At 38.5% G+C, this 534123-nt stretch overlaps 12 protein-coding genes across 22 annotated transcripts; 7 read left to right on the top strand and 5 right to left on the bottom strand.

Annotated features, from left to right (window-relative positions):
- Positions 1-4931: 4931 nt before the first annotated feature.
- Positions 4932-34467, bottom strand: LOC124157925 (KAT8 regulatory NSL complex subunit 3). 2 transcript variants are annotated; one of them, XM_046533016.1, is made up of 14 exons: positions 34149-34467; positions 33937-34053; positions 33722-33876; positions 31177-31356; positions 29482-29761; positions 25669-25809; positions 24483-24639; positions 22374-22522; positions 21926-22074; positions 18065-18212; positions 13559-13850; positions 13159-13295; positions 10865-11210; positions 4932-5797 (listed from the first exon to the last, which is right to left on the bottom strand). In XM_046533016.1, the coding sequence occupies exons 1-14, from the start codon at positions 34236-34238 to the stop codon at positions 4965-4967; spliced, it is 3174 nt and encodes a 1057-aa protein (XP_046388972.1). In that variant the 5' UTR covers positions 34239-34467; the 3' UTR covers positions 4932-4964. The 2 variants fall into 2 exon arrangements, with proteins under 2 accessions (XP_046388972.1, XP_046388973.1); XM_046533017.1 differs by having other exon boundaries at positions 33722-33861.
- A 14-nt stretch (positions 34468-34481) lies between these two features.
- On the top strand, positions 34482-40663 carry LOC124157926 (ADP-ribose glycohydrolase ARH3-like). 3 transcript variants are annotated; one of them, XR_006864666.1, is made up of 2 exons: positions 34482-34642; positions 40262-40663. XR_006864666.1 is itself a non-coding variant. In XM_046533019.1 (2 exons), the coding sequence occupies exons 1-2, from the start codon at positions 35485-35487 to the stop codon at positions 40472-40474; spliced, it is 240 nt and encodes a 79-aa protein (XP_046388975.1). In that variant the 5' UTR covers positions 35383-35484; the 3' UTR covers positions 40475-40663. The 3 variants fall into 3 exon arrangements, 2 of the variants coding, with proteins under 2 accessions (XP_046388975.1, XP_046388974.1); XM_046533019.1 differs by lacking the exon at positions 34482-34642 and adding an exon at positions 35383-35511; XM_046533018.1 differs by lacking the exon at positions 34482-34642 and adding an exon at positions 39534-39707.
- An 11057-nt stretch (positions 40664-51720) lies between these two features.
- Positions 51721-64609, bottom strand: LOC124157924. Its single transcript, XM_046533015.1, has 5 exons — positions 64143-64609; positions 63826-64051; positions 62763-62987; positions 53059-53206; positions 51721-51991 (listed from the first exon to the last, which is right to left on the bottom strand). Exons 1-5 carry the CDS (start codon positions 64298-64300, stop codon positions 51876-51878), a joined length of 873 nt encoding a protein of 290 aa, XP_046388971.1. The 5' UTR covers positions 64301-64609; the 3' UTR covers positions 51721-51875.
- Positions 64610-64704: 95 nt separating this feature from the next.
- On the top strand, positions 64705-136078 carry LOC124157922 (PR domain zinc finger protein 10-like). Of its 6 annotated transcripts, none has more exons than XM_046533009.1 (24): positions 64705-64919; positions 66902-67032; positions 77207-77546; positions 83067-83294; positions 83398-83424; positions 86574-86729; positions 86917-87081; positions 90161-90364; positions 94050-94147; positions 94231-94299; positions 95852-96003; positions 98339-98425; positions 99574-99814; positions 105029-105169; positions 106304-106415; positions 107344-107462; positions 113081-113205; positions 114857-115019; positions 115802-115990; positions 117767-117850; positions 126540-126713; positions 128880-129018; positions 129134-129222; positions 132417-136078. In XM_046533009.1, exons 2-24 carry the CDS (start codon positions 66958-66960, stop codon positions 133023-133025), a joined length of 3786 nt encoding a protein of 1261 aa, XP_046388965.1. In that variant the 5' UTR covers positions 64705-64919; positions 66902-66957; the 3' UTR covers positions 133026-136078. The 6 variants fall into 6 exon arrangements, with proteins under 6 accessions (XP_046388965.1, XP_046388966.1, XP_046388967.1 ...); XM_046533010.1 differs by lacking the exon at positions 64705-64919 and adding an exon at positions 65059-65432; XM_046533011.1 differs by lacking the exons at positions 64705-64919; positions 113081-113205 and adding exons at positions 65912-66054; positions 112696-112820.
- A 4323-nt stretch (positions 136079-140401) lies between these two features.
- On the top strand, positions 140402-155380 carry LOC124157921 (nucleolar protein 8). The gene is made up of 8 exons (XM_046533007.1): positions 140402-140736; positions 140862-141749; positions 142009-142178; positions 144155-144367; positions 150007-150212; positions 151105-151463; positions 153144-153377; positions 154027-155380. The coding sequence occupies exons 1-8, from the start codon at positions 140541-140543 to the stop codon at positions 154221-154223; spliced, it is 2463 nt and encodes an 820-aa protein (XP_046388963.1). The 5' UTR covers positions 140402-140540; the 3' UTR covers positions 154224-155380.
- Positions 155381-158194: 2814 nt separating this feature from the next.
- LOC124157920 (UDP-glucose 4-epimerase-like) lies at positions 158195-204411 on the top strand. The gene is made up of 8 exons (XM_046533006.1): positions 158195-158405; positions 199554-199822; positions 200402-200515; positions 201469-201648; positions 202219-202399; positions 202811-202902; positions 203315-203507; positions 203774-204411. Exons 1-8 carry the CDS (start codon positions 158390-158392, stop codon positions 203920-203922), a joined length of 1194 nt encoding a protein of 397 aa, XP_046388962.1. The 5' UTR covers positions 158195-158389; the 3' UTR covers positions 203923-204411.
- A 3085-nt stretch (positions 204412-207496) lies between these two features.
- LOC124157919 (60S ribosomal protein L12) lies at positions 207497-209214 on the bottom strand. Its single transcript, XM_046533005.1, has 6 exons — positions 209037-209214; positions 208882-208955; positions 208426-208606; positions 208234-208352; positions 207973-208070; positions 207497-207523 (listed from the first exon to the last, which is right to left on the bottom strand). Exons 1-5 carry the CDS (start codon positions 209071-209073, stop codon positions 207984-207986), a joined length of 498 nt encoding a protein of 165 aa, XP_046388961.1. The 5' UTR covers positions 209074-209214; the 3' UTR covers positions 207497-207523; positions 207973-207983.
- Positions 209215-209285: 71 nt separating this feature from the next.
- On the top strand, positions 209286-225348 carry LOC124157918 (dystrophin-like). Its single transcript, XM_046533004.1, has 12 exons — positions 209286-209537; positions 209612-209748; positions 209887-210106; positions 210310-210469; positions 210916-211065; positions 213416-213524; positions 215644-215813; positions 215957-216194; positions 219364-219689; positions 221281-221778; positions 222777-222906; positions 223779-225348. The coding sequence occupies exons 1-12, from the start codon at positions 209446-209448 to the stop codon at positions 223919-223921; spliced, it is 2373 nt and encodes a 790-aa protein (XP_046388960.1). The 5' UTR covers positions 209286-209445; the 3' UTR covers positions 223922-225348.
- A 3717-nt stretch (positions 225349-229065) lies between these two features.
- LOC124157917 (hillarin) lies at positions 229066-440579 on the bottom strand. 2 transcript variants are annotated; one of them, XM_046533003.1, is made up of 14 exons: positions 439680-440579; positions 349033-349091; positions 321972-322030; positions 278011-278446; positions 259902-260126; positions 244111-244227; positions 243314-243525; positions 241851-242211; positions 240570-240652; positions 240225-240368; positions 238887-239165; positions 236114-236322; positions 233063-233193; positions 229066-232380 (listed from the first exon to the last, which is right to left on the bottom strand). In XM_046533003.1, exons 4-14 carry the CDS (start codon positions 278431-278433, stop codon positions 231736-231738), a joined length of 2829 nt encoding a protein of 942 aa, XP_046388959.1. In that variant the 5' UTR covers positions 278434-278446; positions 321972-322030; positions 349033-349091; positions 439680-440579; the 3' UTR covers positions 229066-231735. The 2 variants fall into 2 exon arrangements, with proteins under 2 accessions (XP_046388959.1, XP_046388958.1); XM_046533002.1 differs by lacking the exon at positions 349033-349091.
- Positions 440580-451152: 10573 nt separating this feature from the next.
- LOC124157916 (RING finger and CHY zinc finger domain-containing protein 1-like) lies at positions 451153-486994 on the top strand. Of its 2 annotated transcripts, none has more exons than XM_046532999.1 (7): positions 451153-451263; positions 451586-451747; positions 451889-452044; positions 454027-454209; positions 455756-455851; positions 464574-464703; positions 484246-486994. In XM_046532999.1, exons 1-7 carry the CDS (start codon positions 451204-451206, stop codon positions 484317-484319), a joined length of 861 nt encoding a protein of 286 aa, XP_046388955.1. In that variant the 5' UTR covers positions 451153-451203; the 3' UTR covers positions 484320-486994. The 2 variants fall into 2 exon arrangements, with proteins under 2 accessions (XP_046388955.1, XP_046388956.1); XM_046533000.1 differs by lacking the exon at positions 484246-486994 and adding an exon at positions 479882-480075.
- LOC124157915 (E3 SUMO-protein ligase ZBED1-like) lies at positions 474797-478214 on the top strand. The gene is made up of 2 exons (XM_046532998.1): positions 474797-476582; positions 477348-478214. Exons 1-2 carry the CDS (start codon positions 475271-475273, stop codon positions 477614-477616), a joined length of 1581 nt encoding a protein of 526 aa, XP_046388954.1. The 5' UTR covers positions 474797-475270; the 3' UTR covers positions 477617-478214.
- A 12741-nt stretch (positions 486995-499735) lies between the features above and the next one.
- Positions 499736-527415, bottom strand: LOC124157913 (pneumococcal serine-rich repeat protein-like). Its single transcript, XM_046532997.1, has 12 exons — positions 521699-527415; positions 517326-517430; positions 513398-513714; positions 511305-511383; positions 510025-510168; positions 508207-508434; positions 507087-507210; positions 506852-506989; positions 505508-505683; positions 504964-505102; positions 504487-504592; positions 499736-500737 (listed from the first exon to the last, which is right to left on the bottom strand). Exons 1-12 carry the CDS (start codon positions 525644-525646, stop codon positions 500557-500559), a joined length of 5685 nt encoding a protein of 1894 aa, XP_046388953.1. The 5' UTR covers positions 525647-527415; the 3' UTR covers positions 499736-500556.
- Positions 527416-534123: the final 6708 nt, after the last annotated feature.

The raw sequence follows: 534123 nt of genomic DNA, 5'->3' as shown, positions 1-534123 counted from the left end.
TGAAAGACGTACCAGAGACAGACAGTGTGCCATGGAAAAAGGGATGGGATTTCCATCCTTAGAGCCATTGTGGAAAATGTGTAGCAATCATTTTTTCGCCATCATGAGAGCGATTGCTGGAGCTGTCACTTTGAAAGGGCAGAAAAATGATCATGTGATCCAGGCTGAAGTACTTAATGGAATAATGCATAAGTGACAAAAAACACAAAATCTCAATTCCAATATAATTTCTCACTAAATTCATATTAAATGTAAAAAATTCTTTCATTTTTTTATGCTGTTTAAGTTAGTACTTTTCCTTGTAGTGGTGATCGATGCCTCCACTGCACAATCGCTCAACAATCGCCCACCAAATCAAATCCGCTCACATAGTTGCCCCAGTAGTATTAGATGAGTGGATTTGATTCGGTAGGCGATTGTTGAGCGTTTATGCAGTGGAGGTATCACGATGTCAATGCTTAAAATCTGGCTTGTTTTCTCATTCTCATGAGGCATGGGACCAAGTAGAATTTTGCACTGAAGTGATTTATTCATTGTATCTGGACTCTGATCTCTGGACTAGTTCACTATTGAATTGACTTCACATTCTCTGTGATTCTATCATCATAATTAAGATTATCAGATGGATTTAGACTGACAAGCTTTGTCACACTAAGATGATAGGTTTGCGACTACACAATCCAAAAATACTTTTGCATCTATTTAGTTCAAGTTTTTCAATTCTAGATAACATCCATCGGGGATGTTATCTAGAATTGAGTCAGTACTTTTTAAGGCTATGTGCCAAATGTAGTGCCATTTTCATGTAACTGCTGTGATTTGACTTAATGCATTTTATAATAATTCAGAAAAAAGTGCAGTTGGAAACCTTAGTTACCCTTAACATAATTCTTATGAGGAAATTCTGTTTTCTGTGGCTATCAGTTTAAGTACAACAATAAGAACATTGTGAAATTTTCATTTAAATTACAGCATTCAACTAAATTGAAAGAGGGGAGTTTTTTGGTTATGTATTCAGGGTCTCACTGTAGAAAAGTGAAAATAGGTTTGACATTTCATGCAGAAAAGTCATATTGCACAAAAGCATGGAGCTCCTATTTATTTACTTTTCAAAAATATTTGCTTGAATGTTGTATCTACATGTATTAGAAATAGACAAGTACCGTAAGTTGGGGCGAGTTCGGACACTTTTTTACATATAAATGCGATTTACGCATCGAAAAACTTGTCAAAATGCGTGAAAATCGAAATTTAAAATCCTTAATCCTTTGAAAATACTAAGCAAATGAATCATAAGATATTGTCTTAGATTTAACTTCGAAAAATGATCAATAACACCATTCGAACAAGCCTCACGTTTTGGGGCGAGTTCGGACGCATGCGAGTTGTTAGCGTTAATGTTGTTGTGAACGAAATATTTTTCTTAAAACATGTTAATTTATTAAAAATATTACTTTCTACTTATCTTGGTGATGTTAAACGGCAACTATGAGCTTTTATTTTTATTTTACTATCAGCAAATTTGTTGAAATTGAAAAGCGAATCGCATATCTCGCGAGCGTTGCATTGATAGATGTGGACTAACATATGGTGGCATTTCGCGTCAATTTTATACATTAAATACAGACGGAGTTTTAATTTAACTCTTTGGTATGAAATAAGTATCATTGAAACAAGAAATTTCTTTAGGTTAAACTCTCAATCGGACCGAATAGCTCAGGTTAAATTCCGAGGCCTCGACATGGTTGTCGATGAAAACGGAAATGAAAAAATTTACAATAATATCAATTTTTCACCAGTTTTAATAATGAATTTTTAATGACAATCAGATACAAAATTTGACATATTAATCGACATCATTAACATCACTTAAAGAACTAAAAACGAAGCGGCCCCTTCGCAAGTCCCTTGGCGGAGCAAGCTGACGAACAATTTGCGATTTTCCCACTATGCACTCGTCAGCAACATCTGGAAACCTGAAATAAGTTTCCTTCGCTGTATTTTTTTTTCGAAGGCACTGCACACGGATTTTTTTGTTGGAGCAGACTTCAATCACTTTCCCTACAAACAGCCTATCTCGTTTATTGGTCCCAAATTTTAATAACACGAACGAATTTTCTGTGAGAGAGCCGGGAATTTCAAAATCGACTTCATTGTTGACATGCAATGCCAAAACCTCATCAACAGACAGATTTTTCTCTGAGGAAATGTCAACCACATCATCACAAACAGATTCATCTTTAATTTCAGCACTCACACTTTTTCCTGCTTCAACATTTAGTTTCTTCCCCCGCGATTTTCTACCCTCTGGTGTTTCTGCGCGGGATGATGCTAACATCTCCAGAAATGCGTTGGACCAAGCATCGGAGGCTGCGTCAGAATTTTCCTTTGGATTTAAAGAGGGGACTTTACTAATGACTCGACTTTTGTCGAATGGAAAAATTCCCGTGGCTCTAAACCCTGCACAAATATTGGGAGACAATGAAGATCCCATGGACTCAAAGGCAGACTTTAATGACCTGGGGAACTCACTTTTCGGAAGAACGCCACGATTTTTGCGCTTCCACTGGTCTAAACATTTTCGCCATGCAATTTTGAGAGGTCTAAAAAAAGCTACATCGAGGGGCTGGCATAAATGGGTCGAATTAGGTGGAAGCATGACAAAGTCTATTCCCATTTCTTCACACTTCCTAATTACTTCCACCGAGAGGTGACTCGATAGATTGTCCCCAATCATAACTTTCGGCCCCTGCCTGTTTTTGAAGAATGGCACGCACGTCGTGGTGAACCAGTCTTCGAAGGTTGTGATGTCAAACCATCCACTAATATTCCTATTAAACCTCGATCCCTCAATGCCGCCTTCTACCCAGGTAGGATACAAGTGAACGGCTTTATATACCGTGTATGGGGGTAAAAGTTCCCCGCTCGCTGATGCGGCGATCATTACAGAAACACTCGTTTTGCTGGTGTCCTTAATCACTGACGGATGTTTCTCACCCCTCTTAACAATCACCCGGGACTTTCCAGGATCGTCACTGAAATTAGTCTCATCGTAGTTGACAATATTTTCCGGAGGAACACCATTTAAAACCACCTCTAAATTATTAAAGTATTTTTCCAGAACTTCCCTTGTCACTGCTGCGCGGACTCTCTTAATGTTCTCTCCCAAACGCACGGTGAGTTCCCGCCGTCTTGACAAGAAACCACGAACCCATTCCATTCCCGCAAAGTTGTCTTTAAAAACTTTTTCTTTTCGTCCCATCCTGTTCAGGTATTCCCGAACGACTAACCTTAAGTCTATTGCTCGCAAGGGAATGCCCCACTCGGCACATTTGAGAATCCCTTGCGCTAGCTGGTCCTCTTCCTTGGCGGATAAAACCGTTTGTCCTCCAGATTTCTTTGGGTGTTTATCCTTCAATATGTCGTGAACTGTGGATTTTGGCACTCCAAACTCCTTGCAGGCCCCCCGAAGACTCATTCTTCCAGATTTCACAGCCTCAACAGCCTTCTCAATTTGTTGGTTGTCATGTCCGTGTGAGCGCCGGCCTCCAACGACCCTTGCGTAATTTCTTACCATTCTGCCCTCGGAGCTAGGTGCATGAAATCAAATAACGCGCTCTAATAAATAGAGTATTCGAAATATTTACACGAAATTTTTCACACTTAATGAGAAATAGCACAGCTTTTGGAGGAATTGAGTATTATTACATTCAGAAGTACTTACCAAAGAGGAGAGATGTTTCTTTTCGCCGGTAAGATTTTTCACTCTAATGTTGCGCTGCAAACTAATCGGATGAACTGCGACCAAAAGCGACAGATCCATCGCTTTTATACGTAATATGATACATTGTACCTTTCTTTGTCTTAAAGCCATGATTACAGTGTATTACAAAGCGAAAGTCGGAAGGAAATACAATGTAAGCATCAGCCGGCGCGATCGTCCGGACTCGCCCCGCGTGTCCGAACTCGCCCCAACTTATGGTACATATCTATAGAGAGACAGTCTCAAGTTTCACAAAATTTCCTTTCGTGCAACTTTCTAGTTAATTGTTGTAAAAGTCTACAAATTGGTATTTTTTCGTTAAACATTTGGGTCACATGGGAATGGAGAAGGTGAAGTGGATGGAGAGGAGGAGGAATGATGAAGTTCTGAACATGGTGGGTGAGGAGAGGCAGCTTTTAGATGAGATACAGAGGAGACAATAAATGGATGGAGTGAGTACTGATCGGGGAGGGGGTGTTGAAAACAGTGTTGGAGGGTAGAATGTTAGGGAAACGAGGGAGAGGAAGGAAAAGATGAGGATTTTTAGACTGAATGAAAGGGAGTAGGCCTTACTGTGAATTGAAGAGGGAAGTGGTTGATGGGGAGGGAGGATCCCAGAATTCTCCTCTAGTACTCCATGGAAACCTTCCTTAATCAGTCGAGTACTTTAATAATAAATAATAATAAGGGTCACAAAAACCAAATTTGGAAGAAATCAGAAAAGATTGGGTAGAGTGGAGTGTTGATATCTCATGGAATGGCCCAATGCAAAGATAGCTTTTTTACAGAAGTAATTTCGAAGTAGAATATCCCTCCTACACGTTTAATAACTTGAGAATTAAAATAAGACGTGTACGTTGAGCCTGGAGTTAATTTAAGAGTTGCAAACCATGGTTGATGGCTATACAAGCCGATAAGCTCATTATAAGGTTTTTTGGTAGGTACAAAAGGTTTCGGTTGGTCATTTTAGCCAACATTTCACCCTTAAGTAAACTGAAATCACCGCAGCCGTTAGAACAAAAATTGATAGATGAATCAATTGGATGCCAAAATAAGCAACGAGACACAATGTACCACCTGAAAATATCATGTGAGTTGGAAACTACTATGCTGTTACGTATCCCATTAAGTACACAGCTATCTGTTACCCAATAAAAGAGCGCAGAAGTTAAGAGTTAATAATTGTTTATCATGTACATTTTTACATGGTGAACTGCTTAGGAGTTCGTATCCTCCGTGTCCTTGTACCACCAATTGCGGCAGGGGAGAAGGTTCTACGACCCCTGCGACCTCTCGGACTAGCACACAAGGGAGACTGTCCAGACATAAGCACTCGAATTGTCCCGTCCTCCTCGCTCTCCTCTCCAGTGTCCGACGAAGGAACTACCCTCATCAACCCCATCCCTCCCCCCATCTCCATTGGCCCTTCTCCCATTTCCTGTCCCTCCATGGAACTCTCATCCTTAGCGAGCTGAGGCTCTTCGCCACTCGACAGCATGGAGGTAGGCGTTTTGGCCTCTGTCGCAGGGTCACCACCATCAGGCACCCCACCCGCCACTGCAGTGGGGTCCTCCCCTTCTTTGGCAAATATTATCGGCAGCTCAAGGATGCTCTCCGGGTTAAAGGATTGATTGTCATCAGATGCCGTGGCAACAGGAGTAGAGAGAGATTCCTGAGGAGCCTGCACTGGCATTTTGAGTGATGAGACAGTGATTCGAGGCACCACTGCCAACGTGCGACGACCATGGTGCGACGTCATTGTAACACCACCACCCCCAACCTCTCTGGAAGAAGCCAAAGGAAGGATGGCTATGGGAGAATTTGGAGACACTCCGGCAGCCGTGGAAAGAGGTACAAGCATTGGACCACCTCCACTTCCACCACGAACTGAATCAGTCAGCATGACGATCCCCTTGGTTCCACCATTGCCTGATCCTCCCGTCAACAAAGCCAGCTTTGAGAGATCCACCGTGCGGCCGGAAATGATGCGAGTGGTGGGCGAGACTTGACCCCTGTCATCTGCATTGCCCATCACTGGAATTATACCATGGCAAAATGCCCATTAACAGTCACTCAGAGATAACTGGCAACCTCAACACTAATATACCAACAGAAGTTTGCATACCACTATCTGTGTTGCAGAATATAAGTATATTAATAATATGGCAAAAAAAAATTGTGTATTTTCCTTTCATTCATGAGGCTTGGAAATAAATTTTGAAAATTGAAAAAATTCTTAAGACAAAAATCATGCAATATTGATCATCAAATTATGAATCAGTGAACTACATATATACAGTGGAAGCTCCTTATAACGACAGCTGTTGGGAACAGAGAAATCTGTCGCTATAGTGAGTTGTCGTTGTTACCGAATGCAATTACATCGTCACAAAAAAATCACTCATCACGCGTCACCACGGCTGTTTCTGCCGAGAGGCGAAAATTGCAGCATGATAGCTGTTTTAAATCATTATTTTGAACATTTAATTCACTAATGATCATATTCACTTGCAATCTATGATCAAATCATATGTAATTATGCAGGATGCTATATGCTGAGGCATTAAGAAGTCGATTTTAAAAGTCCCAGCTTCAGACTCACTCGTACTGAACTGTGCATTATGAGCTGTTATTATCCTTATTTCTTGGATGCTCCAAATATACATGTCATAACTACCAGTTATGGCTATGCATCAGACTATTAAATGCTAAAACTTCGGAATCTGTTCAAAAATTCATACCTTCTATCTTTCGGAGTAGTAATGAAAATGATGGGTGGCTGCTGCAATTGGGTGACGAAAGGAGCGTGATAAAATTTTAGGGTTCCACATGAGCATTGCAATTCTATCTTTTTCATGTTAACGGCGGAATGAAGGTGGAAGTAATCTTCTTATGCTTTAAGTCTGTCTGTATGAATGGTTTACTATCGTGTTTCAAAACAGCCGACTCAAATGCTATCGGAATCATGAAACCGAACAGCATTACGGCATCTAAAAGCATATTAGTCATATCAATTATCTTCGGTGGAAAGGGTGAAAAACTGTTTCAAATAAAGAGAAGGACAATTGATAAATGAAGTCCACTCTTTGTCTGTTAGCAATATTTATGTTTCGTAGAGATTCACGCAATCAGGCGCAATATCAGTGGACGTAGAGATCTCTAGCGGCAGTAGCGCACACTTTTTGATAGGAATGCTGACTGGAACTGAAGAACGCTCGTAGTGTTAGGCGGCAATAACACAATTTTAACGTTTCTTAGTTCAATTGGTGGGTGGGCTGGGCTATTGTCAATGAATAATAGTACTTTTTTATTCCTTCCACCAATCCTGGCATCAAACGCTCGTAACCACTGCGTGAAGATAGCAGCCGTCATCCAAGCATTTTTATTTGCTTTGTAAGTGCAAGGGAGAGTTTTAATTCCCTTAAAACATCGGGGATGGGCGGATTTCCCCACCACGAACGGTTTTAACTTATCTGAACCATCCATATTGGCGCATAAAAGAACAGTTTACTTTTCTTCCCTCCTTTGAAGGGGTCCGTTCGAGTGGCGAGAGTTTTGTCCGGGAGAAGGTTAAAATATATGCCCGTCTCATCCGCGTTGTAAATATCGCAGGGGCTGTAATTGTCCAAATAGTCTTTAAGGACCGGAGCCCAGCCTTCCACGGCATTAACGTCAACACTTGATGATTCACCGGATAGTTTGTGAAGGGATATCCCCTTCCTATTTTTAAATCGTGCAAATCATCCATCCGAGCACTTAAAATTGTCTTCACCAAGCCTCTCACACAAATATTCAGCTTTAGCCTTCATCATTGGGCCGGTGATAGGAATCCCTGCGGCTCTTTGCTGGCAAAACCACGAGAAAAGAGCAGTTTCTAGCTGCGGATGCTCTCTGGGCCGCAGGTGTTTTTGAGTGCTTGGACGCCCTTCTTTAAGCACTGCCGAACGAATTTGTTCTTTTTTCTTTAAAATAGTGAATAATGTCGATGTATCAATTCCAAATCGCCTCGCTATTTCACTCTTTGAACACTCTCCACTTTCACAATCTGCAATAATTCTCATTTTGGTTTTTAAATCCAAGGACTTGCGTTTACCAGCCATGGTGCTAGCAGACGGGCGGAATAATTTTTAACCTCACTGCGGAGGCGCGGGAGGGAGATGACAAAAGAGCAATGAAATGTGTACTCGAGAAATTTATTAAGGAAAGAAGAATAGGAGAATACGGAACATGTAAACGTCGACGTTGGCGGAAAAAATGCCGTTTTTAAAGCATTGAATTCCAGAGATGTGGCACGTGGTCAAAAAGTCAACCTGTCGTAATTACGAATGGCGCAAGAGAGGAATCGAGCCATTATCGCTAATACGAATTTATTTTACATTTAAATCATAGGGTTTAAAATGGTTCCTTGGGTAGCTGTCGCTAATTCGAGCTTGTCGCTATATCCCGTACTCGTTATAAGGGGCTTCCACTGTACATACATATATTATATCATGACACACATGGGTAAAAAATTTACAGATGAGGAGAGTTAGCTAAAAACCAGTCCCTATTTAAATGTGAACGAATAACAAATAATTCTACCACACACACACCTCGTTTAACTAGCCTCCCATAAACATGAAAAGTATTCGAGGATACTATTCGCAATCTCTAATAATTAGGTATTCAGTTGCAGTCTTAACCTAATGATGCTTACTAGGTATGGTGGTATCGGATACCTCGGATCCAAATATTCATGGATAATGCCCTTCACCTAATACTTTGGATCCAAATTGGTTAAAGAAATTCAATCTGAAATCCAAAATTTTAAATCCATACTTTCGTGAATACACCGTCCCATAAGAGGGGGTAGAAAGAATTCCGATCCTCTCTTCGCATAAACCGTTGCACTGCAATGCTTGTCCTACAAACAAATAATTTTGTTAAAAAGCTCTCGTGGGAGTATTGCAATAGAATTTCAGCCATGGAAAATTTTAAGGCAAAACACGACAGGCACACAGCGTGAGTCTTCCCAAGAGACTGAACAACAATCATGGGAATCTTAGTGCTGTAAGATAATAACCATGGCATAGATTTCACAAAACCACCCTTGGCCATCCATCAGCCTATGCCACCGAGGTTGTTTTTTTCTTTCCCAGATCACACACACCTTAAATCATTATCTCCGAAGGAAAATATCAAGTTAATAGGGAACAATGGAAAAGTGTTTCCCTGTCCCACCAACTGACCTTTTTCGGTCTACCAACTTCAATGGCCAAATGCTAGGTGAGTCATCTACTGAGTCTAAAGAGATCTCGATAGTTTTCAGCAACTGTATTACCCGGATGAAGTTCAAAAAAGAATGAGACCTAACGCGATGCATATCTGACAGCATTTAAGTTTTCCAAGTTTTAATTGATTAATACAAAGCTTCATAGTTACAACAAGGCTACCAATATTCAACATAGTCCAAAAGCACAATTTCTGTAAAAGAAAAGCGTAGAATGATTGCATTCAAACAAGATGACATGGACAGAAAACTTAAGGCAATGCAAACTGTGTACATCACATTGCCTTTGCCCCTTCGCTTTGAAGGCAAGAACGTCACCTGCAAGATTGGAGGTGTTCGTCCCTTACTGGTGAGGAGGATTTTTCACTTCCTCGCGATAGTTTCATGCCAGTGCGTGCACATGGCATACACTGAGTTCTCCCTATCTAAATAAAAATGTTTCCACATTATGGAAGACATTTTTATAAGCATAGTTTATCATTAACTTAAATTGCAACTGTGCAACTGGCAACAAAATTAAGAGCGATATAGATGCCAACTGCAGCAAAGTTGAACAGAATGAGATGACCACTCAGCAAGGGGTTGTGCAGCAGAAACACATTAAGGAGAAGTGGAGGGGAAGTAACGAGCTCCCTCCATCTTTCAAGCAATGAGGCTACGAACTAGTGAGCCAGGGGGCCAACATGTCTGATCTTGCAAGGTTTGCAACTTTGTGACATCGTGGGCTTCAAGGCGAAGCTGGTCGAGCTACATGATATATACAGTTTGAGTTTCCAGCCTGTCTCATCTTGTGTGAGTGTGCTCATGCAATGCTTGTTTCTTAGAAAATAATGCTTTTTAGACAGTTATTGTATTGGTATATTATCAAGTATTGGTATAACCTAGAAGTACCTAGAAAGCTTTGTGATAAACAATTAGAGCATAAGAGACCTAAATACAGTCAGATATGCATCTAGTTTGGTTTCATTCTTTTTTTAATCTCGTGCATGTCATCCAATTGCTGAAAGCTATCGTTAAACACCTTTGGTTCCAATAGGCGACTCACACACCTGTTGCCTCCAGAATCCGGGTAAATTTGAAATACGAAGCCTGATAAAGGTCAGTCGGTGAGACAGGAGAGGGACGAGTAACATTTCTATTGTTTTCATGTGACTTGATATTTTCCTTTTAAAGCTAATAATTTATGATCTGTTCGATCTCGGAGAGTAAAAAATAAACATCAGAGGCATGTACCGAAGGCTGATGGAGGGCCGAGAGAAGGGGTTACTGGTTTTGTGAAATCTGTGACATACTTTCTTTATACATGGTTATTATCCTACGGAGCTGAGCCTCTCCCTATGGCTGTTCAATCTCTTGGGAATATTCACACTAAGTGTGTATTTTGCCTTAAAATTTTCCACAGCTGAAATTATGCTACATTGAGAGCTTCTAAACAAAATTATTCACAAGTAGGACAAGCATTGCAGTGTATTGGCGCATGAGAAGAGAGAATCGTAACTCTTTTTCACTCTAAAGGGCATTGCATTCAGCGAAGCTTTAATTTGGAATTTCGGATCCAGATTCGAAGTCTTCCACGACTTTGGATCCGCTATATATCGGTGAAGGACAATATCCCCGGATATTTGGATCCGATATATCCAATCTGACCATCCCTATACAAAATCCTTATTCAATTTATTTATGAAAAAAACCTGGCTATTATCCGAAATACATGACCGTCAGAATAATCTTTTAAAAAGTTTTATATTGGAATTTTCTAACCTTCCGAAAAATAAGACTAGTTTTTAATTGTAAAGGATTACCAGAATAATTCATCAAAGGAGCTAAAATACCTTTAATTTGAGTTGAAGGTGAAAGAATAATGTTGGAAGATGATGCAACACCTGGTGACACTGATGTAGGAGGTGCTGCACTCACACGAACAGTTTTGGGTAAACCATTGGATGAATGTTGCTGCAACAACGATGACAAAGTGGTGAGGGTGGTAGAATGCGTTGCGCCAGAGAGAGTCCCAGTGCGAACAGCTCCCATGCTCCCAGTTAATCCTTTGCCAGCAGTTTCATCGCTTGCTCCGTCAGCAGAGCCACTGGCATCGGAAGCACAGTCAGACTGTGACAGCTTCAGAGGACCAAGTGGGGCCAAACTAGCCAATGAGCCAATATTCACAGTTATCCCAGCCTGAAATTCAAGAAATATCATCATTACAAAAATGGCAAAACATATGAATTGAAACAGCTCATGATATAATACAGTACAAGTCTGCTATAAAGAGAGCTGAAGATACCCGGAAAATCAATTATATTGCTAACTCATGCAATTCTGAGAGCAACAACTCTACAATGAGCTGGACATTCAGGAGTGATATCACTTTCATCCGCATTTCACTTCATGGTGGTACCCAGGCAATGAAATAAGATGCATAGTGAACAATAATATCAGTAAATTACAGAGAAGATGATGAGGTTACATTTATAGAGCACAATGATGCCTTACCTTCGTAAAATGCTTTTCCAATTAGACAAACCAACACAAAAAAATACACTCACTATACTGTACTACATAGTACTGCCATGGCTTCAGGCCATACCATCGTTATGTACTTCAACTCTATCTCCAAAAGTATCATCACAAACAACTGATTAGGCTTCCACATTTGTCTGCAGGTTTGACCTATTTCGGCTTTCTAGAAGTAGGCACCTCTAACTCTGATAGACAGTAGAAAACAGCTGGGCTATCTTCACTACAAGTCATTTGAGAGGAAAATGACAGTGGCACCAACAAAAATTTAACAGAAATGATGGCTCACCTCTCTCCCATGCACAGATAAAATTTGAATTTTTAAAGATAAAATGATGAATGTCATGGTAGATACTCTTCTCAATGTTTCTAAGAATAATGCAACTTTTTATACCACAGATGTTTTTATGCTTTGATTACGAATGGTTTCAACCAAACAATGAGTAAAAATCAAAATCAAGGTATATATTTTGCCTCCCATTTAATGCTGCCTCACTGCGGAGAACCATAAAGAAAAATGCAAGAGAAAATTGTACAAAAGATAGCAGGAGCTGTATGAGTAATAACATTACCAATTAATGAATTTTCCACTCTTTGCTGAGTGTATATTGAGATATTAGCTGTTTCAGGCGTGACTTTATGAAATCTACTTCACATAATGAAAAATAAAGAAAACTTTGTAATTCCACATAATATATAATGCACGACCTACGTTTCAACGTGGCATGTCATCATCTGGTACACAAGACAGAGAATGAACAGTCACGCACAAAATTATTTTTTTTAATTTCAATAACATGTGTGTGTGGAATGTAGAATTACCAAGTTTTCTAGACTTTTCAATACATATAGAGAAACTTGAAAAAAATGAATTAACAAAGTAAGTAAAAGTCACTTAAACAGAGGTGGGTGATTGGCTGAGGAATAAAGGGACACCAACCTCACCGTCAAAGTATCAACATCCAACAATGGTGAATGCCTTAAATTCTGGGCCAATTCAATGAATGCTTTAACATAGCATATGAAGGGTGAGTATACAATATGATTACAATTATCTCTTTTCATGTTTAAACGGTCAATTTCAACCAGCTACAGCAAAAGTGACTGAACACATTGCTCTGACACTGATTGAAGGAATAGACCACATTGAGAGACATTCCTTGATATCTTTCTGATAAAAGCCTTGTAAATGAATTTCTGCCACCATTGATTGTATCATGCCTGTTGCTTGGAAAAGACTACACCTCTTCAATGTCTCAGAAATACCTTAAGACCTAATCCAGGAAGTAGCATGAATTAGGGAAAGCATTGAAGTTATTTTAAGAAACAGTGTCCATGACTTGGCAGCAGAAAAGTGATACAATCTGTCTCCAACTTGATACCAATTCACCTTAACTTTCCACAATCACATTAAGTTTTCAAAATGGCTACTGTGATTCAATGTCAGTTACCTAATGCAAATGATACCACAAGAGAAATTGACTGACTATAACCCACCAAATGTGAGCACTCATCATAGCAGCTACGCTACGTTTTCTTTTTTACTGACACAAATATTCATTTCCCCGGGTTGAGAAATCCTTTTGACAGGTAAGTATCATAAACATACCTGAGGGTTCTGAGATAAGGCTTGACGAGATGAAATAAATTGAGTTCCAGACCATTTATCTTTGGATTGGAAATTCATAGATGCTAGCATCATCTTCTGTGATGACTGAGACCTAGGTCTGCGCCGTTGAATGGATCCTAGAAAAATATGAAAACATAGACATCACCTCACCAGAAAGTAACTCTACATAATACAACAACTACAGGCAATACAGACATACATCAAAAGGGCATTGAACATGTCATTAATTCTTCTCTTTCTACAAATAAAACTAATAAATATATATTTATATAAATGCAAGCAAAACTTCCTTCAAAGCAAATAAAACCATAAACCGTTTCACTTCAGACCAATTAAAATCAGAGTACATATATAATAATCACATTGTAAACATTCTAACCTGCATTATTGCTTAGGCGAGGTCTTTTCACTCCCGGAGCAGACAATGGTAAGCTTGAGCCATCTTCACCAGATTCACTTGCTAGAGGAAGAGCCATTCTTTTTCGTCTCTCCCGGGGACCCGAGATGCCACCTCCCCTTCTATTGCTACCAGAACTATTGACTTCGACGAGGGCTACACTTGAGGGGATAACAGGCGTCAAGGAGCGTACCATGGTAGATGGGGGAGACTGATGGACGGTGCTAGCAGGTGGTCTTGTTAGTATGCCACCTATGAAATCGGCAACCTCATCCTGAAAATAAGGAGAATAAATTGGGTTAAGAACACAACCAAATTAGGTAGATTGAAACATTCATAAATCTCAATGATCACCTCAAATCTCCATGAGAAATTCTCACGTAATAAATTACCTGCACCCATATATATAATACTTATACTAGTGATGGGTCGGTTCGATTCCTCGATTCTTCGATTCCTCGATTATCGACCAAGAACCGGAATCGAAAACGAGTACTTGCCAAGGTGAAAAATCGATTCCGATTCCAGTAGTACTTCAAACAAAAAAATATAAGACCGCGCTTCCAACAGTCATTTGAATTTTCGCGCCATGTAATCGTAATGACAAAACACATATATTCTAGGGATGTGCGAGTACTCGAAACTTCAAGTCGATCGAGTAGTTGGTACTCGACTCGAGCGTTTCGAGTAGCATTACGAATGTCGAGTCGAGTAGTTAAGGTTACAGAGCTTTCGAGGCTAGTAGGTCCAGCAATCTGCCGACAGGAAGCGCTATCATGAAACTCATGTAATAATGCAGTTTTTAAAGCCGACACGTCATTCTAATGTCTTGGTCAGGTAGTTTCAGCTTGCCGAATACACTATAGTTGTCGACGTGGGCGCCGAATACCTTTACGCCATCCGTGGCGGCCGACCGTCTTCATACCCGGCGCACACTGGTCCGAAATCGGAAAAAGCTGGAATAAAGTCCAAAATGACCTTTTTGGGGATAGAGACTTGAAACTTAGCGTAAATAATCATAAATCATTACCAGATATAGATTTATATGCCATTTTACATATATACAAACCTTTAGTGAGATACAGAGGCCCAAACATGACCAATTTTTCAATGGCACACGAGATATCGTTTTTCCTCAAAAAATCTTTGAATTTATCCAAGTGGTTTTGCGTTGGTATGAGGTTTATGGAAAAAAAACGCAATATTCCTTTGATCTGATGCTTTGCCTATACTTTCAATGACTTTTTAAGATTTTGGCTCTCATCTGTCGGGTTTTACAACGCAAAATGGCCGACCCGTTTTTCACGTGAAATTTGACATAAAGTAGACATTATCTTTCGTTTACGAAAAATATAACCCGGAAAATTTGAACCACAATATAAAGTAGAGATTTCTAAAGAGTACTAATTAGAAATCTTGGAAAAAAAAAGTCTGTGACAAAGGAAATAAGAGCGATTTTTCAATCGCGCGTCAAGGCTCAGCTTCACGCCGCGGAACTCTAAGGCTCGGTAACTGAGGCCGATTTTTCAAGTTTTTTAAATCATTAGTCTTGAAAATCATCATTTAAAGCATGGATAATAGTCTTCATTGACTTAAAACACTAAACTGAGGATGCTAAAAAGGATTATGTATTGATCGTCTTGAACATTTAGCGCATTACTCTAGTGAAAATACTAAGGATTGGATATTTTTCGGAACTATCCCACGCATAAGAAATATGCCTCGGGTATTGATCAATTGTCAATTATCGAAGTAAAGTGAAGAGATACAGTCAGCATGCTTAAGAGAGAGAAAAATGAACTGTTTCCGTGAAAGGCAACAACCGGATACCCTTTTTACCTTTCCACCTTCGCCGAGGTGAGTCGCGCGGAAGGGGGAGTTTTCACACCACAAGGCTCTTTTAGCCTTTTTTATTACTACGTCCGTCTGATGTGATATTCATTTGTAGCGTTTAGTTTCTTTCTTGAACATAAAAAAGCACGAGATTTTAAGGATGATTAAATGACGTGAGAAGTATAGAATTTTTTTGGTTCTACAAAACTAAAGTTTAATTCTATAGTTCGTTCGCTTCGTCCACTTGAATTCCATGAAGATTCAAGATCCATTATCTTGCAATTTTGGTAGGAAAGTACTTGCCCAATCACACAAGTGTGTAGCAAAAGGCAATTTTCTGCAGGCAGTAATACTGTAACATGGAGACGTCAAAACCTGCTGGCTGAGCATGTAGAATAATTGATTTTTCTGCTTGAGAATTTGAAAGGGCCAAATATTACATGATTCATATATGTAGTATGTAAACTTTATTACAGCTATGAGAATTTCTGTACTCAGGGCTCTCCCTCGTAGTTTGGATACATATATATGGTCGACATATTATGAGTGCCAATATTTTAAAGTAATACCTGTCATGTAACACCACTTTTCAGGTATTTTCTGTTTTGAAATTTAGCTATTATATTTTAATTACATAGTGGTGATATGAAAGATGCCTTTGTCAACTGACTCTTTTACAGAGTAATATTTTTAAAAGTGGTTTTCTTGTTGCCTGGAATTAAGTCATATTTTTCTTGGAGCCTATGGCATCAGAATCGATGGAATCGGTATCGGTAGAATCGGAATCGAAATATCAGAATCGGAATCGGGATCGGAATCGATAAAATTTTGGAATCGACCCATCACTAATTTATACCTTACGTCAAATGGACCATTTATTCATTACACCACATATAATCATACATTTATGTCATTATTGATCTGTGAAACAATGACTTTGTTTTAAAGTCACTAGTTGGTTTCAATCTTTTTGTGATTTTGAACTTAATTCCCTTGTGCATTGAGGCAAAGATTGTGGATGAAAATGAAGAGTAGGCACAGAACAAACAAAGCAAGAAAGAAATAATGGAATAGCTACAGTGAAAAAGGCATTCTACATAAAGAATATTCTCTTACAGCTGAGAATGCAAACATAAAAGTAAGGAATCAATTCATCAGATGCTGCATATGGAGGATTTTCTCCATGAAAGGGAGGCTTGGACGTTGACAGCAACAGAGAAGTCGTAAAAGAATGAATGCAAAAAGTGGCAACACTGAAAAGTGATTAAGTTAAAATGATCGACAGAGTGAGTAATGAGGAAGTGCTACGAAGAGTGGGAGAAATGAAAAGCCTTCTGAAAACCCACAGAAGAAGACAGGACCACTTAAATGTGCCTTATCATGAGGCAGGATGTCCTGATGAAGACAATCAAATGGCAAGTGGACGGAAAGAAAGGCAAAGGAAGGCCCCGAATGCGTTACACAGGACAAGATATCACCATGAAAAGGTTAGAAGATAGGAAAGCGGAGAGGAGATCTGCATCAAACCTATCTCAGCATTGCTGACATACAATAATACATAATGAGATATAATTTTCATGTTCACGACAAAATACAAAATCTATGATGATAAAAGTGGGTCATAAAGAGGATAGGGGTTAACCACAGCATGACATTCTCTAAGCCTAAACTAATTAACAGCATAAGGCACGCCCATAATATTAGAAAAATGTACATCATGAGATAGCTTGTTCAATTACATCAGGATCGACTAGGTGAAAGTTGAATTTCGTAAATGATAAGGTAACTGATTTCCTTCCATACATTTACTTACTTGGAACAATGCGTTTCATCACATTGATGTCATTATGCACACTCATGCCTTGTTAACCACAAGGGGTGAGTTTCTTAGGGGTCTTAGCACTAATTGAATTTACAAGAAAAAAGATCATTTCAACATCGCGAAGGTAAAGATGTGTTTATAGTACCATAGATATTGAGTATCAAATTTCTAAGAAACCAAATTTTTCCCATTAATAGCATAGTAAATGCCAATTTCTGTAGTCACTAAAAATATCTTTTAAGAAGGAGGCACACACTAAAATCATTTTCATCCTTTAAAAAATTATGTTATCACTTGGAGTTCTCTGGAATGAGCCTTCTGTACAAGTGGGCTAACATCTAGGAAAAAACACATGACATCACAATGGTTGTTATAAACAGCACTAATAGGCACCAACCAAATATTTGCCAATTGCAGAACAATGCCTTAAAGCATAAATGTAAAATAAAATAATTTATATTTAGAACTGCTATTTTTAACATCAGTTTTTTTATTGCAAAGCTATCTGGCAGCTAATTCAGTCGGCACAATTTAGATTATACATCCCACAATTAAAGTTGAGAATTTTGCATTCCAATACAAGACCTTGATTTTTTTGATTGATAAAAAAAATCTGCAGAAGTTGGGAGGAGGAAAAAACCTTGTTTTAGATTTGTGCAAATAGGGAAGTTGATTTCGTTAGTCCTCAACTTCCTTAGGCTAATAACAAATAGAAAACTTAACTGAAAAATGCTATCTCTATTCTTTCTTCAAAAGGAAGCTGGCATTTTTATAAGTCTAAATATTTATGGCTAAAAATAAAAAAATATGTGAAATGAAGAGATCATACTAACCATTATACAACGGTCAACAATTGACTGAGTAAGTCCATCAAGCTTCATTTTGGCCCTGGGTACCCTAAGCATGTCATCAGCTCCTCCGATCACCAACAAGTTTGTCTCCACATGCATTCTCTCACGCAGGTCTTCCACATCATCAGAACTAATGAAAAATCAAATATGAAATCCAATGAACAATTCAAACTGGAGCTTCAATTGCAGTTTGAGATAATCACTTCATATAATTAACATACATGTGAGAGCAAAAATATAAATACAGAACAAGCAACCATTTACATTTTCATGTTAACTCATATCAAATTCCTCCCAAAAGGAAAATAGTTTTCGTACTCTAAAATTATTACTAGGGATGGTCAGATCGGATACCTCGTATCCAAATATCTGCATATATATACAAGTATGTATCCGCGTTTGCCCTTCATCAGATACATATGATTCTAAGTCATGGAAGACATCAGATCTGTATCCGAAATTTTAAATTATAGCTTCAGTGAATGCAACGACATGAGAGTGGAAAGAGTTCCGATTCTCTGTTCGAATGCACCATCGCACTGTGATGCTTGTCCTACTCATGAACCATTTTGTTTAAAAGCACTAAGAAGTGTGAACTTCTTGAGAGATTGGATGAACATCAGGGGAATCTCAGCATTGTAGGATAATAACCACGTCAAAAGTAACTACAGTGAGTCCTCGTTTAACGTCATTTACCGTTCCTGAAAAATGTGACGATAAACGAAATGACGTTAATCGAAGCACAATATCCCATAAGAAACAATGTAAAAAGTGAATATCGGCTCCTAGACCTCACAATTCCTATGCGAAAAAATTTTAGCGTATCATATTTGGGCCATTTCTTACGATGGGAATGCCAAACTATGGCATAAACACGAGTCCCTGTCTTCATTGACGGCAATACCAGCAGCTACGTGTGCATCCTTCTCCATTTTTGTATCTTCCCGCGTTTGTTTTTTCGGCTTCGCTATGGTGGTCACTTGGGCATCATCATCGCTGAAACATCGTCGCAGTTACAGGAACCAAGATTATTGAGAACACGGCGAAAAAGTGACGACAAATACTCCGAGTTCTACATGGAAAAATTCCTAGAAATCACTTTTCAGGTTCCAGAAAACCGTTATGTCAAGTAAAATTTCCTAAAACTTTACTTGACATTTACGCACTTAACATTTGCGCACCTACCTAAGAATTCATTTTGCAGAAAATTTGCTATAAACGTAATCGAAATTGACAGTAAACACACCGTTTTACACTTCGTTTAGACTGACTGTATTACCGCCCACAAAACGAACAACCTGCAACGCCCGCCGCTTCGCATTTTTTCCCGCGCGAAATTTAAAAGACCTGACCAGACCTGACGTTATCGCGAAGCAAAGGTGCGATAAACGAATGACGGTCTCAAAATTTTCGTGACGTTATCGCGAAATGACGTTAAACGGGGTGACGTAGAACGAGGACTCACTGTACGTCGCAGATTTCAGAAAACCACCCTTTCCCTCCATCAGCCCATGCCTCTGATGCTTTTTTTTCATTTCTGAGATCATACAGACCATAAATCATTGTCTTCGAAGGAAAATATCACGTTACACGAGAACAATCGAAGCTTGTTTCATCCCTACCCCATCTCGCCAACTGACCTTTTTTGGCCTACCTTCTTCGATTCTCTGTTTCTGGAGAATAAATGCAAGGTAAATGACTTTCTGGGCCCGATGACATCTCGATAGCTTTGGCAATTGGATGACATGCATCAGATTTAAAAAAGAATGAGACCTAACGCGATGCATTTCTGATGATATTTTAGCTTTTTCAGCTCTAATTGATTGCCATTAAGTTTTCTAGTTACGACTATATTATCATTATTATTAATAATATTCAACATTGTCCAAACAACACAATTTTCAAAGAAACAAGGGTAGCATTAGCCCCCTCTAACAAGTACAGAAGGACTGGAAACGCCAACTGCATATATTATTAGCTCGCCCGGCTTCACTTTGAAGGCATCAACGTCAAAAACTAGCAAGATTTGACATATTAATCCTTGACTCCCTCTTTCGTAGTCTTGCTGCTTAAAAAATAAATAGGGATCGTGCTCCTTCCCCTCCACCTCTATTTTACATGCTTCTGCTACCCACTCCCTCCTCTCGAGATCCCTGAGTGGTGGTCTTGCTCTGTTCCCGCACCTCACTGCACATGAAGTCAATGTTGTTCTAAACATTGTCAATTATGTCGCAGATTGCACAGTTGCAATTTAATTTAATGATATATCGATAAAAAATTTCATTGTATGGAAACATTTTTATTGAGATAAGGAGAGCTCAACTTATACCATTTGTGTGCACTATGGAATGAAACTATCGCAAGGAAGAGCAAAATCCAACTCACCACAAATGAAGCAATTCCGTGTGAAAAACAAGTCAGCATGTGATGAGAAAGTGACAAAATTCGTGGGAAACATGGGTGAGGAAATTTTGAATAATGTCAAATAACTTATACTTATATAAATTATTTATATTCAGTTAAAATTAATAAAATATGTATGCAAATCTTAATAGCATTCCTTTGATCGCATGTGCCCAGAAGAAACTTGAATAATTATTTCGTTTTGTAGCAGGCAATTACAAATGCATTTATGTTCGAAAATATCTGAAGATCCGGCTCTGAAAATCAAGGACCCGATTCGGATCCATCCATCCCCAATTATTGCATTAATAAATTATTAAAGAATTACATTAATTAATTAAATTAATGAAATTACCTAATAAAACAAGGGAAAAAACCAATATCCTGAGCATGTCAACCAATGGCAAAGAATACTCTCCCATCAGATTTTAACGGATGTTTCATTGGAATATATACAGGCAGTACATGAAGTATAACCAAAATTCAATGATGACACGTAAATTTACCGTTTTCACTATGAAAGACTCCCAGTGTCACATTTGGGGACAGGCTCCACCATAAGGCGAATGATTCAAGTGCTCAATTATCAGCCTTCAGTGCCAGATTTAACTTCTCACTTTATTGCCAATAGTTTAAACCTCGAAATTTAAAGTTCAAACTTTTTTCTATTCAATAAAGTAATTAGTCAAAGGGACAACAAGCTACTGTTGCACAAAAATTGTTTTGCTATGTTAAATGACTTTTCAGTTGAAGCTGATTAACCTAATCATTTAAGTGGCGATTTAATTTCTCATTCCCACACAAGCATGCTAGCTATTTAAAGGTTAAGACATCAAAGAAAACAAAATGCTGTCCAATGAAAATGTTGTGTTGATTACTGGTGAGATTGTTGAGAGAACTTGAACCACAGCCCAGGCTAACATTATGGGTTCATAGGGCAGACTTGAATTTTAACCTAATTCAGTTTATTGAATCATCCCACTTGATATAAAATTGCAAGATCTGGGATCAAATCCCAGCTCAGAAAGATGTTCTTTCATGGCAAATTTCATGCTTGGAGTAAATAGGTATGGAACTATGAGTGTGACCGTATACAAACTTTTTCTTCAATGAACTATGACTGAAAATTAATCAGTAGTTTACCACGTGTAAAACAGCTCATAGCAACTAATTTTTTTACCCCCTCGTCAAGAGTTGTCACATTCATAGCATTACCAGGAAAGCCTTATATGAAACATCTCAAGTTTAACCTGCACACCATTTGCAGACAGTATATTAGAATTATATGATGAAAGCATCAGTGGAAAGCCAATTACCCCAAAATTGTTTCACTGAAGTGATTTTTCAGCAAGGACAATGCGGCCAGGCCCTCCTCTCATTAGCTGTTAAGCCGATCTACAGCCTTGTAATCAAATTAAGCTATGAAATTTGAGTATTTACCTCACAGTGGCAGCATTCTGCCCAATAACAAAATATACAGGACAGTGCAAGTCAAGGATGGAGTCATCAGGATCACCCCGATTCCCTTCCACAGTATGCATGGGGAAACCCAGACAAATGACAGCAGCCACTGGCTCCACTAGCGAGACCTGCAACAAAGAAACAGTGTTGCACATAATAATTCGGCAGAGAAACATACCAGGCTGCAAAGAATAATGATTTAGTTCAGCCCAAATAATGCATCCCAGTGAAATATGGATAGTCAATATTTAATTGAAGTTAAAAACAAAATTAAGTACACAAGGTGTTAAAAATTTAACTTAATAGCTCAGAAGTTCAAATTGAAACCACTAGCTCAGTGACTATGTCCCTTTTTGGACAACTAACTAGCGATGTAAAAACCAGCATTTTACATTCTCTGCATAAGTATCAAATTTAGAATACATACCTGGCAAGCAAGTAGAGCACCTTGTCCCCATCCAATTAAAAATATAGGTGAGCTAATATTTGCCGAACGAATTTCTCTCACCTTGGCCCTAGTGGTGGATGCCATCAATGTAGTATATTGACTAAATGTCAGTTTTTCACCTTTCTCATCTAAAACAGGCAGTAGTCAAAAAAATATTAAAAAGTAATCACTCAAAGAACCCCAAATCCAGTTCATCCAACTTCAGCTTGGGCATGCTGCCCAAATTTTGTAAACACCCAATTTGACTTGAAACACAGTTAAAATATTTAATTTTAAATGCATTTACCGGTGGTGCCATTGCTAACCATGTAGAATAATGTATTTATGCAGTAATACACGAAAGAGGAGAATAGGGTGGTTTCCTATTATTTTTTTATTGCCTATATCGGAAGATTATTACTCCTGGAGTACGTATTTCACGCTTTTAGATTTTTAAATGACGATATCTATTTTTCGTGATTAAATGAAAAGTGAAAATTTTCAAGCGCGCGAAAACGCGACGGGTAAGGAAATCTCTCCATGTGACATATTACTGGTTCCCCCTCCCGCCTTGTGAGGTGACCTTGATCGAGGCTCTGAGCGCTAATAGGACGCAGGATGCTAGAGGGTAGCTGAGTACCTTGCTGTCTGGTAGCGCTTGGCTTAAAAAAGGTTTATTAATACCTTATCAAACGAAGAAAACTTTCCGACCTTAGCCAGTTCTAATAGGTGATTATTAAGACATGTTTCCCTGAGCTCTGCGCCTCATGCATGCATTGGTAATCTCAGACGATGTATAACTCCTATCTTCTCCTATAGAAACTAGGTCCCTGTGACGTCACGTGGAGTGGCATCGCATGGGCGCCAATCTGGCCCTTTTCAAATGAGGATAAAAATGGACCATTGCCATTCGTCTAAACCGGTATTTCTAAAACGAAATAATTTGTATATTATGAATACAGTAATTGTGGGTAACAAATCGCAATCAATGCCTTTCGGTTTCTTTGCTGAAGGAAACTACCCTATTCAATGAATATGGGACATGAAAAGGCATGGTATGGCAAGAAACAATCTAGCATGTAATATTACTTTGTACCATAGATTTTTGATGAATTGATTTCATTTATGACATTGTATTGTATTTCTCAGAATATTATTCCACCCAATAATTTATGCCGCATGATTTAAAAAAAATCAATTCAAACTTAATCTCAGAGCTTAAGACACTCAAAATGTTCAGCGCTCATGGATTAAAACCAAATAAATACATTATCAGATCGACAAATATAGTGCCTTTAGAGTGAATTGATATTTTAAGGTAAAGAAAGGTCAAGAAAATCTTGTTGCTATTTCATTTTCATTGGTTATTTTAATGTGAGAAGAGAAAATCACATGTTTTTCAAGTCTCCATGCCACTATTTCTTGAGACCTTCAGAAAATATGACGAATGGCCTCATTAACGCCATAAAATAGAACAGTTAGGTAGCACTATCTATCTAAAACATGATTCATACGCTTCACAATTCATTCATAACCTCTGCATTAAAGCTTCATAGTATAACTTCTATTGAACATAAGTCATCCTTTGGCTTGTCAAAATGTTTTCTAGGCGACAAAATATCCTGAAAAGTGCACAAGGGTCTTCTCACAATCATAACTACTTTTTTCCACAAGATAATATCCAAAAATAAGGGAGCTACATTTGGAGATAAACATTAATCATATTTATAACATATTATTTTTATTTTAATTAAGTTATTTTCAGTGGAAATTCCCAGCCAAAAATTCATTAATTCTTCACTTCTATATAGATGATAGAAGGCTGGCATAAAGATAATTATATAAAATTAGTAATCACCAATATAAATACAAGAAATTAACAGAGAATATAATTGACTAATTGTCACTAAAATGTTGATTAAAAAATACAGAAATTTACCAAAATTGATTGGAACACCATGAGAAGAATAAGAGGAATTTCAATAAAAGTTCATACAAATGCAACAAAATTTAAAGCCATAACAAGGCACAAAATTTAAGTAACCAAAACCAAGTTACAGAAAACTCTCTAATAAATATTTATCTCGACAGAGTTAGTGCAATACATACTCCGAGTAGGTGGTGGAGGCACAGTCACTACTTTAGTAAGAGCAGAGAAATGCTGCATCCAGGCTTGTTTCCTCTTGGAGACCTTGTCAGGAGATTGCCTTTTCATAGGTCCAGATGGAACCACAACTAACACAGGATTTCCAGGTAGCTTAGTTTGCTAATAATAAAAAGTTTTCCTTAATGAATTACACCGACTAAAAGTTTTCTTTCATGACTTTTCCACAATGCTCAGCTCTGCATTTCCCAAACTCTATTTACTCTCAAATTCTTAACTTTCATCACCACAATACAACAAGTTTTTCTATGGAATGGGTGCAAATGAGAGAGAGATAGCACCACACAGAACCACAAGATAAAACTACCACAAAAATGACCATGATTGCATTAACCGCCCTTTTTAATAATTTGTTTGGCCCCTTCATGATAATGGATGATCAAACTGCTACAGCAACTACTTTCTTCAACCAGTACAAAGAGTAAAATGAACTTCAATCCCAGCATCAGACTTGAACATAAAAAAAGAAATAATCTATGCTACATTAAAGTCAAACAATTTTACCTACATTTATAAAATAGAACCTCTATATTAAGAATTTGGCAGGGAATGCTAAATGGCAACATTGTGGTAAGGGGGCTCAGGATACAGCACATGATGAGTGTGGGATATAGTGACCACCTTGAATTTGAGAGAAATAACCAAAATAGCAAATAAAGCCTGAATTTCACATGAACGGCAGCCGGCGAAAAGTTGTTTTGTCTGAAAGCGGCCTCAACGTAGTATTGTCTATACCTCATGCAGTTGACGGCGCATCGCCGAGCCAAATTGAAATGGGTGCCATGCTGTCAATGGCACAATTCGACTCATTTGAAGACATCCATAGAGAGCCATGGTATGTTGAAAATGGACAGTGCCGTGCCGTGGATGGCAGCAAGAAAAAAGTCAGGCCGCTTACAGATGAGATGACTTTACATCATGTACGGGAAGGGCCCAGGACTAGGTCTAGGACTTAGTTAAGGGGAGGTTTTCATAAATTTTTGCTAATTGGAGGTTTATAATATCGAAATATAACTGTACTTCAACTTTTCACCAATGACTTCATTCACAATAATTAAAATTTAAAATTAGAACTTTGCATATTAATACCCACTAATAAATAAGAGAATATGCAGTAGATCACAGACTTACTGGCAAACTTCGATTAAGCTGCATGGACACTGGATCCCAAGGGCGTTTCAACAGTAACTCTAATGCTTCTGAATTAGTGTGCCCCGTCTTGACAGAGGATATCATTTTATCAATCAAGCTTGGTATTTTGGCTCTCAATGTCTGCAAAAAAAATAGGAACAAAATAAAAACAATTATTATAATGATACGGAATTCAGTCATATACACAGGATACTTTCTTCTACTCATATACAAAAGAAACTTATATAAACCATCATTTTGGCAGATAAAATACCACCATCTACCAGGGATGCAGCTAAGAATTACACCTAGGGGGGATTTAGGTTCAACTAAAACTTGGGGTGTGGGGGTATCGCATACCCGCCAGGGTAAGCAGGAGGTGTGGGGGCCCTCCTCCAGAATATTTTTAAGATAAATTGTTCAAAATGTCAAGTTTTATGGCTTTCGGAGGGATATTTGATTAATTCTAACACTATTCTATAAGTAATACTAATCCAATTAAGTAAAACGGATTAAACTTTAAAATTTCTCTGAGCTCTGGGGGGGGGGGGGGGGGGGGAGGGGGCTGTTTATCCCCCAAACTCCCCCCCACGCTGCGCCACCGCCATCTACAACTGTACAGCTCATTTCAGGCCTATTTTGCCAAAACTTTAAATTTTGATGTCTTTTATTTAAGAGAATAGATTTCTACAAGGAATATAATAAGATTATGATAAAAGACGGAAGTCAAACAGCAGATACAGATTATTTCCTCCTTTATTCTGCAGTTAACCTGAAAAAAAAGGAATTCGAACACTCATGTAACTATATCCACTACAATTTCATCCTGCTCACTTAGTCCCCCAATCTCATGTGGGGGAAGGGGGGCAAGAGTAACTTTTTTCCGGCAAAAGAAGTGTGAAATTTGCGATCTTAATAATTTTAAATACTAGTCTTGACTAATAATAAATAAGAGTAACAAAAAAATTTTTTTTTTTTCAATACAGTACACTCCCGATTAATTGAGCTAATGATGGGGAGGGTCGGCACGAATAATCGGAAAACACGGATAACCCAAACTTTCACTTTAATATCTTGCAATGTTCATAATTTACTTAAAACAAACAATATATTATTATTAATACAGTTATTCTGTTATTTTAGAGTGCTTCCCAAACTCATTGAGAGCTTTCTTTGCCAGTTTGCGATCTTTTTAGCGGTGATAACATGGTTGTACTCGTATCATTAATGCTCCATGTAAGGCCTAGTTTCGAAAACCATTCATCTGTGGCTGTGTAATCACGGATACAGAAAAGTGGTATGCACGAATGCTTCAAAACCACTGACAGATGTCGGAAACTACACTGTCAGGCACCACGCCATGTAGTCATGTCTCCGGTCACATCAAGTTGCCCGGTTGCAACTGCTGCAGGACGTGTGATCACAGAGTACGGTCACGTGCTGCAAAGCTTGGAAAACAGAAACACGGTACTCCTGTGAATGCAGCTGACGGGCGATCCCTTCTGTTTTACAAAGGGGATTCTAATGGAATTAATAAGCCCGATGTATCCTAGCATCAATGCAGTAATATTGTGATGATTTTGCATCCAATTTTATTTTTTAAGTAAAGATCACAGAAAAAATTGAACGAGAGTGAAAATCATGCACAGATAATCCGCAACCCGGATGAACCGCAGCCGGATAATCGGCAGTCTGCTGTACATCCAAAGCAATGAAGCATAGATTGAGGTATTCACACTGAATATGATATCACACTAGAGGGTGTGTGGAGGTCCAAACGTCGCCAAAATAACCTCAAACCATTAATGAAAGCCCCTAACAATTTGATACATTGCTGCATCTTTCAGCCCTAACTTATTTTGAGCATCCAAGAATTTGGAGTAATAGGTAACTGCACATAAATGCGCAGTTCAGTAGGTCAGTGTCTGATGCTGGACCTACGAAAAGTTGACTTCTTAAAGCCTTAGCATATGTTACCCAACATTGGTACATATAATTTCATGCTATATTGAAAGTGCGTTCGATCATTAGAGAAACAAATGTTCATAAGTATTGATTAACATCTGTAAAAATAGCTAATTTTGCTTCTCAGCAGAAACATCCATAGTAACAAATGTGGCGTGATTTTCTATGATCATTTAACTACTTTTGATATTAGCGACAGTTCACCATAGCAAATTAATATCTCAGTACCAAAGAGCTTTCACCATAATGGGCTTCCACCAGAGGTTCTAGCACTGGTTAACAAAAGACATAATAGTCAAATAACACTTTCATCAATTTTGTTGCCTCAAAATTTCTAATTTATACATTCATAACCAAAACAAAAAATTAGCAATAAAATGTAAATAACGACTTGTAATAAAAAAATACAAGAGTAATATTTCACTACTAAAGAAAGTAAAGGAAACTGGCACTGCTAATTTTGCTATGACGTCTCTGGCTTCCACTGTATACGCAACCTAGAGGACAAAATTTGGAAATTTTAATCTGATGACTGCTGATTCCAGAAAATTTCCAGAGAAAATTTTGAAAGCCCAAATAATACCCCTCCTTCCACCTCAAAGAATAAAAAATGCTAACTATCATGTATTTCTAGGATGAAGAGTGAATAAATGCCTGATGAATATACTATTAGCCACCTATCAGATTCTACTCCATAAGGTAAAAGAACTTTGACCTTACTTACCTAACTATGGAGAATTAGAAGAGTAAATAGGTATAACTGATGTTCCTACTACTTATGAGATGCATCGCTTGTGGCAATTCCCAATAAGGTGTGACTAGATCATACTAGAACTTAATCCAAGCAAATGCTAGTCAGTGCATTTCCTGTACAGGCCATCTAACTATCCCCAAATATGTATTTGAGGTGGACTGTTCACATTAAGGCTACAGAAGAGGTCAATTATCTGGGAGCTATCATAACTTCAAACTCGTGCGGAGCACACATAAGAAATATCAGTGGCAGAGCCCTGAAGAAGCTAGGGTTCATCAAACATGTTGAGGGAAGGTTTTTGGACGAGAAAGTGAAAGAAAAGTGCTACTTTGAAATTGACAGACTACACCTAGAATACATGCCATGCACCTGGGATCAAGCAGAGAAAGACTTAATCCATGAGCTTAATAAAATTCTAAGGAAAGATGTGCCATTCACCATAGGCACCAACAAGTGAACAGAAAGCGTAACACAGCTTCTACTAGATTGGGTTGGGACTGAGGACTCAAGAGGCTACATCATGCTAGGCTTAAATTGATTGAGCAATTAAGAGTATGTAGATGTCTTTAAGAGAACATCATGTTAGAACCTCTTTTTTTTTAAGTCAAACAGAAACTAATTATGAGAGTATCGGATAAATGTAGATATTAGTTTTTAACGCAAGCGATATAAGAATTTAACAAATTCAAGGTGGGACTTAATGTGTGTATCTCCTTTTTCATTTTTTTCTAGTCCATGGATGGCATCTCAGCATACACCTATTTAGGCATCTAGCACGACAGTATGTAGATTAAGACAGTAAAAATAAGGATGCAGGTCACAATAAAGAGAAACTCATGGGATAGTGTGGAATTTGGAAGTGAAATTATGATAAGGGTTTGTTATGGGAGGTTTTTCTCCCTGTATAAAGTATGGGGCTAGGGACCATGCCTTCCTTATAAGGAGGAGTTTGTAAATTGTTGCTATATGGAGGTTTGTTAAACAGCAGGTGTTTCAGTCTAGAACCACAAGAAAATAACTAAAATACTAATGTTTGAAATCATATCACAATGACAAAGAATGCATTCAAGTTTTAAAATGAACAGGAAAATTACCTGTAAAATGTCCAGATAAGATGCCAAATATGGACCACTTAGATACTCCATCAAGATTGCATGCAGCCAACCAACTAGTTTCACGTCCCAGGAAGCACTGGCCAAAGCTTGACGCACTCTCCTAGCAGCACAGTCAACAGCTAAGCGTCTCAATGTTGGACGGTTGATTTTACTTTTGCAATCAGGCACAGGGCTTAGAGCTAAACGATTAAGGCGGTCAGCATGTAAAACTCGCACTACTCGGCTAAACAGGCGGCTTTGTGCTGGAGTCCACCCAGTTCTGTAAAGTTAAAAATTCATTTCACAAAAATGAACACAAAATAAAGATTACACAAGGAATAAGTGCGGCATCCCAAATTTTCCAAAATCCTTATGCACCTGATATACTACTTTGAATAAATTTGAACTGCCCGCCCCCACCAGTAGACTGACAGAGGAAAATGTACCCTGTAGCACACAAGCCAGATTCAATCAATTTTTGGCTTAAAGTTTTGTTTTCAAAATCAATAAAAAAAAGATTTTGTTCCCATACATACTTATATAAAAAATGGAAACTTTAACTCAGAAGACCTCTGCCTCATATGCAGCAATGAACACACTCATTAGAGTCCCCATAAAAGAAACTGACAAAGAATACAAATTCCTGCTTCCTATGAAGTGCATCACCTCCAGGAATGGAAACTCTTCCTATCTGGTGAAAACAATCTTCAAAAATGCCCTCTAAAAATTAGCTCAGTATCTTACATACTTCTCTGAAAACTTATGATAAACCAAAAAATTGAAGTTAAGTGCCCTTCCTAAATAATACACATTATATCATACACGGCAGCCAGTTATACGACCAAAGATAAGGACTGAATTGAGTATGCAGCCCCTTCTATGCTGGCAAAACCCAAGACAAAATTCCTAAAATGCTAAAAGGAAAGCTTCTATTGTTCATTACTGGAAATAGCTATTTGATACATTTCAAAAGAGTGTTTTCCACAGTAGTTACAAACAGTGTCCTCTGCAATTCTTGCAAATCAGCTGGAAGCAAACTTATTTATTCCTATATTGGAAGGGCTATGCGAGAGCTTTAAAATGGTTCTTAAAAATAACGTAAGTATACATTACCCAGCCAATCCATTTCTGGGAAGGATTTCAAATGATTTTGATGGCCTAATTTTGGCTTCACTCACCACACCGCTGGATTTTACAGCATCCACCAGGAATGCCACCGAGTGTTATGTTTCTGAATTAATCTATCCTACTGCAAAGAGTACCTACACCAAATTATGCCTAACTACAATAATTCATTTCTGATGAGTTTACTATGGTTAAAAAATAAACCTCCCTTAACACGTTGACCGCCATGATGTTTTTAGTAGATATGTCCCCTGACGCCATTAGTGTTTTTCATTCCGTTAACTATTCCCAGATCATAAAACATTAAATGTGATTTATTACTTTACTTTAAAACAAACATTTATATTCCGACGCCACAACAATCATGGCCCATACGTTAACAAGAGGTTCTGGTCACTCCGGCGTCAGAAATCCACTAGAAACAGTCGCTCGGAGGCCAGTCAGTATGACAGGCGTGGCATCACAGGAGCCACTCGACTCCGGTCATTATGACCGGCATGGCGGTCAACGTGTTAATATCCAAGGTGAGCATTGAAATATAAAACTGTAGAAACCAAATCACTTACTGACCTGTTCACTCGATCTTCCCAGTCATCAGTACATATATCAGCACGCACAGAGTCAACATGCCTTTCGCACTCATTAGCAAGAAGATCAGACTCAGCAACATCAAATGGTGGAACTATTTGAGGATCATCACCCTCCACATCAATTACGTCTTCACTGCCACTAGGCTCTCCAACCATTGGCCTAATGCATTATAATTAAAATTGTAAAATATCAATAGGAGCACAAGAGAAATAAATAAATAGCATGCGATAAAAGTAACAATATTAACTTTAAGGGCTAAAATGATATGACAAATATTGTTATATTGAAAATATTTATTCTTTTTGTATTATATTATTGTATCATTATCATCATTAATATTTGCAAACATCGTAAACATTAAAAAGATTTTTTTGTTGACTCGAAAGTTAGGCTACTCATATTTAAGGCTGAAATTTCCTGACTTTTCTATGCAAATTCCACCTTTTATTTTCTGTTTCAACGAATCTTTGAAAAGGATAATTGACACATCAAAACTTGCTGAATACACGTACGGTTAACACAGTCAATCAATCCATAATACTGCTTTCAATACTGCTTTTTAGAAATGGCACACATGGTTCAAAAGAGGGAAGCTTGCTGAAGGCCACACAACGATCACAAGACACCAAAGTGGATATTTGTCATGTATATCGGCGTAGAAAGGGCTCCCGGCCTGATTGGCAGAGCATGTCCATTGACGTGCTCTGCACTGAATGTGTTAAGGGCAAAAAAATTAACTCTACAGCACAGCTTATAAGATAGTTACATAAAATGAGTTTTTAACATCAATGTAACATCATCTGTAACCGTGCAATGAATTTCATGACAAATACAGATCTTCAAAAGTGTCTGTTAAACTGGTGAGCATAGCTTTGTGATGATTTTAATAAATATGAAATATAAAGATAACCATATTTTTCTGTTTTTTTTATTCAATGGCTCGATTTCGATCGGCTGCAATCAAATCTAAAGACTGAATCTTTTAGTGCGGCGGGCGGATATATCGGCTTTTGCTCCTTGGGCGAAAAGTGTGGCATAGTACATTATTTAATTTGCTTTAACTTCTTACATTGCGATAACTTACTTCAGTCAACATAAAAATATTTTGTCAATATCAACCATTTTAACATCAATAATTTAAAAAAACCACTAATGGATACATAATAAAATTGCTTTGCATTTTTTTTTCCTAGTTGCTGCACTTTATGAAAATACCCTTTGAATTTCTTGCAAGTACCCCAGGAAGAAGGATAGCACAAACAAGCCTTTAAGCCTTTTGCATCAACTCATGAAGAATAAGCAGAAACTGTCAATGTTATCCTTTTAATCTTACAGGGGAAGATTATTTCTGCTGTAATTCATCTTTCATATCCATTCACCGTGTTCTTTTATCGGTTCGCAACTTTGGGTCAGATTGAATGTTATTGTACTTACAATTCATTGCAATTATGAAGAAGCAACATATGTGTGAGAAATGTGCAGGCTTGGAATCTGCAAAACAAGCTGTGGATGAACCGTAATTCTTTGAATATAATTTGAAGATACTTACATACGTTTTATGCCTCAATAGCATCTTGGGGTCAAGCCATATCAACCATGCCATGTTAGAATTAAGTTCATGAATGTAGCAGATCTGTAACCTTGGGTAATATTTTTTTCTGATCACAGTGGAATAAGTTGATAATTAGTTATAAAAATGGTTTTTTATGACTAATTGTATAGTTGTTATTTCCCCAAAAATTTTCTAGGCCTATATAAAGGGAAATTTTCGTCTCTTTTCTAGTTTACCAGCCACAATGTTGAGACAAAAACTGTACATAGCCTACAGGCACAGTAATTTGTAATTGAATTTGAGGCCATTTAAAAGAAAGTACTATTTATACTTTCAAGGCTTGAATGATCCTTCATCATAGGAGTACAATAAAACTGATAGAATATTTGAATTCAACAGGAAAATTTTCTTAGATAGGGAAACTTTCAAACCTTTCTAAATTCAATTTATAATTAACTATGTAAATTATAAATTACAAAATGAATTCGAGGTGGTCGCATTTCTAAAAAAATATTTTAGGCTGAAAATAAGCTGGCTATAGTTCTCCGAAGTCTTGAGATAAGAGGCCTGAAATTTAAAACCAGTGATTCTCAAACGCTAACCTACCATGTGTACCAAATTTCATGAAAATCCTAGCTGGTGGGCAGCATTTTGCCTTTTTTTTGTTCACTTGAAATGGAATGACGCATTCATCAGTTGATTCGTAACTACAATGGCTGTCAATTTGTTATCAATGAACCCTTCATCAATTACCCTACTACACGCCTAAATTATGTCATATGCGATTAAATATGTGTCGGACTAGTACTTAATTTAGCAACAGTAGACACCTACTGGTAAGGTTACTCTGGCGTAAGGCAGAGAGTTCACCTCCAACTTTCAATCCACATAAAGACGCCAAATATCACTAAATTGGGCACAAACTTTGAACCTTACAGTTACCAATTCATAAAGGAGAAGAGATGGACTTACGTGGATGCATGCACCATTGGGTTCTTGGGTAGAAATAAAGTTTTCACTGGATTCATAAACGAGCGGTCTGGTCTACTATTCCATGGTTTCGAATAACAGTGATCCTCAATTATTAACTCATACACATCATTTCCCTCTCCCTGAAACATAATGCGCTATTATATGAGTATGTTAACACCGTATTGCACAAATTCACAGTCACAAAGATCACTTACCTGTTTAGATAGCTTATGAAAATAACGTTTTAGCCTTAACCTGAATTCTTCTCCGCGTTCTTCAGCCTTATCCGCCTTGGGTGACGAATGTTTTGCTTTTATGAACGCTGTGGATACCTGTAAACAACCATCAGACGTTCCTGTTAAATCACAAACCAAAACAAACTGTTGCCAACAAAAGAATTCAAAATCACTACAATAAAAATACATACAGCGGTAACGTGGGGTGGCGTTGACACCACAGGTGCAGTAGATAAAAGCATTTTCATGATAGTATTCTTCCCTTTCTCGTTCTCCGACATTTTGCTGAGTTTTCAGGGCACGAAGTACAGGATATACCTTAACTGCGAGAAATGCAAGACTAAGAGCATGCCAACGAGAAGAACACTCTCGTCAAAAATATTTTAGGCGGCACATCAGTTAAAATAAAGGCTTCATAGCACAATTTAACTCCATCCCGTTGAATTTTTCTGATTTCTCAGCAACGGGCAAATTGGGACTTGAGACGGCACAAAAACATTTGGTACGCCATACTTTCGGACCTTGCCCACTGGACAGGAGCGGCGCTAGCAGTAAGCGCCATTTTTCTAATTTCGTGTCGCACGGGGAATCGAATCGTTCTGCGTTGATGCGCAAGATGCGTGATTCGGAACGCACCCCACATGTATACCAAGCATAGAGCTTTTAAACATTTAAACTCCATAAGGTAAATTCAAATTTGTGGTTTGGACCCACATTGTGAGGTCAAAATTGTAAAATATTGCTTACACTCAAAAATACTTAGGACCTTTCCCCATAAGTGTGCCAATTTTCATGAATATTGCTCGATGCAAATTTTCTAAAATTACATTCTTAATCAATGTATTTAATACTATCGCTTCTCGCTTCATCTTGATTTATTTAGTTTTTGCTCCCAGTCAAGGGTATAAGATGCCTTCGTTCATCTTAAAAATATTTTTTTTAAGTCTATAATCATTTTGCGTGCCCAATATCTTCACTTTTCAGCGATTTTTCTGCGTATGAGCGTTAAAATATCGCGCTTATACAGATTATCGTCTACATTCCCAACCGTGACGTCACGCACCCTCATCCCACTAACTTCCCCGCCATGCGATCATGGAATTGCGCAGGTTAGAGCTGCATTAATTTCTAAAATGGCGTGGAATTGCGCGAATGCATGAACGAAATTAGAACAGGGGCCTAAAACTAACGGCCTTAAGGCCGTTACACGGTACACGGAATTGCGCAGTCTGACGCGTACGTGTGAAGGCGCAATCAAAATTGCGTCGTGTAAAGCGGTGAATTGCTAGAACACATGCGAGAATGCGTGGATGCGAGACGGCAAAATAGCCCCTGTTCTAATTTCGTTCATGCATTCGCGCAATTCCACGCCATTTTAGAAATTAATGCAGCTCTAACCTGCGCAATTCCGTGTACCGTGTGAAACGGCCTTTATATGGTCTAAACGCAACGCAGAGCTGTTAAAGGGCTCCAACTTTGGGTTAGCCGTAGCGGGTAGCTCCGCCCCCAAGTACGCAACGCCGAACTATGAATGGCTATGAAGACGCCCTAATGGTAATGTGAACGGGCCATTGTGACTTTTTTCTACCACACCTATTTCGTTTCAGAAAATAAGATCGGCATTCTAATACTGAACATCACTCTAGCGATGTCTCATTGTCAGCCACACAAATAGGTTACATCCTAAAACGTGAATGGAAGAACTTCTAAATGAGCTTTTTTCACACAATTACAGAAACTATTGTGTACAGTGGCGTAGTCAGGAATTTCGTTTGGGGGGGGGGGGGTCCAAAACCAGGTGGGAAAAGTTTTGAAAAATAGGATAGTAAGTATTGGAATTCAACTTGTTCAAACACTTTTCATAATCGAAAAAACTTCAATAGTCAAAGAAATATTTTTTAAATTCATTATTTTTCAATATTTTGATTTCTATTATGAAGGAAAATGATAGTGTTTTTATACTTCGGGGGGGCGGAGGGTCCGAACCCTCCGGACCCCACCCCTGGATACGCCACTGAATATGTATATTATTGTTTTCCTTAAGGAAATTTTAAAGATTAGTTGTGTAGTCCGTCTATCTTTGCTTTCAAAGACTGCTTACGTTCTTGTACGGAACTCAATACTCTTTAGCAGGTGAAAGTAGCTAAGGAGACTCTTTCAGGATATGTTTTCTTCAGTTATAAATGCTAAGTCCCAAGGAAGGGTAAACGAAGGATTTTTCTCTCCTTCCCTTACCCTTAATGGTGGGTAGAGGAAGGGTACACGGATGGTAAGGGAAGGAGTTCCAAGGAAGGGTACACGAAGGATTTTTCTCTCCTTCCCTTACCCTTAATGGTGGGTAGGGCGTGGGTTGTGCAAGGGTAACTACCCACCATGAAGGATGCCACCCTTCCTGTACCCTTCCAGTACCCACCATGGTGGAGTTTATTTTTGCCAGGGTTGGGGCATGGGTTCCCATTATTTTTAAGTACCTAACCAAATTTTAACACGTGAATATTAACGTCATTTGGATCATTTTGAGGCTAGGAAAACAAAACTTTTCTCAATTCTGAAAAATAAGGGCTGGCCTAATGTACAGGGCAAGTGTTCATCCATTTCCTCCAACCCAAGAAAATTCTGGTCACTTGTAAATAGTCGCCGAAAGTATCCACGCACCCCTGTTAACATGACCTATAACAATCTCAAGGCTGGGGGCCCAGATAGACCAAACTTATTCAATAAATTCTTTACAGATTGCTTAGCTCCTTCATCTATTCTCTCCAATAAAATTGATCACTTCCCCACGCCAATTCGTCCCCATTGTCCATCTAACATTATCACAGATCCCAGAGAAGCATTTGAGTATCTCAAATGCAAAACCCCTCTCCATCATGGTCCTGATGTTTTGAGCCTAATGAGACACTGCACCTCCTCCCTCCCTCTTCCATTCAGCCTTCTACTGAAGCGTTGCTTCCCCTCCACTCCCTCCCTTCCTTGCCACCCCCGATGGAAAATTGCCAACATCATTCCCATACATAAAAATGGCCATAAAGATGAAGTCTCAAACTACCACCCAATATTGTTACTTCCGATACTATCTTCAGTTTGTGAAAGGATTATTCTCAACAGGCTCTACTACTTCACTTCTCCTTTTTTATCAGCATCATTTCCTTCCGGGACGCTCCTGCCTGACCAACTTAGCTCTTTTTCAGTATCATGCAGTCGTTTCCATCTCTCAACTTCACGTGATATTCTTAGATTTCTCGAAAGCCTTTGACTCTCTAGACCTCTCTCTTCTCCTTCACAAACTCTCTCATTGTTTTAACATGCATGGAAATTTTCTAAACCTAAGAGACTTTCCTCAACAATAGATTCCAGCGTGTAATACTTCCTGGCTGCTCATCCCAATGGTTACCCACAACATCCGGATTACCTCAGGGAGGTGTTCTCGGGCCATATTTATTCAATCTTTTCATTGACGATCTGGCCTCCCTTGTACATTCTTCTCGAGCCCATACCCTTTTTTATGCTGATGACTGCAAAATTTTTAAGCAAATTAACAATGTTGCAGACTGCTATAACTTACAGGGTGAATTGAACAAGGTATTAGAGTGGTGCAACACCTGGTAACTCTGCCTAAATGCTAATCATTGCAACATAATTTCCATATCACTAAAAAAGTCCCCTTATGATTTCAGGTACAGTGTAAACTCCCTTTCCCTCAGACGAGTCTCCACCATCAAAGACTTAGGTGTTTTAATGGATCAAAAATTAAATTACTGTGAGCATCTTACAAAAATTAAAAACAAAGCTATGTCTCTCCTTGGCCTCCTCTACCGCTTCTCAGAAATTGCAGACCCGATAGCATTACGCGCATATTTGAGTGTACGTATCCTTCAGTAATTGTTGAATCAGTTTATCTTTGGTCTTCTCCGCACTCCTCAATTGCTGATCAGAATTTCTATTTTTTTTCTCCCAATGAACTCATATCAATGATGCATTTATGAAGCACTTGGTGCCATTGTCATATAATAGTTGTGAACAAGAGTGACAACTAATTCCATTCACTGCTTTCTTTATGCACTTACAATCACTACTTCTACATGAATGTTTGATGCCAGTCACATTTGCTTCTGGCTGGGCCATTGCCATCTTGAACAGACTGATTTTCGACGAGTTGACTTTGTGGAAGTACTTGGATACATGGTAATGTATCCAAGCTGTAAAAGCTGTAGTAATTTTTCACACTTTTTTAATCTTTCTTAACCAGTTTCAGTGCTTACGCAGCATTCTCAAGAGCTGTCTAACCTTAGGAGCATCAAGCCTGTTATTTATATTGATGGTTGGTGTAGGTGGGGTAAAATATAGAAGCAGGAATGGGGGAGGGTTTGAGGTTCATGGGTATTCATTTGCAGGATGTCTATTGAGGGTCATCGGAAAAGGTTTTCAAGGAGGGACTCTCACTTGAAGGAAAGGTGAGGTCATCGTTGGTATCACCTCGTTGACCAGACATTCACCAAACAACTTAGAATACATTCCTATTTCATAATTTTCTACAAAATCCAGTTTTTTACCTTTGTCAAATATTGAAGACCACCTCCTCAAAAATGTTTTTTACTACTACTGGTATGTAGATGACATTGTTTGTCTTTGGACAGGAAGTGTTAAACAACTAAATCAATTTGTGTTGAAGCTCATCTCATTACATCCTTCAATAATGTTTGCAGTAGAAGCGGGAATGAAGACTCTCGACTGCCTAGATCTTACAATAAAAATTAGAAACCAATCACATTGGTTTTCAATTTTTCGTAAAAGTACTTTTACAGATGTTGCTATTCGAAAAGATTCTAATCACCATCACTCCCACATGCTGGCTCCTTTTCATACATTTTTACATCATCTTCTTTCCTCACCTCTTACTAAAATAGATTTTGAAAAGGAGGGGAACACGATTAAATTCATAGCATACCAGATTAGCTATGACAAAATTATGCTAGACTCACTGTTGGAGCGTAAACTAAAGGAGGAGACTCTGTTGTCAATGACAAACCTCTCCCCTATACCACGGTCAAATGAACAATATCACCATTTTTAGGTCATCTATCCTATAAAATTGGAAAATAGTTCGGTAAGGATAATTTTAAGTTATGTTTTTATAACCCTATCACCTCCAGTAAACTTTTTTTTTTAATTCTGAAGATCCTATTAATGATAAAGAAAAGAGTGGTGCTTACTTTCTGAAACGTGAAACAAATGATTTTAATTGTTGTAATGTTGGCCAGACTAGGAGAAAACTTTAATTAAGAATTGATGAACATAAAAGCTTTTTAACAAAATTGTTCATGAGTACGACAAGCATCGTAGAGCAACAGCATATGGGAAGAGAGGACCAGAACTCTTTCTACTCCCTCTAATGGGAACTTACATTCACGAAAGCATTGATTGAAAATTTCAGATCCAGATTCAATTTCTTCGATGAATTTGTATCTGAAGTGCTTGAACGTTAAGGGCATTATCTGTGGATACTCATATCAGAGGTATCCAGTCCAACCATCCCAAGGTTAAGACTACAAGTGAACACCTACTTATCTCTGAGTGCAATTCATTTCGCGTAAATGTTTAGTATTGAAAGTGAAAATTTTGATAACTGTTGGAAATCCAGGCATATGTCTGCAACACGGCACGATTGGATAAAAAAAATGGTGCAAAAATTATTTTTCTTTAGCTCCGGTGCTCAAAACAGGGGTGCTTCTCTTGCACACGCTTATATGGTATGTATCCTCGAGACATTTCCCTCCCTGCTCAATGCTATTGCTCATTGTTAGCTTTGTGTCGACAAAAATAACTCTGGTTTCTTCAGAATATTTAATTCCTGAAAGTGATTATATAACTACAATAAGCACACTTTTGTGGTTATTAAGTATGTATCCTCGTATGCCAAATAACATGAGCCTAGCTACTTTGGGAATTCTCCTAGCCATTTACATGTTATGCCAGGTTGTTTGGTCCCTTGGGGAATGGGTGGCACATGGCCATTCATTCATTGTGATGGTGTGTCTACCATTTGGTGCATCCAAAGCAGCACTCACTCTCCTTTGTCTTGCATGCGCTTGAGCCTCCAACATTGATGCCTGAGTGAGTGACTTAGTGAGTGGGATATGCAGCCTATGCTGTGCACGTTAATCACTTCGGTGGAACGTGATACATATGCGTGAAGGCCCGAGAGTTGCTTTTTGTTTTTTTTTTCACTCAATGGTGGTGGATTTGGTTCTCCAGTATTGTTTTTGAAAGTGCTGTTCTAATGCAGACGTGCCTCTTGTTGCAGACTTCCAACCCACTGAGGCGCACCATCCAGTATGCAATATCCCTTGGTGGGGACACAGACACCATTGCATCAATGGCTGGGGCTCTATCAGGTGCTACCCTGGGATACAGCGATGAATACTTCTCCACGAAAATGCTGAAGAGGTGTGACGGTGTTGACAAGGCCCTGAGCCTTGCTGATCAACTGCTTGCAAATTCACCCAGGACTGCTTGAAAGGGACATGAATGCTTCAGGCAAACATGTGATTTTTCAAGGCTGCTTTTTTCCGTAGACAAAAAGTATATGAAAATGTGTTTATTTTCAATTTTAACCAGTTAGTATGCTTGAAAATTAGTGAAATAAATATTATTTTGTACCTCATTCTGCAGCCAATCTCAATGATAAAATTGTCTTTTGAGGGTCTGCCTTGTAAGTTTTCTTTTAACCTTTTCGCGCCGAGCTCCTTCACGGGAAGTTGCTTTTGGCTCTACGAAGGATTTGAAAATTTCTTTTTCGCCCCGTACGGAGTTTTTTCTCGGCCAGGTAGTCGCTTCCTCCCCTTAATGACCTTTCCTAGCGGGGTCCCGGACCCTTCCCTTGGCAACTGGGCAAATATAATCCTCGACCCTTTTCCCCGAAGGCAGCCCATCCCGTACTTTTGCGGTCAGTTTATTGTTACCAGTGCAATTTTAACTTTTTTTAATTGTTACTGTTGCATTAAATGTCAGTTCATCAATATATTCCTTTCATTTTGCAATGCCTGTAGAACTTTTAAACGAAGTTCTACGGTTATTTTTAGGGTTTTCATCAAGCATCATTTGAAAGAAAATCCTTGCAGAAGGAGGAAGGGGAATGCGTACAGAACATTTACGGTTAAATTTGAATACAGGCCAAGAAAATTTTGAAAAGAAAATGAGCTTTTCCGAGAAGAGTGAGGTTATCATCTTCCACATACATATTTCAGTAGGAGAATACTTACACCAATATATTCTTGGGTGTTCCAGTTGGAGGATAATAAGTTTTTCCAAGAAAACATTAATGTGTTAATGTGTCCCGAAATAAGCCCGTGAGGTGCACAGGGCAGACCACCATAATGGATCCTGACCAGAAAACCAAGATATGAAAGTAATTACCTGGGTAGAGCAACTCCTGCAATGGTGTGGAATGCTTCTCACAACATGTGTCTACGTAAAACATTCCCCATTGGTACATTAAATTTACGAATTTTTAGGATACACATTAATCAGTATTTATAGCGAAATTCGTTTATAATCCTTATCCATGAAATATCTAGGGGTTAGACGCAATAATGATCTTTTGTGGAATAAACATATTCGAGACATTCTTAAAATGGGTTTTGTTAAAAGAATGTTGGGAAAGTGCTACGACAAAGTGAGAGAAATTAGCTACTTTTCCCTCGTTAGACCACATTTGGAATACGCTGCCAGTGTTTGGGACTCTCATGAAAAAGGCTTAATAACAGAGTTAGAATGCGTGCAAAGAAGAGCTGCCAGGTATGTGAAAGGTCGTTACGATAGTCTTGTTAGTGTAACTGACCTCTGAGATAAACTCGGATGGGAATCTCTGTCGGACCGTAGATTGAAAAGTAGACTAAACCTTTTAGATAAATTCAAGAGCAGTGTCTTTTCTGACGAAGTTAACCATATCTTACGGATGCCAACGTACTACGGAAGATCAGATCATATTAATAAAATAAGAGAGATAGATTGTAGAACAGACGCAGATTCCAAATGTCACTTTTTCCACGGTCAATAAGAGATTATAACGGCAGCAATAGAACTCGTAAATAGATTGCATGACTTGTAGTGTAGCCTACTAACCTAAGTAAAACTTAATGCATGTTTCTTAATTCAATTATTATTTCTAACAGCATATAGTAGTATAGTTTGTTATTATGCAGGACGTTTTTTGGACGGTGTGGTGTGCATGTGGGAGTCCAAATGCATACTGCATGCTGGTGATTGATCACCCCTTGCCAAACACCCTAGAGGTGGCTCGCAGGGTATTATGTAGATGTATAATACTTTTGTATTCAAAGGTTGGTAAGAGGTTATTTAAAATAGTCGCTGTAATTTTGGCTCACCACAAAGAACTGAAAGAATAATATTTTATTGCATTACAAGGGCTTTTTTCATAGAAGTTGAATCGAATATTCTATTGAATTTCACCGCAAATGTACACTTAAAATGTAGCTAACAGAGTAACATATATTTTTAGATGTAAATCATTACAATATCGCTCCTATAAACTTGCTAGTAAGTTATAAATATAACAATTAAACATCTAACCTTAGTGTCTCCAAAAATTATTCTAGGTGATGATCAACTCCGTTAATATGAACGCTAGAATTCCGTTTAAAATTTGGAACCAATCAGCAGAACATACAGAATATAATTCCTCTCATTGATTTTCAATAAATGCAACATGAACGTTTTTAGTTATTTTAACTTATAAACAAATAAGTGACCATGAGCACCTTCCTTGAGTGGGACATTGAGAGCTGAAATGGGCCAAGGTAATCCCCACACGGACAATAGGAAAGGGTCGGATCTCTCGCGCCGAGGGACCCTAATGGTGGTTGGGACCCACTTGGCATGTTTGACCGCGAAACCGTGAAAACACGGCCTTAAGCCTTTTACTTCGAAAAATTCAAGCCTTGAAAATCCGGCCTTCCTTCTTTAGCATTAGAAAATTCAGGCCGTAAAATCACGCCCTGCGTTGGGAACAGGTTAAAGTGTTTCAGATGTATATGTATTCATTGTAACAGTGGGGCTTCACAGTATTCTCATTTTTCCTTGCTCATTACATTTCCTTCTCTGTAATGATGGCAGAGCATTACCTCCTCCCTATTACACTCTGTTTCATGTCATATACACCCATGCCTCCCGTAACGTAGTGCAATTTCGATATAGCGCAAATTCGTACCTTGGGGAAACATTGCAACACAGTGTAGCCCGGAAATCGGGGGATCCGGGTTCGAATCCCGGTCAAGGCGAATGATTGTTTCTCTGTGGAACTTTCGCACTAATCTAAAAAATAAAACGCTCTCATGATAAAACGTAGACTTGCACTAATTATATGCAAAATTGCTATCATAATTTACGCAAATTAATAGTATTGCTTGCCTCTAGTATTTTTTTCGTTTATATATATCAATCGAACTCCATTGCTGTGCAAGGGCCAAAAGCATTACCCTCGTTATTACCAAGTTCATGGGACTGAAAAAGCTGAGGTTCGTAATAGCGGAGTTTGTGTGAATGTTTCTTTCAGGAATCATCGAAAGAAAAAAATAGCATACTTAGTCAGAATTTCTTTTCTCTTCGATCTCCCGCACTTATAATTTTCAAAGTCAATTCATTACATACACGATTAAATTATGTGCAAGTCCTCATTATATGAGGAAGATGCGTTGTGAGACCAAACTCGTAAGTTGATAAACCCATACAAGGCATTGAGGAGAGTGGTTATCCTGCAATAGAATGCAATATTGCATCACAATCATTAGACCAACTGATCTAGCTTGCAACATAGCCAGAGCCAAAAAAAATCGCCATGGGTGGGAAGAGAGAATTGGTGAAACGCTGAACAGTTCCTGACTTCACACCAGATTAAATGATACAATTTGTTCCAATTGTGCCCAAAGTGCGAGTTCCTACCTCTATGCCACATCGTGTCGCATCGGCAAATTCCAAAGGCACCAAATTTGAGATTTCGGGCGCGCTTGAATTCTTCCAATGCTCAAATCTCTGAAAATTGGTAAATCTAATGTGCATAGGAAGAGGAATGTGACTGCCTGTAATTCACGAGCGCTAATGGGTGGGTCACCACAATTCCACAGGAATGCAGCTTAGTATATGATGTGGAGTGCACATTGAAGTATCTCCTAATGGAGAAAGAACCAAAATTGTCGCTCTCGGACACAGTACGAGGAGAGAACTTAAACGTAGATCAGTGATGATAGCGTAGTGTATATCCATCTAAATGCGTTACTGCGGGGAATGGGATTGAGGTTCGTAATTTTGTAAAAACAAAAATTTCGTAATAACATTTTTTTACTATAGCTTGGATAGGCCTTTTCGTTGGGACCAAATGATTTGCTTCGTAATAACAATAATGCTGTACTCTTCATTGGGTCCAGATAGCCAGCCTACCGAAGTTAATTGTCTCGTCTGCTTAACAGAATGACAATAGTTAATTTAGATCATCAATTAAGTGTGGAGCTAGTGGAAATGAGTTCTTTTTTTTAAGCAACACAGTTTGAGACAAAAATTACCGTCATAGGTTATCGGGTGATTGACTTCCAGGTAGAGGGTCTGCGCTAAAGCCTTCAAGGTCATTGGTATTGCTTGGGAGATTGAAGTCATGATGCCTTATTCTGAATAAAGACGAAGTTAAAATATCAGTGACCTCAGCCGCACCATCCTCAACCAAGCAGTCAAGACATACGGAAAGTTCATTGTGAATCTGTGCAAAAATACAAAATCGTGGTAATCGCTCCGAGACGTTTATTGAAAGCTCCTGTTGGTTCCAGAATTTTAAACGGCAAGCAGGTATTTTCAGTGTGGCGATATCTGGAGAATATGCAAATGTTGATAGCGCAGTCACCACAACATTTTCTGATGAACTCCAAGCTGTGACTGAAAGTGGCTCCTTTCCCCCTCAACTAGTTTTTAGCGTTGACAAGACGATATTGTTTTGGAAAAGAATGCATTCTCGTTCATTCTTTTTCAGGGAAGGAAAACCTGGGTCAGGTTTCAAGGCATTTAAAGACATATAAAGACTGTAGCTGCTAATGCCTCGGAGGACCTCAAATTAAAATGATTTATCATTCATAAACTCCGCTAGCTACGAAATGGCATTCAAAGTAGCATTTGCCTGTCATTTCAATGAGCAACAAAAGGGCCTGGGTGACATATTAGTTGCTAATAGACTGGTTTGAAAAATCGTCAACTTCCGGCAATGATTAACGAACCTCTGAGATAGCAGATGTTAGCCCACCTGCACGACAGGAGGGAATTTCAAAAGCACGTAAGAATTTTTTTTAACATGAATAAAAGTCTTTGAATGTGTGCCGACTATTGTTAAAGATATTTTAAACAAAAAACATTTATATAAATGAGGTTTTCTAAGGCTATCTATGGGAATATACTTATAAATTAAGAATTGAATTCATTGTCTTTTGAGCAGTGTTTACAATTTTTAAATGAAATTCTATAATAAATATTAACATATATCTCGAGTTCTGTGTAAACATCAACATGGAAGCTGATGCTGCATTAAATGCGTTAATATTGACCTTAGAACTTCATTTAAAATTTGACAATTCTCAGAAAAAAATGAGGAATTCAATTCAAAGTCTGCAATTACGTGCCAAATACATATAAGCAATCCATAAGTTGACTGTGAACCAATGCCGCAGGTTAGGTCGTAACCCTGGAAAAGATGGAGCACAACTACTCTCGGAGTCCTAGATAGTGTGGAGTCCCCGCTGGGAAAGGTTGCAAAAGGTTGGAGCTTGTGATTATCCGCAAGACCCCTCTTAATGATTGTCCTCCAAAAATGCTCCATTACATGAGAAAGAAGAGTCTCTTGGGGCTCAGTACAGCAGTCATGCTAACATAAGACGAAAACTCTGCCGTCCCAAAAGGGTTAAGCATCCGAGAGGCGATTGAAATATCCAAACATCCTCATCATTTCAATTGAGAGGATGGCTACGCACTCCACAGCACATGGAAGAGACTCTTTTCCCCATACCCTTACGCTATTGGCCGCAAGGCAACCAATCAGGGCGAACCTACACCACTGGGCTGCCTATGTAACGGCAGCCAAAACATGGCATCATCACTTCGACCTGAAGACGCCTGCTGGAATGCAGGAGAAACTGTTGTCACCAACGCAACCACGACGCGGTGAAACCCGGAAAATGCAGCCTACATTACCAGCGCACCGCGGAAGCCTTCGCACCAGGGTTAAGCACGTTCATTAGCCACTCTATGCCTATGCGTTTAGAACTTTCAATGCCATTCCTTTGGAGGAAAGTGAGAAGCATAAGCACACGTAGCTGTGGGGTGTTTGCCGTTTCTGTCAACAGTCTGTACCAAGATTACGAGGACATCTTCATGGGCGTTGATGACGAGGTTGCGGACGTGCTGAAGCGTTGACTGCATTCTCGCTGTTATGAACCCACTAATACTCGTCAAAACATGCTGGCACTTCTTCTTCATCCCTTCCACCTACTTCAGCTATGGTCATGCCACAAAGAGATGTTTTCAGAGTCCACAACAAATTGATATGGGATGATGGGCAAACAGAATGAACTGCACAGGTTCTTTCCACCCAAAATGGAGGCAGGTATCAGCAACAAAATGTACCAAGATATCCCAAGGCACATCACCTTATGACAAGTGAGGATTCATCTGTAAGGATAGCCACAGCAGTGCTTGGTGGCTACTCTTTGGTGAAGGAATGTTAAAACATACTCAGAAATGCACAGTTGCTGAGGCAAAAAGACAACTGGAAAATGATGATTGGACCCTCAATGAACTTGATACCTTAATAGCTCTCCTTTACGTCGAAGGTTCTCTTGGTGGCTGAGCCTTAGAGCTTGATGAACTCAGGTCAACGACATGGGTGCTTCTGACATTTAGTCAATTATGGGTAGAAACAGATTTAGAGAAATTATGAGATTTATAAGGCTTGAAAATGTATCAGGGCAAGATAAAGAAAAGCGTTGGTCCCAAGTACTGTGCACCCTAACACAGACATTTTGCCAGGAGAAAAGAAACTCCCAAGTCAGTGAAGTATTACAATGCAACAAAATTGATTTAAAAAAATTTAAGTGGACTCTATGGCACAAACATTTTTAACAAAATCTGTCACTAGGCGCTAGCCATTGCGTGTTTTTTTTTTAATATTCTAGATGTATAAGGCATAAATGCATGGATTCCCAATGAAGAAGTTACAAAAGAGAGAATTTCAAAATGAAACTTCCTACTTAACCTTGCAGATGAACTCTGATATGATTACGTTCATAGGCGGATTTAGGGTGGTGCACAGGGGCACGTGCCCCCCAGACGCTTAAAAAATGGGCAAGATTTTTAACATGGTTACCATTACTTGCGTTTTATTTTATGTATTACAGTCTCAATCCTTAATATGTAATATTAATAACTTTCATATCCAAATAAAGAGAAAATTATGTACCACAGTAATTGTTCTATTTTATTTTTAATCTCAAATACGAGAAGACCTGTCAAACCCTTGATCCCCTCCCCCCAGAAAAAATCCTGAATCCACCCAATCTTCATGGGGGTGTACTTAAGTACAAGTGTAAGCTGCTAACTTAACTCTTTAGCGGTTTAATTCCATTAATATTCTTAAGTTTATGTAGTTTAATTAAAACCTTACATTTTCAATGTAAAAATAAAAGATTCCTTTTCATAAATATTTGAAAGTATACATGGCATCTCGTTCAGGCCTTTAATAGTAATCATGAGGACAATTTAGAAGTACATACATAAAGAAATTGCAGAAACGCATGCAGAGTCATTTAAAAAAATGTACCAATAAAACTAAATACATAGCTCTATAAACGCTGAAAGAAACCCATATGTGTACAGTGTTCTCCGAGATGAATAACAAATTAGAGTACTTAATAATAAAATGTTGACTAATCATATATATAAAAAGGTCATTTATTTTTAAAAATACCTATCATACATGAAAACCACTATTAGAACCAGTAATATTAGCTCTTAGATTTCTCACTACATATTTTCTTCAAAGTGTATATCGTAAATGATAATATGAGTTAAACATAGGCATTATTCTTTAAATAAGTGAGGTAAATGCAATGTAAAGCCTTAATAAAGACAGCTACTGGTCCTTAACAATCCCATGTACCTTTATTATTCAATCAAAAATCAATGAACAATGTATTTTAAAAAGTTTACCTGTTTGGACATCCAAGTAATTAAATCAATTACAATATTCCTTTCTGAACACCACAAAGGAATTACATATTGATATGATTGCTGTTTTAGAGGGAAATTCTTCCCCCATGTCTATCAGGTGCATGGACATTTGCAGGATCACCTTCGATCTCTGCTATCTATCAGCAGTGGGATATTTGGTGACTAAACAATTGAATGGATGTCAAAAATAGAAAATTCTGGTTAAAGGGTATATGTTCAAGAAAAAATCGAAGCTATTTCACCTCTTAGCCACTCAAAGTTGAGTAGGCTTATGCTTGAAGAAGAGAGGGGAAAAGCATTCAGGATCAGTAGGAGCACTTGGTGAATTTGACAAATGAAAAGTTTCATCAAAGGACCCAGGTTAAACTTAAGTTACCAACGCAGCAGCAAAAGTGCCTATTAATTTATCACTTGCATCCGTGAAGGAGCTGTGTGAGGGATATAATGGGGTATTTCAAGTCCAGGTATTTAAGCAGTCAGAAGGGGAGGGAGTCTGCTAAGGTAGACACAGTCACTGTCCTCCTGGGGTTCAAGGGAAATCCTTTGCATTTTGTTGAAGCCAGTGTACAGCTTCAAATGTGGATGGTGAAAGAGCATTTTCAAAGTACAGAAATGTTTTAACTGATCTGAAGACTTGCTTATAACCAGAAAACTTTGAAGTCATGCTGGGAGCATGGGTTAATCAGAAAGAATAGTTATGATATTAAGTTGCGTGCATAAGTAAATTGATCATTTTTTATGTAAGGCAGTTGCTTAATTAAGTTTGAAGTTTCTATGATTATTTTTATGCTGAATTTATCATCTAAGCATCCATACTTTGCACTACCTGGTGATCAGCAATTCCCACTTCGATAGATGTTGTTTTAAGTACATTTGGATCAATTAAGTTTATTTTTGTTCTCGGAAAAGGTTGTTTTAATCAACGATTTTTTTACCGCCTTTATAACAAAATGGACCTTTTTACATACTTTATACACTGATTTTTGGTCCATTTTTATACCGCTAAGTTGAAAGTTTTAATTACCTTTATTTAGGGGCCTTTACCTTTATTTATATATTAGGGAATGACCATAAAACATTATATTTTTTGATTTATGACCCTTCCCCCATAAATTGCATTTGAGCGAGGGTCAGGGGTTCACCTAGAGGTCTCAAATTTTTATGCCTTATTTTTGATCAGTCCCACAACTTTTTTTCATTGGGCCACATGGATTTGAAAGAAATCAATTTTTCCGATCTCCCCCACTCAACAGCCAACCTGTCCAGCCAGTAGTCTCTCCCCACGATCAGTCAGAGGTAATGATGGGCGGTTATGAGAAAAAACCGGTGTTAGGTTAACTGGTTATTTTGAGTGAGTTGAGTACCTGACTAAAAAAACCGGAGGAAAAAAACCGGTTATATTCAGGTTGTAAAACCTAAAGCATTGCGTGTTGCAAATCTTCAATTCTTAGAAAAACTTATGCATTTTTTAACTTCGTCCTCCTTCATCATTGTGTAGTTTATCGTAGAGACTTGCTTGTTTTTTTTAATATATAAGCCAATCAAAAACCGGTTGTTTTTCGATATCATTCACCTGAATGTTACATTATTTTTGGCAAAACCGAAAAATAACCCGAGAAGAAAAATTCGACACCTGATTCCCGCACTCTCTCGCAAACCGTTGGAACTACCAGCACTTTTGCCACTGCCACACGGCCCACTGGCTGAGGTTTTCCTGCGCCTCTACCGGCCACAGAGCTCATTAAAACCGGTTATTTTTGATGCAATAGAAAAACCTAGTGGCCAGTTAAAACCTAAGCGACGAGTACTCGTTGGCATAACCGATGGCAGGCGGGAGAGAAATAACCGGATGAGGGAGTACTCGTTGGGGAAACCTATCGCTGTGGAAAGGTTTTTATCAATGGGTCTCAAGTTGAAATGGAACGAGTACACGGTTATTTTTCGGTTTTGTGGATTATATCTAAACAACCAGCAGAAATAACCGGACTCCAAAATACTCTTGAGGAAACCATGCTGCTTATCATTGCGGTATAGGTTTTTTCTATGCATCTCAACAAGTAAAAACTGTAACGAGTACTTGGTTATTCTCCAGTTATTGCAAAATAACCTGAGGAAAATAACCAAGGCGTTGGAGTAGCTATTGTGGAAATGAAATGGATATGAAGTACATGAAATGTTATATTATTTGTGAAAGCATGCCTGCCATGTGACCAAATTCAATAATAAAAATATGAATATTGAAAATTCGGGGAGGGAGCCGGTACCCCCTTAGCTATTTATACAATCAGGTAATGTAAATTAAGGATGTCTGCATCATTGGAAGAGCTGCAGGGTTATAAGGGGGGCCCGACCCCCATTAGCCCCAGAAAAATCCGAGGGGGAGGGACTAAGTTTTTTTGCAGATTCCGTTATTTTCAAGCACGGTTGTAACAGGGTGGGTCGTGGCTCCACCAGAAGGGTGGTAGTCCCCCATAAAATTTCGGGGCCTGTAGGTGAAACACCGTCATCAAAATTGAGAAGAGAACGAAACCTGAAAGTCTGCCATACTACAATACATATAACATTTTCACTATTTGACCCATCTGTTTTCTAGCATCCATGTTGTGTTAATTGACTCCACTAATATACATTAAAGATCTTTCCCATGATATAAGTAATACACCTAGTGAGTATACCCCAACGATTTCCTAAGGTCATAGAAATTTAATCTTAAGTGTCAGTTAAAGTCCTCTGAACACCTGCAATGACAATACCACCATCTTTTATAGGCATAATGATCCTGATGCCTCCACAGTAGTGAGAGAGAATTGCTTCCTAAAGTGGCCCATAACAACCACAAACGAAAAAAAATATTAGTTGCCTCAGCTCTATCCCACTAGTAACAGAGTCGCGCAGGGGTGCCAACTTACAAAAAATATTGGGGGGGGGGGCTTAAAATGGGGACCTTGCCCCGGTAAATTTAATAAGTAGTGAATTTTAAGTTTTATAAGCATTTTATAAGAGTCATATGATCAACATAAGTACCCTGATCACTCGAATCTTGATATCTGTACACTCCGGGGAAAATCGACAAGCCTGACACATTTTTTCCTCACATCCGTAACGAATTTTTGGGGGGGCTCGGGCCCCCTCAGACCCCATGGAGTCGGCGCCACTGGAGTCGCCCAGTCCATGGTGAAAATGGCAAGGGAAGCAAAATCTGCTTGTTATAAATGGTTGAAACTAGGGGTGGTATAGGGATCAAGAATGGGGTCCTTACTCCCAGATATACAGCAAAATGTGTTAGGAGCAGAACAAGGGAGTGGTGTTCATTATCAGGGAGCTGTTTCTGACAACCTTGTAGACCTGCTTAAGCCTCTGGATGACCACAGTTTTCCTTCCACATCCACACAGGTATTCCGGCTGCGGCCAATGATTGGATAAGACCCTTGGCATTGCATTTTGAGGCATTCTTCTCACCAATCATGGCAGCGACTATCACTTATATACTTTTAGAGCAACATTTATTTAGAAAAAACTATGAAATTTCATTTTCAAAGTAAGATTCATAAAAATTATGGCAAATAATATACATACTCTATTACTTGATAAATAAGAATTTTTTCACAATTATAAAAAAGCTGACGTTGAAGACAATGATGCTAACAGTAGGATATTAAAACATCTGCCACTGTGTCCCATAGTAAAGGGAGATCTTCTTCTGTCATATAAGGCCTCTGGAGTGCAGCAAATACTTCAGCAGATTCATATTGTAGATCTGAAATAGCAAAAATTAAAATGAGAATTCATATTAAACATAATAGCTAGATAAAAAATATGTGGAATTAAAAGAATGTTAAAAAAAAAAGAGACATCACAACACATCAACAGGGGAAAGAGAGAGATAACAACACAACCCCAAACGGATAAAGACAACAGTGATGTGGCAGAATTATTTTTGTAATATTTGTTATTTTATGTCAAAAGTATTGCCTAATTTTGACATACAATCACTGCATCTGCTTAAAGTTAAATTTTAAGTGCCAAAATGATATAAAATGTTTTTCCAGGGATGCCATATTTCAAAAATTTTCCCGGACCATGTTGCCTGGGGTGGTCACCCTCTCACCCAAAGCACATTCCTAGTTATGACATTAGGTGAGAGGGTTTACATATCTCAAACCCTTCAAATTCTTTCTTTCAATTATTTTCAATTGACTAAAAGATTTGGGAAACTGAGGGACATGTGAATGGCAAGAAAAGGAGTTTCTTTGACTTGGGTACATGACAAAGTCCGCTGTAGCGAAAAAAAGAGGCCACAGGACAATTCATCCCTTTAGATAAGTACATATACATAGTCATTGCAAAGGTAGGAAATTTTTAATCTCAACCCATCTGTGAGGCCATCAAGATCAGAAAATAAATAGAGATACTGGATTGAGGATTGAAGCAACATACAACATAGATCCTAGTCATCAGCAAAATTTATCCATCTCTGCCTTATTCCGAAAGCCACCAAAAGGACATTTTACATGCAGATAAAAGGTAAAATCATTTCACTCTGAAAAAAGGGCAGATTACATGGGTGACTTCTGAGTACAGTTTGCCATCAGGAGAGGTTTTACAGCAACATCAGTTATGAGAATCTTGATTTTCCACTCTTTTTGCTACACCACATACAGAACTGCCAGTGATTGTTCTGATATCAACAACAACACTGTTTGCAGTGTAATAAAAAAATGGAAAATCATGAAAAACTCTGAAAACTGACATCAACTTTGAGAATCTTGATTGAACAACGTGGAAATGACAACTATACATAGGTATTTGCAAGCACATACTAACCTTCTTCGTGTAGAGTGATAGTGAAAGTAGACTTCATTGATTTCATTGGAGGGAAATATACTATCTTCCATTTAATGGAGAAAAGTTTCACATTTTTAGGTCCAACTCCAACCACTACAACACCATCTTCCTCATCAATAGTAAAATGCTATAAAAAAAGAGTTCAACTCTAATAAAAATGTATTATACATTTTAACATGCATTAAAAATAAAAACTCAAGTCTTTCATTTCCACAACTGATTCCACCCTGAAGGTTTCAGATAAAAATGCAATGAGAGTACGTACTTCACAGAGTTAATGACGGCAAGTGGAGTGATCAAATGGGAAAAATACAGAAATGTGGAGGATAGCTTTTCATATAGCTCAAAGTATTAATGGGAATATATAATAAACGATTTTAGTTTTTCCTGGTGAATACTTCTAAAAAATATTTCTCGGGTTTCCATCCAGGTTAAAGCTTTTATACAAGCCGATGATTCGGAAGACGACTTGTCGACTTGTTTTTTGAGAATATTTAAGATTATAGTATAAAAAAGATAATTGGCATCAAATGTTATCGGGGACAATTCCAGAATACCTAATAGGTAGAGATACGTGAAAATCCCACTTTCATTTTTATTTTATCGCACTTTCAATAACAGTTTATCGCATTTTCTATTGTCCATTTTTTTATTTTCATAATGAGGTAGATGACGATAAAATGTAGTGAAACAGTTATATGACAAAAACCAGAATATTTTAAATAACTATATTGTGGAACAATAATAAATTAAGGAATAAGACATATAGTGGCGGAGGTGTAGCTTGCCCGCGCCCACTTGTAGTTTGCGGCCACGTAGAGTCCCAGCCAACTAGCAGCTGGCCAGTCGCTCACATGCTTTGAGCGGTGAGTGTCGGCGGAGCATTTAAACTGCGCTCGGCATAAAATGTACGAATTTTGCCGTCGAAAAGGAAAATTCCCGTAAAAATATCAAATAAGTCCAGTCATCACATCTATGTCGCACTTATTTGCGCACATCGCATTTGCAATTTTCACGCATCTCTACTTGTAGGGTAGTCCAAAAAAATGAAAGAGCTCAAATTTTGATTTCCCCCCTCCCCCAATGCCATGAAAAATAGCTAGAAAATTACTGTTGATAAATTTCTGATTGATACATCCACTAGAAACTGTGCCACACAGTTTTATGCTTTGGCATGAGGCCCTTTGAAAACTATATGGTAGGCTACAGAGATAGGATGTTTTTTTTCCTTTCTGGAAATTCTGAAATATTGACCTAGGTCTTGGTGTCATACATACTATGTAACTACTACATCAACTTTAATTAACATAAAAAGCTTCAATTGTTCAATTAAAAGTGGTAGTCAACTTTTTTACTTAAGCCATTTTCAGGCAATAAATCTCAGATTCCTTGCCTCATAAATATTATTTTTTGAGTTCTGTGATATTACACGAGGGATATTTTATCTGTACACCAGCACTCCTTGAAAATGACCTTGCTTTTCAATTTTGTTTTCTTGCTCACTAAGTAGTCTAGAGATGAATTCTCTCCTACACACAGCTATCCACTGAATAGGATTTCTGTGTGTATTATAAATCCTTCTGAAATGCTAACATCATTTTCTTGCCTCATCAAGTGCAACCTTACAATCATAAAATGTCAATGCCACTAGATCCTCTTTGAGGCACCATAAAATTCCTAAAAACTTCATAATAACAGCATTAGTGAAGTCATCATAGACATTTTTTCAGTGGATAAGTTTCTTTATAAAAATCTAAGTTGTTTTTTGGAGCAGACAAAAGAGCACTAAGCCATTAAAAAGTATAAATAATTACAATTAAAATACACACTTCACCAAGTCCTTGTACTTGTGAAGCATATCAGGAGATATGTTTCACTGCTGGCAGAGTTATCATTCATTTTTTCTTTTTCTTCCTCACTTTCAGAAAAATTAAAATATATGTACCGACAAAAATATTATGGATCAGTTTTTCATTAATATGGTGCACTCTTAAAGAAAGTTGTTTTTGAAACAATTCACTCAATATAGCTTTAGGATTTTTCTTTATGCATATGTCTTTTTGATAGCACTTAGGTTTCCATAAATATTTATTGGCTGAAAACCAATAAAAGGAATATGCTACACTAGAACTTTCTTTGCTCATTGTGTTATCATTGACAGGCATGTGGCTCAATCAGTATAATTGACGCCAAGGACTTATGCAAGAAATGAAACAGAAGCACTGATTTATTGATAGCACTGGTTATTTTTCCCTTAAAATGGTAGAGGTGGGAAGAAGCCCTCGAATTCTTCCCTTCAAGGTTATAAATTCAACCAAAACAGAAAAAGAGAACCAAAATTGATGCAAATGAAGCTCTGAGAGTGAACTCAGACTAGTAAAAGAATCAAATCATGTACTACATTTCCATGATAAGAAATTTATTTATTTCTCAGCCAAGTAAACAAAATAAAGTGACTTTATATTCATCACCTCAAGTCCGTGTTTTGCGGGTCCTTTAGGAGTTGAAGGACAATACCCAAAAACATAAAACTGTGTGGAGCAAAGCTGCAACCAACCATTCCATTCGGAAATTGGTCATCAAATTAGGGGGTTGCATGAAAAATGTGAGCACTTTGATTTTTTTTGGACCACTCTAGAACCGAATCTTTGTTAAGTTTAGTAGTTGTGAGCTGTACATTGTAAGCCGTTCATATACTTTATTGTATTGTGGAGTAAGGACACTGAATATCAGTAGTAGAACCCGTATTGGTAGATATTTATATTTTGAGTGCTGGATATCGATTTTTCTTTCCCAATTGAGGGAGACAAACATCAGAAACAGAAAAGAGAAAGTATTTAGAACCATAGGTGGATGCCAAATAATTCATTATGACAAACAGAACCATGACAGCTAATGAATATTTTCTCTTTCCTCTCCCATGGTGGAGCTACCAGAACCCTAAGCAAAACATGAAGATAAGTAACAAATGATATTGGCCAAACCAATAATATTTATGCTAACATTTTTTAGTACCAGCATTGCTAAATTTCTACAGCAATCAAGAGTACCAATCAATTTTCAACTGAGCCATTGATTTTGGAGTTGACAGAGGTTTTTCAAATGAACTTGCAGGTATTCAATACGATCATTAACACCTTGAGTGCGGCATGACGTGATATCACGTCATGGTGCGCTATCCCCTGGTGCTGATGATGTGATATCACGTCATGCCTACCTCGAGGGTTCCGGCCCTCCGTAAGAGCTCGGTTAAGTTCTATTATGACATTTTGCCCCCCTAAGTTGCTCAGCAGGGATCTAGCAGCGCATTTGTGAACGCCGTTTCAAGCAACCTTTCCTGGGAGGATCGGGAGAAATTTTTTCTTTTATCTTAAGGTAAGCCAATTTCCATTCATTTTCCCCCCTGTATTTTATGCTATTATTTTTATTTCTCTCTATGAATGCGTGAGTATGACAAATTTTATTTGAGTTTTATTTTACAAATCATAAGTATTTACTATCTGGAACTTAATTAAGTGTGTTTATTAATTTTTTATTCTATTTTAATAATGTTTAGTGAGAATATAGATATTTTTTTCCATCCTTCCTTTTTTTCTTGCGAGCCTAGTATTTTTCGAACCATTACTGTATGATATTAATAAGTTTTAATCAATTAATACATGAAGTACTGTGATTAGTTAAACTTAAAGGAAATTTGAAAATGCCATTACATTTTATTTATGCAACGTAACATATCTCTAACTTTTGCACCCTTCCTTTGTTTATCAGTGCAACTCCTAAGCAGGGAGGGGATCGACAAGCGGCAATATTACGAGAGTGAAGGAAGTTATTTACGGAAAAAGTGTAAGTTATTTATAATATTTATTGTTTATATATGTATATAATGCACCTATAAACATTCTTATTATAACTGCAAATAACTGTTTGCACATTATCCCATGGATTGACGAAGAAGTGCTGAGGAGTTGCTTTATAAAAATGCTGTTATTTTCTCGATAACTGTGAAATCAATGGCTTATGGGTGCTCTCAATTCTTTGTCTCGCCATTGTGAATATTTAGTTCCTAAACATAGTTTTACATCAGTAAAGCTGTTTGTAGCATTTCAGCTTTGGCCTATTTCACCGAGAGTGTTTATTTTGATCCTGTTATTTATCGGAATTAAAAAAAAAAATACAATGTATTTATTGCAGATGGTACGGAAGCGAGGAGTAAAGCGGAAAAATTTTCATGCTGGCCGGTAGTCGATGCCGCCTGAAAGAGGTGAAATTCTCTATTCATCAGCTTTTGCAGATGATCAGCAGTCTTCGACCTTCCATCAGGACCTGCAGCCATCGACGTCCAGGGAGGAAACCTCCGCAAGGACATAAACATTTCCTTCTTAGCTCTCTGCCATCTCTAGACGAATGTACACGAAGAAGGAATAGCGGGAGCTCCTGGAAGAGAGCGGGATCAGGCATTCTCTGAAGACTCAGGGCTAGAAATAAGAGGGGAGGAGGGTGGGGAGGAGGTTGAACCCTCCCAGTCAGGTACTCCATTGCCTCCTTCTACGCCCGATCCCTTTATGTCAATCCCTGGCCCATCCCCTTTTTCCTATTCTTTCCCTGAACCCTCTAACAATACTGTCAGTCCTCCTCCATCCGAATGTCCTTTGCGGTGGACCCGTAGTTCAGTGACCCCTCAAAATATCACTCTCATAGAAAACCCAGCTCTCAACACCCCACCCCCTTTCAACGACCCAAAAGTTTTTTGCGTCTCCTTTTCCCAGACACCCTCTTTCGTATACAGACATACTTTCTTATAATCTCCGAAAGAATAGGTAAGGAATTGGAAACAATTGACCTATGAAGAGTTTTATCTTCATAGGCCTAATATTTCACAAGTAAGGTATTCCTATAACTAATATATCCGACTATTGGAGCGTTGCTATCTTGTTTGACCAGCTTTGCTTTTGGAAATATATGAGTCGTGATTGATTCTTTAGCATTCTTCAAGCCCTTCATTTTTCACCGAACACCGGCCCAAACGATTCAGAGCCTGAGTATTTTCTCTAAAAAAAATCCGTCCCTTTTAGATTCATTTCACTCCTCCATTGACTCCCTAATAATTCCTTCCCGAAAGCTATGCACGCTTTTTCATTTATCGTGAACCCACCGGAAAGATTTCCCTTTATAAATTCCGTCTTTCTGTCATTAGATCCTTTATTCTTCCATCCTACATTCCTTACCCCAAGCCACCTTTACCATCAATATCTCAATCTCACTTCCCTGAACTCATCCAAGAGGAAGGTGGTAGAAAGAAGAATCGATGGGGCAAGTATTGCACTATTGCGGTGCAAGCACTCTTGGGCATAGGAAAGAGACCGCAGATATCTACATTGGCTGCTAGGTCTCCTCTACTCTATCCCGAGCTTTTTTCTTTCTTTCATAAGAAGGCATGAATAGCATTATATATTTTTGTATCATATATTGCAATAGTATTATAGGTTAAATATATTGTTATAAAATTTGTGAGAGAGGTATTCCCTACATTGGTAAAACATACATGACTGTACGTAGTTGTATATAATATGTAATTTGAAAATGGTCATCATTTCGATTGTATTGAATTTGTTTTGGGTAAATACAATATTTTTTTCATGTCATGTGATTCCTTTTTTCAATAGACTAGGGCTCTTTCATAAATAAGAAGTAACTAGAGATTTCCAAGCACGATGGAATTAGTCTTTCCCTCGTGTAATTAGAAAGAAAACGCCATCGTTGCTTTCGGTAATCGGGTAAGTAATAAGGGGCATAGATGCTGCAAATCTATTCCTAGCAATACGTATTATTGAATGGTTTACTCGCATTGATATTATTATGCACCAAATGAAAAAGTATTATTGCGGTAAAAATTTACATCGTTTTTAGATTTTCGCAGAATATTTGTAGTAAGAACCGCGATACGTGGCCTAAATGAAGATTACTTGTAAGATGTTTGCTTGCAAATACTATTAGTTCCAGTTTTTATGCATTAATTTCTAACTCGGTCACATCATATTGCAAAAATATGTTATTGGCTTGAGTTCAGAAGATAGTAATGAGGAAGTTATGGGTTGATTATTTCTGTTTCCACATCCATTTTTATTTCAGCAACGGAGTCTATATCCCAATGACCCAAAAAGGACACGTATCAGCAAAATCTTTCCTCACACCTTCCCCATCTTTTTGATGTTCCGATGGCACTCCCAAAAAAGCTATTCCTTGCTCTTACAAGCGGACCGACTAAATCTTACTATTACCCCTCGCTTCATCTCCGTACCCCCTCCTCCTTAGAACAGCCGGCAGGAGTGGTGCACGTCAAGAGACACCCTAATACACCGTCGGAAAATAATCTCGAAAGCGGAGTGCCACCCATCTTAAGCACCTGCAGTGAAGGGAATACATAATGGTATGTGAAAACCATTTTTTGTTAAATATCTGATGCTTACGGGTGGTCGTATGGGAAGAAAGGAATTGGAGCTGAAAACATGAAACGAGTAAAGGAATTTGTGACGAAATAGTGGCTTCAGAAGAAAATGTAGAAATTATTCAATATTATAGAACCCTACCCCGATACTTAGGATTACTAGTGCAAGGAATACACCGAAATATCCTGCGCAGAATTACCATCCCAATCAAACAGCTGTTCACGGCGACTCCTTGTACTTATAACTTGCATTACATCCATCTAAGCGAAAAATTTCCCTATGGCAGTGGCAAAACATCAATGGCGATACCAGTAGAACATTACAAATTCATTTTCCTCCTATTTTTTTGGATACATAGCGCAGAAAAAAAATTGAAAGAAAACGGTGGCGCGGGGGGAAAATCCGACAGTATGCAACCCGCATTACGTTAATATCCCGCTGTGCGGGTGACGTGATATCACGTCATAAATAAAAAAATTCATAGCTAACAAATTAGGGCCAAGAAAATTTTTTCATTATTTTTCCCAGCTCTTTAGGCACCCATGCATGCATTTTGCATTAAAAAACGATAGCCGCACCGGGGGTCGATTTTGAGTTTTACATGGTCAGCATTGAAAGTGTTAAAAGTAATGGCCATAACTGTCATCTAGTTCATAAATGATTAGACAAGCAATTGAAAAAGAGAACAATTTTTACTTTTGCTAACCCTCAACGGAATAACACCAGACAAACCTAATAAATGTAGCAAACTCACATTTTTAGGGGTATTGACTCACAAATTAAATTGAGAATTCTAAGAGTAAAGGTTAAGAATAGGGTGCTAAACCCAGTGTGAATAAAAAAACTCCTTTTATAATTCCAAGGACAAGACCGAATTTCTGGAAAAGTGTGGCATTTACTCAATAGAGTGTGAAGAATTCACTATACACATATTTAACAATGACCCAAAATTTGTTTTTACTAAGCACATAACTGGTCACAAATGCATTTTTAAATCTAAGATTTTATATGCTAATGACAAAGGTTTTAAACTTAATTTTTTAGAGGACTTTGAAATTAGTAGGAGACAAAGTGTCCCTGATGATGTGCTTTTAAGTGACTTCTGATTTTTATTATTCTCCGTTCACCTCTGTGTTAGAGCCACTGTCTCTTCCTTCACCTTGATGGCTACCACCCACTATTCCTTCCCCTTAGCGAATTGGATGCATGTATGTATATGTGGTACACCTCCCAAAAACTTTGAGAATGTACCCTTGAAAATGGCATGTCTGGGTGGTAACCTAGGTTTCCCTGACAGCTGTCAGGGAAAATAAATCATAGTGACAATATTACAACAAGGAGAAAGTGTGAGAGTCATCTAAATCCCAATGATATTTTATGAAACTACAGGAAATGTAGAAACACTGTCAGAGCTTTCTTTCCCATAAGCACGTGTTTGAGAGATAAATGCAAGTAAAGATTTGGTGTGGTATTAGTTCCCTCAAGTAAGCAAGCCCAACCAACAACTGGCATAGCTAAATGTGATGAGCAATGCAGCCTACCATTTTCATCCAAGGGGGTTTGAGTCACGCTGAAGTGTTTTTTTTCCATTCTTACAATTTAGGGAATCACTGTTACAACCCAACACCAATCATTTAAGTCAGTTACATTAGTATTTTTCCAATTTCCATCTTATTTTATGGATTTTCAACAGACCTGAGAATGAGGACTTTTGGAACACATTAGGAGACTTCCCCATTACAGGCTCAGATGCCACCCAATGCATTAGGTTTGGAGTTTGAAGATTCAAGAATACTTCTGTGAATACCATGGGCTTCAATTGTTCGCTGGACTACCTCAAGACCATTAAGAATGAACTGAATGTTTATTACACTGTGTCAGTTGCCTTCGTTAACTCCTAGGGACCACCCGAATGTTTATTACACTGTGTCAGTTGCCTTCGTTAACTCCTAGGAACCACCCTGGAATTTTCCTTTTTAACACTTCATTTTTCCTTGAATAGTGAGCATGATATCAACTGAGCATGGAAGCACATTTGAAATAAATTAACATTGATTTTCTCAAGGAAATGCATTTCAATGAAGTGATTCCTCAATCGTGGTCAAAGTCTCTTTGCCATATCTCCTTGTGAGTGTTTTCAATTTTCCTGTATGATATTCCACCAATTAGAGCCATCAGCAGTTGAAATATTGGAAAATATGGTCAGATAAGCCTTTGGTTCTGGATAAAGTAGGCTGGTGCAACAGTTGTCATTCCAAAGAAGTCAGATTATCAGAAATGCCAAAAAAAATTATTTGTTGCCAAAAGACAATGAGAAGAATTTACCTAACACTTTACATGATAAGAAAGTACCTGTTTAGCAAGTAGATATGTATTCATTAGGTTGAGGCCCAATTTTTTACACCATTTGATGGATTTCCATTTAATGGGATAGTATGGCATTATTTGATCCGTATGATTTGACCGATGTCACTATAATTTTTGTTTCAAGCAACCACTGCCTGTGGCTTTCCTGATGTTCAACCCCTTTCATTCGTGGCTACAATCAGTGCTCTATCCACGGAGAAGACTTACCCCACCTCATCTTCCCTAGGAAATTTCTGGGAAAGCAACAGCTGCTCCCAATCATGAAAGTGGGAAACATGGGAAAAGCCCGTGTGACGTCATTCTGGTTCCAGCGGCTGCCGTGTGAGGCCACATTTGCGCGAGGCTATGAGAGCTGCTACAATGCAGGCTGCTAGCACACAGCAGAGTGCCCTGCTATCAGGTAGCACTTGACTTAACACTTTTATTGCCACCGGATCAAAGAATCGGCCCTTGCTGGTTGAGCGAAAACTGCCAGGGGCGCTTGGCTTAAATAAGGATTATTAACACCTTATCAAATGAAGAAAACTTTCCGACTGTAGCCAGTTTTAATAGGTGATTATTAAGACACGTTTCCCTGAGCTCTGCGCCTCATGTTTGCATTGGTAATCTCAGACGATGTAAATCCTATCTACTCGTAAAGAAACTAGGTCTCTGTGATGTCACGTGGAGTGACATCGCATGGGTGCCAATCTGGCCTTTTTCAAATGGGGATAAAATTGACCATTCCCATTCGTCTAAACCGGTATTTTTAAAACCAAATAATTTGTATATTATGAATACACTATTGGTGGGTAACGAATCGCAATCAATGACTTTCGTTTTCTTTGATGAAGGAAACTACCCTATTCAAAAACTTAATGAGATACTTACGCAAGAGCCTAAATGCCCTGATTTCCCTCTTCTCAGCAGTGATCTCAGGATATTTCGACGATTGTTTGCTAACTGTGTGAATTCTACAAGGCCATGTACAAGCATAGCTAAATCTCCTGCATGGCAGCATTCAATTATCCAATCCGTCAAAGATTCTGGATCTTTCTTCAACATAGTGACCTCAGATTCCAAGGAGGATATTTCACCACACTCACAACCAGGCCCCTGTATGACAAAAAGAATGCATGGAGTATTTATTAATCTTTTACTGATACATTCACAACGTTAACTCTATCTTATATGATTTAATGGTTTAGAGATTAGGACCAAGAGGTGGCTTTTTTTACAAAATAAAATCCCAAATAAAAGCAGACCGTGGTGTTGCCATGAATTTCACTCAGGGGGGTCCAAAACCAGGGGGGGGATTTAGTAAAAACAGGTACCAAGTAGGGGGTTTTAAACTAATTTTAACACTATTCATAATCGAAAAAACTTCATTTGTTAAAGAGATATTTGGTAAATTCATGATTTTTCAATAGTGTTTTCTTTCAAGGAGGAAAATAATTGAGTTTTATATTTTGGGGTTGGTGTCTGGACCCCTCCCCTTCGCTAAGGCAGTGAAAGAAGACATTTTGGTGACTTCCATGGTACTATGCAAGAGTTTGAGGATCTAAGTTTTTAGTCTGGTCACAGAAAATGATTTTCCCAGGATAATTTCACATTTTGCGGCATTATGAAGTTTTACCAAAGGAACATCCCCTTTTATTTCCTAAAATTAGGGCAGACACTTGTTCAACAGGTAAAATTTATATTCTGTAGTGAAACATTTGTGTATTTCCATGAGGAGGTTTCTGATACATGTGATTACTTATCACCAAAAATACAGGATCTAACAGTAAGTAAACATGTGGTGATTTTGTTGAAGAGTCAGCAAGTATGGATTCAGTAAGCACAGTCGATAGAATAAAAACTGAAGTATGAGAGGTCATTACATGCATGCAGTCCTTTGTTAATAAATTCACATTTTACTTCGCTCAGCAGGAAACAATGTCCAAACACCTACCTGCACTGATTCGATAAATTTCACTAAGAATTTCAACACGGGTGTTCGTCCTTCGATAAAGCAGTCATATTGGAATAATCCACCAGGATTAAAGCGTAGTTTTCTTGAAAACGAAACGAGCTGAAAACCGTTTGCTTTGGCAGACAGCTCCAGTAATTTCGAAAGCTTCGCTGGTAGTCGTTTCTCCTCCATACAAATCTTGCCTCCATTGTTCAACGGAGTTGGTCTGCAAAAAGATTATTTTGAAAATATTTTTGAAAAAAATCCAAATTGAACGCACGAAAAAGTCATCAAATTTGTTTCTTCAACAAACTCACTCGATGGGTAAGAAGTCATGAAGGAACTTCTTGTCACCATTGGCCAAATCACTTTCCAATGCTTCGATATCAGCCCTGAGCGAACCTATTTTGTTCATTAAGTACTGCCTACGGTTATCTATCGCACTTTCTTCCATTATAAATCTCACAAGTGTCATTCATACACCAAATATTTAAAATGAATACAGCGAAAAGCTCGCAATACAAACCTTTTTGTTTCACTCAATTCCCGCGCGCCACTAACCCAATACGAATGTTGCCAAATTGTACACGGTGTGGCGGTGCTCTCATGTCATTTGTTTTCCATCCATTAATATTCGACATATGTAGGTGCCAACAAAGCCCTAATAAAAATATTAATTTCTTAAAAATGAGTAAATATAATCTCGCAGGAAAATTGAGAATCTAATATTACTTGGAACCAGCTATTCATTCAGCTTAAAATCTCGTGACGTTTCTTGACATTCTCGAAGGTTTGATGCATCATGGGATGTATGCAGTGATGTGTACAAGGCGCCTGGCAACGTTGGCAGGTTGTTAAACACAAAAAATTAAACTGTAAAATTGATAGGTAAGACGATCTTTTAGGTAATTGATCCAAAACAATCTCTTCAAACAGTTAATTAAAGTCTCATGTATTCAGATGTTCAGCATATTATTCATAGTTGAATACATTTTAGGATTTCTTCAAACGCTGTTAATCATGAATAGAATAGTATAAATCAGTGCTGTTGGTAATTATAACAGACGATCGTAAATCAGGCAAGGTAAATTGAGGTAAATATGTAATTTCTCTTTATTATTTTAGATATAATGATTTAAATCAGTGTGTGAAGTTATTATTTACTTTTTGTGTTTGTTTTCATCTAATGGAATCACTGGAGTAATTTCCGAATGCCTCATTAATTTACCCTTTTTTGTGTTGTGATATTGCCATCAATTTCTTGTCATGTACATTATGGTGGATTGCGTACTCCATTTCGTGTTATCGGGGGAGCTAATGTAAACAGCGAGCATTTGTATTTTCGCTCTCCTTGAATTTGAGACACGGGCAACATTTATTTTATAATTACTTACTCTTCTGACGTAGAGAACAAGGATATTCGAGGCATCAATAGAAGACGTTAGTGCTGACCTTAATAAAGTTACACTTACGGAACATTTATCTAAATATGCCCCTTGAATGGGCATTACCTGTGTAGTTATTAGTATTTACCTTTCGATGTGGAAGTTGTTGCCTTTGAGGGTAGATTTCTATAGGTTATTAAGACTGCATTAGAAGTGACGACGGTAAGTTATAAAATTGTGTTTTCTTCGATGCGTATGTGTGCATGTGTTCTTCTCTCAAATGAGCGCTTTATACTTAAAATTGTCCGAAAATACGGTAATATGACGTTTGTAGACCGGGCTCTAGTCTAATCTGGGTTCTACTTCATTGGACTTCTTGATTTTAATTGTGTCGTTTTTGTGTATTTAGATGAGCTTAAATTAAATGTATGTGATTTTTACGAGAATTCATTCAATTCTGTGGGATTTGATACGTGTTACAGAAGCTTTTTCCGAGCCAAAAAATATTTTAATAATGTAATGTTTTTTCTTTATTCTTCAGCGATTTTTTTCATTGTAGCTTTACTACTGTCAGTTCCTAAAAGTCAAACTTCACCTTCCTAATTGCAAATGAAATTTGCTAGGGCGCGGTGGGGTTTTGGTGGGCACGAATTGCTAGCCGAGGTGCTTAGTGATGAATAAATGCGTCGATGCCAGCTACCCTAAACCCCTTCGAATCTTTGGAATCGTCCCTTCTAGTTTTCACCTTATGCGCAGGTGCCATCGCATTTTTTTTATACCTCTGTGATAATTTTGGCATAATCATGCTCTTTAGTGTTCTTTGGGTCGTCATTGTCTAAGAATTGTGAGTATTAAATTAGTAATTATCTAATATCTAGCTTATCTTGGGTCACCAGCTGGTCTCTGATGCGCCCGTTAGAATTTCTGAATGAAGTTAGCTCCGTAGTGTTGTTAATCCATAACTGCAGTATTCACCTCACGAATTGGACGACTGATCACATCATATAATGTGCAGTGAAGGGAATCATATGCGTGCGACAATTAATTCTAGTAATGCTCAAGTTTTTGTTCTTTGAAACACCATCGCCCAAATATTATAACCGAGTGATGTTTATTTTTGGAATGTAAAGCGTAAGGCACTTAGCGTAGTATATATTTGTTCTACGACTTAGTGGATTTCTGAATTTCATGTATACTCTGAGTTACGTACTTCAAAATCATTGCGTTTTTTCTCATGTTATGGTAGCGTTGTTGATCATTATCATTTCATCACCATTAAAATATACGTTTTTGTATTTAGATTCAGACTTGGTGTACTTACGGAATGGTGATCGTCAATAACAAGTGTTTGGTGGACTTCTTTTGAGAGGGAATAACAATCCAGCGCTCTACATTTTCTTTTTATGTTGAAAATCTTTGTGGTACAATTCGTTAGGTGCGTTAGTATTTTCGATTAGCATTTCATTACTGTTTGCTTGTAGTTTTTTCGTAGCAGTTCCTCTCTTAAATGTAGCAGCAGTTATGCTAATGAATGTTTAAACCGGATGTCTGCGGCCATTGGCTAAGGAATGTGATGTCTTTTGACTTCGTGAAATCTGATTTTCTTTGGAAAACACCAGTGGAATGGCATTTTGTGTAACCTTCAGTTGAGTTAATCAGATTGCACCTTCAACAATCCGTTTCTTTTCCAGGACTTGCTGACTATTACAATATGTTGGTGCAGTGTTGTACATTGTAAAGGGCGCAAATGGAATTATTTCCTGAGGGAGAGTTGTTGGATATTGAAAGTGTAGAGCTTGTAATTTGTGACAACAATGAAGCTGTAAGTATTATTTTCCCCCATACTTGATTCTAACTAAGATGTGTTATATCTTTTCTCTTACAGCCACATTTATTCTTCCTTCTCATGCAAGCACGATACAAGTCACACTCTGTGTTTCACTCCATCTAGAGTTACATCACTAAGCACGGTAGAAAACAGAAAACAATCAACCAAGTAATGCCAACCTTTGCGATATGACAAGATGTATTAATCAACTGACCCATTATATGTCGAAAATGTTTCGCATTACCTAATGGTGACTCATCTGAATAGAGAGACTGGTACTTTTGGGATAACTCCTTAACCAGGGCATATACAGGGATAGTGAAAGTAGACACCTGACAGTTACTGTTTGAGATGTATTGTTTTGTGGGTGACCTTATCAATGAAGGTCCTCATTACTTTTTCCATCGTTAACATTGTCCTTTTTTCTGTTTTTGTGAACATTGAAACAGTCGGAGCTCAAATATGGTGGAGAATAATCACATTCGCCTTTCAATGTATTGAGAGTTTTTAACGTTAGTCAGACAGTGATTGAAAGGGGGATGGCAGTACATAACATAGAAACCAGTTGATAGGAGAGCTTAAAATTTCTCAGTCCCTGAAGAGGTGTCTTCAAAGCTAACACTCAAGGGGCCCAGATAATTCAATGTTTGAGTCAAGGTTTATCGATGAAAGTTCTCTATGAATCTCAGGACATTCTGATTCTTCTACAATTTGATGACAAGTCTGTATTATTTGATCTCAAGTAGTCCAAAAGGAATTATTTTTTGGAGACATAACAATGATGTTAGCAAATAATTAATAGTTTTATTATTTTGTCAATTCTGAGAGCCGTAGACATACCAATTGGTTTCAATGATTGTGAAATTATATTTCAGGTATTTTTACGGTTGTACCGCTGTTGGGTCAGTCATTTGTCATTCAATGGTAGTAATTTATCAATGTCAATATCAACAACTGTACAACTATATAAATATCAAAAATAAAATATATTTTATGTTAAAAAAATGCTATTAGCATGATCCTCTGCAGAAGTTTGGTATTATTTGGTTTCTCTGCAATAAAAAATGCCTCTCTAGTTACTTTATCTTGAATTTAAGCTTTTCATGACGCTTCCATCTTAACTAGTCTTTATTTTAAGAAATTGAATGTTCTTTTGGTATACTTTAAGATGTGAATTTCTTTAAATTTTCATGAAACATTGTCATGGATTGCCTGTGTGGATGGAATTGAGAAAATAAAGAGGCATGGGGTTACCATTTTTTGTCATTTTTAACTTCTTGCATCTCACTTAGTCAAGATTTAAGAAAACCTCTTCATTTGAAAGGGTGTAAAAGTTGTTCAAGTCACTCACTCATGTCGAAGGACGGTGGCTCCGTCTAGTGGCTCTGCATGTTCTTTTTTGCGTAATAAATAAGGATAAAATTATGCTGTTTAGTGTTCTTGTCAGAGGATATGTACACAGAAAATTTCTTGAAAGCCCTGATTCAGGCTTTATCTTAATGTGCTTTACGTCATTAATAACTTGTCCTATGTAACACATTTGTGGATGCCATTTGCCATTCCTACCATCCAATTGTCCTTTGACGATTGATTTCAGCATGCCATATTAGTCATGATGTTGCTGATGAGATGTCTGGGCGTCTTTCTTGGGTGCTTGTCTTTTCTCCCCCTCTTTGTAGCTGTACCTAATTACTAGGCCAGTCTATTTTATCTTCATCATTCTTCTTTTTCACACATTTTGAATACTTTCACTCACAACTTTCTCTGACTTTCAACATCAATGCCTCTCTCCAAAGAAGAAAAACGCTCCATGAGTAACATTATAGGAATGGTTTCTTTATGTCTATCTATGGTAACCCCTAAGTGGAGAACAAGTCACAACTTTACTGAAGGACCATTTGCAGGTCTAGGTTGTTGGCTATTTGCCTCCGGGTCTATTGAAAATTTAATCCCTGCCTCAAATTTGGGGGCATGGTATAGCCTCTAGATCCCCCATTTATGCCCAAGGAATTTAATTCAGAGATTTTACTAATTATCACTATGATTGTTGTTCTATCTTCTTATGACTTGCTAATGTTGGCTGTTTATGATGAAGGAATCAGAATAAATGCTGAGGTTTCATCAAAGCTTGGGTCTACTCAATCTTGTGGCATTTGCCATGCAAAATAAGGGATACAGACAGCACTATTCCTGTGAAGGGAGTAGTGGGAAGGAAAATGCAAATTGGTGTTGTTGGTGGTTGTTTCCGGGAATTGCTGCGTAGGTAACATTTTCTTACTCGACATTTCACTCCTCCTACTGGGAGTGTTTTCAAGAGAAAAAAGCACAAACAAAAAAAAACACCAGCATTGATAAAAGAAGCTGTGAAACTCTTCGTACGAAATGTAAATTGGTGTTATCAGCACCATACAAGAAATGGTAAATGCTACATTTAAGTGCTGTTGTTTCTTCTATGGTCTAATACACACCCTTTCTCATCTCAGCATGAGTGACCTGGTACTATTTTTTTTAGTGCTCATTAAAAAGGTCTTTTCAAGCACTTTAAAACACTTACAAGGGGAGACCACGTATCTTGCTTAGCCTTTTTCAATGCCGTATTTTTTTATGGCATTTGGAAGGGTGAACACATCTCTGAACTGATAGTGGTTCCATTGAATGGGCCTTAGTTTGGCTGTAATTAATTAATTTCCAAGCGGTATTTTTAACAAGCGTTATATAGTCCCAAAATAGTGCTGTCCCTTCAACAGGGTCCGAGAATGATTTGAATCTTGGTCTAGTGGTGATTGCGTCCGGCTCTCACCTCAGGTGCCTGGGTTTGATACTTCTTCATGGCAATATATTTTGTAGTTTTCATTTTGATCATACAGCGGCAAGTTTTTCACTAATGTTAATTGCAGCATGCATAGGCATGACAAAAAATTTTTATCATAAAAATGTATACGTATTGCTCTATGTAATACCAGAAAACCACGCAAATGTGTCTGCAAGATCATGGATTCAGAAAATTTGTTTGCACGAATACTTCAAAACCGCTGCACAATGTCAGAAACTACACTGTCAGGCACCGCGCCGCGTAGCAACATCTCGCACAAGTTGCTCGGGATGCAACTGATGATCCGGATGATGCTGATGCGGATCCGTGATCAATGAGTGCGATCGTGCCTCACGAGGTTTGGAAAACAGGAACACGGAACTCCCGTGAAGGCAATGGTCGCACGATCACGCAGTCGTGCAGCAGCTGTCAGAGGAAACCAGGGCTTATGGCAAATGTCTACGCAGGCGAGTGCCTGGCCATGGCTCATGCTATCTCTTCTTCCCCAGATGCCTTAACTTCTAATATTCCCTTCCTCTCCAGTTTGACCTTGACTTGTAACACGTGAACATGCCCAAGTGCGATGAAATCTCTGGTTCCCTTGAGCCGTATTTATCCACATGAAAGACTACCGCAATAATAAAGATCGTATGTAACTTTTATCTTAATTTATGATTGCCTAACCATTGAAGAATCTTCTAAAATTAATCAAGAGTTTTTTCCCGCTGCTGATCATTGTCTGCAATGCTAGAGCAGACGTCCAACTAAACTTAATACATTCCTAGTGAGCAGGTGTGTCAAATAATTTCATTTTACGAAGGAAATTCTAATGAAAATAATAAGCCTGGTGTAGCCTTGCATTAAAATGCATATATCCTGGTGCTTTTTCACCCGATTCTTTTTTTATAAAGATCGCGGAAAACTTTGAAGGAGTATGAACTCATGCACAGATAAGCCGCAGCCGGATAATCGGGAGTATGCTGTATATTCTTTTCATTTTAATGATGAATTGTCTTCCTTATCCATGCACAGCAGATTTTGTTATAATAAGAAATGTGTTTGCCGACTGTGCCAGACATATTAACAGCTATAAACAGCAAAAATTTAAACCTGTCATATCCTGCCTTACAATGTTAGTAACTATTTGTTATGGAATAAAAACACGAGAATAACAGTTAAATATTTGCACAGTTTAATTCCTAATTATGGAGCATTAGTTGAAACTTTTAAACCTGCATATGTATAACCTACATAATCAACTGAGTCTTAGATGTTTGCTGTCGCACTTACAGAGGTTCTCAGATCATGGGACTATAGATTCCATACACCTTGCAACCTCAACTTAATGACTTGCATGAGCAAGAGTTAGCAGCATACATATTAACCCCTTGGTTGGGGGCAGAAATTTCCTTATCTTTCACCTGGTGGGGAGCAAATCCACCCATTTCCGGAGATGCCGTTTTCGAAAAAAAATTTATAGTAAAGCTATTGCACAAAAATGGCAATATACTTAAAATATATTGGTATAGAACCTCTGAAAAAGCAAAAAACATGCAATGATGCATAAAGAATGAATATTCACGCCTTCTCCGCATAACATTGCGACGCAACGGCACGCGCGACTATAGTCGCGCTCCCCACATGGGGAGCAGAGTCCGCTTGTGACTATAGTCGCTCTCCCCAGTTAAGGGGTTAATGTCCGAAATGGTGGGACATTCCTTTATTCCAAAGCAATAACCATGTACAGCAGACTCCCGATTATCCGGTTGCGGTTTATCCGGGTTGCGGGTTATCCGTGCATGATTTTCACTTATGCTAAATATTTCCGCGATCTTTTAATATAAAAAAATCCGACGTAAAATTGTCGGAATTACTGCATTAATGCTAGGATACACTGGACTTATTATTTCCGTTAGAATTCCCTTCGTAAAATGGATGCGATCGCGCGCTAGCTGCATTCAAGGGAGCACCGTGTTCCTGTTTCCCAAGCCTCGCTGTGCGCGACCGCACTCCGTGATCGCGGATACACGTCCCGCAGCAATTGCAACCCGGGCAACTTGTGCGAGATGCGACTACGTGGCGTGGTGCCTGACAGTGTAGTTTCCGACGTCGAGCATTGGTTTTGAAGCATCCTTGCAAACCACCTTTCTGCATCCGTGATCACACAGCCACGGATGTGTAGTTTTCGAAACCAGGCCTTATATGGACCATTAATAAGACGAGTACAACCATGCTACCGCCGATAAAAAGATCGCGAACTGGTGAAGAAAGCTCTCATTAAGTCCGGGAAGCACTCTAAAATAAAATAACAATATATTGCTTGTTTTAGGTAAATTATGAACACGGCAAAAAATTACGTGAAAATTTGGGTTATCCGTGTTTTCCGATTATTCGTGCCGTCTCTCCCCATCATTAGCCCGGATAATCGAGAGTGTACTGTATCTTAACGTTATTTTTATCTTCAGTTTGAGTGTTGACATACACACTTAATACAGTGTGTTCTCTTTTTCTCAAAATAGAACTTTGGAATTTCAGAATAAGGTTATAATCCCCTACCATTTGGGAAATATTTGGCATATATTAACAGGGTAGAGTTCATTAAAGCAGAGAGGTAATTATGCATAGTAAAATTCAAGAATAGCCTTAATTCATCATTGGTTGTGCTTATATGGGCTAAGTTGCAGTTATTTCCTCTCTATAGTTCTTTATCTCAACACTTCAGCCTGAATTTTGCCAAATTTTAAATGCTATGACTTGGGGCCTGGGCCTAATGTGACTGGTAGAGGGTTAGGTTCTAGCTTTTTGCAAAGTTAAAATCTATTGTCCAATTGGGTTAACTAGTTATGGTGTATCATACAATATACACCGAAAAAATTCTGATCAGAGCCCCTGATATAAGTTGACAACTTTCCCAAATATGTAGGGCAAATTTCATCCCTTAATAATCTAATTTTGGCCCACCCTATTGCATAGATTCCACACAGCTGACAGATTTGATTTTAAAAACTCAGCCAGCATGGAGCATATTAAGAGGTAAAGTTATCTTAATAGAGGAATATTTAACAGTAATATCAAGCCCAAGAGGCTTTGGATTTCAAAATAAAACCACCCAGAATCAATGACCTCTGTGTTTATTGCATCCTTTTTCTGTTTTCTTTTCTCTTGCAATGTGACTGGTAGAGGGTTAGGTTCTAGCTTGTTGCAAAGTTATAATCTATTGTCCAATTGGGTTAACTAGTTATGAGCTTTCACCATCTGGCATTGCGTTGACACTGGCTCGCAAACCAATCACATCCCAACGAGGAATCATTAATATGTTTTAGATTGGTTTTAAATTAGCATCATTGTCGCTGTTAAATAATACAGTAAAACCTCTCTTAAACGAAACTCAAGGGACCGAAATTCTGTCGTTTCGTTGATCGGGAGTTCGTTCCCCGGAGGTGATGCGCACGTTGCATCATTCTAGGGGCTCGGAAATTGAAGCAAGTCTGCATGCGTTATCTTCATTCTACCTTCGCATACTTCAAAACAGTGCTTATTTCTTCAGCTGCAATGCAAATCGCGGGCAATAGACCACATTTAGCCTCAGTTCGTATTATTAAATCACTTCGCGTGCTTTTTCATCGATTTTCAAAAATGTATGCAACGTAGCGGTGAGCGCGAGGCCATCCCTTTATTCTCAATATTTGAAATAGAGTACGTTCGTACGTACGTTCGCGAAGTTTACACTGAAAAATTAAGAATTCGATAGATTTGACCATTACTAATATAAAGTTAAAGTAACAGCGCCAATTATAGCTTCATCATGAAATTAAGATCGCTCTACCATAACGGCGCGAGTGCGACTTTCGTCGACCCATTAAAGTGCAGTGGGTGGCGGCATTTCTTTATAGCAGTCGAATCCAGAATACTCCATAGCAATATTTGCGGTCGCGGGCTTCGTAAATAATTCATTGTACTAGCATCATTTCCATCGCATTCCGGATAGACAACTGCCGATAAGAAAACATCTTGAAAGGCCCTATGCAGGAGTTCTCGAAGTAAAATACGTCACGATTTTGAAAAATGAGTTTTCGAGAAATTATATTCTGCAACCCTCAGTTCGCTGGCTTCGCGGATTACGAAATTTGAGTCTATTCTAGTGAACTCATCAAACGACCCTTCAATATTCATGACTTTTGAGAGACCCTGCCAGGATTCACGGCTTTTGTCATCACTCTCCATCGCGTGGTCGCAGTTGACTGCAAACCGGATTGACAACTCCCGATAAGAAAACAGCTTGGAAGGCCTCATGCAGGAGTTCTTGAAGTAAAATAAGTCACGATAATGATGCTGTTGACTGCAAACCCGGTTTTTGCAAAATAACTAAATATGGTGACAGGTGCGACACGCTTCCAAGCTTTGCAAAGCCCTTGCATTACCTGCAAAATGGTCCTCTTAATTTCGCCGATCCCTTACATCCATTCGACAAACCAAAAACTCCACTAAAATCAGACGGTAATGCCGCTTTGCCGCAGAAATGACCCCTCGGTCGAGAGGTCGCAACTTAGCTATTGCAGTTGGGGGGAAGAAAATAACACGCACATTTTTTATTGTTAGTCCTATGTTTGGGCCCGTGCAGCGCGTGCAGCGATCGAGGAAGAAATCTACTTTCCCCATGAGTGCATCAACTCCCGCCAACCACCGCTGAATTAATCCCGCTGTCATTCATGGATTTTTGCTGCTACCACAGGGGTGAGGCATCACCATTGGCCCAGTCTAAACATGGCATGTTTAGACTGTGTCGTCTTCTTCATGCAACAATTGACGGCCGTCGCAAACCTTTTTCTCAGGAGAAAATCAACACCGCTTCACATCACGTTAGGACATCGCTACAATCGCCGACAGACAGAGACTGACCTTTAGTATAAAGCACTCAATTCAAATAACGTCTAGATCAATGGGAAATGTTGGCTTTCGTGTCTTAAGTGCGAATATTTTTTATCCAAGATTGCGGCAAATGCAAAAGTTTCTCCTATTTTTTAGATGATGTTGAAATAAACAATGTGAATGAAACAAGAGTAACTACTGAGTCATATATTAAAGATAATTAAGAGATGCAAATTTTGGCTTTCATCTTCTAGCGCGCACATTGTATCTTCCGTAATTTAGTTAAATTTTAAAGAAGTTATCCAAGATGGCGGCCAGTGAAAAAAAATGCTTCTCGGAATTTACGCGTTGTAATTCTGTAAAGTATCTTAAACAACCGTCAAAAGAATGCGATCGAAGTACATAGCTCTAGATATCATATCTTTGAGCGTGTAAATATTGGGACATTGAGTTATTTACGAAAGTCAGCATTAACATTTTTCGCAATTCGCCGCGAGCCGCGAGTTGGGGTCGGCGGAAACACACGACGGAAGGCTATGGTTACGGTTAATAATGACGATTCTGATTGGCTTATTCAGTGGAAGTCTCGGATTTGCCCTCCAACGCTACGAATATTAAATTATTCATATGAAAATAAAAATTTAACCGGAAAAATTGGTTATTTGGAGGTGAATTTCACTCGATCGCGCCGAAATTTCATTTCGTTGATCGGGAGTTTTCGTAAAAGAGGAGTTCGTTCATCGGGGTTTTTCTCTAATGTGTTTACATAGGCAATTGGCCGGACCAATAGCATTTGTTCGTTGAACGGAGTTCTTCGTTTAGCGGGAGTTCGTTAAGGTGAGGTTTTACTGTAACTAACCTCAGTTGTTTTGCTGTTAGGTGAAATAGGACATGTGTAAAAGCTGATTATGCTGATGGCATGGAAAACCATTGTGTTAAACAGCTTATCCATTAAGCCATCATGCTTTAGCCAGGAAATATTGAATTTTCCTTACATAAATAACCTTTTTTAAGGAGAAAATGGTTCTAAATTACTGAATAATAGCGAAAGGCAACTAAAAGCCTTTAACTATGAAAATTTCTGTTGTCTGATGCCGTGACATGCATTAGGAAATACGACGGATCTGAAGATTATGATTAATTTGAAAATGGAAATGACAATTTAAAAGTGTTGGCAGAATTAATGATATGATTCAGGGTGTGTTGGGATGGTCCAAAAATTTTAGAAGTTCTTCGCCAGATAGTTTGCCTGACTTGGAATAATCGCCATACATGCTCTCTTGGAATGCTTGTTATCATTCCTTCGAAATCGCTAAATTTCCAACTGAACCTGGCAGAATTAAACTCTGGTTTCCATTCAACAATACAAACCATCTTAAATAACCTTTGAAAATGGCAAAATAGCAAGTGAATACCACGCTGTAATTTATTCCTTAACAGTGATTCTCAGGTTACCTTGTCAGTCACTCATGTCACTTATGCTTAAATATAAGTCCACCTCTAGATTTTGGGCAAAAAAGGGGAGACTATATTTGGTGGAAAATAGAGGGTGTGCACCAACCTTGAGTTCTCTGGGAATATTTTTCTTGTAGGTAAATGTAAAAGGATAATGTAATGGCTGTGCTGTTGTTTCCCTGACATGTTGATATGTTAGCTGAAATCTTACGAAATGTTTTGGCAGTTAATTGGTCCTCATCATATTATATAACTTACATGTGTAGATAAGTTACGCTATCTCTAGATGTTACATCATTAAAATAGCTTAGCAACTGTTCCTGTGCTCAGTTATTTCTATCCAATAAGCAATCTTTGCAAAAATACTTGTTTATGGGACTGGATATCACCCTGGAAAAGAAAGAATTCTCCTGGAAAACCTGGGAATCCCAGAAATTTTTTTTATTGCTATGCGGTGGACACTCTGTATACAGTTCTCTTCTTCACACCTTTAATGTTTTTCTCTCTATATTGCTTTGATTTTTTCAGATAGGTGATCAAGGAATAGACTACACACCAATCACATGTTGTTCCTGTAGAAAAATGTGGAATTTCACTCTTCATGCTTAATATCTGAGTTTATATTGAACAAATTAAGACATTATTTTGCTCTGCAGGCTTTGAAAACTTTATGATGAATATTTCTCGTGTTCTCAGCTAGGTTAATGCTTTTATATAAGCATGCTTTTATATAAGCATTAACCTGGCTGAGAACCCGAGAAGTATTCATCAGTAGTATTCACCAGGAGAAATTAAAATCGTTTTGATAACTTTAATTTCACTCCCAAGGATGTGTGGGAACTCATGTTGTCAATAAATATTTTGTGGTGAAATTTTCATTTCATATTAATATCGCCATCATGAAAAATTTATTGTTCACTTCTCTGAATTCTTCTGTTTTACCATGATATTTTAAATTATATTCCCACTTGCTGTATTCATCAGCTTTCAACCTAATGACATTGACTGAACTATCATTTTCTTTGATTATAGTGTTTGGCCGACTTAGTTGTGGGGCAAGAAGCGAATGACCTGTCCGTTGTGGTTCAGAGTGAGATAGACGAAATTGAGCGGCATGGCAGTGTTGGCGGAAGTGTCCCACCCAAGGCCTTGGAAGAGAGTCCTTCAGAACACCACAACTTAGTGCAGCTTCCAGTGGTTGTGCCTACGTCTGTTGGTGGAATAAAATCATCTTCTAATGGTGGCACTGCTGATAACAACTTAGACACTCCATGTGGAGATGATGCCATGCCTGATAGACATCCAAAGGATAATGAACTGAAAAATCATTGTGCTCTCGATGATTCCATTATTTCTGAGGAGCTTGGTGGAGGTCAGTGTTCTTTTTTATATTTATTCTCCCTCATTTATCTTCTCCTCTTTAGTGTTTAATATTCTCAACTCTGGTCTTTGGCTAATTGTATACAGTTTAGCATTGGCTATTTTTTGATCTGCTATTGGAAGTTAGTTAAGAATAAGTACTTATTTAAAAACTTTAAATAGTAAGCAATTAATGTTGTGTGAATTTTCTGTGAAACAGTCGCCTATGTGTTTTCTAAAATTGCTATGGAATATTTTAGGCTGACAAGGAGACATCGCCAAGGTGATGTTCGGGATCTGGATGCGAATGTTATTTTCTAAAACTATATAGGTAAGATAGAAAAAGTGTCACGGCTTTCTTCCACATAGGCCCGGGTTCGAGAGATATTCGCACGTAAAGATTTCGCGCAGCATGATATCCCTTGAGTAAGCGCACCCTCTGACTACGGCGGCCGTGGCGGTGCGGTCTAGGGCGTTAGTCCCCTAACCTGTAGTTGGTATCCCAGGTTCGAGTCCCAGTGTCGGCAATATTTTTTCTCTCTTATAATTTTTGAAATCGCTGTTACATTTTATCCCCATTCGTTTTATTTAGTTACTCCGCGATTTTTCAAATTTAATATCAACTTATGGATTTTAAACGAAACTCCGAATTGTGCCTTACCATGCGAATTAGAGGACGTATATAATTACTTACACGCAAATTTCCGGGGAATTTGATCATCCTCGCCCTAGCCATTGCTCCCACAGTCTCTTCGTATATTCGCAATCTCAAGTCTTTCTCCTCAACTAATAAACACATTTGCCTATCCTCACATTCAGTTACTGACCCTAGCCAGTTTCCCCTCCTACCCATCCAGTACAATGATCCTGCTTTCCAGATGCCTACTCAAGCCGTTGTCGAGGTCTTCTTTGTTTACGTTTTGCACCCGTTTTCACAAAATTGGGCCTCGGCGCCTCATTCAGGGATTATCGAGGTTCAGCTGTGGACGGAGGGTTGTTGGGACGGAAGTCTTTTAAAGACGCCAGAAGGCAGGTCATAAGGGAGGCATGGTGAGTGGAAGGGCATTGTGTTGTAAAGATCGAGATTTCTAGGGAAGGGAAGTTAAAAAAACGTTGAAGCCGGAAAATACCGGTGCTTCAGAAATGGAAAAAAAATATTGAAAGGTGGAGGCACATGCGTCAAAAACCGGGGAACGATTCATGAATAGATGCATAATCGGTTTATTGATGCGATGCAGAGGTGTGCATCGGTGCACATGATGAGCACATTACACGGAAATTCATGTGTAAGTAATAATATACGTCCTCTAATTCGCGTAGTAAGACACAATGCGGAGTTTCGTTTAAAATCCATAAGTTGATATTAAATTTGAAAAATCGCGGAGTAACTAAATAAAACGAATGGGGATAAAATGTAACAGCGATTTCAAAAATTATAAGAGAGAAAAAATATTGCTAACATCGGGACTCGAACCTGGGATACCAAGCACAGGGTAGGGGACTAATGCCCTAGACCGCACCGCCACGGCCACCGTAGTCAGAGGGTGCGCTTACTCAAGGGATATCATGCTGCGCAAAATCTTTACGTGCGAATATCTCTCGAATCCGGGCCTATGTGGAAGAAAGCCGTGACACTTTTTCTATCTTACCTATATAGTTTTAGAAAATAACATTCGCATCCAAATCCCGAACATCACTTTGGCGGTGTCTCCTTCTGAGAAGATGTTTAGGTCTTTTTTTAAGTACCTGACACCTAAATGTGCGGAAAGGTAGGGAGAAAGTGAGCATGGGGAGATTGTTTGGAGGGTAAGACTATAGGTCCCCCCAGCACCAGGCCTCGGGGGAAAGGCAGGGTCATTGGGCTAGCCAACTTAAGAGGGGTAATTTTAAGCTCGTACTGGAAGCAAATGCCCCGTGGTTAGCAAGAGTTCTCAATGTAGTTCCAAAAGAAAATGTTCACTTTACTCTTATCCCTTTCTCCCAGCTGTTTGTCAAAATAGAATCGCCCAGGCCCAAAACGTGTTTCGGCAGACTTGTCACAGAGTTTTATCAGCTCAAGTGCTCGTAACTGATGATTCTGTTAATGGAATAGAAATGAGAGCTAAATTTTTAGAATGCATTCAATGCAATGATATTTTTGGTTGATTATATTCGAAGTTGGAAAATTGTGTCTAAGACCATTCATGTTACAAGCTCTACTGTCATTGGCCTAATGTTAATGCACACCCACAGATTCATTGTAATACAGGAGTACTGTTGTAATACTGTACTGTACATTATTAATTCGGAGGAAAATGAGTTCAGTGTCAGAAGGAATGGTAGCAGTCAATTTACAAATACAGTGGAACTTGGTTAGTACGTTTCTGAAGGGACCACTAAAAATGAACGTACTAACCAGGAAAACGTACTAACGAGGAAAGTAAATAGTAGCGGTCGGGGTTATTGCAATCAGTGAAAAAGTCGTCATAATTACAATTACTATCGGTAGTTCTCATAGGATCGCCTTCCTGAACTCTTTTCACATTTAAAATCAAGAAAATGAGCGCTACATTGAAAAACAATACCATGTGAATAAAAATCGCAATTTTTCATAGATTTCCGAAGACGATTCCATGATTACGGCGTCTATCTCCCGTGATTTATCCTATATATATTTACAGAACGAGGACGAGTGAAGCTCAGACAAGTCATTTTTCTTTCTTACAGCGTACTCGGAGAATATAACAACAACCCGGAGTAAGTCAACTGGTTTTTTAAACATCATAAAAATTGGGCAAAATTATATTGACTTTCAAATTACGGCAACAGCCGTAGACATTCGCTTCTGGAATGATACCATTTCGATTGTAAAATCGATCGATATATCGACTGATGACACGCAAGATTATTAGATTACGACGTAATTACAAGAAAATTTTATATTAGACAGTTGAAATATACTTTCAAAATTTGTCTAATGTCGTCTGCTTTCGTTCCGAGATCAAGTATTTTTAAGCTAAGCTTCGCGTGGAGATCCAGAGGACCGTCTGCTCCCGCAACAGTAGTCAAGTAAATAAGCACGACGTCGAGTTTATGGAGCAGTACTGCTTTAGATAATGTGGGAATTGTCTAATACCGTTAAGACTCATTTCTTCATCATGATAACTCGTGCAATAGCAACAATTGCCCACTCACGAACTTTGTGCGCAGCAGTGGGCACTCCCAAGCGCTCCAAAGGCAACAGAAGGTGAGGAGCTCGGGGTGGGGAAAATTGGGGCTTCTTATTGGCTGTAGTTTTTCGTAGTCAGACATTCCCGAAAAATGGGCGCATTTTATTTTTCATCACGTCACAAGATTTCAGAAATGCATTTGGATAAATTACGGTAGAAGAAAGAGATGTGGAATGAATGGAAGAATGTTAATGGCTAATAATAATAAATTAAATCATGAATTCAGACGTATGCGACCCTTAAGAAGACACTAGAGAACGAATTGCGGGTTGCGTCACGGCAAGCAATTGAGCGTACTAACCAGGAAAGCACAATTTTTTCAAACGTACTAACCAAATTCTTTTACCTGTATTTTGTTCGGATGGTACCGGGACCGAGGGAAATCGCCGTACTAAGGAGGAAAACGTGCTAAGGAGGAACGTACTAACCAAGTTCCACTGTATCTTGTATGATGTTGGGCACGATATGTTGGAAGTTCTTAATATTATTAAAATAAGACATTTCAATTCGTGCGTAGGTTTCCGCGGCATTGTTCACGATGACTGCTAATTTTCGGGTTCTCCAGCCGGGTCTGTCGTTTATGGTTGACAACAGTTTTGAAAGCCATCCTGCTTTCGTCTTCAGGTCGAAGGTGAGAAGTTTTCAAGTTTTCATTTATGAAAAGTTTTCACCTTCGACCAATCAGTCGAACTGGAAAGGAAGGGAATAAAAGAATTTGAAGCAGAGACAAAGGAAGTGGAGATCGCATGATTCAAAGCCAGGTGTTGGCGTGAGTAGACAGTTTGCTGGAGTGTATAGAGCAGTGGTAATACAAGAACAATCACCGCTATAAAGATCGCGGTCAGGTGAAGATAGGTCTCAATGAGTCTGGAATGCAGTCTAATATAACACCCTACATATATGCATAAATTTTATATTGTTTGATTTATGCAAATTATGAACATTGCAAGAAATTAAAGTGAAGGTGTCTCTTCCCATCATTAGTCTGGATAATTGGGTATTTACCGTACATTTGATTTAGGAGTTAGAGGTTTTCTATTTTAGGATGAGGTAAGATGAATAGTCATTGTCACTCATAACTGCAAAAGCTACACGAAATTACATATTTTACCATGCTTTAAATGGTAATTTATTTATCTTACTATTTTTGTGAGTAATGCCAAATGCATAAATAATGGAAACTGGATATAACGGTACCACATGATGTGAAAATAAGCCCTCACTATGACAAATTATCATTTTATTAAGGGTAGAGCAAGTGATGTCCATGAAATCTATTGTCTACTCAACCCCTTTTTTTAAATCAGGATTGTTTGGCGGTGAAAGTTCTTCTATTTAGGGAACCTCTGGAATAATGTCTAAGGAAAGGGAATGTTTTTTAGGCAATTTGAATCCTTATATAATGTACCTTCTAGGCTTCACAAAGCTTAGACTCCGTACTGATTCCTAGTTAAATAAATCAAGGCCATCGGAGCACTTGAAGTTTTTTATATGCCTATCACTAAAATATACTGCCATAGCCTTTAGCATTGGCTCACTCACTGTATTTCCTGCATATTGAAGTTGGCAATAAACTCTCTAACAAAGCTGGTTCTAGTTCTTCATGCTCTGCATACCTGCGGTGCTATTGCTGCAATGGTTTGCCCTCTTGCATCATGGCAGACTTCATCTTCTCTTCGGTATTCCAAATAGTGAATAGGAAGATAAATTATATCTCCTACCCACTTATCTTTTCAAAAATAGGCCACACGTTAATTTATTATCATGCTATGATTTTATGTTTTGCATTTTTGGGCCATTTTGTCAGTCTTTGAAATGTTTACTACTCATTGACGTAATACTCTCGACTGCCCTGAGGACAAAAGAATATCAAACATTCACAACTTTTAATGCTGCAATATTATCCCAAAAATTAATGGTAAAGCAGGTGAATGGCTGTTAGAAGCATTCAATTGTTACTTTACACTCCATATGAAGTTCATTTCTAACACATCCCTAGCATTGATAGTACCATTGATATTTACTACTGCATAGCATTCTGTCCAGATGGATGTATGAAACACTTGAATGCACAATTACACGGAATTCTGGGAAGTATCACTAATTCATTTCTATATTTCTCTACTGATTGTTATTGAATATCTGAGAAAGTTTGAATTTTGCTGGTAAAATTTGATCTGAAGATGTCAGTTATGAATGGACGACAGTGTGAATTGTATGAAAAGTTGAGAGTAACCTGTGTATCACATTCATCAAATTTTTCCCCAGCTATGCTGAATACAGGCTTATAAGTTTTTTCTATCTCTTTTGATTAATGCTTTCAGAGCGTTGTATGAGAGAAGATGTATCAAAAACCAACTTTATCTCTAGCAATGAAGTTGATAACTTTCTTTCCAAAGATTATTGCGAAGTAGACAAGGGAGGAGAGCCTATAGACTCCTCGGCACATCATTCAGTACAACTTAGACGCTCTAAGAGACATGCAACACGTAATAATTCAACCAAAGACGAAAGCAAGCAAGTTGCATCCAATTCACCCAAAGGGGGAGATTGTAAGTGGCGTTATTATATCAATTATATTGAAACTTATTCTGTATAGCATTCCATCCATTTTTGCCATACATGCAATTAAGTCAGTTTTTTTTCCTTCGCAAGCTTACATTGAACAAACATGGAACAAAGGTAAAAATGTGTTTAGAACCATTCTTTTAATTCATTTTTTATAGTTTATTTTGCATTTTTACCAAGGCATAAATTAAAGATGTACTGATCTCGGATGTTACCATTATTTTTTGTTTTACTGTGGTATTCATTAATTTGTTTTTTCTTTAAGAATACCCATGACTAAAAACTGATGTCGATGGTTATAAAAGGAAATTATGTCTCACTGTGTGGTATCCCAAATAAAGAGCATCTATTATGACTAAATTATCGTATTTCTCCGAATATAGTCCCCCCCTAATTTTGTGGCCCCAGTTTTGGGAAAATTAAAAAAAAATATGCTGGAATATTTGCTCTTTTGATTAATGCTTTCAGAGCGTTGTATGAGAGAAGATGTATCAAAAACCAACTTTATCTCTAGCAATGAAGTTGATAACTTTCTTTACTGAATGCTCTTTACTTTTTACACGGGCATTATTGGAAAAAAATATTCAGATAAATACGGTACTTGAGACAAATATTTTTTTCTTAATTTATTAAAAAATATTTAGTTTTCTTAGATTACTTACTTTGATGCTAAAAATGAAAACCGGCACACAAAATGTGGGCAGTTCAAAGATTATATTCTTGAACTTACGCTTTCTCAATCATCATGTGCCAAGTGTTGTGCCATTTTCAAGCACCATACAATATTTGACTTCAATCGCAGCTTACATTTGCCTTTAACTCATAAAGTATTATCATAACTTTCCTTAATTTTATTTATTTTACAGAAAAATCTAAATCTAACGAACTTCATATTAGTTTTGTTTTGCTTCGTGGACAATAGACCTCTGGACACCTATCAAGGTAAAGACCTTTCTGAAAAGTACGTGTAAATATTAATCTAAGTGGCGTAACACTTTGGCCGTATAATCTTGCATTTTTTTATTTCGAGCATTTTAAATAGCTGTTACTTGCCATGCAAGAAGAACGTAATTCGCACCACTGCCATCTTGAATGACGTCAGCTCATGCAATAGTGTTGTTCGCGTCCGTGCGCATTACTGTAGAGGAGGTAAAGAATTAGTGATTTTGTGGATATTACGCCGTTTCTGTTGTCGTACGTATTTCGTCGATTTGTCGAAGGGCAGCTATAAGTACTGCATTGTGCCTATGTGCAGTAATACTAGTGGAAATGCCTCAAATAAGTATTTTCACACGGTTCCCCAAGACGGTGAACGACGAACTGTTCGGATGAAAAAGTGCCGACGAATTTCAGTCTCTTGATTTATTGGTACTTACTACGAAAACTCTAATATAATTAACTGAAGTAATTCTTTCTTGAAACTAGGGAAAGACTGGACAATGTTAGAGTAACTCGAATATATGCTTACAAAACCAAATGAATAACTACCGTAGAACCCTACAGCTCATTGATAGGTAACAAATGTAATGATAATAAGCGGATAGTTTTATCTCCTATATTTTTGCTGTAGGTAAAGAATGTAAGGAACAGCAACAGAAAAAGGGGAATTTTTTATCCCATTAAGTTACTTAAAAGTGAAATTTTGAGCAAGTGGGCTACTTCGAAGAAGTTCCATATTATATTTTCCACACATCAGGAAATACTAATTGTTAGGTCTATTAAATCGGAGATTTCACCGCTTAAAAATTTCATCAGGTGGTTCTACACAAATAAATAACGGGAAATTTAGTTTTCCTTAAAATGCCAAATAAAAAAGATACAATACCACTTAGAGTAAAGTCTTACGTACCCAAACTGGCTATGCAATCCTTACACGAAAGAGTCACAACTTCGCTTTCGCCGCTCTCCTCCAAAAGACGGGCTTCAAAAACATAGTTTTTCTACGCCGAACCTACGAATACGATCACGGACGATGCATTCATTTTTATCACTCTTAACCACAAAACTTTATAGCATCATCGCCGTATTCTTCTCGTCTGACTCTATGTGAATAAAAGGATTTAGAAATGTTAGCATCAACTAATACCCTAAGAAAATCAATTTCCACTCGTGGTGATATACTCAACTAGCCATCTTCACTCCCCGGGTCTCAGAATTTATGTAGTTACTATTAATTCAGTAGTTACTATTTATACCTATGAATGTAAACATTGAGGCAGTTGAAAATTTAGGCAAGTTTCTCGCGTCTCCCTTATCGAAACGCAGGATCCATGATGCCCACGGAAGCAAAATAATATCCCTAGTAACTTTTTCACTCTTCGGAAAAGCACGTCACGGCGATATTATGTTCACTTCTCAAAGTGAAACGCTAACGAAGTGCCGATCCGTGATGAAGATCTCCTTGCAAATCCGCCGAACCCCCATGAATTTCATGGGACCGCCGCATGGTTGCATGAGCTGACGTCATATTTCCGTCAGCCAATGGAAATACGTATTGAGGTGGGAGTGTCTGCTGATGAGAAAAGCTTCCTTTTCTTGCGATTAAAAAACATTCCATGGAAAATTATTACATATAATAAACGTTTTACGTATATATTTATCCTTATTGATTTTTTAGAACATATTTGAAGGCAAATTAAAATTTTGTCCAGAGGTCTATTATGTACTGAAAATAATCAACATTTTTTCTATACTTATTCTAACATTTCCATTCACATGTTCTGATTTTATAATTGTCATTCGAAGTGCAATTAGTAGAGCATATTTCAGGATTTCCATGAAAATGACTTTTCCTCATTTTGTGCGAAACCTTAGTACCACCAAAATTCTTGTGAGATGAGATTGTTGCTCTGCTAGTGTGTGACCAGGCAATTCAAGGTCAACCACATCATTTTATTTCCTATAAGTTGAATCTAATTATCGAGCATAATATTTTGAATTTGTTTTAATTAAAATTGTCACCTCCTTATACTCAATGTTGTACCTAATTTCTATTTTTTCCCTTATAATGTTTCTGTGTATGTTCTGTTGTAGAGCTAAATTAAGGCATGTCAGTCTACCTATTCATTGAGCAGAATATTGACAGAAAATTTATTATAATGTAGGTAACTGTCCTAGGTACTTGAAGTAAAAGCTGATGCTTTCCCTGCGAATATATTCTAAAAAGGCTATTCGGGCTTCCAACCGGATGGTCTCCCTCCTAGGTACTGTCCAATGTGTTTGTAATAAATGAGTTGTTTTCAAGCTCTCTCTATGTTTTACAGATTGTGATGACTGTGACTTCTCCTATGGGAAAGAGTGTCCAAATCACAAAATTCAAAGTATCTCAGATAAACCAGTTCCATCGAGAGCTTGGGCAACCCTACCTGGTGCATATTTGATGATCACTAAAGTATCTACAAATACTGGTGGTGGGAAAGGTATAGTTTGATTGTATCTTCGTCTACAAATATATTTAAATGTGTCATATACTTATTTAATTATGCATGTATTACTATTGATTTATGAAATTAGTTTGTGCCTTAATAATGGAATAATATGCTTTATATGTTGACTGAGTACTATAATTGCCTATGCTGAATACATAACTGTTTTTGTACCTTTTAGGTCATGGAGTATTTGCTCGAAAAACGATACCGAAGAGAACTCAGTTTGGACCAGTTGAAGGTGTTATTCAAAGTAAAAATGACCATACAGCTGTACGCCACAAACTTGAACTCCTCGTTGAATCCGAGAATGGTGAAATGCGATTATTAGATGTTTCTGATGAAAGTAAGTAATATAAGTTCAGCTCTAGGTAGATGATTTAAAACAGATTTTCTCATGATACGTATTATGTTCTGCAGTGTAACCTTGGTTGATCCATAAGTCTTACTATGTTGTTGGGAGATTTTAATGATACTTGAAAATTATTACATTACTGAGAGGATTTTTAAAGTTCACATGAGCACAATGACTCCTTTGAATTCCAAAAACTGCCTAAGATATTGTGGCCTCAAGTGTGGTGAAAATGGGCCTCAGAAAAATGGCAATTGTCATGACATCCCATCTCTCATCACTTGAGCAAGCAAATGGCTAGGAACCAGTCTGGAATCATTGCAACAATGCGAGAAATTTAGGCCTCCGGAAATATGATGCCTATGATCAGTGCATTCCCACTCTGCCAAGATAAAGATGAATTTTATGTTGATTACAATAGGAATTCCATGTATTAGTATTGAAACCAGGAATGATTATGTCCATGACTTTGACGTAATGTCAACTCAATCCTGAATTTGTGGCATAGGTAATGTGAAAAGAAAAAATGATCGACCTTATTTTAGGAATGATTGTGATTTTTGTTTGAATTATTTTATAGTTGAATGTGTAAACCACTTAATCAAGCAGCAATAATGAAAATGTTGTAAGTCACAGTTTGAAGATAAAGTATAGTAATCGAGGTACACCCATGTCTCGTATAGCGCAATTTCGATTAGCGCAATTTCGATATAGCGCAAATTCGTTCCTCGGGGAAACATTGCAACGCAGTGTAGCCTAATCAAAATTTTTAAACGCTCTCGTGATAAAACGTGAACTTGCGCTAAGTACACACGTAATTTCTATCAATTTACGCATATTAATATTATTTCTTGCCTCAAATCTTCTTTTTTGTTTATATATTAATCGAAATTCATTGCTGTGCAATTGCCAAAAGTATTACTCGTCATTGGGTCCAGATAGCCGGCCTACCGAAGATTTATCTCGTCTCCTTAACAGAATGATAATAAATAATTTAGATCGTTAATTAAGCGTGGGGCTAGTGGAAATGAGTTTTTTTTCAGCAATACGGTCTGAGACGTATTTTTGCCGTCGTAGGTTACCGGGCGATTGACTTCCAGGTAGAGGGTCTACGCTAAAGCCTTCAAGGTCATCGGTATTCACGGGGCAGAAATGGAGCGGTGGCCGAGTTGCGCATGAATAGCATCAACACATAAAAGGGTCCGCTATAGAGTCTCAAACACAATGGCTTCGTTCCCTCCCCGCAGTCATAGGCCTTCTGCGTCTCAGGAATACAGTTCAGCAGAAGAAGGTGATTTAGATAGAGCCATACAGAGTAAAAACCAAGAGAATATGGCAAAAAATAGGAATGCGTGTAGAAAAATCAAGAATTTATCAAGAAAAACCATAAGCCTAGAAGAGGACTTGAGAGAGGTCAATTGCTTTGAAAATGGAGAGCGTCAAAGCGATATTGCGTGGAAGTTTAAACTCACGATGCCTTATTTTGAATAAAGACGAAGCTAAAATATCAGTGACCTCAGCCGCACCAACTTCAACCAAGCGGTCTACACATACGGAAAGTTCATGGTGAATCAGTACAAAAAGACGAGAGTGGTAATCGCTCCGAGACATTTAGTGAAAGCGGTTGGTTCCAGAATTTAAACGGCAAGCAGGTATTTTCAGTGCGGCGATATCAGGTGAATATGCAAGTGTTGATAGCGCAGCCATCACAACATTTTCTGATGAACTCCAAGCTGTAATTGAAAGTGGCTCCTTTCCCCCTCAACTAGATCTAGTGTTGACGAGACGATATTCTTTTGGAAAAGAATGCATTCTCGTTCATTCATTTTCAGGGAAGGAAAACCTGGGTCAGATTTCAAGGCATTTAAAGACTGTTTCACGTAGCTGCTAATGACTCGGAGGACTTCAAATTAAAATGATTTATCATTCATAAACTCCGCTAGCTATGAAATGGCATTTAAAGTAGCATTTTCCTGTCATTTCGATGAGCTACAAAAGGGCCTGGGTGACACAACAGTTGTTTTTAGACTAGTTTGAAAAATCGTCAACTGCCGGCAACGCATTACGATCCCCTGAGATAGCAGATGTTAGCCCACCCGCACGACAGGATGGAATTTCAAAAGCACGTAAGAATTTTTTTTAACGTGAATAAAAGTATTTGAATGTGTGAATACTATCTTTAAAGATGTTTTAAACTATAAATATGTATAGAAATAATGTTTTCTAAGGCTTTTTATGGGAATATAGATGTTTTAGAGGAAATTCAATACCAAAGACCTATGCTACCAGGAACGCATCCCTATCTTCCCTATGTTAAAACGCTCTCGTATAACGCAAATTCGTTTAGCGCAAAGACCCCAAGGAACGCATCCCTAGCGCTATACGAGACATGGGTGTAGTTAAAATTCAGATTTAGCAGAAACAGCTGTAGTTGTGCCTATAGTGAGACTTTTTGTGATTATTAATCTACCTCTTCGTCAGAACTTTTCGGGTACTTGTCATGTCAGATAAAAACTTGGGCTATGTCGTCGCAGACATTGACATGGCAATATAGCCCTAAAATATTTTTTCTACCTTTGGGGTAATAACAACATTAATCTATATGGAGGGATTTCTTGTTTTCTTAACAGGTGTTGCTATAATGTGCTTCCACTGTATTGCTCTTTTTGTGTACTTCGAAATGATTAATCATAAAATTGGCTTGCATCAAACCAATTAATGTTTGCCTTGTAATCATTTAGATGCCTCACTTAGATATAACAAGGCGTCCTATTTATATGTTGGGAACTTCCTGTACTTAATTAAAAAGGTTGCATGCTTGTCCAAAAAATGTGGCCGTGAACTTGTTTTGGATTAAATCTTCTGTTCTTTATTTTTTTCCTGGAGTAAATTATTAATTTAGCTCTGCGATTATAGGCGTAGGGTTTTTTTAAACTGGGTTATAGATTATTTATTTAATGAATTATAATGTTTGTGTGGCTTAAATTTATATGAAAATGACATAAAAATTTTCTATTCTTTCCTTAACCAAGTTCTAATTTTTTGTCTTTTCTTTATAATTGTTTTGAAACAGATTCTTCTAACTGGATGAGATTTGTCCGAACGGCAAAAAACTTTAAGGATATTAATCTTATTTTGAGCCAGCAAGGACACTCTCTGTATTTCACTACCACAAGATTGATTCATCCCAGAGAGGAACTTCTGGTGTGGTATAGTCTGCCTTATGCTCAAAGGAGAGGCTTACCCATACTCACTTCAGTGTCGCAGGAAAAAAAAGGTGAGAGATTTTTATTGGAAAGTTAAATCACTTGCATTTTTATCACCTGCACCCTGATTATGTAACTGTGAGAAGGGTGAGAGCGATGTCGTTGCCAGGGGCAACGCGATTCCCACGACGGAAGGTGATAGCAGCGATTGTGAAACTGTGATCGCACTCTTTATCACGCTGCGAGCATTATCGGCCTATCATGTTCGAAACCGATGTGTGACAAGCATATGCTGAGATAAAAACGAGCACTAAATATAAATATTTGCAATAAATTATTGTTTATTTAATTTAAAAATGCCCTATAATTGAGTAAAAACCAATAAAGTTCTTAATTATTTCTACTGGAGTGCTGTCTTGACTTTATCAATTGTCCACGTTGTTCAATTGTTATATGCGCATGGTGGTGAATGCAATTGAGCAGCTTTATTATCACACAGATAATTGGGAAGTACTGCTAATTGAAGCACATCCGTGGTTTAAACATCAATTACTTTATATAGAAGTTTAATTATTAACATTTGCCAAGCATGTTCTCCAATATATCAACATCGTTAATCTCCTTTTCGATTTTTTAATCATCATAAATCAAATATTAACTACTCACATTCAAATCGCTAGTGCGATTACTCTTCCATTATCATTTCAACATTAATTAGTTTCAATCCAAGGTCACGACTTTTCGACCATTCTCTACGATATGGCAAATATAATGACTGCAGCATCTCCCGGTGAGCATTAGCATAATAGATTACGTTATCACACATCGAAAAGTAATTCTACACTTTCCCCATAACTTTACCATAATACAAGTACTTAATCGTAATATTACTTATTGGCGAAGCGAAGTAGTTAGCCTTGAACTGCCTCCATTTTATGTTTTCATTATTTGTTATTGTTATTTCAAAGACTCCGCAGACGACGCATTCCCGGACAGAGATGTGTTGAAGGATTTCATTGGCTCTTCAGATTTCTCAATGATACCAACCTCGCGCGCTCGTACCCATATGATACGCGCGATGACGGTGGCTTACATGATCGCATGATACAGCGAAACGTGATAGGAGAACGTGATGGTCATGTATCGCCGTCGTCGCTGTCACATTTACATAATCGAGGCGCTGGTGTCTTGAACTTTTTGGAAGGGTTATGACTTCATTTGCTCTTTAAAACTCTTCTAAGCAAGGATGTTTTTATTTTATCCCCTCTCCCATTTGTTGCTAGTCTTTTACTTACAAATGTTTTCCCTGTTGCATCATTCACCGCCTACTTATGTGTCTTATCTGAGGCCTTCCTTTGTTATTTTTGCCATCCACATGCCCTTAAATGATTTTTTGCATCAGACCATCATGTATCATTATATGACAGAATAAGTTGAATAAGTTTTTATATCTTCTTCTCAACTAAAAAATTTTGACGTTTTAGGGTGCGATTCATAGACGACACTGAAATTGCTCACTTTACAAAGTCTCTCTTTACGGTAAAGTGAGACTTTAGCTAAATTTCGTTTCAGAGTCGTCCCAAGGATCTCACTTTATAAAGTGGAACTTTAGCTCCTAAAGTCTCGATCATGCATTGAAATTTTTGAGTGTTGGCAATGAACGCTGCGAAAAAGTGAAGAAAAAGATGACACACGATATTAAATGCGTACTTGTTTACATGTTTCTAGCGACTGGGTTTTCGTGTTGTATTTTGCTAAGATTTATTAAGCTGTATTTTCTCGTTTTCTCATATTATGAGCAAATGTAAATGAATACTGCGTCATTGAAAGCTTTTCCGCACTAGCTTTTTTGTACGTTAATGACTGAGTTGGCTGAATAAAAGCTCACTTTTAATTAGCTTCGTGTATTGGTAATGCCCTTCGATGTTCCCAGCGAAGTAAATATTCAAATGCTGATATTTTCACGTCATTTTATGATCATTTTCTATGATTAACTGCATACGGTTGTTTGGACTACATGTTAGTCGAAGTTTGATGGTGTACGTTCATTGAAGGTGGGTGAAATAGTGAAATTCTCTCGCGTTAACTTGAAACTACCAATTAATTTGAAGATTTACCGATCAGTGGTTGTCTCAGTTGGACGCATATTTTGAATGAGGTATGGTTGTTTGTTGAATTCTTTTGTGCTTACCAATATTTTAATTCTTGGAATGTTGACCTAAGGGGTTATATATTCTAGAGAAATGGACGAGAATGTACAGTCAAGAATATCTATATCATCAAAACCAATGAATGAATGGCCACGCAATGAAACATGTTGAATGTGAGAATGGACTTATATCAATAAATATCTCTTTTCTACTTTAAAAGATGCCTCGACATATGTGAATACCTAACCCGAGTATCCATTCACGAATTTTGCAGTAGAAAATGTCAGTGAAGTCTGTGATGCTGTGTAAATAACATTTCATAACAATCCTACATCCTCGAGGAAACATTGCTTTGCTGCTGATAATATGGCTATGAAGGAAAGTACGTTTTACTTTTTATTGCTGCCTTTCATGACGAGATCTTTTATCATCATTGTAAACATGCAAATGCATAGTCGAAAAACGAAACAGAAACTCGACTCTAGTTTCACAATCACAGAAACATGTTAAGCGTGATATGGAGGCATACGGAAAGAGTACATTAAGCAAATATTGAATGAAAACGCTTAAAATGCAATACAAGGTGTAGAAACTAGTATTTGGCTGGCCAAACGATATGAAAATCAAGTCTTTGTTTACGAAGGCTATTGACGCCAATGTATAAACAGAATTTTGCTATCATATTCAAGTATCTTTAAGGAAAATTCTAGAATATGAACGTATAAATAACCTAAGAACTTAACAATTAACTTGTATATAAAATCAACATAAATTATGCCAACCTGTTCAACCACTTACTGTGTTGTAATTATCACACGACCGATAGAGTTAAACTTCAAAATATAAGAATTGGGTCATCTCCATCAATACCGACTCGATATATATTCAGGGAAAAGACATATATTACTTGTCTGGTTATTTCTTGAAACGCGCCAGTTTGCTGCTGTGTTCTCACCAAAAAATTAGTTCATATTCATTTCCGTAACCCAAATATCTTCATATTTCAACTTCAATAACAGCCGGTGCAGCCATATTTATTCATCCGTAAAGGACACTTTAGCCCTAAAGTGAGCTCCGGTTGGGCACTTTACGGTAAAGTGACGATTCGGCCATTTTTCCTCTAAAGTGGCGTTTATGAAACGGAAAAAGCAGACTTTAGCCCGGCTAAAGTATACTTTAGCCTAAAGTGCCGTCTATGAATCGCACCCTTAATTACTATCAGAAATTTGGAAAAGTTGCTCATGACTCATTTTTGCATTCTGAATATATGTGTGTGAGCTGTAGTAGGAGGTGCCTTATAGTTAATTTTTTTCTACTTGTTGTATATACATATATATGTACTTGGGATGAGATAATGTCTTAATGTGTTTTTCCCTATTTTATTTGTCTGTCTAAATATTTTATCAGAGTAAAGGAATCGATCCTTTTTGTCCAAATCATTTTCACAAAATTATTCTAGCATAGGTATGATGATTCCATCATACTACATAGAGGTTTTAAGTTCTCTCTCTATATATGTATAATGTTTTAGATGCTCTTCCTAATGAACATAAAAATTTCTCATTTCGTTACGCAATGAGATAATTGAATTTTTTTTCTGCCATAGTGAAAGAAGAAATTGAGAATTGGCCATGCTTTGAGTGCAATGATAAATTTCATACATCAGAGCAACTTCAGAAGCACCTGAATGATGTTCACGATCAGGTTAGTACCTTTTACTTTTGATTTAGAAGACTATTTATCCTCTTGAGAGTGTATATTAAGTTAATTATTTATACCCTCCATAGAGTGATGACGGCAGCCCTCCTAGAACCAGGTCCAGGCAGTCCAGTTTGTCAGCTAGAAGAAAAAGTGATGTGAGTTAATGTATTTTTTCCGTATTATATTCGTCTGCCTAAATATTTTATTAGAGTAAAGGAATCAATCCTTTTTATCCAAATTATTTTCCCAAAATTGTTCTGGCATAGGTATGAATCTTCCATCATAATGCTTAGAGGTTTCAAATTCTCTCTCTCTTTAAATATAGCTCACTGAGGAGGATTTAAGTGAACTTTGAAATGCTAATGAGGAAATGTTTTTGCATGTTTATGCATTAAAGTGACATGCTACCACCTTCACTACACATTATTGCGGGAGTTCATGCATAGCCTTAGTAGTTTTCTATAAATTAGTGTATTTCCTCTATGGCAAACTTGTCAAACCTTCAACCAATTCAACCCCATGATTGCTGTAAGCTTATGTGCCTTCCTATCTCTTTTTGTCATCAGTGGTAGAAATTTGCTATAACTCACTCAATCTAAATTGTCATTTGAATGTTTTAATAGAAAGATTATCTATTATTTTGTAAGGATGGACTGATACCAGATATGTATCACCATTTTTCACCCCTGTGACATTGCCACCACTACAATATTTTCAAATGAAAATGTGAGAGCTCTTGTAATTTTGTGGCTCATTGGAAAGTTGTGCCGTGATGTAACACAGCTTAATCGTCGCTTTACCCATATTTCTGATTTTATTGAAGTTTCAATGGTTTTATTGTGTTTGGCCTCCATAGTACAATATAATTGCTCTTGGCAGTTTTAAAATTGTTTTTTTAAAATGTCCCCAAACATTTTGAAAAGTATGCATTTGTGGCAACTCTGTTGTCATATCACACATTTCCTACTACTCCTATGACTGTGTGTGATCGTTACCATTATGTCGGTACTAATAAGTAATAATAATAATAATGAAAATAATATTTTTATTGGTCACAGAAAGTGCTAGCCTTCACCATTTACATATCTTGTAATGAATTTGGGGACAAAGTTTGCTAACACCAGAAAAATACTGCTGTTGTGTGTCATTATTCATAAAAATGATGTGCTTGTTTGCAAGTAAGCCTGATGCTTAAAAGTGAATTTATTGTCAATGGACATTGCCCCTATAATCATATCACATAGTCAGGTTCCATCAATGTTATGTAGTAAGTCATGTACATAATTTGACTGTGATGGAGTTGGCAAGGGGAGAGAGTAAAACAGTGAGTCTGTGCATTTTAGTTAATTGAAAGATAAATATTAAAATGCTTTTTAAAAGAAGGATTCATGAATTCAACAAGGCTGTTGCTAGAAAAAAATGTGAAGGGTTCATTTGAAGGCATTACAATCAAGATAGTGTCTCCCTTACTATTGAAGAGGCTTTAAATTCCTTAATTACTTACTCTTACCATTTCCTGAACATAAAATGTGTGATTTTTTTATAAAAAAATTGTTAGGAATGGTTCCTAGTGGACAGTAAGATGGTATTTCAATATGGGGATTCACCTTAGGTAAACCAAGTTCCCTTTTATGTCTTTCTTATACTGTGATTTTCACTTAATTATGATATACATATGCTGACATTATGTGTATCATATCCTTATAGAGAATATCTGGAGAATACAAATGCCAGACCTGCAATCGAACATTTCCTCGAAATTATAGCCTTAAGAGACACCTGGTTCTTCACACTGGAGAGAAAAAGTATTCTTGCAACATATGTGGACTCCAGTTTTCTCATCCATACAACAAAGATCGGTGAGTTTTTGTCATTGCTATGTTTTGATGCTATTAAAGAAGTCCCATCAGCTCATAACAATAAAACACTTGGTAGATTGTGAGATAAAACAAAATGCATTATTGTCACCCAGTGATATAATCAATATGCTACCTTTAATCAGTAGGCACACCCATAATCAACCACCTTTCCCATAAATTTGTGTATTTCCATTATTAGCTTCGCAAATAGGGTAGTTTCCTTCATCAAAGAAAACGAAAGGCTTTGATTGCGATTCGTTACCCACGATTAGTGTATTCATAATATACAAATTATTTGGTTTTAGAAATACCGGTTTAGACGAATGGCAATGGTCAATTTTATCCTCATTTGAAGAAGCCCAGATTGGCGCCCATGCGATTCCACTCCACGTGACGTCACGGTGACCTAGATAGGAGTTAGGAGTTTTACATTGTCTGAGATTACCAATGCATGCATGAGTCACAGAGCTCAGGGAAACATGTCTTAATTATCACCTATTAAAACCGGCTAAGGTAGGAAAGTTTTCTTCATTTGATAACGTATTAATAATCCTTATTAAAGCCAAGTGCTACCAGCCAGCAGGGTACTCTGTTACCTGCTAGAATCCTGCGTCGTATCAGTGTTCAAAGCCTCGCCCCAAGGTCACCTCACTTGCGGCAGCGGGAACCAGAACGACGTCACACGGAGATTTCCCAGCATTCATACTTACCCGTCGCGTTTTCGCGCTCTTAAAAATTTTCATTTTCATTTAATCGCAAAAAATAGATATCGTCATTTAAAAATCTAAAAGCGTGACATGTGTACTCCAGGAGTAATAATGTTTCGATTTAGGCAATAAAAAAATAATAGTAAACCACCCTATTGCGCATCTTCTCAACAGCCACCTCCTTGTATAGCTCATGGTTGCTTCACTTTTGACCAACATCCACATGATGATGACGCATCACATCAAATGTTTGACTCACTTAGTGATTCAGGTCAAAGCTTGGTTCAGAAAGGCGAGGTTAGAGCTTGTGAAAAATCATTCAGTTTGCATGTTTTTGCCTCCCACTCTGCTAAGTGCTCCTGACCATTCATCCCTTTCTTTTCCTCTGCTCGGAACTGAGCCTTCCTCTTCCAAGTGTCCTCTTCCAAATGCATCCCTTCCTCCTCTTGGAGCTCACGACTAGACAAATGGACTGACATTGCTTCCGATGTATTGAGAAAGAGTTGCACTGATGGAAACAACAGTGGCACCGAGCATTGAAGGAGTTGATGGCATATATAGCCAGGGGCGCAGCTAGGAATTAAGGCTAGGGGGGGTTTCAGGTACAAATAACACTGGGGTGCCTGGGGTAGTATACCCTCCAGGGGAAGCGGTAGTTGCCGGGGGCCCTCCGCCAGAAAAAAATTAAGACAAATGGTTCAAAATGTTGAGTTTTACGGCCTTCTGAGGGATATTTTGTTAATCCTCACATTATTCTAAAGCCAATATTAAGCCAAATAAGTAAAATAGATTTAACTTAATATTTCTCTGAGCTCTGGGGGGGGTTTTATCCCCCATAACCCCCCCTCGCTGTGCCACTGTATATAGCTGACAACTCATTACCTCATTAAACACAGTGAACATATATTGCAAAGGTCATTGGAAGTAGTGAAATATATCTTATCAATTTTTTTCAACCAATAACATTTAATGTTTTATATTCTGTGATATATTTATATTTTGCATGTTATTTTCATTCTGAAATTTTGGAAGTAATGTGACCTTATTTATTAAAAATTATTTTCAAAATGAATACATTTACTTCAAATTTTATGGAGGCATACGGTTATCCAAAATTTGAACTTAACCACAGTCACTTTTTTAAGACAGCTTTTACGGAGGCTAAGATTTAGCTGATGGAAAATAGTTATAGTTTATTTGAAAGTTCAATATTTCATTCAAAATTTTCAATGGGCATGCACGTAAAAATCATGTGTGAATTTCAGTATGATGTTCAAGTATTTGAAGCCTGATTTGATGAAATGGGATATTGATGTGGCCAAGTATTTTTGTGTAGTTATTCTAGTATGTTGGGACTAGCCATGCAGATAAATCACCCAAAATGCAAAAAATGTGCAAAATTCTGCAGAGGGAAATATGCTCAGACCATCTTGTTCAGTTGTGTCAGTCAATTTCCACAGTGGGGATTGATGCCTCAGTCACTTAACTGTCTAAAGCACTCGGCCAGAAATCAAGGGATCCGGGTTCAAGTCCCGGTCAAGGCGAATGATTTTTTTCATACATGGAATTTTGCACATTTGTGTGTATTTCTTTAGGTTCATAATTTTTTAATTTGAATCGAATTTCAGGCATTTCAAGAAGCATCTTAGAAAGGTTGAGGATGTGCAAGTGAATGGAAAGGATCTTTCTGATTCATCAAAAAGTGGCTCTGAGAGGTAATGCACAAAGTATTATTTTTTCAAAGTTTTCTCTTGGGTTACTATCATCTTTTTGCATAGTAAAGTTATTTTTAAGTATTTTTCAGCCTTTGATATCATTAGTTCTTACCATCATATCAGTTAGAAAGTACTTAAAAGTTAAGGTTGAGTTTTTTGTAAGAAAATTCTTTGTAAGATATTCAGAAATTAATATGGACATTCATGCTGTTCAGCTTTAGATATGAAGATGCTCAATTATGTTCTCTGCTGTTTATTAAGTGTATTCATTTACAGTAATTTATGGTCTTTATTTGAAGCTGTTATTTTATAATTTAAGTAACTGATTTAAATAATGACAAATAAATAAAATGTAATACATGTTGGCAGGTAACACTATTAACTTAGGTAAAGTTTTTTGTTCCCTGTGATACCAGTGTCACTGAAGGTACTGTACGGTAAATAATTCTCACGCAGTGGGCATGAAGACCTCCAGCTGAGCTGTTAGCATTAGCCTCCTGATCATATTGGGATCATCATAGCCCAAAATTGGGGGGTCAAGCCATACCCAACTTACAGCTGGTCATAGGTGTGGTCTGGTGTTTTTCAAATATATCTGAAAGATTATGAGTTAAAATTTTCCAAGTTTTAGTGCTTTATCTGTCTGCATATCATTCATTCCTTAATAACTTTATTTTTTTGAGAATTAGGTGATGTAAGTCATGTGTATTCATAACTATTGCCAAAGTTATGAAAATACTTTTTCCTGATCGTGGAAAAAAATAACATATATGTGGCTCTTCCTTCATTTGATGGATTTTCAACTTTTTAATTTATTAACTTCTGTCCTTGTTTGATAACTTCATGAGAAAATCTTAGAACATTTAATGTAGAGAGAGGAGAGATAGAAGTTGGATAGATTTCGGGAAAATTATAATGATGATGTTTGCTGAAAGGAATAAAAATATCATCCTGTTCATATTTTAGATGAGGGGCTACTACTTGTGTTCATTTTTATCCATTAATTTCAAATTCCAGTGGAATTAGTGAACTTTTTGACTAGATTCTAGTGGACTTAATTTTCTGTGCTGAATATATGCATTGTATCATTATCTAACTCCTTTTTTATTCACTCCTTTGTAAGTGTATTTATTTGTTATTTTCTACAGGACACCAAATGAATGGTTATGCATTCATTGTAGCCTATCCTTCGACTCACCATCTGTTCTTAGTCTTCACACTTTGGAACATGCTGCCGAAAATCTTGAGGGCAATCTTGAAAGTGAAGAGACGAAAGATTGGGAAGAGGCTGCTGATATAATTCTTGCGTTTGCATCATCTAGTGTCAGTGGTAAAAAGCTTGCTGCTGATTTTGCTATCAAGACATTGCATTGTCCACAGTGTAAACAGGTTAGTTTTTGCTTTACTTGGACTGAAGTGCACATATTTTCTGTGTAAACCTTCTCCTCCTTTATCCCTTTCATTTGTAATCTTGAACAGGCGATAGAGGAAGATAATTCTTTTCTGAGTGGTTATCCTTCTCCATTGAGTCTATGCTTGTTGCCCCCCCCCCCCCCTGTGGTGATAATCTGTATCGAAACTAGTGATGGGTCGATTCCAAAATTTTATCGATTCCGATCCCGATTCCGATTCTGACATTTCGATTCCGATTCTACCGATACCGATTCCATCGATTCTGATGCCATAGGCTCCAAGAAAAATATCACTTAATTCCAGGCAACAAGAAAACCACTTTTAAAAATATTACTCTGTGAGAGAGTCAGTTGACAAAAGCATCTTTCAAATAATTCCTATGTAATTAAAATATAATAGCTAAATTTCAAAACAGAATATACCTGAGTACAGAAATTTTCATAGCTGTAATAAAGATTACATACTACGTATATGAATCTATGTAATATTTGGCCCTTTCAAATTCTCAAGCAGAAAAACCAATTATTCTACATGCTCAGCCAACAGGTTTTGACGTCTCCATGTTATAGTATTACTGCCTGCAGAAAATTGCCTTTTGCTACACATGTGTGTTATTGGGCATGTACTTTCCCACCAAAATTGCAAGATTTCGGAAACTTTGGAATTTTTATTAAAAATTATATCAACGATTTTTTGGATCTTGAATCTTCATGGAATTCAAGTGGTCGAAGCGAACAACTATAGAACTAAACTTTAGTTTTGTAGAGCCAAAAAAATGCTATAGCTAGGTTGATTAAATGACGTGAGAAGTATATATACTTCTCACGTCATTTAATCAACCTTAAAATCTCTTGCTTTAAGTTCAAGAAAGAAACTAAACGCTACAAATGAATATCACATCGGACGGTCGCAGTAATAAAGAAGGCTAAAAGAGCCTTGTGGTGTGGAAACTCCCCCTACCGCCCGACTCACCTCGGCGAAGGTGGAAAGGGAAAAAGGGTATTGGTTGTTGCCTTTCACGGAAATAGTTCTTTTTTCACTCTCTTAAGCATGCTGACTTAATTTCTTCACTTTACTTCAATACCCGAGGCATATTTCTTATGCGTGGGATGGTTCCAAAAAATATCCAATCCTTAGTATTTTCACTCGAGTAATGCGCTAAATGGTCAAGTCGATCTATACATAATCCTTTTTAACATCCTCAGTTTAGTGTTTTAAGTCAATGAAGACGATTATCTATGCTTTAAATGACGATTTTCAAGACTAATGTTTTAAAAAACTTGAAAAATCGGCCTGTTACCGAGCCTTAAAGTTCCGCAGCGTGTAGCTCAGCCTTGACGCGCGATTGAAAAATCGCTCGTATTTCCTTCTTCGCAAACTTTTTTTTCAAGATTTCTTATTATTACTCTTTAGAAATCTCTACTTTATATTGCGGTTCAAATTTTCCGAGTTATATTTTTCGTAAACGAAAGATAATGTCTACTTTATGTCAAATTTCACGTGAAAAACGGGTCGGCCATTTTGCGTTGTAAAACCCGACAGATGAGAGCCAAAATCTTCGAAAGTCATTGAAAGTATAGGCAAAGCACCAGATCAAAGGAATATTGCGTTTTATATTCCATAAAACTCACACCAACGCAAAACCACTTGGATAAATTCAAAGATTTTTTGAGGAAAAACGATATCTCGCGAGGCATTGAAAAATTGGTCATGCTTGGGCCTCTGTATCTCACTAAAGGTTCGTATTTATGTGAAATGGCATATAAAGCAATATTTGGTAATGATTTATGAGTATTTACGCTGAGTTTCAAGTCTCTATCCCCAAAAAGGTCATTTTGGACTTTATTCCAGCTTTTTCCGATTTCAGACTAGTGTGCGCCGGGTAGGAAGACGATCGGCCGCTGCGGCTGGCGTAAAGGTATTCGGCGCCCACGTCGACAACTATAGTGTATTCGGCAAGCTGAAACTACCAGGCCGTGTACCAGGCCAAGGCATTAGAATGGCTTATCGGCTTTAAAAACTGCATTATTACATGAGTTTCATGATAGCGCTTCCTATCGCCAGATTGCTGGACCTACTAGCCTCGAAAGCACTGTAACCTTAACTACTCGACTCGACATTCGTAATGCGACTCGGAACGCTCGAGTCGAGTACCAACTACTCGATCGACTTGAATTTTCGAGTACTCGCACATCCCAAGAAGATATGTGTTTTGTTATTACGATTACGTGGCGCGAAAATTCAAATGACTGTTGGAAACGCGGTCGTTTATTTTGTTGTTTTAAGTACTACTGGAATCGGAATCGATTTTTCGCCTTGGCAAGTACTCGTTTTCGATTCCGGTTCTTGGCCGAGAATCGAGGAATCGAAGAATCGAGGAATCGAACCGACCCATCACTAATCGAAACCTGATTGAAGTAGCATCTATTTCATATTCTTTTGTATTTTAATTGGAGAGCAGAGAACATTGGCCAAATGTTTGTATGCTTGGTTACCGATTTAATCATCCTGGATTAAAATCCTTGGTAAAGCCTTTAAACATTCCCAACATGAATCCCTCTAGCAGAGGTGGCCAGGGAAGAAACTAGTCCCTTGATCCCTGAATAATAATGGTAATAATTAATTCTTCAATGACCATGCTTTTATGGAATTTGGAATGGGTTTTGTCATAATACACATAATGTGGGTAATATCATAAAAATGAAAATTGTCACAAATACTTACATAAGAATGATGATTGCGGAGATAGTGAGATTATACAATTCCAGTTTTGTGAATATTCTCAAAATATTCATTTACTGAATATAGGCATTGTTTAAAAAGAAATGTATAGACTCCTTGCAAATATAGGTGAAGTTTTTGATGATCAAATGTATGTAGTTTTTTTTTGTTGCTTTCATCAGTCCGGCTACTAGTCAACTCATGTCACCAAACTCTGCTCTACTTTAAACTGTTATATATTGATACCTCCAGTGCACAAACACTCAACAATCACCCTCCGAATCAAATCCACTCATTTAGCATTGCTAGGGCTACTAGGCTAGTGGATTTGATTTGGTTTACGATTGTTGAGCATTTGTGCAGTGGAGGTGTCGATATCAAGTCAGATTCCTGCAAAAAGAAAGACAGTATCAATCAATGTGCTGAAATCTGTATATTATTCAAATTTCTACTCCAGAGGAATGGAATAGTCTGTTGGGGTGTGTCAGTAACATTATTTAAAAAATATTTCTGGTCGAGAAAAAGCAAATAAAATCCATGTTAAAATACCCATGAGAACTTCATGTAGACTGATAATGCTAAAGCTCAATTTTATTTATAAAATGTCAGTACTAAGAAATAGCAACCTTCACCATATGAATGAATGAATATGTGAAACCTAGAATATGTGATTTGAAGCTGCCTATGACATGCAGACGGTCCTCGACTTTCGTGCAATTCACACTTAAATACATTCCAAATTGACACCTGTGTGTGTCTGTAAGTAATTTTTTGAAATGACTGAAATATTCACTGCGCATCCAAACATTGAACTGTTTCATTTGGCAGTGTATGCGGATGATACGAATGTGCACGATCGAGGGCTGTGTTGATTTTAATCAAGGTGATTAATTTGAGAGAGACACTGCCTGCTACAGACTCAGAGAAGAAGGAAGCTGTAGTTCGGCCTTCGTTGGAGAGATTTAAAAAAAAAGTTGACTAGACACCATCAAACAGCCGTCAATAAAAATACTAATTAAAAGTGCCTCTTTCTAATTGTGCTTTTCCATTTGAGTGCTGTTTAATTCATATATAACATTTGCACCTTCAGCAATGATATTGTAAGAAATACCATCCGGATTCCATATGTCTTTCCCCTTTTTTGTGTTACATGCGAAAGGTATGCGATCACGAGATACACTGTGACAAGATGTCACCCGCCAAGGAATTTTGATGCAAAAATTTAAAGGTATCAAGAGTCATTGTTATACAATTGCATTTAGTTATGCTCCTTGATACAGTGGAACCTCGTTAAAGCGAGTATGGGCTATAGCGACACCCCCGCTATTACGAGAGATAGCCGATGCACCGTCAATTGATCCTATAATAAGCGTGTTAAAAAATTCGTTTTTACGAGACCCTTTCGGTGTTGGCTTTCGCCATAGCGAGGGTTTCACCACCTGAAGACTTTCATCAAGACTCCTTAACCTCTGTAATTGATAGCGATCTGTTAGAAATGAAGTTAATGGAGTGCTCAGTCTCAAATTTATGTGGTAAACTGTCGTTCGATAAATATAATGATTGACGAAACAGTGCTTTGCATGATTTTTATTCAGTGCAGCACTTATAAATTGTTTGAATAGTTAGTCGTTATTTGAGTAAGGAAATTTAGTGATGCAAAAACACATCGCCTTTCGTCTGGATTTATGCTTACGTTTATCGTATAGATGTTTATCTGTCGCTGCACCACTCCTGTTCCTGTATATCTGTTCGCAACAGGTATATTGGCTATTATTTGCTCCACCTCCGGTAAAGCGACAATTCGCTATAGCGAGTGTTTATTAGTGCACCGTGGGGTGTCGTTATATCGAGGTTTCACTGTATGTCTTTTTATTTATAGTGGACATTATATGTGGAATGTCAACTTAAACACTGAGAGGAAGTTTCACTGGGTACCCAACGGAATTCTTGTTTTTTTTTTATAACTTTTGTTTACGTTTACTGCTTATTTTCAAAATAAATTACATATTGTGAAAATTTTTATTTATTTATTACTAAACATTTGTTAATAAAAATAAAATTGTGTAAAAAATAAGGTTTTAGTATGTACATTTCGCTCTTATGGAACTTAACACCAAGTTAGTATGGAACTCAAATGGTTCGACTTTCACACATTCCACTTTCGGGCACGTTTTAAGGAATTCATTGTGTGTGAAAGTTGGGGACCGCACCTATCCAAGCCAATCATTGGGTTGAATCAGTGTGTGAGTGAGTGAATTGGACTGCTTGACAGTGTTTGATATGAATTTTTCCTTTCAACAGAGCGTCTTAATGAAACCTCACTTTATTCTATTTTATCAAATTGAAGTGGAGGTCATTTCTCATGCCTCCATACACCTCAGAAAAGGGTGTATGGTAATGAGCAGAAAATTTGTCCTTGTGTCAGTATGTGTATTTTTATTATTTTTATTTTTTCTCTCCTAATTATAGAATTTTCCCAGTAAAAAGGAATTGATAATTCATGCATCAGCCCATGGGACGATTCGTCGCTCACGAGGTGCCCTGAATCCATCCAAGCCTCATAAATGTGAACTGTGCTATAAAGCTTTTGCATCAGAGGATAGGTTGCAGGTAAGAGTTTTCCTCCTTAAAATCTATTTCCAATGCTCATGTCTAATACTCTACTAATTATCTAATGTTATACAGTTGCTCCTTGTTAAGCTTTGTTTACTTCTCCTGGAAAACAAGCAAAATGACATAAGTAATTGATTCCCATTGGAAACTATATGTATGCAATATTAAAATTGGTTCCTTACTGTCACTGGCTGCGTACTCTCTCTACAATGAGGTGACCCCTCTTTTACTACTAATACTACATACTGCCAGTGTAACTGAAGTAACCTAATGTAATGTTGATTTAGCATTTGATGAATCATTTATTGGTGATTTATTTTGCCTTCAGCTTATTCTATAATTTTATAAATCGCCAATGGTAATATTGCTTGATAAAACAAAGTAACCCATATTTTTCATTTTCTCAATCTGTCACCTACTTCACAAGGTATTCTAAGTGAAAAATCGATGCCCCTAGCCCTATAGCTGTTAAGCTGATGACGTTACAAACTCATGCCAAGAGCATTGCTTCTTCTCCACTACTCCTCAGTCTTGTTTGTGGGCCTAAAATGATATGTTATTGTTTATTTGTCTTTGTTTCTTCCACTCAGTGAAATTCTTTCCAGAATGGTTAAATGAACCAGAACTATGCATAATGATTTCAACAGCTCATTTTAAAAAATGTGCAGAAAATTATGCATTTTCTTATTTTGAACTTGTGGGAGAATGGCTGACTGGGAAAGATAGGTTAAGATTTAAAAAAACATTTCCTACTCTTCCATCTAACTAATTCTTTTCATGACTTGCAATTTAGGGTCTGAGCGAATGACCCCATTCATCATAGAAATATTTTCAAAATGTGGACTTCATCAAAATAGCATTGCGTTTAGTATGTCACCAAAAGTATTTTAATTGCTTAATTAACTTTATGGGATAGCTTAGCATTAAAAATTTAATTTGATAAAAAATTTGTGATACGTTATAGATATGAAATCGAGGATCCTGCATGAATTAAAAAAAACTGGATCTACTCATCCCAAGTAAAATGAGGAATGATGATGTTTCTCTCCCGTTAGCGTTCTCTGTGTGATATAAGATGTAGTTACTCTTTAAATTCATTAATTTGTTCATCTCTCTATTTTTTTTCCACAGAAGCACATGCTGGTGCATGGAACAGAGGAATCCAAACCCTTGCAATGTGATGTGTGCTACAAGCGTTTCCTTAACAACTCAGCTCTGGCATGCCATATAAAAGTTCATACTGGTAAGATACTATTTTCATTACGCTTAATAGGTAGTTATTGAAGTTTTCTTTAGGATTCTTCAATGTTAGTGGAGAGTTGTATTTATTTTTAGAGTTCAAATGTAAATCTTTTTTGCTACATGCAATCTTTTCTTAGTTATAATTAGCATCTTTCAGACAAATTAGTAAATACAGTAAACTCTCGTTATTACAAAGTTCACAGAACCGAAAAACTGGAGATTCGTAATAACGAACTTCGTCAGAGCATTTCTTCAAGAATCATTGCAAAAAAAAAACATGCCTTGCCAAAATTCATTGCCTATTCAATCTCCCGTATTAGTAAGTTTTTGACTAACGAACAAGGTGCGTTCCGAGAGCTTGTTCATAAGTTGATAAACCTATGCAAGACATCGAAAAGTGTGGTTATCCTGCTGAATGCAACACTGCATTACAATTTTGCATTAACTCACGATTGTGACTAGCTGCGCGTGCGATGTGGATGGAGCCGAATAAAATGCGCTGTCTGTGGGAAGGAAGAATGGGTGAAAAGCTGAACAGTTTCTGACTTCACAACAGATTTAATTGACACAGTTCAGACTGAGCACAAAGTGTGAGTTCCTTTTCGTCCCCCTGCGCTGGATTGGCCAACTCCAAAGGTGCCAAATTTGAAATTCTGGACACACTTGAATTTTTTAAATGTTCTCATCTCTGAAAGTTCGTAAATCGAAAGTGCATAGGAAGAGTATATACTGATCGTAATTTACATTTCCGGAAAAACTTTTTCTGACTTCGCTATTGGTTTCATGGTGTTATTTTTCTGAGTGGTGCTGCACTTGTAAAGTAATTGCCTTATGAAAATAGAGTAATAGCACTCTTGAAAGGTTTTACCTACTTTCAATTTTATTTCTTTGGATGTTATTTGAATTAACATAATATTTTATCATTTCAGAGGAGAAGACATTTGAATGTCCTATTTGCCGGGAGATATTTTACCAGGTGTTAGCCCTCAAAGAACATGTTCATGTCCACTGCCATGAGGGTGTATTCACCTGTCCACATTGTGGCAAGGTTAGTTCTCCATACATATTCATGTGTACAGAATTTGCAGCATCTTTTTTATCTTGCTCCAAATTATAAGTAAAAGTGAAAGTAATATTATGGAACTTCAATAAATATTTGTGCATGCACAACAAAATATGTAATAATCTATTGCTCAGAAGCAATTAAAACCATAAATAAAGATAAATTCGACTCAAGTTTTGATACTTGCTTGTCTAATTTGTGCCTTGTTGTAACTTGTATCAAAGTCCTGGTTGAGCGAATATGTACCTTTTCTCATAGCTTTCTAAAGTTACATGGTAATAATGGAGTACCTAAAAGGTCCCAAAAAGCATATAAAATCTGTAACGCCTTCATAAATCTTAGCTTGTGGTTGGTATATATCTTTTGAGGTTGTAAAAATTGTTAGGATTCTTTTTCTGGTGTTAATAGTTTTAATGCTCCGAAAATAATTTAGAAGTTGAAACATCATTTGAATGCCCTGCCAGTGAATGATAGCATTAAATACATTCACAATTTGTTGGAGGGGAGGAAGGCTGAAGAGTTTCTTGTTTAGTAAGCCTATTTTTTAATGGATTATATACTCAATCAATAAGATTTTGAAAATTCCTCCTCTACAATATGAAAATATAAGTTGCTTATCTGAAGAGAAGTTAGTAAGTAGTGATGGTAATATTATTCTTTATGTTATTTTTAATTTCCTCAAGTATTATAGAATTCTTAGAACTTTGTAATGGCATTTGATCCTTTCATTTGGAACGTAAGAAATCATCTCAAGGATGTGAGTGGTAAGCACTTGAAAACTTTCATAACTTGTGGTGGAACTTATCTCATCAAATTGACGCCAAAGTTTTGAATATTTGGTCTCTGTCTCTTACATTTTTAACGTACAGCAGATTCCTAATCATCCAGCTGCGGTTTATTCGGGTTGCGAATTATCCGTGCGTGAGTTCATGGTCCTTTGAAGTTTGATGCGATCTTAATAATAAAATTAAATCGGTCTCAAAAGCACCAAGATATTTGCATTTTTTTCAAATACAATGCTCTTAGAATCCCCTTCTTACAGGGGAATTATTTTATCTAGTTGCTGATAAGGAATGTTTCAAGTTTACTTGGACGTCTGCCCTTGCGTAGTAGACGACAATCAGTGGCAGGAAAAAACTCTTGATTAATTTTAAAAGATTCTTCAATGGTTAATCATTCGTAAATTCAGAGAAATATTTCCTATGATCTTTAATTGTATATTTTATATCGCAAATGCACAATTATTGCTGTGGCTTCGCATGGGGTTGAATACGGCACAGGGAACCGAAGATTTTGTCACACTCAGGCATGTTTACACCGTTACCAGTCAAGGCCAAACTGGAGAGGAAGGGAATAGTTGAAGTGAAAGCAGCGGAGGAAGTAGAAATAGAGATAGCATGAGTCATAGCGAGGCACTCGCCTGCATAGACCATTTGCCTAAGTCCCAGTTTCCTGTAACCGCTACTGTACGATGACGTAATTGTGCACTTGTGCCTTCACTGGAGTTCCGTGCTTTTCTTTTCCAAACATCGTGGTGCGGGATCGGGCTCAGTGGTTACGGATCTGCGTCCTGCAGCAGTTGCATCCAGGGCAACTTGTGCAAGACGTGACTATTTGGCACGGTGCCTGTCAGTATAGTTTCCAATGTTGTGCAGTGTTTTCAAAGCATTCGTGCAAACCACTTTTCTGAATCTATGACCTCGCATGGTTTTCAGAAACTAGGTATCGCATGTAGCAGTAGGAATACGAATACAATCATGTTATCACCGCAAAAAAGATAGCGGTCGGAAAGAGAAAGCTCTTGACTATTCGGGGAAGCAATCTAAGGTAACAGACAATGTGTGTGAGTAATAACAGAATGTTTGATTTACGTAAATTATGAAAATTACAAGAAATTATATAAAAGTTTGTATTATCTGTGTTTCCGATTATTCGTGCCGCCTCTCCCCATCAGTAGCCTGGATAATTGGGAGTGTACTGTGTATGTATTTTCCTTCTCACCAGTGCAAGAATCTTTGTTCTCAGAAATAATATCAAATGAAAAAAGTATATTTTATTCTATTAGAGTTTTAAAGTAGGTTAATATTTCTGTGGGCCTTCCAATGCATTGTTGACTAAAGTGACTTTCTTAAATTAAACAAAGTTATTATCTATTCTATAGTATTATGATGCTTGCTTTTGGAGATCCCAGCAATTACACCCATATTGTTTTTATAGTCAACCGTTCAGCTTTCAATATAAAAAAATCTATATTATTTTCTATTTGATACTCTGCAGGAGCTAGAGCTGACAAATAATTTTTTTTCATGATGTGAAATAACCTACGTCATATTTGCTAATGCCTTAAATACACCCTTTTCTCCGTTTGTAAGTACCAAAAAATGGGGTGTACTTCATGCTAGAGAATGCAAGATTTTCACAAAGGCTCAATATTTCATTATTGATACAATCCTTAATGTTATTTTATTTATATTATATTATGCTCCGTATTAAGTAAGAGCCTTAGATGACTTTTCCTTTAGATCAGATCTAATACCTTTCTTATCAATAATATGTTGGTCATTTTCTTGTCAGAATTATTTTTTTACCAATGTTGTATTCTGTAAAGTTGGGTGTACATTTTACAAGGGATCTATGTATGCATGTATGAGTTTTTACAGTGATTATGGTGCCATTAGTGTTAGGTCAGGGTCATTTGTTATTTCAACTGCTATTACTATATCCATAAAATTAGAGCTGAGGAATTTTAACATTCCTAAGCTTCCTACAGGTTTTCATTTGAAAAAAAAAACAACTTCCAAATGAGGAATGACAATTACCGTATAAGCTTGTGTAAGAGGCGCACACGTGTAAGAGGCGCACCCCTATTTTGAGGAAGGAAGCTATAAAGAAAAAAAATTTTACGGTATTTTTTTTATCCTATCGTGCGGTGTTGCAGACGTATGCCTGGAATTTCGACAGTTATCGAAATTTCCTCTTTCAGTACTATTTGAAAGAAGAAATTTTGATAACTGCGGCGATAATAGCGGCATAAGAGGGAGTAGAAAGAGTTCCCATCCTCTCTTCGCATACGTCATCGCTCTACGTTGCTTGTCCTACTCACGAACAATTTCGTTTAAAAGCTCTCGCAGGAGTATTGCAATAGAATTACAGCCGTGGAAAATTTTAAGGCAAAACACGACAGGCACATAGCATGAACCCTCCCAAGAGATAGGACAACAATCGGGGCAATCTCAGCGCCTTAGGAAAATAACCACGTCGTAGATTTAAGGCCCCTTGCACACACACCGATTTTGGACGGCCGGTAAAATATCGGCCGTCCACATTCCAATAGTGAACAATGGGAGAGCATTGGAGCTTGCACACGTACCGAACACGCGCCGGCACCGGCTAAATGCCGGTTAGCTGCCGGCCATTGTCACTGTGGATCGCCGTCGCCGGCTCAAAAACATAGCAACTTATCGTTTGACCGGTAAAAATCCGGCGTGTGTGCAAGCATCGCTTCGCCGATATTTTACCGGCCGTCCAAATTCGGTGTGTGTGCATAGGGCCGTTTTTTTCCTTTCCGGGGCTCCATAGGAAAATAGGAAATTATCAAGTTACAGGGGATCAATGGAAACGCGTTTCATCCCTACCCCATCTCACCAACTGACCTTTTTCGGTCTACCAGGTTCAATTCTCCGAGTTTCTGGAGGTCAAAAGCTAGGTGAGTCACCTTCTGAGCTCGAAAATATATCTCGATATCTTTCAGCAATTTTATGACACGCACGAGGTTATAAAAAGAATTGGACCTAACGCGACGTATATCTGACAGCATTTAAGTTTTTTGAGCTCTAATTGATTGACACAAAGATTTATAGCTAAAACAAGACTACTAATATTCAACTTAGTCCTAACAGCACAATTTCGGAAGAAACAAGCGTAGCATAAGCGCATTCAAACAAGACTAGACGGACTGGAAACTTCAGGCAACGCAAACTGCGTATATCACATTGCTGTGCCTTCGCCTCTTCACTTTAAAGGCAGCGACGCCACACGCAAGATCGGACGTGTTCTTCCCTTGCTCCGTCGCTCATAGCCTCGTAGCTTGAAATATGGAGCGCACTCCTTCCCCTCGACCTCTCCTTCAGCGCTAGTCCAACAATGAACACACTCGTTTGAATTTTTTAAACCGCAGGTTTTGACACCAATATAATTTTCAGTTGCAAAAATCCTCATATTAGCGTCTGAAGATAATTTTTGAAAAATCAGGTGCTCAGCGTAATGGAAATTGCTCGGCAAGACAGATGTTGACGAATCAGGTATGTCCTTCAAAACTACGCGTTTCTATACGTTTGATAAGCGATTACTATATGCAGTATAAATGCCGCGGGATATAAATGACTCGTGGCAGTAAATTTAGCGCGCGCTCCGGAGCAAATCACCCCGCGCGATCTTTTCAATGTTCACCTCTGGGGTACCGACGTGACGGCGCGATGCTTACAAGAAATTAAAACAGGAGCATTTTAAAAATGCGTCACTTAGGGAGAAACTCCCCTACCTGCCGCTTGATTTTGATCCAGGGGTTCATATGACTGGCTCACGCTGTAAACCAAGGCCCCTCAGTTCCCCTTGGACTTGCGACCGGGTAGGGGAGGGGGGGAAGATAAGAAGTTTGTGTAAGAGGCGCACCCCCATTTTCGGCTGCAATGTTTGGGAAAAAAGGTGCGCCTCTTACACGCGCTTATACGGTATCTCATTTTGGTTGCTAAAATATCATTGGAAAGATGTTTTTTGGGAAATTATGAGCCTCTCTCTCCTTTTTCATGTTTTAGTTCGAAATTGTCGCAGTGATGTGTACATATTTTCATGTTTTTCAACTCTTTTTTTTTAAGTGCCTGCAGTTACATTGAACTATCACCATACTTTTTGCACAAAAGGATAAAATAATGGTATTAAATGTTGTTTCAAGGGTGATGTAGCATTATTGGTCAAATATGTTGCTTACCAATAATTGCATTTGGCTTTCAACTCCCATAAAATTCATTGAGAAATATTTAAATCTCACCATGGTCTTAAGTATTTATTGTTCACTTTCCTAAAATCTCCAACAATTTTGGGAGATACTTGGAGTTCAAGGCACTGAGGAGTAAGTTTTAATAAAGATATGAGAATTCCAAGATTGTTCATGAGACATAATATAGATGGTAAACTGAACATATGCTTTATGTTTCTATAGGTGTGTGAGGATTACAATCTGATCCGCAAGCATGTGCGGACATTTCATAGTGACAGACGATTCCCGTGTAGTGTGTGTGAGAAGGTTTTTCCCCGTCCAGACAAATTAAAACTACACATGCTCAGGTAGAGTCAATGGATTGGTTGCTGTGGGAAGCAAAGCCATACAACTATGCCTGTGCCTCTTCTAGTTCGTGTCTGTCCATTCCATTTCCTTTGGTTCTCTCGTTATTCTTTATGGGTTATTAATTTTTCAGCTTGGCATGTGATGCCTGTTTTTACCAAATACCGAGATTTTTGTATGTATTTATGTATAATTTTTATCACTGTCCACTGTATTGCTATCTATGTGTTTTTTGTTTCTTCTTTTGTTCTTATTCGCCTAGGTATTTGATGAGTACAGTCTCATCCGTAAACACATTCGAGCATTCCACAGTGAGAGGAAACACAAATGCTCCTTCTGTGGAAAGTTATTTCCAACTATGGACAAACTAAAAACACACATGTTGAGGTAATGCACTGTTAGTCACTGCTATCTATTTCATTGAAAGAATCTTGTTTTTCATTTTTAATATCCTTTGCAGAATGATTAGTAGATTTCTATTTTGGTCAGTGTGCTTATGTGAGCCTATGTATTTTCTACTGTGTACTTTTGGGTATAGTTGATTAAAAAATAAGCCAAAAATATTTTCATTCTAGAATATGAGCTGAAATCCATTACCTCAGAGTTAATGTGACTTATAGTATGACATCTAGTTAGTATTAAAGCATCCTTGAGCTTGTTGGTATAATTGAATAAGCTTTAAAATATTGAAGCAAAAAACTATCATTCTCTTAAATGCATCAGAATTCTTTGCATCCTCTTTCTCTACTATTTTACCTTCAATCTTAAAATTAAAATTATGTATTCACATTACCCATCCCATAATGTGCCAATTCCATTCCATTCCTGATTTAAATTTCTCCTTAAATATTTCATTCTTCGCCAAACCTCTTTACACTGCTTTATTCATAGTATTATCTCTCTATCCAATCTTCACTGTGTGTTGTCATAACATGTTTGAAATTTCTCAAGTAGTTTTATTCTCTCATCTTCGAAATTCCTTTTTCACATCCCCATCTTGATACTTAGCCATTATAGCCTGGTCAATGCACATTGAATGGATTCAACTCTTGTAGCTCCCGTTTTAAATAATGTTGTCTTCCATAGCCTCCTCCAGAAGTTGGTGTGCATGCAAAGTGAAGAGGCATAGTGGTGGGCGGTAGCCTTCCCGTGGATGTATCCTTTATTTTCTCATCCCATATTCTTCCAGATACTTAGTGGTGGGTGTCTGCCTGCTCTATTAATCTTGCCTTTTTAATCTCTCTACATCTCGAAACATCTAACAAGATTTCCAATCATACCCTGTCAGTTTCCACCTTATGGTCAATAAATCATACACACTTCTTGAAATGCTACTATAACACCCTTTTTTCAACATCCTCATGCATCCAATAGCATCTATTATTTTTCTGCCTTAGAAGAAATAAACTGATCCTCCTCTCTTTCTCCTCAAGTTTTCTTTTTTCTTCTAATTATATCTAATAAAATTTTGATGATAACTTTGCTCCTATGCATGATGAGACTTATGATTTTCTAGTGCTTACATTTCTTGGATTAACTTTCTTTCAAGTTTCCAAGATTCCAGGTTTCTGTCGATATCCTATCTGCCTACCATCTGTTTTTCTAATCTTCATTCCTATTATGATCACTTTTATCTCCCCTTTCAATACCTAACGAACTCTCCTCATTCATGTCCTTATCCAGTTATATATATTTTCTTTTTATTTGTGCATTACATTACCTTATTTCATTCCTTAATATGTGCAAGGATTCTGTAAGCATTGAATTTCATGCAGGAATTACTCTTGAAGTGTTGGTTGTAAAAATTACGAGCAATATGGTAAATGCACTTAATGTCAGCATATAAATTTGGCCGGAAAACTTTCAACGTATCCCCAAAGATACACAGTTTATATTTCACATTAATTTTTACTTAAATGTGGATAGTTGGTGAAGAAATATTTGTTGACTGTTCATAAGCTTATGATAGATGTTAGTTCATCTGTTGATTATATCTGAATGTGTATTGTTCTAATGAAGTGAATGCATTGCATTTTAGACACTCTGATCACAGAGAATTTTTGTGCGCCAACTGTGGAAAACAATTTAAAAGGAAGGATAAATTAAAAGAGCACATGAAACGAATGCACTCTCCAGAGAGAGAAGCCAAGCTATCAGCCAAACCTGCTCGGCCTCCTAACAAAAAGAAATTCGTCCCAAAGGTAAGTTCTTCTATCTTTCTTTTTAAAGCTAGGTAGTCTATTCATGTAGCAAAAAATATCTATTGAAGTATGTTGTAGAGGCTGATGGTTGGTAATAACTTTTTTTTTATTACACGGTCCATATGAAAGGGAGCCCTTAGTGGAATCAAATTTAAAATAACTTTTAACCTTTATAGGTTAGTTTTGTGGTTACTAACTTGATAAATTCATTTCAGAATTTCACATTCCTTTTAATGCTAGCCCTCCTTAGTCCAACCTCGTATTTTAGCTTCATCAGCCTCTGAAGCTCACTGTACCGCCTAAAATCAAATAAAGCTTTTATTGTGCCTTAGATTTTGACTGATATTGTGTCCAACTTGTATTAGGTTAAAGTTAAAAAGTACCATGGTATGTTATGTGTGTAATGGATTAATTTTATAATGCAATCTGTTTATTTTGTAAGCTGTGACATCCATTCAAATTCCTTAGTTTATACTTAATTTTTATTAGGAGTACATATTGAACACATTTATTGATCATAATAGTCCTTGATTCCAATTGAATTGTTTTAAAATTTAAGGAGTTTTTATGTCTATAATTTTAAATTTTGCCATTAGCTTGAATTAAATTTTGTCATGAGCTTGACTACAAGATTTATTTCTCACCCTAATACATATATAATCACAACTGTTTTTGTGTTCGGAGTCAACATTTTTTTTTAAATTTGCAGCATAACAGATTGTCACTCTTATTACATTTTTATAGATCTTAAATAAGTGCATTCACGCCATATTTTTTTTCAGGTTTCACCCACTGATTACCAGAGGTTCATATACAAGTGTCATGCATGCCTGGTTGGTTTCAAACGTCGAGGAATGTTGGTGAATCATCTTGCCAAGAGGCATCCAGATGTGAGTCCAGATACTGTCCCTGAACTCAACTTACCGATCCTGAAAACTACGAGAGATTACTACTGCCAGTATTGTGAAAAGGTGTGCATCTCTATCACTCTATATGCACTTTCCATTTCAATGCATGAAAATTGACTCACCTACATATTTTATTATCCTTAAGATCAGAATGTATCACAAGCTGCCAAATCTGCTTCTGTTGTGTGTCTCATCAACTGTTTCCCTGAGAATGATTGTGGTCAAGTGGCTGCCATACACTCTGTTTCCTATCCCACACCTCAACTACGCTGAGGCTTAGAGTATCTTAAAAGGTATAGATAAGCAAAACACCACGCGAAAAATTCACAGAAAAAAAATCATTCGCCTTGACCGAGATTCGAACCCGGATCCCCTGATTTCCGGTCTAGTGCTTTAGCCAGTTAAGCTACCGAGGCGTCATCCTCCTCTGTGGACTATACTGGACAAGGTGGTATGGACTGCTGAGCATATGATGCGACAAGCCATCCAAATCGTGTGCACAGCACCACGGTAGCTTAACTAGCTAAAGAACTCTACTGGAAATCGGGACATCAGGGTTTGAATCCTGGTCAAGGCGAATGATTTTTTCCTCTGTCGATTTTTCGTGCAATTTGTTCACTGTTAGTGACTCCGTAAAGTGATCACCATGACTAGCCCCAGTATACCTTAAATTTATACAAAACATGATTCAAAATAGCTATGATTTAATAATTCAATTTATTCAGTTATCATCAATTTATTGAATTAGAAAGTACTGTTGATGTCACATCAATAGTACTTTCTTATCGATGGAATCACAAAATTCATCTGAATTAAGGCAAGAAAGTGAAGAAAAATATTGCTTATGCAACATTGGTCGATTGGTGTGGAAACATGAATAAATTTTACTTCCTGTGTTCTTGCAAAATTTTGTAGTAACGAAGCTTTCCTGTATTTGTACCAGTAAAGTTTTTTTTTTGGATTCAATGAAGGTGTTTCGTGTTAGTGGAAACTTTTATAAAGCTGTTCATTATGATACAGCTTTACTGTGTAATTGTCTGTGTATCAGTGTTTATAAGTTTTCTCAGGGAAATGAATTCTCTGGGAAACAGTTAATGAGACTCATGACTTGAGAGATAAAGATTTGGCAAATTGTGATACTAACTGATCTTAAGTAATAAATCATGTTCTTAGCGAAGCATATGATCTATCTGTGCAAATATAGTATTTGTATGTTATCGTAATTTTTGGTCCTGATCTTGAAAAGACACCACCTTAAATACCGTATTTAACTGAACATAGTCCCCCATTTTTAAGTTTTTCCTGGATATTAACAGTTACTTATACCACTTATTCAAATAAGTGGTGTAAGTAACTGTTAATATCCAGGAAAAACTTATTATGGAATACCACAAAGTAATCCCAAGATTTAGTGAAGTTCCCCCCATTTTTTTCTAAAAAATGCCTGTGGTAAAACTAAAGGGGGGACTATATTCCTACACTTTCCCCACCCCCGAAACTGAAGCCTCAAAATTAGGGGGGGGGGGACTATGTTCGGAGACATACAGTATATCACGAATACCTTTTAATGGAGTTATTTGGTAACCTAGCATCTTGAAATATGGGGGTAAAGCCTTCGATAAATTTGATATTCGTGTACTTGCCTTACAAGCAAATTAGATATTGCTCATAGTATTGTGTTGTGTTTGGGTGTTGCTTGTGTCAGAGGAATGCACCACTCTGAATATTATCATAAGCATGTGACATAAGCTGTTGGTCGAGCTTAAATATCATTCTGAATTCATAATTTCTGTACGAGTAACCACTTAATGTTAGTCACTATTTCTTTATTTTATGTAGGTTTACAAGAGCAGTTCCAAAAGGAAAGCCCACATCCTGAAGAATCATCCTGGTGCAGAATTACCTATGAGTAACAGAAAGAAGGTATGCTTATAAAAAATTATGTGTGTGAAAATTCTGTTCATTTTGTTGAATGATTTAGGCAGAGTAACAAATTTTCACAGTGAAAGTCCATGCTTGCATTGGAAGCAATGTATATTTTATTCTTAGAACTGTATTGCCCTGTGAATATTTAATGGAGTAACTGATGGCAACCTAAATTATTCTCCTAGCCGTGTATGAGTTTGTGTATGTGCATAATACCAATCGTATTTTTGTTTAAATATTTTTCTGTGAAACTACTCAAATTGGATATTTTTTCTTGATATTTTGAATTCTGAAAGTGGGGCATTTTATTTTTAGTTTTAAAAGATCCATCATAACTTATTGACTGTGTTTTCCTTCCATTTTCTATGTTCCTATCATGAAGTTCAATAAGTTGATGATGAGGTTTTATAGGTTGTTACCCTAATAGGCTGCTGTGGGAATTATCTTGGCATTCAGTTTTGTTGTCAGTTTAAACTTAATATTCCAAAAGGACTAATTGCATGAAGTGGATTTATTTTTATATTTTTTAGACTTCTTCTAGAAGATTTTTATTAGAAGGCAATCTTATTTTCTTTGTTACTCGTTTTTAGTATTATTTCTTAGCTCAAATAATATTAAGAAATATTTGGTATGTTATGTTGCACTGAAACTAAAAAGAGCGAAAGGCTTCCTAAAGTGATTTTGCTGCAACTACTGAGATTTGATTATGTGTTATGACTATAGTGTGGACTATAGCTTCTCTGGAATTAAGAAAATTGAATTGAGTTGCCAGGAAACATTCTCAGCCATGTAAGGGCTCGTAGAAGACTATGCTTCTCAAGAAACTAAATATGATACTGCATGTAGATGCACACATAGTAAAGTTTAAAAATTTATTTGTTTTTCCTCGTCACAGTGTCACAAATATTTTTTCCTGATATACAGCATACTTCCGATTATCCGGCTGCGGTTTATCTATGTTGCAGCTTATCTGTGCATGAGTTTTAAACTTCTTCGATGTTTTCTGCAATCTCAATAAAACAAATTAATCAGACGAAAAAGCACCAGGATATTTGCATTTTAATGCAAGGCCTCACCGCCCTTATTATTTCCATTTGGAATCGCTTCGTAAAGGGAATTATTTTATTTAATTTTTGACAAACAATGTCTCAAGTTTACTTGGGCATCTGCTCTAGCATGCAGACGACAATCAGCGGCGGGAAAAAAATCTTGATTAATTTTAGAAGATTCTTCAATAGTTAAGCAATCGCAAAGTTAGAGAAATGTTGTCTATGATATATAATTGTATAGTTAATATTGCAAATGCGCAATTATTGCCGTGGCCTCAGATTGAGTTGAATACGGCCCAAAGGAACCGGAGATTTCGTCACTCTCGGGCATATTTACGCTGTGACTAGTGAAAGTCAAACTGGAGAGGAAGGGACTGGTAGAAGTGAAGGTAGTGGGGGGGAAGTGGAAGTAGAGACAGCATTAGTCATTGCCAATCACTCGCCTGCAAAAGACAAATTGCCGAGTCCTTGTTTCCTGTAACCACTGATATGCAATGGGTTGATTGCATGCCCATTACTTACACGGAAGCTCTGCGTTCACATTATGTAAACATCACGGTATGCGATCACTTTCGGTGATCATGGAACTGCATCAGTTGCTTACCAGGCAACTCTTGCACGAGACGTGGCTATGAAGCGTGGTACCTGACAGTGTAGTTTCCGATGTTGCACAGTGGTTTTTAAGCATTCCTTCAAACTAGTGATGGGTCGATTCCAAAATTTTATCGATTCCGATCCCGATTCCGATTCTGACATTTCGATTCCGATTCTACCGATACCGATTCCATCGATTCTGACACCATAGGCTACAAGAAAAATAGGCAACAAGACAACCACTTAAAAAAATGTTACTCTGTGAAAGAATCAGTTGACAAAAGCATCTTTCATATCATCACTATGTAACTAAAATGTAATAGCTAAATTTTAAAACAGATCATACCTGAAAAGTGGTGTTACCTCATAGGTATATTATTATAATATTAGCACTCATGTTTAAATTTGAAATAAAAGTATCTCCTTTAATATCTATCTTATATTGAAAATATCTTTTCATTATCAATAATGTCTCACAAATTTAGTCTGCATTTGCTCCTTTGGAATATAATAGGGATGTGCAAGTAGCACTTTTTGATTTCGAGTCAAGTTGAAAATTACTCGCGAGTATCGAGTCGAGTATGATAATTTCTGAACCAGGCAATACAGCAATGCATACTACAATATATTCTACTCTGATTTTCTATGATGAATGCCTAGCCTAATGTAAGAAGGAAAATATAATGAGGATCGTTGATGGTTATTATCAGAAGTAAGAGATGAATGAAAATTAATATGTCTTCAATAGTTCCATTGGCACAATTGAAATTAATTAACTCCAAGTAATATGTCGACCATATATAAGTATCCTAACTAAAAGGTATAGCCCTGAGTACAGTCATTTTCACAGCTATAATAAAGATTACATACTACGTATATGAATCATGTAATATTTGGCCCTTTCAAATTCCCAAGCAGAAAAATCAATTATTCTACATGCTCAACCAGCAGGTTTTGACGTCTCCATGTTACAGTATTACTGCCTGCAGAAAATTGCCTTTTGGTACACACTTGTGTGACTGGGCAAGTACTTTCCTACCAAAATTGCAAGATTTTGGAAACATTGGAATTTTTATTAAAAATTATATCAACGATTTTTATGGATCTTGAATCTTCATGGAATTCAAGTGGACGAAGCGAACGAACTATAGAACTAAGCTTTAGTTTTGTAGAGACAAAACATATTCTATACATCTCATGTCATTTAATCTACCTTAAAACTCTCGTTTTTTAAGTTCAAGAAAGATACTAAATGCTACAAATGAATATCACATCGGACGGACGCAGTAATAAAAAAGGCTAAAAGAGCCTTGTGATGTGAAAACTCCCCTTTCTACGCGACTCACCTCGGCGAAGATGGAAAGGAAAAAAGGGTATCGGTTGTTGCCTTTCACGGAAACAGTTCAATTTTCTCTCTCTTATGCATGCCGCCTTAATCTCTTCACTTTACTTCAATACCCGAGCCATATTTCTTATGCGCGGGATGGTTTCGAAAAATATCCAATCCTTAGTATTTTCACTCGAGTAATGCGCTAAATGGTCAAGTCGATCTATACATAATCCTTTTTAACATCCTCAGTTTAGTGTTTTTAGTCAATGAAGACGATTATCCATGCTTTAAATGACGATTTTCAAGACTAAAGTTTTGAAAAACTTGAAAAATCGGCCTCAGTTACCGAGCCTCAGAGTTCCGCAGCGTGTAGCTCAGCCTTGACGCGCAATTGAAAAAATCGCACTTATTTCCTTTGTCGCAAACTTTTTTTTTCCAAGATTTCTACTTAGTACTCTTTAGAAATCTCTACTTTTTATTGTGGTTCAAATTTTCCAAGTTATATTTTTCGTAAACGAAAGATAATGTCTACTTTATGTCAAATTTCACGAGAAAAATGGGTCGGCCATTTTGCGTTGTAAAACCAGACAGATGTGAGCCAAAATCTTCGAAAGGAATGGAAAGCATAGGCAAAGCACCAAGTCAAAGGAATATTCCATTTTTTATTCTATAAAACTCATAGCAACGCAACACCATCTGGATAAATTCAAATATTTTTTGAGGAAAAATGATATCTCGCGTGGCATTGAAAAATTGGTCATGTTTGGGCCACTGTATCTCACTAAAGGGTCGTATTTATGTAAAATGGCATATAAATCTATATCTGGTAATTATATATGAGTATTTACGCTAATTTTCAAGTCTCTATCCCCAAAAAGGTCATGTTGGACTTTATTCCAGCTTTTTCCGATTTCGGACCAGTGTGCGCCGGGTCGGAAGACGATCGGCCGCCGCGGCTGGCGTAAAGGTATTCGGCGCCCACGTCGACAACTATAGTGTATTCGGAAAACTGAAACTACCAGGCAAAGGCATTAGAATGACTCTTCGGCTTTAAAAACTGTATTATTACATGAGTTTCGTGATAGCGTTTCATGTCGGCAGATTGCTGGACTTACTAGCCTCGAAAGCTCTGTAACCGTAACTACGCGACTCGGCATTCGTAATGGTACTCGAAACGCAGGAATCGAGTACCAACTACTCAACTCGAAACGAAATTTCGAGTACTCGCACATCCCTAGAAGATGGTTTTGTTATTACGATTACATGGCGCGAAAATTCAAATGACTGTTGGAAACGCGGTCGTATATAAATTTTTACTTTCAAGTACTACTGGAATCGGAATCGATTTTTCACCTTGGCAAGTACTCATTTTCGATTCCGGTTCTTGGCCGAGAATCGAGGAATCGAACCGACCCATCACTACTTCAAACCAATTTTCTGAATCCGTGATTTCGTAGACACGAGTGTGCTGTTTTTGGAAACTGGGTATTACATGGAGCAGTAGGAGTATGAGTACAATCACGATGTTTATGCTGTTAAAGAAATTGTGGTCGGGAAAAAATAACTGCGAATGATTCTGAAAAGCAACCTGAAAAAGCAGACAATGTGCATAAATAATAATAAATCATTTGATTTACATGAATTATGAAAATTTCATGAAATTAAAGTGAAAGATTTGTTGACTACTGAGAATAGCAAATAATGCAAAAAATCTGGTGTGACTGTGGAAGAGGCAAAGTAATTACTCAACCCATCTTTTTTGTTGTCCCTGCAATTTTTATGACACATCGCCAATTAGTAATGCATAAAATGATCAAATGACTTGAGATTAATTATTTATAACGATAAATGGTTATGACAGAGGCCATAAAGTAATGTGAAGTAAGTAGAAATAATACTCGATGCTGCCAAAAAATATAACTCTTCTCTTTCAATGCTACTAGTTATGAGTATTGAGGCTGAATGGAGCTAGGGTAATGGTTCAACTATTTTATGGAAATTTGAGTGCTGTGAATGATATTTTGAATATAATATATTTTCTCCATCTGTTTTTATCCTTTCATTCCATTATTTTATGCTACTTCACATTTTTATTGTGAAGTTTTTTTAAATAATTCCCTTTGCAATCTTATAGACAACCGTATTTTTGTGAAAAATATTGTAGTATTCTGTCATATAATGACTGTGAAATTGTTTTGGGACTCATAGGAGTGTAAATGATTCTAAGGTCAAAATTAATTGAAAATGAAGGAGGAACTCACCAGAGTCCTGCACAGTTATTTAGCAATGACATTCATGGCTATCTTATGACTATTTCTTTTGAAGTTAAAACTATTCAAGTACTGTTGTGTATATTTGGTAGTACAACTCTTGACCACCTTTTGAACACAAGTCTGTCCATTGGGTTTTGATTCAGAAGTGAAAAGTCAATTTTAGAGATGGGTCGAATAGCAGATTTCTTGAACTCGAATATCGAATTCGAATATTAAATCATTGCTCGAATATTCGAATACCTCGAATACTAAACGATGAATGCGGGAAAGTTTGACTTGGTTGCCTACGCAGCAGGAAACACAAGATTTTGGCTGGTTATTGTGATTTCCTCTAAAGGATTCAAACAGGACTTTAGCTGATTAATGGAATATTTCAATATTATGGAAGCAATTGGGCATATAGTTGATTCAACTAACATATCTTTCAAATATTCTAAGGGGACACACCACCTCGCAAAAAAATGATTGCATGCCGTCTCGGCATTTACACTGCTACAATGGAATTCTGTCTGATGTATACAAACGCCTTTCTGTCTTATCTACCAAACGCCATTTCAGCGGCACGCCCATCTGATACTCGGCTTCCTCTAACTTCTTATTTTCAACAGGTAGCTCGCTCAACCCCCACTCCTGCCACCAATGACGTGCGTGCGACAGTGGGTGGCGCGAAATTCAAAGTATTCGAGGTATTCGAGAGCGTACCTTTAGCATAATTATTCGAGATCTCGAATATCGAATACTTTCCTGTATTCGAGTTTTCGCGGATACTATTCGCACATCTTTAGTCAATTTATTCAGCTGCTGACATTTCGGCAAATTCAGATATCTGTTTTTAGTTTTAGATTTTTGTCATTCTAGGAAACCTTAAAATGAAATTTTTAAATTGCAAATTGTAATATTGGTTTTTAGCCCTGAAGATTGCTGTAAATTTGCCTTTTCTTGATTGAAAATTTACTATCCATTCTGGACTAATTCTAAAGGATGACATGTTTTACTTGCTGGTGTAGAGTGAAATTTTTGGAAGTATTATCATGCCAAAAACCTGTTGTTTAATATATAGTCATAATTGAATTCGGTTTAAGTAAATTTGAAATTTTTCAATGATTCTAATCCATAGAGATGGATAGTGACGTGTCGAGATTGAGTCCTTGGCTAGGCTCCAAAATTTGAGTTGGCTCAGTAACCTGAGCTACATTTATTTACATAGTATTTTCCATTCAGGCTTCTGCACTTCAATGAGAACCAGCTTAGGCTTGTTCTCCTAATTTGTCTGAGGGTTGTTTGCTTGGTTAATTTTCTATTGCCTTTATATTAGACTTTGCCTTTATGTCTTTGTCAATGTTGGTTATAGTTTTAGTCTGCAACAATAGCGTGTGTTGTTGCATTTCTCGTTCTTGCTCTACAGTGTTACTATCCAGGAAGAAGTAGTTGAGGATGTAATTCAGATTACTTACCTTTCGATCGGAAAAGTATATCCTCCAGTTCATCTTTTTTTGTTTCACTGGCTATACCAATATATGATGGAAGCTTGGTCTTTACTCATTTTTTGCCTGTTGGATTGCTCTGCGAACTTAAGTTGGCCATGCAAATGGTGATGATGAGGCTTCATTTGAAACTATGTTTTGTGCAGGACTCTGGTTTTTCACTTCTCAGGAAATATAACCCATTCGATTGCTTGAAGGAAATACTAGTGGGGTAAAATTACATTGCCACCGCATTCCCCTTTGTAAATTAGATGGTATGGTCAGAGGGCTGTATTAACATTTTCCTTGATTTTCCAGGTGAGCTGCTTACTTTCAGAGGCTCCCGAGTGATATTCTTCTTGAACAACTTACTCTGCATTCAACCCTCTACCTTACACAAATGTTTTTTTTTACCCATTGTCTTCAGTCTTCTTTGTAATCTGCTAATTGTACATGATCATCTTTGTGATCCTTGAAAATAATGTTCTCTTCAGCATGCTGTTAACCTTCATACCATAGTCTTGATTTTTATCTTAAGATCTTTTTCTTTGCCTTTACAGACACCTTCAGTATCCTTATGTTCATCCTAGGGTCTTCTCTCTGCCCTATAATGAGTAGCTGAATGCATTGTCATAGACCTTACCTCATCTGTAAATCTTCATGTTATGTTCACTACGCAGGATAGTTTGTAATTTTTGTAGATTTATCCATTTTTTTCCTCTCCAGAGACTCAATTTGAATTGTGTTGTGTTCAGTCACCTTTTAATGAGTTGTAGCCCTCACATTCTCTGGGAGTATTTGATTATTTGGTTCTCTTCATTGGTTTCAACTAGTGAAGTCCTGTCATCGCTGAAGTCCTGGACCTCATGTCTCTGGCATTATAAATGATTTTACTATTACAATCTGATTTTGTGACTTCTAATGATTTTGGATCTAGTTATACATTTTGGTTTGTGAGCACTGATTTTGTTATTTGGCTTTTGAGTAGCTCCATGTTGGTTGGTATCAATTAATATTTCTTCTATTGTATTGTCCTCTTTCTTTGAAATATTTCCCACCATCAATAAATGTGTCCACATTGAACCTCAGAACATAAGATCCTGTTTTAAAATGTTTGAGGGTGTTGACCCAAGGTAGGTGATAGCATTTCAAAAAGCAAGCAGTTTTTCATCAGTGGAACTATGCATTTTACAAGGTCATCTAACTTCTTTTTCTTGAAGTTTGACATCCTTATTATTTTTACTCTGAGAAAAAATACCATTTCATTGGGTTCACATATAGTATATTCTGTGCATTTTAGACGTCAGTCAGGCACTTTCAACTTATAAATCCAAGCTTATTCAGCTGGCTTTGCCTTAAAAGAATCTGTAAGTACTAATATATTCCCATGATATGACACTCATGTGCACATTATTAAGCTATTAATTTGGTTATTGATGGCTAGTCTTAAAATTTCCTTAATTGAGAGGTATAAGTCTAACTTTATGCAGCCCTTTTTAAAGGTATGCATATTATCTTTCCATGCTAATTCCCTTTCCTCTCATGCTATATGACCAGTATTTGATAGATATTCATCTAAAATGATTTTGATGTTCTCTGCTCAAAGGAGAAGGAAGGCACTCATGTTTCACTTTTTTCCTATGCTAACCTCCATTCATAGAAATTGCCGGCTATTTGTATTTATAACAATTTAAAAAATTAAATATAGAGATGTATTTCTTGGCAAATGTGCCTAACTATAAAAGTATATGCCTTTTTAATCCAATGGGATCTCTCTCTGATTTTCATCATGTGTTATACTGCATTCCTTTCACAATCAAACTTCTGAATTTAAATGCATGGAATATGCTCTTAGAGTCTAGGGCGTTCTTCTCTTCGGTGCTGTTTTGATATATTTTCTATTTTGTTTTCCCTTATTGAAAGCCTTCATTTTATTCTGCATTCTCTTATTGTCGGATTTCATTTTTTTTTACTCAGGGAGGTACAATGGAGACTCTAGGATTTCACAACCCATCCTACTCACAGACTGTCGGGAGCATCACCACTCATGCTCATAATTGTAACTGGTGTCATAAGCAGTACGCATCCAAGCCAAAGTTGCTGCAGCATCAGAGGAAGAAACACCTTGATCTTCTTCCGCAATCTCAGCAGGTAAGGGTATTGTTGCCGGTGAATATGATATTTTTTAATGTTCCTTTTTTCACTCGGTGAAGTATTTTGTTGTTGTCCAGTTCGAATATTAACTCTTCTCAACTTCAGTCTGGATTCAACACTTAAAAGAGGATGTACTTTGAGCTTTGTACCTGAAGATTCTGAAAAGCAGCGAAATGTTTGTTTATTAATACTATAGTGTACAGTAGGATGGTGCAAACTGCAGTAAAGCTAAGAATTTTAGAGTATTTACTGGTATCTCCTCCTTAGCTCAAATTCAGTTAACACAGTATTCGCTATTACACAATTCGGCTACATAGATGGCATCCGTTATCGCAACTTTTTGATGACAAAGACCCCAATGAAGTAAAAAGTGAAAAAGTTTCTCACAATGTGGGTTCTGCCCTAACATGTTATAGGCAGATTTTTAAAAGCTAAGCACATATCACAGGACCCTTTCTTGAACAATAATAATAATAATAAAATGTCTTTATTCGGGCGAGGTTGAGGCTAAAAAGTCCCCTCTACCACCTAACCCCTAACAATGGGGAAGTTCAGGAAGGAATGCCTCCTCTAGGAAAGCCAGAACAATTCTGTGTCATCATATCCGCATTGATTGTCTTCCCGAAGGTTTCCCAGTAGTTACTTCAGGTTCTAAACATTCTCTACGTACTCTTGCTTAGTTATATCTTTTATGTGGATAGTGTTTTTGTTGATGTATGTGGTTGAATTATTCCCATAATGCTCTCCATTTTAAACTGGCCGATAGAAAACTAATAATGTCAATAGCATTTCTATTGTTTTGGTCATTCCATTTGAGGCAGAGGATATCCGCAGTTAACATTATGGGTTTTGTTTCTCATTTTCAAGAGTAAGTGATAATGTTTAGTATGTAATCTCTATTAGGTAAGCCCCTCTCATCCTTGATGCGAATGAAAGTTGAACTGTGCTCATCAGTACCTTCTCAACCAATAGTGTGGACTTACATGTTTGTGTAGAGGGAGTATTTCATGGATTTTAGAATTGGCGATAATTGGATAAATAATAGAATAATAACATTGTCATTTTATTAGTAATATAAAATATTTCAGGTATCCCTTGCTTAAGATAGTTAGGGCTGCATTGGCTGAAGTTACTCAATTTACTCGAGCTACCTATTATTTATAAAAAGAGTTGCCAAAAAAGACTTAAACATAAGAAAATATAGGTAGGAATGATATGTGAGTGCAATTTTGCACCTCAGCACAATGCCAACGTCAAAAATGATTTTTAAAAGGTATTTACAGTTTTCTGCTTGACTAGTTTCAACACTGCTACCAACCTTTGTACACTGAATAATTGACGACACTGTGGCTAAGTACTCAGAATGGGGCGAAAACTTACGGCGAAGTCCGTGTAGTGGTTTTCGTTTTGCAATGTTGCTACCAGAGATCTCTTCTCTATTTGTTCAACCAATCCTCCTGCTTTACCTCAACTTAGGAACTTGCTAAAAACTCTCATCTCATGTCTGAAGAAGCACAAGAAAAGTAAAGAACATTTTTTACCTTTATATATTCATGAAGCAATTGGCTCTACAAAAGATAAAAATCATTTGGATTTTCGGTCACTGTGCCACATTAACTGTATTGATGTTCATGGTTGTAAAATAGACCCAGAAAAGTCAGCCTTTGATGCAGAAGTTGTAAATTATATTGCCTGATATACCCCTCCCACTTTACACGAAATTCACTCAACATGAAACTTTTAGGAACGTATCTAAATTCTCAAGCGAGGTATACCTGCATTCCTTTATAGATTTTTATGTAATTAATATGTCATAAAACTTGTTGCTTGGGATTTTCATGGTCAAAATTTTACGATTTTTGATCTGCATCATCAGTCATTAACATGTTTTCTCATGGCATTCTAATATTTGCTCAACATTACAGTTTTTGGGGTTGCATATCTCGTGTTAAGCGGGAGATATCTTTATATATGTGGTGTATCACATGTGGAATTGTTAGTATTTTATTCATTATCTTCTGTGGTTGATATGGTCGGGATTTTTTTTAATAAATAGAAATAGTTGTGTGGGTCCTCGCTACCTATCAACATAAGTGACGTATTTTTCTCCTCTTTCAATGTAAAATACCTTCATGAGATTTAACTTTTGTTTCTTTTTTTTAGGTGCCTCGCACTCTTCGCACTGATTGTGTGGATTCCCCAGCCTCTGTTTCGGATGGTAAATACTTATCTGGACAGGATGAAACCCATGTTATTCATTTGCAAGACGGAGACACAATTACTTCTGATGTTAACATGTCAGGTATGCTCATTATAAACTTAATCATTATACAATACCAGCACTCGTTATTGGGCTCCTAAATCTAAGAGTTGTAAAGTTGATGGTTGAAAGTTTACATTTTTTTATTCTCTTTCAGTTGAGTATGAGACCACAACTGTGGAGAAGCTTAGGGACTATCCTGAAGGAGGAATACTCATTGACCCATTATCAATGAAGTCTATCAAGGTAAATTCCTCATGATTATATTTACTAGCCTTCGTGAGCAAAAATGGCTAGTTCATGCAACTCAATGGCTAGTGGAATATTTACCCTGAAAGTTCTAATATTTTATTGTTTCAGTTTTTATTTATATAGGTTTAATTTACTGGTTTTTAAAATCATCCTGTAATGATTTAATGACTAATTCTTTGTTTGGAATGTATTGTTTAGTTCTGGAAGGCTGAATTACATTTTTTAATATACAGGCATCCCCCGAGTTACGTAAGAGATGCGTTCCGGCAGACTATGCGTAAGTCGAAATTTACGTAAGTCGAACCTTTGCGTTGGCGCTTCAGAGATTGCTGTATAACAAGTTGTATCGCACAGGAATGAGCGCAACCACATACGCCACCACATCCATCGCTAGAACTGCAAATTTTCACGTTGATTGCTGACTTGGGATTTATAAGCAATTTTTCTACAGAAATTAATGAAATTTCCTTCGAGGAATGACAAAAATGGGTCACTTTGTTATTTTTAGCACGTAAAAAACTCTATAACTATTCGATATTTTTTCTACCATAGGTTGTACGAGCGAATATCTACTTCTTCGCGCTCGCATTCGAAAATTAACGTAGTTATTTGAAATACGGTTATTGCTTACGTAAGTACGGATTTACGTAAGTCGAGACATACGTAACTCGGGGGATGCCTGTACAGCATACTGATTATCCGGCTGCAGTATATCTGTGTTGCGAATAATCCGTGCATGATTTTCACACTCGCTCAATATTTTCCGCGATCTTTATAAAAAATAAAATCGGACGCAAAATCACCAGAATTACTGCATTTGAATGCTAGGATACACCAGGTTTATTATTTCCATTAGAATCCCCTTCGTAAAGCGGAACGGTGCTAGCTGCATTCACGGGAGCTCCGTGTTCCTGCTCTCAAAGCCTCGCAGTGCTCGATCATGCTCCGTGATCACGGATACATGTCCCGCAGCAGTTGTAACCTGGGCAACTTGTGCGAGACACGGCTACGTGGTGTGGTGCCTGAAATTGTTGTTGCTGACGTCGCGCAGTGGTTTTGAAGCATTCGTGCATACCACTTTTCTGTATCCGTGCAAACCACTTCTGTATCCGTGATCACGCAGTCGCCGATGCGTGGTTTTTCGAAACCAGGCCTTACATGGAGCATTAATAATACGAGTTCAGCCTTGTTATCGCCGCTAAAAAGATTGCGGACTAGTGAAGAAAGCTCTCAATGAGTCCGGGAAGCACTCTAAAATGACATAATTACTGCATTAATAATGATATATTGTTTGTTTTGCGTAAATTACGAACATTACAAGACATTTAAGTGAAAGTTTGGATTTTACGTGTTTTCCGATTATTCGTGCCATATATTCCCATCATTAGCCATTAGGATAATCGGGAGTGTGCTGTATAGTAAGTCCTCAACATACAAACAAGACGTGTTCGGAGACCTTTTTCTTAAGCAACACCTGAGCAAGGCAATGAAAAGTGTAGTTACCCTGCAGAATGCAACACTGAATTACTATTTTGCATTAACTCACGGTGGTGATGAACAGATCTTGCAACTTCTACACGGCCGAAAAGCTTTCACTGCCCTCAGTAAGAACAAATGAGGCAAATGCTGAACAGTTCCTAACTTCAGAACGATTTCATTGAAACTTCATTTAGACTGACCCCAAAAAGCGAGTTCCTATATGCCACACTGCATAGCATTGGCCAACCTCAATTGTGCAAAATGTGACATTTTTGGCACACTTCTATTTTCTAATGTTTGTATCTCTGAAAGATTGTAAGTCGAATGTTGGTAAGTGGAGGACTTAACTGTAATATCCAAAACAACAATTCCATTTAGTTACTGTTATGCTTCCTAAAGCACTGTTAATCCTTATAACTGCTTTAGTATAGCTTCTAAATTATTCAGTGCCAACTTCCAGAATCTGTGTAGATTTTGCTCTGATTTCAGTGCTGCAGGCCTCTTCTAGGGGTTCTAATTCCCCTTATGATAACCCCTCTACTCCCACCTTATCATTCATTATTTTTCTTCATTTTACTCGTTGGTTTATTTATTTCTTCGAAGCATTTCACCTACCATAATTTACATGTTGGCCCTTGGGTTTCTGTGTTGTGATCCTCTCGTTTGTTGTTTGTTTATTTTTTTTTACATATTAGTTTTTTCACGATAGTAACAGTTTCATTGGTGTCATATCAGGCTAGGGAAATCTGATGTAGGTCTTCGGGCCTCAATCGAAGAGGCTTGTTAAACTTGGAATTTTCTGTTCCAATGCAGGATGGCTTAGTGGCTTAGTATTTATGTCAAAATAAGTGGTATTTCTAGGTAGATAACGCCCAATAAATATGGTTAGCTAAAGGGTTTATGTAATTTCATCTTCGTTTTTTAATGGATTCCCATTTTCTTGAGAGTAATTGGGCTAAATTTATAGTCATATAAAGTTTTAGGAAAATAAATTTGTATTTATGCCAGTTAAAGTTGAGGTGGTACATCAGCCTGATCAAATTTTAACCAGCTGAGTAAGTATGGCATGGCTTGGCACAATGGTATAATGGCTAATAATGTGCATAATTTTTCAGAACAAATTATGGTACTCACCAGAAGGTGCTAATCTGAATATTATAAATAAGTTGATATTTTCATTCACAATATCAGCATCAATTTCTCAAAATTTTAGCAGAACTGGCGAATTGGAGCTTTCTTGAAGCCAATGTCATGTAGAATAAATAAATAGATTAACTTAAAGCACAGACCTTTTCGATCAGTGCATTCCAAAATATTACTTTTTGGTTTTGGCAAGTTAAAGTTTTTGTCTTGTCTTGGAATGTCTTGGAAAGCCTTGAAAAAATTGTTTATTACATATCTATGGATTTGTTGCTTGTATTTGCCAATTTACTGTATTTATCTGATTATAGTCCCCCTTTTTTTCCGAAAATGTCCGTGATAATTATAAAGGGGGGGACTATATTCACTTGCATTTTTTAATTTTTTACCTGAAACTGAAGCCTCAAAATTAGGGGGGGAGGACTATGTTCGGAGAAATACGGTATGTGAGGATAATCACCATATGATGGTAACCATAGTTGTGAAAACTTGTACTCCTGTATGTTATCAATCTTAATTGCTTCTATTGAATTATTTTTTAAATTTTTTCCCTGTGTTTGAATTTTCAGGCTGCTGGTGATGAAAATGGCGCAGCTGACCTTCTTGCCCAGGCCATGTCAGAACTTGCAGAGACTCAGACAGAATACAGACTGTTTTCGGGATCTGAGCACTATTTCAAGATAATACACACAACTCCTGCCCACATAATGGTGGCTCCCACTGAGTCTCTCCCTCCTTCCCCATGTCCCTCTCCCTCTGCAATGGTCGAGACAGTCGCTAGCAGTGACGCTCTCACCCTTGAGGCGAATCCCCCTATCTCTGCCCTCCTCACCCCATCAACCTTGTCAACACACCCTCCATCGACCCCTGAGGCTGCAGTGGCCACTGACAGCTCCTCGTCCTGCTGTTCCTCCTCCTCCTCCCTCTCATCCCTAACATCCACCTCATCATCTATTGCCATGACAACAGCATCCCCCATGGCAACATATCTGACCCCAGTGTCTGTCTCCGTATCGTCATCGACTCTGGCAATTGAGCCGTCACAGCTGCAACACATACTGACATGCAGCCCGACGTTCCCAACAAACACCTTGCCATTGACGACTTCAGTCTCGCCATCACCCAGCGTTTTGCCGCGCACATGGGCTGCAACATACACCTCTTATACTGCCCGCTGAAGGAAATTATGGGAGGCGTCCTGGAATTTGTTTCATTGGTGCACTCGCAATGATTTATTGAACCCTTACATGAAGGGTTCATTTGAGAGATGCCTGTGTCTCTCTTTGGCCACAAAATTGATGGTATGCTTCGCGTACTATTGTGGCTGATGTATTGGTTGCTATGGATGAAACCTGGCAATCTTTGGAATACTTGGTAGTCTTTTGGTCTGATGAAAGACCTGGAAGAGCATTGTATCTGCATTATTGTTGATGCAGTAGATGAGGATTGCATTTTGCCCTTAAAGTCAACAGCTTTTGATTACCGTAGTTCTTTAAAGCTGGCTATGGTAGACAGATGAATGTCTACTTTGGGATTGGTGAGGATGATAGGAGTTATTTTTTGAAAGGGTTAGCATCCACTAGAAATATGATAAAATGGTAATGTTGCCTTTCATCTACGGTTGAGCATAAGGATTAATTAAAATTTTATCTCTGCATGCAGTGTTTGTGAATCCTTTAGTGTGAAAATATTTTCACGGTTTAAATCACTGTAGCATAACAAGCTTTGAGTTTTGCTTTTTTATCATTCATTATACTTGCTAATAAGATAACTATTCTTTTAAATGTATATGTAGTGAGTACTGCTTAATATAGACAATTGGAGTGATATAGTATGATTTAGGGGTGTATTTTTAACCCTCAAATGAGGAAACTTGTTTTTAAGGTCAGTTAAGTTGTTCACTGTGCTGTTAAGGTAATGCTCTACACTAATATGTAATTCTGGTGCAGTTAATTCCTAAGTATGTAAAGATGTTACAAGAAATTTGTTCAATGAATATTTTATACAGAAGATGTTGTCTAGTATACTACATATGTGATTTTTATCAAGACTTTCTTTTAATGTCTTCATGAGTCTTTGATAATCAAACCTACAACATCCAAGTTAAGTAAGAGTTGGTTGACAGACTTAATTATTTAGGATACTGGTAGTAAAGGAGTAGTTTACATAGCCTTAATTGATGTAAGTATTAGTTTTTCATCACAATTATTTTAACTTAGCATAATTACGAAATCAGAATTTTGAATGATGTTACCTGTCCTTGGATATTCTTGATTGTTACTTCAGATTTTCTTAATATAATGTTTTCATTATTAATATAGATATTGTTTTATAAACTTGAAGCTGGCGGAATTTTCAGTAATTTAGACTATTTTGCATAGCACATCTGTAAATTTGAATCTAACAAATAATAATGCATATTCTCTTCTTGGAGCATAGTGTGTGATGAACTACTAAAGCACAAAATGGGATTGAGTTTAAACAGTGTGTAGGTATTTTAAGACAAGAGAGTGTAGCATGGAGGGATTTGCTGTCCGAGAGGAAATGAACCAATTTTTTACAAAGAGCTTGTTTTTCAATCAACATAATCCGTAGGATTGATGTAAATTAGATCATTCTGCATGTAAATTTAAATGCTTGTGATATGAGATTTACTGAATTAAAAGGATAAATTTTTTACGTATATGATCAAGGTTTATAAAACTGTTGATGTAGTTTGTATGTACAAATTTTTAACCAGTTGTTTAGCCCGCTTGTTTACAAGCAATTTGCCGAATTAGCTGTCAGGAACTTGAGAGATTTACTGTCAACTGTACTTGTAAGGTATTTGTACTTTACCTTTCTTTCTCTGCATTCACTGCATGTTTCTTTGCTGTCTTCCCTCGTAATTTGTTGATGGACTTTTTGATTTGTGTGTGAAATTTTCTTGAATATTGGAATATTTTTGTCTCCATTAATAATAAATGTGATATGATGTATGGGTAATGTAAAAATGGAAAAGCATTTAATGCAATTTGTAATGTTTCTGAGGGAGATTTAATGGTGCAGAACTGTAAATAGTATCAGAGAGTGAGATCAAGTTGTAATGTTTATCACTAAGTGTAACTTAGCTCATTTTCTCGAGTCATATAGTTTCAAATTCTCCATTTGAGCACTGCTTGTCCAAACACAGCCATTGCTCTTTAATTCAATGAAACAAAGCTTAAAAGTTCAAAAATGAAATAGAACATATGTACAAGTACAAGAAATTATGATAGGCATCTCAATATTTCTAAAATTCAAGGGAGAAGGTATATTTAAAATGGCTGTTGTACTTTGTGTTCTCTGTATAATTTAAATAATGTTTGAAGGTATTTCTTGTGGGTATCATCATTTTCACCATCATGTGGTGGCTACTATAAAGAGCTTAACTGCTAGGAAACTTTAATTTCTCATTTTCTCTTTTATTTTAAATAATATTGTATCCATATTTCCTGATCCAATAAATGTATACTGTATTTTGGGAAGCTCGCTAAGTTATAATCCAACATTCGTGACTTGGCTACCTAAATAAGTTATGTTATTTTTGCTACTAATCCTAATTATATAATTGGCTAAATGTTAGGCTTGGCATTGAATGAGCATAATAACAGTTGTATGATAATTTTTTCATCTTATATTCCTAAAAATTTTTGTAGTAGGATTTTTAACTGGTGTATGGAAGAAGCCTTGTTTTGTCGTGTATCAATTGTGTAGTCTTAAAATTTGTCACAAAATTAGTTCATTATAATTTAAGAAATCGGCAGTAATGGTGATTTTATGTGAATGTAATTGATAAAAAATTATATGCATTGCATTAGTTCAGTTAAAGAAAAAGATAATAGTTCTTTTGAGAGTTCTTTACGGGCATCACTACATTCAATTTGCTTGTTGATACTTCTAAATATATATATATATACACACATATATGATCAATTATTTTTGCTTGAAAACTATTTTATTACTGCTCTATTTCATTGTTAAATATATTTTGAGTGAAATGCATTTATATATTATTTGTTTGGTAGATTATTGTTAATTCAAAGAGAATCAATGTCTCATTAAGTGTCTATATTAAATGTTTTCAACTGATCCTTTTTTACCTTTCTTTCAATGCTAAAATAGACCATAGAAAGTCTCATTTACCCATGTTGATTTTTTTTTAAATGTAGCTTCTTGATAATTTGCAAGTTATTAAAAAGATGGAGATATATATGACTTAATAGTTCTTTTTAGTGTTGTCTTTTTTTTGATAAAGCGTCATCAGTTGTTGCAAATTGTGGAGTTAAGGAGGGCAAAGCTCCTCTGTAGGGTTATGGTTGGCTACACATGAATTATCTCATTGTCAGTGGTAGATTTGTCAAATCAGCCATGGTTTTGTTTGCATGGATTCATTATCTGTGATTGGAGTTTTTTAGATGCACAAATTTCACTTCAACAACTGTTTGCTTTGACTAAGAAAAGGGAATTCCAGAGAAATTTTGTTATCAATGTGATTAAAAGGTAGTACCATAATACCTGAAGTATAAGGTCATATTTTGATTTATCGTTCGTTGTGTGGTCAAATCTTCAAATTTGGTACTTGGCTCTCCAGTAAAGATGAATTTGAGATAATTATTCATATCATCTGGTCATAATATTCATGAACTTTTCCTTGCAATAAAACATTGGGCATAAATTGTTTTCGTATGTCCACGTTGAGGCAGGCATGTCTTGAATTTTGGTTCAAAATTTATTCTCTCTGCAGCCTCTAGTTGCTAATGCTGTTCAATTTGGGATCAGTGATCAATCAATGCCAATATTCTGATTTTTTGCTTTATGAGAAAATTAAATTGATCTCATCTGAGGTTAATTTCTAAATATTCATGCACAGAGAAAATTTCCAAAAAATTAAAATATAGGAGATTTATGCCTTGGAATCAAATGTTCCTGAAAAACTGGCATGCTGGATGATCTTCCTCGTTGGAAACTATGGAAGGCTGTAACCATGTGAACTGAATGTAGGTGTGGACTTAATCTTATAATGCCATCTCAACAATCTGAAAAATACTGATGGGACGGCAATAGGTCTGTAATTACATGATCCAAAGGCAGTACCTCATTTGAGTGTGAGTTACTTTGGGGGGGGGGAAATGCTGAGAGCAGGGGTGGTCTGGACTGGTCGGCTTAGGGGGGGCCCTCACAACGCTCGCATCTACGATGAAGCGTGTGTGTAAGTTATTAACTTCTATCATGCATATAAGATTCAAAATTTGTCTCTCGCATCTATCGTGAAGCATATAAAAAATGTGTTATAACAATAGGTAGATTAATACTCACTGCAGTGAGTGACATACAGAACATTTCCTCTTGTATAGATCAGTTTTTTTAGCGTGATTAGAATATTAAACTGTGACAGGTAAGATGCAAAATTTAACTGAAAAAAGAATTGCAAAGGAGACTAAACCCTTTTTTTTTTGCTGCAATCAGCTCATTATATCACCGACAGTAAAGAAAACTAGAAATATTATTTTTCATAGGCAATTATTTCAAAGGAATCGGTTTTTCACATTACTGTGAAATAAATGGAATGTTTACAGCACAAATAAATTAAAAATTCATCATGTCTAATTAGACAAAGGTTGCGGATAATAAAAAAGACATTACTTGAACCTAAGTTTTTTGCAATTACATATAAACTTCAACATTTACATTATGATATATCCACTGTACAAACGCTTGGCGATCGCCCACCGATTCAAAAGCATTTGTGCAGTGGAGGTATCGATTACATAACATATTTAATTCACTCTAAATGCAGGAAATAGTTTGCAGGCTAAAAACGTATTTAAGTGATCAGTTAAGATAGTTTTAATTTTATATTTGGTATATTAACATTGAATTTTGTTAGAAAATTTAATGTTTGTAATTAAACCTCTCGACTCAAGATTTTTTCACAAAGCATTTCATTCGAGTTCTTGAAATTGCTCACTGTTTATGTACAAATATACATATACTTGCTTTATTCACAACATACTCTGTGTTGAAATATTAGATAATAATAAAGGTTTCAGAGGGTGAAAGAGAAACTGATACTTTATTTTGAAAAGATTCGAAAAAGTTATTTCAGTGGTTTGTTAGATTTCAGTGCTATTTTAAGGAGAAAATACTTTAAATATATAATAGAACCATTACACTTTATTAAGTCATATAAACTGTGAAATTCTCACATCATAGTCTTTTTTTACAACGAAATTGCTATTTTTATTAACTTTTATCATGCATATAAGATTCAAAATTTGTGTCTCTCGCATCTATCGTGAAGCATATATAAAATGTGTTATAACAATATAGGTAGATCAATACTCACTGCAGTGAGTGACATACAGAACATTTCCTCTTGTATAGATCAGTTTTTTTAGCGTGATTAGAATATTAAACTGTGACTGGTAACTGTGATAGGTAAGATGCAAAAATTAACTGAAAAAAGTGAATTGCAAAGGAGACTAAACCCATTTTTTTTGCTGCAATCAGTTCATTATATCACTGACAGTAAAGAAAACTAGAAATAATATTTTTCATAGGCAATTATTTCAAAGGAATCGGTTTTTCACATTACTGTAAAATAAATGGAATGTTTACAGCACAAAGTTATCTAACTTAAATTAAAAATTCATCATGTCTAATTAAACAAAGCCTCAGACAAAGGTTGTGGATTCAAGATCTGGGCATCATCATATGTTCTTAGAAATTGCATTCCATACCTAACCTACAACCACCATTAAATCATATTGCATTGCATGGTACTCTGTAAATTGATGTCAAAGTGAGGACACCTGGTCGCCCCATGGCTGTGAGAAAAATTAATTACACGAACAAGGGGTGATCTAATCTTGTCAGATAATTGTAACAGTTAACTGGAAGATATGATTGCTGGAAGAACAAATTCAGAGAAGTTCATGAGAAGTCTCATACGGAAAGGTCATGTTTTTGGGGTTTCCGCCACATCTATCCACATCCTTGGATGATATCTCACATAAATTCCAGTTTTTTTAATCTTACGGTGTTATACTCTTTCTGTACCTTAGAGAATTATGCAGCTGGTATCAAAATCAGTTGGGTTAAACAAGCGTTGTGTGGAAATTTTACAAGTCGTTATTAGGTACTCCCAGTGGTGTAACTAGGAATATGCTTTGGAAGGATGGAATGATTTGGGGGGGAGAGGGGGTAACAGGAGGTCCTGAAAAGTTTTTGAAAAATGACATGCCTGGAAATACATTTTACATCATTTTGGCACTAAAAATTTAACTTTAAGCAGATGCAGTTATTAAATGTCAAAACTAGTCAATAGTTTTAAATAATATTTTTATTTCTCTGAGGCTTTGGGGGGGGGGGGGGGAGGATCTATCCCCTCATCCCCCCCCCCCCCATAGTTACGCTACTGGGTACTCCCATTAACATGATGATATTTCAGTAAGTTGAGCCAATGACAATTGACTCATTTTGTATGGAAGGTCTAGGCTACATAGCAGATAAACGTCTCTGAGACGTCTCGAATATTGCATGTTACGTCTCAGAGACATTCTGAGAGCTTCAGTGACATCTCTGAGATGTCGCTATGTCCAAAAAAATTGTCTTAGATAAGTCTCTGAGATGTCTCATGAGAGTTTGTACTATGGTATGATTAAAAATGGGCAAAAAATAATTAAATGCAAATTATACAGTTATGGCCTACTTATCTCGATCATTTTCAGCGTCAAATTTTTGATGGGTGACCTTTTGAAAATAAGAAACGCATATTAAATGTCGTGATTTTAATGATCACAACTGCAGAATTGCACCGAAAAATATATATGGAAGGCATTGATGGCGTTTAAATACTTTTTTTTTATAAATTCCTGAATGTCTCATGATTAAATCTCGGAGACATTCGCGATATTCGAGACCATATAGTGAGACGTCTCTATGAGAAGTTCATTGCTATGTGGGAGATCATGTGCCTTTTTCTCTTGGCTGATTAAAGCAGTGCCCAAACTTTGGAAGATTCTACATTTGCTAAATAGGTATTTGCATTCAGGAATTTTTTCATATTTTCGCTTTTATAACCAAACTGCCCTCCCACCAATTTGGATCAAAGCCTGCAGGGTACACCTCACAGTGTCCCTTGCTAGTGCTTAGAAGCCTTATTTATGTTAATGCTGAAATTTCATTTGAAATAGGTATCAAACCAACAAATCACAAGATATTCGTATAACGTCAAATATTCGTCCAAAAATATTGCTATAACCATGCCCTTACAGTCATATATTCTTTGATAGGGGTTAATATTTTTATGATTTTCTGTCTTGAAAATCAGTTTAACTTTCGGTAAAAAATTTCGGTGTAATTTATTTTTACCATTCTGAAGTTAAGACCTTGTTACATATATATTCCATTCCTGAGAGGGTCTTCAAAAGTTTAGAGACAATCCATGACGCGTCTTTTGAATTACCCGCTGGCGTACGATAGATCGTTTTCCTATTGGAATCGATTGTAATTATCGAATCGAAACGTGAACTCCGATTAATCGTGTCAGAAAAACCAACGTGGGTGAGGGTGCTTCAAATTCAAAGTATTTTAATTCTTATTTTATGTCTAAAAACTTGAATGCCCTCAATCGGTTATTGCCTGTTGTGAGAAAGTAAAGTTCAAATGCGATGGCTGTGTTGGAAAAGCGTTTATTCCTCGGAAATTTACCGTCAAAAGTGACACAGTCGGATGTGACGAAGAAATTGAGCAGGTTTGGAAATGTTCACTCCGTGGAAATGAAGCAGCGGACTGACAGTCAGGGAGATGTTTTGTCCTCCTTTGCTTTCGTTGATATTGCAGCGAACGCGAGCGACCTAGAAAATTGTAAGTAATGAGTGGAAATTGCATGTTGTTGCAGTTGATTGAAGTGTTGATATTTTAGAATTAGAACGTTGTATTTTCGCCTGCAAGCTTGAGTTATTTACAGCATTTTTTAAATCGATTTTCAGGCTTTAAATATTTCGAAAACGAACAATGGCATCGGCACAAGATTAAAGTACAGCTGGCGAAGGAGAGTTTTTTAGACCGACTGAAGAGGGAGCGAAAAAGTGTAGCAAATTCAAACGAAAGTTCAACACCGGAGGATGTGAATATGTCTGTCGGCGAAGTTAGTCAAGAGAAAATAAGTAAATTGCAGTCGAAATTTGTTAAGAATCATCTGGACCAAGGGTCATGGGGCTCAAATGATGAAACTCCTGAGAAAAAGAGATCTCGTGTGAGCCACGATGTTGTGAAGTTATCAACTAAAAAGCTTTCGTCCGAAAGGAATATTTGTTCACCAGATTTAAATCAACCCTCAATAAAAAATAGGACCGCGGAATACAGTGCAGAAAGTTCTAATGGGTTACCTAAGTTTTGTGGTACAAAATTTATAACTGGAGAGGTTTACAGTGAAGCAAAAGATGATGATTGCGACTTAAAATCCCAAAGACATAAGAACACTGATTTCAAGAATGATAAAGTTTCTTCTCCGCCAAGTGTCAGTCACCTTAAAAAGCCCAAAGTTGGTGAAATCTTTAACTCATCAGAAGTAGAGGACATCTGTGAGGATGCCCCTAGAAGAAATAAAAATCTGCCCATGTTTTGTGGAACCTCAGCTTTGATTGGTCAGAAAAATAGTGTGAAAATAGTGGACTTGCAGCATAGTCCGTCTGAAGATGTGGTTGATAAAGGTGATGTACAAGGATGCATTACTACCTCACGTTCCAAGAGGAAATCCGTGCGTCAAGGCTCAGATGCTTTAGGGGAGGAATACAACATTCACAATTGTTCCATTAATGAGGATCCCCATGTTAAACTGAAATCTGAGGTCAAGTCGAAGATCAGTCGCAAATCAGGTAAGTCTAACATATTTGTTTTTACTTGTTGGGGTTGCAGGCTATTTAATGTACTATTTTAAGGTGTTTATGTCCATTGTGGCTCTATTAACCCTGATGAAAAATCTTTAGTGCGGTGTGTTCTACACTGCGGTATTGCAGTTGCTTTCGTGTACCACCAAACTTCTTCTTGATATTGGTAGTGACTATTTCCCGAATGGTTTATTTCAACATTTCCGATAGTTTTTAAAATTAACTATGTAACCAATTAAACTTTCAGTGTCACCTTCACCGAAAATTAGGGAACCAACCAGCTGTCATCAAGAGAGAAATATAGCCAAACCAAAGAGTGACTTCATTTCAGAAAGAAAAAGACTGAATGCATTGGAAGAGAGGAAAAAGGCTTTTGATTTGCAGAAAGAAGCCGTAAAACAAGCGCTATCAAGTGTTGTAAGTTAATTTTGTGTTCTCTGGTGCTTTGTCCACCACTTTTCATTTGCATTCTGTTTCTAATTTCTAACTCTGGTCTCAAACATTTACTGGGCCGAAAGAATATTATTTGACTGTTTTTGCATTACCCTACAGCACTGTACTTACCTCAGTAATTATTTGAACTCACTTGTTTATCATTAGTAAAATATTTGGCATTTACTTAGTGTAGTACCATTTCCCGATCATTTTTTTAATGCATGGCCTTATCCCGGATTTTGTTCGTTTTGATATCTGAGATTTTTTGTTTCTACTGGTATTTTATGTTTTTACTGGTTACATTAGCCATTAGGTCAGGATGGTGTTTAGTTGGCATCTCTAACTTTTGTGGTGGGGTCAAAGCCATAAAATTTTTGTGGGAGGTTTCATCTGTGAGTGGAAGTTTGTAGAAGTGGGTCTTTTAGGGAGTAGTTTGAGGGGCGTCTTCTCTCTCAACTCATACCTCTCAAATATTTCAGGAAGGTTTGAACCTACTTTCTTTTCCCGTGCATTTCAACTATGACCATCGGTGGGTAGAATATGTCCTACCTAAATGGGCTGAGTTAAGTGTCCTCATCGAGACTGAAATTTTCTGCCCTTTTTTCTGTCAGTTTTGCCTCGTGGATGTCTTGGTTATCCAATGAAAATCTCTCGAAAGGGTACCCACTTGCAGCTGGTAAAATATTTTCATCCTTAATCAGGGATTCAGGGTTCGTTTTTGCCTGTTGCGTGATGGTGGACTACTTATTATTTACTAAGTACCTCTCTTACACTCCTGCAATTTGCTTGCCATGGCTGGCATAATCAGACTTCCTCTGACAACCCATAATAGCCTTGGTGAAATATTTGATTTTTGTGCATATTCAGCCGTATTAGGTGTGACTTGTGAAGAAATTGTGAATACAAAAGAATATTTCAGCTCTGCCAACAGCTTATTTCACATACTTATGATACTATCCAGGCAGGAGGTCTGACCTGCGACACTAGAGATGTGGGATGGGCAGAAAGAGAGAGGTGGGCGTTGTCTTGTCATTGAATAAAAACAAAAGACTGTCTCAAAAACCCTCTTTCCACCAGCCACCACATGTCTCATTAGGAAGGGTGAGAAACCCTGCTAGCTCCTCGGTCGATGCGATTAACCCCTTCCCATCCCTTTCACTTTCGGCTCAGATTCCTTATTGTGACCATTTTCAAGGGCCGTTTGAGATAAATCACCACAGCACGACAAGTGAACTAAGGCAGCGGACGGTTGGCAATAAAGCTAGCTCTTTCACGAAACATGCACCACAGAGATCTAAAGTGACTGAATTTCACAGAGGCTAGGCTCTGCCTATTGCATTTTGGTTGGTTTTCAGGGAGTCCTCTTGCCCTCTGGACTTACCCCCCCAAAAATCTTGGACTTGCCTCTCATTGTCAGTTGCATAGGTATTGGTGATGACTGATGAATCGTACTGGTCCCTTGTATATCATAACTGAGTAACTTTAATTCTGTACTTGAGATTGAATACAATTTGTCAAAAAAAATTGGTAGCAAGAAAATTAATCTGTGGAAGAAAACCAGTTGTCTGTCTTATTTGTGAAGTTCTACGTAGTTGAGCCTGATGCCATTTAATGTGTTTATCTTTTAGCCATGTTGATATTTTGTACTTTTCCACATTCCTATTGGCTATAAAACATTTTCCATCACATTGCTGCATCTTTCATGACAATATTAATTCAATATTTATTATCCATAAAAATATATTGTTAAAGTGCATGCTTGTTTTTAGCTGCCCACACAAAACATGTCAGTGTGAACATGTAGCCGGAAGACATGAAAAGTTGCCAACTCATACCATAGACAATTTTTAAAATAATGTTTTTAAAAATTTCACATCCTTAGTTCATAATTAAAGATTTAATGTAGTTGTTGCTATCTCATAGTGATCTTACAATTAGTGTAACATTCTTATTTTCAGGATTTTCGAAATCGCAGCAATAAAAAAATAATTTTTGATGATGATGATGATATTGTTCCTGAAAGTTCAGGAAAAGAGAAAATTCCCAGTATTCAGAGTGAGAATTCAAAGCCTAAATTGTTTCAAGATGAGTCTGATGAAGAGGATGTGAAGGATTTGGAACCAACTGAATTCAAGATCAAACCACAGTTTGAGGGCCGTCAAGGACAGAAGGTAATTGCAGGATTGTTTTGTATCGTAACATAAATTCTTAGGAATACCATTTGTGGAAACTTTCAGAATTGCCATGGTTAATGTTCAACCACTTTCAAAAGTTATAGGACAAAGTTTGTGGTGCCACTTCTGCTTCTCTAGAAATTTTAGTTTCCCTTTTTGTGCTCCTTGGTTACTCATCGAAAATATTTCTTTTGCTTGTGAAGATATCTTGACTCAGAGGGAGATGTTACTTGCAAATTGATCATTCTGTTTCGAATTTAAATGTCAGATTTAATGATTATTTCGTGTGCATTTACTGTGTACTTGCCCTGGTTTTGACTGTGGATTTCAATCGTAAGTACTATAAAACCTCCCATGAAAGCATTTGCGGTGGCCTAGTGGAGTAAACGAGCGATTGTGATGCTGGAGGTTGTGAAGGCCTGGTTACACGGTACATTAACACGTACAAGTAAGTGTACGTTTGCGTGAATGATTTTGGTGGACCGGAACGGAACATGTATGAACGCATGAACCAAATTAAAACAGGTTCTATTTTCTGTGCATGCATTCGCACAAGTTGGGTGGTTACACGGTGCATTTTGGCATTCTTTCTCACGTTCATACATTTAGACATTAACCTGTACGTGTTAATGTACCGTGTAACCAGGTCTTAATAGAGAACAAAATATTGAACATTCGTGAATTTATGAAAGACTCCTTTGACAAAGAAGTTTTCTCGAAAAGTGTAAAAATTAGTCATTTAAAACCCTCTGCTTAGAACCCTGTTTTTCAAAAAATTTCCCCTGGTTTTGGACACCCCCCTTACCCCGAACGACATTCCTGGCTACCCCACAGGGCAGGTTAGAGGTGATATAAAAGAGAATAAATACGTCGCTGTGTAAAGGTAAAGGATAGGAGAGCAGAAAGGAGTGCTGCGTCAAACCAACCTTAGCATTGTTGACGTATGATGATGACCGAATGGTGGACCTTTAGAAATTCCGTGAGTGTATGCGCGTGCTCTCAATTTGTTATTTTGCGGAACACCATGGTTTCTCCGTAGGCCAATATCTTCAAAGTCGAATGCCGTCAAATGCAGTGACATCATTTAATCTCCCAGGGAGATATCATCGGCGGGATACCGACGGTGAATAAACAAACTATAAATATCATACCGAGTGATTCTCTTAGCCTTGAGCCTATTCAGAGGGGGCCACTTGAAGTCACGAATTTACCCAAAGGCGTGTGGGCCTTTACACCCTTAGGGTGAAGTTACACGAATTCGCGACGTTATGACAGGTACTACCAGTGCTGTAGCTGGGCCAGTACGGCGTACCCCCTAAAATCCTACGCATAGTTTATTAAGAGTTTTAATGTCTTTTTATACCAACATATGAGTACATGCAAGTTAAAGGAAGACCGGTGAAAATGAATATTTTAGTGTGTCTTTTCATACTCTTTTCTTTTGGCCGCTTTGCCATGGTTTACATTTCCAAGATTCGCATTTTTATGGTTATCACTTGAAAATTATTGTCCAAACATGCATTTGTGTTCAATTGAGTTAACCTGGTGACAAGGTATGCACGTTAATTCACTACCTGGGCCTGGGTTCCAAATCCTGGGTGCACAATTTTTTTCAAGAAACATTTCCTAAAGCAAGGAAAAGTTTCGATTACTAAAGATAAAAATAAGAATTGTGCTTATTAATTTCCTTATTGAAAATAAGGATTAAGATCGTTTTACAAAATTTATGCTAGCAATTATGGCTTAAAACAATATGGGACTCCTATGGGATTGAAATACTTAAAAATGCATGCGACCTAACACAATGACGATAGAAAGGTGTGTCCCTGCAATAATTGGTGAGATCTTTAGGTCTTCCAGGTTTTGCATTCACAGTAGGGAGTAAAGTCAGTAAGTTTTCTTTTAAGCCCACCAAATAATTGGACGATTCCGTTCTGAGACATAAATTGGATTGTTGCAGTAATTGAGAAACAGAGAACACATTCGATACAAAACCCTAGTAAAGTAGTATTTAATGATTATGAAAGCTATTTATGGCATAATGGGAATAATCATTGCATAAGCTATTTTACATAATGCAACTAAGACAAAAATAAAAAAGGACAAAAAAGGATAAAGACGCACAACAATGTAAACTTACAAATAGTGATGATCACAAAATGCGCACACTCCTTAAAGGTGCAAATAGGTTTTCAAATCTGACAGCACAACCAAGAAAACCAGGGACAGTTTAAAGTAAATGAATTCTAGCAAATATTAATCGAAAAAGAATAGTCATTTTCTAGTAATAACATGAAATGTGTGACTCCTTGCACCAGTATTTTAACTGTTCAATAACACTAACGCTGGCTTTTTATCTGCCCTCAACCTCTGGCTGACCCTCTTTTCCGAATGCCTTGCCTTTTAAATGTAGCCATTCTTAACCCATTTACGGCCAACGTTGCGAAAACGCAACATTATTGAGAAATGCAAAAAAAAATATTTCAATTGAATTTTATTCATGTAGAATTAGCTTTTTTCGATAAAAATAAGTTTAAACTGATTTTTAGTGAGATTATAATGACATTTTATAAGTATTTCGATACTTATAAAAATACTCAAAAAGTGTCAATTTTCGAGTCTCCTGTTAAGCAAGATAAATAATTTTTCCTAAGAGTAACTATTCCCTTTATTAAGTTTTCTATTCGTCCATGTGGACGTAGAAATTTCAATTAATAGATACTAAAGATTATATTTCGTCAGGGAGTCAACATTAAGCGAAAATCAGATCCGGAAAATAATGTTGCGTTTTCGCAACGTTGGCCGAATCCGGTATCTATAGGCAGCTATGCAACCCGCATTACCACATATTTCCGTCTCGTAGGAATATGCCGTTTTTAATGTCAGATATAATCCTACGCCTTTTTATGCCTCGTATTTGACAGATATCGTCATATTTGACAATTGAAATTCTTATATATTATATTTCCAATAAGATGCTGCATTATTTTACCTAAATCCAATTTAAAATAGAGATGCATTACGGCTTGAAAGAAAAGAGTCAAAGTGAATATTTTTACAGAAGATAACGTATTTTCCAGTTTTTAATTAACATTTTTATCACAACAGATTGAATTACAACAAATAATGACTATTTATGAATTACATGAAAGCATTTCGGGTGCAATGGAACACAAAACTTTGTACATTCAATCCGAATTAGTCCTTCCTTACTTCACGATTCAGCGATATCACCGACTTCCACCACAGGATATTGGGTGAATGAAGACGATAAGACGTAGATTTGGTTCGGAAATGATTGAACCAAAATATATTTAGATTAATAAAAAATAATCTACACTTTTCAGACAATTCCTGTCTGGACAAAAATGACAGATTTGTAAATTATGACCTCAATTTGACGAATTGAGTTAAAAATTATTACAATTCGGAATGTTTGCGCATAAATTTTGAAATAATGAGAAAATAGTACCTTAATTTGGTCACTAGAGTGCATAAATGTTCTTTTATAATAAGCTTTTTAGATTTTGCTTTTAACTTTGGTGCTTATGTTATTCAGACGGTTTTAGGGTTCAACTAGGCGATAGAAAATTACTTCCATCGAAATTTAGGCTTGGAAGCAAGTGTTATTCTGGAATTACTCAAGGTTATCCGTGATCCCTCGAATCATAGTATGTTTTTCGATAACTTCTATTCATCTTGAAGACTATTTATTGTTTTGAAAGAAAAAGGATTATTTGTCACTGGAGCCATCCGTGAATATATAACGGAGGAGTGTCTGATAGAATATAATAAAACCATCGACCTGAAACCGAGAGGAACATGAAAACAAACATTTGATAAAGCCGAAGGTCTAAGTATTGTTCGATGGAATGATAACTAGATTGTCCATGTAGACAGCACACAAGTTTTTCCATTCCATTGGGCACAGGGAAAATTTTCCGCGGAAAAAATAAAATACTATTTCACATACTATTCTATGTTAATAAAAGAAAATACTATTCGTGTTATTGGGGAGTACAGTAAATATATGGTAGATGTGGACCTACTTGATAATGCAAATGAAAATCACCGCACTAGAATTCAGGGGAAAAAAGGTCCTAGCTAATCAACTTACTGGACAGCGTTTGCACTAACGCCAGGAGATTGTACAGGTTATGCAACGGAAGTAAATTTCACTGGTAGACTTCAAATCGTATCTAGAAGGGACGCATCTAAAAAGTGAAGTGAATCAGTCAGTAGATGACGTACCCCTATACAATTCGCGTCCATAAACATAGAAATAGTTAGGCCATGTAATTCATCGCGGATTCGTGAAGCATGAAAGGACGAATTTGGCCATAGAGTTAAAAAAAATTCAGTAGTTGCCGAAACAGTGTAAAAGTCAAACTAGGTATGAATGTACGAAATTTTATGTTCCATTGCACCCAAAATGCTTAAGTATTTCATAATTAGCCATTAGTTATTGTAATTCAATCTGCAATGATAAAATTAAAGTCAATGATAAAATGTGAAATACATGCTCTTCTGAGAAAATTTTCGCTTTGACTTATTTCTTTCAAACCATTAAGCATGTCTATTTTATAGTAGATTTATGTCAAATAACAACTACATCTCATTGGAAACATAATATCTAAGGATTTTATTTATCCAATATGACGATATTTGTCATATACGTGGCATAAAAAGGTATAGGATTATATCCGACAGTTAAAACAGCATATTCCTATAAGACGGCAATGTATTGTAATGCGGGTTGCGTAACTGCATACAAATACCGGATTCCGCCAACGTTGCGAAAACGCAACATTTTTTTTTTACCATAAGCAAATTTTTTTGACGGTCCATATTTTCAATTTATCTTATTTAGCATGTTATTAGGTAAAATGAAGAGAAAAAATTATATATTTTCAAGTATTTCTTTACTCGGCCGGTAATGGGTTAAAAAGGAAAAGACAACACTTGCCCTATTTTTAACTTTTATGTGGCTCATTACTGTTAAAAAATAGTATATGATGCTGTTGAAGCGAATTTATAATGATTTGATACCTATGAAGAAACACAAAACAAGTAAACGAGTAAAAAAATTATAAGCAAAATTTCCACATCGGGGACTCGAACTAGTAAAAATCACCTTCATTGTCGCACGTTTACTCTACCAGACCACCAAAACTGTGTCCACATATAGTATTTTAGTGCGTAAAATATAAACCAACGAGGAAAACCGGGGAATGTACTGAGTATATTCACACATAATAATCTTTAAATCCGACATGAATCGAAACAGAATGATCAATTTGTAGTTAACATCTTCCTCCGAGTGAATATATGTCTGCCCGCAAACAAAATATTTTCGGTGAGTAACCAAGGAAAACAAGAAGAGTAAGGAAAAATAAAATTCCCCAGGAAGTAGAAGTGGTGCCAAAAACTTTGCCCTAAAACTTTTTAAAGTGACTGTACCGAGCTCTTGCTAGGTAGTCATTCCTGGGTAAATAATTTATGGAAAGGTTTCTTATACGTAACTGCAATTAATGATTGAATGGTAATTATTTGAATACATTTAATATTCCTTCAAAGAAATGTTATTCAGATTTACTCCAGCACATTCCTTTAATCCTATTTACATTGGGTATTAGCTTCTAGAGATCCAGTCTCGGTATGGACATGATAGCCGCTTCAACTTGGATGAACGATTTCTTGAAAGTGATGAAGAAGGTGGCACAAAAGATGACCCCCCTGGAGAGGAGGACCTGAGTGAAGAGAAAGACCATCAGCTAAATATTCTGAGAGAAATGTTGGGCGTTGATGTCACATCTACAAAACCAAAACGGGTGGATAAAAGGTTCGTATTATTTATACCAATTGAGTGTCATATAAAGCCATGGATTATTTTTTTCTGGAAATTCCGCGAAACGACAAAAATTAAGGAAAAATCATGCAATAGGACCTCTATGTAAGAACTAAGAGAGACCAAAAGTTCCCAACTTTGTCAATAGAAGGTTTGAAATGGAAAGGTTGCATTTTTGTATTGGAGATGGCATACCTAGATACCATACATTGATTACCTATTCATCTGGCAGTCATGTGATTACCTTTAAAAAATATCACAAATCTCCTGGCAATGACTATAAAACCTTTCAATATTCAACTCTTCTTCCCAAAGGAGGCCATGCCATGAGGGTAGGTTAGATCGACTGGTCCCTAATTTTTGGGTCGTATTTGAGCTCTCTGTGAATGAATTTTACCCTTTACACCATCATCTTTCCATGAGTAGCCAAGTATTTGTTCTTCATCAGTTGCATCTCAATTTAAAGCTGTGCATTTCCCATTAATACTCTATCTGTATTGCAAATATAATTGTAGACATTTCCTTTTAGATAAAGATGCTCAAATTCCCCATTTTTAATGTCCCATCTGTAAATTTCTTATTAATAATTGTAAAACTGTACATTTTAACTGGGAAATGCTCGTAGTATTTTTTATTGCTTACCTGGGTGATAAAATATGACATTTTAAAAAGAATCGGAGTGGGTTGGGGTGGAAGTGTGATTTTTTTTTGAGTTTTGAGTAGGGATATATCGACCATAATGTTGGTACCTCAATTGTAGACATTGTTATAGTATTTTGTGAGTGAGTGGAGCTGTCCTATACTTGTTTAGCTTTTAATGACATTGTTGTTTGTTGTGGTTGTTATAATAGTCAGAGGTGTTAATTTGTTGCAATTCTCTTTGCAGTAGGGACTCCTTTCAAATGGTTCGATTTGATCCCACGGATCCAAAGCACAGCAAGTACCTGGTGAAGGAGGAAGACTTGAAGAAGAGAGGGGAAGAAGAGGGAGGGGATAAGAAAGGCAGCAAGGCTGAGGCTGATTCTGGCAAAGTCTTGCCAAAGAAGGCCAAAAAGGAAGTAGAAGTTGAGGATGAGCCCGTACCAGTTGTCATGGATAGGTTCTACAAGGTTTCTGATAAACTGAAAGAGTCCCTGAGAAAGAGAGTGGGGATTACTGGTCAAGGGGATGAGGGTGCAAAGCAACAGAGCAACTCTGGGGGATTCAGCCTTCTCCAGAAATTTGGCTCCCCTTGGGCAGACAATGGTAATATTCAACAAATTAAATTATTCCTTCAGTAAATTTCACGTATTCCTTGTGCTTATTTCATATTTTTTAGTAGAAATAGTAGGTATTTTACATTTTTTTTGAGTTTATTGAATTTTTTTCTCTTTGAGTTTTTGCAAACCAGAGAATTTGGTTTGGGAGCAGTGCCTACTAGGTGCTTAAGGTCTGTTATATAGTTTAATTAGGGATGTGCAAATAGTATCCACAAATACTCGAATACTAGTAAGTATTCAATATTCTAGATCTCGAATAATTATGCTAAAGGTACAATCTTGAATACTTTGAATTTCACGCCATACACTGTCGCACGCACTTCATTGGTAGTTGGCTCGGAAAATTGTAGAAAACTCTGGTTGTTTAGTGCATGCTGCACCATGTTAGGCACGTTGACGAACTACATCAAATTTGCGGAATCGAGCGGTGAAAAGAGTTTGACGTGGGGAACCGAAAATGATGGGATGAAAAAATCCGAAAATCTCCAGTTTCCCCCACCAGGAGAACCTTTGTGCCATGGTGTAGCACAATTCTCAAAATCCGCTACCTCCTCCATCCAGCCCTCGGCCCCTCCTCCGACGCTATCCTCCTCTCCGAAATCAAACAAAAGGCCCTAACTCGTGCAGGGTTTGTATTATGAAGACCATAAATCAAAAGCTTCAAAAGAAAATATCAAGTTACATGAAAATAATAGAATCGTGTTTCACCCTTCCCTCCTTCTCCCCCACTGTTCTTTTTCTTTTTCTGATCAAGTTACAATTTATGAGTTATGCTATAAATCTCTATTGTCACAGTCACAGACGAAGGGATATTTTCTCAGGATATTTGGTTTCTCCTTGCTAGCAATTCGAATTCATCTGCTTATTTTGTGAGAACTTTCAAAGATGGACTGAAAATAATTGAAGAAGCAGAAAATCTGGCGGAGAAGCGCGTGTATTTTGCAAAACGCCTCGGATTGTCCGCTTGCACTTAACAGTTGGAGTGGGGGTAAAGCGACCTACCTGTTGAAAATAAGACGTTGGATGAAGCCGAGTATCAGATGGGTGTGCCACTGAAATGGCGTTTGGTAGATAAGAATGTATACATCAGACAGAAATCCATCGTAGCAGTGTAAATGCAGAGACGGCATGCAATAATTTTTTTGTGAGGTGGTGTGTCCCCTTAGGCTATTTGAAAGAGATGTTAGTTGAATCAAATATATGCCCCAATTATTTCCATAAAATTAAAATATTCCATTAATCAGCTAAATTCCTGTTTGAATCCTCTAAAGGAAATCACAATCACTCGCCAAAATCTTGTGTTTCCTGCTGCATAGGCAACCTAGTCAAACAGTCCCACATTCATCGTTTTTTTCGTCCATCCCCTTGAAAAACGATAGATCGAGGTTCCACTGTATACCTTTTTATTTATACATTCATCAAGTGAAATAGAAGAAGAAACTTGCATTTAATATACTTTGCGCAATTCTAGTATTCGAGGTATTCGAATATTCGAGTAATGATTTAATATTCGAGTTCGAGAAATCTGCTTTTCAGCCCATCTCTAAATTTAATCTTGAGAAAACCTGTGGATTTATTGTGAAAGATTGCATGTTTCGTAATGAACTTAAAATGTTATAACTGTACCCCTGAATAAATACTGATTGTTGATTAAATATTTTTTCAGAACAAGAAGAAGCTGAGTATTCTACGAAAGCAATCTCAAGGAAACGGAATGAATGGGAAAAGAATCCTTTTCGTTATGACTCAAGTGAAGAAGATGATGATGAGGATGTTAAGAGTGGTAGACCAAGTGAAACAAAAGATGAGAAATCAGTTAAAGTTAAAACAGAGGAACCAAGTGGAGTCACAAGTGTCACTGAGACATTTTATTTCCTTGAAAATGATCCAAGGCTACAAGGTAGGATAATGTGTTTTAATTCATATCCTAAAATGGTAACTCTAAGATCTGTGATTTGGGAAACATTATGTTTTCCATTTACTGTAGAAAGAGATACGTGATGCTAGGAATTTTTTTTTTTACTATCAAGGTCACACAGCACTTCCATGCGTAAACTTATGGGAGTCTTTACATAAGAATGATAAAATAAATACAGCCACTGAAAAGTGCATATGAATTAAATAAAGGGAATAGTGATTAAATCTGTCTTTTTAGTAAGTTTCTGTTCGATAATTTTGTTTAAGTATCAGCTTTCATAGTATTGAAAGGTATGGCAATGCCAGGTGGCTTGGGCAAAAATATATGCAGCAACTGTTTTCAATCCATTAAAAAACAAGTTATGAGGTCATCAGGCCATTGGTTATTTTCAGTTCTATCTTGTTCATAAATTGGAGACTGCCTGTATGAGGAAATGCTTGTTGGCATTTTTAATTCTCATGAAACAATTAGTGGAGGGTGTAACTGAATTTCATTCTTTGAAAGATGGAAGAATGTGGAATAATTGAATATAGGCCTAAGAAAGCCAATAAATTTTCTTTTTGAAATTATCTGCCTCAGTGGAAATTCTATATGTTATTTTGTTAATTCTAGTTTTCTCTTATATTTGTAGAGGGATTGAACTTCTTTGGAGTCGAGAAAACTTTTGCAGAGATGCAGGAAGGATTCAATGAAAAAAGAACAGATCTGAAAATGATCATTAAAGCTAAAGTTCGCAACAATAAGCGGAGAAATCGTCCACTTAAGAAGAAATTAGGTGGTGCTAGGAGGCATAAAAAGAAAATGGCTGCATTTGGGGTGAAGAGATAGTAAAAGACTGTATATAGGTAAATTTACTTTGAAGATATGTAAATATGGAGTGATTGGACCTTATAAAAGATAAGATTTAAAAAAAATATATGGTGCTTCGTGTTGATCAATTAAAGTGAATGAATTGTGGAAGATGGTGTGCTTTTTAGTTCACCTGCGAGAAATCTTGTTTCGTAAGAGTACATATAAAGTGACTAATTGTCAAGTGTTGATGATAAACTTTTTCATTTGTAATCATACCTTCCTTCAGTTGCATGGTTTTACCCTAAGGTGATGTGCGAGTGGCTCTCCTTTTGGTATTAAAGAAAAACTGTGTACATATAGTAAACTCCTGATTATCCATGGATTAGCTTCATCTCCTTTGATATTTACAGCAATCGTTATAAAACATAAAATAAGTCTCAAAAACACCAGGATTATCAAATTAAAGCCAAGGATTCTAAAAGACTTATTCTTTCCATTAGAATTCCCTTTGAAAAAAAACATATTTTCTTTAATTGGTCACAGGGAATGTTTCAAGTTTACTTGGGTGTATGCTCAAGAACAAGATGAGTGGCAGAAAAAAACTCTTGATTAATTGGAGAAGATTTCTTAAATGGATTACCAATCGCTAGTCAAGGAAATGTTCTCTATAATCTTTAAATGTATTTTTCATATTGCAAATGGGCAAATATTGGTCTAGCCTCGCATGAGGTTGAATACAGCCCTAGGGAGCTAGTGATTTCGTGGCACTCTTGCATGTTTACACTGTGGCTTGTGGAGGTCAAAATGAATAGGGAGGGAGTAGTGGAAGTGAAGGCAGTGGAAGCTGAGACATAGGGAGTAAAGATCGCATGAGTTACAGCCAAGTGCTCACCCTCTTTGACAGTTTGCTGATGTATGGAACGGTGGAATATGAGTACAATGACATCATTGACTCTATAGAGGTCACAGTCGGAAAAGGAAAGATCTCAATGAGTCCCTGAAGCAATTGAAAATGACTACAGAATGCACCTAAATTATAATATGCTTTTTTAATAATGTAAATTATGAACATTACAAGGAAAAAAAAAGTGAAAGGTTGAATTAGCTACGTTTTCCAATGATTCGTGCTGCCTCTTCCCATCATTAGCCTGGGTAATCAGGAGTATATTGTATGGATAGTCTAATGATAAGTAATGCTAATAGATATGAATTTCTTGTTCTCAAACTTACCTTCTACCTTTAAAAGTCACATCATTCATTTTAGTGATATGTATGTATGCAGAGTAGACCGTAGCATTACGATATTAATCCAGGGTACCAATCATAGAACCAATTCTGTTGAATCTGCATTACATATTTGCGGTTGAGAAATCAGTTTCAATAGTGTTGGTACATTTAAATGCTGCTGTGTTCAAAGTGTGTTAACTTTACAAATAAGGCATATAATCACATATTTGATGTCATATTGTGCAATTGAAAACAAAATATGCAGGCTAAATTAGAAATTTATCAATTACCCCAGTTCGAATGCTATTCATTGTTAAGTTGAACCCATCGCAAGGACATCTACCTTGCTTGCTTGTTTCACACGTGATGGTGCAGTGGTGGTATGCCTGATTGTCATTTCATCGATTGCTGTAACAATCCTTGATACAACCTTCACTTCATTCAAAGGGAAAATAAACCTGAAATTCTGTAATTGGGAAAAGTTAGGACTGCAATTGTTGGAGAAATGGAGGATTCCCTTACGATTTGGAAAATCAGGGCTGCAGAAGCAGAAAGAGTTTGGGAATTATAGTTTGAAAAGAACCTGGTGGTGATTAGTGCTTCCTCTTCATGCAGCATAGGTAAAGAAGTAATTTATAGAAAATGCTGGGAAACAATACCAATTGTAATCGATCACAGACTGTACCGAGGATTGGTACAGGACACAGGTTATAAATAACAGTTTCATGGACAAAGACATCATCAGTGACCAGCAGTAGTAGACAGCCAACCTTAATATAAGAAAGTAGTGTGAATTATGTGTAATATTTCTAATCCTGCCGCGTTAACAGCGATGAAATATGCAAGAATTGCCATGAGAAAAAAATCCCCTGGACTGGGAATCGAACCACGGATCTTTGCTTTCCGTGCCACTGTGCAGACCACTGCGCTATCCAGGTTCCTTAATTCCCATGGCAATTATAGGTCTAACACCTAGTACCATTAGCCTTTGTATAATTGCCGTGGGAATAAAGGAACCTGGATAGCGTAGTGGTCTGCACAGTGGCCCGCAAAGCCAAAAGTCCATGATCCGCTTCCCAGTCCAGGGGAATATTTTCTCATGGCAATTCTTGTATAGTGTGAATGATGTTGTAAGAAGATTAACTTATGCTTGGGAAATTGCTAATGGTAGATAAGGGGATTGATTCAAATATCTGGAAGAAGTTCTCTACCCATTGTAGAAAAATGATAAACTGGAATGAGGCACTGGAATAGAGATTACTTTAATTGTGTAGCATAAGAGTTTTTTCAAGTGATCAGTGAAAGGCTCAGTGAATATGTAACTAGAGAATACTCAGTCTGCAGATAAATATCTTAAATATGTATCTTTTTTAGATATGTGGGCGTAGATGTCATAACCTGCTACTTGCCCTGAACACTATGAAGTTTCCTATGAACATTCATATTTCACTGAAGTTCGTACTGTGTAAAAGTTGTAGTTATGTTTTGGTTAACTTGTTTGGACCTGGTGAAAATTGCCCTGTAGTCAAGAGAGCTGTGATTATTGTATTCCTAAAACAAGTTCACAGTAGCTTTTGACATCTATCTCATCTTGGGGTTTATTCATTGGAATGATTATCATGAGCATTGATAAGACTGCTGAATATCATGCAGTGTTCAGCATCATAAGATGGACTTAGGCCAAAATTCTTTAAGTAATTATGGAACAATGAATGTGTGAAATGGAAGCTAATACCTCTCTGAATACTATGTAAAAGATTTAGTTATATAACCTAGGTTTTGTCGAGGTTCAATATTGTTAGCTCCTAATACTGATTTCCTCATTGGGATCTGATGTGACCTGAAACCTTGATTGTGTTGTGAAGACTTTTTTGTTGCATATGTAAATGTCGTCTTCCTTCCCTATTTAAAGCAGTTCCAAAAAGTTGGAAAGGATTCTGTTCCAACGTACGTTAGTGGAACAAGTTTAGCAAGAGTGAAACTGATTGAATTTAGGGATTTCCATTTCTAATTGTAGGGACAATAAGTCAATAAGAAGACCTTAACAAATTTGCTCTTTGGCATTGAATGTTATGAATTGGTTGGAGCAGATAATTGATTGATTTTAAGCATCTGTGGAAAAAAGGAGAATTATTATGAACAGAACTGTATGGAGAGTGGAGCTGAGGCAAAACAAACATGATTAATGAAACTGTTAGCATCTACCATCTACCCAAGTCCACGAGGAATAAAAACCAGAATTATATCATTTCAGGTAAGATAGATGTACCTTTTTCATAAAAACAATACTAAACTGCTCACAGTAGCTCTCTCAATTTTGGTTGTGTTCTGGGACGGCCAACTTCTACTCTCACAAGTAGAAAACAAACTTGTGGAGTTATCTATGTACTTCAGCAATGGCCTTTGCTCTGCTACACATGTTCAGATATACATGATTGCATTTAGTGTATAACTTTGAGGGACTGACCCAGAATTATGCAAGGAAAATAACTAGACTAGCCAGCAGATTTACGGACTATTATTTTCACTTTACTATCAAACGCTACTGCATACTGTAAAGAGGAATATATTTTGTGCAAATGTTAAAAAATTCCATTTAGGAAATATCATTTTCTATGTGCACCAGGGGTAAAAATAAAGATATGGCCAACCGTTGGCCATATCTTTATTCTTCGTAGTAGTTCATCATTTTTGACATACGCGGGGGACATCTCGCCCCCAGCGCCCCGCGGAGAGCGACTGAACTAGTCTCCGCGCCTACAACTACCCGTCTGCCGAGGGGATCGTCCGCAGAGCACGCAGTGTGGCCGACAGGGAAGGCGTATTTGGAGAATTTGCGGGTGCCGACCAAGGATTGCATGTGGCAACACTGCCGCGGCCACGAAGCAGGAGTCCTTTGCTGAAGACGGGTCTCGCGCATTCATATCACCACCACCACCCATAGCGAATCCGTCCAAGTTCTTGATCGGTCAGAAATGGATCGCGTTGAAGGTAAACAAAATTCTTTTTTTCTCTCGTATGCTTCCGCTGCGCACTTATCGAAGGATCGCTGTCGAATGATTTTTCATGCACATATTTTGCTCTTTTAGATTTCCCATTGAGATAGATGTAGCGATGTTTGTTTTTCGGTTGATGCTAGTGTTTGTTTGTCGTTGCTCCGTCAAATTGGGGGGCGTGTCTCGGGCCTAGTATTCACGGGATATAGCTTGATTCCTCCTGTTTCTGCGCTTCATTCATTCTGGCTTCGTTAAATGTTTTCCTCGTTAAACTCAAGGACATGGAGAGCGGTCTATCGAAGCTTAACTTTTATTTATTTTCAGGCTATGTAATCATAAGTAAGCGGAGTTGTTTTGTCATTTCATTGGGGAATATTGTGCGTGAAAACGATAGAATAATTCCCTTTTGTAATTCGTCCAAATCAGCTTTGGTCGCCTTTATTTTTTTATCTAGGGTTAGTCTCAGAGTAGCCTCGCGAGCGAAGAGAAATTTCTTTTACGTCTTATGCACTTAGAACAATGGGCAATTTTAAATTAAGATCGTGTTTGCTTGCTAACAAATCCTCAGTATTGCATGAATCACAAGGTTCATCGCATAGCGTACGTATACCTAGTGGTCAATTGGAAGATCCGCGTTCCCATCCCGCTTCTGGCAAACTTCATTTTTCCGCAAATCAGTTCCTTAGATTTTCTTATTTTATAAAAGTGCTGTATAATTATTTTCGGAAACCATAACAGAGACTTGAGGGTTTCGGGGCCAGGAAATCACTATTAAATGCAGGAACGTAACTAACGTTCACAAGACGACTTTAGTCCGCGTTACCTGCCAACCACAGTCTAGCTTGCTTGGTTGACATTATTCAAATTTGATTTTTTCCATTTCAAAATTTAACTTGCTTAAAGCCAGAGTAATTTACATGAGGCTCCAGCGCAAAAGGGTGGGAATGGGCTTTTGCCGACGTCAAGGTTTATGAATCTAATCCTTGTCGTTAATTCTTGTTGCGTTCGCGATTATGAAATAAATATCTTTCAGAGCGACTCGCAGAATATCATATTAGAACCCCACTGTATGTACAGTAGGGCGGATCGGAAAAATCGATTTTTTTCAAATCCATCTGGCCCATTGAAAAAAAGTTGTGGGACCGATAAAAAATAAGGCCTGAAAAATTTGAGACCTGTAGGTGAACCCCTGACCCTCGCTCAAATGCAATTTAGGGGGGGAAGGTCGAAATTCGAAAAATATAGTATTTTATGGTCATTTCCTATAGATTTTGCCGAGTTACTGCCCTTCTAGGGCAAAAATTTCGTGCATTTTGACGTATCTGCCACCGTTTAGCCACAAAATGCCTAATTTGAGTCCGCGCCCGCGGAGATAATATTCCAACGCCCACGCAGCGTCGCGGATACAAGAGCCGCAGGCCGATCCCCTCCCCTCCCCGCTCACTTCTACCCCTCCCACGCCTCCAATACAGCAAAATGCATCCCGCGTATACTGCTAGGAGATCATTTATCTTTGATAACATAAATCGGAAGATGGTAGAAGGTAATAAAGGAAGCTTAGTGAGACGATTTGTCCCTTATTAGGCGCCTCGTCGGGGTTAAACAAATCGATGTTACCAACTTTTAGAGAAGTGATGGAATAGTTTTAGATCCGAGAACGCAGGAAAGGAGCCTACGGTCCATGAAAAGGCCTCTCGAGTGGCTATAAAGGTGTGCTACCTTCGGATATGCGCTCCAATTTCGGTTTTGTCCGACAGATGTGATTAAATGGATTTTGGGCGAAAGCCGCTCGCGTCCCCTCCCCGCAAGCTTCTCCCACGCGCCAAATGCACCAAAATTCACACCAAGTGCGTCTTACTTCGTTAGTCTAAACATTTAATGTTTCAGTATCGTCTGTGAATGAAAAATCACGAAAGAATTTTTCAATTACCTGCTTTCCAATCTGTATTTCTTATATCAGTGTCATTCCTCGTCTTTTGCTGTTGTCAACAAAGTTTTTGTGAATATCTTCACGAATCTCTCGTCCGTATCTATAATAAAAAGAAATATTTAACTTCAAATCTGAAAGTTCATCAACAGATTTTTGAAAATTCACAGCCCTAAGGTCAGATGTAGCCGGAGGTACTGTGGTCTCTCTCCAATATGTCATCAGCGAGTAGTCCTTAAAGTTGATATTAAAATCCAGCACTTTAAAAAATCTCGGATCGGCCGCCAAACAAATACTTGCAACAACGCAAATTCGGTCCTTAGATTGCCCTCCCAATATTTATGCCGCAAATCTAAGTCAAATTAGTGCAATTAGCAAATAGACCTCTGTAAGGGATGAAATATGATTTGATACTTTCCCGGCGAATGATGTGGGTAAACTCTTCTCGGGATTCAACGAAATTTATCCCTGATGATGAGTCCCGAGTCGGAGCTTGAAACGTTTGCCATTATGGAAAAATTAACCCGGTGGGAATCCCGAGAAGAGTTTACTCACATAGCAAGGGATGTTGGAATTATGCTTGTAGCATAGGGATGATGCCTCCTTTTTGGGCGGTATTCACCATCGCATTCAAATCCTTTTTATTTTCGTGTATCTAATTTTCACTCGGAAAGGAATCGAGAATCGCAGATTTTATAACTTTTGCTAATCCTACGACTGGGGAGGCGAACCCAAAAGTGGGACCCTGTTTCTTCAACTAACATCACACATTCCCCTCTAAACTTGGATTGATAAGTGCTCTTGCCTTTTTTCATCAGACAAAAGTATAGTCTTTCACTCCATAAAAATGTAGCCCTTTGATGACACCCTTTGATACCTCTCTTTTCGTATTCACAATAATTAGCATCTTTTTCTGTCTACGTAAGTAATTCTTGCAAACTACCTTGGATGTTTCTTACGAAGCTATAATTTTTGCGTCAACTAAAGTTGCGGGGACGATCATTGCTGTTTCTTGGTTCTTGCATATACCTCTATCACATTTGGCAGACGAATTTTCCACGCAGAAGTTCCAGTTTGAGTTTAGTCCTGAATTTTTATTTGATGAGGAAAGTGGAGATAAAAATCGGATGATATCTCTTCAGTTTAATTTTCTTCGGATGAATTGATGAAGAAAATTTTTGATACTATTTTCCCATACAAGAATTGACGATGTCGACTCAACACTCTCCGGCGATTCTCTTTTTTTTCCTCAGTTGTCGAGTTTCTTTAGGACTCAATTCTGCAGCCATCATCTTTAGTTTCGTCCGCTGGTCTCTCAACATACTTCTTCATTGGGGAGAACATTATGCTCCTTGTTGCACTTACACGCAAAAATATCGCATAATTTCAAATGTTCTGTCAATAGTGCTTGAGTTTTGTACTTCAGCTAAAACTCTACTTTTGGCCTATTCCCATTTTCCGTAAGATTTAGTACTTCCTGTTGCATCGCTAAATCCATTTAGTCACACACATAATGGAAGGGAAGCGTCACCATAGTTCGCACACCTTTATAGCCACTCGAGAGGCCTTTTCATGGACCGTAGGCTCCTTTCCTGCGTTCTCGGATCTAAAACTATTCCATCACTTCTCTAAAAGTTGGTAACATCGATTTGTTTAACCCCGACGAGGCGCCTAATAAGGGACAAATCGTCTCACTAAGCTTCCTTTATTACCTTCTACCATCTTCCGATTTATGTTATCAAAGATAAATGACCTCCTAGCAGTATACGCGGGATGCATTTTGCTGTATTGGAGGCGTGGGAGGGGTAGAAGTGAGCGGGGAGGGGAGGGGATCGGCCTGCGGCTCTTGTATCCGCGACGCTGCGTGGGCGTTGGAATATTATCTCCGCGGGCGCGGACTCAAATTAGGCATTTTGTGGCTAAACGGTGGCAGATACGTCAAAATGCACGAAATTTTTGCCCTAGAAGGGCAGTAACTCGGCAAAATCTATAGGAAATGACCATAAAATACTATATTTTTCGAATTTCGACCTTCCCCCCCTAAATTGCATTTGAGCGAGGGTCAGGGGTTCACCTACAGGTCTCAAATTTTTCAGGCCTTATTTTTGATCGGTCCCACAACTTTTTTTCAATGGGCCAGATGGATTTGAAAAAAATCGATTTTTCCGATCCGCCCTAATGTACAGGTCCGACAGAAACGATACATTTAGAGAGATATTTTGATGCACGGATGGGCATGGGAATTATTTTTTCCCCCGAACAATAAAGGACTTTAATAAATGCTCGGCGAAACTTCGTCAGAGAAATTCCCTTTTATTTGTTAATGGCTGGTTTCCTAGCAACCTCCGCCACAGGCCCATTGTGACGACTTGCGGGGTAGTATGTCGATGATTCCCTGAGAGACAACCAACCTTTCGTCTTACAACATTGGAATAAGCGGTATAATCTTACACTCTTCGAGCGATTCCAATTCCATCTTCGAAAGTCAATTTGCGCAATGTTCGAATCCGGCACGTGAGGTTACATACGTCGAGTTACTCCCAAGGTCGCCTGCGGTGTTGTCCCGGTTCGGTGTGTACCCTTCACGCGGCACGTCGGCTCATCTGTCGCCCTTTGGGGCGCCTCGTAATGGTTTCATTCCGCTCGGAGCAGGCCCTCGTGAGGTTTTTGACTTCCTTCGTTCCTCGCCGCCGCAGCCCCTCGGGACTGCCCCCGCCTCTCCGTCGCCCGACCCCTTTCAACCCCATCCCCCACGGCTGAGGAAAGGTCGTTCCTCTCCGTTCTCCACTTGACCGACGCGGCGGCGGCGAGGTGGTGGTAGCTTCTTCAAAGAGAAGGTTCAAAGTCCCCCCCCCCCACCGCCGCCACAAGCGTCAATAGAAAGGGTCGGATTTGCGCAGTTGTTTGGGCAATGACTTAATGATTTGGGTAATGGCATAAGCTAAGGTAGAAGTTGTCTGTTAGGGCATGTGGTGAAGAATTCCGGTTTTATGTTTTTGTTAGGAACATAACATTTTTTATCGATTGTGCAATGAAAACAATCCAGACAATATGGTCAGAGGTAAAATTATGAGAGATAATTAGTCGAAATTAACTTATTTCTGGAAAGGGAATTGGATGGTGCTTGCTTTTTAGAATTTTTATCCTGTCTAATGGTGGTGCACCCCTCGTCTTTCTAATGATGGTGCACCTTTCGTGTGTCTTTGGTCAAGACAGCGTCGGTATTCTTAGTTGAATCCACATTTTACTTACGTACTTATGTGTAAATGTGCGGCAATTGCAGTAGGACCCTTAATCAATTTAGGGAGCTGCAAATAAAATTTTTCCAAAAGAAAATATAAATCGGGAGGTCTTTAATTTTTTAATGCTGTTGACTGGCAGTGCCCACCTGCGTGGTCTGCACTCAGGTTGACCATGCTGGGCTACCGGTTGTTACATTGTTCCTTGCCATGGCCCAATCATGAGAATCGTGGCCGAATCGCGAGAAACTTGCGATAAATGGTCACAGAAGGTTTGGAGGACATGTAATTAATTGTGGCATGACAGTGTCTGGCTGTCCTTTGTTGTTATGCAAAGGAGAACCAATGCAGTGGGGAGGCAGGAATTAATTGTGGCTTACCAGTGTTTGTCTCCCGTTTTGTGGACAGGCTGTTTTTGTACGTTTTATGCCCTAAACTTTACGCAATGTCGAGCTACAGCGCTGGAACCAAATTTAAAATGTGCGTGCTGAAATTTTGCGTCGAACCGAGGACGTCTCCTCTCTGGTCGAACTTACCAAACCACATCCCTGTAGTACTTGGTACCACTGGGATCAGTGGCGCAGCGAGGGGGGGTTTTGGGGGTTAAAGCCCCCCCCCCAGAGCTCGGAGAAATTTTTAAGTTTAATCCATTTTACTTAATTGGATTGATGTTACTAATAGAATAGTGTAAGGATTGATAAAATATCCCTCAGGAAGTCGTAAAACTCACCATTTTGAACAGTTTATCTTAAAATTCCGCAATTTATTAATCTCGTACCTACCGCTTATCCTGGTGGGTATTCCATACCCCCCATACACCCCGGTAGTAGTTGCACCTAAACCCCCCCAAGCCTTGCGCCCATGACTGGGATAGACCCTAAACTGTGACTTCGCAAAAAGCAGACAGACTGACACGCTACTGACTTAATATTTATAGATTATTTGCAGTGGGAAGGGCTTTTGTTCGCTACATTAATGACGTATAAGTTTATTTTCGGCGGAACTTCCTTTATGAGCTATTCAGGTGGGTGGTTGCAGCGTTTTGGGTGCTAAGTAATTGTCACAGGCCTTGAGTACGTTTCCCGGTATTGTATCCCGGTACCCGTTATCCCGGTAAACCAAATATTATACGTTTCCCGGTATTTATGTATTTTTTTAGAGAAGCCAATAGGGGTGCTTTGTGGACAATAATGGAGTAGTTCATCATCCATTGGATGGAGTACTGTTTCGAGATTGTGACCACCTTCAGGTAGTCTTCGTATAAATAAGGCGCTGGCGCTCAATGGTTGGGATGGGCTTTTACCGATGGCCAGGTTTATCACTCTCATGTTATCTTCCCCCTTAATATTCTTTTCCTCTCGTATCTTACACTCCTGGAAGTATTGGTGTTGCGAACTTCCGTCACTGGTTGCCTCCAATAATAAGCATTCTTTTTTTTATTGAGAAGGGGCCGAAATAGGACCCTATGGTTACACTCCTTCCACATGCATTCTCTTCATTACAGCACTCTTCATTAGAGATGGGCAGATTCGAAAAAAGATCCCGGTTGTATTTATGAATTTGTGTACCATTTTCGTAATTGGCCGCAACCCTTAGGCATTTCCGTATACAACGCCAATTTTTCGGAAGGAAATTTGTAATAATCTTCATAGCTTTTTCAACTCTGCAAATATTACTTGCCGAGCTATTTATAATTTAGGAGTATTTTCGGTATTAGTTTATTTATTCATCATCGTCACGGGTCAATAATCCTAAGATTGGTTTGATGCAGCTCTTTACTCAATTTTTATGTCAGCTAATCTTTTCATACCTGCGCATTTCTTCTCACTTAAATCCTTCTTTACCTGTTACATAAATTTTATTTGAGGTTTTCCTTTTACGCACTTACCATCTACTAGTCCCTCTTAAGAATTTAATAGTCTTGCAACATACTTTAAGCCTCATAATAGTCCAAGCGAATTTTTAAAATCAGAAAATTGTCCACATTGTGTGGACAGCACCAAATCATCCCTCGCCAAGATTTGATCCGTAAAACCTCTGGTAGGCAGGAAAACGATTATCTTTATTACTCAAATCAAATTAGCACAAATTAAATACGAAATTGTTTTGGGTAATTAATCACGAGGAAAAATAGGGAGCGGCAACACGTTCCATTACTTCACAAATGAAATAAACACAACTTATGGACAAAATTGATAAGTATTCATGACGAAAAATCGGTAGCGATGATCTAACGCGTATGATCTAACGTCACCATTTCCATTGCATGAATCCTCTATATTTTCGCGTTGTCAAAGGGAATTGTTGTTAACCATTACTAGACTCTCATTGTTTTCTCCTGTCGTCAAGGAAAATTTTTTACTGCAGTATGACGCTTTGCCCAACGTACAACCGGAACAATTTTTCTTTCAAGCTGTTTCAATTCCTACTAGGCCATGTGTCCACTGATTGTCTTAGTGTATCATTAGTCCAACACGCACAATTTGCAATGAAGTACTATCTGAACTTGAAACTGCGATAATTTACCGCGATAATGAACCATAAATGATATTTCCGGTTGAGTACCTCTCTCCAGGGGATAGAGCATTAGGCTTATGGTCCCTAGATAGTGTCCCGGTTGAAGTATTTCGACACCGCGAAACAAAAATGCATGGAAAAGAACTGCCCCCCTCGCCATTATATGAAAATTCAGACGCCTTTGTTTTAGTCTTGTCGAGCTCTACCCTCACCTATCGAAGCAAACCTGGTTGAATTTCTAAGTGGGTGGCGTATCTGTGATGCACCGTTTCGAGTGATGCGGGCGAAAAATCCTCTCTCCTGGTGGGCAGTGGGCGCCGCATCCCCTCGTTGCCCCTCTCCACATGTGACGAAATCAGAAGGTCGTTCATTGAGGAATGCATCACCACGTGTTTGTTGGCTCACGCTCTTTAAGTCAGGGCCGATCCCGAACGAAGCCGGGGACGGCGTGATGACGTGGGATGGCAAGACTGCGGGAAAGTGCGACGCATCTCCTGGGGCCCCAACACCGGAATGACCTCAGAGGACGCGTCCCTCTCTCTCTCTCAACCACTTTTTTCTCTTCGTATTGTTTGAAATTTTTTAACTAACATCTTGAAATCATATCACGGTTCATAGAAATAGAATGGACCATTGTCAATATTTGCCTTTGCCTCGAATATGAACATTATCACATCTTTTTTCGTGAGTAAATTTGTTATATTTGATAGATTTCGTAGTTTGTCTATTTCCGTAGCCTATCTCTCATTTAAACCTTGCGCTATCATTATTGGTTAAGTTAGAACTTTCAATATTTCCACTGAATTTGTAACCATAGTTTTTCACTGGTTTTTGTCAACATTATACGAATTGGAATATACAAAAACCATACTTTTTATCAATCAATATCATTGTCTAAATTTAGTGGAAATATTGCAATGTGTTATTTAGCTAATATTATTAATTTACACTATATCGTGCCACATAGCATACTAGTTATTACGCTATCATTTGGAAATTTTCGGGGATATGGAGTATGCCCTAGTCATATTGAATCTGTATCGAAAATGTAAAAAGTTTAACCCCGAAAAAAGTCCGAGATAAGGTTTGAAAATACAGTACGAAATTTTTGCACGATCAACTCCTATGTACTCTGAAAATTTCATGATTTTAGTGAAAGTTACCAAAGAGTAATACGTCAGGAAAATATGTAAAATACGGCCGTGAACCGAAGCGCGTCGTACGCATTAAAATAATTGTGGAAAAATGCAATTATAATTTATTATAATATGTCGAACTTCCACTGCATCACGCATGAATCGGTTGAAGATATTGCCTCGTCATCTCGGGAAATCTACTCGAACCTCACAGCAGGATTTCTGACGAGAGATTCGACTATGTAAAAGGATAGTTCATTATTGACATTGGGCTTTGGAAGACGTGTTCGATTGGACTCGACAATCATGGCTTCCTGAGCTGTATCTTATGGGGAGAGGCATTTTCAAGAAAAGCCTCTCACTAATACGGGGCAGTCTCATGACCATGTTTCGAGGACTATTACCAGTCCTTCCGCTAACTGTTCGTTCAGCAGCCGGAAGGTCAACTGATACTTCCTGGTGTCTACTGTCTACCCAGTAAGTACCTAGCCATGTCAAGGCCATTTGGCTCCGGAAACTATCATTGGTTCATAGATTTGCAAGACGAAATTTAATTTCGATTGCAGAAGCTATATTGACTAATTTCGATTTTTTCATGTACGTGAAAAAATGTTGCAAAGAAAAAGTTTTTGCGGAAAACTTTCGATCGATTCTCGAGTATAATACCATCCTTTGTGCTACGTGTTCTGTAACCAGAAGAGGTACCCAGGATTTCTTGAACTGTTCAGGGTTCGAGAGTCAGTCCACATAAATAATTTTCATTCTGTGGTATATTTCCTCTTTGGAGTTACTAGATTAGGAACATTTGCTAAATTGGATGCAGTCTGTTGTGGGGTTTTATTTGTATTTTCCAAAGCAAATCTACAACGTACCTAACGTAAAGCTAATTAGGGCTTTCGCATTGCGTTTCCATGTCTTAAGCATGCTGATGTGAGGCCAAGAAGGCAGTTTAAAAAAATGCATTTAGACCCATTTATTTTGAGCCCTTTCCGTGTAATAATACGAGTGTTGATTTTCCACCTGCGGATAAATGCCATATGATGGGTAAGTTATCAAGTCACTGAAAATATTTAAAAATTTATTCATTTGAAAAATTTTGATCGAGTAATCTAAGATGGTACTCTTAAAACTGAAGTTTCTTTCGCCAACGAGACGAAGTCGGAAAAAAGAGGCCGGGGAGTCGGTGGATGAAGACTGTGGTGGTGGGATGTCTCTTGAATTCATAGTAAATTATGCACCCTTCGCTTGATTAGTGGTAACTGTTTTAAGCTACACGTATCTTAGTGCTCAAGGGGTTCCATGTATCCCCGTTCTAGAATTTATCGCGAGCTAATCATTTGAATGATAAGAATCTTTTTTGTAGTGAAATGTAATTTCTTTCAAAGGAAAAGGAATTGTCAAGGTATTTCTACTGGGAGAACGATGCCGGAGAAATTAAAAACATACAGATTAAGTGAATGGGAGGGACATGATAAGTGGTGTGAATATTTCATGCGCTCTTCGTTGAGCTAAACTTATTCTAACCGTATTTTTTTAGTTGATTGTACTAACGAAAAAAATAAACGCGTTATACTATGAATATTGCGGTCATGGGTGACATGGGCGGTTTTTTTAGGTTAGGTCTTTGATGATTTTAGGGACAGGGACCGATCGTATTTGGCTTTTAATTAACTCTATGTAAATGAGATCTTGTTCTAGTTCATGTCACACCACCCTAAGTGGGGACTGCACGATTCTCTGTGGATGGTGATGATCGTTTGACGGAATACGTTTTTCGTAATTCTGTCGTCACAGGAGAATATACATGTCATCATTAAATGGAAATTTCAATTTTTGTTTTCGGACGAATGTGTATAAGTTAAGGTTTTTGGTATAATTTTTGATGTTGTTTGTCACTTCTCTGGCTTTTGCATTCACTTTTTTTGAACGTATCATTTTAATTAAGTAGACTTCATGATTTCTCGCCTCACTATTCTGGAGGCCTCACCTAACATTTTCAACAGGATATTGTCTCATGACTCTTGTGTCGCAAAAAATTATTCTTTCAGTTCAACTCACTCTGCGTCGTTAAGAGCCATTTCACGTTCACCACGCAAATATTTCACCTCTAACTGTATCGCTTTATTGCCTCTTACACTATCGGTCATTTCCTCTAATCAGCCACTTCCTCGCGTGGCTATCATAATTAACACCCGCAAATTGGAGACAACCATGTGGTTCGAGACCTCCACCTGTTTAGAATATGCATAACTGCATCCATATTTTCCGTAAGTGGGAATCGTCGGTTTTCACATGTATCGCAGATTCATTCATTTATCCAAATCACCGTGCCATTTTTGTTTTCTCCGCTGTGAAATTTGGCGATAAAATTTAAAAGAAATTTTATTGTAGCCTTGTTATATTCCATTTATATACGAAGATATAACATTATAACGTTTATTTGTGATAAAAGAATTACTCTACCTCTCCTTTGCGATGTTGAAAAGCGCTATTGGTGACATCGAAATGAAATTTTTTAATACCTAGGCACCATATCGGTTAGTTGCCGGTGCGATGTAAAAGAATCGTGTGCTTGGAAAGGCATGCGATGAAATAATGGATTTTAGTAATTCGAAACGTTTCATTACTTGATCAAATTATCATGCATCTTGGATATCATATTTCGAAGGATACTTTTCAATTCATCATTCTTGGTTAAGCTTTTAGCTATCTAAAGTTGATAATTTGGAGAATTTAGCTCCTATGTTTTGTTTATCAAGCTGCGAACCTCGGGAAATTTTATAAATATGATTAAAATCTTCAATTTTTATTCAAATCAACCATTAGTATTCTCCGGATTGTTTTTGCATCATGACCATTTGGGATGAAGTAATCAACTCAATAGTGGACTAGACAAGAGTAGATACTCCATCCTTTGATTGGGAGCCATCTGAATTTTTTTAGGCGTTTGGTGTCTCGAATTCTTTTTGCCCCTTTCGCTTAACTCCGTTCTGTTTACATGAAGAGTGCAAGTGAGCCGAAAATAAAAGCTTTCATTATAATGAAGTGGGGACGTCCCATGGCTCTGCACGGCCGTTTTAAAAGCCTTCGTGTTTGGCTCAACTTCCGCCCGAAATTTATTTTTCAGCGGGAACCGGTTCGAATATTATATCTAAAGGGCCGTCATAAACACGTGATGTCTGTCGTAAGGTCATTGTATCTTCACTCCCGGCAGAATGGTCAGGTAATCATTTCGATTTCTACGTTTTTCCCTCTTTGGATTCTAGTTGTTTCGTGATTAAAAAAAATATGGTTCTATCAGTGTAGAACGTCAATTGACGCCTTTTCAGTTCTCATAATTTTTTTTTGGATGATCACTAGACACACTCACTTCTTTTCGTATTTGCATCGGAGAAAATTGTTGTTTACGTTCGTTGCGATTTTTGATAAGCTTGGTTTAAGGGTTATCTAACACCTGTTAAATGAAGAGTTCCTTTGATGTTATTTAAGGAGACGGTTTATCGCCAATATGAGCATATTCATTGCTAAGAATTCGAAATTAGGGAATAGAATTTAGTTGAAATCGTGACTTTCCCGGGTTCTATCGTTACATCTAGAGCTGTGGAGCCGAGTGTCAATAACAAGGTTTAATATGGTATCCTTTTTTTTTTAAATAAAATATGGTAGCACTTTTCCATTGTGGACAAGTGCCACCATCTTTTATTTAAATATTTCGAACTTCCACCCTATGGCGGCTGAATCTGTTGAACTTATATGGTTTCCTTGATAGTCATTTACATGCTAGTGTATAAATCGGTCGTGGTTAAAAACTTAACTACGTAGAAGTAAGAACATTTATATTACCGCACCAAAATTTTTCTGCTGTCGGAAAAATGCCTTCATCTGCATCCTCTTGAAACCCGTTGTCACCCCCATTCACAAGCGTATTTAGTTATATATTTTGGGGGAAAAGATAAATGCAGGTTTAGTAATGATAAATGAGGACGACCATGATACTTTTTTTAAATAAATATGAGATTAAAAAAAATTAATTAAATGTTTCTAACAGATGTATAGGAAGTGCCACGATAGCTGTAAGCGGAGGAGACTGCTGGATTGCCAAACATGAATTAAGTGTATTTAATCTGTGGGCTTCCCCATTTTTGCAAGTACAAATGCGTATAGTAATTTCTGCTCGAAGAATAAAAATGTACTTGTTAAAGTTCTCTTGGCACTTAGAAGCAAAAATATTGCAACGAAATGAAATTACACTGTGTGCATAATGAGGACATACAGTAATGATAAGGAGAAAGAGAAAAATCAGACAAAAATATCCCATGTAATTTGTAATAAAATACCATAAAAATAAATTTACTATGTTGACGTAGTGCTGACTTAGGTTATAATTAAAGCGATAGACAAGAAATGAACCAAGGTAATTATTCCTCCGAGAAGATATTCCAACCCATGAAAATTGTGAAGGTGATGGGAGATACGATCGTCTTTACGAAGGTCAAGGACAAATCAAGAAAAATGTCTCTCCTTTCGGAGAGGTTTCAGCCCCCCTGGGATACCCATGCATATATAAGTCCATGGCCCTGTTACAGGGGATCGGTTTTCGACATTTACCTCGCTACATGCTGTATTGTTTTATTTACGCACTTCTACTCTTTTAAATCCGTTTATGTGGCAACAGTCATTATTTCAGCCTCAGACGCCGTGTAAATTTTGCAGCTCCATTACTGGTCCAATTTAATCCGGATAGCCCTTTTTCTGCTGAGGACGTATCAAATCGGAAATTAGTAGCTGAAGGATCAATAATATTTCTGGCAATAAGACCCGGTTTTCAATCACGAAGATTCTGTGGCCATTATGGCGTTTCTTCATAACGGTAAACATATCTATTTCTTTCCCTACATTCGTGTTAAAGTTTTCCTTGATTCATTTTCCGACTTCAATCTTCCGTGGCAGCGGTCGTAATGAGTCTTTTTCATGTCTTATTGCATGATTAATACTTCGGTAAAATATTGACTATCTCAAATATAAACATTCCTCAATCAGAAATTTGGAATAAAATTTTCGAAGTAAAGACACAGGAAAATGTTGAAAATCCACTGTATATATTCCGTAATTTTCAATACCATAACGTATGTTTTAAACAAGTAATTCCCCGAGATAAAAGAGCAGTTGAACGGGAGTGATCCATCCTCGCCTTTTATATTATTATTATTATATAGTTACTTTCGAATTCATCGCCTCAAAATTGTCTAGACGACAACCGAGGAAGGGCCGATTCTAATTTTTAAATGGTAGTATATTGGTTCATCATACTTGTTGGTAAGGACTCGTGTGGATAATGAAATTATCGTTAATTATCAGCCGTTGCGGCTCATCGATTTTCATTAATTCCTCATAAATATCCCCTTCGTCATCGATGATGTCCTTACCTTCAGTCCGTGTTCGTAAGTATGCCTGAGGTCACAGTTTCCCCCCACGGGAGATGTGATTGCTTGCTCGTTAGAAGGAAGGTGATAAGGAAAACTCGGAGGATATGCCGCGGACAAATAAACCGAAAATCGGCGTCAGGTGGTGACCATCGGTCGGTGTGATGATCGCGTGTTTTCGATGTTCAGGAGGCGATGACATCACGGTCGTGTTGCGTCATTCATGTTTTGGGTCTGGACTCGAAGGACTGGAAGGCAACTCGATTCTCGTTTTGCGAAGGACATCGCTGTGTGACTTAAAAATTTTTCTCAAGAATTACATATTCGTGCAACTTCGATATGCGTCTTGAATAGAAACGTAAACATGGGGAGCAGTGGCGTAACTATGGAGGGGGATGAGGTAATAGATCCCCCCAAAAGCCTCATAGAAATAAAATATATATTTAAAACTCTTGTCTTGTTTTGACGTAATAACTGCATCTGCTTAAAGTTAAATACCAAGTTCAAAATTGATGTAAAATGTATTTCCAGGCAAGTCATTTGTCAAACAATTTCCCGAATTGAGTTGCCAGACCCCTCCATCCCTCCCCCAAAACATATTCCTAGTTACGCCACTGATAGGGACTTCTACATCCACACAAAACCCCCGCGTCACCTCTAGGGTATTTGCCGGGGGTAATCAAATATCAGCATGAAAGAGGACCCCCACATCAAGACCACACGGTCATAAAAATATTACGAATAATAAACAATATATCACTCTGCTGCTTATGTTGTTTCGATCGTGCGTTGTCATATGTTATGGACGCCGATGTAAACGTTAAACACCTACGGGATATACCATTCCTTCATTAAGATAAAACCATATTTATATAATTAATTCAATTTTTGTCAGAACGCTATCGTCAAAATCTAATAGTGTTAAATAATAAGTGCTTAATTGATTAAAAATCCTAAATTTGGTAAATTCAACAAACATTGGCATCTCGATAAAAATTTACTGTTACCCTTACCTCTGCCTTTTCTTTACGCTAAGCATGACGCCTTTAGTTACTTAATCACTAACTAAATTATGCACGGCTAATTATGTAAGTATGGGTATTAATCGAAGTATGTACTTCCTCGGTTATCGTTGATAAACCTCGAGGTTCCGGAAACTAGAGCTGGTAAACTTAAATGAAGCAATATTGGTAAAGTCGTCGTGAATGCCATAAATAAACAGACCGACCAAATTAATGTGTTACTTAGGTAATGTAACCAGGGGAACAGACAAACTGTGTCTACTCAATAAGTCAAAACATCAACGAATATGCGGAAAGAGTGCCTTTTAGGGTGGCCTGCTTTCAAGTATACTATACCCCTCTCAGAAAATTATCCTAGAAAACGAATACTTATACATGTCTTTAACTATTGCCTATAGACGGGAAATAATGGTTGGTGCTTAGTCGCAGAGGAGTGATCACGAGTATCACCCCTGGCAATGGGCTATTTCTATCCGCTAAGCTCGACGCGAACCTTCATTGTTATGGTGCCATTGTCACAATATACTCTCGTTTCCCTGGGAAATGGATCCCTATCTACGTCTACATAATACCCTGTGAGCCACCTATAGGGTGTTTGGCGGGGGGTGATCAATCACCACCGTGCAAGAGGTTCCCCTCATGCACACCTCGCGGTCATAAAAACAATACACATAATTACAAAATATACGTCCTCATTCATGCAAAGGAAAAATTTGCCAACGGTTAGTCATTCCTATAAAAAATCTTTGCAAGGTTAGAGCAATGGAAAAATAAAAAAATGCAATGAGTCGTCCTAGCGAGTGACGCCATTAATTTTATAATCGAGACTCCGTTGCTATCCTTAATGGTATGAGGAAAGATTGTCATTTTAAATTTCTGTTTGGCAGTCTATTTCCTTTATTTTCCTCCCGTGATCACGACTGCCGTAGTACGATGAGAAAAAAGGATATATATATTTCACGTCGCCTGAGAGAAAAGCTTCTCCGAATTTACCAAGTAAATTTAGCCTTAAGCGTATTGGGCTTCAGCTCCATCATCAACATTTGTCATCAATCCGAGGATTGGTTTCACCATAGAGTAAGTATATACTTATACTTAGGCCCGTATCATAAAAGTCCCCTCGAAGTTTGAGTCGAGGATGGCCTCGTTTGAAGCCGGCCTAGCTCGACGAGGAGATCCCTCGATCGCATCATATCATAAAAGTCTCCTCCAGCTCGGCTCATAGGAGGAGGGGTTTGAGCCAGCGGAAATGACGCATTGTTGAGGACGATGTTTCTGGTTTCAGAGTTGACAGTCTTCCAGCATTGTTCCATGTTCATTTTTTCGAATCGTATTTGCGCAGACATGCGCAGTAGCGATATACCGAATGCGGCCGGGGATATACCCGCCAATATCAACAATAGAAACAGAAATGGCTAACAAGGGGAATACACGACCTGACGACTGGGGTGGCCGATTGAGCTCAAATTTTCTGATTCGGTAGATCACGGCTATCAACTAAATATGCCGAAGCAAGGCGACGCACTTCTCAAAACTTTTCGAGAAAAAAGCAATTAAAAATCGTAAAAAACGGGTCTACGGTATATATCCGGAATTTCCTTACATTTGCTTAAAGACAGCGGTGGCCCAGTGGTAACGGTGGTGATGTAATGGATGTAATAGGATGGCGAATTCGATCCTCACTCACGGTCCTTTTTTTATTTTATTATTCAAGGATTTTATTGTTTGCATTTTTAAAGATTGTTTTCTTATCTTCGTTAGCTCAATGAAAATATTTTTAATTCATTTTTTTAAACAATAATACGTGCTGAAAGGGGTAGAAAATGAAGCAAGGGCTATATGATAGCCTTCTCAAGGGCGATTTTGTCTTTATTTGTTCTCTCTAGGTATATTAGGGTATTGCGAGTGTAAATTGTCTTCTGTAGGGGTGGGGTCAGAATAATGACATTTAAATTATTAATTGGGAGGGAAATCCACCCTATCGACGGATTATGCTTTCATTGGGATTTTAATTGAGAAAATTATTCGTAAGCATGAATGACACGTGTATGCCGTCAAAAATACAGGGCAGTCAATGCGGCGGAGGAAAGAACACGTTCTCCGTTTGTTCGAGTAGTATCCCGAAACTTGCAAACGAAGAATTTAGTAAAATTAAAGAAGTACCGTGGGTGAGGATCGAACTCCCAGTCCTTACATCCATAGTCAACCACCGTTACCACTGGGCCACCGCTGTCTTGGAGTAAATGTAGGGAAATACCGGATATATACCGTAGACCCGTTTTTTAAGATTTTAATTGCTTTTTTCTCGAAAAGTTTTGAGAAGTGCGTCGTCTTGCTTCGGCATATTTAATTGATAGCCGTGATTTGCCGAATCAGAAAATTTGAGCTCAATCGGCCACCCGAAGGTCGTGTATTCCCCTTGTAAGTCGGATCGCATGGCCAGGCAGGAGCAGGAAATTTTGTGCAATTTGGTGGTCAAGTACAAGGACGTAATTGAGTGTAAGCGCTCGGATGCGGAGTCCGTTTTAAGCAAGGCAAGATGCTGGCACAAAATAACGGAAGAGTTTAATAATCGTGGATGAATAATCATCATCTTCTCGCAATGGCGGAAGTCACCTCAAACGCTTTGAGCCGACAATAATCTAACCTCAAAGTTTGAGCTGAGGCTGGCCTCAAAATTCGACGTTTTTGAGGTTGAGGTCGGTTTTATGATATCGTATCTCCTCCTCCTGACGACAATGAGGTGGAGGCCGGCTTCGAGGGGACTTTTATGATACGGGCCTTACTCTATGGTTTCACGCAGCTCCCATCTTAACTCTTCCATCAGCTGGTATTTTCGTGTTAACTCACGTCTTCTCTATATCATACTTGTCCTATGTAACTCAATCGAGGCCTTCCTATGTCATTCTTCCCGTCCGCTTGTCCTTCGACGGCTCTCTTCATGAAGTATCATGCCTCATGACGTGGCCCATTATGTTGTTCCGTATTCATCTTAGAGTGCTCATAAGAGATCTCTTATGTCCCTTTATTTGTAGCTCTTCCTCATTACTTACATCGGTCCATCCATTTAATATTAATTATTATTCTGTTTCACTACATGTTGAATGCTTCCACGCTTCGCTACTTTCAACGTCCAATTTCTTTGCCATAAAAATGATGCTCCGGATGTTGCATGGGATGGATTGTTTCCTTAGGTGTGCTTATGCTCTCGGCTGTAAGTGGATTCTTCTGTACGTAGAATACCCTTCTCGCAAAACTGGGGGTGTCCGAGGGAAATTAAACAACAAACAGGGTACTAAGTAGAGGATTTTAAACTAATTTTAAAAATTTTCATATTCGAAAAAACTTCATTTCACAAAGAAATCTTATTTAAATTCATGATTTTTCAATGATTTGCTCTTAACCATTGTTTTGTTACATTATTTAAACAAAAGGACAAACATTTTTAAATCATCATCTTCATAATACCCTGCGAGCCACCTCTAGGGTGTATGGCAGGGGGTTATCAATCACCAGCATGCATTTGGACCCCCACATGCACACCACACGGTTCAAAAAACGTCACGCATACTAACAAATTATACTACCATATGCTGTTACAAATAATAATAAAATTCAAAAACGTGCGTTAAGTTTTACATAAGTTAGTAGGCTACACTACAAGTCATCTAATATATTATTGTGTTCTAACGCTGCCGTTATAATTTCTTATTGATCGCGGAAAAAAAGACATTCTGAATCTGTCTGTTCTACTCTCTATCTCTCTCTTATTTCATTTATATGATCTGATCTTCCGTAGTATGTTGGCGTTCGTAAGATAAAAAGCGGTATGATAAATTTTAACAGCAGTATGATAGATTATTATTTGTAGCCTTTCCCCAGCTCAACGCTCAATTTATTTTTTATATGTCTTAACATTTCGGGGGGGGGGGGGGGGAGGAGGAGGGCCGACCCCCCCCCCCCCATCGCTACGTCACTGCCGAGGTAACTTCAGACAAATCTCAGCAGCCACCGGAATGCGAACTTGGCTAAACGCAGATGCCGACAGTCCAACCCAATTCCTAAGCATAATCTCTGGATTTTCCAGAGATAAGTTAGAGGGAACATTTGTGGGTGATTCCCTTCGAATAGGTTTTGTGTTATCTGGTGGTGGTTTCGCATCTTGACTGAAAGAGTAAATGACGTGCGCTTAGAGGAGTGTCGCATCCAAATGTAAACACTTCCACCAGCGGTTGGTGGCGCTTTTGAATTATTCATCGGAGGCGAGAGGGGTGATCGTTGTTATTGGTGGAATCCCGTTACTCTCCGCCCACGCGGAATACATATTAATCCTATTTCTTATCCAGTGGAATCTCTTTGCGTGGACATTTTTTGTATTGGACGATGGAACGGAATTTATTCAAGGAAAATATGGCACTTGAGAATTATTGTTAGGGAAGGCATTTTTATTGGTCTAAATTGTATTGAGGGTAGTTTGATGTCTCACATCTTAATTGAAATTAATTATTTAAAAACAAACTGATCATAACAAACTGATGATAGTGACATTCGTTAATTTTGTGCAAATTTCGATGAATTCCAATTTGGAGTCTCTGTTTCTTCTGCGGTCTCAGATAAAATTAGGACGATATATTTTCACAGAACCCTCATTCGTTTTCCTTGAATTCTGTGGTTGTCATTGTTTTCAAACGAAAGCATGCGTATGAGCTTTTTTTTGCAAGATATTCCGCGTTCACAGGCAAGCTCAGCTTTAGCGCTGGTGTGGGGTTCACTCCTGGTAGTGGCTTCTTGTGTAAGCTCATATTCCACTGCATTTCGACTTTGGATGCACCGCTAGGGTGCATCTCGATAGAACTGCCATGGGAGTGAAGGGACTTGTAAAGTGTAGGGGTCTGCGCGGTGGTCCGGAAAGCCTAAGGTCCGTGGTTTGGTCTTTGGTACTTGGGAATTCTATTACTAGGGCAAATAATTTAGACCCCTCCCAGGGGCGGTCAGGGGTGATTGGGGGCCCTCGGCTCTGGTTAATAATGGGGCCCACCTTACCGGGGCCTTCGGGGGTTCTTCCCCAAAAAATTAGGAAATTACATGTCCGAATATGGATTTGACCCTATTCTGGCTCTCAAGAACTAGATTAAAGTTAATAAAAATAGCAGTTTCGTAGGAAAAATACTGTGAAAAATGAGAATTTCACAGCTTATTAAATTAAATAATGTATCATGGTTCTATCATCTATTTAGTTAATTTGTTTCTTGAAACTGTACTGAAAGCAAAAAACACTAAAACTATTTCAAATGACCCTTAAAAAAGCATCAGCATCTCATAATCATATCAGACAACGTAATTTCATTAATTTTTTATATGATCCTTCTGCTCTGAGTATGTTGCAAATGAAGATAATTAATGAAAACTTTGAATTTTATAATAGCAAAAAATTTTGTTCAAGTAATCCGAATCTTTTTTTATCACACCTTTATATGTGCTTCACGATAGACTCGAGCGTTGTGGGGGCCCCCTAGGCTCGGGGACCTCGACGATCGCCGACTAGCCGACCTGGCAGACCGCCCCTGACCCCTCCGTTCCCAAAATCGTCCACTGCGCAGTGCCGTAAGCTTTCGCCGGGACTGTGGGTTTACTCTCAACTTGATCAATGGTGGTGTGTAGGTTATCTACATACTACCCCGCAAGCCATCTCAATGGGAGTGTGGCGGGAGGTGTTGGGACACCAGCTGTTTACAAATAAAATGGAAATGCTCTATCGGTTTTCCTCTAATCACTTATTAAATTCCTATATTGTTCAGGGGAAATCGAATTACCATACCTATCCGTTTGGCAAAATATCTCTCTTAATTTTTCGTTTCCTTCTTAACTCTAAAAATGGTCCTTTGACTTGTCTTTTCGATACACCAGATTTAAGAAAGTCATGAACAAAGAGCGCGAGCTGTGTTTCACATGGAATTTTCGTGTTATGGTCTACGCAGTTGCCCAGAATGCCAAAAGTCCGTGGTTCGATCCCTGAACGTGGGACATTTTTTCAACCTGGCAATTAATAGAGACTCTTGCATTCCCAAAATCGTGCATTGCACGAAGCCGTACGTTTTCGCCCGTGCCGTGCTTTTCCTCTCAACTTGATCCGTGGTGGCCAGAGGGCTATCCATCGCATGCACTTCACAGAGACGCGCCTTTGTGCTGTTCATCTCTTCTTTTGGCTGCGGCTTGGCCTTACCACGACTCCTCTCTCTCGCTGCGGCAGTCAATGGCTCGGCGTTTTTTTCCTCTCTCTCCGTTTTTTTGCCCTCATGCATTCTCGGAAGGGACTGAGGGGGAGGGTGCGTGGACATATGCGAGTGAACGTGGCGGCGTCTGGAACCTCCCGGCCGCTCGGGTTTTCCTCCTCAAAGCGTGACTCTCTCATCGGCGCTTCACTCTTCCTTCACGACGCAATCCCTACGGGTCCAAAAGCGTCAGATGATTTTATAGTCTGCCTGAACAATGGGATAAAGTCGCATTGAACTTACCAGTTCAAATGATAATAAGACAATCATATATATTACATATCTCGGTGACCATAGAGTTATATCGATTTCTTTCGGATTTTCACCAAATTTAGAATGCTTTACTAATTCCACTTTCTTAAGAAAACTTGATATGGACGAAAGCGATGCGACCACAATTAAATTAATGATACATATGTACTTATCTTAATAATGGAATGGTGCATCGTCTTCCATAACAGACGACGACAGGCGATCGAATCAACAATTGGATCGGTGAAATGAAAGAAACTAGGAGTAAATATGTGCACTTTTAGCTTTGGAGGGACGAGGAAATAGTGTCCTTAATACAAACACCACGCCCCGACCCAAACCAAAACGCAACCTACCCCAGCATAATCCGACCCGCCCACATCAAAATTTCGATATCCATTCGTTCGGATTTTATATTATTTAGAAGGACGAATTATTGAATGAAATGATGTCATGTTACTCACCGGCTTGTTTATTCGATCGTCTGTTGTCATTTGTTATTGACGCCGATGTAAACGATGTACTATGTACTCCCTCATCAAGATAAGTATCACAAATGCAGCGAATTTAATTGTTGTCTCGGCGCTTTCGCCTAAATCTAGGAATGTTAAATAAATTTTTAATTAATGAAGAATACTAAATTTGGTGGAAATCCAACAAAAAGAGGTCTCATTTGATAAAACTCTACTGTTACCCATATCTCTGTTTTTTTTCATTGCGCTAAGCAAGTCGCCTTCAGTTACTTAATCACTAACCAAAATATGCGCAGCTACTTATGTAAGTATGGGTATAAATCTAAGTTTGTACTTACTCGGTGCTCTTTGATAAACCTCGAGGTTGCGGAAACTAGAGTTGTTAAACATAAATGAATCAATGTTGATGAAGTCGTCGTAAATGCCATAAATAAACAAAGCGACGAACAAATTAACCTGTTACTTAGGCAATGTAACCTGGGAAACTGACAAACTATGTTTACTCTCTGCGTGAACACTAATGAATATGCGGAGAGTGCCTTTAAGATGGCCCACCATTCCCCTCTCAGAAACCTCTTACTATAATAGAAAATGTATACTTTTACATATATTTGACTATTGCCTATTGACGGTATATTATGCCTGGTACACAGTCGCAGAGGAGCGATTACGAGTGTATCCCTTGGCAAAAGCTTTCATTGTTACGGTGCCATTGTCACTGTATACTCTTGTTGCCCTGGTAAATGGATCCATATGAGAGGGGCAGTGGTTTAAAGTAGGCAATGTCTTAATTTCAATCTTGTAGTACTAATTTCCTGAATTCGGAGAGCCAGTACAGAAACAATACAAACGCGAAAGAGAGCAAAATATGTATCCATGATCTTGCCAGTGACTTCTCATCAGGGGAGGATGAAGCCAAGCTTTTTCTCCGTCATTAATATATATGTACAGTAAAGATAAGTGTTTCACATATACGTTTCATGTCAATTTATTTCCTAAAGGAACCTCTCTAAAAGCTCTGTTTCGCTGAGACGTATTTCATATTCCCCCTTGTTAACACAAATAAAAAAGTTTTTGTAGGGATTTAGTTTTATTTTGAAAATTTTGTGATGTTTATCTGAGATTTTATCTACGAATTATTGAGGGATTTTACGGCAATGTCTTCAGTTAAGTGAGGAATTTTAATATATCATAACAGGAAGTTTGCTATTTCCTGATCCCAATTGTGAGGGTTGGCCTCATTTCTCGGCTTAAAATAACTAATGACGAGTGTAAAAAATTCGAGTATTCCACTTGTACTTAAAACCGTAGCGTTGAGTGACGCGTTTTAGGCTTGCAATTGCGAATACATAAAACTCCCAGTAATGAGGACGCTTTTTCGTGGTCCCTTTGTTTTTCAGCCTAATAAACTGCTACGGGACACATCACTCCTATTCGGCCGGTCTGTTTTATTTTCTCATTTCCTGTTTTTTACTTAAATATTCTCTTAAAAATCACGCACGATATGTTTAATGATGTGGTTTAAATTCTAAATACTGATTAAATTAGACATTGCTATAGTTTCCAATGGATTTATTTCCGCACGACTCTTTTCGTTCGCGTCACTACAACCTTCGCGAATGCGGAAATAAATTCATTTTCAAAGTCTTATGTAATTAGTATTGTCTTGAAGCTTTCGCCGTATAAAGATCAGGTTCTTGCCAGAATATGCCTGTATCTCAGATGTAAAAATTTTACCGCTGTATTTTCTCGGAGGTAAAAGTTTCATATTAATGATACCTTCCAATGTTATTGAGGGTCTACTTAATGCTGCATACACACTGAATTTAAACATGATATGACATGAAAAAGGTCGTGTTATAAAGGGTGAACCATTGAAATTTTATTATTGATGAAAAACAGTGTCTTAGAAGACCGTCACCAGCTTTAACAGCAGTAGCAAATCCATTGCGTGGATAATTTTTGTAGAACAGACAAAACCGTATTTTATGGTGTTAAAACGTTAACCCAGACAAAAGTGAAGTATATATATATGTGTGCCTCCCCGTTGCAATGTGTTATTGGTGTGACATAAGTGATGCTAAGTGTTGACAGCCGATTTGGCGAAAACTAAATGTCCGATAGATTTACTTTTCGTGGTGTCTGAAATGATTGAATTTTGTGCATGGACTTTGAAAGAAAGAACTAAGGGTCATGTCTCAGGTTTCAGCATTCAGTTATTCTCAGTGGCGGCTCGTGAGACAAATGCTGGGGGGGGCGCACTCCACCGGGGGTCATAGTTTTTTAATATTTCGTGTATTTTATTAAGTTTTTACGGCAATCTAGGAATAAAATTTTGTGATGCCATATGTTCCGTTTATTTCTACAAAAATACCTTGTTTTCCTAATAAAGCTTGATTAATAAATACTAAATGCAGTAGACTCTCGGTCATACGGATCGGCTTAGTCTGGACTCTCGATTATACTAAACAATGATCTTGAAGAATAAAAATATATTTGCTGCGGTATTTTGCAAATACAAACGAAAATACGTAACTTTAGGTTTTAGCGCCTAAATTCTTCGTGCGGATATGCCCGTAATACACTTATGTTGTTCATTTTGCAATCGCAATGCGTTATTTGTCAAATACATTCAACATTTGCAAAGATTTAGGTAGCAATGACACTTGTAACACCTGAGGAGGGAGGGGAGTGTCACTGACTTCCACTAGGTAACAAACACTACTAGAATGCGCGCGCTTTGCTATTGCAGATGTAAACTTTGATTGCTGTGTACGCGTTGCTTCTTGAATACAGTATGATTTAAAATCAATAATTAAACATTTCTCACACATTTTTAACAAAATCTGAAATACTCACATGCCTTTAGTTATATTGCAGAAGTCCATCCTTCTTTCCTTTTGTCCAGCGAAGTGATCAATTACACGTTCGTTGAAATCAGCGCCGGACAACAATTTCTTTCCGATTGAACACATGGTAAGGGCACTAGTCTATAAATAAACAAGGGACTTAATAAACAAGGGACGACACAAAATGAGCCGACGAAAAATACGACCAAAAGAACAAGGTGCCTGGACACAGATTTGGGGACAATTTTTCCCTATATTTCCCCTATAACAAAAACGAGCACTGTTGCTTAATTCAAAATTGTCTTCTTGAATGTACACACAGCACTAAGAAACTTCTTAATCGGCAATTAAGCACAGTTAACCCCTCAAAAATGATGTCTGAACTCATTTCACTCCGTTCTTTCCGAGAGTCTTGCCGTTACTATAAGGAAGACTCAAGGGAGATAGAAGTCGTGGTCCACTAATGCTGATTCAGCTGAGGGACGAATTTAACCCATTAATGCCCAGATCTTTTTTCTTTTCGAAAATACTTTTTAAGTGATTTTATTTCATTAACACCCATCCTAAGTTATTGGAAAAATAATGAAAAAATTCTAATAATATTATTTAAATAAATATAGGGTGGGTCGTTAACGACCCATTGGGCACAACCCCTATTACGATGTACGTACATAGTATCGAGAGTTTTTTTTCGAGGATTTCAATTTACTTAACTTTTATATTGGTTTTCACTGACAATTATACCAACTAATGGAGTTGAATGAATTACATATGTAAATATATAACTTTAAAAAAAATCATTGTTTTTTTATAATTATACATGACGTATAACAAAAGGCGTAACTCCGATATATTAGGGAAAAGATTTTATTCGCGAAAATTTGGGTCAGAACAATATCATTTTAAATTTAACAAATTATAATAGCAATTGATATTTGTTAAATTTTTGGTGTTAAAACATTACAAAATCGGTGTTAATAGATTTACAGTCATGTGTGATAGTTAGAAAAGCATGTACTATGAAGCGGTACCCCGCATCTTCGGCATGCCCTGACGGTTTTGCTGCGGCAAACTGCACATCGGCGCCTTGGTTGCCCAGTAATAATCAAATGACCACCGTGATGTAACCGGGCTGGCTTCCCTACTTTCTCCGCAGAACTTGTTGGACCAGGAAGTTTAGGCTCAGTACCATACTTTTGAAGAATGCTCTGGACTACTTGCCTCCTAAATGATAAGCCATCGAAAACTCTGCCATGGCTTTTACTTAGAATCCATGCATTGATCATGGCCACATCCAACAACCAAAATACAATAGGGATATACCATTTCTTCCCTCTTATTGCAATTCTATATTCAGCTATAAACCTATCTGGTAGGTCCACACCCCCCATGTTTTGGTTATATTGATCAATTAAATGTGGTTGTGGTACACTAATTTTCCCTTTTTTTGACACCGAATATCTAGTAACTTGATGGATTGGGTGAATACCGTGAGCATTAGACATAACATTCACGAGATTATTATCCTTCCATGCAACTGCAACAATATTTTCCACTTTGTTAATTCGTGCCTCAAATTTTCCCCTCTCACATTTTTCCATATCTTTTTTACTAGGCAAGGGGCAGCGATCCATTCTATTTGATCGGACAGTACCGGTTCCCAATATGCCGCGTGATGCTAATGCCGACAAAAGCTTTGCACTGGTAAAAAAATTGTCAAAATAGAAAAAGAAATTCACCTCAGGAAAATTTTCCTTGACAACATCTGCTTTCTTTAGGACAACGGACTCCCCAAGCCCTACATTAGGTGGTCGCATTTCCCCTGCCTGTTTTCCCTGGTATAAATCTACGTCAAGGCAGTATCCCTGACGTTCGGCAGCTACCCAAGCTTTAAAACCAAAACGTATTGGTTTTCCCCTAATATATTGTTTGCACCCATGCCTTCCGAAATAAGGAATCATGGACTCGTCAACTGATACATGCCTCTCATCTGGAGCGTTTTCAATGAATGATTTATTCAACTTGTTTAGGAAAGGTCTCACTTTAGCCATTTTGTCGCCAGGAATTATAGCGTCATTTTTGCATACATGTAGAAATCTTAAAATCTCCTCGAATCGGTTTCTCCTCATTGAATTCACAACTAATAAATTCCGCACATCATCTGCACTCTCCCAATACATGCGTCGGCGGGGAAGCGGGACATAACCAGTCAAATATAGAACACCAATGAAACAGTACATTTCTTCAACTGTTAGTTGAAAATTTGGAAAATTCTTTGAAACAGTGTTTTCAACCGTTAATTTCACGATCTCAGTTATTAGTTCCTCGCTAATAATTGCTTCCCAAAAATGAATAGGGTATGAATCATCCGTAAATTGGGCAGAGTTTTTATGATTCATCTCTACGGATACATCAGAGACAGGGGATATATCTCCGTGTTCCCAGTTGGTGCGAGCAATTTCAACTCTGCCACGTGCAGTATGGTGGCCTTTACTTCTAGTCTTACACTGTCTTGAATGTTTTGATGTACTTGCAGTATTTGTTAAACTTGTACTTGGGGTGGGTATCTGGATGTAATGGAGTGATGTAATATCACCTTCATCTCCCTCGTTGTCCTGAGGTAGGGAAATGATAAGATCTGCCTTGGCCTGAAGTTGGCGACGAGATAGTCGATCGGGGTCACAGCATTCCTCGTCACCAGAGTCACCCTCTGATTCAACTCCATCAACAGGAGCCTCAATATAAATGTCAGCCCCTGTCTGCGGGATTTCGTTTGGATCAGTCGTCTCCAGCGCTTCGAATATTTCCGCAACAGTCATGCCTTGTAATCTGTAGATGGAAATATGAAATAATAGGTAATGCTGTGGTGGTAATATAAATACTCAAAATAGAGATGAATTGTGAATTAAAATGTATATGATATACTATTTTCAATTTTAAATGCAAGGAGAGTATTACTAATTTCAACTAATTATTATCCTTTGAGTACTCACAAGGTTTTCCGGTAAGTCATTCCCTTGCCATCCATGCTTCTAGCAGCCGTCTACTCTTCCGAATGGTTTGCTTACCGCGTAAGAAATGCCCTCCACATTATGTTCCTCAGACACAGCGAGGTATGTATACCCATGGCGCCTCGTCCACCAACGTCTCGGCCACCCGGCGCTCACCCGGGCGCCTTTTTCGTGTGTCAATCCAGACGGGGGCCAGACATCGGGAGCATACACCCCTCCGCGCCTGTCGCGAGCCCGGGAAATGGTTATTGGTACCCGCTAGATTTCCTGAGTGGCCGTGGCGTCGATGGACGACGCGCCAAAGGCCAGTACATACGTCGGCTTCATCGCAGATGTATGGATTGGGTGGGTGCTATTTTCAATCAGGCACAATGTAAGTGATTCGTGGAAAGAAAATTGAAATACCTTTACCACAAGCCTATAATATGATACAATGACCAAATACACTACGAAAGTTCTTCATTGGGCATTTAAACCGTAACGTCTGCATGTGAAATACAGCCTGGCTCGGGGAACATGGTCTTCGGTGTTGTGCCCAATGGGTCGTTAGCGACCCATGCAAGATTAAACCCAAATATTTTCGTTCCCACTCCACTTATATGAAAAAAGCTTATCAATTACTTTATTTGAACTTATACTAGAAAATAATGACCATCTGGGAAAAATATTTCATGGATAACAATATTTAAAAATTAATTGTTCAAGGGGATGCACGATTGCGTCACAATGACGTTTTTTAAAAAAATAGTGTAAATGATGGTATGCGCATACAATTGTATATTCGTTGAATTATATAAGCTTAATGTTATAACAAACTAATAAAAATATTTTAACACTAAATCCAATAATATTTTATGAGTTATAATTTTTTTTCGAAGTGGGTCGCTAACGACCCATTGGGCATTAATGGGTTAAGGTCAGCAAAGGAATTCAAGCAGACGTCACGGACCATCTCCTTGAGTCTGATTCATATGTGGTAAACACGCGAAACGCCAACGGTTCGCACTTGGAATAACCATGTCTTCGAAATCATTGCCATGATATAATAGAATATAAATTCTAGATCGTAAAAGAAGACGACTCTGAACCACAGATAGGAGCTGTAAGGATATCCGCACTGATATGAACTCTTCGAAGCCACTTAAATCAGACCCAAGGGGACATTTTCCGTCAGACAGCTACCTCTCTGCCGCTGAGGAATTAGGTGAACATGAACTAATAGAACAAGGATGGCTAGAAAAATGATGACCCTACACACAAAAGGTGCATTGTACGCGGAACTTCTTGACATTCATTGAATAACTCCATTTAAAATCACGTTTTACGGGTTAAATCATGTTTAATCCTTCCCTATCACGCACGCACCCATTTCTTAAATTATAAATCAGTGGGGAATGTTAACTGATTTTCCTAATACTGCAGGTCTTTTGATAAATTTATCTGAAAAATAGGTACCGCATTTCTAAACATCGGGAAGATATGAATACATTGTTCAGGCCTAAACATTATAATATTAGTTTCCCCAAGGTTCTTGAAATTCGTAATCATAATAGAACTGTGGCAAATACTCGGGAATAGTTTTCCTACATCAATACGGCCTTTAACTGGTTGATTTTATGTGTTCCGGAATCCGAACACCAAAAAAACGCAAGTATAATGGGATAATTTATTTTCTGTAGCAATACCTACCAGTAATTAAAAATTAAAATCGTATAACTACACCCAGTACAGTGACCATTCTGATTCCGTACGTCCCTTTTCTGTGGCAGCACCAAGTAGACGCCAGATTGTACGCCCGCCGGCCTGCGCAGCGATGTCAACTCACACGTCGCTCTGCGCATTTTCGGACGACGTCCCAAGAGTTCCATAAGACACAACGTTAGACGCGTCATAGCACCAGCGGCCCCCACCACTACCACTCTCCATATAACTGCATGGGGATGGATTGGGACGTTCTGGCCAGCGCCCCACGGCTACAAATACGAACTTCTCGCGCTTTTTCTTTTCGTGTTTTTCCAACACTTTCGATGTATGTGACTGAAAAAACACTTTGATTAATTAGATATATAATTATAAATTCATGGATATTTATTTTTTTTTACTTTTTCAAATATTTGGGAGGGGCGGCGTCCGAGAGTCCTTATGGGCAAGCCGCCACTGGTTATTCTTTTCTACCGTTTTCGCTGGTAGTTGTATTGAGGCATTACTGTGAAAGTACCTCTGCCTATCTACTTTTCGTTTTGATCTTCGATGATCTTAAATGCTCGTTTCTTGTCTTGCAAATTGATGTTAACTTTTCCCATCAATACGATACAACAATTGAATTTGTCATGCCGTTTGGTTATTTGGCGTTCATATTTTCCTAATTTATTCTTTCAACATATTATTCACCTCTATTTATCGCCTTGAATAACTTGCAACTCCGTGTTTTCTGTGTAAAAATGTACTTCTCTACGATCACGGATTCGACGTGAGGGCGTAATCGTCAGGTTATACAGAAAAAAAGAGTCGACTTACGGAACTCAAGGTCACCTTAAACCATCAATTTTCTTAAGCACCTCTGTTTACTTTTTTATTTTTCGCGTATGATCCACTCTATCTTCGCTGGTTGAACGATCGACCAAAAATGATGAAGGTAGAATTAAAAAAATATCTTTAACATTGTCATGTAATATATTATGGTTGAATCATCCAAATTTTCCTTTCTACCGAATTTGTCGTCCGTGTCTCCCTGCTAATTATCAATTTTTCAACAAAATGTACCAATGAATGTTTTTTCAGATGCAATTTAGTTTTTTTTCCCGGACGGATTTGCAATGGACAGTACTTAGGTTGTTAGATAGATGGGCGAGGGCGGAATAATAATCTTGTCTAATATAGTTTCTAAGGTTGGGCGGGAGAATTTGAACTAATGTTTCTAAATTGTGAAGACACAAAAAACTATTACGAAAATATTTGGAACTACGAACTAAAACCTGGAAATGAGTGGTGAAATGTGAAGGAACATGTAATATTGAAGCTCTCGGGTTTTGACTAACAAACAACTTTTTCTTGAATTCTATCAGGAATGAAAAGATTGTCCAATTCAGCTGCTCCCGTTTTCTTGCGTTCCAGTGTATAAATAACTTTATTTGGCGAAGACCAATTAGATTCCGATTTGGTTGCATTCACAGAGGCTATAAGTAAAACTGTCTGTTAATCAATCCTTAACAGAAAGTAATCATATCGCACCAGCTCGAGTCTTCTACTTGCTCGAATGTTGTCAGTTTACGGTTTATCAGCGTTTGGTGTTGAATGTTATTAGTTCAACGGACTCAGAAAATATCTTAGAAAAAAAATGACCAAACGTTCAGGTATGAAATGGTGGTTGCCGTTATTTCAGGATAAAACATACTTTATTTCCGTACTGTGAGGTGTAAATCCTGATTTGATCGTTCTTTTGTTTTCTCTGTTGGAAATTGAAGAGTACATAAATGAGGAGTAGTAATAGATGTAGAATAGATTTTTGGAGTGTAACGTAATCTTATCTAACAAGCTGCATTATGCACCCTCGGTGGCTGTGGGGTAAGTTCTCGCTAGCCTACCCAGTCGCGGGTTCGAATCCCTCGACGGTGGGTTGTTCCCGCATACAGGGCTTAAATACATGTGCGTATCCATAAACTCAGTTGTAAGAGAGAACATTATTGTCCTAAATTCGGTCGATTAGCGAAGACGAAATTGTTATTATTAATCTATTTTTCTCCCTTCCGTGAGGCAAATAATTACTCATTCCGCTTAGACCACTATTCTTCGGTCGCTTATGCTAATCCTCAAACAGTTGCCCTAGTTCAAGTATCCTCATATAATTGAAGTAAATGGAATGGACATAAGCGTGAATACCCATTCATTAAACCTATAAGGTCCATAAAGATTGCAGCCATTAGATATCATAACAAAATACGTTTTCAGGCTAATATCAATGCGTGGATTCCAAAAAGATTTATATTAAAGCGATATCTCTAATAGTTTCTGACAGTGGCGTAACTATGGGGGGGGGGGGGGGCGAGGGAGATAGACTCCCCTCCCCCCGAAAGCCTCAGCGAATCAAAAAAAATATTTAAAACTCTTGTCTAGTTTTGAAATATAATAACTGCATCTGTTCAGAGTTAAATTATAAGTGCCAAAATGATGCAAAGTGCATTTCCAGGAATGTAATTTTTCCAAAAAATTTCCCGCACCTCCCGTTGCTCGGTGGGGGGGGGGGTCGCCCCCTAGGACCCCCCTTTACTCCCCCCAAAGCATATTCCTAGTTACGCCACTGGTTCCTGACATAGTCTGGGACGTGAAATAACACCATTTCTCGCTCCCTTATGGGCTCATAGGGACATGTGTCACATGACATAAAAGCGCTAATTTTGTGAAAATTAAAGCGAAAATGCGGAGTTTTTCGTTCTTACTCCACAGGCTAGGTACACATGAAGGATGAACCGAAAGTCCTGTTATAATCGACCTTCCCATTGATTTATATTTTATAAACGATCAAATTTCCACTTTGTAAACAGCATTTCAAGTGAAAGATCTTAACAATGTGGAAACGACGATATTTAAAGGATGTCGCTAAAATAGTTTAAAAATAGAAGCCAATGGCCTATTCTTCAATAGAACCAATTCTTACAGTCATACATTTTGAGAGAATTAAAAAAAATTTGGGACATATATGTCCCTTGGACCTTAAAGGGACAAGGTGAAATTGCCAAAGTTATTTCCCACCATTTGTCATCGTAGATTTCCCTTTATCTACATGCACGAAGGACCGTGAAAGCCACCATGAAGATGTGTTGCACGGAGTGATTCCACTCCAGGCATTTTGCCTTAGTCAGACCGAGCACTCTGTGTCCGGCGAACGCAGAAAAATATAACTTTGGTAATACCACTTTAAACCTTTAAAGACCGAACTAACCAACCAACTGACTTTTTATTATTTTGGTGCATATCATATATATTTTACAACTAATTAAGAGATATTATGAAAGAAAACCCGAAAAAAAATTTGAAATGCGTTTTCAAGCTTGTTCCCAAACGGGAACACGACACAAAATTTTGCTATTTCTTGAAAAATAAATGTACACTTGACCAAAAAAGTGAGTTTAACAACATAATATATATTGATCTTTTGAATAAATAAGCATTTGTAACTGGAAAGGGAGAGTGTAGGGAAAAATATCGAATAAACCGCATACTCACTACAGAGGTGATAGAAATTACCAATTTTGAAAAGGTATCATTAACGACCAATGTATACACAAGTCATGTGATTCACTTTAAAAAATACTTCCATACTTTATTTACTAATGAAGGCTATAAAATTAATCGCAGATACGAAGTATAATTTTCATGAATTTTTATAATCCTGTTCCCAAATGAGAAAATTGGACCGTAAACGGTTAATGCTTCACGATTATGTCCTGTACTTTTACTTAACTTAAATTAGGGGACTTTATATTAGAGCAACTCTGTGATGGTTATCATTAATGGCCTTAGACCATTAGAATGTGTCCTCCGTGGATTCAGTAAGTATATGCTGTTGTTTTTGTAAGTGGTAGTACTCAGTGCTATAGTTGGGAAAAAATTTAGGCGATTCTCACAAAAATTTGCCAACAGCTGAACATGTATTATACATCCGGCCGCGACTGAAATATCCAACTCCAACTCTTATATTAGTTCCAAGTTGTGCCACGAAGTAACTGAGAAAGAAAATAATCATTTCCGATTTTTCTTTCAGAAATCCATTGGACAATTTACAGTTGGCCTATTGTTTTTACAGATTTTAAAAGGTATTTTAACCGGTATGCTTATAACGAGTTTGGATTTTAGGGGGTACGCCGTACCGGCCCAGCTACAGCACTGGTAGTACCTGTCATAACGTCACGAATTCGTGTAACTTCGCCCTCAGGGCGTAAAGGCCCACACGCCTTTGGGTAAATTCGTGGCTTCAAGTGGCCCCCTCTGAATAGGCTCAAGGCTAAGAGAATCACTCGGTACGATATTCGTCGTTTGTTTATTCACCGTCGGTATCCCGCCGAAGATATCTCCCTGGGAGATTAAATGATGTCACTGCATTTGACGGCGTTCGACTTTGAAGATATTGGCCTTCGGAGAAACCGTGGTGTTCCGCAAAATAACAAATTGAGCGCACGCGCGTACACTCACGGAATTTCTAAAGGTCCACTATTCGGTCATCATCATACGTCAACAGTCCCAAGGTTGGTTAGACGCAGCACTCTTTTCTGCTCTCCAATCCTTTAGCCTTTTCACAGCGACGTATTTATTCTCTTTTATATCACCTCTAACTTGCCCTGTGGGGTAGCCAGGAATGTCGTTTGGGGAAGGGGGTGTCCAAAACCAGGGGAAATGTTTTGAAAAACAGGGTTCTAAGCAGAGGGTTTTAAACTAATTTTTACACTTTTCGAGAAAACTTCATTGTCAAATAAGTCTTTTATAAATTCACGGATGTTCGATATTTTGTTCTCTATTAAGACCTGGTTACACGGTATATTAGCACGTACGGGTTAATGTCTAAATGTATGAACGCGAGAATGAACGCCAAAATGCACCGTGTAACCACCCAACTTGTGCGAATGCATGCACAGAAATTAGAACCTGTTCTAATTTGGTTCATGCATTCGTACATGTTCCGTTCCGATCCACCAAAATCATTCACGCAAACGTACATTAACTTGTACGTGTTAATGTACCGTGTAACCAGACCTTTATGAAGGAAAATAATTGTGTTTTTATATTTCGGTGGGGAGGGTCCAGACCCCCGGACATCCCTACTAGCTACGCCACTGAACCTGCCCTATGTCACCCATTTGGAGTCGTCTCTAGCCCTTCTTTCCTTCCACCTGTCCTACAATTGTTTTCATCATGCCATCTTGTCTCAGAATGTGGCTAACTAAGTTGTCCCGTCTTCTGCTTAAGGCTTTTAGGAGGCTTCTCTTTTCTCCCACTCTTCTTAGCACTTCCTCATTACCTACTTACTCGGTCGATCCATTTTTTATTCATCATTCTTCTGCTGCACCACATCTCAAATGCATCTCTACTCCTGACTTCGCCATTTGGTCAATTTATGATAATCGATACGAAAGTACTTGCGGGTAGGAGAATGGGGTACGTGCGAACAATCTGTGGATAGGAATAAAAATTTAAGGTAGATGCGTAATTCTGCAAAGATAGCATATGGTAGAGCATTTTATAAAAAGATTTCTTGCCAATTCTGAATCGTCTTTCACGAAAATTACATTTGTGCGTGTAAAAAGAACTGAGAAAAATTCAGTTCTCTCTTAGCAAGTTTAGGCATTGATAGCTTTAAAGAAAAAAATGCAAATTGGGTTATTCTTTCATTTTTTGGCAATACTTCATTCATTTTCATTTGAAAATAAACAAGTTTGCCTGTTCGAAGATTTGAATGCTTTTTCATCGATCACAATTCACGTCTCTTGTTCGTATCGTAATAGGATAAATCATGAGATTTTGTTAAGAAAATAGGCTGCTTAATTAAGATAGAGGTCGACATCTATGGTCATTAGCGCGGTCGTATCGTATGTTTGGTTAAATAAATGATTGTTTCTGTAGTTTGAGTGAAATACATATTAATTTTTTCATTGAAGGACGAAAATAATTAACTGAAGCGTTCGTTCAAAAATTCAGGTCGAAAAATTTTCCCTCGAGGCTGTTTGAGGTTTAATTTCCTTTTTCTATGTTGAAGAAGTCGAGCGTTAGTTTTAGGTGGTTATATTATTATTGAAATGTATACGTTAATGAGTTTTCGAATTTCTGATAAAATTTAAATCATGACTGCATAAATTGAAATTTTGAATAAAATTAAAATTATTAAAATGTTAATAAAAAATTCATAAATTAAATCGTGAAAAATTAAAGGTTATTTTGAGCAAACTTAAGATAAGTGGAATTGTGTGTTTGGTGATGACGTTACTTAAAGATTATTTTTAGCGACGCCAGATCAACAAACTGGTCGTTATTATGAGCGGATAAGGGGAGGACTATTCTATGCTCATTTGCGGCAAATATTAAAATTGCTCAATGTGACTCATAAAGCGTGTCTGCGTGTCTGGAAACGAGTGTCAATATACTAGCACACCGTGCGCACGCAAAGGAATGTCGCGTCGGTCGTTGAAGTCTCCTTCAGTATTGGAAATTTATTACTCGCAACTGATAATGCGGAATATTGGCGAACGCCTAAGGAATGTTTTATTTATCGAGAGCAAAAATAATTGCGGAAACAGCAATCAGGTAGTAACGAGTGCCGTTTAAATGTATGTTATCACTCGCGATATTCTCCCGGTCTAATATAGGAATATTTTATATGATAATCCTCATCGCTTGCTTGTTTGTTGGGCAGGTTGTTATATTTATCTGGTTCTAATTTCTCCATGTTTCCGGTGCAACCGTGTAGGTTTGTTGGTGATGACAACAGTTTCGCTGGCACTGCCAACTGTTGTCATCACCAACAAACCTACGCGGCTGCACCGGAAACATGGAGAAATTGGAACCTGAACACCGCGGAAACCTACGTAGTCATATTTATCTGGTGCTCGCAAGTGATATATTCAGCGATTATGTTGAAGTCTGCTCTGTAATTCCAAATTTTTTGTTGCATATTACCATCATGGACGTATCTGTATATCTTTTACTATTTATGGCTTTCATGATAACCTTCATAAGGGCGATAATAATGAACTCGTTATGGCTTGGTCAACGTCGACACATTGGCCGGTTTTTTTTAATGCGACGGACTTCATTATAGTAATGGCGATAAGAATATCATTTAATGTTTACAGAAACGTCACTTCCAAATTTTATTTACGTAGAGTGTCTTTAAATCATTAGCTTACACTACTGTTGACAAGTATATTTAGTTCCTTGTTTCATACATTAATAACTGAAGAACCTACTCCGTGAGTTGTCTAGTTTTTAAGGAATCGATAATCGGTCCAAGGAATTTCTTTTCCTATAGAAATTGATATGAATTTTTTTGCCGTTAACGGAGCGTGTTTGAAATATGTTACGTCATTAATCTGTTACGGTCTTTAGCAATCCATCATACTCCTTTATCCGTCCCAGATTCGCACTCAGCCCCTTGATACTTATTCTCGTGTTACCATGCTTTGAATATCTACAGCCGTAAGGGATTTATTGGTAGTGAAGTAATGGGTGTGGAGGTATTTGTTGGGTCTCCGTACTCGCCGATTTTCGGAATTCAGGAATAATGTTTCCATCTCTAAGGATCTAATCGTTCCTTTTTGGTTGAAAACTTAAATTGCTCAGTTCAATAGCCTCAGGCGATACATGATAGTACAGAAAAGAAAGGCATGCGAGGTTCCACAACTATTTATTGATGCGACCGGTTTCGATACAAAATATCTTCATCAGGTACTTACTATAGATGTATTTTCCATATCTGTTAGAGTCATAAGAGTCAAGAGCAATGGCGCAGCGAAGGGGGGGAGGGGGGGGTTGGGGGATAAAACCCCCCCAGGGCTCAGAGAAATTTTCAAGTTTAATCCTTTTCACTTAATTTGATTGATATTACTAATAGAATAGTGTAAGGATTATTAAAATATCCCTCAGAAAGCCGTGAAACTCACCATTTTCAACAATTTATTCTAAAATTCCGCAATTTATTAATCTCGCATCAACCTCTTATCCTGGTGGGTATACCATACCCACACACACCCTGGTATTAGTTGCACCTAAACCCCCCCCCCCCCCAACCTTCATTCCTAGCTGCGCCCCTGGTCAGGAGGTATTTTAGGATGGAGTGGAAGGGATAGAGGGTTGGTTAGCGGCATCAAATCAGGTACCCAACGGGATTGGGTAGGTGGGTAGGGAGGGTGAAGTGATCGGGGTTATGAGGGACACTTAGGGGAGGGAGAAATTGGGATCTTTGGGTGACTGGGGTGGGTACATACTTGGTGGGAAGGTCGTGAGGCAAGTGTTGGAAAAAGCATTGAGAATAGAGGATATAGATAGAGGTATTTCAGGAGTATATTTGTACGTTGATTAATGTCTCCGACTGGGAAGTTTGGGAATGAAGAATTTTCAACTACTCGGGTTTCAGATAGTCCAGTCAAAGCACGTGAAATGTGGGAAAATCGTTTCGTCGCAAATGTCTGCAAATTGAAGAATGTCCAACTGCTCCAAGTTGTCGAGGCCGGGGCCGTTCAAATTGCTATGACATCTTTCTGTTGAAGTACACCTTGTTGAAATATGAGCATTGTCCTTGGGGATTGACAAGGAGAGAGAAGCTTACCGGAATTACGTGATTTATTCCGAATATAATCCCTGAGCGGCCTGCCTTGTGAACCAGTATTGATATGTATTACATGCTCCACGATATTGTGTCACACGGGTGGGGGACCTCCAAACGGTCTAGACGGATTATCACCCCGACCTCTTTCTTCCGCCGTCGAAGGGATATCGTTTCCATCTAAGCAGCGGTGTAATCGGGTCTCGGATAGCCATTGATAAATAATACTCACCTCCTGAAGCATTAAGTTGTGCTCAATGGCGTGCAGGATTTCCTGTTTACTTTTTTCATTGCTAGAATGTATTTTTACCAGATGGATCGACGCCAGCAATTACCATAAGTATTTCATCCTAGCTCCTCGATTAAAAACTACGATATTATCTGTTACTTTCGTTTGCATTTCACGCAATGTCAGTGTTACCACGTTCTCAACTGGAAACAGTGGCGGATACATATGGGGGATGCAGGGGGCGCGATCCCCGCCCCCCTCGCGGGTCCGCCCATATTATCTAACATTGCAGAACCACAATTGTAACTTTTTTATATCATAGGATATCGTTGTCTTGTATTCTTGTATAATCAGATTAAGCAAAACTTTCTTAAACTTTGCATGTGATTTGATTGATTTTCATTACGATAAAAGTAAAGGTGCCTCAAGATATCTTTTGCGCCCCCCTTGAGTTTTTTTCAGTATCCGCTACTGACTGGAAAGTAATGACTTCTATTAACTTATTGCCAAAGGACAACTTTCTTGCCTGATTTTTTTCCTTTTTTCCCAATGGAAATGATATTTGTGTATCCAGCGATAAAATATAGTACTTAATCATCATAACGAAAAGCTTATCTCAAGTTCGCATAAAGCTATAAAAATGTGCAAAAAATGGTAATAGCAAGTATCTTTTTTTCATATCTTCTCGGTCAGCATAATCGTGAATTAGATCAAGAAGAAAAGAGTTAATTAATTTTGAGGATTAAGTGAATTATAGCTGTTAATTCTAATCGTGAGGTACGCCCAGTTGCTCATCCAGTGAGCCAAAATCAATCGTCAACTTCGATCGCGACATGAATAAGTCTTCTTTCATTTACGCATAAGAAAAAAAAGCCGTATTTAAACTTTCACCCTTCAAAAAACCGGGAAAAATGAGGCCATCAAGTTGGGGTGAACTTTGAATGACTAACCTTTTCTGTGGGAATTGCTATCATATATTGGTGGATTGTTGATCGGCAAAATATTCAGCATTCCAATCAATCCCATGTGAGCCCCGCTACATCAAATATTCCCCGATTCTTGCGAGAATCTCCGTCGTTTTATCGCGTACTTTTTTACGCGGACTACGTATGTAATTAAATCATTAGCTAGAACATTTTCCGGAGTATAGGCGGGTTTAGGGGGAGGGAACGGGGGTAGACGCTCAAAAAATAGACGAGGTTTTTAATACGGACCCGTTATCATTATACTTTCATTTTGATTTGTGTATTACGGATTCATTTAAGCCATGAGCTCAAGTCAAGAAGACAGGTCATTGCGGTCATTCGTTAGTCAGCGCTCGAAAAAAAACATCGCCCAAGTGGAAAAGGAGCTCGAAAACTGTCGTTATAATATAAGTAAATTATTGATATTTTCATATCAATTAATTTTATATTTCGTTCAGTAATTGTTGTACGTTGTTTTTTTATCTTAAACGTGAGAAGACCGTTTGCCTGTCAGACCCTTGTGACCCCTCTCCCCCTAGAAAAAATCCTGGATCCGCCCTTGCGGTGGAGGGATGTGTGGAGAGCGGTCTCGGCGTTGTCGGTATTGTTTATTTGGAGGGAATAAAGTGAAGGCTATCTTCGTAAAATTTTGGGAATGAATTTACCGCTGAACACCCCGTACATATGCTACGGCTGGCCTTGGCATCACCATTAGGCTTGGAGCCACCAGAAACTCGAAGGCTGCGCGCTAGGCTTGAAAGGGATTGGTAGGATTGCTAGGATTGATTGAACATATGAGAATTTCAGAGCAAAACGTAGAACATCATACGGGAACCCCACTGTATTTCCAGGTCTGAAAGATACAATGAATCAAGATAGATATTTTGCCCAATGGATAAGTATGGGCATTCGTTTTTTATTTTTAAAATATTTATGATGGGATCAGCCCATTATATTGAGCCTGATTTGAGATACTCAGTCTCACTCTCTGGGCTGGATATTTTGCCAGCCTTTGCTAGTGGTGATGTGAAAAGTTCTTGCCTGCTGAAATAAAAGGTTGTGAGTTTTAATCCTGCCCCCAGTGCCATAACTATGGGGGGGGGGAGGTGAGAGGATAGTTCCCCCCCTCAAAAGCCCCTGACGAATTAAAATATTATTTAAAACTATCGTCTAGTTTTGACATATAATAACTGCATCTGCTTCAAGTTCAAATTTTAGTGCCAAAGTGATGTAAAATTATTTTCTTTCCATGCATGTCATTTTTCAAAATTTTTCCCTGGAACACCTGTTGCCTTGGGGGGGGGGTTTTCTCATCCTCCCCCCCCCCCCCCAAAGCATTTGCCAAGTTATGCCACTGCCTGCCCCAGTATACTATCTTCATTCACTAACAATATGGAGGCATTTTTAGTTATTCAAATGGGATACTGTGATGTGAAAGGCTGTTATGAACTATTTTTGGGGGTTATAGAATCACATAAATGAAATATTGATTATTTTGTTTTTATCACTCCATGCATAGGAACCAGTGAGCCCCATAGGGAATGGAAGACCATATTTGTAACTGGTGGAGCTGGATATATTGGAAGTCATTGCATATTGACTCTTCTTGAAGCTGGGTACACTGTTGTCACGGTGGACAATTTCACAAATGCAGTTGGTATCGTCAAGGATGGACATTCCTGCGTTGCACCAAGCATTCAACGAGTTGAGCAGATAACAGGAAAAAAAGTTATATTCCATCATTGTGATCTTCTTGACAAAAAGAAGCTATCAGAAGTATTTGCAGAGGTAAGGGTTACATTTTGTGACTTGAAACTTATTTGTTGCATGAAGTTGCACAAGTGAGAAGATGTTTGCATGAAATATTGCCATTCTTTCTAAAATTGCAATTGCTACTTGATATTGCTGTTAGATACGCCAGTATTTCTTGTAAATATTTTTTTGACCCAAAGATTTTAGTTTCAATGTAATTCATTTTATCACTCATGAAGCAGTGCTATTTTATATTTTTTTATGTTTCTTAATTTTATTTTTGTAATTGACAAAGAGTATTGAAAAATGAAATCAGCAATTGCAGTGACTCTCGCTATACCGTTTTTGTAAAGCTCTTAATAATAATGTGATAATATAAAAATAAATTCTCGAAACCTCCAGACGTGAGAACTTGTAACATAATTGTAAATCATTTTGGAGACAGTATATGTTGATTTTTTAAATGATTTGTATCTACTTCTACTTATGTTATAGAAAAAAATGGTTATCCTGGGCCAGGGAAATCTGAAATAAAGCATGTTAGCTAATACTAACATCCGAACATCCTACCAAAGCTCTTTAAATTAACACTGCATTTGTTTTTATTATTTACAGCAAAAGATTGATTGTGTCATCCACTTCGCAGCCATGAAGGCTGTCGGTGAATCTATGCAAGTCCCTTTCTTATACTATAAGAACAATATAATGGGGACAATCAACCTTCTAGAGGTAGGTAAATCATTTATCTTCCATTGGTTCCATTTTATGTGCACTGTAGCCATGTTTACGTTTGAAATTTCCTGCTTCATTTTACTTCTCATTTTTCTGGTCTACGGTTAAATTGGTATTTGATGATACCAAATGCAATATAATATGCAATTTTTAAGCCATGGATCATTGTAGTCACATTCATGGAATATGAATATGACCCGGGATCCAGGATAGGGACAAGGGGGGGCTAAGTAGGGATCGGGAAAAAATTACCATTCTATCTAGCGTAAATTGGATACCCAAGGGGGGACTATAGCCACTCCCATAGATCCGCCACTGTATGACCCTAATAGAAGTAAGCACTGGAATTAAAGGCAAGTTTTGTTGAGTGCAGGCCTAATAAATATCTGGCCATAAGGCCATAGAGGAGTTCCCTCAGAGCCGTTGGTTCCTTCCATGCCTCAAGAGTGAGGAGGGCTCTTTCCCTATCCTCTGCTTAAGAGCTCTGTCTACATACAGTCAGTGGCAGCTGGTTCTTGTGTGCTGAAGTGCTTCAGAACATTAAATAGTGAATTGAACTTAATAAAATATGGAGGAAAGCTGCATATTCTAGCAGGATTCTTCAACAGGAAGGAGCAATGTAAGGATTAAATTTTTTGCCAATGAGTTGATAAATTTCGTATTTCCTCATCTGCTAATTTGTTTGTGGATGAGCTTGCAGAAGATTATATTTACCACTATTAAAAAATAATCAGTGGAAATACCAGGCCAAATTGAACACAAAGGCTAAGCGCCATGTAATAGGTGTCCAGTTCTTCGAAAAGTTGCTGCTGAGTTCATTTTTTGGGCATTGCCATATTGTAGATGGGTGTGGGATTCTAATGCAGAAATTATATTTCCTTGGCGATTCATAGTTTATTGAATTAACTTAACTATTATGAATTTTAATAACTGATTTCAATAATTTTCAGGTGATGGCAGAAAATAACTGTCACGAATTTGTTTTCTCAAGCTCCTGCACAGTATATGGTGATCCAGGAGATGCCTTGCCTATTACAGAGGAACACCCAACTGGTGGAGTCACCAATGTTTATGGGCGTACTAAATTTTTCATCGAAGAAATGCTGAAAGATATTTACAATGCCGACAAGGTAAGGCATGGTTATTAATATTAGTATATTGAAGGACTTTGCATTTCATCTATACTGAATTGGAGTCAGGGCTAAAGAGTTTTGTCAAGGGGGGCTACGATCAGTTTGCTGCCACTCTCCTACCACTAAAAATAATATATTTCTGAGTAATATTCTAAATAATATATAGGTAGGTACTCCGTTAGCTATTTTTTTATTTTTCAATTTGTCCCCTACTTATGCTACTCAAAGGAGGGGAAACAAATATTGAGAACATAGTCAATATATTTTAATTATAATTTGGTTGAACACTTGTTTAAAGTATGTTTTTGTTCGATATATTGGTTTAACTACAATGGTTAGAAATAAAACCCAGTGACTTGAACAGAATTAATTCCTATAAATTAGCAGTTTTGGCTATTAGACTGTCTTCTGGATCAGAAACCACAAAGTTCTATTTTATTTTAGAAACCATTCATCCTTGTCAAAACTTCTACTTTAGCAAACTGAGTATTTTGTTTTTGTGATTGTATTGGAGTACATTTAGTATAGTGAGTTTTATATTAAATCAATGTTTTCAATTATTTTCAGAGGTGGAATATTGTTTTGCTGAGATATTTCAACCCTGTTGGTGCCCATCCATCTGGTATTATTGGAGAGGACCCTACAAAACCTTTTGCCAATCTGATGCCATATATGGCACAGGTAGCCATTGGTACAAAGCCTTCCCTCACCATATTTGGAACCGACTACGAAACAGAGGATGGGACAGGTGAAAAAAAGATTTTTTTTCTAATTTGGTTTCTTTAGTTAGCTCAAGAACCAACCTACTAATACTCATTGAAAGTAAATATACTTATTTGCAATCTGTGTGCAAGTAACTTGCTCATGATGCTGTACCATAATCATTTATTGGACTTTTTGATTCCAGGCTGCCTAAAATATTTAATTTGTGAAGATCCATGTTTTTCAGGGAGTGAATTATCATTTTACATTTTAACTTTTCATTTGAAATAATTAAAAATTGCCCTATAACTCTGACATTATCTAATTTTTGAGAAAAAATGTGTGAGAGGTCAATGTTCATTGTTTTATTTATTGTTTAATGTGGCCAACAAAAAGAATGCCTGAGTAATAAATTATTTATTTAAAGAGCGAAATTTTGATAATTTTTCTTCCAAAGGTGTGAGGGACTATATCCACATAATGGATTTAGCTGAAGGACATGTTGCTGCTCTGTCCAAACTCAAGAGGGAGCCCAGCCTGGGCCTTAAGGTGATTAAACAGGGCCAGAAATTCATGTTTAGAAATTCTAAAATGAAATTAAGTCTAATACTAACAACTAATCTCCAGGAGCCATAAGAAGCATTAATGATGAGAAATATTTCTTTAAATGCAACTTTCAAATTTCATGGAGTTATCCTAGTTTTTTCTGGAATCTCTACGCATAATATTGGCAAGAATGCCAGTTTTTCCTGCAACATTGTTTGCTTGAACTACAGAAAATAACTCCCCTCTTTAATCAATGTTTTGGTCAAACTTAAGTCATTTGAATAAAAGTACACCGTTGAAGATCTAAGTACCAAACCCCCCGGGGGAACGAATTGCAAGTCATTGTTAAGACACCCCTAAATTTGACTCAAGTCAGCAGCTCCTTAATAAGACAGTTTCTCATCTCCCGTTTCAGGCTTACAACTTAGGAACAGGCAAAGGAGTGACAGTGTTACAGCTTGTGCACACCTTTGAAAGGGTTACTGGGACCACACTAACTCTTGATTTAAAGGACCGCAGGGAAGGTGATATCGTGGCTATGTATGCTGACCCATCACTTGCTGAAAAAGAGCTCGGCTGGACCGCTAAACGATCAATTGAAGAGATGTGTAAGTACTTCGATACTACTTCATTGATACATGCTGATACTCTATGGGAAAAACAATCTCAGGTTTACATGACTGTATACATGAAATTGCGAACACCAGCAATATTTGATCATGGTTGAATGAAGTCCGGTTCGGTAGTGTAAACTATTGTCTAAAGACTGACTTTTGTATGTAATGCTATCCCACATCCATGATTAGAATGTAGTGTAACCAGTAGAAGAAGTTCCTGAGAGAATCAAAAGTTAATGGAATTTATTTCCTTTCAGGTCGTGACTTCTGGAAGTGGCAGACACAGAACCCTACTGGATACCGTGGTGATGTTTCTCACATGATCCCAGCAGCCAAAAGCAATCTTTCAGAATCAGCTACAGTAAGCCTCACCAATGGAAACCATAGTGCTGTAAATGGACATTGACATAGCCAAAGAATTTGTTTGTTCTAACAAATCTCATCCCACATCATTCATTGAAAATGCCCAATTACATTGAGATGATCTCAAAAGATACACTCCGTATGCTGCTAATTAGACCAAAGGATCACAGAGGACTGATGAATGAATGTGATCAACACTTGGTTTGATTCTTTAAATTAATCACATCTTGGTTATGATAAACCCAATATTTCATCAACTTAAGGCTTCGTTAAATGGTACACTCAAATGCATAAATTATTTTGGTAGACCAGGACATGTACGAATTCACAAACCAAATAAGAACATGTTCAAATTTTTGTCATGCATTTGCACAAGTGGGGTGGTTACAGTTTTTGTTCATGCATTTAGACATAATCTCATGTGTTAATGTACCATTTATCCAGGTTTTTAAGTGAAAAAAGTGATTGCAATTGTAATGAAAATGCTGCTGTTGTGGAAATAAATAGTTGTGTACCATCCTTGTCAAATATACTCAATTGTTTTCATTTTAGTGTCACCCATTAACATCCACTTATGCCTTTAATTTAAATAGAGCATTTTTCCTCAGAATGCTTGCAACATCTTAAAACTAAAAATTTTGTGTGAATACGTAGAATTAATATTTTTAGCACATATTGAGCCACATCACATTTGTTTTTTGCTTGCTCAAAGAAATGAAATAAATAATTTCAATTTGCGGTGGCAACATGACTTAAATGTCTTCAACCCATTGTCCAAGCTTCATCAATTTTAGGTATTTACAGAAGTACCAGAGTACATAATTGGTTTCTTCATATTCATGGTGAAGAATGCAGTATATAAGGGTAAACCAAATTCAATCAGTAAATAATTTATCTCTTTATGCATGGTAGAGCCCACACACTAATTTCTCACTGACAGGCCTAAAATTTGCAAGCATGGCAGGCATCCATCTTCATACAATCTACATACTTCATTTCCAATGTTGGCCAGGAAAACCCAGTCTTCTTAAGCTTTAACCAACCAACCATAGCCATGCATATTTCCTTACCCATTTCAACCAATATTCATTTCTCAAAATTTTTATCTCCTTTCCTTTCACATTGCCCATATTTAAATTGCCCGAGTGTATCTGGCATTAGAAATATTTCCCAGGAGGGAGTGTGCTGAAGGAATTGCAGTGTATTCTACATACTTGCAGTGCTCGTCAGAAACCAGAACATCAGGAAAGACAAAATCACCCCTATTCTGACAAAACTTAAAACATCACTGGACAAATTCTCCAAATCATTTAAATCCACCGAGAACTCTGTTAATTAATTTATGGGACTACCAACCCCCGAGGAAACCCAAGCATCGCCTTCCCAAATGAGCCTTGAACCCCTATCATATCCCCCCATGTTTTATAATTCCACGACTGATTTACTCACAGCGAGTTATACGTTCCCATGGTCATACCCAGTAGGAGGCAGAGCGGGGCATCTACCCCCCCTTGAAGCAAAAATAAATTTAGTTCAAAACAAAAGTTATGAGCACATTTTCCCCTAGAAGAAAAGTGACATTAGTGTAAGACATGAAACTAAAATAAAAATTATTTTCTCAAGCAATTAATTATAAAAACTAATACATTTCTGTCATAATTTCCTTAAAATTTTTGTTTCATTAACCTTTTCTTTGCAAAAAAGTTACAACTTGAATGACCACAGCTAGTTTGACCCCCCCACCCCCAGTTTTGATTCTGGGTTCCCCCATGTATGTTCCTGAAACCATCCTTTAATGCAACTCTCAGGCGATAGCTTCCAGCTGGGAACTGAGAATTCAGAAACAAAGAGTTACTAAGCACAGCGTATCTTGCAGTGCTGTAGTTGGGAAAAAAAAATTTAGGCGGTAATCACCAAAATTTGCCAACATTCGAACATGTACATCTGGCTGCAATTTAAATGTCTCTTAACCCTTTCGCTGCTGTGAACGTACTATAACCTACTCCCTGCCACGCACTCACCCCTTTCACTGCATGTGACGGTTAGGTTTCCAGAGAATGGGCCGCAGCAAAAGGGTTAAATTCCAATTCTTATATTAGTTCCAAGTTATGCCATGAGATAACTCTTGAACAAATAAATAATCATTTCAGATTTTTCTGTCCGAAATCCATTGGACAATTTACAGCAGAGCTATTTTTTAACAGATTTAAAAAGATAGTTTAACCGGTACTCTTAGGATTTTACGGGGTATGCTGTACTGGCCCAACTACAGCACTGCATACTTTTGTTGACTAGATTGTGAGAACCAACACCATCTTTGCTGATACAATAAAAAATTCACAAGATGAATTAACTGGTAAGTAGGTGCTTCGTGTTCCTTCTCTGTAGTAATTAACTAAGGATATTATTTTCACTTATATTTTGAATAAACATGAGCACCAGCTTCATGTACACCATCTGGTATTGAATGTAAAGTTTTCAGTTCCCACTTTTAAAAAATGGGTGTCAACCAGTTAATTCCTCAGCAACACTGTTTAATGGAAAAGAGTAATTCACCTGTCACTACTTCTGCATACACCTGCTCACCTAAGACGGCTTCAGTTCACCCACTCATGATATCACCATATAGCTGTTCTGGCAGTAAAAATGTCTTAAAGATTGCAACAGACTAAATCACTTTGCACCAACTAGTGTTACTGACGTATCAGATTAAAAATATATACATCCTGAAACCTATTAGTTATTACACAAAATTCATAGATTTACAGCAAATCAACAGGGTCAGTATTACCCTATGATAAATGCAAATAGACAACTGTCCAAACACAAAGGTTTAAATGCCTACGTTGACACATTATAACCTGCCATTGATATCCATCTACGTGGTAAGGTATATGTCTAGCCATGGCAGAGGCACCATTAGAGGGAGAGCTGCAGCTTTAACTGATTCTATTGTAGTATTACGGACCAATAGTTTAACAATTATTGTTTCACAGAGTAGTTTAGTGGTCTCCTATTCAGAGGATAACTCTAGCAGTGGCCAATGTTGAAGGCCAGATATACAACAGAAACCAGTCCAGAAGAGGAATGATATACCTACATGCAACTGCTGTAGGTAATGCCTAGTAAAAGATTGACAAGAGAAATCATTGATGTAAGAGCACAATTGGTAAATGCTTAGTTGGAAAACAAGAGGCCCGAGTGCAATTATTGATAATGGAAGCTACATGCTGGGGAAGCCCCTGTTCACAACAGCTTATTTCCAGCCCTGCCCCCACACTTGAGGTACTTGGAACCAGTTATAACCATGAAAGTAATACAATGAAACTGGCATTTCTATGGACTCATGCCTTATAACTCCTATAATTTCTTTTGGGGACTTATTTCCCATGGCTTAGGAAAGTAGTAAAATATGCTCATGGCTATACAATTCCCAATTCTAAGCATGCTTTTTCCTCAAAACATCCAGTCCATAGACGAGCCCTTGCAGCTGGCACACTTCAAAGTCCAACTCTTATAATTCTACCTGACATCCTTGAGGAGGACGATAATAAAGGCATCAACTACTGGATGGCAAAGAGTAACAGGCATAAATTTATAGAAATGACAAATGCAAGTTAAATTTATGAAAATTTAATTATGGCCTGCAAAGTAAATAAAAATACAATCAGTACAGAGTTAAGAAATTCATCATGATTTGTTATTGGGGTTGTCTCCCCAGTGGCTTTTCTGCCTCACAAGAGCCTCTTGGTTGATGTGTAAGCAATTAAGAACATGCCTACACTTGCAAATGAGGTAGCAATTGAACACACTACACATGTAACTGATCTTTGAATTTTAATAAATGAATGAAAAATATCAAAACTGGAATGAATAATCAAATTTAGTGATCTCTCTAAAGTAACAACGAATCATTTAACAAAAAAAAAAAAACAAGAGGCCAAAGTAAGGTGGATGGGATGCCAACCCCTACCATTTTAGAGCCAGTAAGGCTGGGATTAAATAAAGTCCAGAAGCTTTAAAAATGCATCACATAGAAGAAAAAATAGCTCATCGGCTTTATTACGTATCCCAGACTTACTAGCTTACTTACAATGGACACAACTACTCCTCAGGAACTTCGATCTCGCCGTCGTTTATCTGGTCGATGACGTCGTGAGGTGGCTTTCCTTCAACAGTGCAACCAACACTCTGCAAAGGGAATAACATAGATAAAACGACGACCATGGACTAAGGTACAAATTCTAAGAATTAAATTATAAATTACCTAATGTCATCCAAGCATCTATCACATATAAACCAACTTGGCACAACACTGATGGTGACAAACAGTTAATAATTTCCAAATCCTCACCTGACACGTTCCCAGGATTTCCTTCACTGTTCCTTCCATCTTTCGCGACATAGACCTCTCTCGCATCGCCCTCGCAATTGATAAGATTTCATCAAAAGCCAGGTTTCCGCTGTGCTTAACTGGAAAGAAATATAAAATTAGCACGAGCACTTTGATATAATTTTCAGACAGCTACTAGTGACGCTAACTTACTGTTCTTTTGCTTCTTCCTATCACGAGGGGGTTCTTTGAGGGCCTTAATAATTAGGGAGGCAGCCGAGGGCACCACCGATATCGTAGCTTGCCTGTTCTGGATTGTCAGCTTCACCGTGATTTTTAGTCCTTTCCAGTCAGAAGTGGCTTTCGCGATGTCATCACCAACTTTTTTTGGAGACTGGAAAAGCAATGATACGGTAAGAATTAATATTATAATTATAAAATTACGAGAATGTAACAAGAATGAAGGGCAATCGTCGGAGTGAAGTCGTTAAATATATTATGTCCCAAAGAAAAGGCAAATTAATGGTGCTCGACAAGCTTTCGATGAGCAGGGGCAAGACTTCATGCAATGGCCAAAGTTACAGAGGAAGCACACGGCGAGCACATGGGATGATTATGACACCTTCAATCCGAGGTTTAAGTTTCAAGGGTAAAAAAAATTATAATTACCAAACCCAGAGGACCAATTTTTGGAGCCAGGGATGAAGTGGCACCAACTTCACCTCCGACACATCGGAGGAAAACTATAAAGAAGTAGAAATGAATTAGTATGTTGCTATAGAATCGGATTGAACAGCAAAATTTGTATTTTACACACTAATTACCTGTTTTAACTTCGGAAGGATCAAACTTAGGAGGCATGGCTGATTATCTGTAGGGCTAAATGAATAAATGCGAGAAAGATGTCAAATATTACACAGGGATTACAAATCCTGTCTTCACCTCCACGCACGACACGTTGAAAGGATTATGCCGGAAGAAGCGGAAGATGACGGAAACACGGAATGAAGTTAGAAATTGAGCTTCGTCCAGTTTGCCACAAGAATGATTGGCGCTGCCTTCGCCAGCTGCAGTCAGTTGTTTCTACGGTTTTGAATTATTTTGAACTACTCTGAATGTTCTGTTCCGACGAGTATTTTCCGTTAATGCCATTTAAACACCTTAGATGGACTAGTTACGTGCGGAATTCAGTAATTTAGGTACTCCGAGAAAATTATAATCCATATTACATGCATGTGTCCCCTGGAATCACTTGAAATGGACGCAAAACTCCCAGAAAACTGGGAGAGGGCGGATAACGACTTGGGAGTACCGTATTACGTTGAGTAAGATTTTTCTCAAATTTCTCTTATCTGAGTATCTATTCAGTTTAATATTATCCTACCAATTTATTTTTCAGTCATAAGGATAAATTGACTCATTGGGATCACCCACTGTTTTGTAAAGTTACGGAACAACTTTCTAGTTGCGACTCCATCAAATACTCAGCATACCGAACCGCTGCAAAAATAAGAACTTTGCAAAAACTTCTCCACTGTAAGTACGATAGTTTCAAGGGGTAAATGGCTCAATATAGGTTATGTTTTGAGTGCTTTCATACCTTTCATAAGCTTATCAGATCCTATAATTCCAGCAATTTTAATTTGTACATCCATATCTATTTTGTTTTTCTAGTCGATCATGTACGTTTGAATGTTGTAGCTGGTGTATTTGAGCAACATGGACTCTCAGCCGATGAAAATACGTCTTCAGTGGAATGCGGTCATCTTGAAGCCATTCTATCTGATATATTTTTTGTGGCCAAAACAGAAATCCAAGCTTTGAATGGGAAGCAGTTTGATCAACACATTGCCACTGAGCTGGCTCTCAATTTGATATTGAACACTTTTGACCAGTAATATATACCTTTATTTATGTAGTGTACATCCTTTATTATATCTCGAACCATTTATTTTATCTCATTTTATTTGAATAATAATGGAAGGGTGAGACCAGAGAAAAGTTGGTCTTTTGGCAAATAGTATTTGTAGTAATAATTTGGAGTAGCCACTCGTCATTGAAGCAAAAAAAATGTTTCTCTCCATTATCCATTTATAGGAAACGCAGAGGCAGTGTTAAAGTGATAGATGTCAAAGTCCTGATGGCTATCCTTAGTTGTGGATTAACAGACCCAGCTATATTTGTGCAAATACCAAAAGGTAGAGAAAAGTGGGCCCAGAACAGGTTGATGGAATGCTATCGGTTTCTCTTTTTCCAGGTAGGAAGGTCTATTTTAAGTCTTTAGTTGCCATTTATAGAATTAACTCTCGTTATTTAATAACAATCTTCCACTTAAAGCGATAATATGTACAATTTATTGCTTATGGTAGACATCACAGCTCATTCAGGATATTTTGGCTTCTCAATTTAGAGAAATGTACACCCATTGACTAACTATTTCTTATGCCAAAAAGTACTCTGCCTTTGCTAAAAACGGAAAAAATTATTTATCTTTGATTTCTGCAAATGAGATGTTCGTTTGTAATAATTTTAACCTGTAAGCTGTCTGGGTTATGAACTTTTATCTCTTCATATAAATGATAAGACTGAATTCTTTGTTCCCCACAAAAAAGTACATATTATTGAAATGACCCAGCTTTCGAATTAATATGTACTTCATATATAGGTCTGCTGATCAATCTGTCAATTTCATTCCTTCCTTAGGCCATTGAAGGAAATGGAGGAGTGGCTGTTAGATCAAGGTTAAGCAGTCTGTTTCACGCAGTGTCAACATTCATTGGAATATTCCTGAAGGAATGGAGGGGTTTTGGCTTGCAGTTTGTCCCTGGCACCTTATACTCTTGCATGGAACTGGTGTGTATATTCATTGAAATGTGTGTGGTGCATAAATAAATTTATAATTACTTAGGCATTATCTGTATGTAGAAGAATTTGCTAAAAGTAGGCAGAAAACCTTGTGTTTGGCTTGCCTAGCAGACTTTGATAAAAATAAGTATAAATATGTAATTGTTTGAAGTGATGGTGGATACTGTGCATCTATGTAACAATGATAATATGCCATAGTCACAATTGTCAGAAAATGTGTGGAATTGTGTCCGAAGCAGAGGCATTGAATTTTTTTTATTTGTAATAATCCGCAGTAAGTTCATTAATAGTGAGAAGTGGTTTTCAATAGCATTTCACTTCTCCTTATCTTGAGCAATTTCCTTTAGTACCCTTATGTCTTGATGTTCTCTTATTGAGCTGCCCTGAGCACCTATGTTTGCCTTCCTCATGGATTAAGTTAACGGATCAAGGCAATGCATTGTGGAATTTCCGTACATTTAACATGCCTGACTTTCTCATGGAATTTTATTTTTATTTTCCCCTCAGTTGCTCAGTTTTTTTAACATGAAAAGACTAAATGACTTGTCTTATGGGTCATTATCTGGCATATGGTGCTCCTTAGTTCCCTTTCTTACCCCATCTTCTGTACACCCCCTTGTTTCCCACGAAATATTAACAATATGGAAATGTTTTATGCTGTATGCAGACAGTGGCGGATTCAGTGTAGAGACAAGGAGGTAGGGTGGGATAACCTCTCAGCAGTAGTTAGGGTCCAACCAAAATTACCATTTTATCTAGTGGAAATTGGAGGGAGGCTTAGCCCCATTCTGGATCCACCACTGTCTGTAGATATAGCTTGTTGTCTGTTTCACAATCATGGAGGTAAATATTGGGATTACTGATCTGAGGATGCATGAAAATTTAGTGCCTCTAGTCATTAAAGTTGGCAATGATTCTCATTTTATCCTGATTTCAATCATTGCAATATACGCATGTCTTGTATGAACAATTTTCAAGTGATATTAATGGATTTACAAACTTGTATCGTACATCAATCTGAATTCATTCAGTTTTGAGTTGATAGCAATTGTTTACATAGTGTCATCCACTGATTCTTGATGGCTGAGATATTCTATGTATTCATTGTACTAAATAACCCCTAGTTGTTTCACTTTCGTTAATGATAGGCTGACTGAAACTTTATTCAACACACCCATGTTGAAAAAAAATTTCAATATGGGTGTGTTGAATGAAGGACTGGTATTTTTATGAATCATATTTTTGCTAATTAATATGGTTATTGTTTAGCTGTGTATTATTTTAACTTGACCTTTAAATGCCTTGGGTGCCCATTTGGGCATGGGGGAAAAGCTACCGCAGGTGCCTGTGCAAGCACACTAACTTAACCTTTTGACACGCAAAGTGCCGGTATATCGGCTCCATGTTTAATCCCTTGCTAAAATCTTGGTTCATTGTATTTTGAGTTAATTTCACTTTAATTCTGGATATTATATAAATGCTTATTGATGTAAATAATTAATCTGGCGGACAACTGTTAGAGATTAACAAGGAATGATAAATGAAAACGACCACACGTGTTGAAAAACATGGCGAAACTGTGGTTTATTGTAAGGAACAACTTCCGGTGAAGAACAAAACAAGTGATCACAGAAATATGACATTTGGGAGATTACCATCTATTCAAAAACGATCAAAACACTTATCCCTCTTGATGAAATGGTATTTCTTCATTAGTATTTAGAGTTTTTCGTAAGCAAAAGAATTTGTCTCTTCTTCCAAATGCCTGATGCACTCTTGAGTAGGGCTTGAGCTTTTTGGAAGTGAAGATGGAAATTGATGTAAGAGCAATAGGGTTAAAGGCCATTTAAGAGCAAATTAGAATTAAATTGAGCTGTAAAGGGAGAACACTGGGAAAATAAATCTGGTGGCTAAAGGTTTAAATAATTTTGAAAACTCCAAGCATGAGTTAACTCTTTGAAGCCCAAGCCTGAGTATACCTCGGGATGTGTATTTCCTGCCAGGGACCCGAGCCTGAGTAGTGACCCATTCGTATCCGATTTCATGGGAAAATGTTCCGTGCATTTTTCTCGTGTCCCAACTATCTAGCCTGTTTCCTTAGCTATTTAGTCTTTTTGTATGGAAAGTGCTGCCATTTGGCAGCTCCTAAATATACATATTTACTTCTAAATTGACTGGAATTTATTTTTTTTAATGTCAAAAACCCTGGGTTTGCACAACCTGCACATGAAAGTACCATGGGCTTCAAAGTGTTAATAATTGGCACTACCTACTTACATTCATTAGTGATTTAACTTATTGTTGGTAGGTTATAAACTACTGTGCTGTTATTTTAAAGGCCAGTGAAGAAGGTGTTTCGGAAGAAGATTTCCTGAAGTGGTTGGAATCTGGTCCAAGATTGTTTGTATGGCTCACTACTCTTCATAGAATGATGGCTGCAGAATCAGGTGGGTAAAATGGTAGTTTCATCAGGAAAGGTGATCTTTTTGTCTGGTGAGAGACCAGAGAATTATTTTGGTCAAGGAAATTGAAATTTTTGATCACTTGCTTCCTAGAGTTAGTAAGTTGATATTTTAGGCATGTATTGCCAAATGTGATGCAGAAAATTTTCAAAATATGGACCTGTATATTAGTGGCATAAGAAATACCTATGAAGTCTATAATAGGGTAGTTTCCTTCATCAAAGAAAACGAAAGGCATTGATTGCGACTCGTTAACCACCATTAGTGTATTCATAATACACAAATTATTTTGTTTTTGAAATACCGGTTTTGACGAATGGCAAGGGTCAAATTTTATCCTCATTTGAAAAAGGCCAGATTGGTGCCCATGCGATTCCACTCCACGTGACGTCACCGGGACCTAGTTTCTACATGAGAGGATAGGAGTTATGCATCGTCTGAGGTTACCAATGCATGCACGAGGCACAGAGCTCAGGGAAACATGTCTTAATAATCACCTATTAAAACTGGCTTAGGTCGGAAAGTTTTCTTCGTTTGATAAGGTATTAATAAACCTTTTTTAAGCCAAGCGCTACCAGCCAGCAAGGTACTCAGCTACCCGCTAGCATCCTGCGTCCTATCAGCGCTCAGAGCCTCGATCAAGGTCACCTCACAAGGCGGGAGGGGGAACCAGAAATGCGTCGCACGGACTTTTCCCCATCATTCCTACTTACGCGTCGCGTTTTTGCGCGCTTGAAAATTTTCACTTTTCATTTAATCGTGAAAAATAGATATCGTCATTTAAAAATCTAAAAGCATGAAATACGTACTCCAGGAGTAATAATCTTTCGATTTAGGCAATAAAAAAATAATGGGAAACCACCCTATTTAGGCTTTTTGCAAATATATTTTTTAAATGAATTTCAGCCTATCTTTGTGTGTTGGATTAATGTAAAATCGTGTGATAGTGATGGAATTTAATTGGAGTAGGCATAAGAATTGGCTCAGTCCACTTAAATAGAAGTCAAGAAAAGCTAAGGTATGCATGTTTCCTGTGATGCTCTTTTTCATTGCTTGTGTTGGATGGTGAGATTCTTGTAATAAATTGTTCTTGTTACATGTAGCTCAAGTTTTTAAAAATAATGTACATGCCTGTATTCTGAAAATGAAAGCTGAAGTAATTGCCATTAGATCTTAATTGACCTTTCATATACCATTGATTTATTATTGTGTTATCACCATGAATGAAAGGCATGGGAAAATATCAATTAGGAAAGCGTTAGACTCATTAATATGTCTGTCTACATGTAGGGGAGACCTATCCGTTGTGGTGTGATCTGTCTTTTTTGGTGATATACTTAGGCTCTTAAAGTACACAGAAAGTCTGCGTAGTTATTGCTATCTATAGCTGAAAATATGAAAAGTTTGCATGCTATGTAAATTAAAAATGCAATAAAAATCATCATTTTCTCTGATGGAAGCCCAGATTTTATGCTCTGCACTCTTAAATGTTAATTGGGGATAACTGTTACTGAATGAACTTTTCCAGTTTGCTAGGTGAAGTGATACATTTACTGTAGAGCCTCAAGTCTGTCGTTCGATTAACCATGCTGTGGATCATCAATCTATCACTTCCTGATGGAGTTCCCCTAAGCACTTTGCTAATTGCTCGCATAGTGTATGTACCGTATGTATAAGGACCAAAAATGATATTCATCACAATTATGTATGCACAAGAGCAGCCAAAGTGGGACCCAAAGAAATGGGCATTAAATTGTACAATAATTTGCCATTATGTATGAAACACATAAAATATATAGGTACATCTAGGTATAAATGTAGTGTATATTCTTCATTCTATGATGATGGGTGCTTGTTCCCAAGGAATTCTCCTTTGGTGATAATTATTAAGTTAGACATTGTCATATTTTCCATTTTTGGCAATAAGAATTTCCAGCTCTTTGTACCATGTATTATACATAGTCTTTTTGTGATGCTAAAAAACTTAGGTGTTCCCCTAGGAAAATGTTGTGGAGTTTTCCTGCATCCACTTTTATTTTTGTGGAAGTTGGTACTGTTAATCCAACTGAATGGCTTAAAGAAGCTTTATAATATTCTCCTACAGTGAGGCATCATGGTGTTCGCTGTGTTCTCTGCAAGTCTTCTCCGATTGTTGGCTTGAGGTTCAGGTGTCTCAGTTGCCTTATGCATGACCAATGTCAAGAGTGCTTTCTGCATGGGAAGACTAATGGAAAGCATAAACTTGGACATCCTATGTATGAATACTGTTTACCGGTGAGTTACCAACATGTGATCTCGTGGGGTAAACACCATTTTGCTAATTGAGAATGGATATTTTATGTTTTATGTATGGAGGAAATGGATGAATGTACTTGGATATGCATTTCCATGTCTGACGCAAAACATTATTTTCCCAGACAACTAGTAGAGAGGATCGGGAGGCACTTGTGAAGACTCTGAAGAACAAAGTCAAAAGCAGTCGCTTTAGAATTATTCAGCCAAGAAATAAACATGATGGTTCCATATGGGAGAGGCGATCAGTGACGTATGTGGACAATGAACAAATTGAAGGAGCCAAGTGCAATACGGAAGATTGTGTGGGTGAAACGCAACTCCTGCTGCGAGAATTGGAGTTGACGTCTGGAGGAAATGAAGGTAACTTTAAAGTTTGAAGTAACTTGTAAAAGGTGATTGGGATGTAATTTCTTTCCTCTCATTTCTTTTCTTACTACACAAGTCCCTGTAAAAATAGTTTCTCTTTTAAAATCTTGAGTATTAACACATTTTATTCCAAAGTAAGCAAAATACTACTTCTGGTACCCAGAGTACAGGTGTAAACTTTATCCACCATCCTGCCTATGGTACAACTTCCTTTAAGAAATCATTTAAAATTGTAATTTCTTATCTCTCGGACAATCTAACAGATAGAGTAAAATTTGTTGACAATTTCTATACCAAGGTTTCAATATTTTTTAAATTTTATATATTTCATGTTTTTCATGTGTTGCATTGGAAAACTTTCATCATACAGTGGAACCTCGTTAAAGCGAGTACGGGCTATAGCGACACTCCCGCTATAACGAGAGATAGCCGATGCACCGTCAGTTGACCCTATAATAAGCGTGTTAAAAAATTCGTTTTTACGAGACCCTTGTGGTGTTGGCTCTCGCCATAGCGAGGGTTTCACCGCCGGAAGACTTTCATCAAGACTCCTTAACCTCTGTAATTGCTAGCGATCTGTTAGAAATGAAGTTAATGGAGTGCTCAGTCTCAAATTTATGTTGTAAACTGTCGTTCGATAAATAAGTAGTTAATTTTGGTGAAAATATTGTGGCATTAGCATTCGCGAATCCTTCATCTTCTTTTGTTCCTCGGGCTGCAGAAAGCAGTCGGCAGCATACCCGCACGTCCTTGAGTTGCGTGAATAGAAAGCATTTGATGGCAGTCACCATGGCCAAAAAAACACCAAACACGTCTAAGCGAGAAAATAAAAATAAAGGAGTAATATGAGAGTGTCGAAATTAATTCATCTTCCTATTAGCTCAGCAAAATAAAAAAAACAAAAGCGCCCAAGGAATGCAGACGATGAAGAGTTATAAGGAGCTTTGTTCGGGTGGTTTTGCCCATTCAAATCTGCGGGAACTTCTGAGAAAGGGGCTACGCCCAAGCCTAAAGCGGAGTATTTCAGGGATAGATTGCGAATCAAGAATTTTAAGAGTGCGGAAGGTTGATTATACTAATGCGAAGCACCAAAGCGCTATCTCCCCTCATAATTGCTGGTGATGCCTGCGGTGTAAACCCGAAGTCGTGGAAGAAAGGACTCCGATCATAAGTATCTTTAGAAGTATTCCCCGGGTTATATAACATAGACGGAACGGAACCTTTTTACATACAACTCCCCGACAAAACCCTTGCAGTATGAGGTATTTCTTGCAATGATGCCTCTAAAGGTAGGTAGTGCGCCTTAGCGATGATGTAGGATGTACGAAGCATTGATACTCAGCGTGAATTGCCCGGATGGACGTATTTATTCTCCGTTGCGGATTTGCAAGGGTGAACTATTTTTCGTCAGTGGTCGGAGTCGAACTGGCGCTCTCTTTTGTCACGTGGGTAGCCGAGCATCCCCTGGTGGCCGCTAGAAGAACTCACAGAAGAACTGACTCTCGTTTGCAGTGCCGTGGTAAACTCGGTGTATTATTTCAAATACGTCGCGAGCGTAACAATCAAAAAGAAACTTTTTTTCAACAACGGCAATTTTAATCACATCATTTTTCAAGCTTAGCAAACTTTTTACCGTAGGTAATGAAGATATTACATTATCTGATAGAAAAAGTCTTCCAAGGCGGGAACGTTATACAACCTTCCACCGTTTTCGCCTGTAGAAACAAATGTAATGCGTTATTTCACTTCACTGCCGCTTAACGTACAGAAACAACAAACATACACCAATGGAAACATTTGAGGCATTAAATAACCGCGATACTGTTTTATCAGTTAATTTTTGAATTTTCAGTAGAAAATACCAAAATAATAGAATGATCACGTACATGAACTAATTAAGTGCATAGAAAAATGGCTTCGTCGGTTGTGCATTGGCATAATGATTGACGAAACATTACTTTCCATTATTTTTATTCAGTGCGGCGCTTATAAATTGTTTGAATAGTTAGTCGTTGTTTGAGTAAGGAAATTTAGTGATGCAAAAAAAATCGCCTTTCGTCTGGATTTATGCTTACATTTATCGGATAGATGTTTATCTGTCGCCGCACCACTCCTGTTCCTGTATATCTGTTCGCAACAGCTATATTGGCTATTATTTGCTCCACCTCCGGTAAAGCGACAATTCGCTATAGCGAGTGTTTATTAGTGCACCGTGGGGTGTCGTTATATCGAGGTTGCACTGTATGTAGTACTGTATCACTAGGAATAGGCATTGTGTTCTATGGAATGATTTTGTTTCTTACTGTAATTGTTTTTTGATACTAGAGTTCATAAGCTATAGCTTGATTAATTGCTTTTCTTCTTCTTTCCTGCTACCAACATATTGATTTCAGGAAATAAGGTATGGTTTGTTATAAACTTCATGGTATTAATATTTTAATTCATTCAAGGAAAAATATGAGATTTCTCAAAAAATTTATTATTCATAGTTTTTCTTTATTGATCATTTTCGTCACTGAGATGACCAGGGTGAGTATGAGTGCTCTTAATTTACCATTTGAAAGGTTGAAGCATAGTCTTTTGGCTGAATATAATGAATAAGTTAACACAAAGGATGGTCATTTGGTATTGTGGTACATATGAGGGCAGGGAATGGAGGGGCGAGGAAAGTGCTCTAAAGAAAACTCTACTCAGAAAAACTTCACCTACCCCCACATTCCTACTTGGCAGCATTTTCTTGTATCTGCAAGACTGAAATCAGACATTTGTGCAATTAGCAAATTCACTGTATCCTATAGCAGGTGAATCCTATTTAATTGGTTTGTCTCGCATCCTTGTAAAATTTGCAATTGCCAGTTTCACTTCATAGTAACTCATTTTGGCAAACTTAGACCATTATTCGTACATCATGATAACTTTTTGCCTGCTGAAATGAAAATATACAACCTTGGTAACTTTTCACTGGAAAATTATTTATTGGTACAAAGCGTTTCGACGCTGAGGCATCATTCTCGAGTACTACTTGAGAATGATGCCTCAGCGTCGAAACGCGTTGTACCAATAAATAATTTTCCAGTGAAAAGTTACCAAGGTTGTGTATTTTCACAAAGTAAAAGCCGAATCAATTGAATTCATCTTTTTGCCTGCTGTTTATTATTTCCAGTTGGTCGGAATGGAGAATGCATTAGTGAGAGCATTGATGTAATGCCTGCTCCACTCCCACCGAGGTACCCCAAGGAGGAGTTGAGCAGCATCATTGGCCACCTGGAGGAGGGCCATCGCGATCTAGGGGAACATATAGAGGGCCTGTGGCTCAGGCAGGACCGGGGTGTCAGGGGGGGTGGCAATGCCGCTGGCCTCCTTGGCATGCTGTGCCTCAAGGGCGCTGGGGATTGGGGGGACAGTGGGTCTGAAGAACTGATGTGCCAGCAGTTGCAAGGAACCCGTGTGCAGCTGGAGGAACAGGTGAAAAGACTGAAGGCTCTTCAGGTGAGTGCAACTAGTGAATAGGGAAACAAAAGTGTGATTTCTGGAAGTATAATTGCTGTAGTTTCTATGTTTCAATGGCAGTTTAAAATTGGAATATTGTGGCGGCTGAGTAAATTTGTTTATGGTTTTTTAAGGGTTTTTGAAGAGTTACAATAAAATTTCAGAATAGCCATTTTTCTGGAGAAATTTTAAGGCAAAATTTGACTGGTACATAGTGCGATTCTTCCTCAAGAGATGGAACTATCATCGTGGGATGCTCAGTGCTATGAGATAGTAAATATGTTGTACATTCCCTTCCTCTTGCTGAGCAATTGTCTTGTTCTAACTCCCCCAACTGGCTGCAGATGATGCTCTCCAATGTTGCCGATTGTGTGTTTTTCATTCTTATTGTTCAATTATCAGTGAAATTAATCCATTTCTCGAAGTTTTAAACTTGCATTAGACCATTTGCATTTCCAGTATTATTATGATTTTGGTTTCTATCAAAAACCTTGTATGCACGTATTTAGAGAATTCGACCATGTTGAACTTTCAAATTTCATGTTCTTTTTATTTCATTATCATAGAGAAAAATAGATCTTCTGGCCTTCATGTAGTAGTTAAAGTTTCACGCCGATTGTTTAACTCACCTTGCTTCAGGTGGTAAAACTGTTTACGGGGCAATCACCTTTCGCATGAAATACTGGATGTTTATCGTGTCTTGAAAGTGTTTGAATTTCTTATAGAATGAAAAGCAAATCTGAAAAAATCTTGTTCCTTACAAAAGTCAAATGACTCGTATGCATTTGTGTTGTCAATTTGTGAAGTCCCTGAATTTAACTTATTGCCATTTTGATATCTCTTTATGGTCATCATATCATTGGGTAAACATGGAGATTCATAGTCTATTATCAATTCTTACTTATAGAATAAAAATTCATAAAATTCTTCTGTAAATTTGCTTGTATTCTAAATGTTATGTTATCCAATTGCTGCTCTATAAATGTTAAAATTCTTTTTGTGTCATAATTGTAGCAATTTCATTTAAGCTTTATTTGCAATAGTACTTAATCATACTTCTTTAAATTCACAAGTACATATGTACTTATTAAATGTTCAGAAAATTATATCAATTGGGCGTTGATTATGTACCAGTCATTTGAGTAACTGTTTGTTGAGTTATTTTTCCATCACTTCCCTAGCCAGTCCCCCCAAATCATTCCTTACTTTCTCTTTCCTACTCCCCTCTATTTCCTGCTCTTTCCCAACTCATAATAATAAGTGTATCAATGGAATTGGTGCCAAACATGCAGAATAACTATGGCATGAAAACCGAAGTAAAAATTACTAAGAATATGGATGTTAGTAAATTATCCATCTCTTTCAGTTATTTGTTTGGGCTTTTCCTTCCATCAGGATGGTTTGTTGATGCTCTTCTATTTTGAAGTAGCCTGGAAAATTTAAAAAATAGAAGTTCTTCTTAATACTCGAGTAACCTTCCGGTGTTACCAATGCTCTAAATGGTGTTGAGGGCTGCTGTTATCTGTCATTTCTGTAAATCGTCCAACCTTTCTTTCTGCATATTTCAAGGTCTTTTCCTTTATGTGTACAGGAATGTCTGCAGAAAATTCAGCCTTCCTTTGGCACGGCCCGTGGAAGTTACGTGCGGCAGTGCCACCTAGAGAGCACCCCGATGCCCATGAATATTCGTGCCCACTCGGCAGCTCGTCCATTGCCTAGACTAGATGACTTGAGCCCCATATTGGCTCAGAAGCCCAGCATTAAAAGTCCTGAAGCTCAAGCATCCAGTGAAGAGAGTGTTGGGGTCATTTTGTCCAATTTAAATGGTGGATCGTACAGTCCATCGAATGCTGACCTTGAAGTGGAGAACAGGTTTTCCTCTAGTCCCTCCCTCAGTGTCCTGACTGAGGTCTCCCCTCAAGACTTGAGCACCATTCTCATGGCAAGGTGGAGGGGAGGAATGAAGGGTTTTGTTGGTTCAACACAAGTGAGCTCACCCACCTTCCCTGCTTCATCCATCTTGGGATCACCAACTCACCCTTGCCACATGTATCAGAAGAATGGTTCAAAGCGGAGAGCTGAAATAGAGGTGAGGTGATCCATGAGAGCACTAACTTCCTCTCAAATGTGGTAGATGATGTGAACATTTTTCTTGAGTTACCAAGATGTGGAACTTGGGAAATAGGCCTCTCTTATAAACAACAATACAAAAACCTGTTTTCACATTGGTTCATCTCGAATCAAATGCATATTCCCTTGCATATGACTCATCTGATCTGTTAAGATATGCTGTAATTTTTGTGTATTGCACTCCTTTTTTTCCACAAAAATGCAGAAAAAAGTTGGGCGTTTGGGTAAGGCCTCGGCAAGTAAGCACTTCTTTCATGGTCCTTGTCCCTTTTGGAGCTGGAACTCCTGGCAAGGTCAGGGAATTCAAAAATTCAAATTTTTAACAACACTGAACGTAGGTTTTCCCAGCGTGAGGCATTGTTGCTAACGGCTTCCGGGTGCAGCTGCGCATTGGGCTTTGTCGTGCTGCACCCAGACACGAGCACGACAAAGCGCAACACACAGCTGCACCCGGAAGCCGTTAGCAACGATTTTAACAACACTGTTTCCCTAACTTAGCTCTGCCTCCCTTAGATGTCTCACTCTATTGCCTTACATCATGCTGGGCTTGCTTCTCCGTCAGCTACCTGTCCAGTTGAGTGCTTAGCTTGAAGGGAGCAGAGGGGCCAAGACCAAGGTATTTGGGATCCTTAATCGAGTCATATGACTAGAGATAGTGAATTTTTCACTCGGTCAGTTCTTCAACTTGAAGGTTGCTATGGGTAGAATTTGAGGATGGAACTCACCCCAGACTAAGTAACAGGTGTGAAAGAAGTGTACAGTAATTTTCAAATTCAGGGGCCAATTCCTTTCCCAAGGCCACCTCACAATTTGATGATTTTTTATTGGAATGGATTTTTGTTGGGCGTGCAATTTACTCTGAATATGTAGGGGTCGACATAAATACATATTCCATAATGTGGATTCCATATTATTTTATGTGTGTAATGAAATTTTTTTTCAATGTGCTTTTCACAGGACGAGCCAAGTGTACTGGGTGAGATACAAAAAGACCTGGATTGGGTTCTTGACGAGCTGGATGCCATGCTTATCTCTCAAGTCAGTGACCAAAGTTCCAGTGGTGAATCTGGCTCTTCTCATCACGGTGGTTAGTTTTTATTTTTTCCCATAAAGATCAGCCATTCAGTTTATGCCAGAGCATAATTTTTTACGAGAGTTCTGGTTATGCATATCAATGAACTTTTTATTTTTCACAAAATTATTATTTAATTTTCCTGGTCACCCGCCCACGTGCACTCTTCAGCTCCTCATTTTCTTCTCTAAAGTTGTGTGCCCTAGATCTATGAAACACAAGGAGGCAGGTCAACTAACATCTTCCGATCCACCCTCAAAAATTTCACCTCGTCTGGGAATCAAACCACAGGCTACCTGCCATTGTGCAGTGGGAAAAGAAAAATTATGCAGACAATTCAAAATTGGTTCTTTCATCATGAATGTCTCTTCAAGCCAACAGTTTGTGAATATGATACATTCTAACTCTGACGTTTGCTCTTAAGAAATATTGAACATGACGTTTCAGGAGAGCCTCTATTATCCATTATTCTATTTTCCATTTATTGGATTACCCACTTATTTACTTCCCTGGACTGTTCACTTCCCCTCTACTCAAATGAATTATCCATGTATCACTTTTGATTATCTGTTTGGGCTTTCCCCTTCATTTAAATGGGTACTTGTAGCTCCACTGTATAAGAAAGTGTTCAAGTGTTAAGTAAGCACATTTTTGTCCTTATTCTTAACCCTCTTCCCTACATAAGCAAAAATGAGCATTTGCCAAATCACATAAATAAGTAAACTAGTTACCTCCCCATGGAGTGCTAACGTAATGCTTCAATGTCTCCTAATGTGTTCCGAGTATTTATCCATGTTCTTAATGAATTCCATCAGCTGGGAGTCAGTAGCATGTATTCCGGTGGATACAAATCTCGGACTACTTTATTGTTTGTTGTTCCCTTTCAGATCCAGGTGAAATGATGGACAACCAGAAATTATGCCGGGCTGCCACTCAGCTTGAGGATCTCTTGGCTGGTTTGATCCAAGTTGTTGAAAGGCAGAAGAAAACTGAGATTGAAACATCTTCATCTGAGGTGCTAAAAATGTAGGCTTTCTATGAAAATGTACATTATGCTTGGTATTATAGGGATGTAGTCCTGGTTATGAACTCCTGTGTAATTTTCAGCATTCTGAGCTTATAGTTTTATCTCTGTTGATTCCAGTGGAGGAAAATGGGGATTTTAGCCCATTGGCTCCTTAAAATTGTTCCATAATCCTGATGAGGAAGTGTGTCAAATGAATACCATGCAATTGCTATACATATTATGGTGTAATTGCCATTTAATCAGCTCGTCAGCAACATATTTTTCACTAGTCTTTAATCAGCCTCTATTTAAATCCTTGCCCAGACCCGTCATGCCTGGGTCATTTGCTGAGACTCAGAACCATTGAGGAGACTGGTCATTGTACAATATTATAAATTACATCAAGTCAGATGTTAGGGTATGGCAGCAGATAGGTGTTTACATGTGTGCTTTCTTAATTGGGAGACAACCGGTAGCCAGACTTCCAAACCTCGGAACTCATCTACACAATGTGCTATGAGGAAATTTAGGTAAAATATTGGTTTTCCTTGTTTTATGGAAGGAAAATTATGCCTTTATAAATGGTAAATGTTCAACTTAAAACAATTAGGGTTTTTTCTGTCTCTCGGCTTACCTCTAAGCTACACAATTAGGAAGAGAAGAGTCCTTATGCCTTATCATGAATGGAATTCTTAGAATTACCTTTTGACTTCCTTTAATGCTAGCCAAAACCTATATGTCACTATTTTATTCTTTATGCTACTTTTTTGAGACTTGGTGTCGTGACGTCGTGTCTCTTTTGAGGCTTGATGCTTGGTGTCACCGGTTCAGTGAATATTGGTGGTAGTCCATTTCTGTCACTAATGTATTGAGAATTTCATACTCTTCCTTAAACTTTTGAGAGATACTACAGCCTTAGGTGTACTCCCTCCGAATGAACTTCCTCCAAAATGTATTTCCCCATCAAGTAAACCCCTCATGTAAACTTTCCCTTGACCTTAGGCCATTAGGCCTTAGGCATGAACGAAATTAGAACAGGGGCTATTTTGACATCTCACATCCATGCATTCTCGCATGAGTTCTAGCAAGTCACCGCTTTACACCATGCAATTTCGACTGTGCCTTTGTACACACGTCAGATTGTGCAAGTACGTGCCTTGTGTAAAACGGCCTTAACTCTTTTTCTGTAGATATTCAGGGATAACACTCATGAGGTATACTTTAGTGGGATAGAAAAAATGATTACTCAATCGATCATTTTGTCTCATATATGTACATTCATATTTTGTGTTCGCATTTTCTGATAATATCTTGGAAGGGTGTGTGCATGCATGTATATCAATTTTACTCTGAATATAGATCAAGGTAGCCACACTGGATCATTTTGAAGGATTTGAATGCAGCCCCCAGAATAGCTGCTCTAGAAATTAGAGCATTTATAAGATTTTTGTCCTGAGAGATTAAAAAAAAGTCATACATATGTTATTGGCATGAAATGTTTTTGTAGGTAGCTGGAAAAATTCCCGTCCATTAGGTTTAGGTAAAATATCTTGTTTCCAAACTTGAATCCAACATATGTATAGTTAATTTAATCTATGTATTTTAAATATTGTTGAAATCCAGATTGATTGCATTCTTTATTTCACTGATATAAATTTAGCTAATTTAATTTGACTACTGTGAATTTTGTTGCTATTTTTTGTTTAGAAAATATTAATTTTCTATTACCAATTGAGATAAAGTTTATTGGAGCCCATTTAGCTTCAAGATGTTATTAAATTAGAAAGGAAGAGTATGCATGGAAACGGACTGATTGCAGAAGTAGATGCAAACTTGATCTTACTTACCGTATGTCCCCGAATATAGTCCCCCTCTGAATATAGTCCACCCCTAATTTTGAGGATTCAGTTTCGGGAAAAGTTAAAAATATGCGTTTGGATATTGTCCCCTCCTTTACTTTTACCATGGGCGTTTTTGGAAAAAAAGGGGGGATTATATTCAGACATATACGGTAATTCTTTTTTCTGTTACTGAAATGAGGTATTCTTGAAATTTCGTAACTGTCCCATTTCAAGAGAATTCGCTATCAACTCATTGGTAAGGGTAGCATAAATTGCAGTAATAATGTTAGTATTCAGAAGAAAAAATATTTTTACTAGCTTAAGTATATTAAATATCAGAGGATCTCTGTTGGAGTCTATGTCATGGGGACTGATTTCTGTAATTATAGCTTTTTGACACTTTCAGGTGACTCAAATGACATGAAAATACTAGCCGGTTTTTGCTATCCCCTAGAAATAGGCAAAAATGTTTTCTTAATTATTTAATGCTTTGTTGCAGCCTCAAAAACTGTTGCAGTTGAAATTCAGCTGCTTTACATGTCTATAGGTCTGAGATTACATTGTAAAAAAATTGCTTTAGAAAAAGATACCTTTGGTCATTTGGTGTTTGACAATTCTGGTTAATACAGATGGTTCTTAAATTACAGAATTTTTGCTCTTCAATCAAAAATAAAGATCCAATTACTCGTGGAGGTTGAATTTATAATTGTCGGTAATGCTTGATATGCATGTAGTTATTAACCAGGATAACCTAGGATTCAGAGGATCTCAGCGCGATGCAATAGATCCCAGTCTGAATGTATAAATGCTCTGGTCATTGAGCTTGGGTGTAGATAGTCCTTTCCTTCTTCCAATGAATGTGTACCCTTCTCAACAAACTGTCATCTGTATAAACTTCTTTTGTGTCATATGATATTATGTACATAGCTATTTATTTCACTTGAATTGGAATAATCTATCACGTTAATTTTGAATGCAAACGTAAGCAATATTTTCATCATTCTATGAGACTTAGGTTTCCTGTACATGCTTTAAATTTTACTCCATTACATATATATTAGTTAAATGGCTGACTATCTCTATTGTATCATAGCTACATATTCTATGTTTGACTTTAAAAGCACTTAGCTATTGTTTAACTACCTATCTTAGCACATTTACTCCTTGTATACCCAAGAGGCTATCATGGTATGCACACAAAAAAGCTTTTCAAAAACTTCCATGATGAAGATTCATGAGTTCCCTTTATGTACATTAGAGTTACGTGCAATTGAGGAAGCATTTTACAAATTAGGTTTTTATTTAGTACTATGTTCTTGCTTAAAGTATATAAATTTATTTTTTGAAACTAAGTTACAGTTAGGAGTACCTCTGTGGGAAAGAGTCATGGTTCAATGATTATATGTCATCACTTTTTTTATGAATGTGTAACATTTGAATGACAAAGCTGTGGAACCCTGTTTTTTCATTCCTGGATTTTATATTTTCATATTTTTTACACTATATTTTCCCATATCCCTCTTATGACGAATACTTTTCCATTTCACGCATCATCATCATCACTTCCCCAATTTTTAGGCGTCCCATTTTCTGAGGGACGATAGAATAAATGCACGAAGAGGGTTTTACTGTAGATATTAAAAAATTGTTCAATTGAGAGACTGAATTCATGGCATGTTTGTGTATGTATATTCATCAGGGGCGTTGCCAGGATGATTGTTGGGGGGCAAGACCCAGAGGATTAAGGGGGTGCAATTCCCCTCTGGGAAAATATATCTATTTTTATCTCTAGAAATCATATTTTATGCTATTTTAGCTCTTTAAATTACACAATTGATTGGTCATCGGGAAGCTGTTTGCAATTAGCATATTGGTGGAGTTTGGATTGGTGGATTAGCATAAATTAGTTTTATAGCTTAATATTTTTCTGCTAAAATTAATTGATTTGGGGGTCCATGTGCCCCCTTGGCTACGGCACTGATTTTCATGCTTCCATTTACGATCTCGCCTAAATTTTGGAGGAGAAAAAATCAATGTTCATACATGTATGAATGTTATTCCCTTACAAAACATTTCCACTAAGGGTAGCCACCCACCCTTTTGCTATCCCCACAGAATTACTCTTCCACTTGATATCTACCAAACTTTTGTTCCGAAAAGCATCTTTTTACTTGGGGAAGAATAACAAATTAATCTTCCTTTTTCCCATCATTATGCAGCTTTTTCGGTGATATGTAATGAGCAATCACGTTTTAATACTCCGATTCATTGTTTATTTTTTAAACATTAGTGGTTAATGTTTCCTCTTGTTGCTCATCTTTCTGGTAATTTAAAATAAATACTAAAATAATATATTTTGATATTTCTATCTTTGTACCTTCAGTGAAATATGTTTTTGAGCCTCCTCCTCTAAAAGAATTCAATGGTACACAACCAGGGGCGCCGACTTATAAAAAATATTGGGGGGGCCAATATCGGGGGTATTACCCTGGGAAGAGGTTAAATTCAAAGTGTGTCGCAGCACCGTAACACTATCATAATTCACACCACTTGTTTTCAGTTAACCCACATACTACCTTAAAATTATTTGTTTTAACACATTATTGAATGTGTTTTAAAAGGTATCTATCGTCAAACATGGGAAAATACCAATATATGTTTGTGATTTCAAAAAGCATATTATAACTTAATTATTTTCTTGAGTTATTGAGGGGGCTCCGCCCCCCCTAACGAATCTTTGAGGGGGCTCGGGCCCCCTCTGGCCCCATGGAGTCGGCGCCACTGTATACAACACACCATGCACACTTTCTATGGCCAACCCTGTTAATATCATTTACATAATAATAAGTAATATGTTTTCAAGAGGAAATACTTTTGCATAATGAAGGCCAGCTTTATGAAGTTTTGTGGTATTTTTTAAAATTGATTTAGATTTACCACTATCTTTTTTCAATTTTCACTTACCTGTTGAAATCAGTGAGAAAGAATGATACAAACACAAAATTTTAAACTAATGTGCTATGAACTTTGCAATTATTATCATGTGAAAGGGCTATTCGGATAAATTATGAAAATTTGTTTTTATTTGAGCAATGCTATGCAGTGTTTGCATTGGAGGCTTTTGCCAATATCTGTAAAGATATTTTTTATGTATATTATTCTTAATTTGTGTGTTTATTAATATTTGGTGCAATATGAGTTTCGTATTAACGTTTTCCGTGTGTACACTTTTTATGTTCCTATATCTGTGTAACAAAAAGTTTTGTTTCCTGAGTGTATTTCTTGAGTTGCAAAATGGAATATGTAATAAAATGAAGAAAAAATTGGTTTACCTTATTTAAATTTTTTTATTAGTTAAATGCATGAATATTTACTTTGTATAATAAAAACAGTGCTTATAATTAGATATACACATGTTTGCATTGCACATGAAAGAGTATTTGTATAAAAATATATATACACAATTATGTATAACAAATATTCTCCGCTGAATATTATCATTGACCAGTTGTATTTAATCATATTAGGTATAACGCAGTTACCGAATACAAAATAAAGTAGGTGCATGAATTTATCACACTCCTGGATGAGATTGTGTTGAGTAAAAAATTAATTTCAGTGAAATTTTATTTTGGTTATCACTGTCAAGTTGGCTTGCAGGAATGAATATCTCTTCACTGCCCTGCCAACCATTGTCTGTTACCACCTCCGTAGAATTTTTAATCATCATTAACGAGAACATAACTTTAACTTTAATTAGATCATAAAAGCTGCCAGGCATTAATTTGCTTAGAAGAATAGAATCAATGTTATAAGCTTACGAAAAAGCTCTACTCACTTTACCTGCATTAGCGATATATGTAGATTTTTCTTTTCATTATTATTATTTTCCCTTACATTGACAGTAAGTCTTGAGTGCCATGAATTTTCTAATGATGGAGTTAATTTTGCGCTGTATATTTAAGTGGTGTTGATTGTGAAGATATCTTCAATTTGCATTTTTCAGAGCTCTTAATCACTGTGCTCGAAAATGTATCTCATTTACCGGCAACTGCAATCAGTTTGTACGTATGTATTCCACCCAATTGCAGTGACCGATTGTGGGGAATGGGAAAATGGTAATCTTTAAGGTGGCTTACCATCAAAAGTTTTTGTTTTTACCACATTAACAAACTATGTCAAATAATAATAGATGAATCTCTAAAAGCCACTCGTCCATGCATATCAGACCTCAGACGCCTTATTGCTGTGAGGTATTGCAAACCATCACAGTACCATTGACAGTGATGAACTGCCTCCCAAAAACGGTCTTAATCTGTCCCTTTTCAGGGGAAAACTATTATCGATATGTCTTTAAAGTTTTTTTTGTGTTTAGTGGTAATCACGCGTTAAAATGCTTAGTGCTCCAAGAGAAACTGCTGATATTCTGTAATGAATAAAATATTGATTCATCATTGAACTGGAGAGAGACCAATTAAAAGCTCTATGTTTGGCTGTTAAATTCTTCATTGTTCAGTATTGTGAATGGTTGAAGTGATTTCTTGGTTACCTTGAAACCACTCACAAAATAACATAAATGGGACCTTAATTAGTGCACCAATTTTATGAACTTACTTCCCTAAAAGCATAATTATTAATAATTTAATTATCTGCTTAATCATGATTGCTTACTTCATTTATAATAAATTATTAAGGATGTACCCGCTATATATGATGATTATGCCTAGACTAAGATGATGAATAACACTTTTGTGTCAGACGTACTTTCGTGCTGTAAGTAAGATGAGTTGAAAACATTAATGTGTCTTGATCTTGGGTACATTGCATGAGGAATAGGAGGGAAATTAAGTACATAATAAGTCTAATTTTAGTCTAGTATGAATGGAATTATCGATTGATAGGTATATTTATGCTGTCATTGGGCTTCTTAAATGCTTGTGTGCCTGATTATAATTTGTACATTGGCATAAGGAAATGTTTCACTAATGAAAAGTTTTGGTGGTGGAGTCATGCATAACTATCCTATTTAAAGTCAGGAAATAGAAAGATGTAGCTTTATGGAGATGATTGCATAGGTACATACGTCAAAATTATGATGCAGATGAAAATGCTTGGTAAAATGCAATGTGTAAATCATTCAAATTCTCTTTCCCCTCAGTTTAATGAACTGTGATTTTCTTTTCTCTCATAGTTATGATCTACCCTCTTAAGGCATCATTATCCAAAAGTAACTTTCGAGAGCATGGACTTGGAGACAGTTTAAAATGAGTGTAGTGGTTTAAAGTTTCGAATTCCAAAAAAATTTGATGCACCCTTCCTTCTTCTTTCTAGCACCTAGACATAACAGTATCAAGTCCCTTTCCAAACTTATTGAAAGCATTTAGTGGTGGAGATAGAGCCTTTGTATTTGGCCTTCTAATCAAACCACTGCTCTTTACTTGACAGTGATGTCTATATCTGGGTCCATAACCTAGTGCCCTGCTTCATATCACTTCTAAGTATATGTTGGACCCTTGTAGAGGGTGCGATTTTTACAGATCTTACTAAGAAGTGATTGCTGGATATAGAACTGATTTCTGGGAATATGTACACACGGTACTAAAACTCTTATTTACAACTCCAAGACTAATGAGTTCAGTAGCATAAGTAAAAATTATTTTGATGTATACATGGAAACTCATGCCCCTAATTTTTATGCTCATGAATCAAGAATCTGCACATAGACTGGTCTTTAACAGCATGTTAGCTAGTTATGTGACGAATTCCCTTAATAATTTTTTTACTTGCAGCTCATAATGGAGGATGCAGTGTGCATTCTTACCAGTCTGTACATAATACATGACTTCATTTCTTGAAGACTGCTCTTTAACAGTGAGAAGAAACACGAGTTTTCAAATACTCTGGGTCATCCCCTCGTTTCTGATCCCACTTGTTATGTTTTCGACCCTCCCAGAACCCAGAGGGATAGATTTTGGAAACAACAGCGTCATTGACTAGTTAGTTCTTTTTGGATGAGTTGATGAGGTATTTGCAACAGTGTGTGAGGAGGTGCTTCTCAGCTGTCGCTGCCGCACCCAGACCCCCTGAGTCACCCATGTCGGATGAGTCCATGCCCTCCGGCATTGCTTCCCTCGTGTAGATGTCGAGGCCATACTGTCCCTCCTCGGGAAACGTAACGTGGAAAGTAACGACATCTCCAATGAAGTCTGTCTCGCCATTGTCTCCTCCGTTCTCCCCCGAAAATGGTTCGACAGTGTGCGAGACGTAACGGGAAAGCTTGCGCTCGTCTGCCCCATTTTTGTGCAGCGCAGCCACGAATGCGGCGAGCGGTCTCCTCATGCGGAATCGTACGTGCAGGGAGCGACCGGCGAAAGCGAGGGCGTCCGGGTGAGAGAGAGGTTCAAGGCCAAAGAGTCTCTTCGCCTTGGCCGGTCCCCACTCGCCCCCAGCGCAGTCGGGAAGGGGAACCATGACGGTTGCAAGCGAGATGCACGTGATGCGGAACTTGCACACGCTCTTGAACTTCATCGGTTCTCCAGTGAGATACTCCCTTGGAGTCACGGCATTGGCGAACACATCCAGAAGGAAGGATCCACTGCAAGGAGCATGGACTCGGAAAGCCACGACATCCCCAACCACCGACTGGAAGAAGAGGAGCTCATTATTGGATTTTCATGCAGAGAAAATTTGCAGCACTGATTTCTACAGTTCATAAGGACATTCAGTGATAGTGAGCCTTGGGACTTATCAAGCTGGCTAAATTTTCTTGGATGGAAAGCAATTCAGTACCATTGCTGGCAGATGGATAAAAGTGATTCTACTAATTATACATGCATGCTACATTTTTGCTTGTTCGTGATATTTTACTAAAGTTGAATCATGACCAATTTTTGATTGAAATAAGAAGAAACTCAGGGTTTCATGTCATTAAATTAATTATGATCTATTAGTCGTGGAAAAAATATCCATTCAGAACTGGTAATTTGAATGTAAATGTGTTTAGAATCAGATGGACATGATTCAATCTGTGGTGACTTAAAATAAATCTCAGATGACAATCCCAGAGGCCTGGTTGCACAATACATTAACTCGTATGAATTTATGTGAATGAATGAACACTCAGGGTCGACCAGAATGAAATATGAATGTATGTGCAGTAACAGTATTAATGCATGAAGCAAATTGGAGCAAGTTCTATTTTGTGTTAATGGATTCACACAAATTTGGTGGTTAAATGAGGCATTTTTGCTATCATTCTTGCAGTTACCCAGAGGTAAATGTTAATGCACTGAGTAACCAGGCCGGAAATCAAAATTTTCATTACCTGCATAACGAAGCGTTTCAAACTGACTCCGTCGTAGGTGTCCGATTCAGAGTCACAAGACTTGAGGTTGTAATGGAAGATGAGACTGGACTGCATGTGCGGAGGCATGCCTATTCTGATGGTTGCTGCCCCTGTAGACAATTACGGAAAAGGAGGCAATCAATACAGGTGTTACTCACAATCTACCACGAATCTTTTCTATAAATATTTAATTGAGTTCATTTTCTCTTGAACATATTTTGAATCCAATTTAAGTATAAGATTTCAGCTTAATAAGTGAGAAGAAATCGGGTCACATGAGCTTTCATGAACAAACTTTTTATTTTCAATTTGCATGTAGGCATTTGCCAGGAGATGCACAAGGTTGATTACAAAATTTTAAGCTCCATAATTTTTATGAGGTCACTTATTTTAGATGAATGTACATCCATAATGATTCCTAACAAATTTTGTTTAATCAGACACAGCAATGTTTTCAATATCATTCAATTAGGTGTTATTTTAAGTTGATTGTGAAAGTGGGCAGTGTGAGAAAATTTCCCTGCCTTAATGAGTAAGTACCTATGGACTCTTGGAAACCTTTTAATTGTCAGCTCAGAGCATTATCTCTTGTATTTTGTTTTCATTTGAAATTCATTGATAAATAAAATTGATATGATAATTATTAGGCCTCCGAAGGAAAATAAAAATCCCTCAATTGCGCAGAACTTAATTTTTTTCTCTATAATGCTCCACCAATGCCTTACAAAATACTAGTAGTCCAGGAAATGAAGCATTTTGGCTTGCAATTTTTTCAAACTGAATCGATTTTCTTGAAATTTTCACAATAAGTAGGGAATATACCAAGAATCAAAATCTATATCATGCCGACGGGCGCTTTTACCCTGGGGGTGGTTTCCACCCCATCTCGGGGGTGGAAAATTTTAATTATATTTTGACCAATGAAATCGATAGAAAAACGAATTCTAAGAATAAAATGTTCTATCCATTTTTTGCGTAAAATTAATATTTTTCGAGTTATTTGCGATTGAAAGTAACAGTTTTTTGACGAAAAAATCAACGATTTTAATCGATTATAGGCAAATAACTTGAAAAGTATTAATTTTATTAAGAAATTGTGAATTACAAAACTGTAGCTTGTAAAACATTAAATAAAAATGCTATTTTATATTTCCTTTATGACCAATTCGAACCGAGCTACAACTTGTTGATGGTCATGTATTGTTTGCCATACGCTAAATTTGAAAGATTCAATACCAAATAGCGGGAAAAATGTAATTTTTGAGGAAAAATTATGTAATCTGTTTAAAAGTGTTTTTAAAAAACTTTCTTATAATGAGGTAAAAAAATTTTTATCGTGAAATTTGAGCGAGTTATGATCAAAAATAAGATCAGTCCCTACTTTTTTGTACGAAAAAATCAGGGAAAACAACTCCTTATTACCACACTAGACAAAATTTATCAATGCCCTTCAGTACTTCTCTTTATTTAAGTATTGTTAATTGATCCTAGAAGTTTTTTTAATGTACAACTGTAAATTTTGAAAAAATTGGAGGAAAAAGTGAAAAGTCATTTTCTACAATTTCGTTAAAAATGCTCTTTTTTTCAAAATAACTCCAAAAAAACTGGAGATATGAAAAACATGCAAGAGTATTAAATTGTAGCTTCTTTATTTTCAAATACTTTGGTGTGTTTTAATTTTCTACATAATAAATATTTGGTGAGATATTGATAATTAAAATCTCCATTTCCAAGGGAGCACCACCTTATTTAAACCCTTAAATCCCTCCCCTTTCAAAAATAATGACTCGAAAAAAATGTAATTCACATGACCTTGTAGTCAGTAAAAACCCTACAAAATACAATTTAAATGAACTTTCTATCATAAAAAATAAAGGAGCTATGTTTGAAATACCAATCAAATTTATTTTCGAAAAATTCGAAATCCACAATTCAGAGCATAATATTCCTCATAATCAGCATATACTTTGTGTACTTTACGTTAGAAGCTAACGATACACTCAAATTTGCTACAAAATAAACACACATACCCATAAGATGTACATATACATACACATATGTGAGTATGTGTGCTCTCGCTCACAATGACCTGTGAGCATGCATGTGATGGGAAGACTGGAAGCCATACAGTCTCCGTTTGATTGTGTTTCATGTAATGTCTACATAAATGTAGATTTATTTGTTTATGTTACCATGACGAAGTTTGTTCTGTTTATCCTATTGTTATATCTTTTCTGTGCTGTGATTAAAATCATGAGAGAAAAAAGTGAATACATAATAAAAGGAGTAAGAAAGTGAATAAGATGATACAATGTGATAAATAATTTTTATTTTTAGGGTAAATAATTTTTTTTGCATTAACCCCCAATAAGGGTTGATTATTATGGGTTGAAACGCCTTAAAATTATTTTCCAAACAAAAAAATAACTATACAAATAATTGAAACTAAATTTTACTCGTATTTATCTTTAAAATATAATTTTTTAAGTTTTACCTTTTAGGGGTTGTTTTCACCCCTAAAAAATAAAAGGCGCCCTTGGGCTTAATATAGATTTTGAAGGAGGGGGTATGATTAGTCTAATCCCAAATATTTATGCAAATCGATTCGGTTTGAAAAAAATTTTTAAAGGAGGTATGGTTAGTATAATTACAAATTTTTATGCAAATCGATTCAGTTTGAAAATTCTTTTTTACATTAACCCCCAATAAGGGTTGATTATTATGGGTTGAAACGCCTTAAAATTATTTACCAAACATAAAAAAATAATTATACATATAATTTAAACTAAATTTTACACGTATTTAATTTTAAAAATAATTTTTTAAGTTCCAGCTTTTAGGGGTAGTTTTCACCCCTAAAAAATAAAAAGCGCCCTACGGCATAATATAGATTTTGAAGTAGGGGGTATAATTAGTCTAATCCCAAATATTGGTGCAAATCGATTCAGTTTGAAAAAATTGCAAGGTTTTTCACTTTTATGAGCTTCATTTCCTGGACTATAGCCATTACTTATCAATTAAGTTGCTCACCTGTTGAATCCGTGTTCATTACGGCTTTGGTGTTGGTGTCTGGGAAATAGAGACCATATCTAAAGAAAAGGGAGCGCACAAATGGCAGGTCCTCAAATTCTGAGAGAGTAATGGGTTGCTTGAGGAGTTGCCACTCTGGCTGCAAGGGATAAAACTCATAGATGAACTCTCTAGGATCTGTGAGGAAGTAGTGGTCATCATATTCATATCTGTGAAGAAAGAATTGTAAGAATTATTTCAAAGTTTTGAGCTTTCCTGTGTCATTGCTGAGGAGAATTTTAATCATCAAGACCTATGTCAAAGAATGAGTAAGGATTGTTCTTGTGGTGGAACCTTGGAAAAGTATCCATTAGAGCACTAACTGCTCTAAACATGGGCGTACCCAGAATCAAAACTGGGGATGGAGAGGGGGGGGGGGGGGGGGGGAAACTATCTGTAGTTATTCAAGTTGTATTTTTTTGAGCAGAAACCAAAATTTTAAGGAAATTATGACAGAAATTTATTAGTTTTTATGATTACAGTACACTCCTGAGTATTCGGGCTAGTGATGGGGAGGGAGGGCACGAATAATCGGAAAACACAGATAACCCAAACTTTCACTTTAATATCTTGCAATGTTCATAATTTACTTAAAACAAACAATATATTATTATTTATACAGTTATTCTGTTATTTTAGAGTGCTTCCCGGACTCAATGAGATCTTTCTTCACCAGTCCGCGATCTTTTTAGCGGCTCATAACATGGTTGTACTTGTCTTATTAATGTTTCATGTAAGGCCTGGTTTCAAAAACCACACATCCGTGGTTGTGTAATCACGGATACAGAAAAGTGGTTTGCATGAATGCTTCAAAACTACTGCTCGACATCGGTAACTACACTGTCAGTCACCATGCCACGTATTCGCATCTCGCTCATGTTTCCCGGGTTGCAATTGCTATGGGACATGTACCAAAAGTAAGGTTCCCAATGAGCTACAATGTTGAGCAAAGGTGATAGCCTAAATCACACAACATTGCCGTGCACAGTGGTTCCCCTACTCTAGAGTCCGCCAGTACGCGATTCACTTTGTCGCTCATTATTGGCTTAGCAACCTTCAACAATGAAAGTGATGATCCCCGTCCCCGCCAACTGTGAGGATCGAGCAGTAATCCGATTTTTCCTTTCAAGGAAGTTACCGCCATTGGAGATTCATCAGCAACTGACTGAACTTTATGGTGAAGGGTGCATGTCCTTTCAGCTCGTCTACAAATGTTGCTGGGCTTTTGCCGATGGTCGCACGGAAGTTCACGATGAGAATGGAGTGGAAGACCGCCGGTTTTGGATTGTCCAGAAGATCAACAGTGAGCTACTCAAAGATCGGAGGGTCACTGTCCGTGAATTTGTTGAACGCATTCCTGAAGCTTCCCAAGGCACAATTGAAAGAAATTTAACAGAAACGTTGGGTTATTGCAAGATGTATGCTTGCTGGGTCCCCCGTATGCAGACTGATGGACACATGCAGCAACGCCTTGACTGTGCTCGCAAATTTCTTCAACAATTTTAAGGGGGGGAGGAGTTGTTGGTCTCTATTGTCACCGGAGATGAAGCGTGGGTGTTTCATTATATCCCTGACACAAAACTCATAGGTGGCAACCGCTTCAAGAGCGATGATGAAGTCCGAGCAGAGGTCGCACTCTTCCTCAACGGGTTGGCGGGAGACTTCCTCAACTTAGGGATAGAAAAGCTGGACCACTGTCTTTAAAAGTGTGTCAAAAAAATGGAGACTACGTTGAAAAATAATCAAAAGTGTAAGCTTTTCAACGATGTGAAAATTAATATAAAATAAATAAAGTTTTATATTTGTAAAAAATATGGGAACCTTACTTTTGGTACAACCCTCGTATCTGTGATCACGGAGTGCAGTCGCACACTGCGAAGCTTGGAAAACAGAAACACGGTACTCCCATGAATGCAGCTAGCGTGCGATCGCTTCAATTTTACGAAGGGGATTATAACGGAAATAATAAGCCCTATGTATCCTAGCATTAATTCAGTAATTTCGGCGATTTTGCGTCCAATTTTATTTTTTTAAATAAAGATCACGGAAAAAATTGAACAAGAGTGAAAATCATGCACGGAAAATCTGCGACCCAGATAAACCGCAGCTGGATAATCAGGATTCTGCTTTATTTGCTTGAAAAAATAATGATTTTTATTTTACTTCCATGTCTTATACTAATATCATTTTTCTTCAAAAGGAAAATATGTTCATAACTCTTGTTTTGAACTAAATTTATTTTCCCTTCTAGGGGGGGAGAAGTAGCTCCCTTTACACCCAGCTGGGTACACCCATGGCTATAAGGGAGTGTTAGAGGTTTTTAATTTTCCATTAATCTGAATTTTAAAATGTCTTTTACCTGTATTTAATGGTAGATCAAAGAAAAGAGCCAAATTACCCTTGGAAGATAGACAACAAATGATTAACCCAGAGTTTTTTTGTGGTTCATGTACACTTCACATTCACGGCAACATTTCCACTCCTTTGTTATTGGGAAGAAGCAATGCTATGGCCCGTGTAATCTTGTGGCGCTATGAAAAATTCTGCTGAATTATTTTGTTCCTCTATCATTCATTATTTTCGAATTCATATTTCAATTTTAATACTTGTCTTCAAATCTTTCCATAATTTCTCATTGGACATGGATTATTTTTAATCATTTATCTTGTAATATACTGCATAGTAGCGAAAAACCCCACGAAAATAAACCAATCTTCATTCAGATATATTTTACCTCAGACTGTCAGATTTTCCTTTTCCCGTTGGACTATTTCCAGTCACCGGACTTGATGTCATTGCTGGAGTAGGGCTATTGGTCACTCCTGGCTTTGGAACCTCTTTTGCATTAACTAGGTGACGTGCACCCCAATTGCATTGAACAAATCTCCATGCACCAGCTACAAAGACTGCATTCCACGAGTTCCTAAAGCGGTTGTCTTCAAACCGAACTCCTGGCTGGTAGCCGGCTGACTTGGAATAACCTTTGATAACCACGCAGTGAAGACCGGCATAACTGAAAAAATATGGAAAAGGATACATAGTAAGGTATTGAAATTTGAGAGCAACCTGCTGAGCTTTTCAAATAATTTTGATTTCTGATGATAGACTTATGAATTTGGGGTATTTTATAAAAATACAGGGAGAGTGCATGCTGAACTTAATACATTAGGAGAGGGTGGGTTCTATGGTTTTGATGATATTTTATTGTCATAGTATGACAATATTCATTTGGAGAGACTATGAGACGAGAAATTGTGTAGAAAAAAAATCATGGCAACGTTTAATATTTTTGAGAGAGAAATTCAGAATAATGTATTCACTCATTCGCTCAGTGATTCCACCTGAAGGTTGATTTAGTTAGGTAATGGTAGAGCTCATCACAGACTATGCCACAGGTATGTGAACTTCACCCATTCAAGGTAGGGGGACCGGTTCGTTTCCCTGGGCCATGAGAATTTTGATTTGGGGTGCCTGAAGGCTTCACCCAGGATTCAAACCCAGGTCCCCTCCACCAGCAGCCAATTGCACTTGCCAACAGGCTACCACACTCCCCATTCATAAGATAATGTATCCCCAAGATAATATATTAGACTTGATAATTTAAGAAATAATATTTTCATACCTGCTGCCAATTTCATATCTGACTTAAAGGGTGAGTGGGGTTGGAAGTTTTCTGGGGGTTCTCTTTTATGAAATGTTCAGACATCTTCGAACTATAGTTCGAAGATGTCTGAACATTTCATAAAAAGGTGCTTGCCTGAATACTTATTGATAGCTCTTCTGTGGAAATTGTTTTTTACATTTAAAAATTTAAATTTCCTTTGGGAAATGAAATTATTTTTAAAATTTTGTATAGTGAATTAGTAATTTGGAGTTTTTTTTTCTCTCAGGATCTCACAGTCTGTTTCACTGTCCATGCATCAAAGTCACACAACACTTAAAATACATGGTCTCAAATAGTCATTGATATGTTACCATCAAAAACCAAGTACATACATACTTTGAGTTTTCTTTATGCAGAAACCATTGAAACACATGAGACAATTCTTTTTGATTTAACATGCGTAAGTACCTGCAGAGACGCTTAAAAAGTACGTGGTAGCTCTCTGTTCCATGTTTAATTCCTCTTAAGAGGCCCATTGGTGTATCCCCTCTGAGATTATCATCAAACTGCATAGTGTTGAGATTTTTTACTGTTATCCATCTGAAAATTGTCCTGTTAAAAAAGAAAGAGATTAGATCAGACAATTTCATTCCAGTTCTATAATGATGCAATTTTTTCAGAAATCAAATCATGTATTTTTTCTTAAATTTAGCCTGATTAAATTATTATTTTTTCTGTTTTACTGGGTATTTATGTATTTTATGACATTTTTGACACTTGTGATTTACTTAATTATGTTATCAGTCTGCTTACCTGGCCTTTTCAACATCTGAACCACACCTTCCTACCAGCTGCCTCACCAAGTCAGTAAATGTTTTCTGGTCCTCTTGAGCCACCTGGAAAATACCAACAGATTGATCAGCCTTACTTATATTAATTCTTAAAATTTTCTGAACATTGATCCACGGAAAATTCATGGAAGAAATGTTTTTAATGAAACATGACAAACTCATTTCTGTTTTAAAAATATATTTTGGCAAATATCAAATATAACTTCTTCCCGGAGAGAAATTTTAAGGTATGTTTCCCAATGACAGTTGAAGAGATTTTACAAACAGGCTAAAAAAGAAGTCCATAGTAATTTAGGGTCTGTTATTTACCTATTGACGTATCATAAATTCATGACATGCCATAATTTATTATGGTGGTCAATTATGATTATTGAAAATATTAAATAGGCACACATGATAATTTTCTACAGCTATTTGCTATAAAAACAGTGATATACATAATAATGTGCAATTTTGAAGGGACTGCTTACAATCCCAATTTGAGTGAAGTCATATGATTGTTGCTCATGGTAAAACTTTTGGTGATGTATTTAATGAAATGTATTTAATGTACAAAAATGAGGAACATTTCATTCATATGGTATCCATTGAAATGAATTAAATGTGTGCAAAATCATGAAAATGTACTATAATTTGAGAGCAAAATTTAACTTTCAGTATAGTATTAACAAACAGGCATCATCTTAAGGCCTTTGGTACTAAACTTTCTAATTATCCAAAAAAATTAAAGCAAGGGTAAGAATGTTGTAGCTTGCAAAAAGAAATTTATTTAATTAGCAGAATTTAGGCATTGTGCACTTAGTCTTTCATGATGTATGTACATTCTGTGGAAGGGAAGGTGAGTTCATAAGCCCTCTGGTTCTGATGGCAGTGCAGAGGGGTGCAGCTAGGAATTAAGGCTAGGGGGGTTTCAGGCGCAAAACACTGGGGTGTCTGAGGGTGTGGAATACCAACCAGGGTAAGCGGGAGGTGTGGGGGCCCTCCCATAGAAAAGTTTTCAGAGAACTGGTTCAAAATGTTGAGTTTTACAGCCTTCTGAGGGATATTTTATTAATATTTACACTATTCTATAAGTAATATTAATCCAATTAAGTGAAATGGATTAAACTTAAAAATTTCTCTGAGTTCTGGAGGGGGGGGGGGGGGGTTTATACCCCAGAACCCCCACTCGCTGTGCCACTGGCAGCGCATACCTGAATTATGTGAGCGGATAGGAAAACTGGATCAGAATGTTCAAACTCACCGAGATGGCAATCTGGTCCACTTGTGCGAATTCAATGGGGTGTTGGTAGAGGTGTGCCTTGGGGATGGGAGGGGGCATGGGTGCCGGAGGTTGCGACGGATACGGCTCGAGGAGGATCGCAGTTTCCTCGGCGCTCATGACGCCCTCTTCCGGCAATCCGATTCGCCCTCCTCCACCCTTCACGCCTCTTCCTCCTCCCCCTCTCGACGTCCTCAGGCCCCCATGACCAAAGTCGTCATCTTCATCGTCCAGCTCGTCGTCAAGGTACAATGACTCTGCTCGCATGTACTCACTTCTCTTCTCGTTGATCAGATCCAACATCTCTCTGCTCTGTTTCTCCACCAGTGCAGCAGTTGCGGCTCTGAAAAAGTTATTATTATAAATGTGTAGAATTTTATATATACATACATATAGAAAAAATTATTTGATTTTGTAGCAAAAAGTGTCCCTTTGCCAAACATAGACCGTATTATGAGATGACTTCTTCTCCGGTTTTCTGCCAGGTCAAGTCATCTGCTGCCATTGATTCAATGACTTTCGCCGCCATCCTCCTCAGGACATGTATGCCAGGGTGGATTTTCTCAAGCTTAGCCAGAAGATGGAATTCACCCATTCAGAAGCAACCTGACTTGAAACTGACAGTTCTGAATCACGTATAAAGGTGAGAAAATCCAACTCAGCATGAATGCCCTGGGGATGATGGTGGAGTAAAAATGTTAGCAGCAGGAGACCTGACCCAGTGAGGAACTCGAGAAGAATTCATCTCATTAGTTTGCTAGGAAAGAACTAAATCCTACAGATTATAAATTACAGTGCAACCTCGATATAACGACACCCCACGGTGCACTAATAAACACTCGCTATAGCGAATTGTCGCTTTACCGGAGGTGGAGCAAATAATAGCCAATATACCTGTTGCGAACAGATATACAGGAACAGGAGTGGTGCGGCGACAGATAAACATCTATCCGATAAACGTAAGCATAAATCCAGACGAAAGGCGATGTTTTTTTGCATCACTAAATTTCCTTACTCAAATAACGACTAACTATTCAAACAATTTATAAGCGCCGCACTGAATAAAAATCATTCAAAGCATTGTTTCGTCAATCATTATATTTATCGAACGACAGTTTACCACATAAATTTGAGACTGAGCACTCCATTAACTTCATTTCTTACAGATCGCTAGCAATTACAGAGGTTAAGGAGTCTTGATGAAAGTCTTCCGGCGGTGAAACCCTCGCTATGGCGAGAGCCAACACCGAAAGGGTCTCGTAAAAACGAATTTTTTAACATGCTCATTATAGGGTCAATTGACGGTGCATCGGCTATATCTCGTAATAGCGGGGGTGTCGCTATAGCCCGTACTCGCTTTAACGAGGTTCCACTGTATGTATTTATCGTGAAAGCATAGGATATTCCTTAACAGGCTGAGTATTTAGGAATAATTGAATTATTACCTTTCATGCTCAAGTAGTTTCCTTGTTATTGATTCTTTCTTCCGATCTCTCCGTAGGGTCATATTCTTCTCCAGGTCTTCCCTTTCCTGCTGTAATCTCAAAGAGATTTCTTCATCTCCTGTTCCCTTCTTCTTCTTTCTGCTTCCACCGATGGCTGACATTTCCCGTTCAAAGCGAGATGATAGTCTTTCAAGCTCCTTCTCCCATTCTTCCTGCTCAGTAAAAGAAATGCTACATTACAGACCCCAACGTGAAATAGAAATGTAATCAGAAAATGAGTGCATGTAAAAATCCAGCACCTTTAGAAATTCAGATTGATAGGATTAGATTTGAGCTGTATCTCCATGATTTCATTTCAAAGCATGATTTAAAAAAAAGCTGTTATCTTTAAATTTAATATTTTGTGAAATTTTCTCAGCCTTCCATTCACATTTACAGTTTATCCATTATTTACAGTTCATTAATGGAGACTAAAATATTTATCCTACAGTAAAAGTCCTAGAAATGATAATGTCCATCATTGCTGGGAAAGCATTAAATTCTAGTCTTTTTATAAGAAAATAATTATGGACTAGCCAGTAAGAAAACCTTTACAGAGTCACCCGCTATTGCCCTGAAAGTGTAAACAATCCACTGGGAGAGTAGATACGTTGGTACTTAAATGTTTAGTACACCTGGTGTGACACAAATGATTTTTCAGTCAGCCCAATCTTTCGTTTTCATGAAGAAGATGAGTAAAAAAAATGCCAAGGTTTATTACCACAGTTAGATTACAATTTGCTCCCTCATGCACTCACCCTGAATTCCTCTGTCATTCGCATGTCTTCTTCTTCCCTCTGCTTGGCAAACTTCCTGTAAAGGTCGTCTTCCTCTCTGCGATGTTTCATTTCCAATTTTGTCTGCTCATCCCGGTCCTGTAAGAAATGAAATAATTAAATTAATGGTTTGAATATATTTTTCAAGCAAGAAGGACAAAGAAATTTTGGCAAGACTTTGGGCCAGCTTAGTTAAACCTTTTCTAGCCAAATTTCTGTTTTATGATGACCACCCAATTCTTTTTTCTCAGTCATTTGTGATAAAATCTTATTTGCAGACTTTTGCAGATGCCTAAGTGGGGACTTAAGATATTTTCATTAAAGGCTGATTTCAGGGATGCTGACTTACAAATAATATTGGGGGGGCCCAAACCGGGGATCTTGCTTCAGGAAATTTTATTAGTAGTGAGTTTTAAGTTTTTTTTAAGCATTTTAGAAGAGTCATATGATCAACATTAGAACCCCGATCACTCAAATCTCGATATTTGGACACTCCGGGGAATATTGACAAGCCTGACATATTTTTTCCTCACATCCATAGCGAATTTTTGAGCGGGCTCGGGCCCCATCAGACCCCATGGGGTCACTGGCTGATTTGTATGCGCAAATTCCCTTCTACTGAATGCAAGGCCAGAGCCAAATTTTGGGAGGTGATTCATATGGAGGGGGGTTTCACATGGAGAGTGTTCACTTCAGTTTATCTCCCAAACATTTGGGGGGTGGGGAGAGGGCTGAACCCCTAGAATACACCCCAATCTCACATTTGGCTGTCGTTGAATGGATGGTTTTCCACTGTCAGTCATTGAAGTCACCAAAACATCACCCAAATTCTTGGAATCTGATAAATCCGAGTGAAGGATTGAAACATTAAATTGAATAATTTTCAATTTTCTTGCAAGGATATTAAGACTGCGGCCCAAGTAATCAAAATTACAAGGGTCCGAAACCTTTTCTTTATATCCTTCCAAACAACCCTTGGAAGAGCAGCAAATCATTTTTTATACTTTTAAAAATATCAATTTTTGGAAGTAAAGCCTCGAGATGAATTAGTTCGGCAATTCTTCACAAAAAAATCGGTCAGTATGTGTCCAGGGTGACACAGATTCCTCAAAATTTTTTGTTGCCTGCTCTTCTTGAAAAGTCTTCCAACTCATGCAATATTTGCTTCATATATCTCCGAATGTTGGATCATATCCCCAAAGAGATATCCTGACAATTCCAATTTTCCACTAAAATATTTAGGGTGTGTTATAAAGGTGTACATCCATGGGCGTACCCAGTGGGGGCAGGGGGGGGGGGGTAACTGCCCCCCCCCTAGAAGCAAAAATAAATTTAGTTCAAAGCAAAAATTATGAACAAATTTTCCTTTTGAAAAAAAAATGATATTAGTATAAGACATTGAAGTAAAATAAAAATCACTATTTTTTGAAGCAAATAATTATAAAAACTAATTAATTGCTGTCATAATTTCCTCAAAGTTTTGGTTTCATTACCCTTTCCTGTGCAAAAAATTACAACTTCAACGACCACGGCTAGTTTTGACCCCCCCACCCCCCAAAGTTTTGATTCTGGGTACGCCCATGTGTGCATGTAAAAAAATGGTGCTCATAAAACAAACGTGCCGGAGATAGTTTCACGTGTTCCAACCCAAACGAACCTTAACCCCGGAATTTATTCCCCTCTTTAAAGCTACCCTCTCAAGTGACATTTTTCCGGCTCAGGTACACAGAAAGTACGGAAAAAGAATTCGGATAAAACATGCATGCACAGCACAGAAACTGCCGTGGCTCTTCGCGATCGTTTGCGCAACTGGAAAAATGCTAATATGATCGGTATGAAATCTGCGCTGCGATCCAATTTACGAAACTGTTTCCACATCTGTCGGTCGACTCAACCCCCGCACTGCTCCGGCAAAAGGAAAGAGCATGAATCCAAAAAAGGACTGCTGGAAAGTAGGCGAGAGAGGAGGAAGGAGGTTGGTTGCTTTGTGTGGAGCGGTAGGTAGATCGGACCGATGTTTGAGGGGAAGTAGGTACATGCGACCCTCGAAGCGTAATCGCCAGATGTAACGTAACCTCGGATTCCTTCCCAATGAATCTACGAGAAATGATCCTCATCATGAATTACTTCAATTGTGCGCTGGGACGATTAGAGCCTGAAAGTAAATTATTAATTAATGATCATTACCAATATTTTCTACATGGCACTTCCTTTGGAAAGCGCTCCGAGAAACAAATGAGGCACGATGAAGTTAGTTTCTGCCGATCGAAAGCGCGAGTAATGAGTAACCGGGTAAACAACTCGAAATGAGTTTCTCTCTAACTGGAAACTAGTTTTTTTTCGTGAGGTGTAATTTCCTTGAGGAAACATATTGTTCCCAAGAGGCATCGTGACTTCATCCCGAGGTGAAGAAGAATGTCTCAATTTAATGGTAAATTTTCAATTTCTTTTCTGTTATAACTAAGATTTTTGGGTGTTGATACGTAAATTGCATCGTACGTTGTTGTAAGAAGATCGTTTACTTCTTACTCTGTTATAATACCTTTCTCCGTGCTACCAGTGAGGTACATTATGGTATTGTATAAAGTGTATGTTGCGAGCATTTTAACGGTGTTGCTGGCCATAGAATCAGCTCTGATATAGTCACATTTTACGGTACCAAAATTGTACTAGCACCAAGTTCAAAACTGATATGTATTATAACCATAATTTGCACTCTATTTCAAGGGCGTACCCAGGATCATAACTAGGGGAGGGGTAAGCCATGGGAATTACGAGACTATTTCCTTGAAAAAATAGTTTTATTTTAGTTACATTTCTTATACTAATATATATGTCATTTTTCGTGGGTTTAAAGAAAATTTGTGGAATACTTTCGTTTCAATTCAGTACTGATTTTGCTTATAGACTTTTGAGATTTTTGCTTCTAGGGGGGCGGGGGGCAGCTTCCCCCCTGCCCCTCGCTGATTACGCCCATGCTCTATTTAAGAATCATAAGATTTCTTGATTTCATACATGGCCCATTATTACTAGACTCCATTCTTTCGGGAATTCCCGTGGCTTTGAGTGACATTTTTTTGTCTTGTAAAAATCTTATAAGAAATTTTATGAGACACGTGAATAGCAACCTATCCCGAGACGGCAACATGTGTTTATATTAAAGTTTATCTTAACTTTTTCGAATTTAGCTTCTTAATACCCTTAAATGGAAAATTGATAAGTAGGTATATGTGTATGGGCACCTATTTACGACGATGGTTTATGGGATTAATATAATAGGTTTCTTGACTATAATATCTGTATGCGATTAGGTGTAAACCAGGATTTCCGCATTTACTCTCCCTTGGCGCCACCACACCTGCACCCCAGCCCAGCAGCATTTACCCGCAGATAAAATCTGCGTATTCATGATTCCGACATCCGCATTTAGGATCTACGGAAAAATCTGTGAAATATTCTTAATAATAGAATATTCTTTTATTTCCGCAGGAACAGAAAAGCATGATTTTCCATGTGGTAGCCCAAGTCGCCCTATTGGAGGCACTGGGATTCTTCCATCCTAATCTCTTCCTTCCCTATACCCATACCCTGGAGCGTCGTCGGGCTCCTATCGCGCTTTCTTTCCTTTTTTCCTTCCTCTCCTGAGGAGTGCGGGCGTAAAAGTCTCGGACTTAGTTCCCGGCCCTCAAGAGCGATACCCCTGACCACTCGTTTCCAAAAAATCCGCATTTAAGGAACGGGGAAATTTCTTTCAGGGGGTGGGGCTGGGGTAAACACCTAGAATGCACTCCACTCTCATATTTACACGTTCCTAAAGCATATTTCGAAATCAACGAGCCTTCAACTTGAGTGTTTCGAACGGGGGAGGTCAAGGTCAGGGGCGCAGCTAGGAATTAAGGCTAGAGGGGGATTCAGGCGCAACTAAATACTGGGGTGCCTGGGTGTGTGGTATACCCGCCAGGGTAAGCGGGAGGTGCGGGGACCCTCCGCCAGAAAAAAATTAAGATGAATGGTTCAAAATGTTGAGTTTTACGGCCTTCTGAGGGACATTTTGTTAATCCTCATACTATTCTATTATTAATATCAATCCAATTAAGTAAAATAGATTTAACTCAAAAATTATCTGAGCTCTGGGAGGGGGGTTTATCCCCCAAACCCCCCCCCTCGCTGCGCCACTGGTCAAAGCAATAGCCCAGCGGGGAGGAACAAGAGGTGTTAACCCAATTCTTCCAAGACAGTTTTGGGAGATTATTTTTGCCCCTTTTGAACCCCTTCGAAATGCACCCTTATACCATAGAAGAAAGACCCTCCTCCTTCTTCCATGCTTATACCTCCTACTGAACCTGCTCCGACAATTTTTTCGGCACGCGAGCGTTGCGAAAGCAGTATCCAATCATGCGCTGAAAATGTGGTATTTATCGAAGTAAGTCTTAAAAAAACCTTTTGAGGCGAATTAATCATTTCTACTTTTAGAGGTTAGGTTTCTAAAAATAACGCGATAATCCTTCATATTTTTCATGTTGACTAAAAAGTAAGAGTCAAGAGCGATTGTTTTATAGCAGTGGATTTTTCTCTCTCATGTAAAAAAATGCTTTTAAATCTTCAATTAAAAATTTTCCCCAACGAAACAGCTTCTGGGCTATATTTGGCTCCAGAATTAATGGGATTGAATTTCGTCAAGCACAGTGCCTGAGTGCTATTAGTCTCATAATTGCCCGGGAAATTGTGGTCGGCTTAAGCGGTGAAATAAGTGAAAGTGGTGAAACGTAAAATTATGAGGAATATTAAATCGGTATGTCGTCATTGTTCACAAATTTTAAGCAGACTCTCTCGTCGAGGTTGGAGGGATCCGTTTGAGTGTTCAGTGTTGAACATCGGGGACATAATGTGTATAATTTTCTGTGAGGTCAGTTTTAATATGCTACCTGTATTTATTAGCCTGACATTGGTAGACACTGGTGTACGCAGGGGCGGATTCAAGCACAGTTTAAGCACCAAAGCGCGTGCCTCGGGCTCGGAACACAAATAGATAGGAAAGGAATTAAGAAATAAAACTATTTTAAACTCGGGAATGCCCTGGAGAGAGCATAGATATTGTACGCGGAACAATTAATATCTTGACCACACATCTATTTACATTCAAGATTTAAAAGCACTAAAATATTTAGCTACATTAACATGCTGCAAATGCTCAAATTCGGAAACTTCTAAATTGTGAAGTCTTAAATTCTCCACGAAAAAGCTCATTTATTGATCGGGCAGTCATTGTTTGGGTGGATGACACTGGTGTATGAAGATGCAGCGTACTTTACTTTAAATAGATTAATAGGCTTTGCGATGTTATTGATGGTTTTGGACATCGCAAGGCGGGGCTCAGGCTCCACAGCTCAGCTCCCCAAACGTGGCAGCCAAATCCCTCTATCGCAGATGAGACTCATTCCCTATTACAAAGCTATCGAAACTTCTGATGCTCCTTACTGAAGGTTACTATTTGCAGCTGGAACTACTCCTCGTCCATTTTACCGATATTTTTATCAATTTATTATATTTTATTTATTTTATTTGTACTACTAATTTTTAAACTCTCCGTCTTTATTTTACCAACCCATTCTAAAATTTAAAAGGCGCACTTTGTACCATTAACTCCACCCCGTGGGCTACCTTTAATTGTGGGCCATATCGTGGTAACTTAGTGGGAAGAGGGCTGGGCTGCTGATCGAGGGGTCCGGTGTTCAAATCTTGGTTGATCCTACGAGCTCCTCCAAAACAAAATCCTCGAAGGACGAGGTGGCCTGGGGAAACGAAATTTTTTATTGCTCCCCTACCTTGAATGTGTGATATTCTTACGTTTGTGGAGTTTCGTCTTGGGTGAGCTCAATGCCCTAACCTATTCAAACGAATATTCGGAATAAATCGGATTAATTAATGCATTTCCAACATTTTCCCCAGCACACGCGTCAACATCTCTCGCTCAAGTCACAAGTGAGTGAGTATACTTGGGCAAACCGAAAATTTCCTTAGGAGAGGGATATTATTTTTTATTCGAAGATTTTCCCGTTGAACTAGATCAAGATTCACGAGCCTTTTCTCTCGTCACGACGAAACACATATCCTTCCAGCGAAAATAAAATCAATGAGTGAGATCTAAATTTTACGAACCCCCTCTAAACTTTCAATTGTTCGCGGTGTGCCGTCAACCTCCCCGTGGGAAACCTTTCCATGGAACGTAAAAGAACGATCGAGATACAGCATTTTTTCTTCCATAGTTTTGGGAGACATCGAAGGGGAGTTTCTAAAGAAAGTTACAAATGAGAAAGGAGAAAACGGATCGATAATCCATCGATGAAGGGGGCTCATTGGTCATGTAAATATTTATGCAGTAGATCCTCAACTAACCGGTTGATTAATTAAATCCCGATTTCGTCGGAAGCATAGCCTTCGATGCCGGCTCAACCTCCTTTGCAAAAAATTTATTTTATTTTCGCTGGAAGGATGTGTTCGTTTTGTCAAGAGAAACGTCAAGTGAATCTTGATCCGGTTCAACTGGAAAATCTTCGAAAAAAATAATGTCCCTCTCAGTGGAGGAAATTTTCGGAATACACAAGGAAACTCACTCATGACTTATGAGGTAGATGTTAACGCGTGTGCTGGGAAAATTTTTGGAAATGCATGCGTTGATCCGGTTTATTCCTGAAGATTCTGCGCGTTAATTCTAGTACAACAAGTTTAAACCAAAATTTATGAAAATAAATACTATCATGAGCTATTAATAACTGTGATGACTAGATTTGGCGTTGGTTTAATTCATCAGAATATTTTCATGACAAATGAGGATGTAATATTATCTATTAATATATCTAAATATGTAATTAATTTTTTATTTGATATATTTGTTCCATCGAAGAAAATATTCCAATAATTAGCCATAAAAATTAATTACCAGCGTACTTTTCAGGCTTTCATGCATGAAAATCGAGTCAGGTAGATAGAATTATATTGATAACAGCAAATATAATAGAATCCAATTAGAATTTTTGTTTATCATATGAATTTCAGTAATGTGGTATAGGCTTTAATTCTCATTACGATTGGTTACAAACGACACACGCTAATGCCAAATTTCTCATGCTTGATACTTGAGATGAGGGACAGCGAAATATTTATAAGTCATTAATGTTGTCTGCGTAATTAACCAGAAGGTATGATAACGATCCTTCTTGCTTAAAAAATGAAAGCTGTGAGTAGCTACTCGAAGGTTCAGTTTCGATATAGTTGACAATCAAAAGATAACAGCTACCACTCATTTTTTCTTTATCAAATGGGAAGGGGTGGTTGCCGCAACTTGCGACATTAACTAATTATTAAATTTATTTTTTTTTGCTTGTAAGCCGTAAAACTGGAAACAGCGATGTTCTCTCCAGCTTTGCGAAAAAATACTCCATTTAGAATCCAAATTAATAGTCACTCCAAATATTAATTATCGTAGTCATTACGTATTCATATAAATTACTGATGTTGGTGATTTTCGAACAAATCGATTATCAACTTCTGTCTATATCGCAGATTAAAAATTCTCGGATTAGTAAGATCCATAAACCGTATGAAATTTCTAAAGTTTGGCACCAAATGCAATTCTATCAGAGGAATATCGTCAATAAATTCTAATCCTCTTTGGAACATCTCGTTGTCTACTTCATGCGTTATAAAAATGATTTCGGTATTTTTTTAATAAAAATAATCGAATACGGAATACCGCTCCATTTTATAAACAGCGGTACTTTCCAACAAACACTCAAAACTTCATCCGAAAAAATAAAAACACAAATCGCCGTAAAATTTGGGATTATTCGAATACCCTTCGTAAAAGGTATTTAAAGGTTCAACTGCTCGATTTCTTCTTAAACGGTGTCTCGGGCTATCAAGACCACACCTCGTTCGATTGGAAAAGAAAGGGCATCTTATTGGTCGAGGAAGATGATAGGAAGGTTGGGTTCCAAGTCGGTCAGCACCATTCAGAAAGTCATCCGTTGCAGGTGTGGGGCCCTATGCTACGCTGGAAATCACATTGTCTCCCAATTCATCGTAATTAATGGATGGGAAGGTGTCCTAGTGGGTACACCTTTTGAATACTGACGCTGACCGAAGGATTAAGAGTTATAATCTGATCGAAGCTTATGAACGTACCGATAAAAATAGTCGCGGTGCAAGGTCGCCCTGTGCAAGGAACGAGCTCGCAACGCAAAATATACACCCTAACCCTAGGGTGAGCTCTACCCTAGTGTAAGGGTACCATATACCTCTTAGTCTAATGAGGCTAGGCATTTCTCACGTCTTGGTCTCATGAAGGCAGGCAGGAGACATTTCCCCAATCTCGCAACCGTTCGGAACGCCAGGCCGTGGTTATTTAAATCCTACATATTAGACTGTGATCCGGTGTTCTTCTTCACCTGATCCTTGGAACTATGCCTCAACCCTACCCATGTGTTAGTAAATACGCTCGTCGTCAATGTAAGCACGAGAAGTCACGAGTGCGTTGTCGTCTGGGCGACCGTCTCCCGGGGCGACGGAGACAACGCATGCACTCGCGTCTCGTGAGGCAGCGCATAGCTCGCCAAAGGGGTCACCGGGGCGACAATACTACAATGGGATGAAGGAGGGGGTATAAGGGAGGGGGGTTAGAGGTCGCCTCACACATTCCATCCGGGCGTGGTTTTTGCGTGCGCCCCGAATCCGCGTCTCAACCCCCATCCCCCCCACAGCATTCCGAATTCTCACGTGTGCTTGCAGACGCGCCCGAATCACAGGTATAGCCACACCTTGAACCATTTAATTGATTCCAAGCGTGACATCAAAACGGTGAATTTTGAATTAAGGAGTTGGGAATACAAGGGTATCAAACGATTTTGTTTCTAAGCAGAATTAGGTACATAAATTGATAGAAGAAATATTTAAAAAACATTTGGTTGTCAAGGGATACCAGTGAGTCTCTCTTCAGTGCTAACATCGGATGTAAAATCAAATGCACTGCTCAATATCTAGTTGATCTCGATTGTTTTCTTTACCTAATTTCTATACCCATATCCGTTTAGAAAAAAAATCACTTGTAACCCTTGGCTTCTCACCCCCTCAATTCTGGTTGACCAAAATCTCCGAAAATTGTAGTAAATGTTTTCTGGCCTCGATTTGCGGAAGTATCGTTGCACTTACATTCACGATGGAACTTCAATGTTTTCGGCAACTTACCTAGAAAATGGCGCTGGCTTGCGGAAACTCGGGCCAGTTTTCTATTAAATAAATGTGGAGTATTACAAGTGTTTGCCTCAACATGAAAACATGGCGAGCTGCAGAATGAATCCATGGTAGAAGTTTGTATAGGCGGGTTTATGGAACGTTATGCTTCCTTCAAAATATTAAATGAATCTAATAATTACAATCCCTCACTTAGTCCCTCAACCTGTAGGTTGATTTGGATGTCTGAGGGTAGAGCTCTGTTAAGTGTAAGGGTATGCATATGAGATTGAGATCTGAGCTAGTTCCTTTCACTCGCAACACGAGTATTTTTGTCGGCATGTCTATAAGCTTCAATCTGATTTGAACTCTGTATCCTTTGGTCAGAGTCAAAATTCGTACGACCTATCCACTAGTCCAACTTCCTATCTATTAATTTCGATAGGATTTATTATGATGAATTGGGAGACAACGTGATTTCCATCGTAGCGTAGGACCCCAAACCTCTAATGAATGATTTTCTGAACGGGGCTGACCGACTTGGAACGATCCCCAAACCTTCCTCTCATCTTCCTCGGCCAATAATTTTCCCTTTTCTTTTCCAATCGAAAGAGGTGGCGGTCTCGATAGCCCGAGACACCGTTTAAGAAGAAATTGAGCAGTTGAATCTTAGCCGAAGGGTGAGGTATTCGATTACTCCCAAATTTGACGGCGATGAGTCTTTGAAAGTTCTGCCATGAAGTTTTTTTTGTTTGATTGGAGTTTTTTGGTGTTTGGTGGATGTCCTCTGTTTGGAAAAGAGAGTCGAAAGAAGAAAAAGCGAGAGAAAAGAGAGTTCCGTATTCGATTACAGCATATCATGTAATCATTTGTATTCCGCATAAGTTGACAACGAGGTGTTTAACCTGGATATCTCAGCGAATTTTTGAAATTGTTACTCAGCGGACGCAATGATCATCGGCAAGTACATTAACACTGGATGTTTTCATGGCTACCCTGGTACTGTATGTGAATCGCGTCACTGCTGATGACAATGGGTGGGGATACGGATGACTTGCGAACAGCTAGATATATTGCAGAAAGGTTTCTCGGGTTTTCCACCGGTTGATGTCGTCCATGTCTCCCGACGTTTCGATCTGCGACTTGCTGATCATCCTCAGGGGATCTTCCGAATGCCGTTCTTCAAAAATTTTCAGTATATATACACTCCATCCCAGTTCAGGTGTAACCTGATTGGTTCACGCTTGCATTCACATTGCAATGAAGATCATGCCATACAATGGAAGGAGACGAAACTGCTATGCCGAGCACATGGCTACTGGGACCGCCTTGTCAAGGAAGCCATTCAGATCCGCGTCAACCGCAACAACTTCAACAGGGACACTGGTTTCCAAATCAGCAATGGTTGGAGACCAATAATGAAGTCTATTATATACGACAAAAATGGCGGGAAAACCTCAACAAGCGTGAACCAATCAGGTTACACCTGAACTGGGATGGAGTGTATATATACTGAAAATTTTTGAAGAACGGCATTCGGAAGATCCCCTGAGGATGATCAGCAAGTCGCAGATCGAAACGTCGGGAGACATGGACGACATCAACCGGTGGAAAACCCGAGAAACCTTTCTGCAACTGATACGCCGGGAAAATCTAAGATCATACATAGCTAGATATATATTTCCCACGGTCGATATAATCGCAGAAGTCGCGACACATGGTGTGGTGCGGATTGAAAAAAAATAAGGAAAATAAAAGAAAGACAACGCGCGAGATGAACACCTGGCCACCATGGACTTCGATAGGATTTGCAGTTCTTACGTAATGTCGTGCCTTGCACGTTATTATGCGTTGAAATTCACGTCAAAGGCGCCAATGTATATACGCGCGTTTCTTACTATTTTCCTTCGGTTCACTGCACGTCGGATATGAGAGAGTAAGGACCTCGTTTTACGATTTTTTTGATATTTTAATAGTAAGCCTACGCAACTACCACTAACTAGATTTTGATTTAGCATTACCTCGATTTCTTTCGCACACTATTAATCATGCGGAGATTGTAAAACCTGAATCACTTGATAATTTTTTCAATTCCTTCCGAGCGATAATATGTTGATGTTAGGGATAGCATGGATATTCAATAGACAACCGTGTGAAAACCATATATAATATATATAATAACCATATAAATCGTGTATACTGTTTAGTGCCCCGTCGCTCAAGTACCTCTATATACTCGCTGGAGAAGGCTTTTGTTTGTGTTCAAAAGGACAAAAATAAGAGATGAAAGGGGTGGATGACCTACAGAATGGAGTTAGATACTTTATCTACATTGTCAGCGGGATATTTCTCAACGTAAGTACACTCTAGAAACAGGGTTACCATATGGTTTTGTCGAATAGCTAGTTTTTCTCGGATGGCCGCCAAATTTAGGGGGTATCACTCATTTCACTTTGTAAACAACCCTAGAAATGTACCTAATAGTTAACCAATTGTAGGATTAAATATAAAGGAAGGTGACTATTCAATAGAATAAATACTGATTACGATTAAACCACGGGGAAAATTAGGAATATACGAGAAATATGATGCTTTTGGCAAGGTAAATTAAATATTTGTTACTGTGATGCCCATGACGTTCGCTGCATGACAACGCAAATCTAAAATTTCGACTCGTTCTTGCAGTGGGTTTCGGTTCAAAAACAGGAATTTGTGTGAATACAGCGTAAATAGTACTTGAAACCTATTTCTGTGTCTATCAAATTCTTTTTACTACCCATTAATTCGATCATTTGGATATCAACTCCGGCCGATTGGGGAAAACTATCCAAGTTCCGTATGGTAGGTTACTAAGTGAATACATAAGATAGATCATCAGCTAGCAATGAGTCTATTTAATATTAATGGGAAATAAATAAATATTTAAAAACGTTCGTAATATAATTTTTATTAATCGCATATTTATTTTACTGCTTGCTTCTATTCCACGTATCGCGGTAGTTACGAAGCAATCACTGTTTTTTTAGGAAATCAGCCGCCATTAGGGAGTCGACCTAAAGTAAACTGTCGTATTATGCCTAAAGCTACTACTATAGAGGAGCTACTACAAAGCTCGACGATGATTTTTACTTCGATACCTTGCAATCAATGCTCTACGGTCAGTGAAGTGAATGGTGTACCGTGCGATGACGTCAGAAGGCGTTTCAGGTCACGTGACTTCAAGCTATATTCCATAACTTTTAATTAGCATTTAATTACGTTTGTGGAGTACCGGGAGAGTTTTTGCTTATATATTTGGACTCGTGAGAACATTTTCTATTCAATGAAACTTAGTAGCATGATGAACAAATTTCATGCATGCTCCCCATTAACCTATGCAAATAAGTCGAGAAATCATGATGCATTAAAAATTGGCTGGTGGGAAAGATATTTTACCCATTGAGGTCTTTCAAGTTCAAGAAGAGGGAAAAAGAAACATATATACGTGCATTTGGTTGACCTAGCGGGTGCAGCGATTAAAAAAATACATTGATGACGCATCTGCTACAATCCCTGATAGTCCTAAGATAGAACGACGTCTTAAATCTCTCTGTTCTTCTCTTCTGCAGTCCCTTTTGTTTTATCTTCCTCTCGTGATCTCTTCTATACTTTTACTCCCATACGACGTAAGTGAAGTATGCCTTTCATACAAATCTGGGAACGCGTCCACTATGAATCTGCTAACGATCAGTAGGTTTAGCCTATATTCCGTTCTACTATCAAGTTACGACTCCCGGCCTAACTCGTCTAGCAATGCACTCATGCTTGTCTGTTTATCTTAGCAACCCATTACAAATCTAGCTGCTACGCACTATACCTAATTGTTTGCGGTATTGGTTCGGAGGAAGAAAATTGTGCATCGATTCGTGAACCTATGTATGCATGTAGGTACCCAGTTCTGTAAATATGGATGTTATACATTAAAGCTCACGTAAATCGCATTCGAGCAATAAGTTTCACCGACGAATATGGGTCACAAGAGAGCACGCTGAACTGAGAACTTTCCGCTATGATTCACTGGACGCGGTAAAAACCTGAGATACAGGTCCTCTCCTTATTTACTGCCACACGAGGGATTTAGAGGGGATGAGGAACACGGATGGAGGGAGGAATGACGTCGCGGAAAAGCGAAAGAAATGCGAACTTAACTTTCACCAAAAAATAAAAGTATATATTTCCATGTAAGCTAGTCCCGAAAAGCATCAATCGATTGAGGAGTTTCTTTACAGGCCTGACTTGAAGAAAGAGAAGAAACGGAAATAAGTTGGATGAAACTCTCGAGTTTTCAACCGGGTCAGACTTGGCTCCATGCCGACGTTTCGACAGCTTACTCAGCTATCGTCCTCAGGTCAGGACGAGGTAAAAAAGCGACGCAGAAAATTATTTATGCCCTCCCTTTTTCATTCGTTCATTCACGCGATTTCACAGCCCAACCTATAGGTGATATAACAATGGTTTTTCGAGCAAATGTCCGGACTTTAGAAATAAGGAGCACTTTAAAAAGATTTTAAAGGCATTTCTAATATTCTTGAGATTGTTTTAATTTAATATCAGCTTTTACTCCCAAATGAGACGCAATTATTGAATAATTATCAGGATAAAAACTCACGAATGTGGACTTGCACGACATGTTTTTATAATAATGGTCGCTAGGCAAACAAGCAAAACGGAAAGTCACGTAACCCCTTGAACAAATGAATAACGCAAAATTGTAAATAAAAATAAATTCTGAACAGCACTGACTGGCGTAGAGGTGACTCTTTTATTAATTTAATAAATAAATATTTTCACGCATAAGCAGGACCAATGTGCATATCGATGGAAATGCAAATATTTCCACTACCTTTTTGTATGACTTGATTTTCGATTAAGATTTGTTCTTGGAAAATTGCTTTTCAAACATCGAATCCACCCATCAAATTCATTTATTTATGTAATTTCAACAATTGATATTCCCTTGGCAACGACGCACTATGCATTTAAATAGTGATTTCACGGGTATCAACGAATATCACAGTGTGTAATGGAGACCATGGCAAAGTTCTATCCAGTATCCGTATAGAATCATTGAGGAAAATTTTAGAGGGGACTGGCAAATACCTTCTGGCGAACCTTTTCCTCGCCGAAGAAGCATTTTTTTTCGTCAAATCCTTCTCCTCCCTTTCGATATCACGCGAAGGTTTGGCCGACCAGTGGCGCGTGTCTTTGCTTTGGTGTTTTTCAAAGTCAAGGGCATCTTGTTGGCCAAGTAGGAAGGGTTGGCTCGAGGGAGATACCTCATCCGCCTGCATTCCTACATGCCAGCTCCCTTCGAAAACCTGACACAATAAACTTCCGGAGATACCTCGTCAGAATCCGCCTTGGTTATCTGCCATCGACTCGGGATGAAACGGGGAGAACAGTGTAGCGCTCAGATGCCAGCTTAAAGCGCGGTAGATTACTTCCTTTCTGGCCGTTTGCTCGTCCAAGGAGTTTCATTCATTGCCCTAATTCGAATGAGTACTGGGTCCCACCTCTACCATGGCCTTTATCCATAAGTCGTTTGATCTGGATTTATCAATATAATTTTCTGTTAAAATGTAAGTATTTTGAATGGCGCATATTTTACAGTGTCGGATACATTGAATATCTGCGTTTTAAGAAGTGAATTTCGAAAATGATTTTTTATAGGGAAAACAAAAAAATCGAATTAACATATTGCCCAAAATTTGGAGTCTCGAAAAAAGGAACAAAAATGGGACGAATGTTTTGTATTTGCCCTATAAGGTTCCTGGATAACAAGGCACGTAACTATGGAAAATTCTGTACAAGCGTACCAACCAAAGGTTTTTCAGTTTATGTCATTTTTACGCTTTATGTTATGACAAAGTATTGCTTGATGTTAGCAGAAAAATATTTTTCTTTTGTTATTGGTCTTTTGCTTACATTTAAATATGAAATCTTGACGTTTAGGTCATAGATAAAAAGACATATTTACCGAATGTTCGGAAATTTATTTTATATTTTCATCTGAAAAAATGAAAGATTCCTACAGTGAATCAGAAGTGGTCCTGTAATAAAAATTCATTTTACAGATAAAAAAATATCCTATCAAATAAAGGGAAAATGTATTAGAAACGTGTAACTTAGATTATTGCGTCTGGCCCAAAACAATTTTTTTCGAAATTTCTGTTTATTCCTACTATGCTAGGAGCAAGCAACTGATCATTTAATGGATTTATTATTAATTATCAAACAAGAAATTTGATTACTGTACAGTCTACCGATCTATACAACGAGGAAATAATTAAAATAAAATAAAAAATATTTTCTAAACGTTAATTATGAGAAATATGTATTTATATTTTGATTCTGTTGCCCTTTTTTTAGTGGAATTCCCAGAAAGGAATATAATTCGTAGGAAAAAGGACTTTGCTTAATCTTTGATAGCCGGGCTGCATAATCAGGCTTTTCCTGGGATTACCTGAGATGTTTGTTTTGTGGTGTCTTTGCCAATAAGTACTCACCAGGTAGCAGTCGATGGGCTTTTCCCTCGGCCGGCCGTAAGCCCTCTGTATTTTGGTAGCCTTCAAAGCGTGCGCTATGTGCAGGGCGCTGGCGTCGAACCTGCCGTACTGGTATTCGCCAAAGCCCGAAGAGTTGTTGTGGTAACCGGTGTGATGGCCGCCGTTGGAATTGTTGCTGGTGTTGAGACCGCCGCTGCCGTTGCCATGGTAGTACTGGTTGTTGAGCTGAAAATCGAAGGAGGGCGTCATGAGTTACAAGGGTCGCATTCTTGTCTACTCACATGATAATTATTTCGAAGAAGTCAATTATGACTCCAAAGTTACAACAAAATACATACCTACTCATCAATTTACTCTTATATAAGTATTTACTATGACTTTTCTTCTTCCAGTTTTAATATTAATTGGTGAAATGGTGAAAATACTTACTAAATTTGAAATATTACAAATTACTAAAGAAATATAAGGAGGAATATCAAATGATAAAAATTGCTACTTACAACAAAAAATAAAATTAATCTAAAAAGAGAAAATATGATATAAAAAGAAAAAATAAAAGAATAAAAAATATTTTCCTTATAATCAACATCTGTATGCAATTTCCACAAAAAAATTTGATTCTTGTTCTCATTGTTTAATTTTTAAGTTTCTGATAACACAAAAACACGCTATTCACCCAACATAGACGAATACGCACCTAAATTATTCTATTGTCAACTGGCTGGTTGGAGAGAACGTGGTTTACCGGGACAACGTATGAACACGCCCGTGGCGTGGCAAATAGAGAGGAAGAAAGTTTTGAGATGGTTAGACGTGCGATGGTTACACGTGCGTGCGTTAAAAACTGTCAGGCCGAGTGACATTCCTTCGGCTTTTTAAATTTTGTACTATTTGCTCTAAGAATAGTCCATCAGCTTTCTCATTTACTAAGGGAATCCATATCTCCATTTGAACTCAGTAAAATATTTTATTATATCCGTGCCTCCTATAGCTTTTTATATCCTTATGCTTAGACCAGCCATGCTTGTAAATTTTAGATGTATCCCGTAAGTAACTAAGTAAATATTTCATTATTTGAATTTTTAAGTCACAGCGAAGTTGGATAGAAAATTTTATCCTCTGGCTATTGCTCAGCGTGACTAGGTGACGGTCGTAACTGAAAATTGTTATAACCAACGAAATAGCATAAATGCCGCAGTTAGCTTGGACTACCGTTTGTACAAAATTGCAAATATAATGATGAAAATTCGTAAGAGATTGAGAATTGCAAAATTTAGATTCTTCTGTACGCCTTATTATTTTTATCATTTATTGCTTAGCTGTTCATTTGCACTCACGAACGTTGCATCCACTAGATGCAGGAGTTTCTGGATGTCAGAAGGAAGAATTAAATGAAAAATGCGAGAAAGTGAGTTAAACTCGAATAAAAAGTGCTTATACGAACAATATACCTCGAAGAGTGAAGAAAATAGCTATGTCTTGTAAGGATGAGATCGGTACCCAAGAATCGAGCCACGGGGAAGAATATTGGATTCCCAGATAAAATGCGGCATTTGAGATTTTGCATATAGCATTTTTCATTTGCACCCGAATAGTAAACGAGTTCCAATTAAATCGTTTCTCGAGATGAATCGAGCTACCCAGAATAAATACTTCAAAATCATAAAAATTTTATTCCTTCTGGTGTATGCTCTTATCATTAAAAATTATTTCTTCCAAAACATGTTTGAACTAGCAGGATCACGCTTAAAAGGAAAAACATTATGCTACTTAATTTTTGACCATTCTCTATTCAGCACTACCACTTTAAAATTGAGGTTGCTCTTTTTTATGTCAAAGAAATATATTTTTTTTCTAGAAAGAAATTAAATAATCGCTACCACTTCTACGGAGAGGAAATTTTGGAGCTGGAAATGCAAAATACCGTATATGTATGAATATAGTCCCCCCTTTTTTCCAAAAATGCCCATGGTAAAAGTAAAGGGGGGACTATATTCAAACACATTTTTTTTTTTACCTTTCCCGAAACTGAAGCCTCAAAATTAGGGTGGGGGGACTATATTAAGAGGGGGACTATATTCGGAGAAATACGGTATTGAATGCAGTCGGTTGCCTGATTTTCTCTGATATGACTGTTAATCGTAACGACGCGACGCCCGCGGCGTCAGACCACAAAAGCAGTACTTGAGCACTCAGTTTCTAACTTCTGCTCACGCTCGGCAATGAGTACAGAACACAAAACTTTAATTTTCCTACAAGTTCATGAGTAAGGTTTACCGTGAATGATAACACAAAATTAGATCAAAGAAAAAATAGTACTGCACGAGAGGATATTTGATAACAAACAGCAATCGACAAAAAATTCAATAGATCTTGTATGTAACATAGGAACGGGCCTTTGGCGACATAATTTGCTTTGTCACAAGTCAGCCTGCAACAGGATATTTTTAACGTTGATTATCAACAAGAGAGGATAAAATACCTGGGAGTTTTATTTTTTTGCTTGTTCATTTAATTCCCTGTCTATTTTATGAGCTAGTTATTATATATTTCAAGTGTTTTTATGCCATTAAATTAATAATTTCTCACCAATAGATTATTTAATTTAATTAGACTTATGCAGTACCTATGAGCACGCCTATGTTTGTATGAAAAAAGAAACTTAATGGGAGTACAGAATCGAGTTCTTGACTGCATGGTTCCAGGGGTATGTGTCATCCTGGGCTTTATAACTGACAGTTTTATGTTGTAGATAATAATATAAATCACTTCCATGTTTCAGTTTTATTTTTTTCGTTTTAATATATTGACTTTTTTGGCCAATCATTATAGTTGTGCGAATGATAAAAATCGTTGAGGCCAATTAGCTTTACAAAGTTTTCCGCCAGCAGAGAACTGAATTTAATTTTTGGAGCGTATATGTGGCACATCTTGCATCAATGTTCAGAATTCAAGAATTTTTAATTTTAAATATTTTAATTTCTGCCACCTTTTCCACAATGAACGCGGTGATCAACGAGGTGAAAATTACATTTGGATACACTCCCGTAAACAAGAGAAGGACGGGTCTTATAAAACCGTTGTCGGAAAGATAAGCCTTTGAAGTGGGAAGGGCAGACATAGCAAAAAAACCGTGCTGTGATGCGGGAAACAATGATTACTCTAATTAGAAATAAAAATGATCCAAGGCTCGCTCTGAGCGGCTCATTTTTTTCTCATCGTTTTGATCACGAGCCGCTCGAACAAGATAATCTTTAATTAATCACGAGGAACCAGTCGTGTTAATCGTTCTTAAAATTTGACCCGTTAATCTCTGCTCCGCGGGTTTTTGATTTGTTTTGTTGATAAGGTTTCCATGGAAGCGAACGGATCGTTAAAACCCTGTTGCGTCACGTGAGCGATGGGCGTTTACAACTTCCGTAGTTTCGTCATCATACTCCTCTTCCTACCGTGATGGACTGATCTATGGGATTCGGTTTGGCCTTCCTGCAAGCCTTGAATTCTTTCTCGGTTCCGCCGACTGACCCAACGTGAGATAAAAATCGGATTTCCGCGCCGAAGTGAACCAACTAACCCATCCATGGCTTGAGGTGGAAGAGAGTTTAATAATATGAAAAAAAAATATTTTTTTAAAACTATGAGATCCTAAAATTTTATTCATATATTCTTCTCTGTGGCTAACCAGTACCGTTACGGTCAATAATCAATCGTTCTCGCCATCGTACCATAGATCGCTCGCATATAACTTTGTAAAGATTTTGACTCGGCTGTTTCAACATGCGATTTTATTATTCATTTTGGCCTCTATGTCTTCACAAATTAAAGATAAAAAGATGCTTAACTCTCGAATAAAATTATGATTACAATAAATGAAAACAACCAAGTTGAAATTTCGTAAAACGACTCTAGTATTGAGGGCTTCCATCATTTTACTTCCTTCATGTGACTCCTGCTCCTTTTTTTCATTAAATATTAAAATTATTTATTCTTATTATGTATTAAAAGATGTTAAAATTTTTTAGAGTAAGTGCTCTTTTACTCTTGGTTTATGTCATGGTGGTTCATTAGAGAGCGTTGGAAATTGGGTTCTTTGGTTCAAATTTCATTTGTTAGTAGCAAGATTAGTGAATTTTTTTGTACCCTACCGGTGTATTTACTGTTTCTTAACTTTATTATTAGGTATATAGGCTTTTCATTCATTTATTTTTAATTCTCCTGTTACCACTAACTGGTATCAAAATGTATTCAATCAATAAATATAACTACGATGCGATCGTAGTGTGTTTGCCGCTATGCAGTGTATCCTTAATTTGTGAGCATTTGGATAATGATGTTTTGACGCGAACAGGACACCTTTTAGTATGAAAAACATTCTCCTTATTGATGTACAGAAATAATTCCCCCACCTTTTTTCCGAAAGTAAATTTTTGTGCGAACAAAAAGTAAGTTTACTCGAAAACTGCCAAATGTTAAGTAGCTTGCCCACATAGCTTCAGCATAAGTAATATCCAGATGAAACGCCCGCCTTCGGCTCCAGTTCCTCCTAATTTTATAAATACCCGTTGATTTTCTTTCTCTACTCGCAGCGACAAATGGCGGGTCCACATTTTAGAGCGTTGGTATCCTGAAGTACGCACCACCCGCAGTGCTTCATCGCAAGAAATTTCACATCGCAGCAGATGACGTTGCTATTTGCTTCGGTAAGTGGTTTCCGGAAACACCGGAACCGGAAGAGATGGAGACTTCAGATTAAAAACCGTGGGTAAGGTTTAGCTCGGCATAATCGACTTTCTGATAGCTTTTCCCCTTTTACTAGAGAAGGAAATTAGACTTAGTTTAGAGGATTTTGTTTCCTCTTTGGAGATAAATTTTATGCTATTATATTAGTTTTGGTACATTTTATTTATTTCATGTTATTCCTTTTATCGTTTAAACTGATGACGTATCTGGTACACTGGAGTCAATGCTTGCCACTTGCCATTGTGTTTTACGCAATAGTAATGCTGGACGGAAACTGCTCACTATTCAGTGGAAATGAAACTAATTTTCAAGCACAGAATTATTTCAATCTTTAATAGAAGAAACGATGAAAATTGAATTCTATTCAGCCCTTAACTGAGGTTCCAAGGTCAAAGTAAACACTATGCGCTCCGAGATTTTGTGACAGAATAATTGAGCTGATAGACGCCGGAAGTTATGTGTACAGTCACGCGATGAATGACAATTTCCGGTGCCGAAGCATTTGACAGACATTATTAGCGAACCAATCATAAGTTGAGAACAAGGTCGAAAGAAAATGAGAGATATAGACGCGGGCTTTGTTCATAAGCATAGTTCATCGCTATATATGAAAAGTTGACCTTTTAATAAATTTTTAATTTGCATGCCAGCTCCTACGAGATGGTACAAAAAAACGAGGAACTAAATTTTTAAATTTCTCGCGAGTTAGGAGATTTTATGAACTATGAGACCTCTTGATCCAAAAGTAAACACTTTCGGGTCTAATTCTAAGGGATTAGTTGAACTATTACTCTATCCATTAGCTCTATCAACGTCATTCATGACTCTTGCTACAATGAAAAATGTTTTGAAAAAAATTTGAGCCCGAAATTACGAAGGAATTCGAATCCAAAGTTTCGGGTGCGGAATTTTGGGGCAAATCATTTTTCTATCTCACATCCAGTTTTACTAAATAGTCTTTTAGTTTTTTTTACTCATTGATCTGAAAGTCGACGCCACTTGAAAATCTTGAAATCTCTGCGAAATAACTGTAAAGGATAATTAAAGGGCAAGGAATTCGTCTCTGGAATGAACTAACGATTTGACCTGAGTCAGTGATCTATTTTTTTGCGCTATGAAAGCCGAATATACCGTGGGAATCCCGAACATACGAGTTTTCCCTGCAAAAATCGTCCTGGGGTGGACAGAATGGGTGTGAAAACATAAATGGTGAAACGATTATGATGCCGGGCGTCATTAAGCCACTAATTAACGACGGCATGTGACATTTGCGGCTTCAATTTCATTTTCCACCCCGCTGACGTTAAAAGAATTCTCATTTATGGAATGCAGGCCTTGATCCATTATGTGCTTCCACTTCGGAATACTTTCCAAACTTTCTTTTCGCAGAACTGTAACGCGAAAGGAACCCAAATTTTCGATTCGAGCCATTGCTTATCAAATGAAAAAGATGAGTTATATGCTCCTAATAAGCATTATTTTTGCATTTTCAAACCGCAGATCAACGTTTTCATCGCCTCCAGTGTGTATCTGGGCATCAAAATTTTTACTGGGTCTGCGATGTTTATTTTTATTCATTAACATAGAAATTTTATCATGCGAGGGACTGAGCTAATAAGGTTCGGAACAACCCTAAAAAATTATTATTATTTCCAATGTTGACTAATCCACCATATCATTAAAGAGATATGGTATGCATTTTCAACTAACTAATTATTAATGAAATTTAGAGGGGAAAATCAGATAGGATGTGCCGTAGGTAATAATGAACAACAATCGTCGCAAAGAAGGTAAAACGCTGTAACACCTAATTTTGAGTGGTTTGTTTTGGTTTTTGGTGTGACGTAATACAAGCAATAATAAGCAGCAGAGGTTGAGTGAGGTAATTGTTGGGATTGTTGATGGCGCGGGAGGAAGTGAAAAGTGGGGGAGTCGGTTTGTGATAGTTATGGCGGACGGGTGTTCCCTTGCTCCCGAGTTTGTATCATTTAAAGTTTAATAAAATATTTGAAAGTGACGTGAAACGAAGAGTAATTAAAAATGAAACGTTACATTTTGGCGCCCAACGTGGGGCACGACTTCTCGAGAGGATCGAGACCACGGAACGCCTGAGGAACGAGTCGCGTCGTAGAGAGCGGGAATTCAAGATGGCGGGAGTGAAAAAATTTTACGAACTGAAAAAGGTGGATTTACAAAGTTTGTTGAGGGATCGGGGATCGACGACCCAAGGGGCGAAATTTGAGCTGCAGGAACGTTTAAAACCGCTTTTGATAAAAGAAGGGGTAGATATAGAGACACATGAGTTTGAGATGGAGACGCAGGACCAAGGATACAGTGACCTACGGGTGCTACTAAGACAGATGCTAGAAGAACAGAAGAGTCGAAATAGAAAATGGGAAGAAGAACGGGAGAGTCGAGATAGAAAATGGGAAGCAGAACGGGAGAGTCGAGATAGAAAATGGAAAGAAGAACTGGAGAGGCGAGATAGCAAACAAGAAGAAAGAGAAAAAAAGTTGGAGGAGACAATGAAAAGCATCAACGAAGGGCTAGCGGCGTTTCGGCGAGAATGTAAGGGGAGAAAGGAAAAACAAGCGGAGGAAGTGCCCGGGAAGATGGCGGACGAGATAGGACAAGAATCCACCACAAAGGCAGCTGGGCTGGATGAGGAGGCGGTCCAACGCATCGTGTGTGAGAGGGGCACGGGACCCGGCGTCACAGTGACATCCGCGGTGCAGTTGAAGGTCCCGACGTTTGATGGGAGGCATACATCAGGACCCCGTGAGGAGCGTGCGTGGAGGACGTCGGGAGGCGCGTTCCAGCACAACCAGCAGCACGGATGGGACTCGAAGAAATCACAGCAACGGGAATGGCAAGCGTCGAGCCAGCAGAGAGAGGGACGACGAGATAATAACTTTCGCGGCGATGGATACGTTCACCGGCCGGGCGAGAGATCAGCTGATCAGCGGCCTGCACTAAACAATGTAGCGGAGGCGCGCCAACCGGAGCGACAGCACCTTGTCAATTCCATGATGGCGGAAGGAAACAATCACATAACCGAGCTTAGATCAGTAGGAGAAAGGGACTCTGAGAAGATCGCGAATGATATATTTAGGATACGTGAAAATAACGTAAGAAAGGACGAAAATCGGGTGAAGAGAAGAAGGAAAAAAGCCAAAAGGAGGAGAGTAAAATTTAAAATAGGGCAATTAGATGAGCGGCGAACGAAATTACACCTTGGAGAGATGGTGGAAGGGTGATATGACCACATAAAATTGAGGGAAAATACATGTGTTATAACTTGATAGGGATGATAACAAAAATGTTTTGTTGGTTGTTTATTTAATACATATGTAATGTTTATATGCTTGGAATGAATGATGACAATGATGAATGAATGAGTAAAGTGTATAAAGCAGGGGAGTGATAAGTGAAATAAGTGTGGCAAATAGAAAAATGAAATGCCAGTATGGAGTGAACAGTGTTTATGTGATGGGAAGGGAGAGTGAAGTGCTCTGGCTTTGAACTGCAATAGAAGAGGAATGAATGTGTTTTCAAAGTTATGGTTACAAGTGTTCATTATTTTCCTAAATATTATTAGCAATCTGGTACATTATTCATGTCAAAGCCGATGTTATATCCGATCAAATGGTCAACGAGGCAATATTCTGCTAATGTGATATGACATGTGTTCCCATTAAAAAAAAAAATTAATTACAACTAATTTAAGAGGGAAGTTCAGAACTGAAGGCGTTGGGGCCACGCCCATAATACTCTGTTTTTGAAGGCTTTGAAAAAGAAAATTGCATGTCATTCCATTTTCTTTTCCATTGGGGCAAATGTAACACCTAATTTTGAGTGGTTTGTTTTGGTTTTTGGTGTGACGTAATACAAGCAATAATAAGCAGCAGAGGTTGAGTGAGGTAATTGTTGGGATTGTTGATGGCGCGGGAGGAAGTGAAAAGTGGGGGAGTCGGTTTGTGATAGTTATGGCGGACGGGTGTTCCCTTGCTCCCGAGTTTGTATCATTTAAAGTTTAATAAAATATTTGAAAGTGACGTGAAACGAAGAGTAATTAAAAATGAAACGTTACAACGCTGAAATTGTATTAAATTCTGCCGAAGCTACATAGGGTCGTGTTGTATATCGTTGAACGCATTGTTTATACGATTAAAACAATTCGACTACAACAATAAATCATTAAACATTCTTTAAACGTAAACGTTTAGCATCTACGTTCGAAAGGATGAAGAAAAACACGCGAAAAACTTTGAGAATGGCGAAACGGTCGTCTTCTTCATCTTGTCACGAGAAAAATATTCGATTGGTACATTTCATTGTATTTTTTATAGAGAGAACTACATCTTCGCATTGGAAATAGCTTTTTAAAATTAAATTTTACCCATTCTTTAATTTTTTAAATGGCCTAAAGGTAGATTTCAATTTCCGAGGTGTAGAATATGGATGGATATCGAAATTACATATGCTATAAGTAAAAAATATTTCCAAACTGTCCATGTTTCAAGGAAAAGTTTTATGAAAATAAACCAAAAAGGCGAAATTTGCCATTTTGGTAGTGTGCATTGCCCTTATTTGCGGCGATAGTAGGTATAAAAAATATTTAAAGCACTGTACGAAGCAAGTGACTTTGTCCGTAGTTACGCGCACATGTACAAAGTTATACTCACCAAGGATGAAATTCTTCATTTGGCTTAGCCGGGATTCGAACCCGAACCTCGTGATCGCCGGTCCGGAATGCTGACCAGTTATCCGTGATGTACGGGTTTGAATTCCGGATAAGCCGAATATTTTTCATTTCACATTTGGTCCTTTGGTGTATGGAAAATGTTTGCCCATTTAATTCAATTATTTGGCATCAGTGCACTAATAGTGATGGTAAATACCCCTCATAAGATATGTGAGTAAAAATAAATTGTATACAGGAGAAAAGAGGGTGCGGTGGAATTAGCTCCCTCCGAAATTTTGTTTCGTGATTCCTAAAAATATCGCGTACGACCACAGAGTACTCTCTGACGACTAACTGATGACTAACGACTAACCGAATCGATTCCTGTCGCCTATTGGTCTCGATAAAAACCTATTTTAATAATAAATCAAATTCCGGCACTAAAACGGTCTATCTGTTACATCCTCGGAGTATTTTTGAGTAAGAGTCTATTTTTATGTTGAGCCTCACACTTAGAATATACACTGCAAATGCAAAACAGGGTCGCGGTCCGTTTTATTTTCTACAGTGCGAGCGCTTCAAGTTCTTTTGCGAAACGGGCCGCAATTTTGGAACAGCAGACCTTTCGACTCGGTTTAGTAAGTCGTTCTTGAAAGGACACAATTGTTTCTAAATATTTTTGGGAAATATTACCTTTCAAGGCAAGATTGCTCTCCTCTTTTGCCTGTAAAAACGAAAGCTCTCGTTTATCCAGTCATCTTGAACAGTAATTTCCGTTTTCTTATCCATTTTTTTTCTTCTCAAATGAAAATCAACATTGTACGTCTTTTTCAGTTATGCCTTTTTTCCTCTGATTTTTTTATTTATCTTACCAATATTATATATCATAGTGATACGTGAAAATCGCGTATGCGATAAATGCGATACGTGTGAATAAATGCGACATAGGCGCAATGACAGGACTTTTTATGATATTTAAACTGCAAATTTGCCTTTACGATGGCAAATTTCGTAAATTTAGTGCCGAGCATGACCCTCACTGCGCCACTGGTCGTTGATCCTTCCTGCTTCATAGACGGTTACTTGTATTTTCATCGACAGCTACTACAGAGGTTGAGAGAGAACCATGGTAGCTTCTGCGATGTTAAGCAAACATTTCTTGCCATCTGGCTATAAAATACTGAGTTTTGGTAATGCTGCACTCAACACAATCTGGACAGAGGTTTGCAGAAAGGTTTTTCAGCCAGTGGAATATAGTTGTAACTGACAGACGCAACCGGTTGAAGGAAGAAAGTTTTGAAACTTGTTCAATGTCGATGTACAATTAGCGTAAGTGATGTTCAGCTTACATCAATTTTAATTATTTACTATATGTCTTATTCCTTAATTTATTATTGTTATGCCCACCAATTATTTAAACTATTCCGTATTTTTTCAAATAACTGTTTGATAACACTTTGTCTTCAACTATTAGTGCTGAATAATGAAAATAAAGAAAAAAATAGGTGCTACAAAATGCTATAAACTGTAATTTAAAGTTCTATGAAATTAAAATGAAAGTGCTATTTTCGCGTATCTCTAACAATGCGTTGTAACCGTGGCAATAACGTAGAAGATTGGCGTAATTCTCCGAAAGAGTGCAAGCGATATATCGAATCCGCTCCAAACACTCCACGTAAACAAGCTGGCAAACTTCATCCACTCACCATTAGCCCTGAGGATGGAACCCGACTCGTGTTCCGAAACGTCGGCAGAATGGAGGGAGACTACCCGGCTGGAAGCCCGAATAGCCTTTTTTGAACATATTCGCCGGGAAAGCATCAGATTTTACTTCACTCCACGTATATGCCGCTGCGTTTGGAGCAATCACACTAAGCTTTTATGATCGCTGTAGGGTCCCACCTTCCGAGCTTCGGAGCCCTCCAAAGCGTGAAACAGACCGTTCTAAGCCGCTTGATAAGAAAAACGGACTGCAACCCAGACTGTTCTATTGGCAAACAGTGTTTCTTGCATTGGATTAAAAACGATCAGAATTCAGTTATCGTGACACTAATGAACGATTAATCACCGGTCGGCATATGATTTTTTTTCGCCTCGATTCCCACACCAAGTGAGTGAGAAAGGAAACGTGAAGGGAGCAAGGCACCGGTGGGTGAGTCACGAGGTGTGGGAGTCATACAACTCAAGTTCACCAAGAGCCTTGAACCGAAGAAAAACCTGTGTTGAGGGTCGCCAATTTTTTGCTAAGTGAATTATGCGGGCTGCATAAAATATTCTAGTCAGCAGTACCTGCCAGCGCCGAAGAAGATCACTCATCAAGAATCCGTGATCGGAAGGTTAGGACCTATGTTTGCCTTATATTTTAGGATTTTGGGTCGAGAATCAAGGAAATAACCATCGATACGTTGATTCATTGACGATTCCGAGAAGTTACTTGCAGTTCTCAGCTGGAGCATGCCAAATTCCTTCGTTAACGTTGATAGCTAAACAGTGTGCAAAATTAGTAATTCGGCTCAATTTTTTGATAAGAAAGTCAATTTGAATGACTAAAGCTATTTTGTTTACCTTCGCTCGCTGTCATGGCAACTTCAGAGGCCATGAAATGAATTTTCTAAAGATTTCCTGTTTATTTTTTCGTTCTCTAAATTGAAATGAAGACGCTTGGCTTTTTTTTCTAGGGAATGGTTGACAAATTTAACAATTTTAATTCATTAGTGGTCAAGAAACGTGATGCAGTCAAAGATATTCGAATGTTCAACAAATAATATAAACGCGGAAATTTATTGTTTCAATGGCAGCATTTGTTTAGAACCTGAATATTAAAGTAGGGAATAACATCGTTTGAGTATTAGCAAATCTTATAGCAAAAAATAAGACCAAGCAGTCGTTAAATTATTTTTTATATTAATTTAAGGATAGAGATTATATTGAACGCATCCCCCACTTCAATATACATAGAATTCATTTAAATATCCTGACAATAAAATAGCCGAGGGTAATTTCTGAATATCCTGTATTTTTGTTGCTGTTCGAAGGTGAGGAGACCCCGAAATATCGATCAAAGTGAATTAGTACATGGATAATGTCATCGCATAATGTTATTCATGCTCATTGGCGTATTGACGATCGAAGGGAGGTTTACGAATGGCCAATCTTATTGTTAGACCATTGCAAGGCATTCCTCTCACTTAATTTGCGAGCCGCCATAAGTCGACGTTGGTCAAAATATATACTTCGCTTGCTTCTGTGCTGCTGGCTATTTAATAAGCCATTTCTTTAAAGGGGCATACGCTATGCAAACGCTAATGGCTTTCGAACGTCTGACGTCCAGCTTTCGCTTGTCAAGTGACGTGTAACAAAAAATTCAAAGGTCGAGAAAACAGGCGGTGTTATTGCGATGCTTTTCTTAAAAAAAAGAACACAAGGCGATCGACGGGCGAAAGCGCTGGCAAGGACGCCAGCGGTTCCACGAAACCGGACACTCACCCCCTACTCCATCCCCTTTTCCTCCCTCTCGTTCCTGGAAGAATGGCATGGGGTGTGGAGTGAAAGGAGGGTGAATGACGGAAGCGAAAGGGATGAGGAAGTTGCAGCCGAGGCATCTCATCGATGGCCATCCGCCGGTCATTCTTGGAGAGAGAAGTTTCCACGTGGACACGGGGCTCATTGAAGGTATCCTACCGATCAAGACTACAGGTTTTAACGGAAAATTTCAAAAATTAACTCTGGTTCGTCCTTTTTTTCGCATTGAAATTCCCTTTTTAACTATCAATTTGGATTTTGTTCTGTCCAAGAGAGTTACTGCGATCTAATTTTTACCCCCTTCAAATTCCTCAAGCCCGCATCAATGTATGTTTCAACTTACCGCTTCTAAATTCTGGAAATTCCTACCGATTAACATCAAATAATAACAATCCATTCAATTCCATTAAAGAATATTATTAAACTGCTATTTGAAGAGTAGCATTTGGGTTGTTTAGCATTTTTTCTTGGTGTTGTCTAAACATTCTATTCTTATGAGTGTTCGTTATGATTTATTTAAACCTTAAAAATGGAATACTGATGATCTTTGGAATACTGATATTGAGTATTTTGTTGCGTTGTTTTCAAAACACTTTATTCCTACAAGTTTTCATTATGATTTCTTTAAAAACTAAAAAAAATATTTTTTTAATTCACTTACATTGACTAATTTTTGAAAAAGATATTTAATTGTTTCTGAGCTTAATACGATATGTAATTTCTTCTCTTTGATCTGACAGTTTACCGTAGGGCGTTAATAAGCCTTAATTCATTTATATTCTATTATCTTTCTTTCCCTTCCTAGCTTACCCAGCATCCTTCTCCCTAGTATGGCTTCCAATGTCCTCTCCTCGCTTTTTCATACGCTCTCCAAGCACATCCTCGCCATTAATGTAATCTTGTAGTTCCCTCAATCAGCCCACAATGCCCAGCAGTTTCTCGTTTCATTTCATGTCCGTCCAATTTATCTTTTTCGTTACCCTCCGCTTAAACGCCTAGAATTCCCGATATTGACGATGATGTTCTTTCATAATACTTCATTCTGTATCTGATCCTTAGTTGGAGTCTTAAAAGGTCTCTCTATCCATTAACTTTGCTCCCTGGCAGGCATTTGAACTTTGGAATTCCCTAAAATACCATCTTGAGAACCCTTGAGTCATCCATTCTTTCTACATTTTCTCTTCAAAGTACCTTCTCATGCTCCCCCATCTTATATTGCCAATAATTTTTCCTAACTTTTCTTTCAAATGTGGACAACATAGAGCGAAAAAACGGGAGATATAATAAAATCATTTTAAAATATCACAATTAATCAAAAAACAATTAAAAAATCCAAATTGTAAATATATTCGAACGATAGAGCAAAAAATAATCTCATTGACCGGAATTGATTTCTCGCAAATCGTTTACATTTATGCTGCAGCTGAGCAATTAATGCAAATGTTAACTTCCGAAAATGATGGCTCATACTGCCTCTAAAGATCTAAAAATATCGTAAGAATGAATCGTCGTCTAATTCTAATCCATACAAAAATGTTTGAATTCGATAGCTAATCGGGAAGTGGGTCACACTAATCGCATTGAAAACAGAGCATTTGAAGCAGTAAAGTTTTCTCGGGTTTCGCACCGGGTCTGGTCCTCCATGTCTCCTTCCAACGTTTCCAAGAGCAACTCGCCCATCGTCAACAGGGATCCAGGAATCTAATGAGCATTTAAAGCCTTAACAGCGAGAGAATCTAACGGATAACAACGCAGGACGATATCAAACACCCATACCTCAGTTATGGAAAACCAACTCCAGGGTGAGACTCGAGCCCGAGACTTTCCGTTTAGCATGCGAGAAATTTACTCCGCCGACGCGACAGGTCGACGCGATTAAAACGTGGTAAACTACTGCAATGGATATTTGCAATTCGATCGCGTGACTGTGGCACTGGTATGACTGCGAGCGGATACAAATCATATCTGTACAGTGTAGGTACTCTAGCAGTCACGCGGCTTAGGCTCATAGTGTAGTAGGGGGGGAGGGGGGTTGTGTTTCCTGTGGATGCGCGGATGAGAGAGGCCGAGAGTCTTCTGTAGTGATAGGAGTCGATGATCCGAGAAGAGGCGAGAGGGGAGTGGGGGGATGCTCAAGGGGTAGCAGCTGGAAGGGAGGGAGGGATGGGTCGGAGACGCCCCCGAAAGTGGGGCACGTGCGGAACAGCGGGGAAGGGGAGGGGGAATGAGAGGGGGGCTGAGAAAGGAGAGTGGGGGAGGGAAAGATGTGAAGTGATTGTAGCAGTGATCGCCATTCTCCGATATGCCTTATAGGATACATGCGGTGAACTTGATAGAATTTTAAGACGATAGCGATTTATTATTATCACGCCACGAAAAAGGAGCTGGGGTCTAGTGGTAGTGATGCTTCCGAGGGCTCTTTTATAAATGGTAAAAACTGGTAAGATTTTCGGGTGAAAAAGTAAAGGAGAAGCGCTACTTCGCACTCGTCCGACCACACCTTGAGTGTGTAGCGGGTATATGGGAGCCAGCGGAGAAATACTTTATCCGTGAATTTAATAAAATAAAACGAGAAACTGCGGGATTCATCAAAAACTGCTACGGGCGTACAGAAATCATTACATAAATGTTAAAGGAACTATGTTGTGAGCTGCTAGAGACTCGGAGGCTGCTTGTGAGGATTATATTATTTTTGGAATTGAGAATAGGTGTCTTTCAGAGCGACGCGGAGAAGGCTTTAGTAGAACCTCACTACGTTTCCGGATCCGTGAGGAACGATAAATTAAGAGTGATATTTTATCGAACGGATACGTATGGGAATTTATTTTTAACTTTATGACAGACTTTAATGAATGGTAAGCGAAACTACATTCGAGCATTTCCCTTTCATTCGTGTGTTGTCCTAACATACCCCCGCTGCACGCCTATTGAGGCAGCTTGCGGGGAAGTATGTAGAAAACTCTCAATTGACTAGTTTTCTTGGAGACGGATAGCTCGCGTGATACTTATGCTATCTTCTAATAATTTTCAGGCTAAGTAGAATAGAACCTGTTCAATATTTGGCTGTTTCTAAAAATGTACATCACAGAAAATTATGGTTAGGTAAAATGCTTAAATTTGAAAAATACTGAAAATGACTTATTTTATGTAAGTACTCTGAAAATTTCAAAATGATAGTATACGTCATAAGCAAGTAATCTGTCACCAAAGAAAACGGTTGAGGAGGAGGGATGCATCCTCTCTCTAAATGATTACTTCCTAAAAATTAAATAATATGTAATGTTGCACGGAAGGACAGATTGGTAAAATTTTGGACACACTGATTTCAAAGCAGTGGAAGCAGCGAAAAAATTTATCTTACATATTTCTCATCTTTGAAACGTGATTTGACTTACCACTTTATCGTACCTCAGCCAAAATTATTAAAAAATATTTTTTGATAATTTAATCGGTTTTGTTCCTTGATTTTTCTCGAAGATTTTTCAATGGAACTTATTAGATATTACCTGAGGAGTGGCACAAAAACTTCTCATTTTCTAACGGTATTGCCGCACGAAACTGCTCTGAGTTAAAATATATTTACGATATATAGGAACATTGTTCGAAATAGTAGCATTAGCAACATTTTTCGAAAACATCTCTAGCAATGGTCTTTTTCATAGCGAGTCATGCCTCAAACTGTTAAGGTTTATGCTAGTAAGTTATTATGACCTGAAACTTACCGAGAGATACTGTGGAATTTTCTCTACCATGTAGAAAAAAACTATAATACAATTTTTTAAACTAGTATTGAAAAAGATTGAATAGTGGCTATGAATGAGGTCCTTGGAAAATATATTGCGATAAATTGCACCTGCCTATAGCCGACCAATGGTATCAGCTGATTTTTTATTTATGTTTTGGGGCGACGTGGTGGTTTCATGAGAACATATTCGTCGCAGGAGAAACGCCTATTGAAGGTAAAAAGCCGGACTGAGTGCATAGTGCATTAGTGACCGTAGTGATCGACCTACGCACACTTGAATTGCTCCAGCCCAGTCACGGGGCGGGGGAGAGGGTGTGGATCCCAATCCAGCAGTTGGTCGGCTTCCCGTGAGACCGATTTAAACCGGTTCGGGTTCTTACAAAAAAATTAGGGGGGTTTTAGCGAAGATGGGGCAGTCATCCCGACCGAGAGTGAAATTTTATACGTATCATTGCCATATTCGCAAAAAATATTTTTGACCGAAGCAGCAATCTTATAGCTCGCTCACCTAATCAAAATAAAACAATATATTAAAACAGGCGCCAGTCGCCCTAGATAACTCTAGATGCCTTGAAGTCTTATAAGTTTATGTGCTGGATCAAATTCTCCTAAAAAATAAGCAATTTTTTTCACATGAGTATGAGGACTGAAGAGAGTCTTAAATCATTTTATCTAAAGAGAATACCCTTCGGATATCTCCGCATATTTCAATACTTGCCAAATGAGTTTAGTTTTCCGCCGAATTGGGATGAATACTCGGAAGAAGTATCTTTTGATCCTAATAAAATAGTTTTAATTTTTTCTTTAGTAATTAATAATTTTAGATTGCAAGAATTTTGATACACATGTACTGTCTTTTAACAGGAAATAAAATATACTTAAATTCAGGACGTTGTTTTCTTTTGGCAATCAAAATACTTTGATAGGCTTATTATCTCTTTTAATGAAAACGAATTTTCCAACCTTCATTTGCTATTTTTTTAAATCAATCTGTGTTGGAAGGTTAAATTAGACGCACGCCATTTAAATTGCAAGTATTTATTGGTAAATATTATTACGCGTTTTTTCTTACCTTTGGCAATGTGTTGTTTTATGTTTTGAAATGTAATTTTTCCGTTGTTGTTCGTTACTTATTAATATTGGACGTATCGTAACGTTTGATTGGGAGAAGTTATATTTTAAACATTAGTTTTTTAAAACTATGATCAAACCAAAGGCAGTTCCTAGATTGTACATATTTTCAGTCTGAAAACCTCTACCAGGTACGTCGTTCCTCTGTTTTTTAAATAACCCGGTACGCAAAGTGTTAATTTTAAATGAGTAATACATCACGTTACATTAAAAAAACAAAACAGTATCGGTCGAGCAGGGGCTTTGTGTCCCCTTGAGTTCGTGCACAAGTGCGTCTCCACACTCACCCCCGATGGACTGCTGGACCTATTGTGTCCTCCCGCCGATCCGTTGAGGTGCGCTCGGATGTGGAGGGCGTCCGCATCCAGGGCCGGCGCCCTCGCGCCCCCGCACCCCCTGATCTGCTCGTTCACGTACTGGGCGGAGCGCGGGACGTTGAGCGCGGCCCTTATGCCCACGGCGGAACCGTCCAAGTGCCCTGGTCCGATGCCCGGCACGTGAGAGGCGCAGTACACCTCGCGGTCCTCCTCGTGCTGTCGCCGGTTGTTGCAGTACGTCTTGAGGGTGAGGCGCGTCCCGCACACGGCGCACTTGAAGCAACCGCCGTGGAAGAAGGTGAAGTCTTTGAGGGGACCGACGCGGTCCACCTGGTACACGGTGCCGCCGCATCGCAGGCATGTGCTCTCGTACAGGTTCATTCGCTGGTACATGGTCGGTTGAGAACTGCAAGCAGAGAAATAAAAGGAAGAGGAATAGAATTAGCCAAAAAAGAACTAAAAAAACCCTCAAATTCAATATGTTATCAATCATGTAAGATCAATTCTAGTTAAATAAGACGTTGCAATTCCACGTTTTATTATTTCTAATGAATTCATTACGAAATACTGCAATGTCTTATTTTATAACTAATATTAATAACTTTCACCATATCTTCCCACATATCATACATGATATCGGCATGATAAGCATTCACTCAATGAAATGGTACAAATAAAAAGACAAATACATAAAAAATAAATTCAAATGGATAGAACTAATTTAGCACGCAGCGCTGAAAGTAAGTGAAATGACGATGGAATCGATTCTAATGCATTTTCTTCACGTAGCTACTTTTCGTATTAACCTATTTTGAATGTGACGCGTGACTGAAATTTATTCAGCCATTAACGACTTTATTTAAGATCGTACATTTAGGACTTTTCCCTAATTAATTACGTTCTCTTCATCAATAAAATAGGTCAACAGGATACATGCCCTCGATGGTGAAAAACCGACCCAGGTGGCATTCGAGCCTACGACCTCTCAGTTGTAGGTCAAAGGGTGCACTCTGATGCCACATAGGTCAGTGAGGTTAGGTGGAATCACCTGTATAAGCTGCTTCACAACTGATCAAAATAAAGGAATCATTTGAGGGATTTTTGGAACCCGGCGTTGAAAAATGGCTAGTGGATTTTCATGGCATGGAAAAATGGCTTTTCATTAATAGTGCTTTGATTGATCTAGTTAAAACGTTGAAAATTAATTTAAACCCAGATTAGGTGTGCTTGAGGTGAGCACAGAAACAATTTCAGAAACAATTTTTATTAGACAATGGGAAAAACACTGTTAGATTAAATGTAACGAATTTACAAAAACAGCAATTAAATCTGCGAAAACAAAAAATGATATTGAAAATATTGGAAAGCAGATTTTTAAGGTATAATAATGAATTCCTTAAACGAATGCTTAAGGTATGATATAAAAATATAATGGTATAAAAATTACCCTCTCGCAAATGCACATCTACAGGAAACAAGCGTTATTCAATTTGTAAGTCTCACGCTTGATTTACGAAATTTGCCTGCGTACATCCTCAGGAGAGTTAAGGTCGCGTAAGCAAATGGACGGCCAGTGAAAGCCCGAGAAGTCCGTAGAAGGTTCATAAAACTTCAATTTCAATTACTGTTGCTTTCTGTGTTAGTGAGTTATGAGCGGCTAAAGTTATCTTGGTGAATGGGGCAGAGTGGAGCTATTACTTACGAAAGCGAAAGAAGGCGAACGTGTGGCGACTGAAATACCTGGCGGGACTGACTGTGAGAGCGGAAATCTTCGTCTTCGGTGAGGCTAGAGCATTGGTCTCCTTAGAAGGATAGGGAGCGACTTTAATGACGAGGTGGTAAATCTCTCCCGAACGAACTGCTTCCGCGTCATGAACTGAGGAAATGCGTGAATGGACACGCTACGCAGTTTTTCGCGCGACTATTGGTGAGAAATTTCCCGAATGCAATATAAAAGCGTAAGATATGAGCAGTATTTTATGATTAGATTACTTAACCTGGTGAGTTTTGAGCATGAGTGGTCTCGAGAAATAATAAACGAAAAGTATAGTCACAAATATATTTTCTTTGGGTGGTAAAAAAAACCATCTAGGCGTGTTTCGAACCCGTGTACTTTCAGATCGGCAGACAAGGATTCACTTACGCCGATTCAGAGTCCGGCGGCAATTGGATTTTATGATAAATTACACGGAAGAAGGTAATGTAATGCAGACGTTCTTGTGTTGCACTTGAGGAGGTGGTTAAATAAATATACTTCGATATATTTCACGCATTTGGAGTATGCTCCTATACGGAAGTGAGGCATGGCCAATGACCGCAGCGGAGAAAGCAAGGATAGAGGCCTTCGAAATGTGGTGCTACAGAAGAATGATGAAGATCAAATGGATCGACCGAGTTAGTAACGAGGAAGTCCTAAGAAGAGTAGGAGAGAAGAGAAGCCTCATGAAAACCTTAATAAGAAGACGGAACAACCTTATAGGCCACATCTTGAGACATGATGGCCTGATGAAGACAATCGTCGAGGGACAAGTGGACGGCAGGAATGGAAAAGGAAGACCTCGAACAAAATATATGGAACAAGTAAAGAGAGATGCGAAAGAGAAGAAATACGTAGGTGTGAAAAGATTAGCTGATAGGAGAACTGAGTGGAGAGCTGCGTCAAGCCAATCCTAGTATGACCAGTGATGATATTTCACGCATTCAATGCGGGAATGGGAGCAATTTCAAAGACAATTCAACACTTTAGGTCATTAACTCGTTCTTGGCCTCTTCAATAAGGCGAAACGGAATGCGGTGGTTAAGATTTTGCGTAAAACGAGGCAAATAAAAATTCAGAGATTTCAACGCCTGAAGCACTGACACACATTTTATCAACTATGCTGTTGCCTAAATGCTCCCAAATCATAACGATTGCAAGTTTTATTATAGGTGGAAAATTGACCCATAAATTAGAATATGCCCTAAGGATGCAGTTCTAAGTATAATTTTCCAAAAGTAACACAAGACGCTTTCAAAAATACATGCCATCGCTTGATCATGTAATTATAAGCCGTAAGAATTATTTTCATTGCACGTTCCAAATCAGGATTTCACACTTTTCAAACTCGGCCGTATTTTGAACGCCTAAAATTAGAAAAGTTTTCCATTTCCCCCATTATTATGCCATTTCTCTTATTGTGAAAGTTAATCACTTGCTTGGGACCGCATTGAACCTATTAGGTAGCCATTCTCTCACTGAAATAAAATAGCCATTTCCGAGCCAAATCTTGCTGCTAGGAAGAGGAGTTGTAAAATAACTTAAAAATGTGTGCTACGATCAGATATAAAAAAAAGCGAATCATCTTAGAAAATGATATGTCTAGAATGACATGAAGTGGAATTTTCTTTGATTTTAGTACTTTCAATGGATCAGAATGCATGGTTGAGGGTAAATATTCTAAAGACGAGGACATTATCCAACTGGGGTCGATTCCTAGACCCTTCTTAATCGAAGAATTCCATGTACAGTATTATATATTTATTGATGACATTGAAAGCTGCTAATTTATATTGCACAATGACTGAATAAGCTCTCAGGTTTGTGGATTATTGGAGGTGCGTAAAATTAGAAAAAATAAAAGAATTAGCAGATAAAATTGCTCATAATCTGAACGGAGAGCGTGGTAACATGGTGAGTGGAGCACTTGACTACTTGTAGAAGGGTCCTGGGTTCAACTCCCGAGAGAAGCATTTGGACACCTGGAAGTGCGAGGTGTCCAAGTGAAAGAAGCTGGCCCTTGTATCCTGAGGTCAACACGTCTGTGCCTTATTCCAGGGAAATCGAGAGCGTTAGGCTTACCTATCCGAAGCAATCTTTGATTTGACTTAGTGAAAGAGTCATCATCAGCCAGTAAGAGAAAGTTTCGCCTTAATCTGTCTGGCCTCATCCAAATGTGGTTTACCATTCTTGCTGTCGTTCTGAATTAAAAAAATTAAGCTCCTGATTCTGCTATTAGTATTAGAACTTAGTGTCCATGATGAAATATAAAGTGAAAAAAAATGACGAAGAGTGTCGAAACCATGATCGGTAGTGGAGTCATATATTAAAGTTTGGAAATTAACATCTGCAGTTTATATTTTATCATGTATTATCATCATCAATCATATCGCATTACCACCACGCCAAGCCTGAAACGATTTCATGCGCTAAAACTTAGTGCTCCAAAAATGTGAAGAGTTCCCAAATCTATTCTTTCGTTAGTTTTAAAATGGAAACGTTTAATTCCCTCTTTTCATAGACATTTCGAAATTATTTACATTTTTTTTTAACTTTTTCGACCTTTCCGTGACGTCCAGACGTAGTAGCTCTCGACGCATGCAAACACTCGATTAAACGCATCCGCCGTGGAGTGCTGGTGATGCCCGCCGGTCAAGGCGATGCCCGCTTTTTTTCTCTCTCTCTCTTTTCCCCCATTTTTTAAAGCGTTTGCTCAAGACCTCTCTCCATCACTCCCACAGGTCGGCCATCTGCGCGGGGATGCGTAAACTTTTTCCGTCCGTGCATTTCCCGCTCTTTGTCAAGATATTAATGGGCGCATCTCCGCACTTCCTTTCGTCTGAGGGGGGGCGAGTAAGTATGTGGCTCGCTATACAGCTGCGGAAAGATTTACGTCAAATGTGCACGGTAAAAACTAGAGTGAATTTTCTCCGGCCCAAGTTTATGGAAATATGTTTCATGCTCGGTTGGAATCACAAACGGAAAGTGCAGCCTTTCTTACCTTTTCATTACACTTGACCGTGGGTCTGTCGATGGGTGTCGTTAAATTAAAATAGTTATGGTCAAGTTTTTTACGGGGAGAGTGGTAGCCTTGTGACTACAGAACTCGGCTGCTGATCGAGGAGTCTCGCGTTCAAATCCTGGGTGAAGCCTTCCGACACCTCCGAACAAAATCCGTGAACTGAGAGGTGGCCCAGAGATAGAATCTGGCCCCCCTGCCCTGAATTTTTAAGGTCCCGATTGTTCCAATTGTGAGAAATTTTATCAGATAAATACTATGATTTTACTGTAACACACCTTCTCTATTATATGCCTCCAGTAATCCGCAGATATAGAGCTTATTAATTAATTGTGCTGCATAAATAAGCAGCTGCCAATGTCATTAATAGCAAATATAGAATACTGGAAATAGAATTCTACAATATTGAAGGCTCTTGGAGTCGACCTCTGTTGGCAAATTTCTCCATTTATAGAATATTTACCCTAATTAATACATTCCGATCTTTCAAAATGATGAAAATAAAAGAAAAATTCCACTTCATGTCATGTCAGCGCAAACACTTTTTTCCTCGATCCGCGTTATCTCTTTATATTATTCGGTAATCATAACACACGCCCGTGGCCTAGTCCGTGGTGAGTTCTACCCTAGTATAGCCAAACCAACCTCCCACACACATATTGGATTGTAGACTGGAAACCGATATCAAGGGTTCCACCTCAATGAATCACGGAATCCAATCACAAGGCGCATGAATCAATCTCCCCCTGGGGAATCGTATATAAGGCCGGTTATTCTACCCCTGCATGGGACTGCCCTGAACACGATGAGCAACGTGCTCTTCGAAACGATGACGACGATGGAGTTGCAAACCCGAGCAAAAGCCCGAGAAACATTCATTGGAAGACTGTGCAAAATGGCACAGGAAAAGACAAAATTGGAAGACAACTGTCGATCGGAAATGATATGTCCTCTAACCTCCCAAAAAGGAGAAGGGTTTGAACCACTGAATTCAGGCGCAATCGTCCTGCTAGGTAAACGTCATGAAAAAAGAAAATATACTCCGAAATTAGCTAATATGTAAGACTTAAACATCAATATTAGGGTTATTTTATCCGCACACAATTTCCTAGATTCCTGCCACCGATCCCGTTAAGCATATTTTAGGTAATATCATATTTTCCCCGACCCAAATGCTGATTCAGTGCGCTGTTTGGGTTATTGAACGTTTTTGTAGATTTAAAAAAAATGTAAGCTGCAAAAAATAATAGTGACAAGTATGCGTCCAGCATAAAAGTTATATAAAATATTTTCATCATCTCATCATAAGTCAACAATCCTAAGATTGGTTTGACACAGCTCTTCGTTCCGCTAGTCTTGTCATAGCGACGCATTTCTTCTCTTTTACACTCTTTACAACCTGTCCTTTGTAACTCTTTCGGGACCGTCCCTTGCCTTTCTTCCCTTCCATCTGTCCTTCTACGATTGTTTTCATCAGGCTATCATTCCTCGTAACATGGCCAACTAAGTTGTCCCGTCTTCTCCTTGCGGTTTTGAAAAGAATTCTCTTTTCTTCCACTCCTGCTGGCACTTCCTCATTACTTACTCGGTCGATCTTGACGAATGTACTTATGTTAAAAATAAAATAAAAAAACCCCAATAACTTTGAGCATAAAAAGTGTCATGGAAAAAACAATAATGAGTTGTTGTTGATTATGACGAAAAATAGAGAACACGGAAGTTTCATAATTTTTGTGCGTCAAAAGACTAAGAGGGAAAATAAAGAAAGAAAGTAAATAAAGTACTAGTCAGAAAATTAATTCTATCGCTGCATAACGAAAATCCGTTTTATCTTCACCATTCTTCGGTAGCACCACATTTCGAATCCTTCCACTCCAGACTTCTCCGCACCTGTCAACGTTCGAGAACAGTTCCTATGGAGAAACATCTAGCCTCTGATGAATTTTTTCCTCACTTCTACCCACGTATTTACAGCTGTAAGAAGATTCACCTTTATGTAGAGAAACCTCTTTGGTAACGAACGAATTCAATTTTTTTATATGGATGATCCATATCTTCAAATTCATGGTGAATTCAGGTGCAATAATATTCTCAGAACCAGACTTGAACAACCACTCGGGATGAGTTTACCAGTTTTAAGTAAGCGAAAAGGCTGAAGAGAACGTATCGAAATAAACAACTTATACACGAGCCGAGTGACTTAGCCGCTTTGCGACAAAAAAGCTTTCTCACCGCGCCCGTCACATCAGTTTGGTCCGAGCGACGGAAGGATCAAGAGAATCGCCGCGTTCCAGCGGGGTCGTTGGCGGATTCCTTGGGCACACGGGGGCGTTTGTCCCGCCTCCGCGACGAAGCCAAATTAGGGCCGCGGAAATCACAATCCTCTCGGCATTCGCGGTCTCGTCTTGGGCGACCTCGTTCCTCGCTTTGGTGTCAGGGTGGCGAGCCAATTGGTTTGGTCTCTTAAGGAGGTTGCTTCTTGACAGCCGATGCAAAAGAAATACTTTCCCTCGTATTATAAAAAATACATGCTTTGCCATCACAGGCAACTTCCAGTGAGTTGAAAAAAGGTAAAAAGAGAATGCTTTATTTTAAACTTCACAGTTTTCGCGCCATTTATGTCGATAGCAGCGCCATATCAATTCAAATAAGGAGATTTATTTATTATTTTTTAAATCGTAATCACAAAAAATATATTTAATGATCATTTTCTTCAAAACATAGCGATGGATTGTGTAACACACTAAGTGCCGACCGAATAGCTGAGATAAGTCACATATTGCTTACAGGCAAAAAAGAAACTTTTCCAATAATTAAACTAATAAAAAATGCACGAATTCGGTCATGTCAAACCTCAACAACTCATTCGACATCAAATGCAGATTTAATTTCATAACAGCTCATAAAGCAGTCCGATAACAAGCCAAAGTTATCTTTTAACGTGATTATTAAGGCATAAATAACATAATATTAGCATTTGTCATAACGACAAATATACATTCCAGCTTTCTTTCACGCTCTTTGTGTTTTTTAACAAGTTGTGCCTTAGGAGCACAAACATAAAACGCAGATTTTTCAATTCAAGTTCCAGAAAATGCAGACTGGAAGTCTAAAATTCGTGGTCGTCAACGAATGTGGTGCAATTAGTGGAGTGTATTGTCACATTTGTATGAAAATGGCATAGCAGGTAATTCCTTCTTTTTTCTGGACCAACGTCCTAAAAAATCGCGCGAAAAAAAACGCGGCATGTAAAAATGAGTGCAAGGCGTTCGGGGAAAAAAGGTACGGTCGACACTTTGCGACGTTTCTCTTATTTTTTTTCGAAACGCACCTCTTCTAAATCCCACGAATGTGCCAACAAGTCTAACCAAACAGTTCTGAAGCGTCCTCATATCTCGGGTCTGACTGTCTCGTGCTGGACTAATTCACCAGCAATGCCGCCACGCGAATGGATGGCTCCCACTCTCTCCAGAGATCCGACTCGAGCGAGTCGTCGCTTGAAAATTCGTCGCAGAGGGACGCGTTGCCCACGTAAATATTCACACATCATCGGAAGTCTATTTTTCGTGGTCGTCAATGAATATGGTAGGTGCGATAGGTAGAGAGCTTTGTCAAATTTTTATGAAAATGGCATAGCAGCTAATTCGTTTTTTTCCTGGACCAACGTCCTACAAGATCGCGCGAAAAAAACGCGGCATATTCATCTAGTAGGCAGTAGTGTTGTGCTTGTGGAAGTTTTTTTTCAGCTTTGATTCGCTATTCATAACTATGATTCGTTTTTCTGAATCAACCCTAAAATACGAGCGTAAAAACGCAGCGTAAACGTTAGTCAACTAGTCAAAAAATACTACGGGCGCACAGAAAGCGTTACATAGTCGTTAAATAAATTAAGCTGGGAGCCGCTAGAGACTCGAAGGCAGCGCAATTGGCTTAGGCTGCTTGAGTAATTGAGAATAGACATCTTTCATATTGACACGGAGAACATGAAATTAGAAACCCACTGTATTTCCAGGACCGACAGAAACGATAAATCAAAAGAGATAGGTACCAATTAGCCGTGCGGATGGCTATGGGAATTCGTTGTCCCCCGAACATCAAATGACTTATCATTAAAGAGCAATATAGAACTTTAATAAATACGAGGCGAAACTTCGTTAGAACTTTTCAATTTTATTTGTTAACGGCTAGTCTCCTAGCAACCCCCGTAACACGCCTGTTGAAGATGATAAACAAAACAACTCAATAATGTTCCTCAGTGTTCTAATTGATTGAGATTACTGTATTCTCGTGGTTATTCGTGAATATTGAATCATCGTCATCAATAAAGTTGATATTATGGAAAGTCGATGGGTATAGATAATATTACTCTATTTTTTATGCTGTATATTTTTTTACAGCTGATAAATTATGTCAGGTATAGTCGTTTATTCATTTTTGAGGCTAGGAGGTGAATCATAATTACCTATTCCGGGAATCAGAGGTGAGATGCGTGGTGTGGGAAAGGGGGACTTACGCCACATGTGCTATGGTGGCAGTCCAGTGGCGGATCCAGGATAGGGACAAGGGGGTCTAAGAGGGGGATAACCTCACAGCAGTAGTGGGGGTCCGAACAAAATTACCAATCCATCAAGTGTAAATTGAATACCCAAGGGGAGACTATAGCCCCCTTAGCCCTCCTCCATAGATCCGTCTCTGAGTGGCACTGATTATTTGTGGCAACAATGTCGTACGCATAGCAACTTTAAATGACCTTTGCTTTGTTGCTATATTTTTTGGAAATGTTTTATCATAGAAAAATCTACATCACGGTTTTTTTCGAGGAAGAAGAAATGCATCAGAATCCTTATTTACATTTTAAGTACATATGCGTAAATACTCCGCTTAAAAATCATTTGGAATCAAATATTGTCATTAATTTGTTTTGGCGGCGTCGAAAAAGTGCAAATCTTTCAAAAAGAGCGCAGTACAAACATATGGACGCCATCACGCATAGTCTACGCTATTTCCCGAAGTCAGAGAGGTATGTGGAAGCCCGCTTTTTTATGGCACCCTATCGGGTCCTTCGCCGAAGAAGAAAAAAAAGCGGTTGTTAGGGGAGATAGCCTCGCGGCCTTGCTTAGAAGTAAAGGGTCGTCGGGAACACCCAAGATCCGGGTGTGAATCGCCGAGTTTGCGCGGACGTCCGTATTCCCACCTTCTGGCCACGCAGCCACCACCCTCTCTCCTCGAAGACAAAGCCATCTCGAGCTGTCGATCGCCCCTCATTTTGTATTCGGAACGGATCGACACAAATGGTCCGCTTTTTTTTCTCTCCTCTCCCGCGAGACCGTCGGTCGCCTCTCCTATTGAGACGGAACCTTTATCGCTCATCCTGACAACGCTGCGGAACATTACGTTTGACTTTTCAAGAAATGAACCTTTAAGAAATCCTATCAGAATCCTAAGAACATTAACTTGATAATGTAGTTTGTAACGACGAAACGCGTTGTGTAATAATAAACCTCAGTGGAAATATTGAAATGTCTTATTTTTAATAATATTAAGAACTTCCGCCATATCGTGGCCAACACATCGAACAAGATATCTTTAAGAAATCCGTTAAAAAAATTCCGTGGAGCAAATACTTCACCATGATTTGGTATGCCATTTTCGATGTTTTGCATTACATTTTTAATTTATTTTTCCCGTATTTACAACTGTCATTTAATTAAAAGAATAATTGTGGCGTTACAATCGCTAATAGGGGCCATGTCTTCTGATTGGCTGAAGGGACGGGCCGAGTGATGGATAAAGGGATGGAATTTCTATCCCTGGAGCCATCGCGGAAAATGATTTTTATGAAACGGTCAATATTGGTATGGTATTTGAAGGAGGCGACCGACAGCTTAGGCCATTTGCGCCATGAGGTAGGGTAGGTAAGGGAGGGTGGAGAGAAACCCGGCGTTGGCATTAGCCTGCTCTTAACGAAAGGCGCCAAAGGGACCGCGGCTTAACGTCCCATCCGACGGACGGAGCGTTGCGCTTGAAATGTCCTCCACACAACATTCAAGCAGGGATCGGGTAGCCTCTGAAAATTCTCTGCCACCGCCGGGATTTGAACCCGAGCCCACGGGGACGGTCATTATTCCGCCAACGTTGGAGCGATCGCTCGGGAGAGATGGAAAAAAATGATGGTGTGATTCAGGCTTTAACTTAGCAGTGATTGGATACTGATGCAAAAACGTCACTTTGAAAAGGAAAACACCGTTTTTCGGCGCGAAGGTTGTTGGTCATTTGTTTTTGACCGATGCCGCGATGCATATCTCGAGCGATAATTTTAAAGAAAGAGAACCACATACAGCATATAGTAACCATTTTATAGTGTCCAGGTAACAATACATAAATTAGAGGAAGAAGACGCAATATAACAAGTAGAAAACAATAATTACATTTACAAAAACAAAAGGACAACAAGAATCTGCAGGTACAGCCTACTTCGGTGACAGATAGGATAGGGAAAGGCTTATGAAGGATTTCGATGGAAGTGCAAAGGGGTCGATGCGTGGAGGGAGTGAGTTCAACACAGAAGTAATTCGGTAGAAAAAGGAACGTTTAGTAAGTGAAAATCTAGGAATGGGCATGTGGATTAGGGGATGAGAACGGGTAGGGCGGGGCGGAACTTTAAAATTGATATAAGAGAGCAATTCAGGGCAGTCGATGGTGGAATTGAGAATCATATAAATAAGTTTTAAATCAGCCGTGAGCCTATGGGTAGTGAGATTAGGGATGAAGAGGGAGGAGAGAATAGCATAAGTGGAAATGTTGCGTAAATGTATTTTTTTTACTATTTTGGCAAAGAAATTGCTGACACAGTAGCAAGAACTCGGGGGATGGACAGCTTCCAACGCTGAAAATGTAATTTTTCGGCCATCATCGGAGCGATCGCTGGAGCTATCGCTCGGAAGGGGCGGATGAAATGATCGCGTTATTCAGGCTCCACCCACCGATATCCAACCCACACACAACTGAAGCAAAAGGGCCTTATTCAAGAACGAAATTGGTTGTTTATGATGCACTTGAGAGTGCTGCAGTGACAAAGACATGCGTCGTGCGGAAATAAATTTTGTGGAGCATCTCGGTGGCTTCCACTAGTTTTTCGGTGGCGGTTTTATCCATTTTTCGTATCACCATGGTTTTATTCGGGCTCCCTGCCTATATCCTTTCGATCTTCGACGTCGTTACAGGCCAAAAATACGAGAGAGCGGATGGTGCTGTTTACTGCATCAGCCCACTAACTATTTGGCCCGGAGCCTGTTCCAGGCGCGGTTGACTTTTGTAGTCCACGAGAGTTTTCCCCGCTTTCCGTTTCGGGTCACGGTCTCGACTGAGTAAAAAAAATGTAAATTAATCCGTACCTCCCATCACCAATAATTTTATCCGCAATTGAGCATTCACAGAAATTCAAAATTAAGAAACAGAACAATACCGTTCAGCGTTCTGATGCGAAAGATATTTTTTCTTTTCGCACCTTCGTCTTATCAATGTGCATACGATGATTTTTAGAATGTGGAACGCTTTGTTACTGAATTTTACCTGAATATGGAGCAGAGTGGTGAAGTTCCTGTCGCAAATATTCTAAGAAAGAAATTATTCAAACCTAGGCCTGGACTTATTAGCAGAGTTGAACTAAGAGCATTTTCCTTGAAATTAAGCCGATAAAAGGGTCGTAGGGTAGGGCTTAATATAATTTTGTTTTGTCTGGTTAGTGATGTAAAGGAAATTATTCTATCCTGAAATGACTTGTGAATTCCATTTGTCGATTGTGTATCCTACTGAGAGGAAATTTACGTATTATTTAAAAATTAAAAAAATTTACAGAGCTACAGAAAAAAAGAAAATCTCATACATTATAATTATAACATGGAGACCTTCACCAATTTGAAACGGATGAACCTGTGCACCTAGAATTACAGTTCCTGTGCATGATTAAATGCATCTAAAATTTATGAGGCGCCATTGTAATACGGGAGTTTTTCGGAAACAATGTAAATTTAAAATTCGCAGCTTTTAATTAAAAAAAAAATAGTTTTATCTTTTATAGATATAATGTCCGATGTCATAAAAATTAGATTAGTAAAATTCCTTCAGCCTGTTTTTTGTGTACAGTGTAGTAGAATTTTCATGTACGTTTAAAAAAAATCTTTCAAATTCTCAAATGCATAAAATAGGATTCGATTCACTAAGAGGCTTTCTTTTAGGTTCTTTTAGGCTTAAGTGTCATTGAAAAGGTACCAAAAATCACCTAGTTCGTCCTGATGATCACAATATGATGGAGACAGCAGTACTGTTGACTGAAATGAAACATCTCCATTTATTTGCCTGTAATATCTTCGGTCCGTATTACGTTTTAAAATTCGCCTTTGTCTTATGATCGAACGTTTACCTTGAATTGAGAGTGATTTTTTTTCTCTTCCAAACCTCATCGGATGAACTCAGCGAAAGTCTTGAATTTCCTTTTATGTCTATAATCCCTTCAAACTCTATAACCCTCAATTGGCCAATGTATCTCGCGCGATACACAATCAAACTGACTTGTATGAGAGATCTCTACGTATTTCTTTGCACTTCGGGCGATGTGTATTGGAAGAAACATTTGTTACAAAGGCATAGTGAACTACCGCCATCTATTGGAGTTCTCTCGGTATACGTTGATGCTCCACGAATTTCAACAATGTAGCGAGCAGATTACTACCTCGTGAATCAAGGGTGAATTTTTTGTTTGCATAATTTTTTTGTTTTTTTTTGTTTAATTGTTTTTTTCATGGACATACAGAAGGCAATACCATTCTATGTTGTGATTTTTATTGAGTTTCTCTAGAATTTCTTTTTCGGCAACGCAAATTAATTATTTAGCCAAAATGAGCAATGCATTTTAGGATTAAATTATTTGATAATTAATCAACATTTTTGAAAATATGTACCATCTTTTATGTTGTATTCACTATGATTAAATGTAAAAGAACATTTTCAACACGAAATTTGAATCATTGTCCGATTAAGGGCTAAAGGCTTCCATCTTTTGGCAATCAGACAGTCTCTCGCGTCGAGTGTTACCAGCCTCTTTTCTGACTTTGATTTCGATCAAGATTCGCGTTCCCTCTTTATCGTGGAACGTTCGAGTGAAATGTTTGCCCCCCTGCCAAAAACGCAAAATAAAGGACGCGTCCATTGACACATTGGCACGGTGACCCGGAAGCTCAATTTTTACGAAGCCAGAAAGACAAATAAAAAAAGAAGACTGTCGGGGGTGGATGTTTTTTTTTTTTTTTTTTTTCGTATTTACCAATTCAGGGTGCGTTTTGTCTCGTCCCCGTCTTCGCGTGCCACGCACCATCCCGGCTAGCGAGACGTGATGCATTCGTTGTCCGGCTCCAAGTGGGTGGGTGGGTGTGCTTAGAGGAAGGGAAGGGGGGGGGTGGAGGAGGGCGCATGCGCCAATTTGGCTCAACAGATAAACAAGAGAGAGGGAAACGGGCGTGTGTGTGTGTTTGGGGTCTCTGCCGATCGCCTCGTCGTAGGTTATGTGGGTTAGTATTTCGTCAGTCTCTTCGGAAAGATTTCTTTTTCCGTCGCTCTGATTTTAATCCTTTTTTTCCTCCTTTTTTTATGGTCTGTTTTGATCCAAATATGCATATCATCGTTCTACTTTGAATTTTTTGGAGGAAACTTACAATTTGGGGAATCCTTTTCTCCCCCCAGACGGAACTGGTAGTGAAATTTGTTTTGCGTTTCTCATTCCGATTCAAGGCGTAGACGATTAGCATGGACTTGGCCATCCCGCCTGCAGCGCAGACGACCATCGATCAGCTTTTTAAAATTGGTGTGCGTCAGTTTCATCGCAGTTCACTAAGGTTAGAGCTCCAAAATCTGAATATGTTATTGCATTCACGTAGCACAATGCAAGCAACTTCAGAAGGAACGAAGAAGGGAAATTATTGAGTTATCATGCGTACAGCAATCAAAATTATCTGGAATGCTAGTACAGTTAATAGTACAAATGGGCATAACACGATTTTCAGCATGTTCCTTCTTCATCAGCAAGTTGCTTCCCCATCAGCATGATCATTATATATAACAGCGATATGAAATTTCGTAGCACGTGATAAATCTGCGACATTTAGTGGACAGAGCCATACGTTAAACTACATATTTCTGAGCATGAGGTTCCATTTTTGTTTAAGATAATTTGGCCAGTATTATCCAGGTAATTACGAGAATTAAATCGACCATCACTTGTCATTTCCATTATCATGCGATTTAACGTAGCCATATAGTTTGGACGTTTGCTAGTCGGATTAAGTCGCTAAAAATAGGGGTCCACGTTTGATAGATGGTATATAATGTGCTGATCCGTGTCGTGGAATGGAAATACTACACTTCGTGCGTGTAGGACATTTTTACTTTCCTGCAAAAGAAATTACGAACAGAAATCAACCGATGCCAATGAAAAGATGAGAGATATTCCAAAGGAACATCTACTGTATATCCCTATTAGGGGTAGCCAAAATATTTCCTCATTTTGCCCTGATAAAAAAGAAAGAAAAATGAACTCTACGTTACAGTAAATTAGGAACGTATAAGGCTTATAATAGGCCTAACGAATATCTAGGTTAATAAGGCCTATAAATGCATACATAAAATCAATGTTCAGGATTCTTCAGCATCATTATTATTTTTCCTTTACCCGTAAGTCAATTCTAAATGCACAGCTGTCCTAGTCGATGGGTGTCCAAATTTAACAATGCCCTGCAGTCAACTCATCACCTCTTGTTGGCAAAATGACTGAACATTCTGAAAATAAAAATGCTTTGGTATCTGGAAATTAACTTATTCACATAAATTTGAAAGAAAGAATTGAAAGAATTACATATCGCTGTCATAGACCTCCACCATGCTGATGGTGATACAACGTGCTGAAAAGCGTGTTATGCCAATTTTTAACTTTAAATTTTAATATTAAATAAGTTCTCTTCTTTCCTTCTGAACTTGTTTACACTATGCAGCGCACATAAAATGATATTTTAGGGCTCCACCCTTTGTGAAGTGATTGTTTAAGAATATGGGCGTGGCTTTCAGGACCACCGCCTGCGATTTAAATCTTGAGGTGTATGTTTTTTCTATAATTGGTAGCCTTACCTCTTGCTCCCTTGGAAGACCTTTTAAGCATTTGTGAGGAGGAGGAGAAACAGAGTAAAGGCATGTGCAGCGTCTCGCTGATGACAATCTCCCTTACTTAACATGCACGAATACCCGCCATAATTTGTCCGAATAGCACGAGGTGCCGACCTTTTCAAATGCCATTCATAATTAATTACATATGCATAACATGCATTTACTCATCCATTTATGAGCAGGGCGTATCGAATGATGCATTTCAGTCTAAGGCACTTAATATAAAGAATTTGAGGTGTCTTGGTCGGGTGCTGAGGTCATGCGATGCTTACTTTATAAATATTCATCTATATTAAAATGATTAAGGTTACAATATTTACCAATTATTACTCCAATCGTTTAAAATTCGAAGTGGTTGCATTTGAGCATTACAATAAATTTTTTCTTAATTGAGTGGGAAGTTTTTAAAAGTAATTTTAGCCGATTTACGGCAATACAATGTGAAATATTTAACAAATAAATAAAAATCTTGTCCTATCAACGGTATATTTTTTAAAATTCAGAATAATACTAACTTGGAGGTGAAGTTATTCAACTTTACCATACTTATAACCATAATTTATACAACTTTGATTGTAGTGAGGACTTATGGAGATCAATCGCCAGATTTGATCACAGCAACAAATGAAGAAATGTTAGAATCCATTTCAAACATTTCAATTGTTTAAAACGGCATTTAATAAAAAATGCTGCATTTAATGTTGTACTTTAGTAATTTATTAGGCACAAAATGTTGGTAAAAATTCTAGCTACATTTTTATCAGTCACAATCGTAGAAAGATAAAACAATTTTAGGATCACGAGGAAAATAAAATTACAAATTTACGTTATCAACGTTTTGTATTGTGTATAATGTGTATGTCTATCTGCTATTGATCATTAGAGTTGAAGGGAAAACGTATTTCTTTTAAATCAACCAAGAATTCAAATTACAACTCTAATGCTTAGGGCCATGAGGAGATCTCTAGCAATAAAAATTTCATGTACTTCAAACCAATTGCTCGACTTTTTAACGCGACGCTTTCTGCCCACGAGCACGAATCTCAAGTGACTGTCTGGAAGGCATTCTTGATAGGGTTTTCCCCATTCGGATGTGGGAGAACGAAGGCTGATCTTGATTGATGACTTCTTCCCCTAAATGTTGCATTTTGAAATGTGCTTCGCTTGATACCCGCGACGGTGAAAGTGTACAATCCGGGACATTTCAATTTATCAAAGTGTCATTAAATCTGCCAGCGAATCAATCTTTCGCGGGAGACTTGTTGTTTTTTTTTAAACTTTTTGGTCCGATCATTGGGTGCCGCCGGATCTCACAGATTTCTCATTCAATCTCACGGATTCTTGATCTGCTGTGCATCTATTTGTTTACGGATCAATGCGAAGACCGCTTCCCTGCACGAAGAATTTTTGACGAGACAAGCAACGAGAACAAGAATACAACATCCTTTCCGGCCTAGTTGTACTTGCACAAATTGATGTTATCCTCAAAATAATGCTTATGTGTGAAAATAATGTTTCTTTAACCTGCTCATCGCTAGATTAAGAGCATGTGTAGTTAGTTTACTATGCATTCACGCTGTAGTGAAAGTAGATTTATTTGCGCTGTGAATTTTGACCAGGCAGTGGGAAGTGATATTGCACGAGTCATGACACCAGCTCTTTGGTAATATTTTAAGTGTCTCTGGCATCTTCATTTCACTCTGATCACTCTGGAAAATGATAAGAATTTCGAATCCCATTTGCTCAATTTTAGGGTACGCAATAAAAAAATATATGACATCGCAGAGGATATATTTTTGAAGTTATGATAGTAAAATAATAAAATGCCAGTTTGTAATTATGGTTGTTTAGTAATAATAATGGTAATTGAACATGATTGTCATCAGCAAATGTATCAAAATGGTATATCAACCTGAGGTCAAGAACTTTGATAGCAAGTTTCCTCATGTGACTAGCATTTACTATGGAAGAGCATGTTAACCAGTATTATGCTTGGAAGTTTTTTATTAAAGTCTATTTATATTTCGATACTTGTGTAAAAAAATTACTCTTTAATCCAGGGAAAATCTAAAAATATCCTTTAGCCGTAGTGGAAGACCTTCGAGCTAAACGCTGCAGCGTTGGGCGATCACCGTTTACTCAATGAGGTTGTGTACGTACAAAAAATGTTTCCCAAAATAGCGTGATGACATAATTGCGTTGAAGACCACAGAAGGTAGCAATTATTGGCCAAGCTTAACCAAATCAATTTGATCTTATTTGGCGAGATTAGTATTACGGTGTGATTGGAGTGAATATAAACACAAAAGGAACATTTATTATGAAGTCGTTTTTAAACGCACATATTTTCCGGTTGATTTGTTCACTTTTGGCTCAAAGGTATGCTTATTCGCTTATTTGAACTGAATAGTGTAACTAATGATTATTACCTAAAACGGTATACGAGATGAATATTTGGATGCAATAGGGCTATGCGGGGTGTTTCAGGAGAAATCTGTAATACTGCAGGAGGTGGTAGGGGAGATAAGTTTTAGCATTTGTTTTGTCCATAAACATGGGGTCGCAACTCCTTCGTTACTTAGCCATGGAAACGCAAACATTTTTCGGATGTACTTTGCATTTACCATGAAAATGGTTTTTCTTGGATATCTAGCCTTTTCGGAATTTTATTTAATATTCTGGATTTTTAAGGACTAAAATAATTTCAGGTTGGACGAAAATGTGGGATTATAATCGTCTGAAACAGATCTTTGGGCTTGGTTAAACGAGTGCTTTTAGCGAATAACCACAATACGTTTGAAAAATCTCACCCAAATGGAGATTAATATTGTTTCAGACGATTATAATTGTACATTTTCGTCCAACCATGATTATGCAACGTCCTTAAAAAATCCGTAGTATTAAAAAAATGTCGGAAAGGCTGGATACTAAAGAAATATCGTTTTCATGGTAACTTCAAAGTGCATAAAAAAATGTTTTCGTTGCCATAGCTCAGTAACTAAGGAGTTGCGACCCAGTGTTTATTGGCAAAACAAATGCTTAAAATTGTCCCCCTACAGCCTCCTGAAGAACTGCAGATTCCTCTTGAAACACGCTGAGTATAAAATTCCACATCCCACATTGAACCCTTATGAAATTATTTATTCAATAACCCCTCACTACCACAGTGTTGTCGCTACAGTGGCGATGCGAGAATCAATGTTTGCAATGGTCGCGAGTGATTTGATTTTACAAGCACTAGCTTTTCTTAGAAAACCGCTGCTGGCTCCTGAGGCAAAAGGAAATGTCTCTCCCACGCCTTTTATCCCGAATGCGTGATTATTAAGCGCAGATCGTATCTATCTTTAAAACCGGTCGCGTCCGTCCTGTAGGCTAGAGGAATGGTTTTTATCCGGGAAAATCGAAGGAATTGTGGCCGCCGATAGCTTTTGTTGGAACACTTAACTTGGGGGGAAGGAATGCTCTTGTGAGTGAGTAGGATTCGCGTCCTTGCGACTCCCACGTTCCCCGGTCTCCGAGAAATATTTGCATTTAAAAGAAAACAATTGCTCTAGGAAAGTTGCCTCTCCTTTTTACTCCTCCCCCTCGCGGTAGGTACTGAGGCAAGAAGAACCTGCCTCCCCTTGTGAATCCCTAGCTCCAGCAGTGGGCGCTCCTGGGCGGGGTTTTACTCGATAGATGGCCCATAAATCTGCCCAACTTGGCCGGCTTGCATCTCTTATGCATCTACAGCGAGGAGAATGCATCAAGCCTCATTCTCCAATCTTTTTTTTTCGTACCATCATCCGCGGTTGTGAATCGCGACTCTTTTATAAGATTCTCTCCTCCTGTTTATGTTCTGCAGACGAGGAAAAAAAAGAAAGCCTCCACAAGGTTGAACTCGGAGCTTATAAGGCGCTGTCGTAGTTTTATCTACGCATTCTTCGGCGATAAAATTCAAGTCTCTAAGGAAACCTGGACGATTGCTCTGCTTCGCGTTTTTCCTTATTTGGAATTGTTTTCGCGCTGCTTATTTTTAAAACTGTGCAGAATGCTGGTACACATGAAGGTATTTCGACGTAATCGGTTTATTTTTCGTGGATTTCCTAACGATTGAAAAAAAACAAGATAAAACAATCAGATAAAAGGGACAACAAGAAACATACAATAAGAACGTTGATTTATGCCGGTAACTACACCACTTTTTCTTATGCCCAGAAAACTTGCCAAAGTATTCTTGATTTTTTTAACCGTTTGATAGGATCGGAATCCTTATAGGGTAGAAAGATGGTGACATGTTTCGCCCTAATATTTTTTAGGTGTTTCACATTTTTATTTTTAAGTTTCAGTACCTATATTAATTTTTTCACAAGATTTGATCGTATTTCTAATCAAAGTATAATTAATACATACGTACACAAAGTATAAAGTCAATATGAAATAGATATTTTTATACAGGATTTATAAGTTTTATAGCCATTACTTAGAACATTTTGTATTTATTTTGAAAATTTTTAAGCTCAAAATTTAATTAATGGAAAAATTCAAACCTGGAATGTACTCTTAGGTCTTTCAATTGGTAAGTAAATAAGGTAAGGTAATTGGGAAGGTCTTTCGCTTGGAATATCGCTCGTGTGACCGTTTCCTTAGAATGGGCTTTGAAATGGAATATTAATTTTCTGCAAGTTAGGCGGGGCTCTGTGCATTTTTGTGAATTTATGATCTTTCCCTATATTCATAATTATCCCAAGAGTTTTCATCTTTCCACCCACACGGGAAATGCTCGATAAGTTTGCACAGAAGGCGGATGACTGATAATGAGTCATTGGTAAAAGTTATGTATTGAAATAAAGTCTCATTGCACTTTTCCATAATTATTTGAATGCGCTCGGTGCGTTTCAGCTTACTCAGTCATCATCTTGTGCAAGACATCACAGTCCATGAGAAAATCACATTCTTACATAGGAGGAAGAGGTTGGGAAGAGGGTGGGAAGCATAAGTATAGTGGGGGACAGTGAGAAAACATACAACCAAAGCAATACGGAAAAACCAGGGGTAGAAGGACACTAGGACTATAGCTACTTACTGCTAGTGCTCCCATGATATCGCTCCAGGGGAGGCTAAATTTGAAAACGGTTTCCAAAATAAAAGGAACTACTATTTTATTCGTTTTTCTCAATATGGCTTTTTAAAAGTATTCTACCCTAAAGGTAGGCTTACATGAAGTATTTGAGAAATATTCCGGCAATATTCCCTCCATTTATGGAATTTCCACTTAAATTCACAATAAGGCCTAATCCCTTTCATTCCATCTAAAAAACCTATTCTCTGTGTTCGTCTCCCTCGTTTACCCAACATTCTATCCTACAATGCTGTTCTCAAGATGGTATAACAAAAAAAAAATAACGCCGTGAAGAGAACTTCCATACATACAAGTGTTGCCAGCACGTCGGGAGAGGAACTAATTTTTTTTATAGCGCCCATGCTGATACTTATCCGCGTCCGAATCGGTTTTGAAGATCCGCCGAAGAATCAGCTACGAATGCTGATTTGGATCGCGTACTTGTCTTTATTCGTATTAATGGTTGTGGCCTCCAATTCTGTGAAGAGGACGCCCACGCCTTCTCGCCACAGGGCGACCTTCCTCCCATCCTCCAGCAGCGATGCAGGCCCTCATCTCAAAGCGCGACGATACGAATCAATCTTGGTAATCTGCACGGAGGCGGCAGATGGAATGAAAACAGCGCTCAATCGTTCAAGGCGATCGCATACCGTTTAAGGTAGTACACGTGCGTTTTAATGATTCCGTGTAAAAATTCTAAAATTCGCAAACACTTGGATCCTCTCGTAATATTTCTCCTTTTCAGCTAAACATACTCGCTTGTACACAAATATAGTGTATCCACGTATTATGAACTAATCCCGACATAAGTGGTATTAGCCTTTAAAATCAGTTGTTGCTTCAAAGCCTTTATGATAAATGCTGACGGCTAATTGTTGAAGAAAACTGACTCTACAGTGTAATTTAAAATGCTCTCGTTTTTGATAAAAGTCGCTGTCGCTTAAATTCGCCTCGATTTTTGAACATAATATCTGCCTCATTTGCTATATTACTCGTAAGCCATATGCCTTCATTTCAAAGTAATGGACAAATATTAGCTGTGTTGAATAATAATTGAATGAAGTTTTTAGCCCTTAAACTCAGTCGCTGTTTTTAGACCTTTAAACTAATTGTAAGTTGTTTTATAAAAGCATTTATAACAAATTTTGACGGCAGATTGTTGACATTTTTAAAACTGACTCCACTGTAGAGTTAAAAGTTCTCTCGTTTTTCATTGTTGTCTCAATTGTCGCTGAATTTCGTCTCGATTGTTGACCATGACAACTGCCTCTTTTTGTTGTGCTATAGATGTGCGAGGGGGTTCACGAGGGTCATTAGTCCTTCCCTGCCCGATGCACGAGAGGGCATCGGGGCAGTTGTTATTCACAGCCCCGGAAATCCGAGGACAGACGGACTCTGGCTTCTCAGCCGATCCCGTTCCCACCACCGCCAACTTAATTATTGGCCGGGGAATTCATTCCGGAAGTGCGCGCGAGCTTTCCCAGGGTGTTCAGGGGCTCTCCCCTCCCTCCCCCCAGGGTTTCTCGTTCCTCTCCCCTGGCAGTATGAGCGACGGCAGTTCGTTTGGCCAACTCGAGAGAGCACTGACTGAGTAGGTGCCATCCGGAAATGCCGGCGATCCACCTCCTGCCCAAATAAAGCTGTCCTTTTCCACATGCCTTAAGGAGCTTGTGTGTCAGTCAGTCAGTGCGTTTCAAAGTCCCCATTTTCGTCCTTGCCGCAGAGATTATACTTCACTTTCGCTCACAGGATGCGTTTATGGTACTGAAGATCCTGTTCCTCCACCTCCAAATTTGTCTTCCGCGTGCCGTAATCAGGAAGGAGCTTATGGGAGGTCGTTACGTAAAAGTTTAAAGAAAATAGTGTTGATTGAACAGCAGTAGTATTTTTCCATGCTTCTTTATTCTTTGTCGACCGGTTACAATGCTTTCAATGTAAGCATTGAAACCGGTCGAAAAAGAATAAAAATGTGTGGAAAAATACTACAACTGTTTCAATTATCACTATATCCATGCAGGGGCACAGCTAGGAATTAAGGCTAGGGGGTTTAGGTGCAACTAACACCGGGGTGTGTGGGGGGTATGGTATACCCACAAGGATAAGCGGTAGATACGAGATTAATAAATTGCGGAATTTTAAAGATAAATGGTTCAAAAGGGTGAGATTTACAGCTTTCTGAGGGATGTTTTATTCATCCTCACACTATTGTATTAGTAATATCAATCTAATTAAGTAAAACCGATTAAACTTAAAAATTTCTCTGAGCTCTGGGGGGGGGGGGGGGGTTTCCCCCAAAACCCCCCTCGCTGCGCCATTGAATCCATGGACTTCCACAAAGTCAACTGGTCAACAATCAGTTTGGTTTAAAGAAAAGTCTGGTGAAGATCCTGATCTGGAGTGTAGCTTTACGGTGTGGAAGCATGGACACTTAGGAAGGAGGACGAGAGAAGACTGGAGGAGTTCGATAGGTGGGTGTGGAGAAAGATGGGGAAGGTGAAGTGATCGACATGGTGGGTGAGGAGAGTGTCAGCAGCTCCAAGATGATATACGCAGGAAAACCCGAACTGACGATGCGGAAGCCAACATTATGGCCACAACATTATTATCCCGTTTTGCATGCTTGGACTGAACTTCTGTTCAGAGGCCGGGCGAATTACTGGATTCTTAATAACGCAAGCCAGTGGTGTAACTAGGAATATGCTTTGGGGGTGATCAGGGGGATTGGGGGGGGATAAGGGGACTTTGGGGGGGATGAGGAAGGGTGAGTGGTGGCTACCACCCCTGGAAACGCGGAGTTTACGAAACATTTTGAAAATTAACATGCCTGAAAATGCATTTTACATCATTTTGACACTTAAAATTTAACTATAAGCAGATAAAGTTATTATATATCAAATCCAGAAAATATTTTTAAACAATTTTTTGATTTCTCTGAGGCTTTGGGGGGATACGTCCCCTCATCACCCCCACATAGTTACGCCACTGATGCTAGCGTTCGAGTTTACTTGCGAGAAAATATAGGGATGATCACTGTGAAAGTTAATCGCAAGCGGCCAAAATTTAAGGAATAGATTTATAACGTTCCGACAGCGACTTGACCCTTCTTGACAAGATTTTACCTTCAGGCAAACATAAAAACTCTAAAGCTTGGCTGAAGGCTGCTATGGAAGCGGAAAGTGAGGATATTGCCTAAAATTTATTTTATTTATTTAAAAGCGTTTTTTGACTGCGAGAAATTTACACACATTATAAGATATTTAAGAGCACCTCTCGTTCACAGGATGCTTCATTTTTGCTCGGCCGGTTTTTTTACGCGAAGCGTTTATTTTTGAAAGTTAATATCTTGAAAATTTCACGGTGGGTATATAAAAAGCACTACTAAAAATTTCTCTGGATATCAAAGTTGAACAAAAATTAGCTCGGCATTATCTTAGATATAAAATACTTGTTGGAAAATGACAGCAGCGAAAAAATGTAGGGTGGAGGATTTTGAAATGCGGTGCTGCAGAGGAATGATGAATATCGGATGGATCAATCGAGCGAGCAATGAGGAAGTCCTAGGGAGAGTAAAAGAGAGGAGATGCCTCTTGAAAACCTTGATAATAACGACGGAATAAACTTATCTGCCATATCTAGAGACATGATATCCTGATGAAGACAATCGTATAGAGACAAGTGGATGGCAGGAACGAGAAAGGAAGACCTCGAATAAAATAAATGGAATAAGTAAAGAAGGATGTGAAAGAGTAGTGTACAAATAGTCAAAGGCATGAATAGTTGTAAAATGATTTGCTGATAGCAGATTTGAGTGGAGAGCTTCGTCACAACAAATCTTTGAATAGTTTATCAGTACCGATAATAATTTGAAATCAAGCAAATGGTGGCATAGGTCACTATCTTGCCTGAAAAATTCCAGATAATAGTCTTAGTTTGACCCTTTGACTGCCAACCGATTTTATAGGTACTTTGCTAAAAGTGCCGAGGCGTTTTTGCCGATTTTGCGGTAGGTTAGGAAAAAAAATTAGGCCTAAAAACAAATAAAGGTTTATATTTAAAAAAACTTTATGAAATCTTTATTGCATGTGGTTTCAGCTTTTCTATTGTGTATGTATGTGTTATTCGACGAATTTTTGGCAATATGAGTTAATTTTTATAATTCAAAGGAAATAGTTACTGGTATAATAAAATGAATATTGACTATTGAATGATTAGTGAACTATCAGCATCTAAGAGTGACATAGCAGGAGGGGCGCTATGGCACTTTTGGCACTTTTCGCGAGAGATAAGGGGAGCGCGATAGCGCCCCCCGTCACTCTAATTAAAAAAGTATGTATTACCAATAAATGTGACATACTACCAGTTGAGTTGGCGTAACGTGTCCTCTAAACACTTTGCGTGCCATGGGCGTAATATTACGCCCTGTTAATCTTTCTGAAGACTGCCATGGGCATAATATTACATCTTTCTATTTTATTGACTTTGTTTGCGTGAAGCTGTAATATTTCGCCCATATTACTTTTCCAGTTCTCTGCTTAGTGGCTCTGTTATTTCAAAAATCAAATGCTCGATGGAAAAAGTTCTTTTGATGTCTTGAGGACGAATAGTCGTCTGTAGCTATCGACACCCTTTTCTCCACGTACCTAGTGTGAAAATTCTTTGGAGGAAAGAACCCTTCGTTGAGGGTGCAGTGACACTTTTTGTCATCCAGGATTTTGAAAGACTTGCTTGGAACAATGCCTTTGTATGATTCCCATGGTTTAAATAGTTCAAATTGAGCGTAATAAAAAATCTTATGCATTTTATGGCGGTACATAATTTGTTGCAACTTTTTTATTTTTCAAATTTAGTAGGTTTTCATCAATAAAATATATATTTAAAAGTTAGCAATAAATGTTCTTCAACTCATTCATAAAGAAGAGCAAAGTCCATTTTTATTGAAATACACATCGATATAAATATATTTTTGATGCTAATGTTTTAAAAAATTTGCGAATTTAGTAAAAATAGCTGGATTTATCAGTAGGGCTTTGAAATTAGTGGCCGGCATTGAAAGTGTTAATTTGAGGAACTCCAGAACCAAAGAAGTTGGAATTGATTGCGAAACCGTCACGCCTCCGATGATTCCCGCGTACAGGGACACATTCTCCACTAATTGGGGACAGGTGGAGATTGCTTTCTGCTGCTGAAGGAAATAAAATAATAAATCAAACGAAATGATAAACAAAGTGAGCAACCGAGCCAAAAATAAAAATGGATATCCCACGCGGAGTATTTCGGCTGCCCATAGATGGCGCGCGCCCGTGCTCTTTGAAAAAAAGGTTTGTCGGAGCGAAGGACTGCGGACCTCCACTCGCTTTTTTTTTCTTTCCCCACGCATTTCTTCTCCCGCTCCCAATTTATCGTCGCCGCCACTATCATTAAAAATTTTATTTTCTCCATTTTCAATCCGCTGTTCCGAGCCAACCCGCCGCGTTTGTAGTATGCGTTCATTCTCGCGCACTCCCGTCGGCGGCGACACCGTACAGGTGCACGCAATAATGTAACAGTAATGGAGTCCCCTAGCGTTTGGGTGCACGCAAGGGGACTGCAGTTATCCGTGGATACATGCTTTCTTATGTTGAACTGCATATATGGTGGTATTAATAGCGATGAGGATATGATCCTGGTCCAAACTCCAGGATAAGCAGTGTAATTCAACTACTTGAGAGGGCTTCTGCGATGAGCAGTTAGATGCTCTCATAGTTTCCGGGTTTCCACCGCGTTTTTTCTAGTCGAAAGAACGAGGAAAGACAGGCGAATCGAAAAAACAAGATGACGCATAATTCATAGATTTTAAGAAAACTTTCGACACCGCACCTCACAAAAAAACTTTTATACAAATTACAGTCATGCGGGTTTAACGAAGCAGTAGTAAATTTGAGACGGCACTAAGTCATCGTAAGAAAAAAAAGTAGTTCTTGACCGAATTAGCTCTCTTTTAGTTAAAATGACATCAGGTGTCCCTCAAGGATGCGTAATCGGCCCCCTTTTGTTCGTTACACACATTAATGACTTCGTATAAATTTTGTAGATGCACGATGACGACAGTTTCGCCGGCAAGCACGCAAAATATTCAGGTCAGAAGTCAGATTGCCGTCGAAACTGTCATCAGTGTTTTTCAACTGACTACCCATACTTGGGGCTGAGTGCGCATAATTACATATCAATGCCGCAGGGTAATTAAATTTGGAAAACAATTCAATATGTAAGTAAATGAGGGATAATTCACTTTGCCAAGTAATAATATCTTGATAACGATGTCAGGAAAAGCCATCGAAATGTCCATGAATATTAAAGATTACTGGATGACAGACTCCGCCTTTCGCTGTGACACCTTTGCTGCAGCGCCACCAGTCCATGTGAGGCTACTAACACACGACTGCTAAGAAGGGTTACGGAATTTATTAATATTCTAACGTTCAACGGAAGACAAATACAGCCAGGTAAAACGTAAATTATGGTTGTGTCATTTGGACAATAATGTTAATCGCACGTGGGTTAAAACGTGCATTATGCTCATATTAAATGTTAAAATCAATGACCTTCTCATCAGATAGATAATTACAGTAAAACTATGCCTCAGTAATTGAAATTTAGCTTCGAACAAACTTTTAGCCATTCTCTGCGGAAAGTTTGTCCTTTTTCTTTGAAGCTCCATAGCCCGTGGATGATCAAGGAACAAAACAATACCTTTTACCCATTCACCACCACGATATTATTAAATTCCTGAGCCAACTACAAATATCCGCCGTAAGCCACCATTATATATTACAATCACAGGAGCCTCGCATGGCTATCCACTGCCATCTGACGTCCAGTTTCAAAAAAGCGAAAACAAAAACAATGAAAGCGCAAGGTGCTTTGAGGGGCTGGAATTTTCGACTCACAAAATTTTCACCTGGCTGTAGTGTCGTGAAGAAAATATCCATTTCACCCAAGGTGAAAGTACTAGGATTTCCTTCGGAACAAAAATAATCCTAGATGATGAATTCGTTAACCCTACACCTTTGTGAATTCCGAAAACGATCATTTACTCCGAGACTGGTGCAGCGGTGTTCGATGGAAGGAAAAAAATATGGAACAAAATTGTGACGACAATACTTTTTACTCTTTCGTTATCTCTTGTAAAAAAATGAAAAGAATGAGGAAACCCACGCGGTGGGTTGGCCACCCTTCTCTTCCTACGCGATAATTTTCGAGTCCCCGAATATTACGAAGAGTGGGAGCGACCACAGATGTAAATGTCGCCCGCCCACGCTCCCAGAAGTCTTTGCACGTCCAGGACGAATACGCACGGGCGCTGCTGTCCTCAGCCTCTCATCTGTCGGCCGCACGCCGATCCTCAAGTGAGGGTGTTAAAAATAAAACAGAAATTAACTCTGTAAGATGCGTTTTAAAGCATTTATCATCCGTCGTTGAAAAATAACTTAGCGTCGAAGTTGGGTAATTATAAGTAGAGCTCTTGTATGGGGACATTAATAGGTGAATACATTTCTACCTGCATCACTTGATACTTATTATTATTTGATAGATGCAAAACCCTTACCGTTACTCAATGGAAATTACTTAGCTATTAGATAATTTAAACATCTTACGATTCCGTCAAATTATGTGATTCGTCACTAATTATTTTGAAAAATCATAGGGAAAAATGGATTGGTTTTGCTACTGATAATTTTGTAACGAGAAATTGCTTTTTGGTAAAATAATTCGATTTAAAATAAAAGTTCTAGTATCGCTTCATTCCTGCATGCGATGGCAGGTTTTAAAATTGAGTCATTTAATTTGAATTTTTTAAAACAATTCTTCCTATTTTAAAGTCGACCGTCAAACTTGGAATCTACTTATTACTTATTATAGATAACATACTTTGTTAATTGTGCTTCGACACTAATTTCTACGTGATTTTGTATGCTTACTAACTTGTAGCATACTTCATTATGAATCTCACAACCATTATAGCAAAGGTGAGCTAATTTTTTTATTTTTAGGCTTTTGCTTGCCACAACATGTAGATTACAGGGGGAAAATCCCGTATAGGCGGTTAAAGGTCGGTAGAAAAAAGTTCTGCTTAGGTTTTTCTCGGGTAGTAGGTGGGCTATCTGGTATTTCATCTATATTATGATATAGCAAAAAGGATAGCAATTTTGCACCATCAAGAAATCAGTATTATAGTGGCAGATGTGTGAAGCAGTGATTACGGAAACGGTAGACACCGACATTGACTGTCGGTATTAAAGTCTTATTAGGCAATAAAAAGGCAAATTTCATGTATTTATTTAAAAAAATTAAGGAATTTAATCAGTTGTTGAAAATTTTTTTGAAGTTTGAGTTTTGTTGAAAACTCTTGAGTGGTAATAATTAAGAGTGAATTTTTATTTTAGCATTTATATAATCTATGAGAGAGCTCCTAAATAATCCCTGAAAAGTTATAAGCAAGATAGAATCGTATTGTGTTATTTAAAGCAGGCTTATTATACACCAGCGAAATATCACTTTATATCAGCGGGACTTTAAAAAAAGTATGCAACGCTGTTTTACCACCGAAATTAAATTATATGGATTACATTTTGCTATGATAATTGGACTTCATTTCTCAGGAAACACGATAAAATAATAATAAATAAATTGATGCTGTTGAAAATTTGTATTTCAATTTATTAATCATGTAATGACTGCCATAAACTAATATGAACGTCTAAAGGCGATACCACGGTTTCCAAGGAAATATTTTATTGATAAATGATAAACATGCACAAAATTAACGTTTTTAACGAAATTTTCTGGATTAACTAATACGTAAACGAGAAGAAAATCTAATTTTGAGAAATTACTTTATTCCTTCGAGCTTGAGGTGAAATATGCTAACTCTCTGTATTGAGTTAAAATTAAAATATAGTATTTAATTAGGTACTTTTAATGGCCGAATTCAATGATTGAAATTATTTCAAGATAAAAAATGTACAAAAACGTTTCGTTCACTCATTGAAATACGGGTAAATACAGTGTTGCAATTGACTGAGAAAGTTTCTTGGTTTTGGCGAACAAATAAATCCCGGATATGATTTCGAGTATTAGGTATACCTACTGCGTTGGAAAATGGAGTAAATTGTCACTGAGTTGCAAATGATTAGCTAAAATCAAGTAATTAGTCGTATGGAATGTGAATAGTGGGAGAGATAACTTACTTTGGATATTAGTGGATAGGATATTCATTCCATGATTGCTGGATGTCCATGGATTGATTCTTGCGGTCATTATGCCGTCATAGCAACGCGTAAACAACAATCAGTGAATAGCTCATTGAAGTTTCGAAATAATTCCAACTTAATACTAGACTTTATTCAGGTGTTTAATAATGCACTTATGATGGTATAAGAGCTAAATATTTAACTTTTTGACCGGCTCAAGTGAGAAATCGGCACCGCCTTGTCGTGCAGATCAGGAGCGATTTCATCTCAGACTCCTCCTACGCTGTTTTCCTTCCTCTTTTCGCTTTCCTTCCTCTCATGGAAGCGTTACAAAATCCACTCGCCATATACATGCGTATGTCCTTTAGCTCTGGCATAAGCATTTTTTAGATGCCTACACCCGGAAATAAACGTTTTAAAAACCTTTTAAATAAATCCTTTCGCTTTAGCGAGTGCCGATATACGTTTACGGTAACTTGTCCCTCTTCTTTGCCTTCTTCTACATTTTTTTTAAATCTCGGCGGCTTTTTCTTGTGAAGCAAGCCTCGAATTTTAGAAATCTCCGCTACTCATGGAGGAATTATGGCGATAGTGTCGATCAAAAGACATTGATTAGACTCTTGCTTTCGCCCCACAAAAGACAGAGCCATTTAAAAAACTGGCTTAAAATCTCCTTCACCAATTTAGAGGTGAAGTATGATGAAAACGCGGATTTGGCGGCGATATTATTTTGATGGATTCCGTCATTACCATCAAAAATAGAAGAAGATTGCAGTGCCATGTGTGAGGAAATTTTTTTTGAATTTAATTGGCAAACCCTCACTGTTTCGGTAACAAACGAAAGGTCTCTCTGAATTCTATTTTTTTTAATTTCAAAATAAACGCGTTAATTCATGGATTGCGCGTTAGTTGAAGTGGAAATACTACCGAAATTTACATTTTTTATGAAAAATTAAAACCATTACCATTAGTGCGGAGTTCTGGCCGAATTGTAGAAAATGTTGAAGTTTGGCGGGTCGTATTAATAGTTTTAAATAGTCAAAGGATCCGCGAAAAAATGCTTCTTCAACATTTAAATAAAATCATATAAATTTTGACGTGATCTACATTGATAAATCTCTTCATTGTTGCAAAGAGCTGGCCATTAATCTGCCGCTCATAAACAGAGAGGCAGGTTAATCGGAATTAATTCAATGATTATTAATTACAGAATGCTGGGTACATTGCGTGGACTGCACATCAACTTTGCAGCGCGCTGCCAGATACGATCTTCTAGGCAATCAATAGCTTAGAAAGTAATCACCCTTGAACAGATTTTTTTTATTCGAGACGAATGTTTGAACATAAATGCTCACTTTTTATCGATAATAACATCAGGTGAACATGCAACTTTTGCCAAGATATAAACTGGAATCAACAGCTTACTCTAATGACTACAATTTTACTTACTCGTGCCTGGTAACCCAAAAATCGAATAAATTTGGAATCGAAATAATCGAAAAAATCGAATTCTTTGAGGTAGGCAGATGATATCGAACTACGCCATATAAAAATGCTAAACGTAAATAGTAAAACTTTACTAGTTTACATAAAGTTAATAAATATTTCTTTAAATGTCCTGATGCAAGCGATTGTGGCATAGGTCTCTACAAAAAAATCAAGGACACACTAAATATGTTAAAAATTAGCTATGCACAAAATTTCACAAAAACAGCTGATCGAATTCTTCGCCTGCCATAATATTCCAGTTCCGTTGATAATTTTCCTTAAATGTGTTCCAATTTACACCATTCCAAACCTTTGGAAACCTTTAATAACGTGTAATAATGAGAGTCGAGGCCGGAAGCATAAAAATTACCAGACATTAAGTTGGTACTTCAAGTTATACAGGACATAAAATACTTAGCGGTTGGCACTGATATTATTCACGTTTTTTTCTTCGTATATTTTCATTTTACGAACCTGACCTTAGTGTGCCCTTGAATGGGCTCCATCGTATCGATAATGTGTTGGATGGTAATCTCGATTCGATCTATCGATAGAACTATATGTGCTTGGGAGACACGATCTCGTGGGAAGCATCCACTCCACTTGAATCGTTTTTCTCCATCCCTGAAATGTATTCGCCCTTGAATAGGCCTTTGTATCGAATGCATGGACGACGATCACAATTCGATCTTTCGATAAAGCGATTGGCATGGGAAGGTCTTAAGGCATCTGATGTGGCTACGAACGATACTCATCCAATCTCCGTCAATCGGAAGCGGGTGAACACAACCTCGCTGCGGGGGAAAAGGTGCGAAAATGATAAGCCTCTTTTATAATAATGATAATGATTTTATCTCCTTTGGTTTCCAAGTAACATAGTAATCGTCGAAAAGATAGTAAAAAACAAAGTAGTAAAAAACTGAGAACACTACAGGGCATAATTAAAGAAAATGATATAATTTCATGTACTACAACTACCACACTTAGCTGTCATGAACTTATAAATGCAATAATAAGCTTAAAAACCTTAAGCAGAAGACGGGACAACTTAGTTGGCCACATTTTGAGGCACGATGGCCTGATGAAGACAATCGTGGAAGGACGAAAGGAAGGGAAAAAGCGCAAGGGATGGCCCCGAATGAGTTACATAGGACATGTTATAAAGGATGTAAAAGAGAAGAAATATGTAGCTATGAAAAGGTTAGCGGATAAGAGAGAGAAATGGAGAGCTGCGCCAAACCATTCTTAGAATTGCTGACTAATGATGATCAATAATATGCTTCGACAACAAATAGATTCTTCACATTGCGCTTGAACTCTAGCGGAGAAAAAAGTGATTCAATATCGGACGGTAATTTTTCTTGATTATTGAGGCTGCATGACGTAGACCATGTAGAGTGGAGCTCTGGGAAAAGTGGGCGTTAGTACTCTCTCTCGATTATGATTATCCTTGGCATTCTCGGCGATAAATACGGAAACTGCCTCTTACGAGATACGAGATTCGGCGCTTCTGAAGAGAACATGTATGCTGTATCTACGGCTTGTCATCAGATCTTTTCAAGCACTATCGCTCAGACTTTGATCTTCGTTTGTTGTCGGCGGAACTAAATCTGCGACAAGGTAAGCGTGGTTGGATCGAAGGATTTTAGAGACCGCATCAAATAGGAAAACTCAAATGTGTTCATGGTCAGGTGTTCGAATAATGTGTTTACAGTAAATATTAATGGATTTTGGGTGTCAAAATTTAAAAATGGCGAACGTTTCCTCTGCTATGCCGGACACCTCATCACGGCTAATGATCGCGTCGCCTACATTGAGGATTTATTTATAAGTGGTAAGGTGCTAGCAGAGAGTTTTCTGGGCGTCCTTTTTTTCGAAATAGCTTAAAGCCATGTAGGGCATTGACTGGAATGTATGGCTTACACTATGGCTTACAGTAATTTCCAGAAGGAAATACGCCCAAAAAATCTTTTCCAGCACCCACCAGCAATTAATTGATGCTCAATAAAGGCCATTAGCCCTGATTTTGTCTCCGGCATAGGATAGGAAACGTCGGTGTTTTTAAAATCTTGACGCGGGCTATCCAAATGCCTTTAATGATAACGAACGTCGATCGCGAAAGGTTTAGTAACTTGATGTGTACAGAAACTCCAAGGGAGTGTGCATGCTTCCAGCTGTCGGCGTATGAGGTGACCTTGGGGCGAGGCTTGAGCACTAATACGACGCAGGCTGCTAGTAGGTAGCTGAGTACCCTGCTAGCAGGTAGCGCTTGGCTTAAATAAGGATTATTATTCCCCTATCAAACGAAGAAAACTTTCCGAACTTAGGTATTTTTAATGTGTGATTATTATGAGATGTTTTCCTGAGCTCTGTGCCTCATGCATGCATTGGTAATCTCAGACAATGTAAAACTACTATCTACTCGTATAGAAACTAGGTCCCTGTGACGTCACGTGGAGTGGAATCGCATGGGCGCCATTCTGGCATTTTTCAAGTGAGGTTAAAATTGACCATTGCCATTCGTCTAAACTGGTATTTCTAAAACCAAATAATTTCTATATTATGAATACACTAATGGTGGGTAAAGAATCGCAATCAATGTCTTTCGTTGTCTTTGATGAAGGAAACTACCCTATTAGGGTGGGAGACGCTAGTGACTCGGATGCTGCGCGGTAAGCTTACGACTGCTGGAGCAATTAAGAATAGATATCTTTGAGAACGACACGGAGAGCATCATGTAATAACCCCACAATATTTCCAGGTCCGAAAGGAAGGATAAACTAAAATATTTTGCCGAACGGTTTGGTATGAGTATTCGTGCTTCTTGCGAACAATAAACAATAGTTCATTTCATTTTTATTTGTTTACGGCTGGTGTCCTAACATCTCCTGCCACACGCCTATTTTGACGTCATGCGGGGTAGCATGTAGGTATCATCTTTCAAAAACTTATTTGCTGTCGCCATGGACCATAAGCGACTGAAAGTATGTATTAATGAAGAAAAATGCAAAGTGTTATTCCATTGTGTATTCCTTAGGTTCGAGATCCCAACTGGTAATTATCTATTCTCATGTTTAACGTGTAGGTAGTATTTAACGGGCATACGTATTAAGATGGGGTGTTGGATATAAGCGATTACAGCTCCGGCCACCTCAAATGACACTTTCTCCACCACTCCCTCATTCTGCTGTCGTCGTTCAAGCCTTGTCTCCGTCGCCTTCTACGCGGTCGTCCTTTGACGCAGATGTGATATTGCTTCACTTTCGCGGACCAACAGGTGTTACGAAAGTGTCACTTTCCACGAGAGGGTTTTTTTCGGACAGGATACAGAGCCTGGAATTTCTTTTTATATTTAATTCCGCCATCTGCTATTGGAGTGAGTGGGATATAAATGAACAAACCGACAGCGAAATGGACGAATCCAGAAGCTGAGTCGACCTTTACAATTCCTAACCATTTAGCTTTCCATTGACTTTGGAGATGAAGAATAGAATATTCAGCATCGTGGTTGAACTTTCATGGGCAGCATAAAAAAGACGATGAATTACTCGCTTCGAAGCATTTTGATCATAAACATTACATAATTCAGCATTTCTTCTTGATCCGAAAATGTACCGGAAAAAAAATGTTTGCGTTGCTATAGGAGACCCTGCGTCCGTACTTAGTAATATTTAGCATTAGTGATAAATATGTTTTGAGCACTTTCAGTGCATTTGGAAAATCTATCCTTTTCCTACGGGTATACGATTGAACCGATCGAAATTATTCTTATCGGCTTTCATTCCGAACAATCGATTCCGAGTAGATGCAATGCGATCGGAAATTGTTGTGTATGAAAATTTCAACCTACGATACAACACCTCGTATTGTCGTTAGAATGAAAATTTTAAAGAAAAATAAATTCCGTTCGCATTGCTAACCAATGGGTATCAATCGTTTGGAATGAAAACGACAGGATTAATTTTGATCGTAATATGACCTAAATAATCCTCGAGTTTCCAAACCAAACGAGAGAATATAGCATCCTGGTATTAATTTTGCCTATGATCCAGTTTGCAAATCGAACGCACACCCTCAACTGAACATTTATCAGTTACTATATTTAAGATCGCCCACAAAGTAATTAAATTCGAGTGTAGCTTGAATAGTTTGGGATAAGAATGATCCCGAACTAAGCCACAAGCGATTGAAATTCAAACAATCAGGGTAAGAGGGGCAGTTCCTTTCCCTGTTTAACATTGTACTTTCAGGATTTTGGTGCCCGAAAGCTTTAATAGTACAGGCATGAATAATATTGAATATGTCAAGAACTTAGTAAAAATGCGATCGGTAAAAATTCAAGTTCACGTAAATACAGGTACACCCGTAACGAGTCCAGCAAAGAGAGTTTAGCTGAGCACATCATCCCGATAATATGAAAACGACAGGAATAATTTTGATCGTAATATGACCTAAATAATCCTCGAGTTTCCCAACCAAACGAGAGAATATAGCATCCTGGAATTAATTTTGCCTATCATCCAGTTTACAAATCGAACGCACGCCCTCAACTGAGCATTTACCAGTTACTATATTTAAGATTGTCCACAAAGTACTTAAATTCAATTGTTATTCAATTGGGCTTAGCTACTGGTCTTCGTGGTGAAGATTATTTTTTTCTTCTCGATTCTGTATTTTCAGTGCCAACCATTTCTAAGTCCTTTGAATTTATTACAGCTAGCTGAAGAAGTATACATTGAATTTGGACCCAATGGTGCGTCTAAGGACGAATCTTGTTACACATAAAGCTTCAAATCCCCGACCTCGGTGGCGGAGGGGGAAAAGACCTCACCTGCCAAACAAGAGGTCGCGGGATTGAGTCCCGCCTGGGTGGATGGCCCCCATCCAGGGTATGTTATTGGTGCATGTGTAATTATTGAACCATTGAATAAAAAAAGGTGTAAAATGTCGTTATGCGTTGTTTTCGGTGTCATGGGAATAAAAAAATGATCCTCACTGAAACTAATCTTCAAGACTTTAATTTAAAAATAAAATTTTATGTAAAAGCGGTCCTAAAGATGGCGATGGACTTTAAAAGCAAACATTTGAACACAGAATTTTATGATATTGATTCAGTGAAGCTTTGAGAGAGGACTACAGAGGACTACATTGACTACAGTGAGCCACATGCATCATGACTCAACATCATGATTTTTCAGGGACTAAATGCCACTTGGCTATAACTATAATACGTTTTTGATAGTTACTATTTTGAGGTAGAGTAGGAAATATAATTATCCCTTCGAGGGAATATAATTCGGAAATATAATTATCTCCAATATAAATTTGCGCAGGGTAAAAATTATACGTTTATTTATTCTAAATTTCTTGATTTGTAGCTCAAGATCAGTCATATTCCTAAAGAAACGACATATATTCGGCGGCTGAATCAAAGTTCCCTAAGTATCTGCAAACATTGATATTTAGAACGAAGATACTATAGTGACCAAAAACTGTTTTTCATGGTAATCTCTCAATGGAAGGTTACCTTTATATGAAAAAAGGTTTCGATGCGGAAGAATTCAGCTTTCGCCAAGTTGGCCCAGAACGATCTCATAAATCTAAGATAATTCATAAGAAGACCTTGAGTTAATGATGAATTCGAAATATGAGATGCATTCGGATATGCGTCTTTTTATTGTTCCTATAAAGATAACCGTGTGAATGAATCGAGCGTGGCGGTTGGCCTGAAAATCACCAATGACGGGGGCTTGTTTTTTTGATATCGGAATGAGAGAGTTGGTAATGGTGAAAGCAATGGAGGGTCGCCGACCCTATGGAAGGCTATATAAATTTTATCAGTACAACCCAGAACCGAGGAATTTTTTTATCTTTTTGATGACCTTGAGAAGGAAATCGTACAGTATGCTATGTAGTAAAGCTCTTCAGGGAGAGTGTTTTTTTTTAAGAATTTGAGTTTATCGACGTAACATGCGAGAGAATTTTTTTCAAGATCTCCTAAAGTCAACAATTCAAATATTTTAGAATAAATTAGTGTTTGAAGTATTAGTAACAGCTGTAAGTTTTGTAAAATTTGCCTATTATTGTTGTTTTTGTCGCTATCCCTCGAGGAAAAAATAATAAAGGTGTGAGCAAAAGACGACGTAAATTCTATATTTCTACTGCGCAATTCCGGTAGGTTATGGGTCCAGCATCCAAAAATTACGGAATATAATGAAGAAGATAAGAATTTATTAAAAAAGAAGCATAGCGGAAGATTTATAATGATGGCGTCGGGAGCTCATGGTGAAAGGATAATCATCCTGAAGTTAAGCTATAAGAATTATCAACCGTTGAAGTTGTAACATTCTATTTACTCCTCAACTTCAAAAATTTAATTTACACACAGATTGCCAACACACTTTATAAGTACTTCCGGCGAAAATATCGGAAGCGACAAGGCATACCACCGAACGCCACTGTTTTCATTACAATACTCCCATATTCTTTGTTCCGCGTCTTCAACAAGCATTTTCGTTCATTATTGTTCGACTCCATTGTTTTTGTCACATCATCACAGAGAGGTTTTTACAAATTCCGTAGATGTCAGTTATAAGAGAAGGAGTTTAAAACTCAGACATGATTGCTGATGTACTGACGAAGCCAATTCCAAATATTAAATATGAAGAAGTAAGAAATAGTACGGTATTGACCATGTAATCTGTTAAGTGGGGGTGTTGGAAATACTAGTATCAGCTATTATTTGTAAACAGTGTTTGCTATTGCTGCTGTTGTCGCCATCCTTAGAGGGAAGAAAGACTGCTGCAAGCAAATGGCGTTGTGCATTCTATCGTAATTCCGCAATTTCAATAATAATTAGACATCGTTGAGTTCACTCTAATGTAAAGGAAATCTTCCCCTCACCAATCATCAATAATGAGAAGACCGTTCTCATTGGGTTGTTATTAACATTTAACTCTGATAAGCTAGTCAAATGCCACGCGTGTTCCAGTTCCGAAAACAAATGATAGTTTCTATATCCACTATCGAGCGGTGGTTACACATCGAGATACAAGTTCTGTCATTCAGGGTAAAAAAATAGCGTACTTCATGACGTTAGAGACTTAAATATCACTATGCCCAGTGGCCTAGTGAACCTAGATTATCTATGGTCCTTTTCTGGGTCAGTTCGCCCAGGGGTCATCTTGAGTAAACTAGGTCTAGGCCCAACGTCATTCCCCTAAAAATATCCAAACTTCTATATCTCTAATTCTCACACGGTCGGAGTCAGACCAGAAACTTTTTTAACATAACCGCAAATGTAGTTATACAAACATTTAATTGAGTAACTGTCAAATATCCGTATTGATGAGTATAGAGGCATTGCATCAATCATTAGTGAGGAGATATCTCCACCATAATAACATTAAAAGTTGACTTCCACGAGAAAAGGATTCAGTCGGCCAGTGGGGTAGCCATGAATTTCGTTCGGGAGGGGTCCAAAATCAGGGGGAAAGTTTTCGAAAAACATGGTACTACTTAAGTAGAGGGGCTTTAAACTAATTTTAGCACTTTTCATGATAAAAAACTTCATTTGTCAAATAAATTCTTTTGTAAATTCATGGTTTTTCTATGTATAATTTTCTTTTACGAAGCAAAGTAATTGTGTTTTTATATTCCGGGGGGGGGGGGGGGGACCCCCCGGACCACACTCGCCCTACGCCACTGTTATCGGCGGAGATGCTTCTTCTATTTATTTTTAAAGAATTTATAGTCATTATCCCTGGTCAAAATTTACGTTTTTGCAAACCCAACGGTTTTTAGTTCATAATTATTTCATTTAATTAGCGTGTGTAATTCTTGTTACTCCAAATATTGCGTTATAATCTCAAATCCATAATTTTGTTTTCATTCAGCAACTGACATTGCTTCGCAACAAGGCTGGGTTGTAACACCTGATTTCATAATTTTAAAGGAATATTTTCCCCTGCAAAATATTTAATTTACCTTACAAAATTATATTTAGCGTTAGATTATCATTGAAGTTTATTTAAATTTCACTTTTAAAACAGCTTATTAAACCGATATAAACAATTATATCCCTTCGTTGTCAATGCTTTCGCCTCCGTTGCCTAGTTCCTCGATGATCTTATTTTTTCCATCAACCGAGGCTTGCGCCACGATTGCTTCACAAAAAGTTGGATTTAAGAGCACCCACTCCAATCAGCCCTCTTCCGCGCAATTATGCTAATGTGTGAAACTTAAAGCTCGGTGTAATCGCCGTGAAACTGTATCTTTTAATCAATTTTTTTAAAGAGTGTAATATCCGCGGTGCCTACTTTAAAACCCGGGATTCTCGCGAAAAAAACGCTATCGCACATCTGCAGGCGTTTTTTCCGTACAATATGAGCTTATCCGCTCAAGGTTGGTGGGAAACGCAGGTGAAACCGTTTTACTGCCTCCAACATCTTTCATGAGAAAGTTACATCCCACTTTTTGGGGATAGAGCAGATTTTCCGGCAATTTCTGGTAATGCTTACCATTTGTATAATTTATAAATTTTTCTCAATTCTTTCGATCAATGATTTTTGTTGGTAATCCATGAAGAATCCATCCAGCATATCTCACGCCTAACTTTCAAATATTCTATCACTGATGACATTTATTTGCCATTGTTTTCAAAATATTGCTAATAAAAGACTTTCCGTTTTAATATCCCGGAATTCGCACTTGAATGTTCGACTCTTTCGTAAATAGTCGCCCACACCGAGATGAAATCAAAATTACAACCGGAATATATGATTTGTTTAGATAAATTTTGATACACTGTAAACAAACCTTTAAGAGTTATGATGAAAAAAATTTCACGCTATTCATTTAACCACTCTGTGATTCGTGATCAAATAAATACCATAATTGATGGAAATTCAGCTGCTTCAATTAAACAAATGATAGTGGTATGTTAGACTGAAACAGATATTGAACTGAATATCCAAAGAGTTAAAAGACTGAAATATGATTTTATGCCTTCCCGGTGGGAATCCCGAGAAAAGTTTACCCACAGTTAAAAGACTGAAAATATTAAGCCAGAAAGATTTTAGAGGCTGGGGATGGACGTCATGAATTTAATTCAGCAATAAATCACTGAAACTTGGAAGAAAATTATTGCTTATCAAGTGAGATGTGAGCTAACCCTTCCAAAATCCGGGCACTCGATGAAAATGAGAATTTTCATATTAAGGCGAATTCGAATTATCGATTTTTGTCAATAGAGATGTTTTTATGGCCCATAACCTCAATGATGCTATAAATTACACACTTTTGAATCATATCGGTACATACGTAATTCTAAACCGACAAAAAATCCCAAAATATTTGGAGGGGAATGAACGATTTTGGGAATGGTCTTGCCATAATGAATATTTTAATATGAAAATTGAAAGGGAAATATTAAAAATTTGAGTGTATGCTATATAAGTTATTTCTGATGTTTAATTAAGTCTGACATATAAGTTATAATGTTCGATGTAGTACACATATATACGACCTTATTGCAAGCAATAACGAGTATTATTTTAACAATTCCACGAGAGACAATAATTGAGAGAGAGAAAACATTATATAACTTCTCATTCTTTGTAACTTCATACATCCATTCAGTTTTAATGAAGAAACGGGCATTAAACCAACAAAATGGAACATAATTATGCCCATTAAAAGTTACTGTACATATGGATACTCGTTGAAACCGAAAGGGCCCCAGCTGCGAAGCTTGTCACGATCTCCTCTGTTCATTATGAGAAATAAAGTAAGTGAAAGCGTCATTAACAGTCGAAACGGTTTTTACGCCTTGTCAAAAATGTGAAATACGCTAATTTTTTTCAGATATCTTTAATATCCTTTCCTTACGCGTCACAGAATATTGCAAGCTTTTTATAAATATTTCATTAAAAAGATTTCATTGTAACATCACCATGGCGATACGACCATTTGAAGATTTTCGCTCGAGTTTTACTGCGAAGGGAGCCTCAGGAGTTGGATAATGTTGTCGCAATATTTCCTCACTGGGTGTTACGTGATGTTAATAAATGACTATCGTAGGAGCCTGTCAATATATTGTTTCTCAATTTTTTCTATGACTGTAGGTATTCTAACTAATGCTAAAAGCAGGTGTTTTGTCTCTCAGAATGATTGATACCGTGAGGTTAAGCCAAATCACTGTGAGACGATGGTGTCTTTCGACTTTTAGCACACCCATTCCTCGGCAAGTTGCGGCTTCGAGAGACATATTTTTCATGGTGCGCATCGGGAATGCTAATTTTCAACCATTCGTCCACGTCGCTCATTGCTCCTTCTCACACTTGCAACCGCGGTGAAATTTCAATACGATGGCCACACCGACTATTAGCAATGACTGAAGCCTCATTTACGGAAATATTTAGCAGACTTACGTTATATTCTACCAACCAGTGCGTAAAAAATGTAACTAATATTAGATCAGAATGCACATCGATTATTGAATGGATATTTTGAATAGGAATTTAGATATTTTTGGTATATCGATACATTTTGCTATATTTTCTGAAATACCAGGAGCTCTAGATAAAGCAGGTTCCCTCAATTAAAGGTCACACATAGTTCAGGTGTACGTTTTTTACTTGCAGCAGTTGTACTTTTCAAATTTTCTACTTCTTGGAAACGGCAAGACGTGTAGTTGTGAGACAAGATAGATTTATTTCGTATCGTATCTGACTTTAGTCCTGTGCTATTAAGAATTGCCATTTTCAAATTGATAAAACCAGAGTTCTATTTCTATTATCATTCCGTCTGTAGTGTACCTTCGCGCCAAGAGAAACAGTTTTTCATTTACAGAAGTCGACTATAACGATTAAGAACCATGATCGACTTCCGACAAATTCCTTGGTGAAATAGTTAGAAAGATAACGGGATGAGGATACAACTATTATTCATAAATGAGATTGGAATGATATTAAAATTAGCAAGAAAATGTTACTTTGTGAATTAATCACTTTTTTGTTTCTACAAACGATCAGAGTACACATTTCACTTATTTGGGTATATCACTGTGAGGCATGTATTTCATTTGCCAGAGATTCAAAATAAATATTTAAAACATCAGTCGTCCTCAGGACTTTGAAATATGATACAGTGATTCATTTGTAACTATCAGAGGTGCGAAACATTTTTCTTAATAACGAAAACTGAAACAGGTGGTAAAGTCGGTTTTGTTGCGTCACTTGTGACGTGACGTTATGACTTGATCTCCAAAAAACTTCCTTGCAGTAGTTATTTATTCCAATTAATTTATCAGGAAGCGAAACATTTATTTTACAAATGACGAGAATGGCATTGCATTGCGTAGATAAAATGAAAACTATGGAGATGAAAGCTATGGCGATGTAGGTGTTTCCAAACTCTACCTTGTTTGTTGCCTGACAGTCCTACATTATTGTCATTATCCAGTAATTCCTTTCAAAATAACTTAAATATATACGATTTATTGACAATTGCTATGCCGAGGATAAATGATGAATATGTTCCATACTTATCAATAGCGCTTCATTTTTACCAATCTTTTTCTATTAAGGAATAAGGCCCTTTTTTCTCGATCTGATGATATTTTCACTTTCCCTTCGCCCACCATTCATTTCCCTCATTTATCTTTCCAAAACTTGTCCATGACTTTCCTCCATTCAAAGCTTTTTGTTCAAAGATTTCTTGGTCCAGTCTCAAGGAAGTATTGGGAAACACCGGTATTTCAACGATCAACTCTACGGAGGTCGTCACGGCTATGTCAGCCTGGATATTTCTCCTTCGGGATCACGTTAGCTAGAAATAGGTACGAAAGGCAAACCAATGGAGATGTAGGTGTTTCCAAATCCTATCTCGTTTGTTACCCAAGAGCCCTACATGCATATCATTCTTTAGAAATTCCTCGCATTATTCATGCAAATATATTATGACTAGTGTGTCAAGCATTCAGGACACGGATGAAAAGGTTAGGGACAAGTAGGTTATCCACGGAATGTTGCGATATATTACAACACTGTTGTGCCTATAAAGTTAGAATGAGAAGGTTGGTGCGTAATATATTTTGTAATTGCATGAAAGGTTTGGTGTACTTACTCTTTATTGTGCTTTCATGAAAAGCTGAGCCGTGTGGCAGAGGATGAGGCACTCCCAACCTGGATAAAAAGAAGAAAAATAAAAGTTAAAAAAGCAGAAAAAATAAATGAAATACACGCTCATTTCCTCAATAGAATGCCATTTTATATTTTGGCTCATTCGTGTTGTTAGTAATCGATAAGCAAAGATACTTATCATTTATGTGAATGTGAACTCGAGGTCATAAGAATGGATTCTTCTTGATCAATTCCAATATTCTTATGCCATTTTGAAATTTTCGTGAGAGAAAATTTTATCTCCCTTTGAAAACTATGTAACAATTGAAATATTCCAAAAATAATTTAGGTTCGATTTATTTGAAGGATATTCGGTTAACAATTAGCGAAATAAACCGTTTTCAAATATTACTGTACTCCGACGCAAAGCTTCCCTATAATTTCCTGAAAGGGGATTAATGAGACGGGATTGGAATATTTAGGTCAAATTTTCGCCGGTATTAATTGATGGTGACATAAAAGAGATAATGCGAATGGAAATAATGCGGGCTGTTATTGAACACGGGGTTTGTACTGATACAAAGCAATCTAGAGAATAAGTGGAGCTAATTGGTGATCATAAAACAGAACATTTTATGCTGTGTAGTTTTTTCAGTAAATTAATGATTCAATGCTATTTTATTTTGTACCTCCGATATCGGATATATTTAAAGTGAACGGTGCCTCTCCATTATATTCTTGTGACAGCGAATTAGCTAACATTTTAGTTTGTGAATTTCAGTTCCTATATGAACGTTTAAAAATATTCTCACGAAAGATAATTATAAAATATATATTCAGCAAAAGGAGACTGTGAACATTTGGTATCACAGCATAGTATGAGTTGATAATGAAACACAATCAGCGATCTTAGATTCACTATTGACCGGGGTGTGCTCCATTTAGTCATAATTATTTGCGAGCAGACTCAGAAATATATTATCCTTAGTTCAGTAGAATATGGGGTTCCATCAGCTAACATGTGCGATTATGACCTCTTTAGTTTGCTTGCAGGTTTTAAGACTAATATAATGACTATTATTAAAAAAATATCAATTTTAACTCGCCTAATTAATCGAATTTTTTTCTTAGATAATATATTTGTAGGAAGTCACTAAATAAATGGTTACCTATCGTTTTTGGAATAAAGCTGAAAAGTAATTTACGTTAGTTAATTTATAATGCCAGATTAAGGCGCGTTTTGTTATATTTATGTATGTAACTAGGAAATATTCAGTGACGGAAGTTAAATCAATGTTTTTGAAGTAGAATGGCCTATTTTTCCTTCCTCTCTTGGCTATCCGAGTAGCTTGATGTTCGTGTAACTTGGTATCAAAATTTTAAATACTAAATAGATGACACCCCTTGAAGACAAACGGAATCCTATGCCACAATCTCTGTTACGGAGGGACCTCCATTGTTGTGCTCCGCGGGCCCAACGAGCAAAACTATCTGTTGCCAGCAGACCAGAGTACAGGGTGGAGAAAAATTATGTGACGAAATTTTAACCCTGTGTACCTGATGCCAGTAAAACCAAAATTAATAATGATGATTAGATCGAAAATGGACCATCTTTCAGCTACATTAATCCATGGAAATGGACTATCTTTCAGCTACATAAACTTTGAGCCAACCCCTCCGATTGGCCAAGAGTTCACCCTGTTGCCGGATGCTCTGGACGAAGGCAAAAACAAATGCAGGAAAAGCATGAGTTGTCCATAGCATCTGGCAACAAGGCTAACTCGCGTAGCGCTTGGGTCAAAGTACCTGTAGTTTAAAAATGGCGCGATTACGACCTAAAAATCATTGATAAATTTAGTTCCCACTGGCATCAGCTATCCAGGGTAAAAAGTTTGACATAATTTTTCTCAACACTGCATGATACTCCTCTGCCGCACACAGCCATTCCATCACCCTGGGAAATCTTTCGCCCCCCATCTGGCGATGTGTTTTGGAAATGTATTGCGTTCAATTCATTTCACTTCTCAGTAAGTGGGAGTGATTTCGCCCAGCACGAAATTAAGCGATACGTCGAGAATCACCTCGCGGGGTGACCGTGACTAAAGAGTCCTCGGCCGTTGCATTCTGCACGTCCCGTCACGCGCGGCCCTCCCCACTCGTGCCCAGCGCGTTCACAAAAGAGCCGTGACTGACTGACTGGCTGACAAAAGGAGTCGGCACTCTTTTTTGTTTTATTTTTTATTTTTTTAATGTCTGTTTTAATTCACCCCTCCCTCCAGGAGGCAAAGAGGGAGGTGCCGTTAAAAAAAAAAAAAACGAGGAAGAAGGTGAGTTCAATTGAATGGGTGGGGAGGGACCCCTTTTTTATGTACAGTTACCCGACGCAGTGCACGGGCAAACTCACGAGCACACCTGTGCACGGCGTTTAACAAAGGCCTCGACCATACTCTTTGTCTCTATGCCCCGCGGGCAGATTCGCACCCGCGGCCTCTCTACGCTTTCAGCTTATACCTACCATCCTAGAGAGAGAGTAGGAAAACTTCTATCCCTCCCTATCAAGAAGACGAATCACTTCCGGTCGACCGTTCATATTCGTGACGGATTGCTCGTTTTCTAACATCTAATACCGCTGTAGCCTCGAGACAATTTCCATGAGAATTTTGAGAATCTGGATAGCGCAGTGGACTGCGCAGTGGCTCGGAAAGTCCGTGGTTCGATTCAGGGGAAATTTTCGCATGCCTTATTTTGTCATCTCGAAAGTTTCTTTCCAACGTTTGATTGTATCTTTGATTTGAAAATTCTATTTCAGTGCGTAATATTTCGAGTTTTTCGCGTGAACAGTGGTGAAATTTACATGAATTGCAGTGCGAAAATATTCCCCTGGGCCGGGACTCGAACCACGAGCCTTTGGCTTTCCGGGCCACTGCTCAGACCTTCACGCAATCCAAGTTCCTGAACTCTCATGGCAGCTCTACCGAGGCCTAAGTTTATGGATGTTAGACCCGCAAGGTCCATCCTTGTAATTGCCATCCCTGATGGACCGCGTGGTCCAAACATCTACCATCAATAGGCTCGGTACGATAGCCATAGAGATCCAGGAACCTGGATAGTGTAGCAATCATCCCAAAGGCCCGAAAAGCCTTAGTTACATGGCTCGACTCCCGATACAGGGGAATTCTTTAGCATGGCAGTACATCCAATATTGGAATTCAGTATTTCCTCGGAGTTTAGGTCAAGATGCAGGAATGAAATATGTCTAATCTATATGACATAGAAATTTCAATGCTATAGCGTGAGATTTAAAAAAAGTATAATAATTTGTCACTGCAAGACATAAAATGCGACCGTTTGAGACGGTGAGATAATACCTGATAATCCGCTAAGTCTGGAGTTGATGGTTGGTGAATTAACTTTGTGGAATTTATACATGATAAAATAAAATAAATTTGTTGCATTTAACTGAAAATTCTTCGCATTCGGTGGTGTTTCTCGTAAACCTTTTGCCATTGGTCTATCCTACCACTAATCCGAGTGGGTGCAATTTTTTATATTGGCCGTCATAAAAATAGGAATATTCCCATTTCCAAATCATGTTTGATACAAATTGAGCTTGAGTACGAGAGTGAGTCAAACATGTCCCATAACAAATACACATTTTCTGATCTAAACTATATTTCTTAACCTTAACTGCTGCGAAGGCGTTTCTTACTAATGATCCACGGAGTGATTGTAAACAGAGCTCAAGGTGTCAAAGCTGATTCCAGCACTAAAAATTTCAACATTGCAATGAGTAACAGTTAAAATTTCTAGTTAATTAAATACTACTCATTAAATGATTGATTAAAATCCTGATAATTTTTCTTCGAGAGAGAGAGAGTTAAGTTTTGTATAAACGAAATTTTAAATCCACATAAAAAACACATAAACCAACACTATCGTCGGAATCAGCCAATAAGCGATCATCCTCCACACGGAAAGGTATGAGCACGAATATTACAATAGTAGTACAATAGTAATGGAGATCACAGGATCTGGAATTCATCCTATTAAATGTCGGCCGCATGCTCACAAGACGAAAAACTCTCTTGCTAATGTTTACTCTGAGGATAATGTTATCATCACTTTCCACATTTCTAGTTTCTCGGGGACTAAAGACATTTGTCACCATTCGGTTAGACCCCGAGATTTTATTCCCGCTGTTTTTTCTCGTATTTGATGTAAGTTTTCCGAAAAGTAATGCTTGATCTAATAGCTACCCCAACGCATGCCATTTGGCGTCGAAAACTGTTATTACTACGTTTCTCTATTTTTTATGATACGGATAATTTGTTTTGATTCTGCGTGATTGAATTCTGAAATTTTCTTTTATTATTGAATGTTTTAGTCGTCATGGAAAAAGAAGTTGTGTAACCCTCAGTCCACGAGTCATAGCTATTTTCGTGATTTATTTCAAACGCTATTCAGAGACAGAGACGTAAAAAAATGAGTCACTCGTGTTCTCCTGGGACGTGGAGATGGGAGAGGTCGGGAGATGTTTTTTGTCAGGTACTTTCTCTGAAGCATTTTGCTGGCCAGATAAGGTCGCGGAAGTGTTCACCAATTTCCAATTGAGAAATATACTCCTTTAAACTTGATGAGATGATTTCTTTCCTGGTTTTCAACCGGTTCAGGTCTTCTGCTACCTCAGGTCACGTTATGCCTTGAGGATGATGGCGGTGTTAGCCATTGAAACGTTGGCAGCAGAAGACCTGACAAGGTCTGAAACCCAAGAAGAATCTATCTAATTAATTTACTGGGAAAGAAAGAAATCCTATTGAATCCTCCGAGAATTGATTTTAGTCGTTTAAGTGCACAAAAATATTAATTTTTGAGCATTTAGAGAATGAATGGTGTAAATCAAGTCAATTCACTTTAGTCACATTAAAATAGTGCTAAAATCGGCCCATACAGCTTATTTAAGTTATAGTTAGACTAAGACTTATAGTTAGAACACATTTTGTATTGATTGTATTCACAAATAAAACTCATTTAAAAATTGTATTGCATTGTAAATATAGTATCAAATCGATTAAATAGAATATTTAATCTCATTTAGAAGAAATCTCCGTAGAAGAGTGCTGAGAAATCGGTCGTATGCATTCGTGAGCGGAAAGGGGACGGGGGTGCGGTTCTCGATTTGCATTTGTTATTTTTTTCCCTTTTGTTTGGATGCTTCGACTGTCTTTTGTCTACGCTCCGCATTGTTTGGCCTAGTGCCTCGCTTTCATCCCTCTCGCTCACGACTTAAGTGCGTGTATATTTTTCAAGGGATGGTACTTTTAATGAAGGGAAGTCGTGGTGACTACGTGCGGTTCTCTCTCTCTCTCTGGGGCTGTGTGTTTACGCGGAGAGAGAGAGAAAGAGAGAGAGTAGTCGTAGATGAGATGGAGAGCAAAGGCTGTGATGACCGTCGGTGTTGCCAAAGACAATGGGAAGGGGCGTGTTAAGTTTCACGGATGGAGAATCGCTTTCACTCGGCTTCCTGTGTCTTTTTAACGCTCGAGATGGATATTTAAGACTGCGCTTTGCTACCCCCTACGGTACGGATCCCTAAGAAGGCCACAACAAACTATCGCGTCACTTTAATTTATTTTTTAAACGGTGAATAAAATTGATATAATGATAAAATGTTATCAAGTGTCAAATTTTTGATTTCTTTTTATGTCAAAAATACCTTATTAAATGACATATTTACGCTTTCATGTTTTGATTAAATTCAACTCGATAAACCGAAACTGAATTATCTACTGTAATATGCTATTTATTTATGTTTATATGTAAATCACTTATAATTAATATGTTATCAACTGTATATTGTATGTACTTTACTCAGCACTAATGTACTATTTGTGCTCTTAGGGGTATTGTACCAAGAGCAAATAAATATTATTATTATTATTAAAATTGATACCACCATGCAATCAATATACCTCCACTTCTTCCAATATACCTCCACTGAATTCAAGTTTCCCTAATATTTATATACAAAGCTTTGGAGGGCCGCCACAGGTGATAATTCTAAATAAATGCCATGAGAGTCCTCAAAAACGAAGGCACAAATATAATATAAAGTCTCACTTTTAGTTTCAAATTTTTGACCGCCTTCTAGTGGAAGGAGACAAATGGGGACTGGCATCACATCCACTGCTATATGATTTTATGTAAATTTATTAATTTAACTTTATAATTATGAAGGGGGACCATTTTGTCTAAAGAGTTTTCGAGTGAAATAAAGTCATTCTCTCTTTACTTTATGTTTTGATGAGCGAAAATTATAATTTTTTCTCCATTTAGGGGTAAAAATTTCGACCTTACGTGCAGATTAGTTCGATTTTCATTGCGTAAATAGAACCTTGTTATATAAACTGTCGTTAATTATTTTCTTGATTGGAAAGCTCAAGTTCAAAAGCATTATATTGTTATTGATAATAATAAGGTGGATTACTGACATTATTTAATATACGCATACATTACTTGAACACAAATATTAATGTGACGGATATTACTCTCTGTATTAAATCAGTGCTTATAACCATCCTGAAGGATAAAAAAGGAGTATAAATATCACGTTTATCACCGGGTCCATGGTATCTTTTTCGTTGAGATGACACTGTCAATCAAAATTAGGGGAAGCTAACATATATTCATAACCAGCCTGTGTAATACTTCGTGATATTGATTAATTAGTCAATCCATCTAAATAGTTCTTAAAGTGATTTCTCTGTTGCAAAGCGGCGTCCTGATAGAATCCTACGTGCTATATGATGCAGATGTTTGATAAATTCTCACGTCATGGCGGCGAAAAACATATAAGCAACCATAGCCATTAAGATCTTCTCCTTTGCGATTAAACCCTGCTCTTTGGCCCTCATTGATGGCACATATTGGCGAAGAGAAGTTTTTTTACAGGCATCACTGCTATCTTTTTGGTGATTAAGAATTCGTTTTCCTATTTCTACCAAACCTGCCCATCCACGATGTTACAAAACCGACGATATCAAAGCATAATAGGTGTTAAGGTCGTAAGACCGGCACACTTCGTCATCGGGATGGAATTTATTTCGGGGTTCATTATCGCTAACGCTGTTCCCACTTTGACACGAGATTTTTATAAGATAGAGACGAGAATTAATACCTCCTACGTCTGACCTTTGAGTTTTTGGTAGATTTTCTCCAAAATTCGCCTTTTTTTTACGACTTAAAGAGTGTCTCTTGCATAATGATGCTGATTAACTCAATTTTTACGACCATGACAACATCGCACGCAGAAGAGGAAAATTAATTAGCAGTTAATGCGGTTGTTAGCCCGGATGGCTGCTTAGACAGCTGTAAACTCCTATCAGGGAAGGCATTCTCATTAAACAAAAGGGAAATGTAGAAACAGCGTTGGATGTATTGCGTTACATCGATAACGAAACTTTGTGACATCTGCTCATCCATTGTGTGTCCTTATACTGAGGGAGATACGCGTAATAAATCCCGGAAGAAGCGGAACGGATGAGTGGAGTAGGCCAGGGTGGCTACTCTGTTAAGGAAATAAAATTTCGGAGTTTTTGCTAAGTAGAAATATTTTAATTTTTCTCCATTATTTCTTAATGAGTTTCTATACGTTATCTGATCCGTAGATAAAATGAGGAAAAGACAAAGTATAGTTAATGATGGTGTATTCAGTGAATCACTGTCAAATAGGAATAACATTTAAGATTAAGGGTGGAACACACCTCTATTCAGGTAGTATTAAAATCTTGGGTGGAGTAGAAGGAGGGAGAACAAAATACAACAGAATTTTTCACTATTTGTGACGTAGAAAAGGGTGGCATTAAAAACTTAAATAAATACGGAGGAAAAGTTGTTTTTTAACCTATGTCTAAATATATGTCTATGTATAAATTATGGTCTGTGGAGGAATTTTACGAGTTCACCTTTGAAATTTATTCTGAAAAATAATATAAATCTATATCTGTTGTATTATTTATTTTTATCATACATCAGTGTTTCTAAATATGCTTCCTCAGGCATGTCAGAAGAATGTATTCCCATTCCCGTTATCATCAATTACGTACTTGGACCCTTTACAGATCATCCGACATCCCGTAATACCTTTTCTAAAATTCTAGTAATCCTCCCTACCATTATGTAAATATTAACGGTTCATCCTTGACAAGCTTATCCTTGCTATATGTGACGAGAATTTCCTTCATCGCTTTCCGAGTGTAGAAATGCATTCACCAATAAACAGTCAATATAGTAATAATACGAGGTGTTTTCTTAAAATGACGGGATTAAATTTCTCGTGAGTTTGGAGAGTCCGACTGTCAATTTTTTTTATTAATATAAGGTTATTTATTATACATGCCGCTGAAGAGCTGGTATGATAAAAATTTCAGTTGTATTCATTGTTTAATTTGTCTGTGGCAGCCGCAAAGGTTGGACGTGTTTTTATGAGCTCGGCGATTTTCGGCTGATACTTCATTGCTTGCTAGTGAATTTTTGGTCAAAAACAATACTGCAACGATGCCCAAGCCTCAATTTCGCCAGACATGACTCCGTGTGAATTTTTTCTATTTCCTAAAATGAAGAGAATTTTAAAGGGCCGTCGTTTCACGAGCATAGTTGACATTATAAGAAATCTCTTAGAGACCTAAAGGCTAACCCAAAGATCGTGTTTGAGAAGTATTTCGAGGATTGAAAGAGGCGCTGGAACAAGTGCATTATATGTAATGAGGGCTATTTTGAAGGCGACAGCATTAATACAGACGAATAAATATTTTTTTTCAAAAAACTAAAAATTTCCGTTATTTTCTGAACAAATCTCGTAGTTAAATTGTGTTTCTGGTCCGGATAACCATTTCAATGCCGACGCGCCGAGCGTCACGTCATCTTCTTATTTCGGAGGCCTAACATTCTCTTGGGTCAACTGTCAAAGAAGAAGAAATCTTGTGGTGTGAAGGACCATTTAAGACGCTCGCTCGGGAGAATGAGGACGTGGATAGGAAAAAGGAGGGAGAGTAACTATTTGAGGAGAGGTCGCCTGCCTTCTTTTATGACGACAGGGAGTTCTGGCGCCGCTGACTTTCATATTTACGGTGTTAACAATTTGAACGTTTAGGTACGGACAAAAGTGTTTGCCTACAAATATAGAACTATAATTAATCGTCAAAACTATAGTTCGGAAAACCCAATGTCAATGTCTTGTGCGTAACGTTACCTCCACTGCATGAACCCTCAACAATCGCCCACCGAATCAAATCCGCTCATCTAGTAGCTAGTAGTACTATACTAGATGAGCGGATTTGATTGTTGAGCGTTTTTGCAGTGGAGGAAGTATCGATAATAGCCTGGTTTTATGAATCTCTGGGTACACATTAGGGCACACACATACGCGTGTTGTCGAATACTGTGCATTTTTTTCACTTAAAATACATGCCCGGAAGTTTCGGATGGGCTTCAGCCTGGCTTCAATTATTGCTCCCGTTTGGGATGCATAGCGACCATATTTTTCAGCTCAACCGCGTTCGATAATGGCCGATTATTGAAATCGAATATCGATGACGAGTCTCTCGCTGAACTCTTAAACAATGAAATGCGCATGCGTGTTCGATAATGGTCAATTATTGATATTGAATATCGATGACGAGAGTTTCTCGCTGAACTCCAAGCAATTGAATGCTGGAGTTCAGCTTTCCGTTGCACTTAAGTTTTCCTGAGGTGCTCTCAACCAGTACCTACTTGGTCTGAAATGTTCGAGAATGCTGACGAGTCTAGGATTTCCATTACGTACCAAGCTCACAGACACGGAAACGATAAGGAAGGTATCATATGTTTTTCTAACTTGTGTGGAATTTTTTTTAATTCATCACGAATTTTCTCACATACCATTTGAGCAACGGTGAAAAAATTAATGATTGCATTCCATAGCGCATTGGGAAGTAAATTTGATTGTTAAGGGGCATGTCTGTATCTGGCTATTTCTATTCTGATTGCGGCATGGAGTACACCATTTCGAATGCCAGGAATGATACAGGATTTATGAAAATCTGTGTCTCACAATACCCTGCACGAGCACCGATATCAATGGTACTTTCATAAGGTCATAAAAATAGTGAAATTTACGTTTAAGCAATACATTTTTTAACTCCTTGCTAACGGTATTTATTTTCCATGCAGAGAGAGAAGTATCGGACAAAGGAGAAGTATATGGTAAAATTTCGTATCGCTGCTATTTTACAAGTACTTTGTATAAATTATACCGTGATTATGACGTAGAATATGGAAGTCGAGATCAGCAGTAATAAATTTAACTCTAGAAAATTTCTGTCCTGGTTGTTTCATGCCGTTTTATTATGTTGTAACTAATCATCGCGCAAACTTGCTTGTGGAAGGTTATCTACTGGAAAGTGTATCCAAAGGGTAATACACTTGTCGTTGGATACATATCTAGTCAAAATAGGTGTAATATCGGATTGGAGAATGAGGATTAACTGAGAAAATTGTCACTTTTAACACTTTGTTCCCTTGACGACTGCATATAATTTGCATTTTATTTGATTTAGAGTAGAAAATTGGCCTATGAAAAATCATTATTCCTCTACCTAGGCTCTTCATTGCTGACATAAATTACTCACGTCAGGAAAATGCGGAGGACTCAACTGTCTACTAATAGAAATAGACAACTTCCAAATCTGCCGGCAATTCCAAGATTGAATACGCCGGAAGGTCCTTTTAACGACTTACGGTAAAATTCGCCTCCACGGACTCCAGAGGCGTGCGAAATTCACACGATTTACTCATTCGGAGAATGTGCGATCGTTACTGTTCCCGTTCTCTTAAGCGCTCTCCCACACATATCCTATTCGTATAATTCTGCACTCATAATGCTTTTTGCAAGTGTGCCTCAGCATATTAAATGCGATAATACATTCGATGAAAATGATTTTGATTGCAGCTCTAAATGTTTCAACACATTTTTCCCTATTCCAATGATTGACATTTAGTGGAATTGTGGTTTGCTGTTAGTACATATAGATTGCTATTTAGTTCATCCCTTAAGTAAGCTATAATATTATTTTACTTACAATTAGTAAGCATAATATTTACAATAAGTATAGTTGTTAATGACCACTTTTTCTTATGATACAGAAATGTTGTAGATTTTTGGTCGTAGGGCTTATCTCCTAAGGATACTACCACAGATACAACCGGATACAACACCTAAGTACAACTGAATTCACCAGATACAATTTTTAAAACTTAAGTCCTGATGATGTTCGCGTTAAAGAACAAAAGGTTTGAAATACAATGAGCTATTTTCAATATTTCCTATTACCGAAACACCATGACCTTCCTGAGGCATATTATTTACTTAATTCTGGAATAAAAAATATTGCAAACAATTTATTTGGTGAACGTTTGTAATTGAACTTATGTAAGCAAAAGTTTTATCTGAGATTGTCACTCTTTCTACTTACTATTTATTGTGCTTAGATATTAGAGTGCTATTTCTGCAACCATTTGTAAGTTCACATAGAAGTTTGATGAATCATTTTTCATATTTTCTCCGCTACCATAAGATGATGAAAGACATTGAAGGTTATGCCTCCAGCATGACTGGTATTGGGGGAATAGGAGATCATGACAAAATTTTTACGTTACCATGGCGCGATAATTACGAAACGTTTACGTTGCCATGGCTCTGTTACGAAGGAACTGTGATCCTGTGCGAGAAAAGATCAGATTTCTCCCAATGCCAGCCGCGACAATGAATGTAGCAGTGCCATTAGTGATACAAGTGTTTTCGACATGCTGTAACTAGTGATGGAAACATGTCGATCAAAATCGATTTTCGAACGATCAAGTTATAATCGAAATGAAAATCTCGACTTTTCAAAAGATGTCGAAATTTGAACCAAAATATCGATCAATCGAAAAAATTCCATGGTTCTTTTGCTGAGAAAAATTCAGTTAGTACACAAATATGACTATTGTTCATTCTAAAAACGCTCGAATTACACAGTTGAGGAGTAGAAAAAAAAACAAAAAAATATACTTACAATATGTGCTTGAACTAGCAACAATTTCAAAATGTACGCACATTAAATTTTTGGGATCACCGCTTGGAACCTTTCGGCTTCACTAAAATTTTTTAAGGAAGATCAACTTAATAAGATACCTTCTTGATGATCGAGGGCCTGCCTACCCAATTTTACCGGCCTCAGATAAAACTCTTTCACATGCCACGCATGACTTTATCATACTCAGCACTCTGATCAAGAAACAGTTCGTGTTGGGTTTTTCACCCTTTATGTCATCTTCTATCTATACTACCTGTATTTTACAATGCTCGGCACAAGAACCAATACCGATGACACTTTCATCAGGTCAGGAAATTATGCAAACAATAGGTTTAGACAATACGTTTGTAAAGCACATTTTAACAACTTCGTAGCAGTATTTATTTTCCTAGCACAGAGAGAAGTATCGAGCAAAGAGAGACGTACATGGCAAAATTTCGTAACGCTTCTATTTTACTGGTAAGATGCATCCATTACTTTCACCGTGATTATAAAGTGGTGTATGGAAACCGTGTAGTAGCAGCAATAAATAATTTAGCTCTGGAAAATTCCTTTCCTGGTTATTTCTCTGCGTCATATTATGTTAGAACTAATCATCCCGCAAATTTGCTTGTAGAAGGTTAGCTACTGGTTACTTGTGGAAAAAAATTCGCTTTTTACACTCTGTTCCCTTGGTGACTGTGGATAATTCTCCTCTCGTTTGATTTCAATCAGAAAATTGGTAAGTGAGAAATTAATATACCGCTACCTAGCCACGCAATTGCTGAATTAAATGAATAATATTGAGAAAATATGGGGATCTCAACTAGCTGCCGATAAAAACAGACGTTTTCAAAATTAGCCTGAAATTATTAATTATTTATAAAATAGCACCATTTATTTTTCAAACAAAGAGAGATGAATGAGACGAAGACAAAAGTTAAGTACTTCATGAAGAGAAAGGGGAGACGGTTGCTTCCTAACGCTTGGAAGGTTTATTACGGGGAGAGGGTACAGATGTTCGAGTGGTCGTTTTGAAAGCAGGAAGGACTCGGCTGGGTCAGACAACAGCAGTCTTGCGCTGCTCTTCCATCAACTCCTCCTTCTCATCGTGTCCATAATAAGTAAATCACTGAAAACACATAAACGCGGACGTCGTTCACTCGTTGAGGGACCCTTTGCCATCTGCGATCTTCCTCTGTTCGCATCGACTGTCGACACGATCTTCGACGGCCCTCACAATCACTCCACGGTTCTGAAAGTGCCGCGTACGTTCACCGGCGCGTGATTACGCTTAAGCCTTTGTCTTAAAACGGTGGTATCCGTTCACTTTTTTTACTCCTATCTAGCAATGGTATAGCATCTACATCTACGAGGTACGGTGCAAGCAATCTCCACCAGGGTGTGTGGCACGGGGTGATTCTACACCAGGCATGCTCACTCATCTGGTCTTAATAAGATCAGGACAACGACACGCGGTCAGACTAGAAATTGGGAGAGTGTTAAGGTCACGAAAATGCAGTCATGCGAATAAAAATACTAGTTAGTAATAGAAAAAAGAAAACTTAGCGTAGTAACTGATTCATGCATACGTTATGGCATGGCAACAAATCATGCGAATAGTTAATATGTATTTACAAATATTATAAGTTACGTACTGTACATGCAGAGTATATTTTAGTCCGAATCAAACTATTCTGGAGCTACACTATCACAAGTATCGTGGTTCCTTATTGTGAGGGTTACACTAAGGAAGTCAGAGAGTGTTTTTCTGTTGCTATTACTACACAGTGGCGCAGCGAGGGGGGGTTTTCGGGATAAACTCCCTCCCCCCCAGAGCTCAGAGAAATTTTTTAAGTTTAATCCATTTCACTTAATTGGATTATCATTACTTATAGAGTGGTGTAAAGATTAATAAAATATCCACCAGAAAGCCGTAAAACTCACCATCTTGAGTCATTTATCTGAAAAATTTTCCAGGGGAGGGCACCCGCACCTGTTGCTTACCCTAGCGGTTTTTCCATATCCTCCAGACCTCCCGGTATTAGTTGCGCCTAATCCCCACCCTAACATAAATTCCTAGCTACGCCCCTGTTACTACATAATATAGGAAGGTAATTTATGAAAAGTACCCATATATTGTGGTATGTAGGAATAACATTTACTGAAAGTGGATGCGGCTTTCAGAAATGGTGGATATTTGTTGAGAAGTGGCGAGAATCGGCCATAAGTGGTAAAAAACGGTCAGGGATGGATGATGGTCTCTTTTGAGGTGAAATGAAATGCTAGAAACGGAATGAGAGGATAGAAATATCACAAATGGACGGAAAAGGGAGGAAATAGTTTGGAAATGGATGAGAGGGATAAGAGGTAGACACTTCGATGTGAAAAATCGATAACCAAATATCATTAATGGCAAATACAGATCATCTGACCTTCTTTCTTTTTTCCCGCTTCGTGTTCCTTCTCGCAGGATGAGGTCGAGTGACCTTTTTTCATTGTTTCACCCCCGCCTTTCTGTCTCTAAACGTTCTTTTATATTCAGACTTCCTTCTTCCATTAACTCCTACGCCAAATGCGCTACAAATTTTGATCCTTTTTTCATCCCCATCCATCTTGCACCATCACTATCGTAATTTTCCCCCTACTCCTCGCACCACCCGATGAAATTTACTATTCATTGTTATTAATTTGTAAATACTGTTGATTATTTTTGTTCGTGATTGGTTACGTTGCTTAATATTATTAAATTGTTTCTCCTGTTATTGTGAGTCCTCTGTAATTGGCCTCGTGCTGCTTTTGGACTGGATTTAATAAATAAATAAATAACCCATTCGGACTCAGTGAGTGCTATTAACTGTCAACGTGCGTGGTCAATATTACCCATGCTTATTTAAAATTGATTCACAAAAACATAATAGTGCGTAAAATCTTTAAGAGTTCACGAAACCATTGAAATACTAGCTGCATACACCTAAAATTCTGCGGCAGGATGAGATTAACTAAAAAGGAAATAACAAAGTAGTAAAGTAAATTCTGCTTCTTTGCCGACGAATATATTCGAAAAAGGCTATTCGGGCTTCCAGCCGGGTGGTCTCCCTCCATTCTGCCGACGTTTTGTAACACGAGTTTGGGTTCCATCCTCAGGACTAATGCTGAGTGGATGAAGTTTGCCAGCTTATATAGTATTCATCGGTTGGAAGGTCTAACGTCATTGGCCGGGAGGCAGCCAATCTTATTTTCCTAAGTGCTGGTTTCCATACATTACTTAGTGAATACCCGGCGTCACGGTTGAGGGTGTTACTTGTCAGCCGGATCTCGATGGATTCCTTAATCAATCTTCCCCAGAATTTAGTCTCACGGCATAGAATTTCATCCACTCACCATTAGCCCTGAGGATGGAGCCCAACTCGTGTTGCGAAACATCGGCAGAATGGACCACCCGGCTGGTAGCCCGAATAGCCTTTTTCGAACAAAGTAGTAGTTAGCACCAAAATGTTTTATTGCGCCCCTAAGCGCGTTGGAGGGACCAAGTATTGAAAGGTAACTTGGAGCACAGATAGAAATGGCGGAAGACAGTGAAAAGTGGAGGCGGGTCGTAGAAGAGGCCAAAAACCATCTTTGGCTCACGTGGCCACAGGAGTAATGGTTAGATTTCATCGAGATGATGGCTGGAAGCAGTGGCGTGACTATGGGGGGAGGATAAGGGGATGAGGGGATAGATCCCCCTCAAAGCCTCAGAGAAATAAACAAATATTTAAAACAATTGTCTAGTTTTGGCATATAATAACTGCATATCCTGAAAGTTAAATTTAAGTGCCAAAATGATGTGAAATGTTTTTCCAGGCATGCCATTTTTCACAAATTTTCCCAGATTAGGGGGGAGGGGTCGCCACCATCCTTTAGGACCTACCATCCCCCTCTAAGCATATTCCTAGTTACACCACTAGCTGGATGTATACTCAATATTTGGAATTACATAATAGATACCGTTTTCGGCTGAATTCGATGGAAATCTTTGATATGTAGCATAATGAAAATACTTATCTATTTCCACATTTCTTTATTTCTGCCGACCCAGGTTTCGGCACATGATGCCATTTTCGAGTAAAAAATTGGAACGAAAATGAAAATGAACGAAAGAACACCTTGAAAATAGCACATTATGTGCCGTAGCCTGGGTCGGTAGAAATAAAGAAGTGTGGAATTAGACAAGTACTTTCATTATTATTACCCCTTCCACTTCAATATATTTTCTGAATATCGTGCTCCCTTCCTCTATTTATTTTTTCTGTGGTTATTTTGAAATGAAATGGTAGCTAATGCAATGATATTTTGTAGTCTGTAATCAACTTTGAGCAGTGAAATCACAAGTGATGGTTATTTCCTTTTGTTCACAAACGAGCCCTCTTCCCGTAAGTGTTGTATTTTGTTAATATTCTCATTATTTTATTTTTGAAAAAGTCATACAGGCACAACCGATCCAAGAACTTAATCAATCAACAACTCACATTATTATACCGTAACATGGTAACCTATAAACATTGATCATATGAGAAATTGCACACTCTAACAGTAAGAACATCGAGAACACAGCTATCGTACTCGCATAAAATCATTTTAGTCCTCCCAATGCATCATATTTCATGAAATATGAATACTTTATGTACATTATGGATGCTTTAACATTCCTAAACTTTAAAAAATAATCTTATTGTTCACCAAAAGAGTGCTTGAATTCTGAAAATCTGATGACGAGCTACACTCGCCATTGCGCAATTTGACATCGGAAGTTCATGACTCGTCATTCCAACGCAAAGGGTTAAAGTTGGTACTTCGTTCCCATCTGTGAAAATTCAACACCAGTTTTGCTGTAATTACTAATGTGGTGGAACTTGGGGTGACGGATGAAAAAAAAGAAAAGGTTCGCGAGGCGTCGGTGTATTTTGAAAATCACCTGCGTCGGCAATGAAATGAAAACGGTACACGAGCCCATTAACCCAATTCCTGCCGGACGCTTGTGTCCACTGTCCACTGCGGGAGAAAGTATTGCTTTGCTGTTTTGTTTTAGCTCCTTTTACTTTTTACGCCTCGACCCTTTTCATAATTCGCTTCTCCCACTTCAGCCTGGCTTAACCCTTTCTAACCCAGAGCTGCTTCGGGGAAAAATTCAATTTCAAGATTTCTCACTTTGAAAGTGTGAAAATTTTATGCTCAATCTTAATAATTGTGGAATCTTCATACATTGTCATTAAACTTTACGACACAAAATAACACGTAGTTTAAATATTTCCTGAATACAGCTGAACATTAATGCAGTTTTCGATGTTAATTAGAAGAAATATTGGGCTGTAATGGGTTAAACTGCTCATGCGCAAAAACCGTCCATTGTTTAGAATTAAACGAGAAACTTTCGTCATCGATATTCGATATCAATAATCGACCATTATCGAGCACGCATGCGCATAGCGACCAGCACTCCATTGTTTAGAAGGTAAGGGAGGAAGGAGGATAGAAACCCGACGTCTGAAATATATATTAAAGACAAAATTAGCATATTCAACGTTGACATTGCTAAAGCTAGAAGAAGGAAAGGCATAGGAAAGATTCACAAAAGAGCAACTTGATCAGGCAGTATATATGCTGCTGGAATTATAGGGTCATAATTCCAAATGTCTGTAGCTAGTGTATCTTTGGTTGCCCCGACAACGGTCTACTTCATATATCCAGAAAATTTCAAGAAGATAGCACTCGGTATAAGCGAGTAATCCGTCTCCAAATAAGACCAATCTAGAGGAATGCGGGAGTCTTCTTAAGCCCTCAACACTGCGCGCGAATGTACCGACTGAAGTCACGCGAGCAAAATCTATGCATAATAATTGTAGGGGAATTTCGCGAAAGACAAAGCACACACACACCGTTCGCGCATATGAGATTCCCACCTGCCCTCCATACCCCTCTCCCCTCCAGTTCCCACCCTCCCCTCCTCCTGCTGAACAAACACTCTCTTGCTCATATCAGTGCGTTGACCCACACGTCGAGTGGGGAAGGGGTGCAGCAGAGGGAGAGAATGGGAGGTAGAGGAGGGGAGGAGAGAGAATGTTTTGCGCCCCCTCCGCTTGCGGTCAAGGTGACAGCATTGGGTCTCCCCCTCCTCCCTTCCCTCCCTCGACAAAACGATCGCGCTCCCATCTACCTGTATCCTACGCCTCAACAATCAACTGTAAACAATGCAACGCTGATACCTCCTCCTAAAAGTGAAGTCAAGAAAGTGCGCATCATGTAATTCGAGAAGGACCGGAGCGCTAGGTTTAGATTCCTTGAATTCATTAGGGTGGTTTCCTATTATTTTTTTCATTGCCTAAATCGAAAGATTATTACTCCTGGAGTACACATTTCACGCTTTTAGATTTTTAAATGACGATATCTATTTTTCGCGATTAAATGAAAAGTTAAAATTTTCAAGCGCGCGAAAACGCGACGGCTAAGTATGAATGCTGGGAAAATCCCGTGTGATGTCGTTCTGGTTCCCGCTTCCGCCTTGTGAGGTGACCTTCGGGCGAGGATATTGTGCGCCTCTGCGATGCTGGCTGCCAGCAGGTAGCAGAGTACCCTGCTAGCAGTTAGCGCTTGGCTTAAGTAAGGATTATTAATACCTTACCAAACGAATGAAACTTTCCGACCTTAGGTAGCTTTAATAGGTGATTATTATAAGATGTTTCCCTGAAGTCTGTGCCTCATGCATGCATTGGTAATCTCAGACGATGTAAAACTCCTATTTACTAGTATAGAAACTAGGTCCCTGTGACGTCTCGTGGAGTGGCATCGCATGGGCGCCAATCTGACCTTTTTCAAATGCAGTTCAAATTGACCATTGCCATTCGTCTAAACCGGTATTTCTGAAACCAAATAATTTGTATATTACGAATACACTAATGGTGGGTAACGAATCGCAATCAATGCCTTTCGTTTTCTTTGATGAAGGAATCTACCCTATTGAGAATTAATTCAACACCTACATACCACCCCGCAAGCCGCCTGAAAGGGGTGTGGCAGGGGGTGTTAGAACACCACCCGTTTGCACATAAAAAGTGTTGACATACGTCCCTTACCCCCGCCACTACATTTTCATTAAGTAAGCAGAGCTGGGTGTAAAATCTGAGGGACGAAAATACCAGGGTTACTCCACCCAAAAAAAAAAGCTCCGTACAGAGAGGTTTAAAATATTCTGATGCTACTCGTAGCACAGAATACGTTTTCCAATTGTAGACAAATCCGTGCTAATCTTGAAGTCGAACAGGGTAGTTTCGTTCATCAAAGAAAACGAAAGGCATTGATTGCGATTCTTTACCCACTATTAGTGTATTCATGATATACAAATTATTTGGTTTAAAAAATACCAGTTTAGACTAATGTTAATGGTCAATTTTAACCTCATTTGAAAAAGGCTAAATTGGCGCCCATGCAATGCCACTCCACGTGACGTCACAGGGACCTAGTTTCTATACGAGTGGATAGGAGTTTTACATCGTCTGAGTTTACCAATGCATGCAAGAGGTACAGAGCTCGGGGAAACATCTCTTAATAATCACTTATTAAAATTGCCAATGGTCGGAAAGTTTCCTTCGTTTGATAGGGTATTAACAATCCTTATTTATGCCAAGTGCTACCTGTTAGCAGGGTACTCTGCTACCTGCTAGCAACCTGAATCGTAGCGGCGCTCATAGCCTCGCATCTCACACGGCGGCAGCATGAACCAGAGTGACGTCACACAGGTTTTTCCCAGCATTCACACTTAGCCGTCGCGTTTTCGCGTACCTGAAAGTTTCACTTTTAATTTTATCGCGAAAAATAGATATCGTCATTTAAAAATCTAAAAGCGTGAAATACGTACTCCAGGAGAAATAATCCTTCGATTCAGGCAATTAAAAAAAAAAGGAAACCTTCCAATTTCTGTTGGCGCTGTGAATGTTAGACAAAATTGTTGTCGGAGGAGGGACGAAACCTTTTTACGTTCTTACGGCAGGTGTCGTAACACCCGCCGCCAAACGCTTATTGATGCGGCTTGCGGGGTAGTATGCAGATGCAGTCTAGTCTTCAGTGGTCAGTCACTCCACTCACCCCTCGTGTCGTGGAACCTCGTCTCATCTTCGCATTCATCCCTTCCTCCGCCACACACGCCTCTCCGTATCAATCCATTCTCCTCCGTAAAATACCGTTCGGCACGTATCCCAACCAATAGATACCCACCCGTCCACGGATATCTCGAGGCAAAAATAAAAAAAACAGGAGATGGTAAAATAAAATCTCGGAAGATCCCGGAAGATGATTGGAGGGGTGGTGAGCCGTGGGGGAGGGGATGGGTAGGAATTTCATCTCGCATTCTTACCGGCCTCCCTCTCCCTATCTCTCTAAGGAAGCGAGCGGCTGTGACCTTGGTGCTTCTGCCTTCTCCATCTTTGTGAGTCAAGTCTGTTGATCTTTTACTCTGTCTGAAATTAATACCCAAAATGAGATTCAGAAAAATGACAACGGATTTCATGAGTTAGCTCGCAGGTCTAGCTCGTAACCCGCACTGCGGTAAAAAAAATATTCAACTGAGATTCTGGAGATAAATCAGTTAATAATTAAAAATCTATGGAAACACTTTGACGCCTGTATAAAAACGCAGAGGATGCGAAAGAGATAATTCCGGATTGTAAATATTTCGCACAAGGAATTAAATAATTTGATATATTATGACATATTTGTGAACACTGTGGTCAGCGCGCCCATTACTCCAGCATGGACAAGATAACCCCATAAGAAACCCATAATAAAATGTTAACGTGGAACGCAGTATAGTTATAAGTGATTCGACCATAGACTTTTACGTTAGTTAATTAACTAACCATTATTTCACCATGCGTACGACCTGTTACTTTTTAACAAACATCCCTTTAAGTCATTGGATGAACCGCCTCATTAAAAAAAAAAATTGGGGAAAAATAGCAATCGTATTTAAGGATGTTCGAAATGTACAATTGGGAATTGAACCCAGGACCACGACCCATATATCAGCATTCAATTGTCCTACCCACTAGGCTACCACGCTCCTCGGCAATACTGGAACGTAACAATTTTATTTATTCCGTAGTGATTTCTTAGTATTGGTACTTTATATTAAGATACACAAGATTAATGAGAAGTTTAAATGCTAAGGAATCCTTTCAGAATAATGAAAATGTTTTAACATTCTTTATTATTGTTGAGGAGTGTGATAGCATACGATATAGATACACCTAACGTAAACAGCCGCATTAAGATACAACTTATGATCTCAAGCAAAGAAGGAAGAATACAACGGTTCGGTCATATTTTAGACTTTTAAAATACTGTTTTGTTGTTTGTTTTTCTCATGCCCAAGTAAAAGGTATTTAGGCATATAGAAGGAATGAGGAGTATGTGGAGGACAGGATTCGAAATTTGCAGTTAGAAGGGAAGAGAACGAAGGGAAGACCAAAGAGAAGATTTTGTCGAAAATGATTTGAGGGAGAAGGGTTTGACTCAAAGAGATGCCCAAATCGAGTGACTTGGAAGCGACTAGTCAGGAACAGCGACTTCTAACGGACTTCTGATATGCAGAGAAAGGAGAAGAAGGTCCATCGTCCTGCGTTTGGGAACGCAAATGGTTTCGGTTAATATAGATTCACCGAAGAAAATTTTCGATGGCTGATCGAAGTTGATTGGCATGTAGAATGGCAATAAGAGCGAATAATAACGAGGGTGGCGAGGCTGTAACAAAGAAATCGAGGGGTTATGGATTTCTAAAGATCCATTTTCGTATTGTTTACTTAGGATTATGCCTTTCAAAAATTTCGAATTGGTCAGAACCGGTTAGAAATCTTCGACACCACTCTTGCGAAGGACTTATTATATCGATGCATACAGCCGAAAAAATGCATTAGTAGCGTGATCATAATCTTTGCAGAATGAACGAAAATTGGGAATTTGAAATATCTGCAGAGAAGGAAGAACAAGATTGGTATACACCTTTTCAGTCGATTAAAATGCGAAATAAAAATTTCACAATTGTTTAAAAAATCCCAAAATTGTTAATGCAAATATCATTATTTCGGCTAAACGCACTTTTTTACCGAACAATTAGGGGGGAGCAGAATTGGGAAAACACACTACGAGGAGTATTTGAAATAAAAAATACCGTTCCAAATGTATTTGAAATGCAAAATACAGTAAAACGTTTGACTTGGGTATTTGAAAAACAAACTACAAAATAGTATTTTACATACCTTTTAAAAAAGAAAATGCACTTATATGGAAACTAAGTGATCTGTAAAAAATATATAACCTGTCTTGGCACCTTATGGTAGGTTGCAAACATGGAGAAAACTATTATAACGAAAACGAAGTAATCTCTGATGCATAATGTATGATGTTACAGAAGTTTTATCTGAGCTACTTCAAAAGAATTTTACAAATACATTTTTTTTTTTAATTTTAGAATGGGAAAATACCTAAAATCTGTATTTGAAATGCAAAATACCAATTACAAATGTATTTCAAGTACGTATTTAAAAATACTTGTAATTGAAATACTGCCTAGCCTTGATGGGGAGAAAACTGAACGTCTGGCTGAAACTCAGTCTGCGAGTCATTCGATTCTCCTCGTCGTTTCAATGCCCTTGAAACATTTTCTGCTGCTGGCAGGAAATGGCGATTTTCGGGGAGCGAGAGTGCTGAAGTATCCATCTGCCGCTTTTTTTTTTCTTTACGACGGGTCAAGAGAAATTCTTCCGACTTGTTATTCTTTTTTTTTTGGCTCCTAGCGACTGGTTTGTCTCCTCTTTTTTTTCTCTCTCCTCCACGCGGAAGGCTCCGAAAATGTGATCCAAATTCAGAGCGGAATTGGGTCGATCAAAGTTGCGTCGACTCCACGCGCTTCAAGATTTGTCCGCCTAAACAGCCACGGTAGCTGTGTGAAGTTTTTTGAAATCTGCTAATACGAATTTAAAAATAGCCCCTGGTCATAATTAGCCCTGTTTTTCAGCGACATATGTTTCGAATTCATAGGAGTTTCTCTCACTCAACGTTTCAACACCTTTTCTGTCGTGTTATGATGTGATCGGACATTTACACTTCTCACCTCCGGCATCTTTTTTCGCATTCAGACGCATGTGGAAACAAGTTGAAAATTATACCATAAAGCCAGTATGTCATGACGTAGTAATTTAACTTTATCATCATCTTTCTTAATAATAACTGTTATTAATGTATATTATTTAATAAGTGTTTGTTTCTCCTGACTTTTTAATCATCTCGCCACTGAAAACCAAAGATGAGTGAAGAACGAATTTGATTTTTTAGTCGTCATCAGGAGTCTTATTTATCCAGTCTCCATGACACCTTGCTGATAAAGTTGAATTTTTGTATACTATTAACCACACAATACCATATTGATAGATGAAACTATTATCATTTTCTGTGCCCTTGAAACAACATCTTCATTCGTAAGTGCTGACATCTTCACGCCTATAGTAACAAATATTCTTTAAATTGAGAGTGTTATAGGGGAGTCGGAGGACAAATAGTCAATCATTTTCTCCCCTTATTCTTTCTGCATAGATCGATATTCCTTACACAATTCGACCACTTTTGCTAAGTAAATTGATAACAAATTTTTATGCAATTTCAATTTTTTTAAACATGTGAAAATTTAAAATAATGTTGAGGAGCCTGCGAAATTAAAAAAAAAATCAGCGGAATAAATTTTTCAAATCACTAATTTTTCCGTTTCTAGGTTGGATGAATCACGCATTTAATCTTTGGCAAAGCAATTACACTCCGTGGCAACCAGTCTCTTGCTATACAAATTCAAATTCCATGGCAACCAAAATCTTTTAATTTTAGTTATAATTGGCTGTGCAATTAGTTTTGTCTGCATTCAGAAACAGGATCTTGGACTTGTCTTTGAGAAACAGATTAGTCTTTTTGGCAACTTTGCTCAACTCATCTCGCCTATTTTCTTGCTTGAATTTGCGAGTATGATTACTTTTTACATTGGTGCATGTTCCTCGTATGGTATCCTGTTTGGAAAAATCACTAATTGGTGATTCGTCTCTGTATTTATTATACTATGATTCGTAATATTTACTTGTATTGTCTGAATTTATCCCAATCGGTGGACTCAGTGGCAACTAGTTCAACTTCAATAAATATGATGCTAAAGCTTAACTATAATGAATGAGTCGTTAACTGAGTCATCAGTTGAGATGAAATAACAGGAAGGTTTCATAGAGAACGTATACCGATAAACGATAGACGATAAAATAGAACAATTTTTGTCATGAAACATTATCATCAGGAATCGGTCATGTTTCTAAAAATTATAATATGAGAGGACCAGTCTAATAATTAATCATATTCCTAAATTGAAGCAAGAAACTGGAGCAGATGGGTTGAACGGAATTGTTGAAAAGACTAAATTGTTTCTCAAAGACAAGTCTGGTTCTCAAAGAAAAGTCTCGATGGTCTGTCAAATGGTTTCCGGCTCAACTTTGTGGAAGTTGACGTTCACAAATGACTAAACGACTTCGTTTTCTGACACGGATTTATTATTTTTGTACAACATGTTTCAACCTCAAGAGGTAATTTTCAAGTAAAAAATTTACATGACATGCTAAAAATATTTGTACTCGAAAATTACCTCTTGAGGTTTAAAAAACATGTTGTACCAAAAAAATAAATTCGAGGAAAAAAACGAAATCGTTTTGTCCCCAAGGTCTGGTTCATTTTTATCAAGAATTTGGTATGTGGAAATACTGATAGGGCTCGATTAAACTCGCACTGAGTTGAAGAGACGGAAGAAAACTAGCTCTTCGTTCCAATGACTCATTCACCGCGGAACTATGTATAGGAGAGACAGATGGACAGGCATCGTGCATGTCAGTGAGCTTCCAACTCCATCCTGAGAGCTGTCCGCTAGTTTCCCTTTTCATCCGGAAAAAGGCTCGGTAATTACGTAACAAGATGTCCGAGGAGGCAGGAATTCCGCCGAGAGGAAGACTTTCGTTAGAAATCAGGAAGACTACCTCTTAAGGTAATCTCGGACTGTATCAGTGCATGTGTTTAGAGGAGAAAACATGGTGGCGAATCTATTTTTGCATAAACCTCCTCGTTCGCATGCGAATTCCTTCGCCGGGACTCCAGTCAAACTGCTATTTTACGTAAATCTTCGCCCGTAAAGTTTTTAGCTCTTACCGGCCGGATAAGGGATTTAATAGAAATCACGATACGCCCCGAGTCAGATGCGCGGAAAAACCATGAAAGATATATTTTTTTCTGAAAAAAAAAGAAGGTTAGATTAGGAGGAAAATCGTGATGTTTCCTTAATAGCTTGTTCCGGAACGAGTCAAAGACGGAGCTGTGTCGTGTGGATTGGCGTTGCACGTGCTTAAATAGGGTTCACCTCCAGTTATATCGTGCTTATATAAGTTCGAATAAATATATATATTTCCGGGATTCAAGAGCTTCCTGCAAGTGGACGTCCGGGGAGTTTTATTTTATTTTATAGGGATCGTGACTGTCACGACAGGGGATGAGTTTCAAGCGCGAACGATGGGGATTATCTCGAGCGACTTCATTATTTCCCAAGCGAAGAGCCGAGGGCAATATTCGAAGCTGGAGCTCTCATGAACGTCTCATTTCCGTGTATACTTGTCGTGGGAATGGACGAGAGGAAAAAATTAAAAAAGATAATCTCAGGGCTCACCTTAATTTGGAAAGATTTGAGTTATTTTGTCTGACGACCAGTTACTTATTATTCCCTGTTACCTAAGCTGAGGTTTAAGAATATTTCCTAATTATGAGCATATTCATTTTACCTAGTACATCGATAGATTTTAAATATTTTTTACGCTCACATTACCTGATAAGTAAAGTCATGAGTTCATTATGCCTGCCATTGAAAAAGAACGTTTTACAAGACTTATTTCTTTTGAGCCCATGCGACTACTAAATCGTAAATTAATTATAATTCAAGTGATTTTCTCTTTGAAAAAATTTTGCCGACAATTCAAGCACAGGGTAAGTTGAAATTATCATTGGTGTAAAACATCCAGTGCTAAAAAGTCCCTTATTATCTAGCCCACGATCTGCTCCACATAAGACAGTAGAGAAGGATAATAGCGCATAATTAATTCCAGCAACACCCAAGTATTCTCTCCATTTCACATAACTCATGTATTTCCATTATTATTATCTGAGACACTTAAAATTGTATTGCTACGATTTAATCGATAGCAAATGTATTCCTTTGACATCCAGAAAATATAAATCCTATAGGGAATATATTTTTGTATTATTGCCAGGTATTTAAATTTTAAGAGGTTTGCATGACCTGCCTCAGGAAGTAATAGAGGATCTCAAAAACACCCCTATTCGAAAGATGGGAATGAGCTCTGGCCCTAGTCTCCAGGGAATTTAAAGTAGCCTTCATACCGAACAGACATTTAAAAATATGCAAGCTATAAAGGGTGAAAATACCAAGTTTAGAAAACAAAATTTTGCAGTGATCCCAAGAGCGGGAGAAGGAAATAACTATAACTGCCTTTTTTCATTTTAAATAAACTTAAGTCTGGAATAAGAATGGAATTGAACTATGGGGGAGTATCCCCATAGTATTTGGGGAGTATCCCCATAGTTCAATTCCATAGTTAACATGGGATTGGGATAAGGTATAGTATGCGTAGGTAGGATATTCTTTCGGGATCAATGATTTAAGTATGCGCAGAATGAAGACAGCGTTAGATATTTTACCTGTTAGTTTACCTGATGGTAACCTGTTATTTTACCAGTTAGTAACTGATGTATAACATTTCCAACTTAATTTAGGTCAATTTCTAGGACAAGCAACTTGATGGAAACCTCACGAAATGAGATGGATAGGGAACTCGAAAGGTAGGCATGCATCTTACTTACTCATTAAACCAATGACTCCCAATCAGATAGTTCCAGTACTCGTTCTTAAGTGCGCTCACCTAAAATAGAAGAAAAACCATAATTAAAACTTTATTAGCGAAAATATATACATATAATGATCCTGTACACTGTTACAAAACTTACCAGTGTACAGGATTGAACGTACCAGAATGCAGTACAAAATTCCTTAAAATTAAATATCTACAGACGTCTATTGCAGGTGTTGTTAATCACAAACCGATACTTTGAAATTTCTCTCGGAATCGTTTCTGTTTATTCAATATTCAAACCATAGGTAAAAGGTCAACGCACCGCGTCAATAATTGCCAGAGTTCCGAGGTGAACTCTCGCCACAATGAAGTTCTTAGGAGGAAAGGATGACCTCCGCAATCAAGCCACTCACGAAGAAAAAATTAAAGAAAGCAATTTTCCTATAATACGCCTGCGGAATGACTTCATCACGGCTAGATTGGAGCGAGGATAAAATCCCATTTTAAATTCTATTTTTTTCTTCCCACAGCCGAAAATGTTTCAATATTAAAGGTTCACCTCCCTCTATATGACGCTTATTTTGTTTGGAAAAAAATTAACTGAATTTTAGTCGGTTATAACGTAAGGTGGTGAAACTATTAATTGAAAATTAATATTTAAAACCATTGACTTTCCTACCTCTCTTAGAGGAATAAAAAGTATGTATCAGAAGTGAGGGAAATTGCGCGTGAACGGACAAGCCAATCCGAATCCAACATCATCAAGCGCCAGAGAGCAGACCTATCCTTAGGCACCTGACCAATTTCGTCGAAACGAATTCTAGATAAAGAACATAATTTTACATAAAGGTCATATAAAGATATAGACTGTGCTTCAAAAGACACAAATAGCTGCGATAAAGGAAATTACATTATGGATTTTAATAAATTGATTATAGTTTTATATTATACACCAAAGAAATTTTATTAAACCTTCCTTCTGTAACAATTTGACATTGCAACAAAAAAACAAACAAATTCGCGGCAAGAAAGCCAATTTCCTCGAAAAGGTATTTCAAACGAGAGAGAATAGTAACGAAACCAGATGGTAAATTGCGGAATATATTTTGTCCTTTCTTTTTCTTGCCTGATTTCATATAAGCCTCAATTCGGTGTACGCCAATAATTAATTGAACAAAACGAATGGAAGTGTCGTACATAAAAGCTTCCATGGAAGGTGTAATGGCTAAACCTCTACATTTCCTCATGAATATTACAATCATCTGCGGTGCATTAGATAATGAAGTAATGCGCGAATCATGCATGTGGCTGATACATGTCCACATAAATCCTTTTCGAGGCCTTAATGTCCTTTTTACTTATAAAGCACCACTTTCGCTGGTCCGGTCATTTTCTGTCGGTACAGCTTGTTTAAAAGTTAGGCTTTCATTTTGAAATTTTCAGGGTAAATTAAATAGACACTATCCTAAAAATTATCTGTATATTAAATCTACAGCTACGCTTGAGATGCATCGTGTAAGCCACCACCCTGGGGTAATTCCACATCAGGCTCGCAGCACTCATCCTAGCCTTTAATCACTCGCTCTCCGGACACAGGCACTGATGCAAGGACACGTGTCAGATCAGAAAATACGAGAGTGCTAAGGTCACAAACATGCTACCATGCAGATAAAATGACTATATAGTTGTAGTAAAACGAAAAGCTAGCGTAGTAAGTGATATATTCATGAGTTATATATGAGTATAGCATGCCATAAAATTCATGCAGATAGTTTGCAATTTACAAATATAATAGGTTATAAACTACGCATGCAGAACCTATTTTACCTAGTCGGAGTCAAAGTATCCTAGAGCTAAACTATCGCAAGTATTGTGGTCTCTAATATTACCGGAAAAAAATCAAAAATCTTAAATCTGTCGGTTCTGCAGTCATTTCCCTAATGTAATCCAAGCGATCGTTTCTGCCGTAATAATTAGGCTGCGCAAGTCCGGTAGGGCGGGTGTTTTGCGTCCTCCTAGAAGTTCATGTGTGCTCGCGATGATGGAAAAGATTTAATAGCTCTCTCAAAATATCTTGAACATCATGAAAAAAACATTCCACTTGAAATTTCCGCATCTCCAATGGTAATGTGAAATATACTGACGTTTCCTCATGCCTTAATTTCTCAGAAGGCAAATTTGTGGATTCAGGTTATCACTGACGGGAGTTGCCCTTAAATTTCACCGAATACTTAAATATGACTGCGCAAGTCCGGTGGGGCGGGTGTTTTGCGTCCTCCTAGAAGTTCATGTGTGCTCGCGATGATGGAAAAGATTTAATAGCTCGCAACAGTTTCCCTGCCACGCTCGTCCGGAGTGCGAATTGACCGACGCAATTGGAGTGTGACACGCATCTGCCCAGCGTGACGCTATGCAGCGGCTGCCCTCTTGGGAGATCTTCGATCGTAACTGCAAAACTCGCCTCGAAAAAAATGAAGGTAATAGCAAAAATTTCAATTTTCTCGGATAGGAAGGAAGAGTAACAAAAAAAATCCGTTACTTGGAAGCTACCTTGAGAAATCAACTGGAGCACCTTCATATGCTATAACAAACACCATGACAGAGGCACAGAAAACGAGCTTTATAAAACGTAGGGGGTATTTAGGTGAGCCTAGACTGCTTAGTGTGTGAGATAACCAGGTTTCGACAACAGTCAGTATGCAGATGTCTCCATGGCTTCTGAGTTTCACCGCGCGGGATTTATTGGTGACGTCAGTTTCGTCGGTATTACAATCGGCGTCTTCAGGTCGAGTGTCGGGATGAGGTTTTTTCCGTCGACTTTTATAGGGCATGTAGGCGCCAGTTCCCTAATTTAGAAAGATGACAGACAGAAGCCATGGATACATGTGCGAATCAACGCCGCGGAAAAGTATGAGTCAACATATACTGTAATTATGTTGGTACCTTGGCTCAAATATTAATTGGAGAGTCAATAAAATTGAAAATTAGAAGGCGGAAGAGTATTGGCCTCGAAAGGGGTTTTTGTGGAGGTTATCTCCGAGGTCTAAAGGCATTGAATTTAGTCAAAAGTTTGAAAAGTGTAATAAGGAGTATTGCACTACTGGTTTAAAAAAAACACAGCGCACCTAGAGAAACCTCTTCGTCAGCTATTGCTGCTTATCTAATATTCCTAACAAGAGAATGGAAGGCGGTTTCCATGATTTTAATTTTCCTACATACTTCAAATATATGCATTTTTTTGCTCTAATGTTACATATTTGAGTGTTATACCTGGTGTCTCTGCAAATTGCGTGGTAGTAGAATGGTTTTGGCAAAATATAAGTTTTTTGTTGCATATACGTGGCCCCATTTATTTCCACCAAATTCCATTTTTATTTCGTTTAAGACTTCAATGTCTATGAAACATAAGTCAATCGTTCGAATTTGTGATTCATTATGCATTATTAAACCGGACCATCATGCTGTGTCTAAACCAGACTTAGGTTCCTTGTAGAAATGCAAAAAATATATGACAGTGAAAAATTGAGACGATGCATGATTTTTCTTTTTCTAAATGGGGTGCTCTCATTATTGTCCCTTGAAATTACGCTATGGTATATCTAATTTGGACAGAGTACCTACTGAATAATGAGTAGGCATAGAAAAACCGGTGTTGCATTCATATTCTTAAATAATAAATGCTATCAGATACCGCGATGTTAAGCCTGATTCGGCTTTGCCAGGTTAAAGATTATTTCCCAAAACTACGATAGAGGTTAATGATGAAAAACGAAGTGTTGAAAATTGTTCTTCATTAAAGGTATTTTTGGCAGTCCATTTTTTGGATGTGCGCATGAAGTTAAATATTTATAATTATTTAGATTTCACTGGTAATTTTTTTTCACTTCAAAACCATCTTCAGGAATTACCAAGTTTGGCAACACTGTAGATGTCACCACAACGCTAAGGTAGCATTCATAACTTCCCTTGTTGAACAGGTCATGACTTAGCTCACTATGTTTTCGCGGAAAATTTCGTTGTCCGCCGGAACTCGTAAGTGCTCTGACGTCCCCTTGAAATGAATTGTTTCCATTCACGTAATCTACGCCAGAGTCCAGCAGTCATTCATCTCTAGTTTAAATAGTTGCCTTCCGTGTTTCCGTGTTATGCGTTGCTGAGCGACGCGAATGCAGCCAATTTATCCCATTTAAACCTTCTCCCTGTTGCAAGCCGACCACGTTCGGATGTTTTTCACTCTGCTTTAATTGCTGGCATTCCTCTCCGACTCCTTTGCATTCCTGATGCGTCGCCATTTTTTTCTCTTGATGCAAGTCTTAGAAAGAGTCTGAGTGCGTTTAGTCCGAACTCTACGCACTATGGAAGCGGACGAGACTAGCATAATCGGATGGTCTGTTGTGTTGAAAACTATTATTTTTTTAATTACAATAATACTGTATAAATTAATGATGAAGTTTTAATTTCGACTTGTGAAGGAAGAGAAAAAAACCTGCTTTTTTAACAAATGGCGAGAAATGGATAGAAAAATCAATCAGAAAATTATAAGTAGGTGCCAGTAAATTTAATGTTTCTAAAATGAAATATGTTATCAAGTAAAGTCCACTTTTTTTTTAGGAGTAATGCCCTTTTGTAAAAGGTACTCAGTGTTTTTCCTCGTAATTGTTGTTTTGAAAAATATTGGAAGAAAATTCCACAATGTTCGTTCCGTAGTATCTCATGAGGGTTATTTGTTATTATCATTAAAATGAGATTATCTTCCGCATTGTTCGCGGACGTGTCTAAATTTTGAGCTATAGAAAGTAAATAACTAAATAAACGGCTTGTAAAAATATTTTTCTCAATTTCTCTGTCTATTCTGAAACATTATCGGTGGTTGCCTGTGGTCATTAATTATTAATATCGTGATGTGGAGTTATATCGCATTAAGGTGGCGGTATCGAATGGCTCATAAATAAACTCTCCTCAAATTTGGCCCAGCGATAAGCCATTTGAAGATAATTTTTTCAAGACATGCTGCTGATGTTTTCTCCAATCCAAATCCATCTCTTAAAATTCATCTCTCTTCTAGAGTCTTGGAGAAAAGGTTAAGACGTTCGTAAAACCTAACAACAACTTGAGCGTTATTCACGGCATTAACATTAGCGATTACCTGGCAAAGATTTTCGTGACTTGGATTGTTTCCATGGATTCCTCCCTTGCATTTGTTTTTGTTATCTGCTACGTTTCGACCATTGTCTCCCAAGCTTTCGCGTGCATTGCAAGTAGTAAGACTATGGATTATGATCAGGGAATTTTTAAACGATTTCTTATTTCACAACAGTGGCGATTTTAAGTGGCATACTTCTTCGTTACACTCTTCATTAAACATGAACATAATGTCTTTTAGATCCGTAAATGCCATTAACATAGGAATCACCTTCCACTTTGTCGCACATTCTAGATTTAAAAATATCGCGAAGTACCGCGAACATGATTTTCTTCAAATCGTAACTCAAGGCTTTCAGCGGTGGACAACATGTAAAGAAATCTTAGATTCTCTTTTTTAACAATGCAAAAGCCATTTTAGATTTTTTGAAACACCACTTAATGTGTCTAGAATTTTTACCAAATTTATTGGTCATGCTATTGAATATGGTAGTTACTTTGTCAGATTTTTCCATGAAGCGTAAATCAATATTTCACCAAATATTTTCAGGGATAATATTTTAATGTAAACCATCGTCATCCCTCATTCATCATTTACACAAATTGGAATTGTTTTTCTGTAAAAACGAAACCTCATCCTCTAATAATTTCGATATCCAATGTTTGTCAGCATTCTCAAAATCCGAAAATTGCTCCAGTCATTTTAATCTGACGGTATTTACTACCAAGCTCAGGGTGTGACATCTCTGATGGAAGAATGCATTCTCCGACGAGCGTTCCTCGTAATGAAGGCGATGAGTCATTATTGCGTAAACAAGACAATTACGCGATCTGACATGGAAAAAGCGGAATCTCAGAGGTAAGTAACATTGAATAGTTACAGCGGATCGATGACAAAAGCCCCTATTGGAAAACCGATGATAACCAAGAGATTTTTGTGTGATTTCTCGGCTACTTCGACCAGTGATTTATTGTGATATACAAGATTGCGATTTGGCAAGAACTGTCAGGGAACACGAGTATCTGTGAGAGGAGATGACACTATTAAAATAGGAAGTATTAAACCAGTCCCCACAAGCTCCTTGTCCTTTAATTTTTTTTTAGTTTCAAATTTTTAAAGCTATCCCTTCTATTTCCTTTTGCCAGAAATGGCAATATGCCGAGTGGATGTGATAAATACAGATATAATTTAAGGAGTGAGTCGTGCGTAGTAACAAACAGACCAAGGTTAACATTATATAAACGTTGTTTTCTTTACATGGGGCCAAAGGTATCTATTTCCTTTGCTGCCCGCTAAAATTAAAATAATTAAATCATCAAATAAAATGTTAAATACTTGCCAAAGACTGGCTTTTCTCACAAGATGTAATTGAACATTTACTTTGATGATATATATTTAAAACACTACTGAGTATTATTTTCTGCATTATGATTTTCTTTTTTTTTTGGCATAAATTTTTGGCATTTGATGGTGGCTCAATTCTGGTCCTATGACCTTGGAGACCACCTAACTTCTATTTGTTATCCTGTTAATCAGCTGCAAAATCAAAATGTAGGAGTAAATAAATTATTACAGTGGAACTTGGATAATTCGAAAATCAAGGAACCAGTTAAAAATTCCGAATTATCCAAACATTCGAATGAAAGAAGTCCTTAATGAATTGGGACAAAACAATAAAATTCACATTTCCAATCAAAACCCTTTATTAAATTGGCACTCTTGAAATATTACTAGTAACGTTTTTATTCTAACCTTAAAATGTCCTCAGCAACATCTGAACTGCTGTCCACTACCGACGTAACTCGTAATCGTATACGTTTAGACAAGATGCCATAGCGTAGTACACTCATCATGAGTCATCAGACTCTGCACTGGCAAGCATTTTGTCTAGCACAAACCTTTTGGCATTAGTGAAGCATATTTTCCGATGGATTCACAATTATTTTGAGTCGCAGATTATAATTTATACCTTAATTTGACTCACCAAAAATTCGAATTATCCACGATTTTTAGCATTGTTTGAACACAAAATGCTAGGGACCAAGAGAAATATTCGAATCAAAGAATATTTCGAATTAAAGAAGTTAAAATTATCCAGGTTCCACTGTATTATTATTATAATTTCCGTATTTAAAACTGCCATTCAATTAAAAACCAAGCGTGGCGTTACAATCGCTCTTAGCGGTCGGACGTTCTGTTTCGGCGATGGTTTCAACGACGCGACGCACAGTGGGCGGAAATCGGAAAAAGCCGGACAAAATTACAAAATGGCTTTTTTTGAGTTATTAACTTGAAACTTTGCAATTATACTCAAAACTGATTGAAATTTATGGATATGTACTTTATTTGACAAAGATCTGACCCGTTACTGAGATACAGAGGCTCAAACGTGAACAAATTTCCATAAAAACGCCCGTCTTCAATTTTCTCTGAAAATCTTGCAAAGCAAGTAGATGGTGAAGTTATGGGTGGATTCTTGCGGAATAAAAAACCACATAATCTGTTGGCATAGGGTTTTTTCTTTAATCTTAAAGAATATCATCGATAAATTGTTACCGTGCAGTTACAAAATGGCGGACACTGTTTTTCGTCAAAGTTTTACATTTAGGTAGAGTTTCAAATGGATTTTCGGCAAATTCACGCGGAGTAACTTATATAAGAACATTCTTCAAAGATTTATTGAGGTGCTTATGCAGTTATCTTTGAAATAAGTTTGCGTCGCCGGAAATTACATCGATTTTTCGATCGCGCGGCAGGGTTCGTCTCCGCGCGTTGGGAGTTGGATTAGCCGCGACGCGGTAGGGTTATTGAAGCTTTATGGGTTTTAATGCTCAGCATTCACCGTTTTTATGTTTTGATTCAAGACGCCGATTCTCAAATGGTCTATGGTGAAGATGTTGGAGGTTTTTCAGCCGAGGTAAGTGCACGTTTCATTGAAGTTCATTTCGTTTTCTTTGGATACGAGCGAAGACCATGCTTCTATTAAAAGCGTTCAAATCTCGAAAAAGTGAGTTATTTTCCTGGGACTCATACAAAAAGACCTACCAGAAAGACACCAGCTGAAACTCTTATACCTTCTATACTCTCCGATAATCAGTTTTGAGTATAATTGCAAAGATTCAAGTTAATAACTCAAAAAAAGCCATTTTGTAATTTTGTCCGGCTTTTTCCGATTTCCGCCCACTGTGCGACGGTTCGAGCGATGGTTTCAACGACGGAAAAAGGGACGGGATCATCCATCCCTGGGGAAATCAACGAAAATGATTGCGTGAAACAATAATTTTTCCGCCATCATTGGAGCGATCGCTCGGAAGAGATGGAAAAAATGATGGTGTGATTTAGGCTCTGACGTAGCAATGATTGGATGCTGATGCAAAAACGTCGCTTTGAAAAGGAAAACACCGTTTTTCGGCGCGAAGGTTGTTAGATATTTGATTTTGAGTGATGTCGCGATGCATATCTCGAGCGATAAGGAGCAAGAACACGGGATCGACGACTTCCAATGTTTTTTGTTCTTCTGCTGACAGATCTGTGCATGGCGATCTTGGCGCATTGTCTCGAGTGTATCTTCCTGAGATTTGCCCCTTTTTTGATGAATGTCGGAAGGACGAAGGCCGAGGTCTTCTGCATCCGGTCATATGGCTCAAGTTCTCGTTTGGAACACAAAAGAAGGAAAAGCAAACGGTATCAAGGTACGATACTATGCGGTAGCAATGAATGGCAATTTCTTTCGCCACTAACTTTATCTTCAGCGATAGATATTAACGTTTCGATGGAACATCATTGATGGGTTCACAAAGGTTGAAGAACATAAAAGACTATAGACCAGTGTACAGCGCGTGAAAATTTCGTGTGGGTTGTGGCACTCATTAGTTCAGAAGCTTGGACCATCGGAAAAAGCGATCAAAAAATAATGGACAACTTCGAGTACTAGTGCTGGAGGATGAGGCCGAAGATAAAATGGATGGACAGGGTGAAACATAAGGAGGAGAATAATAATAATAAAATGCCTTTATTCGGGCCAGGTTGAGACTAAAAAGTCCCCTCTTCCACCTAACCCCTCGATAACGTCAATGCAAGCACGATAAAAAATGGTAGACAAACGTTTACAATACAAAGATAATACAATATACACTGTTTGTGAAATGTCAGAATATAAACAACTATATGTGAAAATTTTGTGTAAAAAAGATTTCTGTTTGTGGGAAAAAACATGAGGATAAGGGTGTAATATCCTTCAGCGAAAAAATCCACTGCAGGAAAACGCCCACACAAGAAGGGGGGCGTGAAAAACCTGCGAAAACCTACTGAGTGAAAGCTAATGTAATGTTACATGCAAAATACAACATAGTTAAAGAGGTACATAGTCGAGAATAGTCGAAGAAAGGACACCATGGATCGAGAAAGCCACGGAAGGAAGGAAGAACACGGTGGAATGACTTCTTGATGAGACGCAGCAGCTATGAGAGAAACGTAATGGAAGGAAAAATTAAAGTATTAGTCCCCAGGCGAAGATCAGGAACAAGTACCTTGGACTGATCAAGAAAGATACCGGGAATCAGGCCCGTGCTGGACTCCTTCTTAGGGCGCGCCCTAATATAAATAAATAACTAATCCAGTTTTATGAGATGTATAATTTGTATTTACTATCGCGTGGATAATCTCAAATTCTAATGTTAAAAAAATTAATTGCTTAAACAAAATGTGATATAACAATAAAAGTATTGCAAATACATAAAAAATAATTATAAATTCAGAATAAGCGGATCAAAAACAATGGGCATAAACCTTTAGGTCAAATATATGCATAATAACAACGGCGTAATTAATTTTGGCCAGCTTTTTTCGATTTGGGACCACTGTGGAAGGCCACAGTGGTCCCAAATCGAAATCGAATCCCGGCCTTGTAGACCGGCGGTGGAAGGCCACGGCCAAAGGGCGCCAGCGCTATGCAGGACTACCGGGAGTCCTGGGGGTGTGAAATATTGTAAATAAATTTTGAAATTTTAAACCTTACGCTCTTGAATCTTACCGGATGGAATTGCATTTATTTAAATTATTATTTTATTTACTCAATGCGGTGTTTATTATGCTGTTAAATGAGGCACCATTGATACCAAGTTAACAGCTCAATGTTGGTATTCTGACAGTAAATTTTGTCAGTTTCGGACGCCAAAGATTTCCATGCTGGAGGGCGTTTCGGGATAAGTTCCTGTGTCCCGGCGGCGGCCCGACCTGCCGGGAATAAGAGCCTCAGGGAAGTTAAAAAGTATATGGCCTGGAGCAGGGGCGCAGCTAGGAATTAAGGCTGGGGGGGGGGGGGTTTGGGTGCAACTAATACCGGGGTGCATAGGCGGATCCAGGGGGGGGACACGGGGGCACGTGCCCCCCCCCAGACCCTCAAAAATATGCAAGATTTTTAATACGGTCCCATTATCATTGCATTCGTTTTGTATTGCGAGGTATCCTTGTGCCCCACCCAGAACAAAATCCTGGATACGGCCTTGCTTGTGCCCCTCCCAGAAAAAAATCCTGGATCCGCCCCTGTCGGGGTGTGAGGGGGTATGGAATACCCACCAGGATTAGCAGTAAGTGCGAGATTAATAAATTGCGGAATTTTAAGATAAACGGTTCAAAATGGTGAGTTTTACGGCTTTCAGAGGAATATTTAATTAATCCTTACACTATTCTATTAGTAATATCAAACCAATTAAGTAAAATGGATTAATCTTAAAAATTTCTCTGAGCTCTGGTGGGGGTTTTTAACCCCCAAACCCCCCCCCTCGCTGCGCCACTGGCCTGGAGGGCTGCAGTATACCTATCTTAGAATTCCAATATTAAGTATGTATGCTTTTATGCGTTCATGTTTAGACCGTTGTTGGCTCATTACTATTGCTGAGAATGTAAACATAGAGTGTATTCTTATGATGACACACCCACTTTTTATACTCACTAATAATATTTTGAAGATCGATCAAAAATACATGATGCGTGGTTTTTGCGGCAGTTTTTCGATTAAAAGCAGCGGATATAGGTTAAAAGAGCGGACTTTAAATTATGACGTGATCCTAATTGCTTGTGCAGCTGTAAAGATTTTTATGAAACTAATTCATAATATAGAAGCCATTATCCAAAGACAACCAAGCACCAACGATTTCACACATTCGATAATACAAGTAATTTTGGGGATAACGCGAAAATATTGTTTATTTTGGCGTTAAGAAAGTTCATTTTGGCCTGAAGATCGTCAAGAAAGGTCGATTTTTCGTTAAATCTCATCCTTGAATTGTTCTTCCGATTACATTTGAACTTGGAATCGAACCTTAGAGCTGATAAGGAGAGGCTGATGGAGATATCTCGGTCTTCCGGCATGTTCTCTCCATATATCAGGATTATCTTCATGCAGGGTGCGATCTCGTCTGGATGCTATCGCAAATGTGATCGGACTCTGATAGGAAGCCAACTTGGCACTGGGAATCGAAGAGATAGATAGCTACAGGAAACAATAGGGTAGAGACACAATCGTCGAATCTCGAGTCAAACCTTGGACAAGACGAGAATTTTTCCCATAAATCAGAAAAAAATTTAGAGATAAACAAATGATCATGTGTTTTTAAAACTACATAAAAATATAGAAAATACCTTTAAAACAGCCTAAAATTTAACCCCGTATAATTAATTTCACATATATGTCAATAAAAATTTGTAATAGGCAAATCCATTGTAATCTGTGAGAAAAATTCCCAATCGTTTCTCGTATCTACACTATTACTCACATATCCTGATTACAAATGGGTTGTCATGGTAAACGCCGATATTCATGGAAGCTAATTTCTCTTCAAATTGAACTACTGCTGGGTTTCACCGGGAGCTAACATTATTTGCCGTGGAAAAACTCGATCACGCTTCGCAACTTCCGTTTTGTAAATTTGTATTTATGGGACGCTACAATCTATTGACCACATTATTAGAGATTTTGGTTTTTGTGTCACTTACAGAAATAAACAACTATAGATGATGGAAAGGAAAACCTGATAGTGATAGCTTTTTGTCTTTCGAATTGGCTGGCTAGCTCTAAATCAAGCGGTGAACACAATGGTTAACATCTTTCATCTCGGTCAGGTGAAATAAAAGCATCCTGTCGTTTCGCGGATGACCGCAAGGGGTCTGAGTGAGGTGAGGACGAGAGGGATCGGAAACAGACGGGAGGAGATGAGTCAATTCGCGGGAAGATCGAGGGTGTGGTCTCCATAGAGCCACGGAGGCTGCGCGCAAGGCTAATTGTTACATTGATTGAGTAATTGAGAATAGATATCCTTCAGAGCGGCACGAAGAACATCTTATTAGCCCTTTGTAACCCAGAGCTGCTTCTGGGAGAAATCAAATTTCAAGATTTTTCAGTTTTAAAACTTGAAAATTTTGCACTCAATCATGATTATCGTGGCAGCTACATATTTCGTCATTACAATTCGATACCTCCACTGCACTAACGCTCAACAATCGCCCACTGAATCAAATCGAGCGGATTTGATTCGTAGGCGATTATTGAGCGTTTGTACAGTGGATGTATCGAATTTACACCACAAATAATGCGTAGTTTTGATATTTACTGAATAGAGCAGAAAATGTACGCATTTTTGATGTTTCTTAGAAGCTACATTGGGTTATAATGGGTTAGAACCCCTCTCTATTTCCAGGACTGACAAAAACGATAAATTAAGAGAGATATTTTGCCGAACGGATTGGAATGGGAATTTGTTTTTCCTCCGAACATTAAAGGACGTTAATTTACGCTAGGCATAATTTCGTTTGAACATTTCATTTTTGGTGATGGCGCAAAAACATGGTTTCACGTAAGTTCCTTACATTTCTTCTTGAGATCTTCGGGAATGAAAAATAAGACACTTAAAATAGATTACATGAAGGAAAGAAATTGCGCGGAAGTGTGTGTACATACCTATTTAAAGCATTCTTTTATGCTTACTCATTTCGATTAGCGTATTAATGGTAGGCATAATTTCGTTTGAACAGTTCATTTTTATTTGTTAATTGCTGGTGTCATAACACCTCCCACCACACGCCCATTTAGGCGGTTTTCTGGGCGGTATGTAGATGTACTAAGGGCATTGGGAAAGATACCGAAAATCTAGTGCAGATTTTTCAGTGAGGACAATAATATAACTATGTTGTGGCTTCCATTGATGCGAAATCAATGACTCCCAACATTGTGTTCCACTACATGATGCGCGGCTATAGTAGTTTTTGAAAAGTGCTTTTAATTTGGGCTCTTTACAGGCCAGTGATTGCTGTTTCAATGCCTTTACTGTTTATCTTATTTTTCTTTAGGTGGAGATGCTTTCTAAGCGGGCTCAGTCGGAGAGACGCCGTGGATGGAGAAGTGGCTTCCTGTGATGGCGCAAAAATATGGTTTCACGTAAGTTCCTTACCTTTCTTCTTAAGATCTTCGGTAATGAAAAATAAGGCACTTAAATAGATTGCATGAAGAAAAGAAATTGCACGGAAGGGTATGGATATACGTATTTAAAGCATTCCTGCATGCTTACTGAGATCAATTAACGTCCAGTGCCACCATCAGCGGCTGTTCATCAAGCCAGCAAAAAAAGGTTAACGTCTTAAAATACGTCACGAACGATTCCATGTGGCAATGGAGATGTTTAAACCTAGATTAACATATCTGAACTTAAAACGTATGGAATTTGCTAAGTATTTATCTCGCTCCAACCAGTTCTTTTGAAATAATACAGTATAAAAATCGGATAGACATTATAAGCATTCTGGTATTATTTCATTGAATTATCCTATCTTTGGATGATGAAATTACGTAAGCCCCGTGATTAATTGTCAGGTCGAAATATTTATTATATCCGTAAATAATTGGTGACTGTTTGATAAGCATTGCCTCCGTTTATCTAGAGATGTACCAAATTAACTGGAAACGCATTTGAATTGGAAAATTAAGTATTTTTTTCCATGGTTAGCTTCATTTTTATGGAAACTCTTTAAACTTTCCCTTTTATTTGTTAATTTCTTTCGTTCTAAAACCCCCCGACGCACACCTATTGAGGCGGCTTTCGGTGTAGTTTTTAAGTGTAGATGCTCCCTACTCAGTAATCATGGAAATGATAGAGGACTAGCCAGCGGTGTACCTTTACACAGTCACCCGAAAGTGCACTTATAGCGCAAAAATTCCACTGAGGAAAAATCATTTGTCCACTCTGGTCAAGGAAAATGGTTAACATTTTAAAACTTATTTAATTTAAAATAAAAAATAAAAAAATTTTAAAAACCTTATTCAGCTTTGAAAATGGTGTTAGAGGGTAGAATGTTAGAGAAACGAGGGAGGGGAAGGAAAAGAATAGGATTTTTAGGTAAATTAAAAGGGAGTAGGCCTTACAGTGAATTAAAGAAGGCAGTGCTGGAAGGAAAGGAAGGCTCCCTGATCACTTCTTGAATACTCCATGGAAACCTACCTTTATCGGTAGAATACTTAAATAAATATATTCAGCTTTAACTAGCGTAAAAATATCCCAAAGGAATTAGGGCATTTTTTATCGCCTCTTGAGAAACTTAAAAGTCTAAATCCGAGTAGTATTAGTTGTTGATGCTGTTTTTCCACCGTTCCTAGCCCAATGGTTGTCTCTTGAGTTTTCCACGGAAAATTTTTTTCGCAAAAATTGAAAATCGCTGTCTTTTTATGATCGATTGAGTCATGGCATGTAATTTTTTTTAACGTTTATTTGGGGTTTGGGATATGGTAAGGGTAAATGTAACGTTTAGGGTATCTGTAATTGAAATTTAGAAAAGATTCGTAGTTCCAGAGGTGACTTAATTTATGATTAGAGGCGGCAAAGGATTTTGAAAAAATTGGAAGTGTATATTTCATTATCATTAAGACGGGCGTCATTTTTTTTAGATCTTTCTGGATATCCTTTATTGCTCACGACTTGGAGAACTGGAATGTTTTCCAAGGTCGCTGCGTTTTCAAGGTCGCTTGCTTTCGGGGGAATGAGTGAGTTGACTGCTTTATTCCTGTCAGGAGCTGGATCTCTCTAGATGGAAAAAAGTGGGCCTCCTTTCCCTGCTGACCAATATCCCCCCGTGCCCCACCCACACTCATTATCGACGCAATCCCGCTTCCAATTTGCTTGGCGAGAGCAGTGAAATCGAGAGGATTCCAATTAATTATTCTCTTTTTAACTGGAGTGGAAATACGTACAAGATAGCACGTGCATCATGAGGAAAGACCAATTAAAAATAAATGATAATGAAATGTACCAGATGACGACTCAGTGAGCTGAAACGGGTCGTACTCATTAAAATAATCGTGGGAAATGCAATTAAATTTTATTCAAATAGGTCGAACTTCCACTGTATCACGCCTGAATCGGTTGAAGTTCTTAGGAAAAGCCAATTTTTACCGGTAACAGCTTATTACATGGGATAACTACCTGTAGGATATAGTTATTTTAACGGGACACATAATTGTGGTTAATATTTATACTTTGTAAATGTGGAAATAGAAAATTTATTTCAATTCAGTCTCACGCATTGTCATCAACATATTTGGCTGGTGTGAAATTCCTTCGTCGTGTACCACACTTTGCAGAACATCTCTTCAGGTAGACTCCAAACATCATTTCTAGGCAAATCATGTATTTTTTTCAGCTTCATCGAATAAAGATTATGTCCTACCTTTTGAAGCACATGTAATGTAGTAGAGGATATATAATCCTGCTTGGCATCCCATTTTTCTTTACTCATTTAAATATGTTGACATCTTCTTCTCTGTACTCCGATAATTGATACTCTTCTTTTCAATAGCTTTTCAAAGTAAATGTTTTTTCTCCTCTATAATTTATCCTGAAGTTTTCCCTTTTCGCCAGCTTCTTCCTCGCTAGTACAAAAGGTGCAACGTATCTATTTAAATTCAAGGGGTTGTTAAATCTTATGAAAAAAAATACTAAAAATGATAAGTTTTTGTAAAACTGATGAAGTATTCAGCAATAAAAATCTGAGAAATTTCTTTAATCTGTTGGAGGTTTCAACTATTTAATTCAATGGGCAGCATATCATATCAATTTTTGAAAACTATCTTATAATACAGCATGGCAATGACGTGAATTTTCTCAATTTTGAATGTGAATAAAATGTCCTATTTAGCACGAATTTCATCGATCGTCCGCGTCCTGCGTCGTATCAGCGCTCAAAGCCTCGCCCCAAGGTCACCTCACTTGCGGCAGCGGGAACCAAAACGACGTCACACGGAGTTTTCCCATCATTCCTACTTAGCCGTCGCGTTTTCGCGCGCTTGAAATTTTTCACTTTTCATTTAATCGCTAAAAATAGATATCGTCATTTAAAAATCTAAAAGCGTGAAATACGTACTTCAGGAGTAATAGTCTTTCGATTTAGGCAATGAAAAAATAGGAAACCACCCTATCGGACTCCTACATGTTCATCCCATGGTCCAAAAAACGTTACGCATACTAACAAATTGTACTACCATATGGTGTTAGAAATAATGATAAAATTAAGAAACATGCATAAAGTTTTACATAGGTTAGTAGGGTACACTACAAGTCATCTAATCTATTAATGAGTTCTAACGCTGCCGTTATAATCTCTTATTGATCGCGGAAAAAAGACATTCTGAATCTGACTGCTCCACAGTCTATCTCTCTTATTTTATTTATGCTAGCTGATCTTCCGTAGTGTTTTGGCGTCCGTAAGATACGGCTAACTTCGTAAGAAAAGACACTGGTCTTGAATTTATCTAAAAGGTTTAGTCCATTTTTCAATCTACGGTCTGACAGAGATTCCCATTCGAGTTTATTTTAGAGGTCAGTTACACTAACAAGACTATCTTCACGACCTTTCACGTACCTGGCAATTCTTCTTTGAACGCATTCTAACTCTTTTGTTAAGCCTTTTTCATGAGGGTCCCAAACATTTGCAGCGTATTCTAAATGGGGTCTAACGAGGGTGAAGTAGCTAATTTCTCTCACTTTTTCGCCGCACTTTCCTCATATTCTTTTAGGAAAACCCATTTTACGATTAACTTGACCTGTTATTTCTCGAATATGTTTATTCCACGATAGATCATTATTGATTCTAACTCCTAGATATTTCACGGATTCAACTGTCTTTAATTGGGTGCCCCATATAATAAAGCTAGTGTAAATGAGCCCAATGTTTTCAGTCTATCAATTTTAGAATGCCTTGTGATCAGAAAATGACAAAAAAGTTTTGGAACCAGTCAGGCTTGCATCAGTGAACCGTATGATAAAGCTATGTTATGGGGAGTTTTATTCTTCCATAAATTCAATAATACGCATTTTTTCAAATTCAATTCTAACTGCCATACATCGCACCACGCTCAACCATCGGGTTGAATCGCTGAGTGACTGAGCTACACTTGTTTCCGCCCTTACCCGCACAACTTTGTCGTTTCGTCTCGCTTTCTTTGACCTAGAGAGATTCTTCAACATTTCAGCCCGCTTCATGGTCGGATAGAAATTGGTGAAAAAAATAACGGATATGGGTCCGTTTAGCGAATCGAGACTCCAGAAAGATTTCGCTTTCACGGAGATGAGATGAATTTGCAGTTGCTGGGTAACGAAACTGTGGGTGTTTCGACACTATTTTAAACGACCTTCGGAGGTGGCATTGAACCACGCAGGAGTCATCGCTTGCATTTATCATTGCAGCAGTAAAAGAACTCTTCAGAGTAAGCGACCCTCATAATGAACATTATCTAAAACCATGGAAACGATTTTGGTTATTTTATCTATTTGAGTTCAAGTAATTAATAAGGCAATGAAAGATGAATTTAACATGAAAATTAATAAAAAGAAGGCAGAATTAATAATATGCAGTCGGGACAAGGAAGTTCAAAGAAAGTATACATACCATACCATAAGTATACATTTAAAATAAGAGAATGGAGGATGTAAAAGAATATGGATATCTGGCTAGTCTGATACCGTACGACGGAACAAGTAAAGGAGAAATACGAAGCAGAGTTATTTAAGCAAAGAGTGCCTATTCCGGAAAGAAAATCTATTTACCTCTACAAATACAGACCTCAAAGTAAGGGAAAGACTATCGAAGACGCATGTTCGGATCTTGGCTTTATAAGGAAGTGAAACATGCACAGTCAGAAATGTGGAAGAGGAAAAGTGTACATGGCTTTTGAGGCTCGGAGCTGGAGGAGAAAGGGAAGAGAGAAAGGTGCTTAAGATCAGTTTGGTAGATCATGTAACAAACGAGGAAGGGTTCAGAAGGGCTGGAGAAAGGAGAAGCTTTATGAATAGCCTTAGATAAAGAAGAACAAATATGATAGTACATCCTCTTGGACATAATAGCCCCTAGAAAGAGTCATTGAAGGAAGGGACAATAGATGGAAGGAAGACAAGAGGAAGACCACCGCCACTTGCATAAATCAATCAGATCATGAGAGACATGAAAACAGCATCATATTTCCAGCTGCGGAGAACACATATGAATGGGAAGTTGCTACAAATCAGCCCCATGGCTGCCAACAGAAGTAGAAGATCTATTAGAATTCCAAACAGCGTGTGAAAATGAGTATACCCACCTTTTTGTATTCCCCTCTTTACTGTACCTCATAACTTCATTACAAAATTAAGCTTCGTCAACTCTACAATAAATAACATTCTTTCTGCAAATAAAATTTTAGATATGGTAGATAATTATTTAAAATGTTCGTGTATTGAAAACAGATTAAATATTGTTGCTCAGCCTTGATTATATTCTATTTTTATCTGATTGATGTTTTGCTATTATATTTTCCGTAAGCCATTTTCTTGAACTGTAGGAGAAACAGAAAAAAACATACGGGCGAACCTTAAATTAAAAAAATAAAAATTTACGAAATTAAGTTCGTATTTTACCACCCCTGAATATTTCACGGGGTTCGGTGAAAATGGATGCGACCGCCCACGTTTGTTTCGTGCTATAAATCTCCGTTGGAATTACAATAGAGGGCGTGAGGTGTAATTTAAAGGAGATTGGGGCGGAATGCTGATTTTTCTGTTGCCTTGTGAAAAGTAAAAATCGTGAGGCGTGTCCGATATTTGGGGCGCGGCGCGGATATTCCGGACGCTTGCTAATTAGAACCGTTTCTTTTTCGCGAGATGCCTCATCGTGAAATGGTCTGCATCCTGCGAGCTCACGACTAGAACTTGACCGACCTTAAATAATTTTTTTCCGGCTTCGCGACGACGCGTTTTCGTCGTGCTTCTAAAGGGAGGAATGTTCCAAGTGTACTGGAATACAGTCCAGTATTCAGGTACTTGAAAGCCCTAATGAAGAACATAGACAAGGATACTAATGACCACCTTCCGACCGAAAAGGAATACTGAATGCCTACTTGTGCACCTCGGCGAATACAGCACTGGTGTTTAAATGATTGCCACCACTTGCCCCTGGGCGCACAATGATTTGAAGCCTGAAGTAACGAGATATATTGGACAGAAATTATCAGTTTATTGCTGGAGGTATCCTCACCAAATATATAGGTACCCACTATTACTAAATTTTTACCCAAGTATCTTTTCTACCTCGTTACCTTGTCGTCGAAGTATCATAAAAAGTCGTATGTAGAAATTCTTTATTTAAACTGTGAAAACTAAGGAAATGGGAAGTTTATTCATAAGTGAATGGACTCCAAAAATGGACTGTAAGGAGGTATTAATATTTTCACTACTAATTATAAAAAATCCCTACGCGATTGTCCAAATAATATGGTTTGTAGTAGAAGGTATGTTTGACGAAAATAAAAAAATAAAAAATTGCTCAAACGTAAGCATTTAAATTTTATTTCTGTTTAAGGATGAATATTTTTATATTATAAAAAAATAATTTACCATTATTTTCGAGTTTTCAAGGATTTAGCCACGTACGAAGCCGTCTCACATTTTCTAACATCGATTACTTCCCGAAAAAATTTGGCGCCAAAAATTCCGAGTTCGTGGAAACCGCCATTTGTAAAATCCCCGTTAGTCACTTGTTTTCGAGAATAGAAAAACGATTCAAATGGTATTTTTCTTTGGAGTGGCGAACATATTTATCAATTTTAATCGACATTAGTCAAGTCAAGGCCGAGGTGGCGTGAAATGAATCCCATGTATTTGTTTGAGCAAGTACCTTAGTCCCAAGACAAAGATACTCATGTATCTTCAATCCGCGGACACACCAGTACTTAGGTGCACTCTATTAATTACAATAAAACCCTCCACATTTCTTTTAGATAATGTACTTATTAGTTCATTGAAATCCATAACATTGAATTAGCATTTTTCCACACCCCTAGTTAGCCCACCCGTATTGCCCATAAGGAAAGCATGGCGTGGGAGACTCTCCTTGCAATTATTTTCCGTAACTTACAATTGGAGACTTATTTCAGAACTGTCAATTTGAGTATTCGGGTGGAATTTTGAAGATAAATTGGAAATGTATTTAAGTAATGGAATATACATTCTGTTTCCGTCCTTTGCTCGTGAACATATGTTTGATTAAAAAAATCAGAATGATAAACATTGAAATATTTAACTATTTACTGTTTAAGAATACTCAAGTATCTTCAATCCGCGGTCACACCTGCACTTGAGTACAATTATCCCTCGTATATATTTGGTATATATGGGTACTCCAGAACCCATAGCATCAGAACCCCCAAATATCTACACTGGAATAGTGGAAATTGTTTAGCCAACTCCTACTCATTGTCGGAGGGAGTAGAGAGAGTATTCCATTTTTAAAAAATCCTTGTGGGGTGCAAAATAAAACAAAATCGACCGGCTCGGAGTAACTTTTCCCTTTCAAGAACCGCTTCCAAACTGTTGGTCCCCGGATATTTGCCACTTGACGTTGACCTCGATTTCGCCTCCAGAGGCAATTAACATATTTGGAATTGCCGGAAAGAAGTTCTCCTAATTTCCCCCCTGATGTTCACGAGTACGTGTTTTTATTTAATCCAACGTGGATTAATTTTATACAAAAATGTTCGAAACTCACGCATGATAGGGTAGTTTCCTTCATCAAAGAAAACGAAAGGCATTCGTTGCGATTCGTTTCTTCCCATTAGTGTATTCATAATATACTAAGTATTTGGTTTCAGAAATCCCAGTTTAGACGAATGTTAATGGTCAATTTTAACCTCATTTGAAAAAGGCCAGATTTGCGCCCATGTGATGGCAATCCACGTGACGTCACAGTTACCTAGATGCTATACGAGTAGTCAGGAGTTTTACATCGTCTGAGATTGCCAGTGCATGCATGAGCTACAGAGCTCTGTTAAACATCTCTTAATAATCACTTGAAATGCCTTACCCTATCAAACGAACCGACCTTAGGCAAAATTGCCTAAGGTCGGTTCGTTTGATGGGGTATTAATAATCCTTATTTAAGCCAAGCGCTACCTGCTAGCTGGGTACTCTGCTACCTGCTACAAGCCTGCATTGTAGCGGCGCTCATAGCCTCGCACCAAGGTGGCCTCACAAGGCGGCAGCATGAACCAGAATGACGTCACACGGGTTTTTCCCAGCATTCACACTTAGCTGTCGCGTTTTCGCGTACTTGAAAATCTTCTTTTTTCATTTAATCGCGAAAAATAGATCATTTAAAAACCTAAAAGCGTGAAATACGTACTCCAGGAGTAATAATCTTTCGATTTTGGCAATAAAAACATAGGAAACCACCTTACTGGCGAAGGAGTAATCAATACACTTAGTTCTGCGTCACGAAAATTTCATGAAAATTTTTTGCCTCAATTTTCTACCAATATCCCGTTTAAAACTCATATTTAAATTTCATCAAAGGTCTCACGGAATCTTACCTCTGTTTTCTCGTTGAGCTTCCCTCATATTGAAATGGGAATACAGAAGTCTAATCCTCGAATAGGTTCTATCACCGACCCAAAAATTATTCATGTTTTTTTTTAAACGACGTATCCTCTGATTTTTATACAGATGAGCTTGTTTTCTGTCCAAGGATCATATTTACCGATACTGATTCCGTTTAAGTTATGCTCAGTTCCTGACTGATACTGCATTCAACCATGAAACAAATGGAATGCACGTGTGAATGGAGTAATTCGCTTAAGCCTTATCCGCCTAATCCGGAGGAATCAGATTCAAATTCGAAGCATAATAATAGATTACTTTTGCATCCTCATATTTCCAGAGTTATATTATGAAATTTATTTAGTTATGGTCGTAATTTTCGCAGTGGCACACTCCAATTGAGCCCTAATTCAAAATGTCATTTGTAGTATTTCCAGGTCCGATAGAAACGATAAATCAAGAGAGATATTTTGCCGAACGGTTGGTGTGAGAATTCGATTTTCCTCCGAACATTAAATGACTTTAATAACTGCTAGGCGAATACAATATTTTGGCGGCTTCGTTGGCGCTGATTCGACTGCTGCGATGTTTGTTGTGTCGTATTGCCAAGGGCTCCATCCATCCAGTCAGCCTGCTGGTGGTTCGTGCAGGCGGAGAACGTTCTACCATGGGCACTCCTTCGCTCGGGTCGACGGTGCTGCCTCTTTCCAGAGAGAGAGAGAGAAAATCCAGTTTCTCCCCCCCCCCTTCCACCCCTTCTCTCCCGTACAACAAGCAGGAGAGGTTTCATTCACCGGGCGAGCGGCTAGTGCATGCCTGGGATGTTTCCCTCGGCGCGAGATGCAGGAAGTGACTGGCTGCCGTGGGTCCTCCTCTGCTGACGCCCCTCTCCCTCCCTTTTAATGAGACCCGACGGTCGTGACCAAACGACTCAAAACAAATAATTTCGCCTATTTTAACAAATAATTGAACTTTTTCTTTCATGTGCATGGGAGTGAGAAGCCACGGGGTGCAAGGGATTTTTTTTTCTGCACAGAGTTAGGCACAGAAATAAGGCAAAGAAAACAAACGAGATTAGATAGATATTATTTAGCGGTGCAATTGATTATCCACTCGATATCAGCACAGAAAAGAGACTCACTAATCCCTTGGCCACTAAGGTTTTGTATACTTCTTCTATCAATGTCTTTACCCAGCTCTATTTAGAAAAATCATCACTTGCACCCCTTAGCTTCTCACCCTTTCGTATGACATCCGTGAATCTGGGAAGGACATAATAAAACCAAATTTTGAGGGAAAAAAATGTTCACCAGTTCAAGATAAGTCCCGATCTCAAAGGAAAAATATAAATCTAAAATAAGCATCGTAAAATTTTATTTTTATCATGATTATTATGGTGTTGCGAAATTATTGCATATATATTATGGCTTCAACCAACTATTTCCCAATGCTTTGGCCGACATTGCTAGAAGAGTGTCGCTTACTAATGCTAGAAGAATTACGTTGCTATTAGAGTGTCACTCATTTCATACGTATAGTTCGGACAATTCTCAATGGAAAGGTCAGTGAGTTTTTTTTAATTCTCAGTCGAACATGGAATGGAATACACTAGCATATTATTTTCATTCAATAAAAAACCTTTTACTTCAGTAAAACGTGGTTGTTCTTCAGTTATTTCAATTTACTTCGCTAATTAAAATAAATCACAAAAATTGGGATATTGACGTTCTTAATTTTATGACTTCGTTTTATTACAATGCCATCCTGGACCTCAAACGAGTTTCTCAAATTAAAATTAATGTGTCGATTGAGGCAGCAACTTCGTGGAAAGTTCCATTCACAACTCTCAAAGAGTTCTACATTTGCCAATGATATGTAAATATTTAAATAACTCATAATATGCACTTACTGATATTACATTACATTCCATATTTTGCTACATTGCACAATATTGAGTACTTTATGTACGGTTAATCTAGTTAGGTCTGATGATGCTTCAGTCCAGCAAAAGTTATGCCGATCATGATAATTAAAGTATACGGCGGAAGTAGGACAAAGTTTCGTTTACGAAGTTAAAATAAATTTACATTTTAATTGTAATCTTTTATAGGTGTACCTACAAGGAACCATCTCCAATTCTAGAGATATTATAGAAAAATGTCTATTTTTAAACGAAATCACCACTCAAAAATGCGCGTAGAAATCCTTATATTTTTTAACGATATAGGGTCGTTGAACATTTTTTGAACATTTTTTTTTAATTTCACGGAATTGACATTTACTTCTTTCCTCAAGTGTAATCCTCTTAACTTCCTGTCCATATAACCTTTCCTCTTAACAGTCCACCAGTCCCTCTCCCGTGAAGTAATAAAAAAGCAACCCTATATGCCAGGCCTTTCACTTCTCTCCTTCAGGGATATTAATTCTATCCCCATCGGCCTTCCCTTTTCAATGAAGACAGCCCCCACCTTCTCCTCATATATTCCAAAGTGACCACCGCCTTTGAAGAGAGATGTTATGTCTTCGTTTCGGGTAGCTAACCCCCACTGGGGACAGGCTGCGGTTAACGTGGGCGAAGAATTAAGATGCTCAGCGCCCGGTGTGATATTTTCCTGAACAACTTTCCTCTCGAAGGTAGTTTTAATGTTTAAAAGTCTGTATTTTATTTTCGTTTAACGGCGAAGTTTTTTCAGGCGAAGTTATTAGGTTTTAGAACGCATTGAATCGTGCTTAGGAGTCCCATCTCACTACTTTTTTTCGATGTGGGACAGCTATCCAGTGATATTCATGTAAACGAACGCTCGGACATAATTTAAGCCGTTCCTCAGAATGATAGTGCCAGCGAGATTTTTTCAGGGACTAAAAGTGTGTTCGCCCAACCCATCATTTTCTGATTCATCATTCACACGGTCATTCCCACCATCCCTTTTTCCGTCGCTTATTCTGTACTTTCCAAGGACGTTGTGAACATCTGGAGGCGCTGTTTCCGAGTTTTTGGCGTGGTCAAAGTTCCGCCATCTTAGCATGACCGTTTTTTGTTCTTAGTCTCCGACTAATATTTTGAGGTGGCTAAGTTTTGTTCTGAAAATGAACTACATTAAGTAAAGAATGCAACCATGATCGGGTGATTGTCATCGTACTTTTCCCATCATTCGTGACAGTGGCGCCGCGAGGGAGGGGGGGGGGGGGGTTTGGGGGATAAATCCCCCCCCCCCTAGAGCTCAGAGAAATTTTTAAGTTTAATCCATTTTACTAATTTGAATCAGTATTACTCATGTACTAGGTCAGTACCCATAGTGCTAGGATTTATCAAAGATCCCTTAGAAAGCCGTAAAACTCGCCATTTTGAACCATTATTCTTCAATTTTTCTGGAGGAGGGCACCCGCAACCCCTGCTTACCGTGGTGGGTATGCAATACCCCCACACCCGTAAATATTAGTTGCGCCCAAACCCCCCCCCCCCCCAGCCTTAATTCTTAGCTGCCCCCATGATCCGTGATACTTCTATTAATGTATAAACTCCGTGTCTGATAGCCACTTTACTGGTGGGAATATCCTTGAAAATATACTTTATTACTGTATTTGTTAATTTCCGTTGGCTGTAATCAAATTCAATACCAGCATAGTGCAAGTCATAAGGAGGTCATTTTCCCGCCATTGGAGCAATAGCTGGAGTTACAGTTCCTATGGTGAGGAAAAATGATCGTGGAATTCAGTCTTTTAGCTGACTGAATATCGCCCTAATATGTCACCTTCGTAAGTTTCAAATGGCAAAGTACAGTGTCTAATTATTATTGATAGGAAACATATCAATACTGCATGATGCTTAAATGGTCTCGTACGTGTCCAGAGAATCTGTTCTCCTTTCTTCACTTGAGTCTGATTTACCAAGAATATGTATTTCGCGACTAAAACTTCAATAGTATGGGATTTTTAGCCTGAGTAATTCCCTCGTCTGACTTCTCAAAACATATTTCGGATACAGTTCCAGAGTAGTGGCATAACTGCGGGGGGTGGGGGGCGGTAAGTGGGGACAGATCTTCCCCCCCCTCCCAAATCCTCAGAGAAATTAAAAAAATATTTTAAACTATTGTCTAGTTTCGGCATATTATAACTGTATCTGCTGAAAGTTAAATTTTAAGCGCCTAAATGATGTAAAATTCCATTTTGTATTTCCAGGCATGTCATTTTTCAAAAACTTTCCCGGACTTGGGGGGAGAGGCGGGTTGACTCATTGGACACTCCATCCCCTTAAAGCATATTTCTAGTTACGCCACTGATCCAGAGTATAGTATGAAATATCGAATAGGCCGGATACCAAAGAAAAACCGTTTCAATGGTAACTGCAAAATACATCCAATAAAATGTTTGCGTTGTCATAGCTCACAATCAGTAACTAAGGAGTTGCGACCCCATATTTATGACAAAAAAGCTTAAAATAGTCTCCCCTACCACCTCCTGAAGAATTGAATATTCCTTTTAAAGAACCCTGTATATTCAGATGAGTTTCAAAACACATCGGCACACGAGGGCAGCGCTGGGTTACCGCGGTCGTGTGAATGGACGTTAGTGGATTGCCGAGATGCTGACCGAGGTCGTACTATAGGCGAGGTAATCCAAGGCTGGCGACCCAGAGCTTTCATTTCATAATTTTTAACGTCCAAATTTCACTCAAATCCACATATTGGAAAATGCCTTCGAACTTTTCTCGGTGTGACGCGAAAAGCTGCGACGCCATGCATGACTTCGTTTTATTTTTTTACGTCGTAGCCATTCACCCAGAGCGCCACAAGGTCGGCGTCGAGGGAAGGGATTTGTTTACACCGTGTCCCGAAGCGAGTGCCTTCTCTGAGCCTTTCTGCGCCGGGAAAATATTTTCGACAAAGAGTATAGCGCCGGAATCACGCGATCATTATTCCCGTCATTCAGTGTGACACCTCCAGCGATAGGTTTTCAGGGATCAAAAGAGTGATAGCTCGATCGATTATTTTCTGAATTACACGGTCATTCCCGCCGTCCCTTTTAAAAATCGCTTATTTCATCACTTTTCGTACTTGCAACTGCTATGCACTCAAAATCCAAGCCTGGCGTTACAATGGCTGTTAGCAGCCGTGTGTTCTGATTGACTCAAAGACGGTGGCAGCGATGGTTTCAGCGATAGAAAAAGGGACGTACCCAGTGATCGGAAAAGCTAAGCGACCTTTTATTGGTGAGTAGGGTTAAAAATATTTTAGTATATTGTTTATTCATTTTTTATGTGACTAATATTTCCTCCAGGGCTCGTTGGTGTTTCAATTTCCCACGTCACGTGATACACATCACGAGCGTGTAGTGGGGGTGGAGAGGCAAGCCATGGTTGTTCAAGTTATAGGTAAGATTGATGCACGGAAACCAACAGTTGAAGGAAACTGTAAAAGCTCTTTATTAGTTTTTAAAATTACTTGCTTGAAAAAATATTATGTTCCTTAAAGACATTTGCGATTTTTGCTTCTAGGGGGGCAGCTGCCCTCTCCTGCCCCTCGCTGGGTGCGCCCGTGATACAGAGCGTGGGTATAGGTATTTACTGAAGTGGGTGCTAACTACGCGCCCTCTAATCCTTACTCTATGGGATGGATGTGCTGCGTCGCAGTTGCCACGGATCAGAGGGAGCCATTTCGTGGATCGCAACAACAATGGTGGGAGGGACCCCGGTTGTGCCACTTGTGATTCGACAAGGGCTGTCTGCATGGCTCTCGGAATCACTACGAAGTTGGCAGGTTTCAATTCGAACGAGGAAGTGAGCTATCGCCTATTATGATCAATGTCCTCGTCACTTTCGTAATGCCAAGAGTGGCATATATTTTATCGGTACAACCAATGTATCAAGGTAAATATGCTAGTGAAATGTAGTGATTTAAGGATAAAAATCGATCCTATTTCCACTCTGTAGGTATAAATGTATCCTAATGCATCGATGGAATTAGATTCAATGGCGAATTTTTTCCTCAGCTTTCGCTTAACACATTTTCACCTAGTACTCATTTACATCTACATACTAGTTTGTGGAGGTGCGTCGAATAAGGTGCATACATGGAGGTGTATTGAATAAAGCAAGGAAATACAGATATAAAAAATCCGTACCTGCTCGCTCAATAACTGTAATACCTGCTAACTTTCAGTTTTCCATATTCTGAGGAAAATATTCGCCAGGAATGCGAACTGTCGATAAATGGAAAGCATTACTCTCAATTCTTTAAAGGACATGCTAAATATGGCTCCTTGAAGGGTAGACCATGGAGAATAACCCTTGCTACATCTTACAATTACTAATATTTCCAGTTCGGTCATCGATGGTTTTCGACCTTTCAAAGATCATCAAAGGAGAAGGCTAGATTTATTTTTTTCGTTCGGGTCTTTTTTCCTTTCAATATTTTCTCTTGAGGACGAATGCTATCGATGCATTGTGACGCAGTCGATGCGAGCTAAAATTAATAAAATTTTCCGAAATAACCTTCATATTTCAGGAGAATGGTTGCATAATCCAACCTCTCGTTTTCGCTCCATTTGTACACGCGGAATTGCAGTCAGATTGATGGTTGTAATGTCATTAAGATTATTCAGAGTTAAGTGCTACGTTGTCTGGGAGAACTGAAATTTTTTGGTACGAATTACTGTTTTATCTAGTGTTACGCGAGCATCAACCGGCAGCCACCATATTTCACTGGCATTGGTGAAGATAAACGGCAAAAATTTGCCAGAGGAAAAAATTAGGCATAGTTTTTCTAAAAAAAACTGACCGAGGCTGCATGAAAACTTTGGTTATTCACGAAACTAAAATGACCTACTTGAAGTCGCGAATTATATTTATTTACTACATTAAAATTTCGCCGTCCCCGTACGCGTTAATGTAGAGAAATAATATTTTAACTCTTTTATATAAAAAACTACTTATCTCTATTAAATTCGGATAAGTGTGTAATAAAAAGTTCAGTATCCATTATACCATTGGTAAAATCCAAATTTTCAAGAAAAATACCGACCAAAATACATAAGAAAAGACTATGCCTTAAAAAAGTATTGCGTTCTTAATATAAACCATTGACTTAGTCTATTCTTCATAAACTTTTTCTGTCCTTTAATTATCTTTCTCATCACATATTGAGACCAGCACTCATCTTCGGTGGAATGTTGATGCCATAATTTCGCCAAATTACGAACGAAAGGTGGCCTCCTTTTCCTCAGACATAATGACTTGTTTGTCCTGTGAGTCGTATCGGCTCATGTAATTATCCTGGTTGAGTTCAGTTACGCCTAGAGCAGGGCATCATTTTCCGCTGATATATCACACACACGCACACCTAATTCCTTTCCTCCGGCAATCTATATCAGAGTGTTATTGTGCCTTCATAATCGTCGTGATATTTGGGTAGGATAATTTTAATGCGAGGTCATCGCTCATTTGACCTATTCGTAAATAAAATATAGCCTTAGGATCTCATGATTCCATCGGTTCGATGCTTACGTACACAGTATTAAAAACCCTGGGATTGGTATATAACACCCTTCCTATTTGTCACAGGGAATACTGGGGAATAGTAAGTCTACAAACACTAAACGAGGGTTGTAAGAATACTTTGGTTATTGGCGAAACGGAAATTACCATCTCGCAGTCAAGAATAGTATTGATTTTTTCCCATTCCGTTAACCCAGACTGTATGTAGGGATTTTAAATTCGGTTTTTTCGCATTTTCCTATTTATTTTGGCCTAAATAAGATGAATTTTTGGAAAATATTACATTAATCACATTATATGATTTTCAAATGCTGCGTATACGCAACGCTGGGAAAACTCCGGTAAATAAATACAAAAAAGTAATTTTAAAAACTTAGTTTACATCTTTTATTTTTTATCCTGATTTGTACACTAGACATCTTCGCCGTGGGTTATCAGTATTCCTTTGGAGGAAATTCCCCATTCTGCCTTTTAACGGACATGCGGGGTATGTCATTTTTAATAGGGTGTCTCGTATGTGCGCACCGATTTTTATGCCAAACGCCAACAGTCATAAAAATACAATTATATGAATGAAAATGTTGGTGGAAATGACAAAATTAGAACTAGAGATACTTAAATAAAATCAGGAAATCGAAGAAAAAATTATTCTGAGGTAGAAACTTGTTCTGAGAATTAGGATTCAATAATGTTGCGTTAACGCAACGCTGGGGACTAATGGGTTAATGTAAATGTAGGGAAATATTATGTACTCTTGGACATAACACAACTACGTACTTGTATTATAATAGGTAGAGTGTGTAGTAAAAATTTACTAGCAAAGCTGAAATTTATCGTGCCAGTTTTTATTCTCTTTAGTTTTTATTTCGCGTTATCTGCCCCGAGAACTTATCACTTGGTTTTCTTGTGGGGCGCTTAACCCCAGGGTTTCCTTTCATTATTTTCCAAGCAAAATGGCTATGCTGAATGGTATGGGCAATCCAAACTGTTCTTCTTTGGATTCATTGGTACTTCATTGTGTCCATTTTACTCCTATTCTTATGTATACCTCCCTCTCTATAACTTCATCTTCAAGATCTTATACCAGAATCAGTTTTCCTTGGCAACAGGAAAGCTGAAAAAATAATATAGTATATGTAATAATAATAATATAGTATAATAACACACAACTTTTAAAAGACCCGACCGCCTTCGACACTTTCGTGTCATTACCAAGGGTACCATTTAATCCCCATAATTTTGTAAGCTTATTTATATATTCGCAAGGAAGAGGGAGCGATTAGAAGAATAAAAGTCTGTGATTGATTTTAAAAAAATCCAATGGATGAATGCTATTCTTTTCTGGTAATATTTTTTCCTTTGTACCATGCCTCTTATGTACGGTGCTACCTCGATGTCCTCTTGCGAGCTTAGTAGGCTAACTTCAATCTTCTGAGTTTGCTTATGAGGCGATTAACCGGGCGGTGGCCCCGCCCTTGTCACCTACGAAGAAATTTATTTCACAAAAATAATTGACGCGCGAAAAAGTGGTGGGACAATGTCGGTTGTCACACATTCAGGTCCGTGTTCCCCACGTTGACTGGCCTGTCACCTGAAAGGGTGCCGTCACGTCGACCTGTCGGCTGGCTAATGAAATCGAGAGCTGGAGATGGGGGATCTTGTTTGCCTCACCTCATGTGGAGTAGTGTGGGTCGGAGGCACTATTCAAATAAAGCGATCTCAACACCTGCCATTAATAACATATGTAATGCAGTTGGAAATTTACATTTTACTCCAGTATTATCCGCGGTATAACTCGAGTTTAATCGAATGGATAACTTCTGTCGGATTTTCACATAAAATGAGGATTATTCACTTATTTCACTTTCTAAACAATACTGGATACGGACGGAAGCGCTGCGACATCAATAGAGTTAATTATATATATATATATGGTACTTTTTTAGTAAGGGAATAGTAGATCGTTTACATAGGCGTCCATAGCATATGCCAACAGACGATTGAATCAACAAGCAGCTAAGTGATAGACATTATTTTAAAGAACAATTCGTCCTTAATTAAATAATCAAAATTATATAGCGAATGGTTATCAAAATTTTGATGTGGACGGGTCGCATTATGCTGAGATAGGTTAGATGAGATAGATGTGGATGGGCCGTGGGATGGTGTTTGATTGAAGGACAAATTCCATACTCAAAAAATAATTTTCTCAGCTCAAGATAATTCATTTTCATCTCTCGATACCCGAAAGTGCACATTAACTCTTATTTTCTTTCATGTCGCTGAGCCGCTTGTTGATTCGATCGTCTGTTCTTATTAAGATAAGTACGTGTATACTATTAATTGTGGTCGCAGCTCTTTCTCCCATACATATTATTGTTTAGAAAATCATATAAGTGAAAACTCATAAAGCAAATTACACGATGTATGTCTAAAAACTTGTACATGATCTTGCTCTTTCCTTCGCTTTATTATTTAATTATTTTCTGTAATAACTTTTACTATTATTGTTATTATTCTATCATGGTTCTACTTTACCATAATTTTTAAGAGGCTAGAAACAATTACTGTTTTGAAACTGTCCTTTTTCTCACGGTGATAATTGATAATGCTTTCCCTGCACGTAACTAGCCTAATTATTGCCCTTTATTAACTCTTTGTTACATCGAGGATGCACATCCTGAATATATGATGAGAAATGTAGCAAAAAATATGATCCTTACATATCCTTAGAAATAAGCTCCTGAAATAGTATCAGAAGTGATTGCATTACGCTTATAACAATAAGACGATAAATTCTAGGGAACGCTTTAGCACGAGGAGTGTGTGGAGTCTATTCGTTCTGGAATGCCTAGAAACTCACTCAATGAATGAAAAAGAAATTCCACGGGTTCACTGAATCGAACAGGAAGTCTCATGACGCGCCGAGCACCCAAAGAAGTATCCGATGCTACATCAATTTCTGCAGGAAACGGGACACAAAATGACGATGGAATTGGCGGTGACAAAAAGTCATGCGTCCCGGGACATCAGAACGAGTAAGGAGGAGACAATTTTCTTTCTTCTTGATTCTTGAAGCAGAAAATATGAAGGACCTAGAAAAAAGTGGACTGAGGTGCAATGGTCCAGTGGACGGTGAAATGGATGGGCACTTACTTGGTAAACTTGGGAGAAGAAGGGTTAAAAATCTACTAATGACACACCAAATGTGTTGAGACCGTGAAGATGAAAGACATTAGGTTGTTAAGTGTAAGTTTCAACCATTTTTGAAGCTCCCTCTTTTTAAGTTTTTTAGCGGAAAATATATGAATATATTCCTCATCCTTTTCAGGTGTTTACTTAGCCGATTCAGACTGATTTGTACAAGACCGATGGGTAAATGGATACAATTTTTTAAAGAGGAAAGGATCATAAGATGTAAGAAAACAGGTGCTTATGGGTAGAGTGTAGCCATTTCAACTTTTAATTCTTGAAAGAACCGGCTATTTTCGCATGTAAAAATGACCCATTAACTATCGCTTAAAAAGTTTTTATTTTTATTTTCTCACATGTCATTCGGAAAGAAACTTGTGAAACAAAATGATATTTTGTGCTCAGCACACATAGGTTTCGAAACAGCCCGCGTAGCCCATAATCATTAATCACAGCAGGGTGGAGATGGAGCGAAAAGAGAAGTGGACCCTGGTGGCAACCTTGCGGGACACACCTACTTCGTCGCGGGAGAGAATGTGATTCAGCGAGAGGCGTTACGTCACTCACCGAGAAGAATCGCCGAGGAAGGAAGGAAGGAGGGTAATAAGAAGGCCGTTCTGAGGAGGAATTGACGTTGACGATGTAACAAGAGACGCGTATCGTCTGGCAATGGGGCAGCATGTTAATAGCTTCACATTAATTGCCCCCTAATCGTTTTGACGCCCTGATTAGCAAGGATGGGGAGGTAAGTGGAGCGATGGTTGGTGCTATTGCGGGGGCGTTATGAAGGGCAGCGAGGTTTGCGAGCGAAAGAGTTGTAAGAGAGCATCTTTACCAGAAACACTGGAGGCGATAAGTAATGAAAAAATTAAAACACACTCGGTGCTCGAAAAATAGAAGCCAACGGCGTAACAATCACATACCGTATGTCCGTATATAATGCCTGCATAGCCTCTGTCCCCTTTTTTCACTTGATGAAGGATGTTTGTATATAAAATGAAACATGCAAACGATGTACTATATGTCCGCTTTAATGCCCACACGTACAATTAGTTTCTACGCATTAATGCGTCGTCTTAGGGGACTCCATACCTGAAGTAGTATAAAAATAAAAATACGAAATGCGTCGAAATTAGGGTGTACGAGTCAACATTTAGGTGGAAATACACGACATCTTTGACATATTTAATTTAAAAATATTATTTTCCCTCAACGTCTTGCCTCACACCGTTGATATCATTCGCTACTTTATCACCCGTCGAAATACTAAGCAGTAAAATGGAATTATCTATTCGCCGTTTCTATTTCTTGTGGAATTTATACCCAAGGCTGAATTTTTTCTATCTACTGTACACGAGACATTTAACTTCACTTGCTCCCGCTTGGCTGAGACTGAGAAAATATAAATTTGAAACGTTTCGTTCTCGTTGTTTTGTGTTATAAAAATAAAATTCATATTATGCTCCGACTGAAATTTTAGAAAACTTATTGCTCCAATAGGTGAGCAAAACTATATGGTTCTCTGAGCCTAATTCAAAATTCCATTTCAGTTCAGTTTGAATAGTGAGGATTTTGATCAGTAGTTATTTCAGTAAGATATTTCATACCTAACTGAAATAACTACTTATCAAAATCCTCTCTATCCAAACCGCGTATCTACCAAATTACAACATAATATGCTTTCCCTATATTTACTTTGTTGAATTTTCGTTGACTTCAATTTTTTTAAACCACCGTAGGATTTGGAATTATCAATGATCGGTGCTAAGAAGATCGGGAGAAAATATAAGCCTTTTCAAAACCTTAAGGAGAAGTCGAGACAACTTAGTTGGCCACATAAGGAGACATGATGGCCTGATGAAAACAATCCTAGAAAGACAGATGGAAGGAAAAAAGGGTAAGGGACGGCCCCGAATGAGTTACATAGTACAGGTTACAAAGGGTTTTAAAGAAAGAAAAAGCCTAGCTATGAAAAAGCTAGCGGATAGGAGAGATTAATGGAGAGCCATGCGTCAAACCAATCTTAGGATTGTTCACTAATTATGACGATGATTAATTTTCAAAAACTACGAAGCTACAAAAATGAAGAGAACCTCATTATATGACCTTCACCCATTATCAACGAAAAAAAAACTGTTAATCTGGATTAAAAGTCCCTCTGCGTGGTAAAAAACAAGTAAAATTCTGTCATGAAGTTCCACGATAATGCGGAATTGTTGGAAAGATGCATATTTTTAAAAAGAAAGATGGGTTGCAGAGTTTAAGAAAAGTTTAAGTATATGACTTTTCTTAACAATGGGACTTGACAGGAGCCTAAAAATTGTCTGCATTTGCGTGGAAGAGGGAAAAAAGAAGAGGATCAGCGGCACGATTAAAACACACTACATTCCCCGCCTATTTCCTCCGCGTTAACCCCCGCCACTCCCCCCCATTCGTCCTCCTCGACTGTCGCAGGAGGTGGTGTGGCCTTTTTTCCGTTACGGGCCCCTTGTGCCTTTACGGACGCTCCATTCGCCGAGTTTCGCCATTACGGGCCAAGGAGTCCTCCCTCTCCGACTGCGATGGCTATGCACACATGTGAGCGCTTCGAACGCTTGCATCGTCGCCTGCTTCATTCCACTTATTCTTCACCTTCTTTCTCCCGTGCTATCAACGCTGGATTACATAGGCCGCAGCGTGTTCTTATTGATCTATATCTAAATCTGCATACTACCTCGCAAACTACCTCGAAAGGCGTATGGCAGGGGTGTTAGAGCACCAGCCGTAAAAAAATAATGAGTTTACGAAAATACGCCTAGCATCTAATAAAGCCCTGTATTGTTCCCTTGCCTATTAAGCCTAGCAAAAGTGATCGGAAGGTAATGATAAATCAAGCAGAAGATCTATCTGAGATGCCCAAATGAAGAATATGTTCAAAGAGCAAGTCTGGTGTAAGTAATGACTGATGTGAGTTAACGTTTAATAGAAAAATAAGCTGATATTTATACACGCATACATCTACATATTACCACACAAGCAATCCTCATAGGCGTGTGCCGGATATGTTAGGATACTATCTGTAAACAAATGAAATTGAAATGCTAGAACGAAATTACGCCTAGCATTTATTAATGTCCTTTATTGTTCGGGGGAGAAACGAATTCCAATACCTATCCGTCTGGAAAATGTCTCCCTTAATTTATCTTTTAAGCCCGTCTTGTAAATGTATGGGTTATGATAATGTGGGTTAATAATAATGATATGGGTTTTAATATGATGCTCGTCGTGTCGTATCTTAATTCATCTTAATTGATCAAGCATTCTTATGCCTAGCGCGTAGCATCCGAGTCTTCAGCGCCTCCTTGCCTAATTCGTTCAATATGTGTATAACGATATCTGTACGCACGTTATATTTTTTTACGACTTGTACAACTTTCCTTTATATTTCATTAGGTCCACGGTTTGAGCCTGTCTCCTTCGGGTGCCATATGCTCACTGCATATTTTAGGCGTGACCGGAAGAATTAAAAATAGCATCTCTTGTACTTGTTCATCCGAATAACTTCCCACTCAGCGGCATCTTTGCCTGAACCCCTTCACAGTACAACTATATGGGCAAAACCAAGGTTGCTTCAGCATTCCCCTTATTTCAAATACTTGCTTCGCACGTCCTCTGTCCGTAAGTGAAGTGGCTTCCTTGGGGAGCTCAGACACGACCGATGGATGACGTCGTGAAACTTGAACGATGATGTCAGCAGAGCATTGGGCACCAGATGAAATGGAAATTTAGTTGCATGTAATGTAATAGGTTTGTCAGCGGTCGGGGAAATCTTTTACCCGAATAAGGACGAGAGGTAGATATTTGATGGTAGATAAAGTACTTCCAAGAGTGGGGATTTGAGAAAGTAGAATTTCTGGGTAGATAGCTTATGTTGAAATAAGTTTAGAGAAAATGTATCGCTGAAATGAAATCAAGAAAGTATGCATTGAGTTAGTATTTTAGTGTTTTTAGTGTGGCTTAATCATGCAAGAACGTTCATCACGAAGACTCTTCGAATGGTCATTTTTCCTAAATATTTCACCCCTTACCATATAAATTCCGGTGGAAGAGACTATTTCACTATTGTCACAAACTAATGGGAATTTGGTATGGGTATTATTAACTGACGAGAGAGTTCCCCACCAGATTCGCTGCTTAGCTAAATGTGATCGTCATTAATCAGATTTTTGGCTGGTTTCTATCTCTATGTCACCTCTCTCTTTGCGAGACATTTTATAAAGTCTATTGCGACAATCCTTTCCCCTGGGCTACAACCTTGTCGCGGTGGAAAGGCTTGCGCGTTCCTATGACCCCTAGAGCTGCACTGGCGGGATTAATTCTAAATTATTCCCGGTAGGGCCACCCATGCCAGATAGGTCGAAGGGTAGGAGCCAGACGAAAGGTAGTCCACGTGATGGTGTCACGTAAAAAACACTGTTGGAATGGAAGTGGGAAACCCTACCAACTATCTCTTCCCTGAACACATGGAGTACAACCAAATGAGCCTCGGAATCTCATCGCCCGGGACCCGTCCGCAAAGGGCGGGTGTCGGGCACGGCAACGAGGTCGGCAAGGTCCTCGGGGTCGCCAACATGCGAAATCCTTGCAGAGACTTATCATCATCACCATCAGCAGCAGCAGCAGCAATGAAGAAAGAAGAAAAGAAGACCAAGAAGATGGAGAAGAAGAAGTCGGCTGTAAATGTAGGGACGTGGAATGTGAGGACTATGATGAGGGCGGGGAAATTAGAAAATATCAAAAGGGAAATGGATAAAGGGAGGATAGACATCTTAGGATTATGCGAGGTGAGGTGGAGGGATGGGGGGGACTATTGGAGTGATGGGTATAGGGTTATATATAGTGGAGGGGAAGAAAGCCAGCGGGGGGTAGCTTTAGTACTAAACGGGAAGATGGGTAAGCGTGTGGTAGGTATAGACCAGGTAAGCGATAGGATTCTGGTGGTAGAAATTGAGGCGCGGCCCACCAACCTTGTGGTGGTCCAAGTTTACATGCCCACTAGCAATCATAGGGAGGAAGAAGTAGATGAGGTGTATGAACAGCTCGAGGAAATAATTAGAGACACACCGGGTACGAAAAATCTGGTAGTAATGGGGGACTGGAACGCCTCAGTCGGGGAAGGCAGGGATGGAAACGAAATAGGAGATTTTGGGCTAGGAAAACGGAACGACAGGGGAGAGAAAGCAGCAGAATTTTGTAGGAGAAACAAATTATTCATCACAAACACGTGGTTCAATCATCATAAAGGGCGAAGGTACACGTGGAAAAGTCCAGGGGATGCGGGGAGATATCAAATAGACTACATTATGGTAAGACAGAGGTTTAGGAATAGTGTGAAAAACTCGCGCAGCTTCCCTGCAGCGGATGCGGATTCGGACCACAATCTAGTGCTCATGAAATGCAACGTAAGATTCAAAAGACTTATAAGAGTTAGGAAGACGAAGAAATGGAACGTAGAAGCCCTGAAAGGGAGCATGAGGAGAGAATATCAGGAACTAGTGGACATTAGTATGCGGGACATTGACAGCACCAAGACTGTCGAGGAAAGATGGGATAATATTAAAACGGGAATAGTCAAAGCGGCGGAGAAGTCAATTGGCTACGTGGACAGTAGAAGGATAAAGAAGCCGTGGATAACGGAGGCAATGGTAAAAGAAATGGAGGAGAGAAGGAAGTGGAAGAACGTGGACACAGAACAGGGCAAAAGAATGTATAGGGAATTGAATAATCGATTACGACGTGAAACTAAGAGGGCAAGGGAGGCTTGGTGGAAAACACAATGTGAGGAAATGGAAAAGTTCCAGAAGGATGGAGAAGTAGGCGCGTTGTACGCCAAAGTTAAGTCGCTATCGGGCGGCAAAAGAGGACAAACCATGTCTAAAATTAAGGCTAAGGATGGGAGGATGCTAACCGAGCGAGCAGAGGTACAGGGTAGGTGGAAGGAATACGTGGAGGACCTGTATGACGGAATGAACAGACCAGAGAGATTGACTCTAGAGGAGGAAAGTGCAGTGGAGGAGGACAATCTTGGGCCGGGGATATTAGATTCAGAAATAGAGAGAGCACTTCGTGATATGAAGGCTAGGAAAGCAGTAGGCGTGGACAATATCCCGTGTGAGCTTCTGAAGAATCTAGGGAAGGAAGGTAAGAATAGGTTTTTCGAACTAGTGCGCAGGATTTACGAGGAGGGATGTTGGCCGGAAGATTTCGTGAAGACGGTTTTAATTCCGCTTCCGAAGAAGAAGAAAGCTGTGGAATGCGGAGATTATAGGACTATCAGCCTAATATCGCATGCGGCGAAAGTAGTACTGAGGATATTGAACAGACGAATGGAGGCGAGGGCAAACGAATATTTGGGCGAAGATCAGTTTGGGCTCAGAAAAGGGAAGTCAACTCGTGATGCAATAGCAATAATGAGGTCCCTCGTGGAGAGGAGGCTAGAATATGACCAGGACGTATATGCGTGTTTCGTGGATTTTGAGAAAGCGTTTGATAGGGTGAACTGGGTGAAGCTAATGGATATTCTCAAGAGAATGGGTGTAGATTGGAGGGATAGACGACTGATTCGTAATCTGTATATGGCCCAGACTGCGCAAGTGAGGATAGCGGACGGAGAATCTGGGTGGGCAAGCATTGGCCGAGGTGTGAGGCAAGGCTGTCCTCTATCGCCGCTGCTCTTTAACGTGTACGCTGAAGAGATGGTAAGGGAAGCGTGGGATGAGTTAGAAGCTGGGATAAAAGTGGGAGGAATGATGTTCAAATCAGTGAGATTCGCGGATGACCAAGCGTTGATCAGTCAGTCAGCGAGGGGGCTTCAGGCTCTAGTGGATGCGTTATACGAACGTTGCGAGGAGTATGGGATGAGGATTAATCACAAGAAAACTAAGGTTATGCTGTTTTGTAAATAATCACGAGCAAGGAATGTGAGACTCAAGATAAAGGTGGGTGGTGAAAAACTTGAGCAGGTGGAGCAATTCAACTATTTAGGCAGTACGTTAGAGGAAAACTGATACAGTAGTAAGGACATCAGGAAGAGAATAGCATTAGCGAAGGAGGCGTTCATGAACAGGAAGGAGCTTCTGAGAGGATCGTTGTGTAAGAGTTTAAAGAAAAGGCTGGTGAAGAGTTTGATTTGGAGTGTAGCTCTCTACGGTGCGGAAACGTGGACACTGAGGAAAGAAGACGAGAGAAGATTGGAGGCATTTGAGATGTGGGTATGGAGAAGAATGGAGAGGGTGAAATAGACGGAGAGGAAAAGGAACGACGAAGTGCTGGATATGGTTGGCGAGGAGAGGCAGCTTTTAGATGAGATGCGCAGGAGACAGAAGGTATGGATGGAGTTAGTGCTTAGTGGTGAGGGGATGCTGAAAATGGTGTTGGAGGGTAGAATGTTGGGTAAACGAGGGAGGGGAAGGAAAAGAATAGGTTTTTTAGATAGATTGAAAGAGAGTAGGCCTTACAGTGAATTAAAGAAGGCAGTGCTGGAAGGAAAGGGAAGCTCCCAGATTGCTTCTCGAATACTCCATGGAAACCTACCTTAATCGGTAGAATACTATAATAATAATAATAATTGCGACAATGTTTGTAACCCGGGGGTTAATTGGCCTTGAATAATATTTTAAAATTTCTATCCAGGAAAAAATGGTCGCAGGTATGCCATTTTCCAGTATATTTTGTTGAGCTTCAAGCCTGAATCACACGATACCTTTCTCTGTCCCTCAGAGTGATAGATAGTTCCAGTGATAGATTTTCAGGGACCAAAAGAGTGACCCATCGTTTTCTGAATCACGCGGTCATTCCCACCTTCCCCTTTTCCATCACTTATTACGTCAATTTACGTATTTTCAATTATCATTAAATAAAAAGCCAAGCGTCGCGTTACAATTGCTGTTAGCGGTTTTGCGTTCTGGTCGGCTGAAAGATCGTACCAGCGATGATTTGAGTGACGGAACAAGAGACGTCCTGAGTGATGGAATAAAGGGAGGGATTACCATTCCAAGAACCGTCGCGGAAAACGATTGCATGAAACGATCCTTTTATGCTATCATTGGAGCAATCACTGCAGCTACCGCTCGGAAGGGACTGGAAAAAATGATCGCGTGATACAGGCTTAAGGTTACTTCGGTCAGAGGTGGCCTTCGACTCGATGACGATCGTTGAAGTCTCCGGACCAGAGGACACTCCACGTCCGCCGCAGAAGCCTCCGTGAAAAGAATCGTGTGATTCAGATTTTAGACTTGAATCACGGGCTTTTCCATGCTAGCGATTGCTGAGACCACAGTAATTCCAAAATTTTTATCCTATAGGTAGTGTATGAAACTGACAAAATATTTATATGCTCTTTAAACTATTAGGGTATCATTAAGTTTAATGGCAGAGTGGGAGGTTTGTAAATGTGTACTATAGCGCTCACGAAAAGTCCTCAGCAAACAAAGATCGTGGACACAACATTGACTCACGCAACTTCGGTATTACCATGGGAAGTGGAAACTTGTAGCTAATGAAATATTTATGAATAAATTTAATAACAAATCCTAATATACATCCCTCTTCATGATGATTGAATTTGAGAGAAATTGAGTATCCAAAGGAAGTATGCAACATGAAAACAAACTCACCCAATGAGTGACCTGTGAGGGAGTAAATGTGATATCCGATTTTGGCCTTTTCAATCTTGATCGAAATCGCACTATCTAGTTTATTTTTGCTCTGCGATTTGTCCATGAATCTCAGTGCCGCCATTTGGCCAATTTTAACGAATTTTGTGCACGTTTGCTTCTGAATCCGGATTACTGCCATGTAAATTCATTAAATTGAAGTATAAGTATATTTTTGTAGTTGAAAAATACTAAAAAAATACTATGAAAAGAAAAGAGAACGCAGCCGTCTGCCCACAGGAGGGAGCGTGCGGTGGGGACATAGATGTGGGGTCTCGCGATGGAGTGAAGGGGAATTCGGAGGCGTGTTTGGTGGAGGTTGGGAGGCGCCCTCGAAATGTGTTGCGAGTGAGTGTGGATCGAGAGAGAAGGGCGAGTGGTGCGTGGGGCGATCGGTGCCATGTGGGCGCCATCGCCACGGCTGCGTGGGCGACAATGATGCGGTGGTGCTGGTGGCAAAGGCGGTCGCTTCCCGGGAAGAAGTGGGAGGTGGGATGATGATGACGGAGGAGGAAAGGGGACATGTAGCGCGAGTCCTCTGGATTGCCGATAACACTCTATATACAGTAAAAATCGCTTATAACGAATTTCAAGGGACCATCGGTCCAGTGGCGCAGCGAGGGGGGGCTTTGGGGGATAAACCCCCCCCCCCCCAGAGCTCAGAGAAATTTTAAGTTTAATCCATTTTACTTAATGGTTTTGATATTACTAATAGAATAGTGTAAGGATTAATGAAATATCCCTCAGAAAGTCGTAAAAACTCACCATTTTGAACCATCTATCTTAAAATTCCGCGAGTTATTAATCTCTCACCTACCGCTTATCCTGGTGGGTATTCCATACCCCCTCACACCCCGGTATTGTTCGCACCTAAACCCCCCCCAGAATAAATTCCTAGCTGTGCCCCTGCATCGGTCTATTTTCTAACGAACGGGATTTCGCCATATCGATAATAAAGGATTTTGCTCAATACAGCGCAGGATTTTCGGCTGATATTCCGTAAATCGTCTTTTTTTAACGAAATGATACGTAAAAATTAACCATCGTCCCACAGAATGTATTCAAGGGGTGCTCACGCCTGATGAATTGCATTTTTAATACCCTTTCATAAATAATGAAGTATAAATTAATATTAATGATAATTTGTTGATTACCAAAGTAAACTTAACTTTGGTGATCAAAAGGAAGTGCAAGGGACCGGGAACTCACCTCGTTAACGGCGGAATATAGTTACATGTGCGTCGTTATAAGCGAGATTTATTGCAGTTGAGTCGCTGCATTCCTCCGTCTTTGTTCTCTGCAAATGTTGTTTACAGTGCGAAAGTGAATGTGGTAGGCAGTCGCTGTGCAGGATTTTCCGTTATTTGAGAAGAAATAAAGTATAATTGTCAGTTTTTCTGCTCCCACTTGCTCTGATAGCACTTATAAAGTGTTCCGAAATTTTAGTTTATCTCAAAACGCCGAGAGAAGAGCGAAATGGCTTCAAATGTGCCGAAGGGACAAGTGGCAACCATCAACGTCTTCCCGCCTATGACGGAGTAGTGAAGAGAACTGACATCCAGAGGACTCTGCCGCGGGATGGAGAAGAAGCGGAGAGGAGGAGGAGGAGGAAAAGAGGTTTATCCTTTCCTTCTCTTCTCTCCTCTCAAGGTCACACTTCGTCTCCGTACCACTGCCGGTGCAGAGCGCTTCCTTTATTTGGCGATGGCGCGAAAGAGAAGACGGGGAGGAGGTGGTTTTTCTCTTTCCTCCTTTATTTATCCCCTTTCCACGCCGTGTGCTATGCCCGGCTCTCTCTCTCTCCTCCCTTGCGTACCCGGCGGGGGCGCGTGGGCGACACTCACGGGCCCCTCGCGGGCGCGGTGCTTGTTTGGGCGTTGAAGTCTCCGGCTGTTGCGCAGCGCGATCGTGCAATGTTTCCCACGGGGGCGTCTCTTTGAGGGGAAAGGGAGAGACTGGGCGGGTCGTGGGCGTCTCGTGGATTAGTTAGGAATACGAAGGGGAGGGATTACCTCGCTTTTTGAGGTCAAACCGAATTCGGATCCAGTAAAACTTGTAAATTTGCACCTGAAATCGACCTGCTCATGTTAGTCCACATCCTTTCACTCGCTCTATGCTCCAATCCGAAAGTTGCTTTGAATAATTAAATTATACCGGGATTAATTACGGTGAAAACTTTGCAAAGTCACCCGCAATGCACAAATTGTGCGAACCTACTTTGAATAAGTGAAGTAGAGGAAGCTAAGGTACAAGTCTGTGACTTCCTACCACATTCAGAGGAGGATCCGTTCCTTTCCCCGAAACTACTAAGTAACGCGAGGATACTTATTTGTGGATTTCCAAGGGTTTACTCTGCATTTGAACCCGAAATTGAAGATTTCCTGTAACGAAAATGTTCGTTTACTCGCTTAGTACTTCAACCCCAAGATTTAAATTAATGCTTAAGTGTAACCTTCACTCTATACGAACCCAGAGGCATTTCAAATTCATGTCTTCGTCTTAATTGGGAGTACACAGCATCATTGCTATAGTGGTGCTTAGCTCGAGTAACCCCAAGCCCTCGAAAGTAGCTGGAAAGGGTGAGATCAAATAAGGCTATAATGAATCGAAGTCCGATAGGAGTTAACACACATTTCGAACGTTTTCGGACAATAGAATGCTGGGTGTACGAGCTCTAGTCGAACGTGTTACCGACTTTACCATGGTTAATTACAGGAAGTCCATCCTTATTTTGAATAATATACTTGCAACAATGCCGGCGTGCTGATATATTCCTCCTTTCTCACTTATGCAATGTTACTCCATTCGTTTCATAATCAGCGCCGCCTCCAGGGCAGCAAGAATTTTCCGGTGGGCGTCCGCTATTGTTGTTTGACTGACTTACGACCCTAACGGTGACCCTGAGGCGTGGCCAAGGATCCCAGCCACGAAGGGTGTTCATGTCTGCCCACTCGGAAAGGGTCGCGCGGAGTCGTGACTCCGAAATTCGAGTCCGAAATCTTACACGTTTCGCGTCAGCGGTAAAAATTTGAACGAGGGAATGAATGCTTTCACGTGCAGCATTCACACTTGTCCCACCGAGGTCATGGAAAAGTAAACACAAATCGTGAAAGTAGGTGAGTCCGTCTAAATGCATGTATGTACAAGCAGACGTCACTCGCAGATGTTTGTTTATAAGGCGTTTTCCACCGGGAGGCACTGATTTCAGCTTTTCTTTCCAATGTCTTCTACATCTACGTACTACCCCGCAAGCCGCCTCAACAGGGCCTGTGGCGTAGGGTGTTAGGACACCAGCCGTTAGCAAATTAAAAGGAAACTCTCACACAAAGTACCACCAAGCATTTATTAAAGCCCTTTATTGCTCGAGGGAAAATCAATTTCTCATTCCTATTCGTTTGGAAATATATCACTCTCAATTTATCGTATTTGTCCGACCTAGAAATATAGTTGGGTCCTAATACGATGTTATCCGTGTCGCTTCAAAAGTTCGCATTCTCAAGTGTCCAAGCAATCTAAGCCAAGCTCGCAGCATCCGAGTCTCTTGCAGTTCCCAGGCTGATTCGTTTAACACTCGGGTAACGCGCGTGTAACATATCTGTGTAATTTGACCTTGCGTCTCTTGAACGAGCTCCAAGACTTGGAGTGATTTCGACAGTGATAACAGCAATGCCCTTAAAATATACATACGTCACGTAGGACCAAAGTACTTCAAACAAATTTTAATGAGTTGAATCCGTCATACCGACCTTCGGTGATGATAAAGCTTTATATACCTTTAGATGATGCTACTTTATTAGTAATTTCCAAAATCTGTGAATAAAAATGCTTTTTAGGTCTTTTCAAATTCAGATAATTCTCAGTCAGATAACAAATAACAGCCGAGAAAATATTTTTATTGTAATATTTAATAAAAGAGTTAAAGATAGTTAAACGTTTAAAAGTAAATAATACGTTGCATTACCTCACAAGAAATCAAGCAAAGTTACATTTTAAGGGATGCCCATGAAATTGCTGTTACATGTTTTAAGAACTTTAGGAACTGGGTCTTTACATTTAATTGTTTTGTACTCATACTTTTATTGTGATTAGAATTATAATTCAGTAAAGCGTAGGTTAGAAAGTATCACACAAACAGCTCTCTTATGTTATTGAGAGCTGTACATATATTTCCTTTTCACATAAAATTCTAGGTACCTAGCTTTCATAAGAGTGGGAGGAATGTTCAGGAAATAACGAGAATTGAAAAAAAATCATTTATTCGCCTACATTAATGTTGTCGCCTTTAAATAACCCCAATTAGATGATATAAGCTGTACCAGCGCTCTTTCTAATCCTCGAAAAGCTTCTAAAACTCGAGGGGTAGCCTTTAGATCTGTCGGCGATTTGATTTAAATACCATCCATGCTTATAAAATGACGGTCTTTTAATCTTCATTTTATTTTTGGTAATTGGATCAAGTCACAGGCAGCCATTTCTGGTGAATATGGAGGCTAGGGCATCGTTCAGTATTCTTTTTCGCCAAACATTCACGAACAAACAATGAAGTGTGATTCGAGCATCGCCGAGCTCATAAAAACACCTGTAATCTTAGCGGCTGCCACAGTTCAGGTAAATAATTGATAAAACTGAAAAATTTTCCATACTTCAGGGGTATGTATACCAAATTAATAAAAAATGACCATCGGATTATCAAAATCCGCGGGAAATTAAAAAATTTAGTTCCCGTTATTTTCTTGACTCTCCTCGTAGAGCTGTCTTCGCCATGTTACGCAACTCGAGATTATTTATTTATCTCTTATTCCATGAAATCGAGCGTGGATAAAGCAATCTAACTGAGAAAGCTCTCAGTTCAGCCTTCTGCGGAATTGTCTGGAGGAAACGAGCACACGTCTTGGCTGCCACAGAAGCTTCAGAGTCGGCCTCCAATGGAGGTAAGTGGGATGAAACAGTGGACAGCACATTTTCGGAGCAGTACATCCATTTCCTTCCTCTCGACGTCTTTCAACCCAACCTCCTCGTTCCGCGAGGCTAAAAAGAGTATGTATTTGCTGTCGTTGTCCAGTGAAGTAAAGGCGTAATTGCCGCAGTAAACAGATTACACTCTTCCAAGGTCATGAGCAGTGAAAATGCGGATGACGGCAAGTTATTTTTATGGAAATAACTCTACGATAAATATGACAGCAATAATTGACCAATCTCTCCTTTCTTTTGATTACTTTGACTTAAATATGCTAAGTTATTAATGTGCCCTCATAATTGCTACAGGATAAGGATTGAACAAGTTTTCTTTTGGTCAAAGTAAAAATATTCTATCTTTTTTATAAGCCTGGTATTTATTTGTGATAAAATATAGCAGTCAATGGGGTTATCAAAATGATATCCAATGTCATTGGAAGCACTTATCTGCGAATTTCGTTGTCATTTAATCTGGGGTGAGCTTTACCTTCTCCTGTTCAAATCAACCTTGCGGTTGAATCAATAAGCGAGTGCGTGAGAATCCTGTTTAAACCATCGTTTTCCATCCCTTCTCCACAAATATCTTAGTTAGGTCGCGGGTTACCCTGAAGGTAGTTCAAGTTAAATCCTTATCTATCACTTCCTAAGACGGTAGATAGGTATCTCGATCCTCCATGATGGCAATTCACAGTAATGTTCTTTACGAGAAATTAATTTCATTTTTATGCAATCGTTTTCATCCTCTTACTTAAGGCTGAAGCACAATGTGCATATTTTCTTATGGAATGTGGTGTCTTTGTACAAAGAAAGTTATGATTTTCTCAACTTTAGAATTCAAGCCAACGTTGTGCACCAACTGTGTATCGAGCGTTGAAATATCCACTTCTGGAAGTTTTGAGAATGAAAAATAACATTGAAATGCTAAACATGAAAAGAGTGTTATCGCGATTAATTAATTAATACGTGATACTTTACATTTGAATTTTATTTTACATAACGGATATCATCGTAATCAACCTCGTTCTTAGAAAAGGAATGAATTTTATGAAACCTTTGTGATCCGCCTTGAAAGAAGACGGTGTGACTGATAGTATATCTGACCGGCAACCGGTAAAATCCGAAGATCTAAGGGTGATGGATTGGAAATTATCCATAATGAAAGAAACACTTGCAATTTGCCACCATTATAAGATTCATTCCGACCTAGATTTCGATGTTACTACAACATGGTACAAAAAGGTTCAACCATTAGTACAAAACAAGCACATTTTACAACGTTTAACCAAGGTACAACGTATAGCCAAGGTACAAAATGGTTCAACGGTTGAACTTTTTTGCTCCTTGAAGTAGCGTAGTAACATCGGGACTTTGGTCGGAATAAATTTTATAATCTTGGAAAATCGCAATTGTTTTCTACAATACGGCAATCGGTAGGTCCGAGTTCGAATCCCTGCTAAGCCGAATGAATATCAATCTTAGTGTTTTTATGAAACATTTTGCCGAAAATCTTACCATGAGCAATGGGCATTACAATTTGAACGAAATCACAATCGATGAGAACGCTGTTTCCGCCGCAGAACTTCGTCGCTCTCAGAGGTGGAATTGGAGCCCTTTCGGAGATGGATAGATGACCATAAAACTGTGAGAGATGAGGTCGTTGTGACCGAGGACGTGTACCTGCGAGCCGCCCGCCCTTAATAAACGTCCCTTTCGCTAATTCGCCCGTGTTTGGCAAACGGGGTAAGTGGGTCCGAAAGCGGAGGCGATCAACCCCCCACCACGGAGCCCGATTACCCTTATCCAATAGATCAGCGGCGACGGAGGGGGTTGCATGAACACGCCGAGGCGAGGCTCTTCTGTCTGCATCAAAATATTCTCCCTCGCTGAATCTGTACCACTGGGTTACTCCCACTACTCTTATCGATCGGAGTACGGACTCAACCGTGAATCTTACCTCCGAGAAAATGAACTGTGGAGATGCTCGTTTTTATGGTAACCATTTGCTTGCCTTGTTTATTTATTTGTTCCTATACCACCCAAAACAGCTTATGCTGGACTTTTTAGCGGTGTTTGTCAACAAGTAAACAATAACACAAACAATCACGCCCTGGACAGGAGCAACTTACCCAGGTGGTACTCAAACCTACGACCTCTAGTTCAGCAAGCGAGGACTTTACCACGCCGCCATCGACACCGAATTTTAATTTTTTTCTTATTCTTTTGTTAATGTACAACTGAATATGTTTCTATTGTTATAACACTATAAATTACTGTAAAAAATTTCACAACCCTTTATTTTGTTAACACATCAAAATTATACATCCGTTTTCATTTCAAGCCTTGATGAAGGTTAAAAAATAAGCCTAATATTTGGTAAAAATTCACCTCAATATATTCAAGTCCTACATTCCAAGATACTGATTTTGTATTAAACACAGGGGCCAAGAAAAGAAAAAATACTATTGTCATCAAATAATGGTATTTATTTGAATGACGCATCTTTTTTCCTATTATTTGGGATAATGCAGTGATCTAAGAAAAAGGACTGAAATCTATTTTTGCGGATTCACGAGACTTGGAGAATCTCTTTAAATTGGTGAAAAATATCTATCAAGAAAGACTTGCAAATTTGAATTGGATATTACTTTAGATTCCAGTTAATTCATATCTATTAAAAGAAAATAGATTCATTCAATATTGAAAAATGAGTACTGGTGGTATGAGCGTCATTAAATGTTTTCTGTTATCCTCTGTTAGCTATCAAACGAAGACGAAATATATCGCATGTGAGATGTTAGGCATCTAATCCTGACAATGATATAAATACGTGTTCGTTTAAGGGTGATTCTTTGACTATGAAAAATATTTAGGTCTCACCGAGGTTAGGCATATACAATATTGTTATATTGATCTCCGTCAACCAGTAAATTATGTTTTAAGGAATAATTCTAGCGTTTCCCAATGGGTGTGGCTTTGGATACCTGGTCCCAAAGTTTCGAAGGCTGAGTCTGTCATCATATTCAGGGGTAGAATGCGGAGCCATATTATTGTCGGTATTTTATTTATTTATTTATATCCTCGAGTGTCCTGATTGGATCTTTCTCGATTGTTGCTTTAGTATATAGTTATTAATTATGCCATTCCATTTACTGATTAATTGGATGTATTTGTCTCATTATCTCTATTGTCTCAGGCTCAACTTTGTGGAAGTTCATTTTAATAACGAAATGAAAAAACTTAGTTTTATTCCGTTAATTTATTTTAAGGTATGACAAGTTTCTACGCATCGGCGTCGTCATCAGATACCAGTCCATATATAGTCTATAGATATATGTATATGTACCTGATTATGATGCCGCTGCGTCGAAATTAGTCGTCCCTTTAAATACAATGGTGGAATTAAACAAAGGATTTTTAAATTTCATTATGACTTTTTCTAAATTGATGGTCTTTTCTTCTAAGTTAATTTCAATCCCTCCTTTTACAATACGATCCCAATAATTGCTCCTTGGACATAGAAAATAATGTGTTTTTATTGGGTGAGATTTATTTTCAGCTAAGTATTTCATAAAAAAAGTCACAGATGAATGAAAAAAAGAATCTGAGGAGCAATGCCGGACTCGGTTGAATCACACTTTCCCGTCGCTGTTTGATCGTCAAAACTTTCCCCCCCGAGAGCAGAAATCGTGAACTTGACACTGTGTGAAGTACCGGCGATCGACCCTTTCTCTTTTTCAAATTTATTTCCAGCGACATCTCGAGGGTAGACGACGTATGTGCGAGGCTTGAATTGAATGGATAGGAAAACAATGGCACTAGGTCCCGCGCCGTAATTTTTCGCACTCCGACGATATCTCTCCCTCTCGGAGAACGGAGAACGCACGGAGATGTCTCTCGTTTCAGCTTCCGTTGCAGATTGTCAAGCCGTCCCGTGGCTCGTTGACGTGAAGCGCGGACAGAAAGATATACCGTGGCCTCATTTCCTATACGTTTTATCTTACTCAGCGAAAATAACTTCCCAAAATGTCCTTTTTTGTCTTCGGAGGAAATATAATTTTTTATTGAGCATTGAAGAAACTAGAATTAGGCATACTTCGTGAGAGCGTCAGTTATAGGCATTGCTCACGATGTTTATTTCTTTAAAAATGTGGAAAGAAGTATTGCGGTTTCCCCAGAACGTCTTGTGAAATCCTTTAAAACATTTCACTCACTCGCTTACTCAGCGTCCCAGGGGCTCTTTGGACATGTGATGACGAAGCTCACCACTGTCACAGTCATAAGAATTTCGTTTTTCTGGTGAGGGGCCAACTCCTTTCACTGGGATATCTTCCATCTGCGAGGATTTTGCTCAGGGTTTTCACTATTTTTTAAAAATGAAGTCGGAAAAAGATATTGATAATGCTCCTGGAATGCTATAAACATTGTGGATAATATTTTCTCTGTATCTCATTGTTGTAGCCATGTATGAGTTTCATGAATACGAATTCTTTGAAAATAAAAATTGAAAATAGTCAAAATACGAGGTAGAAGCTTGTTTATGCCTCTTTATCATGAATGACCCTAAAGAACTATGATATGTCATACCTATGAGCTGAATAGGAATCTTGGAACGCTGACAGTGGTTATGGCAAGCCCTCGAGGTGACTGCCCTACACCCACTTGTTGTCCATTGGCGTCGCCATGACGTGCGGTAGCGGTTTCGTGAGTGTGGCGAGCCGGATATCGAGTCCTCCTCGTCCAGCGATTTGGGCGGACCCCCGTGGTTGAAGCATTCCCGCGTAACAGGACCACCCCGTGGGTGTGAGCTCTCTGAGGCCATATTTGGGGCCAATACCTGTCGGCAACCAAGATGATTGCTGTTCGAGCAATGTTGGCCTCTCAGATTCGACGAAGAAAGTAAACGGTACGGTTCCGAACACAAAAATATTACCACTCAGGAGCCAAAAATTTTTGAAGTACCGAATCGACGCCGAATTGTCTACACCGCTGTACTTCTGGAAGCTATCAAGATCTGGTGCTGGCGGTGAATGCAGAAAACCAACTGGTCGGATAAGACCAAAGACGGATAGGTTGAGAAATGAGTAGGTGAAATAATAAATTAATAATGGGTAAGGCAGCTTCTTGTGCTAGAGAAGGAACCGGTAGATAGATTATTGCATACGACATTGGAATTACTTGAGGAAGATAATGGAAGGGAAAATAGAAGGAAAAGTCCCCAGAGGAAGACCCAGGGATTAATACTTAATACGCATAAAGACGGTTACAGGAAAAAAGGGACATGAGGGAACAGAAGGAAATAGCATAGGAAAGAGAAATATGGAGAGCTGCAGTACGCCAACTTCAGGATACCTTCAGGATGGAGATTGGGCGATGAAAAATGAAATATCCATTGGATTAGGCTTATTTCTGATTTTAAAAATCACTTTAACATCACACATAAAAGATAACCCACTAAAAACCAGTTACCTATTTGTTCTTTCGAAGTGAGTGAATGGATGAGGTAGCCCATGAACGTACAAAAATGAACGGGTTAAACTGAAAAAGCCTGAATCAGGTGATCTTTTTTTACCGTCCCTCAGAGTAATGATAGGCTTGCAGGGACCGTAAGAGTGATCAATTGACACATAATTTTCTGAATCATACTATCACTCCCATCGTTTTTTCCATTGATTACTCCGTCACTTTCCGTACTTACGAATTTCGTTCCATTAAAATCCAAGCGTGGCGTTAAAAATCCAGGTTAGGGGCAGTGCGTTCTAACGCGATAGTTGAAAGACGGTGCCAGCGATGGTTTTAACACCGGAAAAAGGGACGATAAAAAAAGGGATTGATAAAAAAAGGGATAGGATTTTCATCCCTGGAGCCATCGCGGAAATTGATTGCGTGAAAAGGTCATTTTTCGCCAAGGGCCATCATTGGAGCGATCGCTGGATCAATTGCTCCGAAGGGACGGGAAAAATGATGCCGCAGAAAAGTTTCTCGGGTTTTCCACCGGTTGAAGTCGACCATGTCTTCCGACGTTTCGAGCAACGACTTGCTGATCATCCTCAGGGAATCTTAGAACCAAGATCTACATGCATTATGGACTTATGCATCCTCAGGGGATCTTCCGGATTCGGAAGATCCCCTCAGGATGATCAGCAAGTCGCTGCTCGAAACGTCGGGAGACATGGACGGTGGAAAACCCGAGAAACTTTTCTGCAACTGATAGGCCGGGAAAACCTAAGATCATACAAAAATGATGCTGTGAGACAGACATAAGAATGCTTCCATCTTTCGTGGTCTTCAACTCCATGACGATCGTTGAAGTCTCCGTCCCAAAGAACACTCGAAGTTCGCCGCAGAAGCCTCATTTTTCTCTCTTTCTGTGTTTCTCTCTCGCCACTTTACGATTTCCACGCCCGGTCAATCAGTGTCCCTGTCGAAGAGCGAGGGATTACGCCGCGCGCCGCTCTTTTTTTTCGACCTCCAGAGTCACCGACCGTGAAGGGATTCGCTTTTTTTTTGCTGCACGTGAGAACTTTCGTGGAGAGAGCAACGCTCCCATCCATCAATTGAAAGACCCCCGCGAGCGATTCGTCGGAAATAGAAGCGAAGAGACAGACCTCTTTTGTGAATGATGGACGCTTCAGATTCCTCGGCCGTCTCTTAATTCTCTTTTAAATTTCATTAATATCATCCGCTCAACTGTGAAGGTCGTGACGACGGGGATGGGGCGATGATTAATGAAATATCCATCGGATTAGGTTCATTTATAATTTTAAAAATCACTTCAATATCACTCATAATAGATAACTCCCTAAAAACCAGTTGACTATTTGTTCTTTTGAAGGGAGTGAAGGGAGAAAGTAGCGCATGAACATAAAAAAATGAACGGGATAAACTGGAAAAAAGCTCAAATTTCAACTGTGTCGCCTGTTTAATATTTTGGGCAATGACATTTCTGATTAACCTTATATATTTAGAATAGAATATGCATCGTAAATGAAAAGAAAATCTTTGCAATATTCCACAAATTAATTTTCAGGTACAACTGGTTTCAACTCAGCGGCGTTATCTTCAATTACATAGAGGAAAATCAAAAACATTATCCTGGTATATTATCCAGGTTGGGGAGGAAGAAGGTAGGTGGGAGGGGGTGGACAGTGTCCAGTGGACACCTCTAGGATACAATATGATGCGGAAAGTGGGGGTTAGAGCGGAGGAGGGGGGCGGATGACAGTTGACAGTTTGAATTTTTAGTTCTTCGTACCTGGAGATGACGTCTCTGCGTCGAAAATTGTCGTAACTAAAACCAAATTGGCGGAATATAACTAGGTTTTTCTTTCGATTTACGATAAAATGGAGTTTCACAAGGTAGAGTCTGAGATTATAGACGAAATAGAATGTGCATTTTAGTATAGGAAAGAGTCCAAAGGTTCACGTTGGTAAGATATATTGGAAGCTAGTATTATACGTACATTTTATTACCCACTTATAATGTTTGAAGGGTTGCAGGTTCTAATTACAGGTATAGCCTGCGGAAAGCCCCAGACAATAACCCTCTTCAGTGAAGATCGAGGTGGCTCAGGGTAAGGAATTGGCCAAAGAGCCCAACATTAAAATTGGAGAATGAAGTATGCTGAGACCAACTTCGATGAAATCCTACCTACGTGAATCGTGGGACTATTTCTCATAAAAAAATCAGTGTCGTTTTTTCCGTGCACATAAAGGATTCATTAGACGTACTTGTCATAGTTTATCTTAAGGATCCTTAATTCGGAATAGGTAAGATAGGTTCTGCATGCGTGTTTAATGATTTATTATATTAGTAAGTACTAACTATCTGCATGCATATTTTGACAGGTTATAACTCATACATATCACTCTTTATGAGAACTTTTCGTTTTTCTATGACTAATTAGTGGCTTTATTTGCATGGTTGCATTTCCGTGCCCTTAGCACTCTCTTAGTTTTTGGTCTGACTGCGTGACGTTGTCCTGAGTGCTTGGCCTGAGTCCGTCGAACGAGCGCGTTTCTTATTAAGGCTAGGATGAGCGCTGCATGTCTGGTGTGGAACCATGGTGGATGTAGATGTTTTACCCTGGCAACGCTTCAACTGTTTACATGATGGAAGTCAGACGAACTCTCCAGCACGCCGCCGCCATGATGCCGAATGTGTCGAGAGTGTGAAGACGTAGTGGCGCCACGGCACGGCGCATTCCTCCGCGGTGAATTCACCGAATCAAAACCTGTCCTCGAAGTGCTCGCGAGTGGTAGGGGAGGTGAGGGGTGGTCGGGGTGGCAGGGCTGAGGGAGGGGGAGAGGGCGGGTGGCGACCCCCTGGCACATTTGGGGGAGGATGGTGGAGGAAAAAAAATTGAACAACGCAAAGCGAGTTGGTGGGTGGGTGGGTGGAAGCTGTTCCGTGTTATGACGCGTCTTGTCAATGTAAATCATGAAGTGAAATCAGAAATTCTTAAAAATTGATAATTATACTATCGATATCTTGTACTAGGCCTCTTTACAAATCCATCAAATTTTCTCTCCAGATAAATCTGAGCCTTAGATTTTCGACTTGTATTTTCTGCAACGAATTGTTTTTTTTTTTTTTTTTTTTTTTTGAAACTTATGATTGAATAGGTGCCATAGAAATCCTACGAGGCAAAACTTGCTTTATCTTATTAAAAGTTTGCATAGAAGGCCCTTAGACGTAAATGTTTAATTATATCCCATTAGCTAAATATATATTGTTTGGGCATTACGTAAATCTCGTAAAAGAACTTGTAGGTTAAATTCTCTCCTACTCCCTCTCTTCCTAGGTCGGCCATATCTCTTAAATGCCGTCTCTCCCCACGTAAGCCGCCTCCCAAAGCTGTAGGCGGGCGGCCCCTTCGAAGATGGACCTGGCGCCGTCCAACTCGTCGTCTGAGAGGCCCTCAATGCATCCCCTTGACCCACCATATATCTCCGTGACGTGAAAGCCATTCTATGACCTCTTGTATTGTATTTACTGTATTGATGATGCAATACTCCCACCAGACCGGCTTAATTTCATGACGCATCAGTATGTTTAAACTGAGGCTATGGTCACGAAATTTTCAGAGAATATCGGGTTAACATCTACCCGTATCTCAAATATTTTACTTTAGTATTTTTTCGACGCTAAAATTTTCATCTATGTTATATGTAAAGGGAGCGTGGTATTCTAGTGGTTAGGTCCTCCTGATTGTTCAGTGAAAAAGTGCGGTTAACTGCAATATTGAGATTGATGAAGAATCTGAGATTTTCCCGGTGAGTAGCATGGACGAAATCTTCTCGGGTTTCTAACCCTGACCCGGTTGAAAACCAGAGAGGCTTTCATCCATTGAGATTGATATTCTCAATTGTGGGATTTTTAAACAACTTTGAAATTTGCACTACAACTCCTAATCGACTGAAGAAGTATGCCGTAATGTGAAGTACAACTCAGAAATCTACTCGCAAATTATTTGAAAATACAGAATAAAGAGTATTTTACATTCTGCGTCATTATTGGGGTCCGTGGTAACCTAGTGGGTAGAGTGCTAGGTTACTGCTCGAAGAAAAGGATAGGTACCAATGAGAGCGAATACCAGAACGTCATATTAGAGCCCAAATATATTTTAACAATGAAAATACTTTGTTACTTCCACAAAATACACAGTTTCTATTTATTACCGGTTTCGGCTATTACACCATTTTCAAATACAAAAAATATATGGTAGGGGCAGGTATATATGACAAGGTTTTCATTTATAACTATTTCTCGTATTTCCAAGGCATCCATCCTCCTTCCTTTACCAGTAAAATGAAGTATTTCGGGGTGGAAATTACTTCCGTGCCCCATTTCCAGGAGTTGCCGGGTGAAAGCTGACGTGTCGTCCTTGTTTTTCCAACATGCCCTGTGTTCCTTTGCCCTGGTGTTGAAGTCTCGTCCCGTTTGGCCGATGTAGCATGAATCACTATCATTACATTTTAATTTATAAATGCCAGATTTTAATGTTGGTTCAATAACATCTTTAGCATTATTTAACAATCTACCCAAGGTGTTATTATTATAAAAAGCAACTTTGTATTTGTTTTTGGGGATAGCTTGGCATACAGCATTAGACAAAGGGCCTATAAAAGGTATTTTACACCATTTAGTTGAAGTTCTGGGTTCGACGGGTAGCAAGGAACTTGACTTGGCGTGAGCAATATGTTTTAATTTCCTATTTAAAATTCTTGTGATCAAAGATTGCTCATATCCGTTATTATGGGCAATTTGTCGTATGGTATTTAATTCCTCTTTAAAATCAGTTTCCCGAAGGGGAATGTTATAATAGGGAAAATATATTTTCTGATTCGACAGAAAAAGTAAATTCAAAGATGAATATGTCTCTTATTCTATTAGACTTCAGCTCGCATCAGTCATTTCTAACATTAAATTTGCTCTTTGCACGTATTCCTTATTTGGGCATTTCAAGGATTTCGTCTGCTTGATTCTTATTTGCACTTCGACCGTATTTGTTGTTAATGGTTTTAGTCAAGTCGGCAAAGAAATAAATGCACGTAATAAACGTTATTGCCTCAAACGTGATGAGAATTATTCTGCACTATTACCGGTACTCCAAGCGTACGCCAAAGTTGGAGATCTTAGATTTTTATTTTACAAAGAATATAACTGTTCGCGATGAATACTGATCTGAATTAGAATTGCCTCGTTAAATATTTTTATACATCCCATCGTATCGCATTAATACGTGCGCAATAAGACCTATATCACGTCTCGTATCTTTTATGTCCGTTTCTAAATTGTCTATTGAAACAGCCATTAAAGGCTGTTATTACTTTCTAAGATTAACATTTTCCATTCTTCCTCCCCATATTTTTACCGACCTTACATTTTTAACATCGCAATATTAAAAATCTGCATTACGGAAAATCACCTTATGTTCTCACCGCGGAGATAGGAGAAAGTGAGTCTTGAACTCAATAGCCGGGCTAAAACACGGCGATAAGATCACGAAGATTCTGTATCATTGCTGTAGCCAAAAGTTAGTATTGAAAACAGTTGCAACTGTGGTTTTTAACGTTAAAAATCCCTTATTCCGTATTTTGCTCGATTTCAGCATGCACCAAATAATTTCAGTTATTGAATAAGGTTTTCTCGGGTTTCCAGCAGGGTGAAGGAGTCCATTGACTTCAACGTCTGAAGGCCCGATGCGTTCCTCGTTGTTGTAGCCTAAACGCCATCAGGGAATGATGCTGGTGTCGTATTTACGATAAATACAGGATTGATGAACACCTGGAATTCTATATTTGTCGATGACAACGCGAATCATTTTGGTCATTGTTCACCCACGTTTTTGTAACAATTACGAGGAACGTGTCGGACTTAAATCCACATTTTTATTATGCCGACGCGTGCGATTTTTGTCATTGTTGAGTCGTATTTTAGCAACAATGGCGAGGAATGCGTGGCACCTCGTAAAGTTGGAAACAGTAGTCTCATCCGGATGAAAACCCGAGAACAATTTATTCAGTCTATTCGCCTGGATTGCACCAGAATTTTTCTCATTTCAGTTATTGTTTTTGGTAAACGTACAAAGAAGACATGGTGCATGGATTTTAATGTTCTTTTTCCGAGGAGTTTTCCCTTTAAAGCAATTGCTTACGAGCCCTCGTTCATGGATTCTCTCGCCGTTTTCACAGCTTACTCATAAATTTCAGAGTGATTGAATGACTGAAAAATTATGCTTAATGACTGATCGGATATAATTACTCTGGCTGAACGAGTTGCGGCCATTGTATCAGTCGAAGAAGAATGATTCATTGGAAAGACAGACAGCCATTTCAAGCCTTTTTAGTGTTTCCGATGAATACCGCTACTCAATAAAACTTCGCAGACGCTGCAGGGACCCAAAAAAAAGCCATTAGGGTTAATTATACCGGAAGATGTGGTGCTAACAAATATAATAATCTATCCTTCATATCCATTATCAACGAAAGACTGTTTTTTTTAATTTCTCGCCAACCGGCATGGCAATCGTATGAGATGGCAACAGATTGAAATGGACGAGGGAAATGCTTACGTGCTGTCAATGCTCCACTTTTATTATGATTAAATAGAACTAAATAGAAAATATAATTGAAAAGCCCGCATTCCTTATAAACTTTTGTTATTTAAACACCTTTGAGTCACATTTGAAAGAGCGATTGTTTTCAAATGAAATGAACGAAAAGTATTCTTTGAAGCGCTTTTTTGAGGCGGAGTCTCCTTAATTCTATTTTCGTTGATGCCCACGCGAGGCGAGTGTGTTTTTTTTTCTTTGTCATTGTCGAGCCGTGTTCCGTGGCAACAATCCAATTCGAATGCACGCCGAAAGCGTCGAATGTATTCAGGCGCTAATTCGATGGGAGTGCGACGCCCTTCTCGGCGAAAAGAGTGTGGGATGTGGCGGAAAGGGTGGGGGGTTGGAGGGGGCGTGAGATTTTCTTTCTCATCCCCGCCGCTCTCCATCCCTCATGCCTCCGTGCTTCTCTTCCGCTGTGTTCCGATTCCTCAATTCAATCGGTGCGGCTCTCAGATGATGTATATTTGAATTAATACCCGAGGGGGCCGCGCAGTAACCAAAAACCATTGGTATGTATAACCCATGGTTTCTTTTATATAGTAAACCAAAGGTATAGGCCAACATAAAAACGAAAAACCTCAGTATTATGATGGGAATTGGACAAAGTTAGCAAATTAAATACTCAATAGTAAAATCTGATGCTTTCCCGGCGAATATATTCAAAAAAGGCTATTCGGGCTTCCAGCCGGGTGGTCTCCCTCCATTCTGCCGACACGAGTCGGTTCCATCCTGGGTTAGCCCTGAGGATGGAACCCGACTCGTGTTCCGAAACGTCGGCAGAATGGAGGGTGACCACCCGGCTGGAAGCCCGAATAGCCTTTTTTGAGTAAATACTCAATAGTTCGAAGCCATGAAGATGATAAATTGATTTATCAAAAAATTATTTTTTCCGAATAAAACTTTCCCTGCTCAATTCTAATAAATAGTATAATTCAAATAAATAAGTTGGCAACTTATTTATTTAAATAATAATCTAGTTTGCATCTCGGTGTTCAGATATCAATTCGAATAATTAAATGGCAATTCTTAAATACCTATAACACATCATTGTTGCCGTCTCTTTCGGTTATGAAAAGTAATCTACCGTCTAAAATCAATTGTGAGTATTACCATCAGATGCCGTATCAACTATTTTGCCTTCGCATGGAAGCTTACCTGTGACATTTTCTCTTAGAAATAGAAATAAGAAAATGAGATACTTTCTGCGGAATGGTTCGATTATTTATTATCATAAATTGATTCCATGATTCCATTCTAGTATTAATGACTACATTTATTTATAACGGGAATAAATAGGTGCACTTGAGTCTTTTCTGATCATCAACCCTTCCATGATAATAAAAGAATTGTCATTTTTTGGTAATTATCATTTAAATGAAGCTTTGCTGTCCTAATTTTTTAATCTAATTTTATTTTCTATTTCCATTTTTACGGTAGCAGCTGGGATTTTTTCGTCTTGATACCCTATTTGAGAACATCCCTCGTGTATTAGTAATTGATATTTTTGAGATAAAACTGAACGTAATTATTATCTAATGAATTTAAATCTTGACCACTATGATAAAATATTAGTCTCAACTTCATCTTTTTTTAAGTTATTCTGTTCATACATTCAATACATTTATTTTCTGTCTGTTGCCATGCTGTTTATATATTCTTTTATAAATCCAGAAAGGATTGTTTTTATTTCCTTTGCTCAAATAAAATTCTAAGCCCTGAAGATGATGAATAAATTTATGAAAAATAACTTTATTTGGCGAAGATTTGAACTTTGTCTTTCAATGAATTTAACTCAAGATAGAAGCTGAGACAATTGCGTTATTACTATCATAGAATTTCTCAGACAAAATCTTAGAGGTTAGGCTCGTCTACTGTTTTATTTAACGTATAATAATACCAATAATGGGCATTTGCATTTGAATGTCGATGCAATAATGTACTCATATTTTTACTTAGAATTTTATAAAATTTCTTGATTATTGCCCGTTTCACTGAGGATTTTTCTGGGGCAATTATTGCGGGATTTCGGTTCCCTGATAGGTATTATTCGTGCGAGTATTATTGTCGGATCCAGTGTTGCCAACATCTCTTTTCTCCTTGTACACGCCGGATACCTTAGCCCTGCTCTCCTTATTATAAGGAAGAGGTCGAATTAAAAAAAAAAAGAAACGCGATCCCGCTAGAACTCCCACGCGAAATCCCCCGTGCGGTTGGGGGTCGCAGACAATGCGATACTTTCTTTGCCTTTTAATAGCAGTCGACCGCTGAAAAACAGTCCTTTTTAACTTCCTCTCTTTTTCTCCATTTCCCCTCGAAAGCGTTATTCTTTTCCGAATCTGCTCTCCCCCCAAACCCCCCCTATTTCCGCCACTACCCCCTCCCATTCTCCCCTAGACTGACACGTCCCCTTTCTCTTACTCTCCCTAGGCTCGGAACAAAAAAAACAGCAAGAACCCTGACTCACGACGACTTTCTATCCGCGATTTAATTAACTCGCCTCCTGGGGTCTTTGGCATGAATATTAAAAAAGTTAATGGATGGCAGACTCCGTACTTCGCCGTCACGTCATACCTTTGCACCGTAGTGGCGCCACTAGTCCATGTGAGGATAATAACAGACGAATCTTGTGTAAACTTACGGAGTCTCGTAATATTTTAACTCCAACAGAAAATAAATAATTCCAGTTAAATTATGTCTCAATAATTGAAATTTCAACAATGGATAAATTAAAATATATCCAACGAAGATAATGTGGTACTTCGACTACTACTACTTAGGTAAGACTATGCGGTAAGCGTAAATGCCACGAGGCATATGCATACATACACAAGCCTTCTCTCCAGAAAGTTGGTCCTTTTTCTTTGCATCTCCATTGCCAGTGAGCATCTAGGGACAACATAAGACCTTTTACCCATTCATTACCAAGATAGTACTAAATTCCTCAGCCACCTACAAATATTCGCCATAAGACGCCATACAATATAATAATCGAAGTAGCCTCGTATTGCTCCATTCTGCCATCTGACGTCCAGCTTCAACAAAGTGGAACTAAAAACAATGAAAGCGAAAGATGCTTGGAAGGGCTGGTTTTTAGCGTCCCATCCGGGGATACCATTTAGGTTAGGAGACCATTCTCTGTGACCTTTTCGATCATACAAACCACGGATATTTTCGCATTTCTAATTCAGGAAATTGGAGTCGAGTAAAGCAAAAACAATCGTTCGTCGTGGTAAAAACTATTGCGCCATTTCAACTAAAGACTAGTTTTATTTATAACGGGATAAAATCGCTGCATTTCAAACCTTCCTAAGCATCAGTATTTACATGCTAATAAATAAATGGCCCGCCTCAACATCGCAAGTTACAAGTGCTGACTCTAAGTACTCGTAAATTATTTTCTGCAAAATATTGCGTGCCCTATCCAGCGATATTTCTTAAATAAATTCTAGAATTAATCTAATCAGCCATAAAAGTCAATGCGTATCATAATATAACAATAGATCAGGCGGAATAATATAATAATTGAGAGAACTGGTGGAATGGTTCGTCCACCATCGTCGACTTTCAAGCATTCAATTTTCAGTGTGCTGAATGTACAGTCTATCTTTATGGCCGAAGATAACTGCTTCACCAAAAACCTCTTGCACGAATATTAAACCATTATCTTCTTACATCCTGAATCAATCTGAGAACTTAAAAGTTGATGGGGAGGGAGGTTTTCCGTCATACGATTAACGCAGGTTTGAGAATTGATGATAAGCTTCTGATTTTGGGGAACGAGTCACGAAATCGTGATAGTTCGGTAAAGCCTGAATCACACAATCATTTTTTTTCATCGCGAAAGTAATCACTATCGCGATCACTTTTCCCGTCGCGAAAAGCGATCGCTCTAGTGATCATTTTTCTGAATCACACGGTCACTCCCGCCGTCGCTTTTCGCATCATTTCCAATATCACAGCTCGTTGTCATAGGACCCGAATCACGAAAATATATAGCGTGTTTGTTTATCTATGTCGTTCCCACAATTGTCAAACGTTGCGCTGCAATCGCTCCATACGGGCATGCGTTCCGATTGGCTGATTTGGGGTTTTAGTGACGGTTTTAGCGACCGGACTAGTGATGAAAAATAGCGATGGAAATCCTCATCGCGATCGCGAACGCGAACAACATTTGCCGGCGACGATCATTTCGCCTAGAGATCGCGATAGTGATCACTTTCGCGACGAAAAAAAATGATCGTGTGATTCAGGCTTAATGGATTTGATATTTGCTGCCTCAGCCATCATGCGCAGTTGATGTCTCTTTTAAATCTGAGCAGTTGCTAGCAAAAATTAAAAGGAACGCCCGAAAAGCAAGGTTCTAGGTTCTTCTCCCAGTACCTTACATGCATTATCAGGGGCGGATCCAGGATTTCTTTCTGGGAGGGGCACAAGCAAGGCCGTATCCAGGATTTTGTTCAGGGGGGGGCACAAGGATACCTTGTTATACAAAACGAACGAAATGACAATGGGACCGTATTAAAAATCTAGCATATTTTTAAGGGGCTGGGGGGGGGCACGTGCCCCCGTGCTCCCCCCCCCCTGGATCCGCCTATGTGCATTATTGTCATATTCGTTAGAATTACTACCCAAACGTGCTGCGCTGATAACACTACATGCAATCGGCGAAATGAATTCAACGGCGCGGCGGTGCAGAAATTGAAGTTGATTCCTAGATTCCATCGAATGTTTCCTATATCGATGGCTAAGTTCTAACAACACCTATCTCAAAAAAGCATCTTTTAGGGAGAGCAAAAAAACGATTATTTTTTTTTACTTGTACACTGCGATTTAAAACCAAAAGTTCATAAAACTGAAGAAGAAGAATTCATTTGCAAACAAAGAGTTTAGTTTTGCATGTATTTTATTTTTTTAAATGTTATTACACTTTTTTTTAAATATACCTGTCTCAAACCGGCCGAATTTGAGATACGTATTGTTAGACCTTGGCCATCGATGTCGTCCTTCGAATGTGCAGTAAAACAATAACCAGATAGCGTTGCACTGAGTATGACCTTTCATTACGCTTGACATATGTTAACGTGCAAACAATTTCGAGTAGCGGCATTAAATATATGATCTAAAATGCTGATATTGGGAAAATTATAGTCCGATTTGTTATTACTATCAGCATGTCTAGGTTGAACTGCTGAACGAATGAGATACTCAACGAATATAGTTTTAACTGTATTCGTTGAGTAACTCATTCTTTATATCATGTATTCGTATAATTATACCTATAGGTAGTATTTTTTAGTATAAATAATATTTTCCGAACGAAAATAATGTATTTTCAAACAAAACTATAGAATTTTTAGATTTTTCATGTAATCGGGAAAGTGAAATGCATATTTTCAGTTCCACTTATTATCAATCAGAATAGTATTTTAAACTGAAAAAAAAGGCTAAGTTAATCTCAACGGAGAATGACTCCTAATGCTATCAAAAGAGATTGGGGACATCTCGTACTTGGTTAACACAGCACGCCCTCACCCACGGCTTCGCGCCAGCCATCGTCGCCGCCAGCCCGCGGCAACAGCCTGCGGCAAAGCCGCCACCGCAACTCTGCGACATCACCGCCGGCAGTCGAGGACACCCACGGCGTTCTCCTGCCACACCCTCCGCCATCGTAGGACTTCCTGCGCCTACCTGAAGAGCCGCCTAGGCCCTTAAGAGGACCTTTTTGGGGACTCCAACTTTTTATCTGCAAACCAGCTAAACGGCTTCCGGACGTCATTAGAAGAGCAGCGCCCTCAAGGACTTCGGCCGCCGAGGCCCTTAAGAGGACCTTTTCGGCGGATGCCAAGATTTCGCCAGAAGTCATCGGAAAGGCTCCAGCACACCCAGAGGCATCAAGCGCCCTCACGGGTTCAGTCGGCAGACTGCCCGGTAACGTATAAAAACAGAATTTCTGACCAAATTGGCCCTCTTAAGGGCCTTACACGAATTTTACACGTAATTCGCCACACCACTTGCCCATAAACAACATTACCCGACACAACACTACACTAGGTACATTCACCCGGCAAAGGCGCCTGGGGGGAGGCGGGTGCAATCCCCAGGTGGCGTTTTGACCGGTCCTACATTCGGTTGTTCTCGGTCGGCAACCCCAAGGCAGAGGGCAACCTCACTGCACGCCTTGGGGGACCCGCCGGGTCCCCTCGCTAGGCTACAGACACACCAACATGGCTACCGCACTAGACACTGACTCACCTCTCTCTCCGGAGACAGTCCCAATGGCTCCACTCGCCGAAGATCCGCGTTTCCTCGCCCTCTTGAGTGAACGCGGCGCCGAGCTAAAATCATTTTTCGCCGAACAGGCTGCAGCCACTACTGCCTTCACTGCACCGCCCGCCTTTACCGTCGTCGACAGCAGTTCCAAAAAACGCAAGGCGAACACCCCGCCTCCATCGACCTCTGCTTCCCGCCCGACTTCGCCCATACTGAATACCAACCGCTATGAGGTACTTAGCCAGGACGGTGACGATATGGAAGAGGAAGCACCGGAACCCGAGCCAACTTCAAAAATCCCGCCCATATTCATTAGGGACACTACGAACTGGATTGCAAAGAGGAAATTAATTTACTCGGTTTGCGCATTCCCGCCCGTTGCATCATTGCGCAGCAAGGACATTCTAATCCAATGTCAAAAAGTCGACGACTTTCGGGCGACTACCAGAATCCTAGCCGACAACAATATTCCGCACTTCACTTATCAGTTAAAAACTGACAAAAAGCCCCATTTTGTCATTAAAGGTGTGCCCGCGGATTCCACTCCGGACACGGTCAAAGCCGAGTTAGCTGCAAAAGGCATCACAACGGAGCATATCGTCCAGCTCCGATCCTCCCGACCGTCAGCAGCGGAAAACAGAAAGCGAACTCAGCTTCGTCAAGCCGACCCTGCCGCGCCTCTACCATCCTTGCCCTTGCGCCCGCTGCCGATGTTTCAAGTACGGCTAGACTGCCCGGACGAAAGGGCCAGGCTGACACAAATGAAGGACATCTTCGGCCTCAGTGCTAAAGTCGTTCCTTTCAAGTAATCCCCGGGGCCAATTCAGTGTCGCCGCTGTTTGAACTTCGGCCACACCCACAAGACCTGCGGCCTTGAACCAAAATGTTTTAAATGCGCTGGCCCTCACTTCTATACTACATGCACAAAGGCAAAAGACGCACCCGGAAAATGCGCCAACTGCAACGGCGCGCACATTGCAGTATATAAAGGCTGCCCCAAATACAAGGAAGTAGCTCGCCTCTTACGTCTTAGAACAACCAACGAAACTCCGGCCGCAGCTCCACCTACTCTAGATGAAGTAAACTTTCCAGCACCGCCTCCGCCAGCAAATGCATGGAATGCACGAAAACAAACTGTTCGCCCTACAGCAATTGTAACAACCTCCGAACCATCCCAACCTTCCACCTCACAATCTCTCCCTTGCCACTCCAATCCCCAACCGACAGTTCAGACCGCACCGAGCACCACTCCACCTGTCAGAAACCTTTCCCAACCATCAACCTCAACACAAAGCCAACCTACTCCGGCTCCGCAAAACCCCACTGCCACCACGGACTCGTGGAAAACCCATTTAAAAGCCTGGTTATCAGGGCTTATCCGGAAAATAATAAACCCAGCCGAAGGCAAATCCAGAATGGATATCCTCTTAGAGGAGATCATCACAGGCGCCATGCTGCTCGTCAATGGCCTGTAAAACATACAAGACTCTCAACCACCTTAAGCTGCTATCGTGGAATGCGAGCAGCATCAAAACAAAAAAGGGCGAACTTTTAAATATATTACATTCCCATCAACCAGACATAGCCCTCATTCAAGAAACCTGGCTACGACCGAAAGACGTCTTCAACATCCCGAATTACTCCACTCGGCGAAGTGACAGGAAGGAAGGAACCGGCGGCGGTGTGATGCTCCTCTACAAAAAACACCTTCTAGAAACCCCCCTTAAAGCTCCACCCACTGCAGCCCTAGAACTTGTCGGATCCAAATTTGCCACCGCAAAAGGTGACCTCAATGTCTGGAGCGCTTACCTGCCCCCGAAAGGACACGGTATCCAGCAAAAAGACCTGGACGCTATCCACTCCATCCTCTCCTCCACCACGGTTCTGGGCGGAGACTTAAACGCCAAGCACAGCGCTTGGGGCTGCAAAAACACCAACCAAAAAGGACGGAATCTACATCACGCCGAACTTACCTTTCCCTTCACAGTCTTACCCCCACCATCCCCCACCCACTTTACTGCAAACCCAAATCACCCGGCCGACATCCTCGATCTCTTTCTTACCAAAAACCTCTCTCCATTCCTCCTACCGTCCACTTTGCCACTTACAGCATCCGATCATGCCCCTATAATTCTAAACCTCCCGCTCTCTTACCCAACCATTCCTCCTCCCCCGCAAGTAAATTGGAAGAAATTCAAGGATTCAGCAACCATGATCAGTTTTCCGGATCCGCGTTCCAGTTCCACAACGGAGGACGTGGAAAAACACGTTTCCCTGCTCAACGCCAGTCTCAATCACTGCCTAGAAGAAGCATCATTCACCCCAAAACCTACGCCACTGATCGACACATCACTTCCGCCGTCCATTCTTCCACTTATCCAAAAGCGAAACAGCGCGCTGAAACAATGGCGACGCACCCAAGACCCCATCGTGCGGAACTTATATAAGGCCCTTAGGAACCGAGTAACGTCAGCCATAAGAACCCACCGACAGAAGCTGTGGGACGAAAAAATTGCATCATTGTCCCACAAGGATCATTCCGTATGGCAGCTTGCCAGATCCCTCCGCAATCGAAAAACCCCTCCCCCCCCGGTGAACTTCAACGGCACACAAGCCACCACGGACGAAGATAAGGCAAATCTATTCGCCACACAACTGGCGGAAACGTTCCGTGACGCTGAACACTCTGACGCTAATGAAGAATGCGAAGAGTCCAACTCGTCCATTTCTCTTTGCCCTAGCCCAACATTCCCTCCAGTTTCTCCAACCGAACTCCAGTCACTTATTCAACAACTACCAAAGAAGAAAGCCCCAGGACCGGATAACTTTACCAACCATCTGACCAAACAGCTCCCCCCGAACTTTCTCCTCTACCTTCGCCACCTCTTCAATACCTGTTACAAGATGTCATACTTTCCAAAAGACTGGAAATCCGCCAAGGTTATCCATATTCCGAAACCGGGGAAACCTCCAAATGACCCGAACAACTATAGGCCCATCAGCTTACTATCGGTTTTCGGCAAACTACTGGAAAAATCCATCCTACTCCGATTACTCCCAGAACTTCAAGAACATCACCTCATCCGGGACGAGCAGGCAGGATTTCGCTCCAGCCACTCCACCGCTCACCAAATTACCAGGCTCGTCGAAGCAATCCAATTCAGCTTTAACATAAAAAAGTACGTCGTAGGTGTCTTCCTGGACCAGTCCAAGGCCTTCGACCGTGTATGGCACAAAGGTCTCCTCCACAAACTCCACTCCACTCCCATTTCCATGTACCTAACAAAAATTATTCAATCCTATCTATCCGACCGTACCTTCTTCTCCTCCGTTAACCTCGCACAATCCCCACTACAACCAATCTCCTCCGGAGTCCCACAAGGCTCCATCCTTTCCCCATTCCTCTTTAACATCTACATCAACGACATTCCCTCCCATCCGAATACAGAAACCTTCCTCTATGCTGACGACCTTGCCATAATATCCAAATCGTTCGACCCAGACACGGCCGCGGACCGGATCCAGGAACACCTCGACGACATCGAAGACTGGATGTCAACCTGGAAACTGAAGCTAAACCCGGCAAAAAGCCAAGTGATGCAGTTCGCCAAAAAGACCAAACGATCACTATCAACCCCGATTTATTACGGCAACAGCCGTATTCCACGCAGCAACACAACCAAATTTCTGGGCGTTATCCTGGATGAAAAGCTGACATGGAGCGCAAACACCAAAGCAGCAGTGCAAATGGCAAAGAGTGCGTCTGCAGCCATATTCCCACTCCTCAAAAGTCCCCACCTGGGTCTACACACCAAGAAAATACTCTACACGGCCATGATCAGGCCGATACTCACATATGGCTATCCAGCGTGGGGATCCATAGCCAAAACACATTCACATAAACTCACAGTAACACAAAACAAAACACTAAGAACAATCACGGGAGCTCCCTGGTTCGTTCGAAATTCTTACATACACGATAACCTAAAAATTAAAACAATGACACAATACCTAAACGACATAGCAAAATCATTCGAACAATCACTCCATAAAACACAAAACGACCTACTGACTCCTCTATGGAACTACACAGACAATCCACACTTCAAACACCAAAGATCTAAAACAGCACTTACACACCCGATGCAATAATCTCATAAAAGCCACTTAACACAAAACCGCCAACTTCAAAAATAACGCCAAAACGACGATTACCAGCAACGGCTGAACATCGGAAACATAACTGCAATGCAGTTACCAATACAGCGTCAGCGTCAGCGTCAAGTTAATCTCATTGAAGTTATTACCTACATTACTGTCCATAGGGTTACCCGGGAATCGAACCACAGAACTCTATAAAATTATCATGGAAATTTTAAAAAATCTGCGTAGCGTAGTTGTCTGCGCAGTGACTTAAAAAGCCAAAGGTCCGTGGTTCGATTCCCAGTTGAGGGGAAATTTTCCCAAGGCAGTTTATGTGAAGGATCTGGTACTTTCCTAGCGTTGTGAGAAAAATAATCCTGTAATTCTATGAAGTAACGTCCATTTACTGCTTACAATTTTTTTAAAAGTATGAAGGCCTGCAAAATGAAAATCATCGTGAACGTGGCGGAGTGGCTTTGAGCCGAAATCAATTCCTCGAAGAAGTTTGGAGGGAAAGAAAATCTACTCATCGTGTATCGGAGGTGGCCTGTCGAGGCGGAGTCGGGTCCCGTTTCAATTCTCACAGGTTTATCTTGAGATCTATCGCACGGGAGGAAGCCCAACGGCTCGCCTTTATTGCTCCTCTGCTCCGTGAAGCTTCAAGAGGAGGAAGTACGGAAATACTTCGACTGCTTTCGCTCATTTAAACCGAGGAAATAAGTCTTCCAACATGACTCATTCCTTGGAGATTTTTCCATTGTCCCGCCGAGACACCCATTCATAATTTTTAAGCGGAAATGATCACCAGAAACTCTCTTAGCAGTGGAAATAGAGTATATTCCGGCATTGAAAATTTAAAAATTTTACTTAAAAGCCCTAATTTGCAAACACTTACTCCTTTGGTGAATCATACAACCACTTAGAATCACAGGAATGCAAGAATATTGGAATTCTCCAGCTCCTTACTTGAAAGAAAGTCGGAGACTCATGAAATGCATGGAAAATCTTTTTCCATGAATCTAATCAACGTTGACTCAGGATGCTTAGTGACGGAGCTAGAAAAAATATTTAAGCACACCTTAGTATGTGCTGCACGTTTTAATAGTTTCCTTAACGATGCTATTCGTGAAAACTATGCAAAAAAAAGGTTTCAAGGTATTTAGTATAACACGCCCTAAATGACATTCCATTCATAGGACAAATAGGAGCTTAAAAAGGAAAATAAACGTAAAAAATTCCCTTCACCATAACATGGGTCAGCAGGCATGACGTACAAGTTCCCACTAAAATACTAGTATATTATAATACTTGAAATTTATTAAGCTTATTTCCTCGCTATAATGTAAATGTGAGATTAGCAAAATTACTATCTGCTGGTCAATATATAGTATCAGACTTGTCTTATAGCGAAAGCGAATATAATCTATCGCGCGCACCACGTTTTTGATATCCGTAACGTTCTTCTAAAACTCAATGTAACTTTCTCATCAAATATGTTTGAAATTTCCAATAATTTAAGGGGCTTCGGGCCGTTATTTTCTTCTTTTTTGTAAAACTTTACGTTCTTTGAAAAAAATATTCTTTTTAATGCAAAATTATTTTTTATTTCAAATCAAAACGTCATTTTTTAATTAAATTTAATCTATTGCCATGTCTTTACCAAAACTCAATTGTATGCCTTCGCTCAGCGCCGTAATAACCGGAAACGTTTTTGAATCATCGCAAATCGCAAAAATATATATATGCTGAAGCTGAGATATTGACAGAAGTGTTTACTGTAAAATATGCCGGCTGATACTGGTTCTCTCTTAAGTTCTGGAAATAGCGTGAGAATGATTTGCCATCCGGTTGTGATCTCTGTTACAAATTTTAATTCGGTAGCTTATCATGAAGTGTAGTTTGAGATGATTTTTGAGTATGAGTTGAACTTAATTGAGTGTTGATATTTTTCCTGGACGGACAAACAATCAAGAGCGTGGCTCAATAATGAACGAGGTAAAATGGCGATTCCCTAGTATGGAGAGCGGAGCGTGACTCGGTTGTTCGGCCGTGAATTTTGAGTGCGTGAATCGACACGTGATGTGCTGGATGTGCACTCTCCTTCTCCTTCGCCCGTTATTACCCTGCTCCGCGACTGGCGGGTGCAGTAATTGTTTCGGGAGAAAATGGATTGTGCAATCCAAGGCAAGGATGGTGGGCAGAGAGGCACAACTTCCGACCGTTGCGCCCATGAAGCTTCGAGTGCAACTGCGCAGGCGCCCTGCGCTTCCCGTTGACATGACTACAATGCATCATCAACAATGACTGTGGATCTCAAAATGGCGGGAATACTATTTTTTTAACAGATTTTTTAAAAAATAAAATGAAAAAGCTACTAAATATTTAATAATTTACGTTATATTTATAAATATTTTATATGTTTTCATTATTAAAAAAATTATTATTAGGTGCGCAACTAAGTTCCCGCTGTTTGTTAACGAATAGCTCTAGCAGTGATTACCGGTCGATTTTGACGTATCGGAAACGTCACGAATCAAGCTTAGACATTTGGTAAACAAACCGTTCGACAACAATGGCGAGTTTTTTTTAGCGTCATATCCTTATTGTTGCGTGAAAATGTCCGCGTTTGTGGCAGGTAACCGTCTTTTGCGGGGAGTGTTAATTTTCTTCTTTCATTCGAAGAAAACAGTGGCTGAAGTGCATCGAGACCTCCAGAAAGTTTACGGAGATGCTGCTCCTAGTGAAACAACGTGCCGTGATTGCTTCCGTCGCTTCAATGACGGTCATTCCAATGCTGACGTGAAGGAAGACCAAAAACGTTCCAAGACGCTGAATTGGAGGCATGAAGATCTGTACCAAACTCAATAAAAGCTTGCTAATGCGTTAGGAGTTCACCACCAATCCATTTCGAAGCGATTAGATGCGTTGGGATTTATGCAAAAGCAAGGAACTTGGATTCCTTATGATTCTAAGTGAGTCTACAGCATGACAACGCTCGACTCTTGATGCACGTGTCTTTATGATCGATATCACTTTTGTATATGTTTAGTTTATTTTCTGTTTTTAAGTTCATTTGTTGTTTGTTTTGTTTATTTGTGAGCATGTTTGTTTTTATTTTGATTTATTTTATTTCTTTGTTTGAGACGATGCTATGGTGATGAGAGATAAATAATGAATTGTTAAGGAGAGAGCCATCTTGAAGTGGATGTAAAATAGGATTGAGAATAAAACAGAGTGCCAAGTGATATTTACATTGAATTTAATCGCTGTGATACGTTACTCTGCGTTGCAAAACCCGTTAAAACCTACCTGTAAACGCTCCAATGGGAAGTCCTGTTTCCCCCCGCTGTATTCCTCAGATATTGCGCCGTCCGTTTATTACTTGTTCTATTATATGGCACATGGTCTGGGTGATCTGAAGTTGCGCTCATACGAAGACAACAAAAAATGACATGATTTGTGGGTAGCCTCAAAAAATGAACACTTTTACCGGTACGGGATTGGCCTCTGCCACATTGACCGGGAAAAGTTGTAGCTAGCGATGGACAATACTTTGAAAGATTCCTTTATAGCCATTTTTTCACGATAAAATTGTATTTTCGTTCAAAAAACAGAGGGAACTTAGTTGCGCACCTAATATTATTTTATATTTATTTTTATAATTATTTTATATGTTTTTATAATTTAAAAAATTATTATTATTTTATATTCATTTTTATAATTGTTTTATATGTTTTCATTATTCAAAAAATATAAAATATACGTAAACATGCATTTCGTCTACATCTCCGACTGAGTAATAAGCGCAGGAATTCTGAATGCGGAAGACAATACAGCCAGCTGTCGAAACGTGCGAGAAGATGGATCAATTGATAGAAATTTACCCGAGAGACCTCCATGTATCATTTTAATTATAGATAATGGTACAAATACAGCAAAAATGCACTTTTTTACAAATTATAAGTGCACTCATAACAATAAAAATGAAACAAAGACGCTAATTGCTTAAAAAACCGGCAAAAAATGTTAGAAAAACAAAAACAACATTATAGTGACCAATTCCTCTGTATTTGCAAGTTTTTGGATGATTTTTCTCGGACTGAGATGATGCAAAGGCGATAAAATTTTTAATAGACAAAAAAGGGGATCAATGTTGGTCATGAGAGAATGTATTAGGACGGAAAAACAGTAAAAAAAAGGGAATGCCTAATTGTTGATAGCCTGGGTATTGTCATGTGGAGTAGGCAATTGGAACGTGTTTGTCTTATGCTGATGATGGAAATAATATCAGCACTGCCAGAGTGGAATTTAAGGGTATTCGTCGGAGACGGGAAAATTTATTAGGGAGGGATAAAGGGGATAAAACTGCATTTGTAGGTGCCTCATGTTTCGGTAGATTTGGTTTTTTGTATTATGCAATTATTTCGAAAAATATAAGTAGATGTTAAATGATGCATTAAAACACTTTTCGTCAGTATAAACCACCGGAAACCTGAAATAATATTTTAATTAATTCTTCTAAACGAATACATGTGACACGAAGTTGCATAATTTCTAATAAAAAGAGTTGAATAAATGATTGATTGAATAGATGGTGGATTTGAAGATATGTATTAATCAGTGTTGAGCTTCTTGTGACTTCTACGCAGCGCAAAGTATTTGCCTATTGTCACTGGGAAAATTATTCATCTGGATTTCGAATACTTTTTTCAGGTCAATTGGTATATGTGAAGAGGTTTTGTGCATAGTGCAAAGATGTCATTTGCTTATTTTGAAGTAAAGACAGGGGCGAAAATACAAATAAGTTGCGAAAATATCGATCATGGAATGGGCAACAAATATTAATAGGCTTCCAACATCGTTAATTGTATGGATTTGCTTTTACCAATAGCTTTGAGCTTCGAAAATAACAATGACACACGAAATCCTGAAGTTCCTTTCTCCAGGAAATCTACGAATTACGCCACATTTCCGGATATATTCTTCATAAAACTATATCTTCGTAGAAATCGACGCATTATTTATGGCAGAATCTGTCACCTTTTAAGGGTAGACGAAATGAAGTAACATCATTAAATAAACTACTTTTGGAGGTAAATGAAAGAAAATAGCGGTTTTTTAAATGGTGTTTTAGAGCCAAAATATATTTCCTGAGCAAGGTCGTTTTTTATCACTCTAATCAGACAGGAACTACAATGGGACAGAAAATCCATCACCAGATAACCAGTTGAATCAAAGTAATAAAATCGCCAAGCGTACGATCTTCTGAAAGCATTGTTACTCATCCCTAATTGCTAAGCGATACGCTATGATGCCTTCGCCAATTGCTCATTGCACGTCCCTCTGTGATGTGTCGGCCGTATCAATTACCAATGCCAGTTAGCACCGGATGTTGATGCGGATGCGCCGTCAAATACCGGAACCACAAATCCGGAAGTGAAAAAGGCGTTGGTTTCCCGAGTTTGCCATTCGAGTCGTCGGAAGTAAACAGCCACTGTGAAGCTACCGACGAGGGAGCTGTGTTGGATTCCTAAATTGGCGAATCTCCTTTTTATTTTTAGCTTATTTTTTTTTGTCAGCATTTTAGGGCTTTTGAATATAAAACTGTAATTTTCACGATTTTTGTTCACCCGGAAATTTTTAATAATTGTTTACACTGTTTCAGCGAACAAATGTTCACGAATGGAATCAAAGGACTAAGACGAGATGTTTTGGAACCTAATGATGTAAAAAATGTGCAAAAGATGGGATATATTTCCACTTAAATGACTGTTCCTTCCACTCATTGAATATAATAATGATTCAAGCTCCTCACTCAGTACCTACTGAAACATTTAATATGATAAACTCCATTTAATAACATAGATTCCCAAAGTGAGCTTTGCAATTTAATTTAAGTGGACTATATCCTTATTATATTTCATTTTTCACATATTCACGAATTATATCGCGATCATATGTTAGCAGCATGAATTTCGCCTAACTTTTCATCCTTGGATCGCTATAATATTATATCCATACTTATGTTTTTTCGCGGCATCAAAATACAATTTTAATGGCTGATCATCGTGAACGCTAATTGGTATTGTTGGTCATTCATGTTATCCATTATGGCCAAAATTCAAGTAATCTCTAGCAACCTAGTAATCATGAAGCTTGGTGTGATTTCATGTTGGGAGTGGTATGCTTGCGAGGACGAGCGATTCACCTGAATTTCAAATTGCAGGATCCCTGGAAAACTTTTTCAAAAGTTTTACTCGTCTATCAGTCAGGTGAAGAAAAGAAGTATATTAACAAGTAAATATGAAAGCAAGGAAAAAGTTCATCAGAATCTAGACGTGGAGCATATGTCTCTATGGGAGCTAGGCTTGGACGTTGACTGGTGTAGAGAAGTCAAGAGTGGAAAGCATTCGAAATGCGGTGCTACCGAAGAATGATGAAGAATTTATGGATCGACCGAGTAAATAATGAGGAAGTGCTGAGAAGATTGGGAGAAAAAACCTTGCGGAGAAGACGGGACAACATAGTTGGCCACATTATGAGGCATGATGGCCTGATGAAAACAATCGCAGCAGGGCAGGTGGAAGGGAAGATGGGTAAGGGACTGGTCCGAATCAGTTACGTAGGACAGGTTATAAAAATAAGTAAAAGAGAAGGAATACGTTAAAAAAAAGGTTAGAAGATAGGAGAACGGAATGGAGAGCTGCGTCAAACTAATCATGGGATTGGTGCTTTATGGTGGTGATGATCAGTGAAGTGAATTGTGTACGAATGAACGGTATTGAAATCGACTTAATCGTCACTCCTGGCAAAACTCTTCCCTGTACATACAGACTGTGATGTAGGCAAAATTACCGGTACTTTTATGGTCACTGCTGGCAAAATTTTACACATCATTGCGGGAAAAATTTGTCCATTAATTAGGCAGTACAATTTTGTGTCAGTAAATCTCGAACGGCAATCATCCTCATATTCAAGAGAGCCAAGTTTGCGAAATGATGCATCAAACAGAATGTGGTCGACAAAAGATGGAGTAGTACCACCAAATCGACTTGGGTACCGTGTAATCCAAACATAAGGATATTTCAACGCATTCCTTTCATTCTAGATTTCGGTGGAAGAGATGAGGCATAGGAAGTTTCTAGCTCTTTCGCTCGCCTACTTATTCCTGACACGTCATAAGCGGCCGACTGAAAGGTTTTTTTCTCCGCGTTCTGTTCCATCACCGATGATATTTCCTTGTAAGGCGCGTGAACCGGGGAAGGACCACCAAAGGGTCATTTGCCTCCCTGAGATTTCGTGTGTTGACGCTTTTTTCTTTCCTTCTTCTCTCCCGTGGACCGTTAAAAAGTAAACTACAGTTTATTCCTTTCATCTCCGTCGAGCAAACAAAATATGTACACGGAAGAATTTTGGCGAAGTCTTGTTGAGGTTTGGGAGCCGATATAGTGTGTTCACCACTTTAACTCGTTATGTGAGCGCTTTGGAGACTCTGGTCTTAATTGGTGACACTTTTTTTTGTGTGAAAATTGCTTTTTTTCTCTTATTAAATAGTGAATGAGTTTCTTGGAGAGTGAGTTTTTTGTTAACTAAATAAATGAAATTCTACATCTGTGAATCTTGATTTGTTTTCACGGTGACCATGCATTGTATTAGCTTAGTAACTATCAACAAACATTGCAGAATAGGTGTGTATCAAAATTCTAGTTTTCTTTTTGTTAAGTTACCACTGAATTTGTCTTTTTTTGTTTTACTCTAAAATTCTATAAAACATTGTTGTAATCCTGTGATTTGTTTGCATCTTAAAATTATATCCATTTTAATTTCAAGCCCTAACGAATGAGAATAAGTTTCCGAAACGTTGGCAAAAAGTTTTCATTAATTTTAAATACACAAGACTCCAAAAAACTCATTTACTATGAAGATTAGGTGAAATTTTAAAAGCACTCAAAATTAAATTAATCAATCAAAGCTATTTAGAAATACCTATTTAAATTATGTAGGTTATGTTAACATTGACTGCAGATGAAAGAAATCTAAAGAACATTATGTAATTATTCTTGAAATATTATGTTTTTATTGGAACTTAACCTTGCTGTTTATGGAGAGACAGGTCTTTCTTTCTTGTCAAGTTTTGGTCCAACTTACTAGATTTACGTTAAAACAAATTGCTCGAGATAATTTTTTGGCCTATTTATTGGACAGTGACGACTATAAGAGCACGATTTTATTCCCCATTGAGAGGGATTTCAATTTGCGTATGTGAGACGTGCATTACAATTTATCTATTGCTGGCAATAAGTCAATATTCTGCCATTATAATTCACGGGTTTTACATTCTGTGTCCATCGGCTCATAGTTTTGAAACGCATCTTTACTGTCACTGTCATATCTGTACTGTTACTGTCATATCTGTACTGTTACTATCATATCTGTACTGTTACTGTCATAGATATTAGCTTTATTACTATGAAAGTAAAAATCTTTGACCATTGAACTTATAAATAGAAATGTACAATCAGAATTTTTTGACATCTAATAGGCTTCACTTTTTCAAAATAATTATGGAAGAGTGCTGCCTATTAGCAGTACTATTCAGTGCAACCCATTGAAATTGCTGTTGGATTACCCTACCAATGGATGAGTCCTTTGAGTTGAACACGGTTTTTAGGTAGGCATTGACGGTATGTAGCCCGTGCTTGGAAGTATTTATGAAGCTCTAAGACTCGAACAAAAGATAATATCTTAGCATCCTTGGTGTTCCATATGCATAAATTGAGTCTACTTGGGAATTCAGTGCTAATGAATAAGCCTTGAAAATTCCTCCCATGCAAATTACTATCATCATTGGTGTGAAGAAGAATTTCAGGTGCTTGGTCTGGCGTCTAGTTCCGGAGCAGTGGCCTGAAACGAAATTGCCTCGGAAAATATTCGTTCTACTCCTGATGCGTTTCCACCGTGTTGGCGATGGGTGATCAGTAGCCATGGGCAGCGAAGCGTTTTTCAACACCTCTTCAACTTTCATATTCCCTTACTCGAAGGCTTTTTTCCATCGCAATTGGCTAATTTTTAAAGCCCTTTAATCGCCCCTTCAACTTCATCTTTCTTCTATCCTAAAATGTACATACATTAGTTCGCAACGCCTATCCAGGGAGATCCCCCAGTAAATGTGGTAATAGATATGCGTACTCAATGAAATCATTTTCCACGTGTCTTGGGATGGTATGCTCTCTACGACGATAATATTCATACGTCCATATTACGGTATTAAAATCGAATTTTATTTATTTATTTTTCATTTTATTCTCAAACCACCGAATATAGCCCATATTGGCCATTTTATATCGGGGTATACAACACATTTAACAAGAAAATGCATTGTAAATGTTCACGAACAACCATGCCCTGGACCGGGGTAACCTACCCAGGCGGGACTCAAACCCGTGACCTCTGGATTGGCAGGCGAGGACGTAACCCCACCGCCACCGAGGCCGAATTTATGGCAACTGTAGGCAAAATGCTTCTTTTTTTATAAATAAATTTCCAATAACTGAGCGTTATGTCTCTCTTTAGCGAGTGGTTCATAAAATGAACACAAAATTAATTTTTCTCATAATATTTATTATAAGGAAGTGAGTGTTAGTGATTTTTGTTTTTAGGTTTTCGTAGCCGTTCTGCACCGGTATAAATCATTGTGGGGTGTAATGCTGGGTGAAAATTTAGCATTCCGTGCCTTCTGGGAAGGAGAATATGATGAGATGGTATGACATATTGCTAAATTATTGTATAAATATCGGTAAAAAAAATTACGGGTACCGTCTAACGCGGAAGGTTCGGAAAAGAACAATCAATAGGTCCAGAAAAAAAACATAGCCAGAGAATAGGGTGGTTTCCTATTATTTTTTTATTGCCTATATCGGAAGATTATTACTCCTGGAGTTCGTATTTCACGCTTTTAGATTTTTAAATGACGATATCTATTTTTCACGATTAAATGAAAAGTGAAAATTTTCAAGCGCGCGAAAACGCGACGGGTGAGGAAATCTCTACGTGTGACGTATTTCTGGTTCCCCCTCCCGCCTTGTGAGGTTACCTTGATCGAGGCTCTGAGCGCTGATAGGACGCAGGATGCTAGCGGGTAGCTGAGTACCTTGCTGGCTGGTAGCGCTTGGCTTAAAAAAGGTTTATTAATACCTTATCTAACGAAGAAAATTTTCCGACCTTAGCCAGTTTTAATAGGTGATTATTAAGACATGTTTCCCTGAGCTCTGCGCCTCATGCATGCATTGGTAATCTCAGACGATGTATAACTCCTATCTTCTCCTATAGAAACTAGGTCCCTGTGACGTCACGTGGAGTGGCACCGCATGGGCGCCAATCTGGCCCTTTTCAAATGATGATAAAAATGGTCCATTGCCATTCGTCTAAACCGGTATTTCTAAAACGAAATAATTTGTATATTATGAATACAGTAATTGTGGGTAACAAATCGCAATCAATGCCTTTCGGTTTCTTTGATGAAGGAAACTACCCTATTGGCCCACAAGAGATGTTTTAGGATATTTGGAATTCCACCTGGAAGGTCCGAAATGATTTATGAAAAAAAGTGACATTTATTAATATATTATGCCACTTTATGCAACTATTCCGTTTATTCAAATATAGTGCTGATTTTTCTTAACTGCATTATTGCTGTAATTTTATTAATGAGAGGCCTATGCTGATGCATCTACTTGAGATCTCTGCGAAAAAATATCATGTGCTACTGCTCTAGTCACTTTCCACGTATTGTGTGAGAGATTCATAACCAATTGTATCTTTTATAAGATTAAACATAGAAATATACGGTAGATACACTCCTGAAATTCCTTCTCCACCTCGCAGAGTATACGTGGTACATATAAATTGGTACGAGAAAGAATGTCTGCTCGTAAGCACGGTAACCGAACCAGCGGAGCCTGCTAGTCAATTTTTTTCGAGTGAAGACGCCGACCGCAAGACAGTCTCACCCGATGGAGAGGACGGCTTTATTCATAGGAGACGACAAGGTCGTCGGAGAATACCACGTGCAGAGGTAGTGCGGGATGTGGACGGCCCCTCAGGGAACGCATTGATGCAGGAAATAAACTAATTTTTGTGCGATTTATTAAAATATAGCACAGTTATAACGCCTGTCATGGAATGTAAGTTGACTAAAGATTCCGTGGTTCCATGAGAAATTATTTTTGTGAACCTGGAATAAAAATGAGCTTAAACTAAAATAAAGTCTGGAATTAAGAAAAATATATCTATCTCCGATCGAATTACAACTTATTTTATATTTTCTCTGCGTATCTTATTATATTTTTAGGTTTTGATTGAGGATTTTGACGAATAGGTAGGTAATGAGGCAATTTTTAGAGAGGAGATACAATGGATGGAATGGTACTTAACCTTTAGTTATTTGCTGGAAATCAAACCTTTGAAATCCAGAAAAAAATATAGCCAGAACATTCGTCCACAGAATATGTTTTAGGAGATTCGGCATTTCACATGGCAGTATTCAGTAATGATTTATGAAATTAGTGACATTAACTAATATATAATGTCAATTTTATCTTTAGGTAGGGAGAGGAGCGAGAGATGAATGCATGTTTATGTCATGTAATTTTAAATGAGGACACACGCCATGCTATTGTACATTTTAAATAACCGCAAAAAGAAAACAAGAAAAAATACAATAGCACTAGATCGAGATGCGAAGAAAAACGAGATATCTAAGCGTTGGGTGATAGATAGCTTAAACGTTAAATATTTGCCTCATTTCGGAGGGTGAGGGGGTCATACCCCTCTACGCCCTTGGGGTTCTTCGCTTCCTTATTCTCCCTCCCTCCCTTCTCCGCAGACTTCCGCGAAAACGCCGGTGAATACATAAATGCGACGGCGAGGCATGTAGCGGACAGCAGGAAGTGATCCAACGCGACCGAATTCCAGCTGATTACGTGTCCCCTGCCTTAGGGTACACGCCCCCCCCCCCCCTCATCCCCAACTGCCCCTTTTTAAATGCCACACATCTTACCGATCCCTTCTAAGGAGACGACCAGTATCGCTAGGGAGTGAACATACTCGTTTAATATTTAAATTAATCTCCCGGTGGAGATAATTTTGAATAGCCAAGTTCCAAACGGGTCAATCTGGGTTATGTTCTGCACATGATTAAAAAAAAAGTATTCCAGCATTTAAAAATCCTCTAGTTATGCTAAAATTAGCATCTATGCATCAAATACTAGCATCCATGGTTTCAAAAAAAAAACAAATACTAATGAAATCAATTCATTTTGGCGTGACTTGATGGAACGATGAGATATTAATGGTGAAGCAAAAAACCCAGTACTTTTCCATATACTTTTATTTGCTGTCGACTAGTTTCGACGGCTATGGCGTCATTCTTAAGATGTTTGTCTTGAGAATGACGCTATAGCCGTCGAAAATAGTCGACAGCAAACAAAAGTTTGTGGAACAGTACTGGGTTATTTGCTTCGCCATGTAACAAATAATAGATTCCATGGTTGCGAAAAACAAACAAATACTAGTATCCATGCAAATACTAATATCCGTGGTTGTGAAAAGCAAACATATATTAGCATCGTGTGAAGAAAGATCTGAGGTTTTCCCGGCGTATGATGATGTTGAAGTTGTTTCGGGTGTCATCCATCGCCATCAGGGCGTCATCAGCCCTCGACGGCCATCGAAACGTCGGCAGTGATGGAGAACCTCATCCGGTGGGAAACCCGAAACAACTTCAACGTATATTAGCATCCATGGTTGCGAATATCAAACAATTCAGATCATCCATGGCTGCGAAGAACAAATAAATACTAGGATCATACATTATTTCATTACATATTTATTCAGTAATTTTTTGTTTTTCGCTATACATATTCCCCTGTACTTAGAGATAAAGAGCGGAGTAGGACAGGGTTTGAGGTGCGGCGGTGGAGGAAGAAAAAGCGACCGCAAGCAAGCGCTCTCCTGCCCCCGGAGGAGAGCTCCGCGGAGTATCAGCAGCACGGCGCACCGTCCATATCGGGTCACGCATGTGCGAGCATCTGGTATTTCCCCATCGCATCGAGAGCCTCCTCCTCATCCTCCCGGACGCGACGGCTCGAAAAAACATCGGCGCGATGTTCGAGTCTTTGGTGCGCCACACCTGAGCAGATACCTGCGTGTAGGACACGGACCCTCGGAGGCTACTCTCAATACAAGGTGCGGCAGCAAAAATTCCTTTTTTTTTTAATAGAAGCACATCGTCGTTCCACCTCCTCCTATCCGTCCACTTCACCTCATCCATTCTTCTCCACACCCACATCTCGAACGCCTCCAGTATTTGGTCTACTCTGTATTATAAACTGAAAATTTCATCGCGATATATACATTATACATGGGAGTTTTAAACGAGTGTTTCGTCAACAAAACGAGATATACTATCGACCGGTCGATCGGGATTGATGCGTCTTATTTGGTGCAATTGACGAAATCATTGAGGAAAAAGGCGACGTATTTAAATCGAAATGGAGAAGTGAAATCTAGAAAGTGTGCCACAATGTAAGTTAATTAGCAAAGGAAACTATAGTCTACCTATATTTTAAACACACCAACAGATGAAGTTCGCCATGAAAACATTTTAACTTTGCACCCGTGCGCGTGACTGCGTATACAAAGTCACCTGCAGTACCTATATTTTAGTTACTTATAGCTATACCCATATTTTAGCTATATTTTATATAGCTATATTTTTAGATATAGTTATACCTAATTTCACTATATACATATATACTTAGTGAAAAGTTCCAATTAATAAAAAATATTCCCCCACTTTTCCTTTTATTCCTTATGACATTAAGCAAGTCCGGCATTTTGTTTTATAATACTTGTCTTTAAGACGGATTCTTTCCTTACAATATTTCTGTACTTCCTCCTCCTCCTCCCTTATTCTTCCTTCTAATCCTTTCCCGCCCCCTTCCCGCTACGTTTTTGTAATACTTTTACTGAAATATCTGTGTTACCTGACGATGACTGCGAGTCAGTCGAAACACGTGTTGCAGAGTTTTGAAATTAGAACAAGTAAACAGTATTTGTGTATCTTTCCACCATGACTTTCTACCTTCTCTCTCCGAAAAAGTTGACTTCATCCAATAAAAAATCTCGATATCAATTTATCCATGCAACAGTTCACCGTGAGAAATGAGAAAGTCATAAGAAGAGTGAGAGATAAGAAAATCCTGAAAAAGTTGATGAGAAGGCGGCACTAATTGATCGGCCGCATATTGAAACGGGAACAAAAACGTTGAAAGACAAGGGAGTGGATATAAGAGTGAAGGAAGGTCCCGCATGATACATGTGGATCAAATCATTAAGGATGCAAGGGAAAAGAAACACGTTAACATTTTAAGTGGATGAAGAGAATAGAGTGAGAAACTACGTTATAGGTATTATCAGTTCGCCGTCATAGGTATCGAAACATGTAAATGACTTTGAAAATGAAATCAGTGCGCGTCGATGCCCTGTTCAACCTACTTATACGAATGAGCGGAACGAATAAAAATTCCTAGCATGCATGTAATTAGGGTACCTGTTGAACGCGAACGGCGAGTGAATCAGTTTAAAACTTGTGAATCGGTGAAATGGTCTGCTAAAAATCGAGGTACGAACGAAAGGTTATTTCTTGAAGTATATGGAATCGCTCTTAAATCACGGAAAAAGTCCATATACTTCTGTATTTATATATTTTTCAAGGCCTGAATCAATTGAAATTACATATCTTTACCAACCTTTAAGTATCTTCGTATGCCATCCTCTAGACCCAGGGCCGTTGACATGAGGTAGTTTCGAAGTGAATGAAAATTGACTTCGAAAGTCATCTACTCCAGAAATGAATCTGGCCTGGGCCAAATTTTTTTCGATGGCAGTGGGTCAAGATTAAATGTTTGTCTTGACACATTGCTTAGGGTATCGGCTTCAAGCCCTGATTGAATCGAAGTTTTAGGCGAATGAAAATTGGTCGAAACGTTCGCTAACTTTAAACACAATATTATACGAAACTGCGGGCCCGGCTGATCTATAAATGGATTTGTTTAGTTGTTCGTTAATTCCTCTAGTTATAAAAGTAATCTTTGTTATTCGTCGACCGTCTCTTTATCATGTCTTCTGACCTTCGCCAGCACCGGCCATGACCTTCCTTCTATCTCTCTTTCAGGTGCATAAAGTGAGAATGTGGAGAATATACCGTTGTTTCCCTGCCATCGCGCGGATTAAGGAACTTCAGGAGAGCCATATAGGGACTGATGCGCTCTTATAAAACTCAGTCTACTCCTACTTCTATCTCAGCTGGACAATCATTTACCGTTCTGTGAACATCTTAAGCGACACACTTCCAAACACATTGGGAGTGCCGAAGTTACCACCTTGTTCCCTGCATCGGGAACTGCAGCATTATTTTGATTTTCATTCTAGCGGCCCACGTACTAGTAGGTTGTGTTCGGAACATGATATTTAAGTATTCCAGCTTTAAAAATTCTTTGGCGATAAAAGTCAAGAGGCAACAAAAATTCAGCCATGGATATACCGCTAGCTTTTATTTGTTTTTTTGCAAAGTATCATTTCTTAATTTGCGAGTACATGAAATCGAGAATATTTACGGAATTTTTTATGATTGTGTCTCCAGTGTATTATTTATGACGAGCATAAGTAAACAATGGCGGGAAACAAGAAACAACCCAAAAATTGTTTCTCATTCAAATCCTTTTTAATGCACCTTAGGCGTTACACTGGGGATATATTTTTAAAGTTTTCATGGCATTATCTCCTGTTGCTTGATTTTTATGCGAAGTAAATAAACCCTTTGCTAGCGTAAAAATAGCCCACAAAATTATTGCTCACAAAATACCTGCTTTTCTGCGCCAGTCCATATCTTGAAAATACAGAGCGTGTGATAGGAAGTCTTGGCTAATGTATGCTTGACTTGGTTCATATGTGAATGAATCAGTCCATTCTTTTATAATACTTATATTCCAATGTTTCAGAGACGAAAATCCCTTCCTCAGGTGTATCGTTGAATAAATTGGTCAACAAAGAAAAATATATCAAATAAATACTCAAAGAGCAAACATTTATAAAGTTTGTGAAATATTTTTGTATGTTTATAATTATTATAACCTTATTGTTAATTTTTTATCATAAATGGACCGTCACGATATTTTTATTCACTATATTTTTTGTTCTCCAATTCATGCATGAAAATCCCCAAAGAAAAAATAATCATTACCGAAAAGAAATAAAAATAAAGAGAAACAGAAAAGCGGTCTCTAATGGCCGTAACGTTAACCTTAAACTACTATTGACTCCCATTGAAGACTACTTTTCTGTTTCACTATTGAGACCGTAGAGCTCATCTTACCTATTTTAAGGAAAAATAGAGATTGCTGCAAACGACCGAGAACTCGAGGACTTGAGAGATGAAAAAATAGTGAAATGAGGCCCAGAAAACAGCTATTCTTATTCTTATCATTCCAACGGAAAGCTACAGGTGCTATTGTGGAAAAGAGTAATTTCTGATCCGAATAAGGCTTCCTTCGCTCACAGTCAGAATTCGTTCTCTAGGCTCGCCAATGGGGGAAAAAATAGATCGGGTGCATTAGGCGAGGTATAGGGGGAAGTAGATTGGAATGTGGGTGCTCCCGTGCGCACAAAAAAAGTGCCTCGAAAGGACTAGTTGTTGTTGTGGAGGTGGAAAAAAGAGGAGATGCTAGCATCCCAACAGGCTCAACACCACCACAATATCATCATCATCGTCGTCGTTGTATCTTCTCCCACGTACGGACAGCAGCAGTGACGGTGGATGCGGCGGTGTCTCGTGGGAATTTCACGGTGTGTTGTACCGCTATACTCGAAACCGTAAAACGGGCGAATGAGTAATGAGGAAGGGAAGGGGGGAGTGGGAAAGGGGGAGGGGTGGATTGAGGGTGGAGGGGGAAAAACGGCAGAAAGTGGGGGAGTGCAGCTCAGCCATGCCGTACTTAGAGAGGAGGGAAGGGGCCGATAACAGCCGGTAACAGTTTTTGGCCGATAAAACTCGACTGAATGGCCCGTTTTTGTTAGATTTTATCCCAGTTTTTCACTTATTTAACATTTTAAACAATCCTAGATGTTGACTACAGCGCTCCGATTACAATTAAATTATATATAGGTGGATTGGAAGGGGTACAAGTGATTTCTTTTTTCTATACACAGTCAGGTACAAAAATTAGGTAATGAAAACAAACGAGATCAATTAGATATATTTTAGTTGTGCATTTGACTTCCCATTTGATGTCAGCGCAGACCTGAGACTCAGTCGTATGCCTTGGCAACCAATGTTTGTGTATTTCTTGTAACGATTAACTTTACCTAATTGAGTTGAAAAAAAATCACAATTATCAACTTGGCTTCTCACCATCTCAAACGTGAAACTTTTCTTAAGGAGGAAATGGTACTTCGTTTTCATCGGCGCATATAACAGACGACAAAGACGATCGAATCATCCAGCAGCTAAGCGATTTGACATTGTTTTATACAAATATTCGAACCTTTAAACTACACAAAATCCAATCTAGTAGATATCGAAATTTTGATGTGGGCGGATCGTATTATGCTGGTGTGGGTTGGGGAATGGTGTTTGTATAAAGGGTACTATTTCCTCGCCTTTCCAAAGTATATACTCTTAAAATTATTTTATCAGTTCTAGATAGTTCATTTCCCTCTAACGGTACCCGATAGTGCGCATTTTCTCTTGTTTTTCTTTAAATGCCGCTGAGCCGCCTGTTGATTCGATCGTCTGCTGTCGTCTGTCATGGAAGCCGACGTAAACAATGTAGCATTCCCTTGTGAAAATAAGAACATATGTGCCAGTAATTTTATAATGGTCGCGGTGCTTTCTTCAATTATAGCATTGTTTAGAAAGTGACATGAGCGAAAAATACTAAATTAGGCAAAAATCCGATAAGAAAATGCGATTCGATAAAATTCGACTGTCACCAAGACAAATTTTTCATGGCTTGGCGTAATCATACCCTTATCTAACCACTCTTCTATTTGCTATTCTACCTCAGCGTGTTCTTTGGGTGACAATCTCCTAGGATTACAGCTGATTGGAGCCTAACTCTTTGGGGATATTTCCATTTTCACTAGTACTTCCTCGACCTTTTCTAGTTTTCAATTGTTGATAAGATTATCAACAGCGACATCTAATTCAGGGCTTAAAATCCCACTCTTGCCGTCGCCATCCTCACTATAGCCCTTCAATAGGAAGCGCACCCCGGGACGTAACTCGCGATGCCCGTGGAATGCTCCTCGCCTCCGAATTCGTGCGAAGCGAGCGGGTAGGGCTGTAGTCCCCCCCCTTTCCGCCAGCGGATTGGTCGAGAGATTTCTGCATACCGCCACGGGCGGTCGCCTTTTAAGCAGGAGACTGCATTTTGTTCGCGTACGGATGCAAATATACACCACGGGCCAGTCTTATAATGTATAGTTAGCGTTATCCGGAACATAGCATTGTGGTGGCCTAAACTTAAACAAACTTGAAAGTTAAAGAAGTAGTTCAGGATAACGGTTAGTGAAACAGCTGACTTCAAGTGGAAGACATAGTTTACTCCAGAAGTTTAACTTTTATGCCCGAAAAAAATTGATAGGATATTATAAAAATCGGACCAGTAACAATTCTCCGTGACGACTGGATAAAAACAGTGGGAGTCAAATAATAATGGCCAACAATTCGTGTTGACGACGCGAAAATAAAAATGGGAGTCATGGAAGAAAAATACTGGCGTTCGGTCTTACCTACATTGCTCCCAATTCTTCGTCCTGAATACGTGTTAATTGTGTACCAATTGCTGTGCAATTTAGTTTGTGAAGTACCGGAACGTGTCGTCGCTCTCTATATTCGTCCTAAATAATTATCCCGGACAATTGTGTCTATACAATGTGAAAATTTCATTTTTGAAATAATAAAACGTGTCGCCAATTCCGATTTTTCTTCGTGAGTAATAAACGAGGGCATTATTTTTTGTAACATATGCTTATATGATTTGAAATCGTAAAATGAACTTTACAATCCTTGGGGTTGAATCCGCCATGAAATTATATTTTGGCTTAGCGAGGATTCGTACCTGGATCTACCAATTTTCAGTCACATAACGCTAACCAGTTACTCCAGCATGCCATATTATTCTCAAGCGACTTTCTGACAGGGTTTAATCGAAAGTGGTGTTGATCCGAAATTATGAAATTCGGGGTCGAGTTCCGGTTTAGACAAAAATATTTCCGAATTTTTCTCTTAGTGATTTCTAAACAGTTTGATCCGTGAAAAGAAGTATGAGCCACTTTCAATAAAATTTCAAAATTTGGTCTCCCAAAGCTAATAGTGTTGTATTTGAAGTTAAACCTGGTTAGATACGTACGCGATTAAAGAACTGAACACAGAACCAGCGTATCCAAGAGGTAATTTTCCCGAGCTGATTGGCTTATGATATTGCTCTTACAAAAACGCCGGTTTTGTGAAATTCGTCATTTTTCCCTGGTTTTTGATCCATGTATGACATAAAAGTTGCTATATATTTGCATTCACAAGAAGCATGAATCCTTCATCTTCTTGTTATCCATCAAACTCGTATATATTTAAAAAAATAATTTTTACATAAGTTCATTCAGAATTCAAGCAAGGTTGTTAAACTGGAAAAAAGTATCAGAGGTGTTGTGTTGTTAGGAGTAGGAACAGGATAAAGGGAAAAAGTATGATTTGATGATAAGAATGATTTGAAGGAGAAGGGTTTTGAGTGGTAGGGATGGCCAGGATTCGAGCGAATTAGAGGCGACTATTTGGTATTAGCGACCTCTAACAGGAATAGCTGCAGACGAAGAAGAAGGTCATTCATCCGACCCAATGCACCGCATCTTTCGCCTGGCTGCCCATAAACACAGTCAATGCCGACTTCTCTACTTCGGTATTGGCGACTGCAAGTGTTTTGGAGAAGCAGGCGAGCTTGTTTGCTTCAAACTTCACGGCAATAGGGATAATGCTTCCCGTGGAAATCAATTTCTGTCTTATTATTCCGTAAAAACTTGTCAATAAACCGGTATAATTTTTTGATACAATTTTTAATTAATTAAAACAATTTTCCTGTAAAATCGGATTACAATAAAATCCTATTGAAATGAAGACGCTTTAAAGTCCACTGCAAGGCGAACGATAATTCTCTGTGAGATAATTCAATTGCACCCGGTAATACCCTACAATGTATCCTTAATTTTGACGTCGCGCTTTCTCTGCGCGGTGCATGATTTTTCAAATTTTGCATTTCAATCTAGATCTGGATTGCAGATTGCAATATAGATCAGTGAACCTGAATGGCCGAAGGCACCATGTGTGTTAGCTCTGTCCTCTCTCTTCGGAGCAGTGATTGTGCATACTTAGTTTACGGTTGAAAATTTATTTTAAAAATACCTAATTCCCAGCTCTGTAATACCAAGGACAGCAACAAAAGGATGGCGACTTCCTCTCACGGCTGACGGTATTTGTATTAGCCGATGTTCTTGTTGGGACGGTCGTTTAAATCCCTGAATCGAAGATTACGGTTGTAGCTCCTCATTATTAGAAGATACTAGGAGATTGTTAATATACAGTTAGCGGTAAATATGTTGTGGATATTGTCGACAGGAGTTATAATTTTGGTGTTTCCTTAAGCGAAAACCGGGAAGAAAAAGAAAATGAAATTTAGTCATTTTTTAAATCATGAAATGATTGTTTTACACAGGCTGTTAAGGTACGAATTTTAATTTTCCTTAGTGCTCTTAGATTCCATAGGTTACCCACTAAGAGCTAAAATAAAAGTTTTAGATACTTCCCCTATTATTATTTCCGACTTTTTTCACCTTTTTATCTATCCCAGAATATAGAATCGATAATTAAGCAAGATCATACTCCCCAGTCTCATAATAATCGAGTCCTCGGGTTATGTGAATTATGATTATCACGGGGAATTAATTTACTCGATAACAACTTCGGAAAGAAGTACAATATTCGATATTTTTCGGAGAGATAATTCAATTTCACCCAGTATTGTCTCACTACATAACCTATATTGTGATATCACGCTTTATCTGTACGATATACGTTTTTTCAGGTTTTACATTGCAATCTAGATTGAACAGGTGTATCAATACTGAGGCGTTACATAATTGAAAATGGGCGTAAAAACATTCCCTGCCATATGCATCCGCACCGGAGGTATGCAAGAGAAAATAGTCGTGCATACAAACTGTTCTCCATGCTGTTCACGCCCTCTCATCAAAATGCGCTCACACGCAACCGTAACGCATTATCCCCGCGCATACGGAAGTTATGCGCCCGGCTGCACCAACTTGTGTGCATTTTCCGCTGAATTTTTTTGGAGGGAAGACGGATAACATTGACAAAACTCTGACTGGATATATCGGGTGATGCAGAAGTGGAACGTGAAAGAAAGGAAGGGGCATATACGTCGGAGAGCCACCACGCTTGGTTTGCGTCGCGGAGACATGAATGCTCGCGAATTGCGGTCGACACAATATGTGGGAGACCTTATTGACGAGCCGTTCACTCGGCTCCACCTTGATATCCGCGCACCGTTGACGCAATGGCGCTAAATGAGAGGGGGAATGTTTCTCTCGCGAGAAACGATAGTGGCAATGGACGGCAACTCGGAAATGAACTCACCTCAGCCAGCCTCCGATTGTAATAGAGGAAGCCTCCCAACTTGTCTCCCCCTCTTCCGATTACCTCCGACTTCTTGCGGTGGCGGACGATTGACAGTCCAGTGTGCTTCCGTGACCAATTCACTCGCTGGTCTCCCGCGACGAAATCCTTCCCAGGTGGGCGTGAACGAACGAACACACGAAAACAAATAAACACTGTTTGCACTGGGAAATTATCAATGGAACACCGAGCAAGCACCCTAAACAGCAAGCGGCGTCGTATTCAACGACAATAACAATGGCCGACCGTCGGTACTCGCTTTTTATTCTATTTTTTGCAACCGAAAGGCCGCTAAAAGCTTTTAGAACCTCGCAGGTTGGGCGATGTGTTGCTGGAGACCTTAACGTCCGGGGATCGGGAAACGGCCATATCTGCCGTTGGCTGTCATGTCCGGCCTACCTTTAACCACGGTGGTCCGTTGTATTAAAGAGAAAGAGACGGAGAGGGGACTCGAAAACAACAACGAAGATCAACAACAAAGATCAGTAACGAAGAACTTGCCTTGTGTATCACCGTGTGCACTGAGAAAATAAAACACCGTCAGTCCCTGGAGTGGAACTGGTCGAGAGCACTTGTCAGTCAGGCGAATCGTCCTGCACTGGGTGACCGCTGTCGTTCAGTCCTCGCCGATTCTCCCTTCCTGATCAAAGCACACTTTTTTATGTTTGAGGATCAAGTCGTGAGGCACGGCTACGTTACAGGGGTGGACAAAAAAAATAGGGATCGCACCCTCGGTGGAAGAGGAGTTGAGGGAGTATCGCTGCCTTGATGAACCCCCTGGGTGGTGTAAGGAGAGAAGTTATTGTGGCCTCTCTGGGCTCGCACGCACGCAGATGACCTTTCTCGGATGCTTCCCGAGGGAGCTGTGTTGAGTTGGCGAAGGTGGGCGGACGGCGCGAGGTTTACCCGGTGGGCGGGGGGGGGGGGAAGAAGGGGAGTGCTGGGCAGGTGAACCTCCACGGCCGGCTGGCCAACCGCGATGGATGTCTGTGGATGACGTGCGGTGGGGTGGGGAGACGTAACAGGCAGGTGGAAGGGAGGTGGGGGGGATACGCGTGGGTTGGGGCGGGGAGTTATAAGGGGAGGGGGACTGTCGGAGGCGGGAATGGGGGCAGAGGTGGCCCGCCTCCACTGCGCGCTCTGAGGGCCTCCTGGGTGGAAAGGCGAACGCTAGCGACATCGGCTTCTGCCTTCTGGAACCAACTGGAGCCCTGCTGGAGTCGCGAGATCTTTCCCGCGAAATTTGATCGCGGTTATTGGTTTTTTATCTTTACTTCGATCTGTATTTTTTATTATTTTATTTATTTGCTGATTACGCTTATGTATTTTTTGTTGTTCATTTATCAATGTCTAAAAAACCGATGAGTCCACGACAGTAAATTTTAATTATAACTATAATTACCGCCGGGCAATGGCGCAGCGAGGGTGGGGTTTTTAGGGGATAAAACCCCCTGCAGAACTCAGAGAAATTTTTAAGTTTAATCCATTTTACTTATTTGGATCAGTATTACTTATATAATAGTGTTCGGATTAATCAAATATCACTCATAAAGCCGTAAAACTCGCCATTTTGAACCATTATTCATAATTTTTTTTCTGGAGGAGGGCCCCCGCAACTCCTTCTTACCCTGGTGGGTATGAAATACCCCACACCCGTAAATATTGGTTGCGCCTAAAACCCCCCCTAGCCTTAATTCTTAGCTGCGCCCCTACCGCCGGGTGATCACGGGTATATTTTGTTGACGCAACGTCTCCCGCCATTGATTTCGTTGCGCAAAACTATTACTTCATTAAAAGGAAGTATTCTCCATTTGTGGATCAGTTGCGTTGCTAGAACCAACCTGTGAATGCTAAGCTCTACATGTATGCAAATAAATTTAAGCTTGGTAGTAAATTATTGCCTAGTTTTACCCTGTAAAATCTGACGCATATGAAGCTAAAATTAGAGAAAGTTGTCCACATTGGCGTTAAAAAGTAACCAATGGTAACTTTCTTCACAAAATCAAAAGACTAAGCTGACCAAAGTTTCTTCTCTAGGTTCGGAGCCACTATCAAGGTATTATTTTCTTCTAATTTAGCTCCACCTCATTTTGGGGTTGCTAGGAAACGATATTGTAGAAAAGTCAGAGTTATTTTACTGAATTGCGAAAACCAGTTTATGGTGTCAATGGAGTCTGGAAAAATGTTATGCCACGACGGAGAGAACCAAAAGAACCGCCGCGCTGTCAGCTGGCTGAGGGCTGGCGTCTTCAGGGGCGCAGCTAGGAATTAAGGATGGGGGGGGGGGTTTAGGTGCAACTAATACCGGGGTGTTTTGGGGTATGAAATACCCACCAGGATAAGCGGTAGGTGCGAGATTAATAAATTGCGGAGTTTTAAGAAAAATGATTCAAAATGGTGAGTTTTACGGCTTTCTGAGGGATATTTTATTAATCCTTACACTATTCTATTATTAATATCAATCCAATTAAGTAAAATGGATTAAATTTTAAATTTCTCTGAGCTCTGGGGGGGGGTTTATCCCCCAAAAATCCCCCTCGCTGTGCCACTGGGCGTCTTTTACTAGGAAGGATGCGGTTTACTTGCCTTTGGAAGTACATTTATTCCATATAAAACCATTTTACCAGGGGAGGTGGTGTGTGAACTTCACGCACTCAGGGTAGGGGGTGGCTTTCCTCTGGGCCACCTCGCACTTCGAGGATTTCTTTGATTGGTGGTGTTCGAATGGTTCACCCGAGATTAGAAGCCGTGATGTTTCGGTCAGCAGCCAAGCGCTCTACCAATCTCCCAGATATACCAAATTAAAGTGAAATTTTATTGAAACTCCTGGGTTTCAGCACTGAAAGTTAGAGAAAAGTGCATACCTCAACATTCGTGTCATGAATTAGCGGTATTGATCAATGAATAGGCGGCATAGTGGTATTGGAATGGCATATCTAATAAAAGCACCCCTCCCATCACTGGTCGGGGCACGAGGTTCATGTATTAGCTCTAGAATTACCACAGTTATCCATGTAAGCGTGGGTAAGATCCAAGGAACCATAACTGATTTAATGAGCCATTCGCGGTTTCGCCTTAAAATTAGAATTTGGCCTTAAAAAATTATAGTCATTAAGTTTATCACATGATTGGAAATCATAAGCATGGATAAAAAATAACTGTTGGGAGAGAATTCCCAAGATGGTTATAACTTTTTGATCAGTACTTATATGATAATAATAATGAAATAGTGATCATTCTTAGGTCGTGAAATAGTTCAATAAAATAGATTTCTCACTTTGTTTCACAGCTTGCTGCGCATAAAAAAAAACTTGGAAATCTATTTCAGCCGTTCCTTGATCCACTCACATGACATCAGGGCAAAACATAACCTGGATATTAATTACTTTAGGCTGTTAAATACCAACTATTAGTATGAAAACTGGGATTAAAATTTTTCAATGAATAGCCAAGGAAAGCCTGCTCAGTGAGCACAAAAAGATTCAAAAATTAACTGGAAAAATGGCTATGTGATAATTCTACTAAATTCTAGGTTACTTAATTACAGAATACTTTGAGCTGGACTTTTCAATGATTGTGTAAATGTGTTTTAAGCAATAGTTGGCAACATCTGCGAAGGCTTATCCTCGCCATAGATGAATAAAGATCATTATTATTATTATTGCAATTACCAGTGTGGTCACTACTGTAAGAGAAATTCTCGCAAACCTGACTGTGTGCGTGCTGAAGAAACTTGTTCGTCGCGGAAAATCTGTGACGTGAGTTAGTGAGATAGGATAAGTGAGGTAGAGTTTTTAATTTGTTTTTTTTTTCTATGTTTTGCCAATTTATTATTCCAGTCTCTTCCTTTTTACCCAATCCCTTAACTTGATCACGAAAGCAAGCGGCAGTGGAAAATCTATTTTATTGAACTAGTGCATGACCATGGAACGATCACAATTTAATTCTATTTCGGATTTTGAACATGCCCAACAGTATTAATTAAAAAGTACTAACCTTTTTTTATCCTTTTGTTTTTTAACGGTTATTTTTTATCTGCGCACGTTACCATTACCATGGGCATTGTTGTATACATTGATGCCATACATTTCTCGGATTTTCGGGGTACAATATCATTCTGAACATTCCTTACTGTTTTAAATCTATTTCTGAAGTGGTCATCATATATAATACATTTTATTGAAGTAGCTTATACGTGGAAAGTAAATTTAGGCTTTTAAAAATTGCGAAAACATTACTATCTGATGCATTTAACTGAATTGCCATCTTATTCCGTAAATTTTCCGCATTTCTCAATAAACATTTGTTTGTTGTACCTCGATATTCCATTCCGCAATAAGGCTTCGTCAAGGCTCTGGTAAATAATTTTTTTTCTTGAAATGCGTAGGATATATTTCAAATAAAATAGCGGATTATCTCTATCGTCTGAGGCTCAATCATGTGAAAGTTCATTTTAGCGTAAATGAAAAGAAAAACTTTGTTTCATTCCACGAATTTATTTTCAGGTACAACTAGTTTCGACGCAGCGTCGTCATCTTCAGGTACAAAGAGTAAAATAAAAAAACATGATCCTTGTATTAATTTAATTATGCTTTACCTGCGTGCTACAATATAACGGATATAAATTCATTTTAACTTGTCACACAATTAATTTAAGTGTGATCTAAATTCAAATTATTCATCTTGTGCCAACCTTAAATATCGAAAATTGTTCATTTGAGAAATTAAGGAGAAATAATATACATTGTAGCTTTTATTAAATGTAATCAACAGTGATAATAATTGGACTTCGTATAAATTAAGAGAAAAGAGGATTTTACCGGTTGAGAGAGGTTATATTGAGTATTCCGCTGATTACCCCGGCCCGTCTCCCCTTCCATCAAGGGCTTCCCTCTTCAGTTCGCAATAAGGCAGACTCCTTTTCAATCTATCAAAAAAAACTATTCTCTTTCTTCCCCTCCATCCACTCCTTTATCTCATCCGTATCTTATGAGGAAGCTTCTTTTGGCATAAAGAATTATAACCGAAAATTAAAAAAAATAATAAGAATTTGAGCCATTCATAATTCTAATTTTGAAGGCTGGATTTGATGACGGGAGAAGTTACTAGGTCATGCTGTAGCTGAACCTGAAATATAATGTAAACTAAGAAAAAATGAAAGAAATGAAACTAACATAAGAAATTTAAACCGAAAAAGTCTTTAAATTACTAGTCAATAGTTTTGGTATATTCTTCTTTCCAGATTTCACACAAATAAATAAACTTTTTCTGGTCATGCTGCGTGTTGACTTAAAAACCCCAACGTTTCGAGACCCCTGCCGATCTATTTTCCCTTGAGGATTATGGACCAGTCATAGCCACATGGTCGTAAAACTCTGTAAAATAGGAAAAACCTATTATATCAATATACTCGAGTATGACTAGACCAAAGATAAAGGGTATTTTTGATCTCGCAAAAACTGGCTTTTCGAGAAGTTAGGAAATCATACCAACGAAAAATTTGATCCAAGAGCGTGAAGAGACGGCTGCTTTCCCGCTGAAGATTACTTCAGTGCATCGAACGCAGCGAGTCAGCCATTTATTTTTGTGATATTTTTAATGCTTCTTGTTCTTATCATCCTAATTTTAATTTCTTAATACATTGAAAGAAGGAACCAATTTTTTCAAGTTTGATGCGAACCTATCTCATTCACAGCACCGATTATTTTTTTACGAATCGTGCGTAAGAAGATTCAGAAACGAGGAGGGACTGAGTGAACGGCTGTATCGGCAATGGTCTCATTTGTTAACGTTTGCTCAAGATTAGAAGTTTTTTTTTTGGATTCGAATGACTCAAAGTTGAATTCGGTTGTATTCTTCGGTTTGACCTGGGAGAGGAGAGAGAGATTAGATTACGGAAACGATTCACGTATTTATTTGTGGTTGCAATACTGGGAAAAATTGGGATCGCTTGCTGTCACTGAATCACTTACGTGTTTGTCTCTCTTTGCGAAGTGGAAAGGAGGAGATAAAAATAAACACGCGCTTATTCATAGTTTGGACCTCGATATTCGTGTGGAAAGCTGAATCCGAGGGCTAGTCGGCTCCGCGCGCAGCCAATGAGGTCATCAGCCCATTTAGAGAGACGGATTTTGGAATGTAAATCATCTCATCGGTACGAATTGTCTTCTCAATTGAATAAATCATCTGGCTTGCGAAGAGTAAAATTAAAGATATGAGTTGGGTAGAGTAAAACTTAAAAAATTAAGATTCACTTTGAAGACTCAATTTTTTTCCTTCGAATTTGACAGTAAAAAAAGCTTCTATCGTTAAGTATGGACCTCTGCTAGTGATAATTGAATTTGCACCAGGGTTTGAAAATGCTTTCGACAAGTTTATCGTTGATCGCGAATGTTTTCTATGTCACATATGTCGTCAGTGGCATATTATAGGAGAATGGCTGCTACTCCCCCATATCGTAATACTGGAGAGCCACCTTAAATATCACGAAAAATATCGGAGTATTTAAGGTGGCTCTCCAGTGGAAGTTTTCATTTCACCAGGTTATCGCACGATGTTAAAAATTAACTTACATTACGCGATCAGGCCCAGTGGACCGCGCGATGTAAAAATCAAGGCTCTCCACTCTTCTGTTCTTTTAGCCGCTTCCCTCCAAACACCCAGGACGTCCATTCGCTGCAAGATCGTCTATTATGCTATGCATTAATCTTTTCTTCTGTATTCCTCTTGGTCATCATCCATCTGGGACAATAAAATTGGCTAATTTAGGATAGCTTTCGTCATTCATCTGTTCCAAATGCCCTGTTCAATGCAATAGGGTAGTTTCCTTCATCAAAGAAAACGAAAGGCATTTATTGCGATTCGTTACCCACCATTACTGTATTCATAATATACAAATTATTTCGTTTTAGAAATACCGGTTTAGACGAATGGCTATGGTCCATTTTTATCCTCATTTGAAAAGGGCCAGATTGGCGCCCATGCGATGCCACTCCACGTGACGTCACAGGGACCTAGTTTCTATACGAGAGGATAGGAGTTATACATCGTCTGAGGTTACCAATGCATGCATGAGGCGCAGAGCTCAGGGAAACATGTCTTAATAATCACTCATTAAAACTGGCTAAGGTCGGAAAGTTTTCTTCATTTGATAAGGCATTAATAATCCTTATTTAAGCCAAGCGCTACCAGCCAGCAGGGTACTCAGCTACCCGCTAGAGGCCTGCGTCGTATCAGCGCTCAACTCGCCTCAAGGTCACCTCACAGGGCGGCAGCGGGAACCAGAAATACGCCACACGGAAAGATTTCCCGGCATTCATACTTACGCGTCGCGTTTTCGCGCGCTTGAAAATTTTCACTTTTCATTTAATCGCGAAAAATAGATATCGTCATTTAAAAATCTAAAAGCGTGAAATACGTACTCCAGGAGTAATAATCTTTCGATTTAGGCAATAAAAAATAATAGGAAACCACCCTATTCCCTTTATTCTAATGATTTAATTAATAATCCCACAATCGTATTGTCCCCATAAAGGTTATATAGCTCCTGATTGTGTCCGTTTTCTTCCGTTTTCTTGTCTTTCTTTTCTTGTGAATTCGTCCTAGACTGAAGCACGTATTTTTCTTAGCACCCACCGATCAAAAAGTAACAGTTTGTTCAAGTCTTGTTTCCTTGTTTTCTAGCTTTGGCAGTGCTTAAAAATAAAAGCTGAATATCTAAAAAAAAACAAAGCGACCATAAAGCCCCGGTTTAGATCCATTAAGTATCCGAAAATTCTCTGCTATGTCCCGGATTCGCGCAAAATCATGGGAACTATGTTTTTATTATAATAGTTTAAAACAGAAAGCGTAACGCTATGAGGCAATAAGATTGCCAAAGAAGGAAAAAAATATAATTACAAAAATTATTTTATTTTTGATTTTACATACCCATTTTCATGGACTAAGGCCTTCACTGGTTTTCGGACTTTACTGGGGACCCCCTACTCACCCATCGGTACTAAAATGTCCTGGTCTAAGCCAATGGCCACCCTATCTAAAATCCAATTTTCTACGCATACCAGTTTAATCGCTGAGAGGTATTTCATACCTCCAAGACGCAAAGGAATCCTTCCCCCCCAAAAAAAACACCTTAATCTTCCCTAATATTTCCAGCATTATTCCCACAGTATTTCGATCAAGTGAGTGTCGTGTAAGGGAAATCGTAGTGACAAAATTGGTTATACAAGAGTATTATTTAAAATCCATTCTTGAGGAACCGGTTTTATCTCGTGGAAGTATTATTATTATCCCCAACAGGATGCAATGAGAGCCATTGATAATTCCAATTTAGGACACTAGGTTAGTTGATTCGAGAAGAGGCTTCGTTATGCTGTAGCTGACGCTAAGATATAAGGAAAACAAAGAAACAATAGGGTGGTTTCCTATTATTTTTTTATTGCCAAAATCGAAAGAAGACCTTTCCTTAGAAAGAAGAAATTACTCCTGGAGAACGTATTTCACGCTTTTAGATGTTTAAATGACGATATCTATTTTTCGCGATTAAATGAAAAGTGAAAATTTTCAAGCGCGCGAAAACGCGACGGCTAAGTATGAATGCTGGGAAAACCCCGTGTGACGTCGTTCTGGTTCCCGCTGCCGCAAGTGAGGTGACCTTGGGGCGAGGCTTTGAGCGCTGATACGATGCAGGATGCTAGCAGGTAGCAGAGTACCCTGCTAGGTGGTAGCGCTTAGCTTAAATAAGGATTATTAATACCTTATCAAACGAAGAAAACTTTCCGACCTTAGCCAGTTTTAATAGGTGATTATTAAGACATGTTTCCCTGAGCTGTTTTGCCTCATGCATTCATTGATAATCTCAGACGATGTAAAACTCCTATCTACTCGTATAGAAACTAGGTCCCTGTGACGTCGCGTGGAGTGGCATCGCATGGGCGCCAATCTGGCCTTTTTCAAATGAGGATAAAATTTTTGTTAGTAATAAAAGTTTAGCCAGCCATCTGTTGTCATCATTTGTTCGGCAACAACTGGAGGAAGATCTTTCAACGGACTTTTAAAATCAGAAGGGAAAATATAGGATCTTAGAACCCGCCTGCATGTTAGTTATGAGGAAATTCCGAAGTTTTGTCAGATTTTACTAGGGGCACCAAGGGTATCGTAAATAATTAAAACTGCTCGACAAAAAATAGTGAAATGAGGACACTTCTACCCTGATAACACATTTTTATGGACCATCGCAGTCCGCAAGTGAGAGGTTTTTTTTTACGTTAGGGTCATTTACGTGAGAGGTTTGTGAGATTTTACCACTGGTACCATTTTCATTTATGATGAAACATTCTTTCCCATCCGACCGAGAAAATAAGAATACATAATACCTACATACATTTTTACAGTGGCGTATCCAGGGGGAGGTCCGCACCACTTTCCCCCTTCTCCCCCCGAAATACAAAATCAAAATTATTCTCCTTCATAAAAGAAACCAAAATATTGAAAAATCATGAATTTACAAAATATTTCTTTAACAAATGAAGTTTTTTCCATTCTGAAAAGTGTTAAAATTAGCTTAAAACCCTCTACTTAGTACCCTGTTTTTCTAAAATTTCCCCCCCTGGTTTTGGACCCCACCCCCCCGGACGAAATTCCAGGCTACGCCACTGATTGTTTCGATAGTTAGGGAACCCAGTGTTTACATGTAAGATATAGTTGAATATTTGGAATCATTTAAATAATTAACACAGTTAATTTTATCATTCTCGCATTGGATGCAACGAATGTCAATGAAGAATTGCCAGAAATCGCCGAATCAAACACGTACATTTTTTTTTAAAGGACTAAGATTCAGTCAGCAAAATCCATGCTTTTATTTTCAGTAGCATATATTTTCTTCTATTCTTCCTTTATCTTTACTATATATTTTCAGTTGCACAGATAATGAAAATGGCTTAAAAATTATGAAATGAGGACACCTCTACCTCGAAGACACATTTTCCTGGACCATTGCAGTCCACAAGACCTTGAATTTTGGCCTCGATTTTGAAAATTTCAATGATAGCCACCCCGTTTTGACGCCCTAATTGCCTCTACCTGAGATTTCCCAAATCATGGAGGCTAAGTAAGCCTCGTTAAAAAGCTTAAAACTCTAATATTTACAGCAGCGATTGGTAATTTACTATTGGAAAATAATTATATCGTCACAGAAATAGTATGAAACATTGCAGTTTAAATAAAGTCAATAATATTATATTTATTTCATATAGCATTTATATAATGCTTTATATTATGTTTATTGTTGTATTCCATTGCTATCAGCATCATATTATTCTCTTTTTATAAGGCCATCAAACTAGCGGACGGAGATTACGTTGCAAATTTGTAATTATGAGGATTTATTCATAACTCTTAAATTACTGTATTCGAATAAGTATGTGGTCAAATTATTATCGCTGTGTTCAGTGGCGGATCCATGATATGGACAAGTCAGGGTCAACCTCCTAGCAATAGTGGGGTCCACAAAAAAATACCATTGTATCTAGTGTATATTGGATACCCCCCAGCCCCTCCCTGGGTCTGCTACTGGATTGTGACATACAAAAAGCGTCTAAAATAGGTTCTAAGTTTAGAGTTAATTTTTATTTCTATTTTTTAAAGTAGGTAAATATATCGGAAATTATAACTATAAATACTTTTGCACAAAGAGGCAACCCCCAAAAATTTCGAATTTATCTAGTGTGTGTTTCGATCCACTAGGGGAGCGCCACCCCCATAGATCCGCCGCTGGCTGCGTTTATGACTTCAGCTCCAACGAAAAAAAATTTCAATTACTAAATTTTATCATATGTATACATTCATTCACATAGTCATTGCATATTTGGCCTATATAGTCAGAGATGGCAATGTAGAAAAAAATATTTTTTCTGGGTATATTTTAATGTTTTTATTTTTTAGTTTTAAATTTAAATACACAGTGCTATTTCGAAGTACTTTTTAAGCAAAATACTTGCTTGATTTAGCCATTGCCGGCAATTCGGTATTAATACTCGCTGCACTCAATGCAAGACTAACTAAAATAACTCTATATTTATTGTTTTAATGATTCCAAATATTTAGTTATATCGTACATGTAAACATTGGGTTCCTTAATTATTGAAACACTGTATGTAGATAATATGTATCCTTATTTTCTCAGTCAGATGGGAAAGAATATTACGTCATAAATGAAAAAAAAATTTCTTAGTTTAAAAAAAATAATTTTTTTCACTATATTCGTAAAGATAGAGAAGCCTTGAACTACGTTGCATCTTGGTTGGCTTATCTTTCAAGGCAATACAAATAAATGTAACGTTATTGCTTGAATTCGAAATAAGCGGGGATGTCTCAGAATGCAATGCAGATTCTGATTCAAAGAAAGAACCGTTTCCGGCGAAGGACGAACAAATGAAAGTTCAGTTGCGTGTTGCATGGAGGATAGCAGCTGAGTGAGCCGAAGATGTCGGAGTCGGAATTGGACTTAGGGTGCGAGCACTACCGAAGAAAATGCAAATTTGTGGTAAGATAATGAATATCTACGGCATCTTATTTCTTGTATTGAATTGCCTCATAGATTACTAGCGTGGATGAGTGAGGAGTTTTGGCTATATATAATCGTGACATCGACTAACAATTTTCTGTGTATTTATTGTATATTCGTGTTGCCGCATTCAGTTTGGTGTTCTTCATTGAAATCATTTTTCTATTTCTGAAAAATGTAGTTGAAGTAGTTGCTTACACATCTTTTCTAATGTTAGGCAATCGCTTAATGTGTTTTTCATGGTTGTGACGTGACATGCCATTCTATCTGAGATTGGTTTTTAAATCTGGTTTTCTTTCAGACTCCATGCTGTGATAAAATTTACACATGTAGATTTTGTCATGATGAAAATGAAACGCATCCAGTGAAAAGGCAGGAAGTTAGAGAATTAATTTGTTCTAGTTGCCAAACACGGCAGAAAGTCCAGACAGAGTGTGAACACTGTTTATTAAGATTTGGAAAGGTAACAATAGAGCCTACAATTGATAAGATTGAAATCGAATATTATTACTTTAGTCTCTGGTATTATGAAATGGTGATATACAGCTTTTAATATGATTAGTCATCATGATGAGTTAAATGTTGACAAACCTATTTCTTCCAGTATTCGTGCCTCGAGTGTAAACTTTTTGACGACGAAGATAGGGATCAGTTCCATTGTGAGGGTTGTGGAATATGCCGAGTTGGAGGAAGAGATAAATTTTTTCACTGTGAAAGGTGCAATACCTGTCTGCCTAATAAACTTCTCAACGATCATAGAGTGAGTATCTAATTGCTTATTTCATTGCGCAAATGTTGCATATTACATTGTTAAAAGCGACCATGCTGTGTGCTAGAGATAGTTTACTAAGTTTTCGTTGGAAATAAAGCCTTTTTCTGTATTTACTATTTCAAAACTCCTGTTATCATTTAAATTTAAATTCCATGTTAAGTTTTTGTATCTCAATATTAAGTTCATTAGTTTGATCCAGTCATTGTGATATTACCACTCCTTATCCGCAGCTTTTTGTGGTTGTGGTCATCATTTTTTCGTCATTAGTTTCCTTTTATGAGTAGTGTTTTTGGTGTTTTTTTCAATTCTTATGCTTATGTATGCATCTGAGAAAATGAGAAATTTTCCAAATCACTTTTTTACAACCAAAGATATACTGACATCTTGCTTGCCAATTTATGTGAATCGATGAAAAATTGTGTCATCTTTTTATTAACTTTATCAAGGCAAATTAAGAGAAACTTATATGGGTCAAATTTTGTAAAAATCAAATGAATCAAAGCCAATTTGAATTGATGCAGTCTTCAAATTACGATTATTGCTTTCAATGTGCAATCATTATTTCAATTTTAACTCTGATAAAATTATCTTTATTAATTGTTTAGTAATAATTCATGACAGCCTCTTGGATTATTCAATATTCCTGGTGTGCATTGAGGGTATGGAATGTAAAAAAAGAAATAAATTGGCTCTAACCTGATAAATAACCAACAACCATCTTTGGATATGTAGTACCACATAGAACCACTCTGTGGTACTACTTTTAGTATAAATTGAAGTTAATTCATCCGATTACAAAAGGTTTTTCCTTTAGAATTTATAATATATTTTTTTTGTTCGCTTTTTAGTACTGCAGGACATGACAATTGTGCTCAATGATATTACAAATTTTATCTCTACATGCCCTCCATGTTTCAATAGTATTGTTTTAAAGTTTAACTGCTTGGTAAATGCATGACAATTATGGATTCAATGTCTTAATTAATTTAAGGGCAATGTTTAGCTTTCATATTTAATAATGTCTTATTAGCTATGTTACAACTCTGTCAAACTCTCCATTTTTGTTTTTGAAGGTTAATTTGATGTTTCCCCTGCTAAAACTTAAAAGCCTCAGATTTTGTTAGTGGCTGCATGACTTATGTATTTTGAGGTTGCAGTTTTTTATTTCGGTTTTGAAAAGGAATATTTCAATAACTTCCTCAAAAAAGAAATATTTTAAGTTTCACTTACCTCCCATTTCCTGTCACACGGTTCTCATTATTCACCATCTCAATGTTCAGGTTTAATGCATGGATGATATTTTCTGACCTTGGTGATGACACTGTGAAATCCTCTTTCTAACCTTTTGGAGGAAATTGTTTGTGTAGATGGATGCCTGCTTCTGCTTAATCTAATTAAATATCAGAGAGGACTAATCTTCTTAATTTTGCTAGTTCTCGGGAGATTTCCACAAATTACATTTATGAAAATAAATGAACAGAAATTGGGTGCATGCTCAATTTCAATACCTCCACTGCACAAACGCTCAACAATCGCCAACCGAATCTGCTCATCTGGGAGCGTAACAATATGAATATGCTCAGCTGGCAGTAGCCAGATCATAGACGCTCACATTCAATTCTCCAAGCTTTGGAGGTTTGTGCATCAGCTACTGCCAAGTGAGCGGAGTCGTATTGTTGGCTTCCTAGATGAGCGAATTTGATTCGGTGGGTGATTATTGGGCATTTGTGCAGCGGAAGTATCGATTTGATTTCAGAATATAATAATTTTTTATTTATAATTTTTGTTATGTAATCATATATTGTTTGTGTATAATACTAAATGTACCGTATGTATTTCCGACTTATATGCCTCCTAACTGTTTTAATTCAGTTTTAATGGCATATTTCATTTCCGACCTTTGGGAATGCTGCTCTCCTTTCAATTTGAAATTTCATGATTGTGTTTTCTCTTTTCCTGTCAATGTTTAGTGTGTGGAGAATGTATCCCGTTCCAATTGCCCCGTCTGCTTGGAGAATATCCATACATCTCGCATTCCCTGCCACATACCGGAATGTGGCCACCTTGTTCACCGCACTTGTTTCTCAGAGTTACTCCAGGCTGGCCATTATGCCTGCCCTACGTGCCAGACATCCATGCTGGACATGACCCAGGTAAATTCATTCTTTATCATGTTCTACAAGCCAACTCACTTGTCTTGTTTAGCCGAATCAATCCTTGTTACTTTAGGTAAGCTGTTTCTTTCTGATGAAAATATGCTGTAATTCTGTTAAAAATTATGAAAAGTGTATTTTTTAATGTACATAAATCATTTTATTTGTGTTTTTGTTGTAATCAATTCACCCATAAGTGTGAATTATGATCTGGAATGAATTATCCTCTTGTATAAGAGGGATTTTGATAGTTTTGTAAAAAAAATACAATTTTTTATAAGATAATTCGGCAAACTAGCCAGTTTTGTTTCAGTTATTATTGTGATTTTTTATTATAGAGAATTGTGTGCACAGTTTTATAAATTCATTTATAATCATTGAGTGGTATACCATTGCAACTCTAAAGTCCTAGTTACACGATACATTAACATGTACAAGTTCAGTGGCGCAGCGAGGGGGGAGTTTTAGGGGATAAAACCCCCCAAGAGCTTAGAGAAATTGTTAAGTTTGATCCATTTTTCTTAATTGGATTGATATTACTAATAGAATAGTGTAAGGATTAATAAAATATCCCCCAGAAAGCCGTAAAACTCACCATTTTGAACCATTTTTTTTTAAATTCCGCAATTTATTAATCTGGTACCTATCGCTTATCCTGGTGGGTATTCCATACCTCTACATACCCCGGTATTAGTTGTACCGAAACCTTCCCCAGCCTTAATTTCTAGCTGCGCCCCTGTACAAGTTAATGTCTGATTACATGAATGATTTTGGTAGAACAGAACATGTACTAATGCATGAATCAAATTAGAACGGGTTCTATTTTCTGCACATGCTTTCGCTCAAGTTACGTGGCTACACGGTGCATTTTGGCAGTCATACATTTAGACATTAACTCTTGCATGCTAATATATCATGTGACCAAGCCTTAACACACATCAGGAGTTGATTCCCCTTTTAATGCATTCCAACCTTCGTAGACCTCAACCTGAAAATTGACAATCTGAGAATTGACTTCCAACTCTGCCAAAACTTTTCATTACATTTATGTTTTAGGTGATGTATTCTCTAATAATGAAATTTCTTCTAATACTTGATCAGTCTTTGAAGATGGGTCAGTCAAATTTCAATTGACTTCAGATGATGCCTGTATGCATTCCATTTGACCTGGACTAAATACATACTCAGTTGACCTAAGAGCTGTCCTGTTGAGCCACCAGTTCTCATAGTTTTCAGCGAAGCTGTGTGACAGTGAACTTTCAGTTGATTTGAGTCATTGTTGTGCATTGGATTTGCGTGTTAGTTTCTGGTTCATCATTCAAGTGGGAGTTCATCTAGATTACTGGACCTGAAGTTGGCGGACTACTTGTCAAAAAGTTATCTTTCAGTTAAAATTGAAAGTTTCCCTTTTCATTGATGTGATTAAATCAACTATAAAAATTTGTTAAAAAGTTTTTTTTATTTTATTTGAGTCATTCTTGTCTTAGCATAAGCTCATTCTTTTAGTTCCAAAAACTTATTCACTTGGTTTCACTTTACATTTCAGCTGTGGAAGTATCTTGATGATGAAATTGAGATGACACCAATGCCTGATGAGTATAAAAACTACACAGTTGACATCCTCTGCAAAGATTGCCACAAGGTATGCATCTTCTGTGTTGTATTGTGTACATTAGGCTCTTGGTATAACTATTCTGTAGGAATATAAAATAATTTTGAAAGGTTTATCTGGATAATTTGCTTTGTAGCATTCTTTCTGGAAAAGTGTTAAGATATATTTGTGAGCTGCATTATATTTTGGTAGTTAACTGGTAATCATTTATTGTGAAAATGTTTCATATTCTTTTGCTACACCTCCCAGAAAAATAGGCTGTATTAATTCAATCTTTATGTCTATGAAAAGTCTAGGTATTTGATGATTTGCGCAGAGTAGTTCCAAACATTTTTGTTGAAGCTAAAAAATGGGAAATTTAACCCTTTCACTCCCAAGCATTTTTCAATGAGCATACCCAAAATTCCCAAGGGTTTTTTTATGAAATTATTAGTACTTTTCTTAAAAATTCTCATGGATTTATTTTAGGTTTTATAGACATGGAAAAAATCACACATATGTAAAAATAAATGACGTTTTCAAAAATGTTAATTATCATTATGTATAAATTTTAGTTTTGCAACAATAAATTTATAAAATTAATACTTTAAAATGTTTTTACGAAAAACTTAACTTTATGGCTTATTGATTCATAGTATTTTTTTCATTTTGCTATTATTGAAAATTGAGTTACATTAAAAATTTAGTTTTTGATAGATGTATCTAATTTTTTAAGCATAAACAAAAAAATTGTTGTCATAAAAATTTAATTGTTTTAATCTGTCACAATCACTTTTGAGCAGTGCCTAAGCCAGTCTTCTGTAAAAAACAATGAAATATGTATATATTTATATATCTAGGCCTTAAATAATACAAATTATTGCTATTTTAAATTAAAGCTAAAGGAATTGTTTAAATATTAACATTGAATTTATTTAAACAAATGAATGACTAACATATGCAATGTTATTTCTATAAAAACGAGGGCAAACAAATTATGATGAAAATTATTTCACGGAGGATTTTTCATTATTTGTTCAAGTTGTTAATGGAATAAGTACATAGGTACACTTTTGATTAGTTTCACGTTTAAAATATCACGTAGGAACAAATTTTGCCTTTTGTTCACAATCACTCTTTTAGCACTTATGCTTATGCAAACACTCCCCATGCAAACCCCTGTTGCATCTGACGCACACTGTTCTGGATCTTCTTCTTTGTTCCTTTGTGCTGCAGACACAGCATCTGTATTCTTTTCTCCCACCCAGTTTCCTTATTCCCGGTGAAATACGGCCCCTCACTTCGCACTCTTCCCTGAAATTCAACCACTCAGCTCCTAAGTTTTCAATTATACTAACTATGTACAGTGCAACCTCGATATAACGACACCCCACGGTGCACTAATAAACACTCGCTATAGCGAATTGTCGCCTTACCGGAGGTGGAGCAAATAATAGCCAATATACCTGTTGCGAACAGATATACAGGAACAGGAGTGGTGCGGCGACAGATAAACATCTATCCGATAAACGTAAGCATAAATCCAGACGAAAGGCGATGTTTTTTTGCATCACTAAATGTCCTTACTCAAACAACGACTAACTACTCAAACAATTTATAAGCGCCGCACTGAATAAAAATCATGCATAGCATTGTTTCGTCAATCATTATGCCAATGCACAACCGACGAAGCCATTTTTCTATGCACTTAATTAGTTCATTTACGTGATCATTCTATTATTTTGGTATTTTCCGCTGAAAATTCAAAAATTAACTGATAAAACAGTATCGCGGTTATTTAATGCCTCAAATGTTTCCATTGGTGTATGTTTATTGTTTCTGTACGTTAAGCGGCAGTGAAGTGAAATAACGCATTACATTTGTTTCTACAGGCGAAAACGGTGGAAGGTTGTATAACGTTCCCGCCTTGGAAGACTTTTTCTATCAGATAATGTAATATCTTTATCATCTACGGTAAAAAGTTTGCTAAGCTTGAAAAATGATGTGATTAAAATTGCCGTCGTTGAAAAAAAGTTTCTTTTTGAGTGTTACGCTCGCGACGTATTTGAAATAATACACCGAGTTTACCACGGCACTGCAAACGAGAGTTAGTTGTTCTGTGAGTTCTTCCAGTGGCCACCAGGGGATGCTCGGCTACCCACGTGACAAAAGAGAGCGCCAGTACGACTCCGACCACTGACGCGAATAGTTCACCCTTGTAAATCCGCAACGGAGAATAAATACGTCCATCCGGACAATTCACGCTGAGTATCATTGCTTCGTACATCCTACATCATCGCTAAAGCACACTACCTACCTTTAGAGGCATCATTGCAAGAAATACCTCATACTGCAAGGGTTTTGTCGGGGAGTTGTATGTAAAAAAGTTCCGTTTCGTCTATGTTATATGACGCGGGGAATACTTCTAAAGATACTTATGATCGGAGCCCTTTCTTCCACGACTTCGGGTTCACACCGCAGGCATCACCAGCAATTATGAGGGGAGATAACGCTTTGGTGCTTCGCATTAGTATAATCAACCTTCCGCACTCTTAAAATTCTCGATTCGCAATCTATCCCTGAAATACTCCGCTTTAGGCTTAGGCGTAGCCCCTTTCTCAGAAGTTCCCGCAGATTTGAGTGGGCAAAACCACCCGAACAAAGCTTCTTATAACTCTTCATCGTCTGCATTCCTTGGGCGCTTTTGTTTTTTTTAATTTTGCAGAGCGAATAGGAAGATAAATTAATTTCGACACTCTCATATTACTCCTTTATTTTTATTTTCTCGCTTAGACGTGTTTGGTGTTTTTTGGCCATGGTGACTGCCATCAAATGCTTTCTATTCACGCAACTCACGGACGTGCGGGTATGCTGCCGACTGCTTTCTGCCGCCCGAGGAACAAAAGAAGATGAAGCATTCGCGAATGCTAATGCCACAATATTTTCACCAAAATTAACTACTTATTTATCGAACGACAGTTTACCACATAAATTTGAGACTGAGCACTCCATTAACTTCATTCCTAACAGATCGCTAGCAATTACAGAGGTTAAGCACCCTTATTCCAGAACTCGGGTGGACGCGAGCAACTTAAAGCGCGAAGGGTTTACAGCTAACGGCAGTCACTTTGCCATCGTATTCTGGTGACCGGGCGGTTAAGTGAAAGTCCGTGAATCCGTCTCTCTAATGGCCTAGCCATAGACGTCACTGATGTTGGTGGCGTAGATCGTTGCGACCAATAGGAATCTAAGAAGAAAACAAGTGAAGAGTAAAATACGCAAGATCCAGAAAAAATAAGTGCTAAAAAGGCGCTAATGTAACTGTTGTTATAGTTATCATACTTTTACTTTGAAAACTATTACTTGTGCGTACTAACTTTATCTTAAATTAAAATATCGATTTAAATATTCTGAAATGTGAGACATGCATGTGTCCATCTTAAATATATGTTATTATTATGACTAATGATAACTAGACCATGAAATATATTTACTTAAGGAGAAATAACTTATATTATGTGATGGGAGGTAAAATTTTCAATTACTTTTACAGATAGGTTCCTACGGAAGAAATAGGTGACAAATTATTTAGTTTATCTGGCATATATTGGCGACTTCTTTGTTTACGTACGGCTCCGATAGTTATTTTGATTTTGACGTCTTGCTTGTCTTGGATTTTTCACTGGATATAGGTAGCGAAAGGATGGAACAGAAGAAAAGGGGATGGGTAAATGGAAGGATTTGATGGAAAGGCGCCGAATGTATGAAGCGCGAGAATCGTCCAAGATTGAGATCCAAATGATCGTTAAAAAGAAATAAAAAAGCATTTGATATACAAAGAAATCAGTTTCAAATACTATTTACGCTGTATTTACTCGAGTTCTTGTTTTTGAATCAAGACCGACAGCAAAAACGAGTCGAAATTTTAGGTTCTGCTTTGACATGCAGCGAACGCTTTGGGCATCGCAGTAATAAATATTGAATTTACCTTGCCAAAAGCCTCATATTTCTCGTGCATTCCTGTAGCGTGCGCCGATTCACAGGGTAAGGATGGAGAGAAATCACGACACACTCGCTTTCAGGTCTAAAACTCAACTGCCTTTATTATATTCTGTTTATTTTGTCACAAGGATTATGGACACGAGAAATTTAGAAAATGTGCTTTTATTATGGAACACTACTACCCTACCAAATTTGAACGACATCGGCGAAAGTCACTTCGTGAATGTTCCTTGTTAGGGGCTCCTTGCGACGAGAGGTCGACCACCCGTTACATTCCTTATTTTTCCTCGTGGTTTAATCATAATCAGTATTTGTTCTCGTAATCAGCCACTTTCCGTATAATTTGATCCTATAATAGACAGAATAATATGGAATATTTATAGGGTTGTTTACAAAATGAAATAAGTGATTCATCCAAAATTTGGTGGTCATCCGAGAAAAACTGGCTACTCGATAAAATCCTACGGTAATCCTTATTTAAAAGTGTACTTACGTTTAGAATATCCCATTGACAATATAGATAATGTATTTAACTCCATTCTGCGTATCATTGACCACTTATTCCTCTTATTTTTGTTCTTTGGAACACAAGCAATTCTCCAGCGAGTAAACAGAGGTACACGACGACGGGACACTTTATACGGTTTTGTAGGATTCACGATATAGGTTTATACACGATTTATAAGGTTTTCACACGTTTTCCTATTGAATATCATGCTGTAATACACTAATTGCATTCAGCAAATTATGTAGGTGTGTAACGTAGATCACAATCTGCAATCAACTTATATCAATGTAATCTTTCCAAATCTCCCAAAACAATCTCCTTTATTTATTTCAACAATGCCTTGGCAACCCAATATATTCACAATCCGAAGTTCGACGTTAAAACAGTAATTATATTCGCCAAATTTGCGTTTGAGCCCCTACATTGACAGTTTTTCTATCCACTACCTCAGTCTGTCATCAGTGGATACCGTGCCGTGATATAACGTGCCCACGTTCCGTCACGTGTTTTCAAGCAGTCGATGAAGATTATTTTTTATATACTCAAAACTCAGCTTAAAACATAATTCATCCGCGAAAATTTCGGCGAGCACATTTGAGGTAGGAATCTTCTTATTCTAGTACTTTTAAAATGCGTGCATGTTCCTCATTGGTTTATAGGCCTTAAGAGATAACATGCAAGTCACAGTGTATATACAGAGTAAATTCTTAAGTTCCACGTACCTATAATCAGTTTTTTGGTGATAATTAGCTCCAATAACGCTTACGGTCTTGCACTTGAAGCGAGGAAGATATGCACTTTACGATAACTAGCCCCTTAAAGTTCCCTGCTTTAAGACTATTTGCTAATGCCAGTCGCAGAATACAATTTTTAGCTTAAAGCGCCAATAACGGTATCGGTAATGGCTTTCCTCACGTTAGTGAGTTTTGGAATATGCCTGTAAAGTGAGTGCCTTTAAGCGCAGTTAACGTGTCCATTAGTAGAAAGTACGAATCGTTAGAGGGTTCCAGAATATGCGTGAAGGAGTCTTGATGAAAGTCTTCCGGCGGTGAAACCCTCGCTATGGCGAGAGCCAACACCGAAAGGTTGCCGTAAAAAACGAATTTTTTTACACGCTTATTATAGGGTCAATTGACGGTGCATCGGCTATCTCTCGTAATAGCGGGGGTGTCGCTATAGCCCGTACTCGCTTTAACGAGGTTCCACTGTACATAAGTCTTGTCAGAGGCTTTCCAGGTTCTTTGAAATTTTCCTTATATATTATGTAGCTATTCAAAACCATCCTACCAATAATGTTGAACACTACTTTCTTCCAATATTTTAATGTTTTCCTTTCATCTAAATATACATAGAGCATCATGTCTGAAGAGTCTACACCTCCCATGTACTTGTTATATTCCAAAATTACTTCCGGTTTCACAGTTTTTTTCTCGCGGCCTTGTCTCAATTTTGTCACTTCACTATTCCTTGCAGTCGCCTTACTTGAAAGAAGGATCACAGGTCCTTTTTGCGATTTTTTTTCCCTAAATGCACTGGCTAGAATACAGCCGGAACGGCAAAACATTTTTTCCCCAACGGTGAACTTCTTTTTGAAAAACTCGGGCAGGAATTTTCGGTTTTTTCTAACAGTTCCTGTAATATATGTGCCCATTTGGTAAAGTTTGTTCACTAAGGGAACTGACATAAAAAAATTGTCCACAAAAACATGGTAGCCTTTGTATAAATAATTGTTCATCTGAAGGAGTTTCAGTACCACTGTATATCCCAGGCCATGTTCCTTCACCTCCATCCTTTCTTCATCATTTGATCTACCTTTGTAGGTAAAGAAACCTAAGCAATAGTTTGATACAGCATCACACAGCATCCAAAATTTGATTCCCCAGCGGTGATGGTGCTTATTTGGCAGGTACTGCAACAAACTTGTACGGTTTTTTGTCCCCACCAGACTTTCATCTACACTCAGAGTTTCGTGAGGGGTATAATGGTATCTAAATACATTATTTGCATGGTCAACAAGGGGTTGATACCTGATGCAAGGGTCATATCTGGGATCGTTACGGGCCGTACATTTTTTAGGGTCAACCAAATGAAAGAATCGCAAAATTTGCTGGAAGCGATTCCGCGGAAACATTTTTCTGAACCAAGGGGTACTCTGAGAAGGCAAAGTCGACCAATATGAAGCTATGGTGGGCTTCCGTATAATTCCCATGTTCAAAATACAGGCTAGGAATCCTTTCTTTTCCGCAATTGTAACTGTTTCCCACTTCAGTGGTGGTGATGATCTTCCTGAATGAGAGGTAATGTTTTGTTTTGCATATCTATTTGTTTCAGTGACGAAGAGGTTCAAAAGAAGGTCCGTAAAAAAAAGTCTAAAATAAAGAATTGGTGGCAAGTTAGGTGGTGGGGCTTTCTTGGGTCCACTTACTTCTTGGAACTTGAACTTAGTGGGTATTTGTTCTTCATTAGCTTGTACTTCCCTCCAATCTCCGTTGTCACTGTCTTCGTCAGTGTCCAGCTCACCCGAAGACTGAAACGAATGCTGATCTCCATCACTATTGTTCCCCGACTCACTGTCACTTTCGTTGTAGTCTGATTCACTTTGATTGGATGAACTGTCTAAAATTTCCAAAATATCCTTGTCCGTTATGCGTGATGGTCCAGCCATTATTGGTGATTTTTATTTTGAAAAATATCACTCACACCACTAAAAAAAGGCACAAGACTTTTATACGCAGATTTCGCTGCAATGATGAACTTATCGCAAATTCAAGTGACTCAATGCACAGAAAACACAACGCGAAGAAAAGTATCCGACCTCTGATACGCGCGAGTTGACGCAAACTAAGCCGTCGGGACCCCGCATGCAAACCATTACATTTGTAACTGATGACGCATTCTCAGTAGTTGCCCACAAAGTAGGTGTCAGCAAAGCAGTGACACAATGAATCACTTATGTAGATAAGGAAGATTAGGATAAAAACTGTGAAGCCATCACTTTCACGGCAACTATTCGGCGACGTTATCGGCCACTTGCTGAGGTTCGCTGAAAACATTTTATTCGCGCGCCACGCACGATAATCTTACCCTTAGTGTGCTCTTCCTGTAAACAAGAAGTATTGTTTCCTTGTGAATAAAATGTAATAATGTAAGTCAGATAAGACGATTCCTTTGAAATGTATGTCGATACCGAAAAAGGATTTGATTGTAATAAGGAGACGTCGAAATATAATTGCAGCGGGCGGGAGATTAGAGGTTAGATAAAATGTTACGTCGTGGAAAGAACGGAGTCATACGCACCAGTGTATTACACGAATAAAGACGAACGTGATGTAGTGAAGTGAATAACAATAAATCACTCGTAAAAGCGTGCCTAAGCTTGTTGAGAACATCATAAGGTCATTATTCAGCCGTGGCGGCAATTTACGAGAGGAAAAAAAGGAGTTCAATAAGCTGTCAGTTTACATAAAAAATTACAGAAAAAGAACATTTCCATTAAATATTTATTAAAATTTATCCTCAATATAACTTATAAACGATAGTTAGCAACAATGACGTACAAATTTTCTAATTTCGCTTAGTTATAAAGTGGCATAAGAATTTCGACAAAATGAGTCAGATTTTACAAAGAGTTAAAGAAAGAGCGTCCATTAAAATATCAAAAGTATAAATTAAATTATATAAAAAATACCTAAGGATAGCAAAATATGTATACATTCATTATAAAAATAAATTAAATAATAACACATCATAGTTTATGTGAAATATTGCTCTAAGCAAGCGACCGATTAATCGGCCGCTTGGGCGTATTGGGTAGGAAGGCCGCGGCCGATATATCGGCCGCTCGGGAGTGAAAGGGTTAAGAAATGAATTATGATTTCAGAAGGCGATGTATATTTTTTTGACAGCGAATGTTTATAATGTTGATATTTACCAAGGGTAATAAAATCGACTACTTCTCTATAAAGTGAAATGCATAGTGCATTGCGTATTTTACAGTGCTAGTTTTTTCCTTCATTATTTTAAAAATTTTACCATGTCACGTTGATTCCTGTAATAACCTCTATTTAAGTGCTGGTCTTTTAATCATTTGACAGTGAAGCTCTTTATTTTATCATGGTTTTCTATTGCACACAAGTTTTGTTATCTGAAACTTGTTCGTTGTTGAAAGTTGTTTGCTGTTCTTTTTTTTTTAACTATGCATGTGTCTTTGTGAGCTGTCTGCCTTTCAAATGTTGTTTTAATTTTTCATTTTTCCACTTTAAGGAATCTCTGGTAAAATTCCATGTTGTTGGTCTCAAGTGCCTCTATTGTGGCTCATACAACTCATGCAGAATTAAAGGATCTCCGTGCCAGTCTGCCGCTGGGGGAAGTTCTGATTCAGGAGCTGTCACTAGTAAGTTTCAATTTCGTTTTGCTAAAAAATCATGTTCTGTGGTACAGTCAAACGTCGATAAGTGTGTGACTGGGTAAGTGAGAAGCCTCCATAAGTGAGAATATAGGAGTGTACCTAGGAATACCTTATTGAGTAAGAGATTATTTGGTCGACTTCCGATGGGGAAATGTGTGCATGCTGTCCGACTCATTATGGAATGATGGGAAACTTAATGTCACACTCAAACTTTACATAAATACATTTTTGTTAAAGTTGAATTGAAGAGAAGGCATTCTTTATAACTACAGCACACTCCTGATTATCCGGGCTAATGATAGGCAGAGACGGGATGAATAATCAGAAAACACGGATATACCAAACTTGAATGTCTAGTAATGTTCATAATTTATGTAAAACAAACAATATATTATTATTTATGCACTTATTCTGTTATTTTAGAGTTCTTGCTGGATACATTGAGAGCTTTCTTTGCCAGTTCACAATCTTTTTAGCGGCAATAACATGGTTGCACTCTTATTATTACTGCTCCATATAAGATCTGCTTTTTGAAAACCATGCATCCATGGCTGTGTGATCGCAGATGAAGAGTAATGGTTTGCACGAATGCTTCGAAACCACCGTGCGACGTTGGAAAGTACAGTTTTAGGCAACACGTTAGGTACCTGCGTCTCGCACAAGGTGCCAGGGCTGCAAATGCTGCGGGACGTGTATCCATGATCACGGAGCATGGTCGTGCACTGCAAGGCTTGGAAAACAGGAACACGAGCTCCCGTGAATGCAGCTAGTGTGCAATCGCTTCCGTTTTATGAAGGGGATTCTAATGGATATAATAAGTCCAGTGTAAAATGCAGTAATTCTGGTGATTTTTGCATTCGATTTTATTTTCTTATAAAGATCACGGAAAATGTTGAGAAAGAGTGAAAATGATGTACGGATGTACCGCAGCCGAATAATTAGGAGTCTGCAGTGTATCAATTCCTTACACACACACACATTTTGATGAAAGTTAGAGAGAAAGATTGTAATATTTATTTGAGGAAAATTTGAGAAATTAACATTTTGCATCTTAGAATTCAGTGAATCAAGGCATGTTGTTGTGGAGTTTCTTCAAAAAGATGACCTTCTATTTTTGACAAGAGAAATGAATCAAAATGCATATTAACCCTAGAACGGTAACGCTATTTTTCTTTACCTATTCTGGTATTGCGGGGTGAAAAAACACCCCAATTTTCAGTATGGCTTTAACACTTTAGGTGCTGGGTGAATATCACCAGGTCTTTACCCCAGAGCTGGCTATTTTTTGCACTTTTCAAGCGTTGTTACAAAAAGAATTTTTAAGATATATATGAGTGAATAGCATTAGTTTTAAGACCATACTTTTATCTTTTGAATTCACATTGAAATATTTTGTATATCATAATGCATAAAGAAACTGCGGAAGCTAAAAAAAAGCCGATATTTGTATTTTCAAAAAGTTGAAAAATCATTGTTTTTCATAAATTTATTTATAAAATAATCACAACACACTAATTTGAAATAGTAAGTACCAATATTTGAAATTATAATAGTAATCAACATTTAAAATGATAATAATCAATATTTGAACAATAATAAAAATCCAATTATAATAGCTATATCACAAATTTCTTCCTTGTGTGGAAAAGCTGGAAGCATGGCTCTATGCAGAGACCAATCTTACATGCATTACACTGCCAGGAAGTACATTTTCTGGCTGCTTTCCCAGTCGTTTTTTGCCCTTTTTCGGAGCACACCCTGCACCTCTTTTGAGCCTTCTTTTGTCCTGATGGTATGGGAATTTTTTCAATGAAATGCTTTTCAGATATTCTAGTTATCTCGGCTCTGGCGTTGGGAACTGCGTTAATATCACTCTAAATATCTCCCGGGCCCACTCCTCTGTTAGTTGACCGTCTTCCTTTAGGTGCACCTCTACGATTGCACATCGTTTTTTGAGCTTCTCCTTGCTTACTTAGTTGTTGCACCATTTCTGGCTCGTTCAAACCTTCAGACTCTAAAATAAATATCATATAAACAATGAAAAATAGTAATTGTACGAATAAAAATTGTGCAAAAAATATATAAAAGAAGTCAAAAAAAGGTCGCGCGGGTTGCGCTACTATACGCAAGAAATGGAAATTACCTGTTGAACTATCTTTGCTGGGCATGTAATCAGCATCGCAATGTGAGTCATCAAAATCACTTTCACTATCATCGCTGTCGAAACAATTTAATGCATTGGCAATGTCTTTGTCCACGAGATTTCGCACCATGACTGGCGAAAGAACACACAAATGACGAACGAGGGAGGGATTTTCGAACCTTCGGACACATTTTGTCTTGAAGGAAAAAAAATATGACGAAATATATGACTTTGTGGCATTAACTTCACCTATAAGAGCAAATGCATGAATCCGAGTAATACCAGCGGCGTAACTTTGAGGCGGGAGCCACTACAATGTAAACAAAATGCCCGTCGTAATATTACGCCGCCCGCAAATTCTGCAACACCTCGCGCGGCATAATATTATGCCGTTAGCACTCAAAGTGTTAAAGATTTCATTAGGGCTTATTTTTTTTGTCTTTTCATCAAGAATCAAGAAAGATAACTAGTTTTCCTAAAAAGATGAAGGGTCCAGAGCAATCGACCAAGAAAGACAAAAAAAGTGAAAAACTAGAAAAAATAACATTTTTGTTAAAATTACCATATCTTAGTAGGTTTTTGACTAAATTGAGTAATTCCAATGAGGTTCTTAAGCGGAGATACTATGTTTTGAGGGTATTATAGTAGTTTTGGTCAATTCTCCAAAAAAGGCATTTATTTTGAGAAATCAAAGTGCGCAAACTTGAAAAATCGTTTTTGCCGCACAGATCGTTATAATGATAAAGAATTTTGTTCATATTGTTTAATAATACCTTTATTTAGGATGATAGCACAATTGTTGAGAAGGAACATAAAAAAATATCATTAATCATGTTTCATTAGTCATTCTTGCTCATCACATGCCTGACAGACAACAGCACTATGGTCTTGGCAAACAAAGCCGAGACACTTGGAGCATTTGACACCGTATTATCGGTCTATGGTTCAGGGACAAAGAACACATCTTCCCTGTCTCCCTGTTCCACCTACCGTCTTATTGGCCCTTCTAGGGTTAATAATACCACAAGATAATCTCAAAAGACATCGACTGATTTATTTAAGTGAAAATTGTAAATAATTTACAGTTCATAGATAATTACATTAGACTCCCGATTTCCCTGCTGCGGTTAAGCCGTGTTGCGGCTTATCTGTGCATGAGTTTTACACTTTTTTGATGTTTTCGGTGATCTTTAAAAAAAAATAAAAGTTAAGCAAAAGCACCAGGATATTTTTGCATTTTAATGATAGGCTACACCGGACTTATTATTACTCTTAAAATTCCCTTTGTATAATCCTTCCTGTCCTCCCCCTTCTGCAGTGCAGAGGTAAAAAGCTTGCGCTTACAGACCCTGCCTCAGGAGTGTATCCTTGCGATCATGCCCTGGAGTCTCGTTCCATTTGTGGAGAGAACTGCATGACACTTACTGATGGTGGTTGGAATGGGTGACGTGGCAGAGAGGACCTTTTACGTGGGACGGTCTGATAGGAAAAGAACAGCTTGGTGTATGCGTTGCGGAGAGTAGTTACCTAATCTGAAAGAAGGGAGGCATTTAATAATCGCGATACAGTTTTATCAGTTATTGTTTGAACTTTCAGCAAAAAATACCAAAATAACAGAATGATCTCGTACATACACTAGGTACATAGAAAAGTGACTTTTTCAGTTGAGCATTGGGATAATGATTGAAAAAGCAATGCTTTGCATGATTTTCATTCAGTTCGGTGCTTATAAGTTGAATGGCTAGTCTGTTGTTAAGGTAAGGAAATTTATTGATGCAAAAAAACATTACATTTTGTCTGGATTTTATGGAGGAGATTTTATGTTAGGGGTCGACGGGGCCCCGAAATTTTCGGGTCGGGTCGGGTCATCGTCCTGACCCGACCTTCGGGTCGGGCCGTTTCAAATCTCGGGTCAAAATCGGGTCGGGTCGAAAATCGCGAAAATATTATCCATCACGAAAAATATTTCACTTTTCTTTTTTATAACTTCTATTGTCCCCAGCAACATTTTAAATTGATTATGGCCATCATTTGTGACAGCGCTCTCAAAATATAACATATTTCATACATTTTATGGCATAAAAAGTCGTAAAATACAAGCCAGCGAATATTTCCTATGTAAATGGCGATCTTAAGAAAACCTAAGTAACGTAAAAGTTAGACATTATTTTATATTAGAATGCAATAATCAGAACTAGCTGACATTAGAAGGCTAGCATCAATTAAGGGCGCTAAAGGCAGAAAGTAGTTTCTAATATCTACGCAGTAGCGAGGAGTGGCAACAGGCAGTCGTGACGACTGCCGGCCCAATTACGTTTCAGTCTGACTCCGTCACTGAACTATGAAATAGTAGGGACTATAAAGAAATATTCACGGGTTATTGGTATTGACTTCCATATTTTCAGCTGAACATTATATATGCGTTATTGGGCTGAAATATTATTTCTTTCCGATCGATAATAACTTGACAAATGGGATACGGCATATATTCCATTTCTTATCCATTTTAGCACCTGCGGTAACGAATAAAACTTCTCGGCTAGGCACCAGGTTAGGCTGAAAAGTTTTTAAAGCCTAACCTCATTAAGGTTTGTGAAGGTAAATGATGGTATTTATATCATTCTTTTAGTTTACGGAGACATAGATGAAGGAGACTCCCGACCTGTTCTTAAAAGGCCGTTGCAGATGCCAATGCTGTTGTCAATGCGACTACGACTTTATCTCAGCAGCTGATATCTTAGAAATGTTTAACATTGATTTAAAAGGATTGTTTTTGGCTGGAGTGGAATCAATATTAACAGCTTTATTTTTAAGTTCATTAAAATTATATATGTGAGGATAAGTTTATAAAAATAGCCATGCTTTCCATTTTTGCCTATTTTAAGCGGCTATCTGCGAAGTCTAGAATACGGAACGAGTATTTTCCTTCCATCTACCCGTTCATATAACAACTCTTGATGTTACCCCTGCCCAAACGCGTTCCACTCCCCTTGTTTACAAAACTCCAGAAGGGTTCGGTGTATTTAATTTTCCATACGGAAAGCATAAAAAACGAAACCAAATTACTGTCGACACGTCGACTTACTGGAAGATTATTTAATCCATTACTTCAATCAGCCAATCATGATCACTGCTAAAATTACTTAAATAAACCCACGTTTATCAGTTTTTAATTGTCTCGGCCGGTTTTAACGTCATAGTCCAGTCGTTTTAACAGGTCTGGAAAGAAACCTGATGTGCTGCAGTTGTAAATGAAAGGATTTCTTCGAATTAATGGAGAGAACGCTTTGTGGGGTTCTTGGTGCAATTGGAGTGCCCTGGGTGAACAAACTGGAAGAGAAAGGAGAGAGCAAGGAATATTTGCAAGGTTACGGTGCGGGGAAGAGAGTGGAAATGGGTGGAGTAGTGTGTGTGGCAGTTAAGATTGGCCTTTACAGAGATTTATGGCCATAAAACCAATAGGAACCATGCGGTGTACATTGGGGTACAGACTTTTTTTTAGCAAATAGGAACCATATTCCTGAATATCCGACTTTCTTTGCCCTTTCTTCCAGTTTACTCTCCCAACGAATCCCAAGTGCACCCTGAACCCTTCTAGAACGTTCTCCTTCCCATGTCCCCGCACCCTCAAGAGAATTGTATAGTTAAGACCTTGCTTTACAATTTTTATAGCCAGACGTCCTTAGAATGACGTGAGTGTGGCGTCGAAACGGGTTGAGGTTAAGTATAAACAGTAAATAAAATAATTAAAATTTGCATTTACAGAACGGTTGTATGAAAATATTTCATGTTGAAATATATGTTAGCAACAATGACGCAATATCTATGCTATTACATGAAATTAATTTTCACTGACCTCAGTACATGCATTCATTTTTATTTGAATCATGCTGAAAAATCCAACGGCAAGCGAAAAATCACGTAATGAATATGAAAGATTGGTACCAGCAACAACACAAATATTAAGCTCCTTCCATTCTAAGTTTAGATATGTTTCTTAGTGACCCTGAAAACATTATTTGCATAGCATGTCAACTGGAATTGTACTAAAACATCCTAGTAATCGCGAAAATTTACATTTTTGCAAAATAATGAGGTTTATTAAATTCTGATTCAGTGACTTCAAAGACAGGGATGCAAGATTTTATGTTTTTCGCATAACATGTGCTCATTTTGGCCACAATTAGGGTTTTTGAACCATTGTGCGACGGCTCGAGTAAAATGTTTGGGGAATTCACGCAAGTGAACCGATTACTTCACCTGAAGATGATGCGATGCGACAAAACGTAGGTCCAGGCAAATAAAATCACTATGGTTAGCAAAATTGCCCCTTCCATTCGTAGAAAACAAAAAATACGTCTAGTCTTAAAGCTATACGAAATTTACTTCTGGTACTGGAAAAGTGAGTCATGTGTTTATTCTCCGAAGAATGTTCCAAGAAGGGGCATACAGGCAAACACCTATAAGGGGTTGTCTGAGCTAGGGAGATGGATGAGGATATGGTAGATGAAAGAGGGGAGGTAAAGGAGCTAGGTCTTTCCTGAACATGAGTTGGAGGAGCATGTTTTTTTACGACGCAGTAAGGCACGGACGAGGAGGGAGTGAATGGGAAATGCTAGCGGGTGGAGAGGGTGTCGAAGATGTGGAGAAAGGGACAGGCCGAAGGAAAGAGTGAACAAAGCTCAGGGAAAAAAGGCCTCTCCAGTTGGGTAAAGGGGAGGAGGACTATAGGTTGGAAGAAAGTTCTCGGTTGGGAAAAAATTTCACTAGCAATATGCTTTGGGGGGGGGGGGGGATGAGATGACCTGAGGTGGCGATTCCCGATTTCCACCCCCCCTTGGGAAAAAATTTAACACTAGGAATATGCTGACCTGGGGTGGCGATTCCCCAATTTCCACCCCTCCCTCGGGAAAAAATTTAACTCTTTCTCTTAAAGCAAATGCAGAGTACGGCAGCACTATTAAACAATGATTTTGAATTTTTTTATTTCTTGGAGGCTCTGGGGGGGGGGGATCTATCCCCCTCATCCCCCCCGTAGTTACGCCACTGCTTCCCAGCATCTTGTGTTCCATCCTCAAAGAAAATCATAGATGCGCCGCTGCCAGCAGCATTACATTATGATAATCCCTCATCGTGCAGTGAAAACTGAGATACATTCTTTTCGCAAAAAATGAGGACAACATTTTAATTAATTAAGTTAAAAGTCAAGTCAAAAGATATTGATTTTATTGATCCTCGACATTTGGACATAGTATCTGGCGTGAAATTAAAGAACTCATGATTTCCTTTTCTCTCAAAGAACGTATTCTTATCTTCTTTCATTTTTTCCTCTTCACTATCTAATGTGGACGGAAAATGCTGTAAGTAAGTACTTTGATTTCAGTTTCATAGAAATCGGTCTGGCCGCTCTTTACATAATAAGTGAGGGATAAATACCGTCTGCGCTCTATCCGGTGGGCCTTCGATTACCTTATAGACGAATTTCCATGGAGTATACATTACATTATTCCAATTGTAATGTATACTCCATGACCTTATTAAATTTCAGGCCTCATACGAAGGCAGATGACAACAGTCCCAGTCCAATTCCTGCGCCCCTGATGCAACAATGTCATGGGGTCATGGGCTATGGAACTCCCAGTTGTAGAAAATCACATGTGTAAGCAAAATGTAGCAATTTTTATAGACTATGGCCCAGCTCGAGCGAAAATTGCGGTAGGGGAGGGTAGGAAAGGGGGAGAAGGGGCGGAAAGGGTGGAAGGGAGGGGAATGGTGGGTGAAACACTTGGTCGGCGAAACATAGGTACCTACGTTAGTCCTTTAGCGCTCTGCTTACGACTTGTTTGGTTAGTGGCATTTGTGCGACCATTGTAAAATTTTCGCTTCGAGCTACAGCTGAACTCAACATTCACCACAATTCCGTGACGCGGCGAGTGACTTTACATCGGCTGTCATCACTTTCGTAATCAGGTATGTATAATTTTATGTATATTACCAATTCCTACTGGACATTTCATTATCTAAAGTCTTTCGTCGTAATTGCGATTTTATAAGGTTTTTGTCTTTGTATTTTTATTCTAATAGTTTAGTCTGTTATTAGTTGTTTGTCTACAAGGGCTGTCACTTTTTCCATAATTTTCACCGTATCATTCGCCTTCTTTAGTGTTTACCATTGCACTTCAGTGACTATGATTCGTAGCCCGGGGACAGCGATAGGAATTAGCTAGGGCAGCGGTTCCCAAACTGGGGGTTGCGACCCCCAGGGGGATCGCGGGCCGATTGGAAAGGGGTCGCAGGACGAATACAAATAATAGTGAACTATGTACTTACCCTTGGGACGGCTTAATTTTTAGGGGATCGCGGCTAAAACGTATGGGCTAAAATGGGTCGCGGAAAGAAAAAGTTTTAAGCCAAGCGAATTAGCAAAATTCGGCTGATATTTTGCCAAAATGTTTTACAAAGTAAGCTCTGCGCGATAATTAGGACAAAAATACATAGAATCAAATAAGCAACTTTAGGTGAAAATCTTAAGGACATATTTTCAAACAATCGCCAAAGTTGGTGAAAAATGGTTTTTATTATGTATTTCGAAAACTAATGATCCCACAGCCAAAAGCTGGACACTGTGCGATAAATACCCATTGAAAATTTAAAAAAACAATAAAATTTTCGTTTTTTTATGGTTCCGAGATAATTTTTATTTTTATTTTGAAAACGGTGATGGAAGGCTGAAATTTTGCTCTTTAATTGGCTAATTGAAAATTTTCAGAAATCTCCGTAAATTGTTGTTGAAAAAAGTCGTTGAAAAAATGGCTTATAAACAAATGTAATTTACTATCAAGTTTTAAAAGATATTTAAAAATTAATTCGATAACATTATAGCTTAATTTTTCTGCGTATTTAAAAATTTTAGCTCTCTAACTCATGTAGGAGCAAAGTTACCGTTTTTTTTTTATCAGTACGACTTTGTTTATGAATATTAAGAAACCGGACCAGCGCCATTTTTTCCTAAAGGTCTACGTTTATTCACAAAAAGTTTGAAATCGGTTGGATCATTATTGTAGTCACTGTGAAGGTGCAAACTGTAGGTATAACTCGTAGGTGCGCACTCTGAAGCGGAGTGCGAGAGCTGTGGTGGGGGCACCAGAGCCCTCCGCTCGGTGCGGCGCGCCGCATCCTACGCGCACAGCGAGTGCTTTTAAAATGATGATCCTATAATCTCGAAGAGTAATGAACCGATTTCAATTTTTTATTGAATTTTATTTTAAATATATAATAATAAATATGTTAATGAATGAACAATGTGTTTGCAGTATATTAACATATTTATTAATCATTAAGATAAACTCATTCATAAACGAAGTCGTACTGATTTAAAAAATAAGTCAACTTTGTGCCTAAATGAGTTAGAGAGCTGAATTTGTTATCATTTAGTTTTTTAATATCCTTTAAAACTCGATAGTTATTTGCATTAGTTTATAAGCCATTTTTTCACGACTTTTTTTCGACAACAATTTACGGAGATTGCCGAAAATTTTCAATGAGCCAATTAAAGAGCAAAATTTCAGCTTTCCAAAACCATTTTCAAAATTCAAAAATTTTGATCTCGGAACTATAAAAAAACGAAAATTTTTTTGTTTTTTAAATTTTGCAATGGGTATTTATCGCACAGTGTCCAGCTTTTGGCTGTGGGATCATTAGTTTTCGAAATACATAATAAAAACAATTTTTCACCAACTTTGGCGAACCGCAGAGCAAGCGTATTGGGAGGCAGCCTAGTGGCAGTGTATGTGGTTAACTGAGTGTGAAGGGACGTTAATCCGCCAGGTCTCACAGGAGCTTGGACAAACTATTTGTCAATTACGGTATTAGATTACAACTCTTACCACTGTACGGATTATATTTAGAGTCACAGTTCTTTAGCAGACAGGAGTCTCTTAGTGTTAATTAAGATATTTTAGGGTCTTTATTCATTAAATTTAAAAATAATGACATTTATCACTTAATTTATTTTTAATCTTATGCATAAATTCATATTTTTTCCTCCAGTTGAAATTCAACGGGCACCCCCTCCAGTTTGCAATGAATGAAAGTAATGCAATGGGCCCAAGTACAAGCGGTGCAGTAGGGCCTAAAAAACGTAAAGAAAACCCGATATGGGAATATTATAAGAAAACTTCTAAAGAGGCATGCACGTGCAATATTTGTTTCCAAACAATAAAATCGCAGTATGGAAACACCACTAGCTAAAGGCGCCATTTAGAGAGAAAGCATTGCTTTAAATTCAAACAATTCCTTAAAGAGGAAGAAACTTTCAAGGAGGAACAAGCTGAAAAAAGTAGAACTAGGCCAACACAAATTGCTGGAACCAGCAGTTCCAAGCAATTGGCTATTTCTCAATTTGTGAGTATGACAGAAAAATATGGTAAAAACCACCCTAAAGTAGTGGCAATGAAAAATGCAGTCACTAAATGGATGGTAGAGAGTCTCCATCCATTTACTTTGGTAGAAGAGCCAGGGTTATTAAAGGTCTTAGAAATTGCTGACAGTAGAATCAGTCTGCCTTCCGCAAAAACCTTCTCAAGAACACTAGTTCCGGAACTATTCGAAAAGACAGTGGCTAAAATGAAATGCATACTAGAAAGTGAAAAACCTACACTACAGGCACTATCAATCACTACTGACATGTGGACATCGGTCAATACTACATCCTACCTGGCAGTTACTGTGCATTATGTAACGAAAGATTTCGCACTCACGTCTTATTGCTTGGGATGCAAAGCTGTGATGGAGTCCCATACAGGTGAAGTAATCCGACGGGAATTGCGGAATATATTGACAGAATGGGGTTTGTTGGGCACTAAAGTACTTTACTGTGTTACGGATAATGCTGCAAATATGCGTTCAGCTGTAACTTTAATGCCAGATATCACTCAGCTCTTTTGCTTTGCACACACTCTTAATCTGATGATTAAGGATACAAAGAAGGAGTATAGCGGATTTGATAAAATGCGCCACAAATGCAAGAGCATTGTAGAGCATTTTCGCCACAGTGCAATTGCTAGAGCAAATTTGCATAAGCGGTTGAAGCAGCTTGGGATGAGAGAATTGGAATTGGTACAAAATGTAGAAACCCGTTGGAACTCTGAGTACCTCATGATGGAAAGACTCTGTGAATTGAAAGATGCGCTTGTGATAGAACTGAGTCAGCCTGGTTGCCGTATAGACAACCTGACTTCCATGGAATGGGGTTTAGTTGACTCCTATGTCAAGGTTTTAAAACCAATATATGAGGCAACTTTACAGGTTTCATCAGACAAAAAGCCAACAAGAAGCATGATCATTCCAATTCTTTTTGGCATAGAAAGTAGGATCAAGACAGTCATCGAGAATAAGCAACAGGGGTCCACATTGGCAAAGACTTTGTTGAAGTCATTGAGGAGTAGATTTCCGATGTACATGGAAGACCAGCTAAATTTAATCTGTATGTTTTTAGATCCTCGATTTAAATTCCATATTTTAGAAGAGCCACAGAAGAAAATCATTCTACAAAAATTGGAAACAGAAATATTTGCCAGCATAAAAGAAGTGCCTGTAGGTAGGTTGGAAGAAAGTGCAATCAAAAACATCACTACAAGCGCAACATCACAACTGTTCTCTATTTTTGAGAATTCATCATGTCAAAGAATCCAAACAAATAAAAGAACGCTTGAGCTCCAAGGTAGGTACCAATATATTTTTATAATAAAATGTAAGCTACCAAACCCTTCATTAAAAGAACTAAAGTCAAATAATGTTACTACGGCAAAATTAACTTTGTAAATGGAAATAATTTTGCATTTATTTATTTGAGGGAATCCAAAAATCATGTGATGCATTTTAAGGCACTTTGTGACCCCTCCCTAGTCTTGTGATATTGATTAATGCTTGAATTTCCAGCATCCCCCCCAACCCTCCAGGCTGGATTCTTTTGTAAATTTTTTCAGGTTACTAATTACTATGCAGGGTGTAGTAAAACACTTGTACTTTCGAAAAAGGAATGGTGGGAGCACAAATATTTTTCCGTCATTCAGTATTTGTTAAATTAAGGTTTTGTGATTTTTCACCAACCTCTTCATCACCTCACATGAGTTATGGATGCCCCCCTTTTTGAAATTAAGTTCACTGTCTAAATGAATTGTAATCAGGTTCTAAGTAAGTAGTACTGGAGCATAAAATGGTGAAATACTACCCAAAGCATCATTTAAAACCTAAGAAGGCTCCTACAGGGTGTTTGGTATAGCTTAATACAGCAAAATGTTTATGCTGATTAAATACACTTTCTTAAGTATGCATACATGCTTCCTTACATTAAATTTAAATATTTTTTAGGAACCTGTAATTTTTAAGATTCCATTTGACTTCACTATTTTATGTTCCAAAAGCTTAAAAGTTGCCCTAGAAAAATTAATATGTATAGACTAAATACATGGATGGTGTTTTACAGGTAAACTTCAGCTAGAGGCTTACACAAATGAGCCACGAATAACAATAAATGATGACCCATTTCAGTGGTGGCAAGATAATAGGTTCAAGTATGAACTTATTTCACCACTGGCTCAAAAATACTTGGGCATCCCAGCCACAGAAGTTGCATCCGAAAGAGTGTTTTCTTCAGCAGGGAATGTCATCACCAACAGAAGAACCAGGCTTTTGCCAGAAAATGCAGAAACATTAGTGTTCTTGCACCAAAATTTAAAAAGTTTAGATGTATAATAAACTTTTAGAAGACAGGAATGCTTTTGTTTTTGAAGTGTTAAAACTCAAATTTTTATTTCCAGATTATATTTACACGTAGGACTACTTCATTTGTTCATGTTACTTTCATCCTTTGTATTATTAGTGTAAAAAAAATAGGTTTAATATTTTTCACTTCTGGCAAAAAACTAATAATTTATAGATTGTGTAATTAATAGTAAATAACTAGACATAAGTCATTATTATAAGGCAAATATTAATGGATAGTGATAATTGTTATTAGCTTTCATCAGTTATCATTCTATTTTTTTTAGACTGAGTTTTTGGTTTCTTTAACCTTTTGTAATTAAAGAGTAACACATTTATGGAAACAAAATATTTCTTGTGTATATTTGTCATTGATTTTAAACATTTGTAATATGGGCCATTGAGTTTAATAATAGCCTATCTGAAATTGAGTGCACTGGAAGAATTGACTTTGGGATATATTTACAGGAAATACAGGAAGATGTTTGTTTTACCTTGACCTCATTATCCAACTTAGTATTGTATTTATTTGTGTTATTTTTGTAGTAGTCTGTTTCAGATATGCATTTGCATTTCTGTTTTGAGTGAATACACTTTAACTAATCTACCATTTAGGTATAGATTGTTTATTTTTATTTCCTTTTATTGGCCTTTATAAACATCATTTTTGACATTTCTGCTTCAAGAAAAAAATTATGATCAAATTATTGGATACGACCCGACCCGAGACCCGACCCGACCCGAGGGTCAAAAAAAATACCCGACCCGACCCGAACCTTAAAATTTTGACCCGTCCACCCCTATTTTATGTAGAAGAGAAAGTTTCACTGGTGCAGTCAGCTCCCAAACTAAAACGTTAGAAAACTATTAGCTGATCAGGGGGCTTAACTTTGTGGTGGGAACAATGACAGCGAATGTACTATTTTACCTTTAAACTCTTTTTCTTGTAAATGGTTTTCCATTGATTTTGCGTTGCATTTGCAATAACTTGCAGCAAAATGAAAAGGACTATTTTCAGTTTAGCATGTTTGTCAAGAAATGGTATTTGGTGGTGCCCAGTTGCCTTAAATAACTTGCACCATGCCAATCTTCAAAGCTTTCCGACATAAAATCTGAAGAAATATACTGCACATATTCGGGAATCCAAATTTTGCATAATTTTTTTCTCAAGGGTGTGGTCAAGTTAGGTTACCTTCATTTTGATATCAGATTAAGGCATGCAAGCTCTTTTGAATTTTATGTCCCATATCAAAACCTTCTTTCCAAATCTTGGCTTCACTAAATAGAAGAAGGTGTTCTGTGAAACAAATGAAATGAACGAACTCAGATCTATGAGTCTAACAATGGTATTGACAGAATCAGGCAATCAGTAATCTTCCCTGTCTCACTGATAGAGTTATTCATATACTATTCTTGTTTAATCTTGGCATATGTGGAAAGAGCCCATCACTCTTTATTATCATTGTTTGCAGAGGAAAGCAATGAGGGTTGAGGAAGAGGAGGGTAGGATAAAGAGAGGTTAGGCATTGGCTGTTAGATGATTGACCATGAAAATAAAATAAATTCTCCACTTGATACCCCTCCCCAAATGCCACGCCTGTGTACATTGTAATATCCTCATGATCTTACCAATTCAAGTATGTAACATGGAGGAAGCCTATTCTAACTTCATCTTTGAGGCGATTTTTTTGTCATGGCACTTCATAGCAATTATTTTATTTGCTCCTCATTTAAAACTATTTGTTCATTAGTTTAGATGCAATGTAGAGGCTGCATTGAGATTCAAAGATATTACTTATATCCCTGTTGACGTGTTCATTCTATAGACCTCTTCCTGATAGATTAGATTCCTTTATGAACTGCTGGAATAATTAACTATATTTAAAATAACATAAGAAGCATCAATCCACATTTAAAATTACTTGTTCGTCATTGTAGCTGCTGCTTTGAGTTTAATAGAAGTGATACTCCTGATTATGTATTTTTTCACTTGCTCTTACCAATAGATAACTTGGGATGGTCTTAATGAGTAATTAATTACATGTTCAATACAATAGTCAAGTACTTCATGTGTAATTTAGCTTTTTTTTTAATTTTTTATGTTGTGGTTGTGCAAAACATTATCCAATGACAATTTGTAGGGAAATAAGCTTTTCAATTTTTTCCTAGTGATTTTATGTCCATTTCATTTAGAATTTTATTAATGGGTATTTCTTGTCATATTGTTGATAAAAATAAAGCTGATTTTAATTGCAGCCCAAGATGGACTTAATAATTTGTAACCAAAGGCAGCTACGGAAGAATGAAGCTAAAATTATAAGTTTTCCGTGCTATTTTTGAGGAAACCAGGGAGAATTGTTTCTGAAGCCTTTGAAATATTGACATCCATGTAATATAAACTTTATAAACCAAAATAAAGAAAGAACAGCACGGAATAAATAAAGAAGTATTTACAAGTAAAAAATATGAATTATGTAGTTGTGATTGAATAATTAGATGCAAATTATTTGTCTGTTTCAATGCAGCTAATATTTTATAGTAATTTGATTTTATTAGTTATTTATGCAGCTAAAAAATAGATGTAAAACGTTGAATTGTAGCTACCTTGCATTCTAACTACTTCCATAAATTTAGTTTGAGAAGAGCTGGTTCAAAAAATTATTCATTATATCAAAATTTTCTGGCTAAAAATAAAAGAAATCATCCATGATAATGATATTAACATTGAAAAATAGTGAATTAATAGGCAGCATAACACTTCATTGCTACTTAGATCTGGAGGTTTAGGAGTTCACTGATCATGCAAAAACATCTTTGTTTTCTATGAATCAAAGTAATGTCTTGGCTCCATTCATTTAGATACATCTGCAGAAGTTTCACTGTGCAAGGTGATTGCCTGTCTTGTTGTCACCTTGTCTAAATAATGATCTTTAACAGTCAGTGTTGTCAGAAACCATCACTCCCATTCCATTTTCTCTCTGCAGTAGGCAAGGCCGTAGCCAGGGGAGGGATCAAGGGGGATTAATCCCTCCCCGAAATGAAAAAAATTAAACAGACACTTCATGCTCGCTTGGTGCTCACACGACGATATTATATAGCGGCGCAGGGACATCTAGTAGTCCAATGCGTCTCAAGTCAATAATTATCTAAGCGAATTTGTAGGTGCAGTGTGTGTAGTTGTAGTGCAGTGTGTGAAATAATAGTGCTGTGATTTAGTAGAGAGGTGAGTGACTTATGAGCCTCCTGAGGGACCGCGGAATTGACGTTGACACTGAGGAGTTAATTCATTTGGTCGCTGGAAAAAAAAGCTAGAAGGCTAAATTCAGTTTTATAATAATATTTTTATATTTTCCTTTAAGGGTTTATAATAAATATGTATATTTAACCGTAAACGCTATTTTATTTATCTTATAAAAATAATTTTATGTTTGCCTACTATTCCATAAACCCCCCCCCCCCTCTCCCCCCCCCCCCCCCGAAAATATTTTCTGGCTACGGCCTTGGCAGTAGGCGAAGGCAAATGAATGGTAATTATTTCCAAAAGCTCAGAATGGGTTGAATTGGTATCAAAGGCTTCCACCACAAAGGTGAATATCAACAGAGTACAGTATACTCCCGATTATCTGGGCTAATGATGGGGAAAGGCAGCACGAATAATCAGGAAACACGCGTAATCCAAACTTTCACTTAAATGTCTTGTAATGTTCATAATTTATGTAAAAAAAAATTACTATGACTCACGCGCATTGTCTATAGTTTAGATTACTTTCCGGAATTGTCAAGAGCTTTCTCTTCCCGACCACAATGTAGTTTGCGGTGATAATGTGATTCTACTCAATATTCCTACTGCTATACGTAATACCTGGTTTCCGAAAACCATGCACTGGTGGCTGCGAGGTCACGGATTCAGAAAAGTGGTTTGCACGAATGCTTTGAAACCACTGCGCGACGTTGGAAATTACACTGACGGGCACCATGCCGAGCAGTCGTGTCTCGTACAAGTTGCCTGGGATGCAACTGCTGCGGGATGCGGATCCACGACCACTGTGCCCAATCCCACTCCGAGATGTTTGGAAAAGAGGAGTATGGAACTCCCGTGAAGGCAACGGGCACACAATTACGCCATCATGCAGCAGCGGTTTTAGGAAAGCAGGACTTAAGACAAATTATCTATGCAGGCGCTGTAGCATTGTATTTAAAAAATGCAATTATCTTGGTGCTTTTGCGTTCGATTTTATTTTTTTATTACGATCGCTGAAAACTTCAAAGGAACGTGAACTCGTGCACGGATAAACTCCAGCCGGATAATCGGTAGTCTACTGTATTCTACTGTAGTCTACCGTGAAGCAGTGGTTGTCTAATCAGGCGGCAAGCTTCTTTGACGATGGCATAGAAAAGCTGGTCCCAAGATACGATAAATGCCTCAATAGTAATGGAAATTATGTAGAAAAGTAGAGTTAAGTATGGCCTTTCAAGTGAATGAATTATTTTTGAAAAAAATTTACTTGTTGTTTTTTTATGTCAAAACGGTACTTACTTTAAAAACATTCCTCGTATTATGTGTTCTGCCACAGTACCCACCGCAGCTTGTATCCTAACCTTCAGCTCGTCGACGTCCGCAACTGGTGTGATGAAGGCTCTGTCCTTGATATAGCCATTTAAATTTAAATTATTCAGTCAAACAGCTATTCAGTAATAATTTTTTTTAATTTTTATTTTGATTTTTTTAATGCAATAAGAGTGGCGATCCAAAAATAACCAGACACAATTTTAACAAAATTCAAAATTTAATTTTTTGTCTTACAAACATTAGTCGCCTTCGAAGTACTCTCCATTTACTCTGATATATTGGTTAATTCATTTTTTCCTCTATGCGAAACACCTTTGGTATTCATCTTTTCCGATGCCTTGCAGTGATGTCTTCGATTTTCTTTCCACCTCCGAAATATGACCAAAACGTTTCCCTTTTATCGCCATTTTCATCCGGTTGAACAAAAGGAACTGAAAAGGTGCGAGATGTGGTGAGTAGGGTGGGTGAGGAAGCATTATCATGCAATTTTATTACCAAAAACTCAAGTTGCGGCAATCAGCAACATGTGCCACTTTTGATCCGGAGGCAACGAGCGTGGGATGGATTTTCAGGGTTCCCACTCAACCGTGAAAACCTTAAAACCGTAAATAAGCCGTGAATTTCGTTTGCTGTGAAAAAACCTGCAAATAGCCGTGAATTTCGTCATAAAACCTTAGAAATCTCTCAAACTTGATTGTAGAACAACGATAGACAGATTAAAAGAAAAATCAATGTTTCAATCATGTTTCAAGGCCGTGTCACGTGCAGATACTGTCCACGCATGTATCTGCACACGTGTATTCGAAGCTCAATTATTAATTGGTCCGTGTGTGCCATGACAGTACATTGACCTTAAGCCTGTGATTGGAAGACATTAACCCTGCCAATAAATCAGGCACTTCTTCACTTCCCTGCCACCCTGCTCTCTCCATTTTCCCACTCACACCCTTTAGCCGGACCTGAATTTTGCTAACAATAGGTGACGTCATGACTAGCACTTTCATTGCTGCGTTTGCATTCAAGGCATCTTTTGCATTTGTTACATTTTTAGTTAATGTCCGGCTGATGATTGTTACGTGATCAATATTTCTATCTACAATGCCTGATCTACAAACCGTGAATTTGATGACGTTTAGACGGTGAAAACCTGGAAAAAAACCGTGAATTTTATAATGTAGTTAGAGTGGGAACCCTGATTTTGCCACGATTTGTCTCAATTGCTAATCTTCAGCTAAAATTCACTGTAATGAACTCCACAAATGGCCAAATTGTTCAGGGAGTACGTCAGTAATACGCCTCTTATCCTCGTACACAAGGGTAAGAGTTTTTTTTTTCCACATTTTCATCAGTTCTGGACCTGGAGGTCTAGACATTGAATGTCTTCAATCGACATGTTGCCACATTTGAATTGTGAATACAACTCTTGCACTTGAGTTGTTTTTAAAGCGTATTCTTTATAAGTTGTAGACAACATAATAATCGTGTCTCACTCAATTTTACTGAACAGAGAGCTAAATCTCAATGCTGCACAATGTTTTCAAATATCAGCCATTTCAAAAATCGAAGAGGTCAAAAATCTCTTTGAATGTAAACTGTCACAGGGGCTTGCTGCAATCAATTATATCCACGCTGTTTTGTGTGCTGACTCAGAAATCATGAAATAACACCCATCTAGTGAGAGAAGCCCAAAATATAAGAGCACTGCTTACAGCGATAATTGTACAGTTATTTTTGGGTCCCCCCTCGTATGTAATATAATTTATTATGCAATATTTTTTCACAAACAGGGCAAGACTTAATGGTCACCCTGTACTACTCCAGGTAGAAGAGGTTAGCCATTAAAGAGATTAATACGAGTGTCAGATGTCGACATGCTTCTCCTCATTCTATGGTAAAGCAACTGGTGCATATTCAAGGGGATCTTAGTTCAAATCCTGGTCAATTGAAAAGATATTTTCCCTGTGGAATTTTGTGGGCACTCTTGCACGACCTTTATAGAGATTTTCAGCCATGGTATTTCCTAAAATGTGTACTTTTCTATGTCCAACAGGTATTGACAATGGTGATGAGGCCGGCTCCTCTGGAGAGTCGAGCAGCCAACAGGGCCTGCAACCGCCAGAGTGAAGAGCTATTCGTACTCTTTGAGTGCGTGGTATGTTTGTTTGGAACGTGCCACATGCCCTAGATAATGTGTTGGAATGTAATATCTTTTCATGTGAGAAAATGTTTCGAACTATTAACACTAATAATAGCAATTTTGTCCTGTGTAGATGTCATGCTTGGTCATGAGCAAATGGGTGTTGTGTTTAAGGTTAGTAATGTGCAAAACATTGCATATGATATTGGATGCAGGTCATGTAATTCCTGTGAATCCTTTTATGATTCTGTGATTTACTCATTAAATGAAATTTTATTTGTACTCCAGAAAACAACGGCAGCTTCTCTCTTAGCTAGCTGGATTGTTTTATATTTTTGTTTGAATAACTGTTGTTTAGCTTTGCTGTTAACTGTGAGAACTAGTTATTGATTGAGGATGTGGATGAATCAAATGCTATTTCATTTTTCTGTATTCTAACTTAAAATTTTGGCTTCAGTTTTTTTTAAGAATATTACTGCTAGACCTTTTCTTCAACCTTCTGGACTTGGAAGCGATCACACTTGGAATAAATTATTGACTTTAAATTATTTATAGGTGTAATAGGTGTAAATTTAATGAAATAGATCAATTCGAAGGTATTATTTACTATTTATACATAAGGACACAGATATTATCATTGCTTCCAGCTCATTCGTAGGTGAATATTTATTACTTCCTATTATAATATTGAAATGTGCTTTCTCTGATGTATTAACAATTGTATATACACATGCATATTATTCATATAGTGAAGGTGTCACCTACAAGTTACAGATTGGATTTATGAAGAGTCTAGCATTTGGTATGAGGCTTTCATTTGTTTGTAACTCTGAAGTCTCTTGTCATTGATGATGGGCAGAGACAGAAATTTGCGTAGCTTGTTAGAGAATTACCAGTAAATTGGTGGAAAATTAGCAACTTTTTACGAATTCAGGAATTTTTGACGGAGGAATATCCTTGCTTGAAATTGAGAATTTTTCTTTTCAATGCCATGCCTATGTTGCCTTGAATTAAATGCATTTTTTTGTTATGTTTCTGAATCATTGCTTGCCAAAGTTTGTTTTTAATTGGGACTTGTAAATTGACTATCTTGTTATTGGATGAAATGTTTGTGTAACAATGGTGCAGCAATCGCCACAGTGTGTTTTTGATTGGTTTACATTAAGTTATATCAAAATCACTGGGATGTGGCCAGTGTTGCATCTGAGCTGTGAAAATTTTGCATTTCATGTTTGTGGTAATGTAATAAAGTGACTAGGCTGTAGCCAGTGCTGCTGAAGATAGCTTTTTCATCAGGTTCGTTGTAAGGTATGAAAAAGACTGGGTTGTAGCCAGTGCTTCAAGACATAGCTATGTAACAATGACACACTTAGGAAGCAATTAATTTTCCGCTGGGTCTCAAGGATGCAATGCCATCAGGAAGTGATAATTATTTGTGTTTTTTACTAGGAAAATTTTTGAAGAATGTGAGGTTATGGTTTTAAACCATGGTGAAGTGTGTGACATGACATTTCTCATGTTGATGTCCTTTCTCTTATGCATTAAATGCCCAAGAAAATTTACTCTAGTATCAGTTTGCCCTTGCCCTTTTATACTGTGTACACAAGTTAGAAGAAATTCCAACTATTCTCACGTAATTTCGAATTCGAAAGCTTCTATGGATGCAATTCTATATAGAGTTTTAATTTTTTTAGATGTAGAAGCTGTTATCTATTGGCATAGTGTCATGTAATTAATGCTTTAGTTTGATGATGCTGCAAATTTTCAGGTAGTTTTCTTTGTAATGGTCGCATAGAGCTGTATTTGCTAAAATAACAACGAAATTATTATCAAATATAGTTCAAATTTATTGCTTAAACAATTTGTGGGTGTATGTGACATTTTGAAATCATAACTTATAATATGTGTGAAGGATTATCATTGACCAAGTATTCACTAGGCAAGCATTACGTTTTAACCCATTAACAACAGTAGTACTCAACATAGGTTAGCATTTCTAATGAACTTAGATTTCTCTTCGAGAAGTAATCTTTTATTTTTCTTCAAATTTTGTTACTTTTTTCTTTATGCTTTGATAGTTGCAGACTTTAAGTTTTACTGCTTCTCCTGAATATTTGTAGTAATGTTTTTTTTTCAGTATCATGGTTGTCTGTGACAATATAGGAGCACTGAATTTAATGAGATTTCTAGTATGAATCATTTTTGTTTTTGACTTTACTCTGTTAAAAATTAAACAAAGCTCGTTCATTGCACAGTAGAGTAATCAGCATACAATAGCATTGGCACCAATTTAAGGAAGCTTTGATGTGATATGTTTCATGGTTTTATCTGCAGTCATTTTATGAAAACTTGCAAAAAATATTGATTAAAACCAGTATGGTTGTTTGAGTCTTTTTAAGTCATTAAAATGTTACATGACATTGCAATTGGATGCCTAATCAAGATTTCAGTTGAATAAGGTTTTATTTTCTATCAATTCTGAAAGTATTTTTTCTATGCTCAGTGGAGCTATTGAATTATTAAACTGTTTTCTACTTGGTTCATACTTATGTAACCATTCCATTATTTGTACTACCTGAAGATGCTATTACTATGTCATGTAAACATTATTTAGCTATATTATATCCTGTTGATGTTATAATAAATGCATTTTTTAAGAGTTTGTTTTCCTGACTGCTTGAAATTGCTGAATGTTAAATTTCTTTCCCCTCTCTCTCAATTCCCTGCTTGCAAGCAATAGGGTGGTTTCCTTATATTTTATTATAGCCTAAATTGAAAGATTATTACTCCTGGAGTACACATTTCACGCTTTTAGATTTTTAAATGACAATATCTATTTTTCGTGATTAAATGACAAGTGAAAATTTTCAAGTGCACGAAAACGCAACAGCTTAGTATTAATGCTGGGAAAAGCCAGTGTGATGTCATTCTGGCTCCCGCTCCTGCCGTGTGAGGTGATCTTGGGACAAGGATATGTGCACCGCTGCGATGCAGGCTGCTAGCAGGTAGCGCTTGGCTTAAATAAGGATTTTTAATACCTTAATTTAATTCATATCTTACCAAACGAAGGAAACTTTCCGACCATTGGCAGTTTTAATTGGTGATTATTAAGAGTAGTTTCCCTGAGCTCTGTGCCTCATGCATGCAATGGTAATCTCAGACGAAGTAAAACTCCTGTCTACTCGTATTGAAACTAGGTCCCTGTGACGTCACGTGCAGTGGCATTGCATGGGCTCCAATCTGGCCTTTAACAAATGCGGTTAAAATTGACCATAAAATTCGTCTAAACTGGGATATCTAAAACCAAATAATTTGTATATGATGAATACACTAATGGTGGGTAACGAATCGCAATCAATGCCTTTCGTTTTCTTTGATGAAGGAAACTACCCTATTCTTGCTTATTGGTCAAAAATATTTTTTTTTATGGATTCATTTTATGAGGAAATATTTTTACTATAGGAATAATGATAGGAAAAATTTTACATATATGTAATTTGGATAGTTAACTCTGAATCGCTGTAAAAAAACAAACTTAATTTTATAAACAAAATATTTTTTGTATTATTTTTATGAGAAAATATTTTTATTATAGGAATTTTATGAGTAAAAATTTTACATACAATTTGGAAAGTAACTTACATATCGCTATAGAAAAACAAACTCGGAAGGAAAAAAGTTGTTTTGCATATCAAAAGTACAACTCACCTACATTTTTTAATAAGTACATATCTCCCATAATTCAGTCACTTGGTGTACAGTTTTACCAGATAATCAGGAGCTAAGTCTGTGGTCACTATTGTAAGAACAGGAGAGGTTTAACGCAAATTGAGATGGGATGTGTTTCAACATTATCCCTACAGCCAGAACTTGGCTCCCCCTGATTATCATCTGCTCCTGCCGTAAAGAAGTGTCTAGGGGAACAGCATTTCGATGACGATGAGGAACTTAAAAATTCTGTGACACACTGATTTTGGTAGGAATTGGTAAGTGCTTGGGTAATGAGGGATACCATGTTGAAAAATAGAAGAGAATTGTACCGTTGATACGCAAATAACTTTTTTAGTAACTTTTAATTTTCCTCTGTGCTTCTTTGTTTTTTCAGCAATTCTGAGGTTTCTTTTTGAATTCCCTTTGAAAACCAAGTTTTGGTGTTTTATCATGTTTTTTGGATTTCTTTAGACAAATTTTCACTGAGTCCTATGCAAAGGAAGTTGTTATATTACATACATTGTAGCATAAATATTAAAATGATTCAAGATATTACTTATGATTAATTTTATTTTGTAAACAAGTAAAAAATATGTTTACGCACAAGGAAAAAGCTTTCACGCGTGTTGATCTAGCAAACATGATATTTAGTGGAAATAAAAATGCATAATATGGATAGATTTTCAGAAGAAGAAAACATTAAGGAATGTTTGAACATCTTAAATAACTTCTTTCGAAGGTTAAGGCAGGCAGCTGTACCATCATTGATACTGTTCAAATTCTTTTGTATGTTAAATGAATCAAAAGTGTGTTCAATTGAATCTCAACTTACTGACTTAAGAAAACACCTGTCCTCAATCACCTCAACTCATCAGTCCTCACAACATGGTGCCAACGTGCGAGTCAAGGCCTGAATTTATTGTAATGGAAATAATGGGGGTTTGTCTTTCAAAGCTCTTATTGTCAGTTGTATATCAACCTCCAAAAGTTAGTAATTTCTCTGATATTGAAAATGTGTTTCTTAAAGTTAGTTCAGCATTTAAAAACATAGTATTCGTCAGAGCCTTTAACATAGTAATTATTGATTTGCAAGAAAATGTGTCCTCCTTCGGTCTCTCCTGTTCCTTTTCTCTCGACCCATGACAAGATCACCTTAGTATACAAATTTACTGCACTTAAAATGATTTCACCCACTTCCATCTGTCTTTTGACGTATAAAAATTTTAATACTGATAGTTTTCAGAGTGAATTGCTTGAAACAAATAGGGAAACAGTGCTTGACTCCTCCAATGTTGACTTGAAATTGGAACATTTCAACTTAATATTTCTTACTTGCCTTGATCGTCATGCTCTAAAATAATCCTGCTCAGAAGACCAACAGTTCACCAAACTGGTAACATCATCTTGAGGTGTACCACAAGGTTGCTAGGGCCACTTTTGCTCTCTTTGTATATTAGATACCTTCCATATTGTATTGTTCACTGTAAATACATGATGTTAGCAGTTTTAAGTATACCGGGACAAGCCACGGTAATAACTTTCATGGGAGTCACCCACAATGAGCAATTGTGCAAAAAATCCAAAGAGAAAAAATCATTCGCCCTGATTGAGATTCAAACCAGGATCCCCCGATTTCTGGTCGATTGCTTTAGCCAGTTAAGCTACCAAGGCATCATTCCTCCTTGTGTGGATATTTGTGGACACAACCGGACAAGGTGTTATGGACTGCTGAGCATATGTCCTGTGACACTAGAGATTAGGTATGTGGACAGAGAAGTGGGCGGAAAACTGATCTTGACACGTTGCGTACGGATGGCAAGAATTCTCATCATTTTTTTTCCCGAATGTTCCGGACGGATGACGAAGATTCTCGTCATATAGGCACGTCAACCTAAACAATTTTAAAGCGTACAATACGTATTTGTTAATACGTTTTCAGTTGTTGTTCGTTATTCATAATGAATTGATGCATCATAACGTTTGATTGGGTAAAGTTATATTCTGAATAGAGATGTGCGAATAGTATCCGCGAATACTCGAATACCTCGAATAATAGAAAGTATTCGATATTCGAGATCTCGAATAGTTATGCCAAAGGTACCGTCTCGAATACCTCGAATACTTTGAATTTCGCGTCATACACTGTTGCTCGCACGTCGTTGGTAGTTGACTCGGAAAAATGAGAACTCGTCTAGTGCATGCAGCGCCGTTTTAGGCAAGCTGACGAAATACATCAAATTCACGGGTTCGAGCGGTGAAAAGAGTTCGACGTGGGGAACCGAAATTGATGGGATGAAAAAAATCCGAAAATCCCAGGTGTCCCCTATCAGGAGAACCTCAGTTCCGTGGGATAGCAACATTGGCGCATTTCCCACGATCCGCTATCCCCATCCATTCAGCGTTCGCCCCCCCCCCCCCTCTCAGACGATTTCCTCTTCCCCGAAAACAAAAAAAAGGTCCCTGCTCGTGCAGGGATCGTATTACGAAGACCTCAGCTTTGAAAAAAATATCAAGTTACCGGAAAATAATAGAATCGTGTTTCACCCTTCCCTCTTTCCTCCCACTGACCATTTTCCCGCATCCATCTTATGATAAAATGAGAGGAGGTGTTTGCCGTGTGTCCTTTGTGGCTAATAATGACAGGCACTTATTTTGATCTTCCCCAGGAGATGAAACTACCATAGGGAGGAACTCAGTGCCGTGGGATAGTGACATTGGCGCATTTCCCACGATCTGCTATCCCCCTCCATTCAGCATTCGCCTCACCCACTCTTGACGATTTCCTCTTCTCCGAAATCAAACAAAAGATCCCAGCTCGCGCAGGGATTGTATTACAAAAACCTTAGCTTCAAAAAATATCAAGTTACGCGAGAAAAATAAAAACGTGTCTCGCACCCACCCCCTTTTCTCACCCACTGACCTTTTTCTACCTACCTGCTTCGAATTTCCCCCTTTCTCGAGGTCAACTGCTGCATGAGTCATCTACTAGCCCGAAAGGTGTCTAACAATGACTTTCGGCAATTGTTATTACACCTTTATTGGATTGAAATATTAGTAATGTGCGCGTAATTTAAAAAAGAATAAGACCAAACACGACATATTTCTGACTTTATTTAAGCATTTTGCGCAAGAAAATAAATACCGGGAAGAAGAAGAAATACGACGGAGGCGTAATGCTCAAATAGGGTGGTTTCCTATTATTTTTTATTGCCTAAATCGAAATATTAATACTCCTGAAGTACGTATTTAACGCTTTTAGAGTTTCATAAGACGATATCTATTTTTCGCGATTAAATTAAAAGTGAAAAATTTCAAGCGCGCGAATACGCGACGGGTAAGTATGAATGCCGGGAAAAACTCCGCGTGACGTCGTTCTGGTTCCCGCTGCCGCAAGTGAGGTGACCTTGGGGCGAGGCTCTGAGCGCTATTACGACGCAGGATGCTAGCAGGTAGCCGAGTACCATGCTAGCTGGTAGCGCTTGGCTTAAATAAGGATTATTAATACCTTATCAAACAGACTGTGTGGTTATTAAGACATGTTTCCCTGAGCTCTGTGCCTCATGCATGCATTGGTAACCTCAGACGATGTAAAACTCCGATCCTCTCGTGTAGAAACTAGGTCCCTGTGATGTCACGTGGAGTGGCATCGCATAGGCGCCAATCTGGCCTTTTTCTAATGAGGTAAAATTGAACATTGCCATTAGTCTAAACCGGTATTTCTAGAACGAAATAATTTGTATATTATGAATACACTAATGGTGGGTAACGAATCACAATCAATACCTTTCGTTTTCTTTAATGAAGGAAACTACCCTATTGTTTACATAAAATTAAAATATTCCATTAATCAGCTAAATTCCTGTTTGAATCCTTTAAAGGCAATCACAATTACTCGCCAAAATCTTGGGTTTCCTGCTGCATAGGCGACCTAGTCAAACATTTTCACATTCATCGTTTAGTATTCGAGGTATTCGAAATTCGAGGTATTCGAATATTCGAGCAATGATTTAATATTCGAATTCGATATTCGAATTCGAGAAATCTACTATTCGACCCATCCCTAATTCTGAACATTAGTTTTTTAACCATGTTTAAACCAAAGGCATTACGCCCTAATAGGCACATATTTCCCAGAATCAGCGTTCCTAGGAATTTAAATACCCCTGTATGCAATGTGTTAATGTACGGAAAATCGTGTGGTTTGTCTTCTCCATAGGAAAATCTTTCCTTTCAGTAGAAACATCAAATTATGATTTCGCTAGTAGTGGCCCACGCTACCCTAATGACGTTGTTGGGATTTCCCTATCCCCTCCCAACCCTATCCTCACCCTGGAGGCGTCAGCAGGCTTCCTTTCTCGATGGCACTTCTTTTTTTCCTTCCCCTCAAACCCCCCCCCTCCCCGGATGACCAGGGGAATCAGTTAAGGTACTTAGTCACAGCCTTTAACAGGTTTTAACCTTGTAAGGACCCACCCTGGGGTCTCATACTCTGTCTCAAAACCCTTTTTCCAACAACCACAACATGAATCATTAGGAAGGGTTGGAAGGCCAGCTAGCTCCCATGTCGAATGGATTAACCCCTTTCGATGTCTTTCACCTCCTGCTCCGATTTCTTATTTTGACCATTTTCAAGGGCCATTGAACAATGGCGTAGCCAGAAATTTCTTTTTGGGGGGGGGGGGGTAGTCCAAAATCAGGGGTGGGAATTAAAAAAAAAACGGTACTAAGTTGAGGGTTTTAAACTGACTGTAACTCTTTTCGTAATCGAAAAAACTTCATTTTACTAAGAAATCTTTTAATTCATGATAATTCAATATTTTTTTTTCTTTCATAAAGCAAAGTAATTGTGTTAAAATATTTCAGTGGGGGTCCACACCCCCTTCGCTACGCCACGGCCTTTGGAGAGCAATTACCTTGGCGCAACAAGCGAATGAAAGCAACGGACGTTTGGCAACACAACTAGCTAACTTAATCACCAAGCATAAACCACAAGGGTCTCAAAGCGACTAAATTTCCTGCAGGCTGTGGCTCCGCCTATCGAATTTTGGTTGGTTTTCGGGAATATACGTACCCTCCACCCTCATCTTCCAAAAAGCTTGGTCCTGCCTCACAGTCGCCAAGATGTTTGAAATGAATCTAGTGACTGCTGATGGAGGCTCGGGCACTGTTAGATGTAGGAGTGAATGTGAGGGAATCGATATTTAAGTCAGCTAGGTTTGTGGATGAAACCTCCTAGCTCATTAGATAAGATTTTTATTTCATATTGGCTTCCGGCTGGAGCATAAAATGTATATAAATGTCATAGCGCTTCACTGCTGTTAAATACGAGATAATAACTTTCGCAGTTCCTTGCATGCGTGTGACCCACAATACACCCGCGACTTTTGCGTTGCTGTACTATAGGCGTTCGAGGTTTCTCGGCAATAATGGCGAAAGCACACGAGAACCGTGTTCAAATTCTGCATAATATGTTTAAAGACTCAAGATACGAGTAAGCAGGAGTTAATAAGTAAAGGCGTAGTCATTTATATTTTTACAAGATAGTCATCAGTATCTAATAATGAATCCGGAATTAAACATCACAATGTCGACTGTAAAGTGAAATCGTAAAATATGGATAAACCGTTAGCCATTCTCTATTGATCATCCACAAACTTCTTTGATATTGCGACGGCAGCCAATTGTAAACCAGCTGGTGCAGAGGCGGAAATGCTTCGAGCACATACGTTCCCCTGACCACCATTAGATGGGGTGAAAGGAACCAATAGGGTGGTTTCCTATTATTTTTTTATAGCCTAAATCGAAAGATTATTACTCCTGGAGTACGTATTTCACGCTTTTAGATTTTTAAATGACGATATCTATTTTTCGCGATTAAATGAAAAGTGAAAATTTTCAAGCGCGCGAAAACGCGACGGGTAAGTAGGAATGATGGGAAATCTCCGCGTGACGTCGTTCTGGTTCCCGCTGCCGCAAGTGAAGTGACCTTGGGGCGAGGCTTTGAGCGCTGATACGACGCAGGAAGCTGGCAGGTAGCCGAGTACCCTGTTAGCTGGTAGCGCTTGGCTTAAATAAGGATTATTATTACCCTACCAAACGAAGGAAATTTTCCGACCTTAGCCAGTTATAATAGGTGATTATTAAGAGATGTTTCCCTGAGCTCTGTGTCTCATGCATGTATTGGTAATCTCAGACGATGTAAAACTCCTATCTACTCGTGTAGAAACTAGGTCCCTGTGACGTCACGTGGAGTGGCATCGCATGGGCGCCAATCTGGCCTTTTTCAAATGAGGATAAAATTGACCCTTGCCATTAGTCTTAACCAGTATTTCTAAAACCAAATAAATTTTATATTATGAATACACTAATGTTGGGTAACGAATCGCAATCAATGTCTTTCGTTTTCTTTGATGAAGGAAACTACCCTATTATTCTATGTGACACCAAATACTCTGAAATTACTATATTTTACCCCAGAAAATGAATACGGAACATTGGGAAAATATACCTTTAAAATTATACACACAGAAATAAAAACCAAGAAAATGATCGTGGAAGCTCGAAAACCAAACGTACATAGCTTGAGAGTCCGAAATTTTGGATCTTGAATGCATTAAAGAAGTGAATTGAGAGTCAAATTGTTTCATGGCAGGCCGCGAGGTAATGAGGTCTTGATGAACTGAATATGGCCAGTATTATATCTGCTTAGGCAAAAAAGTAATACATTTAATACACCCATGCCTAGCTTAGAGCAAATTCCTTTTCGGGGAAACATCCCAGCGCTGTTTAGCCTAATCAAATAACCTTAACATTCTATTGATAAAACGTGAACTCGCCCAAAGTACATACGAAATTACTCTCACTTTACGTAGATTAATAGTATTGCTTGCCTCAAAAATCTTCTTCTTTGTTTATATATTCGTCGAAATCCATTGCTGCGCAATCGCTAGAGGCATTTTCGAAGCCGGCTATTAGTGTCGTATGTTATGTCAGGAGGTATTTTCGTAAATGGTATCATTAGACTTTGTTTACGTTTTTCCTCGCCTTCGGCTGCAGCTTTCGGGCTTGTTGACTGTCGACTTAAACAGCTGGCTTATCCTTCCTCCCCTGAACGGCTGGCTCGTCGTAATGCACCCCCTCCTAATTCTCTTTTCACTGAGCACCACGCATTACAATAGCAAACAGAGCATTGTGAAGGAGGATGAGTAGTCCACCAACAGCAACATCTCAAGTCAAGTTGGGCGACTTATAGGGATACCTCCCTATATGTTATTCTCGCCGTGGAGATAAAAGCCTCAATCTTACAGATTTTTCTCTAAAATGGACATTTTCGAAGCCGACTATTAGTGTCGTATGTTATATGTCAGGAGGTATTTTTGTAAATGGTGTCATTAGACTTTGTTTACGCTTTTCCTCGCATTCTGCAGCTTTCGGGCTTCTTGACTGTCGACTTTAACGGCTGGCTTCTCTTATTGCACCCCTCACGCTCTTCCTCCCTCTGCTGGGTACCGCGCTAGCCATTGGTGAACACAGCATAGTGGAGTAGGGTGAATAGTCGCACGCCAACAACAATAGCTGAAGTCAAGTGGGTCAACTTGAAGGGATACCTCGTTACACGTTTCTCTCCACGTTCTTCTCGCTGTGGAGATACAAGCCTCAAATCTCAGCGATTTCTGTCCCTTGTATCCCAAATAAGCTCTTAAGACGGCATCATCGAAGCCGGCTCTGAGTATGATATAATAGGAGGTATTATCGTAGATGGTAATATTGCCACTGCTGCATGGATTAATTACAGCGGTCTTTGATCCTCTCATTTCAAAATTCAGTATATTGGTGTTAATTTCGGAAAAAAATTATTAAGCAAAAAGTTATGTTACGCGTATTTATTGGCATTTAATGTAAAGCTGAAGGTTAAATTTGATGCTATTTGCACAGCAGAAAATCAATGAAGTAACTACTCTTTAATGTGTTTGTGAAGGGTGAAATATGTTTGCATTCCTCTCATGTCAACGTGATTCACTTACCGACTAGCTGATTTTAAGTTGCTTCATAGGCGGATCCAGGGGGGGGGGCACGGGGGCACGTGCCCCCCCCAGACCCTCAAAAATATGCAAGATTTCTAATACGGTCCCATTATCATTGCGTTCGTTTTGTATTACGAGGTATCCTTGTGCCCCACCCAGAACAAAATCCTGGATACGGCCTTGCTTGTGCCCCTCCCAGAAAAAAATCCTGGATCCGCCCCTGAGTTGCTTAGATGCCCATTGTCTTCTTTCTGCATTGATGTGTACTTACCTTTTAAATTGAGAAAATAAAAAATGTACCCCATATCTTCAGGTTTTACTTTTTAAGAATAAAAGACTAACTTTTGTAGGGTTCATTAATATATTTAAAATAGCACCAAGCAGAAATACTCGGATACATTGTATTGAGTGTATCCCCTTCAGGGATGCAACAACTCCCCGAATCGTGGGGGGAAGGGAAAAACTGCTTGAAAACTCTGTACAAGCTAGCCAAGCAGAGTGGGTGGGAGTGGAAGAGAGTCTGCAAGTTCTATAGAAGTGAAAAGGGGGGGGGGGGAGTTCCATGTGCTGATCAGAGAGGAGTTGCTAGAGAAGAAGATAGAAATCATTATTAAAGTTGGTCAGTGTCCATTAAAAAGTGAGCTACAACGTGTGATTATGGAGGGACTAGCTAGGGCAGTGTGGTAGCGTAGTGGGTAGAGCGTTAGGCTGGTAAACTCGAGTGTTTCATGCTTAACTTTGTGAATATCCATTGTACACAATAAAAAGTTATTGTACTTATTCACACAATTTATTTAAGACGACCAGTTTCGTCGCAGAGGCGACATCTTCAGGTACAGAAATCGTTATTTTTATAGTTATTTTGTTGTTTATTCATTGCTATTGCGCTTTAGTAGGGGAGGGTTGCGATGGGGTTGGAGCGTTACTCAGCTTCAGGGGAATTTCCAAGAGGGGGAATAGTTGACAAAAATATTTTCATTTGCTAAAATACCATTCCTGATGTGTTTACTAATCTCCAACTCCTCCAAGCAGTCCATCCTTCTTCCCTTTTCCTCAAGGTGGAGAATTTCCGGAACAAAATCGCTCCTCCTCTTGGAAATTCCCCTGAAGTTGAGTACCGCTCCAACCCCATCGCAACCCTCCCCTACCAATGCATAATAGCAACGAATAAACAACAAAATAACTATAAAAATAACGATTTCTGTACCTGAAGATGTTGCCTCTGCGACAAAACCTGTCGTCTTAAATAAATTGTGTGAATAAGTACCATAACTTTTTATTGTGTACGTTAGGCTGGTGATCGGAGGGTTCTGGGTTCAAATCCCTGGTGAAACCTTTGGACACTCCTACATGAAATCCTTGAAGTGTGAGGCAGCCCAGGGAGAGGGAATGGCCCCCTCCGTCCCCGAATCTATGAAATTCTCCCTCTTGTGGCTAAGGCTGGGGTGAGCTCTACCCTCACCTATCTAAACGGGTTGAACCACTGAGTGAGTGAGCCCCCAACAATCATTTGCATGGCGGGGCATAACCCCCCCTGAACCTCCCTGTTGCATCCCCCCCTTTCTCCCGAATATGTACTCTTCCATTGAACCATCATAACCTCATGAAAACTTCACCTGTCAACAGTTTTGGCCCCGCAGAATATACCATTGGCTTTAATCAACTTTTGGTTTTCCTTTGGACAACTATATATTTTGATTAGATAGTCTAACAGTACATTTCCTCCAGTTTTGACTTTTCCAAACCTCCTAAATCACCTTAAATGGCTGCAACTCATCTTCTGTTGAGGTGGCCAACGTTCTTCCTCGAAACACATCAGCACTACAAATTCTGGATGTCTACTCTTGAAGCCTTTGACCACAAGATCCAATTAACATGTGGGACATCTAAGGACTATGGGCACTCAGAGCTCCTGCTGACCACAGAAACGCTATTCAGTTATCTTACAACACAACATTGTTCCATTAGTGTGACTATTTGACCTGATTTGAACTCCTGCTGATCAAAAATCTTTAGGATAAGAAAGTAAAAGAAAGGAACTAGTACGCACTCGTCCATCTGAACCTTGAATATGCAGTGAGCACATGGGATCCGGTGCAGAAAGACTTAATCTGTGAACTGAATAAAACACAAAGGAAGGCTGTGCGGTTCGTCAATAACTGCTACTGGCATACAGACAGCGTTACCCAGATGTTAAGCGAATTAGGCAGGGAGACGTTAGAGACTCGGAGGCTGCGCACTAGGCTCAGATTGCTCGAACGATTGAGAATGGATATCTTTAAGAGCGACAAGGAGAACACAATATTGGAGCCCCACCATATTTCCGGGTCCAACAGAAGCAAAAAATTAAGAGAGATATTTTGCCGAACAGATAGATGTGTGAATTCCTTTTTCCCCCGAACCATAAGGGACACATTTTTGTTGATCTTGTGGTTGATACATATTTTTAAACTGTGACGCAGGTGTACTCAAAAGAACATGACTGCAATTTTAAAGTGATTGTGATTACGATTTTCTCTCTCAGGCAGGAATTTATCATCTGTGATGAAGGCAGAAAATTTTTTTTCTGGCACACCAAGTTATTTTACATTAAAAATGAGTCAACTTTCATTAATTCATTCTTATTCAGCATCTACACCCAAAGGTTAATTTTTAATATGAGAAGGCCAAGCTCAATCTGAGCCAAGTCATTTGCTTAGGAACATCACACATGCAGGGTAGGGGGCCATTCGTATCACTTGTAGAACCTCTATCAGCTCTTTTCTCTGAGGCACTCAAAATTTTAGTGGGAGGCACTGGCAAGGGACCTGTTGACAGGTTACCTTCAATACTATGCCATGATATAACCGCAAAAAGAAACTCAGTAGACGGCTACACAGCTGGGAACTTGAGCTCTAAAAATGCCTGTGAAAATTCTGTGATTCGAAGGGAGAAACTCAAGTGTGAGTATTTTAATGTTGGGAGTACAAAAGCCTCACCTTGCGTTTGGCCAACCATTCATACACTATATTTGGTCCAACGATTCAGGTGGCCAGAGCATGGACCTTTTCACAGGTTTATCACACTCTGGAGGTGAGTATGGATGATGCAGCAGTTTAATTGCTAGCTCAGCAAGTGCCGAACAGGATTTTTGCGTGTGATGCAACGACTGCATGCACAGCTACGTCCGTGGGGCACCTGAGCCAAGTTCTCAGTTGTTTGCCAATGTTTCATATATGATCAAGGGGGTCAAAGTGTAGACGGGTCGAAGGTTAGGAGTGGGGCAAAGTTTCTTTTTCTTCTCGTAAAGACTGGTAGCCAGGATGAACGAAAGGCATATCCTTCATGATCTTGTAAAAATTGTTTTGAATTGAAATTGGTTGGATCCTCAGGACCTCAGAGGGCCACTAACATTTCTGAGGTTCAGCGGAGGGCAGACTGCAAAACATGTGTCATGCCAACTTGGCAGTCAAAGGGAGGAAACCAGATGTGTTGATCTTGGTTGGTGCAAATTAATTAATGCCTTGTGTTAATTTTATTGCTGTACCTTCACTGACCCTTAACAGACCCAGAATCGCTTGCAGGGTGAAGAGAACTTCCTCTTATATGGGCCAATTGACTGGAACAATCCTGATGATGGGGCTGATAAATACACATCAATAAAAGGATATAAAGGAATGAGATGCACATTTTCAGGTAAGGCACACATGGATGTGCCCTTTTAATTTCATACTTTAATCTCATTTTAACAATGGTGGCTTCTTATTCCACACAACAGTTATAATAACAATATGAGAACTGAAACTTGAGCAGAGTAAAACACATGCCTTTCAATTAAATTAAACTTCATCCATTCCATTCTCCATTCTAAAATCATTTCTCTGATGTACCCGGCTCATGAGCCAGTATAAATATCACAGACAGTTCAACTTTTATTTCAAAGTCTTTAACACATTTATAATGGTCCCACATATATCGCCTCGGAACATACTTGCATCAAAACTAGGATGCATTTCACTTCCATTTCGAAGACTTTCACAGAGCGATTCACCATCTTCACACGATCATTAAATTGGCAAAAATCCAGCTCTAGACAGCGTAAGTGCACAATATTTTTTACAGCCTTGACTGAGGCAATGGGCCCATGTCCTTCACACGGTGGCAGCAAACGCATGCTTCATTCATCACAAACACTGTCAGCATGCCACCATCGCCACTCCTCTGCCATTATTTACAATGAAGAACCAGCATTTCCAACCCTCAAGAAAAGTGAGCTAAATGCAAGCATCCTATCTTCTTCTTTTATTGAATCCACGTCAGTATCTTCCATATGACCTTCTCCTTCCAGATGTGCATCTGTTCATCTGCAGCTTTAGCTATGGATACCTGCAGTTATCATAGAAATGCACTGCAACAACTTAAAATTGGAATGCTAACCCACAATACATTGTTTCTGAGCAACTCCACATTAACCATTAGTCCAGTTTTTAAGTCTTTTCATTCCTTCCAATCACCTTCCAGTAGAAAATATAGTGTCGAACTCCTGTAATAGGCACTCAATCACCAGATTCTGTTGCATCAGGTCGAGAGCCATGTTGAGTGATTCCTGCTTTGGCCACATTAAGGTCGGACCGAACACAATTGCCAGGTTGGCAATGTGCATTCGATTGAAGTCTTGATAACTGGTAACTCTGTGGAAAGGGAAATTTTCATTTTAAGAAAAGGAAATTTCATGTCACTGTTACAGAGCATGTACAGAATATGGACATAGCACCTATCTTAACCCATTAAATCCCAAGCATGTAAATAACTTAAAAATTCCAAATGTTTTGATAAATTAGCATTAAAACAGACTTAAATAAGGCAAATTATCGATTTTTATATTTTTATTGTTTTTAGTTTGCCGTTGGTGAAACGTTGCGCATACGCAACGTTGGGAGTTCCCCTGGTCAAATGAGCCGTTTTGCCTTTTTTTCGGAACTCTTTTCATTTTGCAAATAATTCTGATTTATTATAACCCAAACATATATTTAACCGAAAATATTGATTAAACTTTGAATTGTTCATGAAATTTAGAAGAGCAATCAGTATGTAGATGAATTATGCATTTTTGGTAATCACTAATTTTCTGGCTGCTACAAACTCGGCATCTTCATCGTGAATGTTTTCGTCACGATCAATATTGTGGCCAACCTTGTCTTCCTTACTGCATTTCGCTTACTATTTATTCCGTTATATCCAATGTTATGGCAATTTTAGTTACTATAAGGGTAGTTGCCTAAATCGAAACTTGAAACTTGTGCGTGGTGGAAGGCTCCATATTATCAATAACAGACAATTTATTTCACCCACAAAGTATTTATAAAAATATATAGTATTTGACCGGTTTCAGCTGTTACACCATTATAAGGCACAGAAAATATAAAGTAACCGGTCAAATAATAGGAATTTTTACATCGCGAAAGTAACAAAGTGTCTGCTTTTGAAAATGAGTAATTTCTCCTTCACTGTTTTCTTTTTTCTTGAGGAAACATAACACTATATCTGAACAAAAATATGCCTGACTGATGGTTGATCCAATTACAACTTCAAATTTACAAATGGATCCATTATACCGAAATTTCGTGATACATTTAGTTACATATCAAGCCAACTCAAAGAATAACGCATTCTTTTTACCGATCATACAATCAAAACAACCTTACTTTCCCTTGGACAGTTCCTTTTGAGTGCGAGGAAGGCAACTTGCGACTCTGTTTTCTCTCACACTACAAGGGATTCTTTAGTCATAACTGGGAAAAATCCCATTTGAGACAAAAGTATCAGTAAAAAATAACTTGAAATTATTTTCAAAATACAATAAGTGATACCTTGCAACTTCAATAACTTTTGCCAGGCCAACTACAACCCTTTCCACTAAACTCAAAGAGGTATCAGTTTTTTCAGATGCTCATCCATAGACAGAAAATTTTCCCAAGGAAGATATCATTCTCCACAAATTAACCCCAAATCTTACTGGTTTTCCTCTTATAAACATCTTAACTGAAATGCAGCCAAAATATGGCATCATCTTCTCGTAAAAAGATAATTTATGAGAAATTGCTTCAAGCCGTTGAAATATTTGGTTGAGCTCGCAAAGTATGGACGTATCTTAGAAAACTTATCCCCCTTGTCCAAACTTCTGTTACCAACCAGGCGTATGAACATTTTAGGTTCAACAAAACGCTTCATCAGGGACATCGTTTGACGCACAAGAGGAACGCATTTATCAGCGTCCTTACTCCAGTAATATTTTGTAGCTAAGGTGTGATAACCACTAAACATCAGAACGGAAGAAATACCACACTATTGTAATATTTTCTGAGAATTTCACGCACTATGATCACTGACGATAGTGAGCAACTCATGCTGCAAATGTGGGTTCAGGTAATTTGGAGGGAACAATTGTTCAACAGACAACCACAGATATAGTAAAAGCAGATGGAACAGAACATTGCCCCTTCTAGATACCGTAATACCCATAAAGCCCTTTACCTGAGTCAATATACCAAGAAATATTTTTCTTGGAATCCCGGTGCATTCATCGTCACTCATGGTTCTCAAAAAATTTCTTTCGAAATGGCCTGAACCTTCATTTGGAGCCTTACCAGCTCATTATCGTCAGCGGCCAGTGGGCATGAATTTCTCAGAAAATACTGCGATAGTGTGATCCCTCTTTTCTCTCCATTCATTTTGCTCACTCACCAACCCCCGCTGTTCACGGAGACCCATTGGTGCCGGGATATCCCCGCCCAGCCTAACTATGCATTTTACCCTCCCACTACCTTCCCTTTTAATCATAGTCAACTACACCACGTAAATACGACTTTACGATCTATTTGCTAACCCTCACATTCTCACTTGCTTTTAGCATACTTGTCAACTGTGTTAAGCAGATCGTTCTTACCTTAGGATGCCCGTATATCTTGGAATTGCAGACTCCTACAGAAATCTGGACATTTTTCTGGGCAACTCTATAGCAAAGTTTTTATGCACCTTTTAGTTTAGGTCATAGTAAATTTCCACTATAGCGAAAGTTAACGCTGATTTAATCTTGCTCGATACGTGAAGTTAAAAACATCTAACAGTAACAACTCGGTGAAAACTCACCACCTGCCAAACATCCTAGTAAGGACCCTTCAACACTTATGTAGATTTATATTTAGGACTAAAATACTGTACAATTGCCTAAAACTAAAGTTTCACCATTAAAAGGTAACATATTCTTGATAAGAATTTCATTTTTCAGTCCAAAAAGAAACACTCTAAACAACTACCGCCGCGGCGCGCCGTTTACCTAGATTACCGGGGTTCTCCCAACGTTGCGTGAACGCAACACTTCCTTTATTCTTAAATAATTTAAAAACCACTTAGTCAAATTCACCCAAATTGTTGCAATGGCCTAGAATACAAATGCATCATTGTATTTGCAGAGAGATATAATCATCGAGTGCCTCAGATTTAGCATAAAATGTAAACTTAGAAGATAGCCTAGAATAACGACTTACATATAAATGAAAAGGTCATTGTAAAAACAAAAGTTATTAAATCTCTTCCGTAGAAAAATTTATAATGTTTTAAAAAGCATTGAATTACCTATGTTAAAAATATTAACTATTTATCAACAACAAATACGGAGAAAAAAAATCGCAAAGTTTGCGTTGCGTTCACGCAACGTTGGGAAGAAATGGGTTAAGCTAAAATTACACTATATTAGTCCTTGCAAAAACTGAGAATTCTAGTGAGTTCTACAGGATAGAACATAGAATGCTCAAGACCATAATAGATGCTTCAAGATTTGAAATTTTGGCAAAAAAAATTGTTGTTTAATCCAAAATTTTGACGAAAACACACAAACAGAATATGCTAAACAATTTGAAAAAAATATTAAATAAATTAAAGTTAAGAAATTTTCCCAGGTAGATATGAGGATTTTCTCTGAGAAGGAAATGGTATAAAGGTACCCTAGGTGACACCACCAGTGATATATGTACAGTCAAAGAGCTAAGATACCATAGCTGTTTTTCTGAGGATAATATATGAAGATTTCTAGATGACTGGACCAACATGCAATGGGAAAACCATTTAGGAGTCATATTTCACCCAGAAATAATGGCAATATGATCCCACAGTGAAATATTTTTTTGCGTAAGATGGCTCAAGACCCCTGCCCTCCTATGCAGGTCAATGCAAAAAATACCTGACTCCCGATTCCCCCATAAATTTCATACCTTGGCCCACTTAAAGGTCAATGAAGCATTGAAAATTACATAGACCACTCTGATAACTAGTTTACCTCATGAGGTGGGCCTCAAAAATTTTTTGGGATAATACTTGGGGAGGAGAGTAAAGTTAAAAAAATTTGTGAGAGTACTACTAGAGATAGGTTAGAATAAATTACCTGAGTAAATGCTGTAACAGGTACTTCAAGGTATCATAGTTGGCCACAGGCAAAATCTTCACAATCTCCTTGAATTCATGCAACTGCTCTTTCTTGTTTGAATTGGCTGAAAGAACAAACAATAATCCATCTTTAAAAAATGATTCAACACCAAAATGAAAGAAAAACATTTATAACATCAGGGAATGATTCCTGATGTTATAAAAGTTAAGAAAATATTGTCATGATAAATCCTTTAGTAAAGTGCAGGACCCAAAATCCAGGATCCCCTAATCTGGGAACACCCTTACTTTAGTACAAGATATCAGACTGAAACCTGAGTATATGCATGCGAAAGATAACTATTGCAATTACTGAAGAAGTGAGCGAATTTAATTGTATACTTTGGGCGGAAATTGCTTTAGGGTGAGCTTAGAATACCAGTTCAATTTACTTGAGCACTCAAGTGCTAAGTTCAAGTTGCTGACAAACACTTACTTGATGCAGTGAGAGCCCTGTTGAACAGGGAATATGGAATGAGTGGTTCTTTGAGTTCTCGGAAGAAGAGCTTTAAAGCTCCAGTGAGGACATGAACATCTTCTTCCATGTCTACTATAGATAAATTATTCTGATCCACCTGGAAAAGAGAGAAAACTTATAAGCATTTCAAACATAGTCATCAGACTGGTGTCAAATGAAAGAAAGGAATTGATTTATTTCGCAGATACGAAGTTGCTCCTAAGAATTCACAAAAAAAATAATAATGCTCTCATAACTCCATAGAAAAATGGATGACAAACTCAGCAAATAGAGATTAAATATGTGAACTCAAAACAGGAAATCATTCTCCGTAATCAACTTTTACTAAATTCCAAGATTCAATTAACTCTTTTGATTCTCCTCGAAAATTTGAACTTGACCCATTTAAGAATATGTAGGAGAAAAACTAAGGGCTATTGTCAATGGATATAAAATAATTGAGTTTTTAATAAAGAAATATTCTCTGAAATTCTTTCCTCAATAATTTTTATGGTTTACTTACCTGAAGGCGAATCTTTTGCACCTGGGATAAATTCCCAGAGGCCCGATAAAGGCCGTCAGCTTTCATGTTTTCTGGCTTTGACTCAATGGCTGCTATGCACCTCTGTACAAAGAGTGGGATTCTTGGAATTCCCTCTCCACTGACTTGCTCCAAATAACTGCCAAATGCAGGTTCATCTGAAAAAAATAAACGACAAGCATTTTTCAAAAGGCTACTAAAATTAGTTACCAAACACAGTTGTGGTACTACTGAAGGTCAATTCATAGAAAAATTAGTAATAAATCAAGGTCAGGGAGCACTTAATCTGAGATTACAATACCCTTAGTCAATGAAGAAAATCGTTGAAAAAATTAGGGCAGAACCCAGTTGAATTAAAGGGAAAATTTGCCCAGTGTTTGGTCTTTTTTGAATTATAATATGATTTTCAAGCACCCTGCAATGCAATCGTTTGGTTTATCTGCTTTTCATGTGTGTTATGTTAACTCAAACTATGAATAATGGAAATGAAATCTCAGGATAAAAAGAATATGGATATTAATATGGAATGGAGGAATAAGCTACGGAAAAGACAACAAGACCGCCAAGGAGCAATTCAGTTTAATTTTAATGCAGTGCCTGCTTCCATGTAGTTTGAAGTTGGTTCTTAGAAGAGGAATGGATGGCAACTGGTACTAGTTGATTTTTTGCAAAAATACTCCAGAACCAATAAACTAATTTTTTGTTTAGTATTTTATTGAATTTTTTTATAAACTGTCCTTAAGTGAACCACATCCCATTCCCAGAGACTGTTGCCCTACATTCGACTACAAGTTTAAGATGAAACAATTCCAATTTCTTAAGACTTGAAACACCTGAGTTAGGAAATGGTCAACAATTACATTTTTATATATGGTGACAATTGATTAAATAGCAGCATTCAGTGAAGATTAGCTATCGTATTATAAAGTATTGCTATACATTTTGTAAAAAAAATGGAACAAGTTCAGGGAATTAGCATCACCAATAAAATTTTGAGCTCTAAAACCATATTAAAATTGGCCTTGATGTGTATTAAAATGGAATAACACTTGAGACTGTCAATGGATAGGTAGATCAACCAATACATACATGAACAAAGTGGAAGGGTAAGTTTTTCAGACTCATGAGGCAGACTCAAATTTTGCAGTCCTGACTACTACCCGCACACACTTTTGCCATTTGCACAGCAGTAAATATTCAAAATGACACATGGCAACAATGAATTCCATTTGTATTGACTTAAATGACTAGCTGTTATTTACCTTGAGCATTTTACCAAGGCTTAAATGTGACTTCAAGTGATATATCTCATGAAAATGTAGTTACCTTTCCAAATGCCCTTTTTCACGAGGGTCTCCATGGTTGGTCTGCGATGGAAAAATTTCTTCAGGCGAGCTTTGATTTTCACCTGCCTCTCAGTGGAATTTGTTGAACTCAGGTCTTCCATACTGGCATCCTTCTTCACTATAATTATGAGATAAAACAATAATTAGGTTAATTTTCTCTATCATCAAAAGAGAAGGATTATTTTAAAAGGAAAAAGCAGCGGATAGAGCCTCACCTTTGACTGATTTGGAGCGGCCTATCCGCGGGAATTTCTTCTGCTCATCGGGAGAGTTGGGCTCCAGGAAATTCCTTATCTCAACAGGATTTTGCTGCCTGGGAGACCCATCAAAACCAGACGGCTGGAAATTAATGCATGTCAATAATATCAACACAAGATAAATAGTGCACTTTCACCCATTGCTATGACAATCATACTGGGTCATTCTATGTCGATACCTCCACTGCATAACCGCTCAACAATTGCCCACCGAATCGAATCTGCTTATCTAGAAGCCCGATAGTATGAATGCACTCAGCTGACAATAGCCAGAGCAAAAATGCTCCAATGCTGGAAAATTGGAGGTGAGCATTTATGCTCCATCTATTGTCAGCTGAGCGCATTTGTATTGTCGGGCTCCAAGATGAGTGGATTTGATTCAGTGGGCGATTGTTGAGTGGTTTTGCAGTGAGTTATCGATGTGATTCATTCCAACACAAAACTCAGCCCTCTAATATTCCTTCCAAATTTGGAATATGCAGAGATCCTTGCACGTATCTAATGATAAAATGCCAACTTACAGACTTTTCCAACCATTTAGTTATAAGTCATATGAAAATAGAGTTGGGAAAATTTATGAAATTTCAGCAGATCTAGCAATAGATGAAAAAGTATCCCTCTATTTTTAACATTAAGAAATCCTTCTTTCTTATCCATCTGCATAAAAAGCATTACCCTACTCCTGTAATAAATGACACCACATTAATAACAGCAGAGAAACCAAGTCATTAGGAATCACTGTTTCAGAAATTTTAAAGTGGACAAATTGGAAAAACTTTCTGTGCAACATTGTGAAAAAAATTACAATTTCAAGAGTCTGAATGAAAGGTAAAAACTCAACATGCAAATATTCAAAACCATTGCCATCAATTGTTGATATCTTGGTTTCCATAGGCTGTGGTGCCCCATTTACGCCTGAAAATTTTATATTACAACTTTAGAACTCTGGCTGGAGTGGTTAATATCATCCCATTACTGAAAAAATTGGGGTGCGGTAAAATGTTTCTTTTTCATGTTGATTTGAAGTGAAAAAACCCTTTTATTACTTGCAAGATCCATGCATGGTCTGAATATTTACCAGTTTAGAAATGGCTCCAGAAATGCTCTGATACCATGATTCAACATTCTGAGCATTGTCATCCTGGCATAGGACTTGCAGACCCAACACAGTGCTGACACGGAACACATTTCTCCGACTAGAGAGCTGATCATCACGGTCCACAAGGGCACCGTTGAGGTCAACACACAACTCTGGCATTGCTCCAGAATCTCCAGGACTAACATTCCCTCCCAGCGATCCAGATTTCTGGAAATATCAGAGGAAATGGAAATAAATCATTAATCACCACTAAAATCACTAATAACAACATATGTGTCAATAGCATTGCATGTTGTAAAAACATAAAAATAGGCCAATAAAATTCCACATGCTTTACTGCACTTGGAAGTAAAGATAATTGCAAATTACACAGTTTTCTGTGCATTTGAAATTAAAGACAACCATATTATATATTGAAACCCCCTTCCTATTCTCCCAAGAATACCCCACAAATTGTATCCCCTCCCCAATGATCACCTCCAAAAAATATTTTCTGGCTATGTACTTCCTTTCTTTCATACAAAGGGAGTTGTTTCCTAGTCTCAACAGCATCTTTCTAAGTGGATCAAAATCGATTCATTGATTATATAATCATAAGGATTTTCATTAAAAAAACGTGAAATGATCCAAAATACAAATGCAATGAATTTCAGTGATACAAGCTTACTAGCTGGCAAAAATTATTGTAAAAAAATGTATAGAGCTACCATAAATTGATCAAAGCCACATGATGAAAGAGGGTGGATTTGCACGTCTGTGGTCTGGGGCAGGGGGGGGGGGGGGGAGAGGGGGGATGGGTCTGACAGGTCTTCTCATTTTTGAGATTAAAAAAAATACAACAATCACTGCACAAAATATTCTCTTTTTTTATGTGAAAGTTATTAATATGAAATGAAATGATTGAGACTGTATAATACACAAAATAAAATGAAAATAATGATAAATGTATTACAAATCTTGTCTATTTTTTAAGCATCTGGGGGGCGTCTTGCCCCATGCCCACCCCTAAATCTACCTATGTTAGGAAAGCAGTGGCGCGGGCTCGAGGGGGCCTGAGCCCCCTCAAAAATTCGTCATGGGTGTGGGGAAAAAATGTGTTAGGCTTGCTGATTTTCCCCGGAGTGTCCAAATATCGAGATTAGAGTTCTCAGGGCTCTAATGTTGATCATATGACTCTTCTAAAATGCTCAAAAAACTTAAAACTCACTACTTATAATATTTACCGGGGCAAGGTCCCCGGTTTGAGCCCCCCAATATTTTTTGTAAGTCGGCACCCCTGTAGGAAAGGCATATTCACTGTAAAACTACATATTCCCCAATTAAATAGTAAACAAATGCATTAGTTACCATATTACCCTTCTTCATGTCCATGGCCTGAGAATAACAAACAACTGTAGAGTAAGTCAAATTTTGAGCAAGAGCATAAGTGGCTCAATCCAGGGAGGAAGTTTTTTTGACTCATGGAACCAATCATGGATAAAGTGGTGGACAGCAAGTAGGCGAGGGGGGTCAGTCATCAAGGTGGCCAACAATTGGGCTCAGGACTCATCTCTGTGATGAATTTCAGTAAACTGGATATTTGATAAAGACCGATTTCTAATATAGTCGTTCCCTATAATACCCAGGAAGAATCCAAAATCTCACCATATAGAAGTGAATTGGCCAATTAAAAAGATACATGGGGCTCAATCTGAAATTTCATATGGAGGGATAATCAAGATGTGAGGGAGTCACGTCATCACCATCTTGGAGGTACATAACTCCTGAGCAAAACAATACAATTAAATAAATACTTACAAGAGCAGTAAATGTTTTGGCATCCTTGAAGAACAGCAGGAAAAGCTCTGTTAGGACAACATGACTAGGAGCCCAGTTCTTCCTCACTCTCTTCTTATTTTCAGTGATTTTAGTCTTGTTCAACGTCCCCTCCTTCAGCACATACTATAAAGGTAAGGGAGAGAAACACACTCAGTATCAGGAAACAGGGCATATGTATTTCAGTCGTGGCAAGACAAAATTTTAACTCACACTCAGATGCTTTTTAAATTTCTCCAGCCTGACCAATGTCCATGTTAAAACAAAGAGTAAATAGAACACTAATAAATAAATAAATGATTTAAAATTCACATTAATCGTGAAACGTTATCACAAAAATCATTAATCTTACAGAAAGAGCAAATATGAAGACATATTCCAAGGAAGAGCAAGCTTGTACATCCATAATAACTAATGAGGTATTTGGAGGAGGTGATTGACAGCTAATGTCATTTACAACATGAGAGGAGGGTTAGTACGGAAGTATAGATGGAGAGAAACTCGGTACAAGTGCTCTCCACAAAGAACCTAAACAAGAACCAAGCATTCTCATAAATCTCCACCACCATAGGGATTTAACTTCTGAACCCCAATTTTTGGGGTAGAAAACCAATACCCTAAGCCATTTTATTAATTAATCTCTTCTGGCAGTCAATGAAGAGTTCAAAATATTTAACGCGTTGAAATATGCATTCTGCCAACATCAAGCTGAATATTCATGTCAAAAATTTCTAGCAAAAATGAAACTTGAGATAACTGCATAATAGATTTCATAAAACTGAAAAGATAAATTCTGAAATGAACTTTGAATATAAAATGCAAATGAGATCAATGAAAATTTTACCTATAGTTGAGGAAATCACATGTCAGGATAAGGAATTTTTCTTCAAAACATTAGAGAAACTATTACAGTTTCAAACATAAAACTGCAAATGCTTGTTATTGCGTTTTAACAAATCATGTAGAATCAAATATTTAGTTTCTCTAGATATTAAACTGCTCTGACTTTCTGCCAAACAAAATTAAATTATGAACTTATGTCCTATTAGAATAAATTTGATTTGATTCTGAAAGTGTTTACGTACATATTCTTTCACATTAAATACATTAAATTTAATGAATTTATTTGGTGTGTTGTTTGCTATTTTCTATTTCCTATAATCTGTAAAGTTTAATGTAAGAATATGATAAATGAGTTAACCCATAAATACATAGATAAATAAAGTTAAGTAAGAAAGTAGTTGTCGAGATTGTTTCCTCACCATATTTCCATCCCAGAGTTGGGGCCAGTCTTTGGCAGAGGGCACTTTCACAGGAAGAGGGATTTTAACTTCACCCGTCCTAAAAGTAAAGAGCGAGTAATGATAATAAGTAACAATAGTCATGATACTAAAACAAACCATCGAATTCTATCCTCAGATTCTTACGGCTTGTCAATTTGATGCAGTGAATCAAAAGAAAAAACTTCAGTGTGAGTGAAAAAAAATTTTCATGCAGGAATTCGCTCTAAAGCCTATTATATCTCTTATTTAAAAACTTATTTAACAGCCAAGAATCTCTTCAAATCACAGCCTCGGTTATTGAACTTCAGCATTTTCTCACCATTAATTATATCAATTGATTTTATGATAAATTCAGATGAAATAAAAAACTAGCAATTCCACTTGCCTAAATCTCGGCGGTCAAAGTTATCAATCCTTTCATGGAAGGATTACTATGAAGCTTCATTTCTTGAAGTAGTTATCTATCTCTACTAATTACATAAGGTTTTACCATGTACATATTCTACTTTCAGTAAAGTACCCATTGGAGTCATGAGTTTGGGGAGACTGGTTAGCAAAGTTACAGAGAAATAATTAAAAAATGGCTAATCAAATAATGGATAGTCAACGGCCTAATATCCCTCTAGAGTGAAGCAGTAATAGTATCAGGGAAGGAGAAATTTCATTGGAATTTGTAATTAGCAATTTCTGGTGTAATTAACGGTTACTCATGCGATATTTTCCAAATCACATTACTTAAAAAGTTACTTCTTATGCAGCCATACGTAGGGGTGAAAAGTTATTCACATAAAGGGCGAACTTTAGCATAAAAAAATCATTTGGCTAAGCCAGGATTTAAACTTGGATCACCCAAATTGCTGTTTGAGAATGCAATCAGTCACACCACTGCCAATTCTTCTTTCTACACACCAACTTCAAAGCTAGAGGGTGTGGTATTTGGTGAGGGTTGTTAATAGTGTGTCCAAGATCGAAGAACTAATGTTTGTTTCTGCTACGAGAGCAGTCATTTTTGTTTATTTTGTAAAAGCATGCATCTTTTGTTGTGTAAGTATGATGCAGTAAGTTTTTTCCTGTTGTGTGGAGAGCATGTTGTAATGGTGTGCTAAGTTATAATAATGGTGTGTACAAGTACCAGTTGGAAGTAGTCATTGTGTAAGAACAGAAGATTATTGGCCGGCCTCGGTGGCGGCGGGGTAAAGTCCTCGCCTGCCAAACCGAAGGTCGCGGGTTCGAGTCCCGCCTGGGTAAGTTACTCTTATCCAGGGCGTGGGCGTGTGTGAATGTCCTTCATTGTTAATCGTTAATTCCCCATTGTAAAGGCCGTAAATGCGCTGTTTATGGGGTAGTGGAAATAAATAAATAAATTATTTAACAAGGGTGAGATCAGAGCCGGCCTTAGGGCGGGGCGACTGCCCCGGGCCCCGCGCTTTCGTGAAAAAAAAATTAAAATATACGATAGTTTGAAAATGCAATTTCAACTATTACTGTATTGTTAAGTCCGTGCTAGAAAAAAAATAATATTATGAAAAAGGAATAATAATGTAGTAATTTAAAGTAAAAAGTGCACTTTTTACGTTTATTTTACGTTATAATTTTATGAATAAATACTATTATAAATTTTATTTGTATTATACTATTTTGAACTCAACTGCGTGATGGTATCATAACGGCGTAATTACGAAGTCTGAATTTGGGAGGGGAACACATACTTATGTTAGCCAGAGAGTGGTAGGGATTCAAAATGCTCGAGTTTGTAGATGGGGTATAGAGTTTAATATTTTAAGTGAAGGGCCCCGCACTGAAGGTTCGCCCCTAGCCCCGCACCTGCTTGCGCCGTCCCTGGGTGAGATGGGTTGGTGGTATACCTGGTAGCATACTTCACCAGCACTTTGGGAGGTCCAGATTCAAATCCTGGCTAAGCCAAATAATTTTTCATGGCAAATTTCATCTCAATAAGTAATATCTTGTTGAATGAAAAGTAATTGAGATATCTAAAACATATCTTCATCCCCAAACATAAATTATCAAATTCTTGCCTCCATTACAGTGTGAGGTTGTAAGAAAACACTCACCCAGGCTCCCCAATGACCATTGAGCGCGTTTTGGCAGCTCTGGTGGACCTCCCGCCCCCTCGCAAGTCTTTCTCCAACGAATTGTCCCGCAGCTGGATGAGTCGACCTCCTTTCTCCCACTGGTCCATCTTCATCTTCACTATGGGCATGGCTACCATGTCATCACGGCTGACGCCCACCATACCACTGCCAACGCTGTGGCTGCTCCCGCCCCTCTCCACGGCATCCCTGGAGCCCTCCTCTCCACCCGAAGACCGTCCCGAGATGAAGGAATCAGATCCAGCCGGAGAGCCAGAGACAGCCACGGGAGGCGGAGTCTTGAGGTGAGAAAAAGAAACGTAGTTACATACATTAGAATATTTATGACACTTTGAGTTTGAAAAAAAAATCAGTCCATCGTCTTCCATTGTTTCATTAATTACCAAGTCCTTGAGATATCAGCATAGACATGCTCGTACTTAAAACACTTGTCAAAAAGGAAGATAAACATCAGTCAACTACCTACAAACTACCCAATACCAACTCATATATTGAGTTACTTACATAAAATATTTCGACTTCACTATTTACAATTAAACCAAATACTTCCCCAGACCATACAACCATACTTGTATTATAAAAAAATATATCCTAAATTCCGAGGTCATTAAAATAGAACATACTAAAAATTGAATTAAAATTTTTAATGCGGGACAAAGCACATCAAGTGATACGGCTGTTATAGCTCCACCATTCATACACTACTTCCCATTACTCATAATCCAGTTAATACACTGTTCAAGTATGAGATATTTGATTCATTTACTTAGAAAGTCATTAAAATGTCAGAAAATAAAATTTGATCATTTGAAAAACCATAAATTAGATTCATGCAAATTCCATATATGATATACAGAATTATTATTCACATGATGATCAATGACCTACACTAAATTCACTTTCTATCGATATTTCAGAGGGTTTCAGGGCATATACAAACTAAATCTAAAGAACGTTGATATGAACATACACCTTATCTTATCTGGAGGTCATTATACTAACTGAAATATCTGGTGATCACACAGATCTAACATGCCCCTCAGTCACAACACATTAGGTCCCACTGGTAAAATCCCATACTAGCATTGGAACTTCATAATAATCTCTTAGTTTTGTATGATATAAATATGTATCTGACAAAATGAGCTCAACCAAAGGAAATAAAAAAAGGAAAAAGCATTTATTGATTTTGATTTCATAATTTTTAATCTTCTACATTTAAAACTTCTCAAGTTTACATTTCAAGAAATTATAAAATAGATTTCAAGAAAATGCATTTATGAAACTTTGACATTAAGAGTTACTGGGTAAGGACTACTTCATAACTAAAGTTCTCCAATCCTAATTAACCATGGATATTCATCCCAGTAATCGGAGGCTGGATATATGTAATGCACCAATTTTGCTGTTTTAGGGAGCAGAATCAGAGGAAGAACAAGGAAAGAATCAACTGGCAGATTAATAAAGGTGAAAAGTGTACTCTAAAAGGAAAACAAAGAGACCAACCACTGAGAAAATACCCAGGAAAATGTTTCAATTTTTGTGCAAGACAAATATCTGAAGTACCCATTTTCTTTACAGCAGTGAGACACACTACATGAAAAAAATAGAGGGGATAGGAAATAGATAAGAATATCTGGAATGCATCACAGGAGGAGAGATCAGAGGGATAGATAAAAAGCATCGTGAAAAAATAATAACAATGGGAGTATGGGCGTACCCAGAATCATAACTAGGGGGGTGGGTGACAAAACTAGCTGTGGTCGTTCAAGTTGTAACTTTTTTGCACAGAAAAGGTTAATGAAACCAAAATTTTAAGGAAATTATGACAGCAATTTATTAGTTTTTATAATTATATTTGCTTGAAAAAATAATGATTTTTATTTTAGTTCCAGGTTTTCATACTAATATCATTTTCCTTCAAAAGGAAATTTTTTTCATAACTTTTGTTTTGAACTAAATTTATTTTCGCTTCTAGGCGGGGAGGTTGCCTTGGATACGCTCATGAACGGGAGGGCATAGAAGCTTTCACTGAGTGAATGGAGAGACAGATGTGAATGAAGTTTTCAAACTTAGCGAGGTAATAATTCCGGGGCAGGGTGTAAATGATAATGGGGAGTAAACAAAACTTGCCACCATAACCACGGTCATGACTGGAAATTTATATCTTAGTGATATAGTTACAGACTATATCACACTGTGAATAAATTGTTGAGAAAAAAAGAGCACAAGTTCAGGGCCTCTCGATGGCAGGCCTGCAAGTTGATGAGCAGAGTCGCATATTGAAACTTTGGTGAAGTAGTACGACCTCACTCACAAGACTTTATCTGATACATATGACTTTCCTTCCATGAGCTTCACCACACCTGGGGTAATGTGAAAATAAGTAAATCTTCTAAACCTTTTTGCTCTGCACCAGAGGAGGGTTTGGAATTAGGAGGGAAAAAAGTGATGATCAATCTGATGGTATGCTTACAGGTTTGGAAAAGAGGCGAAGGAAGAGGGATGGGATGATACTGCATCATCATAATTAAGGTGACATGAGCCATCACCAGAGACTACCACTAGTTAAGCAGTGAGTATCCGTAGATGGAATCATTGTCAGTTAACAAGGTCTTCAATTTTTTTCAGGAAGAGATAAAAACTTTTGTTTGCAATTAATTACATGCTATTGGAAGTTTACTGAAACATTTTCACATAATTTTTGTCACACTCAAGGCATTTTTGTGAGCTCTGCAGCATCCTATTATATAGCTATGTCAAAGGACTCTCCCTCAATGTCACAGAGGCAGCATACTACCACTTGTTTCAATGCTTTGTTGGTCCTGACATTTATTCTAATGAGGCATGAATTCAACTCCAGAGAAAGACAATAATCATTTTCTGCTAGATCTGGGCTGTATGACTAAGGGTTTTGTCTCCTATGACTATTGAATCCAGGAGTTCCTCGACCTATTCCCAGTAGCCCTCAAGGAATTAGTGGGCAGTTTCAACCCATTGCTACTGGTGATCTTTGGTGACCCACATGGACAAAACCTTGTGAAAATACAAATGCTCCATCACAATCTCGTCAAAAAAAGTCTCACCGACTAATTCACAGAGCTCCCCAAACCATCACTTATCAATATTCAAGCATTGACCTCTCCTCTTAAGCAGTCACTTTGCAAAAACTGATGGCTGTCCAGCACACTGTTTATCATGGAACTCATTGTGTCCATTTCTACACTTTTTTCACTATTTTTCAAGTTTATGATACCAACACACTGCAGTGCATACACTTCACATTGGAATGGAATCATAAGCACATAAAAACGAACCACAGAATGAAACTACACCAGACAGTAGTGGAAGTGGAAGATTCAATGCAAATGGCAGATAAATTAAGACTAACAATTAGCCCCACCGGCAGCAATGAGTGGCGACTAAGTACATGCTAGTGTTGAGAGTCTAACAGTGTGTCTTAATTTAAATCAGTTATAGGTTCCTGGCTTAATCAAAAAGCTTTTTACTCTTTAAATTAATTTCTAAAATGTGATAACATTGTGATATCCTTTGGTATTGTTTCATATTTTTTCTCATTTTGAAATTATTATTGTATATTCTATCACCTCCTGAAAACTTATGTATTTTCCATAGAGCAACTAGTGTATTTTTCACTGACCATTACTTTTGTATTTTCCATTGTATGTTGATGCATTTTATGACAAAGACTAGGTACTGCCAATTCAATTTGATTTACATCCAATGAAAACATTATGTACTATTATTATTATTGAATCATTATTCACCAAATTCAGAGCTTATAGACCAATTTTATAGACAATCCTTTTGATTTTCACTTCAAACGGCTTGAAAAAATAAGGGTTTGCAGATATTGGAGGAAACTTACCTGTGGTTGAGAAACTACTGTGACTTCAGGAAGGGTCCAGGATGACTCATTGCTGTTTTCTTCAAAGAAGTAAACTCGTCCTTCCATATCATTGGAAGAGTACCACTGAAAAGGAGAGAAAAGATAGATATAGAGTCATGTTTCACTCAAGACAACACACACAGATACATGTAAACAAAATTCAATACCATTTTTAATAAGCTCATGAAGACTTTAAAATATATACTATATAACTAGTATAACTAACTAAAAAATATATACCTTTCCAATGAAGTCAAAGTGATAAATTACACACAACTAAATACATAGCTACGTCTTTAACGCTAATAGCACCACTCTTATCCCCAACACTTGAGAATGTGTTACTACATAAAGAAAGCTATACATGCATGGGAAGTGGCAGGTAATACTCCACCTCCGCCTTTTATTACTAGAATTTATGGCAAAAAAGCCATAAATTTTCCTTAACTCATGCCACTCTATATTTAGGTATAACTGTCATCATGTAGTCTTTATTAGCTATTTCAGCAGAAAAGTAAATGAGTACTTTTACAGGAATAAAAGGTGCAGAGTATATAATAACTGGAAGAGACTCATGAGAGAAAAGAAGATAGAATCATGGTGGTCAATCCTGACTAGGTAAGCAACCAGAAGCTCTCTCCCGAAGACAATGTAAATACAGGTCAACTTCCATGGGTTGGCAATAAAATATTGTCTGCAGATGTGGCCTACACTGTCCACAAAATGTCATAATCAACATACAACAATGAATCAATATCCAAAGAATTTAAAACTTTCATTAAAGTTTGAAATGGCATGATAGTATTATACCTAATATACTTCACCATAACTGATCACGACGGTGGAATCTAGCCTGCTTTAATTCATTTTGCCTCTTTCATGGAAATAATGAATTGAAATGGCCAGGAGCAACTGAATCAATCAGAAGAGAAAACTAACTTCTCTAGGCAGTGGCTAGAAGATGAACTAAGGCATGACCAACCAGACATCCAACCACAGTCTGAAGTCATGAAATTGGCATCATCTAGGACAACCCATCCACGTGCCACCAATCCCAATTTTTTTAGACCTAAGCTTTAAATCTCCATTCTGAATTGACCTCAGCAGTAGGGCCACGTAACACAAAATGCAAGAGTTGAATGCAAAAAAGAATTGAGACAGGTTCCTGAGGAGCAGATGGTCATTTTACATGGTGTAATACAGTCTGGCAAGAGTGTGACTCACTGGTGGGTAGTGATCCACCCTTGTGCAAAGCAAGTTTCACTCAGGTGGCACAACCCACTGGTAGGTCACACCTAATTTCCATTTGCACCATGTAGGCAACCATCTATATATTGGGTACATTGAATTTGATGTCTATCCACTTATTTCTCTAGATGACGACAGCCAAAAAATAAATAAAAATAGTGAATATCTATAACTGAGGGTTAACAGAGTTCGAGGGGTATGGAATAGCCACCAGGATAAGCGGTAGGTGCGAGATTAATAAATTGCGGAATTTTGAGATAATTGGTTCAAAATGGTGAGTTTTACGGCTTCCTGAGGGATAATTTATTAATCATTACACTATTTTATTAGTAATATCTATCCAATTAAGTAAAACGGATTAAACTAAAAAATTTTTTTGAGCTCTGGGGGGGTTTTTATCCCCCAAAACCCCCCCCCCCCCACCCTCGTTGCGCCACTGGCAGTCATGAATCCTACTGTAAATGTGGCAAGACCGAACATGAGTAAAATTATGAGCTCTGTGTATTGACCAACTAGTTAAAGTAGGTACCTAATGGAAGCAGAAATGACTAAATCACCACCGAAGCATGAATTTACCCACACCCTTTTGTTAACCACATTTAAATTATGTTAAGAAGGTTTTTGGGAAAAGCAATAACCCCTATCATCTAAAGACACAGCTTCCTACGGGTAAACTAATTTAGCTCTTTAGGCGTAAGCCCCAATTCTTCCATTAGGCATGTTTTCCTTCCTCCCATTCCTCTCACATGATATCCTTACCCTTTAATGATCTTAAAATACCCCTGCGCTCCTCATCATCATCTCCTCCTACTTACGCTACCTCCTTCACGTAGTGCCCATGAAAAATTAAAGGCCGCCATCAAAAAATGTGAGCATTCATACTTGCTTTCAAGTTGGTGAAGAAAATATATAATTATCCACAGGAGTGTATTAGGCCAGAACTTCCTGATGACATACATAAGTAGCAAGACTCATAATTTCGTGAATGCACTATGGAAATACCACAAACTACTAGCTTACAACTTTATCAAAGCGGATGCAAACTGGGATCTCTTTCACCTCACTGTCGAGACAGCATGATATCAATTGGTGACTTTTTCTGCTTTAAGGGTGTCCCAAAAAAGTTTTAGCAGCAGCTAATAAGTTGAGAAGGTTGTGTAGAAAAACTTTCCTATTTAGTTATTAGACCCAAATAATTAAAATAGCATGCATTCCCTTTCAAAACAAAACCTATGGAGCCACTTCCTTCTTTCAATTCACTTGCAATGACAATAATAAGAAAAAATTGTAATTCAAACAAAAAAAAACCAGCCGAAATGCTAGATAAGTAAAGTAGATGCTTCATTTTACCTTCACCACCCTGAAAACAGTGCATTTAAGGCCTTAACACAGGGGAATCTAACAAGTGACACCATAAGGCATGACTTGAACCTGCAACCTTCGGTTTGACAGGCAACAAAGTTACCAACATAACTACCACCAAGGCCAGCAAGCTCTGATACTCTGAAATAGCTACCCCCTATACAAATAAAGATACCCTGTATCAAAACCATGTTCATAAACAATGTCACACTCGGAAACAAAGTTTAAATGGCATCACATGATCTCACTATGAAGGATTTTATCAAGATCTCACCAGAGGGAGATTGCAGGAAGGGAATAATTACGGCTCCCAATGCAAGTTTTTACTTCACTAGCTCAGAGAACAACATTTAGAGATAATTGGAGTGTACCGAAAAAGCACTATCTAAGTATTTGTATTATTCCAAGGAGGTATTGCATACCACCAGGCGCCATGGAAAATGGTGAACCACAACGCTCAAAACAACAACCTCTGCCTCTGCGTTCCACCCATAACACTAACTAAAATAGCGATAACCATTCCAAGTCTGCTGGAGAATGTCGGGCATATCATGGCCCAAATAACCCTCCCTTAGGGACGCCTAATTTAAATTCAGAAAATGCTCACCGGAGTTACAACTGAGGGATGGTGGGCTTACAACAACATAACATTTAGTAATGCCCACAATGAAAACTCATGAAATTATCTCAGTTTCGAACAAGATAGCCTTCCTAAATCGTCATGTAAAATTATTCATAATCCATTAACTCAACTCTATAAATTTTTGACTGAAATGATATACAGTATCAATAATAAGCCCCTTGAGTTGTACTTCCCAGGACAGATGCCATAATGGAAGGACAATCAACTACTCATGCACTTGAAAAATCAAACTGCTGGTTAATGGTGACCCTGAAATCAAGGTAAGATAATTTTTTTGGGCAGTGGTTAGCTCTCAAAGAAACTAATGGAAACATTTTTTACTTTTTTTTCCAAAGAAATAACTTGGAATGGCAAAACACTAAAACACCAACACTATCTCAATGATGAATGAGGCAAGATACTGCAAACGTCATCTGTGAAAAGGAAATACATGAGAAATAGAACAGTTGGTCATAAAAAGATTAAAGATGAGGGAAGATGAGATAATATATAAACAAAAAGATGTATAATTAAAAGGGTGCCAATCTTTCAAAAACTATGATTTTGGTAATACAGTTAGATTTACTTTTCAATATTTTCCTCCATTCTTCCCCCACCCCAAAATTTTCTCAATGGCAACACTTCTGCCATACATGCCCCCTGCATGCAGCCAATAATCATATCTTTCCTAAAAATAGTTTGAGAGATTTTTCATAAATCATATTTGCCGCAATGTTTGAGACGTTTACCAAAAATTCAGCAAAATTCAAACTAAGCAATTATCAACCAGCAAACACTTCTGCAGTGAATCTCACATTAAAATCACATTTATATAGGAAATGCATTCTGGAAGTGAGTGGTTTTTAATGCCATTCACCTGATTATGTAGAGAATGATTCACCTGATTATGTCATGACTGTCAATGAGATGGCTAATGACTCTGGTAAATGACTCGCAAAATGCCTCTCAGCGCACCTTATATATCGTATCCACACTCATGGGGCAGGGGAACGTAGAGCAGAGCTCAATGGAATTTAGAGCATGCCTCTTGTTTTGATGGAATAATAGTGTTGGGTGGGTGGGAGTATGAAAGGGTTATTAGCAGCATTCTTTTGTTTACCTCCTCGGCCGACCTGTCTGGAGTGCCGCAACCCACTGACAGCGACGACTCCTCGGCGTCAAACTTGGTGCTCTCCAGAAACTCCTCTTCGTCCTCGACGGAGCACCACCCGGACAGACCTCGCTTCCACGCCTCTATGTCACTCGAGTAACTGCCTTTCCGTCTCCCTCGCACGTAAACGCCCTTCCAATCACCACTCTCTTCAGCATCCTCACACTCCTCTCCATCCATCACCTCCTCTTCGTCTTCTTCCTCATCCATTTCCTCTTCACCCTCCCCTTCCTCCTCGTCTCCTCGCTTGGGCGACTCCAGGCTCAACTCCGACCCGCCGTCCGAGGGGGCTTCGGAGAGCCTTGGACCACCACCGGCCCCTTTGCTGTCGCCAGACGAGGATGCAACACTCGGCTTGTCTCTTGTGGGCTTCGCTGGGGGCAGTCTGGGTGAGGGGGGCGCCACCGGACATGCGACCCTCTTACCTCTCCCTGCTTCCCATGCAGCGGCAGCACCAGACTTGACACTCGGAGAATCCTTCTCATTGACCTCTTTCGAGCCCTTATCCTCTGTAAATTTCTCTGTTGAAGACGATTTGCTCCTCGCACCTACAGGTGGCGACTCGTACTCGGCCGTGGAGGAAACAGCTGATCGAACATCATCACCTGAAGACGTAGAAGTCTTGCTTGAGGACTCTACCACCTCCTGAGTGCTTTTGGGGCCTATTTTGGGGGACGCACCACCTTTCCCAGGGGCCTCCGATGGCGTTTTCACCGTGGAAACTTTGACCTTCTCTTCCGCCTCCGCGGAGGGCACGGTTATCGCCGTGGCATTCTTCTCGCCTTCCTGACGATGTTCTTTCGGCTTGATGTTCTTGCGAGGTGGCTTCACTCTGGGGGGAAGGTTAAGGGGGCGTGGCTGATCCCCTACAGAAGACGAGGAAGAGAGGGAAACGTTGTCACAACTGGAGGACTTAGCGCTGCTTGTACTCGTGTTGTTGTTGTTTCCGTATCCACCGGTCGTGGGGATTTCCTGGGAAGAAGAAGAGGCCGAAGCGGATGACAGCTTGGACTCGGAAGACGTGGTCGATCGAAAAGAGTCGCTTTGCGATATCCTTGACCTATGACCTTCCGGAGTGCCCGGGATGATGATCAACCCGTCGCCATCGTCGCATGTCAGGTCATCCTCCGTGAACTTCGACCTCCTGGGCCAATCATCGTCGTCCTCGGGAAGGGAGCGGGTCACTGGTTGGGCGGAAACGGAGTTGGGGCTTCCGGAAGGGGGCTTTCCGTTCATGGGTGACTTTGCAGTTTGAGAAGTTGGGGATCCCGGGCTCGTCCCGTCCTCCGTCTCGTTCTTCGACGTTTTTCTGAACGCTTTCGGGGAGTACAAGTTGGAGGAGGTCTTCCGGGCCACGCCATTCGTCTTGGGCTCTTCCTTTTCGGGAGGCGACTCCTTGTCCTTCACCCCAAACTCTTTGCCGAACTTTCCCTTGCCCATTATCGCCATGCCCTCCGATATGGTCCTTCTGGAGAGAGACGAAGAAACGGCGCTGACCTTTCGCTCTGGCTCCTTGTTCCCTTCAGGTGTCGCTGAGGACTTGTTGTCGAGGCCCAGGGCGGAGAGTCTGGAGGCTATTCCCTCGCCCCTCGCCCTCAGACCGCCCCTGATGCACACTCCGTCGACCCCGTCAAGAGCCGCGCCGTCCATTCCCCAAATACCCTTGTACCCGCCCACTTTCGAAGCTTCGGGTCCGCCCTGGTTGTCGCAATCCTTCTTGCTGAATGACGTGACGTCCACACCGCAACAGCACTCGCCCTCCAGGCAGGAACAGGCGTCTTCGTAGATGCTAATCTCGCCCCCACTGCCTCGCCTAGTCCTGTTCAGGGACCTCTCCGCAACTCCCTTCACGCCGCCCCGCAGCTCAACTCCTGCCTCCTGTTGTGGCCTCACTTCCTTCCCAACCTTCTCCTCCATCGTGACCCCGCCCTCTTCGTCCTCCACCGCGTCCTTGCTGGATCGCAACTCCGATAGCCAGTGGGTCAGCGGACTCTGCTGGCAGGGATCCGCTTGGATCGGAGGAGAGGATTTCGGAGTGGACTGAAGTCGGGTCGGTGTGGAAGACTCCAGATGTTTGAAATTGCCGTACTTGACCGTTGGGGATGAGGGCTCGGATTGTCTCTGGGGGAGCTTAGGAGACTGCTTCGGTGACTGCAATCGTCTCGCAGGGGCAGGGGGCGTGGTCGGTTTCTTCGGAGAAGGTGGTGTAGACTGCGCGTCTCCTGACGACGACGATTGTTGACTGTTTACGGAAGTCTGACTGCCGAAATGTACGCGATTGTTGACTGTAGCATTTTTCGCGCCCACAAGTGGTGCAATATCATTCTTTGATGATTGACTGTTCGGGGAAGACTGAATATCGGGGTTGTTCGAAGAACTAGAATTGGAAGGCTTATCGGAGACGGAGTTGGCACAGCTTGAATCCGATCGAACATTAGTGATAGGCCGAGATTGTTCACCAGGATTCTTACTTAAGGTGGCACTTTGCACGCCAAAGCCTGTTGTTGCACTGTCTATCGTCGATTGCCTGTTTGGAGTGGAATGGCAAATGGGATTGCTTGAAATTGAACTGGAAGGCTGAATCTGGGACTTGGTCGAACTGGAAGTCTTAATTGAGACGGAATTCACAGGGCTGATGGTGGCTGAAGATTTGTCGCTGGTAGACTTTAAATCGCCGTGGGAGGGGACTTGAGCGTCGCAGTGGGCCACTTGTGGCGCGGGGGAGATCTCCGCGCGGGAGGACAGCCTCTGATGCGACGCAGACGCCTTCGCGACGGTCGCCGCCTCCCGACTGCCCGCTCTTGCGACGACTTCCTCCCGACTATCAGCGGACTCGGCCGCCGCAACATCCTCACCGCCAACCTTGCGGTCTACGCTAGGCTCGCTCCCCCTTCTTGGAAAACTCTCGCAATTACGACGCACTCCTTCATCCGCCGTAATTTCCACACCCGATGCGGCAATTCCCTTTTCAGTAGCCTCGTCTGGGCTATTCACAGAGGCTTCTCCGACAAACGAGCAATGATACTCGCAAGCGGGTGCAGAGGTCTTCTTCTTAGGGGTGAGTACCAAGGAAGTGCTGTTCACGTCTTCGCCGTCCATGGACCGCGAGACCTGAGCCCCGCCCTTGCCGCTCGACCTCCAGTGGTGGCTCTGACCCTTTGTCCTCGGGTAGGTGGCCCGTGACTCGAAGGCCCCGACCATGAGGGCCGTGGGGGTCTGCACGGCCACCGAGCGAACCTCTACGGTGGCCCTTCGCCGGATCACAGAGGTCCCCGTGCCTTCGGAGGGCCTCCGGAAAGACTTGTCTCCCCTGCTGCTTTCCTCTTTTTCTTCTTCTTCCTCATCGTCCGAATAGCTTTCCTCAAGGTATCGCTCCGGCTCCGGAGGAATTTCAACTTGGTTCGCCAACGCATCTCCGACCTCGTCCTCGGTCACCGCACACCTTTCCACTTTGACCGCGCTCCTCGGCGCCGGGGTGGGTTTCTTCGCCTCCGATGAGTTGGGCACGAGGTTTCTGGCCGCAGAGGTGGGCCCTTCGCTTCCCTCCCCGGCCCTCTGAAGTGGCGACGCCGGTATGTTGTCGCTACCACCGCACGGGTGTGGTTTGGGCGAACTGAGGAAAGCGGGCGGGGGGGACATGCATGAAGGAGACGTCGATGAGTACGAAAAGTATGCAGAGGAGGCGGTCGAGGATGGGCTATCCCAGGGAACGGAGTGCTCGGGACCCTTGACCGGTGGCGTGTCGGGGGCAGCGCCTTTCACGCCCCCTTCAGCCGTCGCCGCCGCCGCCCTGCTCGGCCTCGGGGGCGGTGCGGGTCGGGGCAGAACCCTGGGGGATGGTGGGGCGACGTGCCCTACCCACGGAGACCCGTAGCCTACGGCCCCCGAATGCGCCATCGTCGTAATCCTCCTCTTTAAAGAGTCAACGGGTCATCCGGGCGGAACCGTAGTGAACACGCCCTTCTTATTTCGCGTGCTTGCTCAGCCGATTCCACCACTCGGATGTTTGAAGGCGATTTCTTATTCACACGAGAACAGGACACTCCGTGCACTCCCAAGCGGAGGAAGAGAGAGCAAGTGGCAACTCCCCGCCTCCTTCCCTCCTCACTGACTCATGCCAACTAGATTATTTTCCTTCCTCAGTCAAGTGAGTGCGAGGGAAATGTCGGGGAGGGAAATTTTATTTGACACCAGCTCGAGTATCAATAACATGGTAGCGGCATATAATAAAATAAACTGAAAAAACACTTTTGCACTCTAATATCCAAGGCTGATTGATTCTCAGAATGTTGACTCAAATGATAAAATGAGGATGACGAACAATGATGAGACACTTTGGGATCTTATCGACGAATCGGTTAAGAGGACGTTTGTTTATCTTTAGACAACGTCACAAATTGCACTTGTTAGAAACAAAGGCCAAAGCAAGCGTGATAGTTACAGCGCACCTTCTCCGTTACACCTGACGCACTCCAAGGAACTCAGTTGAGGCGAAAGTAGAAGAACGAGATCCTAGGGAACTCCCCTCACCCACACTCTCTTGAACCCTAAAGGACGGCGCGAGACAATTTCAGATACCTCAACACACACAGGCGCAAGCGTCAACTTTTTTCTTTCCTCTAAAAATATACGCACAAATTTTTACGAATAGGAATCTAAACAACTCTCGCGATTTAGTCACAGAGGTTTTAAAAACCGGCGAGAGAGATTTTTTTCATAAGGCACTGCAACGACACAACGTGACGATGCGAGAATCAGTGGTAAGAACAGCCTGACACTCTCCGTCAAAAAAATCACATCCACTAGTATGAGGTTAGACCACGCGTAATTCAATGGAATGCAGAACTTCACGATCCTTTCTCTCCTCGGGAACAATTAGACACGTCACAGAGAGCGCTCACAAAATCCGAAATGGAAAGGAAGAAATTCGAAGCTTCGGTTCGCAGGTACTACTTTCACGGGTCGGTGTTTGACAATTTGGGAGTGGGGGAACACGAACTTCGAAGAATTAGGGAGTGGGGCTGGTGAATTGAGGCGAAAAATCACGGGAGCACCACCGTTTTTTTCCTCCACACACTTCGGAAGAATTTCCTCCTTTTTCTCCTCGATTATCCTCGTGGAAAATTGCGACACAAACTGGGGTTCCTGACACTAGTTTTCGCCGCCCTCAAGTAAAGTTGAGAAGCGATACGAAAAACGAGCGAAGCAAGTATTTACGTCTTCTCTTGCCAAAATTCACCAAGGAGATATTGGCGAACCGATCATTGCTCCAAATACAGTCCCCGCTGGAGTGAGGAAAGGGTTCCGGCTAAGCGGCCGGCCCTCGGCCCCGTCTGACGAGGGATCAACTGGGCAATTCACCGCGGAAGCAGTCCTCGCGTCGAAAGGCGGCAGTCCGCGCGTATCTCCGGACGACTCGCGAATGAAGCGGGGACAAACTTTGCGACTCATGACAGGAGAGGGGGGTGGGTGAATGAGGGGAGGGAGAGGAAGTCTTGCGAGAGGAGAGAAGGGGCACGCCCACCAATACACCACAACAATGCTCCGATCGCAAACACTGACAACTGCGCAGCGATCGAGGAAGTTTTCGGAGGAATATAACACGTCGCTCGCGCTCGGCGGGACTATACTCCCGCTGAGGCCCGCGTTGACTGACTGTGTCGGGGTGCCACCTCCGGGAGCGTCTCTGCCCGCCGCCGCCGCGGGCTTTCCCCCGCCGAGAGGGGAAGATTCCCCTCCCCTCCAACCCGCTATTGTGTGACTTTCGTTCTCGGACGGCGCCTGCGCACAAGACTTTCCCTCCCTTCAAAGTCTTCCTTCCGCTCTCCATCAACTCCTCTTTTAACATACGGGGCCCGAGAGAGAGAGGGACCCTGTTTAACGCCAACCCTAAAGCCTTATTACCACCAAAGGGTCGGATTAGTGGGGTGGTGGCCACATTAATGGCTTACTTCGCAGAATCCCAGCGTTCAAATCCCGGCGGGTGATGTAAGTTTACGAAGGCTCTATGTATCCACTGATGAAGGCTATCCTCGAAGTATTCTCCCCCTACCGAAATGAACGACATTACTGAATTCCCTACGCAGGCCAATAATGCGCTTGTTTGATGCTGCATATTACTTATTATATACCTATATATACTTATTATTATTGCCTATGAACGCATTAACCCTTGGCGAAGATAGTTTAGTACTTATTATTTAAGAATTCTACCAATTCAGGTATGTTTCAATGAAGTTTTAAATAAGTATTCTATCAGTATCTCCTCCCTTCATGGATTTACGTCTTCAATTTACAATATGGCCAATTCCCTTTTATTCAATCTAAAAGTCCTATTCTCTTCCTTCCCCTCCCCCGATTTCACCAACATTCTACCCTCCAAAAATGTTTTCAAGATCCCATCCCCGATCAGCACTCGCCATATTCATACCTTCTGTCTCCTCCATATCTCATCTATATGTGTATTCTACTACGCTCCATACATACAGCTTACTTTTGTGCATTTTACCGAATTTTCATGTAAGGGGAAGGAAATGCAAGTTCAAATAAATATTACCCTTAAATAGAATAGAGCAAATAAAGATATCAAATGAATTTCTAAATATAAACAAATTCTCTGACATTCCTAGTTTCCCAGAAGGGTGGCAATCCTGTAATGTAGTATACTACTTACCTCCAAGTATACTATCTACCGCAATACTTTCCTGAATTTCAAGCCGAATTCATACATTTTTTCAATTGCTCATCTCTCTCATTACATTAGAAATGTTTCAGAAAAAAAGCGATTGCAACGCTGTTTCTTTATTGGTGGGTGCAAGGCTATATATTGTAGGCTTCTTAATTTTTCTTCAGCGGCAATACGAATATGACTATCGATGTTGATGGCAGGCATCGAATGTTTTATTTTCAATAGTGATCACATGAAAAGGCGTGGGGTAGGGTACGATAGAATAATCCCTATCAAAATATAAACCCTCGAAATTTTACCGAATTAACAGGGGCAACAAACTTAAATGTTACTTGGTCGACAATGCACCCACACAAATGTAGTTGGAACCTTATGGAACCGTAGTTGGCTCAATTCCGCTCCTAGGCTGGTTAAAAATAAGTGTTTCTCCGAAAAACTTTCAGTAACAGGGCGAGGTATTTGGGTGGTGGTCAAGTGATGACGTACTTCGTGACGCATATACCTTCAGAAATGATAAATCATGTGTACGCATGTTTTTTTTTTAGAGGAAAGCGAATGGAAATAGAGAAGAGACACGTAAAAATTCGAGACGATATCATATAAAAAGGCTTTTCTAACGGCGCAGTGGGAGTACCTGTGATTGGGCCTAATTACTTATTTCGGCCATTGGGCTATTACTGTTTACAACCAATGCATAATTCCGGGAATTAAGAAAGGAGTAAGGAGAAATTTTACATAAATTCTTAGGAAAAAAGGACGGAGTGTCAGGTCATCGTAAGCTTGAGTGACTACACCGCACAGCTGAGTTCCTGTAAAACAAGTAACAACACACCTCACGCGCCAACCATGGGCAGTAGACCGCACTATGAAATCCAACAGTAGGTATCTGGTAGAGTACGCATGATAGTTGGCAGAATCGAAATTACCATATTGATATGATTTCGGTCTCTGACGGTTTGATCGCCTGAATACTTCAATATTTTCAAACGAATTTGATTAAAAATTAATACAATATCTTACGTGAAGGCAGTGGCGCAGCGAGGGGGGGGGGGGGTTTGGGGGATAAACCCCCCCCCCCCCCCAAGTGCTCAGAGAAATTTTAAGTTTAATCCATTTTACTTAATTGGATTGATATTAATAATAGAATAGTTTAAGGATTAATAAAATATCCCTCAGAAAGCCGTAAAACTCACCATTTTGAACCATTTATCTTTAAATTCCGAAATTTATTAATCTCGCACCTACCGCTTATCCTGGTGGGTATTCCATACCCCCACACACCCCGGTATTAGTTGCACCTTAACCCCCCCCCCCCAGCCTTAATTCCTAGCTGCGCCCCTGCGTGAAGGTCTACACATGTAATCCACTAAAAATATATAAAATATTGACAACCAAACTTATCGACCTCAAAATAAATCTTCTTTGAAATAAATGGCGTTTTGTTAATTCAGCAATTTTATAAATATTTTAATATATTCACATGGAAAATAGTAGTGCGTTAACATAAAAAAGCAAAAATGTGCTTAGTGTTTCTATTACGTGGTCTCGTATCGTATTAAAATATTCTGGGGAGGGCTGATGCGTGAACCAATTCATTGAGATTCATCATTCAACGCAGCAGCTATACCTTACTTTCGTAAGACGATCAAGGAAGTGATGATAAATGATAAGGAGATACATAGAAATATGTACTATTAAAAATCTTTTCTGGAATCATGAAAACAACCTCGCTTCTCCTCCTCGCCCCTTTACAAGGGCGCACAGTTGCGATGGTGACTTTCGATATTGTTGGCAGGAGTCGAAAACTTAATGATGGAAAGAAATAAAGCTGGCCGATTCCACTACATGAATTTTAATTAAACCACGATCAGGGTCCAAAAACTTTGGAGATGTTACAAAGCAGTGAAACACAAATCTTGATTTTATAAAAATTCATAAAGCGGATTTTATTTGCTTTTTTCATGGAAAAATTTTAAATTTTAACCCATGAAACCGATTTGAGAAAGGTTTATATTCTGTCACCGTCGAATGTAATTTAACGGCAATTTTCATGGTTAATTGGGTCTTCGGAGCTCTGGTTTTGCAAAAAATATTATGAAATTTTGCATTTGAACTCTCGAAGCCTAACGCTTATTATAGTCCTCCATTTTTTTCGATACAAAAGCGAATTAATGTAGCTATGCGATCGATGAAGTATCAAACTTTGTCGTTTCCCTAGGACCTGGATGGACATTTTAAAAATGATCATCGTTATTTCCTAACCAAAATTAACAACAGCACAAACCAATTATAAAATAAGAGTACGATGAAACATTATGATTACGATGACAAATTTATGATTTCTGAATATTGTATTGTCATCAGAAGCAAGCAAGATCAAGCCGATACGACATTGGGAAGAGGGTTAAAAAATGAATTACAAGATACCATCGATAAAACAGGCAAACAGACGAAGCAAATTAAGGATAGGCTTGAAGTAATCAGCGTCTGAATCCCATTTGTATGACTCAATGTAACCATCGTTAGGCTTAAAACAGGCAACCGCAAGATGCGTGTGTGTGCATGCGGCAACAAGGCAGTATCCTTTCCCCTTCAACTCCCTAACCTCATCCCATTCAAAAACATACGCGCCTCCTCCACCCCCATCCCCCTACTCAATACCCACTTCATCCCCCGTCCCCAACTCGCCACCCTTTCATTTAAAGTTTCTTTTTTTTCTAAACGTCTTCGGCGCAGACGTCCCCTCACTCACTCAGTCGGTCCGAATGGATAGAAGGGAGAATGAGGCGTCAGACAGCTCAGAGGCTCCCTCGAGGCGAGGAGAACTCCTTCACGATCGTCTCTCGTTTCATTGAGGGAAGAGCCGGAGGTCTCGAGGGGAAAGAGAATCGGAGAGCGAAGGGTACAAGAGCTAATGCCTCTCCTCCTCTAAACTGCCACGATAGAATTTTGCAATGGACACCAAGGTTTCCGCAAATTTTGAGTCTGAAATTCCCGCCGAGTTCTCGCCGATTTCCCAATAAAATACTACTTTCCCCCTTGCCGCAGGAGTCTGTACCTAAGGACCTTTAAATTTTCCATCACGTCAATTAATAAAACTGAAGGTTAAAACAGCGCTTCATACTGTAACGTGATAGAATCGCCGTGGCGAGATGAAATTTCTGTATCAAATATTTCCTACATCTTTGAAGTAATGATAGCGCAGGCATATAAACGGGCAATGTTTGTCCTCAGTAATTTCACTCTGAAAGGAATTTATCGGGTAATCTGAAGGAAAATTCGTGGAAGAAATTAAAAGATATATAAGCAAACATTACAGCTGGTCATACACAGCCGGCAAGATTATTGACTTGAGGCACCTGGTTTCATCTGAAAGTAACGCGATAAGAGATGATCGCGTGCATCAATTCAGGCAAAAACTGCGAAGAGAAGTTACACTACTGCTCCCCAATAGCATTCATAAACAAACCTAGTTTATGAATGCTAAACAATGCTAATGGAGTGGGCTTGAACGCGTAAGACATTCCATACAAAGCCCTAAGTAATGAGAAAGGCATGCCCATAAAAACGTTTGTTGAACAAGCAAGCTATTTTATAACGGTAAACTATTTTAACGAGGTTTTCATAAAACTTTATGAACTAAGTATTGAAACTCGAAATAGTTAAGCCATTCATCGTAGATTTCAGTTTGCTCAATTATCTCTCATTCCCAAAGATTCTATCTAAGCTGTCGCTTTTTTTTATCCACATTTGCTCCTCGTAAAGAAAACAATTCATCAGATGCTACATATGGAGTATGTTTCTCTATAATCGAGGTATTGACGCCGAAAGCAGGAGAGAAGTTAGAGTGGAAGCATTCGAAATGTGGTGCTACCGAAGAATGATGAAGATGAAATGGATCCACCGAGCAAGTAATGAGGAATTACTTAGAAGAGTGGCAGAAAATAGAAGTCTTCTAAAAACCACAAAGAGAAGACGGATGAGGTATGACGACCTCATGAAAACAATCATAGAAAGGCAAGTGGAAGGGAATAATGGTAAGGGACGGCCACGAATGATTTGCATAGGACAGGTTATGAAGGATGTAAGGGAGAAGAAATACGTCGCTATGAAAAGGTTAGCGGATAGGAGAGAGGAATGGAGAGCTGCGTCAAACCAATCTTATGATGGTCGACTTTTGATGATGAAAGAAATGTTTTGATTTTACCGTTTACGTCTTTGGGGAAATGACCATTATCACAATTACAAAAAACACTTTCCTACGGAATGAAAATACTGGAAAGTCTGTGATACAATTTGGAAAGGTTGTAAGAAAGAATTTCCCAAAGGTCATGAAAAACTTTCAAAATGAGAAAGATACCACGCAGATTTTAAGTTCTTCTGAGATTTTTCCCACTCTTTAAATTGCCCTTCACGGACAGTTTTTAGATGGCGTTTTATCGCTTGCAAAGAAAAAATTCTTTTCTTCTCGATCTTACTGGAGAAAAAATATGTTAGCGCAATGAATCATGGGGAGGCTAACTTAACTATCTCCATTAAATTTTCCTCAAAAATTGAATTCCAGGACGTGCGTCGAAAATTAGCTTTTTTTCTTCTGGTGAAAGTCTTAAATTTCGAATGCCATGAATTTCCCCATAAGCCGATAAAGGCCGGCAATTTTAATCCAATTCTGAGTATATGGAGCGGCAGGAGGAATGAAAAAAAGATTGGAAGCTTTCGTGAAATGTGGAGCTAACAGAATACGTGGGAGAAGATCAAGCAGATCGATCTGAGAGGAGCTGAGAGAAAACTCATTGGAATCCAAATAACATATGTGTGTGACAGTCTATTAGGACGTAGTTTAAGACATGAGAGCCCATAAAATATAGCCATCGGAATAAGATTTCATTTTGAAGAATAAGGGTAAAATCAATGGCTCGTATGAGGTACTGAAGCAAATAAAGAAGTAATCAAAAAGAAAAAAAATGCAAGAGCGAAAAAGAGCCAAAATAGCCCATGTTCTAATTTCGTTCGTCCATACGCGCAGTTGCACGCCATGATGAGAAATTAATGCAGTTCTAACCTGCGCAATAACGTACACCCGTATAAAGGGATGATTAATGATAATTATAGATATCTACCCAATTACTCCCTAGCATAAGTTATACAAGCGCTTCAACTGCCAAAAGAAGAAGTCATCCGTATACAAGAAAGCGTTCCAATTTTTTGTTACTTTAAATAATATAAGGTGAAAATTAGATAGCACTAACGTTCTTCGGTTTTATCTATAACGTAATTCGTATTTTTTTACCGAAAGGGTTAATAGCATAGCGTAATCTTACTTACAATGCCAGTTTCCATGAGCAACGAAAAACTCATCGTACCCGTTTGAATGAAGTTAACACGTCGGCTGAGGAAAAAGTCATTGAAACGGTGACTCAGTCTCTCTTTGGTGGATATTGCTATTTTAAAGGGCAACAAAATGCCAGCTAAATTAATTTTTGTCAATCAAATTTGGCACAGAAAAATGAATACTGAACGAAAAACGTATAGGATTTGAAATGGTATGTAGAGTAGTGTTTACAAACTAAAAGGGCACTCCATTATTTTCCAGATGTCCTGAATCGTATTTCATCTCCCATTCGTGAATCGTTTGAACAAAAATTTATCATTTCCACGAATTTTAACCGACGAATTCACCGTAGCG

The sequence above is a fragment of the Ischnura elegans genome, chromosome 4 (genome assembly GCF_921293095.1).
Source record: "Ischnura elegans chromosome 4, ioIscEleg1.1, whole genome shotgun sequence".
NCBI lineage: Eukaryota > Metazoa > Arthropoda > Insecta > Odonata > Coenagrionidae > Ischnura > Ischnura elegans.
This window is presented reverse-complemented; position numbering and strand designations above follow the sequence as displayed.

Bases quoted from the DNA above. Each gene is read 5' to 3' on its own strand.
- LOC124157925 (XM_046533016.1), bottom strand. From the start codon at position 34,238: ATGTCGGAGAACGAGAAAGGGAAGAATACTATCATGAAAATGCTTTTA. The intron at 34,054-34,148 runs GTATGTATTTTT...GGTTGTTTACAG, and splicing joins CGCCACCCCACGTTACCGCT to GTATCCACAGCGTTCATAAA. The intron at 18,213-21,925 runs GTAAATACTCAA...ATTTTTCATTAG, and splicing joins CAGAATGCTGCCACTGTGAG to TTCTGATGATGTGGAAGACC.
- LOC124157926 (XM_046533018.1), top strand. From the start codon at position 39,552: ATGTTTAGTATTGAAAGTGAAAATTTTGATAACTGTTGGAAATCCAGG. The intron at 39,708-40,261 runs GTATGTATCCTC...CTCTTGTTGCAG, and splicing joins CTCTTGCACACGCTTATATG to ACTTCCAACCCACTGAGGCG.
- LOC124157924 (XM_046533015.1), bottom strand. From the start codon at position 64,300: ATGACACTTGTGAGATTTATAATGGAAGAAAGTGCGATAGATAACCGT. The intron at 64,052-64,142 runs GTGAGTTTGTTG...ATCTTTTTGCAG, and splicing joins CATGACTTCTTACCCATCGA to ACCAACTCCGTTGAACAATG. The intron at 51,992-53,058 runs GTTAGTATGTGC...TTGCTATTTCAG, and splicing joins TATCACTCTACACGAAGAAG to ATCTACAATATGAATCTGCT.
- LOC124157922 (XM_046533009.1), top strand. From the start codon at position 66,958: ATGGAATTATTTCCTGAGGGAGAGTTGTTGGATATTGAAAGTGTAGAG. The intron at 83,295-83,397 runs GTAAGTGGCGTT...TTCCTTCGCAAG, and splicing joins TTCACCCAAAGGGGGAGATT to CTTACATTGAACAAACATGG. The intron at 129,223-132,416 runs GTAAATTCCTCA...TTGAATTTTCAG, and splicing joins TATCAATGAAGTCTATCAAG to GCTGCTGGTGATGAAAATGG.
- LOC124157921 (XM_046533007.1), top strand. From the start codon at position 140,541: ATGGCTGTGTTGGAAAAGCGTTTATTCCTCGGAAATTTACCGTCAAAA. The intron at 141,750-142,008 runs GTAAGTCTAACA...TTAAACTTTCAG, and splicing joins GAAGATCAGTCGCAAATCAG to TGTCACCTTCACCGAAAATT. The intron at 151,464-153,143 runs GTAATATTCAAC...ATATTTTTTCAG, and splicing joins CTCCCCTTGGGCAGACAATG to AACAAGAAGAAGCTGAGTAT.
- LOC124157920 (XM_046533006.1), top strand. The intron at 199,823-200,401 runs GTAAGGGTTACA...TATTATTTACAG, and splicing joins TATCAGAAGTATTTGCAGAG to CAAAAGATTGATTGTGTCAT. The intron at 200,516-201,468 runs GTAGGTAAATCA...AATAATTTTCAG, and splicing joins GGACAATCAACCTTCTAGAG to GTGATGGCAGAAAATAACTG.
- LOC124157919 (XM_046533005.1), bottom strand. From the start codon at position 209,073: ATGCCTCCTAAGTTTGATCCTTCCGAAGTTAAAACAG. The intron at 208,353-208,425 runs GTAAGTTAGCGT...ATTTCTTTCCAG, and splicing joins TAGGAAGAAGCAAAAGAACA to TTAAGCACAGCGGAAACCTG. The intron at 208,071-208,233 runs GTGAGGATTTGG...TTCCCTTTGCAG, and splicing joins AAATCCTGGGAACGTGTCAG to AGTGTTGGTTGCACTGTTGA.
- LOC124157918 (XM_046533004.1), top strand. From the start codon at position 209,446: ATGTGTCCCCTGGAATCACTTGAAATGGACGCAAAACTCCCAGAAAAC. The intron at 209,749-209,886 runs GTAAGTACGATA...TTGTTTTTCTAG, and splicing joins TTTGCAAAAACTTCTCCACT to TCGATCATGTACGTTTGAAT. The intron at 210,470-210,915 runs GTAGGAAGGTCT...TTCCTTCCTTAG, and splicing joins ATCGGTTTCTCTTTTTCCAG to GCCATTGAAGGAAATGGAGG.
- LOC124157917 (XM_046533003.1), bottom strand. From the start codon at position 278,433: ATGTACCAGCGAATGAACCTGTACGAGAGCACATGCCTGCGATGCGGC. The intron at 240,653-241,850 runs GTGAGTTTGAAC...GGTATTTTCCAG, and splicing joins TGGACCAGATTGCCATCTCG to GTGGCTCAAGAGGACCAGAA. The intron at 233,194-236,113 runs GTGAGCAACTTA...AATTGTCTACAG, and splicing joins AATGAACACGGATTCAACAG to GGGCAGCAACCATCAGAATA.
- LOC124157916 (XM_046532999.1), top strand. From the start codon at position 451,204: ATGTCGGAGTCGGAATTGGACTTAGGGTGCGAGCACTACCGAAGAAAA. The intron at 452,045-454,026 runs GTGAGTATCTAA...GTCAATGTTTAG, and splicing joins AACTTCTCAACGATCATAGA to TGTGTGGAGAATGTATCCCG. The intron at 455,852-464,573 runs GTATGCATCTTC...TTCCACTTTAAG, and splicing joins TCTGCAAAGATTGCCACAAG to GAATCTCTGGTAAAATTCCA.
- LOC124157915 (XM_046532998.1), top strand. From the start codon at position 475,271: ATGACAGAAAAATATGGTAAAAACCACCCTAAAGTAGTGGCAATGAAA. The intron at 476,583-477,347 runs GTAGGTACCAAT...GGTGTTTTACAG, and splicing joins AAGAACGCTTGAGCTCCAAG to GTAAACTTCAGCTAGAGGCT.
- LOC124157913 (XM_046532997.1), bottom strand. From the start codon at position 525,646: ATGGCGCATTCGGGGGCCGTAGGCTACGGGTCTCCGTGGGTAGGGCAC. The intron at 511,384-513,397 runs GTGAGTGTTTTC...CTTTACTTTTAG, and splicing joins ATGGTCATTGGGGAGCCTGG to GACGGGTGAAGTTAAAATCC. The intron at 505,684-506,851 runs GTAACTACATTT...TATTTTTTTCAG, and splicing joins GAAAAAGGGCATTTGGAAAG to ATGAACCTGCATTTGGCAGT.